The sequence below is a fragment of the Lissotriton vulgaris genome, chromosome 2_1 (genome assembly GCF_964263255.1).
Source record: "Lissotriton vulgaris chromosome 2_1, aLisVul1.2, whole genome shotgun sequence".
In the NCBI taxonomy this organism is placed as follows: Eukaryota; Metazoa; Chordata; class Amphibia; order Caudata; family Salamandridae; genus Lissotriton; species Lissotriton vulgaris.
The window spans coordinates 217,433,639-218,010,354 of NC_141687.1; the positions used below are offsets into that span (position 1 = coordinate 217,433,639).

The 576,716-nt window shown below is 45.6% G+C and overlaps 1 protein-coding gene across 1 annotated transcript; it reads right to left on the bottom strand.

The window, feature by feature from the left end:
* Window positions 1-93,061: 93,061 nt before the first annotated feature.
* SSC4D (scavenger receptor cysteine rich family member with 4 domains) lies at window positions 93,062-429,142 on the bottom strand. Its single transcript, XM_086958514.1, has 10 exons — window positions 429,006-429,142; window positions 353,178-353,213; window positions 344,637-344,942; window positions 310,927-310,998; window positions 309,909-310,223; window positions 224,867-224,947; window positions 123,331-123,405; window positions 103,858-104,169; window positions 101,956-102,036; window positions 93,062-94,299 (listed from the first exon to the last, which is right to left on the bottom strand). Exons 1-10 carry the CDS (start codon window positions 429,046-429,048, stop codon window positions 93,983-93,985), a joined length of 1,638 nt encoding a protein of 545 aa, XP_086814640.1. The 5' UTR covers window positions 429,049-429,142; the 3' UTR covers window positions 93,062-93,982.
* Between the last annotated feature and the right edge of the window lie 147,574 nt (window positions 429,143-576,716).

The window sequence follows — 576,716 nt, forward strand, 5'->3', positions numbered from 1 at the left end:
ATGCAGCAGCCTAGACGGCCTCTAAACCCATTCGAAGTGCATCCTAGGAGCCAGGTAAATAAAACCCTCTAAAGAAATGCTTTCTATTTGCTTAGCCGTAGGAGATTTAAGAGTCAACCATGAAGTTGGCAGAGCACTGGAACACTTTGGCGAGGATAAGATTGGAAAGCTGTGTGCAAGCCAAGCCAAATCCCATGATTTAATGCTGAAGCGAGCTTCGCAACCGCAAGGAGAGTGAAGAACATCCAAACTCAAAACTCCTGTCTCCATAGAGACAGACAAAAACAGGAAGGGCTTGGGCCATCTTATCAGTCTATAGGATTATGAGAGACGTTACTTAATAGAAAAAGAAGACAGACTTGAAATGCCTGTCATGGAGACACATTTCCCTCAATTCATAGATTATGGAAAGGGACAAAGAAGTGGCCACAGGGACGGGGGGAGGGATTATATTTTCGGCATTGCACTGAAAATAAATGTAAATCGATTACACGTTATTAGAGCCAGTGAAAATAATGCAGCTTAATTAAACTTAACATTTGTGTTACCTTGTATTCTTGTTCTGGTTACATACCTTTATTTATGGCTTCTAGTTATAAAAACAGCATTGCAAAAACAGAATATGGCATTTACTACTATGGTTGAAAGTGTGGAGAGGCTTTATGACCTGCTAGAGGTTGCAACTCTCTTAAGTTGAAGCACTCCTTACACTCAACAATGGTAATAAATAGTACATTACATTCATCAAATGTGCATGTTTACTATGGCCTTGATACTCAGAACCCGACACAGCAATTTACTCATGTTACTTTTTTTGATGTTTGAAGTCATTTTCCACTGTTTTGGAATACACAAGGTTTTCCAAAAATTCTGCTTAGAAGATGGAACTGTCGCAATTTTCCTAGGAGTACTCCTGTAATTCCATTTTTGTATGACCAAATGTACATGTTTACATTTTTCCTTGTGAAAATCTTGGAATAACTCATGGATATTCACATGAATGAGCATATGCATTCAGTACCATAGGGCTGATTTTGGAGTTTAATGGATAGGGTACTCTGGTGTAAACGTGATGGAGTACACACTGTGCCCTCTTTAGGGTTAGGAGAGGGAAGGGCATTACCCCAGCCACCTTATTTAGAGTGGACAGTGTGATGTACCTTTTTTTCTTCCATCACTACAAGGTAAAGGGACAGAAAAAACCAAATAATGACCTTCACAAAAATCCCCGAGTGTGATTTATTAGTTATTTGGTTTTCACTATCAAACTCCCAGTTAAGGCGTTTGTTTTTGAAAAAAACAAAAACATTGGTAAAGTTTGGTGAGTGGCTGTCAAACCTGACAGCGACGGTGCACCAAACTTTTTTGCACCTTGACAGGAGCTGCCATGATGGTAGTTCCTTTCAGGGTGTAGTGAGCCATCCGCCATTATATTACTTTGTTGCATAGTACATCCTCAGGCCGGGCCGTTTAGCCAATTAGCAGATCGTGCAACTGCAGCGCCAAGATGGCGGAAGTGGATCGGGAGACTGGAGAATTACTTTCACGCCTCTCCAGAGACAGATGGCGATGTAAAGCAGTCTGCATGGGGGGTGATGAACTGTTTCAGGGTTTACCCAAAACTGGAGATTATGATGACTATGACTCTGTGGTGAGAGCCTTGAATAGGCACTTCGATCCTCAGTTAAATCCTAAATATTTCAAATTGACACAAGCCCGTCAGCAGGAAGGTGAGACGGTTGACATGTTCTTTGCGAGGGTGAGCAAATTGGCCTATACCTGCGCAGGGATTGACAAGCAAGTTGAAATATGAGCGCAGTTCATAAAGGGGTGTTGCTCCGCCAACCTGAGAAAGCTGATCTTGAGACAGCCGGGAATATCGCTAGATGACATCAAAATACTGGGCCGGTTCATGAACTTGCGGACATGAGAGCTGGTGATGTGGAATGGGCGCTAGCTCGAAGCACTACATCCTCCCTGCAGTTGGGGCCTGCCAGAGTCCAGGAAGAAATTGTCGAGGCCATCAAAGTGTGGCCTGGCAAAGGGCATGAGAGCACAAGTGCACGTCCAGGAGGGAAAGTCTGCAGGAACTGTGAACTCTATAGTCACCCGCATAGAGGTTGCCCCGCAACGGGATAACCCTGCTTGAAATGTGGGAAGATGGGACATTACACAAAGGTGTGTCAAAGCGCAACCCGACCATCAGTTGGTGTGGGGAAATAGAAGAAATTTGGTCATGTCAAGCAGGTCTCCGATGATGAGTAGGTACTGGACCAGAAACATGTGGTGGGTCAGCACATGTGCCTGCTTGAAGAGGTTGACGAGGATGATGAAGAAGAGTTCACCATATCATTCAGAGGGCGAAGTAACCAAAAGAGGAGGCCTCCGCCCATGTGCCACTTAGACATCGGCGGGAGTACGATAATGGCTCTGATTGACACAGGACCATCAGTGAACGTTCTAGATGCAGAACACTATTTTCAACTGGAAACCCGTCCCAAGTTAATGACAACCAAAGAAAAGATTTTCACGTATGGAGGCACCACGCCTATACTACTGCAGGGAGTTATTGAGGTGGAAGTTAGACATGGGAAGATGGCCTCGCAGACAAGGATTCACGTCACCCAAGACAGTTCAGGCACGCTGTTGGGCTGCCATACAACGGAAGACGTGGGACTTGAGCTGTTTGCTCGACAATTTCATCAATCACATGCAGAGGGAATTATGGCAAAATTTCCAGAACTCTTTTAGGGGCTTGAGTGCCTGAAGGATGTCATAGTGAAACTCCATATTGACAAAACTGGGAGGCTGGTAGCTCTGCATCACTGACTTGTCCCCTTTCATCATCCACCCCTGTTGGAAGCAGAGCTGGAGAAGTTGGATAAATCAGGGGTGATGGAAAAAGTGTCAGGACCCACCCCATGGGTGCCCCCGTTGGTGATTGCCCCCAAACCAAAACAGGCGGGAGCGATTAGATTATGTGTCGGCATGAGTTTGCCAAATAAAACTATGCACAGATAAAGACACATCAGTCTGACAATTGATGAAATTGTTATAGACATACAGGGGGCAAAGTTGTTTTAGAAGGTTGAGCTCAACTCCGGTTACCACCAGCTGCTGTTAGATGAATACAGTCAATACATTACAACATTTTGGACACATGTAGGATAGAGAAGATTAAGAGACTCCGCCCCGGAGTGTCCTCAGCCTCGAAGTCTTCCAAGACGCTATTAGGGAAGCCCTGTCTGGACTAGTGGGGGTCATAAATGTCAGTGATAATGTCCTGATTTTCTCACAAGCACTGGAGGACCATCACGTGCGGTTGACAATGGCTATGCTGGGGCTGGTGGACCAAGGGCTCACACTACACAAAAGTAAGTGCTCATCAACACCAACGAGGTGCTTCAAGTAGACCCGGTGAAAGTTAGGGCCATCAGGACAGCTGCCATTCCTCAGAACCCCACTGAGATGCGTGGTTTCCTGAGGATGGCCAACTATTTCAGGTTTATGTCCTAGCTGGCAACTATCTCTGAACCTTTGAGGGCCCTCAAGAAAAAAGGTGCGCCCAGGGAATGGTCCAGCACAGCATCAAGAGCATTTTGAGATGTGAAGGACGCTTTGTTGCAAGAACCACTGTAGCATACGTCAGTCCGGGGAGCCCGACAGAACTTATCGTGGATGCCAATCAGGCAGGACTGGGGGCAGTGCTACTACAGTGGCATACCCGATGAGAGTGGTTACCCATTGCCTATGCCAGTCGTACAATTTTGGCAGTGGAAACAAGATATGCCCAGATTGAGAGAGAGAAGCCCTTGTGATGAGGTGGGCTTGTCAACATTTCCACATTTACTTGTGTGGTCACCAGTTTAAGATATTCACTGACCATAAACGTTGGTTCTGTTATTTGGAGGGACCACGTGAAATAGACCACCCAGGATAGAAAGGTGGGTGGTACAACTTTAATAGTACAACTTCGAGGTGGTGTAACGTCCAGAATCAACAATCTAGTGGACTATCTGTTGCACCACCTAGCATGAAGCAAGGAACTGACAAAGGTGTAGAAAACATTGTGAGAGTGATCACGGAACTAACATGCCCACGAGCCCTGTCCCTGGAGGAGATAGTGGAAGCCACCAAGGAAGATGAATGTAGCAAAAGAGTAAAGGAAGCTCTGAGAGAACATAGGTAGAACTTTTGGCAGTCTCACAGATGCAGAATGAGAGACCAGGATGTGCATGTGGCGGTGCAGGGTTGAGCTAAGTGAAAGTGGGGAAGGGGTCCTGTTGAGGAGTCAGCAGATTGTGATCCCAAGAAGCCTCTGGAGGAGCACTGTAGAACTGGGACACCAAGGACGCCAGGGTTTTGGAAAAACGAAAGCACATTTGAAAGCCTAGGCGTGGTTCCCAGGAATTGACAGGATGGTCGAGGATGTGGTGCGTGGATGTCACTCTTGTCTGATTACCGGATGTGAACCCCTGACAGCGTTGGTGTTCACAGAAAGCCCCAGCACCGAACCATGGTCGTCAGTGAGCATGGACTTTGGCAGTTTTCCGGATGGTCAACTAACAAGGGTAGTGGTAGACAGAAACACCAAGTTTCCAGCTGTCGAGCTTGTTCAATCTACTGCCTTAAAGTGTGTTAAACCCACCTTGGACAAGGCCTTTCCTATGCTAGGGTTACCGGATGAAGTCAAGACCAACAATGGTCTTCCTTTTCAGGGCCAGGAGCTTAGGAATTACCTCCATCACCTTAACGTCAGACTCCGGCAGATAACTCCCCAATGGCCTCAGGCCAATGGGGAGGTTGAAGGATTCATGAGAACTCTCAACAAGGCACTTTTATTGGGGTTGATCAAGGAGTGGAGCTCAAAGGATGCCTCCATCAATTTCTGAGGGCATTCAGGCAAACGTTGCACAGCACCACAGGTTGTTCGCCAAGTAAGTTCGAGGCACAATGGTGACCGTTAAGAGGGGAGCTATGGTAATCTCCTGAAACATTTCATGGTTCAAGAAAACATCACAAGATCAGAGTCAGGATGCAGGGGAAGGTAATCAGATAATACCAGCAGCTCGCAGTGTCATGGACGAGGACCTGGTGTTGACTAGACTGGGAGTGGACTGCAGAACTGGTGGGACCCCAAATAGGTCAAGAGAAAGGACCCTAATTCCAACAGCCAGCCCGCCTGACAGGGGCGGAACACTCCCCCCACAATCCCCCACCACACACACACACACACACTCAGCAAGGGTATCCTTATCGTCTAAGGGAGAACCCTAAACCCAGCCAAAGACTGAGGGACTTTGTGTATTGAGGAACCTGGAAGGTCATAGAGACTGTAGTCTTGAAGCACAGCATATGATATTTGTGTTATGGCAATGTATTATTTTCTTATTAAAGGTTGTGAGGGATGTAGTGAGCCATTCAGCCACTATATTACTTTGTTGCATAGTACATCCTTGGGCGGGGCTCGGTACCGGGGGGATAAATAAGGGTGCCTACGCTCATGGAGTAGTGCCCGTAACAGCCCAACTGTGTCCAGAGTCTTACCTGCCGTGCTGACATCCAGGAGGCCTGGGCGAGGGGATTACAGCTGGGGGGACTTTCCAACGTCCCCCGCTACACCAGGGTACAGAGATCACCCCTGGGCCGGCAATGATCCCTCAATTGGGCAGACAGTATCCTATCAGGGTGGCTGACATTATCAGCCAGATTCATCAATGTCCAATTCTGCGATTTTTAAATTGCGAGTAAATGCGAATCGCAATTTAGAAATCGCAGAACGGCATTCATGATGTTTTGCGATGTAAAAATGCGATTCACAAGCGATCGCAATTGCCGATTGCGAGAAGTACGAAATTGGTAAATAATTGCAGAATCGGCCGAACCCCCAGTTGAAATTGCGATTTCGCAATTACCGATATCGCAAATTGCGATCTCGCCAACTGCGAGATCGCAAAAACGGGAAGTCGCATCCTGAACACAGTGATGACATCGCAACCAGGAAGTAGGCAGGTCCCACCCTCATTCAGCAGTGAGAGTCTGAAGCACAGGCAGCAGTACCAGAGCTCCCCTCCAGCATTCCAACAGGACCACAGCAGGAGATACCACAGTGGCAGCCATGGCAGAGGATGCAGCAGGAGCTTCCACCAGTGGGAGGAAACGCAAAATTAAGTTCTCGGAGCAGGAGCTCGAACACCTAATTGAAGGAGTCTCCAGGGATCACAACTGCCTATTTGGCAGAGACTCCCGAAGGGTGCCAGAGGCGGACAAAAGACGCATATGGCTGCGCATCTGGGCCAAAGTTAATGCCGTGGGGGTGACCCAGCGCTCGGTGGACGAGCTGAAAAAGCGCTGGTATGACTTGAGAGGGCGGGCAAAAGAAAAGATTGCAGAGAGGCTGGGGGAGCAATTGGCGACAGGTGGAGGGGAGCCCACCGTCCCACCGAACACCCCAATGGAGGACCAGGTGGAGGAGACCATCGACCCACAGGCCTGCGTGGGTGTGACCTGGCTTGACTCTTCCCGACTCATCCAAGACACACCAGGTAAGTGCCATGCGACTGCAACCCCGGTCCCCTAACCTTGTCCACGACTCCAGTGCATCCCATTACAAACCCCAAGCATGCAGCCAATGTAGTGCTCCATAGCGCAATTGCATTGTGGGACATGTAGTCTGCCCACAATTACCAACCTGTACCATAGAGCCCCACATATCCAGTGACAGTCAATCCTGCATGCAGACAGGGAATGGTAGACTGCATGCATGTAGCAAGCTTAACTGTGTACGTAACATGCCACTAATCAATGCCCACTTTACATCACAGGTGGTGCTGATGTCCCCAGCACTGACAGTGAGGCCCTGGTGATTGAGGAGAACATGGAGGACACAGAGGGGGATACACACCATACTCCACAGCCCGGACCGTCAGGGCAAGCTGCAACAACACCGGTCATCCCACCACCAGCCCCTGTGGCCCGTGCCACCCCCGTGACAACAGGCACTGCAGTCGTACCACGCAGCACACAGCCAGCAGTGCGGCCTGCAACACCAGCAGCAGGTCGCCAACAAACCCGCCGCCCTGCGGCTGTGAGGAGCCAGACGAGCGGTCTGGTCAGGGAGCCGCGCAACAATACATTACGCACTGGCAGGGGCAGAAGTGTTAGAGCAGGTGGGCTCTCCATTGAGCGCAGGATGCTGAGTGTTCACCAGACCCAGGCCCGACACCTAGCCGCCATCCACCTCCAACTGGATAAGACGGTACGTAACGTTGCACAAATGACTGCAGCTGTGGAGGCCAACACACAGGCAATGGCCCGTATGCGGAATGTCAATCGCCGCTGACACCGTCAACTGTTGACCCGCCTGTCGGCGTACACGAGGTCAAGCCACATCATTGGTAACGCCACCTCACAGCTATCACGACGATCCCTGGCCATGCTGGTACAAATGGTGCAGTGCTGCCAGGACGTAGCTTCAGCATTGGAAAACATATCAGTGGCCATGCAGGGCATGCAGGCCAGTGGTCATGGCCAGGGGGGGGGGGGGGCAGACGACAACAGTGAGGCAACATCAAGCCACAGCAGCCAGTCCATACCACCGGTCGTGGCACCCCGCCACAGCAGCAGGCCCTCTGCTGCCGCACGGCAAAATCAGGAGGAGGACATAGAGAGGAGGTCTGGGGCAACTACCCGCAGACGCCACTGAACTGTGGTGCATGCCAAAGAGGCCACATGCTGCCACAACAAGCATGCCATTCTGACTCAACAGGACATATGACGCAATATGTCAATCTTTGAAAACTTTTCAGAATGCCATGTTTATTGTGAATTAACAGTAACTAAAATTCTGAAAAACGTAAACTGCCTCATGTCATTATTAATGTTGTCATGCATGAGTTGAGTAATGGGTGTGGTGAGTGGGTCCACTAGAAATAGTTCATGCAGATTTCGTAACGGCGGCTGTGTCCTTCTGCTGGATTCTCCCCGCGTGCGTGACGCACATGTGCAGGTGGCCGATTGTCCCCTTCTGACTCACTGCCTGAGATGTCTACAGGTATCCTGCGCTTGGTAGCAATGTTGTGTAGGATAGCACACACGGCCACGATGCGTCAGCAGACCTCTGGATCGTATTTGATGGCCCCACCAGTCTTGTACAGTATGCGGAATCTGCTCTTCAAAAGCCCAAATGTCCGTTCAATGCAATTTCTTGTGCGAATGTGTGCTGCATTGTAACGCCGTTGCTGTGGTGTTGCTGGGTTGAGGTATGGGGTGAGTAGGTACTCACGGAGAGCGTAGCCGCTGTCACCTGCATGATGGGAGCAGAGGGTGAGTGCCTGTGCAGCGCAGCGTCATTAGCATATTGTACTGTTGTGTGGCATGTGTACTTACCCAGTAGGTGTCCTTCACCAAAGTCTCCCCTGGCCAGTCGTGTGTGGAGGCCACTGTGCCGGAATATGAAGGAGTCATGTGTGCTCCCCGGGTACTGTGCTACTATGTCCGTGATGATTGTCTTTGCATTGCATACCATCTGTATATTGAGGGAGTGGTAGGACTTGTGATTCCAATACATGTATTCTGTTTGTGCAGGTGGGCAGATGTGGATGTGGGTACAGTCAATGCTTCCTATGATGTGTGGAAATTGGGCTACATTGTAAAATTGCAGCTTGGTTTCATTCAAGTCCTGTTGGCTGGTGGGAAATGAAATGTAGTGGTGTAGGCGGGTCAGCATGGCCTCCAGGAAACTCCTTAGGCAGCGGGACATGGTGGGCTGGGATATACCCCCTGCAACAGCGACTATTCCTTGGAAGCTTCCGGAGGCCAGTAGGTGCAGGCTGCACAATATCTGCACATGTGTGGGGACGGCGTGGGTCCTCCTTGTTGGGTGATGCAGGAGGGGGTCTAGGTCCCGGATCAGCTTGATTATCATTGCCCCACTTAGGCGGTACTTTGCGTAGATGTGCTCCCTGGTTTGGCCCAGTAGGGTGACCCGCAGACGGAATATCCGATCCTGGTTGCGTCGTCTGTTCCGTGCTGCTCGCTGTAGCCTTCGCCGCCTCACCACCATGTAGAGTCCTGGCATTGTGAGAGTCCTGAGGCTCCAGCTGCATGTCCTTAAGTGTGTTTGTTGAAGCCAGCAGCTGTGGGTACTTAGCAATAATTTTTTTCAGATTTTTTTTTTCTTTAATGGTTACCACCTGGTTTGGGTTCTCCTTAATTTGCGCATCGCTATTAGCGATTTAGGGGTTTTCCGCAATTTGCGATTTTTCATGAATTGCGATAGCAATTTTTTAGCGATTTCGCACTTTAATTCGCAGAATCTCGCTATTACCGATTCGCAGATTGTGTTCTGCCTGGTTTCTGCGAATTTCAATAGCGATTTTGCATTAATGTTTAGTGAATTCCCTATTTTGTTTGTTGAATACCTTTTCTACAAATTGCGATCGCAATTGCTTTTTCGCAGCTATTGCGATCGCAATTTGGCTTCATGAATCTAGCTGTATGTCCTCCACTACCCAAATGGATAGAGTACCATACCCAGATCTGCTCCCTAGTTTTTTCCTTCTTTTCTCTAGCGAGAAAATATTTTTTTTCCATAGAGTTATGTGATTACCCTCAAATGGCAATGCTTATGGGTGCACCAAAACGTTCTAGGGCCTCCCTGCCACTGAATGGTCACTCCCGGAGAAAAGGAAACAGTTATTGCAACATCAGGTATGAGGAATGGATTTATGGATATAAATTCAGGTTTTACAAATACAGACATATATTTGCACTCATAAGTCAAGCCGTTTACACATGTAAAATTGCTTTGTGAATACGGTTCTAAAAACCCTCATAACTACAGATACTGAAATGCGTAGGGCAATATGAACAGCGAGCATATTTCATATAATATGATCTATAAAATGAAAGACCCTACGTTTAAATGTTTTGTAAACATGGTGAATTGGGAAAAGGTTCTCTCAGTGCGCTGTGACTATGACCTGCTATTTTCCACTGTCTTTGTGCTTTCTGTCAAGGCGCCCTCGGTGATGCGGTGAAAGCTGTCAGCACAGAGCTCAGTGCTTTCAGGGAGTGCTGCAAAGATGCGGCCAGCAGGGATTTTTGGCAGCCGGACAAATATTGACCCATCCGCTCCTGGCTCGGATGCAGAGTGTATTTTTACCTTGTTTCTTAATGTCAAACAGGGGAGTGCAGTAATGCAGATACTTCTTGTCCGATGACGGACTGCAGGCCCAGCCCTGGGGCGAGAGTGCAGGAGACAGTCAGCACTGCAGTCAGTTTAGAGGAGAGCAAACGCGGCCAGATAAAACCGGTGCGGCATCAGTCCAGACACAGCCCAGCGACCGAAGTGGTGTTTGAAGAAGGCGGCCTGCTGAGTGTGCGCTAATACTGCTAGAGATCACAGAAAGTAATGAGCGTTTGAAAGGCTGTCAGAATAAACTGAGGCCGCGTCTAACCCCATTCCCTGGGCATGCAGCTGACAACCTGAGGGAATGATTTACTGGCCGAGTTACCCTCCGTTCTCCTTGATGAGGACGGTGCGGTTCCCCAGGGCCCGCGGGGATGACGCAATGCCGTTCTGAATGAGGTAAACCCGGGTGAGTCTGCAGAGTGTTAGTCATTGGCTGGACTGCATGAGGCGATTGGCTCCCTTCCTATGAGATGCTGAATGCCGTCAGAATGTTGTTTGGTGGTCAGCCCTCATTTGGCCTTCCTGCCTGTATGCATCAGACTTCCGGTCCTCCTCTGTCAGCCATAATGACCCCACGCATCCCTCGTGGGCTGGTGACTCATTCCCCTGTAGACACTAATACCTGTGAGTGGAAAGCCATATGGCTGTAATAGTTTGGCGCAATGCCTTAGCATAGGAGTCAATTCAACAAAATGCCATGGGTAGCGGAAGTGATATCACACACCATTTGACCTTTACTTTGAATCACACACACACACACATGCCTAAACATACACACCCATTTACACACACTCACCAAAAAGTATGCATACAACATATATTTTAAAGCAATTATTTCTAGCTGTCACATAGAGCAATATTCCAGCTAATTATACTCCATTTTATTACACTACTAGTGAATAATATTATTCACTATTTGTGTAATAACAATTTGACAGAAAACCATGAAAATGGAGTTCCAAACGACGTTCATTAGGGTGAACTGCTCCTGTGTTCCATTCAGGAAAGGGGGTGGTGATGGACAGAGTTTCTGAATTAAGCAGAATACTCCTACCCAGTCAAGAGATCAGGGCTTGATCCATCACCGTTTTTTAGCTCACTGCACCATCCCAGCTCAGAACCTGGCTACATGCAAATTAGTCTGTCCCTGTCCCAGTGCATCATGGGAACAGGGCAAACCAAACTACCAAGCCAATTCTTTCACTGGGAAGGAAACAAGCTTCCGGGGACCGGTTTCTGGCATTACAGCCGTCATCGGCCCGGCTTGGTTGAATCCTGATGGTGCAATGAGCAAGGGACTCACATCTGAGTATACCCTTCCACGCTTAGGGTGGACAAAATGATTCAGGAAAGGGGGTGGTGATGGACAGAGTTTCTGAATTAAGCAGAATACTCCTACCCAGTCAAGAGATCAGGGCTTGATCCATCACCGTTTTTTAGCTCACTGCACCATCCCAGCTCACAACCTGGCTACATGCAAATTAGTCTGTCCCTGTCCCAGTGCATCATGGGAATAGGGCAAACCAAACTACCAAGCCAATTCTTTCACTGGGAAGGAAACAAGCTTCCGGGGACCGGTTTCTGGCATTACAGCCGTCATCGGCCCGGCTTGCTTGAATCCTGATGGTCCAATGAGTAAGGGACTCACATCTGAGTATACCCTTCCACGCTTAGGGTGGACAAAATGATTCAGGAAAGGGGGTGGTGATGGACAGAGTTTCTGAATTAAGCAGAATACTCCTACCCAGTCAAGAGATCAGGGCTTGATCCATCACCGTTTTTTAGCTCACTGCACCATCCCAGCTCAGAACCTGGCTACATGCAAATTAGTCTGTCCCTGTCACAGTGCATCATGGGAACAGGGCAAACCAAACTACCAAGCCAATTCTTTCACTGGGAAGGAAACAAGCTTCCAGGGACCGCTTTCTGGCATTACAGCCGTCATCGGCCCGTCTTGCTTGAATCCTGATGGTGCAATGAGCAAGGGACTCACATCTGAGTATTCCCTTCCACGCTTAGGGTGGACAAAATGATTCAGGAAAGGGGATGGTGATGGACAGAGTTTCTGAATTAGGCAGAATACTCCTACCCAGTCAAGAGATCAGGGCTTGATCCATCACCATTTTTTAGCTCACTGCACCATCCCAGCTGAGAACCTGGCTACATGCAAATTAGTCTGTCCCTGTCCCAGTGCATCATGGGAACAGGGCAAACCAAACTACCAAGCCAATTCTTTCACGGAGAAGGAAACAAGCTTCCGGGGACCGGTTTCTGGCATTACAGCCGTCATCGGCCCGGCTTGCTTGAATCCTGATGGTGCAATGAGCAAAGGACTCACATCTGAGTATACCCTTCCACGCTTAGGGTGGACAAAATGATTTAGGAAAGGGGGTGGTGATGGACAGAGTTTCTGAATTAAGCGGAATACTCTTACCCAGTCAAGAGATCAGGGCTTGATCCATCACCGTTTTTTATCTCACTGCACCATCCCAGCTCAGAACCTGGCTACATGCAAATTAGTCTGTCCCTGTCCCAGTGCATCATGGGAAAAGGGCAAACCAAACTACCAAGCCAATTCTTTCACTGGGAAGGAAACAAGCTTCCGGGGACCGGTTTCTGGCATTACAGCCGTCATCGGCCCGGCTTGCTTGAATCCTGATGGTGCAATGAGCAAGGGACTCACATCTGAGCATACCCTTCCATGCTTAGGGTGGACAAAATGATTCAGGAAAGGGGGTGGTGATGGACAGAGTTTCTGAATTAGGCAGAATACTCCTACCCAGTCAAGAGATCAGGGCTTGATCCATTACCGTTTTTTAGCTCACTGCACCATCCCAGCTCAGAACCTGGCTACATGCAAATTAGTCTGTCCCTGTCCCAATGCATCATGGGAACAGGGCAAACCAAACTACCAAGCCAATTCTTTCACTGGGAAGGAAACAAGCTTCCGGGGACCGGTTTCTGGCATTACAGCCGTCATCGGCCCGGCTTGCTTGAATCCTGATGGTGCAATGAGCAAGGGACTCACATCTGAGTATACCCTTCCATGCTTAGGGTGGACAAAATGATTCAGGAAAGGGGGTGGTGATGGACAGAGTTTCTGAATTAAGCAGAATACTCCTACCCAGTCAAGAGATCAGGGCTTGATCCATCACCGTTTTTTAGCTCACTGCACCATCCCAGCTCAGAACCTGGCTACATGCAAATTAGTCTGTCCCTGGCACTGATTTTGCCACTTCTGAGGCCAGGGCTCGCAAAGGCAATGCCAGGGTAGCAAATGCCAAGCCAGGAGTCGCAGCAGCAACCCCTAAATTGCGTCCATGGGCCTTAGTTAGCTCATGCTAGATCCTTGCTTTTGCATTTCAGGTCTGGGGTTAGCTAAGGTCAATTATAAATATAATGTAGTTACTTATAACAGCTTTCAGACAGCCCTCTTTATCCATTGGTCTGCTATTGTGTCATTCACAGTTTTCTTCCTCCCAGTGCAGCATACAGTATGGGGGAATGGGTCAGCCCACATTAGCAATTGGCTAAATTCACTGTCAATGAAGGCATTCTTCCTTTCCACAAGGAGCACATTCACACACAAAGTAGTTCACTTAAATGCTAAGGATTACTCCAGCAATGTGTGCTTTTTTAGATCCAATTTTTTATAACTTTTTGGCCAAGATTTTTTTAAAGATGTGGCGAGGGCCCTGCAGCTCCCCCATCAATAAATCTAGCATTTACTGACACTGAAACGCTGCTTGCAGACGCGCTGCTGGACCACGCTAGCACGCTATTGCTTTTTACTTGCAAATTTCAATTTTTAAAATCGCCGCTTTACTGCTGTAAATGACCATTATTTGCACGGTATAATTTGAACTATTGTGGGCACATTAGCAAAGTCACCTTCCTGTGTAGATATCACCGCTTACCTCCCCGTTCCACCGCAGCTTGTGCTGTTTGTTGTGGAGGGAGTGTCTAACGCGGTACAGAGGGAGCCCTTTCACCCTCACTTCCGGGGGCCTTCTTGGAGAGCTGACGGTCTAGTGGTTGTACTAGGACCATCAGCAGCCTCCTATTTAGGGCGAGCATTTCCTGCCGCGCTAGAATCTAGCATTTACTGACACTGAAACGCTGCTTGCAGACGCGCTGCTGGACCACGCTAGCACGCTATTGCTTTTTATTTGCAATTTTCAATTTTTAAAATTGCCGCTTTACTGCTGTAAATGACCATTATTTGCACGGTATAATTTTAACTATTGTGGGCACATTAGCAAAGTCACCTTCCTGTGTAGATATCACCGCTTACCTCCCCGTTCCACCGCAGCTTGTGCTGTTTGTTGTGGAGGGAGTGTCTAACGCGGTACAGAGGGAGCCCTTTCACCCTCACTTCCGGGGGCCATCTTGGAGAGCTGACGGTCTAGTGGTTGTACTAGGACCATCAGCAGCCTCCTATTTAAAGCTCACATGGAGCAAACGCGCAGCGGTTACGCGCAGCGGGCGCGCCATAGGTGCGCCGGAGGTTCGCCAGAGGTGAGCCCATCTTTGCCCATCCGTGACCATCCGGGGCCTGGGGCCAGAACCCCTGGCCAGAATGTGGTTTACTCAAGGGGTGACTTACTGCAGCTTAACCTGGGTAAGTCCCATCTGGAGCCGGCTACCATACATCGGCTGGGTTGCGAGGGCCTGCTAATCTCACCTAGGAGCATTAGAGGGCGACAGCGTACTTCCAACACACAGACCCTGAGCTACGGTCTTTTGAATACCCGCTCTCTGCAGAGCCATAGGCTGGAGGTCTTCACACTTCTGGAAGACGGGGAGTTAGATGTCCTCGCGCTCACTGAAACATGGCTGGAGGATTGCTCAGCGCCAGATTTAGTGGCGGCCCTTCCAGATAACTATTTGGCTATTCATTTTAACAGGGAGGGAGCCAAGAGAGGAGGAGGAGTAGCCCTCTTATATCAGTCATGCCTCCGTGCCGATAGGTTCCTCTCTGAAACCCTTGGAGGATCAGAGGTTATGGGGGTTAAGCTCAGGAGGGGAGCGGTCTGTGTGGTGTTCTTGGTGGTATATCGGCCACCTTGGGCGTCGCCAGACTTCCCCACTCTCTTCGTAAGATTGGTCCAGGACCTGTGCACAAGATATGATAAAATGGTGATCGTTGGGGACTTCAACTATCATTGGGAAAAATCCCCCAAAGAAGGACAAGCATTACAGATCGAGGAGGCGGTCTCCTCCTTAGGTCTTACTCAACAGGTCAAGGGACCGACACATGAGAAAGGTCATGTGCTCGACTTAGTCTGGACCACCATGCCAGTCCAGGGCATTACGGAAATTCTCCCCTGTGCTTGGTCTGACCATTCTCTAATAAAGGGTAGACTCATACTGAGGGGCCCCCTGTCCAAACCTGGGGAGGGCTGGAAAATGGCCCGCAAATGGAGAAATCTTGATGGGGAAAAATTGGTCCACCTCTTAGAACACCACCCTTCAGCAAAAGAGCAGGATGTCAACGTTGATGCTCTATGTGGACACCTCCAGCATAAACTGGGGAGTGCCATTGATGTGGTGGCACCTCTTCGCAGGATGAAGAAGGTGGCGAGAGGAGCTGGGGCGCCTTGGTATAATGATTCCCTAAGGGAGATGAAACGTGGGGTGAGGAAGAAAGAACGGGCATGGCGTAAAAAATATGACGCCATCTCCAAACAAGAATACGTCTCATCCTTAGCCCATTATAAACTCGCCATACAATCTAGGAAGGCTGCTTTCTTCGAGGAAAGAATAGCTGCTGCAAGAAATCCGCAAAAAGAAATCTTTCGGGTCCTGGCGGAGCTCAGGGTGAACAAAGAGCAAAGTCCCGAGTTCACTCAGGAGGACTGTCAGAGGTTTCAGGATTTCTTCGTAAAGAAGATATCCGATATCTTGGACGAAATTGCGGAAACTGCCCCCCTCGAATGTCCTTGCCTACCGGACCTTATCGCCCCGTTAAACATCCCACCATTCGCTGAGTTCTCCCCTATCTCCAAACAGGAACTACTTAAAATCATAGGCCGAGTTAAATCGGGTTCCTTGGTGGACCCTTGCCCTCCTGACATATTCAAGGTGGCAATGCCAGGAATAGAGGAAGAGGTTCTGCATCTATTGAACACTTCTCTTCGCACAGGACAGATCCCTCTAGCTTTTAAAGAGGCTCGCCTGATCCCCTTACTGAAGAAACCTGGTGCAGACACAAAATGTCTGAAAAATTTCCGGCCCATCTCTCAGTTGCCTTTTTTGGCTAAAGTGGTTGAGCAGCATGTGTTAGCTCTACTATCGGGCCATCTAGAGAGTAACAACCTGCTGGAGACCAATCAGGCAGGGTTCTGTGCTAATCATAGCACGGAACTAGTTATGTTATCCATTCTAGATGAGCTAAGAACGCGGGCTGATGTAAAAACACCGAGCGCCCTGATACTACTGGATCTCTCCGCGGCGTTTGATACCGCGTGTCACAAACAGCTTCTGTCGCGGTTGAGATCCTTTGGCGTCATGGGTACAGCACATGCATGGCTTACATCATTTTTGCAGGGTAGGACACAACGAGTGCAGCTGGGTGACTTACTTTCCACCCCTGCTCCGATCACCTGTGGGGTCCCACAGGGCTCTGCCTTGTCACCCCTACTCTTCAACATCTACCTGCAGCCACTAATTGCTCTCCTGAACAGGATGGATTGCCTAGTGTATAACTATGCCGATGACACCCAGATAATCATCCGGCTGGATGATGGTCCGGGAGCATCCACTAGGCTACAGGACATACTGAAAACCACAGTCAATTGGATGTCCGAGAACTCTCTGAAAGTCAATCCAGATAAGACGGAAGTGTTGCCCATCTCCATCTCGGGTAACCCTTGGAGCGAGAAATTTTGGCCTAGGGAGCTGGGCGCACCACCAAAACCGGCAGTCGCAGTCAAAAGCTTAGGCCTATATGTGGATAACAAATTATCCATGGAAAAACAAGTTACCACCGTAGTGGGCACCTGTATAGGCTCCTAAGACAACTAAGGAAGATCTCTGCCCTACTCTCATTCCCTACTTTGAGACACGTGGTCTCAGACACAATTTTGGCAAGGCTGGACTACGGGAACTCCCTATATTTAGGTTTGCCACAGCGGCTGCTGGACAAACTACAGGGAGTTATGAATGATGCAGCTAGGCTGATATTTAAAAAACCTAGGACTGCTCATGCCTCTCCCCTGATGCAGGACCTGCACTGGCTCCCAATTCGTCAGAGAATTGTCTTCAAAGGACTGTGTATCGCTCACAAGACTCTGTATGGCAAAGCACCAAAATACCTGAAATCCCGACTATCCCCCTACACACCGGGTAGGACTTTGCGTTCGTCGGACGCCACTCTTCTGTCCCAATCCCGCTTCAAATTGACCACGGTGGGGGGCCGTGCGTTTTCCAACACGCTCCCAGCTTTATGGAACAAATTGGATCCAGAGCTCAGGAAGGAAAGTAACTTACTTTCCTTCAGAAAAAAACTAAAAACTGTATTGTTTAAACAAGCATGGAGCAGATCTTAGGTGCACAGTTGGTTTCAAGTGAATGTAACATCTTATCACGTAAATCTGGACAGACAGCGCTTAGAGACCCCTGTGGTTATAACGCGCCATATAAATTAAATAAATAAATAAATAACAAATGTGCAAAACCTTGCAAAATCCATGACAAAATAAAACAAGCATTGACAAAACCAAAAGGCTGGCAGCCCACGCCCGGCTGCTTTCCCAATATTTAGGTTTTGCAAAAACCATTACTAAAACAAAACAAGCATTGACAACACCAAAAGACTGGAGGACACTTAGAAATCCATGGACTGTTTTTTTTGCTTTCAAAATAAATGTGTATATGTACTCTTCTTTAAGGATTTGTTTGGGATGCTTCCAAATAGCTTATTTTTCTAGTGAGTACATAGAATTACTTTACAGTTCACATTTTTCATTGGAGGGTAACTATTATGAATTTAACATATCCTGCGAAGTTTCCTTCATCTTTGTCCAGATATTCCATAACACTCTCATCATTAGGTAGCATGGGGCAAGTTTAGGGCTTGCGCTGAGAGAGGCACTGTGGATGCAAGAATCAACTAGAAACGTGATTTTAGAACAATAAAGACTGCAAGATACTGCCAAAACCCCTTTCACAGGGCAACGGGGCAAGCAGAAGCTACTGGCCCTAACCGTGGGGGTTAAGGCCTTTTACTCCTGATTTCCTGGGTTCCAACCTTCTATAAATTCTAGGCAACTCTGCCAAGTACCCCTTCAGCATTTGAATTGCAGGGTAAGCATGATCCAAGTAGTCCAAGGCTCCCTCATGGGCGGGAGATACAGGAGGGTGAACACAGGTTCAAAACACACAGCAGCATCAATAAATTTCAGCGTTTGCGATTGCAATTTAGCTTGATACATCTGGCCCTTAGTCTTTTAAGTTTATGTTGGGGGTCTGTATCCTTTAGAAGTGCCAACTCCTCTGCCACCTCTTCCTCTTGAAAGTAGTCTGTCACAGGAGGACCAACTTCAAATCTGACAGCCCCACAACACAGGCCATGGGAGTGACTAGAGTTCACACCTGGATGTCAGCCACACTGATATGTATATCAAAAGGTTAGTCCAGAGCCTCTCTATGATTTTCTTTCAGTTCCTTCTTCTTCCTTCCATCTCCCAGGCCCCTCCCATATGAACTCTCTCTGAATCAAAGAGCATCCTTTAAAGTGTAGGGGGGAGCCTGTATCTCCCCTCCTACACTGTGTGTCCCACCCAGCCTTCAGGAATGCAGCAAAACATAACTCTGTCTGGGAAGGAAACTTCCACCTCCTCATGCTTCACCATGCAGGTCTGGGTCTCCCAAAGCAGAACGTATAGTCTGTCATGTATTTTGTCATTTACCGGCACACATGCACACAGTACATGCATTTAATATACACACACTGCACAACACTGTATCCTTTATGCACTGTACCACTTACAGACACACATACACCCAGCACTTACATTTACAATGTATGCACTGCACTGTGCTATACGCTTCATGTATTGTACCACTCAAAGGCACACATACTTCCAGCACATGCATTTACCATGTACGCACTGCACAGCATTATATCCTTCATGTATTGTACAACTCACAGGCACACATACATCCAGCACATATATTTACCATGCACACATTGCCTAGTGCCCTGTAGTGTACCATTCCCAGGAACACATATACTCAGCGCAAATACACCACTCATTCACTGCGCAGCACTTCCCAACAATGCAATATATGCCAAGGGATGAGTTAGGCACACAGCAGCGGAACTTAGAATTAATGAGCCTATAGACCTCACTCCAGTGACAAGGGTTAAAGAATACTTGTTCAGTCCTACTGATCATTACACGATATGCTGCCCCCACAGCACCCATGCTGCTTAACTCCTGGTACAGGCAGTAGCCTTCCACCACTATGAGGGTAGTGCTTTAGGCGCTACTTTCAGTCCAACAAGAATGCAATCTGTGAGACAGGCCTATGTCATGGCGCACACACGATTCATGCTTGCCTACGACAACAAAAATCAGCATTAGGGAGCCAGACAGCATACCGTTTCGGCACTCAGGGCACCGGTGTACATCTGCGGAGGACTTTTCTATCCCAACAGATATAAAATAAGGTTGCAGAAAAGGATCATTCATTACCCTACCACGACAACAGATCTAACAAAATCTGAAAATAGTCCCAATGGTTTCAATGAAAGAGAATGGGAGGAACCATTCACATAGCAGTCTTTCTAAACCAATGTTATCTAACAGAGAACAACTAAAAAGACCTTTAATTAGGATCTGGGTCAAAGTCATGTAATGAGGTAAGACTTAGACATTTAGCTCAGTGAATATCGTTTCTTTAAGATGTAGTCGTTTTATGGTAGGAAAATATTTCTGATGAAGTAGGTCCCAGAGAATTATTTAATGACGGTTCTAAAAGATCATATATGCTAACTAAGTGACAAAGTCAAAAATAAGAAGTTAAGAAAGCATAGGTGGGCGAAGGTGGCTCTTGATAGCTCATGCTGAGCACAGTTTTTTTCACTGTTGATACTTATGGAACTTACTGAGCTTTTCTCTCACCAAAAGATAGGGCTGCAGCCCTTGTTCAGCTGATCACACCTTCACAACAGCAAACAGAGCATGTGGCAAACTTGCAGTGAGGATCTTTGTTAGAAGGATGATCTTTGTTATAACAGACAAAAGCTCTGTACGGTTTAAGGTGCAGGTGAAGAGCGAGAGGTGTGTATTTTATAGGCTGAGGAAGGCAATAGACTCAAGTCTTGATGTGGTCCTCAGAAAAATTGGTACATGTTATTTGGAGATAACATTTAACCACTGCATGATGCAGTATGATGCTCATAGGATTCTCAGATTTATGATCCAGCATGCCAGACATGACTGCAGAGATAACATCCTCTCACTCATGTAGACATAGAGGAGCACTGCTTAGAGCACGCAGACTCTCTGCGCCCATAGTCCACTGAACACCCCTTGCTGTTCCTTCTCCTTGGACTTCACAACTACTAGACCATAGAGTATTATTAGAATGTAGTGCTTCAGTAGCAGATAGGCAGGCACCAATGGAAGTCAGAGTCTTGACAGTGAATGGGAGTAAACCAGGAACTAATTTGCTTTCCGAAGTTCTGGAAAGTTCTTCAGACTAGCAAAGGCTCTGTTGCAAGGGAGGGGCAATATTCTAAGTTTTTTTTATTTAGGTAGTGAATGGTAGCAGCCTGTTATTTTTAGCATGGAGTGCCCGCTCTCTATTATTGTAGATTTCAAGCATTATTGTTCATTCCATTAGCTGACCTACACCACTGCTTTCAAATATTTTTGTTCAAGACAGACCAAAAGTTAGGAAATATATTAGCAAAATGTATAAATCCTATGATGATCCTGGATCAAGGCAGCTTTGCAGTCCTGTCCAATGTGACCTGTCAGCAGCATTCAATACTGTGTCAAACTCCATCCTTTGGCATCGTTTTGAGGCACACATTTGCAAACAAGCCCTCAAGTGGTTTGGGTTTTCTTTCTTATAGAACTTAGGTTGTTACTCTCCCTCCTTTCCAACTTTCAGCTTTTACAAGGATCATCACTTAGTCCAACTCTTTTTAATATTTGCATTGCTTCGTTAGGCAGTCTAGTTAAATCCTTTGATTTTGACATAGTATCCTACACAGATGATTCTCAGATCATAGTATCTAACTCAGACAAGTATGTAGATACTGAAGATAAATTCTGCACTTGCACGCTGTCAGTCTCTTCCTGGATGCATGATGACTTTTAAAATCTAAATAGTGACAAGATAAAGGCTGGGTTTGCATGCTTTTAGCTTCTTTGAGGTTGTATGACGTTTTAAAACTAGATAGTGACAAGACCAATGTTTTGATGTTCTGCAAGCTATTATCGTCCTAGCACTGTTTGTGGTAGCCAGTTGATTTGGTTTCCGCTGCCACTCTGTCTATGGAGCCGGGAACCTAGGAGTCATATGTTTCTAACCCTTAATCTGGCTATGAAAAATCAAATCAATTATGTCACAGTGGTCTCTTTTTTCCACACTCAGATTGCTTTGAAAGGTCTATGCATTCCTTTGCCTTAAAATCTCAAAATCTTCACATAAGCTCTAATAACATCTCACTTCGAATGGAATACCATTTTATCTGACCCTCTACCTACAGGTCATTTAAAATGTGGCCGTATGAGTCATTCTCAAGCTCCCAGCTCGGTTCTTTTTGTCCTGCCATTTCAGAAAACAGCACCGGCTGGCAGTACAGAACAAGGTTATTTATCGCCGAGTTATCTGCACTTTATTTCAGAAAACAGCACCGGCTGGCAGTACAGAAAAAAGCCTATTTATCGCCGAGTTATCTGCACTTTATCACAGCCAAAGTGGGAATAATTTTATCGCCCCATTCACAAGCTGGTGTTAACAGCCCATATCACCAGTTTACCTGCGATAGCAGCCGCCAAAAACATCGTAACAGATGACCCCGGCAACTATCGCTACTGAGATGCAGAGTAAGCATTCCCGTGCAAAAAGCCATGACAACACCATTCCGCAACATTCTCATCAACCAGTCAGATTGGCAATAAGATCACAAAACATGAGATAAGGCACGTTAGTAACAGGAAAGTAACACCTGCTCTGACCTGGTGTAAAGTCGGATGGCTACCTGCACCAGAAAAGGGAGCCCAGGCCAGAGCTACACCTGAAGAACAACAGATGCCGTGGAGCTACTGATCATGCAGCTCGGAGCCCCAAGAGAGCCACAACACCCACTGCCATCATACCCATGACCCCCTCCCCCCCAGACTACCACAGAGGCAGCGCAGACCAAGACAGCGGACCTCCAGAAAATGCACCAGCCTCACAGACCCAACACAAGTGGATGTCATTTCCCACTACAGGCTCAAAAGGCCGACATCCTCTGCATCCTGAACATCATTGCCCAAAGGCTGACGGTACACACACAGCGGACAACCAACATCCCTCCGCAGACAAAGCTACTGGCTGTGTTGCATCTTTTGGCCTCAGGTACCTTCCAACCAACAACTGCCAGAGTTGGAGGAGTCTAACAGCCTGCCCCATCAAAGTTCACCACAACTGTCTTGGATGCCATCATCAGCTTGATACCCCAGCACGTTTACTTCCCCCACACTGTGCAGAAACAGCTGGAGACCAAGCAAGCTAGCTTCCCGCACGTGTTGGGGGCAATTGACTGCACACTGTGCACCCTACCGAGACTGTACACAATTACAGCTACAGAAAGCACATGCATTCCATCAATGTGCAGGCAATAGTGGACCGGTCTGGACTCTGCACCAATGTCTCTGCCAACTACCAAGGCAGTGTGCATGATTCCTACATCTTCTGACAGTCCAACATCAACCGGCGCTTCCCGAATGGCACCTACGGAAATGCTCTACACACTGTTAAGTATCAAATGAACACACCACACATCCCAACTCCACAATAATGCAACTCACTACTCTGGCAATGCACATGTTACAACCTCACATACAACATGCCAAACAACATGCCCACCCATCAGACACAACAGCACAACTTACTGTGGTAACCTGGGCTAGCTATGTACATGAGCCATCAACAGCATGGCACCTCAGGCACACAATAGCAGAATGTGGGGAGAGGTGGGAACCAGGCATGTGTGATAGAGGCAAGTGACCCATGAATAATAATGTACACAATGCTAAGTGTGGCGTGGATGTGCTGGACAGACTGCAGTATTCAGGCCACAGACATATTCATGTCGACATACACTGCTGCTGTTTGGAGTGTAGTGGACAGTGGACGCACGCAACCATGTCACCACAGCCAGTGGGGAAGATCACGGAAATGTAGCTTGTTACGTCCCCCCATGTAAGTGTGAGCAGAGTGGACTGGCCCGGCATATACCAGGCTAGCGTGGAGGTGTGAATAAAAAGGATGTAGCTCTGGGCGTGGTTTTCTACCGGAATGCCCAATGTGTCTACCAGGATGGTGCCTCTCACCCCGCCATGAAGCCGACGCCATCAGCGATGTTGCCTGCGATCCTGTGCGCCTGCTGCACCCCGGGCCGCTGGTCTCCAAACCCGTCTTGCTGGACCCTGCGCACCCAGGTTTCACTGCTCACCTGCAGACACCGGCGTGAGTTAAAGAGGGCCCACCACGTGCAGGTACAAGCTCCAAGCCCAAGATCCATGACCTTGGAAGCCTCCTCCAACTATCACAGCCTCCGTGACACAGGCCCGCAGTACTCCTTTCTCGTTTACATACTCCACCGCTGCCTCCGGGCTATGCTATGGTCAAGTAGGTCACACATTTGGCACTGAGTCTTGATATCCTGAGGGCCGAGTTCATATGTTCATGGGACAATTGATATCACTGTACTCCCTTCGATGTGGTGCCACCAAGTCTGTGTATAGTATTTCAACCACACGTATCTGTGGTCCCTCGCTGACTACTGCCTCCAGCCCACACTGCGGTCAACAAGGTCACACATTTGGAACTGAGTCTACCAAAGGCAAGCACGTCTGCGCCCGTCCATGCCCTGGGATTGGCCAGCGCCAGCCACGCTGCCCATTACACGTCTGAGGCGCAGGCTGGTTGGAGGTTCTTTAGTCGTAAGGAACTTTTGGCGCTTGATAACGCTACGTATAATGAGGGGATAAGTGGGCAATCCTTCATAGCCTCTCTAGGACATGTCCTACATGCCAATTCTATTTCCAAACCAAGCAGACAGCCCCTGCTCCGTGAATTGAGCGGGTGAACAGAATCTGGGCTGCACTTATTAACTCCCGTTCAATGCTCAAACATGCCCTTGAAACTCATGAGCCACTCTCTGATGAACACCTAGATGTGTTATTTGTAACTGACACTTGGCTTCGCCCATGTGGTTAAGCAGGCCATCCCCTCGGACTACAAAATTACTAGAGTGGATCGCAAAACTGGGAGAGGGGGTGGGATTGCAGTGGTGTTCAGGGACACTTGGGTTTTTTCTAGTGAGGTATCTGTGGGGTTAGTGGATGGGGAGGCTCTTGACTTTACCATTGTCATGTTGCCGCATTACACGCTGGGTGGCACTCTGATTTACCCCCCCTGGCCCTCCCGTAGCATTTTTGAAAGCCCTGGATGATGTCCTTATCCCCCGGGCTCTTCGCTTCTCTAATTTCCTCCTTCTGGGCGGCTTCAACATCCATCCTGATTGCCCGGAGGCTTCTGACTCCAGGGAATTAATGGATTTGTTTGAACTGGCACAATTTACCCAGTGGATCAAGTCTCCCTCTCACAAAGGAGGACACACAATTGACTTGGTGTATTCCAACTTTGCCTTGTCCGTTACTGAACCCCTTCAGGTCACTTGGTCAGATCAATATTTGGTCAGGTTTTCCTGGACTATAGTGAACTCCCCCTCCTTTATATCCTCTGCCCAAAGCAAGCCGGTACGGAAGATTGATATCCCGGCCCTTTCTAAGGCCCTTCTACTTTCATGCCCGTCTGCAGCCCAGGATCTCGAAGGAGCGGTATATAGTTTTACCACCTAGACCAGTCATGGGGTTGACTCTACTTCTGAACGCCTTTCCAACAGGCAAACGAGACTGATTCGACCTCAACCTTGGTACTCTGGCACTCTTAGAGAGCTTAAATTGGGGTGTAAAAAACTGGAACGACGTTGGCGTCGGGAGTATTGTCCCTTGGCCAAAATTGCTCTTCGCAAAGCACAGAGAGAGTATTATGCAGCCATTGGGGAGGCGAAAAGTAGCTTTTATGCGGAGCGGATTGCCAAGGCTAATAACAATAGTTATGAGATTTTCTCCTTTGGTACCCTGCGCTGAACAATCAGACCTTCCAGCTTCATCGCAATGGTGTGAAGAGCTGTCTTCTTTCTTTATTGAAAAAATACGGAAAATCCAAGATAGCCTGGAGACGGGCTCCCGGGTGCTGAGGGATCCTTCTCCTTTGCCCCTTCCAGCTCCTACCACATCTGCTTCTCCATTTATGAAGTTTCTGCCCATAGCTGGGGCTGATACATTGGCCATCCTCAAATCACCTAAGTCGGGTTCCCCGACAGACCCATGTCCAGCTAGAGTCTGAAGGGGGTTGCTGAGGTGGTTCTTCCAGAGGTATATATGATTATCAATCTATCCCTACAGACTGCTACTGTACCTCTGAATTGGAAACAGGCAAAGCTTCTGCCACTTTTTACAAAAACCTTCTTTAGACCCGCTTAAACTCGCTAGCTATCGCCCCATCTCTCTTCTCCTGGCACTGACTAAGGTTTGTGAAAAGGTGGTTTTTCGTCAGCTTGAGGCATATGTTGAAGCTTCCGGTGCTCTCAACCCGGCGCAATCTGGTTTTAGGGCATCATATAGCACTGAGACCGCACTGGTGGAAATGGCTGAGGCGATTAGGGAATGCCTGGACGCGGGCGGTAGGCCGGCCTTGATTTTCCTTGGCCTCTCTGCCGCCTTCGATACGGTGCCACATCAATTACTTCTCACTCGACTCTCAGACATTGGTGTCGTTGGCCCCGCATGGGATTGAATGAAATATTTTCTGGAAGAATGTACTCAGCAAGTCTGGATGCCACCTTTCTCATCGGCAGCCAGGAAAATGTCTACTGGAGTCCCGCTGGGTTCGACCTTGAGCCCTTTGCTTTTTAATATCTATCTGACTCCTTTGATTTTTCTGGCAGTGGAGCTGGGAGCAAAAATAATAGCTTACGCCGATGACACCCAGCTCCTATTTACCGGGAAGGACTCTGACTTGTCGACAGAAACTGCTGAGAAATGTCTCTCGTCTGTGTTTCAGTGGCTTGCACATGCCCAACTGAAGTGCAACGAGGACAAGTCGGAGGTCCCCCTGTATGGTCAGTTGTCACCTGCCTTTAGAGAAACCTTGTGGCCACCAGACTTCCTTTGAACCAATTTAGAGGGTGTTCCAGAAAAGAACTTAGGGGTCTGGTTGGGAGAAGACCATTGGTTTTAGGTGCAAATCAAGAAACTCACTGGGGTTTGCTTTGGCAAGCTCAAAACATTAAGAAGGTTCTTCCCCATACTTCCAAGGCCAGCCAAGGAAATGGTCGCCCGGGCTCTCATTCTCTCCAGTATTGATTATGCCAATGCCTTGTACATCAAAAAGAATACTGGACATGTGTCGAAGTAGCCTTGTGCACTGCGTAATCACTCAAAAGAGTGTAAATCAAAACAGTTTTCCAATGATGTTCATTTGATCAAATAATAGGAACTAAGTGCTGTACATATTGTACAATTGAGGACCATAAAAAATGAAACCAATAGTTGTAGTTCTTATTGAAGAATTGTATTGATGCAATCAAAGGAACTTGTAATATCCAAGGACAATGTTGCAATTTCACAAAATCCAGGACATACTGTCACAATCTTCAGATGTGGTAAATAAGCAAATCCCAATGCATTTCGGGCTTGTGAAAAAGCCCTTCATCAGGGGATCTAGAGAAATAATAATAAGGCAGTTTTAACCTCCAAAATTTTTAAAGCTAAAGACTCATATCTACTCAAACAAGGGTGTGAGGAGACGCATGCCAAGTTGTTGACAAAGACAACCACATGTGCAAAAAACGGCGTGATGAAAATACAAGTGCAGGAATGTGACACAAGAAGTTGATAGTGTGTGTGTAGTACAAGAAACCATCACAAAAAGAGTAATAGAAACAAAATTCTCAGTGCGGTGTTGAAACCAAAGCAACAACTGAACCATAATTGATAAAAACGTGATGAAAACAGTGTGTAGAAGCGATCAGACACGGTGTGTGTACATATCCCCATACAGAACAGTGAGCGTGTGCAGGCGCGTGTGACACAAATGAGCAAGTTTATATGCGCAAGAGTGAAACCACATTCAACATGCTGTGATGTGATGTACATCGGCATCCCTGGTTATCTGTTAAAAAAATTGCAGACCATACAGAATGTCGCGGCTAGACTTCTGTTTAACATCTCAGGAAGATCAAGCGTAAGACAGCATTTATGAGATCTGCATTGGCTTCCTGTGGCCCATAGAGTGCAATTTAAGGCTCTCACTTTGACTCATAGAACCCTGCACGGTCTTGGACCAACATATATCAGGAAGCATTTTGCTTTCTATGTCCCCAGTGGATCTTTGCGCTCAGCCATCCAACGACGGATGGCGATCCCCCGATTCAGCAGGATGGGCCGGGGGGGGGGGTCATTCCCTTTCTGTTAAAGCAGCTACATCATGGAACTCCCATCCCTTAGAATTACGGTATATACAGGACTTCAGACTTTTAAAAAAACAACTTAAAACCTTTCTTTTCAATCAGTTAACTTAACTCTTTGCTCCACTAGGCCACGGTAACTGTGAGCACCAGGACACTCTTGAGTATTTGGGCGCGATATAAATTCACTATAACATAACATAACATAACATTTCTCAATGGCAGAGTTCATATCATTGCACACTAGGAGGCGTGTAAGAGGAAGACGTTTTTCAGTTCAGAGGATAAAAGGATCATCGTTACGGAGGTATTTGAACACTACCAACAATTGCTCTGGTGTCTCTAACTCTGTGCATCGCGAGCCAACGACATATGGCTGTGGGCCCCTGCTGACCGCTGCCTCCGGCCTATACTGCAGTCGAGTAAGCCATACATTTGGAACTGAGCCTTGATTTATTTATGGCAGAGTTTATATCATTGTACAGGCCTCTTCGCAGACTGCATCCCCTTTCAGCTCCGGTGCCACTAAGTCTGTTCCCCGACATTCATGGGCACTCTCTGGTTGAACTTAGGTGGCATCTGAGTTTATGGACTGGGGGTTGTCTTCATCATCATGTAGGTGATACTGACTTGGTGGCAAAAACTAGGCTGTAGCATTCCACTCCTCCATTTGGTGCTACCTGCCAGCTTCTGTCCTCTGCATCATGCCCTGGAGGACACCTTCCACTGTCCCCCGCAACCCTCCGATACATTCACCTTCGACATCGACGAGGACCTGCTCAGCTTGCGTTGCCCTACGTCAGTGCACCACAGGTCACAGTCCCGTGGTGGTGTGCCTGTGCCGGCCGGTTTGCATCCGGGGCCACTAACTCTGTGCAGCTCAAGTCATGGACCCTGTCTGATAGAATTTTGGATGGCCTCTGGGTCGATGGACTGGGGGCCATCAACGCCATGTGTCTATGGCCCTGTGCTGTCCCCTGCCTCCGGCCTCAACTGCGATCCACCTGGGCGCGCACATCAAATCGAGTCCTGGCCTGCCCGGATGCCGCATCACTGCCGGATCCACATGCCACTACCGCCAGGACCACCTCCAAACAACAAGTGCCTGAGTCGGAAGAGTCTTACTGCCAGACTATCAGAGTTGCTCACACCTGTTGTGGGTGCCGCCATCAGCTTGATACCCAGATCAGCTCTTCAGGTGCCACTAACTCAGTGCACTGCAACTCACTGACCCTTCTGATTGCATATTGGGTGACCTCTGGACTTTCTCTGGCTACCACCATGATGCTTTTGCAGTTGTTTCTGTTATGCTAGTGTTTTCTGTTGCCGCTTTAATTGTGATCACTGTTCAAGTTGTTGCCAGCACCTACCACTCCATGAGGGCTGGCTTACACTCACCCTACACACATCCAGCACAGGCGTCACTGTACATGTGACCCTGGCAATAAAGGTACTGGGCACACGTGCCAGAAGCCAGTTCCACAAACTATCTGAGTGTGTCTGTGTGGTCATAATGTATTCATGAGGGCCCCGGGCCCTACAACATTACATTGTGCTGTGTACAGCAGACGCAAACATATCACCACAGGTAGCGGGTAAGACTTTGGACATGTAGCTTTGTCCTCCCCCACTCAGTATGTAAGAGGAGTGGACTGGGGCGAGTATGCAAGTACAGCATGGGGTGTGAATGATTATCCAGGGCTCTGGGCGTGATTCAGTACAGGAAATGTGCTGATGCATGTGTCTCTGTTGCAGTGTGGTTCTCTTTTTGGGGTTTGTAAGTGTTCCCTGATGGGACTTAGACACCCACTATGTGATCTAGTGCGGCTTCCATGAGGTCGGTCCTCACCCGCACCTGTCCGGCCACTTCCTTCTGTCCGTCTTACACCTGGCCTTGGAATGCAATGTGTGCTTCGGTGGGGTGTTGGGAGCCAGCCGTGATGATGTTTGCTTCCAGCTGTGTGGTCTGTGCAGGGGGTGGGTTCTCCTCGATGCAGCTGGGCTGCCCTGCTCCTGGAGATGGTTTGTCTAAGATGTCCATGAACTGTTGTAGGGTGTCAGTGTCGAAGGTGTTGAGGTCCTGTTCAGCACCACTGGTGAATTTTCTGGTCTGCTCTGCTGGAGGTGTTGTTTGTCCCTCTACAATGTGAAGAGTAGATGCATGTTGACATTCTGTTGACATGTATGTTGTCGCATTGTTCACGTTTACATACAGACTGCATGACAATGTACATTGTGACTGTTTTGGAGGAGCGGACTATTTGGTGCAGGACAGTGGACATTTGTACTACCAATCAAATAATCAAAATGAGGATGGATCACTTGTCCTGCTTTAACCTGGGTATGCAGGTAGCGTACTGATATGTCCCAATTAAAAAACCCTCATGCACGTGTCAGATCTAGGGTGGTAGCGGTATATCTTGATTCTCCGCTTCTTAGGCACGTGTGTGCATAATCATCAGGTTAGTGGTTATGCATCCTCCAGCCGGAGGGTCACCCCTGGTTACCGCAGTAGTGATCAGTGATGGGTTGGGTATGTCAAGGTGATTAAAATAGGCTTGTACAACCAGATAAGTGTATTTTAATAAGTCTGGGTTCGAGTCTTCTTTAAAAAAAATTAGAGGCGTGTGTACTGAGATGAGTTAAGTATCTCACACACTAATGATCATTATTTACAAAAAGAGGTCGACATATTTCAGCCCTTGTTCACCTGGTAGGGTCGGATGGGCTTTCTTCAGGACCAAGTGAAGTGAGTGTAGAGACCAAGTTGAATGTGCATGTGAATTCCTTCGAACAGGACTGTGTGTTCGTGTGCAGGAATGTGAGAATTAATATATTAATCCTTCTCTTAGATAGGTCTCGTAGGTACCTGTAATACATAAATAACAAACATACATAGGGGCGGGGTAGTGGGGTGATAATTGTAGGACAAACAAATACATTCAGCTTCTTGTGCTGAGATAAACAGTTCTGTATAGCAACTGAAAATTGGGAATACTTTTTTGAACACACACCACCATCATGAAAGGTCAACTCACTCATTCCATGTGTTAATCCTTCTATCAGCTGTGCGAGTTATGTATCTTCTTTCATTGGCAACATTTTTTTACTCATTCAGAGGTGCATTTTAGTTCCTTGTTCTGTAATGATGCGCCTAAGATTCATTTTCAGGGTCATTTAAACTCTATTCATAATGCCGTGGTCAAGTATCTAACAAGATGTGTCTTAATTTTCTGTTGGGTAGGTTTTTCGCTTTCTTGCTCACTCATGCGGTTATGTGCCCCCCAAATAGTTTCTGGTAGTATGGATTAGGTGTGACGGGATGATTGTGAGCCTTTCATCACGCTCCATATTGTGATAGTATGCCCCTTTAAATTGTTGCGCGTTTAGACGGTACAGGGTGTAGTAATGGCTTCAACTTTAATTCAAAATGGCTCGGGAAATGTCCCTGGTTGCCCGTTCAACTGTTATGACACTAGAGTATAATTACCAGATGGCCGCGACACATACCCAATGATAAATAACACAAACCTTCGTTTTTTGCTGTGGGAGCCTTAATTCATGTTCACAAATTTAGGAATCCTCATATACATCTTTATTATGTCCAATAATAGGGCGGATATTTTTAGCTTGCTCAGTTCCATTACATAGGTGAAAAGTAGAGGTAAAAAAGGGAGGTAAAAATAGATTTGCAAAATCATATGAATTATATGCACTAGTTTTGGGCCTCCCTCAAAGGGCATGAGCCTACTTGCCCTACTGTCGTTGGGTCAAGAGACTGTCATAGGGTCATAGGCTAAACCTTGATCCGCCAGTATGGTCCCTAAATGGCTAGTTACAAATGTGTATGAGTGGTCCCTTCAAATTTCATGCACAGGTGCAGTGACTTAGTCCAAACAAGCATTTCAGTAATCCGATGTTAACTATTCAGGTTGAGCCAGGGAATGTTGTCGTTTAACCCCTCACTGTCCGTTTTTAGTCTATGGACCCACCTTTGCGCTTTTTCAAACAGTATTTTTTCAGCATTGTGGCCTTTTTCAGTTAGAGTTTCTAGGACTAACCATTGTAGGTCTCCTATTGTGTGGCCCGCCTCAATGTAGTGGGTGGCCATTTTCGTTGTTCCCTTCTTACATTTGACGTTGCTACGATGTTCTCAAATGCGTAGTTTGACCTTTCTACAAGTCATGCCAATATAGCGTTTGTCACATAGACACGTGATCATGTATATGACATGACTGGTGTTACAGTTGGTTTGATTGCGAATCGTCCATGTCAGGTTAGGTAACAGTTCAATTTCTTTCGTAGGTTTTGTCAGTGCGCAGACTGAGCAGGAACCACAAGGGAAGAGTCCAATCACCGGCCGATGATCCAAAAGACGGGAGACTTCAGATCTCTTTTTTGCAGGTGGTGGTCTGGTGTGGACCAGTATATCTTTAAGATTCCGTGTCCTCTTATTAGCGAATCTGGGTTTTGGCCATTTTATGTTTGCTGAGGTTACAATCTTTCAATTCTTATTGATTATCTTCTTTAGATCATTCTGGGCAGGACTATATGTTGTGACACAAGTCATTAGGTCTAGTTCCGGTTGTTTTTGGGCTGGTTCCAAAAAGGTTCTCTCTATTTTGGTTCCTTGCTCTTTTTTTGCACTTATTGATGACTCTCTGTGGATAGTCACGGTCTTTGAGTTTTTCACATAGATCCTCCGCTTGTTTCTTGTATTCTCTGGTTGCGCTGCAGTTTCTGCGTAACCTCAGAAATTGGCTGTATGGCAGATTTTCTCTTAGCGGGTGAGGGTGAAAGCTGTTGAATGAAAGTAGACTGTTTTTAGCTGTCGGTTTGAAAAAGGTTTTGGTCTGCAAAGTACTGTTTTCCGCGTAAATGGTAATGTCCAGGACATCAAGTTTGGATTTATCAGCCGTATATGTGAACTTGAGCCATTTGTCTCTACTGTTGATCCACATGTGAAATGCTTTTAGACTGTCCATATCCTTTATTTCAAACGGGTGAAATTCAAGACGGCACAGGATACTATTAGTATTTGGCGTGCTCGTCTTGTTAAATGTAAAACTTCTTTATTTCATTTCAGAACCCCTTTGTGGGCCAATCCTGGCTTCCCGGAAATTTTCCACGACCGAGCTGGTTTACATCTATCAGATCATGGCATAAAAATACTAGGGGATTTGTATGACCATAGGGGCTTTATTACATTTGAAAAGTTAAAAAGTTAAAGGATTGCCATAACCTTACGGAGGGGGCTCGGTTCAAGTATTATCAGATTTGGAACTATTTTGTACGGAAGCTAGGTCTCCCTTCCGTTTTGGATTCCGATCTATGGAATTGTATTTATAGGGAAACAGATAAGGCACTAATTAGTATTGGATATAGAATTCTCATAGGATTTAGAACTGACAACTGCCCGAAGCTGGCAGAGAAATGGGGTAGGAAACTTGAAATTGATGTGGCACCAAATATGATATCTTCATCTTTAAATAGCTTAAGCCGCTCTGTCCATTCTTCTAACCTTAGACTGCAACAATTTAAAACCATGTGTCCGCTCTATTACACACCATATAGAATCTTGAAATGGGCCACTAGTAATAATAGTAGTGATCGCACTAAGTGCCCAAAATGCCATCAAAGAGCAGCTGATATTAATCATATGTTTTTTAGGTGTCCACAGCTAACTGAATTTTGGAACGGAGTAACTAAAGTCCTCTCTATGAAGCTTGCACGCCCAATTACACTAACTTCTCTAGATGTGCTTGTTGGTATGTCTGCTGAAAGTGGGCCCCTGGTTGATTTGATGAATAATAACCTGTGCTAGACTTACAATAGCACGGGTCTGGATCCAAGAAAACCCACCTACAGTTATGGAGTGGTGGAGTTTAGTAAAGGAAACATATAACATGGAATATGCTCTGGCTTTAACAAGGGGAATCCAAACTAAGCTGAAAGTGGAAAGAATTTGGGGACTAATAATGCAAAAAGACTAATACCTCTTGTATTTAATGTCTCTTGTTGCTTTATGATTTAATCTATTTCCTTGCTTATTTCGTTTTTCGGAATAATTTACTTTTGTATGTACCTATGAGTTCTATCTTTTTACTTTTGCTTATCCCTCATGATGCTATTAAAAACATTTTTTTAAAAAAAGACATATCCCCTTCCCAGATGAGGATAGTGTTGTCTATATATCGTGGCCAGTAGAGTATTTGCCGCTGGAAGGGGTTGATGGGGTTGCTCATCAAAATTGCTTACGTAGAGCCCCGCTACGCTTGGAGCAATGACCCATCATTGAAGTGCCGTGACACTGTCCATATAGGGTGTCATTATATTGGAAAAAAAATCAGTAAGGGCTAATCTACAGCATTCCAAAACAAAATGTCTTGGTGTTTACATCAAGGATGTGAGGTTGTACACGTACATTTCCATCTCACAGTTTCCTGCTATGTCAGGTGTGATTGGCCAGTTTCAACGCACAAGCGGACCCAGTTGTGTCTTCTGTTCTGCAGTGTCAGTGTTGCACTTTATCACACATTGTCGTCAATGTGAATGTGCTGTTATTGCTATGTGTGTGTGCTGCATTGTGGGGAATTCACCCCTGCAGCAGTGATTTTGCAGTCCCTTATCCCTTTGAGGCGGTGTGCCTTTGACTTTGTGCTTTTACGGCGCTGTGATGTTGGCCACTTGGGTCATTTGTGCTCTTAGGCGGTTTTGGTACTCTAGTGCATTGTTTGACTGCAGATGTCGTGTTGTCAGATTGTGTGCTGCTCCTTTACGGATGTGGTCCACACTCAGCCCTCTCAGTGTCGTGGCGTGCACAATGTCATGGGTGCGGTCTGCAGAGCAGAGCTGGCGGGAGCGGGTGTAGAGGCTGAGTCGGCTGTTGAGGTACGCTGGTCCGGTGTCGGGGAGTGCCTTGTGTGCGTGGGTCAGGAGCTTGAAGGTTATCGTCTTGTTGATGAGGAGTCAGTGCATGTCTCTCAGGTGGGGTGTGATGTGGCTGCGGTGGGGGATGTCAAGGATCAGGCGTGCGGAGGAGCTCTGGATGCGTTGGAGCCGTTTCAGGAATTTGGCCGGGGCTCCTGCGTAGAGTGTGTTGCCATAGTCCAGTCTACTGCTGACGAGGGCCTGGGTGACCGTCCTTCTAGTTGTAGTGGGGATCCACTTGAAGATCATGCAAAGCATGAGGAGGGTGTTGAAGCAGGAGGAGGAGACAACGCTGACCTACTTCGTCATGGAGAGTGTGGAGTCGAGGATGACTCCTAGGTTTCGTGCGTAGTCGTTGGGTGTAGGGGGTGCTTCTAGTGCCGTCGGCCACCAGGAGTCTTACCAGGCTGAGGGGGTGGAACCGAGGATGAGGACCTCCGTCTTGTCCGAGTTCAGCTTCAATCGGCTGTTCCTCATCCAGTCAGACCGGCCTTCATTCCTACTTGGAGGTTGGTTTTGGCGGTGTTGGGGTCCTTGGTGAGCGGGAGGATTAGCTGGGTGTCGTTGGCATAGGAGATGATGTTTAGGTCGTGCCGTCGGGCAACGTGGGCGAGCGGTGCCATGTATACGTTGAACAACGTTGGGCTGAGGGATGATCCTTGGGGTACGCCACAGATGATCTCGGTGGCTTTGGAGCAGAAGGGGGGGAGGCGGACGCTTTGGGTTCTCCTGGAGAGGAAGGAGGTGGTCCAGTCCAGGGCCTTCTCTTGGATTCCGGCGCTGTGGAGGCGTGCTATTAGTGTGCAGTGGCAGACTGTGTCGAAAGCAGCTGACAGGTCCAGGAGGATGAGGGCCGCTGTTTTCTCTGTTGTCGAGCAGGATCCTGATGTCGTTGGTGGCAGCGATGAGGGCAGTTTCGGTGCTGTGGTTGCTATGGAACCCGGACTGGGACGGGTCCAGGATGTTGTTCTCTTTCGAGGAAGCTGGTCAGTTGTGTGTTGACGGCCTTTTCGATGACCTTCGCTGGGAACGGGAGCAGGTAGATTGGTCAGAAGTTCTTTAGGTCCTTGGGGTCCTCCATAGGTTTCTTGAGTAAGGCGTTGATCTCTGCGTGCTTCCAGCTCTCCGGGAAGTTGTCTCGAAGGAGATGTTGATGGTTTCCGGAGGTGGGGTGCGATGGTGCTGCTGGCTTTGTTGAAGATATGGTGTGGGCAGGGGTCTTCCGGGGATCCGGAGTGGACGGTGTTCATGATCTTGATGGTGTCGTCATCGTTGATGTTGGTCCAGGCGAGCAGGCGGTTGGTGCAGGTGGTGGTCATGGGAGCGGGGTGTCGGCAGTTGTCGTGGTGATGACGGCGTCGAAGCTGTCGTGGATGTCTGCGATCTTGCGATAGAAGAAGGTGGCCAGCGAGTCGCACAGGTCTTGTGACTGTGAGATGTCATTGATGTTGGAACTCATAGTGCATTTTCCCGCATGACAGGTGGGAATTGCAGGCCTGTCACTGGTTATCGCTGATTTTTGTATCAAGATTGGCCTCCTCGCTACTATTTTCATGTTCAATGTTTACGTTTTTTTGACATTGCATTAATTTTTACGCAGTCATTTGACGTGTTGTCCTGAGACTATCGCATGGTACCACCGTGTTGGGAATACAAAGTTAACATATCGTTATTTTCCCACGATAGATTGCAATGTGAAGAGTTGCGTTAGGCTGATTTTGCAGTAATTATCACAGGTTCTTAAGAATATGCCTCTTAGATTTGCCATAAAGCAGTTAATAAAACTGCCGCAACCAACAACTGAACTTCTACCTTCTCTCATATGCTCTGCAATCTAAATCCATGGTCAGGGCATGTACACCTTGCATTACCCATCACAGGACCAGTGGCAGCTCCATTTCTTACATGCCCGCCAAACACTGGACTCCACTCACACTTTCTCTTCAACAAATTTCTGACTATTCTGCTTTCAAGAAACTACTTAAGACTTGGAAATTTCAGCCTGAATACGTCTCCCACATTCTGCTTCATGGATGTCTAGCACGAGAATGCCTTATTTGAGGTTATTATTATTATTATTATGTTTGAGCTTGTAAAGCGCACTGTTACCCGAAGGTTTCCTGGCGCTGTGTAACGCTGGGGAACCCGTCCTGGCTTTCCCTGTGGGATGGTCCCTGCTGGGAGTCCCCAAGGTGGAGCCAAGCATCCCCGGCGTTGGAGGGGCCGATGTGGAGATTAGGCAAGCTGATGCCCAGAGTTGCCGAGTGGGACCCCTGATTAGAGTAGGCACCGAAGCAAGAATTATCGAGTCCGCTGACCAAAGTCCACGACCCTGCCGCGTCGGGAATTGAACCCTGGTCCCGGCCGACTTCTGCTCCCGGGTCTGCCGCCTCTAACCAGTGAGCCACACCACTCCACAGCAGTTAGCCCTCTATCTGGAACAAAATATCTGATAAAAATAACTTTTAGAAGGAAGATTTCACCAAAGTAAGTTCAGTTTTATGGTTTTCACAAGACACTCATGATTTTCAGCAATGTGGTATCCAGCTTCTGTCACTAGGGATTTATAAAATCCAGAGGTTTCTCAGACATAGTGCTTCTCTATCCCTGAACCTACCTCGACCATACACAAAACAGGCCAATGAGTACAAAGATCCAGTGGCGTAACAAAACTTGAGGGGGCCCCCTGCAAAGTAATTGGAGGGATGCACCCATGCCGCGGACCCAGTGAGGAGCTTTCAGGCCCGCCCGTGCACAATGCCGGATGACGCCCCCTGGAGCGGGGGATGCAGGGGCTATTGTTACGCCACTGCAAGGATCACAACGCTGCATAAGGCCCTTTATCTTTTTACCGTTGGAATGCCCAATACATCTGCAACATATCTATCTACACACTGATCAATTTAATTCTCATGGCCCCACTATACTGCAAAGCCATCATTCAGACACTGATCTGACGAAATGATAGTGCAACCCCAGCAGCTCTTCACTTCAAATGTACCACTTTTTCCCAGACAACATGTAAAAAAATAAAAAAGCCAGAAATGTGAACTCCTTTTTGATAAATCACTCTCAACCAGCTTCTTCACCGCCAAATCAGCTCCCCTTCCTCATCTCTGTAATACCACTCGATTTATGTTATGCACCATTCGACATCCATATAGTTGCCATTTACCACCCACAAGAAACCATCAGTAAATTCTTCCATGATTTCAATGGCATTTTAGAATTACTGTCCCACTACACCACTCATCATTCACGAGGACCTTTACCTTAATCTAAACAATCATTAACAGAATATCTCACTTTCCAAATTTCTCTGTATTTTGGGCTAAGCACTTACTCTTTTCCTATAAAAGTCAAGTGACTTGAGCTGATCTTGATTTCTTACTCACTTCCTCACTCACCACGCACCACAAGCTCTTCTCCCTCAGACTGTTCCATAATATTCATGCTGGCTTATATCCCTCCAGGATTGGCTTCTTCACTAACGACACCTATTTCCAAACATCTTTCCCACTCAAATGCCCTCCCAGCACTCTTTAATCACAATTAGCAACAAACTCACACCCATACTAAAATCCATAATTTGGACCAATTTAACAACTTCCTGTAAATTTGACTCACATGTTCTCCGCCATACATTTTCTCCTGTTAGACTTCTTTAAAAAAAATTTAGATCAATCCCGATATCTAAGCTTTAAAAATTAAAAAATCAAATGAGTACACCCAAGTAGCGGCATAAATAAAAGTGAGGGGTCCCTGAGTATCCCATATTTCACTGATATTCATTGTCCTTGCCGGAGTCTGATTGGGGCACAGGCTGCAAGGGCCTGCTTTTTTGCCTCTGGCACACTGCTTTGTAAATGGAAGAAAAATCCAACTATGGTCAACCTCAGCACATTAAACAAGCATTTACAATGCAATGGTTTTGCCTTTGTTAAAGTTAGAGCTATTGGCATTGCTCTTGACATTATTTTTATTTATGGTTTTTTTAACATAAATAAATGGCATTGTCATTTACAATGCCGATAGCTTAATCTGTCGCAAATGCCACACACAAACACCCACAGAGAGCCCCCCACACACACACAGCGCCCCCCCACACACACCCACACAGAGCCCTCCACACATACACCCACACAGAGACGAAGTATGCTACATTTAATGCGAGTCACAGGGCTTTCTACAACATCGTTGATGAGCCGTGAGACAGTAGTGACATTATAGCACTCTGGCTTTAGATCTCATCCACAGAGGATACCAGACCCTTCTGGTGTGCATTAGTTATCATTTTAACTGCTCCACTCTGCTATAATGTGAACAACAAAAACCTATATTTTGTAAGCTGTAGCGCTGACGTAAAGTGTTATTTTGACTGATTTGTACAGATTCTAAATTCTTAATCCAGTACCATCTCTAGACTGAATCTAACTTTTCGACCATGCTACACCGGGGAAACCAAGACCCAAAAAGTGTACCTACTGCATTTTTTAACATGTCAATCATACCAAAGGCCTTAGGACACCAATGGTGAACAAGTTTCTTGCTTAAGAACCGCTGAGTCACCACTGACTGCCTAAGGGCACAGCGAGAAGACCTGGTTGTTCCATCGCATTGAAATCAGCACTTAATCTTTCCTGTTGCCTCGACCATACGTGTGGCTGTCGTGCAGATATGTGGATACCCCCAGGTTCTTACCACATGTAGCTTAAATTGCTTTGCTGCCGAATAGGCTCGAGCCGGTCATTCATTTCCACCCTTGGGAATGTGGCAATGTTTCTTTTAAGTCTTTTGGCGTTTTATTCACGGGTTTCCTTTAACACTGAGTATCTTTTCCCGCTCTTTGTAAGTATCCAGGCGCTGAAGTCAATTCTTATGACCAGTAAAACCTCTACAGCCACGTGCTCTTAAGGCCGCTCTAGTTTAGTGAGACTAGCTGTCCTCTGATCGTCAAAAGCTGTTGGATAGAGGCAAGCGGATGTGGCGTTATGGCCAGAGCTGCCGACTTTTGAATAGGGGAATCCGGTTCTGTTTAGGTGTCAGCTCGACATCCTGTGATTTTGGTTACGTCACTTACACTCCATGTGCCCCAATATGAATGTGTCCATGTGTAATGTAGCTGGTGCTCGTGTAAAGTGCTACAGGTCCTTCAGGCCTGTTTCGCGCTATTTAAAGCTGAAAAAAGACAGTAGGTAATGGAAGTTGTTTTTGTATGAGTGAATTTACAGTTGTACATGCTCGTCTCAGTCAAAATTAAATTAGTGAGAATTGGCACACTTATATTTTTTCAACTTTGCAAATTTGCATCACTGTTTTGTTTTAAATAACTTAAAAATCAAGTTCACCCTGCATGGAAAGTAGCAGTTGGCAGCGAACAGAATAACATTTTTCCTTACATATCAGCTGGTTTACCAGGGAGCCACGAGAAGGCATGTTCCAAGAGACATTCTGAGACATAGTTTATTTCTGCGGTAATTCGGTCCTTTCTGTCCTGTGAAGATGTTGGTTTAGGGACTTCTTCCCCTGTGTTGCACTTTGACATGCAGGTTCAGGCTCCTCGTGATGGTGTAATATATTCGTATTAATGTTCGCGCTACGGGGGGGGGGACACCGACAATGTGTCCCGGCGCCCCTCCCTCTCCTTCTGCCCCACACTCACCGGGTGTGCAAGCAAGGATGGGCCAACGTGGGAGCCTCGCAGGCTCTGAATAAACAAATGCCCCCTTGAGCCTCTCCCAGGCACTAAATGACAAAGCACTGGCCCCTTGGAGCCTCGCTGGGCTCTACAACAAAGGATGCCCCCAGAGCCTCTCTGGACTCTCTAAGAGCAAAGTTGCAGCCTCACTGGGCTGTCAGGGTCCCTCACGGGGGACCCGGGAACACTGGGGCGCCTTCTTGAGCCTCGTGGGCTCTTAGCCAAAAGATGCCCCCTGAGCCCTCAGGCTCCAAATGCGGAATGCAGGCTGATGCCCCTCGTGGGGTTGGGCACCAATGCGGGGGCCTCATTGGAGCGGCCCACTGCCAGTCGGGGCCGCTCGGTGATGGGTGTGAGGAGCCCCGCACCTCCCGGAGAACAACAACCCGGCTCTTGCACTCACCGGGTCTCTGCAGGCAAGGGCTCCTCTGCTTCTGCTCCTGTCTGCGGGCGGCTTCACGAGAGCACCTGCTCCTCGGGGCTCTCTCTGCACACTCCTCCCCCTCTCTCTCCTGAGCTCTCCCTCGCCTTGGGAGCCGGGGGGGGGGAAGGAAAGACGCCGGCTTCTCCTCACACCGGAGCGCGGGATGGCCTCCCGTCCGCTTCCGGCTGTCTCTAGGTCCTGCCCCCGGCCTGCCTGACTTCCGGGTTGCGGCTGCAGCCAATCGCAGCGCGGCCCTGGGGTCGGGAGGCGGGACAGCGTCTCCTGATTTCTCCCCGGCCTACGGCAGTGAAAGCACGGGGCAATGCCGGGAGGGCACCGGCTTGTGTCAAATAAACAATAATCGAGGTGGGCACTCGATCGGAGCATTTACAAGGGGCCGGAGACACAGACCGCGGGAGGGGGGGCGGGAACGGGCACACCGAGAGGAGGGGCGGGAACGGACAGCGGGAGAGGGGGGCGGGAAAGGGCACGCCGACAGCGGGAGAGGGGCAGCGGGAACGGACACACGGGGAGAGGGGGTCGGGAACGGACACACGGGGAGAGGGGGTTGGGAAAGGGTAATCAAAAGGCAGAGCACTCACCTGGACTTCTTGGAGCAACGAGAAGTCGACGGGCCCCGGCGCCATCTTCGGCGCAATGACAAAAACATGACTTGAGGAAACCAAAAAAATAACCCCGCCCACCGCCGCATGACTACACAGAGGGAACGCCCATGGAAAAAATCTCGGGAACGCCCCCGAATCTGGTCTGTGAATGACGGACAGATCTCTGTTCCAATGGCTAGCCTCCATTTATGGAGCTAGCCAATGGAACAGAGGGGCATATTCAAGTCCCCCTTACTGAAAACTAGAGATTTCTCCTGGGGGCGGAGCTAAAGCTCCGTGCCCCAGGCAAAACCTAAAAATGCACTGCCTACCCTTACAAATGTTAAATGCTCCCATCCCCAACGACTTGTGCACAAAACCAATACTATTCTTCCCCCTTTTCAAACACTGTGTATGTTCCGTCATTCTCCTGATAACTTTGCCTCATTCTTCCCCACTAAGATCTCAAACATTAGAAATAACCTCAATGGAGCAGTAGTTCTAAACCTGTTGTCCGGGGAGCCATATGGGTCTGCAAAGCCTGCTTAGAAAATGTAATACTATGACTAGGTTCATAAAGTCTATATGCCTAAACAAGTAAAATGTTAAAACGTTCTGTAAAAGTGAAGGAATTTGAAATCGGAGACTAAAACTGAAGTTAGTATCCTCAGATTGATTTGTGGAAGTAGTGCAAGTGAGTCAAAGAGAATGCAGTATTGAAAATGAGTGGCCAAATATGAATTTAGGAAAGCTCCAATCTTGCCATTGAAATTAAAATTTCGCGTTTTCAATTTGTGATTTATTTTTATTTGATTGAATGCTTGTTTCTGTATTTTACATTTGCAGTTCAAATCATGAAAAATACCTAGACTGGGGTCCCCAGCTTCCAGTAATGACTCAGTAGGGATCCCCGGTTTCCAATAATCATTCAGTGGGAATCCCCGGGTTCCAGTAATGATTAAGTGGGTGTCCACAGAAGTCAAAAGGTTAGGAACCAATGCGCTAGAGCACTCTATAGCTCAAATCCTTCCTCCTCCATTTCACCCACATCCTCCTTCCACTCCATGACGCTCTCTACATTCTCTCACACATCCCTACTTTTCTCTGCCTTAGCTTTATGCACGATTTGTGTCCCAAAACCATTAAACTCATTCCACCCTCTTCACATGTACTACAACATTGAGATCGGTTTTTAATCGCTGTCTGAGAATAGGCGCCTACCCCTCATGTTTGAAGATGGCATTGCTGACTCATTGCCACCTGCTAGTACCCATTCTCAATGCTCCCATTAGTCTACAAATCTTCGACCAGATGGTCTTTCATCATCTCAGCTTCTTCATTACTATTCACTCACTTCTCCTCCCCATTTCAAGCTGGATTTCATGAGCTACACAGCACAGAAACAACCCACTCTCATGTGTCTAAGCGCCCATCACGGCTGATCACCATTCTTCCATTTGTTATACTATTCGATCTATCAGCAGCATCTGATTCTGTTGTTTGCCCAACTCTACTGTCTATCCTAACCAGCCTTGTGACCACAGATTCTGTGCACAGCTGGTTTTCATCCCATCTTTTCCTTCTCAATCTCTTGGTGCTCAACCCTCTCCACTTCAGAACGACAAGCAGCCCTGGCAAAAACCCTAAAACCAGCCGCACTCCATTCATCTCCTCACTCTGTCTCTCTCTTTCTAGCCAGCTATCTTTTCTCTTTGTCCCTCTCTGATCTCTCTATTTCTCTCAGTCCCTCCCTCTCTTTCTCACTCTATCTTTCTCGAAACCCCCCATGTGACTGCTGCAGTTAAGCTCTGGGAAATTGACAGAGGCACCAATAGTAGCAATGGGCTTTCAGAACAAGCCTCCAATGGCTCCCGCCCACAGGGGAAACAAATAAAAAGCCAGTCCGGCCCTGTTTATCATGTCATTGTGCCACATCTATCACTCTTCTAGACCATCACCATTTTAAGGCATCCACACAAAACGAATAATTTCATATGTTCCCTGACACTGTTGCTGAGTACAGCAATTCTTATCCAAATGCTTACTTACTGCTGTGTACATAATAAATAAATATAAAAATACATTGTAGGCATCAGTCATGACCGGACTGGTAACAGCAACCAGCCCGGGCAATATGCTCAACCATGGGGGGAGGGGGTGGTAGGTGAAGCGGGTGGGCGGTGGTAGTGAGAAGCACCGCTCCCGTTTTTATTACAGGGGACCGATATTATAGCACTGCTGTAAAATAGGGCCCCTGTAACAAAACCTGCACCCACCATTTATGTGGGAAAATGCCCGGTGCCCACTAAGGCCAGTCCAGTCCTGGCATAAGTGCTTCCCGGGTGATGGCAGGGCACATTATAAAGGCAGGCCAGAGGCATGGAGAGGACTTCTAAAAAGGGGCAAAGTCTACAAAAGCCTAAAAAATAAGCACCTTTAGTGTATGTGCCAATCCGGGAGGCAATATTCTGCTTTGCCAAGAACAGTGGTTCTTAATCTTTTCACTTCTGTGGACACCCACTTAATCAGTACTGGAACTTGGGGACGGCACTGAATCATTATTGGATTCTGGGTTCCCCGCCTGAGTCTTTACAGGAAATCATGGAGCTGGGCACAAGCATTTTCCATGATTTGAACCTTAAAAAATACAAAAATACAGAGAAACAAGCATTCTATAAACAAATGATGAAATATTTGATTAATTCACAAATATAAAAAAATCTAAATTGTAATGGGAATATTGGAGCTTTGCTGAATTCAATTGAGTAATAGATACAACAGAGCCACCCAATAATCCCCTTGGGACTGGGTATATTCAATAACAAAATCACAGTGTCCCTAGAGGAAACATTTGAAGATTATTTCTAATTTGTATTAATGTCACATTCATAATCAATTAGTCAATATAACCACAGGGAATATATGCACATATACCAGAATGTATCAAAACGGTATATTTTATTCCACTTGGAATATCATCAACTAATCGCTGGCAACAAACAAACTACTGAAGTCCATACATTAATTAACAGTAGTATACGGAACACCTTTCGCATTGGTTATGGGTAATCAAAACACCATATTGATGGAAATTAAACACAGCATATAATCACATTTACAATCTGTGTAATCAACAAATATGCGAAGCGGTGTTGGGCAACACCGCTTCGCATATTTGTTGATTACACAGATTGTAAATGTGATTATATGCTGTGTTTAATTTCCATGTTCTGAATACTACTGTTAATTAATGTATGTAAAAGAGGACACCCTAGTCAGCTCAACACCTTCACAATAAAAAGATTTAAATTTTTATATTTTTGCCCCAATGACATTGTTTGAGATTTCGCTATATTGACTACTAGATCCACTCATTTCATGTAGGCCCCATATGAGTCCAGTGGCCTCTGAAGTCCTATGCCTGTAAGGGCCAATAAGACAGCATCATCCTCGTATAGGAGCACAGCAACCCCCATGGCCCCTATTCGCAGGATGTCCTGACTAGCCGTTTCAAGAGACTTAGCTAGATTATTAATATACAAGGTGAATAGTAATGGCACTAAAATGCAACACTGTCGAACACCTGTACTAGTTTTAAAGTGCTGTGTGCATTTACCTTCTTGATTTACCCTTACACTTGTAGAAAGTTCCCTCTGCAAATCTCCCATGAGGTAAACCAGACTTGGATCAATGCCCATGTCTAACAGGATCAACCACAACTTCGACCTATTGACCAAGTCAAAGGCTGAAGTGAGGTCCATAATACCCAAATGCAGTGTCGCCAAATTGGCTTTTGTATATTTACCTACTAGTAGATGTAAAATAAGGCACTGATCCAAGGTGCTCCTTCCACTTCTAAAGCCGTATGGAAAATTAGTTAAAACCTCTTTCTCATTCAGCCAATCCAATAGCTTGGTTAAAATAACTCTCCCTAAAACTTTTACTGCAGAGTCAATTCATGATTTTGGCCTATAACACCGTGGGTCCCCTCTCTGTCCTTCTTTAAAAACTGTGATGATCTTAGAGAGTGACCAGGATGACGGGAAACCCTGGTGACTAGTTACATTAAAAACATTTGTCAGAAATTTGGCCCAGAAGGCAGGATATTGTTTATATAAATCGGCTGTTACATCAGGGCCAGGAGCCTTATTACTGGTCATTTGCATTATAGCTTGTTGTACTTCACCTTCATTAAAAATAAATCTTTAAGAATCCCTACAGCACTCACGGCTACCAGAAAGAACCAGTGTCAGAGTGGCCTCATATATAGTTTCGAAATGAGAAAGCCACTGGGTTTCAGTGATGTTACTGTCTAAAGGGGTATTCTCTATACCTAAAAAAAAAAAAAAGTTTGTTAATAATGGCCCAGAATCTGGAACTATTTTTTAAAACCTCTATCGATAAAAGCTCCTCCAAAGCCTCATTCCTTTTATTTGATCTATGTCTCTTAGGGCCATTTTCAAGGCTGCAAGTAATTTTCAGTGTGCCACAGAGCAATTGCTATCAAACCACCTTTCACCAATATTTTCCTACTAGCAGCCCGCCCCGACGTTGTCCGGGGGCAATGAGGCTTCAGGGCCAACCGCCCGCCTAGGCCCCCGCCCGCCCCGGCCCCCGCCCGCCCCGACATTGTCCGTGTCCCGGAGACACCTCCCGCCCCGGCCCCCTCCTGCCCCGACATTTTACGTGTCCTTTTGCCTTACCTGAGCTGCCGCTCCTCCCCGCGCTCCTGACTTCACCGCCGCTCCTCCCCACCTGTCCGCCGCTCCTCTCAGCTCCTCCCCGCCTGTCCGCCGCTCATGTCCGCCGCTCCTCCTCGTCATAACGCACGTCGCGGCCAGCGCTACGTCACAGCCAGTGCTACATCACGGCCGGCGCTACTTCCAGGGGACTACTTTTTTTTTTTAAGTTCAATTTTTAAATTTACATTTAATTTTTATTTTATATAGCCTAAGTCCATCTGCACACCCTCACATTTTCAACGATGTATCGGGTGTGTGGATTGGCGCTGTGGTTCCCGAGTTAACCTGGCTCAAAGGTTTGTGTTCTCTCTTTATAATAGTAGTATAGATATTGATAGATATAGATATAGATAGATGGCTGGTAGTGGCAGAGGTTACAAATAGAAAAATGTGACCTGTTTAATACATGTATTTATTTTTTGAAGGCTCTTGAAGTGTGTTTCCTCGTTTTAATAATGTGTCGGTTTATTTTTTTTCAATTTTCTGTCCAATCCCTTGCACTGTTAAATTGATTAATTTGAGGCTTTTGAAGGTTTTTTCCTTGTTGTATGTTTGGTATGCCGTCAAGAAATTGTCCGTTTCGTTTTGTTAATTGTCTCTGCAAGCCCTTGCACTGTTGCACTGTTGAATTGATTTTGTTCTGGCTCTGTAAGGTGGTTTCCTTGGTCTTCGTTTTAATAAACTGTCTGTGTTTTTTTGTGAATTGTGTGCAAGCCCTTTGTGTTGTCTAAACTTTCCTAATCCTTTTTTTTAATTCTGTGTGTAAGTCTTGGCCCTGCTCGTGTGAATATGCCTAGTTGTGTTTTTATTTTAATTGCTAAGTATTTTTTTCAGCGTGGTGGTTCGTCAGGTTATTTTTCACCCGATCGCGTTTCACTTTCCAAATCGTTTCCTCTCTTCTGTGTGAAAGTCCTGGCCCTGCTCGTGTGAATTTTCCCAGTTATTTGTTTATATTTATTTCGTAAGTATTATTTTCTTCGTTGAGGATAATCGGCAGATTTCGCCCCAGTTCGCGTTTGTACGTGAATAAAATGCGCCTTAGTTTGTTCCTGTTTACCCCCTTGTGACGTCGTTGTCTAATGGTTGAAGACTTGTGATGTGTTTTTGCAGAAGTCGTGTGTTTATTTCTTTATTAGCATTGCCATTGGCGTTCTGTCCGTTTAACCCTGCCCCTGTGTGACGTCTTTTGCGTGTCAATGGAAGACAGTCATCGTAGATGCAAGTCACGCCCGCTGTTGAATGTTGTCTGGGTAACTCCTTTCAATTTGTGTATATTTCTTATTGTTATAGCGCGCACGTCGTGAGATTTCGCGCACCTCGTGAGTTTTAAGGCCATTTCCGCTGTATGTTTTTTTAAATGTGCGTCCTAAATTAAGTTTCCGCTCTATGTCTGCATATTAAGAGCATTTCCGCTATAACTGGGCATATGTATCTGTGTTGTTCTTTACCTTGGACGCTGTTTGTTATTAGCATTTGGCATTGCTTTGTAAACGGCCACATTTGTTCTTTGAGACGGCCACGGCCACGTTCTTACACTCGACCACGCCCCCAAGGGACTACTTTTCCACTTTTAGCGTTTTTGCTTTTTTAAATGTATATTGTTTTTCATCTTTAGCCTATGTCCTTCTGCTACATCTCCCCTTTCAAATGGTGTATTGTGTGTAGTGATTGGTGCATTACTTTTGTAGTTTACCTGGCTCAAAGGTTTGTGTTCTCTCTTTATAATAGTAGTATAGATAACTAGTTACCATGGTGAGATCAAATGCTGCCTGCGCACAGATTCCTTCAAAGGCTATGAGTACTTCCGCCCCATGACTAAAGTTATCAAGGCAGGTTTCCAGCTTATCATAAACCTTTGCACAAACGGCTTTATGCATCATTGTTGCCGTTTGCGATTTCTTAATTGCGAAAATTAAGGAATCGCAATTAAGAAATCGCAAACGGCTATGCACCAAGAAATCGCAATTTTTTCTGCGATTTCCTAAATTTCCTTAATTGCGATTCACAATTTCGAATCCCATTTAAGGAATCCCTTCCCATTGATAGGAATGAATGGGAAGTCATTTTCAATTTGCGATTTGCAATTTGCGAATCACAAATTGAAAATGCAATTTCAAGGGTGCAGGAAGGGTCCAGAGGACCCCCCTGCACCCCTGAAATATAACTTTAAGTGCATTTTTCACACACACATGCCCCAAGGGCATGTGTGTGTGTAAAATGAAACTTTCAAAAATGCACTTTTGTGCATTTCTGAAAGTTTTCGCAAATTACCATGAAGGTCAACTTCATGGTAATTTACCTCTCCCTATTTGCAAATTCGCAAATTTTAAATGTTCATGCATTGCATTTAAGAAATCTCAAATTGCGTTTCTTAAATGCAATCGCAATTTTAGATCTCGCAACGTGATTGAGATTTCTAAAATTGCGAAAAACATGATGCATCCCAATTTTGTCAATTGCATTCGCAAACGGTTGAAAATTGCGATTCGGACCGTTTGCGAATGGAATTGACAATGATGCATGTGCCCGCATGTTCTTTAAAAAAAGGTCCGGAATTACCTTTGCCCATTTCTTTTTTGTTCAAATCTGTTTTTATTGTGAACACAGCGATAAGCCTACAACCCCGTGCTGGGGCCGGCCGCGCAGTAAAAAAAAACAAAAAAAAATTGGATAAGCATAAGTAACCCGGGGAGGACGAGGTATTAACAGTAACACAGCGCCCAGCCTACAACCCCAGGAGGGGCCGGCCGCGTGGCTTAGGGGCAACGATGGCCGAAGGCAATCACACGCTGATGTCGTAACGTTGTGTGGGGGAGGCGCGTGTGGGAGTAAAGGCAGTAGTGTCACGTTTTCCAAAGGCCCAACGGGGCCCAAACTACCCCATAGAGGGGCGGAAGCCAAGGCGGCAAGTAGGAAAGGAGAAAAAGTCGGAGGAAGAGAGAGCAGTAGCGAGAAGAAGAGTGGAGCCTGGGGAGGAGGACCGCAGTCGCCGGCCGGGGGCTAGGGGGCGCTAACTGGTGAGCTGAGTGTTAGAGCGCAACAGCGTCCGCGGTGGGGGAAACAGCTAAGGGTCTAATCTGCATGGGTCAGCGGGGACGAGGGCATCCTCGAATAACTGCAGAGCGCGCAGCCGGGGAGGCATGTGGCGGGCATAGCTGATGGAGCACAGGTGGCGCACAAGGGCTTCCCACACTGCCTTGAAACGTACCCCCCTCGATTGCACTCGCGCCGTAAGCAGCTCCATAGTCAGGACCTGCCAGAGGCGCACAAACCAGGAGGCTATCGGTGGTGCCTCAGCCCGCTTCCAATACAGAGCAATGAGTTGTTTAGCAGCGCCCAGCATGTGAAGAGTGAGGATCCAGTCGCTGCGCGTGAGGGCCCTAAGTGTAGGGGGTCGAATGCCCAGGAGGAGCGTGCAAACCTCTTCAGGTAGGGGGAAACCCAACACCTTCTTAATGTGACTGAGGACCTCCTTCCAAAAGACAGCTAGGGTAGGGCAGGCCCACCAGATGTGTACGAAGTCGCCAGTCGCAGTGCCACACCTCCAGCATAGCGGCGAGGAAGTAGGGAACATTTTGCTGAGTCTTAGGGGGGTATAGTACCATTGCGTTAGCATCTTGTATGCGTTTTCCCTCTGCGGGATACTACGATAGGTTTTAGGGATGTCAGTCCATAGTCGGGCCCACTGAGAAGGAGTGATATCGGCGCCGGTCGCCGACTGCCATTGCCTCTGGTAGGGGTGCGCAGGCGGGGCGGTGGGGTGTTGCAGGATGTTGTAGATCTGGGAGATAAGCCGTTTCAGCCCCCCGAGGGAGCGCGCCAGTTTCTCGAATGGTGTGTATGCCCTGGTGACAGCCTGGTACATATCATCTCCCATAGTCCAATGGCGCAGTTGGGCATACTGTAGGCTGGCGGTCGAGGGGAGGTCAAATTCAACCCTGCAGTCTGACCAAGATTTAGGCGCCCCTCCAAGGAAGAGGTCCCCTATAACTCTGCAGTCCCCTAGTGTCCACCTCTCAAAAGCTCGGGTCCGGGCCGCAGGGGGGAAGTGTGGGTTACCTGCAATGGGGGTGTGCGGAGAGGGGAACGTGGTGAGGCCCTTTGACACTGCCACTCTGTCCCATATGTCAAGGACTGTTCTTGTTGGGACCGCCATGTACGCACTTCTGGAGCGCGCCACACGCGGTAACCAAGGCAGGTCCCATATGGTGCGTCCCGTGACCACCCGGTCCATGTGGAACCAGTGTTTGTCGCTTTCGCGTGCCCCCCACTCTATTACGAATCGAAGGTGCGCCGCCCAGTAGTAGTGGAGGAGATTCGGGCAGGCGAGGCCGCCCCTGTCTCTTGGTTCCATCAGAACTTTCTGCGAGAAACGGGGCCGCTTGCCCCCCCAGATGAAGGACGTGAGGTCGCGTTGGAGACTTCTAATGCAGTGGAGCGGGATCCGGGTGGGTAGGCACTGAAAAACATAGAGTATACGGGGGAGGATCGACATCTTGACCGCGTTGAGCCGCCCTAGCCAGGAGATCATCAAGGGCTTCCATTTCCGCAGGTCCGCCAGGACTTCCTTGCGGCAAGCCGCCCAGTTCCGTGTGGACCACGAATCCAGATGGGGCGTTAGGTCCAGACCCAGGTATTTGATGTCGCCCTCCGCCCAGCGGTAGGGCGTAACCCCTTTAAGGAAGGCGACTTGTTCTTCGGGGACGGTGAGGTTAAGCACCCAAGATTTGGTATGGTTAATTTTTAGGCCTGGCGCTTGTTCAAACAGTGTGAGAGCTCCGTGCACCGCCGGAAGGGAGTCCCTAGGGCGCGTAAGTGTAAGAATCAGGTCGTCCGCGAACAGCGCTACTTTGTTGGTGCGTCCCCCGTGAGGGATTCCATGGATGTCGGGAGTACGCCTAATCAGCTCCGCCAGCGGCTCCACCGCTAGGGCGAATAGGAGCGGCGAGAGCGGGCAACCCTGCCTTGTGCCCCTGTGAATCGAAAGCGGCGCTGTCAGTTGGCCGTTGACCCGGATTCTGGCTTGCGGTCCGAGATAGGGGGCCATGCACCTAGAGATCATGTGAGGGCCAAGACCTAGTTTTTGGAGGACCGCCCGCAAGAAGGTCCAGTCGACCCGGTCGAAGGCCTTTTCTGCGTCTAGCGAGAGGAGGCAAGCCGGGATATCCCAATGCCTTACCTTCCCCACTAGGTATGCCAGTCTGCGAACGTTGTCGGCCCCCTGACGGTCCCGAATAAAGCCCACCTGGTCTGGGTCGACTAGCCCCGGCATGTACGGGTCCAGCCGTTTGGCCAGGATCTTGGTGTAGATCTTGAGATCAGTATTCAGGAGAGCTATGGGGCGATAAGAGGCACACAAGTCGGGGTCTTTCCCAGGTTTGGGGATCAGGGCGATCTCCGCCAGGCCCATATCGGGAGACGGTCCAGTGGCGTCAGAGAAAGAGCCATATAGCCGCAGTAAGTGCGGGCGGAGCTGGGTCAAGAATAGGCGATAGAAGGTCAACGGTAGGCCGTCTGGTCCCGGGGTTTTCCCAGTGGGAAGGTCCTTGACAGCTTCTGTTATTTCCTCCTCCCGCAGGGGCCCCTCTAGCGTGGCTGCACATGCCGGGGACAGTGGAGACCCCTCAAAATCCGCGAGAACGGCCTCCCGTGCTTCCGCGGAAGTGGGCTCCTCCGCATAGAGGGAGGAGTAGTAGGCGACGAAGGCGTCCTGCTTGGCTTTCTCAGAGGTGGCGCAAGTGCCATCCTGTTTCTTGACGTTGGCGATGTTGGCCCTGGCCGCACGCGCTCGCAGTCTGCCAGCCAGAAGGCGTCCAACTTTGTCCCCGCCCTCATAGTAGCGTTGTTTGAGCGCCAGCAGGGAATGTTCTGCTTTGTTGGTGCGCAGAGTGCGGAGTTGCCCCCTGAGATTGGCGAGTGTTCTCTTAGACGCCAGCGAAGGGGAGTCCCGGTCCTGAGCCTCCGCTAGTTTGATTTCACTAGCCAGGTCAGTTTCCACTTTGAACGCCTCCCTCCTCCGTGCCACCGCCAGGGAGGTAATATGGCCCCGAATGGTGGCCTTGAAGGCATCCCAGACCGTATGGAAGGGCATGTCGGGGGTATCGTTGAGCGCGAAGTACGAGTCTATGGCGTCACGAATGCTGGCAACGTCCTCCGGGTCCCGAAGGACAGCCGGCGGGAGCACCCACCTGCGTTCACGAGGCGCACGGGTCAGGGGGTCCTGCAGCAAGAGTTCTACATGGGCGTGGTCCGATAGGGAAATGTCAGATATGGCGGCAGTTAAGGAGTCTCGGGCCAGTTCAAGGGAGGTGAAGAGGTAGTCGATACGGGAGTATGTCCTGTGGGAGTGTGAGTAGAAGGAGAAGTCTCTGGTCCCCGGGTTGTGGTAGCGCCACACGTCCACGAGTCCCAAGTCTGTAAGCTGCGTTTTAAGGGTAGAGGACATTGCCCCCATGCCATTGGAGGAGGCTCCCGCCCGATCCAACTCAGGGTCCCACACTAAGTTGAAGTCCCCGCCCAGGATCACGTTAGGGTCACCCGATGGGAACTGGTCTCGCAGGAGCGCCTGGAGGTATTTGTCCTGCGACTGGTTGGGCGCATATACACATCCCAGGGTGAGTTGCGTTCGCCCCATCTGTACCGTGGCTCGGAGGAAACGCCCGTCAGCACTCTTGAAGGGTTTCGTGGGTCCCCGTCTGAAGCCCGCCCTGCAGAGGATTGCCACCCCGCCGTCTTGGTGTCAGAGGAAGCCCAGAACTGCGTGGGGTATCTAGGGTGCGCCATACGCCTGGTGTCTCCCTTCAGAAGGTGCGTCTCCTGGAGGAGGATAATGTCAGGGGAGTGATGCAAGAGATAGCGCCAAATCTGGTGTCGCTTGTTGGGGGAGTTGAGTCCTTTGACGTTAAGGGATAGGACCTTCAAGGGCGCAGGGATGTTCGCAGTCATCGCACTATGGGGCAACGGCGCCGCGCAGGAACCAAGGAGACAAACCCCCCCGCATGCAGAGCAGCAGCTGCCTCGCCTCGCCTCCAGCATGTCAGCCCCCGCAGGTCCCACCGTACCACCCTTCCGCAAGCACGGGGAGAGAGTAGGAAGAGAAGGTAGCGTGAGAGAAAAGTAGGAAGGAAAGAGGGAGAAGGAAGATAAAGGGTAAAGAGAAGAATCACAACCAAAACAGGCCAACAGGGCCATTGTACATTGTCCCAGGTACCGGACATCCTCTACCCGAGGGTTCGGATGTACACAGGAATGTCACTTCCTACGGGACAAAGTGAGGGAGCGAGGGCCGGAGTGGGGAAATAAAGTCCGGTCGTCTCGTGGCCCGTCCACCCCGCTGTCACAAGGAAGTCCGGGGGTGCGTCGAGCCAGGTGAACCTCAGGTCCGAAGCAATCGCCAAGAGGGCGCTGGAACACGTCGTCGTGGAGTAGGGCCCGATAGGGGTAGGACCCACTGTCTTTCCTTCTCGTCCCCCACGGGGGGGGAGAGCCATGGGGGCAGCCCTTCAGATGGGAGGGGGGTCGCAGTTCCAAGGATGGCGGGGGCGTGCCGCAGAGGCGTGGTAGGTCAGGGCCAAGCGGCAAGGTGGTGAGGACATGCTCAGGGCAGCCGGGGTCTCTTTAAGCAAGTTCAGTTGGTGTCTGGAGTCGAGGGGCGATCCCCTCCTGCAGTGCCGGAGACAAGGAGCTGGGAGGCCTGTTCCTCGCGGTCGCCCTCAAGAGAGCGGATGTGAGCGATAATGTCCTGCTTGGTCTGCGAGGTGGAGAGGCTGTCCACTGGGGGGGTCCGGCGGCGCCTGCGCACAGTGGACCAGTCTGGGCGCGGAGGGTCCCTCTCCGGGTGGTGAGAGCGGGAGGGGCTGTGGTCAGGGGATCCCGGCATATCGAGCAATTGTGCCGCTTCTCGGTAGGAGCGAAGTGACCGTCTCTTACCTTCCCATCGAAAGATGAGGGCAAAGGGGTGACCCCATTGATAGGAGATATTGAGGGCCCGGAGTCTCTCCGTGATCGGGCGGAAGACCTTCCTCCTGTGGAGCGTGGTGGGAGCCAAGTCTTGGAAGATCTGGATCTTGTGGCCTTCGTACCGCAGATCTGGGTGGTCTCTAGCCGCCTTCAGTATGGCCTCCTTCTCCGTGAAGTATTGGAGCCTGGTGACAATGTCGGGCAGGAGGCCCGTCTTGCTCCCCGCCCCAAAGACACGATGTGCGCGATCAAGGCGCGGTGGAGGGGCATCCTCCTCGCCCCGCACCTCCTGCAGGAGTAGGGCTACGTAGGCCATGGTATTAGTCCCCTCTTCTCCGAGTGGTACACCCCGTATGCGGAGGTTGTTGCGTCGCCCCCTGTTTTCCAGGTCCTCCTGCTTGATCTGGAGCTGGATATGCTGTTCTTCCAAGGTCGCCACCCTCTGCCAGATCTGCTCCAGGTCTTCGGTGCGGGAGTCCACTGTCTTCTCCAGGCCGTTGACCTGATCGCCGAGGTCGGTGACTTCTTTGCGCAACTCCTTGACACATGTGTGGACCTCCATCCTGAGGGATCCGATTTCGGACTTTAAGTCCGCCATGAAGGATGACATGAAGGCCTGGGTCACCGGGGGGGAGTCGGCGGGCTGCTGAGGTTTCGCCCCTGTTGCTGGTGGGCCTCCAGAAGACGGCGGCGAGCCCGCTTTTCCCCACATGGAGGCCACCGACGCACCTCTGGTCGCCGCCGGCGGGGGGTCCGGCTTGTTCCCTTTGCCACGCGTCATGGTCCACTCTGGGCGTCGGATAATGGTGGGGGGGGGAAAGGCAAGTCTTCGCGTGCAACCCCCGGTCCGCGGTAGAGGAGAGCCCAAGGGAGGTCCACAGGCGTCCCGGTGGGCCAGCAACCCAGGGACTGCGATCAGGGGCTCCAGGCCCCAAGGCAGGGGATGGCAGGGTGTAGTAAGGGCTCCGCAATCCCGGAGTCGGGCTGGCCTGGTGTTAGCCCGTAAAGAACGCCAGAGCAGCAGAGGGCTGACGCATAGGAGGGCCGCGTGGGCGAGGGAGAAGTTCCCGCGGGTAGGTAAGGCTGCGAGGAGGCAGAGGGGATGGAGGAGGATTCTTGTCGTCAGACTCCCCGCTGCGGCCAAAGTTCGAGTCCCACAGGCTGGGGGCCTCCAATGGATGTGGCAAAACTCAGCCTCCAGGTGGCCCCACCGCCCTCAGTCGAGGCTCGCCAGATCTGCAGGGTGATCGGTAGCAGGGGGTCCTGTGTGCATGCGGGCCGGCCACCCGCCTCTAGATGCAGCCCCTCCAGCCGCCCCCAGAAAGTCAAGATGGAGGTCGGGGGTGAGGTAGGGTCCTCCCAGCACCAGACCCAACCTAGGACAGCCAGGAGGGGGGGGCGACGCGGAAGCTGCTGCTCACCGTGGTGATCCCGCGACGGGTGATCGATCAGGAGCTGGGGATCATGTGCAGAGGGCCTCCGGCGTGTAGTCCGGGTCCGGTCTCGCTTTCCCGCCCAAGCCGGGGCCTCCTGCAGTCACGGAGCTCGGGCTGGCCCGACCCCTCCGGGAACCGCCAGGGGGAAGGGGCGACGCAGAGGCTGTGGCTCACCGCTCAAGTCCCTCGGCGGATGCGTGGTCTGGGGCCGGGGCTCGGATGGGGAGAGCCTCCGGCGCGCACTCGGGGCCCGGCCTCTCCTTCCCGCCAAAGCCGGGGCCTCGCGTAGTCTCCGCGCTCCGGCGGACTCAGCTCCTCCCGCCAGATGAAAGTCCAGCGTCAGCCGTCCTGTTGGTGTGCCCAGGCACAATCGGCACCTCAGGGGAAGGCTCGCCTCGCGGGGGGCCCGGGAAGGCACCAGCACCTCGCCAGCCTCTAAGATCAGCCCTGCTCCGGGGGAGTCGGGCCAGTGGACTCCCCGGCAAAACCCGAGGCAAGATGGCGGCCGGAGGCCGATCACGGAGTTCCCAGGGCTCCGGGCGGCTGCAGCGAGGGTCTCGGCAAGGAGGACTCGTCCTCGGGAGGTGTCGCTGAGTGTGCTGGAAGTAATCGGGGGGCCCCCAGGTAGAAGAGACCCCCAGATGTCGCTGAAACAGGCTTTAGAGACAGCGGGGCGATGGAGCTCACTCGAGACGCGTCCGTTTACATCGCTGTCTCGGCCACGCCCCCCTTTGCCCATTTTAACCTACGTCCCTGGTCAGTTACTTTCACACAGTTGTCACTACCTAGGTTTTCCAAATTCCCCTTTAGGCCTCAGCCTCTATTCAAAACATGAATAACAGAGTTATGATCACTGTAGGAAGACCACCTAGCATTATAAAAAACTACATGAGGTAACAAAATAGGGGAGATAAATATAAAATCTATAATGGTGTCCTTCCCTCGTCCTTTAAAAGTGGGAACACTATCATTAACATCAGAATAACTTGGTTCAGAAAGGTCTCTCACGGCCAAAAGCTCCTTAAAACATACCCCACAGTGTGTTTGCTCAAAGTGAGGAGTCGAAGAGTTTACTGGGCCTAAAGGATCTTCTAGTTGACAACTCGTCTTACAAACATGCACAATAAAATCGCCCATTAGTACAATTGAATAATAAGTGGTTTGCTTCAAACAATACTCCTCTAAAAAACATTTCAGTTTGCATAAATGTTCATTTAAAAAACTGCTCCCACCAGAATTATGAAAATGAACAAACAGGGTTTTATTTGAATTAGGAGCAACAGACTCAATTATCAAAAGATTAGGGGACCCCACCTCCACCATCCCGTTTACACCTGTCATTTCAAGTGAGAATAACATTAATAAACCCCCTTTGGGTCTGCCGGCTGCAGAGGGATGTGCTGGAACACTGTATGTTTAAAAATATTCAACCCCCAAAAAAAATCCAACTCCCAGGTCTCCTGTAGACTCACTATATCATAATTTTCAAAAGGTGGCTTTCAAAAGTCAAGCCACCTAGGGTATTCCTTTTTACTTTTTTAACCTGCGATGTTCCAACTGATGATCTTACAGTCGGACACTTCATTTTTGTCTAACACCTGCTCTGGGAGATATTCCTCAGTCTGTCCCTGATGGCAACTTGGCTGCTCCAGTCAGCCCTTCTCATCTAAAAGTGATAATGGGAGAAATCTATTTTGACATGCAAACCCATTCTCATCATCTGTTCTCTCTAAGGGTATGGATGGTAGTAGGGTAGCACCTGCTAAATTCCCATTTGGGATGACAGAGCAATTCTCCTTCATAGTATTTGAGTGAAGGATAGAACTGCCCTGATTAGCCTCGACAGGGTCAAGCCCTCGTAAGTGTCCACTGGGCAAATGTAGCCCCCTTATTGGTCGGTAGAAAAAAACAAGGGGCAGAACCCTAATACTCCCCTGACCCACACTAATGCCTCCTTTAAATAGCTGCCCCGCTACATCTGCCCTATCGAAGTTGATCACTGTACAGTCACCTGTACCCTGTTTTAGTCTATGACCAACCCTCCCACTCGTCGGACCATTATAATGTGTGATGTAACCTTGGTTCCATCTTTGCATTGCTGGTCACACCAATATCTGGTTTTTCGGAGCAACTCCTTGGTTGATTCCGGGCAGTTCTTTCTAAGTGGCGGAGCCCCTGTGAGGATAGCCACTAAAGGAGGAGCTTCTGGGGCAAGTTGAGTCTATCACTATTGGGATCAGTGTTAACCGTTTGATCACAGTTATCCCTAATCTCAGTCAAAGTCTCATGGTTAGGCAAGGGGCTTTGAACTACAAGTACTGGCCCCTACGTGTCTCCCCAAATCTACACCTATCTTTGTTGCAGCAGTAGGCCCAATCTTGTTCCTTATTGATGTTTGACTAAAATAACTAGAAGGACCCCTCTCTCTATTACAACTACTAGGCTGCATTTGAGCATGATTAGTACTGCTATTTTTGCTGGTTTTATTGGCATTATTTGGCCCCCCCAGATGAAATTCCAAATGCTCAAGTGTCAACATAATCTCTCTACATGATTATTCAATGAATCAGTTATTTCTTTCACAATGTTCATTAAAACTTTAAACATCCTCCATTGTAATCCTAACAGCTGGTTAGTCCCATTGTACCAAGTCTTCAACATGCACTGAGGTCGTTTTCGCAGTTACAGTAACATGTCCAGGCCTTTTTCTCCCCTTCTTTTTTCCTTGAAGGCTCGAGTGGGCCTTTTGCGGGGATAAATGCTCTCTGGGTATCTCCATATTACGTTCTCCCCATACATCCTTTCGCAATATGTCATTGTGTGGGTAACTCCCCCCCCCCCCCCCCACACCAGCCCCCTCTTCTCTCTACTTAATTATCAGCCCATTTGGCTCAATGGGCACTGGAATGATGGGGGTATTATCAATTAAAGTTATACTCTCAACAAGGTCTGAACTCAATCCCAATTCAACCTCCGCGTTTTGAATTTCATTGTTCAAGGCTCCCTCTGCCGAGGTCAAATAAGAGATAATGGATGCGGAGTTCCTGGGGACCTTCACTCTGCCACGCCCCTGATCCCGTGAGCATGGTTATTTACGCTTACCCATTGCAGTTGATGATGGTGCTGATGTTAGAGGGGTGGCCCAGCCCGGCCTCTTCCGTGCTCTGATTGGTGCAGACGGGCCCGCCCTTGGCCGGGCTATGCCCGGATGCGGCCCAGCACGTCGCGCATGTCCTATGCTGCAGGAGCACCTGTGTGTTTTTGTAGGCGCCTCCCGGCGCTTGCGGAGCTGACGGCGTTGGCGGCAGACTCGCGGTGTTGCAGGGGGCGCTGGGGGAAGTAGTCCACCTCCTCCTAGTCACCCGATGGCCAGCAAGGCTTCCTCCACCCCCAGCAAGGAGGAAAACAGCAGTGTTGAGGGTGGTTTTGGCAGACCCAGTCTAAAGATAGAGTGCATTCGAGCTAAAACCCTGTTGTACTACTGCAGATCGTCTCTAGGGATGCAGTAGACTCTGGATACCACTTAACACACTGATGTCATACTGCAGACCCAGCCTAAGGATACAGTGAATACTGTCTGCCACAAACCACTGTAATACTGCAGGCCCAGCCTAGGGATACAGTGCATAGTGTCTGCCATACACTGTTGTAATACTGCAGGGTCAGCCTGGGGATACAGTGCACACTGTCTGCTACACACTGCAGACCCAGTCTAGAGATACAGTGTATTCGAGCTAAAACCCTATTGTATTACTGCAGACTTTCGCCAGGGATACAATGCAGACTGGGTGCTGCTAAACACACTGGTGTAATACTGCAAAACCACCCCATGGATATAGTGAACACTAGTTAATAGATACTGTTGCAATAGTACAGACCCCGCCCAAGGATACAGAGCACACTATCTGTTCTACACTGCAGACCCTGGTTACAGATACAGTGTATTTGAGCTAAAACCCTGTTTTACCACTGCAGACCTTCTCTAGGGATGCAGTGATCTCTGGCTACCACTTAACACACTGATGTCATACTGCAGACCCAGCCTAAGAATACACTGAGTACGGTCTGCTACAAACTGCTGTTATACTGCAGACCCAGGCTAAAGATACAGTGAGTACTGTCTGCTACAAACTGCTGTAATACTGCAGGGCCAGACTAAGGATACAGTGCATAGTGTCTTCTATACACTGTTGTAATACTGCAGGGTCAGCCTGGAGATACAGTGCACATTGTCTGCTTCAAACTGCTGTAATACAGCCCGCCCCGCCTAGGGATAAAGTGCAGGCTGTCTGCTATAAACTGCTGTACTATTGCCCGCCCTGCCTAGGGATACAGGTACACTGTATGCCACACACTGTTGTAATACTGTAGGCCCACTTAAGATTACAGTGCACACTATCTGCTACAAACTGCTGTAATAGGAGTGCCTCAGGGCTCTGCTCTGAGTCCTGTACTTTTCAACCTGTACGTTCAACCCCTGCTACGTTGGCTAGGGACAAAGGCCTCACTGTAGTCTCCTACGCTGACGACATGCAGTTGGTGGTGGCCCTCTCCTACGACTCCATGCAGGACGCTTCCAAGTTCAGAAGTGGTCTGGCGGCATTCGCTGAGTGGATGACCTCCAACTGCCTCCAGCTTAACGCCAATACAACCGAAGTGTTGCTGGTGCGGATAGATAGGAGCCCACGGAGTGAGCATTGGTGGCCTACCTCTCTTGGCAGTGTGCCCGTCCCCAAGACAGTAGTTAAAAACTTGGGGGTTTGGATGGACTACACTCTCAGCTTCCAAGATCACACCAAGAAGGTAGCCGGCACTTGTTTCAGCCTTCTTTGTGGACTTTGTGTCTAGAGATACAGTGCATTCGAGCTAAAATCCTGTTGTACTACTGCAGACCTTCTCTAGGGATGCAGTGATCTCTGGCTACCACTTAACCCACTGATGTCATACTGCAGACCCAGCCTAAGAATACACTGAGTACTGTCTGCTACAAACCGCTGCAATACTGTAAAGCCAGACTAGGGATACAGTGCATAGTGTCTGCATCACATTGCTGTAATACTGCAGGGCCAGACTAGGGATACAGTGCATAGTGTCTGCATCACACTGTTGTAATACTGCAGGGAAAGACTAGGGATACAGTGCGTAGTGTCTGCATCACACTGTTGTAATACTGCAGGGCCAGACTAGGGATACAGTGCATAGTGTCTGCATCACACTGCTGTAATACTGCAGGGCCAGACTAGGGATACAGTGCATAGTGTCTGCATCACACTGCTGTAATACTGCAGGGCCAGACTAGGGATACAGTGCATAGTGTCTGCATCACACTGTTGTAATACTGCAGGGCCAGACTAGGGATACAGTGCATAGTGTCTGCATCACACTGTTGTAATACTGCAGGGCCAGACTAGGGATACAGTGCATAGTGTCTGCATCACACTGTTGTAATACTGCAGGGCCAGACTAGGGATACAGTGCATAGTGTCTGCATCACACTGTTGTAATACTGCAGGGCCAGACTAGGGATACAGTGCATAGTGTCTGCATCACACTGTTGTAATACTGCAGGGCCAGACTAGGGATACAGTGCGTAGTGTCTGCATCACACTGTTGTAATACTGCAGGGCCAGACTAGGGATACAGTGCGTAGTGTCTGCATCACACTGTTGTAATACTGCAGGGTCAGCCCAGTGGCGTAACGAAACTTGAGGGGGCCCCCCTGCAAAGAAAATGGAGGGGGCCCCCCTGACCCACCGCCCACCACTTTGCCCCACCGCCCACAAATCTGGTATATTTTGAATTGAAACCTCCAACATTTAATGAAATGCCTCTATATTTGCGTTCTCAAAATTCTAAATAAAGCCCTGATGGCAGTTCGGGCTGGACTGTTCCCATGAGGCACAGGGTCAGACTGATTTGCATATGGCCATGTCTGAACAGGGGTGGCAGAGTGGGCTAAAGAACGGTGATGGATTAAACCCAGATCTGTTGACTGGGGGTGAGTGTTTCATTGGTTCAGATGCTCCGTCCATCACCCCCACCCCCTTTTGTACCGACAGTGAAATTGTAGCACAGCCGATGGGAATCAAGGTTAGTAATATGGGCAGCCGCCAGGGATGGATTGGCAAAGCGCATGGGCCCTGCCTTAGTGTCACCTGTGGGCTGGTTCCATGGAGGACAACCAACCACAATATCCTACTGGCCACCCAGCCCCCACTATGGCCACCTGAATAGGCCTCTATGCAGGGCCGGCTTAAGCGCTGGTGGCGCCCTGTGCGACAATGTCTGTTTCCCCCCCCCAATGACCACCTCTGCTACGGATTCCCTCACTAGCACCCTTTAACAGTGTCATTTAGTTTTAAAGCACAAATTCAGAATTTAAAACGTAACATCATTGTTAGGAGTTCTCTTTCATAATCAGAATTATTTTCTTCCCAAATGAACTCTTTTTGCAAGATTAGGATGATGAAAGACTGGGCAAAAAACCTATAGCTCTAACATATACCTTGCAGTTTGCATGTAGCTCTAGGATGACAGTTAATAGCTCAATGTTCTATATTAGGATTTTGCCTTAGAAACGACAAGAAACAAAAGGAGCTCTCTTACAGAAGCAGTTACCCACTGACCTATTTGCATTATATGCACTTCGTTATATGCATGGTACACTTTCTTAGCAGCAGGCATCTTAACCCTCTGCACTACCTAAGGATGAGTCAAAACTTCCACTAGACAAACCTTCCAGGAAGATAATAAATCACCTGAGTTATATTGACGTTTTAATTGATGTCTGAAAATTGCTGGAGGCCAGGAACACGGCAACAGGTGCTTTTATAATGATAGTATACTTTTTTTTTAATGACACCCCAAGTCAACGTCCGGTGCTGTCGCACCAATCGCACCGTCCTAGAGCCAGCAATGTAACTATGGAATGTTTAGGCAGGTCGCTGCACAAAAGGCTGTGCTTAGAGATGGGGAGCTGAGACGAGTGAGAGGCCAGTTTTGTGGCTGTAGTTTTGGGCCATCTTCATCTTAGCCCGGACAAGCAGTGCTATTCCACATTCATTCCTGCCAGTCCATCACACTGTGCCTTAATAGATGTGGTCGGGCGGGGCAGGTGTTCCTCTGGTCATTAGACCATTCACAACTCGGCCACTGCGGGACATGGGGCTCGGTAGGTGGAACAGCTAAACACAAAAGCAGTGTCTTTGCAGTACTCCTCTGCCAAGCACTCCTTGCCCTGAGGCAATGGCAGGCTGGGGAGAAGAGAGTGTGAGAAGGCTGAGAAGCCACGCAGGGAGGCCAGGCCAGGTGTTGTGACCCTAGGGTCGTTTGGCAGCCTAAAGGTTGTGTTTTTCCTATGCTCCCTCCAAGGCAGACGCTTCACATTCATCCCGTGGTAGGCAGGGAGTGCAGGTACTATTCAGAGGCCTTCCTGAAAGGCCAGGTTTGGCTTTACCTTTTACATCCATCTATGTCAATAGTATGATATTAATTATCTTGAAGCCCTGGAAAGCTACATTGGCTAGAAAATACAAAGTAAGCCAAAACCCAACATTTTGTTGAATGTGGAAGCATAACACTGCTGCTTTAAATAGTATTTGTTTTTTTCAAACCATAGCTCATGCTGGCTTGTTTTTCAAAAAACACGGTTGATGGACAGAATGCAGAACAATGTCTTACATTCACCCTAGTACAGAGATCTGGGCCTAAATCCATCGTTTTTTTGCACTCCACACCACCCTAGGTCAGACAATGGCTATTTGCAAATCAGCCTTGACCCTGTGCCTCATGGGAACAGTCCAGCCCGAACTACCAAGCCATGTCTTTCCTAGACCGGAATCAAGCATCTAAGGACCGGTTTCTGGCTATCAGCCTCCTTCAGCCTGGATAGCTTGACTCCAGTGGTGTGGAGAGCCTGGGACTCACGTCTGAGCCTACCCAGCCCACTCGAGGTGAAAATTGCAAAAAACACAGTTGATGGACAGAATGCAGAACAATGCCTTACATTCACCCCAGTACAAAGATCTGGGTCTAAATCCATCGTTTTTTTTGCACTCCACACCACCCTAGGTCAGACAATGGCTATATGCAAATCAGCCTTGACCCTGTGCCTCATGGGAACAGTCCAGCCCGAACTACCAAGCCATGTCTTTCCTAGACCGGAATCAAGCATCCAAGGACCGGTTTCTGGCTATTAGCCTTCTTCAGCCTGGATAGCTTGACTCCAGTGGTGTGGAGAGCCTGGGACTCATGTCTGAGCATACCCAGCCCACTCGAGGTGAAAATTGCAAAAAACACAGTTGATGGACAGAATGCAGAACAATGCCTTACATTCACCCCAGTACAAAGATCTGGGTCTAAATACATCGTTTTTTTTGCACTCCACACCACCCTAGGTCAGACAATGGCTATATGCAAATCAGCCTTGACCCTGTGCCTCATGGGAACAGTCCAGTCCGAACTACCAAGCCATGTCTTTCCTAGACCGGAATCAAGCATCCAAAGACCGGTTTCTGGCTATCAGCCTTCTTTAGCCTGGATCACCACCCCCTTTTGTACGGCTTGTTTTTCAGCCCTAAGTAACATGCTCACTGAAAGCTGGTCTGGCTCAATATTCATTACCTTGGGCAGAGAAGAGGTTAAAGTCAGCAGCACATTTCAGAGTACACATTTTGTACAAAAGCATATTGGTTCACAAGGCAACACGTGTGAACCCGCGGGCACATGGCCTCTTGTTTATTATGAGGCCGGCTAAGCATCATACCCCAGACATACTGTATACCCTTAATGTAAACCACAATAAAGTTTCATCTCAACACCTCTTCTTCATATGGTCAATCTCAGCTCAGCGCCATCTTCACTTGAGATTGCCTCCACCTCCTTCACCTCCATTCCAAGAGTGCGTCCTGGGTCCTGCGCACATAGAGTACTGAATAAGAGGAGTGAGGGGGTCAGCAGAGGGGCCTCTCAAGCAACGGACTGTCGGCTCTCTGCACAGGAGAGTCATTTGGCCACTGCCAGGCTCCTAGTGGTGCCCTTAGGACGTCAGAGGGGGGGGAGCGCAGTGCAACAGGAGGAAGCCAATAACACTCAAACTGACAACAACAAAAACGCACTTCCCTGCATTAATGTAATAAAAAAGACAACATGTGTTGCTAATGCGTTGCAGGAGGTGCTGCCTTTCTAATGTACCTGCCTGTATTGTTGTTGTGGCAGTTTGTCTTTGGAAGTAGGTGGGGGATGCACACAGGGCAAGCGCCACGCACCAGTTTTGCTTCAAGCAAACACGTCTTCACTACGTCGCCTGCACAAGCTCAATGGCTACAAACTGTGGCGCGCCCTGGGCACAACAGGCCACAATGCCAGCAAGGGATGTGTGCCTTGAGTACTGGGGTGCAACTGCTCCGTTACACTCTTGTGCTTTGGCACCAGTGCACCTACAGCACTATTGAGAACTACGACTCAGGTAACTAACGTTTAAATCTTAGCTGCCAAGGTTTCAGATTGCTTATGTGTGACATTTTCATAACTTTAGTGTAATTAGGAGTGACATTCACCTACTATGAGTGACACTTTGTCGCGAGCAAAATCCAACAAGGAAGACGAGAGAAACATATATGTCAGCAATTACACCCAATGAAGCAATGAGAAACTCTAAGAAGAGCTTAAAACTGCTACATAGTACCATAAATAGAAGGGCACAAACCTAGTGCCCTTACATGGGGGTGCTGCACGGACGGTGTTTATCACTGCAGCCAGGCTCCAGATTCAGGGGTTTTGAAGGAAGGAAGAGGTGTAAGAAGGCTACATGAGTTTGCTGCCTGGAGATTGTGGGCCGCTGCAGTCAGTCACCAGATTTAGGTGTCTGAGGAAAGGAGGTTGGAGAAGGTTCCATACATTGGGGTGCTGCCTGGAGACAGAGGGGTGTGAGAAAGCTTCATACACTGCTGCCAAGTTTTCAGACTTGCAACATTTCCATGGTTTCAGTGCATGAGTGACACTCAACTGCAAAATATGTGTCACTTAGAGTAACATTTTCCTGCAAGCAAAACCAAGCAAAAGTGGTTGATAAAAGATAAATATTAGAAATGACACTTGCTTGATCAATGAGAAGCCCTAAAATATCTTTGAACTGCAGCAAAACCCCTGAAATTGAAGGTTAAAATACTGATACAAAGCTTGGTATTCTAAGAAAATATAAAAGTAAAGCAATCATCATAAAACATCTTACACACCCCCCCCCCCCCCCCCTCCATGTCATTGCACTTCATTGCGTCCTAATAATACAGTTAGGTACCTGCTGCAGAGATCAAACAAACACAGGGTGGATATTCTGATGTTCCAGCCAGTACAAGAAAAGCACAATCACAGCTGGTACTTATTTTTACCATTTATCTGTACACTTCATGCTAAATATATAAACAGAAAGCATGTTTAAATGTGTTATAGGGACTAATACTTAAAGTAAAGAAATTGCAAATGAATTCATAGGATTTTGTTTCCAATTAGTATAAGTCATGTCCAGAATCCAGGCCCTTGCAGACTTGAAAATACAACTAATGCCCGGTAATTTTCTCTCAGAAAGATGTCAACATTAAACTGAAATGCATGACTCACCCGGGTGCTGCCATTTCAGTCTGTCTCAGAGCACACAGCGAGCCACACAGAGGCAGCTCTAAGCAGTATCTCGCTCTGGCTGGTGGTAGTTTTCAGTGATTAGGGGACCACTGGAATGTTATTTTCCGGTGGGCCAAGCAGCACTGAAGCAGGCTAGAGAGCAAATCAGGGGGCGCCAGTCACGTACGCCAACAACCCTGTAAAGGCTCAAATGCATTGACAATTTCATGTCATGTGAACCCGAGCCTCGCACACACCCTCAATCTGCTGCGCAATACAAAAGCGAAAGTTGAATTTGCTTCCACTTATTTATCAGCTATAATGAAACCAGCACAAACTGCTGGGTGGCACCAGTGGTGGAGTTTATAACCAACACAAGGCACAGCCTGATGTGGTGTCTATTCTCCCGAAGGGGCCCCTGGAGCTTAGAGGCCCCCCCGCACTGCGTGGGCTGCGGGGGCCTGGGTCAGCCTAGGGATATAGTGCACACTGTCTGCTACAAACTGTAGCAAAACTGCAGGGCCAGCAAGGGGACAGTGAGTAGTGGTTGTTGCACACTGCTGTGATGCTGTATAACTACTATAAGTATGCAGTGCATACAAATGCTGCTACACCTGGATGTGATAATACAGACTCACCCGCGGGACACAGTGCATAGTGTCTGATACACAATGCTGTAATACTGCAGACCCGCTTTAGGGATACAGTGAACATTTACACAATTCACAATATGCATGATATTGTAATACTGCAAACCCAGCCAATGGTTACTGTGCATACTGTCTGATACACACTGTTGTAATACTGGAGGAATAACCTAGGGATAAAGTGCACACTGTCTGCAACAAACTGCTGTGATACTGCAGGCCCAGCCTAGGGATACAGGGTATGCCGTCAGACACACACTGGCGGGACATTGCAGACCCAGCATAGGGATACAGGGCATACTGTCTGATACACACTGTTGTAATACTGGAGGAGAAGCCTAGGGATAAAGTGCACACTGTCTGCTACAAACTGCTGTGATACTGCAGGCCCAGCCTAGGGATACAGTGCATTGTGTCTGCTGCACTCTAATGTGATACCCAAGACCTGGTTTAGGTATACACTGGTCATTTACACAATTTACAATATGCATGATATTGTGATACTGCAGACCCAGCCTAGTGATACATGGCATACCACGTGCCACACACTGGTGGTATACTACAGACCCAGCCTAGGGATGCAGGGCATACTGTCTGACACACACTGCCGGGATACTGAAGACCCAGCCTAGGGATACAGGGCATACTGTCTGACACACACTGCTGGGATACTGAAGACCCAACCTAGGGATACAGGGCATACCGTGTGACACACACTACTGGGATACCTAAAACCCAACCTAGGGATGCAGGGCATACTGTCTGACACACACTGCTGGGATACTGCAGACCTAGGCTAGGCATGCAGGGCATACCGTGTGACACACACTGGTGAGACACTGCAGGCCCAGCGTATGGATACAGGGCATACCGTGGGACACACACTGCTGGGATACTGAAGACCCAACCTAGGGATACAGGGCATACCGTGTGACACACACTGCTGGGATACTGAAGACCCAACCTAGGGATACAGGGCATACTGTCTGACACACACTGCTGGGATACCTAAGACCCAACCTAGGGATGCAGGGCATACCGTGTGACACACACTGCTGGGATACTGCAGACCCAGCCTAGGGATACAGGGCATACTGTCTGACACACACTGCTGGGATACCTAAGACCCAACCTAGGGATGCAGGGCATACCGTGTGACACACACTGCTGGGATACTGCAGACCTAGGCTAGGCATGCAGGGCATACCGTGTGACACACACTGGTGGGACATTGCAGGCCCAGCCTAGGGATACAGGGCATACCGTGTGCCACACACTGCTGATATACTACAGTCCCAGCCTAGGGATGCAGGGCATACCGTGTGACACACACTGTTGGGATACTACAGACCTAGGCTAGGCATGCAGGGCATACCATGTGACACACACTGGTGGGACACTGCAGGCCCAGCCTAGGGATACAGGGCATACCGTATGCCACACACTGCTGATATACTACAGACCCAGCCTAGGGATGCAGGGCATACCGTGTGACACACACTGCTGGGATACTGAAGACCCAACCTAGGGATACAGGGCATACCGTGTGACACACACTGCTGGGATACTGAAGACCCAACCTAGGGATACAGGGCATACTGTCTGACACACACTGCTGGGATACTTAAGACCCAACCTAGGGATGCAGGGCATACCGTGTGACACACACTGCTGGGATTCTACAGACCTAGGCTAGGCATGCAGGGCATACCGTGTGACACACACTGGTGGGACACTGCAGGCCCAGCCTAGGGATACAGGGCATACTGTGTGACACACACTGCTGGGATACTGCAGGGCCTGCCTAGGGATACAGGGCATACCGTGTGACACACACTGCTGGGATACTGCAGACCCAGCCTAGGGATGCAGGGCATACCGTGTGACACACACTGGCAGGACATTGCAGGCCCAGCGTATGGATACAGGGCATACCGTGGGACACACACTGCTGGGATACTGCAGGCCCAGCCTAGGGATACAGGGCATAACGTGTGACACACACTGCTGGGATACTACAGACCTAGCCTAGGGATGCAGGGCATACCGTGTGACACACACTGCTGGGATACTGCAGGCCCAGCCTAGGGATACAGGGCATGCCGTCAGACACACACTGGAGGGACACTGCAGACCCAGCCTAGGGATACAGGGCATACCGTGTGACACACACTGCTGGGATACTGCAGACCCAGCCTAGGGATACAGGGCATACCGTGTGACACACACTGCTGGGATACTGCAGGCCCAGCCTAGGGATACAGGGCATGCCGTCAGACACACACTGGAGGGACACTGCAGACCCAGCCTAGGGATACAGGGCATACCGTGTGACACACACTGCTGGGATACTGCAGACCCAGCCTAGGGATGCAGGGCATACCGTGTGACACACACTGGCGGGACATTGCAGGCCCAGCGTATGGATACAGGGCATACCGTGTGACACACACTGCTGGGATACTGCAGGCCCAGCCTAGGGATACAGGGCATACTGTCTGACACACACTGCTGGGATACCTAAGACCCAACCTAGGGATGCAGGGCATACCGTGTGACACACACTGCTGGGATACTGCAGACCCAGCCTAGGGATACAGGGCATACTGTCTGACACACACTGCTGGGATACCTAAGACCCAACCTAGGGATGCAGGGCATACCGTGTGACACACACTGCTGGGATACTTTTATTTCCTTTGAGATTGATATTCCCCGCCCCTGCCGATCTTTTATCACGCCTAAATCTTCAGGAAGAAACTGGAGTCGCATCACTTTGGATGCGCTCCAGAAACATCTCAACAACTCCCAACCCTGCTTGTCAACCGACCCTGACCAAGCTATTAACGAACTAGACACATGGATAAGTCAGGCCTTAGACGCACTGGCCCCCATAAAACCCGTCAAATCTTACAGGACGGCACCTTCTGCCCCCTGGTACTCCAATGAACTTCGGCAGAAAAAGACCTTCTGTAAATCTCTTGAACGCCGCTGGAGACAGAACTACTCTCCGGACAGTAAAGTCCTCTATAAAACTGCCCTCAAAGACTATCGGAGAATGATAGAGGAGCACAAACGGGACTTCCTGGCCTCTAGAATAAAACTCGCCAGCAATGGAGCCAGGGAGATCTTCAACATTGTTAGATCCTTCACAGACCCCGCTGCTTTGACCAGATCCCAGCCCGCCTCACAGGCATTATGCAACAAGCTTTCTCAATTTTTTGAGGACAAAATTGAAAACATCCAAACATCCTTTCCCCCTTCTAATACAGAAGGAGACGACGAGCGATCTACTCCTCTCATACCATCGCCACTCTCTCTGACTGAATTCGCGGTAATATCGGAAGCAGATTCTATGATCGAGCTCCTTAAATGTAAATCAGGCTCCCCTAACGACCCTTGGCCAGCCAAGGAATACAAAAAACTGGCACCTCTACTTAACCCCTATTTAAACCACATTTGGAATGACTCACTCCGTACAGGATGCTTCCCCACCAAATGGAAGCATGCCTCCCTAGTCCCCATTCTGAAGAAACCCAATTTAGATCCTGATCTTCCCTGTAATTACAGGCCCATTTCCCTCCTGCCTGCCCCAGCCAAGGTCTTGGAAAAGCTGGTTCATTCCCAATTGGCTAGTTTCATCGAATCAAATGGGCTCCTCCATGCTTCCCAGCATGGCTTCAGGTCGGGCCATAGCACGGAGTCGGCCCTCATTGAAATGGCCGACTCTGTGAGATGGACACTCGACCGAGGATCGAGGGCGGTGTTAGTGCTGCTGGATCTTTCAGCAGCATTTGACACCGTCTCTCATAAGATCTTGCTGAGAAGGCTGGAGGACTTAGGGCTAGGCGGCTCTGTTATGAAGTGGCTGGCATCGTACCTGTCTAATCGCACCCAGCAAGTCTTTACCCCTCCCTTCACTTCCTCTGCCAGGCCACTTAAATGGGGAGTCCCACAGGGTTCTTCCCTTAGCCCGCTTTTGTTTAATGTTTATTTCACGCCTTTGGCTAAGCTGATCTCCCAGACTGGGATCAAATCTACATCTTATGCTGATGACATCCAGCTACTTTTCACGTTCGATACCCCTTCTGCATCTGCTTTCGACCCGCTGAAATCCTGCCTACGAGACATTTCCAACTGGATGGATGCTAATTCCCTCCGTCTCAACGCAGGAAAAACGGAGATTCTGTTTTTCAACTCTCCTTCTCCCTTGGATGCCAGCCTGTGGTGGCCCGAAGACTTGTGCCAGGCCCCCACGCCTAAAAACTTGGTGAAAAACCTAGGAGTACGCTGGGATACCCAACTCAGCTTCGATACCCAGGTACAAACAGTCGCAGCCTCATGCTTTGCCAAAATCAGAACAATCAAACGGCTTATTAACTATCTGCCGGAGGAATGCCGCAAGACTGTGATCCAGGCATTAATCATATCCCATCTTGATTATGCCAATGCCCTTTATCTTGGTATCACAGCTGGCCTTTGTTACAAATTGCAGACGGTTCAAAACGCCGCTGCCCGGCTGGTGGAGAGAATTCCTGCCAGACACCATATCTCCCCTCACCTCCGTAAACTGCATTGGCTGCCCATTGCGAAAAGATGCGTATTTAAAGCAATGACGCTGGCATTTCGTGCATCTAAAGGCAATGGGTCGGCCCATCTGAAAAATACTCTTCGCCCTTATACCAAATCCAGGGCACTACGCTCCAACTCCTTATTTTTCCTTGAAACTCCCCGATTTAAGCGTTCCCGTGCTGGTGGAAACACCTTTGAGGTCTGTGCTACCAAGCACTGGAATAAGCTTCCGTTAGCTCTTCGCACATGCCAGACAGAACCAGTATTTCGTAAATCCCTTAAAACCCTTCTTTTTTCCTCCTAGTTTGGTACCTCCGACCTGTCCCTCTAGTTTTCAGAGTCTTCCAGCGCCGGGATGCCCCGTTGGGGCCGCTGCGCGCTTTACAAAACACACTAATAATAATAATAATAATAATAATAATAATAATAATAATACTGCAGACCTAGGCTAGGCATGCAGGTATACCGTCTGACACACACTGCCGGGATACTGCAGACCCAGCCTAGGGATACAGGGCATACTGTCTGACACATATTGCCGGGATACTGTAGGCTCAGCCTAGGGATACAGGGCATACCGTGTGACACATACTGCTGGGATACTGCAGACCCAGCCTAGGGATACAGGGCATACCGTGTGACACACACTGGAGGGACACTGCAGACCCAGCCTAGGGATATAGGGCATACTGTCTGACACACATTGGCGCGATACTGTAGGCTCAGCCTAGGGATACAGTGTTCTAAAGTTTAAGGCCGCATGGTACTAGGACATACATAGATGCTGCAGAGAGAGGGTGCAAGGGCTTACTGGCTGCTCCTGCGCCCTATAAATGAACAAGTGGAAACTGACCACGAAGCACTTCTGCATTATATTAATAAAGCCATGCCTGGGAATACAGGGTACACTGGCCAGTGCACACTGCTGTACTCATACAGACACATCCCAGAAATAACGTGCACACTGATCACTACTAGGGGTGTGTGCAATTGCGAGGTTTGTTTTTTTGTTATGTGTTGAGCCCCTCATGACGCCAAGCTTATTAAACCGTTACCCACCTATAATAAATGCGCACTGCTGTAGCAGGAATGAGCCAGCCTGGAGACAGGGAGCTCCAGCAAGTGGGCTGCTCTGATACCGCAGAATCAGCCGGAGGGTACAGGGTGCGGTGCCAGATAATTTACTACTATAAATTGCTGCTATATCCGTCCTAAAGATGTCAGCCATTGGCACTGCCCAGACTGGATCACTGCAGTGCAGACCTGGCGGCTCTTCTGAAAACTCCCCTGGCACCACTGGAGGCAACATTGCACAACACGGGGGCCGTTTATTTCCAACAGCTGCCGCATTATTTTTATACTGCGGCCATCAATGTGAAGGGGAAGCTGTAATGCCGGTGCATCCCCATGCAGCAGGTGCCATGGTTTAGTTAAAAAGATAAAGGCGATCGAATGTATCCCTGCTACAGGACAGTGACCAAGACATGGGATGCAGTGTACATCCCTGCTGCATTACTGAATGAGCACCTCAAGGGCGTAGTGCACTCATCCGGGCCTACGTCACACTGCTCGATTGGTGCGCACTCATTTTAGGAAAAGTGCACGTGGACTAATCCACACTGTTGGAATAATGTAGACCCTGTCTAGAAGAACAGGGCCCCGGTGTCAACAATTCACAAATTCTTACTCAAGTCAAGATGTATGTGCTTCTGGAAATCAAATAAATCCCAGGGATCTGCAGGGAAACCTGAACCCAGCAGACATTTCCATGCAGGTTCCAGGGAAGGAAATATCATTTCACATTTCCATCTGGATATAATTCCCACTGTGCGGAGTTTTCCATAGTGGGAAACATGGGCGTCCGCAGGGGGGGAGAAAAGGGGGAGCACTTGCCTCTCCCCCCTACCCCCCCCCCCCCCCCTGGATTGCTAGTGCTTCCGGTGTGGGTCCAGTCAGGGCCGGCCATTGTCCATCATGCTTTTGAAATGGTGCCATTATTCCAGGTGACAGCCCCCTCCATTGGGTGGAAAGGGTGCAGGGGGTGGCTGAGAAGGGTACAAGGCAGAGGGCGATAAGGGTGCAAGGTAGAGGGGAGAAGGGTGCAAGGCAGAGGGGAGAAGGGTGGAAGTCGGAGGGGGAGAAGGGTGCAACGGGTAGGGGGAGAAGGGTGCAAGGCGGAGGGGGAGAAGGGTGCAAGGCAGAGGGGGTGAAGGGTGCAAGGCGGAGGGGAAGAAAGAGGCAAGGCAGAGAGGAGAATAGTGCAAGGCAAAGGGGAGAAGGGTGCAAGGCAGAGGGGAGAAGGGTGCAATGTAGAAAAGGGTGCAAGGCGGAGGTGGAGAAGGGTACAAGGGGGAGGGCGAGAAGGGTGCAAGGGGGAGGGTGAGAAGGGTGCAAGGCAGAGGGCGAGAAGGGTGCAAGGCAGAGGGGAGACAGGTGCAAGGGGAGGGGGAGAAGGGTGCAAGGCTGAGGGGAGGAGGGTGCAAGGCGGAGGGCGAGAAGGGTGCAAGGCGGAGGGCGAGAAGGGTGCAAGGCAGAGGGCGAGAAGGGTGCAAGGCAGAGGGGAGAAGGGTGCAAGGTAGAGAAGGGTGCAAGTCGGAGTGGGAGAAGAGTGCAATGGGGAGGGGGAGAAGGGTGCAAGGCAGAGAGGAGAAGGGTGCAAGGCAGAAGAGAGAAGGGTGCAAGGCAGAAGAGAGAAGGGTGCAAGGCAGAGGGGAGAAGGGTACAAGGGGGAGGGGATAAGGGTGCAAGGGGGAGGGCGAGAAGGGTGCAGGCAGAGGGGAGAAGGGTGCAAGGGGGAGGGCAAGAAGGGTGCAAGGCAGAGGGGAGAAGGGTGCAAGGCAGAGGGGGGAATGGTGCAAGGCAGAGGGGAGAATGGTGCTAGGTAGAAGGGAGAATTGTGCAAGGTAGAAAAGGGTGTAAGGCAGAGGGGAGAATGGTGCAAGGTAGAAAAGGGTGCAAGGCAGAGGTGGAGAAGGGTACAAGGTGGAGGGGGAGAAGGGTGCAAGGGGGAGGGCGAGAAGGGTGCAAGGCAGAGGGGAGAAGGTTGCAAGGGAGAGGGCAACAAGGGTGCAAGGGAGAGGGCAAAAAGGGTGCAAGGCAGAGGGCGAGAAGGGTGCAAGGCAGAGGGCGAGAAGGGTGCAAGGCAGAGGGCGAGAAGGGTGCAAGGCAGAGGGGAGAAGGGTGCAAGGTAGAGAAGAATGCAAGTCGGAGAGGAGAAGAGTGCAACTGGGAGGGGGAGAAGGGAGAAAGGCAGAGAGGAGAAGGGTTCCAGGCAGAGAGGAGAAGGATGCAAGGCAGAGAAGAGAAGTATGCAAGGCAGAGGGGAGAAGGATGCAAGGCAGAGGGGAAAATAGTGCAAGGCAGAGGTGAAAATGGTGCAAGGCAAAGGGGAGAATGGTGCAAGGTAGAAAAGGGTGCAAGGCGGAGGTGGAGTAGGATACAGAGGGGAAGGGGAGAAGGGTGCAAGGAGGAGAGGGAGAAGGGTGCAAGGGGGAGGGCGAGAAGGGTGCAAGGCAGAGGGGAGAAGGGGGTAAAGGGGAGGGGGAGAACGGTGCAAGGCAAAGAAGGGTGCAAGGCAAAGGGGGATATGGGTTCAAGGTGGAGAAGGGTGCAAGGTGGAGGGGGAGAAGGGTGCAAGGCGGAGGGGGAGAAGGGTGCAAGACAGAGGGGGAGAAGGGCGCAAGGTGGAGGGGGAGAAGGGTGCAAGATGGAAGGGGAGAAGGGTGCAAGGCGGAGGGGAGAAGGGGGTAAAGGGGAGGGGGAGAACGGTGCAAGGCAAAGAAGGGTGCAAGGCAAAGGGGGATATGGGTTCAAGGTGGAGAAGGGTGCAAGGTGGAGGGGGAGAAGGGTGCAAGGCGGAGGGGGAGAAGGGTGCAAGGTAGAAGGGGAGAAGGGTGCAAGGTGGAGGGGGAGAAGGGTGCAAGATGGAAGGGGAGAACTGGGTGCAAGGCGGAGGGGGAGAAGGGTGCAAGACGGAGGGGAGAAGGGTGCAAGGTGGGGGGAGATGGGTGCAAGGCAGAGAGGAGAAGGGTGCAAGGCAGAGGAGAGAAGGGTGCAAGGCAGAGGGGAGAAGGGTGCAAGGCGGAGGGGGAGAAGGGTGCAAGATGGAGGGGGAGAAGGGTGCAAGGCAGAGGGGAAGAAGGGTGCAAGGTGGAGGGGGAGAAGGGTGCAAGGCAGAGAGGAGAAGGGTGCAAGGCAGAGGGGAGAAGGATAGAAGACTGAGGGGAGAAGGGTGCAAGGCAGAGGAGAGAAGGGTTCAAGATGGAGGGGAGAAGGGTGCAAGGCAGAGGGGGAGAAGGGTGCAATGTGGAGGGGGAGAAGGGTGCAAGGCAGAGAGGAGAAGGGTGCATGGCAGAGGGGAGAAGGAAAGAAGACTGAGGGGAGAAGGGTGCAAGGCAGAGGAGAGAAGGGTGCAAGGAAGAGGGGAGAATGGTGCAAGGCAAAGGGGAGAATGGTGCAAGGTAGAAAAGGGTGCAAGGCGGAGGTGAAGTAGGGTACAAGGGGGAGGGGTAGAAGGGTGCAAGGAGATGGGGGAGAAGGGTGCAAAGGGGAGGTCAATAAGGCTGCAAGGCAGAGGGGAGGAGAGGGCACGGGGGGAGGGGGAGAAGGGTCCAAGGCAGTGAAGGGTGCAAGGCAAAGGGGGATATGGGTTCAAGGTGGAGAAGGGGGCAAGGCGGAGGGGGAGAAGAGTGCAAGGTGAAGGGGGAGAAGGGTGCAAGGTGGAGGGGGAGAAGGGTGCAAGGCAGAGGGGGAGAAGGGTGCAAAGCGGAGGGGGAGAAGGGTGCAAAGCAGAGGGGGAGAAGGGTGCAAGGCCGAGGGGAGAAGGGTGCAAGGCAGAGAGGAGAAGGGTGCAAGGCAGAGGGGAGAAGGGTGCAAGGCAGAAGGTAGGAGGGTGCAAGGCAGAGGGGAGAAGGGTGCAACTAAGGCAGATGGGAGAATGGTGCAAGGCAGAGGGGAGAATGGTGCAAGGCAGAAAAGGGTACAAGGCGGAGATGGAGTAGGGTAGAAGGGGGAGGGGGAGAAGTGTGCAAGGGAGAGGGTGAGAAGGGTGCAATGCTGAGGGGAGAAGGGTGCAAAGGGGATGGTGATGAAGTTAAAAAAGTGCCCCCCCATGGAAACATTTCTGCGGATGCCCATGGTGGGAAAGTCAGCACAAGGAAAACCCGTGCAAACGCACACTTTTTTTATTTGCAGGAAAATATTTTTGTTCACGGAGAAACTCCTCCCCCAACACTCCTTGCTGGGTTGATTCATTTCCTCACTCCTTGAGTAGAATTTACGGGTACAGAGAACTCTGCTCTGGTGGCAGAACTCCTCACCCGTAAATGGATTTACACCTAAATCCCTGGAAGGTGTTAAATACGTAAATAGAATGTAAACGTATGTTTACGATTGAATTTACCTTTGTGAGTGGGGCTTACAGTGTACACTAATGCACTTTGTGACAATAATGCAAACCCTACCTAGCACCGTACACTTACCAGTTCGCTTGAGACTCTGTACACTTACTGATGTACACTATATTAATAATGCAGATTCACTCAAAGCAAACAGTTTGTACTGAACTACTACAGTAACAATGGAAACCCAGCCACATCACACTGCCAATAGACACTGTTGTAAAATGCAGACCATACCTTGGGTACAGTGTACCCAGACTTACACACACTCATGACAATGCAGAGCCAACCCATGGACACAGAGCAGAGCAATATACATATAGTCCACACCACTAATACAAAGTGTTGTAATCCCAGCCTAGGAAATCCGTATTGAGTAACTAGTACGCATTGCCATGGTAATGTAGCATATATTAACACATGCTAATGCCTCAGGGTCAAGACTTCATCGGGTCTGAACATTGAATGTTTTGGGGCGGTTTTATATAGCGCAAACTCGAACCGAAGGTATCGGAGCACCTTACATGAGCACCAGTTACGTTGTACAAGGACACATTAATTTTTGGTGGGCACGGAAAGATGAAGTGATTTGCCCAGAATCACAGGATGTTGAGCCGAAGCCCAGCCTCGAACGCAGTTTCCCAGCTCCAAAGGCAGCAGCTCTGCCCGTTAGGCCTCGTCCTCTCCCCTTCTGAAAGTTTAGTTAGTGAGAGGGCGATCCTTTCGTTGAGGAAATCAGAGGAGGATCTTGAAAATAGAAATAGGCGCAATAATCTATATATCTACGCTTATATGGTCTTCCTGAGAATTTGGAGGGTGATGATCCCGTTCTCTTCTTCAATAATTTTCTCATACAGCTTCTTGAGCTTCCTGCGTCTACAAATCTGAATATTCAAAGAGCCCACAGGCTGGGCCCCCGTCTGTCTTCGTCATCTGGTCCTTCCAAACCACAGTGTGTGATTTTTCTATTTGTGAAATTTACAGACTTACTACTTGTTTTATATGCAGCTAAACTCAGAAAACAGCCCGTCTGGTCAGGCTCCTAGGTATTTCTTCTCTCTAAAGATGTTCCTGGATCTTCGGCCAGCCTTGCGTACACTTGGAGCTTGATATTGACAAAGTCAAAGTCAAAAAGATTTTATTTGTGTAGGTACTCAACCGAGGACCACAAATATAACATAAGATAAAAGGTGAACTTTACATAAGATAAGTACATCACAAATTAATATAAAACTAACATGGATTTAAAAAATTTGTACAGATTATAACATACAAATTCGTTCGGGGGATTTATGACCGCTGTTAATATTTCTTTTTCCTTTGTTAGCCTACAGGATCTGTATATCGGTGAAATATAATGAGCGCGAGCTGCTACCACTTTAGAGTTGGGGCAAATGAACAGTAAGTGCTCCACAGTCTGCTCACCCCCTTGACATAACAAACATAAGTGGGAGAGATCTCCAGGTAACCATTTTGCTTTATAAGTTTGTACAGGTAAAATCCCAGCTCGATACATGAAAATTACCCTCCTTGCACTATGAGAAAGACAAAAAGAGATATATGGCTGTATATGTTTATACTCTATAAGTGTAGTGAATGGCTTGTATATTTTTAGCCTATAGCTGTGAGCATAGTCCAAATCATAACTCAACCTAGGTGTAAAACATTTGAGAAAGAGTTTTAGTTGTGACACGGACCAAGTCTGCAAGATTTCTGTAGAAATTTCAGCCATTTGGAACGCCGCAGACATGTTCACTGAGAAAGTTTGTTTAACTACATCTGTGCCAAAAGTCTCTTTTTGTAACAGAAATCTAAGAGTTCCCTCTGTAGCATGAAGGAGATGGTAGGCCCATCTAATTATGTTTGCCACGGCAGTGGCAAAAGCGCTAGTAATTCCGAATTCCAGCCGTAGGACCTGTACTGGAGTAGCAGTTGGGACCTTCATTATCTTTTTCAAGATTTTTCCCTCCTGACGGTCCATGAAGCCCCATTGTTGAATGGGAATATATTCTGTGGCATAAGACAGGACCGCTGGTATTTTAACTTTATATATTTTTATTAATGAGGAAAAATGCCTGCTCCCCGTGGCGTTGTATAGTCTTGATAGTGCTCCTGCATGTAAATCAGATTTTTTCGTTAACTTTTCGATATGCTTTGTATTTGTTAGATTCTTAGAAAGAATCCTGCCGAGGTAAATATATTCTTTTTCTTCATCGACCTTTTCATCACCTAGCCTCCAATTATATTTGACACTTTTCTTCCTCCCAGAAAAGGCTACAACTTTGGTTTTTCTTACGTTCGGGATTAAAAAGTTGTCATTTGAATATTTGAACAAAATATCCAAAGATTTTTGCAGACCAAATGGTGTAAGATCGAATAGGACTATATCGTCCGCATAAAGCAACAAATGAACTTTTTGTTGGTTGATTTTTGGGGGCAGGCTTGAGCCCTTTTGTAGTTGATTTGGCAGATCGTTGAGATATAGCGAAAACAACATGGGAGCAAGTAGACAACCCTGTTTAAGGCCGTTTTCGGTGTATATTATTTTCGTTAATCCTTTTTCGCCCCCCATTTGGACTCGACACCATGTAGTTGTATGGAGACTTATTATTGCCTGTAGCAAGTGATCGTTGATTCCCAAACTCCTCAATTTTTTCCACAGTGTGGGGCGATCCACTCGATCGAATGCGGTCGAGTAATCTATGAAAGCCATGTAGACCGTCTGTTTTCTTCGTGTGACGTATTTGTCCAGAAAAAACTGGATAATTGCTATGTTGTCCGTAACAGAATGTTTGGGTCTGAAGCCTGCCTGGAACATGGGTATCAGACCCATCGAGAAGGCCCAGTTTTTTAATTGCAGTAGTACCTCTGCTGCGAAGATTTTCCCGGTAGCGTCCATCAGGGCTATTTGGCGGTAGTTTCCTGCTACCGTTTTGCAACCTTTTTTGTGAATAGGGATAATTGTGCTCCCTTGCCATGACTTGGGAACTTGTCCAGTGGAGAAAATATAGTTGAAAAGTGGGGTTAGTAGAAGGCTCCATTCCCTAGAATTTGTCTGCAGGGCCTTTATAGGAATTTGGTCGGGACCAAAGGCTCCTGAGCTTCTTGCCCTCCGAATGTGTGTTTCAACCATTATAGTTGTTGTTTTCGGGATTATTTTTTCCATAACTTTTTCCTTTGCTTTATCTGGACTGTTTGCTTGTAGTTTGTCCACATTTTTTTTGTAAAGTTCTGCCAAGTAAATTTCCCACTCTTTCGGAGGAACAGGTACTGCTTGTAATTTCTTTTTTGTCCCTGATATTTTGGCTATTATGGACCAATAAGTTCTTTGGTTTGGTTCTTTGGCAGCAATTTGTAATTCAACCCAATTACGATCTTGAAAGGTTTTTCTCTCACTTGTTTTTTCTCTTCTGAGTTGGTTTTTTAATTTGTTTATTTCTTTCTTTTTAGTAGGAGAGGGATGTAAGTATTGCGCACGTATCAATTTGTTTAGGGTTTTCTTTATTAGTGAGTTCCCTGTTTTGTTATTATTTTTTCTTTTTGGGTTAGTATTAGTTCTTTGAAGATTCATTTCAATTAATACCTCCTTAAGTTCGATGAGCATGGTCACGAAGTTTTCTATAGGATCTTCGGAGTATAGATTCCTTAAGAACTGTTGGTGATCGACCAGTTTTGTCATTTTACTCAAAGAGGTAGGATTCCAAAAGATACGTCTCTGATCGCTGTTTACCAGAGTTTCCTTTCTATCGAGGGTCATCAGACCTTCTTCTGCGGACGGAACCGACCAACTGGTTCTAAGTTGCATGACGGCATGATCGCTCTCTGTAGTAAAATTGGAGCATAGATGGGACATAGTTTCAAGCTGGTCTTTGCCACAGATGATATAATCTATTATAGATGGTCTCCCGTTTCCCTGTCTTGTATACGATGCCGGGATATCGCCTTCCACATTCCCATTGAGGATTGTTCCATTTATGGAGAGTAGTACTGTTAACAGTGTTTTCCCTCTTTTATTAGATCGAATATCGTTGGGGAATTGAGGGATTAAAGGTTCCAGGCTTTCTTCTTCCAGAATTTTTCCCCATTTTTTTATTTCTGTATTGGAAATTTTCCCATTGAAATCTCCCGTGATTATATAGGGTGAAAACGTATGGGCTTCAATTATTTGTATAATTTGCAAGGTCTCGTCATATAAAGTGTCGTGCTTTTTTCCTGGAGGGGCGTATACATTGAAAAGCAACATTATTTTAATTGTGGTCAAGTTGTAGGCTTTCAGAGACAGTTTCATACATTGCACGTTCTCACTATTGGTTTCCACTATCTCTTGTGCCCACAGATGATCCTCTCTCATTAAAATAGCCAATCCCCCTTTGGCATGGCCCCGGTTTGAGGCTTTTGCACATATGCTATACACATAGTAACCTTTTTGTGAAAAGGGCTCTGTTGCCCAGGTTTCTTGTAGGGTCAGTATGTCGGGCTGGTTACTAAGGACTTCCTTCATTTTTTTCATTGTTCTACCAGCGATATTCCACGTTGTAACCTTTAGACCTTGGTTAAACAGGGTACTTTAGTTGGTTAGAACCTTTGTTATTGTTTAAAATCCCTGGGAGCCAGGTCCATGAGTTCTCCATTTTATTTTCAGCAAAATTTTCCTTTGGTTCCATATGCCACACTTCCCTTTCCCCTTTTTTTACTCGAATTTTCAGTATCTCTTCTCCCTGTTCTATATCTCTATTTTGTATACCCTCTGGATATCTTAAAGTCCCCGAGGATCTTTGTCCCTCGTTCGAATGCAGTGTAGAAAAGAGTTGCGTATTGTTATTGAAAGTTGGGTATTTTTTGTTTCCTTTAAGCTCAGCTTTCACTATGACATCATAACCAAATCGGTATATTATCTCTTTTTCCTTCAAGATAATACTTGGTATTACTGGAGACCAAAACGAGACTATTGCGATTTTACTTTGACCTCGCTTTGGGAATGATACTAGGTCGATGTCACTGCTTGTCATAGATTGAAGAGTCTTTATATTCTGTAAAAGGTGAAGGATCCTGCTTCTATTAAGAGGGATATTGTCAGTGGGAAATAGTTCTTCAAATTGAAGTACCTTAGATTGTGTGTCATTCCTGCAGTCATTTTCCTTTTCAGAAAAAGTTTTATCAGCATTTTCATATGTTGTCGTAATAGCTGTGTTTAATGGGAGATATACATCCGCCTTTGGGTTCAAGGATTTCTTTCTATCAATACTTGCTCCTTTGGGGGATTCTTCTTTTTTACTCCTACATGGCGTACTTTTCTCGTCGTTTTTCTCCTGTAGTTCTTTTTGTGGTATTATAATTTTTTGAAATTTCAATTTACGTGCTTGCTTTTTATGAATCCTTCTCATAGGTTTTTTCTTCTTTTTATTTTTTCCCTGTAGCGTAACATCCTTAGTTGAGTTTGGTGTCATTTCTCCTGAAGATATTTCAGATTTAATTTCTACATTTGATTCCTCGACTTCTTTTACAGAGTCTTTGTCGAATCTTTCCGTTCCCATTTTTTTGTTGAAAATCGGGAATTGTTTTAGCTTTTTAGGGGGGTTTTCTCTAAACAGACGTTTCAAGGAGTATAAAGTGGATTCATTAAAATATTCCTTTTTTTTTCTATTGTCAGTTGATTTAAAATCATCATCTGATGTCTGTGTAGAAGAGTGACAATTGCTTTGCTTGTTATCATTTTCTTGTCGTCGGTTGGTATCCTCTAGTTTTCCTTCTATGTTTTTGGAGGACTCCTTTTTCCTTTTCTCTTCTACTAAAAACTTCAGAATACCAATTTGGACATCCAAAGTTTGGTCAGAGTTTTCAAGGATGTTACCTAAAAAGGAGAGAACTGATTCGAGAATTTCTTGTAGTGTAAAGAAAGCCTTGGATAAGGGAATAGAAGATTTTTCAAAATTATTATTTTCTATTAAAAAGGGATCCTTAAAGGAATCTTGTTCATGTATAGAAAGTTTTTTTGTGTCTGTATTTGTTGACTTTAGCTCTGGACTGTTTTCTCCTGCTTTTTGGTTGGATATACATAAGTCTTTTAGTGTTTGAGGGCTCCCGTTGCCCTTTATCAAGAGTATATCGGAGTTCAAACTTTTTTGTTCTGCTGTAAAATTAAGAATACTCAGGTCTTCTGTTTTGTGTACACCCTCGTGGTTTTTTATAGGCGTTGATGATTTCACCGCACTAGAATTGGAGTTTTCAGGTTGTTGTTCTCTTGTTGTATAAGTAGACTTGTTATTAAACACAATATCGCTGACATTATGAGACAGATGGGGGGATGCCGATAAACAAGATCGATCGTCCAGACTCCCTGATATTTTATTTTCAATGGCAGACATTGTTTTTTCCGGTTTCTTTTTTGCTGGTAAAGACGAGAAGTATTCACTGATTGCTGGGGTCAGGCTGTTGCGGCCAGCTTTTATTCCTTTATCAGTGGATTTTCTAACAGCTTCCTCGGTTCCCATTCGTTTCATAAAGATTGTTCGCGAGCGTAGTTTCTTTAGACCCATTTGTGAGGAGACCGTGCCACTTATATCGCAAGAGAGGGAGAGAGGGAAGATTGTTACCTTTCTTCGATGTAATGACTCTGCGATGATCACTATTTATTTTTTAGGGCGTAGATGTTAATGGGTTGGCCCGTCCCGTCCTCGGTCGTCCCCGGACGGCCACAGACGGCCCGCCCTTTGCCAGGGCTTCGCCCGGCGTCCCGCACGCGTCCCGCTAAGCGTGGAGGGTGTGTCTTAAATAGGAGGAGCAGGGGGCGGGAAGAGACTCCAGGTGCGCTCAGGTCTCCACGCGCTGTACCCTGGGTCTCGCAGTCCCAGCCCCTGTCAGGCAGCCTCCGACGTGAAGAAGTGAAGGAGCCTGTCTCCTAGGCTTCCCGGAGCAACAGGCAGCAGGCAGTGAGTGGGCGGGAGAAGTCTCTGCAGGTAGAAGCGCACAGAAGCAGCTACAAGCGGCACCCGCGAAGCGGGGGCCGCGAGCTGTAATAGCGCTATGAGCCAATCAGGTTAGAGTAGGCAATCAGCTGAGGCGGAGCAGGGGCGGGAAGAGACTCCAGGTGCGCTCAGGTCTCCACGCGCTGTACCCTGGGTCTCGCAGTCCCAGCCCCTGTCAGGCAGCCTCCGACGTGAAGAAGTGAAGGAGCCTGTCTCCTAGGCTTCCCGGAGCAACAGGCAGCAGGCAGTGAGTGGGCGAGAGAAGTCTCTGCAGGTAGAAGCGCACAGAAGCAGCTACGAGCGGCTCCCGCGAAGCGGGGGCCGCGAGCTGTAATAGCGCTATGAGCCAATCAGGTTAGAGTAGGCAATCAGCTGAGGCGGAGCAGGGGCGGGAAGAGACTCCAGGTGCGCTCAGGTCTCCACGCGCTGTACCCTGGGTCTCGCAGTCCCAGCCCCTGTCAGGCAGCCTCCGACGTGAAGAAGTGAAGGAGCCTGTCTCCTAGGCTTCCCGGAGCAACAGGCAGCAGGCAGTGAGTGGGCGAGAGAAGTCTCTGCAGGTAGAAGCGCACAGAAGCAGCTACGAGCTTGATATTGACTATTTCATCCGCGTTTATTCAAGGTTACTTACCAGAACAAAACTTCCAATTTTGAGGAACCGGCAGAATTGAGGAAATTTATTCACTCACACTCTGCGTCATCGATGGAAATCTCTGGCCCTCTATCTTGTACGTCCTCTATACCTTGACTTTCTTCTTTTCCATTACAGGATTTAACTCGCTTGGTTTTACTTAATGCTTTTCACTTCGCAGGTTAATGTTAATGACTTTATTGTACCATTTATCTCTTATATCTTCTTTTTGTTTTCTCTCCTTCTACATTTCTGGAGGTATTTAACATATTCTTTAACATATTTCTTTCTCTGCTTCCTATCTATCGCAAAACATCCCCCGCTGTGATGCTGCCTCCCCGGTTGGTTGTGCCGCCTTTCTGCCTTGTGTCGCCACTCCTCGTAATTCTCTTTTGTCTCCCCATAGAAGGTACATATTACAGTCCACAATCCTTAATTTTCTCATTTTATATTCCTATTTTGTAATGTGTGGTTGTCATGTACTGTCTTCTCTTATTATTTCTTCTTTGATTCTCCTCTTTTTTCAGTCCTTTTCCCCTTTTTGCCTCCTTCTTTTCATCTCCTGTCCTTTCTCTAATGCTGCATTCTCCTATGGCTTGTATGTTTGATTGTATTATTCAATGCATCTTTTAAACTACTGGATGTTTTGTTCTTTATGTATTTTTGATGGTTTTACATTCAGAGTTATTTTTTGGAATGTGAGGGGTTTTATTAACCCAATTAAGAGACAGGGAATATTATCACATATTGTCTCTCATAATCCTGATTTGGTTCTTTTACAAGAGACCCACCTTACAGAAGCTGAGACATTAAAATTAAAAAGAGGTTGGGTGGGTTCTGTTTTATTCTCCCCTAATTCTAATACGAAAAACAGTGTTATAATCTTATGTCATAAGAAATTGAACTGTAAAATTATATCACAATAAATTGATACAGAAGGCAGATGGTTGTTAGCTAAGTTGTTAATTATTAACATTTATTTGACTGTTTTTAATGTTTATGGGCCTACTCATCCCTGATTGTTCCTTTTGGCCTCTGATCACACAGAAATGTATTCAATCTAGGGATGATTACTTTATACTAGGAGATGATTGCAATTAAGTTTTTGATCCCTTTCTTGACCGCCAATCTCAGGTACGCTTCATTCCTCACAAATCGCATAAACATTTTCTTGACACTATCTCTCAATCACATCTCGTTGACTCTTGGAGACTCTCTCACCCCGATACTCTGACTTTTCTTTGTTCTCTCCTCCTCACAATTCCCTTTCCCATTTTTCTCTCTCAATTTTTATCTCAAAACCTGGTATCTTCCTCTATTGAACCTATCGTTATTTCTGATCATGCCCCAATATTAACTGACCTTGACTTACTACCTCCACATCCCAGGTCCTCCAGTTGGCGTTTCAATAATTCTCTTCTTCTTGACCCACTCTTCTCTTCCTCTTTTATCACTTTTGCTAATGAATTTTTCGAACTAAATAGTGACCCCGTTTGCTCCCCTTATATATTATGGGATTCCTTTAAGGCTACCGCAAGAGGTTTCATCATGGACTTTGTTTTTTAGAAAAAAAGAAACGTTTTCTTCAACAACATAAAGCTACCCTGGCACATAATAAGGCCTTAGAACATAAATTCTATACCTCATCGGCAGATTCAGTCCTACCAGCTCTGATACATGCTAAATTAGCATTTAATAAAACTACGACTGACAATGCGTCTTCCATACTTCTCCGTAGTAGCGCACGTTATTACGGAGGTCGCAATCAAGTTGGGAAACTTTTAGCAAATTATCTTAAAACCCGTAAAGATCATCAGCTGATTGACTATTTATTCTTCAGATGGGTCTCTTCTTCACAAAGATCAGGACATTCTTACCTAATTTAAGCTATTTTATAAAGATATTTACACACCAGACTCTCCTCCCTCCAGTTCCCTCATCCACTCCTATCTTGATAACCTTCCAACCCCACCTAATTCTCATCTCAATCTTTCTGATGTTGAAGTATCCCTTAAGGAACTATCCTCTGCAATAAACGCTTAAAGACAGGGAAAACTCCTGGACCGGATGGTTTTTCAGTTGAATTTTATTTGCATATTTCTAACGTATTACTTCCTAAACTCCTAAATCTTTTCCATTCTTTCTTTCTCTCCAGTAAAACAGAGGGTACTTTTCAAGAGGACACAATTTGCCTCTTACATAAAGAGGGACGAGATCCTATGTTTTGTAAAAACTATCGGCCAATTTCCCTGGTCAATGTTGATTATAAATGATTTGCCAAAACACTTGCTTTACGTTTAGACCCTCTTATGCCTCATTTGATTGGCAAGGAGCAATGCGGTTTTGTCAGGGGCAGATTGACCTCGGATAATTCTCGCCTCTTTCTTAACATTTTAAACAAATTTCCTTCCCTTTCCACATCCTTGGCGGCCATTACTGTCGATGCTGAAAAAGCATTTAATAGAATGGATTGGTCCTTTTTATTTGCATCTCTATAATGGTATGGTTTTGGTCCTAAATTCACCTCACTTATTTCTTTATTATATTCTGCCCCCAGAGCCTCAGTACTAGTCAACGGTTGTATTTCATCCTATTTTCCTCTTCAACGCAGAGTCTGTCAAGGCTGACCTATTAACCCCCTTCTTTTTGTCTTAGCTCTTGAACCCTTCCTATCCTCAATCCATAATAATAACTACATGTCTGTTTTTTCTTATGGTGACCAACACTTAAAACTTTCCGCCTACGCAATGACATCCTGCTTTTTCTTTCTGCTCCAAAAAATCTCCATTCCCCTTTATTACATGAATTCACTTCCTTTTCCCTTGTCTCTGGATACAAAATCAATTCAGATAAAACAGAAATTCTCCGTCTCGCTAAATTTGGTCTTCCACATTCCTTTTTCTTCCACTGGTTTTGCATGGAGCAGTTCTAAAATCAAATATTTAGGTATGTGGTTCTCCAACTCCACTGCCTCTTCTATTAAATTAAATATGACTGCGGTCCTGTATCGGATCGACAAACTATTTTCCTCTTGGAATACTCTCTTTCTTTCATGGACTCAATTGAGATGATGATTACCCCTATTTTGATTTACATTCTTTTCATGCTTCCTGTCCATATTCCTGCCTGTTATTTTAAACAAATTGATTCTAGTCTTTCTAAATTTCTCTGGAAGAACTAAAGAGCCAGGATTTCTTTATCTTTTCTTCGCAAGACAAGAACTAATGGGGGTGTAAATGCTCCTGATATTTGCCTGTATCATAAATCATTTTGCCTTTGTCAGGCCTCGAAATATCTCGTCTCCGAACCTTCCCCTTTCCCTTCCCTTTGGTTTTCCATTGAACTTGCCTTATTATTACCCTTATCTTTAAAGGAAGTTATAGCCTTTTCTGCCAAAACTCCTCTTACATCCCTCCCCTTGTTTAAACACACTTGTTCCCTATTGAAGCCTTTGACCCATCCAAAGTCTATTCCTAGAGAATCCTTTTAGAATCTCCTATTTGGCATAATTCCCTTATTACTATCAATAGTAGAACCATCTTTTGGAGATCCTGGAGAATGAGGGACATCATTTGGGTTAAAAATCTTTTTGATGGCCTATTTCCATGCTCCTTTCCGCAATTTCATTATACATTTCATTGTCCCCGCGCCTTTCTACAGATATTCACTATTCTAATGGCAGTCATTCATGACACTTTCTATTCTCTTCCATCTTCCCCATTTCCATCCTTTCAAAATTCTCTTCTTAAGATCCTTCTCTTGCTACCCAAAGCTTCTCTTATCTATAAACATTTCTCAGCTCCTAATCCAGAACTTGTTAAATCCAAATTGGAACTTTCATGGGAATCTGACCTGGGATATGACTAGTCTATCATCTACTTGGACAAACTTTGGTCACGTTCTCTCAAAATCTCTTGTTCTGCTTCTCTCACTCAATCTATGTTCTTCCTCTATCATAGACTTTATCTTACCCCTACCTCTATAGCTACATTTTCTCATTCTGCTGATACTAACTGTTGAACATGTGGCTCTTCTAATGCTGTCTTTCTACACCTTCTCTTCCTTTGCCCTTCGGTTTCTAATGTTTTGGGGAAAGTTTGGTCCTATATTTCTCGCCTGTTTAATATTTCCATTCCCTTTCTTTTCTCTGGGAGTCTATCAGATTCTTTAGATATTCTTTACCATAAGCATGGTCTTTTTGACCTTATGTTTGCTTTAGCTTTCCAACACATCACTCTCAACTGGAAAACACTTAGAAAACTTTCTATGCAACACTGGTGGAATAGTCTGTCATTTTCATCGATTTGATATTGCTTTTGCCTCCTCCTGCAGACCAATGGTTAATAGAGATCTCTTCTTTGTTACCTCCCACTACTTATTTAGACAATCTAGTGTTAGTAAATCATTCTCGTTTAAATGCTGAACATTTTTAAACCTCCTTGAATTCTATCTTCTCTGTTTCTTGCTTTTTACCTTTTATTGGCTTACTGTATATATTAATTTGATTGAGATTATCTCTCACATTCCTCTGTAATATGCATATTCTCATTTTATCAATTTGTAAAACTTTACTCCCCCCCCTCTTCCTTCCCTCCCCCACTCCCCCCTCCCCTTATTTCCTTAAACATTTTAAACAGCTTTCTCTTCTGATTTTTATACTAGACATTCTCTCATTATGTTTCTATTTTAATATGCTTTACTCTGTATTTCTGGTCTTCTGTATTTCTTTATTATTCAAATAAAGCTTCTTAATCACAAAAAAAGTGAGTGGTGGTGGAAGCATACACACAAACAACCAATATCATTAGGTGTGGGATAAATACTCCACTAAGACATGATTGACAATCTTTACAGCAAATGGTGGAAAGAAGCTAGGTGAACAATGCCAATGGTTGAAAGGGAAGGCTGACACCCACTCTGTATATGCTGTTATCAATGCGTCTGTTGACAGAAGTGCCATCAAAACTAAGATCTAGTAAAACTATGTGTATTGTCCTAAAGAATGTGCATTCATAACTAAAGTATTGAAACAAGCTGATTTGTGTGTGAAATGTCCTCTGCTCTTGGCATTACAGTGATTTACTATTGAAAAGAAACTTGTTCATACTATCAAATCCTTAGATATTTTAATCCTCCTTTCTTGTTATTTCTTGTCAGTCATCTACTGGTTGTCAGGATCTTATGCACGTATATGTCACATTTATGTGACGCCATCGCTACTTCCACCCTGAACATGCAAGAAGGGAGAAAAGAGGAAATAGAGACCAAACACTGGTGGCTGCTCGTGCTGTCGGACTGGATGGTGGCTCTGGTGCCAGGACCCTCGTACATGATTTGCTGTTGTGGCCCGAATATTTAGCATTAGCCCCCAAACAAAAATAAGTTAACCCAGGACCTAGCAACAAACTGGCCATTTAGCGCAACCCTTGTGATGCTTACACATTGTAGTGTTTCAACAGCAGTGCCCAGCCACCCAGATTACCAGATTCAGAGACAGAATTTGGAAACAGGGTGCAATGTCATCCACAGGAGTCCATCTGCACAGAGTATTGGCTTAGTAATCACCAAGGAGAAAGTTCAGAAGAAAAGGATGGGAAGTTATTTTTTTCCATTAAAATTAGATTTATCTATAATGATTTTTTTTTAAATATGTTAAAATATTTTTATTTGATTTTATATTTAATAAAAAAAATGTTTAGGATATGTAATGGGAAATATAATCGCTACAAAGTACAATACGTTTCCTACTGTTAGTAAGGTAGGTGTGGGTAGTAAATCCAGCCCTCCAAATTGTAACTCTTTGCTTATTGTTGCTTAGATTGGAGTGGGAATAGTAAATTGAACCCCTACAAAGTCGAAAGCTTTCTCTGCGTTTACATTGGAGTGGAAATAGTAAATCTCACCTCTCCAAATTCCAAAACTTCCCTTGTTTTTGATTAGTTTAAGTGGAAATACTACATTTCAACCCCCCAAAGTCCAACACTTTCCCTACTTTTGCTCTCACTGAAGCGGGAATATTAAATCTAACCCTTCCAAAGTCTAACACTCCTCCTGCTTTTGCTCATGTTAGAATATGAAGAGTGAATCTAACTCCTCCAAAGACCAACACATCCCCACTGTTGCTTAGATTGGAGTGAAGATAGCAAACCTAACCTCTACAAAGTCCAATACTTTTCCTGATTTTGCTAACGTTGGAGTTAGAGTGGTAAATCCCTCACGTTATCTTGTGATATTTATTTTTCATCGGTATATCTTTCTTTTATTATCTTTTATTTTTTTATGTAATGTATACATTATTTATAAAAGATGTAATTTGTTATTTTTATTGGCTTTTTATTAATTTAATTGTTTAAATTAAGCTTGATATAAGTGTCCCAGATGCTTGCGGCAAAAACGAAGAAACTGACACTTTCTTTGCTCTTCAGTTGCAGGTATTTCTATTTTTCGATTTTCAGAGTGAACTGCAAGTTGATTTTAATTTAAAAATATTTAAACATTGTTAAATTATAATTTATATATTACTTAAAGTAAACCTATATAAATATAATTTAATAATTAAAGCTATTTATTTTAAAATATATTATTATTTTGTAGGTTAAATAGAAGCAAACGGTGGTACACCCTTAAAAAAACACTTTGACTGTGTTGAAACACGAAGCTCTCATCTCCAAGGCTCCTTTCATAGGGAAAATATGGGATGAGGAAATAACAGGAACTTATGAAGCCACACTGAACTGGCCATACTGAAATGATTAAGGAACTATGTTAGAGTGAGAAGTCTGCCAAAAGTAAAGTCCTAGTGGGGAGAAAGAAAGGGCATTGCATCAAATAGACCAGCTATTATTGACCTATCATCTAGAGTTGACAATCAGCAGCTACACCATCCAGCAAATGCCCGCACAACCAAGAGGAGTAAGGAGTACCAAGGATGTCAGAACATCTCATCTGAATCTGATGTGTGGGAGTTGACAGAGGAGGAAAAGAGGGAGGCACTGACATCTCCAAGAGAAATGGCCATTTTGGCACAACCGTAGGTTAGTTAGGTGCATCAGCTGTATTACACCAAGGTCAGATCATGGCGGGTAGGGAGTGACACTTAACTTATTATCTGTGATGCCTCACTGAAGAGGGTGACTTCTTGAACGCTGGGAGTGTGGTGTAATTCATGTATTTTGGTTCACAGTGGTTAGCATGAGACTGCTCCTCTCTGACACAGACATTACATAAAGCTGTTGGACCATTGAGGTTCTGGATGTGCCCTAGTGGACCCAAGTTGGGGGCAGGTGACAGGAATTCAAGAATAGACAATCTCTGTTAGCCAGAGCTGATATCAAGAGTATTCATGCATATTTTTGAGACTCCACATTACAAGCATGCAATGGGACGACCTTGAAAACTATGGCGGATGGGCCACTGGTGGCTGGAAAGCAAAGGAAGTTTGGAATAACAGAGAAACACAGAACAACACTTCCAAGGCAAGTTTGGGGGAGTTAGAATATAGATTGGGTCAAAATGGAATGGTAAGATTTAAACACCAGTCATAGTATTATATCTTGTCTGGCCACAGCGGGTGGTAAAGTCTCTTCTCGATTGACCAGTTTGGACCATTTGCCTCCTTGCTCCTTGTTTGTTTTGTTCCCTTTTGGTTCCTTTGGGTGGTTAAGGGAGCTTAGTTTTCCTTACTTTCTCAACCATTAAGGGGCCCATTTCCTTACTTTCTCAAACATTAATGGGCCCATTATGATTGCTTCACCTTGGTTTGTTTGACCAGGAAAGTTGATATGGTTTGAAGAATGTTCTTTTCTAGCCTTCTACCATGGTGTCTTCAAAAATATTGTGTTTTCCTTGTCAGCTTAAGTCTTAATATTAGAGCACAGAGCTTGTTTGTGTCTCTGAATAGAATTAATGGGGAGACAGCAGGTCATGATAGTGGTGTGTAAGCAGAGCTCTCTGAATTTTTAGTATTGACTAGCATGAGTGTTGCAGCTCACAATTAATAAAATATTCCTAAAGATTCGAGTTTAGCATAGATAGATGGATGGATGGATAGACTGATAGACAGATAGATAGATAGATAGATAGATAGATAGATAGATAGATAGATAGATAGATAGATAGATAGATAGATAGATAGATAGATAGAAAGACATTTTTAAGACTGAAATGCTTAATAGAAAATACAAACTATTGACTTTCTTTCACTAAACAATCTTTGTAGGTATCCATAAAACAATCTAGTCTAGACACAGAAGAAGACTCCAGGGTATAAAGAGTCAGGGAACCATAATTTTATGTTTTCTTTTAAGATGTTTCACAAAATACTCAACATTTACAATTTGCTGAGAGTTTGGAACCAAACAATGAACTGTTTAAGATACACACCATTCAGTTTCTCATTACAAGAACACAATTTTTCAAATTCTAAAACAGGTCAGAGATGTAAGAGACATGATGGGCTTTAAGAGGTGGGTGTGAGTGAGTGCATGAGGGCTCTCCAGTTTGAGGCAATTTCTCCATTTTTATATAGTGGCTTCCTCCACGTACATATGCTTGTTTTGTTTGCCTTTCCTGAATACATTTTTTATAAAACAATGGGCAACTGTGAGGTCCAACGGCTTTATATGAGTCTGTGGCTGCAATCTTTACTGCATAGTTATAGGTTACAGCCAAATAATTTAAAGATTTCAACAAAAACATTGTAGCGCAATTGGATGAAAATAATACTGCCAGATAGTTTACCGCATACTTTGTCTTTTCTTGTTGAACAATTTAGATACTCTTGTGCATAACTTGGTCCACATTATCCTATTAGCCCTAAAAGTACCCCAATGTAAAAGCTCTACAGAGTGATTATGCAGGTTGTCATAAGAAAGATTTCACCCATATTTGAGGGGAACCATGAAATATATTCCTTGTATCACCACAAAACTATTTAATAATTCAGTCTTAAAAGGCTGACATGAGGGCAGTGATACACTTAGTCCAAAAGACATGGGTAGGCGACAGCACGTTATCCCATGCTGAAGCACCAATTTTTACAATTTAAACGTACTAGTTAGCAGATAAATAGAACTTTGCACTTTAGCTGATTTCCCAACATGAAAAAGTAGAACATTAAGCAAATAAACTATTTTTGTTAATAGTGGACAACACATACCCATCTAACTTTTGTGGCCAGTGAATAGTATATGTTTCTTACGAAATGTCGCTGTGCATCTCGGAATTGACAATTAAGCTCCCAATTAACTCCAATATAATAAGGGACAGTTCATCTCATGCTAAACGTACGCCCAGTTATAAACATAGTTCACAATAAATGTATAAAGTGCACATAAAAGTGAAAAAATATATTTACAAATGTATAGATTTACAGATGTTCAGGGCCTGGGGCGAGCCAATCATAATAGTTCACATAAGGCCCCAGCATCTTCTGAGTGGTCGCAGTTGTGGACGTTCCAGCGGATGTGGGAGCACTGAAGGAGAGAGGACTCATTCCCCTGGCACTTCAAATTGTCGAGAAAAATGTAGCCGCTGCCTTGTCCATAGTGCGCCTCTGCCCGCGCAGCCACAGCTGCTCCGCAGCCTAGCAGCCGACACACCACCTGGACATCCATCAAATCCCAGGCATCATCACACACTGTGCCCCACTGCAGCATGAAGAAGAGCTCCACGCGGCCTTCACACCGATGGCTGCCATTGGTCAAACGAAGTGAGCCTGGTAATAAAGGAAGAACATTACGATCAAGGTTTCTATTCTCAATTGCTGAGCATTTGTATTATATAGGCAAGTCCCTTGATGGTAATCAGCTACAGCACCTAATAAGATACAGTATTAAACAGCTTTGCTAAGAGCAAAACCCAAAGATGTGTGGAGGGAGAAGATGAAAGACCCTGGTGGAACAATGTCACCTACTGCCCAATCATATCATTGCATTGGGTGGGTCTGAGTAGCCCTCAAAAAAGTGTATTTGCCATATCGGTGGCTGTAGAATGTGTCTTTCTCTCGAAACAAAAATAATGTGAGTGAATAAGTTAAGACATTAACCTAAAATTGTTGTCATGAAACCATTGAGAATCATGCAGCGTGACTGGATTGCTGTGCAAAGCATAATCCTAATATCAGCCCTGCTCCATGGGTTTACACTAATCCTAACATGAATCTTTACCCTAATCCCTACCTCAAACCCTAAACCTAACCTTATTATTAACCCTTATCCTAGCTCTAATATCAACCGTTGTGCCTTGTTAGGTCTCGCTTTAGCTAGTAATTAGTAGACCTACTGTTTCCAATAGGTAGAATATGCTTAAAGTTGGCGTTGGGGAAGCCCTTGCTCCTGAGTGGAAGGATGCCTTTGTTGTCTACCTCAGGTGTCTGCCCTTGATTTGATAGCTTGCCTCCCTTTTCTCGTATTTGTCCCATTTTGTAACCACTTGGTTCTGATAGGATAAGTGGTATCAATCCAGTGCTTAGCTGAGGGGACTCTGGCTCGACAGCACAGGTGCCTGCAAGACATACAGTCACCAGTTCTTTAATATACACACAGTGATCTTTGGCACCTCCCAAGAGAAGTGCTTCTCACTTACTGCATGCAATTTGGTGAATCATTCTGCCTCCAATGGAGAGCTTACCTTGCAATGCTAAGGCCGCTGTTATTTTACATAAAGAATACTCACTGAATTTATAATGGAAGATTAAGCTACTTCAGCTAAGATGCTTTTATTTGACTTCACTTGCTTTTAGCACTCAGGTTTGTAGGTTTGGGGTGGAATTAACCCTTCTGCTTGCTATAGTAGTATTGATAAATGCAAGGTGAACTTTGTGTTTTGTTCGTAGTGTGCATCATTTTCGCCTCTTGCTTCCTGCACCAATCGGAGTGCTCGGCTTAGAAGCGCTGATACCGTTTGGTTAAAATAAAATGTCACTTTAGTTTTCAGTTATAGCTGCGATGTAAAGGAGTGCACACACAGGAGAGCGTGGCACGATATCCAACGCGAAAATTAAAATATAGTATACGCACGTAAATGTTCCTACATTTCTCTTCACGCACAGTTATGCAGTAAGCACTACTAGGCCTGTTACAACACACAAGAAGTACTTCACACTCTCCATTAATCCTGGTGCCTGCATTTGGATTTTTTCTAACTTTAGCCGTCATTACCAGCAGGATAGCTAGGAAGGACCAGGTATACAAGGCTTATCTGCAAGAGCCAGAAAACATCTCGAGCGGAGCGTCTTGTAATAGGTGCAAGCCCTGGACTAAAACAATGGATGCAGCCCTGCCAAGTTTACCAGGTCCATCTGTGACTCGTTGCTCCAACCCACCTTTTTTTTGCACTTTGGGACTTCTAACCTGCCTATCCCATGATACAATCAGGACTGCAACACCAGGTTTACTATTAAATTCTGCGACTTGTAGACTTGGGTATTCGACTATTAAACAAGGACTTCAACACCGAGTATGCAAAGAATAAAATAATCTAGGTATCAGCACCTACTCATACATGGACCTGGAAATCTTGGCAGCTACGTGGCAATCTTTAACCTGTCTCCCACAAACTGGTCAGTGTAATCATGTCAGCAGTGAGTTTGTGCAGAGTAACTTTATTACTTAAAAGGGCCATCTATTGTAGGGAAAAAAAAGAGTTCTCTTAACCCAAGCCTCTAAAAGTCAATAATAGGCATTTCATAATGTTGCTTTGTTTGATGATGTCACGCAGGGTTATGAGATGTATTGTGATATCATTAATTGGATGGCCCCTTCAAGGGTCGAGAGAGAGACATTTTGGGCCTGATTCACAAAGGTGAACGTACACCTTTTTGTAAGTTTATAATTTTTTGCATTTCACAAAGGAATTTTATGAGTGTTTTTTTTACGACTACAGAGTCTTTGAACTTGAGGCGGAGACTAGGAACATAAAAAGACAGTCAGTCGTAAAGATACTATCGGTAAAATTGCTTTGGGAATTGAAAAAAATCATTAAATTACACAAAAGTGTAAGTTCACCATTGGCAATCAGGCCCTTTGTTTGCATGTGCCTGTGTACATTTTAATAAAATACAGTTCTATACAGATTTAGGGCCACTCATAATTGACAGGTAGTAAGCTTCGTCTGCTGCTACAGTTCTCTGAGCACTCTAGTTTCCCAGCTCCATGCTTGGGGTTCATTCAGGCCACATATTCTTTATATTCTGTGACTTGTAGTATTGCTTTCAAAGCGGGATTAACAGCCCTACATATTCCAGAATGCAAAGGAAAAACATGAACTTGATGATCTACTCACACCTTGGAAACCTAAGAGCAATGCAGTGCTGTCTATGACTTTATACCATCTTTAATATGTGCTGTTGAAATGAGAACGCTGTGCAAAGTTAGCAGAATGTGAATTCTCTTGAAGCACGCACAGGTGTGCAGCATATTTTAACAGGCATTGTCAAAGCCAGAAGTTATTGCCTATGTGAGAGCTTGCGGTTTGGCAACGTCTTTAAGCCAGTCCGGATGCTGTGCAGCATCACTGGAATTTGGGGAAAGAAAAATGCTATGAAGAGGCCTCCAACTACATTCACTCTCAGGCAGTGCTGCAAGTAAAAGAACAAAGTAGTGTGTGCAGTGGTAGGACACTGGACAAGGAAGCAGCTTTTTGGCTGGGCTTCAGGGGAGGAAGAAACACCTGAAGAGGAAATGAAGTCGGCATGCACTGACCAAGAGAAGCAAGTGAAGTAGACAGAAGATGAAGCCAACCAATGCAAGCAAGAAGTGGGCTCTAAGACGCCTGTAAGTAAATAAAATGTCTTGAAAGCAACAGCGTATGCGCTACCTCGGACTAGACCTACCAACAGAACAGTATTTCCACTGCTTTGGTTTTCATTGAGACCATTTCCATTTTTAAGTGAAGAGGCACTAACACAAGAATCAGAACCCTCAAGCTTCCCAGTTCCATGCATAAGTAGCTGATACAAATCCAGTCCAGGAATATCATTTGAATTCAGGTATTTGAAGTCGTAGTTCTACTGGTCAAACAGAACTACAACTCCCATCATGCATCAAAAAAGTTCTGGAGGGGGCTTGGCCAAGATGGCAGGGTGAGCTCACGTGTTCTGTTGGTGCCCCGTCCCTGCCCGTTTCAAAGCACCTTTAACTGCGAGGCCGGGTGTGCGGAGGCCTGCCTCTCAGAAGTGCCCAATTGGCGGCATTCGAGAACTGCAGGAGAGCAGCATTCACGTGCTACGTGGTCCCTCCACTCCCCAGGCCTGAGCCGCTGGAGGGACTTTGCGGCGCAGTGGAGCACGGGGGTGTCAGTGGCCGTTTGGAAGCTGTACGGAGGCCTGCACCGAGACCCAGGGCCTCTGGTGGTGAGAGATCCACATGCACACAGCGATGCCCGCAAAGGCTCGCGTCCCCCAGCTTGCTGCCGCAAGTTCTGCTCCCCCACTCACTCATCGCTTAATATGCATCAACTTCAAAGGGGGGGGGTGTAGGCCTTTGGATTAAGAGCCACGCCATGGCTGATTCGACCTTTCCCCTATTGCAGAGGCCAGCAGCAAAATGGGACCGTTTCCCAAGGCTTATTGTGGGAGAGAGGCCTTGTGGTCAAGAGACGGCGTGGGGCCTCCCCCCCTGTGTACAGCTCACTCAACGGCCTCCTGGAGTGGCCCTCAGAAAGCTACAACGTCCCCTGGCCCGGTGGTCCCTGGTGGGACTAGCAACAAGAGTGGGCTGCTACTCGGGGCACACAATGGCCCTGAGACCTCCTGGGATGAGACCGACGAGGTACTTGTCCCCTGCGCACAACGTACTGCGCGGCCTATTGGGGCACCCCAGAGGGCACACAATGACAATTGCACTAGCGCTCTGTGTGTTCGAGGAGGACTTGGGCCCTCATACTGGTGGACTGAGGCACAGGTGGTTCCAGGTAGCCCTGCGCTCCCTAGCCAACCTAATGCTGGCCGACTATTGAAGACAACACAGCGACACCGTCATCCATACTTGAGGGGTACCCTCGGCTTTCTGGGGTCAGCCAAGGGCCACATCTGATCTATGTCTGATGCCCTGCGGCCCACACGGAGGGGATACTGAGTGCCTTCTTGTCTTTATCTCTCCACAGCCTTTCCTCTCTGCTGGCTGGGGACATCCTGGGTTGAGGGCCCTCAGGGAGTTGTTCATGGTGTCAGGCATGCTACCGGAGGCCCTTGGTAGTTGATCAACAACATAAAGGTGCCGCATCCGCAACTTTACCTTTCTGACCCGCACTGACCGGCCCCTGGGGCAGCAACTGAACGGGTGCGGGCTGTGACGCTGGGTGTTTAACCCAATATTGAATACCTCCTGGCCAGGGGGCTAGGAGACCAGGGTTATGGCCTAGGCAAAAGGGAAAAAAGACAGATCCGTCAAAGACAAGCTGCTTATAGGCGCGGCTGACACCCAATAAGAGAAGCTATCAATGGAGGATCCTAGGTCTAATGGAGACGGAGAGGGCAAAGAGAGCACGGTGACCCATAAATTCTTAGAGGCGTTGTTCGCATACCTGAAGGAGGATCTGCAGACAGTTAAAAAGGGCCTCGCAATGGAGCTCAGACCAGGGATGCAGAAATTAAAGCCCTTCAACAGGAGATCATTTGATTGCAGGATCAACAACTGGACCTCCAGGCCCACTCAGAAGATCTGGAAAACAGATTGAGAAGGAATAATCTACACGTCCGGGGAGTTCACTCAGGCGCAGAGGGTATGGACCTCAAGGGCTATGTTCAGGCTCTATTCAGCAACATCCTCAGGGTCAGTGAGCCGAGCAACACCAAACTAGATTGTTGCATAGAGCTGCTCCCCCGAGCACCTCCTCGACCACCTCCTGACATGCTGGTATGTGTTCACAACTTTAAAGAAAAGGAAGCGATCCTCAGGGCTGCAAAATCTGATCAACAATTTCAATTCAGAGGCCACACCATTCAACTATTTCAGGACCAAGCTATCTCCACCTTGTAGAAGAGGAAGGAGTTTTGTCCAGTCACCAGCCACCTTCGCTCTCTGGGTATCGCCTATTCATGGGACACCCGTTTCGTCTTATCTTCCAATTCTCCAGTAAAACTCATCAACTACACTCCCTGACAGAGGCCAGTAAGGTTCTTAATCTTGATCTCTCCGATCAGGACCCCCCTTGTCCACTTTCTGTTGAGAAGGTCCAGGGCAGGAACACTTGTGGTAACAGGAGGGGACGGTGCCCAGATCTTCACCGTCCGTATCCAGCCACCATGGTGAAGGAGCGGTCGGAGGTACTGTGTTCCCTTTCCGGTGAAAGCAAACTTGATGCTGATCCCCCAAGTAAGGTACTTTACATTTGTACGTGGGTGGTTTGATCGGGGTGGGGACGGTGATGCCCAATTCTATAGTTTCCTTCTGTCCTCACGAATATGGACTTCCAAGTCATGAAGAATTTGTTGGACTTCTTGTTCATTTTCATTTTCTATTTTATGTTTGGTTTTAGGGGTTTAGATTGGGGGTTTTCCTTCCGACTGTTGTAGCTCAGGCTGACCAATCCCCGGTTCACTCTGACCCCCCCGATCGCTCGTTACTCACGCACCTCGAGGCCAGCCTCATGCATTTTCCGCCCACATCTGTGTCGCCTCCTCTTTCCCTGAGATAATGGAGATAAAAATACTTAGTCTTAATGTGAAAGGCCTTAACAACCCCACAAAGAGATCAGCGATCCTTTAATTTTTAGGACACTCGCAAGGGGACAAATGATTGCTTCAAGAAACATACTTACTTGCCCAGGACACCATCAGAATGCAAACCAAGAGATTCCTTCAGCAAGTGTAGTCATCCAGAAGAAGGAAGAGGGGTGTGGCTATCCTTTTCTCCAAACGGTTTAATTGTGCAATCTTGGGCACTTGCGTAGAGATCAAGGGCCGGCTCCACGTCATACGGGTGCAAATAAGCGCATTTCATCTCACAATAGACTCACTCTACACTCCAAACGAATGACAGGAGGACTTTATAACTGAGGCATTGGCTAAGGTCTTTTAGTCTCCTGACCAGGCAATTTTGCTGAGTGGAGATCTCAACATTGTATTGGGCACGACACTGGATCGCTCTGGGCGGAGGACCGGACAAGCTGTGGCCTTTTCTTCGGAGGGGCTAGCATGATTAGATAGTTGTGGGATGCACGATGTGTGGCGTTTGCAGCATCCCGATGAATGGGACTATACCTTTTATTCAGCAGCACATGAAACGTATGCTCGCCTGGACCACTTCCTGGCCTCCGCCTGGAATCAGATAACACCCTCTACCATAGAGCCCCATTCACTGTTGGGCCACGCTGCTATCACACTCATCTTAACAGTACACACGCCCCCTACACAGCCTCCGCTATGGCAGCTACGAGAAAAGCTGCTGCACTCCCCTGACATGGTGTCTTCAATTAGACAGATGATCACAGATTACCTGGCCCATAATGACACGGGATAGGTTTCCCTTTCCACGGTTTGGGAAGCTCTCAAGTAAGTAGCCCGGAGGACTAAGAGAGAGGAGTTGAAGAAGTCTGTAGTAGAATTAGAGTCCATCCACAAGCACACTGGGGCCCCCAGAATATGGCGTAGATTAGAACTGGACAGACTGCTACTTAAGCACCTTCACTTAGATAGAGCCGAGTAAGTGAAGCTTCACCTTAAACACAAATTTTATATAGGCACCATTAAAGGGGGGGCGGATGTTGACACATTGCCTGCCTAGCAAGCAATAAGCGCACACAGTCATATCCATACATGCGTGCAAGTGTGCATTGCAAATGCTTGCTGAGATATGATGTGAGCCACTCCAGCATGCACTTGGACCGTCATTATGGGAAGTCCTGAATTTAAGTTATATCTTCCCAGTGCCTTAACAAGGGGGTCATGGGCCCCATTAGAATTCCCCTAACGTGATGCTATAATACAGCAAGAATCATGGATTAATGAGTCCCCGAGACCTCTGCACCTCGGTTTCACTTGATGGGGTACTCTGCACAAGCAAAATATGTACCATTCTTTGGTGCTAGTGCGGTAGTGCTTTCTTAGATGTACCCAATACCCACCAACGGTGGTGAGAGTGTTTTTGTGGTAGAGTGGGTGTACAAAATACCTACTAACTTTTGGCAGACAGAATGACTATCTCATTTTGGCGGTAGTGCATATACGGCACCAGACATATAGAATATCTGCCGACCTTGGGTGGTAGCGTATATCAGACCGAGTGGACACATAGAACGCCTTACATCATCATTTAATGCCATTGTTTTTGTGGTACTGTTGGCACACAGAATACCTTGTCTGACATGCAGAATATTTGCTATCCTCTTGTGGTGGTGCAGATGTGGGACTGTGGAACTACATAATACTTACCATCTGTTGGTGGTGTCGTAGATGTGGCCATAGTTAAAGTGGTACTGTCTGTGGTTTGACTTCCCACATCTTCTTCTGCTCCTATCATCAGATAAAAACGACAAAAGCATTAGGTTTCATTAATGTTTTTGAATAAGACAGGTGGACTGGATGTTGTTAGGTGCTGTAAGATCGATCAGTTTACAGTCATAGGTGAAGATAGAAATCTAAACAAATTCAATATGATTTGAGGGACTTGCAGGTGCCTCTTCAACATATTCCTTCACAATTCCCTCTCCACACTGTCATAATCACCTGATCTGAAATCAACAGGTGCAGTTTTCTTAATCCTACCACAGATGTGACTCCTGGCTTGCCCCTTGCAAACCCTGGCACTGTCTTTACGATCCCCGGCCTCAGATGCAGCAAAGTCAGTGCAAATAAAACTGATACAACTTGTCCTTATGTCGGTGCCCCATTCTTGTTTTCGGCCCATGTTGTATTATACTAGTAGTAAATAATTGCTTATTTGTCAGTATAAGTATAATAAAAAGGGAGCACCAGGAGCTGGAACGAGATCTCCAGTTGCAGATGAGGTAAGTAAAAAAAAAAATGTTTTAAATGTATGTTGTGTGCATGCTTGTGGATGAGAGTGTGTTGGTTTGCAAGCGAGTGTGTGTTTGTGAGCACGTGCCTGTATCTGTATGAGTGAAAGGTAGTGAGAATGAGTGACAGGTAGTGAGTGAGAGTCAGTGAAAGGTAGTGAGTGAGAATGATAGCATGTCTGTGAGTATGGGAGAGTCAGTGAGTGAGTAAGTAAGAGCGAGTACAAGATGGTGAATAAGTGGGAACGATTACAAGTAAGTGAGAACGAATGAAGGAGTTTGAGTGAGGGCATGTGAGTATGGGTAAGAATGTAATGTCTGCCGTTGGCCCGGACATGCTGTTGGTAATTCATGGCTTAAACAGGCATGCATGAAAACGACTGCTGCTGGCATACTGGAGGCAATTGTTAGCATGACAGGCGGCTGTGACAAAATATTGCCACTGGCGCGCAGGAGTTAATTCTTGGCATAATGGTCTCCCTTCATAAAATACTGGCACTGGCATGCCAGAGGCAATTCTTGGCATATTGGCACCCATGGAAAATGCTGGCACTGGCATATTTGAGTAATGTTTGTCACTAACTATATTGTCATAATCTACCTCTCCAGTGTCTCTGTTACTATCACTACCTCAAACAAGGTGCACTCCCAATCCCTCAAAGAGAGAAGTGACAATGGAGGGTTCTTGCACCCCAAGAAGACCTCACACTCAAAGAGATCATCCTCGGTGATTCAAATAAACAAGATCAAAGCAATTGGGGAGAATTTTACATTCTGGAAGAAGGTTGCGCATTCCTTGTACTTCTATGCTGTGGATGACTTATTTTTCTTTTAAATATTAAAATACAATTTTCTACAGAAAGTATAGTTCTTCAATCTCTTAAAACGTGATTGTGCGGTAAGTGGTTGTTTTCTATTAGGCATGTGTTTTGTCTTTTGTTTAATATACATTCAATACTGTTATGTAATAATTTTAGGCATTTTGTAAAAACATGTTTCAAAACTTTATAAACTTAGCCAATGGAATGAAAAATCATTTTATGAAATAATCAAAATAACGAAAACTAAGTTGTAAAAATGCAACAGCTGAAAATCTAGTGGCAGTACAAAAGCCTACATTAGAAAAACACAGCTGATGGCATAATAATGACTGATTATACAGGACACCAACTATGAAATGAAAAGATACATTTTTTTGAGCACATACTGGTGTCACATAAGATTTTTAACCGTGGGATTTGTTTATGCTAGGGATTGAATGAAGTGCAATAAATCGACACACAGACAAAAAAACACATGGGTCTTCTATACTACTCACCTAGGCAGATAACCCCTGCATCCTCGTGGTGACCGCAGTTATGCTGCCCCCAGCCTAGGTTGAAGCAGTGTGATAGGTCTGTCTCTGTTCCATCACAATCCACATTGTCCAGAAAAATTGGCCCAATGCCGTAGCCAAAGAAACTCAAGCTGGTGGCCATGATTGCAGCTCCGCAACCCACCTGCCGGCACACGACCAGGGCATCACTGTGGTCCCAGTCGTCATCACACACTGTACCCCAGGTGCTTTGGTACATAACCTCCACTCGGCCCTGACAGCTGTTATTTCCATTCACCAACTTGATGTGGCTACCTGTTGAGCAAACCAAAAATAATAAGCTTCAGCTACATATCGCGCTGTACATAGTTATTACTACAATTTGTGAAAAAATGTTATGCTACCAATGTAACAAATACATAATTTTTCAACAAACGAAATAAGTGAAAAATCCTCTGAGCTATTTTACTTATTTTACCAGAAGGAAATTGGCAGGCTCAGTTCACACAAAATAATCTAGTTTCCCAGTATTATTCTCTCACAGTTTTTTAAACACCTTTAAGTCCTTGGAGGGTTTACACAAGATTTGCTGAAGCGATGTCCACCTTTTGCTCACCCACTACTCTTCTAGACATCAGAAATTTCACCCTGAAGTCCAATCATGCAATTTTCTTGGGTGATTTAAATTTTCGGCCCATTAGTCGATAACAAGACAGCTAACTACCTAAAGAACGTGGAGGTTTGCATTTTACCCCTTCTTAACCATTACCCAACAAATTGCAAAGGACACATTTGGATGCTATTTTTATCTCCTAAGAGGTCCACTGTGTCTCACATCCATATTTGTCAATGGCCTCATCAGATCATTTTGGGATACCATTTCATATACATCTCTCCGAAGAAAGCTACTGTGTTATCCAGTCCACTATCAGCCATGAAAGACACTGGAAATCTCTTCCCCCCAGAGAGTTTCAAAATGGCATTTCCAACCTCCCTAAGTACACCAATTTGTTCTACTAGTGAGGTAGATATCAACAGGCTGGCGACCTCTTTCAATTCCAGACTTTCCCTAATGTTTGACAAACTTCTTCCATGGAATACTAAGAAACGGTCCTCCTATACCACCTGGCAAAATAATCCATGATTCGCTCCCAAAGCTTTTGTGCTGAATTACGAGGCAAACAGAACACCGTTTGTGAAGCACCCATTACCTGGATGCAAGAAAGCTCCATACGCAGTCGTTAGCCAACTATAGATTTGGTCACCTTTAGCCAGTAGAGTATAATCATTAGACTGATGAAAAAACCTTTTGAGATGTTTTTCAGCAAATCTCCGGACCTGCATTACAAACAGAGTGAATTGTCCCACTCCGGATGCAGATGGGGACAGTGCTAACTCTACAATTTCTCCATTTGCCTTGGTGGTACTGTGAGCACTGCCACCAATGTAACTGTAGTACTAAACTGTGTTGGCTCTGATTTTCATGCTTGGCAATAGCAAAGTGACCATTCTCATTTAGCTTGCTCAGCACCTGAGCGTTTACTTTTTTGGATCATTTTGTAGGTCAAATGCTCTTTTTTTAACAGGTCCCAACTTCACCTGCAGTGCTTTCGTAGAGTTGGTTTCAACCATGTTATTGCCATTGGTACCTGTGTATGAAAAACCTATAAATTAGTTCTATGTTAATGAAAGCACATAGGGCCAGATGTAGGTAGCCCTTTACCGATCGGAAACGGCCGAAAATACCAATTTTCGGCCGTTTCCGATCGGTAAAGGGCTAGGGAGATGTAGGTGCACATATTCGGTAATTTTACCGAATCGTTAATATTACCGAATCGGTAAATTTACCGATTCGGTAATATTTAACGAATCGGTATAATTATTACCGATTCGGTAATATTTACCGATTCGGTAAAATTACCGAATATGCTATGTGGGTAGCCAATTTTACATTGGCAAATGGCTTACAGAATCGGTATTTTACCATGGAATACAAATCCATGGTAAAATACCGATTCCTGTGTACATGCACATCTGTGCATGTACACATGTGCCATGTGACAGACAGACGTGCCCTTAGGGCATGTCTGTGTGCCACATTGCACACATGCCCGTTTTGGGGGTGCTAGAGGGTGTCAAAGTGACACCCCCTGCACCCTTGACAAAATCGGTATTTACCGAATCGTTGAATACCGATTCGGTATTTGAATTGAATCCTATGGGCTTCAAAGGCCCATAGGATTCAATAGCAAATACCGATTCGGTATTTACCGAATCGGTAAATACCGAATTTTAAGGATTCGGAAAAGAATCCAGATGTTGGGACCTACATCCCATTTACCGATTTTGAAATACCGAATCGGTAAAATTCGGTATTTCAAAATCGGTAAATGGGATTTACCTACATCGGGCCCTTAAGCTCAGTGTGTGTAGAGGGGCACATAAAGTTGCCTAATCTTGTGAATTATAAAACATTGATTTCTGTTTTTAATAAACTTGTTCAAGCTTCAAGTAGAGATCTGATTTGACTTTGACAGGTTCTTGGTGCATCTGCCGGGAGACACCTAGGCTCAGCTAAAGACGGGGATTTGGGTTAAGCTGGACTCCTCACTATAACTCATAAAGATAAGTCGAGAGTCTCCTAGGGGGACTAGGGTGGAGAACACCCCACCACTCGACCTGCCAATCAGGTCAGTCAGTGTTAGCGAGTTAAAAGTAGTTTAAGAATTGTGAAGCCTGATTGTTAGAACTGGCTATTTCTGGTAGACTAAGGCTGACCCCAAAGCCAGGCAGAAACCACCATTCTAGTCAGGGCAAGGGAGTCACACGCCAAGATAACCCCTGCTCACCCCCTGGTAGCTTGGCACGAGCAGTAAGGCTAAACTCGGAGGCAATGTGTAAAGCATTTGCGCCAGAACACAACAGCAACAACATACTAGGCACACCACAAAAGGAACTCAACACAAGGTTATTATAAAATAACTTTTGTATTGTAAAAACACATCAGATAGTATCACACAAAATACATGGGGCCAACTGGCACGGGCAATATTCACAAGGGATTATTTACAGGAGACCAGGAGACAGGGCCACGTGGGCCACTGTCAGAATCAACACTTTTACAAATAGCACTTCAAGAACTTAGAATAAGGATAGCACAAAATAACAGTTATAAATCACATCCAGTAACTACAGGGAATAGGTAAGTACCACCTACGCAACTCTAAACACTTTAGGAGAATGTCACACAGGGAACCAGGACCTCACTAGGACCACCTGTATTAGAAAGAACAACCACCTAAGAATAAAATACATTTAGGGGTATAGGTAAGAACACATTACACATGATGCAAAATCAACATTCAGAGGTGTAGGGAAGGAAACTGATAGAAAGAGCAGCGTTCGCCCAGATGTCACAATTCATTGAAGAAAATGACATACTTTCAGATTTCCAAACAGGATTCCGTCCGGGAAGAGGCACTGAATCTTCCCTCCTTGCCATCTGGGATGACCTATAGAATACAGTTGACCGCAACGGGGTTGCTGCGCTACTCCTCTTGGACCTCTCTGCTGCCTTTGACACGGTTGACCATGACACTCTGAAACAAAGACTTTATGAAGCCGGCATAGAGGGAACTGCTCTAGACTGGATCACGTCCTACCTTCGAAACAGAACTAATGTCATCCACACCCCACCTTTCAGGTCCAAACCGTATGCCACAAAAGCAGGGGTCCCTCAAGGTTCTATCATCTCGCCCATGCTTTTCAACATCTACATGAAGTCTTTACCAATACTGATCAATAAATTTCACCTCACGTGCTACAACTATGCAGATGACACACAAATACTCCTTCAACTGGAATGCCCCAAAGACATTGGAAAATCACCAATTTTTAGCTGTCTCAGAGCCGTGGATCAGTGGATGACTTGGAGCCATCTCAAATTGAATGCTTCAAAAACTGAAATACTCACGTGTGGCGATTGGAAAAATTACAACCCGCTTGCCGTATGGCCTGATGAACTGGGATCACTGCCTAAAGTATCGAAGGAAGTAAGAAACCTCGGAATGACCATGGACTCCAAGCTGTCGATGAATGTCCAAGTAAATAAACTAGCAAGATCAAGCTTTGCTACTATAAAAACGCTGAGACGAATTTTCCCTCATTTGGGATTTCCACACAAGGTCCAAGCTACCATCTCAATTGTTCTATCCAAACTCGATTACGCCAATAGCCTCTACCACGGATCACCTTTAGCGACCATGAAAAGACTACAACGGATTCAGAACTCGGCTGCCAGACTACTCTTGCATATCAAACCACAAGACCACATCTCCCCTGCCTTGAAAGCCCTGCATTGGTTACCGGTTGCCAGAAGATCCACGTTCAAGCTGCTTTGTATTACCCACAAAGCAATACATGAAATAGGACCACTCTTCATCAAGAATAAAATCACCAAACACATTCAACAAAGGAACCTGCGCTCTAAAGGAGCATCTCGCCTCAAAATCCCACCATACAAGAAAAAAACAATGGGTGGCACATCCTTCTCTGTTCAAGCAGCCAAATTATGGAACTCTTTACCCCCCAACATAAGATTCACCGACAACCACCTTGTCTTCAGAAAACTACTCAAGATCTGGCTCTTCCCCACATAAGCACCATACGGAAATCGAAATTTACAGCATATCCCTCTGTATATAAGCATTTGTTTTCACTATAGATATGTACTTATCTTTGTGTATTACTTTATAAAACATGTAAAACAATTATGTTGTTAAGAGAAGGAAAAAAAAAAATCATCATCAATAAATAAAAATCATTTTTGGTCTACATGTACATACTTCCATTGTACATCTATGTACCTTCCATGTACTTGGATCTGTGTGTCTGTTACTTTTCTCCTGAAAAAGCATATCCAATGCACTACCCTATCTTTCATCCTGTGCCTCTATCAATATATTTAATCTAAATATACTTACTTTTTTATGTATCTATATACTTTTAATGTACTTATGGACCTATATACTTATCTCTTTCTTCTAATTTAGCATTTCCAATGCACTAGCCTATTTCTCAGCCTATACCTCAGTCATATCTTCTACCCCAACCTTCTGACTCCTCTCAAACTTCTTTCTACTACTCCTTCTAATGCAATACCCTATCTCTCATCCTATAGATCTATCAACATATCCTCTACATCCACTCTCTCATTTATCCCAAACCCCACACCACTACTATGATCGCCAAAATAACCTTTTCTAGACTCTCTCCTGCTCTACACCTCCTTGCATCATCTGACACCTCTTTTTACAAACTCTCCCCTCTGACCCTTTCCCTCCAAAACTCCTTTTTACTCATCCAAAAGCTTCTTCCTACTGCTAAGACTTTAAAAAAAAAATCCTTCACTCTTTTATCCCTCCACTATTCTTTTTCAATAAAAATTAACAGACTAACATGTTTCACTTCTCAAATTCCATATTCCATATTCAACTATACTAATATACTGCCCAAATAACTGAATAACATATCTACTACTCAAATTACTTCATATTTATACTATACTAATTTTCAACTCTAACCCTTTATGGGTTCCGGAGTGGCGTGCTACTCGCCAGAAAAGCGCTTCAACGCCCATTAGGGGTAACAAGTGCTATATGAATGCAAATCTTTCTTCCCCTTTTATACATCCGCTATCCTTCTCACTCCAAGTAACAGACTAATATCCACCACTGAAATTACCTCATATTTCACCATATTAATTCACCACTAATCCTCTATAGGCTCCCTGAATAGCATGCGTCAACAAGCGAGTGATAAATAAATACAAACCTTTGTCCTAGTCTATCCTTCTGCTATCATTCCAAATCCAAATAACTGATTAACCTATCCACCACTTAAAATGTACTTGCATGTTTCACTATACTAATTCAACACTAATTTCTCTGTGGGTCCCGGAGTAGCGTGCTACCCGCCGAAAAAGCGCTTCGACGCCTCGTCAGGGGTAGTAAGCTCTATATAAATGCAATTACAATACAATACAATGATGCACCAGAAACACATTCAGAGGTACCTGAAAGGAAAAACACATGATGCATAAACCAACACATTCAGAGCTGTAAAATCAAGGAAGACACATGATGCCTAAAACATTCAGAGGTGCCAGAACTTAACTCAATAGCGCAAAAACACATAATGCATAAGAACACATTCAGAGGTGTACTAAAACCACACAATTGCGCAAAACTTACATAAGCCACCACTTGTGGCAGTCCCTAGGCCAACTGGCCTTGTTGGGGCTAGACCGCCCTGTGTCTCAATGTCAGGGCCTAAACGGTGCAGCCTCCCACTAATTGCTGGGCAGCTGGTGTAAAAATGGTGGGGACAACGTTGGAGCCTTCCAGGCTCTGCACAAAGCACTAGTGTCCCCCTAGAGCCTCTCTTGGCTCTAAAACTAAGTAATGCCTGAGCCCCTCGTGGGCTCCTTAGCAAATGTGGCGCCTGAGCCCCTCGTGGGCTCCTCAGCAAAAATGGGGCGCTGTGAGCCTCTCGGGCTCAAAGAACAAACTGGCAGGGGAGTGATGGTGTCCCTCACGGGGGACCCGCGAACACTTGGGGCACCTTGAGCCTCCCAGGCTCTTAAAGCAAATATGGCCCGATGTTCGAGCCCCCCATCTGGGGGCTCGAGATCCAGGAAATGCCCCCAGAGCCCTTTAGACTCAAAACACAAAATGCCACCTTTCGTCGGAGCGGCCCGCTATCAAGTGGGGCGGCTCAAGGAATCTGCCGGGACCTTCACAAATCCTTTAAAGGACTAGGCTGCTCTGGGACGAAGTGGACAGCCACAGGAGGGGGCGGGCACCAGCAATGTGCCTCGACGCCTCCTCTCCCATAACCAATACCGGGCCCCACTCACCGGAGCAGCTGGGCGCGGTCTCCCTCGGTCTGGGCTTCTTTTCGGCGGGCAGCAGTGCGGCACCAGCGGGGCTCTCCCTTCATCTCGGTAGGCCCGCCGAACTTACTCCTCCATCCGCGGCGGCTTCCCCAGCATTTCCGGTCTCCCTCTCCACACGGGAGACCGGCAACGAACCACCAGCAGGCTTCCCCCGGGCAGGGGGAAGCGGAAGTGGCCGCCTCGAGGCCCCGCCCATGTCGCGCCACTGCGTGCCTGGCTTCCTGCGCTGAGGGCCGCCAATGGCAGCGCGGCCCTTGGCAGGGAGGCGGGCGCAGCTCCTCTTTCTCGATCTCCGGGCTAGCAGCGGTGAAATCAACACGGGGCAATGCCGGGTGGCACCTGCTCCAAATAATTAAATAAAAACGGGGTGGCACCCGTAAATTAACCAAATAAATGGGAATAAAAGCGCTCCCAGGCGCTTAGAGCAGGGATAAAGCGCTCCCAGCGCTTAACAGCAAATCAAAGCGCTCCCAGCGCTAAAGGCAGGAGCAGAGCGTCACCAGGCGCTAGGGGTGAAAGCAAAGCGCTCCCAGCGCCAGGGACAAGGCAGAGCGCTCCCAAGCGCCACAGGGAACCAAAGAAAAAAGTCCAGCAAAGCCCTTCAGGAAAGGGAAGCAAAGGAGACCCAGTAAAAGGTCTCCAGAGTCCAGGACATCAGCAGTCCATCAGGTATCCAGGGGCTGGGCAGGGCCCAGGTATTCCCCTGGGCCCAAGCAGCAGCACGCCCCTGGCAAGATTCAAGTCCAAAAACAAGAACAAATTGGAAGGGGACACAGCCCCTTCTTATACAGAGAAAAGTCTTTGAAGTCTTTGTCCAGGCAGTGTGAGAACCAGCTAGTCAAAAAGAAATTCCCTTTGGGTAAATTCACAAAGGTACATAAATACTCACAGAACATACATTAAACTATTGACATAGGAAGCAATGTAAACTTTACAATATATGTGAAAACACTATGACAAAGAAATAAAGTATAAAACAATTTATTATGCACACATTACATCAGTTAAAAACTAAAAGTAGGGAAACATATATAGGACGGTACATTTAATAATAAAAACACCAATTCAATTAAAAAGGAGTGCACAGGGAAAAGGATTAAACCCAAACACAAATATTGATTTTGAATTTCTCCTTGACTTATAGTCCCTGATTAGCTCCTAAGGCGTCGACGCGTTTCGGCGGTACAATCAATCAGATCCGCCTACATCAGGACATTATACATATACTGTTTCCCAGACAATTTCTCGAAATAGATGATAGATAAAGCAGTATGTCAAAAAAAGGGGTATTCCGCCTCCTTCTTTGAGGTTTTTCGTCCAGCGAATATTCCTCTGTTTGAATTCAAAGTATTCATAAAATTATCAACAAATCAGTGTATATGCTTTGCATGGGGGTAACGAGCACGCATCCAGCTAGATTTCTGGAAGACAGCAAATAAAATAGCTGCCACATGAACACGCGGTAGTTCTGGATACGATTCCAAATACCGTTTAATACACCACCTTATGTCAGCAATTAATGGCAGCACACAGAGAGGTTAACATTCCGGTCTCTGTCTACTCGTGTGTTATCCGGGGAGATACCCTCTCTGATCGCCCTTCCGAGTTTGATAGATGTACGTCCCGCGTGTGGTCCTGCTCGTCACCTCGGAATTTCTTTTTGACTTGCGTCATTCGTGGAACCCTATCCCTTTGGTTTTTGGGGTCCCTCTCTCTTTTATTAGAGATTGAGAACCAGCTAGAACTGGTTATAGGGAACTCTCTTCAGTGTCAGGGACAGAGGTGACAGTCGCCCAGCGGGAGGTGGAACCAGCATTGTGGTCAGGCAGGCACAGCCCTAGTCACTCCCAGGTGCCATCTCCTCCCACTTCCCTGGCAGCAGATGCAGCCTTTCATCCACGGGCTGACTCAGACAACCTCCTGGGGCTCCCCAGCCCCTGACACCCTCAAACTAGACAGTCAATCCACAAGCAGGCCCAGGCACTCTTGGGCCAGGCTCACCAGCCAATCACACTCCAGACACAAATTACACAAATATGCCAACTTCTAAAAGTGGCACTTCTACACTAGACACAGTCATGCCGCATATATCATTTCGCAGCATTCAATCTCACGAGTTCGTACATATCAAACTCGACCCTTTACTCCCCACACATCAGGAACTACCAATGCATACATATTCCCCATTCATTCCTATGGGAGGGCAGGTCACTCACCACACATACACAGAGAGCACAAGCACTTTACACTGTACCACAGTGAAAAAGTGTGCAGAGGCCTAAAATCACCAATACCAGGTCACAGAAACAGGCTAGGAAAAAGCAAAAAGTCTCGGGGTGAACCTGCCAAAAGGGCCGGGTCCAACACAACCCCCTTCCAGCCAAAATGCAGGGTAGACCAATCACTCCACTGATGGGCTTCCCTGCTTTGGGCGACAAAACACTGACAGGGACCCGCACGGCAGGGACAACTTCCGGTTTTTCGCCACTCTGAACCCACCTGGTTACCTCCAAACCAGAACTCTCTTCTCCTACCAGATCAGGACCTCACTCCCTCACTGGTCTACCACCTGGAAACTATTTCCCTTCTGAGGTACAAAGCACACAGCACAGTTCCTCTTCAAGCAGGTGGGGGGACACAGCACACAGCAAAGTCCCCTTTCCTCTACCTTAGTGGAAACAACAAACTGCAGGTGAGCCCCAGATCACACAGCAAGGGCAGCCCCCTCAGTCTCTTCAGCTGATCTACTTTGGTAGAGATTCCACTTGACCTGGAAGCTTCCTAATCTCCCAACCTGGGATCTAAACCCTCAGGTTGCACCGGGGTCAGAAGTACACCGTCCCTCTGCACGCCCTTCCAGAGTTCTGCACCCTCCCACCTTGGAGCGGTACCCCTAGAAGCCAGAACCGGTCAGGACACTGAGTACAGATGCCCTTCCCTCCAGGTCAGGCTGAACCTGAACCTGGCCTCCCCCCTCCTCGGGGAACAACCTCCAGAGGCCCCAAAAAATGGTCAAGCACTCTAGACGGTCAAATGCTCAGCGAGCCAGGACTTCTGCACCCTCCACTTAGGAGCGGTACTGCCCAACACTAGGACCGCCGGAGTTCTGGTTACAGACACTCCCCGTCCTCTAGACACAGGAAGATCCTCCTCAAATGACCTGTAAGTACAGCCTAGGCCCCTGACCTGGCGCTCCCTTAGGGAACCCTCCAGGCCCTGAGATAGGGTTTCGGGCCAACGTGGGACACACCGTCCCACACTCACTCCGCCTCCACTGAGACAGGGCGTGAGCCCCTACACCCCTACCATACTACTGGGACCCAGCTGGGTTACACATGAACCTCTTCCCCTTCACAAGATCATCAGATGCACAAGCCACTCCTTTTAGAATCACTCCCTAATGCCTCTGCAAGACATCTAGCACACCGCCAGACATCCACCTTCTTGTCCAGTGCCTCTGCACGACCTCCTGCACACCACCAGAGGTACACCTCACGTGCAAGCTCCTTAAAAAAAAAACTTACACCAACTACTCCAGTTCAAGGCACTACTCATCCACACACTCCCCATCCAGACTGGTGAGACAGTTCCTCACTGCCCCCGACTCTCAACCTGTACCCCTCTTACTGAGCACCAGGCACCATACTCTGGGAACTGGGAATAGGAATTCACACGCACTGGACACATTTTAGCTGCCACCACTGGATCTACCATACTGGGGAATCCAGACACACACACTACATTCAGGGGATAACCACCCTCCCGAGCTAGCTATTTCTCCTCCACACTCCCTCTCTTCCATCTACCCACACAGGGACAGGAACAGGAACAGGGATTGGGCACTGGACCCAGCAAGGGATTCCTAATCTATGGGAACCTCCCTCTCTACTGGCGTCCCGCCCTGTCAATTTCTCTCATCTGCCACTAAACATAAAGCGCAGAAACACATTTGAAAATGACCCTCTTGAGGAAAAACAACATCAAAAACAATCCCAAACATGTGACTATCTGAAAAAAATTGCAGAGTTTTGTAATGTAGCCAGCTGTCACTGTGGCACTGCACAAACACAAGTCCTAATCCACACCGCTGACCAACAATGTTAGAACCGGCTATTTCTGGTAGGCTAAGGCGGACGCCAAAGCCAGGCAGAAACCACCATTCTAGTCAGGGCAAGGGAGTCACACGCCAAGATAACCCCTGCTCACTCCCTGGTAGCTTGGCACGAGCAGTAAGGCTAAACTCGGAGGCAATGTGTAAAGCATTTGCGCCAGCACACAACAGCAACAACATACTAGGCACACCACAAAAGGAACTTCACACAAGGTTATTATAAAATAACTTTTGTATTGTAAAAACACATCAGATAGTATCACACAAAATACATGGGGCCAACTGGCACGGGCAATATTCACAAGGGATTATTTACAGGAGACAGGGCCACGTGGGCCACTGTCAGAATCAACACTTTTAGAAATAGCACTTCTAGAACTTAGAATAAGTATAGCACCAAATAACAGTTATAAATCACATCCAGTAACTACTGGGAACAGGTAGGTACCACCTACGCAACCCTAAACACTTTAGGAGAATGTCACACAGGGAACCAGGACCTCACTAGGACCACCTGTATTAGAAAGAACAACCACCTAAGAATAAAATACATTTAGGGGTATAGGTAAGAACACATTACACATGATGCAAAATCAACATTCAAAGGTGTAGGGAAGGAAAAACACATGATGCATAAAACATACATTCAGCGGTGTAAGAACATGGCACATGATGCACCAGAAACACATTCAGAGGTACCTGAAAGGAAAAACACATGATGCATAAACCAACACATTCAGAGGTGTACAATCAAGGAAGACACATGATGCCTAAAACATTCAGAGGTGCCAGAACCTAACTCAATAGCGCAAAAACACATAATGCATAAGAACACATTCAGAGGTGTACTAAAACCACACAATTGCGCAAAACCTACATAAGCCACCACTTGTGGCAGTCCCTAGGCCAACTGGCCTTGTTGGGGCTAGACCGCCCTGTGTCTCAATGTCAGGGCCTAAACGGTGCAGCTGCCCACTAATTGCTGGGCAGCTGGTGTAAAAATGGTGGGGACAACGTTGGAGCTTTCCAGGCTCTGCACAAAGCACTAGTGTCCCCCTAGAGCCTCTCTTGGCTCTAAAACTAAGTAATGCCTGAGCCCCTTGTGGGCTCCTTAGCAAATGTGGCGCCTGAGCCCCTCGTGGGCTCCTCAGCAAAAATGGGGCGCTGTGAGCCTCTCGGGCTCAAAGAACAAACTGGCAGGGGAGCGATGGGGTCCCTCACGGGGGACCCGCGAACACTTGGGGCACCTTGAGCCTCCCAGGCTCTTAAAGCAAATATGGTGCCGATGTTCGAGCCCCCCCTCTGGGGGCTCGAGATCCAGGAAATGCCCCCAGAGCCCTTTAGACTCAAAACACAAAATGCCACCTTTCGTCGGAGCGGCCCGCTATCAAGTGGGGCGGCTCAAGGAATCTGCCGGGACCTTCACGAGTCCTTTAAAGGACTAGGCTACTCTGGGACGAAGTACACAGCCACAGGAGGGGGCGGGCACTGGCAATGTGTCCCGACGCCCTCTCTCCAATAACCAATACCGGGCCCCACTCACCGGAGCAGCTGGGCGCGGTCTCCCTCGGTCTGGGCTTCCTTTCGGCGGGCAGCAGTGCGGCACCAGCGGGGCTCTCCCTTCACCTCGGGAGCCCCGCCGAACTTACTCCTCCATCTGCGGCGGCTTCCCCAGCATTTTCGGTCTCCCTCTCCACACGGGAGACCGGCAACGAACCACCAGCATGCTTCCCCCGGGCAGGGGGAAGCGGAAGTGGCCGCCTCAAAGCCCCGCCCACGTCACGCCACTGCGTGCCTGGCTTCCTGCGCTGAGGGCCGCCAATGGCAGCGCGGACCTTGGCAGGGAAGCGGGCACAGCTCCTCTTTCTCGATCTCCGGGCCAGCGGCGGTGAAATCAACACGGGGCAATGCCGGGTGGGCACCGGCTCCAAATAATTAAATAAAAACGGGGTGGCACCCGTAAATTAACCAAATAAACGGGAATAAAAGCTCTCCCAGGCGCTTAGAGCAGGGATAAAGCGCTCCCAGCGCTTAACAGCAAAACAAAGCGCTCCCAGCTCTAAAGGCAGGAGCAGAGCATCACCAGGCGCTAGGGGTGAAAGCAAAGCGCTCCCAGCGCCAGGGACAAGGCAGAGCGCTCCCAAGCGCCACAGGGAACCAAAGAAAAATGTCCAGCAAAGACCTTCAGGAAAGGGAAGTAAAGGGGACCCAGTAAAAGGTCTCAGGTATCCAGGGGCTGGGCAGGGCCCAGGGATTACCCTGGGCCCAAGCAGCAGCACACCCCTGGCAAGATTCAAGTCCAAAAACAAGAACAAATTGGAAGGGGACACAGCCCCTTCTTATACAGAGAAAAGTCTTTGAAGTCTTTTTGCAGGCTGTGTGAGAACCAGCTAGAACTCGTTATAGGGAACTCTCTTCAGTGTCAGGGACAGAGGTGACAGTCGCCCAGCGGGAGGTGGAGCCAGCATTGTGGTCAGGCAGGCACAGCCCTAGTCACTCCCAGGTGCCATCTCCTCCCACTTCCCTGGCAGCAGATGCAGCCTTTCATCCACGGGCTGACTCAGACAACCTCCTGGGGCTCCCCAGCCCCTGCCACCCTCAAACCAGACAGTCAATCCACAAGCAGGCCCAGGCACTCTTGGGCCAGGCGCACCAGCCAATCACACGCCAGACACAAATTACACAAATATGCCAACTTCTAAAAGTGGCACTTCTACACTAGACACAGTCATGCCGCATATATCATTTCGCAGAATTCAATCTCACAAGTTCGTACATATCAAACTCGACCCTGCACTCCCCACACATCAGGAAATACCTTGGCATACATATTCCCCATTCATTCCTATGGGAAGGCAGGTCACTCACCACACATACACAGAGAGCTCAAGCACTTTACACTGTACCACAGTGAAAAAGTGCGCAGAGGCCTAAAATCACCAACACCAGGTCACAGAAACAGGCTAGGAAAAAGCAAAAAGTCTCGGGGTGAACCTGCCAAAAGGGCCGGGTCCAACACTGATCAAGTTAATTTATCATAGATTTTTAAAGATGACTAGAGATTGTCGTCCAGGGCAGGTAACAATAGGGCAAACCGGTTTGGATAACTACAGTGGAGTCACCTCCCATGAATGCCGTCCAAGGTGTACAACAGGCAGCTCTAGAACAGTGCAGAAAATAAAAGAGAGGCAGGAATGACAAGGCCCTTGCAGATACTTATGTGAATTAAAGAGGGACTCTAATCCAGGCACACTGGAATCTCTGTGAGCCTCAACAGGCTGTGGCCAGAGGGCCAGGGTCAAAGTTACTTAAACTCTCTCTATAAAAACAGACAGAAAAGAGTTCTTAGCCCCATCCATACTCCTTTTGCCCTTTAAACCTCCACATGCGGGATCAGCTACAGCATAAGGCCGTCATACCCTTTCATGTTTTCCTTGTTGTGAATGAGAAAGCAGCAAGAGGGATATAGGCAAAGAAGTCAAAATACGAGCTACTATGAGCAAAAGGGACGCCCGTTCAAGCCATGTACCACCAGTATTGCAAAAGCACATGGAGGTATATTAAAAGGTTGGTTGGATTCAGTGATGGAGATGGGATAAAGTATTTTCCTGAGGAATGTACTTTCAAACTAAAGAACTTGAATAACCTAAGAAAAAGACAGAAAGACTTGAAGTATAAGACAGCAATGGCCAGCATTCCTAAATTAGTATGAGAAAGTTAACAATTGTAAACATGAGTCTCAGCTGCATGGGTTGAAAGAAGCCCCTGAGAGTCTCAAATTCCACGCTATCCAGTTGAGAGACAGAGTTCAGGCCAACACCCTTACTGCCCCACATCCTCCATTTTATTTCCTTAAATCACTTCCAAAAAGATAGATTAGATAGACCACAAGAAGTAGTATTTCCTATATATCTTAAGTTTCACCACACTAGCGACAGACACTGGAGGTGCATCTGGAAATTGGGTAGTGCTAGCTATAAGTCAGTAGGAGGGGGGCTGGCAAATAATTCACATGCAGACCCAGTAGATGCAATAAGTGCTGTGAAACAAGTGGCTGGTAGCGGTGCATTACACACATGACGAAAGACTGACTCCACCACAACACACACTTCCCCTTTAGACTCGCTGTCACTCAGCAACTTATTGGACTGGTGCTAGACTTCATCCAGTTAGGGAGTAGAGGCTGACTTTACACCTGCACAGTGTAAGGGGGCACTGCACATCAAGAAACAAGAGAAGTTTAAAGAAACCTTTGGAATGGCTGGCATACCGCCTCATCTGATGCCATTGATAGTATCCCCAGGATGCCCGTTCCCTTTGAGAGAGTATCCATGCCCAGGATTGGGAGGAAGGGTTCCCATGTATGTCCCTTGGTCCCTTGTGGACACTGTCAACATTAAGAGACACTTTCCCAACATCTGTGACAATTCCATGAAGTTCCATGAGGAGCTTCAGGCTGTGTTTGAGTGCTATAAACGTAATTGGGCAGATGTGAATCAACTATTGCGAGTTGCGGTACCTAGTTAGATAGAGCAATTAACCAAAAAGGGTAGAACTTAAGTCTCATCAAAATTGAGCTGCAGTGAGTTGGTGTTCATCCATTCAGCAAGTAACATCATGCTGGATGAAAAATGCATCTTTGTTGAATTGGAAGCCAAAGCAGAGTTTTGTTGTGTGTCGAGACGCTAGAATGTTTAGATATGTACAAGAGAAGCTGTGGCGCAGCATTTTGAATGATCTGTAAACCGTGTACTAGGATGAATGATTGTTTACACTGATCTAGCAAGAGGGGTGGGACGGGTATATATTCTTATAGTATAGACAGACAGTATTCTCTGTAAAGCCATGTTTTCATTTCTTTTCTGAACTAAAAGGAGAATCAGAGCTGTTCTGAAGTTTACGAGAATGTTGTTCCTTGCATAGATGTAAAAAGTATGCCTTGCATTTTTTCTTTTTTCACTTCTTTTTTCCAGTTTAGCAATTTCATGACCCTCTGATGTGGCACCCTCCACAACAGGTGGTTACGTCTCAACCAGGGAGGCACGGATGCCATTTCTAGTGGCCAAGTACTTAACTCAGCTGGTCTTAAAGATGACGCAGGCTTGGAGTGGGAGCAAGTAGAGTTCTTTGTATGTTGTTGTTGAACTACAGAAGGAATTTGATGAGACAGAATTCAGCATATTCTACGTTTCTTGGGGGGGGGCTATGAGGTGTTAAGGAAGCTGAGTGTTGCCTCTATCCAATGCAAGAAGACTAGTGCTTGGTGTGATATCTTGAACTCAGATTCCGAGAGGAAAGGTTTAGCAGTTTCGAAGGAGAGCTGTTACGGAGACTGACTTTTCTGGTGAACTTTTCTTTGAAAAAGTATAATGGTTGAGTCTTAATGGTTTTGTGTTGCCAACTGTAGAGTAAAACCATTCAGTTTGGACAGCAAAGCATGAATATATAATTGTTTGATCCTGTGAGAGAGCAGGTTCCATTTAAGGTAGGCATTTGGCATCCAATTATGGTTTTGAATGGCTTGATGACATGAGACATGAAGCTTTTCAAGTAGAGCTGGGTGTCGGTGTATAGGTGGATCCTGAAGTTGGTGGTGAGTAATGTTTCTAGGTGTTTCATGGAGAGGTTGAAGATGATAGGGGTGCTGATGAAGCCCTAGGATACTGTGCAGAAGCAAAAGAATTTCTGGAATCATCTGGACAAAAAGGTTAGCTTCCCGGGTGAAGAGTAATTGTTGGTGTTGCAATTGTCAATTGATTGTGGATGGGTGTGACAGGTACATATTTTCATGCCTGAGGGTAGAGCGAATTTTCTCTGAGAGGCGCCGGAATTACAAAAAATCAGAGGGCGTGAGTTCTCACATTTCTTGTGGTATTCATAAATTTAAGCTGGTGTGAGCAGGAACACCTGCCTTCTCTTGTTGAGAGCCCTTGTGGAAGTTCTAGAAGGAGTGTTTTGTTTTTCTCTTTTTATTTGAACTTGGTTTGTTGTGGTGGGATGAAATGGATGGACCGGAGTTGTTTAGGTGGATGGAGAAGAGGAGGTTAAGATGATCATTGAAAAGTTTGAATGGGTTGCTGTCATTTTCTTATTGCTTGAGTCACCTGGGAGATAGAAATTTCTGAGGCAGTGGTTTCCAACCATTTTAGAAGCAGGATCCACTTTTCATAACAACAAACATTTGCAACCGTCCTACTTTTAAATGGCATGAGGCTTACCGATTTTTGTAATGTAACTAAAGCATGTGCTAGCACAATGCCATTTACAGTTAGCACATTTTCAATTGAAATGGCCACTAAATTTGCACATAGTTTTCCTGCTAAAACTATCTAGCACACAAATGATAATGTGTGGAAATCGGGTTTCTGTGAATATTTATCATTTGTGCATCACCAAGTAAGTATTTTGATTTGTTTTGATCCTATAAGAATCTCTGTTTCCAGCACACTTTAGAATTTCAAAAAAGTGCTTCGTTTGAGCTTTCCTAACCACTGAATGCATGCAGCTCATTTACAGGTATTTACATTTTGTTGTGTATTGCAAAAAATAACATCCTACATCATCACATGGTTCACTTTAAAAATTCATCTCACATTGCATTCCGAGAAAGAAAAGTAAACACCAATCCCTATGTTAAAAGAATAAATCAGTTTGACATTTGACTTCTGTCTTTAAATCACTGGCAAATGTGACAAGTTAAACACAGAATTTAAAGGCATCTTTATTTATTGCTCTGACTTTCACGACCCAGCAAAAATCAGCTCCTGAATCGCAGTTTGGGAAACACTGCTTTGAGGAATTTGAGATGGGTGCGCTGAATTGAGACAGACATCATAAGGTCTGAGTGTTCTTCTACAACTACTTGATGGTCTCAGGAGATCTGTCTGGGATGCTGACTGAAAGGACATGAATTTTACTGGTTCATTAAGTGTGCAGGGACAGGTGGACTTGTGGATGATGGCAATTCTGGATCCTATCTCATTCATGTGGGCAGCACACTGGATGCTGTACCATGACAGGATTAGGGCATCTAAGATATTATGGGCCAGATGTGGGAGCCTTAATACCGGTCGGAAACGGCTGATTTCGGCCGTTTCCGACCGGTATTTGGCTTTTGAGATGTAGGGGGCATCTGATTTACAGAATCGGTAAATTTACCAATTTGGTAAATATACAGAATCGGTAAAATACCGAATCGGTAAATTTACCGATTCTGTAAATCAATATGTAGGTGGCACTTCACAGAGTGCCACAGGCCATTTAGGAGTTGGTATTTACCACCCAATCCTATTGGGTGGTAAAATACCGAATTCAGGTGTGCATACACATCTGTGCCATGTGACACACAGACATGCCCTTAGGGCTTGTATGTGTGCCACATGTCACACAAGCCTGTACTTGGGGTGCTAGAGGGTGTCAAAGTGACACCCCTGCACCCTTGCAGGATTTGGTATTTACCGATTCGGTAAATACCAAATCGGTATTTCCCATTGATTCCTATGGGCTTCAAGGCCCATAGGAATCAATGGGCAATACCGATTCGGTATTTACCGAATCGGTAAATACTGAATCTTACTGATTCGGTAATTGTGTTTTAAAAATTACCTACATCTGCCTCCTTCTAATTCACCGATTCATAAATACTGAATCGGTAAAATTCGGTATTTATGAATCGGTAAATTAGATTTACCTACATCTAGCCTTATGTGCATTAGCCATTTTTCCAAAATGAAGTGCAGTCAAGCTATGTTGCGTGATGTATGCGATGTGAGAGGCAGGGAGCACTTTAGAGATGTGCATTGATCAGCACAAGGAGGAGGCTGTGTTGTTTTTGTGAGGCATGTGAGCTTGTGAGATGGATTTAGATGAGGTTCTGGGTGTTGCCCAGGGGACTTTGGTCTGTGTGTTCTGGGTCTTACCACATTCACTTGGTGTGAGCTGTCGGGGGCATGTTGCATTGATGGCTGTGCGGTCTAGGTCTAATAGTGAGGATGGTGTGTGGCTTGATAGGTGCATAGGGTGGGCCTGATGCCTTTCCGGTTTACAGTCCGAACAGTCCTAAACAGACACTGCCATTGTCTGTTTCCGCCATTAGCCGAAAATGCCAAGGTGGTGAGACGGCCTGTGAGGGCCGAATATAGGCATGAGGGCCTTATTAGTATTTGGCTGAGAGCATACACTTTATGCAGGTCACATCAGGTCAGCAGCTTTGTTTGACGAGGCAGCATTATGTGCTGTTTCAATATTCACAAACATCCACTGAAGACACTCTGGTAAAATATACTGACATCAAACACTGAGATAGGTAAATGCACCGACCAAAAGAAAGTTTTGTGGCTTGGCTATGGTGCATTGTGAACCTGGATTAACCTGCTCTGTTTTCTATCAATTGAAGAGAAATGTAGCTTACTTATCTTTCCACGTAGAAGTGAGACTGTTGTGATGCTGTCAGACTCCAGTGAAGGCTGTTCCCTGGCACCTGTAACTGCAGAGAAAAGGACCATTAGACAGATGCTATGCGTCTGCTCTATCACCCTGTCCACCTCTCCCACACACAAGTGTTGTGTAGTTCCTACTAATCCGTAGGATCTGTGCATTTGTTTGGACAACATAAACTAGGGGCTTGGTGCCAAGACTGATTATGGACAGCCCCGCAGGATATGATGGCCTACAGATCAGCTAGCTCACAGTGCCACCGTAAGCCCCCATAACCTTGCAGGGTGCCCAATGCTTTCTGGCAACCACTGAACATGAAAATCCTGACCCCTCAGGTATTGTGGAAACAGTACAGACCCTTTCGCTCTGGCACTTGTGCTCTCTTTTTCTCAGAGAAATATACAAAGAATACTCAGTGGAACGTTTTCAATACGTTTTATTGAACCAATGTTATTTTTGTATAAAATACGTGTGCTGCAATGATTAATGGACAGAAGAAGATAAACGTGATTACAAGCACCAAAAGCGTAAATAGTAGATATAGTTCTACCATAGTACAAAAACAGTGTATATACGCAGGCATATAAAACAAGGAAGTAATCAAGTGTCCTCCTACAATGTGAACTCTACTCTCAATGTGCGTAGAGTGTGTGTGTAGGTGTAAAGCCAAGAATCCCACCAAGGGACGATCCAACAACATTACCTGATGGCAGTGGCAGCTGGTGGATTTTGAAAGTGGTGGGCGGGAATTGTTGTATCCTTATGCAAAAAGCAGGCGAGCTAAGCGAGCGAGCCAAAACTGCAAATCCCCCCGCAAGAAAATTTTGAAAAAAATTGATGCAAATGGTGGGTTTTACACCGCATATTTACTGCAAATTGTTGAAAAAAGGGGGATCCAAATATAGCATTTTGAAGCACAAGTGTGAAGAAAGCATTAGAATCAAATCAAAAATGTGCCCAATCCTCAAATTCGTCTGCTTGCAAAATGACCACCAAGCCAAGCACATAAAACCAACCGAAACGGGCCCTCTAAGTGTTTCCCACCTGTAACACATCTTTGAACCACCTATGTTGTCATTGTATATAATAATGAAAATGCTGCAGTTTGTTCTTATTTATCTTACGCATCTTACGACCCTTGACAAAGCCTATAGTACTGGCTGGTTGTAGGTGTAATGTCACTCGTATTATATATCTGGAGGCAATGACAGAAGAAGCACAATACCAGTGGGTATTTCTCGCACAGAAAACTATAACTAGTGAAGCTCAGCTTTACAGCTTCTTAAGCTTCACACTAGTTATAGTTTTCTGCGAGAAATTGCGAGGTTGTATAGGAAGAAATGTTTGGCAATTCTCAAATCTATAAAATAAATCACTAGACACCATGTAGCACAAGACAGAGCATAGTAACTAGCAAAGCATATGAACCAATGGCGACTGGTGACATTCGAAAGTGGTGAGGCGTAAACATTCGGGATGATTGACCTGTGGGGAGCGAGCATAGCGAGCGAGCCCGACAATCCCAAAGGGGGCTTTGAGAATTTTATTAAAAAAGAGTGGACAAATAGTGCATTTTCAAGCAAATTTGAGAAAGCAAGAATGTGAATACTGCAATTGTGAAAGTGTAGTTATGACATCAATAAAGAGATTTCATATAAGGATGTAGGTAGCTGCTTATTCAGTATAAGTAAAGAACTTCATAACTGACTGAAATAGCAATGCTGAGTTCAAAACCATTGGCTTAAGCAAAGGCAACATTTACTATTAGATCATTGATTATTGCAAGTGCACAGTTACCTTACCTAGACTATTCTAGAATGTTACGCTGACAGTGAGTAATGACTGTACTAAATATCCACGTCAGTACAAAACAATTCAAGCCTCAAGAGTGCGAATGAGCAAATAACAAAATGAACACGCAAGCTGTGTTTTGGTCAAAACAAAACAGCCCCCACTGACCATATTACCACGAAAAAAGAAAACAATTGGTGCTATCTCATGAAATCGGTTACTAAGACCTGTGAAGTGGTTTATGACCAGACAAATGGCTTGAATGATATTGCTTGCATTCCAAAGTGCGCCTGCTTGTAGGCTGCAAGCCATTTGTCAGGCCATAAAGATGCTGACATCAAAAAAACAAGGTTTAAGAGGACGCGCTGTGAGCCGTAACTAATAAACTATCCAGTATTGTGATCACCTATCTCTCCTATGGTGGGCTTTTACACAACGGGACCTTAGACGCCACTCACCCCCACTATTAACCCTGTCCACCATCTCTATTTCCTGGTCTTTTCACCTCAGCTCACAGTTCTCCAATACAACAATTGCTCTGAGTCCGATATTACACCTCTAAGACACGATTCCAATAGCTAGCGTCAGGATCTACTCGCTACCCAGGACTAGCATCACTACAAATGGCAAGCACGCATAGTTAATACCTAGTCCAGTAACTCGAGCAGGCCCAAGGACAAATATCGGTACTCAGTACCCAAGAATGGTACATCAGACGAGTTGCTTGGATTCAACCATATGCAGTTCAAAAGGCGCCAAAAAATGGAAATGTTCAGCCTCACAGCACTTTATAACACTGCACAATAAATAACACCAACAAACATGACAACCGGATGTCTGCACTTACTTCTCTTCCAGCAGCTGCTTTTTGCATTCTGATCGTCATACTAGGGTGACCAACTGGCATTGGTGCAAATTCAGGACGGTGAGTGTAAAAATTCAGGACAAAGGGTCAAAATTCAGGACACAAATTCAGGACAGGAGGTCAAAATTCAGGACAAAACTTCAGGACAATTGCATAAGTTTTACAGACACATCAGAGGTCGCGCAATGGTATATAAGTAAGCCCAGCCATATCTAGACATATTCAGCCATTTGCAAACCTATCCATCATGTATCCTTCCATCTTACATTTCTCTCATCCATCCCTTCATCCATCCTTTCACTCATCCATCCATTATCCATCCATCCACCCTTTCACCCTATCCATCTGTACACTCATCCATCCACTCTTCTATCCATCCATCCATTCACTCATCCATCCAGCGATTTACCCTTTCACCCATCCAGCCATCCTTTCACCTACTCATCCATCCACCCAGTCACTGATCCTTCCACCCATCCACCCTTTCAGTCATCCATCAACCTCCCTTTCTCTCTCCATCGACTCTTTCACTTACCAATCCTTCCTTCCATCCATCCATCCATCCATCCACCCACCCTCCATCCATCCACCCACCCACCCTCCTTCCATCCATCCATCCTCCCATCCATCCATCTATCTACTCATCCGCTCATGAATCCATCCATTGACCCTATCACTAATCCATCCTTTCTCTCATCCATTTATCCTTTCACTCCTTCACTGGTCTATTAATCATTTTGTCCATCTACCTTCCCTTTCACTCACTCATCCATCCTTACATCCACCCTTTCACTCATCCGTCCATCCATTCGCCCTTGCACTTATCAATTCATCAATCAATCCATCATTTCACTCATCCATCCACCCACTCACTCATCATCCACCTTTTCGCTCATCCATCCTTTCACTCATCCATCCACCCTTTTACCCCCCCAGCTACCCTTTCACCCATACATCCAGCTATTTCCGTTTTCTCTCTTCCATCCTTCCACTCACTCATCAATCCATCCATCCCCTCCCATTACCCATCTATTCAATCTTTCATTCATCCATTCCCCCTTTCACTAATTCATCCAGCCATTCCTTCACTTACTCACTCGCCCACCTTTTCATATTAATTTTGAGCTGAGCCTTTTTGAGAAGAGGCCCATCAAGAACTTCACCCTCGCTGCAGGAGCCATTCCAGGACTGGGACAGAAGCCACTCAGGGCAAAGACAGGATCCACTACAGGAGGGGACAGGAGCCATCACAGGCGGGGGGGGGCGACAGGAGTCACTACATGGGGGGACAAGAGCCATCACTGGAAGGGGAACAGGATCCACCGGGGTGGACACAGGGGTGGGTATGCAGTATTCTAGTATCATCTTGGTCTCTTCCAGGGTGGGGGAGGGCTCCTCACCCCCTCCTGGACAAGACAATGAGAAGACAGGCTCTGTTTCCAAAATGTTAGTTTTGCCCCCCTCCCCCCACACTGATGTACAGTACTGAAAGGAGATACTCCAAGAGAACTGATTTAACTGATTGTCCTCCATACTTTGTTAATCAGTGTGGGTGCGATTGTGCCATTTCTCTATTTTATTACAATATAGACTGCATGTTTGAAGAATCGAGGTTTGTTTACAATTTAGTGACAGTAATTAGGCTCTGTGAAGTGAACCACGTGCTGCCTCAGTGTAATCAGGGCCGGTTCTAGGATGTTTGGAACCCTGGGCAGAAAGGGAATGTCTCACACAAGTGCTTCCTTGTTCAATGAACGCAGTGCATGAGCTTGGTCAGCTTGGCTTTAAAGTTCAATCACATGCAGCTTCATAGCCTGGTAAGAGGAGGCAGTAGCTACATGGAGTGTAGATATTAACACACTTTGAATGACCCTTCTAAATCATGGAACACTTTGACTGGATATGCAGCATGCTGAGTCTACTGAACAAGTGGCTTTTCCAACCCATGCTATTGACTACTTCTGTTTTATCTACATCTGCACAATAAAAATGATTGCAGTAAAATGCTTAATTAGTTAAACTGTAGAGTTTATTGAAATTGAATGAAGCATGCCCTGACACATGGCGATTGGGAAGAATGAGCAGGCAAGAGAAGAGTACAAGCCTGGGCAGAGAGGGGTCCAGTAAATGAACAAACAAGCAGCAAAAAGGCTAGCGCACCATGATGTACTGAGAAGATGGGAACAATTAATTTCAGAGCTTTTGCCTCCATGCAAGTGCCATAACCTTCTTTTTAATGAAAGCAGTTATATACTATCTCTAGTGGCCCTGTTGCTTGGCTACTCTTCCTCATGACTTGCTTCTTCCTGGGGACATACGCCACGGGGCAAGGTTAAAATGATTGGCTATCTCGATCTGTGTTCCATTTAATGCCCCCCTCCTATCCCCTCCCCCTCCACCAAACTTCAAATCTTCTGTCCTTGTGGCTCCTGGGAGGCGGGTTCAAAAGAGGAGACCAGGGTGCAGTTTCTGGAAATCCCTCTTACAATGGGGCTCAGTAGGGGGTGCTCATTCCTGCCAGCATGGCTGCTTAGATAATTGTTGCTGTAATTCGTTGATCATCAGAAATCTTGAATATATGAGGAAAACATGCTAGAAATTTGCTGCACAATAAATAACATGGCAACATAACGTAAATTGTAAACTGGTTGTTTGACTTTCAGGTCTGCAGAGTTAAAATCTTCCAGGTCAGATCTCAAACAGGCGAGCATGCTGACCGGTCAGGCTTGGGGCTCCGAGGAAGGGCACAAACATGGACTTAAGACATTCTTGAAAAGCACTGCGCTTGGAAAGCAAATTTCGTCCAAAGTGCTTCACATTGTTCCACACCCACATCACCTTATGTTTAAAATGCTCCTGGAGGATGTGTAAAGGAAGCACAGGCTTTAATATTAAATCACAATGTTACAGAAGAGCAAGTCAGTGACCATTGGGAGGGAGATATTTGGTAATAGTACAAGTATGGTCACCTGGTAAAAATAACATTGGCAAAACCAGTATGTCTGGCTTACAAGAGTGCCTCTTCATTGATTGTGGAATTTAGTTACTGTGTCACTCATCATACATATATGGACCTGTGCATTAATTCATCCACTTTTTGACTCATTCTATAATTGAGTCATCCATCTACATTACTCGAGCCGCACTCGCACACCATCAACGAAGGGCCACATTAATTTACAAGCCAGACCTTCTTACTTTGCCAACACATATTGACAGATAATGTTTGTAACGGCACAAATCTAGCTATAAAAGCAGCTGAGTGCTGTACAAAATAGTATTTACTAAGTACATCATTATTTCATGAGGAATCTCTTGTCGCAGTCATATTAAAGCAAACTCGACTGCAGCCATCTGGACCACACTAGCACAACTTTGTAAACAGTGATGGTTTTAATTTCTTGCACAGTTTATTCACCAAAATTTAACCATTGCAGTGTTGATTGCACTGTCACTTAATCATTAAAAGCCAGAAGTAACATTGCCTTAGCAGAATCTCTACAGAGCATGTTTTGTAAAATGTACTGCTTAAAAACTTGGGGCCACTTCCATTGCATTCCTGACGCACCATGCGGACAGCTTTAAATTGCACGCTCGGTCTAACCAGCAGTGTAATCTACTCAAGTGGGGTAAGAATGATATATTCCAAGAAATGGTTGTATACAAGACGCATTCAGTGCTGTTTGCATCTGAATAGAGCCCCTGCTCCTGAAGCTGCCGCCCCTCCCTCTGTCACCTTCAGCACCTCTTAACAGCTCATCGAGGGCTGGAGGTGTGAGGGTTGCCATCCCGCTGTGCCTCTCCAATGCTGATGGGTGTCTGAGCTTTGGAACAGCATAGAGACTGTGACACCGGACCTCAGCAGCATCGCAGTGAAGAAGGGAGGTGGGGGCCAGCTGTGCCTGCTGTGCGACCAGTTAAAATTACGGACAAATGCCGTCCGTTAAACAATCCTTCACGGACAACGGACAGACGGCCGAAATTACGGACTGTCCGTGAAATTTACGGACGGTTGGTCACCCTACCGGTCATACTCTTCCCAGATAATTGCTCTGGGCCTCCACAGCAGACTCCGCCCATCACCCTTCTCCTCGGATGCGAAACGGAGATTTCACAAATTTTGAGAGGCTGAGTTTTCCGAATAAGAGCTGGAGGAGCCTGGCCGAGCCTCGGGAGCTGAAACTTCGTTGTCTGGCGCTGTGGCACGCACGGGACTCATGAATAGCGCCTCATGCGTCTGGTGGAAATTATTCTTTCATAAAAGAAAATTGACCTTTCATTGACAAATAAGGGTTGTGCAGGCAGCTCCAAATTATTACCCCAAACTGTTCCACCATGTTTCATGCATCCCAGAAACATGGTTTCACAACAGTGAATTTGTGTTTAAATTCTACTTAAAGCCTACGTACTGCACATTTCTGAAATTCACCTTTCTCACCTTCAGCAGTCCTGTTTCTGTTAAAACTCATTTTGCTTTTGGGAATTGGCCTCACCAGGTGTGGTTTCTTGCACAGAGGTTGTAAAACCTCTCAGCGTGGACTCTCGCGCCTAGCTAAGTAACAGCAGTTTTAATTTTGAAATTGAATGTTTTTGTTCAGGCTGACAGCCCTCAGCGTGGCCGCGAAGAGCTCTCTAGGTGCCTGAAGGTCGACTCTCATGTTCTTGTAGTGGAGGGGACACGGTCCGATGAAAAGATCGCTTCGCTTGTGAAAATGCAGATATGCCTACAAATGGCCAGACTCGCATTGCCTCCTTTACAGCCAAATAATCCAACAAAACTAACGTCAGGCAGTCAGACATAGATGCCAAGGTTCCAGATTGCTATGTGTGACAATTTCATAATTTCAATGAAATTATGAGTGACATTCAGCGACCATGAGTGACACTTTCTCATGAGCAAAATCAAGCAATGTACATGAGGGAAACTTGTAAATATCAGAAATGACATCTTTTGCTGCTGAACTGGAGTTGGCTGCCGCTTTTCTGAGGAAATAAACTCGTTATACAGCCGAAGCTGCAAGAATAACGCTCCTGTTTCCTTCGTAGCGCTATTTGGCAGTGCTTGTGTTTAACTGCTCGTGTTTCCCGCTTCGCGGGAAACACTCGTCACTGTGGGCTTGTTGGCTGACAGGGAGGCCAGGAAACATCATCGCCCACAAGCCATCTGGGTTTGGAGCACCTCCCCGCCACGCCCCCCTCACCTGGCTCAAATTGTGCTGCAGTACCGCTGGAGAGCAGAGATCTTTTGCTGCTGAACTGGAGTTGGCTGCCGCTTTTCTGAGGAAATAAACTCTTGTTATACAGCCGAAGCTGCAAGAATAACGCTCCTGTTTCCTTCGTAGCGCTATTTGGCAGTGCTTGTGTTTAACTGCTCGTGTTTCCCGCTTCGCGGGAAACACTCGTCACTGTTGGCTGACAGGGAGGCCAGGAAACATCATCGCCCACAAGCCATCTGGGCTTGGAGCACCTCCCCGCCACGCCCCCCTCACCTGGCTCAAATTGCGCTGCAGTACCGCGCATCGCGGGACGCGCGCAGGCGGCGCCGGGCAAAGCCCGGGCAAAGGGCGGACCCTCTGAGCCCTCAGAGACCAAAGTAGGCCGGGCTGGGCCCATTCCCTTTCATTTTTTAATATTCTAATGATAATTCCTGTGGCACTTTTCATTGTTAACACATGTAATGTGTGACCCTAGATAGTATTTATTTTCTGCTGCCTATACACGTGTGTCACGAAGCCGAGCTCCCTGACCTAGATGAGCTTCCTGATTCGGACGGACGGGGTGTACTTGCTAACGTTTCTTCCTTTCCACCCCGTCCGCAGGATCCTTTGGACATTTCCTGGGTTTCCCTGGCTCTGCCTCAGGGACGTACATCTCTGTATCCAGCTTCTATGACGCTGGGGGCATGTTCTACAACGGTCGGCCAATCAGGTGAGAGGACGTCATCTGACACTACCCAATCAGAAGAGCTGGGGGCGTTTAAGGAAGCCCCGTCTTGGACTGTCGGCGCGGAATCTTCGGAACGCCAGCCGAAGCACGAGGAGGACGCCACGGAAGAAGACGGAGGAACTATCGTGGAACTGCTGCTGGGACCCCTGGAGCTGAGAGACGACAAGCCAGGAGGCCAACGATACCACGAGCCGCCCCGCCACACTTCCAAGGGAGAAGTGTGGCTCCACAAGGTACGAGGGCCTTTTCAAGGGTTGTTTAAATCACGGGGTGGGACGGGGTAGCCTGAGGGTGGTCACTATCGTCGTACCTTGCCGGCCATCTACACTCCAAGACTGCTACAGTTGGTGGTAGCACCCTGGTGATCCCTCACTACCCTACCCTCCTCTCACCTGTTGTATATACCGACCCCAGCCCCTAACGTGGCTGCTTTTCTTTTCCTTTTCCCGAGTGCATCTCCGGACCTGTGGCCACCTCCAGCTGACTCAAGACTGGAACCGAAGACTTCGGAAGTTCCCCCAACGGAGAGACTCCACGTTTATTGTTTGTACCCTCCAGGACACTGTGATCTAAATCCTTTTTGAATCTACCTCGGTGTTTTCAAACCGAATAAAGTGGTTAAAGATAGACACACACTCGTGGCGACTCTCATTGTCCCGACCCCGTTCCCCACAACGTGGTTTTGAATTTTGTGGTGCATTACATTGCTCTAGCCTTGTGTTTTATATTTTAAGTGTTTTGTATTTATATTCTCTGCTTATTTTCCCTCTTTTCATTGTGTAGTGAGAATATAAATATGACTGCCAAAAAGTTGCGATTGGGGAGAATACTGATGGGAAGAGCGTGTAGTAAGACTAAATCTAATCCTTTAAGAAATAAGAACGCACAGCTACCCCTTGTTAAGGGACAATGTCAAATATTTGACTTATGGGAAAAACCCTTAAACATACTGGTGCCAAATGGGGTTGCTTCTCCTATTAAAACTGAAAGTGGAGACGTCTGTGTGGCAAATACACCAGGTGAAATTGTTCCCCTGTCAGTGGGTGGTGATCATCCCGACTCTAACTCTATTGATATACATCCTCTTACAGAGAATATTCCTAACCCAACCTCTCCCCTAGGTGTTACTTCTTTATTAGTAGTGAGTCCGCTTCAACCTATCCCTATGGCTGCGACGGGGCACATTTTGATTTCTAATTCTGTAGGGGGTGTTTTGGCGGCTCCTGACGAAAACCCTTCATTTCCCGATATTGACATGGAGCTCTGTAAGAGGTACCTTCCTGACATCCCTTCTGAATCTGTGGGTTCCTCTAAAACGCCACTAGCTGCAGGTCCCTCTGGGTTGTTGTTATATAGTAGCACGCCCTCTATGAGGTCTTCTGACATGTATTCTCTGTCCAATCTCTCTAAGAGTCCCGAGTTGGAGCTATCCGGCATTGATCTAATTAAATCTGATCGGCAGGATAGACCAATTTCTGAGTCAATGCTTGCCCTTGAACACTTGTCCTCCATTCTGTCATTACTCTGTAAATTTGTCGGTAGTTCGGATTGCATACTGGAGTCAGTTACACAGATTTTGACGGCCCTTGTGAATAAAAATGTGGAGAAGGTTTGTAGTTTGGCTCCGCAAGTAGGCCCTATTACGCTCTCCTCTCCTAAGGTCCCTCTAGTTGTAGCGAAATCGCCTAAATCCCAACCTTACGTTGGAAATATATTATCAGTGGCTGCTGATGTTAATGTTTTATCCGGGGCAAATGCAGACTTGTCCCCCATTCCATTACCATCAGCCTACAACAATGCCATTGATAATGATTTAAAAATTGAAGAGCTTGAGGCAATTGAGGGTTTGAATGGTATTAATACAAATAAAGAACTTTTTCCAATCTTCCTACCCGAGGAAAATGTTAAAATGGAGGAAAACAAAAAAGGAAAGTCTAAAATTATCAGAGGGAAAAAGAGGAAACCTGTCCGTAGACACAAGCAAAAAAGACAGAGAAGAGTTGTCTTTGGCTGTTTGGAGAACTCTCCCTCAAAAGATTTTGAAAATACTTCTCCCGTAAAGTTGCCTGCTGACTTGGTTGGTCCTACAGTTCTGGGACAAAATAGTTCAGTAAAGGAAGTTTTTTCTTTGGAGGGTGTGAACCCTGTCTCTGAGGGAGGGGTATCTGCACCTGGAAGTTGTGTTGGAGTACCTGGTAGGGCTTTGATTCCAGCACCTGTGGAAGATAGGATGATAGCTATACCCCCTATACTAACCCCTCTTAATCCAGAGGCCCTACCCTTCTTGGTTGATGACGGAGAGTTAAAAAACTCGAATGTAATCCCTAATAAAGAAGGGGTCGATACTCTCATATTGGATTTTTTCCCCCTATTTGATTCTGGTCTAATATTAAATAGATCTATGTTACTCAAATGTTTTGGGGAGCTCGAGGGATTAAAATTATTACATTCTAATGATATTGATTTGGTTACGATCTTGAAAGGTGAGGATGGGATGTATATTAGAACAGAATTCTATTCCAAACTAATTGTAAACCTTATCCTCCATCAGGCTGAGAACTTCCAATGTAGGGGGATTGATGTTATGCCATTTGTATTAAATAGGAAAGAGGATTATTTAGTCAAAAATTCCTTCCCGTTCTCATCTGGATCAAGTGGGTTTGCCCAGGGCTTTGAGGATTTAAAGATAAGTTTAACTAAAAGTATCCGCCAAGTGACACATAGAATTCCTATCTCTGTGGTCACTAATAGGACTACGGGTGAGGAAAACTGCCAATGGAATTGGTTGCCCGGTGTCCTGGCCAGTCAATCCACTTGTCACCCCAAATTATTTTCACATCTTTAGCAGTGGACTGAAAATAATCTCATGGAACGCTGCTGGTTTAAAAAATGACCCGGAGAAACTACAGTATCTTTCCTCATTGAAGGCCCCTGTAATTTGTTTACAAGAAACGTGGTGTGTAGATAAAATGCCTGTAGTAAAGGGTATACACCTGTTACAACGCAACTTTTACAACTACCTACTATTACAACGCAACTTTTACAACGCATACCATTACAACTCATTGCGCTGGGGGGCGCTCTAGGATAGGGAATAAGTTTAATTTACTATCCAACACCTTCCCTAGTGTCCACGGGGACTGGAGTTGGAATAGTAAATTATACTTACCACTATCCAGCACCTCTAAGCGCTATGCGTTGTAATGGTATGCGTTGTAATGGTCGCGTTGTAATGGTAGGTAGTTGTAATGGTATGCGTTGTAACGTGGTACATCCGTAGTAAAGGATTACTTCTGCTTAGAGGGGGAGCCTCACCATCAAAGAGAGGTCATGCTAAAGGGGGTATTGCTTGCTTACTCTCAAATCAAATAAGGTGGAACTTTTCACACCACCTGGATTCAAGTAAGCTATTTCAAGCAGTAACATTGTTTAGTGCGGACAATGTTGAGAACTTGAAACCTTTAGTAATTATTAACTCCTATATCCCCCCGGAAGCTTGTTTCGATATCGTTCTAAAACAGGTTTTTGTCTATATAAAGAAAATTATGGACAAAATCCCCGTTCCCCATGTAATACTAGTGGGAGATTTCAACTGTCATGTCTCAAACTTAAGTTTGGAACTTTTCCGAAACAAGTTGAAAGAGGAATCTCTCATATTCCCCGGGCCGTTTTTCCGGATAAGATCAAAACAAATAAGAGAGGGAAACTGTTTTTAACTGAACTCTTTGAGATGGAGGGGATTATAGTAAACGGAAGATTTTCTTCCGATTTTCCAGCTAATTGTACGCATAGATCCATTCATGGTGGGTCTATTTTAGATTACGTGATTATAGATATGAATAGTTTTTATATTCTAAATGACCTATCAATTTTGCAGACTACACTGAGTGATCATAATGTGTTATCTGTATCAGTGTTAATAAATCGCCCATCACTGATCCCTGGACTCTTAACGGTGATTTTGTTAATTTTGCCAACAAGACTGGACTATGCTTTTGGAACTCCACGCCTATTATGGGCCTAGAACCTATAATAGAGAATAAACTAAATGCCTTACAAAATGAGGATAGCTCGTCTCTACCCCTCTTTGAAGATTTTTTGAAGGCGGTAACGTCTGTTGCTAGAAAACCCTCTCGACAAAAAAGGAGGAAAATAATTCCTAGTTCTATTTTGTGTCTCAATAGGGAAATAAATAAACTAGTTAGGGAGCAATATCTATGCAGATCCCTTGATAGAAACAATAAAATAACCCTTCTGAGAAGAAGGAGGCATAGGGTTAAAATGAAAATAAAAAAGGACAAAGAGGACACAATATGGGTTAGCTTGCGTGAGGCCGCAGTGTGCGGGCAAGCATGGTTGTTCTGGTCCTTAATTAGTGAGGGCTGCGGAACAAGGTCTTCTCCTTCTCCAATTCCCATTGCTGAAGCCATTTGGATTAATTTTATTTCTAACCTTTATGCGAGTAATGGCTGTATAAATGCCTCTTGGGACTGTAAAGAAGATAGCTCCCTCGTAGATCCTCCCTCTGAGAGGGTTATCGAACGGGGTATAATAGAATTACGCTCCTCTGGTGCAATGGGCCCAGATGAGCTCCCTGTTTTGGTTCTAAAGCAGGATCCCAGCTCTTGGAGCAAGATCTTATTTCCGATATTTAGGTATTGCTTCATGAGCAAAACAGTCCTGCCGTCTTGGAAGGGTAGCATTTTGGTGCCGCTGTACAAGAAGGGCGATAGGAATGTTCCTCAAAACTATCGCCTAATCGCCCTTCTTGACGCAATTGGAAAGGTCTTTTCTAAATGCCTGCTGTACTCAATAAATGAGTGGGTAGCTAACCGTAACATATTGCCCCTTGAACAGACAGGTTTCCGTAAGAGTCATGGTACTCTTGATAATCTCACGGCGTTACAGATAATCACAGACAAATACGTGAGGGTCCGCGGCGGTAAAGTGTACGCAGCGTTCATTGATTTCTCCACGGCGTTCGATAAGTTAGATCGACCGCTGTTATGGAGGAAGCTGTCTGCGCTGGGTATGCCCTTTATTTTGTTGGAGCTGGTGCGCACACTTCACACAGATACTTGTTGAAAGGTCCTTTTGGGGGGAGAAAGAGGGCTTTCTAGGGTCATTTACTCTGTTAATGGTCTTAAGCAGGGTTTTTTGTTAGCCCCTATTCTTTTTTCTTTATATATCTCGAATCTCCCTATGACACTGGCTGCCTGCGAAGGAATAGCTCCTACGCTGGGAGGTGTCGCGATTTCTAGTTTACTTTACGCGATGATATTTTATTGCTGGATCTAACGCCTAAAGGCTTAAACAACCGCCTGCGCGCCCTCCATCTATTTGCTGAAACTCACTTTCTCAAAATAAATATTTCTAAAAGCAAAATAATGTGTATTGCTGGCAATAAAAAACCTAAATTTGTGAAATTTGGATGGACAGTTGGGGGACTCAAGTTAGAAGTTGTAAATAGTTATGTATTCTTGGGGAAAGTAATAACTAATAAATCCAGTGAGAAACCCCATATTGATAATAACATGCGGAAGGCAGTAGCCCAAGGCAAAAGTTTACAAGCCCTTTATTCAGCCACGGGGAGGCGCCATTTCTCCTTCCTATTAGAGGTATTTCGTGCTAAGATCCCGTCCACTTTACTTTATGGACTCGAAATAGTGGATTTGGGGCAATGGGGTTTTTTGCAGTTGGCAGAGGGGAAGATTTTCCGGAATCTAACCACTACTAATAATTCATGTACAGCTGCCGCCTTCAGATAGGAGTTTGGAGCTCGTAGTAGTTGGGTCCAGGGCCTGGCGGGGTTGGTGCGTTGGGTTGCCTGTTTGGCTATGGGGGAAGTGGGGACATTAAGATGCCTAATGAAAGACGAACTACTGGGGTCCTTTAACGAATTCTCCCTTCTTGTAAAAAATTTCAGAAGGGCAGTGACGCTTCTGAAATTAGATGAGACCTCCCTTTTTTCACTTTCCCAGGGCCAATTAAAATTAGTTTTGAAACGGGCCTCATGGGCACTTAGTTTCCGATTAGATAGGGAGTATATTGAATCTAGGAAGGGAGTCACTCCATTTATCCTATCTTGTGTCATCAAATATAGGCAACCCTACATATCTTGGAACCTATCCCACGGTGTCCGGCGATTCTGGTTTCTGCTAAGACAGGATCTCTTGCCTTTAAATACACTTCTGGCCAAGTGGTATGGTACTTCCGCAGCTTGTAACTTTTGCAACTTCCCTAAACAAGATTTGACACATGTTATATTTATATGTCCCTCCCTGTTCCCTTTCCGTCGCAAATGGTTACGCCACATTTGCTTGAAATTGAGTATTTTTACTGCTAATGCTTTTGTACATGCTCTATATAACCCTCCTAAGGAGATGTTCTGTTTTAATGTTTTTAACTTTTTAAAATGTTTTTTAGATATTTATTGAGGGGCTTTTTTCTTGCATTGTATGTATTATCGATTCTTGTAACCCGTATTGGCCTTTTGTACAGAAATTGAGACTTTGTAATGTGCTTCTTTCTTTTTTTCTTGTAAAAATGTTCTTGGTATTGTTGCATTTATTGCTTTTTTGTGGATCTCCTCGGAGTTCCGAATCAAATAAAATAAACTTTACTTTAAAATGACACCCATTTGAGCAAAAATGAAACTCTAAGAAGATCTTAAAACTGCTGTAATCACCAGAAATGGAAGGGTATCGTGGGATCCCGGAGATCCAGCTACCGCTTACTGGGGAGGCCAGTCACAGTGTAACTGTGTACAGTACATGAGGCTTGGGGTTTGCAAGTCACAGTGTACAAAGGAGGCCCAGAGATTAGCGATGGCTTGGGGTTTACATAGGAGAGCAGTGTGCACAGAGAAGGAATGTAGGTCACATTTAAAAGGGTTATACAGAATTTCTATAGACTCAATATTGGAGAAGAGCACTCTTTGTATCCGATCCAGAAACATACATACTCCTTGCTGAGGCCCATCTGAGGGAGGGGAATATAAAATAACATATCCTGTAATGAGGTTTTATTGAGCACACATAGGCTTCTGGAAGGTGTCAAAGTTCTGCACAGGGACAGGCATCAACGTGACAGGCAGCCATTACCATTCTCACTCCTTGCTAGTCTCTAGCAAATTTCAAAGTTACTTGGGTATTTTATGTGGATGCACTGACATGCTTTCTTCATATAAAATCACCATGTAAAATAAGCACCATTTATGTTTTCTGTCAGACAGGTGCCTCGGAAAGGCCAGTAGGGCTGGTGACACCAGTCACATGTCAAGGAAGTTTTAGTCCTGGAAGTCTTAATATTTTGGTGAATATGTACTGGTTTCATAGACTTCTAGTGGTATGTATGATTCAACCCTGTTATTTTGGTACTACTGCTGGCCAGAATCATTTACTGTGTTTGGTTTACTGACCAATTTGCTAAAATAATGGACAAATGTTTCTCAAAAAGAAAGTTTGGGTCATTTCTTGAGATGAATCCGTATCTCTGTGAGCTGAATAATTAGAGAACAGCTCCCCTTTTCGCCTTCTCTAGAGACATCTTGTGGCTCAGAGTGCATGAACACACCTTGTGTTCAATGAAGCTGCAGCCCCTCGAGCTGAGAACCTTCAACACAAACCTATGTGCATGTCGTTTCTGCAGGAAGACATGGAATGTAACCGACAATGCCATTGGAGGTGGAGTAGGACACAATACCAGAGGTCTGTGGCGAGGAAGCTCAGGGACGGTACGTGGACTCTCCAGCAAAAAAAGAGAAATAAAGATCCCATTTCCTTAATGCAAGAAGCGCCTGGAGGCGATCAATATGCTCTGTAAATAACATATAGCATAAGATATGTAAATAACATACAGCATACGATATCAGATATACATGTTTAAGTATCTTTTGTTTTAGAGCCACATCTTCAAACCCTTTTGAATTTAAGGAATCGATTTTTAGCTGTAAGGTGTAATGGAAACGATACCTAATGGTACCTACACCATTCATGGAAAAGATATTTGCATCAGAACATGAATATTGCATACAAGAAGGGGCTTGAGCGGCGCCATCTTCAGCCATTGCTTAATTGGTCTCATTCAGAAGATTGATCAGCCCACAGGACAGGATATACAGAACAGGGCAATGGGCCAGTCCCTTTTAGCCACTCGCATTAGTGCCAGTGTCAGTCACACTTTGTGCCAGCCCACAGAATAGCCATTGGGTGCTTGCAGTGTCAGGCATAGTGAATGCCACCATGTAGACTGTGTTAATAGAAGCTCTACAGTCCATCTCTGGCCTGAACACTTGCTCTCTATTGAGCTGATTCTTTAGGTCAGCGCTTGAAACGTGGCTAGAAAGACCTACTGAAGAGTGCCTGCAGTCACAGGCAGACAGGGGGCGCAGCACAAACTCAGAAAACTGGTTGCTGGGTGCTGGGCCCAGCAAACAGCTGGCTGCTCTATAGGCCTGGGCTGCACTGATGGTTATGTTCCACAATACCATGGAGGCACCATTTAGCATGGGTGGCAGTGGAACTGCAGACTCTGGCCGCGTCAAAGAATACCCAATGTGGTCTTCTTTGCTTGTTTTGCAGTTGCCATGATTCTAAGTGTAGTCAAGCCAATGAACTACCCTTCCCAAGTTGGTGGACTGTCCAGAGAACTCTATTAGAGGTTCCAATCCAAGATGAAGCATGACATTTCGATTTGAAAAAAAAAATATATATATATAAAGGAGACAATCGCAAGAGGAAGAGGAGCATAGCACAACTTTTTCCATATGGTTGGCTGTTTTCATCGACAATTGTTCTCTATTTTAATTCTTGACACTGGATTCTATTTGCTTTCCTTTTGTGAATTCTTTGGCCTGGTTCCTTCTTCTTTCAAATTTAAGTGGAAGATGTAATATCTTGTGTCCCTTCCCTGTCTTGTCCGCTACCCGCTCCCGTCCTACCTGATGTGTCCTGTGCGCGTGGCTCCCGGCGCGCGATGTAGAACGTTGAGAGAGGCTTGCGCTGAAGCCATTATCTCAACGTATTCCGTATCTGTTACTGAATAAACCTGGCTGTTCATACTATCTCTCCTGTCGTCGCATCATTACACTTAATCTGGCGATGAGGATGGGATCAGGACCCACCATATGAAACAAGGCTGATCACCAGAGACTTCGGACGACGTCTCCAAGCTCTTCCACTGAGAGTATGTTGGGAGAACTTCCTCTTTGCGATGCCCATTACCCCTCAGCCTCTCACCATTTGCTGTCACTCATCCCTGTCACCCCCGCAACGAAACGTGAGTGAAAGTGAAGTGACTTTTTCACAGCAAAATTAACTATACCATAAACGCAGGGCCGGCGCTAGGCATGGGCAGCGTGGGCGGCTGTACAGGGCCTCGCACTCAGCCCACCAGCATGGGGCCACGCACTGGTGATGTGTCCTGTTGTTTCCCTGGCGATCTATCACAAAGAAAAGTGTCGTCTGCAATTAAGGTCCATTGGAGGGGGCCCCCTCCCTGGGCCTCTCATGGATGGTGTCAGGAGGCATAGGGGAGGGAGACAGAGACGCTCCCTCAATTGCAAGGAGACCATTCACAGACACTGAGGGGGGCCCATTGTGCAGCATTTTGGCACCCCCACAGTTTTAACTTTTAGACCACAATCAATTCTCACACCTATGAAGGTATGAGAAATGTGTGTGGAGTAAAAGTTAAAACTGTAGGGGCGCCCACGGTGTCTGTGAATGGCCACTTACGTAAATTAGAGGGGGCCTCCCATGTTCCCTTTTAGCCCAGGGCCTCGCAAATCCTAGAACCGGCCCTGCATAAACGGACACTGGAGGGAGCCAGACGCCTTCTAAACCTTTAATTCATGAAATTTAAGGCATACTCCTTTCAATTGATGCACAGACAAAATATCGACTCCAAAATATCGACTGGACATAATATCGACTTTTAAATATAGACTGGACAAAATATCGACTGGACATAATATCGACTACAAAAATATCGTTTTTAAGGTAAGTGAAGTAATATCGACTGTATAAAATATAGATAGCAAAAATATCGAATTTTTAATAATATATAATATTTTATAGTGTATTTTTATGTAATAATATGTGTGAAAAGTGTGTATTAATGTTATAAATAATTTTATTAAAAGATTGTTGTTTTTATAATAATTGCGTAATGTAATTCTGTAGTGGGTTGTGGGTTTATAGGGGAATAGGGTGGGAAGTAATTTAATTATAATTAATTAAATATGTAAATTAATTAATTGATATTAATTTAAAATTAATTGTAAATTAATTTATATGTCTTAATTAATTTTATAGTAATTGCAAATTAATAATAATTGATTAATTGGTAAATATGTAAATTTTACTAATTTAATGCAGTAGCGGGTTGTGGGATTATAGGGGAATAGGGTGGGAAGTAATTTAATTAATAATAATTAAATATGATAATATATTTATTGATATTAATTAGTAAATAATTGATAATTAATTTATATGTGTTAATTAATTAAATAGTAATTGTTAATAATTTTATATTAATTGATTAATTTGTTAATATGTGATTTTTACAAATTTAATTATTACAACTACGCTTTCCAACGCTTTCCCTACTGTTGCACCCACTGGAGTGGGAATAGTAATTTTAACCCCTACGCTATCCAACACTTTCCCTACTGTTGCACCCACTGGAGTGGGAATAGTAATTTTAACCCCTACGCTATCCAACGCTTTCCCTACTGTTGCACCCACTGGAGTTGGAATAGTAATTTTAACCCCTACGCTATCCAACGCTTTCCCTACTGTTGCACCCACTGGAGTGGGAATAGTAATTTTAACCCCTACGCTATCCAACGCTTTCCCTACTGTTGCACCCACTGGAGTTGGAATAGTAATTTTAACCCCTACGCTATCCAACGCTTTCCCTACTGTTGCACCCACTGGAGTTGGAATAGTAATTTTAACCCCTACGCTATCCAAGGCTTTCCCTACTGTTGCACCCACTGCAGTGGTAATAGTAATTTTAACCCCTACGCTACCCAACGCTTTTACTACTGTTGCACCCACTGGAGTTGGAATAGTAATTTTAACCCCTACGCTATCCAACGCTTTCCCTACTGTTGCACCCACTGGAGTTGGAATAGTAATTTTAACCCCTACGCTATCCAACGCTTTCCCTACTGTTGCACCCACTGGAGTTGGAATAGTAATTTTAACCCCTACGCTATCCAACGCTTTCCCTACTGTTGCACCCACTGGAGTTGGAATAGTAATTTTAACCCCCACGCTATCCAACGCTTTCCCTACGCTTGCACTCTTTGGAGTGGGAATAGTATTTTTTAAACTTCTGGTATTGTACGGTAATATAATAGTATCTTATTTAATTATAGTATGTTACTATATATATATGTTTTAACAAATATGATTGTAAAAAGATTTTTTTATTAATTTTATTTATTATTTAATTATTATAAGTTAATTTAAGTATTTTTAAGTATATTTTAGTAATTAAAATTTAATATTAATTTAATTTAACACTGTTTTTAATAAAGTCGATATTTTTTACAACTATATTATTGTAAACGATATTTTGTACTCGATATTTTTGTACTTACCTGTTTGTAGATACAAACTCGATATTTTGACTGTCGATATTTTGTCCACGATATTTTTGCAAGTCGATATTTTGTACCTCGATATTATTTCAGTGATCCCTTTCAATTACATGCGCTGTGCCAGAATGACTGGAATAATGAATGCAGTGGCAATGCCCAGCACCTTCTTAGAAGTCCCTGGGCCACCCACAGAAAATTGGACACAGTGGGTAAAATGTTTTGAGAAACATTTGGAGGCAATTGATGGGACTGAATATAATCCTGCGAGAAAAAACAAGTAGTGATGTACAATTGTTTGGGTGCAGAAGGAAGAAGGTTATTCAACCACATAACGCCAATTGAAAAAGAGGAAGGGGATGAGAGTGGCATGTATTTAAGGAGGCCAAATTGAGAATGAAATACTATTTTGACACCACTATGAGTGTGATAATGGAGAGATATAACTTCCACTACAGGTATCAAACACCAGGTGAGGCGATTGAGTCTTACGTCGCAACATTGAGAATGTTAGCTACAACGTGTGCATTCAAAGATGAGATGATACGGGATCGGCGGTGATGCGTAACACGTGTATGAAGACGCAAGATAAGTTGTTATGCCACAAGAATCCAAACCTCGAGAAGGTGGTTTCTACCATTAAAAGCATGGAAAGATTGGCCAAAGGTGTTAAATTGCTGCGTAAGCCTGATAACCAACAAGTGAACGTCAATCTTGTGCGGAAGGAGGAGTCCACATCCAACAAACCACGCAAGAATTTCAATTGGCCTTGAAACCCCAGTACCCATGTGGGAAGGCTGAATTGTTCTCATTGCGGATCCAACGCACATGTGGCAACTAGCAAAGAATGTCCTGCGAGGGGCAGGATGTGGAAAAATGGGACATTTCCTTAATGTTTGCAGAACTTCACGTTCTAAACAAATCTACACTGTAAACGAGTCAAAGTCCGATGTAGACTCAGATGAGAGTGAGCTACTGGAGAACCTGGTGCTGCTGGTAGCAATTATCAACAGTGAAGATACACAAAGATACCCAAAACCAACCCATGTTGCTGTGAATGGTGAAGATGTCGAGATGCTAGTGGATACCGGGTCAAGAATAACAATTCTGTCTAAGGACACGTACAACAGACTCAAATACAAGTCACCGTTGGAATCCAGCGGAATCATTCCCAGGGCATATGGCAGATACAATATAAAATTAGAAGGGGTCTTCTAGGTGGATTCGTCATTTAAAGAAAAGAACACCTCTACAAAAGTCTTTGTAGTAGACTACAATTTGAACATTCTGGGTTGGCTGGAACAACAAAAACTCAAAATGATGATTAATCCCTGTCAACCACCGTATGTGTTCAGCATTCATGAGGACGGCCTGGAGACCATTCTCAAGGAGTTTGAGGGGGAGTTCAAAGAACAATTAAGATGCCTGAAAAATCAGATTATCCTGAAGAATAAAGCATATCCAGTGCAACAAAAAGTCAGGAACGTACCCTTATCTGCCCCCGCCGAAGTCAAGACAATCCTGGAGAATTGGTGCAAGGATGGTATCATAGAGCCAATCAATGCATCTGAGTGGTTGTCGCCAATGGTTATCACGAGGAAAAGGAACAAAAAGATCTGTTTGTGCATTGACCTTCGCAAGCGGAACCGGCACGTGATAGCTGATTGCCAACCTCTGCCTTTGATTAACGAAATGGTGATGAAGGTAGGTCAGGCGAAGATCTTCACCATTCTAGACTTCAGCGCCTCCTACCATCAGATACAACTGCAAGATGAGTCAAAAAATACACGGCGTTCATCACATCGGAAGGAGCATATCAATTCCGCAGGTTACCCTTCAGGTTATGTTCGGCGACAGCTGTATTTCACCGCATAATGAGCCAGTTATTCAAAGGTATGGAAGGAGTCAGATCGTTCCAGGACGATGTTCTGATTTACAGCAAGACTAAAGAGGAATACCTGGTCATCCTGAGGAAAGTTTTCCAGGAAATTAAGGGCAGTGGACTTACTCTGCAAAAAGACAAGTGCAAATTCCTAAAAGAAACGGTTGAATACTTGGGACATTTCATCAATGGAAATGGAGTGCGACCCAAACCCTCCTTGTTTTCTGCAATTTCCTGTTCACCAAATCCAAAAAATAAGGGTGAACTGGCATCTTTCTTGGGCATGTGTGAATACCATTCCAAATTCATACAACATTATGCAGCCAAGGTCGAACCTCTGCGGAAGATAGTAAAGAAGGATGCGGAATTCATCTGGAATGAAGAGTGTGAACGAAGCATAAAAGCCATTAAGATGGAACTTGAACAAGCACTGGCGCTTCATTCATTCGATGAGAAATTGAGAAGCACTGTAACAACAGATGCCAGCTAAATCGGGTTGGGGGCTATGCTTAGGCAAATGACTGAGAACGGGGAGAAAATCATCGCATTTGCATCCAGGAAGCTAAGGGGCCCAGAAACAAAGTACTCAATAATTGAACATGAATTATTAGCTTGTGTTTGGGCTGTTACAAAGTTTAAAAGTTTCCTGTGGGGCAAGGAATGCACTATTCGTACTGACCACAAACCGTTGGTCAGTATACTTGATGGTAAAGTTCCAGCCAGCCTTCGTCAAGAAATGCGAAGTTGGCATGGAAATTGCAGGAGCATCAAGTGAAGATGGAATACATTCCAGGCCGAGCAAAATATATCAGCAGATTATTTGTCACGTGCCCTGTGTGAGGATGACTTTGAATGCGAAATGGATGATGATGATGTACTTGTTGCACGCTTGTTTGAAGGTCATGAATCTAACGGTACCATTTTCAAATCAGAATGGTTAGAAGCTATAAAAAATGACAGTGTTAGAAACAATTAAAAAATATGTGATCAAAGGTTGGCCAAGTGAGAAAGCACTTGACGAAGCATTCAAACCTTACTGGAAAATTAAGGATGATATTGGTGTTGTCGAAGATGTCATACTCAGAGGAGGTACTTTAACTCCTGTGCCGCGGCTGCGATTTCGCGGCAGTGCAGCACTTCCGCAAAACGGGTGGGGCCGTGTCGGCCGTTGGACGTTCGCAGCACAAGCGAGGTAGTGCCCGCGACGGCCGACGGCAGCAGGGAAGGGGTTAATAGCACCAATGTCCATGAGAAGCAGGTTGGTGGCTTTATCCCATGAAGGACATGTAGGAATGACAGGCACCAAACAGAGGTTGAGGGATGAATACTTGTGGCCCTCCATGGATTGTGATGTTGATATGTTTGTTACTCACTGCTCAATGTGCAATGAAGCTGAAAAAACTTTAACGACACACCATTGTCCCATGACCTCAGTTGAATTACCAGAAGGTCCGTGGATCAAAGTCGGTATTGACTTCATAGGTCCCATGAATGCATTGAGTCTGGAATTACGTTATGCCATAGTGTTGATTGATTATTTCAGCAAGTGGGTGGAAGTCAAGTTTGTGTCTCAACCCAAAACACAGGAGGTAATTAACTTCCTTAAGGAGTTATTTTGCAGAGAAGGTTTTCCCCCATCAACTGGTCCCCGACAACAGAGTGCAGTTTGTATCCTTAGAGTTAGTCTCATTCTTCAAAAAAAATGGCATAGAACATGTAAAATCCTCGTTTTGTCATCCACAGTGCAATGGCCATGTGGAACGGGCCAATCATCTGATTAAATAAACCATCCAAATGGCCTTGAAGTCTCACATTCCTGTTGAGGCAGCACTAAGCACCAGGTTGTGGTCATACAGAACTACCCCCCACAGTACCACTGGTAGAATCCCACTTGAACTCATCAGGGGTAGGGCAGCGATCACACGTTTGCAACCATATTGGTCATTGACTTGCAAAAAATGGGAAATTGAAAACCATAAAGAGAATCAGAGTAAGGTGAGAAGTCTGGTTGATAAGCGCCAGAAGCGCATGCGCACAAATTATGACACAAGGTATGCTGTACGAAAGATGTCTGTGAAAGAAGATGACGTGGTGAGAGTGAAGTATCCCAGGAAGGAGGCCAACATGAGCAAGTATGGTGAACCTTGGCGTGTGGTCAAAACAAAGGGTACTGCAGTTCTTCTTGACAATGGTCAGTGGTGGAATGGGTCGAAAGTTGCTAGAAGCAGGATCTCTGATATTAGCAAGATAAAAAAATATATTTTTTTCAATGATCTCAATTGCATTCCTTTGTAAAAACAGTGCAGGAGATAGACAGCAGTTCAAAATATTCACTGCTTATGTATGGTCGACATTTTTTAGCCAATGGGATTACTCTCCCCGATCATACCTCCATTCCAGCTACGTCAAGGCGTGAGGTAACGACGGACAGAGCGGGCCTAATTGACTGGAGCTGGTGCCAGGTGAGGTGAAGTCTAGTCCTCGTATTTTACGGATGTCCTATACATCTTGTAAATACAGAGGATCAGAATAATTTTTTTTTTTTTAAATATATTTTTATTGCAGGAATCAGTAAATCAGTACAGTAGCGACCAGCATTGTATTATAAGCAACATATACAGAATAAAGCCCTCTGGCCCCCCTCCGTAAAGTCTGTACACAGCCAACCGGCCCACAACCCTGGGGTCGGGCGGCAAAATGCAACAGGGGTCCGTAGGATGCTGGAGCTGGTCCGGATAATACACTGTCCGTCATCTGCTTTTCCAAACAAACCCAAAACCCCCAAAATAAACCCCCCCCCAAAATATCTACTAACTGAGAAAACCCCCCTCCCCCCCCCACCACCAGCGCCAGGGAGCTATCAACATAGGATCTGCTATTTGACCCACGGGGAAGGTAATAAGACTGTCAGTGCTGACGTTCATCGGGACTCGGGGCGAGTCGCTTCTTCACTTTCGGAGTCGCTGGGGGCACAATAATCCCTGAGGGCCTGCACTAGCATTTCCCACTCCAACGCGGCCTCCTGCGCCTTCTCATTACCCTGTCTCCAAGCCAGTTGATATCTCAGCGCGCTCTCTCCCGCCGCCCACTTCAAAAGCTCACTGTGCCATCTGCTGCACACCGGACCAGTTCGTGCCTTCCAGTTTCTGGTCACCTCTCGCTTAGCAAGGAGGAGCCCCCAGAGGATCAGAATAATGACTACAAGGGTATAGTAATATCCCATCAGTATGTATATTTAATATTGATTTTCATGAACAAGTATTGCAGAAGCAAAGATTTCTAGTGGTGAGGTCCTGAAGAAAGCCGGGGAGAGTAATGCCATTGCTGTCGTTCTCCTGCACTGTTTTTACGTAGGAATGCAATTGAGATCATTGCTAATCCTCTCTTCTATTCTCTTGCTAATCCTATTTTAACTTAACATTTCTCCATCTTTTGCACTGCACCTTCCCATTTGGAATTATACCGAAGGGCCTAGATACAAGTTTTATACCTTCCTCTATGTTCTCTTTATTCCTCTGATAAGAACTCGACAAGTGGGTACAACTCACTCAGTATTCCTCTATGTTTGGCGAGGAAAGAGGTAGTGTTGGCTGGAACCCCAAATGATGACACTGGTCATTTTGGTGAAATGATGGGATACCAACAATCCTGAATGGGTTCTTCCTTTTCACTAAGTTCACCAATTCCTATTCTGGATCTTGATCTTCTTTGGTTACACTCAGTTTGATAGCACTATTTGCACATTTTGATTCTACAATTTCATCGAGAGTAGCAGCTTTTTCTATAGACTACAGATTATTTCTATTGTTTTGTGACACATCCCTGTGTGCCATGCCCACAAACCACTGCCCTGGCATACATCAGTCACCCTCTAGCTGGGTGACCTATGCCAGTGGTGAGGGTACAGGTGTATGAGCCCTGTACCCCTACAGTACCCAGGTCCATTCCTGGGCACTCTAAGTGCAGTGCTGCCAGTAAGAGTATATGGTGCTGAGAGTTTGTCATTACGAACTCTGCAGCACCATAATGGCTACTCTGAAGACTGGGAAGTTAGTCTCACACTTCCCAGCACATTAAACCCACACTGATGTCAGTGTGGGATTTAATGTAAAAGGCACCAGAGGGGGCCTCTTAGAGAAGCCCCCTGAAACTCAACCAACCTCTAGTGACCTGACTGAGTGGCTGCCGAGGCTGACCCCATCAGACATGTTTCTGGGCCCCTGCCGCTCTCGGGGGCCTGAAACAATGCACATCCTGAGACGAGGTGCCAAGCCTCCTCCCCCAGGATGGGCAGGGTTCATGAAGGAGTAGTTTCAAAGGCATGTCGCCTCTATGAGCCTCTCCAGACCATTTGCTGCTTTCAGCAACTGGTCCCCACTGGTTTTACCCCCCACTCTGGGCAGGAGAACCAGCGGGAAAAACAAGCGACCGCTAAGGTGGAGGAGGCGAGGTGAAGCACAACCTCGAATCCATGCCATCTTGAGGATGGGGGACCCAGCCAACCAGGGACAGGCTCCTGCCCCCCTCCCACTGGAGAGTGGCAGAATAGGGGGTGTTCCCACCCCAGGGTAGAGACCCATTGGTCACTGCCCTTTACCTACCTGGTCCAGGGAAGGCATCGCTTGGCAGTTCGGGCTGGACTGTTCCCATGAGTCACAGGGTCAGACTGATTTGCATATGGCCATGTCTGAACTGGGGTGGCAGAGTGGGCTAAAGAACGGTGCTGGATTAAACCCAGATCTGTTGACTGGGTGTGAGTGTTTGATTGGTTCAGATGCTCCGTCCATCACCACCCCCTTTTGTACCGCTTTGTTCACCATAAGTTGGCAGGGTATGCTCAGACGTGAGTACCTTCCTTACTTTGCCACTGGATTCAAGTAAGCCTGGCTGAAGACGGCTGTAATGCCAGAAACAGGTCCTAGAAAGCTTGTTTCCAGTCCAGGGAAGGCATGGCTTGGCAGTTCGGGCTGGACTGTTCTCATGAGGCACAGGGTCAGACTGATTTGCATATAGCCATGTCTGAACTGGGGTGGCAGAGTGGGCTAAAGAACGGTGATGGATTAAACCCAGATCTGTTGACTGGGTGTGAGTGTTTGATTGGTTCAGATGCTCCGTCCATCACCACCCTCTTTTGTACGGCTTTGTTCGCCATAATTTGGCAGGGTATGCTCAGACGTGAGTCCCTTGCTCACTTTGCCACTGGATTCAAGCAAGCCTGGCTGAAGACGGCTGTAATGCCAGAAACAGGTCCTAGGAAGCTTATTTACGGTCCAGGGAAGGCATGGCTTGGCAGTTCGGGCTGGACTGTTCCCATGAGGCACAGGGTCAGACTGATTTGCATATGGCCATGTCTGAACTGGGGTGGCAGAGTGGGCTAAAGAACGGTGATGGATTAAACCCAGATCTGTTGACCGGGTGAGTGTTTGATTGGTTCAGATGCTCCGTCCATCACCACCCCCTTTTGTACCGCTTTACCTACCTGTAACACCCCTAAATTCAGTAGTAACCTTCCTTCCTCAGATCCCGCAACCACAAGAAAAGAAGAGAAGAAGAAGGACAAGAAGCTGTGCAGAGCTAACAAGAGAGCGACACCCACTAACTTGGCCCCAGCCCTACAGGCCTGTCTACCCTCGAACCTGCTCCTGCCAAACCCCAGCATGTCCAGCAGTCAGCAACCTCACAAAACCCGGAGGACCTGCCTGTCTTCACTTTCAAGATTGTTTCTTCTGTGAACATTGGATGTGTTTAAACTGCAGCTTCTGGTGCCAGCCAGAAACCGCGAATCCAGCCCACTCTGCACCCGCTGAACCCGGCCCGAGCTTGAGTGGAAAAACACCACAAGTAGGTCCCCCCCCGGCGATCCTGACCCGAGATCCGGTGACCCCTGACCTGCCTCAAGCCTCCAGAGGACACCTGCAGCCTCAATCCAGAGGACCCCCCTACCGGGACCAAAGCAGGTAAGAAAATCTGACGTCCAAAGGAACCCCTGCACCCGACGCCCCACAGACTTGTGTGCCCAACCCAGCGGTGCCTAACCAACCCTCAACATCCCAACTTACCCCTCAAAGTGGTGGTCACTCCTGGAAGATCCTCGTCCCCGAGCCTGTAGTGTTTCTTAGTCCCGGAGAATCTCAATTGAAATCAACAGGGCACCCGACCTCAAAACAGCACCCTACATCCGGCCGCCCTAGTGCGGCTGAGGGTGCACCTTAGGTGCTACTTTCGTCCTCAACTTGCCCTGAGCTGAACCCTAGGAGCTTGGCTCCCACAACCACGTGGCCTGCTTGGCAGCAGCCACCAACCTGAGCCCCCCTATCCTCCATAGGATAACATTGGGACTCAACATACTGCATCTGGCCGCCCTAGTGCCACTGGGGGTGCAACAACAGTGCATCACTGACCCTGGAGGACCCCTGAGTCTAACCCCAGAACCTTAACTTCCACGGTTGTTTACTTACCTGCAAACCGATAACCTGGTCCGATAACCAGAAAAACGACTGTGTGGATGTGAGATGGTGACCTTCGGGGGACGACACTGCCTGGGACTACCGCGGCCAGAATTCCCCACGTGTTTAAGATGGAGCTATGAGGGACAAAATAGACAACATCCAGACCGAAGAAAAGAAACACCCACCTTTTCTGATTCTCCGCAGCGAGGTCCGGAGTCGGAACTGGGAGGAGGAGCTGAAGGAGGAGCCGAAGACGGAAGAGAAGCGAAGCGTGGAGCTGGACGCCGAGATCGAGAACCGGGACATGGAGCAGAGCGCCGGGAGTAAGGTCAGCGACCCAAGCAACGAGGAGGCAGAGGAGACCGACCCCTGGACAGAGGAGTGGTGGTATCCACCGGAGGAGGCTGGTGAGCGGGCTGCAACTCTGGAGAGTTGCGGCAGAGCTGGTGAGTGACGCCGGTCCTGGGGAAAGCGGGTTGGGACTGTTGAGGGAGGTGGGGGAAGAGGGAAACACGGGCAAATTTGTTGATATAAAGTGCTCACCGAACCAGCCACCACTATTGTGTTATTAGCCACACAGTCATCTCCCTATACCCTGACACCCCGATAAATCCTTTGAAACTTCCCTGTTACTCTTTTCTTTTTAGACTTAAATATCATCCCAAGCACGGTTTAATCAACTCTTTAGGCACTACCTGGTGTAGATGACGGGTTCAAACGTATGACCCAGTAAACTGACAGGCTCCATTTTCTCTCCTCTTGGCGAGCCTCCGGGTGAAGCTAGCGCCACGGATCCATCAAACCCACATCATCATTATCTCCCACCTGAAGAAGGAAGACCGACGCTGGCATCTTCAACTCTCCACCCTGAGAGCGAGAAGACCCATCCAGAGGAAGAGACTGGTGACCCTGTAGTCAAACCGAAAACTGTGACCACTGATAATAAAGGAACCACTGTTTGACAATATATTCAGCCTCCTCGTCTGTATATCTGCCCTGCACTCCCACAGTGGAGTTTTGAAAACTTGAAATATTCCTTAAAAATCGTAACAATAACCTAAATGCATTTTCTCAACTGTTTTCAGGAATCTAGGCACCCAGCGCTGTGTTAGAAAAAGTATTGTAAAAATTACTTACTTGCAATTATTGAAAAAGCCTAATAATTCGAATTTACTATACCTGCTAAGTGTTACAATCTGCTTCCTTAAACTGTAACCAAAACCAGTACAAGTTATACTGCAATTTTGAACTGTGTTCACACAAGTAATTATTACTGCAAAGTATTTTTATGCTTACCTGTACCAGGCTTGCTTGGTTCTAGAAATAACCAACAGTATATTTTTTTATACAAAACCAATTGGCCTAGAGTTCAGTTCTTGAGTGTGTGAATTCATTTGCGGACTGAGTGTGTACATCAAATGCTTAACACTGTCCTCTGATACTGCCTTACTGCTCGACCAAGCTACCACTTTAGAGAGTAAGGTTCTATCTAACTTTAACCTCTGCCAAACCTATGGGGACTCTTGGACTCTGTTGGACCCGGCCCTTTTGGGCAGGTTCACCCCGAGACTTTTTGCTTTTTCCTAGCCTGTTTTTGTGATCTGGTGTTGGTGATTTTAGGCCTCTGGCCACTTTTTCACTGTGGTACAGTGTAAAGTGCGTGAGCTCTCTGTGTATGTGTGGTGAGTGACCTGCCCTCCCAAGGGAATGCATGGGGAATATGTGTGACCATGGTAGTTCCTGATGTGTGGGGAGTGCAGGGTCGAGTTTGGTATGTGCGAACCCGTGAGATTGAATGCTGCGCAATGATATATGCGGCATGATTGTGTCTAGTGTGGAAGTGTCACTTTTAGAAGTTGGCATATTTGTGTAATTTGTGTCTGGCGTGTGATTGGCTGAAGCTGGCTGGTGAGCCTGGCTCCAAGAGTCTGGGTGGGCATGCGTGTGGATTGACTGTCTGGTTTGAGGGTGACAGGGGCTGGGGAGCCCCCAGGAGGTTGTCTGAGTCAGCCCGTGGTTGAATGACTGCATCTGCAACTAGAGTGGTGGGAGGAGATAGCACCTGGGAGTGAATAGGGCTGTGCCTGCCTGCCACAATAGTGGCTCCACCTCCTGCTGGGTGACTGTCACCTCTGCCCCTCACACTGAAAGGAAGGAAGAAGCCAGGAAGCCCAAGTGCTCCAACAACACCCAGAATTGGTTTAGACCGGGCTCAGGGCCCACTTGCACAAAGACTTCAAAGACTTTTAGGGGTATAAGAGAAGGACCCCTGACAACAGAAAATCAGATTCTACAATCAAGAGGAACCTCTGCTGGAAGAAGAACCGCTGAAGAACTGAAGGAAGATTGCCTTACTGTGTGCTCTAAGAGCTGACCTGTTCTGCTGTTCATCTGAAGCTAAGGACAAGAAGGGACTTTGCTGTGTGCTGTGACCCTGCCTGCTTGACCTACAAAGACTTTGCTATGTGCTGTGTCTCTGAATCTCCAAGGGCCTGAGAAGAGCTGGCCTCCTGTTTTGCAACCCAGGGACAGAAAGGTTCCTAAAGACTAAACGACTCTGCTGTGCCCCCCACCCTGAAGCTGCTGTGTGCCATCAGATCGTGGGCTGTTTGACAGAGTTTCTGCCATTTGCCCCGTGTAGCGCGCTGGCTGCTCTCTGACCCGAGTGAGAGTGCCGCGCTGGTAATTGCCTGCAACCGGCTGCCGTGTTTGGGGATCGACATGCTCATCGGCACGTGTGTGGTGGTGGCCGTGAGATCGTGGGCGTCCCCAGGGCCACATAATCCCCTGCGAGGATTTGCGGCTTCAAGATCGGCCTGTTAACCCTGGGCACGTTTTAATAATCTGCCTGCATCTAACCGCCACGGACCGGGGGCCTGAAACTGATCAGAAGCTGCCGTTCGCATCCCCAGAGCCGCGGAGAAAGCACCGGAGGGGCCGCGTACTGATTGGCTGCCACAGAGGGTTTGCCGGTAAGAGTCGCGTTCTGATTGGCCGCTGCTGTGGGCCTGTCCCGGAGAGTCGCGCTCTGGTTGGTCGAGGCGCCCGCAGAAGCTCCAACGTCACCGGGGGCTCGCCGCAAGGGCCGCGCTGGGATTGGCCCATCGCTCGTGACCTGCTCGAGGAGGCCCCTGCATCGTAGAAGCTGTCCCGTGGGTCCCCGAAGCACCGAGTGACCTTCTGCCTGCAAGGAGATACTGCGCCCGGCCCGAATCCTGGTGAGTCCGTGCATCAGAGAAGCCTTGACGGTGAAGTCTCAAAGAGGGGGGCCGATTGCCTGGATCATCGCGGAGCGCTGTGTGGGGCATTTCTAAAGTACGGCAGGAAGCACTAAGAGCGCGCAAATTCCGCGCCTGCGCTGGACATTCTGTTGAGTGGGCGGGGCCATGACAGAACCGCTCCGTCATCAGCACAGCGCACCCGAGGCTCGTGACGAAGCGGTTCCGTCACAAGCATGGGAGCGCCGCGCGGCTCCCCTACCCCCCTGGCGCTGCGGCGGAATTGCCGCCGCAGCGAAGGGGTTAAAGAACACTACATCACAATGCATTAGCTGTCCACAAACCAGCTACTACTTCTATCACTTGATATCTTTAGTCTTGTCTTTGACCCTGTGCACTGCTTGACTGCCTTTCAGATAGGCTCCACATACATACAGAACAATACTGCAATTGAACACAATAGCATTAGTTATCACGTTCCAATTAACTGGGACCTTCTTAAGGAGAAACATGTGGCAGAAAATAATGCAAGTCATCTTGGAATATAAAATAAAAATAAAAAGAAGAATTTCGGAGCGTACAATTTAGTATCATATATGACCTATTTTAGAAACCTAAGCAATATACCTGTTTCCTTTGGGTCTTAATCATTCTTAAGAACATGAATCCATCCTCCATTGTAAACATTCTGATTAGTTCAGACTTATTACCACATGGCCAGTGCCCATTATCGGAAATATCCAAGTAAATTCTTGGCTTCTCGATGTCATAGTAAATGTGATGTGATTTGTTCTGCTTTTTATCTGCTGCTCCAAGTATTGTAGCAAACGACAATCTCCTGGATAGATAGTCTCTGATCTTTCTTTTTGCTCTAAAACAATAATAAAACTTTCAACAGGAACAAAGGTGTGCCAGCTAGGAAAGGTCACCCGAATCATCCTTCCACAAGAAAGAAGGAGAAGGTAGGACAAGTGTGACTCGTTATTAACATTCATGTGATGTCATAACCCGCCCAACTCATAAATAATGAGCTTTGGTCTTAGAAGGACCCAATGAAATGTTACTTTTTTGCATCTCTTTTTTTCTGTTAAATCCATCTGTCTAGAAGACTATGGGGCATATTTACGAGTTCTGGCGCATCTCTGCATATTAGCAGAGATGCGCCAGAACAAATGCGTCACGCAAAACTACCCTTGCGTCACGGCAGATGCGCCGCATTTACAATGAGCAGTACAAAAGGGGGTGGTGATGGACAGAGCATCTGAATCAATCAAACACTCACACCTGGGGCGCAAGGGTAGGCAGATGCAGATGTCATATCGTGACGTAAGGGCGGCGGATCGCTGGAGTCGCGTCGCAAGTGCGACGTAACTCCAGCAATGCTCAGGGCCTCCCAATACTTAACATGCTGCGTCAGTCCTTATGCCTGCTTCAAGCAGGCGTAAGGAATTGACGTAGCATCGTAGCGGAAGTGCCTGCGTGAAATCTTGTAGATTTCACGCAGGCACTTTTGCGAGGCGCACAGGCACCGGAACGCCCACCCTGCGTGGGAACGCCCCCATTGTGGCGCTGGGCTTTATAACGTGACGCATCTCCCTAGATGTGTCACATTGTAAATGCCTTGCAGGGATGCGCCACGTTTACGCCGCTGTTGCATCACGCAAGGCGGCCTAAACGTGGCGCAAGGGGCTTGTAAATCTGCCCCTATATGTAGAACTCTTTATCTACTCTTCCTCAGGGTGATTTGGATGTCTTCCTTACTATATCCTGTAAATCTTAATATTCAACGAGGAACTACTAATTTCCCCAAGAGGTTTTTTCTGCCCTTTACAGTGGCAGCTTGGGAAATTTGAAAGTGGTAGGGCAGAAATGAATTGCTCTGAGTGAGAAAGTAAGCGTATTTCTTCAAATGGGCGTTCAAGGGGTTTAGAATTCAAGCATGATCTACAACTGGCTGGGCATTGATGATAATAGTGACAAAAAAATCTCTGTCAACAGGTAACAGCCTGATTTTCAGGCAGAGGATAAGTGATCATCTGCAAACAGATATGGTGAAGGGAGAGTTTCACACAGCCTCTAATCACCCAGTAATGCTCCTTTACCACTCAACTCATCCAAAATACCCCCAGAGACCTCCATCGCCTATTTAACCTTCCGATACTGTATGTACTCAATATATCCCTTCAATCATGTATTCCATTCACTCATTCAAAAAGTCCCAAATCCACTGCAAGTTAGCCACCAAAGACCCTTACCTAATCCCAAATCACATTTATATTTTTCCTAAAATGACAGTTGTTGTATTCTGAATGTATTCATGTACATGTCATCATTGTGCCCGTGGCAGTGGTATCCTAGCAACTTAGGTTCCACTACGAGAGGCCAGTCTTTTGGAATCTCGGAGACGGAGGCAGGAGTGCGCTGGGAGCTGTCGGGGGTTTCTTGCAACTCAACTTAAATAAACTATTCTTCAATTAAATCGATGTCTTATCTTCAAAAATGGCGACGAAGGTGGAATGACCATTTTAGAAAGAAGATTGTACTTCACAAGGAAATTTGAATTTACCCTATGGACGAGAAGAAGATTGAGTGTACTGTAAGTACCGAAGACCCTCGGCAGCGAGAAGGAAGAAGCCCATTGGTAATGTAAAATGTTCATTCAAGAAGTTATTTCTCACATAATTTTGAGGAAACTTTCTACACTTTTCTGCAGTGGAGTGTAACTTGTGTGTGGGATTTTTCTTTGCTCCTGAGGCTGAATTTCATGGACATACGGTGTCTGTGGGTGGAGAACTTTCACATAGCGACTATTAAGCATTGCAGCCATCCTTGCTTTAAACATCAACATTGTAAGTGAACCGTACACCTTACTTGCAACTGTCACTTTCGAGGTGCTGTACGTTGGTGAAGCAATTTGAATCATTACACTGGACTGGAATGCATCCTCTGGAGAGTCCATTGTTCCGTGACTTCACAACCCTGTAGGTCTCCTCGGAACTTCCGTTCTTCGACGCTGCGTCACCCCACGCAGCTGTGATCTTAGGGTCACGCCGTGCGTGCTGTCATTTTCTTTTGCAGGATATTGTTTCGGAAATTAACTCCCACCGTTCACGCCATTACAGAGGAAGCGTGTGAAGTGCTGTGAGAAGCAATGCGATCGTTGTACTAGGATGCACAGCATTCATGCTATTACAGAGGAAGCGTGTGAAGTGCTGTGAAAAGTAATGCGATTGTTGTGCTAATAGGCAGCACTTGATGAGGTAACCGATTTTGTACGGTTAAGAGACCATTAACTGTGTTTTGTCTCCCGAGGACTAACACTAAGGAGAGGTGTTGTGAGACAGTTTTGAGATGACCTTGAATTAACTGAAGTTTGGAGCAACGGTTAAACACAGCGTGTTTGGATGCTCAGTATTGTTACAAACTCCTTTTATATTTGGAATGTCACATTGGAACTTTTATCTTAATTGAACAAAACTCAAACTTCTGTCTCTACACCTTATTTCTCTTTGGTAGCAACAGTTTAGTACTAGTATTCTCTTTGTGGTTCCTTATTTTAGATTAATTATGCCTAACCAAGCTATTATTCCTCCTCCCACATTTTTACAGGATCCAGGTGCCATCTGTATGAACTAGGAAGATTGGAAGGAATCCTTTACTACTTAAATGGAAGCTATTGGTGGGGAGGATTATATATCCAATAGGAAATTAGCGATTCTTAAACACCATTTAGGTGTAGAGGGAAGAAATGTTTTAAAAACTCTTCCTAAACCTGCAGTTCCTCCAAGAAATCCTGACAACAGTTCTGATTCAGATAATGAGGATGTATATGCGATAGCCATGGCCATGTTAGAAGAAAACTATGGGAAGAAACTGAGTACAGTTTTTAAAAGGCATACTTTTTTTCACGCAAACAATTACAGGGTGAAAAAATAGAACAATAATAAAGAGGTTAGCTATCACTTGTAAATTCATGGGTTTGCGAGACGAAATCATTAGGGATCAATTAATTAATGCTACCAACAACAAAAAGGTCCAAGAGAAATTGTTAGATTTGATTGATCCTACTTTAGACAAAGCCATAGAAATTGCTAAATGTTGTGAAAATACGGCTCAATATGTCAAAGAGTTAACAAGCACAGGGTCTTCCAATGAAGCGAATACTCCTAGTGTATGTGAAGTAAACATTTCAAGTGATAAAAAAGGAGGCAAGACTGAAAGTAACAAAGTTGATTAAAAAAACCTTTTACGAGTGTTAACAAAATAGGTGTGGTAGCAACAGACATTCTTCTGATGCTATGCATTGCCCTGCAGCAAAAAGTAGATGTTATAAGTGTAAAAGAATTGGACACTTTTCAAGAGTTTGCAAGGCGTCTGTTGTATCTCAATCTAAACCAGTTTTGAATTCAATAAGTAACAAACCTGCTACTAATTCCAATGAGAGCGATATGGAAATATATGTAATTGATGAAGTTAACAGTGTAGATGCAGATGTTAGTGTTCACTACAACCCCAATTTATTTAAAATAAGAACTAGGATGTTTAAAGAAATTTAGATATCGTATATTCTTAAAAAAGGGAACAGTTCCTAAGGTACACAAAGTATGAAAGATACCATTGGCATTGAGAAGTCCCCTTAAAGACGAATTAAATAGGTTGTGTAAGGAAGGGATTATTGAACCTATTGAGGCGTCAGAGTGGTTAAGTCTGATTGTTATTGCACGCAAACCCAATGGCTGTATTTGCATGTGTGTGGACTTAAGAGACTAGAATGAATGTATTTGGATTGATCGTTATCCTTTGCCTCATATCAATGAGATGTTATCTAGTGTTAACAATGGTAAGTTTTTTTCAACGTTGGACCTATCAAGTGCGTACCATCAGATCAGTTGAGGTTTCTAGCAAAAAGTCCAATTTGGGTTGAAATGTTCCTAATGGGGAAAATGGTGTGCTTGGAACGTGATCCAGAGTTTTACCAACAAAATTACAAGACTGTGTTTGTAATTAGTTTTTTTAAAATTTGTTAACGGAAGTGGATATGTTGTATTCTGAATGTATTCATGTACATGTCATCATTGTGCCCGTGGCAGCGGTATCCTAGCAACTCAGGTTCCACTACGAGAGGCCAGTCTGTTGGAGTCTCGGAGACGCGACAGAGGCAGGAGTGCGCTGGGAGCTTTCAGGGGTTCCAGCTACTCAACTTAAATAAACTATTCTTCAATTAAATTGATGTCCTATCTTCAAAAACAGTCATATTTAGAGACACAGATGATTTCCTTATATTTAACTTAAATTAAACTACAGCTATTGTTTGCCTGGGTCTGATTTCGGGGCTTTAGAGGACACGGGATTTCCTACCAGTGTTTTGCGGGAGGTTGGGCGGTGTTTAACGTCTCCCCTGTCTAGCTCTGTCTATAACTCCTGGTTACTTCCTGGTTTCTACAGGGGATGTTCGTGGCTGACGGGGGGGGGGGAGGGGGGGAAGGGAGACCGGGAGCCCGTATGAAACTCTCCTCCTCCGTTTCCTTTTCTACTTTTAGAAATCAGTTATTTGGGGCGACAGGCACACTGCTAGTTGGGGTTAGGCGATTGCCATGCAGGGGTGCAGGGTGGGGGGGTGGGTCTATCGTTTCGTTTGTTTTAGCTTTGTTCTTATGGCATTCTTTTTTCCACTCTCTCTTTCAGTATCTCTTCAATAATATTGGGAATGATCCTGTTTTAGTCTATATTCTAGTAGCTGGTGAACGTGCCTCTTTTATTATCCTGATTCTATGGGTGGGTGGGTTCTGTGGGTTTGCGCCTGAGTTGGGTTGCAGATTGAAATGACGTAACTCCTGTCTTGTAATTATTAGCGCAGGCATCTCAGCTACTCCTTTATTGCTTCGTGTTTATCCTGTTTTGTACCGATCCGCTTCATTATTATGTTTGAATGTACGACACCAGATATGTCTATTCCTTTTCCTTGTTTTAAAACAATAAAAAGAGGTTTAAAAAAAAATTAAACTACAGCTGAAACATTCCTGATGGTGACGCTATTTAGTCAAATTTCTTCTGAGCAGAGCATATATGCACGAGAAACAACTACTTACCAAATGTAGAACATGAACGATGTTACATGCTGCCCCTTCTTCCTCAAATATAATTATTAAAAGCAGCCCTGCATGTTTTTACTTGTTAAAAGGCTAGTGATCTTTCCATCATCTTTAAATAAAGGGGCATGGTCAGAGGCCTTTATAGAAGTTTCAAAATCATTGACGTCGATCAGTTGTGCCAAAGTAAACCTCTGGTGGGCACTCTGTGTCCAAGTACTCATTAAAGATGGAATTCTGTAAAACGGAGCATTCTCTGCGATGTTTGACCGGAGAGGCCTGACATCATCACGCAGAATTTCAACGTTCATTTCCCCGGTGGGAAAGAATTTCATAGTCTGCAGACTACGTCATTGTCAGGACACATTTAGTATGAAAAGCTAGGGCTGCAAAAAGGTAAGTCCCACGTGAAAGACTCCCGTAAAGGTGCATTGCTTGTGTGCCTGTCCATGCTCACAACCAGTGTGAAGCAGCCCTGGCATTTAAAAGAATTGAATGAGAAGAGAAATATTAAATGAAAATATTTTTAAAGGCCTTGAATGAGGGTGGGTGGGTGGAGCCCCAGTGCCCTGCAGCAGAAACTGCCACTGGTCCTTTGTGGCTTAAACTACTTAACTTGGACTTTCTTTAGTAAACAAGTGGCACCTTTTATATGTAATTTAAATATGGGGTGGCATTGTGGCTATTGGGAGGAGTTGACGATTCTTCCGATAACCAAGAAGGGGACGTGAAAGCCCGCCAGTGTGTCTAGTCCTTGACAGCTATACAAACATAACACCCAAACAGCTGAGAATACACACACTATACAACCCACCCAGAAGAAAAAAGGACTTGCTGGAAGGTTCTCTTGATTACAACATGAACTAAATCTCTTGCCACTCAACTTGTTCCTGACCCATTTCAAATTGCACACACCTTTTAAGTGAAATGATTATATGACTTCCCACCTCTTTTCAACTCTGTTCCTCGCCCTCAGTGTTACCCCTACATGCCAAACCAGAAATTGTAGCTAGCAGCTTGAAAGATCTCAAACACCTTAAACGAAGCACTAGTTTTTTCTAATCTGCGCAGTCAAACTAGCATCTTAGCTCGAGTCTGACACTGTCAAGTCAGTAGAGTGCAATAATAATGAGTTATGGCCTAATATGGACAATTTAGCTCCATCATCAAGAAAATAAAACAGACCAAGCAAACCTAAGACTGGTTTATGGGTGAGATGCAGAAGATGCGAAAAGACATAAGAGCACACAAAGATGATGGAGAAAATTCTCCTCTGCCTACCTCCTCAAATTCAAAATGGAAATATTATATAGAAAAGCTATATCATGCAAAATCCTCTTTCAAAAGATCAAAACATACATGTTACATGGACATCAAATCGCTCCAGATAATTTTACAGATCGTTCAGCAGCAAACCACACAAGACACCGACCTCCAATCACACAATCCAATCCTATCGCAATTACTGAATCTTCCATTTTCATCAGACACAAGAAACCCACTCATCAAGACAAATCTTGTGGCATTCATCCTCAGTACCGTGGATATGCTAAAAACAAGCACTTTAGACTAAAGAAACCCTGGTACACTCCATATCTATCTCTCCAAACCAGGGCTCTCTCCCATGTTCTCTCTAAATAGGCCATGTTCAACCCCTTCTTAATCAGTCAAAGCAGATCTGTAAGTGCTTTGGCTCTCATGATAACCCCTTTTAAAATCCTACAAAACATATTGTGTATTAAAGGAACAGTACTAGACTGGGTTATATCCTGTCTCTCAGAATGCAACTCATCAAAATAGGAACCTCTTTCCCTACCCCAATCAAAGTCCCTTGTGGAGTACCTCAGGTCTCCATTCTCACCACCCTAATCCTCAATCTCAATGTGGAACCACTAGGTGATGTGCTAACATGACATGGTAACTGCAATATGCTGATGATACACAACACTTTAAAGACTGTTGTCACAGCTAAGTCTCTTGGCCTCAGACAACAAATTACCCCACTCTGATTTACACATCAATGAGGACCAAGAATTCCAGATTCAGACTAAAGCATCTCTAGTTTCAATCCTTTCCTTTCACAAAAAGCAGGGCTCCCAGTGCCTATAGATCTCATGTACAGACTACAGAACTACACTGCTGACTGGGCACTTCGGTTCGATTCGGTTCAGAAGGCTTTATTCGGTTTGCATAGTACAACCATAAAAGCGACAATAAACAAAAAAAGGTATACATGCAATTACATAAAATCGTAAAATACAAAATTATTATTATTTACTAGTGGCATATTTATCTAAGCATTCATTTCCAAGCAATAGATAGCACTTGAAGGGAAACATTATTAATAAATATTTTTAAAAAAGGAAGTATGGATAGCAACTATTTCATTAAACATTGTACTAAAACAGTATCGTAGCTAAAAATATTTACCAAACATTTTCTAAAGTGACGTGTGCATAAAGAGAGCTCAAATTTATAACAGAACAACACATAATATGTATATTCATTTTCTCATGTAAAATGACAAAGGCAAGTAAAAAGCCGATATTCACTGTAATGTTGGAGTTAAAAACTCAACTTAATACCCCAACTATATACACATAGATGTAAACTAGCGTATACTTTCCTAGAATACCAGTTGTAAGTTGTTACAAAACTATTGATTTCCTGGCTGTTCTGCATTTTAATATAAATAAGGCGACCCGGAAACAAATGTCTGTATTCTCAAGAGCAGACAATAAATTCATTGCATCCACTGTTTTATGTACATTATATTAAAAAAAATATCCTTCGGATAAAATTTCATAAAGGAGGAGTAAAATTTACAAAATATAAAAAAATGACAAGAATTTTGGTTGGAAGTATTGTCACAGGGACATTTCATGGAAGACCTTTCTCCTATTTCTGGGAAGAATACTAAATGATGGGCGGTCCCCAACCTCAGGCGTGTCAAAACAAAACGGTGTGAAGATCTTGACACCTCCGTTAAGTATGCCTGGAACCCATTTTTGAGTCCGAATTGTGTATATAAAATATAAAAGTTTTTTGATGCCTAATTAATTTTAGTCGCTCTTCCCTTTTATATAATAAGAACAAGTCTTTAATTTCTTTCTTTGTAAAGGGGATTGCGTATTCGGACTCCTTTAGAATGTTAAAATCAAACAAAATACTACACCAATAAATAATATAGTTCAATCAAGGGATGTGATAACAGAAATCTAATTTAAGGCAGTCTCTGATTATTCTCTGTGTAAACTCAGTCTCCCTCTTATCCCAAATCGAACGCCATAATAGCAATGGGCGTAGAGCTGCTAAGTCCGCTATATAATTGAGGCCAGTTTCTTGGTGTATTAAATAGGTTGAGGCTGACGCTGGGGTACTCAAGAGCCGTTTTAAGAAGCAGTTTTCACTTTTTTGAAGTTCGAACGTGAAGGAATGACCCCATATTCCAGCTCCATACAGAGCTGAGGAAACACATCTGGCATTATAGATGGTCAACATATCTTTAATCCTCCAGTCCCCTAGTTTATTTGCAAAACGAAAAATTCAATTTGTGTTCCTTATCATTTTTAATTTAATATTTTCTTGCTCGCCTGCCCATTTACCATTTTGGTCAAAAGTAATGCCTAAATAACAGAAAGTTTTAACGGCTTGTATTTTTGAACCATCAAGAAAAAAAGGCTTTGATGTCTTCTTTGTCCTCCCGCAGGCCATGGTATAAGACTTTGACTTATTAATTAAAAGTTTCCTTTCTTTTATAAAATGTGCAAATTCATCAATAAGACGCTGAAGGCCTAAAGGGGTGCGGGAAATTAAAACAGCATCATCTGCATAAAGAAGAACAGACACCACTGTACCATCAATTATTGGGGCGCATGCTGAGGTGTTATTTAAAACTGTAGCTATTTGGTTGATAAAAAGGGAGTATAAAAGGGGGGCTAAAACGCAGCCTCTTTTTACCTGGAAAAAAAGGAGTTTGTTCTCCTGTAGGCCCATATCATACACTACATGACAGCCTCTCGTAAACTCTCGCCAGGAAAAATACAATCTCCTCCGGGGCCCCAGATTCGAGCAACACTTTCCACAGGAGGGAATGGTCTACTAAATCGAACGCGCTACTAAGATCAGCAAAACACATAAATAAGTTGCCCTCTTTAGCTACAGTGTATTTGTTAATAAGAAGATCTAAGTTAACGCATTGTTCGAGTGTTCCCATACCCTTGCGGAATCCATATTGCACCGGTGTTAAAGCCCTGTTTTCTTCGGCCCAGGTTTCCAGTCTTTTCAAAAGAACCCTGCTCATCACTTTTATGGAGGAATCCAGCAAGGAAATCGGCCGGTAGTTACAGGCCTCCGAGCGTGAACCCTTTTTAAAAAGTGGGACAATGAGTGATTGTGCCCATACCCCAATCAAAGTCCCTTGTGGAGTACCTCAGGTCTCCATTCTCACCACCCTAATCCTCAATCTCAATGTGGAACCACTAGGTGCGGGTCGTCGACAAGTGGTCTGGGCCCCTCCGTACTCCGCCGAGATGCCGCCTATGGATGTTGGAGTCCCACAAGGGTCGGTGCTCAGCCCGACCCTTTTTAACATCTTCATGACTCCACTGGCAGAGTCCATGGGTGCCCAGATCATATCATACGCTGACAACACCCAGCTTCTCTTCACCTGTAAGAAGGGCATGGAGTTCAATGGGGAGAACATCCGTGGTTGCCTTGGGGCTGTCTTCGACTGGTTTCAGCGAAGCAGCCTCAAGTGCAACCCTGATAAATCTGAGGTGCTCTTCTTTGGATGTCAGGCAGACCCGCCTCGGCAGAAATGGTGGCCGGTGTGCATGTCACCCCCTTCCTCCTCCTCTGTGGTTGCTAAAAACCTTGGGATCAAAATCGACAATACCCTTTCGTTGAAAACACAGATCACAGGTCTAACTAGTACCTGTTTTGGTCTGTTAAAAATGCTGCTTAAATTCCTTCCAATGCTCCCTTTAGTCCACAGGAAGCTGACAGTACAGGCTTTAATTTGTTCCAGGCTCGATTATTCCAATATTCTCTACCTAGGTTTGCCGGATTACCTCCTGCATAAACTTCAGGTTGTTCAGAACTCCGCGGCTAGGGCTATCTTTGGCCTACCTCGTCAAGCTAGGTCATCAGAGTTGCTTTCTTCCCTCCACTGGCTTCCTGTTAAGAAGCAGATTACATTCAAGGCTCTCACATTGGCCCATAAGGCACTCCACTCGGTAGGGGCCTCCTACATTCAGAAACGGCTCTCTCTCTACAAACCTACTCGATCTCTCCGATCTGAATGTCTTGGCCTGGCAACGGTCCCACCCATTAGGAAAATCAGGATAGGTGGACGCTCTTTTAAACATCTCGCCCCTAAACTATGGAACTCCCTTCCCGTGGATCTTCGCCGCACTACCAATCTGCTTGCCTTTAGAAAGGCCCTGAAAACTTGGCTCTACAGTCAGTAATCTGTTATGTTTCTGTTCTCTCATCTTCTTTTTCAGCTATGGGTCAGAAAGCGCCGGGACACTCCTTGGAGTAGCCGTGCGCTATATAAGTCACCCATTAACATTAACATTAACATTAGGTGATGTGCTAACATGACATGGTAACTGCAATATGCTGATGATACACAACACTTTGAAGACTGTCATCACAGCTAAGTCTCTTGGCCTCAGACAACAAATTACCCCACTCTGATTTACACCTGATTTACACATCAATGAGGACCAAGAATTTCAGATTCAGTCTAAAGCATCTCTAGTTTCAATCCTTTCCTTTCACAAAAAGCAGGGCTCCCAGTGCCAATAGATCTCATGTACAGACTACAGAACTACACTGCTGACTGGGCACTTATATGTTGCATAGCTCCACTCGTCCATTAGTGCAGTCTCACACAGCAGCAGCTGCTATCATTGTTTAGTGCTGAGGCGAGGGGAGGAAAACAATCAAAACAACACACATAATTAAAATTATTAAAATTATGCTTACCTGCCGCTCCGACGGCCACCGCCCCGCTTCCCTCCTGCGATCCTGGTCACAGGCTGCACAATGCGAAGACTCCCAGATGCCAATCCCAGCGCTTCTCTCATGCTGGGAATAGTATTTCCAGCATGAGAGAATAGCATGAATTTGTCTGAGCGGCTTAGTTTGCTGCTCAGACAGTGTCTGGGCACCTGTAGTGTTTTTCCAATCCGGCTGTGCAACACCGCTGGGTTGCAGAAACCTAAGTGTGCATGTCTGTGTGGCCGATATAAAACAGCCATCCAAACAGACATTCGCACTACACTTCTCTCCCTGCCAAGCCAGTCACACAGGATTGCCTCGCCCGCCCCACTGAAGACTTGCGTTAGCTACCAGACAGGGAGAAATAAAATGATAATAAAATGATTTTATTGTAATTTTATTTTTCCTCTTTTAGCAGGGGGGCGGCGCTCCTCCACCATAAAGGAGGAGCCGCCACTGAAATACCCAAGCGCATCACACCTGTCATTCCTGCTATAGGTTGACTTCCCCTAGGCCCACACTCAGCTTTTAAGACTGCTTGTACCATTTACAAGGTGATTCATTTGTTCAAACCTGAATACTTGTCTCAAGATCTGCAGCTCTCTGCTAGAGCTTTAACAGCCATACTCCTCATAAGCTGAACGCACCCAGATTTAAAAGGTTTTCCAACTTGAAACAATCATACTCTGGAAATGCGCCAAGGGATTGGAATGCTATAAAGACAACAACTATTTCAGATTTTAAAAGGCATCTCAAATATGACTTCCTTATTCTGTTATTACCTATTGTTTTTGGTCATCTCAAATCGTTGATGAGACACAGGTAAGAGCAGACTTAACACTTGGCCGGTACAACAGATTCCAGCCACCGTCATACCCAACTGTTGAAAAACACCTACATTCCAACTCTTTATTGACCACAAGACCCTGAGGCGCGAGGCATCCTCAAGCTCTTGTGGTACAGGGGAGCGAGCCCTACATAACACATCCCCTTTCATTAAACAAGAGAACAGAGAACCAAAGCAGGAGAAACAAGCACAGCAAATAAAGAGAGAAACTCCAGAGGAGCGAATGAAAGAAAAATGTAAGCCGGATAGAGGCAGGCAGAAAAAAAAAAGATTAGAGATTAAGAGCCGTAGTCCCTTAAATACACAGGCGGTCTACAAACTCTGCCAACCAGAGAGGTTGCACCACTCTCAAAGTTCCCAACAGTGGTGCCCTTTTCATCATAACACGTGAGAAAAACAGGTTCTCCAGACGCAGCATGAGCCTGCCTTCTTTGTTCTCTGCGACCAAACTCTGTGTCATCCATGAACAGATAGCCATCACACACCCTCTCCTCTTTTCTCGCACAAACCCCTCCTCTTTGATATAAGGCAACTCTGCGTGGTTTTAGCACTTGCCATTATCCAGAATTATATAATAGTCAAAGGCACTCAAAACTTTGGATGCTCCTTTAAATTTGGACAACCCCCTAACAGTGCGACCGGACCTGATTTTGATCAAGTCACCTTCCACCACTCTTCCCTTAGAAATCACATCATTCATCAACTTGGGGCTCTGAGAGCCATCTCTCGATACCCACTCTTTCAACCAAGAAGGTACTAGCATACTTTCCGGAGGCCTGCGTCGCATGATCTCAAAGGGAGACTTGGATGTGGCTTCCTGAGTAAGCATGGGCGGAAAATCCGTTCCAATCGTGGATTTTGCGGATTTTCGGTAAATTCGCGAATTTCCCGCAAAATCCGCAAATTCGCACGCAGCGGATTTTTGTTTCTTGGTGATACAATTTTGCGGCGTGCGGCGCTCACTTACCGTCATTCAGCGTTTGCCGAGTTGTTTTTCTCGATATTTTGCGAGTGCTGCGCCAGTTTGGATCTTGCTGCGGGATATCGCGGGAGTTTGGCGACGCATCGCGAGAGTTCGCAATTGCGAACATGTAGGCAGCAACACTCTCGCACTCGCGAAATTACAAAATTCGCAATTCTGCACAAGAAATCCACTAGCAAGCAGCATAGACCTTCTAAAAATGATGATTTTTATCAGGATAACTCCTCAGGTTGACATTTGCCTGCACTTTTTTGGATTTGAGGCCTTTTGACTTTGTTTGGATCACTTTTGGATTAGAAATCAACTTTCACAAGTAAGTTTGTTTGGGGCATTACAGTTGCTGTTCTGCAGAAAAACGAGTTTTGCAAAACTGAAAGCACTCAGCAGGTGCAAAAGTTCACTCATCATTAGTAACCATTCCCTGTAGTACTTCCTGAGGGGCCCCTCCAGAGTTCAGTTGCCTATGTTTGTTTGGGGCATTACAGTTGCTGTTCTGCAGAAAAACGAGTTTTGCAAAACTGAAAGCACTCAGCAGGTGCAAAAGTTCAAACTCATCATTAGTAACCATTCCCTGTAGTGCTTCCTGACTGGGGCCCCTCCAGAGTTCAGTTGCTAGTTGCAACAATTCTATGACCCTGCTCTGACCCTCACAGCAGGCTCATAGAATAGCTACAAGTAGGCCACAAAGGTCCTGGAAAAAAAATTTGCACTGCAACAGAAAGCAAATTACAGATAAGGAAGCAGGTGCCAGACTGGAATTTTAAAACAGTGACACATTAATAAATCAACCCCAAATTAATTCATGTCAGTTGAAGCAGGGCAGGTGTGCTTGCTTTTCCCCCCCATAATCTACAGTGATGATGAACCAGAGGGTGGCATTGATGTACCAGAGGGTGGCATGGGTGAACCAGAGGGTGGCAGTGGTTAAACAGAGGGTGCTGGGAACCCGTGATGATGAACCAGACGTAGAAACAACATAGTCGCGACCGTTGCGAGCCGACAAGTAAGTTCGCAATTGCGAACTGGTACAAAACCCTCGCGAACTGGCAGAAACCCTTGCGAACACAAAAAAAAATATCCGCAAATTCGCGAGAATTCGCAGATTTTGCGGATTGCGAGTCCGCAAATACGCAAATTCGCGAATGCCAGATTCGCTAAATTCGCCCATGCTTATTCCTGAGTGATAGTGCAATGGGCCCGAACTAGATCATGTACAGCTTTAACATCTATACCAGCAGACACCACCATCTGTATCACTCCTTCCACCATTCTGTTGGCCCTCTCTACAATGCTGTTACCTTGGGGGTTGTATAAAGTAGTGCGATGATGAGTGATACCATGTTTCTTAAAAAAAGGCTTCCATGTCTTGGTAAACTAACTGGGTACCATTGTCTGTGATAAGGAAGGAAGGTACCCTCTTCCAAGAAGATTTTGTTAAGACTCACAATGGTGAATATATGAATGATTTCTCCAAAACAAAACACAGAGAGCCACATGGAAAACCCATCCACCACAATCAAAGCAAACCTGCAGCCTTCGTCCAACTCTGACATGGGACCAATGAAATCAAGGCAGAAACTGTGCCAAGCTTTGCTAGGATTGGAGAAGTGACTCATGACCGCTTGTTTTCCCACCTGAGTCTTTTCTCACCCTCCTTGCAGATCTTGTAACTAACGACACACTCCAAAATCTGACAATCCATTCCTGGTCACCAAAAATGAGTCTTGAATTGACGCGGAGTCAAATCCTGGCAGAGGTGACCCTCATGAGCCATTCTAATTATTTTACTCCTTAAGCCAATAGGAGGAATAAACCTGTCCCCTCTCATGAGGACCTTCCTACCACAAGTGGATAAATCGTCCAAAATCTGTAGGAAGGGGCGAACAAATGCAGATACACAACTCTCTCTTCTTCCATCGGGGGTCACTAGAAACATCACTTCAATAAATCCCTGCACCACAAATTTCTTTCCTGATGGAATCAAAGCATTCCTGTTGTTCGGAGCTCCACACAATAATTGTGCCCTTCCTCAAGAGGGCCTTAAGTTTCTCAGTCTTGTCAGCAAAACACTTAACAAACTTTGCGTTATATTCAATAAGACCTATGAAAGATCCCAGCGGATCTTTATCAATGCGTCTTTGGGCTTGTTTAAAGGCTTTGAAGAGGCTTAGCTTAGGTTTGACATCCTCAGATAACAATGTATAGCGCAAATATTCTACGCTCTGAGTAAGAAAAGAACACTTTTCCTCGCTCAGGGTAATTCCTACATCAGCAATTCTTTGTAGTGTCTGTTTCAACACAGCATTATGTTCCTGAACTGTTGCACCAAAAACTAAGCTGTTATCTTAGAAATAGAAGACGTTAATCACGCCTTTTAAAATTTGTGACATCATGCATTGAAACACACTAGCCGCAGCAGTGGGACCAAAAGGCATGTGGGTAAATTGAAAAGTTTCCTCTAGAATGATGAACGCAGTGAGGGGCATTAAATCCGGGTGGAGCTTGATTTGGTGGTTTGCACTCTTAATGTCTAACTTGGAAAAGAATGTACCCCCTTTCAGCAACATAAGAAGTTCATTAATGTTTGGCAGTGGGTGGTTGTCATCAATGAGATGTTCTGATTGAGAGACCCCAAGTCCAAGCAGAATCTAAGATGGCCATCTGCTTTGCGTGTGATAACCACTGGTGAAACCAAATCAGAGGCCTCCACTGGTTCAATAATCCTCTCATTTAGCATATCGCCCAGTAATACCTTCTCTAACAATAACAGGGACTCTCCTGAGATTGTGTTGCACAGGAATCACACTTTTTTGAAAACAATCTTATAAACATAACTTTTGAGGAGACCCATTTTTTCATTAAAAACTTGCTTAAGTGAGTTCAAAATGTTCTCAACAGATTCATCCTCTACCACCACGACTTGCATGGTGGCTTTTAGATCAATTTTGATGTGGAAGAACCCAATATAAAAAACAGGCCTATTTTCAGAGACATAAACCTTACCACAAACAGACTTCCCTCCAAACTCAATCAAAGATTCCATAAACCCTATAATGTCAATTGTTTCCCCTCGGTAACCTGTGGGTGTAATGTCCCTGGGTTCCAGGACTGTACCCTCCCATAAGCGTGTTAAAATGGTTTTGGGAACAATGGTGTACTTGGAATCTGTGTCAATCATAAGAGACACTTCTCTGCCATTCACTTTAAATAATGCTTTGGGTCTGTTAAGTCTGTTTAAATCATTTTCACCATCCCAAGGCTCCCCTTCATTGACACATAAAATTCTATCAGGTGTTTCAAATTTTTGGGCAGTCTCCTTAACAACACAGGCAACTTCGCCTCTCCGAGCTAATCTACACATCTTTGCAAAGTGTCCAAATTGACCACACCTCAAACATTCCTTGTTCTGAGAAAAGCAAAACTTGGAATCAGAATTATGATTGAGTCTGCAACAATGATTGCAACACTTGCTAGGGCAGGAGAAGGCAAAGTCCTACCTCTTTGAACAAAGTGTTTGGCACGAGAGGGACTGGGTTGGGAGAATCTGTTTACAGCACTCCCCTCCGAAACATCCACTTTTTGTTCTATCCTCTCTGGGTCCTTCAAGCACGATGTAGATTGTTTCAGAACCTTGGCTATCCCTATAGCATCATTCAAAGTAGGATTTTTAGCAGCCCATATTCTCTCCTGAATTTTCTTGTTGGCACACTGAACAATAAGTTGGTCTCTTATAAGTTCATCCTTCATTACCCCAAAATTGCACTTGGTGGATAATTCACGAAGTCTTGACACAAATTCATTAATACTCTCTTCCCCTTTCTGATGTGGAGTATAAAACTTGTACCTAGACATAACTAAGTCTGCCTCATTGCCATATCATAACTCTAATATGTGTTTGGCCTCATTATAAACATCCTGAATGATTTCACCATTAACACCAACAGCTTGCTCTTCCTGAGAACAATAAAGATTGACATGGATACAATTTGGATGAAATGGATCATAGACTGTTGATATTAGGATTTGCAGAGCATCCTACACTTATGTGTTGAACAGTCTCTAGTAATGCTCTCTTTCAAATAATTCATTCCAGTTACTTGCAGAGAACATATTTGACGCCCGCACATCTCTATAGAATGGATCACACATGCTCAGATACATGTTCACGGGGTGGCGCCAGAGATGCAGATTTTCTGAACCTGACATGATCAAGCGATGCAATTTATTCCTTCTATCAGCTAGTTATCAGAGAATTGGTGCATGCCACATGGCTAGACATTTAATTGACTGACCTGTGCTGCCTACAGGGACTATTTAGACATCCACAGAGCCGGAAGAAAACGTACACATTTGGCCAGTTGGCAATGGTGTTGGCTCGCCGTAGAGTTGCTATTACATTGTTATGTCAGCGTGCCCCGACGTCAGAACTATAGCACAAAGGTGTGGCGGTGTGGGCCTTAGCTGAGGAAACACAAATATGCTTAAGTAGAAGGGATGACAAACTTGAAGATGTGATAAACACATGGCGAGCCTTGACAGATTAAATCATAGCCCCCACCTCTGACGACACCACGAACACAGACTCAGACCCCAGACTGACGAGGATGTCCATAGTGGCACGGGGGAGGTTAAGGCAGGGAACTTCCAGTGAAAAAACAGGGTACTGTCTCGGCTTGGGATTAGAAATGATATATGGGTGTTTGAGGGGGGGGGGGAGGTCGGATTTCACTCATGTTCCAATGAAATAATGAATGTCATGTTCACCCTACTACTGTATCTTCATATATTTGTATGCTATGATCATGTGTTCTTAGACTGCCAGTTGTATTCTTGGTAAAATGAAAATAAAGTTACCTTAATAAGCAATATCTTTAGGTTCCAAAATTGCTCTAATATGTATGGGACAATTGCTGTATATTGTGTACTAGGTTTTTTGCGAAACAATTTACCTAGGCAAGGTATCATCTTCCGATGCTTCCATCACCACAATTCACGTCTCTCTGGAATCCATTAGAAGTACCTTTCAAGAAACCATCACAGGTTTCCAGAACCGAAGGTCTTAGAATTTTCAGGACAGCACCATCTGTCAGCTGTACTTAATTTCTGGTGCTGGCCTGTGATGGCTTTTAGAACACTCTTGAGGATAAAGGGGACACATTGTCAGAGTTCTGGCATCTTGTGGTCTGGCCACCATCTTACATGACAACCAACAAACAACCAAACATTTCTGATACCATTCTAGACTCACATTCTTGTGTAGGTGAATGAGGAATATATTAGAGTTTGTCATGTAAATTACTGCCTGCTAGAAATAAGTTTCTTAGCAATGGATATCTGTGTTGCAGTGGTGTCTTGTCTCTTTACCATAGATTTCTGGCTAATAGGGAATGTAGTGGCAGATACTGCCAATGCTGTTTACTCTCACCAGAGTATCTGTTCAGATGAAGCTGTCCTCCTGTGCCAGCCCCTCTAACCCTAGTGTGCAACCCACTCCTTTTTATATTGCAAAGAAGGCACCTGTAGCTTGAGTCTTGGTGTTTCATCATGTGAACTGGTTTCCCATATGTGGACTCTCATGGCAAATGAGACTAAATAAAGGTGCATTGAAGAATCTAAAATTATTCAGACAGTGGCTGACAAAGGAAACCACAGACCCCCATCTGATGATGCACTGTGCTCAGCAGTAGCAGGATCCAATCCTGGCTGGATGAAGTCGGTCACTGGTATGTGATAGTTGCTCACCAGCCTCCAAAGCGGTCTCTGACCACACTGACTTCAGCCACAAAGAGCCCCTTCATAGAATGTTAGCAGGCCAGTGTGAACTGTGGCCTGTGAAGTGAACAATAGGCACACTGTGATGGGTCGTTTCTCAAAGGATCTGGTCAGCATACATGGTATTCCATGGCAGCTGCTTGTTCTCAAAGCTCATCTCCTGCTGTCAGCTCACAACAGTCCTCCCAGTGCAGATGCAACAACATCCTCCGAACTGGAATTTTTACCTAATGGCTACTATGTGCGTCCCAGATGAAACTGTATGGTGTTGTATTATGCTGGTCTTTAGTTTATGCACCTTTCCTGCTTCTCTGCATTGCTGCTCAGCCAGTGTGGATGTACTGTGGAATGTCGGTATGTGTGGTGAAGTAAAAGAATGCTGTAATGCCTGTGTGTGGAGTGTCAGTTGAGAGGATGGGCTGAGCAGCAAGGAGGCGGCTCCTGGTGGGTCTCTACTTTACTCTGTACTGAAGACCTATTCTATATCTGGTTCTGTACTGCTTATTGCTCGATACTTACCTACAACTAAGAACTGTATCAATAAAGCATTCATCTTTATACTACACCTCGACTACATGGACCTATTACATTTGGCGACGATCTGGAAGAAACTGCCTGTGCTACCTTACTCATCAAACTTAAACTACTTCCAAGTAAAGCACTTGCTTTGAAGTTGTAACCAGCATATTAAAGAAACCTGGCACTCCTGAGCCCCAACAGTGACCCTGCTATAGGTCGCCCACAACTGAAGCGGGCCAGTTCCTGCCTGCTGTTCCTGCCTGCTGCCCTGCTGTCTGCCATTTCCTGCGACACCGGTCACTCACAACTGAAATGTGCCAGTTCCTGCCTGCGTGTCCTGCTATTTCCCTGCTCTGCGAGCTGCCTGTCTTGATGTCTGCTTCGAATGTATGACGATACTTAGCATGCCATTACTTCGCATGCTTTTAGTGCGATGTTTTTACATCGTAAATGCCTTTACTTGGCATAATTTTAGTTCGCATTCAATTACTAAGCAAATGCATTAATAAGATATTAATTTACTTTTACTTTGCCTACCCTTTCTACGCATACCACTACTTTGTGATCATACACCTACCCCCTGTCTGTCTCCTACACTTAACCACTACCCTGCACAACCCCCAACACTACCCTGAACCCTAATACACTACACTACACTACAACACTACCCTAAACCCTAAAACACCACCCCCAGCACCCTAAAAACTATACCCCCAGCACGACCCTACCCCTACACCAAGTCCTTCCCCTACACTGTATCACTACCCTACACGACAACCTGACACTACACTTAACCCTAAAACACTACCCTACACTAACCCTACAACACTACCCTAACTCTAAAACACTACCCTAAACCCTAACCTTACACTACCTAAACACTACCCTCTACACTACTCTACACCCAAATACACTACCCTAACCCCACCACACTACCCTAAACCCTAACCTTACACTAGCTAAACACTACCCTCTACACTGCCCTACACCCAAATACACTACCCTACACTACACTAACCCCACAACACTACCATAAACCCTAACCTTACACTACCTAATCACTTCCCTCTACACTACCCTACACCCAAATACACTACCGTACACTACACTAACCCACAACACTACCCTAAACCCTAATACACTACCCTAAACACTAACCTTACACTACCTAAACACTACCTTCTACACTACCCTACACCCAAATACACTACTCTATACTACACCTACACAACCGTCCCGACTCCCAAACACTACCCTGCACGACACCACCCTAAAACTGTTCAACCCTACACAAGTACACAACCCTGCACTCCCCTACAGAGCCCCTACATGACCCTACACATCCCCACTTACCTCTTTTCACGATTGGTTCCAATCTGCTCCCCCTTCCTGCTTCCTCCAGCTTCCTACATCCTCCGTAGCAGCAGCAGACCCAGGGAGGAAATGGCCGCCGCAACGACCTCCAAAAACAGCGTCCCCCCACTACGCATGCGTTGTAAGTATGCATGCGATGTAACAGCACGCGTACTAAAGGTGTTGCGTTGTTACATCGCATGCGTACTAACGCTTGCGTAGTAACGGTATATGAAGAAATGTCCGCACAGTAACGGATGTTTCCCGTCTGCTTCTTCTGCTGACATTAGAGATCTGTTTTCTGTTCTTTTTCCTGCCTGAAACATTGCCACAACTGCCAAAGGGCCCTGTGTTTCTAGGGTGACCTCCGTACACACCCGTCTTTCAGCCAACTGTACTTTGGATTCTGGGATTTTCTGGGTTGAAATAAGGCGTAGAAATCAAAAGCGCAGGTCCTAACATACAGGAATCATTTAGCTAATAAGAGAGAGAGGTGTGAAGTGTATTGCCTGGGGCTTGCTGGCATCTACGGATTAACATGCCTGTATTTTCGGGGGGTCCCCAGGCCCGCTCATTGCAGAAGACGTCAGCACCTGATCATTGTTACACTTAATGTGCCAGTGATGGGTGAGTATTCCTCTAGACGTCTGCATGCTTCAACGTGCCTGGAGCTATCTGGCACATCATCACATTATGTGCCGCCATCTTGCGTTTGGAGGCATCATTTCTTCACAAGAGTAACCCTGTTCCTTCTTTGCGTCCTTTGCCAGCCACGTTAACATCACTTCTGCAACGTTTGTTTTCAAGAGTAAGGGACTGTTTTTGTTTTCTCAATCCATTGCAGCTCGAGGCTGAGGATTGTGCTTCGTTCTAAGTTCTTGCCCTGTTTGCTGGGAGACGCTGCCTGCACAAACTTCATCGGGACTAAGCAGACTGGGAGCTTACCTCTACTCCACTATGGGACTGCGAGGACCAGGTAGCCAAGCGCCTGAGACACCGGCCGCACCTGGTTCCTCTTCCCGCCACGCCACGCCCTCCAGCACTACATAACGCCTCGCGGCCCCCGCTCCGCGGGAGCCGCTCGAGGCTGAGGATTGTGCTTCGTTCTAAGTTCTTGCCCTGTTTGCTGGGAGACGCTGCCTGCACGAACTTCACTGGGACTAAGCAGACTGGGAGCTTACCTCTACTCCACTACGGGACTGCGAGGACCAGGTAGCCAAGTGCCTGAGACACCGGCCGCACCTGGGTCCTCTTCCCGTCACGCCACACCCACCAGCATTCCCTACTTAGCCACAACCATAAACGCGAACGCGGGACGCGTGCGGGCGGGCGCCGAGCGAAGCCCGGGCAAAGGGTGGGCCCTCTGAGGCCAGAGGAGGCCAGGCCGGGCCTAGTCTCTTAAATTTGAAACTCCCTGGAACACCAGACTATTTTGAAATAAGGTACTCCGATTCTTGGTTTTATTATTTATCGCCTTGTTTCCCTTATTGTCCTTGGCTGCATGTACTAGTATTGAGCCTGTATTCACTTTGCAATTTTGTATCATAATACCGTCGGCCATGTCCACAAGAGGTGTTAGGGGCAATAAGGGAAGGAAATCCCTACCGGGGGGGTCCCTGAGGGGCACAATAGATCAGTATATTACAAAGGCGGCCACAGTGCTGGAACAAGAAATTGCCAACGCTGAGCGCCGTCTTTCTACAGAAATCTTGAATAGGCGCTCTTCGTTGGGATTAATACAACAAGCAACTACCCCAAATCCGATTAATGGTAAGGATAAACTTACAAATAGCGACACTAGTATTCCCTCTACACTTCTTGAAACTACTACTAAATCTGAACCCAATAGGCACGATACTGGTAAAGACAGCAGTACAGATCTTGTCCTAGAATTAATCCCTGAAGAATCCCTAATGCTTCACCCTTTAATGTCTAACAATCCCCAAGCCCCATCAACATCAAAAAGGCCCACATTGAAGAGAAAAAGGGGGGCAAACAGTCAAAAGGGGAGGCAGGCTAAAATACCTAACAATTCTCAAATTCACCCGACTATCTATACTACAGGATCAGAGATTATAGCTTCGGGCCAGCCGTCAATCAGACACCAATATCCAAACCAAGATCTAATGGGGAATATTGAGATGTTAGTAAAATCTTTACTGTTACCCCTCGTTGAAAGAGTCAAAAGGCTAGCAACACACTTGGGGTCAATAGAGGAAGCCATTAGTACAAATACAACCTTAATAAAGGATCTAGTAGAAGATACTAGGAAACTAACAGTAGTTGCAAAGCCTGGCCCGAGCGACTCAAATAAAGGAAATAAAACATTAAAAAGGATACCTCCATCAACGGAGAACCCAATTGCCCCTATGAAGACAACGAATGCCCCAAAAATATCCAAGACTCCTTTGGTGGAAAATAACGTAGAACATCAAAATAATCCACTGGATATACATAGAAAGGAGAGAGGGAGAGGCAAAATCTTAGGAATTTAAATGCCTCCACCAAACATATAGACCTCCCGAAAGAAACAGCACCTTATGTTGCAATATTGACAGGGGTCCCCGAATTGAAATCAGAGAAAATGGAGGGGTACTCAGACCTCAAAAATAAGGTCATATACTGGTTAGGGAAGAATAGACCCTTACCCCTAATATTAATAGGGACATTTTAAATGTGAGAAGGCTTGGCTGGGTAGGGCAGAGACCCAAAGATACGCAAGGTGATGTGATAATCATTAATTTTAGAGATCACAGGGTTATTTCATTTATCAATGACTGGTACCATGAGGGTGGAGGAGAAGGGATTAGGATACATGACTTAAGCTATTTCTACCCTAGGTCACTACTCCCCCACCAACGAAGACCTATTAACCCAAACTATAACATCCTGGGGGTTCAGTCTTTGACATCCAGACCTCTAATAGGTTAGCTGCCCTTACCACCTTAGATGGAGTTGACTGACTTAACGACACTCATTCTGTGGTCATATCTCCATCAAATATAAAGGTTCACTTAAACACCCACAAGGGACCTTTATTAACTCATTTAAATCCAATAAGCTCTAAGGTTATTGGAGATAGGGGAGATATGTTAGACGAGGGAGAGACCGAACAGATATATACTGTAAGTACTGCTGAGAGGGAGGTGGAATTTCCTATTGGATACGAGTACGGCTGTAGGAGGGAGGAATAAATTAGCAATGGACGAAATTTCCCAAGTATAGCAGAAAAGGGATCCTTGCCCTATGTAACAGCCAAGGGAATAGCTCCAGCCCTTAATACCATCAATCTCCTTTCATGGAACATAGCAGGTCTGCAAAAAAAACTAGCCATTCCAGAACGGAACTATTTTATAGATATATTCAATATCTGCATGTTCCAAGAAACATGGAGCATGATCCCACTCCATAAAAATGGGTATGCTACTTATTTCATCCCAGCAATCACGGTAGGGAGAGGACGACCATCAGGTGGCCTGCATATATGGATTAGTGTGGCACTGAATTGGGCTGTCACCGTCCATAATTTACCTTCAAATGATATATTATATATATCCCTTAAGGGCCCGAATGGAGGAAATACACTGGAATTGTTCTGTGTATATGCTAGAGGCTCCCAGGGTTGTCAATCCTCACCCACAACAGCATTACTAGATGTGACACTAGCGGGCATTTCCCCAAAGTCTAAAGTGATAGTAGGGTGTGACTTCAATTGCACTTATGAGCCCTTAGCTGATGAGGAGCTCCTTGGGCTGAGTATAGATGATTGGAGGCAGTCCATTCCCCTTTTAAATTTAAAACCTATTAAAAAATGGACGGCCAGAGCAATACAAATGAATGCTCTAACATTAGAACATAATCTACGGGCTCTTAATGGGAGGACTGTTTCAGACCCTAATGGGGCAATGACATACAACAGAATAGGTTGCCCATCACGCATAGATTATATATTACTGGACATCCAATCATGGGGCAGCCTAGTGGATATGGAGGTTAGGCAATCACAGGATAGTGATCACAACCCACTCTGCATGAAAATCAACTGGGGGATCGAGACTGAAATAAGGAATGGTCCTGTGATTATCACTAAAGAAGTAATCCCCACAAATTGTAACCGGAAGTTAAAATGGAGTAGGGTAAGATGTGAAGAGGAAAAGTTAACTAGTATTAAAGAGCTGGTACAAAGAGAGATTAGAGATCTAACATCGGGCAGGCTGGCATAGCCTAATTTTTCAGATTTCAAATTAGCTGATTCCTACAAGAATTTAATAGATACAATTGTTTTTTTTTTTTATTATAGGGGAGAGCAGGGGACCTACTAAAATAAATCGAAATCCCTTGAATGGTACTCCTTGGTATACGATGGAATGCAGGGAAAAGAGAAAGATAATAACAACTTCCATCAAAAGAAAGAACCCGATAGCAGTAAGATTAGCCAGGAAGGAGTATAGTAGGAGTATCAAAGTTGCTAGAAGAGATTGGGAGGAGGAGCACTGGTAGCAACATAAGTTTGCTGCCAATGCAAAAGACTGAACTCTGTTCTGAAACCTGATCAATAAACTAGATAGAAGGGGGGTGTAGCCAATACTAAATCATAACAGAACAACAGTGGCACTCCCATTTTTTAAAATTGTATTGTGGGAAAGTAGATCCGGGACAAACAACAGGGACATATAATGAACCTAGCATGGAGACCCAAACGCAGATAGCTTTTGCTCCCAGGGAAGTACAGGACGCTATTGCAAATATAATACCCGGCATGGCGGCAGGCCCGGATGGGCTGCCGGGCGATTTACTTCTGCACGACCCAAAGTTATGGTCCAACCTCATTGCTCGCATAATGAATTTAATCATGTACGGACACCCTGTTCCCGAATCATGGAAGGGCGGGGAGGTTGTAACCATATATAAAAAAGGTGATAGGGAGGACCCTGCCAATTACAGACCTATAAGTCTACAATTCAGAAGGTAGTTGGCAGGGTTATTGTTAATAGAATAGGGACATGGCTTAATGAAGACAATATTTTGACCCATTTCCAGGCGGGCTTCAGGCAAAATGTGGGCACTATGGACCAGGTTTTCAGGTTCTGCGCAGTATGCTGGAAATCTGTGTCCGTCGCAAAGGGTAGCCTATATTTGGCCTTTATTGATTTAAAAACAGCGTTTGATGTAATCCCCCGTGACAAGCTGTGGAAGGTTCTGTTGGATATGGGGTTCCTGTGTAACCTTTTGCAGTTTGTTGTTAGGCTCCATGAAGACAATTATGCCAGAATCCGGTGGGGGAGCCAAGGCCAGCTAACAGAGAGGGTGCCAGTCAACAGAGGGGTTCGCCAGGGCTGTGTGATGGCTCTGACATTGTTCTCCCTCTTTATTAATGGGGTGGTAGACCATTTGAGGGAGGACCCTGCGGATGCCCCAGTCCTGGCCGGGGAGAAAACACCTACCCTCCTCTTTGCAGACGACACCCTCCTGATGTCTAAAACGCCATCAGGTTTACAGAAACTGCTTGATCGCTTTAGTATGTTTTGCGACGAGTGAGGGCTAACTGTCAACACCACCAAAACGAAGCTGATGGTGCTATCCTCCAAATAAAAGGCTAGGAAAGTCCATCTCACTTTAAATGGGGCTGCGCTAGAGGTGGTGGAAGAATGTGACTACTTGGGAGTCAGGCTGAGTAACACCATGAAATGGGACTCCCACATAGCAAAAATGCTCCTAAATCTCAAAAGGGTTTCCGGAGTCATCCTGAGGAATCAGCGCTGTCTATTAGTAGGCCAATAGCCCCGGCCCTCGCAGTCTATGAGGGAAAGGCATTAGCTTCGGCGGTTTATGGTTCTGAATTGTGGGGGGAGGAGAATACAATGGACCTGACAAGAGCTGAGAATAAGTTTGTGAGAGACCTAGTATCGCTCCCCCACTCGACACCTCTGAAACCCCTCTTTATCGACACGGGCAAACGATCAATTGCGGATATAGTACGCCTTCGTCCTTTGCTGTTCCGGGTGCGCCTGAGATGGACACCAGAATTGGCAAAATATGCCCTGGTGTTGGACGAACTAATTAACCTGAATGCCTCAAAAAAGATAAAGTGGCTCAATAAATTGAGGCAGTTGGTGGTGAGTATAGAAATGAATTTTGGGTTTCCCAGTCCCCACCACATAAACAAATTGTCAAAAAAATATATTGGGAGTGGGTGGAGGCTGAGGATCTAAAAAGCACTAAGTGGGGGCCGCTGACTAACCAATTCCTGGAACATAAGCCAAATAGGAAGATAGAGCCCTTTCTGGATTACATCCAAATTCCAAGAGATAGATCCCTCTTCTTGAAGATGAGATATGGCATACTCCCCCTTAAAAAGTTTATAGAGGGGTGGAAAGGAGCGAGGGTTCACGATGTTACTTGTCCAGGCTGCCCATTTACGAAAGAATCTTTACCTCACTTTTTGTTTGCTTGTAAGGCTTACAAGCTTCCTAGAGCAAGATGGTTAAAACCTGTGTGTAGGGAGATGGGTGTTAGAGATTTCAGAATTGCATTGCGTATCGTTTTAACTGATACATCATCCTTGTATGTTGTTTGTGGAGTTGCAAAGTATCTTGCCAGCGCTTGGTTCATACGGACCAGGCTGCTAGGTAATAGCAAAATTAAATCCCTACTATATCAAGATATATGAATATTTTTGAGAATGCACCTTAGTCCTGTGTAATTATCCTTTTTAATTGTATAAAGATGTTAGCCCTTTTTAAGATGAAATGGATGTAATACTTAGCACATGGTTTTGTGTTTACTAATATTTGTACTTTTATGATATGAATATATCGAATAAAGTATTACAACAACAACAATCCATTGCAAAGGTGTCAAGATCACTGCTTCGTGGTGAGTGTGCTTCGAGAATGACTTGCTGCAGTTTTACTTGGAGTCCGGCTCATTTGTCCTCAGTGGAAGTTAGTCTTTACATTCCCGATGATAGGCATTATGTGGTCTATTACTGCCTGTCTGGACTTCTGGATTACATCAGACTTTGGAGGTACATTCTATAGTTATACAACAAACAAAGTAAACAAAGGTTGATCGCTCTAGAAGACGGCAATACTTAAGGAGTACTTTATAACCGGGTCATACATCAAGGCTTTATACAGTCATCTGTGCGGCGAAGTTAAGAACAAGTGATATTTAAAACATTTCTACAAAGTGGTTTCTTATTCAATGTCGTGAGAGTCACCTATGTTCTTTATACCATGCTTAGAGCACCATCTACTGGGCATGTTATTCAATATCAAAGTCCTTTATTTCTAACATGCATTTTTTCTCATAGGGAATTCATTTGTTGACAGGTTTGACTTTGGAATGTGTTTCATGTAATCCACATTGCTAACCTGTTTCTTACTTTCTTCTTCATGATGCACATCTTGTTTTTTCTAATGTCTATTTTAAAATTTAACAGTTTGCATTTGCACCTTCACACAAATACTTGTAGGTGGGAATTTTCACTGTTTATTTCAAGAGTTATTGGAGCGAGATTCTCTTTATTGACTCCACCTGTGCATATTTACTGTAGGTGGATTAGTTTAGGGTTTATGTTGTAATAGCCTTCTGGCTTTCCACTGGTACGTGAATTTGTCACCTATATTGTTCTACAAAGTTTATGTTGTAATAGCCTATTGGCTATGTTACCTTCCAACGGTACGTGGATTTGTCAGCTATTTTGTTTTTACATGATTCCTTAAAGGGTTTTGTTTGCAAGTTTTAGTAAGGGGAATGTCATTGATTAAAGAATACAGTATGATAGCCTACTGGCTATGTGATATTCACTTGTGCATGGAAATATAACCTGCAGCGTTTCTACTTGTTAATTTACTTTACGGTGCTGGATTTACAAATCCAATGTGCGTAGGACCTACTACTATGTTTTTCTTCCAGAGTGTGTTTTTCACTTTTTCACATGGTACTTGTGTGTGATTTCACACTTATTTACTGTTATTTTGAATTTATTTTCAAAGTTCAACAGGGTGTAGTTTTCACCCCTCTTTTACTTCTCTCTAGTTTTCTTCTACAGGGATCATGTGTTAGATCATAACCAATCTTTTCCTTGTGAGTGTGAGTAAGAGAGACCTTCTTAGAACACTCGTTTGGGAGTGCTTTTTCTTTTCCTTGTTGCGCTAATTCTTTTAATTGGTTGACGTTCACTGCTTATCATCTTCATGCTAGTCTGGCCAACAGGTGTGTCTTGCTGGTAACCCTGATGTCAAGTTCTTGTTTTTGTTCTTTGTTTGTTTTAGTTTTGCTGCACATTTGGTGGGAAATACTCTTTTTCTCACATTCTCTTCCTTATTTTTGTTAATTCCTTGATCTATTCTGTTTCTTCTTCAGACCTTTGTTGCAAGATTTATCTTTTATTGTAATTATTGTTTAGCCTCTTGCATTTACTATTCTTCATTTGCTCTGTAAAAAGGGGAAGAGGCGTGTTAAGTCATTTTTGTTAATTAATGCAATATCTTTTCTCTTATGGATTATTGTATGTCTTTTCTCTAATGCTTGGTCAGCAATTTTAATCCTATGTTTATTTATGCAGGAGTAAAACTCAGCCAGTGTGGATGTACTGTGGAATGTTAGTATGTGTGGTGAGGTAATAGAATGCTGGAATGCCTGTGTGTGGAGTGTCAGTTGAGAGGACAAGCTGAGCAGCAAGGAGGCTGCTCCTGGTGGGGCTCTACTTAACTCTGTACTGAAGATCTAGTCTATATCTGGTTCTGTACTGCTTGATTCTTACCTACAACTAAGAACTGTATCAATAAAGCATTCATCTTTATACTACACCTCGACTACATGGACCTATTTCAGGTGTCTATTCCTATCCATGGTAACAGCCAAAATATCACTTAAAAGCGGAAATATAGCCCTATAATACCTATGACTATGTCAATATTATACATATATTACTGTGAACTGCGTGCCCCATATGACCTTAAAACAGAACTTACTTTCAGGGCCATATGGTCCATTATATAGTAAATGTCAGTGCCAAGATGCCTCCCACCCCATCTCAAGATACTGCATCACTTCATGATTCATGCAGCTCAGCATACAATATGCCAGAAACAGAACAGCTCATAATACAAAACAAGTTATTTATCTATTTATTAATTGATTAATTTATTTATGTCGGTTGTTGATAGTACTTTAAGACACTGGACAAAATGTAGCAGAGTTTTGCAGAGAAACAAGACAAAGTAACAGAGAGGCAAGCAAAGAACATACATGTTGTTATGTAGAGCTCACACCCCTGTACCACGAGAGCTCAAGAACGCCTCAAGGTCTCATGGTCAACAAAGAGTTGGAATGTAGGTGGTTTTGAACAGGTGGGGTAAATTTTGGGGCTAACGGTGCCTGGAGTGTGTTGTGTCGGCCAAGTGTTGAGTCAACTCTTACCTGTGTCTCAACAATAAATCCACAAACCCCAATCCACACCGTTGTCCAGTGTCCTTCTCTTCACAACAACCCAGGGGCTTTACAGTTTTGAGCGAACCAGTGAACTCAGTGTGTTTAGATTCTGTGTCCTCTGGTAGTTTCACAGCTATAGGCTGCAGCTGGGTGGAGAGCGCACACTTCCATGCCCATTTGTTTGGGATCTGTTCATAGTTGGGGTTGATTGCCCCTACCTGGCTGCGGAGTTCCTATCAGGTCCATTCAGCACTCTTCAGTTCAAAAGTTCTGTCGCGGTGATCCCGCCCATCCTGGAAGTTGGCCTGCCTCATCACTGGCTCCTGTGAGTCTCTGCCCACTCTGTGGTTAGTGTAAGTGACGGAAATCTCCAGAAGGTGGAGTCTTGAAAGGGTTTCCTGCCTGGCCTTCCACCTTGTATGGGAGTCGGCACGCCCAACGGCTGGGCCCTCCGGCTGTGTGTTACCGCCATGGAGGTGGAGTTTCACTGCTGCCTGACGCTACGCTCTCTTCACGAGGCCAGGTCCTACATTTTAGTTTTTTGCTTTAGTCTCTCCATCACTCAAGGTTGTGCCGTTTTCCTTCAGTATTTACACAGCACTGAAGTTCTTCCTTCCTGCCTCTTGCTAGATGTTGTAGCGGTGAACCAACTCGGCATTTCCAGGTATGATGTGCACACCTGGTAAGGATTTTCCTTTGTGCATGCACTGACTCTTACGGTGATGTGCACACCTTGATTGGTTTTAAGTAATTACTGTTGTAGAATTCTGTTCCTAGTACTTTCTGGTCGGAGAGGCACATACCTAGTAATTTACTTCATGTGGTCACACAGCTACAGCGATGATGTGCACACCTTCATCTTTTTAGTGTTCTCTTGTAGCTTCAGCATTGTTTTATCCACAATTGTTACCTTATTCATTGTTGTATTTTAGTCCTGCTTTTCTGCAATTTGGGGTGTACTGTCATTTTGACATGGAACCTGCAGGAGATAATGCTGCACATGTAACTATGATATCACCACGTTTCAGTTATTCCGCCACCCTTTTCCTTGATGCAGCCTGGCACACCACCCATGCCTTCCGATGGTTGGGTTCTCATGTTTGATAACTATTTGGAAGCACTGGATGGAGGGGAGTTCAAGCCTTCACTGAAAAATGCTTTGTTGTTGAGTACTGTTGGTAAAGAAGGTCATAGAGTGCTGCACTCTAATGCCTTTGTTTAAATGACCCCTCGCAAGATCGCCAAATTCAGTAGTCGATAGAGCACATATCAAGGTGCCCTGCTATCATGAACTGAACATATGTGAAGAATTGTATGCATTCCTGGACTGATGGTACAAACTTGAGAATTGGGAACATACAAGCTATCTTAATTTCATACGGCCAGAGACGGGGCCATACTTTTTGTTACACCCAAGATACCTACACCACTAGGAATATAAGATCATTACCGCAGGAAGTCCTGAGGCAGTGGACGAAATGCGTTTGCTGTTTTTATGCCACTCCTGAGAACAATAAAGATTGACATGGATACAATGTGGATGAAATCGATCATTGACTGTTGATATTAGCATTTGCAGTGCATCCCACACTTATGCGTTGAACTGTTCGGATCTTTTTTGATCAGTCCTTGGAAACAGCAGGAGCAGTGGGTGTGCACGACATTACTTTCAAATATTTCGTTTTGGACTCTATTTTTGGAAATTGGGATGGAAGAGCGATTTGTCTATGGGCTCACTGTTATTTTGTTTGGTATAATTACTAGAGACTGTATGCGTTAGTTCGCATGCTTCCAGCCAGTCGGCCTCCTCTATCGGGGTATCAACGTCTAGGTTCCAGGCTACTAGGGCTCGTTGAGGAGCATCTAAGGTGTCTGAGCGCATTGCTCTATATAGAAGTGTAAATAAGTGTCTGCGCGTGCCACACGTCGGAAGAATCTCATGAGTTTGGGAGAAGGGTGGGGCTGCGTGGTAACATGGCCAGGCGTGCTTAGCCGTCTCTGCCAAGCCCACATGTTGCAGAAATTGTCCCTGGCTGAGCCCAAACTTGTCCCAGGTGTTCTCAAAGGAGATAAATTATTTTTTGGGGTAAAGTGCTCCATATTATTCGCAACCTCCCTCCTTCCAAGACTGAAAGGACATTTTAAGCAACATCCTTACAATGGGCTTAAGGATCCATATTGGAAGCTCTCTGTGGAATGGCACACGGCACCAGAACAGACACCATGAATCGTTGCCTCACTGAGGCCGTCTGTCTAACTACACATGGAGTATCTCTTGATGGGTTCTTTCCCTCCATAACCAAGGGAGACATCTTGCTTCCACCCTTCCCTCCAGTAGTCGGGTTTTCCAGCTTGCGCTTGTGTCAAGCCATCGAGCTTCATGTTGCAGCTTGGCACAGGACCTTTAATCCAGCCAATGCATAAGGCCTGGTCGGTGTACTTAATGCCACTCTACAGCATCTACCCACCCACAAGAGTGATGTAAAGAGTGAATTTAACTGGAAAAACATGTACAAACATCCTGGCAGGAGAACCGTCTTCGAGATGAGTATCCGGCCCATCAAGGACAGAGGTAGCGCATTCCAAAAAGTCACTGATTTCTTAAGACAATCCACAACTCTGCCAATTTTAAGTCACAGTTGTTGCATCCCGCTATGGGATATCTGTATGCCCAGGTACCTAAACGAGGTTAGTTCCCACGTGGACCCAGGAGAGGAAGATGGTCGGCCAGAGTCCCAAACAGAGAGGCGAGCGGGAATATAAGATATTTGAATTGATTAATTCGAATGCCCGAGATGTCGCCAAATTCCTCTAGGAGGCGCAGGAGCTCAGGCTGTGCTGTTCAGGGCGACGAGATATAAAATGATGCATTTCCCGCATACAACGATATGACATAATGGACAGTGCCTAGTTGAATGCTATGTGGCTGCAATTGCTGTCTGGACTTAATGGCCAGAGGCTCAATCACCAGGATAAACAGTAGCGGAGACAGGGGGCAACCCTTTTTGGGGCCTCGGCCCAATGTCCAGGAATCTGATCGGATCTAACCTGGCCGAACCCTGGTGACTGGGTTTGTATAAAGCAGTTTAATCCATTCCTGATATTGTGGGCCAAAGCCTACCACCCTGAGAACCCCCAATAAATATCCTCAGTCTACTGTGTTGAATGCTTTCGCTAGATCAATAGAAACCAAAGCGATCTTGGTTTCGCTACCCTAGGCTTTGTGTAGTATGTGAGTGAGCCATCTGAGGATGATGCCTGTGTGCTTGCCTGGAATGAAGCCTCACTGATCCTCGCGGATCAGGGTAGACATGTGAGGGGCCAGACGATTTGCTAATGATTTGCATAAAACTTTGACATCCGATTTAATTATTGTGAATGGCCAATATGCTGCTGGATTTGATCATCTTCCTCGGGCTTTAGGAGCATACAGATCTTCCCCTCCTGCATAGTCAGTGGAAGAGTCCCTGCTTCCCTTGCCTCATTAACTACGTCAAGCAAGCGTAGCGTCATCTCCGCCTTGTAGGCCTGGTAGAATTCGGCCAGTAACCTGCCCCCTGGGGTCTTCAAATGGGGCAGCATACCCAGCACCGTTCTCAGTTCCTCGACTGATAGGGAATCCTCAAGATCTTCTTTAGCCCGTCTGATAATTGAGGGAAGGCCAGGCTCCCCAGAAACAGGATACACCAGGCCGGGCCAATGGTAAGGTCCGTCATATACATAGCCTATAGGTGGGACCTGAATGTTTCCACTATGCCCTGCGCTGTAGCCACTAGCCTGCCCTCCCGGGTGAGCAAATGTGGTATTATCTGTGGAGGCTGCTCCCTGTTAGTATCCATGCTAATATGCAGTGCGTTTTACCCCCCTCCCTTTGTAACCGATGCATGTACTGTATGGTGTATTTATCGAGTCAGATCCAGAGATCCTCTATGCGCCCGATCACGCCCGGTTCTGCTAGCTGTATGTTTGGGCACATCAAATCCCAAGATTGCACTGTGGCCAACAGTGTTTCCTCTTTATGCAGTTCTAGTTGGATTTGGCGGCAAACTCAGTAAAATAGTAATATTTGCGCTCCCCTCAGTATTGATTTTAGGGCCTCCCACTCCGTAGCCCTACTTGTCGTGGAGCCCCAGTTTATAGTCAGATACAAGGTCATGACCTGAGTTAGCGTGTCCCACCCCACTGGGTCAGTGAGTACCGCTGCCAGCATCCTCCAATGTTTGTATCCCCGTTGCTGATCGCTCGAGCTCCATTCACAGCAGACAGGGGAATGGTCAGAGAGGAAGTACCCCAGGTGTGTCACCACCATACCTTCCACCATTGCGTGGCCGGAGCATAATACTCTATCTAGCCTACTAAAGGTGTTATGTGTCGTGGAGTGACATGTGTGCACTCTTTGCGTTGGGTAACTCCGCCACCATATGTCAGTAAGCCCCAAATTGTGCATTGCGTACTGTAGTGTGGCTGTCATAAGCGGCTTGGTGTTTGCTCTAGGGTGCGACCTGTCTGAGTCTGTCCAGTACACAACTAAAGTCCCCCATCTATAGAATGGGATTTTCCATCTCGTGCACCACTAAGTCCTGGAGGTTCTGAAAGAATGTCGGGTCATTATTATTAGGGGTGTGTTAGACCTGGCATCTTTAGTGTGGTTTCCCCTGTCTTTTTGCCTCTGCTTCCTGTATTTTTGACGCTGTGCTGTATTTCATTTTTGCTGGTTTAGATGCTTTGGGCACTTTGCCACTGCTGATCCGTGTCAAAGTGCAAGTGCTCCCTGTGTAAATTATTATTGTGAATCGTTATCCATGATTGGCATATTTGTGTTACCAAGAAGTCCCTAGTAAAGTGCACTGAGTGTGCCAGGGCTGGTGATTCAAATGCTACTAGTGGGCCTGCAGCACTGATTGTGCACCTTCATGAGTAGCACTAAAATGGTGTCTCAGGCCTGCCACCGCAGTGCCTTTGTGCAGTCTGTGAACTGCCATGTCCTTCTGGTCAGTGTCCCCACTGACGAGGCCTAACCCTTCCCTTTCTGTGCACATTGGTCACCCCTATGGAAGGCCCAAGGTACCCCCTTGGGAAGGGTGCAGTGTATGTGAAAGGTAGAGCATGTACTAGTACAGGTGACATGCTTTGGTAGTGATTTACAGCCATTTTCGTTTTTCACTATTGTAAGGCTACCTTGCCTATAGGCTATCATGGGGAATGCTGGCTACAGTGGCTACCAGCATATTTTCCTATAGGAGCAAGGTAGGACATAAAAGTCTGGTATCCTTGAACTCAGAATTGAATAACACATCTTTTAGGAAAGGTGGTTTTTAAATCCTGTGTTTGAGAACAGCACTTTTAGAAAGTTGCTGTTCTCTTGTCTGACCTTTCTGTGTGCCTTCGCCTGTTTGTGAATTGACTGTCTGGTTTGAGAGTGACAGGGGCTGGGGAGCCCCCAGGAAGCTGGCTGAGTCAGCCCTAGGCTGAATGACTGCATCTGCATCTTGAGTGGTGGGAGGGGATAGCACCTGGGCCTGAATAGGGTTGTACCTGCCTTCCACCGTGCTGGCTCCACCTCCTGCTGGATGACTGACGACCCTGCCCCTCTCTCTGAAAGGTAAGGAGAAGCCAGGAAAACAAAGTGCTCAAGGAACACCCAGAACTGGTTCAGACTGGGCTCAGAGCACTCCTTCACAAAGGGAACAAAGACTTTTAGGGGTATAAGTACAGGACCCTTGACTACAGAAGATTAGATCATCCTGGAAACAAGAAGGAACCTCTGCCAAGGAGAAAGCTGAAAGACTGAAGAAGAAGGACTGCCCTGCTGTGTGATGCTGGACTGACCTGCACTTGCCTTGCTGCCTAGGAGAGATGAAGGACTTTGTTGTTGCTTTGTCCCCTGTCTTGAAGGAATCTCCAAGGGCCTGTTGTGAGCTGGCTCCCTGTTTTGAAGTCCCAGGAACAAAAAGACTTCACCCCCAGTTTCCCTGAGCTCTGCTGAGAGAGCTCTGTCCTTCCTAGATTGCTTGGGCCAGTTGTGGTGCCTCTGGAAGCGGTACCTGAGTTGGGTAGCTGGAAACCAAGATTTGAGAGACTTTGCCACAGAAATGTATCGCATCGTTTAATTGCGGAGCGCATCACCATCAGTGCGAGGAAATTCCCACCGCCGCGATGGTCGAGATCGTCGCAGCGCCTGTTGCAGCTGCCAGAGACGTCAAACAAAGGTACTGTGGCTAAAACGTGAAGCAAATCTGGATCATTTTATCGCTAACCTTAAGAACACTTTGCAACCATATTCTTGAACTGTGTATGTTGGATTTTTGTTGTTTTGGTCTTGTGTAGGTTAGATTAAATACCTTTATGTTTCTAAACGGTTGTAGAGTCAGTTTGTGGTGTTTTCACTGTGTTACTGTGAGTGTTGGTACAAATACTTTACACATTGCCTTTGATAAGCCTGACTGCTCGTGCCAAGCTACCAAGGGGGTGAGCAGGGGTTATCTAAAGAGGGTTTCCTCCTTACCCTGACTAGAAGTAAGGGTCCCTATTTGGACAGTGGTACCTACCCCTGCCAACTAGAGACCCCCAGTTCTAACATTGTTGGTCAGCGGTGGGATTTGAACTTGTATTTGTACTAGACCAACAGTGACTGGTGCACATCACTAGTGATTGCAGACCACTAAGCCACAGCATACTATTTTTTTTGGGCAGGTTCTATTTTTGAGTAACTCCTCAAAGCATCATGTCTGTGAATGGAAAGGCACCCAGTGTGGAGGCAGAATTAGAGTTTTGCATTGAGGATTTGTATTCCTACAAAGCTACACAGCTTCAGCAATTCTGCCACAAGTTTGAGTGCCCCATAAAAAGCAACTGCAGGAAGGAGGAGTTGCAGAGAATCTTGAAGGCCATTGGGAGGCACAAGTGGGAAATGATGCAAGTGGGGGGGAATGGTTTTCAACCCCGAGATCTGCCAATGAGCAGACCAGGCTCAAGGCCTAGCAGCAACCATTCCAGTAGGGGCTTCACTCAAGAAGAGTTACAAGAAAATCAGAGAGCAAGGGACCATGACTTGGAGGTCCTGAAGTTAAAAATGGAAATGGAAAAAGAAAGAGAAAGAGCGAAAAGAGAAAGGGCGGCGGAGGAGAGTAAAAATGCCTGTGCCCTGGACGAAAAGAAATTACTTTTGGCTCATGAGTTGAGCATGAGAGAACTGGATATCAAGGTCAAGCAGGTGGATTCCAGTTCAAATGGTGGCAGCGCACAGCCAGTGCAGGGGGGTAAAGTATATATTCCCAAGGACCTGGTACAGAATTATAATAGGAGTGAGGATATTTATGCCTGGTTTACTCCTTATGAAATTGCATTAAGAATGAATGATGTGCCTGAACAGCATTGGGGGGCGGGCCTGTGGAAACATTTTGAGGCTTCTGGGAGGAGTGCTCTAGAGCCCTTAGAGTTACCAGGTGCCATGACCTATCCCAACTATGTCTCAGGTATGAACTTACTCTACAGCAGTACAGACTGCAGTTTAGAAACTCCAAGAGAGAGTCTGAGACATGGATGGAATGTGTGAATTTGGAGCTCACGCACACTGGAAGGTTGGATGAAGGGCAGCAAAGTAACTGATTTTAAGGGGTTATTGCATTTAATCAGTTGAGAGCACCTGAGTAGTCTTTGTGTTCCAGAGCTGCGCCAGCATCTTTTAGACAGCAAGCTGACAGACCCCATTAAGCTTGCTAAGGAGGCGGACCGCTGGACCAGTACCAGGGTCCACAGACGAATTGTGGATACCACAGCCAAAGGTGGGCAGGGTCCCCAGCAGAAGAGTTGGGGGGACAAGGGTAACCAAAAGGAGTTCTCACAAGGACCCCAAAATAGTTCCCAGGGAAAGGAGTCCCAACCCCCAGACCTAGACAGTCATGGCCCCCTAGGGGCAGAAGGGATACCAAGGTCCCCCTACATGCTACCACTGCAGCGAGGTGGGCCACTTTCATCAATGTGTCCCAAGAAAAACCCAGCACCCACTAGGGCTCCAGCCCCAGGGCTAGCAAGTGTAGCTTTGGGAGGGGATTTGATTTCCAGTGGGGAAGGGGAGCTAGCAGTTATGACCCTTGTCTCTTTAGGAGACCGAGAGATGGTCCAGGAAACCTTCCTGCTAACACTAAGAAATACGGGCAGAAGGTGATCATCAATGGGAGGGAGATAGAGGCTCTGAGAGACACAGGAGCCAGCATGACCTCCCTGAGGTGTCAGTGGGTGTCTGAAGAGCAGTGTATCCCCAATATACTCCGGCCAGTGGTTGCAGCTGCCAGCTCAGTGTGCCTCTGCAAAGTAGCACGTATTCCGTTTGAGTGGAGGGGGGTCTCTGGTCTCTTGGAAGTTGTTGTAAGTGACGTCTTGCCTGTAGACTGTCTGCTAGGGAATGACCTGGAGAGTTCTCTGTGGAAAGATGTGGAGCACCAAGCTCATCTGGAGATGTTTTGCCTGCGTGGATCTGTGTGACCACGCGTGTGATGGCAGCCAGTAGGTGTGATTCCCCAGAACTGGAGCCTGAAAAAGTGGCCCAGAGACCTGCCAGGAACCGCAGAGGGCGCAGGAAACCTGCCCCCATGGTTCTCACGGCCCAGGAGGAAGCAGAACCTGAGGGGGATGCCCTAGAGCCTACCGGGGAACAAGTGGCCGAACTGGGGGAACTGCCTGAGCCGACCCATTGGCAGCAAGAAGGAGTCCCCTCCAGGGAGGAGTTCTCCAAGGTTCAGAAGGAGTGCCCTTCTCTCATTGGTATGCGGCAACAGACTGCAGACCAGGCAGCAGGTCTAGGGTCCAAGGATCATTTCATTTACTGGGAAGATGACTTGCTTTATAGTGAGCCTAATTTCGCTGAGCCCGATGCAGCCCATGTGCTGCAGGTACCCGAGCGCTTCAGGAACTTCCTAATGGGTCTGGCTCATGATGTGCCTCTCGCAGGACATCTGGGGCAAGACAAGACCCTACACTGGCTTGTCACCCACTTCCACTGGCCCCAGATGAGGAAGCATGTTGGGACATTTTGTAGATCTCGCTGAACATGTCGGGGCAGCGGCAAGAGCGGAGGGAAGTGCAAGGCACCCCTCCAACCCTTTCCTGGGGTGAGTACCCTTTCGAGTAGGTGGGCATCGACATCGTGGGGCCCCTGAACCCCAAGACAACCTAGGCAACAGGTTCATCCTGGTCTTGGTGGACCATGCCACCCGGTACCCGGAAGCAGTCCCTCTCAGGACAATCACAGCACCCGTGGTGGGCCGTGCATTGATGGGGATCTTTTCCCGTGTGGGGTTACCCAGAGAGATGGTCTCCGACCGGGATACCAACTTCATCTCTAGGTACATGAAGTCTCTGTGGGAGGAGTGTGGGCTAATTTATAAGTTCACCACTCCTTATTACCCTCAAGAAAATGGGTTGGTTGAAAGGTTCAACCGCACCCTGAAAGGTATGAATATGGGCCTAGCGGAGCCCATGAGACGGACATGGGACGTCTTTCTACCATGCCTGTTGTTAGCCTACAGGGAGGTGCCTCAGAAGTCCTTAGGGTTCAGTCCCTTTGAACTCTTGTATGGCCAGCTTGTTAGAGGACCTCTCACTCTGGTGAAGGAGGGTGTGGGAGAAGTCCAGTGGGAAAGCCCCCCAGGATGTGTTCAGCTATGTGCTGGCCATCCGCAACCAGACACAACGCCTCAGGAAGCTCGCTCAGGAGAACCTAGAAGCTAGCCAGGAAGAGATGAAAAGATGGTATGACCAGAATACCACTCTGGTCGAATTTCAACCCATGAGGGGTAACAAGATTAAGTTAAACCTTAATGGTACTTGTGATACGAAGAACATTATATACATGATGAAATGCCCATGTGGCAAGGCCTATGTTGGACAAACTGAGCGTAAATTCAAGACCAGGTTAACCGAACACAAAAGTAATATAAGGACAAAAATGCTAAAGTCAGCCGTTGCTACACATTTCATCGAGCACAACCACCAGATCAACCAAATCAAAGCATGTATTTTGGAAGTTGTAGAAAGGAATGAAGAAACAGACAACAGAAAAGCCTTGCTAAAACGTGAAAATCACTGGATATTCTATTTACAGACTCTACGCCCATTTGGCATTAATGAACGGACAGAATTTAGTTGCTATTTGTGATTCGCTAATCGTGTAATTATAGTGCTGCATGTTTATAAGATTCTATACTATTTTACATTGTGATACATTGTTATACCCCGATATTTCATAGCCTGGGCCTTTAATTAATGCGCGCGCATTAGTATAAATGAAGCCCCACCCACATACGTCACACGCCAACTTTTCCGCGAAGAGAGCAGTCGCCTCCTGTGCAGCTTGCAATCCAGTCATTAGAACATTCCCGGTAAGACCTATAACCGCGCGTAAAATACTCACTTTAAAAAGTGCTTTAAAACGCTTATAACTAACTACACGTACCCAGTTCTTTTGAGATCATTTACGAACCCTCAGGGACAGGTGATAACAGTGGGTATGTGAATATGATGTTGGTAGTATGTTTGGGATGAGAAATCTAGTAGAGTATAGTAACACACTAACAATCTTAGCGCGTAAAATTCAGGGGTACCAATCTATCAGGCATTATAAAACATGTTCCTGTAAATTATGTTTAGACACTGAATTTAATGCATTATGTTCTAAAAATGTGATTACCGGAGTTGTATCTTTTTGTATATTGTATATGTAATTACCCGTATTGTATAGTGATAGATACTATCTTTGTCTCACAGACTTCCCCGATGAAGACCAAGCAGGCCGAAATGCATTGGAATAGATGGGAATAGATGGAATGTATTCTTTTGAAATATAAGTTGGATACAAATACAATTGTTGAGTAAATATACCGACTGATTGAAAAAACTTATGAAACTGGCAAATAACAACCTTTAACAAGTATGAATAAAATACTAAAGAGTGTTGAACCAAAAAACAGCTTTTGTTGAAAACTTTATTGTTCATAACTTCGCTGACAAGTTCAGCACACAACAGTCTGTGCCCTATGTGACACTGGCATTGTAGAGTGCCAGCGCAATCCTCAGTTAATTTCATACTCCCGAGCGGGGGGTATACATAGGAGCACGACCCACGCCTTAATCCAAAGATAAACCGAAGTGCAGTGCACGGCTATTATCCAAAATAGTCGAATTTCAACTTGGACAGAAAGTGTGGATAATGGCGCCAGTGGAATCTTGTGCGCTCCAAGACAAGTGGTCTGGGCCATATGAGGTGGTGGAGCGCAAAAGCGAGGTGACCTACCTGGTTAACTTTAAGGCTCCCAGGCAGCCCCTGAGAGTCTTGCATGTGAACCCCCTCAAACCACACTGAGAGATCTCAAGTGACAATGCTCGTGGTTACAGATGCTGAAATGGAGGAGGAAAGTGACCTGACCTCCTGGTAGCCAAGGAGCAGACGGGTCATTGGATGGTAAGGTTCTCTCGCCCACCCTGACCCCAGAGCAGCATAGAGACTATCGCCAAGTGTGGGTCAGTTCGCCTCCCTGTTCTCCCTGACCCTAGGTATCACCAATTGGTGCGTCCATGATGTGGACACTGGAGAAATTTTACAGAGTAGCTGACAAGGTCAGGCCCAGCATCAAGGAAGAGGTTTCCAAGATGTTGGCGCTAGGGGTGATTGAGCCCTCCAGCAGCCCTTGGGCAGTGGTCTCAGTACCAAAAGCTGCTGTACCCGGTGCCACTCCAGAACTGCGGTTTTGTGTGGACTACCGGGGACTCAATGCGGTCACGAAGACTGACGCACACCCAATCCATAGAGCTGAAGCTGATGAGCTCGTGGATTGGTTGGGAGCTGCCCAGTACCTCAGTACGTTTGATTTAACTTCTGGGTACTGGCAGATTGCCTTAACTGATGGGGACAAAGAGAGGTCTGCGTTCTCAACGCCAGAGGGGCACTTCCAGTTTCAAGTCATGCCATTTGGGTTGAAGAATGCCCCTACCACATTCCAGAGACTAGTTACCCAGGTACTGACCGGGATGGAGGAATTCAGCGCTGTATACCTGGATGACATTGCTGTGTTCAGCTCCACGTGGGAGGAATACTTGCAACACTTATGTGAAGTATTAAAGGCTCTGCAAAGGGCAGGCCTCACTATCAAGGCCAGCAAGTGCCAAATAGGGCAGGGATCTGTGGTGTATTTGGAACACCAGGTGTGGAGCAGCAGGGTGGCACCCCTACAGGCGAAGATTGATACCATTCTGGCTTGGGAACCCCCCAAGACCCAGACAGAGGTGAGAGCCTTTTTAGGTCTCACTGGGTATTACAGATGGTTTGTTTGACTGAAGAAGAAGGACTGCCCTGCTGTGTGATGCTGGACTGACCTGCAGTTGCTTTGCTGCCTAGGAGAGGGGAAGGACCTTGTTGTTACTTTGTCCCCTGACATTAAGAAATCTCCAAGGGCCTGTTGTGAGCTGGCTCCCTGTTTTGAAGTCCCAGGAACAAAAGGACTTCACCCCAGCTTTCCTGAGCTCTGCTAAGAGAGCTCTGGCCTTCCTAGAGTACTTGGGCCAGTTGTGGTGCCTCTGGAAGCGGTACCTGTGTTGGGAAGCTGGAAACCAAGATTTGAGAGACTTTTCTACAGAAAATGTATTGCATCGCTCTATTGCAGAGCGCATCACCGTCAGTGCGAGGAAATTCCCACCGACGCAAAGGTCGAGATCGTCACAGCGCCTGTTGCAGCTGCCAGAGACGTCGCACCCTTCGCTAGCAGGAAAAATATCATCGCTGCGAGTATCATCGCAGAGCCTGTCATCACTGGGTGAGATCGTCGCACCGCCGCTTTGCGAGCTGTTTCACGTTGCTGCGAACTTCGTAGCAGAGCCATTGCTTTGAGGGGCCGCAAGAGGAGAAGATCGTCGCTAAGCCCCGTGGATCGTCGCAGCGTGCCTTTGCGAGAGAAAACTTTCTATGGAACCTACGCTCTGGAATCCATACAAGTCATCGCCTTCCTCCCCATACAGACCGGATTTGTCGCAACACGTCCGCTGCAGCAGCGGGGCTGTCGCTAACACCTCAACAGGGTCTCAGGAGTAACGCATCGCTTGTTTTCTACAGCTTCTGTGCTTGGAACTTTTTATCGCAAACAAAGGTACTGTGGCTAAAACGTGACGCAACTGTGGATCATTTTATCGCTAACCTTAAGAACACTTTGCAACCATATTTTTTAACTGTGTATGTTGGATTTTTGTCATTTTGGTCTTGTGTAGTTTAGATTAAATACCTTCAATTTTTCTAAACTGTTGTGGAGTCAGTTTGTGGTGTTTTCACTGTGTTACTGTGAGTGTTGGTACAAATACTTTACACATTGCCTTTGATAAGCCTGACTGCTCGTGCCAAGCTACCAAGGGAGTTTGCAGGGGTTATCTAAAGATTGTTTCCTCCTCACCCTGACTAGAAGCAAGGGTCCCTATTTGGACAGTGGTACCTACCCCTGCCAACTAGAGACCCCCAGTTCTAACAGGGTGTATGTGTTAAGGAGTGTAATTGCCCTACCCTCAAGGGAGCCCTGCAAAAGTACATATCTCCCTCTCACATCTCCTTCTTAATATGTCAGTGAAAACGGGATGCCTGGTGCCACCCATATCAGTGTACTCTGAGCATAAGTGGAATATGAGGAATGATATATTGGCCTCACCATTTCTTTGGTAGCTGTGCTGCCCCTGTGTTTTCCAGGTGTGATTCCTGTAAGAATGCAACACTAATTCAGTCTCTCCTAAGGAACAAAAGCACCTAATACTGTTTCTTGTATGAGCCCAGCCCCTGACGTTCCAAGTCAGGAATCTATAGTTACTATCCATCACACTGGCAATGTTATCGTATTATCACTCCCCCCATGTGATTTTGCTTGCATTCTGACTGCCTTTAAACAAAGCTCGCAATGAAGCAACCATAACTATTGCAATAAACTCCCGCCCTCCCATGGACAAACATAGATTAACTAATGTTCTATCTGCGCCCACCCACTGCATGTGACAGGACTCGCACATTACCCCTGGTCGTCCAACTGGGACGCGAAAAAAATGAAAACTGTTGGCTCCTGGCCCAGCCTTTGGTAGCAGCCAACTATTCAGTGTAAGGATGGCGTGCCCCATTTAATAGGTTCTCTCTGTGCCCTATACCAGTACCCAGCCCCCCCAACAAGCAAGGATACAGCCAGGTGTTAGTCTTATGATTCTTCAATTGGTGGGTGCGTCCCCTGCCACAGAATCAGGTACAAAGTCCAACTGTGTACCCACCATCCCATCTGCTGAGGAGAGATCCCTCAGGGAAGTGTCAGCTGCAAACCGAAGCTCAGTTCCTGTAGAGTTCTGTAGTGCTCCTTGGGATACGGCGAACTGGGCCTGGCCGCCATTTTGTGAAACCGAGAGAAATAGTGACATAGCACTGGTGGTGGACTGGCTAGTCCCGGGACTGTTCTTACACCACATACAAGAATAGCTGAAATTAAATCGTGGGGGCGGCCGGGGGCTCTGAGGACTGGACATTGGGGGTACAGAGCCCGAAACACGGGGAGGAGAAGTGAAGAAAGGCCCTGATAGCACACCTTGGAAGTACGCCGAATGGTGAGCATTCGAGACAGCACACGACGGCCAACGTGAAGGGAGTTGAGGACGGAGGATACAGTGTCTAGCGGTGAGATGGCCCACAAAATCGTGCATTAACTTCTGACCACCCCTTAAGAGCTGATGCAATTGCTGCGGTCTTGAGGCAATCGGCAGCTCCCATCCCCCCCACGCCCCCAACAACACATATACTCTGGGTATCACTGGTGGCGGTGGGACAGTGGCAGGCCAAAGAGCTACGACGACAACGTAACTCCCAATATATTTACCCCCCCTACATCGGAGGGTGCGGCTGGCACAGCAGGGACAAAATAGGAGCCGTGGTGCGGGGCTGATTGCGCTGAAGATACCACTGAGGAGACGACCTGACTATCACACCGGGCATATATATTCCTGAGGGAATATGGCGCCTTGACCAGTGACATAATGGGGAAACCGGACACGCGGCAACCCCGCATTAACTTTGGAAAAAAAGGAACTAAATCTACTGAGACAGAAGGTGGTGGCCAGACCCAGGAAGTGGAGGGTGCGGGGAGCCAACTTCCGGCGGAAGATGTTCGAGTGATGTTGCAGGAGCTTAAAACTGGCCTGAAGAGCATTGATACCAAAATGGACACTCTCGCTGAGCGTATGGATCAACTTACCCAACGCATGAACAAACAAGAAGGACGGGTGAGTGTCCTTGAAACGCGTGTGACTGAGACAGAGGAGGGGCAAACTGAGGTGGAAAAGAAACTCCGAGGTATGGATAAAGTTATGGAGCTCATACAGCAAAAGAATGAGGATTTGGAAGCCCGCTCGAGGAGGAACAATGTACGCATCACGGGAGTGGCAGAATCCACAGATATCCCTAATATGGAGCTGTTCGTCGAAGGCATGATGAAAGACCTATTTGGAGCTGGGTTGTCCTCGATGTTCCTTATAGAGAGAGCGCACAGAACTCTGGGTCCGCGGCCCAAGCTGGGAGCGCCGGCACGACCTATATTGGCGAGAGTGTTCAATTATAGAGATCGAGATACAACACTCCGTCTGGCACGTGAAAAAGGTGCTATACAATATAAGGGGAACGACATTGCCCTATACCCGGATTTCACATTGCAGGTTCAAGCGGCAAGAAGAGACTTCCTTCCCGCCAAAAAGATCTTCCAGCAGATTGGCACCAAATATGCCTTGATATACCCAGCTAAGCTGAGGGTGCAGGGCCCTGGAAGGCCCACTTTCTTCACTGATGCCAAGGCTGCATTACAATTTGCGAAACAGATGGCCAAGGACCATAAACTACAAAAGACGCAGGCTGAAGGTCAACCGCAGGACAGACTAAGCGATAATGACTGATCTTTGGCTGGCTTACTCGGACAGCAGAGGGTACAGAAAGTGACCACTGTCGATGAAGCTCTTCCAAACAGGTACACTGGGGTAATGTGAACGTTCTCATGCAAGATGAGGAGCAAGATTAGTTTGATATATTGGGGGCAAACTTGACTATTTACGGGTAGATATGGGTAATGAGAGAGGCATGGTGGTGCACGTGTACCAGCTGCGACTCGGCACCCTGCCAAAAGTGCAGGGATGTATGCTGGCAACCCAACGCACCCCCTGGGATGATTTCCCTGGTCTGGATGTTTGATTCGATTTTGGGACAGCTTTGGGAGGAGGGAGGAGGGGAGACACAACCTGATTGGGGGGTTGGTGTGGGAAGGGGTTGGATGGGGAGGTTGATTTGTTTTTTTGCATTGCCGTTCAAAGCTCTGACGAATTGGGGGAGTAAAACCGTAGATCACTGTATGCACTGATGGAGGCTAGAGCTAACTGGCGTCGGTCTGGAATTACAGGGCACAATCTTTAATGGCACTACAATACTGAGCGTAGATCTGATGCTGAAATGTTACTTAATTGTATATGATGTCTAGCCAGGGATCTGTTGACACACTGACATGCATTACGTGGAATGTTCAAGGCTTGAATGACCGCAGGAAAACTAGACTAATACACTCATATCTAACACGACACAAGATAGATATCTGTTTTCTGCAGGAGACGCACCTGACTGGCGCAGCAGCAGGGATCTTAAAAAATAGACGATGGGAGGTGGTGGTGCTCTAGAGGAGTGGCAAAACTTATGCGCAAGGGACTCCACTGGCGCACACATACCACAGTTATTGATAGAGAAGGCAGATTTATAATACTACAGGGAGCGCTGTGCAATACACCTCTGACCTTAGTAAACACGTATGGCCCAAACACCGACAGTCCGGATTTTTTCCACCATTTATGGCATAAGCTGCAACAGATGGGACGCGCCACTGTACAATGGGGGGGGGGGTGACTTTAATGTGATACTCTCCGAAAAGCTAGACAGACAGGGAACCTCGAGGACACACCACCCACAGGCAGCAGAAGCGCTTAAGGCAATAATTGATGACCTGGGCTTCACTGACTCCTGGAGAGCCACTCACCCCACGACTCGGGAGGGAACATGCATTACACACCACAAAAACGCATGGTCGAGGCTTGACTTTTGGCTACTATCAAAAGAGTTACACGAGTGGTTGATGGATGCCACACATCTTGCTCGTACTCTCTCCGATCAAGCGCCCGCCCAGATAAGACTGCCCCTGCCGGCGGCGTATACTCAACCCTTCTCTTGGAGGTTTCCATCGGGTGCACTAAGGGATCAGATATTTCGGGAAGAGCTCCGAAACAAAATAGAGGAGTACTTTCTTATGAATGAGGGGTCGGTTGAATCGCCGGGGGTCTTATGGGAGGCCTACAAGGCGGTAACGAGAGGGGATTGTATAGCACTCAAAACGGGAGTGCTAAGAGACTTTCGTAACACGCTCAGTCGACTGGAGCACGAAATAGGGGAGCTGGAGAGATTGCAGCTGTGAACTGCGACACCAGAATATGCGGCTAGTATACGAACCAAGCTTACAGAATACCAGGCAGAAGCCGAGAGAGAGACAGCATATCTATACAAATATGCACAGGCGCAACGCTATGGAGAGAGCGAAAGACCAGGGAAGACATTAGCGGGGTTGATCCACGCACCTCGAGGCACAGCGTATATTTCTGAACTTCATACAGAGACAGGAGAGGTGCTCGGCTCTCCACCTGATATATTGCAGAAGTTCACGCACTATTACTCTGACCTCTACCCTTCAAAAACATCCCCTTCGCAGACAGACATAACGGACTATCTAGATGACATAGGGCTGGCTTGGTTCAATTACGGTGCTCGTAGATATATGGAACTGCCTATCACGGTGGAGGATGTGAAGCAAGTAATTGGCAGCATGCCGGGAGACAAGGCCCTGGGAGCTGATGGAGTGACGGCGGCATTCTATAAGGAATATGCGGACATACTGGCCCCAAGACTATTGCAGGTGTTTCTGGAGGCTATGGAGACGGGGGTACTACCGCCCACTTTGCGCAAAGCTACGATCATTACTATTTTAAAACCTGATAAGGACCCTACAATGGCAGACTCATACCGCCCTCTGTCTTTGATCAATTTAGACGCGAAAATCTATGCAAAGTTAATGGCAAACAGGCTACAGCCCATGATACCTCAAATTGTTCTGCCAGACCAATCGGGTTTCGTGCAGGGCCGTTCCACTGCCCACAACTTACGCACCATATTCAGCATGCTACACTACCTGGCGCCCCAGGGTCAGGCCACTGCGGCCTTCTTGGATGCAACAAAAGCGTTCGATTCTTTAGAATGGAAGTTCTTGTTTGCCCTCCTAGCAAGACTTGGCCTCAGCCCAGTTTTTCTGAGACAAATTCAGCTCCTATACACAGATCCGACGGCAAGAGTTCGGGTAAATGGACTAATCTCCCAGCCAACATTAGCATAACAAGGGGCACTAGGCAGGGATGCCCACTCTCGCCCTTGTTATTTGCAATTGCCACTGAGCCGTTAGCAGCGAAACTCCGCCAACACCATACGAATAAAAGCATAGGGTTTCACATGAGGGGCATACTCGTTTCGATGTATGCTGATGACATGACGGTATACCTGACCAATCCCAGTGAAAACTTTGATGTATTGATGAGAGAATTTATAAGGTATGGGGGTTTAACAGGAATCCAAATTAACTGGCAGAAATCCACAATGCTACCGCTTACTGATGACACTGTGCCCTTCACGTCAGAATTCCCGATACACTGGGCGGGTGGAGAGGTGCGCTACCTGGGCATCTATATTAGCAGAACGATGCAAGACCTGTGGACAGCAAATTATGGCAAGGCAATAGACTGGCTAGAGGAAAAGGTTGCGAGGTGAAAACCAATCCCACTATCCCTGACACGGCGCATAGCCATTGTGAAAATCGTGGTCCTCCCGAAATTACTTTATTTGTTCGTAAACATTCCTATGCCGCTAAATATACACTTTTTTAAACGCTTACGTACAAACATTGTTGAATTGGTATGGGCGGGCAAACAACCCCGAGTCTCGTGTAAGAAGTTGACATTGCCTTTTTCACAGGGTGGACTAGGAACCCCGGATATTGAGTTATACGCCTATAGCGCGCAGGCCCAATTTCTACACTTTTGGCAACATCCTACGCTGTTTCAGCCACATGTTGCAATTGAAATCGACAGGGTGGCGCCACTTCCATTGAAGGCGGCAGTGTTCCAATCCTATAAACGACAGAGGCAAGAGATAGACACTGTTGAGACCGTGCGCTGGGCATGGAAATGTATTGCGCAGCGTGCACATCTGGACGTTTTATATGCCCCGTCTATGCCCCTAGGCGGAAACCCAATACTACAGCCTCTGTTAGATAAAGCTATCACACTCAGAGCGCAGGCACACAATTTAAACAAGGGAGGGGACTTGTACCCGGCCGGCGAGTTCCTGTCACTGCAGGACATGTGTGACTCGCAGGTTCCTACTGCTTAAGACATGCTACTCTATTATCAGTTAAGAGCGGCATGTAAGTCCACATATACAGAATTCCCGCGAGAACCTCCTAGCTTACCTGCTTTAGAAAACGTATTGTCAAACCCATCGCCCCGTAAACTTATAACTTGTATCTATAGTATCACACAGCGTGAGTCCCCGATTGCTATCACTAACTCAAGAGAGGCATGGGAGGTGGAAGCTGATCTGCAGATAACAGAGGAACAATGGGCAATACATGTCATACATTTCAATTATCTACATAGACTGTACCGTACTCCTGCACAAATGCACCGGATAGGTTGCAAGGGGACACTAGATGCTGGAGATGCGGCTTTCTAGACGCCACGTTTATACATATGGCATGGAGCTGTGAGACTGTGGCGCGCTACTGGTTGGATATCTTCACACACCTACGTCAAATTACGGGGGGGACAATGACAGCGTCATTGATGCTTGCGTTGCTGGGATATGTGCAGGGGATTGAGAAGGAATATCGTAGATTACTAGCAATGCTGTTGCTGGTGGCGAAAAGACAGGTGGCGATCCATTGGAGGAAACAGAGACCGCCCAGGATTGCGGACTGGATCAGAGCAGTCACGTATTGCAGGGATCAGCTGACGGTCTATTGGGAAATGATGCCTAGCAGATCTAGGCCATCTGATATTTGGGCACCATTCACTGAATGGCTACGCTTGGGAGGCCAAAACTATGGAAGAGACTAGATTGAACTTGATTGTCAGACAGTTTTATTGAAAGTGTGAATTGTGGCGGTGTGATTGAAGGGCGAAAAATTCTACGTGTTTGGGAAAGTGCGATGTGATCTGGACGAGCAGTGCTACGGGTCCTTACCAACGTGACTGTAGGGACAAAACAAATTTGGCTCATGAGAAGAGAGGTGTGGTCAAGAGACTTGAACGGTGGGGAAGGGGGGAGTTTGAGTGTTACCTGGGGGTTTGTTATGGATGCAAACATTATGCTTTCATTTGCTATATGCATAGTTGTGGAACACATTTCGCTGCCTGTTCCCGAAGTTGTTGGCAATACAGCTGTGTAATATGCTCTCTTAAATGATGGCCGCCGGCCTCCGGGTTGTAGGCGAATGGCAGTGTATCTTGCAAACTGTGCAATAAAATGTATAACAAAAAATAAATAAATAAACAAATCACTGGTGAGTCGACAACTGAAGTCTCAGAAGGACCACTTTGCTTCTCTGCCAGAAGTACTGAACTCTGTTGCCCTGCTGCCTTATGTCCTGCTGCCTGAGTGAAAGACAGGACCTGTATCTTGAACCTAGGACCACCAGAGTGATTCTAATGGCTGGCTGGCCTCCTGATCAGAAGCCTCAGGTACAGAAATGGCTTCAATCACCTTGCACCCAGCACCTGGACTTTATAATCTGTGAGTACTACACTGATTGGTGCTATTCCAGTCCTTGACACTTGGAAGTAAGCATGAATGTGCCCTGCCAACCCAGCTGTGGTCCCAGCAAAACAAACGCAGTATGACACATTGCTTCACAAGAACATCCAGGTTGGCATTAAGTTGTGACTTTGTCCCTGTCATGGTTCCATCTGTAAGTAGTTGCTCCAGGAGGGTCTGTCTTCTGAATAGGTGAGGGGGTTTGCATGGCCCGCGTTCTTGCGGGCATTTTGTATTAGAGGAAGCGCTGGACTGGTTAGCAGTCCAGCTTCCCTACACAGGAAGTTACATTCAGGCCAGCAGACATTGCACTACTGGGTGAGACCGCATAAAGCCTGCGGTGCTCAACCAGACAGTGCTTCTAATACAAGTCATCGCCCGGACTACTCGCTGAATTCCGTGTTCAGGAAGCAATTCCCTCATCCCACAGTGAGCAGGTAATCCTTGTTCTAAATTCAGCACAGAAGCGCGTGAGTCATCCTTTCTTGCGGCACGTGCAGGAGCGCGTAGCCGCCTTTAATGGTTTTCATACTAGCACAGGAGCGCTGGTGTGTCTGTGCCCTTGTGACAAAGTCACAACGCTCAGTGGCGTCACTAGGGTTGGTGTCACCCAGTGCGGGTAACTCATGGTGTCACCCCCTCATGACTTACATCATGAATCCATGATGCCCCCCAGATACCCTTACACAGCTTTACAAAGGGACTAAAATGCACATGGCACCCGCGTGTCATGTGCTGCTACACACATGTCCTAGACAGTACAGGACACACACACTACGCATGGCACCAGTCTACCCATGCCCAGTTAGACATAGGTTTACAGGCAGCACAAGAACCCTACATGCCCGTTCAGGGCTACACTGTTTCCGGCATAGCATGTTCGTCTGCACGGCCAGGCTTCTGGAGAGCATTAGCAGCCCGCGTTGTTACTTGTAGCATTTGGATTTTTAAAATGTCAGGTCCGGGAGCCACGTCATGACGCGAGTGACGTTTCGAACGTCATTGACGTCCGGATGCTAATTGGGACAATAATTTTGGCCGGCGGCCGGGTAAGGTTCAACAGACAGAAATATTATTTTGCATTTTGGTGTCACGGACTCCGTGAAACCAAAATGCTAAATAATATTACTGTCTGTCAAACCTTACCCGGCCGCCGGCCAAGATTATTGTTGGCACGGACCATGGTGTCACCCCTTTGGATGGTGTCACCCGGTGCGGTCCGCACCCCCCGCAACCCCCTAGTAACGCCACTGACAACGCTGGTGTGTCAGTGCCCTTGCGACAGGCGCAGGAGCACCCTGTCTTAACACTGATTTTCACACTTGTGCAGGAGCGCTGGTGTTTCCTTGTGGCACACGCAGGAGCGCGTAGCCACCTAAACAACATCCCACACTCGCGCAGGACCGCTGGTGTTTACTTGCACTTGCGGTGCTCAGGAGCACGTAGCCGCCTACACTCAATCCCACACTCGCACAGGAGAGCTGGTGTGTCTTTTTGCACATGCAGGAGAGCGCAGCCACTCTAATACTTGTTTACGCACACGCGCAGTACGCTGGGGTGTCTGGTACTTGTGGTAAGCCCGGGGGCGCTCTGCCACAGCACTTGATTGTACACTCGCGCAGAAGCGCTTGAGTGTGTCCCACTTGCGGCAAGCGCAGTAGCACATAGCCGAGTGATTCTCTGTGTTACATAGCGCAGGAGCGCTCAAAGTTAAGTTTCTTATCGTTTTGGCACACGTAGTAAAACGTGGCCACAAGTTTCATATTATTTAGGACGTGCTGGAGCACCCACAAACTTAATTTTCATTTTCCTATTCCAGTGTGTGTGAAGACTTCTCATCCCTGCTAATCAATATACCTTGTGCAGGTGATTATATCCTCCTTTGCAGTACCTCTAGTGTTGGTGTGGAAGCCGTATGTATATGACACAGGGGACCAGATTTAATTACCCTTATGGTTTATCCCTTGTCTCGACGGTGATTCCCAGAAGGGTTTTCTCAGTATCGGTGGGCATACCCAACCAAGTCTTCACAGTAGAAACACTACTCCACACTTCTGGGATTTCTTCCCCCGGTCCCATTTTTACCCTGGTCAGTATAAATTCCTTTACTAGGGAAAGGTGGGAGACGGTGGAGGTTGCTCACGTCCTCCCTGCGACATTGCTCCGCAAGCACAAGGTAAGACTTGTGGGGTTCTGACAGTACTGGGCTGGCACGACCAGATAACCACGGTTGGCGCTTGGTGCTTGGTGCTTTTAGGTGTTATATTTACCTAAATGTTTCAAATTGCATACCTCCAGGTCTACTAATTGGATTTTTGTCGATTTGGTCTCAAATAATCTATTAAACTTTTATTGTGAATTAGTGTGGGATTTTTCTTGCGTTGTGTTTTCCCTTTATTACTGTTTGTTAAGTGCTGCATAATACTTTACACATTGCCTCTAAGTTAAGCATCCCTGCCAAGCTGCCCAAAGGGTTAAAGACAGGTTTTGTGGTTGCTGCCTGGGAAGGGTTTGCCCCCCTCAAGCAGTAACCCAATATCCAACAATGTCTAATTCAGATAATCTATGTATTTGTTGTACAATATTGAAACCGCCCCTGTTTGATGAAAATACTCACACGATTTTCATTCAATTTCATTAACATAATATAAGGATTTAGTTCAATAAATAAAATCTATTTGACACAAATCTACAAACAAATTGTCATTTTTTACACTATCATTTCAACATTCTTTGTGCTAAATGGAGCCTGGATACCCTTTTGGGTTATTAGCTGTGTTATATAAATCCTGATTGATTGATTAATCCAATTCCAATTCCAAAAATCTTTATTTCGGCCATATAGACCATAAAAGATGCAATAAAAATATACAATACATACATTTAAAATACAATAATAAATACATATAAAAGAATCTCTTCTCGTCCAGCGAGGAATAGAGGATGCAAGACAGAACCATGGTTCAGAGGGCTATTTTCTTTCTAATAATCCATGCTGCCATTAGAAATTTAGATACGGCAAACACAATGTGGCCCAGAGTACTGGTTTTCATAACCCTGTATGCCTGTAAGTACTTCCTGAACCCCAGGTTTCTGCAGAGCGGTGCTATCCAGTATTTCCTGGGTCTGTGATAGGCAGGGCATACAAACATTATATGAAGGTCATCTTCCTCATGGGTGTTGCAGCATGGGCACAGATTATCACCCCCTTTGGTCCATTTGCAGGTGAAGGTTTTAGTGGGGAGTGTGCCAAACCTCCATTGCACAAACAGTTTCCTCACCAGTACAGGAAAAATAAAATCCATGAAGGGTTCAAAAGCATAAGAATTTTTGGAATCCATAAAACGCGCAGTCAGGGAGCCGCTTTTGTGAGCATTTACCATAAGTGACAGGCTCTTGTCCTTGTACAATTGGGTCAGGGCTTTGCGGGAAATCCTTTGGCAACCTCGAGCGGGATCATCCCAAAGCTCTGACAAGTTCATGCTGAGCAGTTCGTTCTTGACGAAAGCGAGCCAGGGGATTTTGCTATTGCGATTCAGGCTCATAACATGAATAAGGGCCTGTCTGTAATGGTGTAGTTCGTCAGTGGACCATAGCCGGTGCCAGAACTTCACAGGCTTTGACACAAGCTCTTCAGCAATGGAGGGAAGACCCATGTCTAGTCTCAGGGGCAGGAGTGGCGTGCCTTGCGGGAGACCAAGTAGGCATCTTAAAAAACTGTTTTCTACTCCTGCCAAGTCTTTCCCTGCTTTGTAGCCCCATAACTCACTACCGTACATGGCTGCTGCCTTAGCTTGAGACCTATATGTTTCCAGGGCCGGGCTTGAAGGCTTAAAAGTAGAGGTATTTGCCACCTTCAAAATTGCACCCGATAGCTGGGACAGTTTAACTCTCGATCTGGCTATCTGGCATTCCCATGAGAGGTTTTCTTGGAGTGTTACCCCCAAATATATGAAGGTAGAAACCCTCTCAAGGCTAGCGGTTCCCAAGGTGGGGTTGGGTCTGGCTTTGTTGGGAGGGTTGAAAATCATGAACTTGGTCTTTTCTGTGTTCACCTCCAAGCCATGTTGGCGACAAAAAAGACCAAATCCGTTCACGATCCTCTGGATCCCAATAGGGGATTTGGAAAGCAGGAGGGTATCATCAGCAAACATTATTGCCGGGACCCTCCTGCCTGCCAGAAGTGGGGCATCATTGTCCTTAACGTTATTTAGGTGCACTATAACGCTGTTGATGAAAAGACAAAACAGGGTCGGAGCCAGGACACAGCCCTGCCTGACTCCTCGGTGGACTGGAAACCTGGACGAAAGCTTGCCATCCCTCCCACACCTCACCTGTGCATAGTTGTTCTCATGCAGCCTACTTATGATGCTGAGTAGTTGAGGGGGTACTCCCAACTTTTCCAAGACCTCCCACAATTTCCTACGCGGGACTAGGTCAAAGGCTGACCTCAGATCCACGAAGACCATGTACAGCCTTCCCCCCTCTAACGTCACTGTCTTCCAATAGAGGAGGAGGAGGCGGAAAATCTGGTCCATGGTCGACGTGTTCTTCCTAAAGCCAACCTGGAGGGGGTTCATGATGTCGTTGTCCTCCATCCAATCCAGCAGATGGTTGAGAATGAGGCGCACAAAGAGCTTTTGGGGTACATCTATCAGGCTAATCGGCCTATAGTTGGCCGGGAGCAGAGGAGACCCCTTCTTATGAATCGGTACAATCTCTGCCCCCAGCCAAGAGCCGGGGACCGCCATACCTTCTAAGATGGCATTAAAAAGAATGAGGAGGTACGGACCACAGATGTCTGGATGATGCCTAAAAAGATCCCCTGGTAGCTTATCCAGCCCCGGCGCCTTCCCCAGCGTTAGGCGCTCCAGAGCGGACACCACCTCCCCTAGAGAAAATTCCAGGGTCGTGTCCGGGGCACTTGTGGCCACTGCCAGCACTCCGTCTGTGGTTGCTGCCTGGAAAGGGTTGCCCCCCTCAAGCAGTAACCCAATATCCAACAATGTCTAATTCAGATAATCTATGTATTTGTTGTACAATATTGAAACCGCCCCTGTTTGATGAAAATACTCACACGATTTTCATTCAATTTCATTAACATAATATAAGGATTTAGTTCAATAAATAAAATCTATTTGACACAAATCTACAAACAAATTGTCATTTTTTACACTATCATTTCAACATTCTTTGTGCTAAATGGAGCCTGGATACCCTTTTGGGTTATTAGCTGTGTTATATAAATCCTGATTGATTGATTAATCCATAAATGACAGCCATATACTAAATCCAAGTAGTTTAGCACATTGGAACCTATCCTATACTACCAATCCTCCATGCTTTAATACCTATTCATTAATTTGTGCACAAGCCGCAGTAGTACATTTTCTACATGTATCTCCCTTCACCTCTCAGACTTATTATAACAGACGCATCTGCTTAATATATATACTATCCAAATGCACATTTTAGCACGGACTCTCATATTGTCAAAATCAAGCTCAGGCGTGTGTGTGTGCGCATGTGTGTGTGTGATTGTTTCAAATTGTGTAGTGGTTGGCTACATGGTTTTTGTTGGATGGCAGTATGGGCTTCCCTCTGAATGTGTGTGGTGTCAAGAGAGCACTTTGACCTGGTTTGCGCATGACAACTCACACCAGGGATATACTTTACATTTGTAATAGGATATCGACCCATGCCTTTCTCACACACTGTCTGAGCTTTACAAATTAGCGGTGATACATGGCAGCAATGGGATCATATTACGTGACTTTAATGTGCATGTGGATAATGCCGAAAACAGTGTTGCACATGAGTTTGTGAACAGTCTAGAGATTTGTAACTTGTCCCAACTGGTGAAGGGGATTGGAGGTCACACCTTGGACATGGTGATAGTAGCAGAGAATATTGGCTCTTTAAACAATATCAAGCCACTCTAATGGGCTGACCATGTTAATGGTTCAGTTTTCTTTTAGGATGCAACTGGTCAAGTTTAATAGGCCTGGTCTATGATTTCCAAATGAAACAAATGGTGGGAGAGAGAATCAGAGGTTCATTCAGCTTCCAAGCAATACTTATCATCAATCAAAAAGAGGGGGACAATGAACCACAAAGGTCTCAATACCGGGGTCTGAGGAATATTGTATCAGAGACCCTCAACCACATGTTCATAGTCTGCAGTGAATATAATCTCTGTTTAGCGTGGGTTGATGGATAGTGTCATCATAGAGTCTGTCACTTGAGTGTCCCTTTCTCAAAGTGATATTAAAACCTCCACCAGAAGTGAGACTGTCTGGATGTTGACAGTGGTAAGTGGATTAAAATTTCCTTCTATCCTGTCGGTGATTCTTGATTAAGGGAAAGGAATAGAATAGGGATAGAACTAAAACCAAAGTTGGAGTCGAATGGTCGAGTCAGCAGTACTGCAGCTCAAGCGTGACCCCCGGTCCCACGAGACAGTGTAATCTTCATGAATTGAAACTTGTGCAGTCTCGCAGTACCATGGCTTCCACAGGAGGAGCATGAGACCCATTTCACAACATTGTTTGGGGGCTTTTTGGTCTCCGGTGGGGCCCCTGTGGGTCTCCCCAGAAGTGCTAGGGGCCAGGATACTTCTAACCTGCTCCCTTATATAATATTTCAATTTTAACTTCTGTAAATGGGGAACAGAGTACCTGAGTCCTGTGAAGGCAGTTGCAACATTTTTCTTAATGTTGTGGCCAGTCAATCAGATCACTCAGTCCAGCAGAACCGAAATGACCAACAGGTAAAAGGCCCTCTCTGCCAATCAGATTGCTCTTTTTTTTTAAAAATTGCGGTATTACAGGAATACAGCAAGAGTTCATCTGGATCAACCGCCTAGATATCACTATAATTTAAACACAAATTTCGCGAAAATGGATTAACAGATTTACACCAAATAACAAAAAAGCCTGCTATCTGAGTAAAGTTCTACATTTCTACCCAATTTGGTGTAATTCAGTTCAGCAGGTTTTTCTGTATCACTTCCTGAAATTTGAAATGGGAAAACACCGTTTTGGAACTGCCCCTTTTTCTCAGGTTTCGATTGACGGATTACTCCGGAACTTTCCAGGAAGAAGCTGAGGTGAATGAACTTTAAACAAAAGGTTTTGTGAAGATTTGTCAAATGGCGCAAAAGTTATGAGCAAAATTAAAACAACTGCTCTTCCTAGGGAGCCTCTGACCTAACCATATCTACACAGTGGTGACTGCCACAGATTAATATACATAGACATATATATAAAAACACTCAACACACTTTTAATTGACCTCTGCAGATAGCACCACAGGTTTTATCTGTGGTCCAGTGTGTGCACCCCCACTAAAATTCAATTGTAATGATGCCAGTGGCTTGTAAAAAGAGGAAGGAAAAGAGTTTCAGAAATTGAGAAAGCTCAGTCTCTGGAAGTAACTGTCTCTGGAGGTAACCAAGCGAAACCTTGAAACAGTTTTAAGTTTTGAGCTTTTGTAAAGAGTAAGAGAATGAAGTAGGGCAAATGTTGTGGTTGGGAAAATGGTATCGGGAATGATAAACAGCTTTGTAAACTGTTAAAGCCCTGAATTTGAATTCAACACAAATGGACGGTCAATGGGGCGACGTCGCGGTTTCCCTGAACTTCCTGCGGCTCCAGGTCTTTGGCTCAGGCACCCTTACTGTGTCAGGCAGAGGTACCCTTACTGTCCCCGTCTGCCGCAGCGGTACCCTTACTGTACCCGTCTGCCTCCAGATCGCCCTGTAAGGACCAACCGGGGGTGTGCCATACCGCTCCGCCCTGAAAGGGGCGGGAGTATAAAGATAAGGATCTGTAAGGTGCTGCACTGTTCGGGCTTCGATCCACCGTGCTGGCTGGCTCTTTAGGCGGGCGGGGCAGCGAGGGGATGACTGCCCTGGATCGCCCCCAAGATAAACCTCTAACGTCATATTCTTGTTGTATAAGAATAAACCTGCAGCAGTTCTTTACCTATAAACCATGTGTCCGGTGTGATCATTATGGGCAGAATGTACATAATGTTGGGGGGGGGGCGGATGACGGTGTGGGCACTATGGGTAGGAGCGGTGGACGGGACAGGAGCGGTGGACGGGGCATGAGCGGTAGACGGGGCATGAGCATTGATGGGGCAGGAGCGGTGACGGGGCAGGAGCGGGGACGGGGCAGGAGCGGGGACGGGGCAGGAGCGGGGACGGGGCAGGAGCGGGGACGGGGCAGGAGCGGGGACGGGGCAGGAGCGGGGACGGGGCAGGAGCGGTGACTGGGCAGGAGCGGTGACGGGGCAGGAGCGGTAACGGGGCAGGAGCGGTAACGGGGCAGGAGCGGTAGTGGGGCAAGAGCAGTGACAGGCAGGAGAAGTGACGGGGCAGGAGAAGTGACGAGGCAGGAGAAGTGACTAGGCGGGAGCAATGATCGGGCAGGAGTGCTGACCGGACAGGAGCAGTGAACGGCAGGAGCAGTGGATGGGGTAGGAGCAGTGAACGGGCAGGAGTGCTGACGGGGCAGGAGTGCTGATGGGGCAGGAGTGCTGACGTGGCAGGAGAGGTGATGGAGCAGGAGAAGTGACAGGGCAGAGTGGTGATTAGGCATGAGTAGGAGCAGTAACTTGCGGGAGCAGTGGACGGGGTAGGAGCAGTGAACGGGCAGGAGTGCTGACGGGGCAGGAGAAGTGACGGGGCAGGAGAGGTGACGTGGCAGGAGAGGTGATGGAGCAGGAGAAGTGACAGGGCAGAGTGGTGATTAGGCATGAGCACGAGCAGTAACCGGCGGGAGCAATGAAAGGACAGGAGCAGTGAACGGGGCAGGAGCGGTGATCTGGCAGGAATGCTGACCGGACAGTAGCAGTGAACGGCAGGAGCAGTAAACGGGCAGGAGCGGTGACGGGGCAGGAGCGGTGACCGGGAAGGAAAAGTGACGGGGCAGGAGCAGTGACTGGGAAGGAGCAGTGACGGGACAGGAGAAGTGACGGGGCTTGAGAAGTGACGGAGCAGGAAAAGTGAATGGGCAGGTAGAAGTGACAGGGATGGAGAGGCAACAGGGATGGAGAGGTGATGGGTCAGGAGAGGTGACGGGGCAGGAGAGGTGACAAGGAAGTAGAGGTGACAAGGCAGGAGAGGTGAAAAGGCAGGAGAAGTAACAGGCAGGAGAAGTAACAGGCAGGAGAAGTGACGGGGCAGGAAAAGTGACAGGGCAGGAGAGGTGACGGGTCAGGAGCAGCGACAGGGCAGGAGTGGTGATTAGGCATGAGCAGGAGCGGTAACCGGGCGGGAGCAATGAAAGTACAGGAGCGGTGAACGGGGCAGAAGCGGTGACTGGGGCAGGAGCAGTGAACGGGGCAGGAGCAGTGAACGGGGCAGGAGCAGTAAACGGGGCAGGAGCAGTAAACGGGGCAGGAGCAGTAAACGGGGCAGGAGCAGTAAACGGGGCAGGAGTAGTAAACGGGGCAGGAGCTGTAAACGGGGCAGGAGTGGTGATCGGACAGGAGCGGTGACGGGGCAGAAGCAGTGAACGGGGCAGGAGAAGTGACGGGGCAGAAGAAGTGACGGGGCAGAAGAAGTGACTGGTTAGGAGCGGTGAATGGGTAGGAGCGGTGAATGGGTAGGAGCGGTGAATGGGTAGGAGCGGTGAACGGGTCAGGAGAGGTGAACGGGTCAGGAGAGGTGAACGGGGCAGGAGAGGTGAGCGGGGCAGGAGAGGTGAGCGGGGCAGGAGAGATGACGGGGCAGAAGAAGTGACTGGGTAGGAGCGGTGAATGGGTAGGAGCGGTGAATGGGTAGGAGCGGTGAATGGGGCAGGAGAGGTGAATGGGGCAGGAGAGGTGAACGGGGCAGGAGAGGTGATGGGGCAGGAGAAGTGACAGGGCTGGCGTGGTGATTAGGCATGAGCAGGAGCAGTAACTGGTCGGGAGCAATGAAAGGACAGGAGCGGTGAACGGGGCAGAAGCGGTGAATGAGGCAGGAGCAGTGAACGGGGCAGGAGCAGTGAACGGGGCAGGAGCAGTGAACGGGGCAGGAGCAGCGAACGGGGCAGGAGCGGTGATCGGGCAGGAGCGGTGAACGGGCAGGAGCGGTGACAGGGCAGGAGAAGTGACGGGGCAGAAGAAGTGATGAGGCAGAAGAAGTGACTGGCAGAAGAAGTGACTGGGTAGGAGCAGTGAATAGGTAGGAGCGGTGAATGGGTAGGAGCGGTGAATGGGTAGGAGCGGTGAACGGGGCAGGAGCAGTGAATGGGTAGGAGTGGTGAACGGGGCAGGAGAGGTGAACGGGGCAGGAGAGGTGAACGGGGCAGGAGCAGTGAACGGGGCAGGAGCAGTGAACGGGGCAGGAGCAGTGGACGGGGCAGGAGCAGTGGACGGGGCAGGAGCAGTGGACGGGGCAGGAGCAGTGGACGAGGTAGGAGCAGTGACGGGTAGGGGAAGTGACGGGGGAGGAGAAGTGACGAGGCAGGAGAAGTGACGAGGCAAGAGAAGTGACTGGGCGGGAGCAGTGATTGGGCAGGAGCAGTGATTAGGCATGTGCAGGAGTGGTGAACGGGCAGGAACAGTGAACGGGCAGGAGCGGTGAATGGGCAGGAGCAGTGAACGGGCAGGAGTGGTGACGGGGCAGGGGAAATGACAGGGAAGGAGCGGTGACTGGGTAGGAAGAGTGACTTGTACTTATGTTCCTTGGATATTTATTTATATATTATTACATGACATCCACTGATGTGTCTGTAAAGTATACCTGTTGCCCCGAATTTTTGACCTGAATTTTGACCTCCTGTCCTCAATTTTGGTCCTGAATTTTGACCCCTTGTCTTGAATTTTTACACTCACCATCGTGAATTTGCGCCTATGCCATTGTTCCTGCTTATATTTTGCACGCTTTGCATAAACCTGTATTCCCTAAGAGTATTTGCTTTTTCCTGAATTAAACCTCAAATAAACATGTTTGAATATCCATTGTTTGAATTAAATAACGTTATAAGTTGTAACTGGTCAGTGAAATGCTAAACGTACAAAAAATTGGTATGTTTTGCGATTTCTAGCCACACCCCTGACTCCACCCAATGATCCAATCTTCGGTTATTCCCGCCCCCTGATTCTCCACCCACTGTTCCCCTACTTTTTATTCCCCACTTCGACCACTGACTTTGCATTGCATTATATTGTACTGAAACATTTATATAGCGCTTTCCACCCCTAAATAAGGCCCTAAGGAGCTTGCCTACATGAGCAGCATACTACACCGTGCATGCTATGTGGTTGGAAGGGTGTAGTCTTTGTTTAGATTCTATGTGGGATATGTTTCTATGTCGTGCCTGAGGACCACAAAAGAGCAATTACATCAGGGTTTTAAGTGGGCCGGGTCCCGCCGGTGCTGAGCACTGTAAAAGCACCCTGCGGGTGAAAAAAGAAAATCTTAACTCTACTGCAGAGCCACCCTTCACTGCCTTTGAGGTAACTTCGAAGTGACTCGTTAAAGTTATTTCAGTTTCATCATTTCAGAACTGAAGGATTGTCATATTATATTCAACAAAGTCATAGTTGATGCAACTAACCACCATTGGCAAAGCTAAATGTTTTGGTTTGCTGTAGGTGTAATGTTACTTGTTGTATTGTACATCTGGATGCAATGACAGAAGCAGCAAAATAGCAGTCAGGCGGCACACTATGCTAAGTACAGAATTTTCGCTTATGTGTTTTAAGCCACGCCCTTATTACATTGACCACTCTCCTTTGAGAGACACCCCTGTTTTTTCATCCCACTGAAAGCCCTGATTAACGTGGTATGGGACGCAGCGCTAAGCTGTGTAATGGATGAAGAAGTGTGAGATATTGGTGTACAGGTTATGGTTTCTTGTAGACTGACAGGTTTGAGCTGCTCTGCCAGTCCCTTTATGATATTTCTTAGGATCATAGGCCACTAAACTGGTTATTGCACTAGCTTTAGTCCACTTAACTGGTTATTGCACTAGGTTTAGTCCACTTAACTGGTCTTTGCACTAAGCTTAGTCCACTTAGCTGGTTACTGCATTGGGTTTCCATTCTGCAACATTTTGTTTAAAGTTAACAGTCCTAAACAGACATAGGTCAGAGGGAGAAAGATTAAATAGTAAATGTATGAATTGTATGTTTTTTAACTAATTTTTACCATCATACGGTGGTGGTTATGCCAGTTACCTGTATGATTTTTATCTGTGTTCATTAAAATCATGATTATTTGTATTTTAATTCTCCATGGATGATTTTTCGCTGTCACTTTATATTACTTGTTTGCTCATTTGTTGACTGCCTAGGGTTTTTGTTCACACAGAGGGAGAAAGAGTACAGACATCTGCTGGGATAGACTGTGTTGCTAGTCTCCCATATATGATTGTCATTGTCAGATGTCAAGAAGCAGTATGAAGCTTCTTGGGGACTGCAATGGTGCATTAAACTGTAGCCTTCCGTTTGCCAGCGGCATACAGCAGATCTCTTTTATTTATTCCATGCCTGTTCAGTTGGGTGGAGTGGGTGGTTTACTGCTGTGGGGGAGTACAGCACTCGGCGACGGACAAAACCTGTATCAGGGTTGTCTTGTGTCAAGTAGTATAAGGGGATTATTGTGCAGCCGGTATGAACTACAATCGGTTGCCTAACTGTTGAGTGTATGGTGTTACTAGTAGTGTGGAACAATGGTAATTATAAAAACAGATTTTTCACAGCTGGGCGTGTGTCTTCATTGAACGTTAGTGGCATGCCTGGACTGTCAAGCCTTACCTCTTTAATTATCATTGCAGTTGGAAGCCATTAAATTCCAAAATAATGTATTGTCTCATGTCTTTCTAAATGCTTCAACTCATTTCTTTGACCTCACACCTCTTTTTTTACCTTTCTCTCTATTTACCCTTCTCTACATCTCTATGTACTTTCTGCCTCTCTCTCAACTGTATGTACCGCACCTGGGTCTACTTTATCTATTTATCAATAAACCTCTCTCTACCACACTCAGTGCCTAGATTTATATCTCTACATCTCCAGCTCAACTCCGTCCATAGACCCTGCTGCTCAGTTTCCATCTCAGTTCTCTAAACCTAATCTCTCTCTATACCTCATCTTTATCCATGCCCATCTTGCTATACCTCATGTTTCATCCGTCTTTAGTTCATCTCTCTATACCTCACCTCACCCTCTCTTTCTCCCTGTCTCTGTCTGTCTCTCTCTGTCTCCCTCTGTCTCCCTACCTCATTGTTCTCTTTACTTCACCCCTCTCACTACGGTAAACAGTCAAAATATCTAGTAAAGATTATCGAATGGACATAATATCGAGTTTAAAATATAGAATGGACAAAATATCGAATGGACAGAATATAGACATCAAAAATATCGTTTTTGAGGTAAGTAATGTAATATCGAGTGTTAAAAATATAGAAAGTTAAAATATCGAAATATATAAAATAGGTTATTAAAATTATCGAATTTTTAATAATATCGAATTTTTAATAGTGTTTTTTATGTTATTATATGTGTGAAAAGTGTGTATTTATGTTATAATTTATTTTAATTAATGATTTTTATTTTTTATTTTTGCGTAATTTAATTCTGTAGCGGGTTGTGGGTTTATAGGGGAATAGGGTGGGAAGTAATTTAATTATGGTTAATTAAATATGTAAATGTATTTATTTGTATACATTTTTAATTAATTGTTAATTACATTATATTAGGTAATTAATTAAATTTTAATTGGCAATTAATTTTAATTAATTGATTAATTGCTAATTATGTTAATTTTACTAAATTATTTTCTGTAGCGGGTTGTGGGTTTATAGGGGAATAGGGTGGGAAGTAATTTATTTATAATTAATTAAATAGGTAAAATTATTTATTGGTATTTATTTAGAATTAATTGTTAATTAATTTTTTATGGGTAATTAATTAAATTTTAATTGCAAAATAATTTTATTTAATTGATTAATTGCTAATTATGTTATTTTACTAATTTATTTTCTGTAGCGGGTTGTGGGTTTATAGGGGAATAGGGTGGGAAATAATTTATTTATAATTAATTAAATATTTCAATTTATTTAATTGTATTTAATTGGAATTAATTGTTAATTAATTTTTAATTGTTAATTAATTAATTGTTAATTTGCAATTAATTTGTATTAATAGGTAACTAATTGTAATAAATAAATTTAATTTGCAATTTTAATTGATTAATTATTATATTATATTAAATTGGTAATTACTTTTAATAAATTTTTTATAGATATTAATTTATATATGAAGTATTTACTTTCCCTACTGTTGCACTCTCTGGAGAGGAAATAGTAGTTTTTACCCCTACGCTATCCAACGCTTTCCCTACTGTTGCACTCTTTGGAGTGGGAATAGTAATTTTAACCCCTACGCTATCCAATGCTTTCCCTACTGGTCCAAACATTGGAGTGGGAATAGTAATTTTAACCCCTATGCTATTCAACACTTTCCCTACTGTTGCACTCACTGGAGTGGGAATAGTAATTTTTACCCCTACCCTATCCAACGCTTTCCCTACTGTTGCACCCACTGGAGTGGGAATAATAATTTTTACCTCTACACTATCCAACGCTTTCCCTACTGTTGCACTCACTGGAGTGGAAATAGTAATTTTTCCCCCTACGCTATCCAACGCTTTCCCTACTGTTGCACCCACTCGACTGAGAATAGTAATTTTTACCCCTACGCTATCCAACACTTTCCCTACTGTTGCACTCTTTGGAGTGGGAATAGTAATTTTTACCCCTATGCTATCCAACGCTTTCTCTACTGTTGCACTCTTTGGAGTTGGAATAGTAATTTTTACCCCTACGCTATCCAACGCTTTCCCTACTGTTGCACCCACTGGAGTGGGAATAGTAATTTTTACCCCTACGCTATCCAACGCTTTCCCTACTGTTGCACTTACTGGAGTGGGAATAGTAATTTTTACCCCTACGCTATCCAACGCTTTCCCTACTGTTGCATTCTTTGGAGTGGGAATAGTAATTTTTACCCCTATACTATCCAACGCTTTCCCTACTGTTGCACTCACTGGAGTGGGAATAGTAATTTTTACCCCTACGCAATCCAACGCTTTCTCTACTGTTGCACTCACTGGAGTGGGAATAGTAATTTTTACCCGTACGCTATCCAATGCTTTCCCTACTGTTGCACTCACTGCAGTGGGAATAGTAATTTTTACCCCTACGCTATCCAACGCTTTCCCTACTGTTGCACTCTTTGGAGTGGGAATAGTAATTTTTACCCCTACACTATCCAACACTTTCCCTACTGTTGCACTCTTTGGAGTGGGAATAGTAATTTTGACCCCTACGCAATCCAACGCTTTCTCTACTGTTGCACTCACTGGAGTGGGAATAGTAATTTTTACCCGTACGCTATCCAATGCTTTCCCTACTGTTGCACTCACTGCAGTGGGAATAGTAATTTTTACCCCTACGCTATCCAACGCTTTCCCTACTGTTGCACTCTTTGGAGTGGGAATAGTAATTTTTACCCCTACACTATCCAACACTTTCCCTACTGTTGCACTCTTTGGAGTGTGAATAGTAATTTTTACCGCTACACTATCCAACGTTTTCCCTACTGTTGCACTCATTGGAGTTGGAATAGTAATTTTAACACTCTTGCTATGCTACTGTAATAATATTGTATATTTTTTAATAATAATATGTTAATATATATATATATGTTTTAACAAATAAAAATGTATTTTTTTATAACCTAAATTAATTATTTAATAATTTTAAGGTTATTAAAGTATTTTGTATATTTTAGTTATTTATTTTTTGTATTTTTTTAATTTTACATTAATTTTAATAAATTCGATATTTTCATAAAGTACATATTTTTAAACGATATTTTTGATTCAATATTTTTGTACTTATCTGTTTGTAGATAGGACTTTGATATTTTTGTAGTCGATATTTTGGAGTCGATATTTTAAATGCCTATATTTTTGTAGTCGATATTATGTCAGTGATCCCTCATCTCTCTACCCCATCTCTCAATTTACCTCACCATTGGTTCACTACCTCACCTCAGTTCCCCAACTACCATCTCTCTTCTTATGTGTCTCCAATCTCACCTGTCTCAGTACATTACATATTTCTTGTTGCCTCTATTTCTCTACCACTTCCCTTCACTTTCTTCTCTCTCTCTGCACCTCCTTATATAATTCAACACAGTATCTCTACCTCATCTCTTTGTAACTGTCTCTATATATCACTTTACCTCTACTCCCTGTCTCTACCTCAATAATCTCTTTCTACCACACCCTCTCTACTTCTATATCAATATCATTTCTCTTTCTCTACCTCACCTCTTTCTCTCTACTTCATCTTTAGTCTCTCTATACTTCTTCTCTATTTCGGTCTTTCATCTCCACCTCACTACTCTCTTCACCTATGCTGTCTTTCTACCTCTTCTCATGTTGTCCGTCTCTACATCACCACTCTCTCTATTGCATCACTCAATACTTCTCCCACTGCTTGATCTCTCTATCTGTTTATATTTACCCTTCTCGATCTATAACTCAGTCCTCTACCTTATCTATATTTCCCTCAATGTGCCCCATACCTCTGTCTACAATGCCTTATTCTTATCTCTAGCTCAATCTTCCTTTCTATCACTTTCTGAAAACTTACCTCTTTCCCTACCATTTTCTCTTTCTACCAACCACATGTATATTCAGGCAATGTCATCGTTCTCTCTTTACCTTAAGTCTCTAGCTGCCTCACCCATTCTCTATCTGATCTCTGGCTCTATCGCTCTTCTCCCTTTATTTCACCTCTATTGCTACATTGTTATTCTTTTTCCCTCCCTCTCCCATTTCTTCAGCAGAGTCTCAGGTCACTCTCCAGCCAGAGGAGTGTAAACAAAGGAAGAGGAGCGGAGGGTGAAGGAAGGGGAATAGATCAAAAAAATTGCAAATGTCGCTGGATGGATGGTGAAGCTTCTTAGAGCAGTGCTTTGTTTTTCCACTTTTTCAGCAAGATTTCCAGTTGTGAAGAAGAGGGCCTAATTTGCAAATACAAAAAAACAATAATTTCAAGTGCTATCTGCATATGTCTCAATTTAATAATACGCATTAGTCAGCCTAGTCACTCTCAACATAAATATGAACTACAATGGACGAAACAGGCTGGTTAGAAAGTGAATAAAACATACACAATGTTCTGGAAAGACAAAAAATAGCTACAAAAAAGTTTTTTTGTTGACAGTGGCGTAGCAAGGTCAGGAAGTACCCGGTGCGGAAAATTACTTGTCACCTCCGGGCTTGACAAAATGGCAAAAACATGTGTTTAAAACACATATGTTTGCCATTTTGTCAAGCCGGGGGTCACAAGTGTCATCACTGAGGGGCCACACCCACTGCACCCCCTATCCTACCCCCCTGTTTGTTAATGCTCGCTTCTTTTCACTTTTTTGCATGTGTATAAAAGTCAGTATTGTTTAGCATAGCCAGAGATTGAAATAGCAGAAACAGTGAAATACATTAAAAATAGTAATTGGCCCCAATATATAGCCTCAACAATTCGAAAACTGGCACAGACAGAGGGACATCTTGAATTTGAATGCGCATTTATACGGCGTACAGCGACCCCAAGGGGTTTCCCGGCGATAATAATCTATTGGTTTCAGCGGCACATATATATTCTGTGAAACGGTGTGATTCTGTTATAAAGGTGAGGTACTAAGCAGTCCTTCCGATCATCCATTCCCACCCGCCATTCAGGATAAACAGTTTAGAAATCCAACTACCCCAGAGTGAACGGCATCCTTACCGGTGGCGGTGTCTGTGAGGGTCTCCACCGTTCTTGGGCCCACTGAAGTGGTACTTGGTGGCACCGTTGAAGGTTGCAGACCTGCAGCAACACAATGTTTGCAATGAATCCACTGTGACTACCGAGTAAGAAACGCACGAAAATACAAAAGAGGAGTGTCCTTTGTACAATGTCCTGAAGTGTATTATATATGAAAATAAAAACAAAGAAGTGAATGCACCAGTAACAGAAAAACATATCCTTCAAAAAGTAACTGACTGCAAAGTGGAAGTATTAGAGAGCATTTACATTTACAATATTCTAATGCATTTTGTTTCATAATTCTTTGCTCGTGGTAGGTGTAGAAAAACAAAGTCAAACTAACTGTCAACTAAATGAATCGATAAGGTGTTGAGCCAACAAAAATGTCTTTGAGGCTGTGAGCGATTGGCACAATGTGCAGGTAGGTGCCACTGTAGGTGAGAATATAGATAAGAAGTTTGCTTTATGAAGTTTAGGGAGACAGATGGAAAAGACACGTTACAAATGGCAAACAAGATATCGTGGTAACATGGATAGAAGCATCGGTTTCTTACTGGTTTCTAATTTATATTGAGAAGTTGTATTCAAGTAGGATTTCAAATTATCTTTAAAATGGATTAAGCAAAAAGACAGACTAGGAACCAGAGGGCTTTGTAAACATGAGGCGAGGAATTTGAATTGACTAATTGAGGTTAGTCATATTTAGCTAAACACCATGGAGAATCACAACTGTGTTTTTGACAGGTTAGGAACATGGCTGAGACCTGAACTGATTGTTGCAGGCTGTTGCAGGATGTACCACAACTCGTCGAAGGCCCCCTGAACTGACCTTTATTCAGCTTTAACCATCATAGAAGTGCACTCAATTCTTGACAAATCAGTCTCAATCCTTGAGCCACCACTGTTGTCTTTTGTTAAACCTGGGTGAAATTTTAATTATGCTGTAATACACGTAATTTAGTATTACACATTACAAGAAATTCATGCAATTACCCGATTATGCCTGTTATAAATTGGGTCTCTGGTTGGCAGAGGTATGCACCCCGTTCAAGTAGGTACGAAAAGCCTAGTCAGGGTCACAACACAACCCACATCATTCTGTGCTCCCACTCTGATAGCTTTATCACAGAGCAGGCAGGCTTAACTTATAAGGCAATGTGTAAAGCATTTGTTCAATAACTCAGTAACACAGTGAAAACACCCCCAAAAGACTCCACAACAGTTTAGAATAATAAAGTATGACTTTCTAAATAAAACAAGACTAAAATGACAAAAATCAAATGGTTAGAAGTTGAGATATTGAATCTTAAAGAAATAAATGCAGTAAAATGCTTAGAAGCAAGTAGCACAAAAAAGGTTACTTTAGGTTGTGCTGGACCAGGCTAAAGTTATACTTCTAGCTGACCTCGCTGGGGCGCCGGCCAGCTACAGGACCCAACAGGCCCCAGTGAACAAAGTACCTATGCTGTACTTTGCTTGATTCTTTGTGGGGGCGCACCAAAAAGAAGTCCAGAAAGATTATTGCTTGTGTATGTAGAAAAGTTCTTTATTTATTATTATCCATTCTTTTAAAATACAAATCACCAGGCACTTTACAAACAGATCAGCCAACGCGTTTCACTCCTTTCCAGGGAGTTTCTTCAGGGCGAATAGAAAATTCACCGGAACCGTACGGTTGGGTCCTTCAGATTTTTGTTTTAAGTTGATATTTCTTATTCCTGTCAGTCGAATGGATCTTTAGATAATCTGATATGAGGGGCAGTATAGCCTCCCCTATTTGTGTCTGATGTTTCCGGTGTTTAGGAATTTTGACAAAGGAAGTCGAGTCACTTCCTCCTCCTGAACGTATATTGAGGTTCTGTCGTCGTGAACCTGAAAAAGTAACTGTGGTCGTTTCACCGTAGCGGCATGGATGTTCCTAAACACCTAAACGTCAGACACAAATAGGGGAGGCTATACTGCCCCTCATGACTGACAGGAATAAGAAATATCAACTTAAAACAAAAATCAGAAGGACCCAACCGTACGGTTCCGGTGAATTTTCTATTCGCCCTGAAGAAACTCCCTGGAAGGGAGTGAAACACGTTGGCTGATCTGTTTGTAAAGTGCCTGGTGATTTGTATTTTAAAAGAATGGATAATAATAAATAAAGAACTTTTCTACATACACAAGCAATAATCTTTCTGGACTTCTATTTGGTGCGCCCCCACAAAGAATCAAGCAAAGTACCTTTTTGATCTGGAAAGCACAGCGACGACAAACAGCAGCTGACGTCGGGGTTGGCAGCACAAAACTTTAGAGACTAATTTTGGAACTGGATTTTAGGTGCGGCACCGTAGGGTCCGCTGCTACATTCTTTGTGATTATCATAAATTACCTATGCTGGTCTATCTTCTCCACGCAGTGAGGGTGATGTGTCAGTTCCAAGTTCCAAAGACGGGGGCCAGAGCCGAGAGACGTCGATAAGACGATTTTACTCTCACAACTGGGTTGATGCACCGGTTCTGCTACACGCAGACAAGAGATGTGTCAAAATCTGTGTTACAAGTATATGGTACACTTCCAGTGAGCCAGGCGCAGGGGTAGAGATTTCGATATCCCTGAGTCTCAAGCAACAGGAGGGAAGTCAACAAGCCTTTGGAGATCACTTGGAAGAAGGCAGAATCCAGCTCTGCTTCAGCAGAGTCAGATAGCAGCAGGCAGTAGGCAAACAAACGGAAAAGCAGGCCTTCCAGACCAGCACTCTAGTTGAGTTCTTTGAACAGCACAGCAGTTATTTTGACAGCGGTTCAGGTGAAGATTCAGAAATGACTGATTTGCAGGGGTCAGAGACCCAGTACTCACACCCAAATATGCCTTTGAAGTGGGGGAGACTTAAAATAATGGCTTTGAAGTGCACCAGTTCCCTTTCAACCCACTCCTGTTTGCCAGGCTAACTGTGGGTGGTAATCAGTTATTTGTGTGTTTCAGGCCATAATCCTCTGAAGTGTAAGTGTGAGCCACTTCCTCCCTTCCTGCCTAGGAAGGGTATTATAATGGAGATGTATGTAGATGGGTACTCCACACCTAGCCTTCCTGTATTTGTGGCTGGCTGAAGAGAATGCACAAACAGAACAGTAAGAGAAGAGAAATGCCCACTTACTAAAAGTTGTGCAAATTGGGGGGTTTGGCCCTTACCTACAACCACCTTGGGCCTTAGACAATTGTATACACAAAGCTAAATCAGGTGGTTGTGAGATGTAAACACATCTTTATTTATGCATGAATTCACCAAACCCTTGTCTTGCAGAGAACCCCAAAGAAAGCGTGGGTTCAAAACACATTGACCGGGATCAATAGGAGATCCTAGTTCAACTAGTATCAATATGAATGTATAAATGCATTTGTCTAAACTTCTAAAGAGACTATTGGAAGCCCATATTATATACCTCTGGACTCTTTATACGTTCCAGTACCAGGAGCACTCTCTGTGAATGCAATGCTCTGGTCTTGTAAACTCTTGGATTGGTAAAGATGCAATTTTAGCCTAGTTTATGTTTAAATTTTGCATTATCACAATGTATATTAGATTTATTAGAGTCAGCGCGCATGCGCTGCTCTTGCGAGAAATTAAGTAGGTCCTGTAGAAGTGCTCCAGGCCGGCGATCAGCTTGCGAGAACGCGCACAAGCGCACGCGACGTGCACAGCACTTTTTGCCGTCGCGCGCGTGCGAGCAACTCGCATGTTTTTTGCCAATGCTTGTTCTTGTAGCAACCAAGGATGGTGTCGGTCGATCTTCGCTCAACCAAGCACGCGCTTTTTGTCAACGCTTGGTCAGCGCTTCACAAAGAATGCATATTTTACAACATAGCGTGTTACTGTTAAAAATGCAAAGCCCCGACTGTCCTTCCCTTTTTGCAGCTGTCACGAACATTGTGCCCCTTGCCCCCACTGGACTAAGTTGATGAACATGACCCTCCCACTCCCCCGCGCCAAGGAACCCCCAACTGCCTGACACCGGGTCATTCGCGTGGGTGGTGGACACGCCTGCGCCTTAACCGGTGCCAGTTCAGTCAGCGCTACATGCCGCGTCTGTTATTTCCCAGGGCTTTGTGCTTTCTTAAATTGGTCTGGTACCAACACACAACACCAGCTCGTATGGAGGGACAGACCCACAAAACATTATCCATAACAACTAATCATCCCCGCACGCACTTATCAAAGAGCAACACATTCGGGAAAACTTGAGACGATTTCCATGATACCCGCTGTCTCATGTTATATTACCCCTATCTTTTGCTCTCTACCCTGTCTCTTGCTCTCTACCCGCTCTCTGTCGTCTAGTTTTGTTTTGCTGTATTTATCAGTGGTATACTTACATTGAGCCCAGTTTTACTGGGTGTTATTGTTTTTTTCTATTCCATCATCGCTGGGCAAAGCGGAATGAGTGCATTGAGGGTGACACGCTCCCAGTCTATGTGCTGGGTCTGGCATGGGGAACTTGGGGTCTTGTTATTACCTTGTTGTTGGACTTGGCCCTTCTGGCAGGTTCACCCCTAAACTTTTTGCTTTTTATGGTGACCCAGTGTTAGTGATTTCTGACTTCTGCGCACTTTACCACTGTGTCCCAGTGTAAAGTGCGTGTGTGTAGTGAGATTTGCCTGCCCTCCCATAGGAATGCCTGGGGAATGCATGTGTCCATGCTAGTTCCTGATGCGTGGGGAGAGCACGGGTGAGTTTGGTATGTGCGGACTCGTGTGATCAAATGCTGCGCGATAATGTGTGCGGCATAATTGTGTCTAGTGTGGAAGTGCAACTTCTAGAAGGTGGCCTGTCTGTGTAAATTATGTGAATTGGCTGTCTGGCTTGTGATTGGCTGGAGCTGGCTAGTGAGCCTGGCTCCAGGAGTCAGGATGGGTCTGCCCCGGTGGTGAGTGGAGAGATCTGCATGATTGATGTGAGGGAGGAGTGCACATGGGACCTGAATAGGGCTGGGCCTTCCCTACACAATGCTGGCTCTGCCCCCTGTGGTGAGACTGATGACCCTAGCCTGTCCTCTGAATGGGAAGAGGGGCTGAGCACAACAAGGTGCTCCAGGGCGGTTCTTAACTTGACAATGCTGGCTCTGCCTCCTGTAGAGTGTCTGATGTCCGTGCCCTGCAGCCTAGACAAAGGATTTGTGTGTATAAGAAGGGGCTGTGACCCCTTGGAAAATGTTCTTGCTGATCCTAACTAGGAGGGGGCCTGCTGCTGCTGCTGGGTGCTAGGAGGACCGCCACTGGGGACTGCCTCCCTGCCTGGAGGGCCCTGTGAGCTGGCCCCTGGGCCCAGCCTTTGCTCACCCTTCCTTCCCTTCTTTTTGGACTTTGTCCCTGGACCTGGAGGGACATGGGTGGCCTGCCAGTCCCTGGGGAGTGCTGGCCTTCCCCTCAAAATAGCGTGTTGCGCCGCTGGTGCGGCGATCCTTCCTAGAGGGATTCCCCGGCGCGGGGATCCCCCTTTTTGGTTGATTTTCAAGGCAGGTGTCCACCCTGCATTTTGCCGGGCCGGTTGGCCGAGTTGCAGGAGGGTGCCCACCCCGCTTATTTGCCGACTTTGTTGTGCCCATCACGGGTGCCCACCCCGTTTTCATTCTTCATTCAAGTGGGAGCCTACCCCGCATTTCCCCGATCAGGTGCCCAGAACGCCGCCGCCAGCTGGAGGAAACCCGGAAGCCAGGCAGCCCTCGCCAAGACAGGGGCAGAGCCTCGGTAGGAGAGCGAGAAGTTCCGCCCGAGAACCAGGAAGCGGACGGGAGCCCACCCCGCGCTCCTGCGGCCACACAGAGGGAAGGCGCCGTGTCGGAGAGAGAGCCCCGAGGAGCGGGAGCTCTTCTGTGACCCAGGGAGACGCTGCTGGATCCCCCAGCAAGGCTCTCACAATTGAGAGAGCCCCGCCCACCGCCTGCAAGAAAACCCCGTCCCCAGTAGCGGGACCGGGTGAGTAGGAGACAGAGTCCAAAGGAGGCCTACAGAGCTGGTGAGTGCGGCTCCAGGGCCCATTGTGGTTAGAGGGGGTGTCGGGGCACATTGCCGGTGCCCGCCCCCCTCCTGCCGGTGCTATCTTTGTTTCCGGGCACATTGGCTGATTCCGAGTCCCCTGAGCGGGACTCCAACGTCGGGGGCATTATTTTGTGGCAGAGCCCACGAGAGGGCTCCAGGGGCCATTGTTTTCCGAGTTCCCAGAGGGGGGAACTCGGACGACAGGAGCATTTGTTGCGGGCCCCCGAGGGTCCAGGGGGCATTTTTGGTATTCCGAGTCCCCCAGAGCGGGACTCCTACGACGAAGGGGCATTTTGAATTCCAAACCCACGAGGATCCAGGGCACATCGTTGTTTAGAGTCCGAGATGCTCCCACACCCGCATTGTTGGGGGCATTTTGGAGGGTAGAGCGGCATTGGTTGGCAGCGGGCCGCTCCCGCCAGCGTGGTGGCATTTGTTCTTAGACCCACAAGGCTCCTGAGGCCCCAGTATTCCTTCAGAGCCAAGAGGAGATCCCCAGCTGCCCAGCACTTAGTGGGCAGCTGCTACATTTAGGCCCCTGGCGCATCTCCTTTGGCTGCCTGCGCAGCCTGCCCTGACATCTTGGACACAGGGCGTTTCAGCCCCGGAGAGGCCAGTTGGCCTGGGGACAGTTCTGGTGTTGTACCCTTGCGTGGGGTACATGTTTTTGGCCTTATGTGATCTTTGCGCAATTTGTGATTACCTGCCTAATGTGATTTCTGCATCATGTGTAATGTCTTTGGCCTATACCCCTAAATGTATTTTTATGCTTAGGTGGTTGTTTTTCCTAGTATAGTTATGCTAGTGAGTTCATGGTTCCCTGCGTGATATTTTCCTAAGGTGGTTAGGGTTGCGTAGGTGGTGCTAACCTTTTACCAGTGATTACTGGTTGTGTGCTACATGTGCTATTTGGTGCTACAGTTATGATATTTTCTATGTTCTAAGTGTTATTCCTGTAAAGTGCTAATTCTACCAAGTGCTAGTTCTAAAAGTGCTTATTCCTGACAGTGGTCCACATGGCCCTGTCCCATGTACATAATCCCCTGTACATTCTGCCCGTGCCTCTGGCACATTGTAAAGTGTGTGTTTATTATCTAATTTGTTTGGTATAATACAGAGGCTAGTTTTATATATAACCTTGTGTGGAGTTTCCTTTGTGGTGGGCCTTGGGGGTTGTTGCTGGGTGCCCGCAAACGCTTATCTTACAAAGCCTCCGAGATTAGCCTTACTGCTCGTGTCGCGTTACCAAGGGGGTTAGCAGGGGTTATCTTGGTGTGTAACTCCCTTGCCCTGACGTAGAGTGGTGGTTTCTGCCTGGTTCTGGCGCAAGCCTTAGCCAACCAGAGATTCCATTTCTAACACTTGTAGTATCTGACCAGAAGGTGAGCTGTTTCCTACTGTGACCCCATAAAACACGCACAGACCGATCTTTTTTAAGGACAATACAAACTACTCGCTACCTTAATTCTAAAGCGGACGTTTTCTCGTGCTGTCGCAATCAGTCTGTCCTCGGAAAACCGCAGCTCTGCAGATATATTCCCTTCCGGCACCACAAGGGGAAGTGCTCTGATTGTTCTCAAGTGTCCGAAACCAGATTTTAAAGCTCTGGTTTCGGTGGTTTCGCCAACGTGTTTATACTAAATACGTTGCTCATTTAAAGCGCTCCAATCCCTTAGGGTCGAGTTCGCACTATATAAATATGCAAAAAAAAAGGGTGTGATCGATGTAACCAAGAGTTTAGTGTGTGTTTGACTCCTTTCGCCCTCTCGCATGCGTGCTATCTAGTGCTGATTCTTTCCCGCACACACGCACACACACACACACACATACACACACATGCACACACAAACACACACACACACACACACACTCACTGCAAGATTTTTCTGTGTTTTAAACACTCGCTGCTGACATCTGCAGTTATGTAATAAAGGACATCAGTTCACATCCTGGCAGGATCAACTCACACTTCCAGCTTCTAAGGTGGATGAATTGAGTACTGTTACATTGGATAATAGTAGTTCCTTTTCATTGAGTTTTCAGTGTGCCTGCTGGCCAAAATAGACTGCCACGTTAACGCATGCATGCAACACATATAGCCAGTGGTTCAACGGCTACGGCTAAGGGGGATAAATATATCACTTTGTGTGCAGACTAATTACTGAGATTCATGCGCATCAGCAAAAACGGAGGCTTGCGGTCGGCCAATTCTCATCACATTCTCTGCCTCTCTCGTCATCCTGTCACTGTAAATTGCCTGGAATGCGGCTCGCACAAAGCCTCCCTTTACCTGGGGAATGCTTCTGTGGAGCACGCTGCCCACAGCAGAAAATCAATAACTCACTCTATCTGTCTATCTATCGCACTCACTCTATCTATCTATCTATCTATCTATCTATCTATCTATCTATCTATCTATCGCCCTATCTATCTATCTATCGCCCTTTATCTATCGACCTCTATCTATCTATCGCCCTCACTCTATCTATCTATCGCCCTCACTCTATCTATCTGTCTATCTATCTATCGCCCTCACTCTATCTGTCTGTCTATCGCACTCACTCTATCTATCACCATCACTATCTGTCTATCTATCTATCGACCTCACTCTATCTATCTATCACCCTCCCTCTATCTATCACCCCCTCCCTCTATCTATCTATCAATCGCCCTCACTCTAACTATCGCCCTCACTCTATCTATCTGCCGCCCTCACTCTATCTATCGATCGCATCACCACAGCATCACTCAGCACCACCAAAACATCATTCAGGGGCACCACAACATCACTGTACGCTACCACAGCATCACTGAAAGCCACAGCATCACTCGTCGCAACCACATCACTCAGCGCCACCACAGCATCAATCTGTGTAACCATTCAACAACAACTGGTTCAAATATGTTCTTCCAATGTTTCAAGCTTTATTACAAATGTCACAAAAAGATGTTAATATTTCACTTCTGTTCTTGGATTTTAGTCACAATAAAATACACTGAAACACGTAAATACAACACATATTGCATTACAAATGCTATAGGTGTCACCTTTGCGAAAGTTACAACTATTGGCATTGTAAATGACAAAGCTATTAATTTAGCTATTTTCAAAACCAACACATAAATAACAAATTTGTCATTTACAATACCAATAGCTCAAACTTTAATAATGAGAGACCTATTGCATTGCAAATGCTTGTTGCTACTACGTGCTAATTTTCTATCTTTTACTGAACCCTGGGCTCTGCTAACCAGACCCAGGGCCTGTTCTCTGATTAAAAGTAGAAGGTCATTAGGTACAATTACAATTGGTACAGACAACCTAGCTGTAAGTCCCTAGTATATGGTAGGGCATGTAGGTTTATAGGCCCTGCAGATTTAATGCACGTAAGTGTGCACTGCTGTGATGCCTGCGGTCATTTTAACAGTCAGCCCTGCTTTGCACGCTGCTTTTAAATTGAAATTATGTGCACATTCGATTTAGGATTTAAAGGTTAGACCACCTTATTTATGACACATAAGTCACCCCTTAGGTGCCTCCAGGGTACTGTGCCTTGTAAAAATGAGCAGGGACATTTTAAAAGATGTTTTAAATGCCCTGGTGTGGGAAAACCCTCCTATTTCGTTTTTTCCCCATTGTAGCCTTTTAGCTCCATAGAATAACATGGGAATACTTTAATAAAGTATAACTATTGACAGGAGTGAGCTAAAATAATATTTCAAGGACTTAAAAGATTGGTAATGATAAAGTCAAAAACTCCACACTGTTGAATTTATCCTAACTAGTACAGAGAAGAACTTATAGAACTTTCTTTTCTGTGAGCAAAAATCCAACCTTCTAGCAGACTGTACTAATCGGCCAGCCCTTGACAAGCTTAGCCAAATTTTTATGATAAAGTGATAAGTGGCCTGGATAGGGACAAAAGATGTCTGGTGGGAGGGTGATCTGCAGCTGCAGAGAACAGGCAGGGAGGGACTGAGTAGACAAACTGGTGTTCACAGAGAGCAGGAGAGTAAGGATGCAAGCCAGGCCTACCCCTCTTCCTGTGTCCCTCAGCCAGTTGGGTGCCACAGGAATGGAAATTGCAGGAGGTCTAGAAAGGGAGTGTTAAAGGAAATGAGCCAAGGAGAAAGTTTTTCAATCTTGAAGTTTAAAGTACAGTGCTTTGTGGGACAAGAATATGCCACGCTTTAGAGGAAGCAGTTATGCTTATGGGTGGCATACTGTACCCCATTGGTCAGGGGTGCACCCTTACTTGCCTCCCCAGCACACTGGATAAATATGGAAGAGCAGCATAGTAACTCAGATCCCATGCCTGAAGCTACAAGAAAAAGGACTACCCTGCTGGAATCCTGGTATGCAGCAAAAGGACCACACTCTGAATGACTGCACCTGCTGCACATTAATGAACTACTGCCCTAAGGACTTTGCCTCGCTTTAAAAAGAGAAGGAGTGGATTCCCTGAAAGCAACAAGTTGAAAGAGCTCCACCAGCAACATCACCAGCAAGAAGAACCCAGCTAACCACCTTCAGCTGGACTGTAAAGGATTCAGCAAGGTGTGTTGTGGGAACTGTAGTCCCAACTTCCGAGGAGCAACTCATAGACTCTGGAACCTTGGATTTGTTTGTAGATACTTTGAACCCCCAAAACGGCCACACGTCAAGAGTCAAGCTGGCTACGTTGAACCGCGACGTGGCCTGGATTTCAGGTTCGTCCCGCTGAAAGCTCCAGCGCTCAAGACCTCCAGGAATTGACATGGGGCTCCCGCTGAATCAAGCCAACGAAGCCGCTGCAAATCTGGCCTGCTGGAGAGGCCCGCTCAATGAGAAAATCCTCTAGAAAAGTTTCTAAGTGCTAAGGTAAAATACTGACCGAGGTTACCAATTAGTGTACCTGACCAGGGCTCCATCTTGGTCAGCCTTAAACTTTGACTTTGTCCCGGTCAAGCATGCCAGATGTCCCAATTTGTCACTATTGGTTTTTAAGCACTAGAAAGTATTTATTCTGTAGAAATTCATAACGCCTGCCCCCTACATTGGATTTGTGTTGTCATTTCAAAGATAAACATATTTCCTATTGTTATAAATTTGTGTTAGATTTTTATTGTGGGTTGTGTCTTACTTATGGGAGTTTTTTAGATGCTTTACACACCTGTCTTCTAATTTAAGCCTGCCGGCTCGTCACCAGCTACCAAGGGTTGAGCAATGGAATCATTTATTGAGACCTTGTCTAGAACTTATATTGTGTTGCGGGTCTCATTGCTAGTGATAGGTGCATAATTATCCCTAATATTAATCCACCTTCCAACAATTACCATTCCCAAGATATGAAACATGATGCAGCTACTACTTTCTAATCAGGATTTACAGATTAAGGATATTTTAAGGAATTCCCAATGTTAGTCTATGAGAGGAGTAGACCTCACAGTAGTGAAAAAACAAATTGAGATGTTTCTCACTTCCAAGACATGTAAAACATTAAAGATTCTACCTTTTAGTTACACAGCACCCTGCTCTTAGGGATTCATAGGGCCTACCTTAGGGGTGACTTAGGTGTAAAAAAAGGGGAGTCTAATGCTTAGCACAGAATTTTAAATAACAAGTCGAAGTGGCAGTGAATTGCACACACAGGTCCCGCAGTGACAGGCATGAGACATGCTTAGAGGGCTACTTAGGTAGGTGGCACAAGCAGTGCTGCAAGCTCATTAGTAGCATTTAATTTACAGGCCCTGGGCACATGTAGTGCACTTTATTAGGGACTTATAAGTAAACTAAATGTGCCAATTGGGGATTAGACAATATTACCATTTTTAGAGGAAAGAGCACAGGCACTTTAGCAGTGGTTAGCAGTGCTAAAGGACACAGAGTCCCAAAGCCAGCAAAAACAAATACAGAAAATGGAGGGAGGCAGACAAAATGTTGGGGGAAGACCACCCTAAGGCTGACAGGTCTAACAATGCCAATTACACACCACTTATGGCAAGCAGAAAACAGAATAGGAGTGATTTTTGTTCTGTGTGATTTTGTTTAAATGAGTCCTTGTGCCCAAAATAGACATGAGTAGAAAATGAAATAAATGATACAAATATTCAATCCCAGGCAGGTCAAAGCAGAGCCAAGTAGGCTTTACAAGCTCATTCAGCAGTGCTGATGCTCGGGGTACGTAGACCTTATAGCTTCAGGCAGCAGGTGGGTGGTAAGATATGAATGGAGTAAATTAATACATTTTCTTTTTTATTAAGTATAGCAACAGTAAAGGGACACCAGGTGGCAACTGCTGTTGAGCACAACATTTCCCTCACTTTAGATGGCAAACAATCTAAGAACCTTTTCTACTCATTACTCAGCCTTGCCAAGTACAACGCATAAGGGGTTTGACTAACACATTTTAGTGTGGTTGTCCGCATCACCACACTAAAATGCATTAGCAACATATTTATAGTGCCGCCTAACACCACCTGCACTCCGAGGCACTAGCGAGACTGATAAGAGGAGCTGCATTAGCAGTGCGAGATGCACACTGATGGAAGAGGGCAAAATTAAAGGGGCAATCCTATTCCAATACGGCTATGGCGGTTCACTAAACTGAACAATAGTTTTTGCACATTTTCATTCATCCCCAGGAAATGGGGATTCTATCTGTCAGTGCTTGCCGAAGATTGTTTGAATTGCTACTGGCAATAACCGCTCCCTCCCGCAAGCCACTCCGGCAACAAAATGGATAAAGGAGGCCATTGAGTCATCACCTGAAGGGAAGGAAGGAGTGACGGCCGCAAAAACTGCAGTAGTGTTTGACCACCTCCAGCCTCTGCAGCTCAAGCCCCTTGCACTGCAGGGGATGCGGGGGCTAGTGTTTCACCCCTGCTTCCTGTTTGTACAGCCCAGAAGACAGGTAGGGAAATTATTGGCAGAGCTGTGAATTTAGTGAGGCACTGATGGCAAATGAACTTTCCTTGAGAAGGAACAACCGGCAGCAGTTTTCCAAGGTAAGAGGGGTAGCCCTGGTAAAGGTGACTCGTCGGGGCGAGTTGTTGATGCCACATTAGTGTGCCTTTCATGCTTTGACGTTGGACCCACCCACCCCCAAAATAGGGGAGTACTTTAAAACATACAAGTGAGTAGACAGGCCTACACTTCAGGCATTGGGTCTACTCAGGAGTCAGTGAATGGTAAGGGCGACATATAATCCTTCTGCTGAAGTAATCGGATCTTCTACTAAACATGTTTTCAGCTTTGGTCCAATCACTGCTGTTATGGGAAATTACATTGCCAAGAATAAATGCCAGAGGCGCTGCTGCTATCCTGTGGTCTTTTTGTTTTTTTAGTTTTTTTAATTGTAGGCGTTTATGGTGCCACAGTAAAAGGTTCTGTGTTCATTCACGGCATGCTCTTTTATAAAAATGTTATTAGAACTTGTTGATCTTATTTACTATGTTTTATATCTAATATTTATTTTCATACTGCAAAGTGTGAGTGTTGGACTTGGACCTTTTTGCAGGGTCATCCCTGAACTTTTTGCCACCCTCCTGTATTTTGTCTGACCTGTTTTTATTGGTTTTATGACTCTGGGCACTTTACCACTGCTGATCAGTGCTAAAGTGCATATGCTCTCCCTATAGTAAATTGATGTATGGATAAGTGATTCCATAATTGGATGATTTGGTTTACTTGTCAGACCCTAGTACAGTGCACTGAGTGTGCCCAGGGCTTGTAAACCAAATGCTGCTAGTGGACTTGCAGCACTGGTTGTGCCACTCACAGAAGCCGCCTATAAAAGTGTGTCTCAGGTCTGCCATTGCAGAGCCTGCATGCAGTCTGGTACTGCCATGTTGACTGGGCAACTGCGCCCACTTACCAGTCCCTAAAGATTCCCTTTCCTTCATATCAGACACCCCTGTAGTAGGCCCAAGGGCAGGGAGCATTGTAAGCATAAGGAAGACAAACCCTGATGTGTCTGGCATGTCTTAATAGTGAATTACAGCCATTTTCGTTTTTCACTATTGCAAGGCTATGGCCAATTACATTATTACATTTTATAATCCTAACTGACTCAGGGAACATGGTAGAAATTCGAGTTTAGTATGCCTAAACTCAGAATGATAAAATACATCTTATAGTGGAGTTTAACATTCTGTGTTTGAAAATACCACTTTTAGAAAGTAGGTATTCTCTTGTCTAACTAGCCAAGCATGCCTCTGCTAGGTTGTGTATTCCTTGTCTGGAGTTTGAGTGACAGGGTTGGGGGATTCCAGGAGACAGAATGAGTCAGCCCAGTGGTGAATGCATATACATGGGAGGGAGGAATTGCACCTGGGACCTGAATAGGACTGTGCCAGCCCCCCACAGTGCTGGCTCCACCCCGTGTGGTGCATCTGATGTATCTGCCCTGCACTGTGAAAGGAGAGAAGGAATCATGTCAACAGAGTGCTCCAGGGCTGTGCTTTTCCTCCACAATTGTGGCTCCACCTCCTGTGAGGAGTCTGATGGTTCTGCCCTGCACTGTGAAAGGAAAGAAGGAGTCGCGTAAACAGAGTGCTCCAGAACTGGTTTGGACTAGGCAAAGGCCCTCTGTCCTCAGAGGACAACACATTTTGGGATATAAATATTGGGACTCTGATCCCAAGAAATTCGATCACTTCTGGACTACAAGTAGAAACGTTTGCTGAGGAGAGTTACCTGAAGAAACTGAGGAGAGACTATCCCTAAGCTGAAGTGCTGCTTGGGGGATTGGCCTGCAGTGGTTGCCTGACTGCCAAAGAAAGGAGAAAGAACTTTCTGTGTTTTATTTTCAACTTGTGAAGGATCTCCAAGGGTTTGGAACAGAGCTTGTCTCCTGCTGAAGTTTCAGGGATAACAGACCTCAAATCCCAGCTCCCCAGAGTTCTTTGGAAGTGCATGCTACTGTTTTGGGGCCTTCTGAGGGACTGCGTGTCGCAAGGAGCTGGAAGCGGGACTGAAGAGGAAGAAGCGTGTCGCAGCCGTCGCAACTCCGAAAGAGGGTGTCGCCGCTGTAGCTGACGCATTGCACCGCATCGAGTGAAGCGTCTCACACCGAAGAGGAAGCATGTCGCCGTCGCTGCTGCTGCTGTCGCATCGTGGCTGTCACCGATGTAGCTGTCGTATTGCACCGCATCGAGAGAAGTGTTTTGTAACGAGGAAGAAGCGTGTCGCCGTCGCTGCTGCTGCCGTCGCATTGTGGATGTCGCCGCTGTAGCTGTCGTATTGCACCGCATCAAGAAAAGCGCCTCGCATCCACGGAGAAGCGCGCCGCCGTTGGAGCTGCTGCATCTTGGATGTCGCTGCTGTAGTTGTCGCATTGCGCGGAAGCCTCTTGCAAAGTCGGAGAAGAGTGTCGCAGCCGAGGATGTCGCAGTCGCATCGCTGAACCAGGGTGTCGCTGCTGCAGCTGATGCATCGAATGAGACTTCCTCGCATCATCGGAGAATCGTGCTGCATCTGGAAGATCTTCACGTCTTTATTTCTTTGCACCGGAACTTTGCCGCATTTCCATTGCTGCAACACTGTTTGTTGTGGAAGTGTCCCGCATCGAAAGGTACATTGACTTAAAGTGTTGCAGCTTAAGACCTGAACAGAACTAAGCTAAAACTACCAGATAAGTATACTATTGTGGATTTTTGTTGTTTGTGGTCTTGTGTTAAGTCTATATAAAGAATACTTATTTTTAATATACAACTATGTGGTGTTCATCTGTAGTGTTGTCACTGGGTTACTGTATGTGGTCACAAATGCTTTACACACTGCCTCCGAGATAATCCTGTCTGCTCGTGCCAAGCTACCAAGGGGGTGAGCAGGGGTTATTTTAGGAGTGTACCCCTTACCCTGACTAGAGGCAAGGGTCCCTATTTGTCACAAGTACCTACCTGTGCCAACTAGAGACCCCCAAATCTAACAGTGAGGATTTTGTAAAGTGAACAATGAACAATGTTGCTCGTGTCAAAGAAATGGCTGCAGGATGTCGTTTTTCTCCACGTCACAACACAATTTAAATACATATAAATGAACTGAACAAATATTTCAAAATAAACAGAAAAAACAAATTACTTTTTTTCTAATTCCGAAGTGTGAATCACTGACACCTAATTTCCGCACAATATCATTTGAACACTAAATACGTTCATCAGCAAAACTGTATGCCTGTGCGACTTGAGTGATAATTTCATTGGAAAATGTGCTGTCTGTAAATGGCAGTGGCTAACACACCATGAATTAGTAATAGATTTGTGATACTGCTCCCCTAAATGAAACACCAGCTACATTCCACACACCCTTCCCATTCTCCTGCACCCCCACTCTGAGAATTGTTGCAGCCCCACAGTGTTAGTAATTCCCGCACTGGAACATTTTGTCACGCAATTTGGAGATTTCCTGCTCACTCAGCGGCAGGTCCTCGTGTGCCACAAGTGTGAAAAGCTATTTGTCAGCACCATCATGAAGACATTGAAACTCAGCAGTTAGCAGTTAGCTGCTAGCAGATGATAAGGGGTCAACCAAAGATTGACAGCTGTCATTGTTAAATCTCGGACAGTGTGCATTGTTTAACCCGGGCTGATGGTGGGGGTCCCTGCTCTCTGCAGACGCAGGTAACTTTAAATTCAATGGCAGTGTGCAACTACTCAGCAGCACTACCCCAGCGAGCAAAATATAATTGGCACTCACTTCTAGCGTTTTATATGACACAAAGCGGGGAGGGCGATTTATGATATTTATCTTTACAGGGATTTTTCTGCTTGGTTGTAACCACAATTAAGTTTCACTCCTAGTGTCACACATAAAGCATGGAATGTCACACATAAACACACTTTAACCATGGTAGTGTCACACATAAAGCATTGAATGTCACATATAAACACACTTTAACCATGGTAGTGTCACACATGAAGCATGGAATGTCACACATAAAAACACTTTAACTGTGGTAGTGTCACACATAAAGCATGGAATGTCACACATAAACACACTTTAACTGTGGTATTGTCACACAAAGCATGGAATGTCACACATAAACACACTTTAACCACGGTAGTGTTACACAAGCATGGAATGTCACACATAACCACACTTTAACTGTGGTAGTGTCACACATAAAGCATGAAATGTCACACAAACACACTTTAACTGTGGTATTGCCACACATAAAGCATGGAATGTCACACATAAACACACTTTAACTACGGTAGTGTTACACAAAGCATGGAATGTCACACAAACACACTTTAACCACGGTAGTGTCATACATAAAGCATGGAATGTCACACATAAACACACTTTAACTGTGGTATTGTCACACATAAAGCATGGAATGTCACACATAAACACAGTTTAACCATGGTAGTGTCACACATAAAGCATGGAATGTCACACATAAACACACTTTAACTGTGGTAGTGTCACACATACATACACAATCTGAAACTTGGCAGCTATGATTACTCATTCTCAATAGAATCATACTACACTACAAGCCACCTTTATTACAATGCATTTTTTTATGTAAGGCTGAACATAGTAAGAACAATATAAATAACATATGTTTATTGTAAATCTGTCAGGCAATCAGGTAAAAAAATATCGCACTCACTCTATCTATCACCATCACTATCTGTCTATCTATCTATCGACCTCACTCTATCTATCTATCACCCTCCCTCTATCTATCACCCCCTCCCTCTATCTATCTATCAATCGCCCTCACTCTAACTATCGCCCTCACTCTATCTATCTGCCGCCCTCACTCTATCTATCGATCGCATCACCACAGCATCACTCAGCACCACCAAAACATCATTCAGGGGCACCACAACATCACTGTACGCTACCACAGCATCACTGAAAGCCACAGCATCACTCGTCGCAAATTTGTCATTTACAATACCAATAGCTCAAACTTTAATAATGAGAGACCTATTGCATTGCAAATGCTTGTTGCTACTACGTGCTAATTTTCTATCTTTTACTGAACCCTGGGCTCTGCTAACCAGACCCAGGGCCTGTTCTCTGATTAAAAGTAGAAGGTCATTAGGTACAATTACAATTGGTACAGACAACCTAGCTGTAAGTCCCTAGTATATGGTAGGGCATGTAGGTTTATAGGCCCTGCAGATTTAATGCACGTAAGTGTGCACTGCTGTGATGCCTGCGGTCATTTTAACAGTCAGCCCTGCTTTGCACGCTGCTTTTAAATTGAAATTATGTGCACATTCGATTTAGGATTTAAAGGTTAGACCACCTTATTTATGACACATAAGTCACCCCTTAGGTGCCTCCAGGGTACTGTGCCTTGTAAAAATGAGCAGGGACATTTTAAAAGATGTTTTAAATGCCCTGGTGTGGGAAAACCCTCCTATTTCGTTTTTTCCCCATTGTAGCCTTTTAGCTCCATAGAATAACATGGGAATACTTTAATAAAGTATAACTATTGACAGGAGTGAGCTAAAATAATATTTCAAGGACTTAAAAGATTGGTAATGATAAAGTCAAAAAGTCCACACTGTTGAATTTATCCTAACTAGTACAGAGAAGAACTTATAGAACTTTCTTTTCTGTGAGCAAAAATCCAACCTTCTAGCAGACTGTACTAATCGGCCAGCCCTTGACAAGCTTAGCCAAATTTTTATGATAAAGTGATAAGTGGCCTGGATAGGGACAAAAGATGTCTGGTGGGAGGGTGATCTGCAGCTGCAGAGAACAGGCAGGGAGGGACTGAGTAGACAAACTGGTGTTCACAGAGAGCAGGAGAGTAAGGATGCAAGCCAGGCCTACCCCTCTTCCTGTGTCCCTCAGCCAGTTGGGTGCCACAGGAATGGAAATTGCAGGAGGTCTAGAAAGGGAGTGTTAAAGGAAATGAGCCAAGGAGAAAGTTTTTCAATCTTGAAGTTTAAAGTACAGTGCTTTGTGGGACAAGAATATGCCACGCTTTAGAGGAAGCAGTTATGCTTATGGGTGGCATACTGTACCCCATTGGTCAGGGGTGCACCCTTACTTGCCTCCCCAGCACACTGGATACATATGGAATAGCAGCATAGCAACTCAGATCCCATGCCTGAAGCTACAAGAAAAAGGACTACCCTGCTGGAATCCTGGTCTGCAGCAAAAGGACCGCACTCTGAATGACTGCACCTGCTGCACATTAATGAACTACTGCCCTAAGGACTTTGCCTCGCTTTAAAAAGAGAAGGAGTGGATTCCCTGAAAGCAACAAGTTGAAAGAGCTCCACCAGCAACATCACCAGCAAGAAGAACCCAGCTAACCACCTTCAGCTGGACTGTAAAGGATTCAGCAAGGTGTGTTGTGGGAACTGTAGTCCCAACTTCCGAGGAGCAACTCATAGACTCTGGAACCTTGGATTTGTTTGTAGATACTTTGAACCCCCAAAACGGCCACATGTCAAGAGTCAAGCTGGCTACGTTGAACCGCGACGTGGCCTGGATTTCAGGTTCGTCCCGCTGAAAGCTCCAGCGCTCAAGACCTCCAGGAATTGACATGGGGCTCCCGCTGAATCAAGCCAACGAAGCCGCTGCAAATCTGGCCTGCTGGAGAGGCCCGCTCAATGAGAAAATCCTCCAGAAAAGTTTCTAAGTGCTAAGGTAAAATACTGACCGAGGTTACCAATTAGTGTACCTGACCAGGGCTCCATCTTGGTCAGCCTTAAACTTTGACTTTGTCCCGGTCAAGCATGCCAGATGTCCCAATTTGTCACTATTGGTTTTTAAGCACTAGAAAGTATTTATTCTGTAGAAATTCATAACGCCTGCCCCCTACATTGGATTTGTGTTGTCATTTCAAAGATAAACATATTTCCTATTGTTATAAATTTGTGTTAGATTTTTATTGTGGGTTGTGTCTTACTTATGGGAGTTTTTTAGATGCTTTACACACCTGTCTTCTAATTTAAGCCTGCCGGCTCGTCACCAGCTACCAAGGGTTGAGCAATGGAATCATTTATTGAGACCTTGTCTAGAACTTATATTGTGTTGCGGGTCTCATTGCTAGTGATAGGTGCATAATTATCCCTAATAATAATCCACCTTCCAACAATTACCATTCCCAAGATATGAAACATGATGCAGCTACTACTTTCTAATCAGGATTTACAGATTAAGGATATTTTAAGGAATTCCCAATGTTAGTCTATGAGAGGAGTAGACCTCACAGTAGTGAAAAAACAAATTGAGATGTTTCTCACTTCCAAGACATGTAAAACATTAAAGATTCTACCTTTTCGTTACACAGCACCCTGCTCTTAGGGATTCATAGGGCCTACCTTAGGGGTGACTTAGGTGTAAAAAAAGGGGAGTCTAATGCTTAGCACAGAATTTTAAATAACAAGTCGAAGTGGCAGTGAATTGCACACACAGGTCCCGCAGTGACAGGCATGAGACATGCTTAGAGGGCTACTTAGGTAGGTGGCACAAGCAGTGCTGCAAGCTCATTAGTAGCATTTAATTTACAGGCCCTGGGCACATGTAGTGCACTTTATTAGGGACTTATAAGTAAACTAAATATGCCAATTGGGGATTAGACAATATTACCATTTTTAGAGGAAAGAGCACAGGCACTTTAGCAGTGGTTAGCAGTGCTAAAGGACACAGAGTCCCAAAGCCAGCAAAAACAAATACAGAAAATGGAGGGAGGCAGACAAAATGTTGGGGGAAGACCACCCTAAGGCTGACAGGTCTAACAATGCCAATTACACACCACTTATGGCAAGCAGAAAACAGAATAGGAGTGATTTTTGTTCTGTGTGATTTTGTTTAAATGAGTCCTTGTGCCCAAAATAGACATGAGTAGAAAATGAAATAAATGATACAAATATTCAATCCCAGGTAGGTCAAAGCAGAGCCAAGTAGGCTTTACAAGCTCATTCAGCAGTGCTGATGCTCGGGGTACGTAGACCTTATAGCTTCAGGCAGCAGGTGGGTGGTAAGATATGAATGGAGTAAATTAATACATTTTCTTTTTTATTAAGTATAGCAACAGTAAAGGGACACCAGGTGGCAACTGCTGTTGAGCACAACATTTCCCTCACTTTAGATGGCAAACAATCTAAGAACCTTTTCTACTCATTACTCAGCCTTGCCAAGTACAACGCATAAGGGGTTTGACTAACACATTTTAGTGTGGTTGTCCGCATCACCACACTAAAATCCATTAGCAACATATTTATAGTGCCGCCTAACACCACCTGCACTCCGAGGCACTAGCGAGACTGATAAGAGGAGCTGCATTAGCAGTGCGAGATGCACACTGATGGAAGAGGGCAAAATTAAAGGGGCAATCCTATTCCAATACGGCTATGGCGGTTCACTAAACTGAACAATAGTTTTTGCACATTTTCATTCATCCCCAGGAAATGGGGATTCTATCTGTCAGTGCTTGCTGAAGATTGTTTGAATTGCTACTGGCAATAACCGCTCCCTCCCGCAAGCCACTCCGGCAACAAAATGGATAAAGGAGGCCATTGAGTCATCACCTGAAGGGAAGGAAGGAGTGACGGCCGCAAAAACTGCAGTAGTGTTTGACCACCTCCAGCCTCTGCAGCTCAAGCCCCTTGCACTGCAGGGGATGCGGGGGCTAGTGTTTCGCCCCTGCTTCCTGTTTGTACAGCCCAGAAGACAGGTAGGGAAATTATTGGCAGAGCTGTGAATTTAGTGAGGCACTGATGGCAAATGAACTTTCCTTGAGAAGGAACAACCGGCAGCAGTTTTCCAAGGTAAGAGGGGTAGCCCTGGTAAAGGTGACTCGTCGGGGCGAGTTGTTGATGCCACATTAGTGTGCCTTTCATGCTTTGACGTTGGACCCACCCACCCCCAAAATAGGGGAGTACTTTAAAACATACAAGTGAGTAGACAGGCCTACACTTCAGGCATTCGGTCTACTCAGGAGTCAGTGAATGGTAAGGGCGACATATAATCCTTCTGCTGAAGTAATCGGATCTTCTACTAAACATGTTTTCAGCTTTGGTCCAATCACTGCTGTTATGGGAAATTACATTGCCAAGAATAAATGCCAGAGGCGCTGCTGCTATCCTGTGGTCTTTTTGTTTTTTTAGTTTTTTTAATTGTAGGCGTTTATGGTGCCACAGTAAAAGGTTCTGTGTTCATTCACGGCATGCTCTTTTATAAAAATGTTATTAGAACTTGTTGATCTTATTTACTATGTTTTATATCTAATATTTATTTTCATACTGCAAAGTGTGAGTGTTGGACTTGGACCTTTTTGCAGGGTCATCCCTGAACTTTTTGCCAACCTCCTGTATTTTGTCTGACCTATTTTTATTGGTTTTATGACTCTGGGCACTTTACCACTGCTGATCAGTGCTAAAGTGCATATGCTCTCCCTATAGTAAATTGATGTATGGATAAGTGATTCCATAATTGGATGATTTGGTTTACTTGTCAGACCCTAGTACAGTGCACTGAGTGTGCCCAGGGCTTGTAAACCAAATGCTGCTAGTGGACTTGCAGCACTGGTTGTGCCACTCACAGAAGCCGCCTATAAAAGTGTGTCTCAGGTCTGCCATTGCAGAGCCTGCATGCAGTCTGGTACTGCCATGTTGACTGGGCAACTGCGCCCACTTACCAGTCCCTAAAGATTCCCTTTCCTTCATATCAGACACCCCTGTAGTAGGCCCAAGGGCAGGGTGCATTGTAAGCATAAGGAAGACAAACCCTGATGTGTCTGGCATGTCCTAATAGTGAATTACAGCCATTTTCGTTTTTCACTATTGCAAGGCTATGGCCAATTACATTATTACATTTTATAATCCTAACTGACTCAGGGAACATGGTAGAAATTCGAGTTTAGTATGCCTAAACTCAGAATGATAAAATACATCTTATAGTGGAGTTTAACATTCTGTGTTTGAAAATACCACTTTTAGAAAGTAGGTATTCTCTTGTCTAACTAGCCAAGCATGCCTCTGCTAGGTTGTGTATTCCTTGTCTGGAGTTTGAGTGACAGGGTTGGGGGATTCCAGGAGACAGAATGAGTCAGCCCAGTGGTGAATAGAGAGATCTGCATATACATGGGAGGGAGGAATTGCACCTGGGACCTGAATAGGACTGTGCCAGCCCCCCACAGTGCTGGCTCCACCCCGTGTGGTGCATCTGATGTATCTGCCCTGCACTGTGAAAGGAGAGAAGGAATCATGTCAACAGAGTGCTCCAGGGCTGTGCTTTTCCTCCACAATTGTGGCTCCACCTCCTGTGAGGAGTCTGATGGTTCTGCCCTGCACTGTGAAAGGAAAGAAGGAGTCGCGTAAACAGAGTGCTCCAGAACTGGTTTGGACTAGGCAAAGGCCCTCTGTCCTCAGAGGACAACACATTTTGGGATATAAATATTGGGACTCTGATCCCAAGAAATTAGATCACTTCTGGACTACAAGTAGAAACGTTTGCTGAGGAGAGTTACCTGAAGAAACTGAGGAGAGACTATCCCTAAGCTGAAGTGCTGCTTGGGGGATTGGCCTGCAGTGGTTGCCTGACTGCCAAAGAAAGGAGAAAGAACTTTCTGTGTTTTATTTTCAACTTGTGAAGGATCTCCAAGGGTTTGGAACAGAGCTTGTCTCCTGCTGAAGTTTCAGGGATAACAGACCTCAAATCCCAGCTCCCCAGAGTTCTTTGGAAGTGCATGCTACTGTTTTGGGGCCTTCTGAGGGACTGCGTGTCGCAAGGAGCTGGAAGCGGGACTGAAGAGGAAGAAGCGTGTCGCAGCCGTCGCAACTCCGAAAGAGGGTGTCGCCGCTGTAGCTGACGCATTGCACCGCATCGAGTGAAGCGTCTCACACCGAAGAGGAAGCATGTCGCCGTCGCTGCTGCTGCTGTCGCATCGTGGCTGTCACCGATGTAGCTGTCGTATTGCACCGCATCGAGAGAAGTGTTTTGTAACGAGGAAGAAGCGTGTCGCCGTCGCTGCTGCTGCCTTCGCATTGTGATGTCGCCGCTGTAGCTGTCGTATTGCACCGCATCAAGAAAAGCTCCTCGCATCCACGGAGAAGCGCGCCGCCGTTGGAGCTGCTGCATCTTGGATGTCGCTGCTGTAGTTGTCGCATTGCGCGGAAGCCTCTTGCAAAGTCGGAGAAGAGTGTCGCAGCCGAGGATGTCGCAGTCGCATCGCTGAACCAGGGTGTCGCTGCTGCAGCTGATGCATCGAATGAGACTTCCTCGCATCATCGGAGAATCGTGCTGCATCTGGAAGATCTTCACGTCTTTATTTCTTTGCACCGGAACTTTGCCGCATTTCCATTGCTGCAACACTGTTTGTTGTGGAAGTGTCCCGCATCGAAAGGTACATTGACTTAAAGTGTTGCAGCTTAAGACCTGAACAGAACTAAGCTAAAACTACCAGATAAGTATACTATTGTGGATTTTTGTTGTTTGTGGTCTTGTGTTAAGTCTATATAAAGAATACTTATTTTTAATATACAACTATGTGGTGTTCATCTGTAGTGTTGTCACTGGGTTACTGTATGTGGTCACAAATGCTTTACACACTGCCTCCGAGATAATCCTGTCTGCTCGTGCCAAGCTACCAAGGGGGTGAGCAGGGGTTATTTTAGGAGTGTACCCCTTACCCTGACTAGAGGCAAGGGTCCCTATTTGTCACAAGTACCTACCTGTGCCAACTAGAGACCCCCAAATCTAACAGTGAGGATTTTGTAAAGTGAACAATGAACAATGTTGCTCGTGTCAAAGAAATGGCTGCAGGATGTCGTTTTTCTCCACGTCACAACACAATTTAAATACATATAAATGAACTGAACAAATATTTCAAAATAAACAGAAAAAACAAATTACTTTTTTTCTAATTCCGAAGTGTGAATCACTGACACCTAATTTCCGCACAATATCATTTGAACACTAAATACGTTCATCAGCAAAACTGTATGCCTGTGCGACTTGAGTGATAATTTCATTGGAAAATGTGCTGTCTGTAAATGGCAGTGGCTAACACACCATGAATTAGTAATAGATTTGTGATACTGCTCCCCTAAATGAAACACCAGCTACATTCCACACACCCTTCCCATTCTCCTGCACCCCCACTCTGAGAATTGTTGCAGCCCCACAGTGTTAGTAATTCCCGCACTGGAACATTTTGTCACGCAATTTGGAGATTTCCTGCTCACTCAGCGGCAGGTCCTCGTGTGCCACAAGTGTGAAAAGCTATTTGTCAGCACCATCATGAAGACATTGAAACTCAGCAGTTAGCTGCTAGCAGATGATAAGGGGTCAACCAAAGATTGACAGCTGTCATTGTTAAATCTCGGACAGTGTGCATTGTTTAACCGGGCTGATGGTGGGGGTCCCTGCTCTCTGCAGTCGCAGGTAACTTTAAATTCAATGGCAGTGTGCACCTACTCAGCAGCACTACCTCAGCGAGCAAAATATAATTGGCACTCACTTCTAGCGTTTTATATGACACAAAGCGGGGAGGGCGATTTATGATATTTATCTTTACAGGGATTTTTCTGCTTGGTTGTAACCACAATTAAGTTTCACTCCTAGTGTCACACATAAAGCATGGAATGTCACACATAAACACACTTTAACCATGGTAGTGTCACACATAAAGCATTGAATGTCACATATAAACACACTTTAACCATGGTAGTGTCACACATGAAGCATGGAATGTCACACATAAAAACACTTTAACTGTGGTAGTGTCACACATAAAGCATGGAATGTCACACATAAACACACTTTAACTGTGGTATTGTCACACAAAGCATGGAATGTCACACATAAACACACTTTAACCACGGTAGTGTTACACAAGCATGGAATGTCACACATAACCACACTTTAACTGTGGTAGTGTCACACATAAAGCATGAAATGTCACACAAACACACTTTAACTGTGGTATTGTCACACATAAAGCATGGAATGTCACACATAAACACAGTTTAACCATGGTAGTGTCACACATAAAGCATGGAATGTCACACATAAACACACTTTAACTGTGGTAGTGTCACACATACATACACAATCTGAAACTTGGCAGCTATGATTACTCATTCTCAATAGAATCATACTACACTACAAGCCACCTTTATTACAATGCATATTTTTTATGTAAGGCTGAACATAGTAAGAACAATATAAATAACATATGTTTATTGTAAATCTGTCAGGCAATCAGGTAAAAAAATATAACATAACAAAATGCACAATATGAATCAAACGCAATCAGATGCCTACGATGGCTGAGCATAAGGTAATGAATTAATCAGCTGCCAGCGATAGCTGTGCATAATGTAACTAATTCTCCTCCTAATCTAGCATCCACCCGGCATTCACTTAATCCTTCCACGCACTCTCTTCTCTGTTTATTTATGACTAGCCCATCTTACCCTTCAACACGTTTGTCTAGCAACACACTTGCACAGGAACCACCTTGAACTTATTCCTGGCATTTCTGTCAGACACTTCTCAACATATTTTCCCAAATGAATGAACTGCATAGAAGCACCCTTGCCTATCCAACCAGGTCTCTTCAGCCTGACCCCTAGTCCTGGTTCAAATGCACGGCTCTCTGCCCTCCCTCTACCCGTCATCTTGAAGATCTCTTTCCCATCCGTCACGTTTTAACATCAAATTCTAGTTTTTGAGCAAAACTCTTGCACCCTCATCAACATACATGGAGTTTTACCGACCACGATGCTAGGCGTAGTCGTGTAACCACACCACCTTCTTAGTAGCTGTTTTCTACTAAGTAACTTTGCTAAACGGCAATCGAATACCCTCCTTTAACAACCTATTCCACCTTTCAACTAATCCCTCGCCTTCTGAATGATATAGCAAGAACTCGGTGTGATGCCCTCTAAGACTCAATAAGAGCCCGGGTATTTCACTGTAGACCAGTTGCGCTGCATTGTCCATCCCTGTTTCTGAGGGTATGCCGTCATGTGCAGATGATTCTTCAAATAACTGGATTGGAACCCTGCTCTCAACAAGCCCTAGAGACTTTACCACTGGCCAACACAATAAGCAGTCAACAACCACCAAGGCATATTTAGGGGAATAGCCAAGAATGCCAAATGGGCCAGATATATCCAATGCAAGCTTTTCCCAAGGTCTGTCGGCCCTTGGCACCTTTAACATGGGTGGATTGTTGGTCTTTTGTGATTTATCACTCCAAGCACATACAGTACACACTCTTACCCTCCATTCCACCTCTTTGTCCAGACCAGACCACCAGAAATCAACCCTAACTCACCCAGTGGCGTAACAAAACATGAGGGGGCCCCCCTGCAAACTACATGGAGGGGGCCCCCCTCCCATTCTCCGTGCCAGTCTAGAGCTCTCAGGCCAGCGACCCGCCATACTGCAGGGGATGCGGGGCGATTGTTATGCCACCAATACAGCCGTTATAAGTAACACTTACCTTGCATCCTTCTCCTCTCTGCCTTGCACCCTTCTCCCCCTCCACCTTGCACCCTTCTCCCCCGCCGCCTTGCACCCTTCTCTACCCTGCATCCTTCTCCCCTCTGCCTTTCACCCTTTTCCCCTCTGCCTTGCACCCATCTCCCCTTTGCCTTGTACCCTTCTCCCCTTTGCCTTGCACCCTTCACCTCTCTGCCTTGCACCCTTCTCACCTCTGCCTTGCACCCTTCTCACCTCTGCCTTGCACCCTTCTCACCTCTGCCTTGCACCCTTCTCCCCCTCTGCCTTGCACCCTTCTCCTCTCTTCCTTGCACCCTTCTCCCCTCTGCCTTGCACCCTTCTCCCCTCTGCCTTGCACCCTTCTCCCCTCCGCCCTGCACCCTTCTCCACTCTGCCTTACACCCTTCTCCCCTATACCTTGCACCCTTCTCCCCCTCCGCCTTGCACCCTTCTCTACCTTCCACCCTTCTCCTCTCTTCCTTGCACCCTTCTCCTCTTTGCCTTGCACCCTTCTCCTCTTTGCCTTACACCCTTCTCTTCTCTGCCTTGCACACTTCTCCCCTCTGCCTTGCACCCTTCTCCCCTCTGCCTTTCACCCTTCTCCCCTCTGCCTTTCACCCTTATCCCATCTGCCATGCACCCTTTTCCCCCTCTGCCTTGCACCCTTCTCTACCTTGCACCCTTCTCCTCTCTCCCTTGCACCCTTCTCCCCTCTGCCTTGCACCCTTCTCCCCTCTGCCTTGCACCCTTCTCTACCTTGCACCCTTCTCCTCTCTCCCTTGCACCCTTCTCCCCTCTGCCTTGCACACTTCTCCCCTCTGCCTTGCACCCTTCTCCCCTCTGCATTTCACCCTTCTCCCCTCTGCCTTTCACCTTTATCCCATCTGCCATGCACACTTTTCCCCCTCTGCCTTGCACCCTTCTCTACCTTGCACCCTTCTCCTCTCTCCCTTGCACCCTTCTCCCCTCTGCCTTGCACCCTTCTCCCCTCTGCCTTGCACCCTTCTCCCCTTCACCTTGCACCCTTCTCCCCTCCACCTTGCACCCTTCTCCCCTCCGCCTTGCACCCTTCTCCCCTCCGCCTTGCACCCTTCTCCTATCTGCCTTGCACCCTTCTCCCCTCCGCCTTGCACCCTTCTCCTCTCTACCTTGCACCCTTCTCTACCTTGCACCCTTCTCCTCTCTTCCTTGCACCCTTCTCCTCTTTGCCTTGCACCCTTCTCCTCTTTGCCTTGCACCCTTCTCTTCTCTGCCTTGCACCCTTCTCCTCTTTGCCTTGCACCCTTCTCCTCTTTGCCTTGCACCCTTCTCTGCCTTGCACCCTTCTCCTCTTTGCCTTGCACCCTTCTCCTATCTGCCTTGCACCCTTCTCCCCTCCGCCTTGCACCCTTCTCCCCTCCGCCTTGCACCCTTCTCCTCTCTACCTAGCACCCTTCTCCCCCTCCGCCTTGCACCCTTCTCTACCTTGCACCCTTCTCCTCTCTTCCTTGCACCCTTCTCTTCTTTGCCTTGCACCCTTCTCCTCTTTGCCTTGCACCCTTCTCTTCTCTGCCTTGCACCCTTCTCCTCTTTGCCTTGCACCCTTCTCCTCTCTGCCTTGCACCCTTCTCCCCTCTGCCTTGCACCCTTCTCCCCTCTGCCTTGCACCCTTCTCTACCATGCATCCTTCTCCCCCTCTGCCATGCGCCCTTCTCCCCCTCTGCCTTGCACCCTTCTCAGCCCCCCATTTCCCTCTCCCTGCGGACGCCCATGGTGTGTACTAACAAGCGTGCTTACCTGAGGGCACCATTTTGCTGCCTCGTCCCTTCTCATGTGAGCTTTGCCCTGGAGAATACTCTCTCTGGGGGCCCCCACTCCCACCCTTGTCAGGGTCCCGAGCACTGCTCTGTGCTGTCTCTTGCTCTTGCTCTCTGAGGCCCCCACCCCATCCTTGTCCCTGTCTCTTCTGTTCTCTTGTGGGTGGGCCCCCCACCCCATCCTTGTCCCTGTCTCTTCTCGGATGGGGGCCTGTCCCTGTCTCTTCTCTTCTCTTGTGGGGTGGGGCCCCCACCCCATCCTTGTCCCTGTCTCTTCTCTTCTCTTGTGGGTGGGCCCCCCACCCGGGTGGGCCCCCCACCCCATCCTTGTCCCTGTCTCTTCTCGGATGGGGGCCTGTCTCTTCTCTTCTCTTCTCTTCTCTTGTGGGGTGGGGCCCCCACCCCATCCTTGTCCCTGTCTCTTCTCTTCTCTTGTGGGGTGGGCCCCCCACCCCATCCTTGTCCCTGTCTCTTCTCGGATGGGGGCCTGTCCCTGTCTCTTCTCTTGTGGGGTGGGCCTCCCACCCCATCCTTGTCCCTGTCTCTTCTCTTCTCTTGTGGGGTGGGGCCCCCTTGTCCCTGTCTCTTCTCTTCTCCTGTGGGGTGGGCCCCCCACCCCATCCTTGTCCCTGTCTCTTCTGGGGTGGGGCCCCCTTGTCCCTGTCTCTTCTCTTCTCCTGTGGGGTGGGCCCCCCACCCCATCCTTGTCCCTGTCTCTTCTCTTTTCTTGTGGGGTGCGCTTTGTTTAGAGTGGGGGCCGGGCTCTGTGCTGCTCTCTTCTCCTGTGGGGTGGGCCCCGCACCCCATCCTTGTCCCTGTCCCTTCTCAGATGGGGGCCTGTCCCTGTCTCTTCTCTTCTCTTGTGGGGTGGGCCCCCCACCCCATCCTTGTCCCTGTCTCTTCTCTTTTCTTGTGGGGTGCGCTTTGTTTAGAGTGGGGGGCCGGGCTCTGTGCTGCCTCAGAGGAGCAGTGGAGACTGCTGTCTCTGGTGCCCCCATCCTCTTTCCGGGACTGCCTCTGGCTCTGACTGAAGTGAAACAATGTATATTGATACTTTGTTTCTCTTCAGTCAGAGGGAGAGGGCGAGGGGCTCCGAGCAGGCTGCACCTGCTTCAGATGCAGAGGGAGAGAGGCTTGCTTCAGCGCAGACCTCTCTCACAGCTCTCAGAAGAGCTGAGGGGGCCGAGGCCCTCTGGGGGCCCCTTCATTAACTGTAGAGAGTGAGGCCCCCCCGCAGTGCGGGGCCTGCGGGGGGGCGTTTGTTACGCCCCTGAACTCACCTCTTCACTGCACAATAATACCTGACTACAGAAGCCTTTCAGAAGCACTAACACTTTTCCTTGATGTGAAACATTATCATCCCAATATAACTCTGACACTCCGTGATGACGAGCCTTTTCCTCTTCAGCCATGTCTCATCTACGAGGTTAGCCCGACGACACATACGTCACCACTTCACACAATAAGTCATCCTCCTGAGGTTCTCAGATCCACTTGCTCCCTGACAGGCACTCTCCTGTTGCTACCACACAACTGCCCTCCTCATCCGGGCCCTCAGCATCCTCCACTTGGACTGGCATCCTGGATAAACAGTCTGCCATGGTATTCTTCACCCCAACAGGTACCGAGCCACCAAGCAATACTCCTGCAAACGGAACAAAGATGTTGACATACAGGTCGAGCCCTTACACTCTCTTTAAAGGTGAATAGGTCAACTAAGGGTTTGTGATCCGCTTAAGTCTTCCCAGCAGGTCTCCGGAAACTTTGGGAAACATTTCCTGCCGTCTGTCCAATAGACAGCTGCTCCTTTCCTGTACACGTTGACCCTTCTCACTTGCTCTCAATAAATGGTCAGGGTGGTTATGATCTAATGTGATTCCCAAGGCCCATTGTTTTGGCCACCCCGGTAAACTCCTCCATCCTTCGCTACATACGCTCTTGCCTCCGCAAATCTTCCCTCAATCTTGTTGTGAAAAATGACAAATGTATATGTACATAAGCGGCGTTCATTTGTGTTCGCCATATCTGTCACTGTAAGCAAAACGAATACCGCAAAGCATTGACCGCCTCATCCCGCCGGCGTAGGCCCATGCACGCACATACACGACAGCCATTTTCAGACACCACAGCCTCCCTGCCCGTTTGTTAAATCCCAGGCCATAAAACCCTCTCCCTCTGCGCGACCCTGCTCTAAAAGCGACACCCCGTCTGACCCACACCCCCTTGCCTTCCTCCCAGGAACACCCTTCCCCTCTTCTGATGATCCCCCCCCCCTGGCCACGCCTGGCCTCTCGACCCGGTCCCAAGTCATAAGACCAAGCCTCGTGGATGTACCCCCCCCCCCTATATGGCCCTGCATAGCAAAATGTGATACATCAGCCGAAGTACCCGATCCTATCTCCTACCCAACCTTTGATTTGACCATCCCCTCTTGCCCTCGTGTCCTGTTGGAATGTCCGGTTGCAAGATTACAATCACTTGTTACATATGGGAAGGGGAATGACATCCGAGCGAAGGGTATGGGAATAAGCCTGAAGCTGGGATTCCAAACATGCCTTTCCGTACTTCAAAGTGTCTTTATTGCAATAAGGAATGTTTGTACATCATAAATCTGTGTATAAAAGACGAAGCCTCAGAGAAACTTGTCAGAGCACCTCTTGAAGACACTGTGAGCGTGTCCGAAACGACAGGCTCTCCTCATGAGAAATAAAATTCTGTTCCTGCGCTCCTGCTTCCAGCGCCCGTCTCTTTATTTGGTAACAGTTCAAGATGGGAACTAAGAGGCGTCTTGTGCCAGCAGCCTGGGCAGAGATTGAAATCTGGGCTACTTTTCCTCAAATGGCGTCCCAACGCGGGGCCCATCAGCGACATAAGGTCCGGTAAGAGAGGTCCAGACGATGGGGTGAACATCTAAACGATTGGAGTATACCTGCCTTGAGAGGACCCTCGTCCGGCTGCCGATTGAATGAACTTCACCGATTCCGAACGGACCTCTCTCAAGCGACCTACTGTCCTGACTAGAGTCCCACAGGAATGCTGCGGTAAAAACAAGGAGTAAGAGAACGATCGGGCGCTGGAAGGGGGAAGGCGAAGAACTGTCCACACGGTCCGGTCCGGGTAAGGTTAAGTAGGACGTCTTTACGTCTGATTGGCAGGATGGCTTTATCCATCTGATTGATTGATTGATTGTTTGTATCGAAATCGGTATTTAAATACTGATATTGTTCATTGATTGGTTCATTTAGCTTTGGTTGCTACTTGAAGTATTGGTTCTCTTTGAGACATTCTCTGTTTGCAAACAGCGACGAATAGGAACGTTCCTCTCTCTTTGCAAATAGTGAAGGATAGGTAATGCGGACTTTTGTCCCCCGTTGTAATCCGTCATGCCTATCTATCTCCCCACTGATTGTTTGTTATTGATTTCTATCGATTATCGCTCTTTCGAGATATTCCCTGTCTACAAACAGAGAAGAATAGGAATATTCTGTCTCCCTTTGCAGATAGCGAAGGATAGGTAATGCGGACTTTTGTCCCCCGTTGTAATCCGTCATGCCTATCTTTCTCCCCACTGATTAATTGGTTGCCTGGACATTTATTGTTCAAGGAATAGTTTGTTTGAGGTATTCTCTGTTTGCAAATAACGTGGAATAAGAAATATTCTGTCTAGTCTTTGCAAGTAGTGAAGGGTAGGTAATGCGGACCTTTGTCCCCCGTTGTAATCTGTCATACCTATCTGCTCCCCACTAATTGGTAAACTAGTTCCACCCGGACCATTTATTAGAGGTAAATCATCTGGCTCAACCGGAGGGCACCCCTAATAAAAAGGACATATGTAAAATACGAAGTAATCACCGTATCCTATTAACAGAAACTTTAGCATGAAACACACTAGAAAAGGAAGGAAAAAGAAATCGAGCAAAATCAGTAGGCCACTGATGAGTTTTTGACTTCGCTGGAAATAAGAAACGTTAGAAATAGCCCGCAATAAGAAACGTGAAAGTGGTAATAGAAGCCAAGCTTGACATCACGGCAGCCACGAGGTAGCTAGGCTCCGCAGCCCCTCACTGCTCCAAACATGTCTGTCCGTCCCACCGCCCGCCACGCCCAATAAACGGTAACATGAGATAGATACAAGTCAGCAGATACCTACCCCCATTCCGGAAGCTCCCGAAGTGCAACAGGTCCACGGTTACGCCCATCCGGAAGATGAGGCCTCGACACGGGCAGGGCGGGGCCCGCTAACCGCCATCAGCCGGAGAGGTCGTGGGATGGTCGGCCCGGAATGTACTGGTCCTCCCATTCTCTTCTGGCGCCCTGCAGGCCACGGGGCGGGATGTCTTGCTTATGCCTCCGACCCCCCCCCTCTCTTATCGCCTGGTCCGGCCATCACGAATGTCTACGCCGGAAAACGGCGTGGGGTGCGCTGGGAGGGAGAGGCGGCGCGAACGAGCCTCTCCCACCTCCCCAGGTGGAGGCCCCCAGCTGCACCCCCAACGCTCCACTCACCCGACAAGGGCTCATCCACTCTTGCGGTGCAGCGACGCTCCACTCACCCGACAAGGGCTCGTCCACTCTTGCGGTGCAGCGACGCTCCACTCACCCGACAAGGGCTCATCCACTCTTGCGGTGCAGCGGCGCTCCACTCACCCAGCGGGGCCTCGTCCACTGCTGTGGTACAGCGACGCTTTGCCCGAACCAGCGGAGCTCATGAAATGGGCGGTCGACCCTGCAGGAGCGGGCCCGGCGCGAAAGGATGGCCCGGTCGCTTGTCAGCTAGAAAATGAGTCCCACGACCAGAAGTGTTCTCCTCAACTTTGAAGATTCTATGAGAGCCGCGGGGGGCCCGACCCCCGCGGGCACCCCCGCCCCCCGATGGGGAATGACTGCCATGATCGCCCATGGAACGACCACGACGTAGCCACGAGACGTCGACGCACTCGTGCCGGCGCCAGCCTCAGTTTGAATGACCAAAATCCTGAAGACTGCCAATTCGATCAGTTCCGGTGGGACACCAGTATGACCCAGTAGGAAAGATTGTTGCCTCCCTCCCCCCTTTGACTGATAGTTCATATCACCGGTCCCTTCTGTTGCCCTTTACGAAAACTATTTGGACTGCCGAAAGAGTTTCTGGTCCAACCACGAGTTGGTGGAGACATTTTTTGATTATACGTTTGGACAATGAATTGATGTGGGATGAGTACTGATTAAATGTTCGGACAATGAATTGATATTAAGTTCTAATGCATCGTTGATTACTGTATTATTGAAAGTTCGAATTTTTGACACTTATGGTATCTGCCCACAATGAATTTTCAATATGATTTTATTGCACTTGTCGCACTTTTATTATGAAATCAATGACCACCGACTCCGTTACGTTTTCCGCTAATAAAATATCCCCTCATGTACAGTTCCAGTCTGCTCCGTGGCCGGCCCGCGGGGTTGTAGGCCCGTATTTGTGCACCAACATTTTTAATTAAAGGTCTTTGAAAAGCAAACATAATTGTAGCGCTTAGATTGGTAAGTTTCGAATGAATGGCCACTGTTTCCGATGTAAGTAAAATACAGGTGGAATAAAACAGCTCGATTAGTTAAAAGTTAAAAAGTATAGTACACAGAAATATTGCAAATATGAATGGTCCAGGTTTGTTGTATGTGTTTTTATTTTTATGCAACGTAAAGCAATCGATAAAGATCCCGGTATTTAGTCTCTACTTGTATGCCACATGTATCAGGGAAGTTGTTTTAGGCGCCCCTAAGCCACTCCGAAGGAATGCCACCTAGCCCCTCTAGTTACCGTGCCTGGTGCACAAAACGACCCTGTATCACTGTAGACCATCCCTCCTCCTCGGAGGAGAACACGAGCTCACCCCTCACCTTGCACCGACTGCCCTTTGTCTTGACCCTTCCCTGCACACGTTCCGTAATGCCACATTTGGGCGATCTATGCAATACGCAGTCCATCAATAATTATATCTCCCGCACTGCCGGTCCCTCTGGGCTTAAACGCCGAGATGGTAGGGACTGCATCCCACGGAGAATAGGTCGAGTATGTGGTAAGTAAAAACATTTTCGAGTTTATGCGCGCCGATGTGTTTTAAAACGCTGCCCCCACCCCCTTCTTCTTCCCTTCTCTCTGCAGGTCACACCAGAACGTCGACTGAAGTACGGAAAAGACCTAAGCAACACGTCATGGTCCCGCGCGGAAGTCAGGCTGGCACTGCGAAAAATCGTATATTGTCTATGGGGGCTGTCCCTGAGAACGTGACGAATTTGAGTGATATGACTGCGCGCGTGCATGCCCTGATGTGTATAGCTCGCCCGAATATACGTTGCACACGTTTGGATTGATAAAAGAATTGTTTTATGTATAAACTTAAATGATGATCGAACGACCGAGGGAATGGGAAAAGGGGATTTGAACATGGTGCCTATACACGACGAGCAAACAAATATATAGCACTCCCTTACTTAGATATGACTATTTCTCTCTCTGAACCCAGCGATTGGGAGGGCGGCCTGAAGCAGAAACTTGACGGGTTATTACAGGATGACAAAATGTGACTTCACTTGACACCCCAAATAAGGCAACCAAGAATGACGTACACCAATGAGTAAATTCATACGTTAACTAAACAGGGAAAGGAATACTCCGGGGTGAGGTTTACCCAAGTACCCTCCGCCTGGAAGACTAGGACGATTGCCAATGTTTAAGATTTACCACCTCCTTCTTGCACCCTCATAGACATGAAACTCGAAGCTGTCCCATTGCCCCCCCCGACTGACACCCTCCGTTGCCCCAGCCTGGAAACCCATTCGCTAAAAAAATGATTCGAAAATCCCACCGTGAGTATTAGCCCGACCAGGTTAATTCCCGACCAATTGTCAAAGGTGTAAGTATTTGCAACCAAAAACGCCACCAGCCAAGGCAGCCGACGATAAGAAAGAAGAAAAAGGTAAAAAGCTCAGCCCCAGATGAATTAAGTAGGATACTAAGAATGCGCAGCATGCAGGTAGAACTCTTTTCGGCCAGAAACTGTTCTATATTTCGTCTTGGATTTTGTATGTAATACATGTACTGTCTCCCCCGCCTGAATCTGTGTGTGCGTAATGCATGGATCTACGTCGACCCTCAGCCTGTGTTTCTATATAACTTGTCCCTGCTATTCTGTGTTATGTGCCCACTAAATAACCTATTATTGTACACGTCTCTCCCTCTCTCTCTCTCTCTCTCTCTCTCTCTCTCTCTCTCCATGTCATACGTGTACCGAATAGTTCGTTTAGAATGCGGACGACTCTCTCTCTCTCTCTCTCTCTGAGGGTCCCCCTGTTCCCTCTTCCTTTATGTGGTAACGTTGTGCCCCACCGGCACAAGCCTAATTGGTTTTTGAACACAAAGATGTTCGGCAAAATTGACAGAAATTAAAACGATTGTAATTTGCCATATTACTACCTCTCCTTTCTGCGAAATGACGGAACTTGAATTGACTAAGAAGGAAAGGACAGGTAAGACGACTGATGTCCCCCTAATCTGGCCTTTTTATAGGGGGACTATATGTCAGTGGCCTTCCGTTTTCAGTTCGTTAGAAACACAACCCCTAATGCCCAGATTGCCCCACCTCTCTGCACCCAAGTACGGATGTCCAAAGCGTCCTCGCTTCTCCCGATTGACCCCAGCTCCATCTCAGCTGTCCCCGAAGTATAACTGATGACCCTAATTGACCATTACTCCCCGAGAAAAGAATGTTTAGCCCCTGTCCCTCTCTCATGATGATAGCACTCCCCCCTGCTTGCAAGAGTTAGCCGACCCTGAAGGAAAATGTAAGACTGTCAGGACTCGGGTTAGAAAGACGAGTCCCTACTGAAGGGTCCCATTTCGAGTTTGATAGAACACACAGACGATAGGAGTCTGACTTCTCTCCATATACGTCATGAATGAACACCAAAACTGTGACCGATGAACATATCCCCAACTACTTAGGATTTGGGATGGAATTGAAATGTATAAATGCCTTCTCCTGCCAGTTCTCTAAAGCTTGTTTTGTACCCATTCAAAGATACATAATCACCGGAGGAGAGGGGCCGGACGTGACGCTCAGCCTGGCCGCAGATCATGAAGCACCTGTGACCTTGACCAAAGGTGGAGCCGCAGCGCAACGAGACGCGGGACGAGGCACCACTCTCAAGCACGGAAATTGAAAGGATGAAGGGCCGCCTTGAAGCCCTCTGTTTGCTGACCCACTTGTGCCAGAAGTCCCCCGCCCCTTCGAGCCCGATCAATGGGCCTGCCTGCTTGTTATCCTTTGCTCCCTTGGTTTGTTTCAAAGATTTGATCCCACTCCGCCCTCTCTTCCCTCGATTATCCAACAACACCCCTTTTTCCACATGGATTTTGACTCAGAAAAGAAGAACAGCATTTAGGTAGAATAGGGTTTGCCACTGAAGGAGAAAGAAATGCAGGTGCCCAGCATGAGGCACCCCTAAAAGTTAGGAAACAGGACTGTGGTCTAACAGCAGAGGACAGATCGCACCCTGCAACGCGTAAGGTTGGAACTGAGCTGGACCTATAGCTCCACCGCCGGTGCTCAACAGCGCCAACGTAAGAAGACGGACTACTAGAGCCTACCAGTGATGGCTCACTGCTAAAAAGACACTGTGACGAAGACCCCCCCCCCTCTTCTTGACTAAATTGCTTGTATTGAACTGAATTCCTCCCTCAACCACTTTGTATTGCTTTCAAAATGTTTATCGGTCACCTTTATCTGTACATTGATACCACCTAAGAGAGAGAGTCAGAACTTCTATAATATGTCGGAACATTTCCTTGATTGACCCCGACTGAGTAGTATACCGATCTCTAGACTTGTTTGTATAACGCGACAAATGTAAATTCATATGTACTGCATTCCGCCTATCGCATCGACTGCACATGGTTATACGCAATCCGCTAGTATTGACAAACGCTATTTCATTGACCACACATGGCTACATGTACACCCCGCCAGTTAGGATGAACACGGAAATGAACTAACTTATGTTAAAAAGCGGCGACTGTGAAAAATGACAAATGTATATGTACATAAGCGGCGTTCATTTGTGTTCGCCATATCTCTCACTGTAAGCAGAACGAATACCGCAAAGCATTGACCGCCTCATCCCGCCGGCGTAGGCCCATGCACGCACATACACGACAGCCATTTTTAGACACCACAGCCTCCCTGCCCGTTTGTTAAATCCCAGGCCATAAAACCCTTTCCCTCTGCGCGACCCTGCTCTAAAAGCGACACCCCGCCTGACCCACACCCCCTTGCCTTCCTCCCAGGAACACCCTTCCCCTCTTCTGATGATCCCCCCCCCCCCTGGCCACGCCTGGCCTCTCGACCCGGTCCCAAGTCATAAGACCAAGCCTCGTGGATGCACCCCCCCCCCCTATATGGCCCTGCATAGCAAAATGTGATGCATCAGCCGAAGTACCCGATCCTATCGCCTACCCAAACTTTGATCTGACCATCCCCTCTTGCCCTCGTGTCCTGTTGGAATGTCCGGTTGCAAGATTACAATCACTTGTTACATATGGGAGGGGGAATGACATCCGAGCGAAGGGTATGGGAATAAGCCTGAAGCTGGGATTCCAAACATGCCTTTCCGTACTTCAAAGTGTCTTTATTGCAATAAGGAATGTTTGTACATCATAAATCTGTGTATAAAAGACGAAGCCTCAGAGAAACTTGTCAGAGCACCTCTTGAAGACACTGTGAGCGTGTCCGAAACGACAGGCTCTCCTCATGAGAAATAAAATTCTGTTCCTGCGCTCCTGCTTCCAGCGCCCGTCTCTTTATTTGGTAACAGTTCAAGATGGGAACTAAGAGGCGTCTTGTGCCAGCAGCCTGGGCATCGATTGAAATCTGGGCTACTTTTCCTCATTGTGTGGTATGTGGCCGCCCACAATCCCAATGTTTATTCCTGTCTGCCAATTAACAGAATGTCTGATTTCTGCAATTCCTTATATATGTTTCATATCATCAGCTACTAGTGTGAACCTCGCACCCGAATCCGCCATAATTCTCACGCTGACCCTTGCCCACAAATCCCAAAACAGGGGCATCCCTTTCAGTCAACCCCACACACACTTGTAACAGGAATATAGCTCCCACCTCACTTCCTCGCTGAGTCCTTCTGCTGTGGATTGTTTCTCTAGCACAGGGTCTCATTCTCGTCCCCTTACACATCCTAGTGTTCTGCCCCTTCTAGTAACAATTCCTGCGGATCTTGCTCCACAGTTCTTATGTGTGACCCTGTGTCCTCGAAGTCCACATCTGGAATACGTAGCATCCTTGATGTTGATTGTACTCTTTTTACACGCTACATGTACTCTCCTAGTTGAGAACATGTACTCTCCTAGTTGAGATCATTGCCCCCTTTTTAACTGAGATAACTCCAATGCCTCAATCCTCCAACCTACAATTCTTTCACATCTTGTGACATTTCTGCCACTTGCTTTGCAATTTTCACAGCTTAGTCTAACATTAAGTTTCTCGTCAACAACAATGTCCTGCTGTGCTCTGTACCAGGCTGTCCTGTATCAGTCCACCATGGAGGGTTCACACTCTTGTCCCTGCCTCCACATCATTGTTGTTATTCCCATAGTCGATGGCAAATATCTTCTCCGCTGCCTAATATTTAGTTAATTTCTCTTCTTCATCCAGCAGGAGTGGTGGTAAACGTCACCCTCCTGTCCTCCGAGCCTAAATAAAGTTTAAGCATGGCAAATATCCTCTCGTGGCCTCCTCATAGGCCTCGAATTCCTCAAGAGATTCTCCAGGTGATTTAAAAGGCACCGTGGGGCTGACATTCCTTTCAGTGTAATCTAAAACTAGATTGCAAAACCTCAACGCACTCACCAGTGCTTGCATTTCTTGAGCTCTGGTTTTTCCCTGCTCTATTGGTAACATGGTGGTGCACAAGGCGATGTCACAGCTTTAACACAGATGGGGTTTCAATATATGCAGCAATTCCATGTTTTACCAATAGATGGCACTGCCGGATAGCAGCTATTCGATTGTGATGATTTGTATTAATTGAACAAAGTATTATTACTACTACTTACAACGCAAAGTTGGGTACGAGTGCTCTTACTTCTGTGTACACCGGAACAGCTGACACTTCTCACCTCGCCTTGGTTCCTAATCATATCTCTACCTAGGATGCTGCCTGTAATTAATATTACCGGTAAGTACCGGGCATTACCTCCTCGTCCGTCTTCTTCAAGTATGAGTACGTGCGTATGCCAAGAAAATAATTTCACCACTAACAAGCAAAACAAGGGACACTAATCAATAACCCCAAGAAGATGACACTGCAGGAGGAACCATAGAACTCAAAACAGAAGCACCCAATAAGTACAAAAACGCTATCCTTCTTGCCAAGACGAACTACTTTTCGGGCAAAATACTCTTTTTTTTTTTTCTTAAATCTTTTTATTAGCATAGTATGTAGAGCAGTGACATGCACCCATGTTCATATACGAGCTCAGTAGTAATCCTGGTGGTACATGCATGCGTTTGCCCAGAGCATATATAGACATAGTTAAAACGATTTTCCATTTTGTCGTTGAACCAGAACAAATAAACAAACGAACCCCGTTCGTACCCGGTCCCACCCTCCACCCCTAAGAAATCCTACCCGACACTCTCTCAACAGGCATATAACTGAATTATCGACAATTGGGTCACCCCTGATGCAATACAACGTAGTTTAGAGTGAACACACAGGTAGGATGGGGTATTGTGTTCGATGGATCGGGGCTTACCGTACCCCACCGCAGTGCACCGTGGGCCGTGTCCGTGCATGGAAGAGTGAACCAGGGCATAATTGCACCCCGGGTGGGTAGTCATGTGTATACCCTCCATCCTCGTCATCTCCAACCTCAAATACCCCCAATGTGTCAAACCATTCCAGCGAGATCGGCGTTTTTCGGAGGCCCCTGCTTTCCTCCCGCTGTAGTGCTTCACCTTCTGCCTTACCCCATCGCACTACCTCCGCTTTCCATAGGTCAGGGCTGGGCGGTTTGGATGATTTCCATCTCATCGTGATGGCACGCTTCGCCAGCAACAGGGCCAGATCTGAGAAGCGCGTCGCCACGGTTCTGGTGCGTGTTGATGGCCCCAGCCCTAGGAGTGTATGTTCCAGTGTAGGTGATCGGGATAGAGTACCAGCCTTCTCGAGCGAGTCATGGACAGTGGTCCAGAAATACCCCAGTTTAGGGCATTGCCACAGCATATGTACCAGCGATGCGTCGTCAGCATCGCATCGGGGGCAGTTGCTTCTCGATTCAGGGAACATTACATGAAGGCGGTGCGGGGTCAGGTAGGCTCTATGTAGCAACATCAGTTGAATGAGCTTGTATTTGGGGTTCCTAGCTACTTTTTTGGGGAACTGAAGTATGCGTTCCCACTCTTTGTCTCTCAGTGGCCGTCCGATATCTGCTTCCCATGCCGCCCGAAGTGGCGACAGTGTAAGTGCCCTCCCCGTCTTGATGCTAGCAGTGAGCCACCTGGTCAGATGGCCGCCTGTGCCCATGAGGTAGAGCATTGTGACGAGAGGGTTCGTAGCAGGCTCCCGCCCCTCAGGCGACCATTTGCGTGTGACATAATGGCGGAGTCCGGCGTGCATAAGGAATGAGCCGCTGGGGACGCCCTGTGCGGTTCTGAAGTCTTCGAAAGATAATAGGTGCCCCTCCGCAAACAGGTCACCCTTCGGGCAAAATACTCTTGGCCGAAAATTAGCCTAGGGAAATTTTCTCCACTGTTTATGAGTTGGCCTCGTCAGATAGAGCTTCCCTCAAACCTTCCCCCTCTCAATCTCTCTGTGATTCCCTTAATAATTTTTTATTGAGAAAATTGCAGCCATCAAGGCTAACATATCACCGCCCTCCCCCTCCTTCACCGCCCCTGAGCCTCCGCCCAACAGATCCCATTTGGATCATGTACCTCCTCTGACCAGGGAAGCTCTTTTACCCCTGTTGGCTGGGGTCAAATCCGGCTCTCCCTCTGATGTCTGCCCGGCTTTAATATTGAGAGAGATCTTTCTTGCCTGCCCTATGCCCCCTTTGGTTCTCCTCAATGATTCCCTCAAGCAAGGCATTGTTCCTGATCACCACAAATCGGCAACAATAATTCCTATTTTGAAAAAACCTGTTGCTGACCCTTCCTCCCTCGCCAACTACCGCCCCATTTCCCTTCTCCCTTACTTGGGTAACATCCTGGAGTGCCATATTACCTTTGTCCTCAGCTCTTTTGTCGAGGACAGTGGCTGTTTAGCCCGCTGCCAGGCTGGCTTTCGTCCGCTCCACTCCACCGAGAAAGTCATGGTCTCAGTCATGGACAAACTCAGGGAGGGGATGGATGCCAACCGGCCCCAGGCTCTGGTCCTCCTTGATTTGTCTGCCGCCTTCGACACGGTTGACCATTCCATTCTTCTCACCCGTGTCGAGGCGGCGGGCATCAGAGGGCCCCCCCTGGCTTGGCTCACTTCTTTTCTGAGAGATCGCACTCAGGCTGTCCATCTGGCAGATTTTTCTGCCTCCCCATGTAGGGCGCAGTGCGGTGTCCCTCAGGGCTCCTCCCTCTCCCCCTTCTCTTTAATTTATACATTTTCCCCCTCATTTTTGCTTTACAGCAGCTGGAGGTCACGGTTTTCAACTATGCTGATGACCTCCAGCTCATCTTTAACCTCTCCCATTCCCCTGAGTCCATTCACAGTTTTCAATCAATTATGATTTTCATCAGGGACTGGATGAACCTTAACCATCTTAAACTTAATCCAGACAAAACCGAGTTAGTTCTCACTGGTGGTACATCCAGTCCCTGGACCCCCACGTTTTGGCCCCCTTCTCTTGGTTCGGCCCTTCACCCTTCTGTTCAGTCAAAACACTTGGGATCATGCTGAACCAAAATCTCACCTTACACTCCCAGATTAGTATGGTGGTATCATCCTGTTTTTTTATCCTTCGCACCATTAGAAAGATTTCCAGATTTTTTTCCTTTTCTGCTTTAAAACTCATATTGATGGCAATGGTGTTATCATGCTTAGATTTTGGTAACATCTTGTAGAATGGCGTTCCCGCCTATGCCCTCCGATGCCTTCAATTGGTCCAGAACCAAGCTGCCCGCCTCATTCATGGTCTCTCCAAGTCGCACCATGTCACTCCCATATTAAAGGCATTGCACTGGCTCCCCATCAGAGAGCGGGCCCTTTTTAAGCTGGGATGTACAGCGTTTCAGGCACGAGCCGGAACTGCTCCAGCTTTCATAAACTCGGAAATCAAAAACTATAGGCCTGCTAGAGAACTCCGCTCTTCCACCCAGTCTCTTCTCTTTGTACCGCGGTTCAGGAAGAGCAGAATGGGGGGTATGAAATTTGCTGTTCTTGGCCCCACTTTCTGGAACTCCCTCCCCCCCCACTATCAGATCTTTACCCTCGTATTTTGAGTTCCACAAGGCGCTCAAAACTTTTCTTTTCCTGCAAGCTTTCCCGCCCTAATCCCCACACCTCTGCCTCTCAGGTTTTGCATCCTTCAGCGCCAAGAAACAGCCTGGTGTATGTGCGCTTAACAAATATTTTTAAATTCAAATTCAAATTCCAAGCGGCAGCAGCGCAAATGCTCCAAATGAAGCCCCGACAAAATGCCATCCAGGAGGCAGCAACACCCCTGGAGACCACCCAGGGAAAGACACCGAGACAGGTAGGGCAGCCAAGGCAGAGGAAGGGAAAATGCCCATGCAACCAACTGGGCTAGGGGGGGGGGGGGGGGGGGGGGGAGTGGTAGTGGAGTAAAACGTTATTGTTCATGTTTATTTAAAACCTTTACAATGTTAACGAAAGAAAAAGTTTCAATTTATAAAAGATATGTCTGATTTAAACGTGTTAAAAACTAAAATTCTGTACATAAAGCAAGTAAACAAGACTACTGGATAAAATATCGACATCACAAATGGAAGGGACTTATCATTCCAAACGATCGAGTTGTTAGAAAATCCTCAAAGTGAGGAGGAGAACAGCAATGTTATAGTAACAATTCGGAATGACCCTATTGTGAAATCTGTACTAATCAATATGTGTGAAAGTCAACAGTGTCACTGTAGAGGTTGGTCTTCTGGGGTACCGTTAAGCTCATCCTTTGGACCGTTTAAGGTACTACTCGTTTTATTTGGTTCCTTCAAGGTTTTGAAGCGGGCCTCTGCTGTTTCGAAAAATGTTACCATTCGACAGCTCAATTGGATGTTATCCCCTTTAAAGCAGGCCAGAACTGCTTGTCTACAGGTCCGTATCTTGTGGAAGTTAAAAAGCGGACGCAGGAAGACTTGTCGTTCTTGAGTGAGCTCGGTACAGGTGGTAATCAAGTGAACTATGTTTACCTTGCCGTCCCCGCAAAGTCAACATCTTGTTGGTGACTGTAGCCATGGAGGCAAGTGGGCCGTGGGCAAGTGGGCCGCTGAAGGCAGTAGCCCAGGCAAAATTTCTGAAATTTCTCTTTTATTTTTTTGGAAAAACCTATCTGCAGGTAGGTTTGGGGCAAAGGCACGGTGTACGATTGAACTGTAAGCCAACAGTGAGCCCGCTCTATTAGAGCAGCTGTGTCCTGCAGCACTGATTCCTTCCGGACTGTCTTATTGACCACCTTTTTAAAGACTGCTGTGGAGACTGGGAGTGCCCAGAGTTGCTGTACGCCAAGGTCCTCAATGGCTCCCTCCAGGTACCTCCTTGCTGGACATGTTGCTTTGTTTTGAAGTTCCTTCCACAGGAGAGCGTTTAAGGTATTCGGTTCCCCCCTGCTTAGTTTATGCCAGGTTTTTATGTAGGCTCCCTTGCGTGCCAGCTCTTCTTTTTGTAACCCGAACTCTAGTCTCATTTGAGCCGGCGATGAATACCTTGGAAGGCCAAAGATCATACGAAGTGCTTTTGCCACCATTCTGTCTAATAAGATAGCGACCCTCCCTCTCATAGCTTCCCTGCCATAAGTTATGGCTGGGATTAACTTTGCCTGTATCACCTTTATAAGAGGAAGTAAACTTGGACCAGAGACTGTCTTTTTTAAGGTTCGGAGTGTCGCTGCCGCAGATAATCCTCTCCTTCTTATGGCTTCACATTGCGATGTGAAGTTGCCCTTATGGTCTATGATGACCCCCAAATATCGATATTCGCTGACTTTTTCTAGCTTGCTGGATGACAAGAGCCAGTTTCGTGTAGCTTTCTTTTTGGAAAGATTAATACACATAACTTTTGATTTTTCGCGGTTGATAGTAAGTCTATTAGCAGCTGAATATCTTGAAGTAATATCCAACAGCCGCTGAAGGCCAACCGGGGTACGACTGATGAGTAACAGATCATCTGCATAGAGTAGGTTAGAAATCTGTGAGCCCCCTAGCTTTGGAGCGTGTGAGTTACAGTCATTCAACTATTTGGATAGGTCTCCCATAAAGAGATTAAAGAGTGTTGGGGCAAGTACACAGCCCTGTTTTACTCCTGTATAAGTTGGAATCTTCCTTGTAAGATGGTCACTGGTGCCTAGCCTAACTTGCACCGATGTGTCGCTGTGAAGAAGAATTAACTGTTTTAAAAGCAGCGAGGGGATGTTCAGCTTGTGTAACAGAACACAGAAGGTTCCTGTCGACATGATCGAAAGCCGAACTGAAATCAATATAGTACAGATAGAGTGGTTGGTTCGCTTCTTGGGCTGCATCAACTAGTAAAGATAGTGCTAAGATGTTAGAGGAGGTTCCCATACCTTTGCAGAAGCCTGTTTGGTTGTATGGGATTGATGAGACATCAGCTGCCCAGGATAACAGTTCCTCCAGAAGGAGACCCGCAAAATATTTTGCCTCATTATCGAGCAGAGCCACTAACCGATAATTTTTTGGATCGCTTTGGGTCTCCCTTTTTGAGGATAGGTGAAATGATGGCTCCCCTCCACGATGATGGAATTAAAGGAGTCTGCAAAATCTAAACAAACATTGGTTTAAGGACTGCTGCCCAAAACGCAGGATCTTGCTTGAACAGTAGGGGTGGAATTCCGTTTTGACCCGGGGCCCCCTCGCGCCTATCCTTTGAAATTCTGTTGCAAATCAGTGCACACTTGATTACAATGGTCTGATCTGACTGCTGGAGCTCGTGGCAGTCACGGCTGAATTTTAAACAGTCCTTGGTGCATTTTATAGGTTTGGCGGTACCTTGGATGTTGCCATCTGTGCCCCTAAAGTGCGTACTAAGGAAGGTTATCCACCACTAACAAGCAAAACAAGGGACACTAATCAAAAACCCCAAGCAGATGACACTGCAGGAGGAACCATAGAACTCAAAACAGCAGCACCCAAGCGACAGCAGCGCAAATGCTCCAAATGAAGCCCCGACAAAATGCCATCCAGGAGGCAGCAACACCCCTGGAGACCACCCAGGGAAAGACACCTAGACAGGTAGGGCAGTCAAGGCAGAGGAAGGGGGAAGGCCCTTTGCAACCAACTGGACTAGGATGGGAGAAGGCATGGAACCCCCTCATCACCAGCCGAAGGAAGACCAACAAGGCCCCGACACGCGAAACACAGCACCATGCTGCAAAGACATACAAAAAAGCATAAAGTACATCTAGGGAATGCAACCATGGAGCAGACACAGGAGACAGCCAAATGAAAGCAAAACAACACCAGAGGCCACAGGAAAAGAGGATACCACCCTGCAAACACAAAACATTTCAGACACACCCCCAGTCACAGATCTGGGTTGAATCCATCATCATTCTTTAGCTTAATTTGCCACCCAGTTCAGACCCAGCCACATGCAAGTCAGTCTTGACACTGTTGTTCATGGGAACAATCGAGCCCAATCTGCCAAGTCAGGTTTTCTCTGAACCGGAAGTAAGCATTCTGGGACCAGTTTTGGGTAACACCCCTCATCAGCCAGGCTAGCTTGAATATAGTGGCAAAGTGAGCAAGGAACACATGTCTGCACAGACAAAAGGAAGGCACGACAACACCACAGGCCAAAGGCAAACAGGACACCACCGTCAGGGAGAAAAGCCGGACCAGGATGAAACACCACAATGTCCAGAAAAACTGAAGCAAGGGAAGGGAGGAGTACCTGCTTGTTCTCTAATAAAGGAGTTTACCTGCAAACCCTTGGATTGATCTTCATTACATTTTGGCGATGATGGATGGTGAGAATAATTAAGCAGAGTTTATGGAGGACCCATGCAGATCCAGAAACCCTTGAAGAATGGATTTTAAGTATTTTTACTCACAACCTTCACTGATTTAGTCTTCATGGATTTTCTCCAAGAAGTATCCTGCTAATATATCTGTAGATATATTTTATTTGAGGAGATTTTATCCTTTAACAGCTGAAGTCAAGGACTTACTTATTCCTTAATCGTAAGTATAGTGACCTGACTGAGCTGAATGAGAGTTGACAGTGTCTACGTTTCAACTTAAAAAACTATTTAAGAAGCGCTATTTCGTTGAGATTGGCTGACTGATTGAGAGTTGATGGTATCTACGTTTCCACTTGAAAAACTATTTAAGAAGCGCTACTTCGTTGAGATTGGTTGAAGGAATTGTCTTACCTTCAACTCCTTCTACCAATGGTAATTCTCAGCCACATTATTTGAGCGGCAAGGTTTCCATCAACGGCACTACTCTGCCACATTATTCGAGTGGCAGTGCAGTTCCAGATCGGTGTGTGAGAAAGCATTCACGTGCAGAGTCATTCTGGCTCATCGCACGCACTGGTTCTTTGTTCTTTGATCTTCCTTGGAGGCAGATGAGTGACGTATCATCTCGCGAGACACACACGTCATTGTGTAGCGTCAAGTACGTGATCTTGCGTCAAGTACGTGATCTTGCGTGCCTCCATCTTGTCTGGAGAGACAACTGTAACTAAGCACCAGGAATCTGCCATTGCGGAACAGAAATGTTAATCTCTTTACAAGGATTCAAGGATTATCATTTTACTGGCACTATTATTTATGGAGTTATAAGTCAAGGTACTTTCCTTCATTAATTTACTTTAAAAAAAACATGTAATTTTTTTTAACTTCGGTCATGTGCACACTGCACATCAGGATTTATCCTACTATTACACGGTGATGTGCACACCTTTTAGTATTTACTGAACACCAGGATTACTCCTACTTTTTCTCGGTGATGGGCACACCCTTTACTAATTGAAGTGTTCATTCACCTTTACATAATTTACCTTGTGCACACATTTTAACTAGTTTTTGTTTATTTAAATCTCTCAATGTTTTTTGTCCTTTCTTATAATGGCAACGCAGAGTGGATTAAATCCTCCAGTCCATTTTTGCCACGTCCTGGTGAGCCCTTGAATAAATGGTCTGATTGGGAGGACTACTTTTTAAACTATATTGACGCTCTTGAGGAAGAAAAAGATGAAGCATTTACTCAATCTAGGAAAAAAATGATGCTTCTTCATAGTCTTGGTCCTGAAGGGAATAGGGTATTTAACCAAATGGAGAAGAAAGTTAGATCAGCTGACAATGCAAATGTGTTTCTTGATGCTCTTGAGGATCTTGATTCACACTATCATCCACCTGTGTGTGTGGGTATTAGTAGGTATGATTTTTTCAAAAGGAAGCAGGGTAAGTGAGAGTCCATTGAAGATTACGTAGCTTCTTTAAAAAGGTTAGCGATTAATTGTGAGTTTAGTACCCTTCATGACAGTTTTATAAGAGATTAATTAGTAATGCATTCAAATAAGTCTTCTATCCAAGAGAGATTGTGGACTTGATGAGACGCTCCTTTAAATTAAATTTTTGCAATTGTGAGAAAAGCTGAGATGTCTAAAAGATGTGCGAAAGTTGTACTCAAAGGTAATGAGGAAGGTTTAACTGTTACTAAAGTCTCTTCTAGCCATTCTAAAAATAATTATAAGCGACCATCATCTGATGTTAGTAAAAAATGTAACATTGTTAGCAAAGCTAAAGTGGATAAAACTGCAAATTGTTACAGATGTGGTTATAACGGGCATTATGCAAATGACATAAAATGTCCAGCGTTGAAATCAAAATGCACATATTGTGGTAAAATTGGTTATTTTACCTAGGCATGTAGAGTAAGATTAAGCAAAGACAAAAAGATAGTTGTGTGCATTGAAGATAACAGTACAGAGGTAAACAATAATTCTGATTCATCTAGTGATGAAGGGATATTGTGCATTATTGATAGTTTTGAGTCTGATGACATTGTATCAAACATCAATACTAAGTCAAAAAAGAAACCCACTTGTGATATTAGTATTGGGGGTATACTTGTACATTTAGTTCCAGATTCAGGTTCCCCGTACACTATTATTCAGCGTGACATATGGATCGAGGTTTTTGCGGATACTCTTAATAAAAATTGATTACCCCCTGACATACAACAAGTAACATTTACTGGCGGAAAAATCCCTATGGTAGGATTTGTGGAGGAAATCTTTGAATTTAAGGGCAGAAAGCTTTGGGAAAACTTTATATTGCAGAAGTTGGACCCTCTGTCTTAGGATGGATAGACCAGGGCGCACTTGAAATTGTTCTTAATCCAAAAAATGATGACCAAGTAATGCTCTTAGAGGAGGGGGACAAGGGGTTTATGGATCGAATTGTGGAACAGTTTCCTACAATTTTTTCAGGTGAAGTGGGTGAGTTAGCCGGTTTTTCTCATACAATTGTTCTTAAGGAGAATGCTTGTCCAGTTAGCCATAAAGCAAGGAACATGCCTATAAGTGTGAGAGAAGCAGTTATGATTTAATTGGATGCCTTGGAAAAGAAAGGTGTGATTGAACCTATAGAGAGCGCTGAGTGGTTGGCTCCATTGGTCGTCGCACGGATATCTGATGGCCATTTGGGCTTATGTGTAGACTTGAGGGACTTAAAGAAGAATATTTTGATAGATACATTTCTACCTAGAATAGATGAACTATTAGCCCAAACGAAAGACATCAAATGTTTCTCAACTATAGACTTAACATCTGCATACCATCAGATACCTTTACACGATTCCAGCAAAAACTTAACTGCCTTCATCACACCTTTTGGATGTTATCAATTCATCTGAATGCCTTTCGCATTAGCTTCTGCGGCAGTAGTTTTTCAGCGTCTGATGCATAAACTATTCAAGAACTTAAATGAAGTCAACTATTTTAAGGATGACATTTTGATTATGGGTCGGAACAAAGAAGAGCATTATGATAGACTCATTAAAGTACTGAGCATTCTTGCTGAGAAGGATCTCACGGCTGAACTGTAAATTTGGCGTGAGTTCTGTAACATATTTAGGTCATGGAGTGGGCGGAGATGGTATTTCTCCTAACAAGAAGCTAATCAGTGCCATTGAAAATGCCCCCACTCCTAAATCTAAGGATGATGTAAGGTCCTTGCGGAGTTTTACTCTAAATTTGTACAAAACTTCGCTAACAAAACTTACAACCTCAGAAAACTCCTGAAGATTAGACAGGATTTTCATTGGAATGATGATCTTCAGAGTGATTTTGATCAAATAAGGCATGAACTTGAGTCTGCTCTTCCCTTACAGGACCTTGACAGTATGACCCACAGTATCATCACTACAGATACCAGTAGGAGGGGTCTGGGCGCAGTTCTGTCCCAGGTCAGTGATGATGGCTCTGAACTAACAATTGGTTTTGCACTCGCTCTCTAACTTCTTCTGAAGAGAAGTTCTCTGTAACAGAGAAAGAGATGTTAGCCACAGTCTGGGCCATGGAAACATTCAGGCAGTTTATTTGGGGTACCAGGTTTACCCTGCGTACGGATCACAAGCCCCTGCTTAAAATACTAACACCTGATGGCATACTCAAAGCGACTCCCAGGTTAGCTAGGTTGAGCCTTAAATTGTTGGAATTTACATATGATGTTGAGTACCTACCTGGGAAGAGGAACCAGATTGCAGATTATCTTAGCAGGTCTCCCATACCCATTCAAGACAATCTATATGATATGTGTGAAGATTATAATGTTGCCATTGTTCAAGAGGTTGGTGGAAACATTGCAAATGCCATTTCAAGAGAAGAATGGGATAAAGAATGTGGGAAGGACAAAACTTTAAATGAGGTTGCTAGACATGTTGTTAATGGTTGGCCTAACAAAACGTGTTTACATGAAGATTTAAGGCCCTTCTGGGAAGTCAAAGAAGAGTTAAGTATTGATGATTGTAACCATTTATGTAGGGGTGAAAGAGTGGTGGTACCTACAAATCTGGGTTCTAGAATTTGAACTATAAATCATGAAGGTCATTTAGGAATAATTAAACTCAAATCTAGAATAAAAATGTCCTCTGGTGGCCAGGCTTAGACAGGGACATTGAAAGATTTGTTCATCAATGTTCCATGTGTGCTAATGCTGACAAGGCTCAAAAGGTGTTCAAACCTTCTCTTGGTTATAGATAAATTCCAGAGCACCCTTGGGAGAATTTGAGTATAGACTCGCTTGGTCCCATTGAAGATGATCATGGTTACATTAAATACATCTTAGTTGTCATTGACAACTATTCTAAATGGCCAGAGATTGAGATTACAGAAAGATTTGACTCAAAAGTAGTAGTAAACTGTTTAGAAAGGTTATTCTTACGTGAGGGCATTCCTAGACACATTCTTAGTGACAATGGACCACAATTCTTATCAGATAATTTTCTACAATTCTTAAAAAGAAATGGCATCAGTGAAAGGAAACCCCGTTTACCATACTGCAGGGAACAGAATTGTTGAGAGATTTAACAGTGTTATTATGGGAAGCATACAAGCAGTCCTCAGTGCTGGGAAGAATTGGGAGAAAGAATTGTATAGTACTATTTGGAGGTATAGAATTACTCCCACCTGCACTAGTTATAGCCCATTTAGAATCCTAAGGGGTAGAGAACCTTTCACAAAATGTTGCTTGATGTGTGGGAAATGGTCTCCGTCTTTAGTTTGTCCTAAATTACGTAAGATTCATGAGTCATATATTGACAGTTTTGACAAGAAACATTTCACCAAAGAAGCCGATCTAAAGATTGGTGATTGGGTACAAATAAAATTTGGCACTAAAGTTAGGAAAGGGGAGGGCAAATTCTCTGCTCCTTTGCAAGTCGTGGAGACATACTCTAAGTCCGCAAAATTAAGTGATAATAAGGTTTGGCATCACAACAGAATTGCCAAATGCACAGGGAATTTCTCAATTACAAGCAATAAAGTAGGGAAGACATCATCTATGGATTGGATGTGGGATGAAGTTATGAATTTGGAGAAATTGCCTCATTCAAGTAATATTGACACACATACCAGTACATCTTCACCTTTGGAACAAACCACTTGTAGCAGGTTTAGAACAACACGTGCTGGTAGATCAGTGAAAGTACCAACAAAGTTCAGGAGTTATGTAATGTAAATTAAATTTGTTCTTATTGTTTTTTCTTTCTTTGTGCACAGAATGTATAATTTTGTTAAAGAGAGGTTGGGTTGTGTTAGTCTTACTAGCCTTCCTTTTACTTTAGTTCTTGTATATAATTGTGCTTAGCATTTTTAGGTTTTCCAATTGTCATTATTTTATTTACTACTATTCTTCTGTTTATTGTAAAGAGAGAAGATGTGGTATCCTAGCTGCAATACATGCATCCAGTACCATAGCAACTGGGTGATGCTCTGTAGTAGGATTCCAGAATAGTGAGACAGCTTCAGTTGAAGGAGAGCTGTCCAAGTTGTGAGTAGTACCTGCTTGTTCTCTAATAAAGGAGTTTACCTACAAACCCTTGGATTGATCTTCATTACACATCCTGCATTTTTTGACTGTGTGATGTATTGAGTTTTTGCTGGCTTAGATGCTTTAGGCACGTGATTATTATGATTGGTTATCCATAATTGGAATATTTTGTTTATTGGTTACTCTGTAGTAGAGTGCACTGAGTGTGCCAGGGCCTATAAAGCAAATACTACTAGTGGGCTTGCAGCACTGATTGTGCCACCTACACGATTAGCCCTGCAAATCTGTCTCAGACCTACCACTATAGTGTCTGCGCACGCAATTCTTAACTGCCATGTTGATGTGGAGATTTTGACTCTTTGAACACAGAATTAACTAACACATTTTTTAGTGAAGATGGTTTTAAAATTGTGTGTTTGAAAATGCCACTTATAGAAAGTGTAATCTAGCAACAAGGGGGGTTAGGCCCAAAGGGACAGATACCAGGTAGGATCATATTGTATATGAGGAAAATTGAAAACCTGGATATCTTAAATCTGGATCATTGACATAATATAGAATGACAAAATATAGACTTACCAAAATATAGTCACCAAAATATAGAATGCCAAAATATCGAATTCCTATCTACAAACAGGTAAGTACAAAAATATCGAATCCAAAATATAGTCTGTAAAAAATATAGTCAGTCAAAATATCGATTTTTTTTAAATGTCTTAAAAGTAATTTAAAATTAATGAAATAATAAATATAATTAACTAAAACATACTTAAAAATACTCAAATAACCTTAAAATTAAGATATAATTAATTTACGTTATTATAAAAATTGTACAATATTTTACCGTAGGATAGCAGGAGGGTAACATTTAATATTACCACTCCAGTGAGTGCAACAGTAGGGAAAGCGTTGGATAGCGTAGGGGTAAAAAATACTATTCCCACTCCAGTGAGTGCAACAGTAGGGAAAGCGTTGGATAGCGTAAGGGTAAAAATTACTATTCCCACTCCAGAGAGTGCAACAGTAGGGAAAGCGTTGGATAGCGGGAGGGTAAAAAATACTATTCCCACTCCAGTGAGTGCAACAGTAGGGAAAGCGTTGGATAGCGTAGGGGTAAAAAATACTATTCCCACTCCAGAGAGTGCAACAGTAGGGAAGGCGTTGGATAGCATAGGGGTAAAAATTACTATTCCCACTCCAGAGAGTGCAACAGTAGGGAAAGCGTTGGATAGCATAAGGGTAAAAATTACTATTCCCACTCCAGAGAGTGCAACAGTAGGGAAAGCGTTGGATAGCGGGAGGGTAAAAATTACTATTCCAACTCCAGAGCGTGCAACAGTAGGGAAAGCATTGGATAGTGTAGGGGTAAAAATTACTATTCCCACTCCAGAGAGTGCAACAGTAGGGAAAGCGTTGGATAGCGTAGGGGTAAAAAATACTATTCCCACTCCAGAGAGTGCAACAGTAGGGAAAGCGTTGGATAGCGGGAGTGTGAAATTTACTATTCCCACTCCAGATAGCGCAACAGTAGGGAAAGCTTTGGATAGCGTAGGGGTAAAAATTACTATTCCCACTCCAGAGAGTGCAACAGTAGGGAAAGCATTGGATAGCGTAGGGGTAAAAAATACTATTCCCACTCCAGAGAGTGCAACAGTAGGGAAAGCGTTAGATAGCGGGAGGGAGAAAATTACTATTCCCACTCCAGTGAGTTTAACAGTAGGGAAAGTAATGATTTAATATATTATTAAAATACATTAAATATCAATACCAATAAAACATTAATTGAAATTAATAACCAATTTAATATCATGTAATAATTAATTAGAAATACAACTACATATTAGTTATTAAAAATGAATAACCTATTCATAATTATTCAACAACGAATTAATTTTAAATAACAAAAACGAATTAATAATAAAAATTAATACCAATTAAAAATTAACAGTAAATTAATTATCAATACACAAAAAGCATTTTTAATATGTAATTAATGACAATTACATTACTTCCCACCCTATTCCCCTATAAACCCACATCCCACTACAGAAAATACATTAATACAATCATAATTATCAAATATTTAATTAATACAAAATAATTACCAATTAATAAAAAATAATTGCCAATTAATAGAAATTAATTACCAATTAAAAATTAATTAACAATAAATTTAAAATCAATACGAATAAATGAAAAAAATATGCACTTTATTACAATTAAATTACTTCCCACCCTATTCCCCTATAAACCCACAACCCGCTACAGAAAATAAATTTAGAAAATTAACATATTTAACAATTAATCAATTAATACAAATTAATTGGCAATTAATAAAAATTAATTACCAATTACAAAATAACAATAAATTCAAAATGAATACCAATAAATAAATAAAAATATTTAATTAATTACAATTAAATTACTTCCCACCCTCTTCCCCTATAAACCCACAACCCGCTACAGAATTAAATTACGCAAAAATTAAATAACATAAAATTCATTACTTAAAATACATTAAACATACATTACAAAAATTAATATACACTTTTCACACATATACTAACATACAAAACACTTTAAAAAAATTGATATTAATAAAAAATCGATATATTTGATGCCTATATTGTATATTTCGATATTTTGACTTCTATATTTTGAAAATCGATATTACTTACCTTAAATTCGATATTTTTAACCACTATATTGTGTCCATTCGATATTTTGTCCATTCTATATTTTTACTTCGATATTATGTCCATTCTATATTTTGGAATAGATATTATGACTGTTTACCCTTAAATCTTTTATGCTATCTATTTTCAGCAAGGATCAAAAAGATAATGAGTCGATTTAACTTGGTTATTTATTAAACCTTTTTTTTCCTTAAAAAACGTTTTCTTAAGTTTATGTACATTCCTAAATGTATGAATAGGAACACCATCTATTCATTCCAGAGAACCATACAAAATAAATAAATACATTTAAAGACAATAAATTAACAATAATCAATACATATTTACAACATACAACACAAAAACATCAGTAAATTCATCCACCAATCTTGCTTCAACAATTGACAGACCCTTTGGTTGTTGCCCATGAGAAAGGATTCGTAAAGGAGGGCATATTGATAAGGAAGGACAGTTGATACACAAAAACGCAGAAATATCCCAGATTTCGGGAAGGCGTTGAGTTACGTTTAAGAAACTAAATAACTTATGCCAAAGAAAACGCCGAAAACACCCACAAGCTTTCTTTTGTATGGTTCTCTAGAATGAATAGATGGTGCTCCTATTCATACATTTAGGAATGTACATAAACTGGAGAAAAAGTTTACTGAGGAAAAAAAGGTTTAATAAATGACCAAGTCAAATTGAATCATTATCTTTTTGATCCTTACTGAAAATAGGTGGCATAAACGATTTAAGATATCCAGGTTTTCATTTTTTTGCTCATATACTTGCAGAAAGTGGACATTTTCTTCTTTAACCATTCTGTGTGCCTCCGCTTGTTTGTGTATTCACTGTTTGGTTTCGGAGTTACAGGACCTGGAGATGTGCATTCACTCTAGACAGTCCCAAAGGGAGGTTGAGGTGTGTCCTGCCTTTCCAGGGTGACTCTTAGTTATGCTGAATACACCTGGGCAGCATTTAGAGAAGCGGGAGGAGTTTCACTAACACCTGAAAGGGTTTGTCTCCTGTGCACAATGCTGCCTCCACCTCTTGTTGTGAAACTGGGCCAGAGAGGGCATAATTGGTTTGAACTAGGCTCAGAGACGCTTGACACAGAAATAACAAAGAGAAACTGCGGTATAAGTATTGGACCTTAAACCCCAGGATATTTGATCACTTCTGGACTCATGAGCAACCTCACCAAGTAGGAGAGCTGGAGAGCTGTAAGAGAAGTACTGTCCCTATGCTGTGTTGCTTTGCTGGGTTGGCCAGCAGTGGCTGCTTCTGCCAAAGAGAGAACAAAGACAGAAGCTTTGCTGTGAACCGCTTGAAGAAGAATCTCCAAGGGCTTGTGTGTGCTTGCCTCCTGTTCTGAAGTCTCAGGGCCATAAAGACTTCACCTGCACCTACTGACCAGCACCTGGACTCCTCTGTGGACTCCTGTATTCAAAAGGGTGTCCATTCCAGTTCCTGGGCCCTGAGAATTGTGTAGTTGGTGCTGCAAAGCAAGAAGAACTACTCTGACACCATCAGTGCCGCCGCCAGTGATCTAGTGACCTGCACCAAGGCCACGGCTCGTAAAGTGCACTACACACTGCCACACCTGCACCGCTGCTCTGACACCTGCCGACGCCTGCAGTTATCTGCCTTCCCGACGCCAGCGCTCACAACGTCGCCATCACTGCCAGCACCAGCATCATATTATCGCGGAGCTGATAATCAACTAGGGTGACTTCACAAACTCTTCAACGTCGCATCGCCTCACCGGAACCAACGTCAACAAACTTCACCTGTCTTAGTTTCCAATGTACTGTTGTTTGGTGGTCTGTGTGACTCCAGCCTGGCCAGCACACCTCGCATATGGCACCGTACTTTGGATTTGTGCCTATCATAATGTTGTAATAGCCCCGGTTGGAGCTATTTTATTTCTAAAGTTCTATTTTTTAAGTAACTATTTTGATACATGTAAGTTGGATGTTTGTCGTTTCGGTCTTGTTTGGTATATATAAAGATACATTATTTTTCTAAACTGGTGTGGTGCCCATTTGTGGTGTTTTCACTGTGTTAGCGTGTGTTTGGGTACAAATACTTTACACATTGCTGCTTGGGATAAGCCTGTCTGCTCATGCCAAGCTACCAAGGGGGTGAGCAGGGGTTATCTAAAGTGTGTATCTCCCTTACTCTGACTAGAAGGAAGAGTCCCTACTTGGACAAAAGTACATACCACTGCCAATTAGAAACACCCATTTCTAACAGGGGGGCAACAGACAAAACACCACCCCCATGAAAAGTCTGAATTGCCAACCACCTACTATAGAGACAGCCAAACCCAGCTAGAAACCATCCGGAAGGAAGACCACCACAGCCACAGGAACATCAGTGGAAGAGGATAACCCCCATACCAACGCCAGATGGAAAAGAGCGTCAATGATGGCAACAAGCAGTAAGGGTAGACAACAGCCACGATAGCTGGAGAAGCAGCAACAGGTAATGAACATCTAAGTTTCAAGATGGACTGCCTCTCAGGAGCAAACCCCAAGCCTCAACCAGTGAAGCGAGCCCAGTGGAAGAAGCGGCAGCGACAGTGGCAACGGATGGAATTGCATACCCCAATGGAGCCTGACTGACAGACGGAGAAGACAAGGGAACCAAAGGCACCTGACCCAACCGGGGCAAGAAACAGAACCACTGTGTGGCCCGAACTGCCACATAACCGCCCAAGGGTAAAGAAGTAAGGGTGGAAAATAAAAAAGGAAGCCCCTGGGCCAGGGAACAGCCAGAGGAGTCACAGTCCAATCCTGGAGGCACGGCCAAGGAGGCATGTGCAGTCTGTGTGTGTGTGGGAGGTGGGGGGTTGCTACTCTTAATCCAATGAGCATGGGTTAGTGCGCTGTACAGCTTCAGACGCTGGGGGAAAAATTGGAAGGAAATCTGCCACTGGGGGGAAAAGGGGAAGGAAAGCTACCACTGGCAAATCGATTCTTTTTCCTTCCAGCACCTCTTGTTTTTAGTATGACTGGGGCATGTTCTGTTTGATGCTGCAGTTCCAGTAATACTTTATCTTATGTTCCAGTTGTTGTCAGATTTGGGTGCTTCAGGGATAACAATATTGTGGCACCAGTTTGCTGTGTATTCTTTATGTCTGGAATGAGAGGGATTGTCTGCTGTGACCTTGTTAGCAAAGTGTCATTTGATTTCTTGGAAGGTTACTGGTGAGTTACCTCTGTGTTGGCATCATTGTTAGCAGGTTGTATTACCTCTGGCCCTTTCTCCAAAGATTCCTTTCTGGTAATATGAAACAGTTCAAGCTTTTTAGAACCAGCCATGTATATTGATTTTTCTTCAAAGTTACATATGGGAATCTCACAAATGTATTGGGTGGGTAAGCACAATCCACTGGGTTGTGGTTTGCTGTGTGACGTAAATGGGTTGGCATGAAGCTTAATCATTCCAATTCAGATAAATACACAGGGCCTGTTTAAGAGTTTGGCTACTTCATCACAAACATTGTGGATAGCCTGTTTGCCTTAATACGTATGGGATGTAGTACTCACTGCTGTACGTAATAAGGATATTGCAAGTCACTGAGTTACTTTATAAGTTTATGGAACTCCAAGGTGACTTGCAGTATTCTTATCATGCACAACAGGGAGTACTTTATTCCTTAGAATACTTGGTCACACCAGCCCCTCTCCCACAAACATCTAGGTGTGTAGCTCTTTCATATGAAAAAGAAAGCCTGCTAATACACATGAAGAAAAAAAAAAATCTCGAGTGTAAAATTAAATACATAAAAAAAACTTAGATATTTGTTGCAAAAAAGATATGAGAATCAGTTTTGTTAATAGAAAGCATAGTAGCTTGCAATGTGTAGAAACATACAGAAGGATTCTAATTGTTCTATAATTACTTAAAGAAAGCAACAAATAAACATGTTGCCTTAAACATTTCATTTCTGCTTGTCACTATACAGCCAGAAAAACAGAGCAGAAAGAAAAGCAAGCTTTGTTTTTTTCCTTAAACAACTGCTTTAATTATGCTCTGTGACCTGACCTGCATTTCCCCTTGGCTGTAGGGTCAGGCAGCAAAGATTGTGAGCTCAGAACTTAACTGTTAGAGCGTATTACTGTTGAGTTATGACAGTGCGTCACAAGTCCCCTATTATAAAGAAATTAGAGACAGGTTTTTATACAGGGATTGCAGAATCTCATGCATTATAAGTGAATCTATCCTATGGTACTTGTAATAAGGCGGGTGGGATATCTGTGACGTCTGAGACCAAGTACCCATCTGCCGGACTCTTAATCAGGCCCATGATATCTCTAGATGAGTGGGCACAGCCACAAGACCTGAGTTTTTTGGGACTTATGAGAGCTTGTACTTTGCTCCTCACACAAGAGGATTGCATTAGATATTCTGAATCTCACAGACCTCAGCCCTAGGATATAGATTATTGTTTAACATGAAACAGCTTGCAAGAGCCTTTGGCATCATTTGCTTGGATTTACTTTATTCAGCACCACACTTTGTAGAAAAACACCCATTTGTTGGTGTGTAGGTCCCATGAATGGAAATCTACCAGATCTTTAAGAGCATATTCTGAGGCTTGGCTTATTAATAACTGGGTGCCTTAACACTATTTCCTGGAGTTGTGGGCATCACCCATATTCTTCACCTTTGTTCAGCATTAAAATTGGTGGTGAGCACACGCCTGGCGCTTGGGTTGTTGATTGCTGCATGACGTAACACATCTTTGGCTCACGTGCTAAATATTACTGCACTATGGAATCAGCACATGGTAACAATGGTGCTACATATCAAAGGAGCATTTACATCACCCTCACGTTTTACACTAACGTTAAGGAGCACTACATTTTGAGGCAGTGGTGGCTGGTAAGGAACAGTGGTGGGGAAGATTGTAGAGGGGGTGCAGATTTTATTCATTTTTTTTAAAGCAAATTTACCTGGAGGTCGTTGTCGCAGTGTGGTTCTGAAATTCTGGACCCTGCTGTGATATGGTACCGAGGTCCAACACTCGTGTCACAAAATGTCATCGTACCATGACAAATTTGGTATCAGCAGACCGGTAATGATTAAGACATTATCCCTATGCATTTGCGTCATGATTGAGTGATGCTAACACCCTTAAATCCTGGTTTCCGTTCTGAACCCTCGGACTCCATTTTGTGAACGGCATCCATCTTATGGCTTGCCCTCATATAGTCAGTTGATTGAGCCCGAGTTTGATCTGAAAGGACACGTCCACCTTAGCTGACTTCCCCATGACCTGGCCAAACTGACTCCATTGCCTCCAGCCAAACCTGTTTGGGCAGCTCCTCGCCCAGTGGCCGAATCAGATAGCATCAATACATAACATGCCATAAACCATTCACTACATACAGGCCATGTTTTCTACACACATACACCTGTCCATGTTCCTTGTTTATGGCCAGTTTTACGACGAGGAGGTGCCCTGTTTTATTGGGGTTTCATCGATATCTGATGGGAGTTCTGGGCCTGGCTGGGTAATCCATCACGAACCGGACATCTAAAATATGGGTTGGTCATCATGACTTCGCTTTTTGTTCTATTTTGAAAATATGTATATGACCGTATTGTAAACTAAAGAATTCTTGCCTGCAGCTATCATTTTTGTATAAAAGGAGAAGGCTGGTTCTGTAAAAACGAACAGTCTCCTGAGAACTTACGACCCGTGCTGTTGTACTTCTAGGACACATGTTACTTGGTTGCAGCCAATAAAACTCGATCTCTGACTTCACCTAGAAGACTCTGTGTTTCTGTGGTCCGGAACAAGGAGAACTCAGAGGTCTTCGGGTGTTATCCCCTGGCCCCACCGGGTTCCTAAAAACCCGGCACCTCAGTTGGCACCCAACTCGGGGCGATATCAAGCGGTGACGGTCCAAGCCAGATGTTCGTGAGGAGCTTCGTGTGAAAATTCCGGAGGACGGCAGCCACTTCAGGGACCCCTGTATGTCGACGTGGTTCCGAAGGTCTTTGCTGCAAGGTTCCCCGCGTCCCGACGGCTACGAAGGACTGCTGCCCTGACTATCACCCTGTTTTGGACACAGTGATCCGTGGTAGAGCGAAACGATAGACGAGTCTTCTAGAGACGTCATCGATCTTCAATAACTTCAATTAAGTATAAGTGGAGCGTCTCCCAGTCCTTAGTTTGGTTCTTAGTTTTTGGTATCCTCGAGATACGGTTTTGTATTGGAGCTTGCAAGCGCCAAAACCGAGGGATTCGTGTATTCACGAGAATATCATAAATAGATAATCCCTTGAAGTTTGAAGCTAGACTAGTGAGCAAAGATGCCTGGTCTTAGCAGACTTGGAAACTTGTTTTGTCTTGGTTGTCGTAAGGACTCCCGATTAGAGCATTCGTGTCCGGTTCCTCCGATTGGAACTCCAACATATGAGTTATATATAAAGCACGGAGTAGGCCCTATCACGTATAATGAAGTATGGATAAAGTACACCCGCAAAGATGGTGTTTTAAAATGGCCCCAATATGGTAGCTTTGACTCAGAAATTTTAGATAACCTCGAGGTAAAATTGTTCAAGAAAAAAGCCCGGCCGGCGATGTTTGACTCTTTTCGCTTATGGCGCAAAGAAGCCAAACAGAAAGAAATGAAACTAGCAAAGAAGAATAAAAGAGGTATGTCAATGGTGCAAGCCGCCGTTGCATACAGGGATAATGAGGAAGAGCAGGAAAGTGAACAAATGCTCAGAAGCAAGAAATTAGCGATAGATAAATGCTACCCGATGTTGCCCCATGAAGGACAAGATTCAAAGGGAAAATCCAAGAAAGATCCATTAATGTCCCATGTACTGAATTCACCACCCCCATACACATCGAGTATTACTGGACCCCCGAAGCGTTTTGTTATACCGCGCCCTGGCGCACGAAATGCAGCTCTTGCACAAGCACCAGCTCCTCTTCAACTGGTTCCTACTTCTCCGGCGCAGCCTTCTCAAGGGCCGCCGCCTTTGCTACATACTCCATCTACTTCTTCTACGACTTTGCCTACTGCTCCAACTATTTATCCCGATACTACTTCTGCTACTGCTTCGACTTCTTCTGCTATTGCCTCGACTTCCTCTTTACATCAGCCTGTCTTTTCCGGCACATCTGCCTCTCCACAAGCTTCTCCTTCTGTTCGACAGAGAGTGGCGAGTACCGTCACTGGTCTGTTTTCACCTTTCTTTGGGTCGCCTAAAACGACCCCCAAAAAAGGACGTAGACAGTTGCGTAGTCAACTGCCTGATTACGAGGAACGAGAAGTGCTGAATAAGTTAGCGCGAAAATGGGTTACTGATACTGTAAAATATGATGTTCAGTCTGTTATGGAAGTTTTCCGTCAATGGGATGCACCCACTCAGAGATACGTATTCGAAGAGATGTGTGTATATCTTTGCGAAGATTTGGAGACGAATGATTCCAAACGCAAGATGCAGGAATTATTCTGTATGCGTTTTAAATTCTATGAAGGCATGATTGTAGGTGCCGATGTTGAAAAAGCGATAGATTTGTTGTTATCTTATAGGAGTAAGGGAAATGTCTCTAGATCACTGTATGAGGATGATTTGTCAGGTAGGAAAAAGGCGCGACAGTACCCTATGAGAGAAGTTCCTCCAGTTTGGAGGGAAGGTGATGCGAATGCGCATCCACCCGTTCCGCCGCATTTTCAGCGTGTATGGGTACATGTCCCCTGGAAAAGATCTGAAGTTTTAGCACTCAAGCAGACACTGCCTGATCCCCGTAAAAATCCAGCAGGGTATTATAAGGAGTTATCACAGACTGCAAGCTCATGTATAATGAATTTAGCGGATGTAGACATGTTGTTTGGGAATGTTGTTCTGCATCCTTTATGGAGTAAAATTCGTCACACAGATCATGATCAAGAACTAGGTGACACATGGGCTAATATTACTGCTGCAGATGCTAGACAAGTTGGTGGTTCTAAACCTGAGCCTTTAGTAGCCGAACTTCCTGGTAGAATTATCACGTACATGAAGACCTTAATGCCTGAATTGCGTGTTAATTGGGATAAGTTGTCTGCGTGCAAGCAAAAGAAAGATGAGAATGTGTCTGACTTTTTCACGAGATTTGAAGAGACTTTCGTCGATCATAGTGGTCAGGATATGGCTACCGAGGGTGGCCAAAGACTGTTTGTAGACAAATTTGTACATAATCTGCTTCCTGAACTGTGCAATAAATTGAAAGATTCAGAGAGTGCTTGGGCTGTTTCCACGTCAGCGCAGATTTTAGCCACAGCCCAGTACTACGAAAACAGGCGCAAAGACCAGCTAGATAAGGCAGACAAAAAGACTAAAGATTTAAAAACTAAAGCTCTTCTCCAGCAAGCCTATCCGCCTCGCACACCTAGTCAGCCCAATTATCAACAACCACAGCAGTATTCGAGAAACGCGCAAGGAAACGAGTTTTCCCATCAGCGTTTTCCGTATGGCCCGAATCAATGTGCCTATTGCAAAGAAGAGGGTCATTTCAAAAATAATTGTCCAGCTCTGGCGCGACGTTTAAATGGTGTTTCCGGTGCAAGAGGTAGAGGTGTTCAACAGGCTCCTAGGGGTAGGGGCCGTGGAAATTTCCCCCAGAATACCACTTCTTTTCCGCCTCAGAATTCCATGAATAGCTTTGATCAACAGAATAATGCGTCTTCCAGATCAGCTCAGTACTATGCTGATGACTATTACGCCGAAAACGAGAATGAGGGTAATAATTGCTAGGACAGCCATGGACAAAGAGAGGGAGTTGTTTCAGTTCCAGTAGATCAGAATGGACCTTATGTCGAGGTGATTACATCAGGAGTGTCAGAGCCATTTCTGCTGGATACTGGTGCTACAAAAAGTTCGATTATGCACTCAAAACTTCCTGGCGCACCTTTGTCTGGCGAAATGAATGTTTCAGTAGGTTTTTCTGGCGCCCCTGTTAGAAACCCGATCTCTAGTCCCATGCCCCTTTCCGTTGGCCCATGCGAATTAGAAGCACCCCTCATTCTTACAACAGGTTGCGGCGAAAACTTGTTAGGTCTGGATTTGTTAAAGAGATTATATGCGACGTTGTACTGTTCCCCTTCGGGAGTACATCTTACCCTAGGTAGGAAAGTTATTTCTCCAATGTATTTGTCAAAGGAGAATATTCCAACTGAATTGTCATCTCTTCCGGATATACTTTGGGCTACTGGTTCTAATGATGTAGGTCGTTTGGAAATAGCACCATATGTCATAACATTGAAAGCCAATGTTAGGTTGCCACGTATTCCCCAATATAAAATCTCTAGTGAATGTGAAAAGGCTTTGTTAGCGATCATTTACGATCTAATGGACAAAGACGTCATTGAAGAGACGACAGGCAACATTTGTAACAGTCCTGTTTTACCTGTCTTAAAGCGTACCGATCCTTCACAGCCACCTGCGTACAGGTTTGTGATTGATCTCAGAGAAGTGAATAAGATCGTTGTACCACAGTTTCCGGCTGTCCCCGACATTACTGCCTTACTGACAATGGTTCCAGCTTCAGCCACTTGGTTTTCGGTGATTGATTTGAAGAACGCTTTCTTCAGCATCCCGATCGCTGAGGAGAGCAGAGATATTTTTGGCTTCAATTTAGGAGGACGAAGCTTCCGCTTCAAACGCGCTCCTCAGGGCTATTGTGAAAGTCCATCGATATTCAGTCAGGCTCTGAAAACACAACTTGACACGATTATACTACGTGATGGCGCGACTCTGGTTCAGTATGTAGACGATCTGCTGATCGCTGCAGATACTGAAGAGATTTGCAAGCAAGCCACATTGTCGTTGTTGCGTCATTTATGTGACATGAAGCATAAAGTCTCTGTTTCAAAACTGCAATTTTGTCGACAAGAAGTGACCTACTTAGGTCACATCTTATCGAAGGAGGGAAGGAGATTGACCCCAGAAAGGATACAGGCAATTGCAGAATTGAGTGTCCCAAGGACACAAAGAGAAGTGCGTGCTTTCTTGGGCATTACATCGGACTGTAGACAATGGATACCGAACTTCTCACTATTGGCCAAACCTTTGCTGACACTAATCCGTAAAGACACACCCATTCCTATGCCTTGGTCTGAAGATTGTCAGACAAGTTTCCACGAGTTGCGTGATGCATTATGTTCGGCTCCTGTGTTGGGCAACCCCGACTACAGTAAGCCCTTTACATTATATGTCCATGAGAAGGAAGGTTGCGCATTATCAGTCCTGACGCAACACTTTGGGGACAAACAGCGCCCATGTGCGTATTTCTCAGCGACTCTAGATCCTGTAGCTAGTACATTACCAAGTTGCTTGAGGGCCACTGCTGCAGCAGCTGTCTGTATTCGACAGTCTGCTGGGTTAGTAATGAATAACACTCTGACTGTTATGGTCCCACATGCGGTAGACATTTTACTAAACAGAACGAAGACGCAGCACTTAACTAGTGCTCGACTGTCAAGCTATGAACTGACACTATTAGCGAGTCACGTTCACATAAAAAGGTGCGATACACTCAACCCCGCCACGCTATTGCCCATTCCAACAGAGACAGATAAGGTCGAAATGCATGATTGCTGTTTTAGGACAGAAGAAGAGACAAAAGGGAGAGTAGACTTGCAGGACACCCCCCTTCCTGAATGTAATGACACTTTATCGGTTGATGGTTCATGCTTCAAGTTGCCAAATGGTGATACAACTGCAGCATATGCTGTGACAACATTGCACACGATTGTAGAGACAGCTCGCATCCCCCATAATTCTGCACAAGCAGCAGAGTTAGTTGCACTTACAAGAGCATGTGTGTTGGCAAAAGGAAAGCGAGTGAATGTGTATACTGATAGCCAATACGCCTTCGGCGTAGCTCACAGTTTTGGAAGATTGTGGCGTGAACGTGGGTTCCTGACATCACACGGTGCAAGAATCCAACATGGTCAGCTGGTGAACGACCTTCTCGAGTCACTGACCTTGCCCCTACAGGTTGCGATTGTGAAATGCAGTGCACACAGAAAGATTCAAGATGATGTTGGTCGCGGGAATGCATTTGCGGACGAAGTTGCGAAAGAGCCTGCAAGGAACACAATGAGTCGAATGTATGTTGTAGGTCCTGCAAGATGGATTACCGATGTAGGTATGTGTGAGGACACTATTGAAAGTGTGAAGTCTATACAAACTGATGCCACTGAAAAAGAGGTGAATGAATGGAGAGAAAGCAAGGGTAGGTTGGACGCGAATGGTTGTTGGGTCGAATTGTCAGAACATCAGCGATGGCTGTTACCCGATGCATATGTGCTTGCAGTGGTGACAATGGCCCATGGAATGGCTCACATTAGTGCAAAGGGAATCTGCAAACTATTGGCCCCAGTATGGTAGAATAGTGGTATCCCAAAATGTGCAGAGAATTTGGTCAGGAACTGTATGGTGTGTTTGAAGTACAATCCATGTAGGGGAACCCCAACTCCAGCTGGTCATTTTGCACCTCCAACGTATCCGTTCGAGGTCTGTGGTAAATATATTTTACCGTATACGAGTTTGCCATATAATTTCAGACAGGTAAAAGAATAGCTCAATCAAATGAGAGGCAGAGTCCGTGGTGTCTGAGTCATAAGGGCTTTAATCAAAATGGCTCGAGCCATGGAAATCAATTCCATCAATACAAGGGTTCGGGGGTATGCAATGATGGCAGAAAGATGTCAACGATTTATTAACAGTACATGACATATATAGTAAAATGACACAATGGCAGTGAATACAGTAGGCGTGACAAGTGAAACGTATATGATAAGAACACATGTGCATAGCAAAAAGGCGTGAACAAGGGTGTGCACAGAGGCGTGTACTGGAAACGTCACAGAAAAGTGTCATAAGTGGGTGGATGCATAGAGATTTCTGCAGAGTCAGCTGAAACCTGTGGCCTGAATGCGCGCGCAGCTAATATGACGTGTGATTGACGTGCATCTGGAGGAAGCGAAGGGTCTGACTTTTAGCACTAGTAGAAGAGACAAAAGTCTGGCATGTCAGATCGACCTGTTCCTATAACATGTCTGATATCTTGTATTTGGAGGAAGTTTAATCTGGAGTAAAAGGTCTCTCGGGCAGAGGCTATTCTATACTGAATGCATATGTGTCTAAGTGCAATGCGCGGAGCCAGGGGCCCACCATGGTAACGGGAGCAATGAATTTCATAAGGGAGACAGGAAGGCTTGGCCCTTTGCTCTGCAGCCGGGGATATGTTTACCTATTTCACTAGACAGGAATGTGTTTTCGAGGAGGCTGAGCTGGCTACGCTGATAACTTGAAGGCAAAATACTGTATCTGGCAGGCAGGCCAGGCCGAGCCAGGCACCGCTCGCTTGGCAGGAAGTAAGGCAGAGGTCAGGGATGCATCTCCATGCTGCAGCTTTCAGAGGCAGAGACAGAAGTGGCTCGAAGGCAGAAATCAGGGCCTAGCTCGGCAGAGCCAAGAAAAACGTGAAAGTGCACCATGTAAAGACGGTGGCACGGCATACTTAGGAACTGAATTATCGATCCATTCATGGTGGATCTGATAGAGGACATGTTAACATTGGACGCAAATCAGATTCGGTTGTGAAGGGAAGTTACATGCACTTTAAACTCGTACATGGAGTCGATGGGGTACACGTTAGGGGACACACTTGACCATAAAAATTTCAATTACCTCAGGTCTTGCAGCTCGATTTCATCCACATGGAGAGGTGCAACAATCTGAAATATGTGCTTGTTGTTGTCTGCGCCTTCTCCAGGTGGGTGGAAGCGTATCCCCTTAAGGACAACGCTGCCTTGTCAACTGCCAAAGCCCTTGTTAAGGAATTCTTCCCTAGACTTGGAATGCCTCGAGTGGTCTGGAGTGATAATGGAAGTGAATTCGTGGGACGAGTGATGAAGAGAGTGTGCGAATGTCTAGGCATACACCAGAAGTTCCACGCTGCAAATCACCCCCAATCGGCAGGATTAGTTGAGTGCTACAACGGCACGCTAAAATTAAAGTTGGCCAAAATTCAAGCCAGTACAGGTCTCAAATGGCCTGACGCCTTACCTTTAGCACTCCTATCAACTAGAATGACTGTCCATTCCAGATTAGGACTCAGCCCCCATGAGATTGTGTTTGGCCGCCCAGCCAACATCTGGGGTGTGCCAAGGCCCAAGAGAATAAGAGAAGTAGAGTACCCCGCACTGCTTGATTATTTGCACGAATTGACAACTAAACTGCATGTTTTACATCAACAGGTCCACAGCTCCTCTCCACCGGCGTCTGACGATCCAGGCCACGCCATCGAACCTGGCTCCTGGGTCCTAGTACAGAACTTCAGGCGAACCAAGAACGAGGAGCCTCGTTGGACCGGACCTTTCCAGGTCCTGCTATCTACCCGTTCTGCTGTACGTGTCCACGGGAAAAAACATTGGGTGCACGGCGCCCACTGTAAACGGGTCCCACTGCCCCTTCCATATGACCGGTGGGTCCAGAAAGGAATTGCTGACTCCGAGACCGAGTCCATACCACGCTTCGTCCCTTTCAGCGATGCACATTTAAAAGGAACTGGTACCGAAAAGGAAAGTGATCGTATTTTGCAAGGATTTGTGCCCCCGTCAATGCAGTTGGACACTACAGAACCTGAAACATTGTTTGAAGACCACACCGTACCTGGGAAACAACGATATAATCTGAGGTCAAGAGGAAAAGAACTAATAAAAACAGATTGATACGATTCCCCCCCTTTTTCCCATGAACTATTTTTGATTTTACAGCTCTCTCGCCCAGGGAACTAGCTCATTTTTGATTTTCGAACCGCCATCCGCTGCTAGGTTGAGGTCTGGGGAGTGCAGCTGGGGACGTTTAGGTCAACGGTTCTGGTCGGTCTGAGGGAATTACCCCGGACTGAACGGAGCGCACTCCTTGGCAGAATCAATCTCCCACCGCGGGCAGCAACTAGAGGATGGAGTTTCCGAGGGTAGAGAGACCTGCTAGACCCACGAACTTTAAGAGGAAAATATGCACTATGATAATCAGAAAAAGATTCTTGATGACATGTATTTTTATGTTGTGTAGCATAATGATGTTCTTGATTGGCTATACTTTGTTCACGTTTCAAGTTACCTTTGTACATAACACTCAGCCCACCCCTCCTCCTACTATTTCCCCGCACTCCTTTCACCCCCTACCAGAACACAAGTCTGCCAGAAGACTAGAATTTGTGAATAACTCATTCATCCAACTCCTACACCAGCACCAATCTATAATGAACACATCGAATTGTTGGATATGTGGACTCATGCCGCACGCAACCGATAAGGGCATCCCTTATTTTGTCCTGCCCTTCAGTTACTATGGTTCTCTGTGGGCTTTCCAGACAATGTTCCTGTTTGCCATAGAACCATATTCCCCGCGTCCCACAGGGAGCAATTCCAGCAACAAGGCACTAGTGGCAGGAATAAGAAATATGAGCAGGGATATCGACACCTCTCGGACGGTTCCCAAGGATGAGTTTACCCCGTACAGTAGATGGAACATCACCAAGTATGGGATTCCCTTGAGTAGGAGCCAGACAACAAAGAAATCCTCCCCGGTTTGGATAGTACCCCACCGAGGTCACCTATGTCTGCAAGGTATTGGCAGGGATCCCAAAGCACAGTTGGGGAAGAGCGTATGCACGGAAACGTACGTGTTTGCATCCCGAACTTCCCCTCCATTCTTAGCGGCTAAGGGTACATACTTCATCTGCCATGACAGAGCATACGCATGGTTGCCCCCTGACTTCTCTGGCACTTGTTTTATCTCGTTTCTGCTGCCACCCACCTACACGGCCAAGGCAGATTACCACCGGACAAGGACAGTTAGGGGTGTTGTGAGTCAAGACGACACTGCGGGTCAAGAGTTTGGAGACTTCGCAAAGGGTTTTCTGCCATTTTGGGGGCCTATGGTGAACAGCAGGAACATTCGCCAGTTATCGAGGGTCGTCGAATCCGCTGTGACCGAAACGGCCGGTGCCCTTAGTAACTTGACAGCTGAACTTCAATTGGACCGACTTATGACCCTTCAGAACAGGGTTGCCCTAGACATCATACTTGCAGACCGTGGTGGTGTATGCAGAGTGATCCAATCCAGTTGCTGCATTTTCATCCCTGATAACGCTCCGACAGTGTACCAGGCCATCTCTAAACTACACAAAATCTCTGATTCCCTTCACGTGGAAAAAGGGGATTGGTCCCTGCTAGGGTGGTTCTGGGAACTGATCTCTGCCTGGGGATGGAAGACTCTGATCTTCATTGGGATGATCTTAGCCGTTCTGTTTATGTTCTGCCTGTTTGTACAGTGCGCTCCTGCAATATGTGTCCTCTGTGCTACTTCATGTGTAAGGAAGCCTGTGTCGAGGGACGAATTGAGCAACAGAATGATGCTACAGCAGCATCTCCATGAATTCATTAATACAGATTTGGACTCATATTAGCATGAGTTATTGCCTAATATGAGGGCAAAAGGAGGGTCTGTGGCTCTGAAATTCTGGACCCTGCTGTGATATGGTACCGAGGTCCAACACTCGTGTCACAAAATGTCATCGTACCATGACGAATTTGGTATCAGCAGACCGGTAATGATTAAGACATTATCCCTATGCATTTGCGTCATGATTGAGTGATGCTAACACCCTTAAATCCTGGTTTCCGTTCTGAACCCTCGGACTCCATTTTGTGAACGGCATCCATCTTATGGCTTGCCCTCATATAGTCAATTGATTGAGCCCGAGTTTGATCTGAAAGGACACGTCCACCTTAGCTGACTTCCCCATGACCTGGCCAAACTGACTCCACTGCCTCCAGCCAAACCTGTTTGGGCAGCTCCTCGCCCAGTGGCCGAATCAGATAGCATCAATACATAACATGCCATAAACCATTCACTACATACAGGCCATGTTTTCTACACACATACACCTGTCCATGTTCCTTGTTTATGGCCAGTTTTACGACGAGGAGGTGCCCTGTTTTATTGGGGTTTCATCGATATCTGATGGGAGTTCTGGGCCTGGCTGGGTAATCCATCACGAACCGGACATCTAAAATATGGGTTGGTCATCATGACTTCGCTTTTTGTTCTATTTTGAAAATATGTATATGACCGTATTGTAAACTAAAGAATTCTTGCCTGCAGCTATCATTTTTGTATAAAAGGAGAAGGCTGGTTCTGTAAAAACGAACAGTCTCCTGAGAACTTACGACCCCTGCTGTTGTACTTCTAGGACACATGTTACTTGGTTGCAGCCAATAAAACTCGATCTCTGACTACACCTAGAAGACTCTGTGTTTCTGTGGTCCGGAACAGGGAGAACTCAGAGGTCTTCGGGTGTTATCCCCTGGCACCACCGGGTTCCTAAAAACCCGGCACCTCAGCAGCCACCGCTTCTCCTCCAGCAGGAAACACCCAGCCTCCCAGAATCCCCTGGCCAATCACAATGCTGCCTTAAGCAGCGTTGTGACTGGTCTGAGCACTGTGGTTCGGCACTCAGACAGGGCCTTGGAGGATGGGCATGTGCTCCACTAAGGCTGTATAAATCAGTATGTTGAGAACATGCACAGTGCGCATGACGGTTTGGCCGGCCGGAGACGGCTGGCCAAAGCGTCATGCACACTTTAGGTACAGCCACAACTCCTCCTCTGGCCTAGACATCAGGGGTGGCCGGCCCCACCCCGCCCTATCAACGGGGCTGCACTGCAGTGTAACTGTAATAGTAAAAATAAAATATTAATAATGGACATTCCGTTATTATCATTTTATTTTTACTTTGCACTGCCTTAAAGCAGTGAGGCGACGCTCCTCCACTAAGAGTAGCCGCCCCTGTTTGGAGGAGACACAACAGGAGTGTGTGATGTTTAGAGGTGGGATGGTAAGTATACTTAGTATCAAGTTATTAGTAGGTGCTGAGCAGGAATGGATGGTTAGTGTTCGTCCGGGAATAGCTCCAATAAGGAGCAAGAGCCCTCACACACCTCCAGGGGTGTCATGCTTCTTCATCGCTCAGCTCCTCGTTGGGCTGGTGCTGCAATGCCCATTGGGCCCCACAGGGGGGGGGGGGCAATCTATGCCGGTGGTCTTTTTGGCTTTGCCGTCGTGAAGCTAGATGGTTTATGTGAGGACCTATGTGAAGTGAGTAGAGGTAGGGCTGTGTGAATGTGATTAAAAATGGCTCCTGGATTCTCCAAAGGAGTTTTTTTCAGGGAGTACTTGGGCCATGAATAAGAACAGACTCAAAAAGTGGCAAACTGAGTAGTCCCACCTCTACTCACTTCACATAGGTCCTCACATAAACCGTCTAGCTTCACGACGGCAAAACCAAGAAGACCTCCGGCAAACAGCCCCTCTGGGGGGCCCGTTGGGCATTGTAGCGCCGGCCAAACAATGAGCTGCCCGATGATGAAGAATGACACCCCTCTGGGTGTGTGAGAGCCCTTGCTCCTTATTGGAGCTATTCCCAGACAAGCACTAACCACCCAGTCCTACTCATCACCTACTAATAACTTCATGCTGACGTGGTCTGATACCACTTCCTCGTTTCAACTACCTGGGAACAGCATACTCTTTGTCTTTGCTTCCAGTCGGGCCCGTATGCTGAACCTACCAAGCCCCCTGTCCCTCCTTGTGAGAATAAGTATATTTAGTGTCACATAACATAGCTTACTTGAAGCTGTTAATAATATAGTGCTGCATTTCAAGGAAGCAACCTGCATTAGACTCACACTTGACACCAATGCTAAAGTAAACTTGGAGGTGGGGTCAGGCCTGTTTGTTTGAGGCATTAGAGCCAGTCAATTGATGAGAGCTCTACATTTTGTAAACAGATGTACTAGCGATTAACTACTCCATGGTGGACAAGGATGGCAGGTGCAGCATGGCATGGGGCTGTGAGGTGGTTTACTGCATACAGAGCGGTTGCTACATATTTTGGAATGCACAACGAGGTCCGACCAGCAATCGCAAGTAGCTCATGGACAGTTACTCATGAACCATGCTTTCTGGGCTCCGTATTCAAATATGAACATGCGCCATCAGCTTCCAGTTATTGCACGTGCCTTAATGTCCTGATGTCAGAGAGGCTATGCTCAAACACAGGATAAAGCAAACAAAAAGAGATGATGGACGGAGCACTGAAACGTTTCAGACACTCACCCCCAGTCACAGATCTGGGTTGAATCCATCATTGTTCTTTAACTCACTTCGCCACCCTAGTTCATACACAACTATATGCAAATCAGTCTTGACCATGTGCCTCATGGGAACAGTCCAGTCCGAACTGCCAACCCATGTCTTCCCTGGACCGGAAACAAGCATCCTGGGACCAGATTCGGGGTAACACTCCTCTTCAGCCAGGTTAGCTTGAATCCAGTGGCAAAGTGAGCAAGAGACCCACGTCTGGGCATACCCTGCCAACTTAGTGCAACAAAGCAAACACAAGGAGATGATGGATGGAGCCCTGAAACTTTTCAGACACTCACCCCCAGTCACAAATCTGGGTTAAATCCATCATTGTTCTTTGGCTCACTTCACCACCCCAGTTCAGATACAGCTATATGCAAATCAGTCTTAACCCTGTGCCTCATGGGAACAGTCCAGCCCGAACTACCAGCAGGTCCAGGGCACATCTGGGAAACTGCCCTTGTCACTTCAGAGCCCGACTGTGTGAGCCTCTTTTGACAACTTCGATAGAGAAGAGGTGGACCCATGCTTTCCATGTCTCCTATTTGCCTTTTGCAATTCCTTAACTCTGTGTAACCACTAAACCACTTGGCCTAGCCAATATGTTCTAAAGTTACAATAGGGTATCACTGCAACCCGCTTCAGGATTGTCTTGGCCCCTCTGTCTGTAAATGAACTTGGGCAATGGGCATCGCAGCCACTTGCCAATCTGTGAACATGTTATGGCTCAGTTGGCCTAGCATATGTAAATGAATAGTGTTTTCTTGGTTACACATAGGGCAACGAAATTGATGAAAACAATGTAAAAAAAGAAATGAAACAAATGTATGTCATTTATCGTTACAGATACCCAACCATGCAGGGGCTATAAAATATTGTTTGTGAATACATGAATATTCTGCAAGACAGGTCCTGAGGAAGGCGGTTCTACACTGCCGAAACGCGTCGACCTTGCGTATTAATTTGCACTTTCATCTGCGATCCCTCAGACGCAGAATCAAGAATGAATGCAGTATGTATGATAAGAAAGGGGTGTATGTGTTTGTAAGAATGTTTACTGTTTTGTATATCGTTTTCTCTGCATGGAATAGTCTTTTACTGATGGTGTTATAATATGATGTGTTTTATACTATGTGTTTTTTGAAAATCATATAAATTGATGCAATACATTGATAAATGAGAAAACTTTTGTACTAAGAAATAGAACTAAAAAGAAAAAAATAATAAAATTATAAAGTTCCCCAAAAAAAAATTTTCTCTTGATGTTTGCCCTTATGTGTTAAAATACAAAAACTAAAATGTTGGATACGTTCCATTGAAATTATAAAGGTCAAGGGGGAATATATATTATTTGTCAATGCTTTGCCTTTCCTCTCTTTCCCCGACCATTACAGTAACAATAGAGGGGGTCCCATTCTCATGTTGATCAGTTGGCCTAGCAGCCATTTCGACTGGTCCAAATAAAACTTCTTAGGAGCCTCAAATGGCTACCTGTTGATGGTCGCCTGCAACATTCTCATCTCTAGCAGCTGTTGGGAGCCAGTGTCTCATTCACAAAAGCCTTCTCAGTGACCACCATAGTTCCACATAGAGCTTCCAAACCTTTACAGCCTAACCTTCCTCGTGACCCACTGGCTCTGCTGTTTCAATATCTGAGCTGAAAGACCTTTGCCCCCATCTAGATGCAACCTCTAGCGTATCAGTCATCCTTCAGCCTTAGTCAGTAACATTCTCGCCTCACTCTTCACCTATTTTATGCCGTTGACCGCATTCATTCATCAAACAAACTCATTTTGCAGTACCATTCTCTTTTCCCATTATTACCCTCCCAAACTATATCCAGGTGCCAGTTATGAGAAGGAACAGAAGTCCTAAGTGCTACACCAGCAAGGAGCTCTCGACTGCCTTGACCCTCAGGATCTGAATGGAGCAATGTAATGTAAATTGATACTTGTATAGCGCACTACTCACCCGCAAGGGTCTCAAGGCGCTTGTACGAATACCGCTGTGGAACCCATCCTGGCTTTCCCCTGTGAGGCGTCCACTCCTGGGCACCCCCAAGGTGGAGGCCAGGCATCCTTAGCGTTGCGGGGGCCATTGTGGAGATTAAGCAAGCTATTGCCCAGAGTTGCAAAGTGGGACTCCATGATTGGAATAGGCACCGAGGCGAGAATTATCAGGTTCTTGGAATTTTGAGCCCAAGACCCGCCGAGGCGGGGAATTGAACCCTGGTCCCGGGCTAGACCTCTGCATCAGGGTCTGCTGCTCTAATCATTGAGGCGCAATCGACGGTTGATAGTGTAGACAGGCCGGGCACTTAATTCCACTGCACAACTCTCATTAAAGTACACCTTTATCAGCTGTGTAACACTACAAATAATAGCTTCAGTCCTGTCCAGTTTCTGCTAAGAAGCTCACACAGTCGTAAGAAAGCGTTGTCACAATCTCATTATCGCCCAGCAGTCAAACTACTCCAAAATGCATAATTAAAAATGAGCAAGAGACTTAATTTAGGAGACTCAAAATACATTAAAAAATTGCACCAGAAAATAAAACAAATGTAATGTTCCATGGTGACTGTTTTGTATTTCAGGCGATCACTAAATGTTCAAATGTAGTCATTGTTGATCCAGTTGTAATCTCTGTTGATCCTCTGCCAGAGATTCGATGCAAGAATACGGACTCTTACTTTACCAAGACAATTGACACTCTTTGTCAGGATATACAGCTCTCAGCTACCCTGCCGGTTCACCTTTACAAGACAATATTTTTGGAACTTGTCAGAAACCATCATTCTATCATTGCTTGCTGCCATCTCTCTAATTTAGAAGAACTAAAGATAAAACTCTCCTAATGACATCACCTGTGGGGTTCCCTGAACATCTTCTGTTCGATCCAGCCACTGGCAACTCTGGTTCCTACCCCAGACTCCATTGTTATTAATATAAGGGTGATAATCGGACCAAATACTGAAGCAGGCTATGGTAGTAGTTGTAGGATGCAGAACTAGTGGTGGATTATAGGAAAACGCCGCTCTAGGGTTTTTATCACATATAAACTGGGTTACAGTATGAAATCTGGTTCGGTGCAATGAGGTAGGGAATAACCACCAGATCTCCAAGTTTGTGGAGAAAGGCCACTCAGCTATAAATACAGATCCTCTGCAGCAGATTCAGAATTGTACAGTATATCTAGACATGGGTTAGAAGCATACATCTCCTGTACTTATGTGTCATGATCGCGGGTTCGCGAACTACATTTCCCGGCATGCTCCGGGATAGAACTACCGTTCCAGAGATCCTCCGTGACGCGCTGCATTCTCGCGAGGAACTTCATAAAGAGAATGGCGGCCGGGGATCGGTGTCGGGAATTCCTGTCCTGTTGCAAGTTCCTGCTGTAGATAACTTGGTCCTGGTGCGGTAAGGGTGCTTGCCCCACAATTCCTCGCAGCAGATCGCTGTGTGCTGTCTGTAGTTCCTGTTTGGCTTAGGAAGTTCGGTGGTAACGTTTTGCTCGTGTTACCAGAACAATTGCATTGGGTGTGACTTGGATTCGTCTCGGTTGGCATTTTCGGCCAACGGTGGTGGTTCTTTTAGGTGCTATCAAACATTGGATAGCATCTCTTGCTGTATTGGTTCCTTTGCTTTGTTTTGGATGAAACCCTTAGACCCAGCTAAGAAGCATTAGTTGGTGTTGTGAACTTCAGGAGTTCCAGTGGAGCTTTGTGGGTGCCATATAACTGTGTGGAAAGGCTATATGCTTAACCTTGTTTTAGGTGTTAACTGTGTATCTGAATCTTCTATTAACAGGGGTACTAGAGGTGTGGCTACACTCTTCCCCTGTGAGGTTTAGTGGAGTCAATACTTAGGTATATTACACTGTCATGTATAGTGAGTGTGTATATGAACGCTAGATCTTCTTTGCCAAGTATTTCACATGTGTCTTGTATTTTGTACATTAATTTAGTTACACCGTATCGACCCATACGTTGCCTCTACACATCCACAAGGCTTTATTCTTCTTTTACAGGTATAGCCCTTTATAGTATTTTTCGGAGCATTGTGATGTTTAAAATATAGGAATCTGGTCTTATGCGTATGTTTTGTTTATGTCTTTCAGAGCTCCCTCCCTGCTGTCCCCTTCCTTTCCTTCCCTGGTCTTGTTTATTATCCCCCCACTTAATCTTGTCAACGCTCTGTGCCATTACGGCTATTCAGGTATTGGCTCGATTTAGAGGTGGGCTTACCAATCAACAAACCGATCCTGAGGACTTAACCGTAACAGAATTCCCGACCCACGAATAATTGTCCTCCCGGTCGGGTTGTGCTGGTATGGCCACTTTAGAGGATGTGATAGAGGCTCTGGGGGCCTTGCAGTTAGGAGTAGCAGCATCTCGGCTAGAGACTGCGGACTTAAGGGCACGTGTGGATGTTGTCCAACGCAATACTTTTGATGCGGGGGCACGCCTCAGCCTCAGCCTGTGGTGGTAGAGATGCCGGTGTCCGTGCCGTTAGCTTCACCTGAGCGTTTTTCTGGGGATTCAGATAAAGTTCAGGTATTCCTCACCCAGATAGCGTTACATTATTCCTGCAAACCTAGATCTTTCCCCACTAATCAAGCTAAGGTGGCCTTTCTGATATCTTACCTGGCGGGCAATGCTGCACAGTGGGCGGTCCCGTTAGTCAATCGCAATGATCCTTTGTTACATGATTGGGAAGCATTTAAAACTGAATTCCTAAGGGTGTTTGACAGAAGGGCCGATTCCTATACAGCTGACAGGGAATTGTTGGAATTACGGCAAGGAAAAAAGGATCTGGTTACCTACTTAAATGCTTTCAGGCGTCTAGTAACAGAGACCACATGGCCCGAAAACAAACAGGCCTCTTTGTTTCATCAAGGTTTAAACGATGAACTCAAAGACGTAATCGCGCAAATAGATCCGCAGCCCACCACATGTGAAGGATTGATTAACCACATCACTGCTGTGGTTATTTTTCCCCTGTGCTGGAAATTGTTATTTTGCTTTATTCATGACGAGCTCAGCTCGTCATCAGCACAGCTCAACTGTGCCTCATGACGAGCTGAGCTCGTCATGAGCATGGAAGGGGTTAATTTAGCCCTGCGTTTAGACCATCGTCTGGGTGAGAGGAAAGGGGACCATCGGAGGAAACCAGGGGTTGAGACACATGCCACCAAGGAAGGGAATCCGGCTTCCTCGTCCGAGCCTATGGAGATAGGGGCAGTGAGATCAGCGTTGACACCAGCCGAAAGGGAATCAAGGCGTAAACAAGGTCTTTGTTTGTATTGTGAGAAAAAAGGGCCACTATGTGAGGGAATGCCCTGTGAAACCTAAAACAAACAGATTCCGGGGTAACCGAGTGGCCGCTGTGGATGCAGAAAAGGTGTCGGAAAACTAATTGACTCTTGGAAACAGGAAGGGGTGTCTTGGAGTCCAAAGTATGTCCCTTCATTGAGTGGCAGAGCAAAACAGGTGACGAATCATCTGTTTGTGTCCATAGTATAAATGTTGGCAGGGGAAGCAGTAGGAACATCAGCTATGGTGGATTCAGGGGCAACGGGCATGTTCATTGACATACAAGAGGCCCAACGCATGGGAATAGCTCTGGTGCAAAAAGAAAGACCCGAAGAAGTTTAATCAGTGGATGGGAGGAAGCGTAGCATGGGTCCCATTAGCTATGAAACAGAGGAAATTGAGGTGATATTAGAGGACACACACTCTGAGTTCCTTACTTTTGGGGTTACCAGGGCTCCTCAATACGGTATCATTTTTGGTTTGCCTTGGTTAGAGAAACATAACCCTAGAATAAATTGGGACACCAGAACTGTGCATATGTAAATGTAAATGTATTTGAGCTTATATAGCGCACAGCTACCCACAAAGGGTTTCCCGGCGCTTGCTTAGGGAACCCGTCCTGGTATTCCCCTGTGAGATAACCCCGGCAGGGTATCCACAAGGTGAAAGCCAGGCATCCCGCCGCGAGGGGCCGTTGTGGAGATTAAGCAAGCTATTGCCCAGAGTCGCAGAGTGTGAACCCATGAGTTGAGAAGGCACCGGAACGAGAATTATCGAGTCCGTGGAATTTTTTGAGCCCAAGACCCACCGAGGCGGGGAATTGAACCCTGGTCCAGGGCCGATCTCAGCTTCCGGGTCTGCCGCCTCTAACCCCTGAGCCACACTTCTCCATATGGGTTCCGATTATTGTCTGCATCATTGTTTTCAGGGAGCTATGAAACCTGCTCAAGCCTTATCAGGTGGGTCTTGTATCGCTACAGCAGCAGAAAAAAGCGTGCAACTCCCTGCTGAGTATCAGTCTTTTTGCAGGGTGTTCAATGAAGAACAAGCAGAGGGGCTACCTCCGCATAGACAGTACGACTGCCAAATTGATCTGGTCCCGGGTGCGACTATCCCGTGTGGGCGGATCTATGCTTTAACGGAACCCGAAAATCAGCACCTACGAGAGTATCTGGACAAATTGTTAGATTTAGGCTTATACGTCCATCCAAATCCCCAGCCGCCTCGCCTCTATTTTTCATTCCAAAAGCTAATGGAGAGTTGCACGCTTGTGTTGACTTTCGAGCATTGAACGCCATTACCATTAAGAACAGGTATCCTTTACCCTTGATTAGTGTTTTACTGGAGCAGGTGAAAAAGGCCACTATTTTCACAAAACTTGATTTGAAGGGGGCGTACCATCTAGTTCGCATGCGTAGTGGGGATGAATGGAAGACGGCATTCAAGACCAGATACGGACTCTTTGAATACAGAGTGATGCCCTTCGGTCTCTGCAATGCCCCTGCGGCCTTTCAATATTTCTTAAATGACGTGTTCCGTGACATTTTGGACCGATATGTGATTGTCTATATAGACGATATATTGGTCTATTCAGAATCAGAGGATTTGCACTGCCAACATGTAGCTAATGTGCTTACTATTCTACAGGCTAGCCATCTGTACTGTAAAATTAGTAAGTGCGATTTCCATGTTCATGTTGTGGAGTTTTTGGGGGTAATGCTGAGTCCGGAGGGTCAAGAGATGGCGGAAAGGAAGGTGGCTGCAGTAAGGAATTGGCCTGTTCCAAACAATGTTTGTGATGTACAGTGTTTCATAGGCTTCGCCAATTTCTATAGGCGTTTCATCAATCAATTCTCTTGGATGGTAGCGCCTATCACTCAGCTGCTTAAGAAAGGGAAAGGATTTGTGTGGTCTGAGGAAGCGCAATCCGCTTTCACGGCCCTCAAGGAAGCGTTTGTATCGGCTCCTGTGTTGTCCCATCCAGACCCGGACAAGCCCTATATCGTGGAGGCGGATGCCTCGGAGGTGGCGATTGGGGCGATCTTATCTCAACGCCATACGGACACGGGTCAGTTACACCCGGTGGCGTATATGTCTCGTAAGCTGAATCCAGCAGAACTGAACTATCACATTGCTGAAAAGGAGTTGCTGGCTATACGTGACTCTTTTCAGGAATGGCGGCACTTCCTCATGGGTGCTCGGCATGTGGTCACTGTTTATTCTGACCACAGGAATCTACAGTTCATGTCTGCTGCGCGTCATCTGTCACCTAGACAGCTCAGGTGGATGATGTTTTTCTCTGGATTCAATTTCATCATTACGTTCCGCCCTGGAGCTGACAACAGAAAGGCAGACGCTCTCACCCGCCAATCGACATGTACACCTTGTGTGGAGAAGGCTGAGGCTAGCATTGTGGCTCCGGATAGAATGGTGTGTGTGTTGCAGCCCGATACCTTCTTGAGGGATGTCAGGAAAGGGGTGGACTCCTTCATCTGGAAGACCTGGCTGGGTTGTCATCAGGAATGGAGGTTGCATGGGGGCCTGCCAATGTTTCGTAACAGGTTACTGGTGCCTACCTGGGCTTTGAGAAAGCAGGTCTACGTATGGTGCCATGAGTCGCCTAGTGCAGGACATCTTGGTGTGGCCAAGACTCTGGAGCGTGTACTGAGACAGTTCTGGTGGCCCTCTGTGAGGCCTGATGTTGGGCGATGGGTGGCCGCCTGTTCTCAATGTGCGAGAATGAAATCAGACCACGGCCGTCCGCAGGGGTTGTTGCAGCCTCTCCCTACTCCGACGATCCCCTGGGATCGGATATCGGTGGACTTCATCGTAGGTCTTCCCGCTGACAGGGGTTGTACGGCCATTATGGTGGTGGTCGATTATCTGTCCAAAATGGGGCATTTTGTGGCCTGTAAACAAGTACCTTTGGCGGGTCAGCTGGCAATACTACTTATGGTCAACGTGGTGAGGTTACATGGTCTGCCAAGTGTCATTGTGTCCGACAGAGGGTCACAGTTTACTGCTCAGTTTTGGAAGAAATGGTGTTCTTCGTTGCATATAGATTCCGCCCTTTCCACCAGTTTCCACCCTCAAACCGATGGCCAGACCGAACGGTTAAACCAGACCCTTAAGCAGTATTTGAGATGCTATGTGGATAATGACAAGGAGAACTGGGTTGACTACTTGTGGCTGGCAGAGGTGGCTTACAACAACGCCACGCATGGTTCCACCAAAAACACTCCGTTCTATTGTGTGCATGGCAGACACCCTCGTTTTCTTCCCTTTGTGCAGCCAAAACCGGACTCCCTACTTCCAGGGGTGGCTCATAGGGTGGCCCATATTAAGGAGACACTGGTTAAAGCGCAGGAACAGTTGCAGGCTGTGAAACTCAAGTACAAGGCTGCTGCTGATAAACACCGGAGGCAAGGTTCACTGTACTGTGCAGGGGATGAGGTGTGGCTGTCCACTAGGAATATGCGTTTCAGAAAACACAGTGTGTTCAACCCTAGATACATTGGGCCATATAGGGTGCTGAAACGCGTTAACCCGGTGTCAGTGAAACTAAAACTCCCTTCCCATCTCCGCATCCATCCGGTGTTTCATGTCTCTTTATTGAAACCTTCATTATCCAAGGGCCATCATCATCCCCCCCCCCGTGCTGGTGCAGGGTGAGATAGAGTATGTAGTTCGTCGGATTCTGGACTCCAGATATAGGAGGAGTAAATTGTGGTATTTTTTGTCATGGAAGGGGTACGGGCCGGAGGAGAACTCGTGGGAGCCCGCTCTAGGTGTTCATGCCCCCAAGTTCGTGTCTGCTTTTCATCGGAGATGTCCTGCGAAGCCTGGCCCATGACCCCGCTGTTGAGAGAGGGATGTACTGTCATGATCGCGGGTTCGCGAGGTTCGCGAACTACATTTCCCAGCATGCTCCGGGATAGAACTACCGTTCCCGAGATCCTCCGCGACGCGCTGAATTCTCGCGAGGAACTTCATAAAGAGAATGGAGGCCGTGAATCGGTGTCGGGAATTCCTGTCCTGTTGCAAGTTCCTGCTGTAGATAACTTGGTCCTGGTGCGGTAAGGGTTCTTGCACCGCAATTCCTTGCAGCAGATCGCTGTGTGCTGTCTGTTGTTCCTGTTTGGCTTAAGAAGTTCGATGGTAACATTTTGCTCGTGTTACCACAACAATTGCATTGGGTGTGACTTGGATTTGTCTCGGTTGACATTTTCGGCCAACGGTGGTGGTTCTTTTAGGTGCTATCAAACATTGGATAGCATCTCTTGCTGTATTGGTTCCTATGCTTTGTTTTGGATGAAACCCTTAGACCCAGCTAAGAAGCATTAGTTGGTGTTGTGAACTTCAGGAGTTCCAGTGGAGCTTTGTGGGTGCCATATAACTGTGTGGAAAGGCTATATGCTTAACCTTGTTTTAGGTGTTAACTGTGTATCTGAATCTTCTATTAACAGGGGTACTGGAGGTGTGGCTACACTCTTCCCCTGTGAGGTTTAGTGGAGTCAATACTTAGGTATGTTACACTGTCATGTATAGTGAGTGTGTATATGAACGCTAGATCTTCTTTGCCAAGTATTTCACATGTGTCTTGTATTTTGTACATTAATTTAGTTACACCGTATCAACCCCTACGTTGCCTCTACACATCCACAAGGCTTTATTCTTCTTTTACAGGTATACCCCTTTATAGTATTTTTCGGAGCATTGTGATGTTTAAAGTATAGGAATCTGGTCTTATGCGTATGTTTTGTTTATGTCTTTCAGATCTCCCTCCATGCTGTCCCCTTCCTTTCATTCCCTGGTCTTGTTTATTATCCCCTCACTTAATCTTGTCAACGCTCTGTGCCATTACGGCTATTCAGGCATTGGCTCGATTTAGAGGTGGGCTTACCAATCAACAAACCGATCCTGAGGACTTAACCGTAACATTATGCTTGAGTAGTTCACCCATACTTCAACTACCCGGGTTATTCTTTACTGACCAAGGGTTATCTGAACTGGAAATCTAGATATACCTGCTTTTCCTTTCTTTACTGATATGCTTTCAGTGATTTTTGTCTATCAAGAGAAAATAACTGGAGAATAAGCCTACTTATTTCTGGCTACCAAACTGTGGAACACTTTTGCTTTGCCAGTAAGAGGCACGCAGAACCATTTAGCCTTTTGCATTTCTTGAATGGCTATTACTTCAATGAATATAGTAGCATACAACTACAACCACAACACTCTAAGGCCAGCTAATGCTGTATGTGGTTCTGAACAATTACTTTTGAAATAAAATAACATAAGAGGGAAACCCACAATTTCAGACAATTACAGCATTCCGAGGCAATCTGAGATGGAGGTAGACCTTCTATGGGGACTTCTGACACTATTCTGGTGGAATGTAGAAGACAATTGTCAATATGGTATTCTGCTCCTGACTTAAATCAGCAGCCTTACCCAAACTCCTCACAAAGAAATGTAACTCCTCTTCAGATCCTTGACTGGCCTCCTCATTCCCACATCAAGCGATAGATGTTTAACTCTAACCAGCTAGAACAAGAGGGATCAGATTTTGCAAATTCCGAACAGAAGTCAACCCACCTCTGTACACAGTAGACCAATGTCTCTATTGGGAAAGCTGAAGGGATCTGGCAAGAAACTCAGGATATCGCTAGACAAGTCAGGATCTTTGAAAACAATAACATGCTTGAGCAGTAAATAATTATGCAGACCCCCATTCCTACCATTCCATTGCCCCTGCATTCGATTTTTTGTCAGTGAGCAAAGATTTTTCATACAAACGTTTACAGTAACAATGTCACATACCTTTGCACACAATTCCAGCATCCTCGTGGTGCCCACAATTATGGATACCCCATCCGAGGCTGAAGCAGGCTGAGAGATAGGGCTCGCCGCCATCACAGTTCACATTATCCAGCAGGATCAAGCCTGTGCCATATCCAAAGTAGGCATTGCTTTTGTACTCCACAGCCTGTCCGCAGCCCACCTGCCGGCATGCTACACTAGCATCACTCATCCCCCAGTCGTCGTCACATATGGTGCCCCAGTTGCCCTTGTAGAATATTTCCACTCGGCCCTGGCAGGAGTCGGCACCATTTACTATGCGAATAGTTCCATCACCTGTAGAGCAACAAAAAAAGTAACAATGCATTTGTTCCTGTACTGGATTTTGCACGAAAGACCATTATTAGGGCAATGTTTATTCTATACTCAGGTAGCTTAGATACTGTGTACGCTGCAGAGAACTATATGGAGCTTAAAAGTCACATATAGGTCTGGTTTCAGCTTGTCTCTCACCTTGGATGTGTTACCTATTTCACCTTACATAGTACAGTCCTAGTTACATGGTGATCAAAAAAGACTCTTGTGATCCATGTTTCTTATAGGAAGGAACGTAATGCCCATTGGCATTTTTGTTCGGAACAGATAGTAGTTTAGAATAGTTTTTGGTTTGAGATCATTTCCTTTGAAATCATGATTCATGTCGCCCTAATGAGCTTTCTATTTTCATAATCTTTATGTAGTTCAGAATTTCTAAGGAAAAGGAATTATCGGGAATTTGTCCACAGTCATTTACAAAGTAGTTTTGTCCCCAATCAAATCTAATATACCTGTAGGTGCAGCTCTGGAAACTGAAGAGGACCAAAACAGAATCAGGATACAACAGGGCCGCAGTAAAATAGCCAAGTCAAGGGATTCAACAGAAGGAGGCAGGAAGATGTGTGGCAAGTCATGACATCGAATGCCACCAAAGTCACTGGGATCGGGGGTTACTTTAGCTGGCTCCCGGTGAGAGACGACGTCTGTGAACGGATACACTTACTCTCTCCGCTCTGAATGGCGGCTGTGGCAGCTTTCGTTATATGGCCCTTCCCAGTTGGAGTCGTTGTCACCTCTGAAAAGAGACAGAACATTGACATTACACAGTATAAGCAATTTTTTTTACTAATTAATGACCAGTCATAGCTATGCACCACATTGTTGTAGACCCCCTACCACCAGCTTACTGATTGCCCTTTTGGGTTGTGGACGATGCCTTTGGCATATGTATGTACGTAGTCTTTTACTTCCAAGCAAAGTTGCACAGTATATAGGCAGTATTATCAATACCGAGGTGGGCTAAGTCATAGATTCCATCCCAGTTAGAAAAGTTTGGGGGTGAAGTAGTTTTAGCATTTAGCTTAAGATAAAAAAAATTTCAGGTAGAGATTCCTGTTAATCCTCTTCCATCAGGTATCAAAGACATGGAGCAGCAAATTTTATGGTCTGGTATTGAAAAGTGCAGGAAGTCAGTGGAGTGAAATAAAAAGATTTGAGGAAAACATCTGCTCAAAAAGAATCGCCTTTCAGAGATACAGCCACCTAGGAAGACTTTCTTTGGCCCGGACCTGCTCTCCTTTGTGGGATGAAGATAGTAGAGTGGGTTTTGATGTCCTGCAATCAGGAAGTAGAGACTTTTCCAAAGACAGTGAGTAATGAGGGAAGATTTATTGATTATCATTCTTTTGCCATCTGCATAGCTACATGCATTTAAGGGAATCCACTCTTTAGACCATAGGGTTGGGGGTCGCAGCTTTACTAACTATAAATGCTAATCCTTGCATCAATTACCTTTCTTCGTAGTTGAGACAGTAGATGCAATCCTATCAAACACATGTATGGTTTAATTGACTTTTGAGCACTATTAAAGATATTTTGGGGCCTTCCAGAGTGTACTTGGAATGTATCAAGTGATTGAGGCAATTATTTTGTAGTCCAGCAGCTTTCTAATAAAGTAAGCATGGATTGGGAACAACTAAGGTTTTCATAAGTATAAAATAAGGCTGATAAGCCTGAGTGACTTTGGGCCTGCTTTAGATTTTAGTGGAGGGGGTACTCTGTCGGAAAAGCAACAGAGTAGCCTCCCCGCCTGCCTGATTTACAGATGGGTGAACCTTAACGTATGTTGACAACTCCAACTCAGCCGCCTACATACTACTTCGATGGTTCTTGCATTTAGAGGAACTGATGTGATGGCTGTTCCTGTAAATGCATTCAAAATGTGCCATGTTGCTCATGACAGCGCTGCACTGCACACTTTAATTTTTCTTTTTTCATTTTCAAAACAAAATCGCAAAGCGCCATTTTAAAAAAAATAAGAAAGCAATGATTTCCTTGCCATGGGAATTCTATTCAAATGAATAGGGTCATTAAAAAGTTTTTACTTTTACACACCAACACGTTTTGGATGACAGTTTGTAAAAGTGAAAACTGGCAATGTGTCCGCCCACTCTAAATCAGGCTGATGGACACATGACCAAACCTCCAAAGGTACGGCTAGCTATGATGGCTATTTGTTCTCCAAACTCAGTGTCATTTCTTATACTTCATCTTTTGCGACATTGATTACACACGGTTTGTAAAAAAAAAACCTCTAAGTTATTCCCCCCTCAGTGAATGTTGGATCTGTTCGGAAGTGCATTTAGACATCCTTGATCTTGATAGTCTTGGTGGGCGATTTGAATATTGTCCTAACTACCTGGTTTTACCGTACCTTTTAACTATACTCAGGGTATATTCTTGGTACTTTTTGCTATTTTTTCTTTATATGTCATCTTATGTTTTTCACTTGGGCGCTTTTATTCTTTTCTGTGCAGATCTCGGTATCGTTGTGCAGGTTTCATCCTGTTTTATCGTTGGTGTTAGAGGCACTCCAGATAATTTGTAGTGAGTTGTTTGTATTGAGACTCAATGCATCTTCTATTTTCAGGCATTATTTTTCAATGTTGATTTCCTGATGAAGGCGCTATGTTCACTAAAACGCGTGTTGACATATTCAAGAACAATCATCGTATGATTTTATAAGCCACCATACTGTATTGTCTTATTTTGTATAAATGTTATTGTCCACATATTTTCCATGTATTGTTTGTACACATTTTGATGCCATATTGTTTAGTGTGAGTATCCAGACCTCTCCCTGTTAAATAACCTCAAGGTAGATACAGTTGCTCTAGCTGTATGTGATATCTTAGTTCTGAATTTGTGTTGTACTATTCTGTTATTTTCTATATTCTTATTGTCTTTTTATATAGAACTTCGTGAAATCATGAGCTTTGCAGCCATTTTACCAATAGGTTTGTATTAATAAAGTGAAAATAAACATTCATAATCAATAGTGGTACATTGAGTCTATTGCGATTACCTGAGATCTATGGTCTGATATTTCCTTATGACCAATTGGTTGCCTAGGAATTCTTTTTATGAACGATCCTATTTTCCCTGTCCTAGGAACGAATATTAGTATGATTATTAGTAACAGGGGTCTTTATATTTATACTTAGTACAATATTAGTGACATAAAGTGTTGAGGCATTACGTATTGATTTAAGCAGTTACAGTTCAATGTATGCAGTTCCTTACTTTTGATAATGCCTCAGCTTCTGTAGGTTTGTAATTCTAAGGAAGCATATCCTACTTCAAGTGTCCTCTTCAATGAGTAAAGAGGTTTTGCACCATCAGTTTGTTTAGTATGTACATGTCTTACTTTTAAAGGATGCATGGGTTTACTTCTGCTGTCGGCAGAGATGGCACCTTCTAGTAGCCCGGGTAGAGGTGCCGCACATGCAACCTGCCCTCTAGTTCAAGGTGCCTTCCAGTCACAGTGGGAAGACACCAAAGGCCCGGACTGTGAATAGGATGTAGTATCTCTAAGGCCTCTCTGCCACTCTCAGATTTCCAATCTCTGGGCACACACCAGAGTCTGAACTCAAAGATGCTGGCACAAAATCTGGAACAACTGGTACCATCCAGGCAAGCAAACTCCACTAGCGGCTATGCTTCATCTCCCACGTAGCAACTAGGTGAAATCTAAATATGCCATACAGGGCTATCTAAGATATCTATTTTTAACAGTTTGCTGATGGTGGAGTTTGACGGAAAGAGGAGTTTGCCATTTATTAACATTTACACTTAGCGACTGTATTGAGATGTGATCAACTTGTACATGCCTCTAACAGGGGAGTAGGACGGTCGGACAGCAGGGCCTGGTGTACGCCCAGCATGCCTTAACTGTGACCCTGAGATCTCCCCGTGTAGTGCTCACAGCGCCCCTTATGGTGATTGAGCCGGAGTGGTAACCGTGGGGAATAACACCAGAGTCAATCCAACTTGACCAGAATTCTCACTTGAGTCTGTAATTATGGGCTCAGGGACACCAGACCTGTAATGTAATGTAATGTGGATTTGTAGAGCGCTGCTTGTCACCTGTGAGGGTATGCAGGCGTTGAGTAGGTGAGACTGGACTGGATATGGGCCGTCTCGATGGTCCAGCGAGAAGACTAGTTGAATTGCCAGGTCTTCAGCTTCTTGCAGAACTCAAGCAGTGGAGCCGGGCTTCTGTGCGCCCCTGTACAGGCTGCGGCGAGCAGCTGCTGTGCCTGTCCTCTGCCCACCCGACTCCTGCACAATTGGTTGAGCTGCAAATGCTCCCCCAGCTCTCGCCTCACCTGTACTGAACTTCCCCTAACACCCTGCCCACAGCTACACACACCAAGGGCCAGAGCGAAGTCCCCACATTCATTTGCCCCCCTGCTTCAGGCAGGCGATACATGGATGCAGATTTTGCACTGTTATTTTCCAGAGAAAGGGAAAAAACACACAGACTGGGACCCGATTTTCTCAGGTCCAAGTATTATTTCCCATTCTTGGGAAATACTTCGCAGTGTTGGCATATTGGGGCAGGGACACAGGCAAGAATCAAACATTCAAACCTTACAGTATCCCCACATTTATTTCCAGGGAACACATAAAGGGTGCCAAAGAGGCACAGAGGCCCAGGGCAAGCCCAGCCATGACCTGTAAATGTAAGGATGTAAGGTGGCAGCGCCAACCCTCAGGAAACAGCTTAACAGAGGCGCAAACCACGAAGAGTGTAGAAATAACTTCTGCCAAAGTCCAGTAGGCAACATGAGGACCAAAGAAGACACAGTCACAGAACTTGAAAAGATTGTGTCGAGCAGGCCCCAAAAGTGCCTATCAGACTCCAAGAGCGAGTGACACTGTGCACACTGCATATGTACAAGTTCTAAGAAGAGACAGCGATTAGCACACAAGAAACCCTAAGAAACAGGAGCAGGGGGAAGAAGCAAGCAGCCCTCTAGCAGATACAGAAGACAGTACCTAGAGCTTGCATAATAGATGGAGCAAAGTTATCAAGCGACATTGTTTCCATGAGGGATCATACTTTGGAGAGCAGAAGCAATGACTGGAGGTGTATGTACCCCAGACTGGGCATAAACAGGAGGTTTTAAGTCCCATTCGGCATTTTTATAGGAAGAACACCAATTTCCTGCAAGTGCATCTTTGAAGCTGGCATCGCCTCCCTGGCTTTAACGTTGCTCCCATGGAGTAGCCACCTCTGGAGTTCACAGCCCACCCAGTTTCGGTGGCCTAAACTGTGAACTATCCATACAATGGAAAAACTGACCGCTGTCAAATTATGAAGATAGAAAGAAGTTTACATGGAAACCTAAGATTTAGACAGAAAGCAAGGATGACTCACTCCGGCAGGAGTCTATGACACACTTCAGTAAAACAATGACCACCTTAGGATCTGATTGCGTAAAGCGTTTCCTCTGCGTCCTGCCCCTGCTCTTCCTCCCTCTTTTACACACTCTGTTTGATATCCCTGCTCGGGAATGGAAGGCTCAGCATGACTGTCAGGGGCTTGTAATGGCGAGCTCAGCATGGCTGTCAAGGGGCTGCGAATATCGTTCAGGCCCATCAGACACCTCGTCTTGGGCACCGAGCTGCTGACGCATAAGAAGCGCAGTAGCTGTGAAATGCGTCACAGACCTAATGTGGATACCATGGTAGAAAACACAACAGCCTGTTGCACAGGATGATGCATCATTCTGCAGCTTTGTTCCTTGTGTTATGCAGGGTGAAACCCTTCAGCCATGGCTGTCATGTATCGTGGTCTACATGTTAGCATAATTAACCCAGAATCGTCTCAGGGGAAGCTGGTGATACCTGGTGCTCGTCTGCGTCTGATTCATGAGGACCTGCTAAGGGTCCAAGTACACAAAAGAGTGAAGTGTGAAATTGCGTCCGTTTTTCTCAGTCTCTACCAGTTATTCACAATATCATCCATGCTACAATCCCTGTATAAATGCAGGTCTCTAATTTCTTTTTACTACAATTCTGCAATCTCTGTATCAAAAGCCTGTCTATAGTTTCTTTATAATCGATGTAATAACTCAACTGTAATAACTTATTTCAGTCGAGTTCTGGAGTCTGTGCCTGCGGCCAGAGCCAGCAGCTCAGGTGAAAGGCAAGGCAGGTCACCGAGCATAATTAAAGCAGCTGTTTAAATAGCAACATGAAAGGTTACTTTTCTTTCTCCTGCTCTGTTTTTCTAGTTCTACAATGGCAATCTGAATGGGGAGACTTATGGCAGCATGTTTATTTTTTTTCACTCCTGAGGTAGTTATAGAAAAGTAGAATCTTTATGTATGTTTCTACTATGCGTTTTTTAATTTATTTAATGACGTATTTAACTGATTCTATCTTTTTGGAACAATTGTTTTACTGTTTTTCATGTGTTTAATTTAAACACTAGAGATTCTATTTTTATTCTTCATGTTTGGAAACAGGTTCTCTCATGTGAAAGAGCTATGCACCAAGTTCTTAAGTGGTTTGTGGGAAAAAGGATGGTGTGACCATGTATAATAAGGAATAACGTACCACCTGCCATAAAATATAAGGCTATTGCAAGTCACCTTGGAGTTTCACAACCTTATAAAGGAACTCAACCTTTGACCTCGTTCATTTATATGGTTATAAAACTCCTAGGTGACTGGCAATATCCTTTTATTGTACGGCAGAGGGTCATTTATCCCATATATACATACAGTGACTTGTGACGCATCCAGTCGCCGATTATAAAGAAAAGACGTCAGAACTCAAATCTAATAAGTTTGCAACTGAGTTCTGACGTCACAATGTTTGCTGCCAGAGTCAGCTACTGAGGTGAAAGGCAGTTAATGTATTGAGCAGCTGTTTAAAGCAACCAAAATAAAACTTTGCTTCTCTTTCTTCTGCGCTATTTTTCTTGTTTACAGTGACAAATTGAAATAGCATGTTTATTTTTTGCACTCCTTAGATAATTATGCAAAGTTAGAATCTTTCTACATGTTCTAAACATTCTGAGCTACTGCAGCTTTTTTTTTAACTGACTTGTATTGAACTGTTTCTAATATCTTTTTGAAACAAATATCTTCGATGTGTTTAATTTTGCAATAGAGGTTCTATTTTTATTCTTCATGTTTTCAAACATGCTCTCTCTTTTACATGAAAGAGCTGTGCATCAAGGTTTTAAGTGGTTTTTGGGAAAGCTGATGGCGTGACCTTGTATCAATATGGGACACAATACCATCTTCTGTACAAGATAAAGATATTGCAAGTCACTTCGGAGTTCCATAACAACATAAAGGAACTCGGCCTTCAGCCTAATTCATCTATATGGATATGGAACTCCTCAATGACTTGCTATATCCTTATAATGTATGGCCTCGGGTACCATATCCCTTATATAACTGGAAGTGAAAGCACGCAACCTATGTCACAAGAAGTAATGAAAAATTACGCGCAAGTAAAATATGAGGCGCAACCCCATGGGAAGTGACAACATATACATTGAGATCGGTGAAAGGATTACATTGCAGGTAATAATTGCTAAATTAATAAGATAACACTGCTAATCAAGTTAATAGATACTCCCCATTTAGTGTTTAATGCAGGTAAAAATAAGTGCACATGACCAAGGTTTTTCTTGGTGCTGCCAGGTGCTGGGTTTGCCAAATATCAAGGCTGTCTTTGCTTCCTCCTGAAGCCTCCTTTTTCCGCCACCCTACACCTTTATGTCTCTTTAATGCACTCTTCCAGATTCTTTTTAGGTCGAGCCTAGACAGCAAATGCGCTGTCGCAAAACCTACAGTAAACAAAATATTGAGGGTAATTTCTCCTGCCATTGCACTTGTTAGCTGGCTTATCGTTGGCTTGTTATCCGTCACGTCACTTCCGTTTTCCTGCCGTTTTGCAGGAAGCAGCACCGACCAACTATTGTTTTGTTGCGCTGGGCTATTATCTTGTCATTTAGGGACTACTTCCATGTTTTTAATGAATCTTCAGTCGTCACTGCTTGTTTCCTTTGACTTGGTCTAACCTTTTAACTTAGATTCTTAAAATTCAAGGTTTGTTCTTTGCTTCCTGCCTCAATTACCTCTTTACTACTGAAGCCACACAGTAGGCTGCTCAGAAAAGAAACATTTGCAATGCAATACGTTTCACATTACTCAAAATGTGAGCTATATGCACTGCACACGCAAAAAAATAATTCTCGTTTCAAATTATGCCAGCAGTAGCATAATAAGAAAATAAATTACTTTCACAAAGGAAAAGGCGCAGTACCGCAGGCTGTGACTAGGTGTCCCTGGAACACCTAGAAAAGAAATTTGTTTCACGAAGGAAAGGACGCAGTACCACAGGCTGTTACTAGGTGTCCCTAGAATTTCTTTCTGGGTGTTTCAGGGCCTGTGGTACTGTGCCCTTTCCTTCGTGAAAGGAATTTCTTTGCTTATTATGCTACTGCCGGCATCATTTGAAACTGAAAAATCTATTGCCATTGATCCCTTTACAGCCTCAGCACCTCTGCAAGCACAGTGCTTCTCAGTACATATTGTATTTATTGAAATTAATATTCATTTGTAGTTTTGGCATAGCGCTGCATGTCGCCCTTCGGGTTCCTTTAGGCCGCTAGGCTAGGAACAAAATATGGGAAGTTAGAGTTATAGGTTTTGTAGGGTCAATGTAAACAATGACTTAACTGAGAGCTTTCAAAAACTTTTACATTTCTCATTTTCATTGCACGCTCGAAACACATGCAAAATAATAACACACAGATACTCCTAAAAACAAAAAAACAAAAAATAAGCAAGAGGGCTAACACAGCTGTGTGCGCGAGAAGCCTGTGAAAGAAGGGGTGCATTTGTGGCAAACGAGGCTTTCTAACCGCAGTTATCAATATGAAAACTATGCCCTGTCATTGGTCGGTCTGACTCCTAGTTGCATGGGCCAGAGAACGCCGCATATACATTTGCAATATTATGCAGTTCGTCTTCTGCGCCCAATGGTGCAAACTTGTAAAGGCAGGTTTATGTTGGTGCAGCACTTCCATATTGAAGATGCGACAGGGAAATAAAGCTTCTTAGAAAAGATGAAACTGCAGTTCATGAAACGACTTATGACACATGTAATTCAAAAGAAATCCCATTCATACCGCAGGCTGTTACTTGGTGTCCCTGGAACATCTAGAAAAGAAACTTATTTCACGAAGGAGAGGACGCAGTACCACAGGCTGTGTAGCGTCGTGCTGCTAATAATGACGCTGGACACTGTTGATATTTACGAGCTCTTTATTTCACGTCTTCACTGTTCCCCGTCCCTACTTATCTAACCCTTTCCTGGTACCGCTCCTCCTCTTCCTCTGTCCCCCTAGCTCCACCCACCAACAACTAGACTGCACACAGTATTACATCTCCCCCTTTGTTAACAAATGATGAAATAAAAGTCTGACTTGATCATAGTTCTTCGATCAGCCGCACAGGTCGTCGAATGTCTCTTCTGGGTCGCAGGACCACACCTCTCTCTTCCGCTTCAGCTTCTGCCGGAATCTCAAGTCTCTGTACGGCAGCTGCACTGCCAGGTCTCTCTGAGCCTGGTTGTTCATTCATTTTGCTGAGGGCATTCTTAACAGCCGGAGTGCACCGTTGAAAATGCGAGACATTCCTAGTAATCCTCCTGTTCTCCGACTCAGCTGTTACCATTGTACCCTTTTGTTGAGTAATCATTAAAGGTTCAGCTCTAAACTTGCAATCTGTCTTTTTCTGTTGTTCCTGTTTGACCAACACACAGTCCCCTTCGTGAAGAGACAGAGATCTGGCTCTCCTCCTGGTGTCAGCATAGGACTTCATTTTGTTCTTGTGCTTGTAGTCGGCTACCACTAGCTCCTTATGTACACGTGTTGGCGACACCGGTCGCAGGGCTCCTTCCCACGTAGGTATCCATGTTCGGATCGTTCGTCCTAACATGAGTGTGGCAGGACATTTCCCCGTAGTGGCATGAGGTGTCGTTCGATAGGCTCTCAGGACTTCATTGAGAGCCACTTGAAAGTCCTTCTTATCAATGGTGGCCTGTTGGAATGTTTTCTTTAGTGTTGCCATGAATCTCTCTACCATTCCATTGGCCTGAGGCCATAGGGGAGTGATCTAGCGATGCTTGAAATTGAGATGCCTAGCAAATTCTCCAAACTCATGTCCATTAAAAGGGGGGCCGTTATCTGTCTTGAGTTCTTTAGGGACACCCCAGGCAGCAAACACTTCATCCAACACAGCAAAGGTGCTCGTGGCACTGGTGGATGATACAAACTGTGCTACGGGAAATCTCGAGTATTCATTCATTATTACTAGGACATATTTGCCCGACTGAAGGGGTCCATAAAAATCCATGGCGAGCTCATGCCAGACACTAGTAGGTAGCTTTGACATCTGTAGAGGAGCTGGAGGTTCTCCATGATTGACCAGTTGGCACTGGGGGCAATCCTTTAAGGTGAGTTCGTCCACCTGATCAAGTAGCGGGAACCATACTCGCTCTCTGAGCGCTCTTTTTGTAGCGATCACTCCACGGTGACCCTCATGGGCTAGATTGATGACGCCCTGGCGGAGTTGCATAGGGATGACAATTCGTTGATCCCTCAGTAGGAGCCCCTCTGAGGTGGCAGACAGTTCTTCACTCACATGCCGGAAGGCCTGCATCTCTTGACGGACATGTGGGTCGCACCCTTCCTCCTCATTGTCGTGACGCCATTGATTGGTCCGCAATTGACGCATCACTCTTTGAAGGATATTGTCTTGAGCTGTGGCCTCACATATCGCCTCCAAGGGAACCGCTGGTGGTCTGGCTTGGTCCACTACGAAGTGGATGTACTCTTCTGCCACGGATGGATGTGAAGCCTGTGATGCTTGAGGGTGTCTCGACATGTAATCAGCTGGATTCGCTGATTTTCCTGGTTTGTGCACTATTGTATAAGTGTACTCTTGTAGACGCAAACCCCAGCGCTCAATTAGAGGTGGCATTTTGGCTCTGGGGTTTCCGAAAATGGTGAATAGCGATTGATGGTCTGTCACTAGCGTAAAATGCTTGCCGTATATAAAAATGTGAAAGTGCTCACAGGCCCACACGACAGCAAGGCTTTCCTTTTCGGGTTGGGAGTAGGCCTTCTCAGTGTCCGACAAACTCTGGCTGGCATATGCCACGATGTGTCTCTGGTCTGTTTCGTTGTCAAATTGGACCAGAATTGCACCCAGTCCCACCGGGCTGGCTTTAACGGTGATTTCGGTGTGTCTCTTGGGGCTAAAATATGCCAGGTTGTTCGCTGACTCAACAGCTCGTTTGATTTCCTGGAACGCCTGCTCACATTGGTGAGTCCAAATGAATGGTTGCCCTTGTTTGGTAAGGACACGTAGCGGGTGACTGATGGTGGCGTAATCCTTTATGTATCTGGCACAATAGCTCGCCATGCCTAAGAACGATCGAATGTCGCTCACATCTTGTGGACTTTTGGTATCGTTCAGTGCTATCACCTTCTCAGGATCAGGCTTCATCCCTGCTCCAGAAAACACATGTCCAAAGAATTTAAGAGTCGATTGATGGAACTCACACTTGTCTTTGTTGAGTTTGAGTTTGGCCTCCAGGAGAGCATGGCACACCCGGTCTAGTGCTTTGTCGTGCTCTTGAACATTTGAACCGTAAACTAGAATGTCATCACTATAGTTTAGTGTATTTGGTATGTGATGTATGGTCTGGCGAATGGCTTCCTGAAAGATCTCCGCCACAGATGAAATTCCAAAACTGAGTCGTATGTAGCAGAACAACCCTAGATGAGTGGCAAATGTTGTTATATAGCGCAACTTTTCATGTGGTTCCAGCTGGTGGTATCCTTTATTCAAATCTAGTTTGGAAAAGACTCTTGCGCCATTTAAGGATGAAATAATGTCACTTAAATGAGGCCCTGGGTGGCGCTCCCTTTCGATGGCAGTGTTGGGAAGCCTCATATCTACACACAGGTGCACCTTTTCGGGTGTATCCTTCTTTGGCACGATGACTACTGGTGAAACCCACGGTGTAGGCCCTTCTGTCCGCTCGATAATGTCCGTTCTCAATAACTCTTGGATTTCATCCTCCACGGCTTGTTGAAGGTGGAAGGGCACCCGCCTGTGATGTTGTGCGACAGGACATATTCGTTCATTAATGTGCAACCGGATCTGGCATTTGTTCATTTTTCCCAGTCCAGTGAATAGTTTAGGGAATTTGTGTAGGATGTCCGGATCATCGCTTACCCTATACAGAATTTCGACCAGCCTAAGACGCTCCGCAGTGGGCAGACTGAGGAGACAGTCAGCTTCCGGGTCTTCAATGATATGTACATAGGCCGGCACTGAGGTGGTTTTGTGCTTAAGTGTAGTTGCAAATTTTCCCAGGCATGGGAGAGGTTTCTTCGACATCCACGTGAACACTCTGACATGGGCCGGGCTCAACGTGGGTTGCGGTTTCATTTTGTTGTATTCAGTTACAGGGATATAGTTCAGTGATGCCCCATTGTCCAGTACAAACTTGGTTTCATGAGTTCCCACACTGATGTCTAATCATGGGTATTTTTTTAGTTGATCTGGAACAGCTACCATGCTGGCATACTCATCAGTGTACACCGATTCCAAAGACGCTGACCTAGATTCTCTGGATGGAGACCTTCTCACCCATTGGGACCTGCAAGACTCTCTGCTGGAGTGTGAGGAAACCGAGGACGACTCCGGCCGATCCTGTACCGCCTTTGCGTGATGTCGCCTTGTGTCTGGTCGAGACGATCTCGTTGGCTCTTTCATCCTTTCTTTGCGATATTCTCCACACATAGCCTCGAAGTGATTTTCCCTTCTGCATTTACGGCACTGCTGACCAAGTGCTGGACAGACATCTGTGTGTGGAAAGTCGTACCCGCATCGATAACATTTTCGTGGGCGATCTCGTTTCTTGTCTCCACGGCCAGACTCATGGCGTCTGCGCCCTGTGTACTGTTGGCGGGAAGAAGGCCTGGATGACCTCCGTCGATCTCGAGAGTGTCTGCGAGTGCTCTTGGCTTGTACACGATAGGTTTGTTCCCGTCTCTCACCATGTCCCGTCTCCATTCTTCTAGCATGTTCCTCTGCTTGGTCATGTACCCAGGTCATCTCTACAATCTCGTCAAGGTTATGACTCTTCCTTAGTAGCCGCCTTCTGAGCGTTTCAGATTGGCAACCTTCAATTATTCGCAACCTTATGGCATCCTCCGTGGAAAAAGTGTCAAACTCACAGTACCGAGACAGTCGTCGTAGTCTCATTATAAACGTAGTCATCAGTTCCTCTTTTTCTTGATGGCCTTGGTGAAACATGTATCTTTCATAGTCCACATTTCTTTTATGTAAAAACCTTTTATTTAACGCATCTCGCACCTTGACATATGATCCTGTTTCGGCTGTCGGCAATTCCTTGATTAACTTACTGGCTTCTTTCCCTACCAGATTTCGTAATGAAATTAACTTCTCATCGTCATCCGTGACTTTCGATCCTTTCATATAGTCCTCAAAGTCCTCGAACCACTCCTGCCATCTGGGGCCCATGGCCCCTCCAGCTATCAGGGCCAGTGGTTCTGGGGCACGCAAATATGAGACGTCCACCGTACTTGGCGTGGTCGCCGCTGTGGCCGCGACATTTTGCTGCGGTGACGTCGACATTTTGGTGTATTACTTTATCTCTCTCTTTTTGCTCGTGTTTCCTTGTCTTTCTTGTCTCACTGTCTTTGCATTGGCTTGTGCTTGTTTGCTAGTTTGTCTCTTCCAGCGGCTTGTACTTGTTTCCTGATCTTCTTTGCACTTGCTTGTGCTTGATGACAAAACAGGAAACTGTCTGACTTAAAAATGGCCGCTTCTTGGCCTCGAAAGGGGATTGGTGGGGACAGCCTGACCTCAAAATGGCCGCCGTACTCGAAATCTCGTTCCTCCCGAGATTTTGCCTCCCTCCAATGCACTGCAGTTACCGGCCGGCTTCAGGACACTCACCGGGCACATGAGGTCTACACTGGATGCTGGGGCCTCCGCTCTTCGCCCCCTCCACTCGCGCAGGATCTCCTCTCACCAGGTAGGACCGGGGTGAGCTCCCGACGTCACTACCGCGCCTGCAATTCCTCACGCATCTGGGGTGGGCACCCGATGCTAGCGCTCAGCAGCGCTTTTCAGCTGGGCAGCTTCAGCGCTCGACCGCGCTTTTCTTGCTCGGGGCTTCACGGGACCAGCTGGTCGCAGGGCAGCTCGTATTCACCGCTGGCCGCTTCTTTCTTGGCGGCGGTTCCTGCCAGGCACACGTGTCGCGACAGCGACTTCCTCAGTGTGCTGCACGGGACGGGGCACTCGTCTCCATGGGTCCAGGGGTGGCAGACTGCACCATCCCACCCTCGTCGCCAGCTGTAGCGTCGTGCTGCTAATAACGACGCTGGACACTGCTGATATTTACAAGCTCTTTATTTCACGTCTTCACTGTTCCCCGTCCCTACTCTATCTAACCCTTTCCTGCTACTGCTCCTCCTCTTCCTCTGTCCCCCTAGCTCCATCCACCAACAACTAGACTGCACACAGTATTACAGGCTGTTACTAGGTGTCCCTAGAATTTCTTTTTTAGGTGTTCCAGGGACACCTATTAAGAGCCTGTTGTTCCGGCCCTTTCCTTCGTGAAAGGAATTCCTTTGCTTATTATGCTGCTGTCGGCATAACTTGAAATGGAAAAATCTATTGCCATTGACTCCTTTACAGCCGCAGCACCTCTCGCAAATGCATGTTCTTGCTAAAATGTTCTGGAACAAATAGGATGAAACTGATGTTAATGACCAGAATACAATTTAGAACATGTAATTATATTGTTCTCCATTAAAAAGTACGAATTATATTACAATAGGTTAAATGATAAATTGACTAAGATGCTCTGTAGGAAGGTTCTGTGCACATGTTCTGCCAGAGGGATGCACAGAGATAGGGTACTACTTTAAGGTAATAAATAAGCCATGCATGGGAGCAAACGATGCCTGTTTTCAGACAGCTGTCTTTGCTAATATGAGAGGCTGGGCCCAGGGACAAGAACAGCATCCAGCTGTATGTGTGTAGTTGAGTAGTAAGGGCCCCAGAAGAAAAAAACAACAACGCTTGCATACAAAACATAAGTTAAAATGGCCCTTAATGATTTTTTCGCCCTCACTGAGCCTTTCAGAGATTGGCATCGCAGACGTAGGCAGCCCTATCGCGCGCCTCTGTTGCTGATCTGTGACTGGAACTAAATCCTGGCCCTGCGAGGCGAAATTATAATTGACTTGTTTGCACCCAGTCCCATTTTCGGTGTCTAAAAACCATCCTTTGCAGGTCATTCTTCAAATAAAAATTGCAACAGCTGATCCCTATTTCATGCTTGGCAAAGCTTCACCAATCCCTAGGGAGAAGATAATACGGATCCCAGAAACAGTAGTGGCGCATGCTTTCACATTTTACCAGGGGCTCAGAATGCCATTTAATTCTGGAAATGGATACTTTGGCCACTCCAGTGAGACCTGGATCCCACCGGCAACGGATGCATTTGACCCAATGGGTGAGCTCAGAACCTAGCAGCAGCCCTCACTCCTTTCCTATGGCCAGTCATTCCCAAACCCCTCTTTGTGTGCCCCTCAAGAGCCCGTGAAAGTACATTTCTCGAATACGGCTGACTCCCACAACGCTGCTGGGTTGTACATGAAATCCATTTAACACCCTCTGCCAACCGTTTAAACAAGCATTTGCAGTGCAATAGGTCTCGCATTTTACACGAGTTTGAGCTATTGGCATTGTCAACGCCTTTTATTTATGTTTTGGTTTTTAACCTCATAGATGCTATTAAACATTCCTCCCCAGTGCTGCGCTGTCCATTGGAACTAGTGCTGAATGGACGTCCAATGGTCGTGCGCAGCACTGGGGAGGTAGTGCTGCCATCGGCCAATGCACCGAGGCAGCACTTAAGGGGTTAAAACATAAATAAAAGGAATTGTCATTTACAATGCCAATAGCTCAAACTTGCGTAAATGCTAGACCTATTGCATTGCAAATGCTTGTTCATCTCTGCTACTGTTCCTTTGTTACTGCTTTCACATATTTCTCATCCTCCATTTTGCTCCCTTTTCTGTTCTTCTCTCTTTAGCCTTATTAAAAAAAATACGTTCTGGTCCACAAAAATGACTGCCGGTGCTATAATCACTAGCTGTGGTACAAACTAAGCACTGCTAGGAGTATATAACTAATTGTTATTGAATAGCCAAACCTGCAGATTATTGTAGGTAATATATGCAAATGCCCAGATTTATGTTAAAATATATTCTTCTTGCATTCACTATGTCCCTAGTCAGACACAATCATCAGTAGATCTGCCCTTTATTGCTCCATAATCCTCCATTAATCAGTCACATCAGACCCAGCCAATTATGTAGCCCCAGGACTGCACCAGCAGTTTATTACAAAGTGGTCAGGGGGTGGAAACCAGGGCTTTAAGTGGGCAGGGTCCCACCGGTGCTGAGCACCCGCAGTTCTAAAAAGTAGGTGTTGAGACAGGTCTCTATTGGCCTCTCCATTTTTGCCACCACCCTCCAGTTGAAAAAGAAATCTTAACTCTGCCGCAGTACTGGCCTTCACTGCCTTTCGGGAAATTCTCAATCTCATCATTTCAGAACTGAAGGATTGTCCTATTATATTCAACAAAGTCATAGTTGTTGCTTATGCAACTAAACCATTGACAAAGCTAATACTTTAGGCTTGCTTTAGTTGTAATGTTACTTGTTGCATTGTACATCTGGATGCAAGGACAGAAGCAGTGAAATACCAGTCGGGCGGCACACTATGCTAAGCATAGATTTTTTGCTGACGTGTTGTAAGCCACGCCCTTAATTGGACACCGCCCTCTGAGAGACCCCCCAGTATTTTCATCCCACTTAGAGCCCTGGCAGAAACTGTTCTCAGAAGGAATTGTCCACTCTCTGTTACACCTACTAATGGATTACTCAAGGACACATGGGTGCAAGTAAACCTTTCAGACGCGTCTTGTTGAACACCCAGAATACCAACTGCACATTGAGTAAAACAGGACCATAGCTTGGCCCCCACTCCCGCCAAAAACAAATCTCACTATATTTTGATCATTTACCACAGAGATTAGATTATCTAGAGAGATGCTCTCCAACATGTGATCAAAAATGAAACGACTTATGCAAACGATCTGGTACTTTTATCTTTCACTGCAAAGAGCGTCAATAACTGCTACTAAAGGAATTTACAACTCAAACAGGTCTGAAGAAGAAAGGTCAATGTCACTGAAGCGAAGATCATGGATGTTCAGCCCAAGACTTCAAGGGGTCCAAGTTCCCACATGACTCATACCTTGGTCTAGAAATCGATAATAAACTAAACTGGAGCGCACATATTGGGCTTGGACAGCAGAAGCACGGGAGTTGCAAATGCACTAAAACGTTTCACAATAAGGTACCGGGGAGGGGAAATTGGACCAATTATCACTGTTGTCACTACTAAATGAGTTCCCCTTGTACTCTACAGTTCATTGGGAGTCCCAACGAGGACCATCATGGGCTTGGAAAAACTTTAATTAATTAAAAGTATTATTAAGTAAATCCCTGACCCTCCGCCACCTCCCTGCAGAGTGAGGCTTGGATTAGTATTTCACCTCCTTGACTGCCGCTAATTTCATTTATTTTGTTCATTATTTTGTGATTGCAGGACAGCAGAGGTGAACACTTAAACAAGTCCTATCTGCACAGAGGTAATGGCATCAACACACTAAGTCAGAGAAAAGCCAGTCTGGTAATCACTAAAGGCTACCAACGACCTTCATTAGATTTACTTTCTTCCGTGAATAAACTAAACTAAACTACAATGCAAAGTCCTAATTGAGAAAAAAACGAAAGTTGCCCACTTCATAAAAGATATACTTCAATCTTCAACTACTAGAAATTCAACGTCTGTATAAAACTACCTACACAATGAAAAGACAATAGAATTTAGATTCCAATCGTTAGGTGAACATTAAAAAGTCCTGCTTAGAGTGCAGACGACTGTGTATCTTTATTCTCCAAACTGAGAGAGCAGAGAACAAGATGGAAAGCCAAAGGAACAGAGACTCATCTGTGTGAAAAACGTATTGAGACAAATAGAAGATATAATCTGTGTGTGCCCTGACCTGCTTGGTTAAGGTAAAAAATATCTGTCCCTTCTGTTCCGCCTGCGCCTGCTGTGCAGGAGGCTTGCTGGCACATACACAACAGCTGCTTCCATTTCATCAGCCCCAGAGGCAGTCAACAGATTCTCAAATGCAAGACCGAGCCGGTGAGTTTCGTGTTTCTTCATGCCAGTGTCTTGCTGCTCCACCTCTTTCTCATCTTTAAGTCCTGTGCCCGTGGACTGATACCGGAAACGTATTTTCATATTCTGCAAACCGTGACGGTCCGTATGGACTCAGAGCATAGGTGCCTTCGAGGATAGAACTCTGTTTAAAAGAATTATCTTCCATTTAGCCTATGCTATGTCTACTGTTAATGAATTGGGAGGTGAAACTGCTGGACACAGTAGAGGTGATCTGTGTATTTTCAGTTTGCTTTGTCTATGGGATTGCTGTGTTTTTCTGCATTAATTTGCTCAATTGAAAAGTGTACAGTGGACAAACCGATCACCTCTCAAGACTCCTAACTGCGTTTTTAATAACAGGATTACATTTTCCTCATGAATTGTGGCGCATAAATACCATAATAACAAGTTATCTTTGCAGTGCAAGACAGGTAGTCGAAGCAGCAGAGTAGGGTTTTGATGTTGAGGTGTGAAGTTGTGAGTATTTCTGTCAGACAACAACAGTGACAGAATTGCTGATCTTCTGTTCAGGGTTGATTGATAGAACCCTTTTTGAACTCATTAAAAGAAGGCTTAGTGAGATTACTGTAGTGTAGTTCCTAGTTTCCCACTAGGCCCTGCGCATTGGAATAACATAAACAGTAGTATCGACGTAGAAGTGCGGATCTTCCAGGCCTCTACTAACTATGCTAAACTTAATTGGGTTTGTTACCAACTAGCTCAGAGGTCACTGGAAACTTTCTTCTCTGCATAGGAAGTGATCAGCTTCCCTGGCACAGACAAGAAGGGATTCAGCTTTCCAACAACCGTGCAACATGACAACTTTGCTCCTCAGATTAAGAGTCAATCTCTAGGGTCGTGTGAACAATAGACAGGTATTTCACTCAGTCAGATTAGTGCAGTTTACTTTCACAATATGTAGAGACTAGAGAGACGGGCGTTTGTCAATAAAGGGTTAACATTTATTGAACAGTCTTTCTTCTCGTACAAGAGAAATGTATTGCCACAATTGCAAGACTTGTTATGATAAAAAGTACGTACAGTAAGATAAGTATTGCAAAATAATACTGTAAAAGCATTGATATGGTTTCTTAGCCATACAATGGTTTAAAAGTAATAAAACATATATACAGTCATATATACATTAGGCTAAAATACTCAACTGGTGCTTCTAACTAAGCCTACCCCAGTGTGCCTGACCTTAGCCTAACACGTGGAAGGGGAGTAAGTAAGTAGCTTTAAGTTAAGTTGGTTTTGCCAAGGTTTGCTTCAAGAATTCTCTTCTAAGGGTTTAGTCAACACCATACCTCTGAATAGAATGATGGAGGTCTGGTATCTCCTTCAGGAGGCACTCGGTATCCCAGTCACCCGCGAGGGCAGACTAGAAACGCTGGAGCTGGATTTCTCAGCAGAAGAAAGGCAGCGTCTCTCTTCAGCGCGTCGAGGAGGAGGAGGGGGGACAGCGTCCGCGGGCAGCTTGGCATCTGCTGGGCTCTTCGCAGAGGGACGGCTGTTCAGCTCCTAAGCTCACCACACCATCGTTCGCGCTTTAGCAGCGATAATGGTATCAGTAGCTTCACCAACAGCAGCGGGGCAGCAGCATCAGCGTACTGCATACAGCATACAGCAGCAATGGGACACTAGCTGCAGCAACAGGCTATTGCTTAAGGCAACGTTGGTAATATTTATACCTGACAGGTGCCTGGTTTGACGCAAGTTTGCTGGACATAAGACGTCAATTAAAGATGTCACTAGGAAGTGATAGTTATCAGTTGCTCATTAGAGTTCCATTACTAATCAAAACACAGCAAGCGGGGATTTCCAGGTTTGCTGAGTTTTTATCTTGTTGAAGAACTCGGAGTGTTAATCTAGGAATATCAGATAGTGACTTCTGCTCTGTCATTGCACTAATTGGTTGCAAAGGAAGTGGCAGAGAACTATTCTGGAATGTGGCTCTGTTCGTGTGAGGCCAGAGATGACTTTCTGAATATCGCACTTGAACGGTTATGCCAAGATAGGGAATACATGGATTTATAGCCGAATAGGGGCATAAGGTCACAGTATCGATCAGGAACCTAGATAAACACACAACATTACCTGCATTTATATTTTTGGTGCAAGCACTGATTGAGCCTCTTTGGATATGTGAGTGCATCACGTATGACTCCTGGCATCAGTGGTGTGTCCATCTGTTTTCAGTGTGCTGAGCGCGCTGTAAGAATAGACACCATCCATGCCCTGTACCCCGTGGCACCTGCTCTAGAGCCGTGTTATAGCCAAGGGTACAGAAGGTGTTTCAAGAGTTAGTCAGACAATGGAGTTAGTCTTTTCTTTATGAGACGGTTGGAGAAGGATGACTTACATCGAATAGAGTGATCTTTGCCCCCCCCCCTTGAGTTAGGGGCTTCAGGGGAACCTTTTAGTAGGGCTGTTGGTGGCTTTTTGAAAGTTGGTTAAAAGGGGGGTGTTTTCCTGGGGTGGAAACTCATGTTTTTTTTTTACTTCACTGAAGACGGTGCTGTGCAAATTACATTTTGCCGTCAAGATCCTTTCTGTGGATTTCTTGGGAGCTCATGCTCTGAGATTTTGTGATCTTTGTTGCTTCTGCTCTTTATGCTTACTGCCAACCCTGGAAAGCAGAGTTCACTGATGACAGAGAATATGTTCTACCTTTCTGAATGTTTGGCATGTATTACTGCTTGGTTCTTTGTTTAAGGGCATGGACGGCACACTCAGGCCTTAGCCCAAGTGATGAGATTGTTTCAGTTCCGTGCACATTCTACTGAAACATCAAGAGTTCAGCTGAAAAGCGCTACAACACCTCATCGGGGTTAGCAAGTGCTATATAAATGCAAATCCTTCCCTACTCTATCCCTCCACTATCCTTTTTCAATCCAAATAACAAACTCACAAGTCCACCGCTCAACTTCATTTAATATCTCCCTATACTAATTCACTACTAATCCTTTTTGGGTTCCGCAGTAGCGTGCTATTCACCGAAAAGTGCATTGATGTCTCGTCAGGGGGAGTAATTACAATTACAATATTAATGTCTAAGGGGACCATTTAGAGATGGCAATTAACAGGGCATCCACCAAACATCAGTGAATGTCCAAGTAGCCCTCCTACTTTTCCCTGCCCTATTTAGGAATGGAGAAAGCTGTGCGTTTACAAAGGTGTATCCTAAGCATGCCCTGCCACCGGAAGCACCTTCCTAGTTGGTGACCCAGCACAAGATCTCCAGGTCTGTGGCATCTGAAGGCCGGCCCAAAATAGAGCCCTAAATAAGGCCTGTCTTTGATGCTGTATTTTCTTTCTAGAGATAGGGCAGGAAAAACCATCAGTGTCCCTATTGTGCTGGGAGAAAACAACGACACGTCATGGATATTGCAGTTTTTACGTGAGGGTGGTGGTTGCTGCGTCACTGGTGATCAAACCACACACAGAAGTGTGGGGGTACTTGTGAGACGCCAGGACCATTACATCAACAGCACAGCAGCTTGGCGGAAGTCTGTTAGACAGAAGCCTAAGACAGAGGTCTGAAACCATCAACAGAAGTAGTGGGACATGATTGAGAGGGGCGCATCGCCATTAACGCCATAGATAGGCTAAACTACAGAATGATGTTGTATTGTTTCAGACTGTCTCAGTGCAGAGCCTAACCTATGATTGAGGATGCTTAGTTTGAGAATGGAAACAAGCAGATAAGACAGAATTCTGAACATGTGCCCAGACTTTTGGCCTTGGTTGATGTGTCTCATCACTAGGCAAAAATGAGTTGATATCAGAGATCTTTTTTGTTAACATCAAAAGTCAGCGCCACTTAGCAATGGCTGGTTACTTACCAGTAATATTCATTACTCTGAGTCTTAGACCGCCCCGTCACAGTCCTTATGTATGTGAGAGACAGCTCCCCACCCGCACACTTTCTCATGATCAAACACTCCTCAGCTCCCAATCCCTACCCTCCAGGCCAAGCCCACATCCTGTGGAACATAACCCCTGACCTTACCTCCAGAAATCCTGTAAATCAAAGCACAAGAAGCTGAACACAGGGAGGGAGGGATGGAAACTAGGAGTGTGACTGGGAGGTCGACGTCTGGGAGTAATGAATATTACTGGTAAGTAACCGCCCATTACCTCCTCGTCAGACCTCCCCATCACAGTCTTTACATATGTGAGCAGATACCCAAGCAACAAAATCATGTTCAACACCACAGCGGCAGAACAGACTTTATTATAAGCAACAAGCAGTGCAGGTACACCATCTGCACAGAAAGCAACACCTCATCCTACATCATCACAAACCACCAAGCAGTAATGGGACATAAAGGTGTGAGGTGAACTCCAAGTGGCGGCCCGCAAATCTGAGCCCTGGAAGCCCCTTGCAAACAAGGTCAGGAAGCAGCCATCCCGAGAGTAGAGGGGTCCTGCACAGTCTCGGACACTGACACCCCGGGACTCATAAGCTGCCAAAATAGCCCACTCCAATCATCTACTGAGAGTAGCAACGGAAGGCTTCAGACCCTGACCCGCCAAACCAAAAGTTATAAAAAGGGAATCTACACTACGATACAGGCTGGTATGATCCAGATACACTCCAAGGGCCCCCTTGACATCTAAACGGTGCAGCAGAACCTCCTCCCCAGACTGAGGATCAGAACACAAAACAGGCAACACCAACTCCTCTGAACAATGGAAAGACAAGGGAATCTTACGAACAAACGCATACAGATAGCACCTCAAAAATGGCTCAGAACACAGCAACGAGCCCAACTCCCCCACAAGTCTTGCCGAGGTAAAAGCCACCAGGAAAACCACCTTGATAGTCAGAAACCTCATGGAAACCTCCAGCGGCCCAAACAGGGTAGACTGTAACACCAGCACGACCAACGCCAGATTCCAACCAGGAGCCAATGACTTAACCCCAGGCTTCTTGAGAAAACAACTCCTCAAGAGCCTGGCCACAAAAGCACCACCTCATCACAGTCATGACCCCGAAAAACCCACAGAGCAGTGAACTGAGCCCTCAAAGAGGAAAAAGCAAAAACCCAAATCAAAGCCATCCTTCAGAATATCTAAAACCTTCACAGGATCCACTGTCAAGGCAGATCAGCCCTTCCCAGAACACCGGTCCTGAAACGAAACCGCAATGCCTGGAATAAGATTTCAGAGTAGATGGCTTCTGAAACTGCTGAATAAAGAGAGCCACCTCACGAGAACACCCCAGTGCCAAAAGGTTCATCCTTGCAACAGCCAGCCAGCCAACCGCAACCAGACCAGACTCTTCAGAGACAGCCCCAGAAACCTCCACAGGGGTCCAGGGGAAGCTTCCAACATGCAACACCGCCAACTGTAACAACAGAGGGAACCAAAGCCGCCTGCTCCAGACCGGCACAACCAGGATCACAGAGGCCCTGTCCAGCTTGATTTTCATGAGAAGCATCTGAATCAATGCAATCGGAGGAAAGGCATAGAGCAACCTGGTCCCCCACAGAAACAACAGTGCATCCAAACCGTGTCTGATGGGCTCAGAGAGCAAAAACTTTCCCTCAACTAATTTTCTGGGGTCGCAGACAGATCCACCTCGGGCACCCCAAACATCTGAATGAGGACACCAAACACCCCCTTGTCCAAACACATATTGGACAGGGAAGGAAACAACCTGCTCAACCGATCAACCTCCAAGTTCAACACACCAGGAAGATGAACTTCAGTGACAACAAATTCCTCTCTGCCCACTGGAAAATCTGCTGAGCAAATAAATTCAGAGAAAATACTGTTGCACTCCCCTGGTGGTTCACAAAGCACACCACCACAGTATTGTCTGTCCTCAACAGAACATCCTGATGCACAACTAAAGGGAAAAATTGAACCAGGCCTACAGGACAGCCGTTGACTCCCTGCAGTTGGGAGACATCTGAGCCTCCTGGATCGACCAGATCCCCTGAACTGAATCGTGAGCCAGCACAGCCCTCCATCCCAGTTCGCTGGCATCCGTTGTCAAAACCATCTGGTCCTGGAGTACAAATGGAAAACCCTTCATGAGATTCCCCTAATCCAGCCAGCAGGCCAACTACTGGGAGATGCCCAAACCCCTCAGAATCAACTGGTCGTGATCCACATCAGAGGCGAAGGATGTGATTCACCAAGGGGTACAAGTGCAGCCTGGCCCAAGGAACACTCATGACAGTAGCGTCCATCAACCCCTGAACCCTCAACCAATGCAATGCTGTGGAAGCGGGAGAGGGTAAAACCGCCATCAGTTATTTCACAAGATCTTTCTGCAAGGTTGTGTTGAAACCCCCTCTAATGGACAATAGTTCTAAGTGGAATCAGATGGGACTTCCCCAGGTTCAGCAACCACCTGAACCGCTGTAGAAGTCTGCAGACATCCTGAGTCTGAGATTGAGCCTTAGGAAAAGAAGAGGAAGAAATCAACCAGTCATCCAAGTACAGCAACATCTGTAGCATGCAACAACCCCATCAAAAGAGTCAACACCTTGGTAAACACCCTAGGTGAAGCAGTAAGACCAAAGGGCCATACCTGAAACTGGAAATGTTCACCTCCCACACAGAACCTCAGAAACCTCTGTGAGTCCTGGCTGGTGTACAGGCACATGAAAATAAGCATCCCTCAGATCCAGAGAGGTTAGAAAATCCCCCACCGACAGGAAGGGAAGAATCAACTGCAGAGTCACCATCCTGAAGGAACGGTGAGGAATGAACAAATTCACAGCCTTTAAATGCAACACTGCTTGTAATCGCCATTTGGCTTTCAGATCAGAAAAAGGATAGTGTAAGCCGCTTTTCACTGTTGCGCTAGAGGAACCTTCACAATTGCGCCCTTATCCAACAGGTCTTAAACCCATTTCAACAGGGCCCAATGTTACAAAGTCGACCCTGCAACAAGGGTAGAACGGAAGACTTCCAAGGGAGGCATCACAAACTCTATTCGATACCCCAGTATGATAATATGTAAGACCCACTGACCCCTGACAAATTCCTCCCAGACATGCAAAAAATTCTTGAGGCGACGCTCCCACTGAGCCCACCGCCACCAAGAAATACAGGATAGTCCTGATTTTGCCTGACTGGCTGTATATGAACCTCCCCGCTGGCCCGGGACTTATGGAAGGAAGGGACTCCCAGGCCACGTCCCCTACCACAAAAGGGTTGACCGGCCATCTTCAGCTAAAAAGCCTGTCCAAAAGCCAGTTTATATCCAGAAAACTTGCCATTCAGGGGTGGACGGAGAGGAGCAAACAATTACTTGTCCTCTGCTGTCTTCTTTATCATAACCTGCAAGGGATCACCAAACAGTTTGGAGCCCGTGAAGGGAATCTACATGAGAGCACTCTTCTGTGCTGCCTCTGCCTTCCAAGGCTTAAGCCTATCTGCCACAGAGTCCCCAGCAGCATCAGCCAAGGCATTAAGGGAATCGAAAGACAGGTCATACAAGAAACACAACTGCTACTTTAACATAGTGAGTGACTCAGAGGGATCCTCATCTCGAAGCAGCTGCTCCAAGATATTTTGACAGTCCTTCAGCAGCAACTGGACAAAATAACTGGTATATGCCGCAGACCTGACAGCCAGATTGGAAGCTACAAATTACCTCTTCAGAGCCCCTTCAACCCTCTTATCACCAGGATCAGAAGGTACCACATCCTCTGACACCACAAGGCTCTGAGAGGAAAGGCCAGCCAATAGAGGATCAACCTTCACAACAGAACAGAACTCCTTCGAAAACCCCTGCTAAGGGTCCCGTTTAGCCAGTAACCTGGGAAAGGCATGGTTATCCACATCCCTCTATTCCCCTTCCAGTACACTGCAGACAGACTTAGGGATCGGCAGACATTCAGGCGCCCTCCTTTGATAATTGGCAAAAACGTTGTTGGATTCCACAGCCACTGAGGGCACAGGAAACCCCAAATTGTCCAACACATGTTGTAAAACTCTGGGAAGGTCTGCCCCGTGAATACATCGCCCTTTCACCTCCTCCTCAGAAACACAATCACGAGGGCATCCAACTTCTGTCTTTTAGGCCCCACTGCTTCCCTGGCTTGAAAGTAATAGCAACAAGGGGTTTGCCCTAGGCGGCTGGGCGGGGCAGAATTAAACTAAGAGCAAGAAGTGCCCTAGCCATCACCTTTCAAAAGCTGTTACTTTAATTTAACAGACTATGAGCCAACAATTCAATTGATATTGTCTTGAGGCATTTATTTGCTGCTCATTTCTATGTACTTTACTCCACATTTGAATCATGGGTCAGAGAAGTTAGATACGTTTCAGTCTAGAACAAATTACACTTATTTATGCCATACATTCATAGGAAATCAAAAGATAGATCTTAATATCAATGCCCACATACAATTCTGATAGAGGCTGGTACATCTTATACATTATAAACTCACTCAACCATAATGCAATGTGAGTAGGTCACCTCCCTTTATAAAAAAAAAATGTTTAGTGACCAGGAAGTGATTTTAGTGATTGAAACTTGGAATGAGGCACCACTAGAAGACTCGCTTAGCTGAATACAAATGAGTCCACGTATATTTTTTTAAACTTAGGGACATTTAAAAACTCACACATAGAACAAGACACAAGCAGATATCTTGTTTTTTGTTGTGCACAGAGAGACACGATGCGCTTCTTTTTTTTGTGAACTTTAAAGTAATCTGAGTCACTGCAGACAAAACAAGCCGCTGAACGGCTTCAAACAAAATAACCGACATCGACTGCATGGCAAAAGTAAGTGTTGCCCATAACTTATAAAGCAACAATGTGCCATATTTCCATATATGCAATTCAATGACGTGGCACTCATTTCCATTCATAGATCGCCCACGAAAGCTCAACTAAGCTTCCATTTACGCCAATAAGCATAACTACTGCATTAGTAGAAGTTACGCCCGATTGGCGCAGGTAAGTGCCCCTTCTTCTTTCTTCCTTCCAGCCATAAAATAATGAAAACCACTGAAACCCAACATGTGACTGATGGTAGATCCCTTCTTATTTTAGGTCATGATACTTACATTTTAACTTGCATCTTTTTGCCTGCAACACGCACATTGCTTACTCAAATCGATCAGGTACCTATAAAACATTATTTTTGTAGTTTGAGTAAATTGGAAGTGTAGAGCCCCTTCACAGTTTCAACTTATGCCCACTTTGTTTTTTAGATAAACCAGTCCACACCCTGAAGAGAATCCCATAAGCCACCCTGGGAATCGAAACGTGTTGGCATAACACAACATGGTGACTGCTGTATTTGATAAAAATTTCTGCCCAGTATAAATGCTTAGTGAATTGTTTCGCTACTGGGTTTGATTATTTTGTTCCCCGTTATAGCAGCTACTTAATTCAGTTAAACAATGTGGATGTTAAAGGATATCCTAGTAGGTGCTTTGTTTGTGAATTAAGACTGGTGACATAATGTTTGTATAATTTGTTGTTTTGTATCACTTGTTCATGTATTGTTTTATACATCACACTATTTCACCACAAAGTTTGTATGTTTTTCTTTGGTCTGTGGCATAAATAAGTTTAATTTGTTCTAGACAGAAACGTATCTAACTTCTCTGACCTATGATTCAAATGTGGAGTAAAGTACATAGAAATGAGCAGCAAATAAATGCCTCAAGCCAATATCAATTGAATTGTTGGTTCATTGTCTTTAAATTAATGTAGCAGCATTTGAAAGGTGACAGCTAGGACAGATCCCTGTGCTTGAAAAGCAGCTGAAACAGCAGCCTCAATCATCCTCTGGACATCAGCAAAGGAAGGGAAATTATCTCCATTCCTGACCTCTTTCCCCCATTATTGATGAGTCAAAGGCCAGCAGAAGCACACCTCCATATCTATCACGACTAATCCGCATGCCAGAAATCTGCTTATTTATTTCATCAAACTCCAGTTGCCAAGACGCTAGTCCAACCAATGAACATGATTTAGCCACCCAACCAGCACCACCGGCCAATCTCAGCTGACAGGGCCCACGTGGCACAATCAGCGCACCGGATAATCCCAGCACACCCTGTGAATACGTAAGGCCCAAGCCGGCACACCTGCGAATCTCGCTTCCCCCGTGAGTTATCATAAATGCCCGAGTCCTACTCCTCTCCTCAATCAGAGGCCAGCAGAAGTACACCTTGCAGAAACGGAGAAGAAGCAGGCCCCATAAAAGGAACCAAGACCCACCGCACCCCAGGCACGCCGGATGCCTCAGAACCATTCAAACCACGCCCTAACACAGAGCGAGAGGAAAACAGTGACTTTATTCAACGAAGCTCTGACGTTAACAGAGCGGAGCCAGTGGCCGTCCCGCTAAAGCATGTACTCAAGCCACGCCTCAACACCCATACATTAAAGGTTGCTAAAGCAGACCTTAACAGCACCATACTTACCAGCAGCATCTCCAAGAGTCCTACAGCTTGCATCAAGCCGCAGAACAAAACAACAGGATTTCCAGAGGTAAGGTCAGGGGTTATGTTCCAGAGGATGTGAGCATGTCCTGGAGGGTAGGGATGGTAGTAGGGGAGTTTTTTAGCTTGAGAATGTCTGCGGGGGGAGCTGTTGCTTACATACGTAAGGACCTTGACTAGGAGGTCTAAGACTCGGAGTAATGAATGTTACTGGTAAATAAGCGCCCATTGCTAAGTGGCGTTGAATTTTACTGTTAACAAAAAAGATCTCTGATATCAACTCAATGTCGCCTAATGATGAGATACTTCAACCAAGTCGAAAAATCTGTCGAGGTCTGACGAAAAGGTAATATGAACCCACCTGTGGCAGGGGAGAGTAACAACGACACATCCTAAAGCACTGCATCTGTGACCATGCCTGTCTCTGTCACCATGCTGCCACACCTTTTATAAAGCGCCGCTTTTATCCTTTAGGCACCTAAGAGCACGCAGTGTTCTTCCTCAGGGCAAAATGGTGAGTTAATTGGTTATGACGTGCTTCCAAGCTCTGCTGTCAATGATATAGACTCCTTTATCCTGTCTCCATCATTCCTTCTAAGCATCAGTCCCCGGCTTTACTGTGCTTCCTTCTGTGAAAACAGCCATGCTTGCTGTATCAGCATTGGTACAGTGTATCGATGCAGAAAGAAGCAATGATAACATAGAGATGTACAGAGTTCTCCACTGCCCCTCATCACACTCATATGTGCACATGATCTATGAAGTCACAGACACTTTACCACTGATGTAGTGTCAATATCAGCAGAGATTGCTTCTGCTTGGCAGGGTAGTTCTCACCGGCAGCTCCATACCCAGAGCTATTGATTACACCCCCTCTTCTTGCTTAGAGTATATTAATTATGTACATTTAGATCCGGCAAGGCTGTGCCTTTGTATCACCTTGGATTTGGACAAAATTCATGTGCAATTATTTATTATTTCTTTTTACTTTTCTTGTTAAGGTATTTAAATGCTGTGGCAAGAATGCTAGTAATACAGATTGCAAGATTGGAGATACTGTTGCACATGTGCCTGATGACGACAGATGCTAGTACATTTACATGTTCTTGCACTGCATGGTGCTTCTTCAAGCATCTTTAAGATCATTGAACTGCATACCCTTGTTTTGAACGTGTCCTCTGATTACCCAAACAATGTCATCCACACTCATATTTGTTTTTCTACGCCTTCTCCTGAGTCCAATTCATGGCAATTCTTATAGCTTCTGGAAGTGCTTTCAACGCCATTCTGGTTAGGTGGGGGAATAAGGGAAGAGGGGTTTCAATGTTCTTATTATATGCTGTAGCGACTGATGTGTCAATAGACTGGCTGGGTGGGGGGCATGAGGGGGGACAGACAGACGGATGATAAGACAAATAACCCACTTAAATACCGCATCGCGCTCCTCTCCACTGTAGGCACAGGCTCCCAGAGTCCCCGGCGGCCAATCCCAATGCTGCTTTCATGCTGCTGAAAGCAGTGTCACAATTGACCTGAGCACTGATGATTTGCGCACCAAGTTAGACTGAGAGCTTGAGCATGCTCTCTCAAACCTGGCAATGCCGCTCGGGTTGGAGAGAGCCTCCGTGCGCATGACGGTTTCGCATCCTGAAACAACCGGCGAAACCATCATGCGCACTGAATGGCAGTGCAACCTCTCCTCCACCAGCCTGTCTTCCCCTGGCCCCGCCCCCAAACCTCGGCTCCAAGAGCAAAAAATAAAAGGATAATAAACAAGGGTTTATTATCGTTTTATTTTTTGGGCTGCTAGCAGGTGGGGCGAAGCTCCTCCGTCATAGAGGAGGAGCCGCCACTGATTATACACGTCTGATTTCATGCTCATAGTTTGCAGCTGTTTTATTTGGTTCAAGGTTAGGGTACTATTTGCACCTGTGTTAAGTAGCTCTCTGTTGTGAGAGAATGGTAAATTATGTTTCAGGGTGATGCTTAAGGGACTGTGCTCTTAAATGCCCAGTGAATTGCACACATTTTGGGGAATTTGGCACAACACAACACAAAGTTCTTTAACACGGCACCGTTGGTGATTTCCACACTGATCTGCTGTTGTGTCCGGTAATTGTTTGATGGAAACATGTAAGTGTTTGTGCTTCCCTCCTACAGGAACTATTTCTTAGTACGTCCATGTGTAAGTGTTCTTCTCCACTTCAGAGCCCTTTTACATAGAAATGTGGGCAAAATGCAAACTTGCAGCCACAGGCGTAGCTTCAAGATGGATGTTTGAGGTGTTACATCCCCTAATAAATGTATTTTCTGATGAATAGTTGGACACAGGTGCTTTCAGTCAGGTATGGTGAGGTGTCTGTCGGATTTCGCCTGTGATTTTTGCATACCTACACTGACAAAAACACACACATTCTCTCATCTCTGTTTTGAAATCCCTCAAAAATGTTGGTTATTTTTTAAAATATTGTGTTTCTCTTATTAGTCAAGTCAAGTCAAAATATACTTTTATTTGATTCATTAAAAAAATTATAAAAGGATGGACAACCATCATAAAACGCAGTGCTTTAGAATATACATTTTTAAAAACCTAAAAAGACTTAAGGTTGATGTCAGAATAAGGAGATGCTTATTATTTTAAAAATAATGACGAATATAACAATGCATTTGGGAGAAATCTGCTAATTAGTTGGCTGCTTGGCAGGGTCGCATTTTGCCAGTTCTTTTGCTGCGATTTTCCATAGTATTATGGCTCTACAGGACAGAGGAATTGACGACCCTCCAAGACATTTAATGACCGCTGCTCTACATGTTCTTGTTTGTTCTTTCCTTAGAGCCTCCCGGAGAATGGATTTTCGGGCTTCCAAAAAAAAAGAGCAAGTACATAGAAAATGTAGTAGTGACTCTTCCCCTTGACCACAGAGACAACACTCCTTGGATGGCCATATTTGTTTCCATTTTGGGGTCAAATCCTTTGAGGGGAAAGACCCCATGCGTATCAAAGTCAGATAATGTTTTTTCTGATGGGAGAATTGTTCCAAAAGATATTGTTGCGACTTCAGCCTCTGGTAATCCTTTATCACAGCCCAGGCATGATGTTTTTTTGCAAAGGACGTTTTATCAGTTAATAAAGAGGTCCGTTTGATAGCGTTATTGACTACGATTTTAAATCCGGAGTACGTTGTGAGGGTGAGCCAAGCAGCCTCTAACTGTAATGCCGATAGGGATTCCTTCAGGGCTGCTGTAGTTGAGTTAGCTAGGCTCTTTTGGTTTTCAATCTCGACCCAACAATAGTGGGCTAGGGTGTTATTTTCTGCCTCCCTCATCCTCCAGTAGTATTTTACTAGGGCGCCTTGTCTGGCCATAATCTGATTTTTTAGACCATATTCTAGGCGGATTTGTGCCTGTGAGGTGTGTGGCGGAATTGAGAACAGTCTCTTAAATAGTATAGATTGTGCTGTTTTTAGGACTGTGGCGTCTTTTGTATTCAGAATTTCTGAGCCGTATGAAATGGAAGGTAAAAATTTTGCAGCAATCACTTTAAGCAGGTGGGCAGTGGAGCATCCTATAAGTTTTTTCCTTGGAGTTTTTAAAAGCAAACAACAGTTGTTTGGCTTTCAAGCGACCTTGGTCCAAGTGTGATTTGAAGTTAAGCTTACAATCTAGCTGAAAGCCCAGGTATTTATAGCATGTAACCCTTGGCAATTGATGCTCACTCAAATTCCAGGAAAAAGTTTGACTTTTTCGTGTTTTAATAGATTTCGAGAAACACATAACTTTTGTTTTTTTATGGTTAATCGTGAGTTGGTTCGAGGTGGCATAGTCTCCTAGTTCTGTGATCAGTTTCTGTAGGCCTATGGGAGTTTGTGCTAGCAGGACGATGTCATCGGCATATTGGACACAGGGGATCGTTTTTTTCCCAATTTTGGAGGGTCTGCTTGGATTAACCTGAGGCGCCTATCGAGATCGGAGGTGTAAATGTTAAATTCTCTTATTAAGTACTATTGTCAATCCGCATTCCCCTCCCTTTACACTTCTCATTAAGTCCATCTCATGAGCCCTGCTTGTTCTAAAAACTATTTTAACATTATATGCCAAAGTGATTGATTGGAAATCTGAAGCTCATCCCCCCCCCCCCCTCCAATCTTACTGATCAAGCTACGCCCTGCTGGCATGAAAATGCTTGGATGCATTTTCCAGTGTAGAATTATGACACAGATAAGAGTAGTATGAAATGTTTTTTGCTTCGGGACACTTGTGTGAATTATGCCAGAAAATAAGCAGGCACCATGAATGGCAACCGATGGGTCATATTTGGTATGGGCTAGTTCTAGCAACATGAGAATGACCTACCTATGTGTGGAGAATAAATGTAACGGGTGGACTTCGCAGTCTTCTCAAAAGGCTTGGAAAACTTTGCACACCCTTAGTAAAGACATGCCAAATACCAAGTGTCCACTAAGAGGTACTGTCTGTACATAGCTGGTCAAAAGGAGGCTCGTGGGCCCAAGTCCTAACCAGAAAATGAAGCAGCAATAGAAAAGCAAAGTGCTGCAATGAAAGGAACAGCACCCCTTCAGGGGGGAAAAACACAGTAGCACACACATCTGTCGGCTCTTCTGTGATGTCTTTAATCCCATGGGGACCAAATCGTTGGCTGTGAGCTGTCTGCATAAACCTGCATAATGACTCTCCCTTGTTAAGTGAGGATTATGTTAGATTGACGATGGATTCTTGTAGGTTATGAATATAGGTTTCAGCGGCGGCCTTAGGCATGTGCAAGCTGTGCACCAGGGGCCACCACACCAATATATATCCTTAATATAATAATCCTGTGAGGATGGATACATATTTGTGTGGCTCTCCTTGGCAGGGATTTGGCGGCCTCCAGCTCTGTTCCACTTCCAAACACCCTGACCCCCCCTCTTCACTGGCCTCCGCGCTCTGCCCCGCCCGGACCCCCTCTTCCGGGGCTGCCTACTGACGCTCCCTGCCCAGGGTCGCCTTGAGCCTAGAGGCTAGTAGGTTTATTTAACTTGGTTACATGTAAAGCCCCACCGGGAGCAGCATCCTGCTGCTCAGCCCTTCTTACTCCAACTGTCCACTCATCCAAGCACAAGCACTCCGTATTCCAACCATACAATGACTTCACTCACTGGCTGAGCAGTAGGGAACATCAAGACTGTGGTGAGAATGCATAAGATAGCAAGAAGCCACAACAGATTGCATCCATATTTGATCCATGATGGTAAGGGCTTCAAGACTGCTCATCATTGGCTAGTGCTGCTGGAGCATTTGGCAGGTTGCAGAACTAGCTGCAGCCTTTGTGCATAAGCTGTATATCTGCAGACTGGCTTGTAAAGGTTGCATCTGCATAGAAGGACACCTGAGTGTTCTCTTCTATGAAAGAGTTCCACTGAGCTGCAGCTAAATACACATTTCATTACGGTCAATGGCTGGGGTAGAGGGGAAGGGTGTGTGTCATGCACACCATCCTAATTACCTTTCCCATCCCCCATTCACACCCATTAATGAATGGAACCAAACCATTTTACCGTTGCAGATGACGGCTACATCCTCATAGTGGTAACAGTTGTGTACGCCCCATCCATGACTCCGGCACTCACGCAGTGCTGACTCTCTTCCTCTGCAGTCCACGTTGTCCAGTAGAATAAGTCCTCTGCCCTGTCCAAATGGTATGCCAGTGGGCACAGCTACAGCATGACCACAGCCCAGCTGCCGGCACACCACATTGGCGTCCACAATGTCCCAGTCATCATCGCACACTGTTCCCCATGTGCCTTTGTAGAGGACTTCCAGGCGCCCCTGGCACCGAGTCCGTCCATTCACTAGTCGCACATCTGTAAATAGGGTTAGGAAGGATACAAGAAAACGGAAAAGAAGGTCATGTAATGCACATGAAATTTAGCATTGCTATACGCGTATCAAAGCTCGATCCTGTATTTTAAGGATGCATGTCTGTTATGTTTGCTGCAATCTATTAAATGATGCACATTTTGTCTAATTCCCAAATAGCAATTGTCAGCAAAGCCGAATGGAAAACAAATGCACTGTGCTAATCCTGGTATGTTTTATGTGCAAATCTTTTTTTTAAAAAATGTATTTAAAGTTTTCAGTTCAGAAAGAAAGAGAACATTGGGACGAGTTATTCCTTAGTAGTGCTGCTGATTCATATTTAAGAACAAGCTCTGGCAAAGCCAATTAATCAGGCCTTGTGAGGGAGGTAGGAAGGTTACATATTTTTTTCATTGTAAACATATGACACAAAAAAAAAAGAACAAACACAAGAAATAATTGTACTTTGGAAACGTGGTTGCCATATGTTTACAATACAATCTTCACATTAAAAACATATTAATAATTGCATATAATTTTAACAGAAGAGTGTGGATGCTTCCTAGCCGGCAGATGTACTTAGTACAAGTATAGAAACTCTTAATGCACATCACAGTAAAATATGATTTGTATTAGCACAAAGAAAATGTACTATTCACAGTGGTGTAATAAAACTTGAGGCACCCACCCCCTACAAAGTACACGGAGTGGGCCCCCCCGCCCGGCATTTCACTTACCACGTTTGCTGAGGGGGCCCCATGGAACTTTGGTGCCCACCGCACCGCCAGTGCTGCGGGGGCTTATGTTACACCACTGACTATTTACTTTGAATTAGTATACCCTGAATTAGTAGTTTAAATGCACAATGATGCCAAATAACTAAAAAGGACAAAGAATGGAAAAAAATAAAATTGGTAAAAATATTGGCTCACCAGCCCTGGCACTGAAGAGCTCTTCCTTTTAGGGAGAGGTGCACAAGTAATGAAGCAAAATGCTGTCACTCACAGGACAAGACTGCTAATTGTGGAAGTGGGTTGACCCATAATATCAAAACTGCGCAGAGTGCGAACGCTCGTACCTGTCTCAGTAGAAGCCATTGGGCCCCTCCTGTGACGTCAATTACCTGTTATGCCATGGCGAGTGCAGATACAGCTGCCTCAGTCGGCAAACTAATTTGAAAGAGGACGTGATGTCGACCCAACCACCCTAGTAATAGAAAACGGCGCTGCAGGCCATATTAACTGAACTATTCGACTCTGTATATTACAATATGGTGTTACATTTTGTAATATACAGAGTTGAATTGTTCACCAGGCTCACAGCCTGTCAGGTGGACAACAGAAGCTGAAAATGTGAGACATTGCATGATAATGCAGTAATGCGGACCACCACATTAACATACATTAGTCTAACGCCTAAAGCGTGGTACTTATCAGGGCTGCCCATTGACCATACTGCATGTTGTAGTGGGTGGAAAATGTGAATATAACACAACCATTTTAGAGAGGGGGTCCAAGGGAAAGTTTAAAGACCACATACAATCACACTCCCCAATCAAACAGTAAATACACAAATAAGTGATTGTGGGTCTAAGAAAAACTGTTGAATTGAGCCTGACTAACAAAGGAATATAGTAAAATAAGAAAAAAGAAAAAACAATGAAGTACCACATGATATCTCCACAGTTGTGAAGGTACCCATCAGTTTTCGATCGGTTCCGCCCTGTTCATCATTTGGGACTCCTCACACCGAGGAGAGCCATCCTGCAACCACTTGGTGTTGAGAATAGTGGTTGCCCTAGTGTGTCATTTGGTGTAAGGCTGTTAACCGTGAAAACTGAGTAAACGCAGTGCATATAAATAATAATAATAATGGTGTGATAATAGTGAAGGGATATAAAATTGGAGAAATGGGAGAGAAAAAACTTTATTACGTATCTCCTATGTTTCCATTTTCCATTTATGCTATGCAACTCGGTAGGTAGGATGATATAAAGAGAGAGGTAGAAAGAGAGAGAAGGTAGAGGTGGTGAGTTGAATCACAGAAGGAGGTACAGGCAGAGAGATGAGAATGAGTAGGTAATGAGAAAAAAGAGGCAGATGCAGAAAAAAAGAGATAGCAGATAGGAGCAAGGTAATGAGAAACATAAGGTAAAAAGAGAGAGGGGACTAGGAGGTTTGACGTGAGGTACCGAAAGGATGCTAAGGTAAGCTCACAGATTAAGAAGAGAGAAAGAGATAGAGGTGGGGTGAGAAATGAGATAGTGAAAGATTTAAGATATTGAGAACAAGGTGGTAGAAAGAGATAAGAGGTGGAAAGGGTTGAGGTAGACAGTGCAGAGAGAGGTGAGGTATTGACGAATGGGGAGAGATGAGGTAAAGAGAGAGGCGAGGTAGGAGAGATGAAATTTATGGAGGAGAGATACCGGGAGGAGAGCTGGAAAGAGAAAATTTTGGTGTATAGAGAGAGTTGGGGTAGAAGGGATGGTGATGTACAGATGTAGATGCAGGCACCTACAGTGGTAGAGAGAGGTGAGGGTGTGAGACAGTGGAAGAGGGAGGTTTATTCAGAAAGAGAGGGAAAGTAAACACAGGAGAGGTAGAGAGTTGAACCCGAGAGAGGGGTAAGAATATAAAGATAGGTCAATATATAGGTAAAGAAAAAAGGGGTATTTGGAAGAAGTGAAATGAAGCAAGGAGTGAAAAAGAGAACAAAAGCTTTTTTTTAAATACTTTAATTGCCACCAAATGCATGAGAGCTTCAGGGTTAAGGTTTAGCATGTTAGGCATACAACTAAGCTTCTATGAAGGTGCATGGCCAGATGAAAGAAAACAGTGATTATGAATACCATTATTAAGGACTTCAGACTGCCACAATCATTTGACCAGGGATGTCTTGAAAGGTGGGGGATCTAGGCAATTGCCAACTTTACCAATGCCTTAAATTGTCTGTGTCGAGGAGTGAAAACTGTGAAGTTATGTCAAATTTTGTTTGCGATTGGCCAAGGAAAGGGTGACTACTCCGACTAACAACAGTGCTAATAATAGTACCCTGCACATAACAGTACAAGTGAAAGGTCTTCTTAAGCGGGTTCCAGTTAGAAAGAAAAGGCCACAAAGAGCTAGGACACCACCTTGGCAATCTTGTATCTCTTGAATTAAGTTGAGGATTTAGGCAGAAGGCAATAAGCATGGCATCAAACTTTACCAGCCAATATAGAAGAGAAACGAGCCAAGCAAACACTTCCAGAAGAAAATCCAAAAGGAAACTTGGCTGAAAGGAGCAAAATCAGCTACAAAAGTAGTAGCAAGAGTAGGATGTATGCAACAATAAAATAATAACTTGTTAATGTCTACTTTATATATTAATTCTAATAGTAGCTAACACCACAGAATACAACTCAACTTCAGCTTCAACTGATCACCAAACCCAGAAATGTCTGGACATACCACCATTTTGAAATTACATTTCATAAGGCTTGCCCAATGCAGGGGGTCAACTAATCGCAAGACGAATAAACCATAGTTGGACAACTGTTCTTCAATGTATGCCTCAGCTATCCCCATTCCCTGCTGATGCTCTACTCAAGACGCACAGCATCCCTTGAGATGACTGCAACCACAGAAATATTGGTGTGGTTCTGGCTGTGACAGTTCTAGCCTCAAGACAAGCATGGAGTCCAGAGATGTGATGCCTGACTCTACAATAAGCACAACATCTTCATCTTGATAGTCGCCACCAAACTCCTGAGGCGGATGTAACAGGATACCACGCTTCTGAAGCTCCTGGTGTAGTACGGTGCTGCTGGAAAAAACAACTAGCCTGCAAGGAAGCATAACCAGAACAAGCATCTTCCTAAGAGCATTCACTGGATGGATAATCTTTTAAGTGAATTGTGATTAGTTGGAGTACAGACAGGAGCCAATGATAACGTTCTGGAACATATGATTTCAACTGAGAAGAATAAATACCGAAGCTAGAATATTGTGGCATACAAATATCAATCACAAAATACATAATCCAAAATATCAAAAGGTAGATAAGTATTGATTTTCTATACCTAACTCCACAAATATTTACTGTGACAATACATATATCTACTAGGTGCGTAGATGTGGAGTTAGGAATAGTAAATCTATACTTTCACCTTGTGGATACCCTGCCGGGGTCATCTCACAGGGGAATACCAGGACGGGTTCCCTAAGCAAGCGCTTAGATGCCTGCGATGTGGGTAATTTGCGCTATATAAATACATTTACATTTACATTTACTTCCTCTATATGCAATTAGCTTTCGATATTTTGTCCATGATATTCTTGTATCTCGATATTCTTAGCCTCGATATTCAGTTGTGCAACTGAATGAAAGACAAAGAAGTTATCAATGTTAAGTACCCCCAAAGGATTTGTTTATACAAATATTTGATACTTTGAAAAGATTCAATATGCCAAGTTATGACATCAATAAAATACTTCAAAGTTATTTAGAAGAATCAATTTGCGAAAAAGTATTATTTTTCAAGAAAAACTAATTCAATGGCAGGTGTTAATATTCAATATTTTATATTTCAAAAAGTATTTTTTAATATAAAAATGTATACAAAGGGGTTCACATAGGATCAGTCTAAGAAAAACACACATTAACCACGGTTATAAATTCACTTTCCTTATTTTACGAAACCACAACACAAGTCGGTGTGCTTAAACGTCCAAATCCTATACACAGTTTGAAACTTGACTCAAAAGAATTCAGTTGCAAATAACACATATGTCAATACATTCAAAGGAAATTGGACACTACGTTGAAGTTTTGGTCTCTGTAGCAACAAGTCAGTCTACAATTTGGCAGTCAGAATTAAATTGTGTCTCAATTTAATTTTGACTGCCAGCCATCGTAGGATATTTATCTAAATGATGGAAATCACTTGTGGACTTGTCGTATGCTAAGAGAAATGTGTGCCCATTAAATTACAAATACAAGTTTGTCCATGTGGTGTTAACTCAATATTTACCTCAGACTTCACGATTTGTCGTTATTCCATATAGGTCTTTCATATGAGAGCCCTTTCATTACAATTCTACTAGTTATTTTTAGAAAAATCAAGAGGGGTCTTTTAACATCCTCTTGAAATATCAGCAGTTCTGAAGATGGTCTTGCTGACTTGTTGATACAGAGACCAAAATGTTGACGTAGTGTCCAATTTCTTTTACATTTATTGACATATGTGTCATTCACTACTATAAATGTTTGGCCCTGGGAGATGGGGTCCTTGTGGCCTCTTAGCACTCGGGGGGCACGCGCCTCCCTCTCCTATAACTTGTGTTTGGCCCTGAGGGTTTGTTGTCCCCAGGGCCCACTTGGGCTCGGGTTGGGAGGCTACACACCCCCGTCCCTTATATAAATATGTTTGGCCCAGGGGGATGGGATCTATGGGAGCATCATAAGGCTCGTGTAGGGGGGCCACATCCCCCCTACCCTAGTAATTAAACTTTGGATCCTTGGATGGGGTCCCTGAGTCCCAGGTGGGCTCGAGGAGGGGTGCCAAGCACCCTCTCCCCTTAAAGGAGTGTTTCTGGCCCAGGGTATAGAGTCACCGGGGCTTTTTAAGGCTCAGGTAGGATGGGCCATGCGCCCCCTCCCCTGTAATTTTTGTATGGACCAGGGGTGGGTTCCTGGGCCCATTTGGGCTCAGGGAGGGGGGCCATGTGCCCCCTCCTCTAATATAAATATGTTTGGCCCCGTTACGTTGGCACTGAAATTTTCACCTAGCTATAACATCACTTTAATTTTTTATTTTTTCACTGAAAGTATATGTATTACCCAGTGGAGGTCGCCAGTGGTAGTTTGGTCAGCATTTCCATATGAAATGCTTTTTTTGTTTTTATAAAAACTATGGCGCAGTTTGACAAATAGTCATGTAATTTACCAAAATGATTATCTTTTATTAGTCGTTTCTTCATGGAAAGTTTTGGAATGATCCGGCAAGCGGAGGCTGAGAAAAAGGCAGGGTGCCAAAACACAAAATACTCATTTACCATAGACTTTTTTAAGAATCACTACTGCAAAACCTGCTGAACCGAATAACACCAAATTTGACGGGATGCTAGTGCTCGATATAGAAATCGCATTTTTTGTAATTTGGTGTAAATTTGCTCAGTAGTTTTTGAAATATTAAGTTTGGTCCAGGGGCTTTTTTTGCCTTGGGCCTACCCACTCCCACAGGAGGGAGCGCTCCAACTGACTGCCTGCAACAAGAGGCAAAATGTTGCAGACAGCATATACAGGACTCAGGGATTTAGTCCTGTTAGGCACAGCTATTTAGCCCACATATTCCATCATTCATGTAACTCAAGAAATCGGTTGGTGAACATGCGCTCTATAAGTTCTGATTAACATAACATAACATAATTCATGACATGTTACATACCATCATTGATAAAAGTACTGCAACATTTAAAATTACATCATTGATGACAAGACTGTGCATGGTGAGGGCGTGAGTTATAGTTACTTTAGGGCAAGAGTGATAGTCACTAGAGAGAACTATAGCTGATAAATGTCAGTTTAAAACGTTACATTGTCATTGAAATGTTCACCTTAATATAACTTATCCTGGGGGAAAATGTATTATATTGAACAATGTGTGTAATTCAGATTTCCAATATATCTGTGGTTGATCGTTAATGTGAACTAGGCTTCCCGTGAAGTGTACATAGCACTTCTACACCTAAGAGAGTTGTATCTGTGATGGCACAAATGATCCTACAAATTAATTTGATCTGTTTTGTACTTAATTTCAGGTCTCTAGTTCCATACTAGTTATGAGATAATGGTGTATCTAGTAAATGATAATATGAACGTTTTATTTACTTATCACAGAAATTGACCAAATTGCATCCCCATACAAAATAAATACCCATTGAACGAATACCTCAAAAACCAACTATTACTAGGTGTAAATGTATGCGCTCAGCTGACAATGCCACACAGTAACATCATTCAGAGGGGGTAACAACTGCACTAAACCAGCTACACTTGATTAACCCCCTGAGCCTTGCACTGCTAAAGGTATCACAAAGCCATGGATTTAGAGAGTGCGCCATCATCTTCATTATAAGAAGATGTATGAGTTTAATACAATAAAGGAGTACAACATTCCATCCTTTTCAATTAATAAGTTATATTTTTCATAATGCAGGAGAAAATAATCACAAGAGCACAATACTCAGTCAAAAGGAGCTGCATGCATGTTTGTCAGATATTGTTTTTCAAAATTCAGTATCACCAATACTGACCTACTTCTGACCTACCTCTGTAAGGAGAAAGATAGCCTCTTAATTAGGTAACATTCAACACTTATGGAGGTTTAGATTCGCTCTGTATGAGACTGTACATCCACAACCATATTCAAATAAATTGATAGATAAATGTACATTCACAATAAAAAATACTCTATTTGCGCCTGCCAGAAATTAACAGGGGGATTCCGGCTGGGCCTAAGTTAATTTACTGCAATTAATTTCTCAGGCGCAAGAAACCCACAATCATAAAATCCACTCAGTGAGTAGGAAGTGGCTAATACCAAAGTCTGTTTTTTTTTTCTTTGAAGTTTGAGAATGCTCACAGGCATAGATATTTGTTGGCATTTTCAAACTTCGATATGACCACTTCCCACCCTGGAAATGGACAGAATTTTAATTCACCCAAGAGCTTCAAGGATGGGCTGGGGAAAGGACCACCCCAAGATTTGCTGGGGGTGGAGGGTTAGAGCTTTCACTAGTGGGAAACTATTTGCCTGTGGAGATAAATATTGTGCATTTGCACAGGAGACTCTCTTCAGCTTGGCAAGAATTCTATGCTATGTGGAATTGCGCTAAAAAATAGGACTCTGTGGGGCATGTTACAACAAATTCCAAACAGTAGGGCTAAAGTTCCACATCCCGCACATCTTTCCAAGCCTACTACTCTGAATGTTGGACAGTAGCACAAAGTAGTAAACCTGCAATCATATCTTGGCATACTTTTACTACTACTACTGGGTGTACTACTTTCTTTGTGGATAGGGCCCACTCAGTATTCTGTGATTTTGTAAACAACTTCTTTAATTTCAGCCACAGTGGTCAAGACCCAAGCCATGTGAATAGGTAACAACAACTTACACTTTCAGTGTCGCAATGGTATCTTACATTAAGTACCCGTGAGAGTTTTAACTATACAGAATTATAGAGTGACAATCTTACCTGGAACTGGTAATGAGTTTGGGTCAAAGGCGTTGGCTGTAATTGTAAAAGTAAATATTTAGTTTTGCATATTTTCAAAGATTGCTGTGACATGAAAAAGATATTTTTGGTTGTGAATTAACCATACATGCTGATCCCTTATCAAACATTATGCAATAAAAGCAAAGTCCCTACCAAAACTGAAGAAAAAACTCATAATCTTCCATTAATTTCTTTTTACACATTTTTTATAACTAACATGAATTGAATGCAGGTAATAAATGTCCAATATACATCGTGAGGTTGTGACACTGCAAATTCTAGCTAGAGTGTCCGCCAGTCCACCACAGTGTTACAAAGCATGGGTGACCTACATCAGGTCATCTATGTACCATCCATTACATAGCTCTCATGTCATTCAGTACATTTTTTTAAATCATTTCATGATAACATATTTAATGTGCGCTACTGAGATAACAATACACTTACACAAAGACACATACTTGAAATTATGATATAAATGTTATATTTTTCTTTTCTAAGATATATTTTTTAATCAAAAGTTGACACTGAACACATGAATAATTTTGTTTTGTTACATATTTCAGTCCTTGCTTAATAATTTATTGTTGAACTACCGTCACAAAAATACTCAAGCACGCCCAAAACCTAACCTATGCAATGTTTAACTATATGAAAGTGTAGGATACATTAGCCACTCTATGTTCAGGGCTGGTAGTGCAGGAAACAACTGAACAGTGGAAAGTTGAGAGAGCGGCCAAGGAGAGTTACCCTGGAATGAACGCCGCTCCAATGGCGTTAAGAAAGAAATCTCCTAAAGCAGTGTTTCCCAAACCACGATTCGAACCCACTGGAGGGTCATGATCTGATTTTGGTGGGTCATAAAAGTCCTGGTCTATGTGTAAGTAATGTTTAAAATAATTAGGCCTGTTTTTGCACCAGTGCGAAGGTGCTGAACAATGTCCCTAAGTCCAATTTTATTCCAAAGTATTCTCAAACAAGACTCCGGACGAACCTTTTAGTATTTGTTGCTACTGTGTTTTTTTACTTCCCAAAGCCACTTCAACAGAGAATGTACTCTCTATATGTGATCCTAGACAACCATCCCACTTCTGTATCTTTCACACCTAAATTAAGAAATTAGGTGGGGGCCAGAGCTTGCAACTTTGGATCTAGGGAACCAGGTTCAATTCCTGGCATTGGCTCAATATCCTTTGATTCTGGGCAAATCACTTAATCTCCTGTGCTTATAATAAAATGAATCTGACTTGTGTAATGTAATCTTATGCTCATGTAAAGTTCTCCAAAGCATATGGAGTTCAAAATGCCCCACTGGCATGCCGCACTGGGCTTTGTTTTAACACAAAAATGGATATGAGACCTTTCCCCTTGAAGGGGTTTCTCAAATTTTCTAAAATCTCTGCTATCAGCACCACGATGTTTCTGGAGCCATATGATTTTAGCATACAGGTGCCACAGGCTAGCACCTTACTCTGAAGAGTGTTCCAGCTCAATACTCCAGAGCAGATCACCATCTGCCAGTTGTATTGGTAGATCAATATCTTGATCACACTCAGATATCAAAGGGTGTGGTCAATATTGTGATGTTTACAAACAAATGCTGTTGCTACTTTAAAAAAGTGGCCCGCCTCATATCCATTAAAGCTAGGTGGATTGCTAAAGTTTACAGTTCTAAAAATTGGTTTGTATTTCTAAAACGTTTCTAAAGCACTGTCCTAAAAAGTTAGTTTCACACAGAATAAATAGAGAAATCAGAAGTAGGGCAGCATCACCAGGAGGAAACAGGAGCCAGACTCCTATGGTCATTCACTATCATTTAAGAAAGAAGATTCAGCTCCAGATGAATGAAAACCTGAACATATCTATAAGTCACCGGCACTGAATTTTCAGACGTATTTCTCAAGCTACCGGCTGCCTTGATTAATATGGACTAATATATACCACCGGAAGAAGCTCTAGATAGCAGTCAATATTCTCGCAAGATGAATGCTGAACACTACTGGCGTAATGTGGTAATATTTCAAGTCTTTATTATCAAGTCTTTTAATGGAAAAAGCTTCTTTGTTAATAAAAATAAGAGTTGAATGGCCTCAACAGGCAACAAACTGTGGAGGGGACTCGCTATCCCACAGGGTTTTGATCAGCCCAGGGGAGGAGGGGCTCTCACCTGCTTTTCCCGGCACCGCCATCCTGTGGATAAAGTAACTTACTGCCTCCCACAGTGCGGGTTTAAGCAGGCAATGAACTGAGGAGGGGACTCGCATTCCCAAAGTGTTTTGTTCAGTCCTGGTGAGCAGAGGCTTTCACCTGCTTTTCCTGGTCCCCCCCATCACATGCATAAAGCACATAGGTGCCTCCCGCAGTGCAGGATCCGCCTGGGTGCATGACCGGGTGAAGACCAGGCCAAGAGCGGGCCCGTCCGCGTCTGGATGAGACTGGGTTGGGCCTCAGCTCTGGGCGTTTGACTTTTTAGCTCTACTCTTGTCAATAGTCGGTTTCACCCATCAAGGTTGGTGTTTACAATTCCCTACACTTAGTTGTCCCTTCTGTGTGGAGTAGACATTGTAACATGAGTTATATCTGCCTGCACCCGGTTAACTACCTTGACCAATGGGGAAGAAGAGTCTTGCTGGAAACAAGAGAGGGGATAAGGGGTTACGTTCTACCCCCTCTATTCCCCCCTATCTTACTTCAGCAATGAGTTTCATTTCTACTTAATTGAATCTGGTGGAAGATTGCATTAAGGCAGTGCAGAAGTTGATCACAAACCCATCTTCACTGCCCAAGGTACAACCTGGGGTGTTTGTCACAGAACTTGATCCCCCAACGTTATAACCCAAAAGGATGTATTACTATCTAACCCAAAAGTGCTTAGACGGAATAGGGGAAAATCTAAAACCCCTTGTGTAGCGCATAATGACACGAGTGTCATTACCACCAGCCCTTCTAGCCCAGCTACATCAAATTTTAATAAACCACCACTCTCTAAAAGGAAGTCGAGTGAAGGGAATGCAACTAGGCCCCCTCAGATAGATCGGGAATCTCTGGATCCTTCCCACACAGGAATCTCCTGGCCCTATACAGCCAGCAGCAAATTCCCTTATCACTGTGGATAATATCTGTGCAGTGTTTCAAACAAGTTGTCAACCTTTTGTTGGGCCAGATAAAAACACTGACTGATAAAATTCACTTTCTGACCAAGGCACTCAGTGGAGTCTTACCAGGTGATAAAGGGGGGCATCGCGTAGCCTTTTTACAGACCCATGGTATGGTCAACAATGCCCCCCAGGCTAACCGATTTCTTCCGTTGAGCGGTCTAATGCTCTACCCAGCACATGTGCAGGAGCCTAGTTGTCCCCCCTCCCAGAAACCTTCATATTCATACCCATACTAATTCCCGGCAAGCCTTTTACTCCGCTTCAAAGAGCCAATCTGTCCATCTACATTTGCACTCTGAAATCACACCTTATGTGCTTGGATGGAATTTCGCCTTAAGACGAAGACATTCAAGAGAACAGTCAAAGCCTTACAAATAAAGCTACGTTCTGGTGCAAGAAAAATGTGGAATGCCTTGTTGACTTAGTGGACAACAAGATCCTTTCAGCCTGCAGGGTGAGATGGGTGAGCCCTTCGCCCAAAACTTCAAAGGGGGACTGCGTGGTCAGAATCAGCGTCATTGGCCCTAGTTATTATCACTAATCATTTCGATTTGATTTGAGAAACGAGGACTGGTTATCTTTTGTTCAAGATTCTGATATAATATGCTGTCAAGAGACTTGGGCTACTGTTGAGGGTTTTAAATCCTATTGTTCCCCTGCTACCCCATCAGCTGCTAGAAGGGGAAAGAGGGCTTGGTTGTTCTTGTTTCTATTGCCATCAGGAATCTGAGGTTCAAGGTTTTGGTTTCCCGACCTTGTTATCAGATTGTGCAGTTGTCACAGACAAACTCAGTCAATGTAATATTAATACATTTTTATTTTTTACGGCGCAACCAGTAGGTAATATAGAAGAGTTGGAAAAAATTCAAGTGGAATTAATGTATATCAAAATAAACCATGTATTGCTTATGTGGGATGGTGATTTTAATGTTGTTAAATGCATCCACTGTGGTAACCATATCTGTGGATGGACAACGTGAAAATGGCAGCCACTTTTTCAGCGACAGCTCCTCCGCTAAGGCGGAGGAGCGTTGCAACACAGGATAAATAAAATTATAATACCAGCATGACATTATCATTTTATTTTTCTGTACTGGCTCTGTAGGTGTGGAGCGGTGGGGTGGTCTGCTCACAGAGCAAGGGGAGGAGTGGTGGGCACTTTCTTAGTGTGCATGACAGTTTTGCCGGCCATCTTGGGCCACCCAAACAGTCATGCATACTTAGCATGTTCTCTATCTGGCTGTATTGCACTGCCTGGGTGGAGAACATGCACAGGCTCCCAGTCCTTGCCCGAGTGCCGACCACAGCACTCAGACCAATCACGATGCTGCTGTCATGCTTGTGACAACAGTGTTGTGATTGGCTAGGGGAATCTGGGAGCCTATGTGCTTCAAGTTTCCTGCGTCAGACGGAGATCTTTATTTTTATTCTTTTTTATTTAACCCAGCCCACCACTACTGCCCCGTAGGAGCCGCTACTGTACTTTATACATTCAGCATATGAGGAAGCTCTGAACCAGATTGTACTTGCTCAAAAATTGCATTTTTCATCAGATACATCAAGTTTAATCCCTACTAACCTCCCCACATTCGTTGAAAGAGCAAAGGTAGAGCAATAGATTTCATCTTACTGTTCGGGAGACCTTGCTAATAAATTGGTGAGTTATGAAGTGCGTCCTCTACCTTTCAGTAATCATAATCCGATCATTATATGTTTCCATCTCTTTACAATCTAGACCTAAGAGTGAGATCAGGCCCCCTTAACATTACTCTGTTATCAAGGGTGTTCGCATAAAATGGGATTACATTGGTCCTAATACATTTTTCAAAGCTGTAGGAGGACTTCATTCATTGCCCCTCTCCGAACACTGATACCAATAACATTTGAGACAGCTTTATAGCAATGGTTTAACTCGAGGTGCTTGGCCTGGGTCTCTCTGACCCGGAGCATGAGCAACCCAGAATCGGTCTTGCCCTAGCTATAAGCTCAGCAGCAGGGTATAGCTTGGTTCTAGTGAAAGTGTGCCCGGGCTGGACTGCTCCCACTGGGCGCAGGCCCAACCATCTGAATACCCTATTAATACCTCCCTCCATCATGAACATGTAGCTTACCTGTCTCTCTAATAGTGGTTGAGGGGATGACTATTTCTATTCAAAAAGGTTCACTACTCTTTTGCAACATTACTCAGTGCTCAACCCTGATTCCCATAAATCCTGAACTTGCCATTCTTACTCTGCCCTGCTCCCATAGTCCATAACCACATGACCTACATCAGTCTTGATAATCGTCTTGTTCACCCTCTAAAGTGAAAGCCCTCAACCCGCTGAACCTCTTGCGCTTATCCCCAAAGTTCTGCTGAGCGTGATTGCGCTTTTCAGCCACTCATTTGAGGCACTTCCCTCTTCATGCTTCAAATCAGCGAGAGTTCTACTAGTAAAAACCTTGCTGTAGACACCCTCTTACCTTCTTACTGCTGTCCAGTGTTCCGACTCCTTTCTTCACAAAAATGATCTAACACGTGGCAGAACACAGCGCAGCAAGGCAAGTTCCTGCAGTGCACGGAGAGGAGATCGCTGAACTGCAATTAAGCATGGGCGGAAAATCCGTTTCGCTCACGGATTTTGCGGATTTTCGGTAAATTCGCAATCCGCGAGATTCGCGAATCTCCCGCAAAATCCGCAAATCCGCGAGCAGCGGATTTTATGGCTTGCTCGCACTGTTCGCGTGAGTTCGCGGCTTCCCAGTACAACTTCGCGCCCCGCGAATAAGCGCAAAATTGCAGAAATACGATCTTAGCAAAACTGAAACTACTTACCAGGTTCAAAAGTTCAGGCTCATCATTAGTAGGCATTTCCTGTAGTGCTTCCTGAGGGGCCCCTCCAGAGTTCAGTTGCCAGTTGCAACTATTATGTGACCCTGCTCTGAACCTCAGAATAGTTACACATATGCCACAAAGGTCCTGAATTACAGCTAAGGGAGACAAGCAGGAGCCAGGCTGGAAGTTCAAATCCATTAATCAGCCCCTAATTCATTATTGTCAGTTGGGGCAGGGCAGGTGTTGTAACTAATTTTGCAACAATGAAAGCACTTAGCAAGTGCAAAAGATCACTAATCAGGAAGCACTAAGGAAGCAGGTGCCAGCTAAAAAAATATTCTGTGACACATTAATCAGCCCCAAATTAATTCAGGTAACTTGAGGCAGGGAAGGTGTGCTTGCTTTGCCACAATAATGTACACTGACTGGACAACCAGAGGGTGCTGTGATGAAACAGAGGGTGGCATGGGTGGGCCAGAGGGTGGCATGAGTAGTCAGAGAGTGGCAGTGGTGACAGAGAGTGGCAGTGATGAAGAAGAGTGTCCCAAACAGGCTGGACACGTAGAAACAACAAGTTCGCGAAACTTGCGACCCGACAGGTAAGTTCGCGTTTGCGAAATTGTACAAAACCCTCGCGAACTGGCAGAAACCCGCGCGAACACACACAAAAAAAAAATCCGCAAATTCGCGAGAATTCGCGGATTTTGCGAATTGCGAGTTCGCAAATCCGCAAAATTCGCGAACGCGAGATTCGCAAAATTCGCCCATGCTTAACTGCAATACATTTCCAAAATATGGCGCTATTCACCTCGCTCTATGTGTTGGCACACTTGTAGCTGCCTAGCTCTAACACAGACACATCTTCACCATAGCACAAGGGTGCCAGCATTACAGGCTGGATTGTTTTGTGCAAGAAGGTATACCTCCCTGCATAAAAACTATTCTTGGAGGTGCATTCCTCTTTCTATGTGGCCTGCAGAATGCAGCTCACACAGAAAGAAAAAGTAGCAAGGAGAAAAGAGATTTCTCCTCGTTACACGTCTGTCTGGTAGGCGCACCATTTTGGGGCAAACCCATGTTCAAAGTCTTTGTGAATCTGGCTTTGTAGCAAAATACATGGATGGAAACACAGAAAACCTCATGCTCCACCCTTGCAATGTCTACCCATTGTAAAGTATTGCAAGGAAGACCTATGTGCTGTGTTGCATCATTTCCTATTTATGAAAACACACAAGTAGGCTTTGCGGTGCTTACTAAATGGCAAAATAGATTTTTCCTCGGAGCTACACCACAAAAGGTAACTCAAACCCTGGCACAATTCTTAGTAAATCTGAGCCTTTATGCTTCACTGGATCACCGTTTCTATCTCATCCAACAACCTGTCAGCCCCTTCCCCATAGGGATTCTAACCTCTTCCCTCTATGCCACAGAAACTGTTGTATCACATATAGCAGTGATTCTATGTACTTATATTTGTGTGCTGCATAAGCAACGTGAAAAATGTATTTTCAAACTCCATTATACATTTACATTGACATATTACTGATGCTTTTTAAACATATTTTCTATGATGTGCAGAAGTGCATTTTCAAGATGTTTCTTAACTAGTCCTTAATTTAGGTATAATTACTATCTTGTTTAAGATGGAAGTCACCCTTGTCACTCATGTTTTTCTCCTCTGCCCACTTTTCTCCTCACAATTTCTGTAGAATATAATTAGGCTGAGATGTACTTGTTTATTTCCACTGTCACTGTTGATTCTGCTCTCAATGAACTTTCCCCAATTCAGGCGCCTACTGCAACTTTCACCTCAAGGTCCTTCCGCCGGTTCACTGTGCGCTAGTCATTCATTTATCACACTGTTGTTCAAGTATCTAGTTTGTTCTAGAATCTCCAGACGACATTAAAATAGAGGGGTCAGAATATTTATTCATGCAGTGGGATAGTGGGGAAGCATCCTTTACCCGGGGTGTGTTACTCCGCAGTGCCATTACCCCGCATCTTTTACACCGTAAAACCTTTTACAACGTAGGACTTTACACCGCAAACTATTACAACGCGTTCCCCAAAGTAACGTCAGGGTGGAGTTAGAATAGTAAAATACGTTGTAATTGGGAATGTGTTGTAACGGATTGTGTTGTAAAGCCCTGCATTGTAAAAGATTTTGCGGTGTAAAAACTGCGGGGTAATGGCATCTGAGTGAAAGTGTGTGGGATAAAGTGTCGTTTTCGGGATAGTGCTTAGGTGCTAAGGTAATAAGATGTCTATTTTTCATGTGCTCTGATTTACTTAAAAAATTATAGCTTTGCTCACACCACAGTGATTTTAAAGCTCATGGTAATACATACGTGAAAATCATATATAAAAAACACAATTTTGAGGGGGGAGCCAGAAGACGTTCCTGTTCTACTAGGGAAGCTGTCCATTGGTCTCCAAATTTTGCTGCCCACTTGGTATTTAGAATAATTTTTGATTAGTAATGAATCTCTTTAACTTTCTATTGATCTAGACATCAGTTACTGAGTGGGCCCACTTGCTTAACAAATTGTATTTTGGAATATTGGTGCATTGGGAGGTGCTTTAATGTGGGGACCCATTGCCTTATGGAATTGAGGGTTAACACTGTCTCGGATCCAGTGATTGTGGACATTTTGATAGATGTACTTTTTTTAGGGTACCCCACGCCCACACTGGCAGAAGCACCTCAACACTCAGGGACAACCCACAGTGCTCCCCCTCAGAGAGTCCATAGCCTCCCCATTCGAAAACATTCTCCCTAACCCCTGTCTAACACTCAAGCAGGTGCTAAACATCTGAATAGTCCTACAGATTAATCCCCCATTCCAGGGAAAAACTCATTAAAGCGTGGGGAGCTAACATCCAGAGTGGTTAGTCTCAGACTGATAGCTCCCAGTGAGGTTAACAGGAAACGTGGAGTAGTCTAAGACCGCATCAAAATATTTTAGACGTGATCGCGATGGGGGAGTGGTTCATAAAGAGAGTGGTTCATGAAGCGGGCAGGAAACTAAGGTTTGATGGAGAAGAGGATGGTGCCTACAAAGGAGATGGTGTGTTTGTGATGTTGCAGGGGGAAGGGTGCGTGGGAGGTGTGAGCACTGCCTGTGGGGAGAGTGGGATTTGAGACTGGGGATGACGGCACCTATCAGGCTGCAACTCTATGAGTCATCAGAATGAGTTCCTCCCACCATGAAGGGCCATTAAAGCTGCCATTCTTTTATTATCACTTCACAAGTTGTTGATTATTCAAACTATAGAACAAATTGTGATCAATTGTAAGTCGAGAGTTTATGCATCTCTAGACACTCAAACCAGACTCAGTTTTGACTGCAGTCTTTCATTTTGCTACTAGGTTGTGATGCCTGGAGGGGGGCGTGGCTTGGCACGCAATGGCGACGGACGTGGAAGGGTAGAGCTTCGATCTGAGCTCCCCTTCCCGGGGCCGTTTCTCCGCAACTGATATCCTGCTTGGACCACAGCGGTAGGCGGACCCGGGGACAACCCTCGCCAACACCTCAGCCGAGTATGCGGCTCTTCAAACACCGGGAACCGCACCGACAGAAGCATCGTCCCTGCGGCCGCACTGGGCAGACCCCGCTCCGGCGCGCCCAACTACGCGAGACCAAGGCTTTGGCAGTTACAACAGGCCCGACGGCGCGGCCTACTTGGCGCCATCTGATCAATGGTAGCTGGGTGGCCCCTTCATGCCTACTGTTCTGCCACCGCTACACTGCCTCTACACAGACTCGCGGGCATTTGCGAGACGGCTGGCGAGGAGAAACGCCTGCTCGCGACAAACGTTTTGTGGACAGACCCTACACTTTGCAGACTACGCATCATACTGCCGGTGAAATGCAAAGGGCTGTCTTGGACCCCAACCCCCGTGGGGCTGAGGAAGCGCGATCCAGCTTCTTTTGACCGCCCGTGGAAGCGGCGCCGGAGAGAGAGAGACTCTGGCAATCTCCTGGATTACACGCTCAAGTGGCCGATCCTGGAGGCGGTGGGGAGTTGGAGGGAGACACGAGCAACAACTCGACCTTGCCGGCCGCCATTTGCATAGACGAACTCTGAGGGTAAGGAGGCTGGGCACGCGGGCAGCGGGCACCGAAGAGACGTTTACGGATAGCCAATCCCTACCACGGCGGCGCTAGACCTGGGGGTCTCCCCCACACCCCCCCACCTGCTAGAAGTGGACACACGCCGCGAGCACAGACGAGACCACCTGACTGCCTCACTCGGTAGTTGGGTGAGGTGCGCCCGTGTCCACGACCACGCACCTGTGGAGAGACGTGAAGAACTATCTGAAGACACCTCCACTGCGTGTCGAGGCGCTGCCCTGAGATGCTACACCGCCGGGTGAGCGCTCCCCCCACTCGAACTGCCGATCCCCACCTACTTGCTGGGTCACTGCCACTAGCTGAGCTGCCTACTGGACAAAACTGAGCAACTGCCTCACTGCCACTCCTGGCACACTTGAGTACATCATCGTCCACGGGCCCAAGGCCTGAGGTGTTGGTGGAGGGCCTTTGATAACACCGCCATCGTGATCTACCCATGGGCACAGCTCGGTGTCCCTCCCAAGGATCGACGGACTAGCGCCCCAGCCACGCAAACACTCCTGTTGCAGCTATACCCTCTCTACCCACACGCATCAAACATAGAAGACGTTTCCACGCCGCATCTTGCTCATGTCTGGGGAAGTGAGGACACGTACGGGCACAGGTGGCACATCGCTTAAGGGGAAGCAGACCAAATCACCACCCAAGATGGCTTCTGACGCTGTGACGTCGAAATTGGACAATGTACTTGCCGTAATGGAACACCTCGAAGCGTCTCTTCAACAGACTCGTACCTCTCTGGAGGCTAAGATAGATAATGTGGCGATTGACCTGACTCATCTAAAGGCTGATCATAAAAAATTACAGGATTGTACCGCGACACTGGAGGGCTCGGTGACTGCACTTGAACCCCGAGTTAGTCAAACGGAAAACCATGTCCGCGACCTCCTGAACAGGGAGGAATTCCTGGAAGAACAGGCGGAGGACGCGGAAGGACGGGCACGAAGTAACAACATCAGGCTAGTTGGCATACCAGAGAAATGGGAGGGGACTGACCCCACCGGACATGTGGAAGACTGGCTAAAAGGCCTCCTGCCGGAGGGTGTTTTATCGCCTTATTTCGTGGTGGAAAGGGCGCATCGCATCCCTACAAGGCCTCTGCCCCCGGGCTCCAACCCCAGATCGCTGATCCTCCGTGTCCTCAACTACAGAGACCGGGACACTATTCTGCGCGAATCCAGGAAACTTGGGAACATCCGGATTGATAACGCCACAGTGATGTTCTTTCCTGACTTCACCATCCAGGTACAAAGACAGAGACACTCCTTTATGGCGGCGAAGCGCAGATTGAGACAGTTGGGCCTTAAATACTCCCTCCTCTTCCCGGCTAGACTACGTGTAGTGGCACAGGACAAAACACACTTCTTCACTGATCCCGAAGAGGTTGAGGCCTGGCTGGATGGTGGAGTGGAGTGGAGGAGACACCCAGGAGGACTAAAGGCACCGCCATGATGACACGCACCAGAGGGCAGAGACGACGCCGTCGCCACAAATCGCCCACACCGCAACACTCACAAGAGGCGACTACATGTTCCCCCCGGTGGACCAGATTCTACAGGAGCAACGTGACGCACTGCGCAAAGTATCGGAGATCAGCAGCTCCCCAGCACCCTCCTCCGCACCTCATGCCAGCCCACGAGCTTTCCCCAGCGACAACAAAGCCATCTATGGTTTGCCGGACTCTCAACAATCCGCCGATCTCCCCGACATCACACCACAAACTGCGGACCTACTGGCCTGAGGGGAAATCACCGAAACTTCTAGACTCGAAGCCTTGCGGCGGCTGGCCTCAGTGGCACGGCCCTGACACACCATTGTCTACAAGAGGTTCGTTGGAGAGGAATGAGGGTGAGATCCCTTTGCTCTGCGAACACTGGCACCGACGAGACGCAGTGAGTAACCCCTTGCAACCACCACACGCACTTGTCAGGTGACACTAAGATACTCTTCCCGTTGCCAGGGCTACACCTCTTGTGGAGCTGTGTGCACACTGCTAGCCAATGACTCGTGCCTTCCACACTGCCTCTCCTGCACCATGTGACTGTAAGCGGACATACCTTCCTCTTCAACTGGGTGGGATGGATCCCCGGGGACACCCATGAGCCGTGGCAAGCTTTCCACGGCCTTGGGTGGGCAGCAAACCCCCCCCGTTCCTTTCCTCTTTTCCCTATTGTGAACAATATCACCTTGTCACTATTGATGCCAACCACTTACCACCCCCTAGCTTTGTATAGCTTCTTTAACTCATTAGAGTTTTTGGACGGCGACATGTTACAAAGCTGACCTTTTGGTATTTGTTACTGTTTTGCATTGTTTGGACTGTATGCTTTTTATCCCGCCCCCACCCTCGGGGAATTGCCTGGGTTATTCCTCCATGTAACAGTGCCTGTGTCTGATCTTAGCGGAGGAGAGATGCCAAGAGACCAATGGGGGTTCACACCTGAGGGGTGGAGAGTGGGTGGAGGGGGTGATTCTCACACAAGTGATGAATATGGCTGAAATCAAGATATGTACGTGGAATGTCAGGGGCATGCACACACCGTCGAGGCGCGATCAGATCTATTCCTACTTGAAACGCCACAAATTTCATGTGGCACTGTTACAAGAAACATACTTAAATAAGGCAGAGGTACACGCACAGCGCCGCAGATGGTGCGGACAGCTTTACGCCACTGAGTATTCCTCCTTTGCTCGCGGGGCGCTCCTGTGGATCCGACCAGGTACCCCATGGGCGATCATGGACACACAGATAGACACAGAGGGTAGATACGTAATGGCTTGAGGCAGACTCGATGGGCACCATGTAGTGCTGGCCTTGTTGTATTCCCCAAATACCGATCAGGGCAATTTCTTTGCTCGCCTCTCAACGGTACTAGCAGCCTGGCATGGGATCCCGTGGGTTCTAGGGGGCGACTACAACTGTGTCTTAGATGTAAGCCTGGACAGTTCTTCCGCACCCCCAGCCAATGCCCAAGCACACACCACTACGAAAACCCTCATCAACTGTGCCACGCAGTGGGACCTCCACAATGCATGGAGGACACGAAACCCAACAACAGGGACATATTCCTACTGGTCAGGTGCGCATGCCCTACATGTACGCTTAGACCGATACATGGTCACCCCTGATCTTCTCCCGTTAGTCACGGACACGCAATATATGGGCTGCACACATTCAGAATTGATTGACCATCACGGGCCCAGGTAACTTGCATTACTGACAGTAACCCCAATGATATTAAATCATTGCCCCCAATAGTAACTATGGAAATCAAACCAACGAGTGGGGGAACAAATGAAAGTACCCACGATTGCCAATACAGTAGGATTAATGATGGACTAGGTGGGGGGTCTAATATAGACACATATACATCGGAGAGTCGTATACCTGCTGTATCCAATTTAACTGAGGTAGAAAGCATTGGGACGAGGGATACATGGTCTCTCATCTTTTGGAACATTGCGGGTCTTAGATCCAAACTGGACAACCCACTGTGGTCTGATCTAGCTAATGGTCACGATGTGATATGTTTACAAGAAACATGGGATCAGGATGTTTGCCACATAAACGGTTTTAAGACCTTTTTTACACCTGCTATTGGCTCACTACACGGAAGAGCAAAAGGTGGGCTCTGTACATATGTCTCGAACCGTTTTAAATGTACAAATATTGAGATTTTAATTAATAACTGCCACTACCATATTGTTGGTCTTTACTTAAATAGTGCTCTTTGTATCCTGATTGTTAACCTGTATAATAATGTCCCCTCTGAAGACTTGGTTGTTGTATTTAGAACCCTAAGCTCTGAACTTTAAGGAATAATACAAAGCGAGCATAGGGAAGTTGTAGTTATCTGGGGGGGAGATTTTAATTGCACTATCTGCACTAAACCTGGCAAAGGGAGCTGTGGCTTATCAGTAGACAAAGACTCTAATTTGACACATTTCGAACACACTGTTAAGAGAGATGCTCTGAACGAGATCCTGTCCATGTATGATTTAGAATTTGTAAACAAATTCTGCCACCCGGAAGTTCCGTTTTCCTCTACCTTTAATGGCAGAGGACTGACATCTATAATCAACTTTGTTTTGATTTCCGCTTGTTATAAGGAATGGGTAGTTAACTTTAATATATTAGAGATCATGTTAAGTGATCACTTTCCCATCAGGATTGAAATTGCAGACCCACATGGACCGGTAGATAGCATCCCAAAGCGGTTATTAGAAAATATTGAAATCTCAAGACAGAACGGTTACGCTTTAAAATGGTCCAAGGTAATACAGGAGGAGTTTATCAGCAATTTAATCAAGGAAAATAATGAATGTTTTGATATCTGCCTGGATTTAGGGTCCAATGACAATGATGTGTTACAATATTTTAAACTTATCATAACGAGGATCAAAGAAAGTCTGTGGATTAATTTAAGAACTAATAGAAATAGGAAGAAGGGTTGGTTTGACCAAGAGTGCACTAATGCTCACACTAAACTTAAAAGGGCATTGAACATGCAAGATAGAGATCTTAAGGAGATTAGGGAACTCCGGAAAGCCTATAAGTCAGCTCTCAAAAAGAGGAGGGCTAAGATGAAGAGTGAAGCATGGGAAGCACTTTTAGATGCCTCTGTTACTAAGGATATGACAGCATTCTGGAGGGCAGTAAATGTGCCTTTTTTTAAACATGATTCGAAGGCTCGAATAGAGATTGCTATCTCTGAGGATGATTGGGTGAGAAACTTCGAGTTACTCTATGGTCAGGCGGCATCCCAAACAGAACAGCCCATGCTAGAGATTACCTCCTCATCTAGTAATAAAGAAGGCTGGAATCTCCTTTTTACATTAGATGAAGTTATAAAGGGCATTAATTCTAGCAAAGGGGGCAAAGCCCCGGGTCCCGATTGTGTCCCGGTAGACATTTTTAAATATAACATACATTTATGGGCACCCTTCTTGAATGCAGCATGTTCGGTTGGGCTCCCAAGTACATGGTATGAATCCATCCGTGTACCTATTTTTAAAAAGGGGGATAGGGCCAACTGTACCTGCTATCGACCAATCTCCCTGATTGATTCCACAGTCAAAATCATCGGGAGGATTATTTTAGACAGGCTGCAGACATGGGCCAATGAGCATAAGATTATCAGTGACCTACAATATGGTTTTAGAGAGGGTGTTGGCACTGTGGACCAGGGACTTAACTTATTTTTACTCATAGAAAAATATACCAGGGTTAAGGGAGGGAGGCTGTTTTTAACTTTTGTGGATTTGACCTCCGCCTTCGACTGTGTCAATCACAGCAAACTTTGGTTAATATTAACTTCGATGGGTGTTGAGGACAACATCATATGTTTTCTTAGAGAACTATATAATGGAGCCAAGGCCTCTATTAGATATGGCATAAATGGTGAGCGCAGTAGAGTGTTCAATATCGCAAGAGGGGTGAGGCAAGGCTGCGTCCTTGCCCCGTTTCTATTCTTGATTTATATTAATGGTCTAGAGAATACATTACTACGGGACGGTAAAGACATGCCAAAAGCATCACAACGCCATATTCCGGCACTTATTTATGCCGATGATGCTGTTTTAATGACAAGGACCCCAGTGGCGATGCAGGCAATGACCACGTCATTCACTACCTTTATGACTGATCTAGATTTAAAGGTGAATTGTACCAAAACTTTCTCAATGAATTGTGGAATTAATGCTAAACAGAGGAAAAAAACTATGTTTATTGATCAAAAGCCATTGGATCATGTTTCTAGTTTCCCTTACCTAGGAATCTTGTTTGACTCTTCAGGCCAATGGAAGTGTGCAACTAAAAGTAGAAATATGTTATTTGCTAAATCCATGATGGCCTTGAAAATGTTTAGCAAAAAAATGGGAAAGAGACCTGTCAAAGAGCTTTTACGTATATATAAAACTAGCTGCGTTGCTGTGGCAACTTATGGTGCAGGAATTTGGGGCAATTCCAGGGTCACCAGCCTCCAACTGACCGAGAATAGCTTTCTGCGATATATCCTCACTGTCCCAGATGGCACGTCGACCCATAATTGCCACACAGAACTTGGTATGACATATCTAGAAGATCTTATCCGGGTGCAACCGGTTCTTCTGTGGCATAGGGTTTGGACTAATAAAGAGTGCCATCTGAATCGTCTCATTTTGGAGGACGTTTAAAAACTAGAGGTTCACAAAGTAAAATGGCTGAGTTACGTTAAAACCTTCTGTTACAGCTTGAATTGCCCCGAATTTTATGATGAACCTGTGACATTGTTAAGTATCCCCAGGAAAGAGCTTAAGAGGTTATGTTTAACTTTCCTGGTGAATCAAAGAGACAAAACTGAAATGTTAAAAAAAAAACTGTGTCTGCTCACCAATTGATTTTAATCGTTCAGGATATACAACCTTACCTAACCTTGCGGATGAGTGCACATGAACGGTCTCTAATGATAAGATTTAGATTCGGGATCCTATTTAGATTACTAAGTTTCCCGGCCATCAATGATTGGTCTAACTCCCTATGTTAGACAATGTGTGACAATATCTCTAACCAATCAGACATCCACATTTTATTCTTTTGCAAATTTTATACAGTACCAAGGAGAAGGTGGATCATTTCCATTTTAAAATATTTGGATATGAGACAATGCAGACTTGCCTTTCTAGCCATTCGGAAACTGGAAGATATTTTCACTGTGGCATCTGTCTCTGTATTTCTTAGAAACGTCTTTCACTCAAGACAAACAAAAACTGTTTAATTACACTGTTTTTAATATATTAGTCCCTGTACTTTTAACCTATTTATTGCCTTGACTGACATATGTAAATAGATTATGAATTGTGTACTGTTTTTTAATGTACTTTTATGGTTATCAGAGATTTATAATCGAATAAAGTCTTTCTGAGTCTGAGTCATTCAGATCATAACCCACACACTGGCAATTGCATGGGAACATCCACACCCGCCTATTCCCACTTGGTGCCTCCAACCAGACCTCCTACTAGAAGCAAATTTCCGCGACTCCCTACTCACACAAACTGTCAATACTTTGAGCTCAATGTCGATATGGCATCCTCCCCCCAGATCGAATGGGACGCATTCAAGGTGGTAACCCGAGGACATTGTTTGGGCACACAGGGGCGCATGCAACCACATTTAGAGTATGGCCTGACACGACTAGAGACTGAACTGCTGGGCCATGAACGGGACGCAGTGGAGGGTGCAGATTGTGGTAAATATTTTATCGTATACAAGTTTGCCAGATAATTTCGAACAAGTAAAGAAATAGCTCAATCAAATGAGAGGCAGAGTCCGTGGTGTCTGAGTCATAAGGGCTTTAATCATAAATGATGACTCGAGCCATGGAAATCTATTCCATCAATACAAGGGTTCGGGTATGCAATGATGGCAGGAAAGATGTCAACGATTTATTCACAGTACATGACATATATAGGAAAATGACACAGTAGCATTGAATACAGTAGGCGTGACAAGTGAAATGTATATGATAAGAACACATGTGCGTAGCAAAAAGGCGTGAACAAGGGTGTGCACAGAGGCGTGTTCTAGAAACGTCACAGAAAAGTGTCACAAGTGGGTGGATGCTTAGAGAATTCTTGCAGAGTCAGCTGAAACCTGTGGCCTGAATGCGCGCGCAGCTAATATGACGTGTGATTGACGTACATCTGGAGGAAGCTAAGGGTCTGACTTTTAGCACTAGTAGAGGAGACAGAAGTCTGGCATGTCAGATCGACCTGTCCCTATAACATATCTGATATCTAGTATTTGGAGGATGTTTAATCTAGAGTAAAAGGTCTCTTGGGCAGAGGCTACTCTATACTGAATGTTAGTGCGTGTATAGGTGTCTGCGTGTCTACGTGCGGAGCCATGGGCCTACTCTGGTAACGGGAACTGTAAATTACTTGCACGGAGACAGGAAGACTTGCTCTTTGCTCTGCAGCCGGGGATATGTTTACCTAAATCACTAGACAGGAATGTGTTTTCGAGGAGCTGAGCTGGCTATGCTGATAACTTGAAGGTAAAATACTGTTTTTGGCAGGCAGACCAGGCCGAGCCGGGCACCGCTCGCTTGGCAGGAAGTAAGGCAGAGGTCAGGGATGCATCTCCATGCTGCAGCTTTCAGAGGCAGAGACAGACGTGGCTTGAAGACAGAAATCAGGGCCTAGCTCGGCAGAGCCAGGAAAAACGTGAAAGTGCACCATGTAAAGACGGTGGCACGGCATACTTAGGAACTGAATTATCAATCCATTCATGGTGGATCTGATAGAGGACATGTTAACGTTGGACGCAAATGTATTTGCGTCTTCAAATTCGGTCGTGGAGGGAAATTACATGTACTTGAAACTCGTACATGGAGCCGTTGGGGTACACGTTAGGGGACACAATTGACCATAAAAATTTCAATTACCTCATTCCCTCCTTGTCCCCTACGGACCCTTCATGATATGTCGATGTTCATGAGACCATCAATCTGTTCATATAACATCATCTGCTCTTCTTTCTTTCTTCGAGAATGGGAACGTGAACTTGAATGGGGAACACAAGCTGTGGCACACAAGCCGCAAATCGCTGGCCCACATTGCAGACATAGGCAACAACTGAATACTATGGCCAATATGATTCCTAGGAATGACAGTAGCTTCCATCCCCAAGCTGTGATTACACTCCAAAGCCAACCGGACCAAGTCCAGGAGCCTGGATTCTGGTGTATCAGATGGGCAATTTCGTGAAGTCGGTTAATGGCCTTATAGACTGATGGCGCGTTATTTGGAATAAACATGCAGCAACTGGATCCGATGACTCTACAAGCCCCGCCCCTATCGGCCAGGATGACGTCAAGGACAAGGCGGTTCTGAAGAACGACAAGTCTCATAGCAGACTGCTCCTCTGTTAAGTTGCCCAAGGCAGAAGTAGTCTCATTCACTACGGCTTCAAGTATTCTGGTTAATTTGCGTATCAGTTTACTATTGGAGACAGTGCCTAGATAGGGAAAGAATCCTTTATTGAAATCTGTATATTGTTCCCATGTAGTTTCAGTCTGATCAACTATTGGGAGGTCTCTCTTGTGTCTAACAATATTAAGACGGGAATTCCTGTGATAGTCAGATGGGGCCAGGAATACTGGTGGCAATAAGAATGCAATGAAACAGGTATCATCCCAGTCTGGAGGTAAACGGACATAAGCTGTCTGACCACAAATGAAATAGGAATGTCGGGAAGCTTTGAATGTAGACTTGCCTTTATCACTGAATTCGACCACAGTAGTACAGTCACTGTGACCTAGATGTACTTAACCATTCTTTCTGACACACAATACACCTTTCGCTGGATTGAACTGACAACAGATCATGCAGGTACGCACTTTCTGTTTGGCTGCTGCTCGTAAATGCTTGTTGAACCAGAGATTCTGTAAACTGTCTAACATAGCTTTTTCTCCTAAATGTGCTGGACTATGTGCTGTGTTAATGATAACCTGAACCATAGAGTCGGGGAGAAACCATGTGGTCTTTCCCTTCGTCATCCATCCTTGGTCTGTCTGGACCCCTCCTTGTTCAGCCCATTTCTTTATTTCATCTGGAGTGGCATGTGTCTGTATGTCGATGACATCTTGTGTGGGGTCCCTGACTGTCATACAATGTGTCAGTGAGGTTACATCAGTCTTTGTCATGTCAGTCGTTTGAGTATGAGTCAGTGCTGTATGTTTCGCTGTTCGATCTGCAAAGTCGTTGCCCTGAGAAATCTTGTCTGTGACTTTCGTATGTGCCTTGCACTTCATAATAGCTATAGCTGTAGGCAAATGTATGGTTTCTAACAGGGCTTGAATGAGGGGACCATGCTGAATCTTGGCCCCGTGAGAGGTCAAGAAACCTCTTTCTTGCCAGAGAACACCAAAGTCGTGAACGACTCCGAATGCATAACGTGAATCTGTGTATATGTTTACTTTCATGTTCTTGGCTCGTATACAAGCTTGAGTCAGAGCAATGAGCTCTGCTGCTTGGGCTGACAGGGTGTCAATGCGATGTGTTTCTATGACTTCAGTTTCAGTGGTCACTGCATATGCGGCCACTAACTCTCCTGTACTTGTTCTTAAACATGAACCATCCACATAAAGTGTCAGGTCTGGATTGGGTAATGCAACATCTGTCAAGTCTTGTCTGGGTTTCGTAACTGTGTCAACTACATCTACGCAGTCATGCGGAGCAGGGTCTGTTGTGCTCAATGGTAAAAGTGTAGCAGGATTCAGTGTATTACAACGTCTGATTTCTATGTGTGGTTGGAATAATGTCAATTCATAACCTGTCAGTCGTGCTACAGTCAAGTGTTGAGTCTGTGTTCTGTTTAGGAGAACCTCTACAGAATGTGGAACTTGTACTGTCAATTGATGTCCTAATACAATGGAGTCACTTTGTCTGATTGCTAGAGCTGTTGCTGCAACTGACTTTAAGCACGCAGGCAAGGCCTGGGCTACTGGATCCAATGTACTCGAAAAATAAGCACATGGTTTGTGTTTGTCTGCTTGTAGCTGAGTGAGAACCGACAACGCTGTGCCATCGCGTTCTGTGACAAAAAGTGTAAAAGGTTTGCTGTAACATGGTGTCGCTAAAACTGGTGCTTGACATAGAGCTTTCTTTAATTCATCAAAAGCTTGTGTATGTTCCTGAGTCCAAGGGAGGACAGTCGAAGACGCTGCCTCCTGTGTTGTCAACTGTATGAGTGGTTTAGCTAGAAATGCATATTGTGGAATCCATTGTCTGCAATAGGAAGTGAGTCCAATAAAGGCTCGTACTTCTTTCTGTGTCTTGGATTGCGGAAGATGTGCAATTAACTGAATTCGTTCAGGTGTCAGCTGCCTACCCCACTTGGACAGCAAGTGCCCAAGGTACACCACTTGCTGGGCACAGAATTGTAGCTTCGAAGGAGACACCTTGTGTCCCTTGTCCGCCAAGAAAAGCAAAACTGTCAGTGATGCTTGTTCACATTCTGGTTCACTACGGGCGGTGATCAATAGATCATCGACGTATTGGAGTAGGGCAGTGTTGGCAGGCATGTGAATACTGTCAAGTTGTCGTTTTAATGCTTGGCTGTAGATGCTGGGGCTTTCTGTGAATCCTTGATGTGCGCGTGCAAATTTGAAGCTTCGGCCATTTAAACAGAATCCGAAAAGGTATTGGCTTTCCGGATCAATGGGGACACTAAAGAAGGCGTTCTTGAGGTCGATTACAGTAAAGAACGTCGCTTCAGAATCAATAGCTGTCAACAGGGATGAAATGTCTGGGACCACAGGATACTGTGGTACAATGCATTTATTCAATTCTCGCAAATCGATGACTAATCGATAAACAGGAGGTGCATTTGGATCTGTACGTTTAAGAATTGAAATGATAGGGGAATTACAAACATTTGAGTCGGTTTCTACAACCACTGAAGGACTGGGTTCTCTAAGACCCAGCGGTGCCAGGGCACAACACCTGAAACCTTCGTGGGTAACCTGCTCCGGCGTACGAATCACAGAGACACGGGACACTTCCTTCGACGTCAAAGATTCAAGGTTTATTTGCTGCAGGGAACACAGAGATCACGGCAAGTACACCACGTGCAACTTGGGGAGACTGCTTCACATTGGTTCTGTGGATCGCTCCTTTTATACAGTTTTTACCCATAGAGTTACATTGAACACAACGGTTTACAACCCGGTTCCCATCATTAACCCCCAGAGGGGTCGCTTTGGTCACTTTGAAACACATGAGGTCCGGAACATAAGTGCGGAAACATTTGGCGGTTCCCAACTGTAAAAACCCATCTTCCCAACATTAGCAAATTCCAATCAGCAGTAAAACAGATCGAAATAGGAACAAAGACAGGTGCAGAGGAAGACGGAGACAGTGGGGAGATCGGAAAGGGTGTAAAAGGGGAGGTATCGGGAAACACGAGATACAGGCATCAAAGGGACGTGCCTAATGAGATGCACGGCTGAGACAATAAGCCCGTGCGGCAAGATGAGCCTCGAGCGGCGCCATCTGCCTTACAGTAGCAACCCCCTCGTCATAAAGACATTCACAAAGAACATGTGTCTTCCGCAAATATCTTGGGAGTCCCAGGGTCGCGAAGCGGACAACGTCCGTTCGCTGGCTACTTGAGGGCAAGAGACAAAATGGATGCCGTATCTAAGATGGAACCCGTGGGTACAGATGAAAAACCCATATAACAAACGAACGGTTTAAGTTAGCACAGCGAAACTGCGCATACTTACTAAACTCGTCATTTACGGTTCATAGATACCAGACTCGACCATATGCGTGCGAGTTAAAAACACCACTTATAATTGTCACAGAACCTCAGACGCTCCTTTTGCCCTCATGTAGGCAAGCACTAGTCAGAATCATATTCGATATTCATCAGACCATCGAGATGTTGCTGTAGCATAGCTCTGTCCAACCGAGTCCCCTTGGTAACAGGTGGTTGTCTCATACACGTTGCAGCACAGAGGCCACATAAGGCAGGACCACACTGCACACAAAGGCAACACGTGAACAGGAACACTACAACGACTCCGATGATCATCAGAATCTTCCAACCCCAAGTCGACATCAGGCCCCAAAACCACCCAAGTAGCGTCCAATCCCCTACATCCACGTGTATGGATTCGGAGATCTTATGCAACCTCGAGATGGCTTGATAGACAGTAGGAGCATTATCTGGAATGAAAATGCAGCAGCTCGAATGGATCACCTTACATACCCCACCTCGATCTGCTAAGATGACATCTAAAACCATACGGTTTGTAACGTCATAAGTCTCTCCGCCTGAAGTTCTGTAGTGATATTACCAAGGGCACTGGCAGTAATATTAGCTGTCGATTCTACCACCCGAGTCAACTGTCTCAGGTTCCTACTATTAACCATAGGTCCCCAAAACGGGAGGAAACCCTTGAAAAAGTCTCCTGCCTCTTGACCGGCAGTATCCTCTTCGCTAATTACACCTCGTATAACTCTAGTCTTATGATAATCGGCTTCTACAGTAAACGACGGAGGCAACAGATTTGCAATGAAACATGAGCCCATGAAGTCAGCGGGCAACCATGTGTATGCACGATCATAGCAGATGAAGTATGTACCCTTGGCAGCCAGAAACACAGGGGACGAGAACATCGGCAGAATGTAATTTTCAGTGCAAGCACTTGCTCCAAGTCGGGCTTGCGATCTTCGGCCACGACCCATGAGACAAAAATTACCAGTGTGGGGTACGACCCATATCGGAGGCGAGCTTTTAAGCTGCTTTTCACTAGTGAACGCACTATATTCACCTCTACTTAGGACTCTATAGGCTTGTACCTCTTCTTCGGGAATAAGCGAGGGATCATAGATATCACTATCTAAATCCTCTATTGCTATCGACAAAGGTTTTGGATACGAGGTAGGACCAGAGTAGCGGGAACGTGGTTCTCGAATGGGGTGGAAACCCAGTGCGCTTCGAAACATTGTTTGAAATGCTCGAGCTGACCCTTGGGAACTATACGGTAACACCAGATATGGAATTCCCTTATCCGTAGTATGTGGCATCAACCCACACACCCAACAATTAGTAGTGTTAACCACTAACTGATGCTGATGGAGGAGCTGAATAAAGGAATTGTTGCGGAATTCTACACGTCTAGCCTGCTCGTGTTCCGGTAACATATGAAAGGAATGAGGAGAAACAGTAGAGGTAAGATTAGGGTAAGAAGTAGGAGTAGGTGTAGCAGGTAAGAAGTAAAACATCGTGTAATACACCCCACCCGCCAATAATGCAGAAGCAGTCAAGAACAATACAAACAGTTGGAATATGAAACATTTGGTACGACTGAGTTGCTGCAGCTTGAATCTGTGGACTTGAGCTCCCTCCAAATCATTCAGCTTCGAGAATGCCATTCCCTACGACCGTCCGCAACGTTTCTTGACGCACTTCGTTCTGTGCAGCAATAGTCAATCCCTAGGAGTTCCCAGGAACCGACGGCCTTTAACCTAGCGTCAAGACCTACTGTCCAGAAGGAAGTACGCGCGCGGCCCTACGGCCTTCAATGCACAATATGTATGTATGCAAAAACAAAGTCTCTCAGCTGTAAAAGAAAAAATACAAGGAATGAAGCTCAATATATATATACAAAATAATTACAGTAATATAAATGTTCAACACTGATCACGGAAAACGGGATAATGCAGTTGTCAATACAGAAAAGCAAAATCTTTTATTTGTCCTTAGCGCGAGATCGCAAAAAGTATCGGGTTTTCCCAGGACGTGTCTGCTTGTCAAACAAAGGATCCGTTGAAGAGACAGCGTCCTGCTGATCAGTTGAGTGTTCTGGTCTTGAGTCTTTTGATGCTAATTGTTCAACAGTGTCTTTCTGCTGCGCTGAGGGTTCTTCAACAAGCTGTGCGTCGCTAAAAGGCACAAACGCCGGCAATGTTTCTGTTTCAGATGACGCAATGCCTCTCCTTACCCACGGGTCTGCCGGCAAAGGGATGGGGACTCTTTTGGTGTGCGTGGCATGCACCCAATTCTTACGTCCCTCAAGACGAACGGCAGTCCTCGTGGCCAGGAGCACTTGGTAGGGTCCGGTGAACCTCGGGTCCAGGTTATTTTTGCGTGAAAAGTTCCTTGTCACCACCCAGTCTCCGGGCTGGAGCTGGTGGCCTGGACCCTCCGTCTGCGTCGGCAATGCGTCGTAAACCTGTTGGTGAATTAACCTCAGTTTAGCAGTCAAGTCATGTAGATAATCGATCAACATTGGGTACTCAAGATCAGAAAACATTCCTGGCCTAGGAACCCCCCACACATTCGCAGGACGACCGAACACTATTTCATAGGGACTAAGCCCTACTCGGGAGTGTACAGTCGCCCTAGTTGAAAGTAATGCTAAGGGTAAAGCGTCAGGCCACGAAAGACCAGTCGTAGCCTGAATCTTCGCTAACTTTAGTTTAAGGGTGCCATTGTACCCTTCAACCAATCCAGCTGACTGAGGATGATTGGCGCTGTGGAATTTCTGATTAATTCCAAGGCCCTTACACACACTCTTCATCACACTTCCAACAAACTCACTTCTGTTATCTGACCACACGACTCTAGGCATTCCATACCGAGGAAAGTATTCCTTCAGTAGGATTTTCGCAGTAGACAAAGCAGTATTATCTTTGAGGGGATAGGCCTCAATCCATCGGGAGAATGCGCAAACCACAACTAAAACGTATTTCAGGTTATTGCATCGCTCCATATGGATGAAGTCCAACTGAATCACCTCAAAGGGATATGAAGGGGGAGCAAAACTGCCAGGAGGAGTTGGGGTTCCTTTGCCAGGATTGTACATTATACACACCATACAATTCTTCACCAGACGTTCAGCACATTTCGTAATACCATCATTCTTCCACACAGGAGATAGCAACTTGCAAATACCTTTCGCGCTGATATGTGCTAACCCATGCGCCATTGTCACAACGGCCAGCACATACGCATCAGGCAACAACCATCTTTTCTGATCCGACAAATCAATCCAACAACCATTCGCATCCAACTTTCCCGTGCTTTCTTTCCACTTCATCTTTTCAGTCTCGGTAGCCTCATTCTGAATTGCTTTCACACTTTCGATAGTGTCTTCACACATACTCGATTCTGTAGGCCACCTAACCGAACTCGTCACATACATCCGAGTGCTAAGGTTCCGGGCAGTCTCCTTAGCAATCTCATCCGCAAACGCATTACCACGACCAACATCATCTGTCACCTTGCGATGCGCACTACATTTAACAATCGCAACTTGCGTAGGCAAAGTCAATGCGTCCAAAAGATCATTCACAAGCTGGCCATGCTGTATCTTCGTACCGTGCGACGTCAAGAAACCTCTCTCTCTCCACAATCGTCCAAAGCTGTGAGCAACTCCAAACGCGTATTGGCTATCAGTAAACACATTCACACGTTTCCCTTTCGCTAACACACACGCTCTAGTAAGAGCAATCAGCTCCGCAGCTTGGGCAGAATTCTGATTCAACCTTGCAGTCTCAACAACAGTATTCAATGTTACAACAGCATAAGCAGTAGTCACATCGCCATTCGGCAACTTAAAACATGACCCATCCACATACAAAGTACCATCCGGATCTTCCAATGGGGTGTTTTTAAGGTCCACTCGACCTTTTGTTTCCTCTTCAGTCCTCAAGTAGCAGTCATGTTCTGCTACTTCATCTGACTCTGTACTAATTGGTAACAGAGTTGCCGGGTTCAGAACGTTACAACGTTTTATCTGAATGTGGCTTGCCAAGAGCGTCAATTCGTACCCAGACAACCTCGCACTCGTCAGATGCTGAGTTTTCGTTCGATTCGAAAGAGTATCGACTGCATGCGGAACCATCACCGTAAGCATATTATCCATGACCAATCCTGCTGATTGTCGGATGGAGACCGCAGCTGCCGCTGTTGCTCGTAAACAACTCGGCAATGCTCTAGCTACTGGGTCCAAGGTCGAGGAAAAATATGCACATGGACGTTGCTTACCACCAAAAGGTTGCGTTAAGACACTCAAAGCACAACCTTCCCGCTCGTGCACATATAACGTAAACGGCTTACTGTAGTCAGGAGTACCCAACACAGGAGCCGAACACAATGAATCACGCAGTTCAGAAAAACTTTTCTGACATTCTTCCGTCCATGGTAAAGGAGTTGAAACATCCTTGCACGTAAGAGCCACCAATGGCTTCGCTAGCAATGAAAAATTAGGAATCCATTGCCTGCAGTACGACGTAATACCTAGAAAGGCACGCACATCTCTTTGGGTTTTTGGCACAGCCATTCGCGCAATCGCTGCAATTCTCTCTGGGGTCAATCTCCTTCCCTCCTTTGACAATAAGTGACCTAGATAGGTTACTTCTTGACAACAATATTGGAGTTTAGAAGGTGACACCTTGTGATTTAACTCACAGAGATGTTGCAGCAACGACACCGTAGCAATTTTGCAAATGTCCTGAGTATCAGCAGCCACCAATAAGTCGTCGACGTATTGGATCAAGGCCGCACCGACCGGCAACCTAAACGCATCCAGTTGACCCTTCAAGGCTTGGCTGTAAATAGATGGACTTTCACAGTAGCCCTGAGGAGCACGTTTGAACCGGAAGCTACCTCCACCGAGAGAGAAACCGAAAAGGTCCCTGCTCTCCTCGGCAATCGGGATGCTGAAAAACGCATTTTTCAAGTCAATCACCGAAAACCATGATGCAGAAGCTGGAATCAGAGTCAGTAGCGCCGTGATGTCAGGCACAACGGGAAATTGAGGAACCACAATTTTATTTACCTCCCGTAAATCGATAACAAAGCGATAAACAGGCGGTTTTGAAGGATCAGTACGTTTAAGAATGGGCAGCACAGGGCTGTTGCACACGTTTCCCCGAGTCTCTTCAATAACATCTTTCTCGATCAAATCATAGATGATCGCCAACAGTGCTCGTTCACCATCAAGGGAGATACGATATTGGGGAATACGTGGCAGTCGCACATTAGATTTCAGCTGTACAACATAAGGGGAGATATCAAGTAGGCCCACGTCATTTGGACCTGTTGCCCACAAAGACGCAGGAAGAGAACTCAATTCCGGTGGGAGCTTATCGAGGGACAAATACATAGGAGAGACAACCCTCTCTCCTAACGTAAGCTTTACACCCGCAGGAGAACAATACAAAGTTGCGTACAAACGTTTAAGCAAATCCAGGCCCTAAAGATTTTCACCACAACCCGTAGTCAAAATCAACGGAGCTTCTAGCTCACGTGGCCCAATTTTAAGGGGCAAAGGGCGCGAAACTGGATTGCTAACGGGGGCGCCAGAGAATCCAACGGAAACATTTGTTAAGCCAGACAAAGGTGCGCCAGGGAGTTTCGAATGCATGATAGAACTTTTCGCTGCACCAGTGTCCAACAGAAAAGGCTCAACGACGCCCGATGTAGCAACTGCGACGTAAGGCCCTCTCTGATCAACCGGAACTGATACCACTCCCTCTCCTTGTCTATGGCTGTCCTAGTAATTACTGTCGTCAGTTCCCTGATCGACGTAATAATCGTCTACATTGTACTGCGCAGATCTTCCTTGCGATGATCCACGTTGATCGAAACAATTATCAGAATTAGATGAGTTGTCTGAGCGATCATTCTGCGCACCACGACCTCTACCACGTGATGTTTGCTGCGAACCACCACGACCTCCTCTAGATGAGTTACCACTATTACGTTCATTCAAAACGGGGCAATTGAATTTAATGTGTCCCTCCTGTCTACAATAAGCACATTGATTGTACCCTAACGAGGATCTTTGGGAGGAGGAGTCATTACGAGTTTGGGATCTGTTCGATTGTGGCTGTGACCTATTCTGTTGCGAATTATTCTGATTTGACCGCGGAGGATACGCTTGTTGCAACAACACTTTAGTTTTGAGGTCTTTCGTCTTTTTATCAGCACGGTCGTTCTCTTCTTTCTCTCTATTCTCATAGTATTGTGCCGTAGCCAATATCTGAGCCGAAGTAGAAACGGCCCATGCACTTTCCGAATTCTTTAATTTATTGCTCAAATCGGGCAATAAATTCGAAACAAATTTATCCACAAACAATCTCTGACCACCCTCGGTACCCATATCCTGTCCACTATGGTCAATGAATGCTTCCTCAAACCTCGTAAAGAAGTCGGAAACACTCTCATCCTTCTTTTGCTTACAAGCTGACAATTTGTCCCAATTCACCTTCATAGCTGGCATAAGAGTTTTCATTAGCGTAATAATTCTTTGAGGAAGGTCAATAATCAACTGGTCGGGTTTAGTAGCAGCCGCTTGTCCGGCATCTGCCGCTACAATGGCAGCCCAAGCACCACCTAATTCAACCGGATGATTTTCCTGTCGAATCTTAGCCCATACCGGTTGCGGCACGACATTGCCGAACAACATATCGATATCGGCAAGATTCATTACCGTAGCATCTACGAGCTGCGATAATTCTTTGTAATACCCTGCAGGATTTTTGCGAGGGTCAGGCAAAGATTGCTTCACCTGTAACACTTCCGAGCGTTTCCATGGGAGATGTATCCATACTTTCTGGAAGTGTGCCAATACCGGAGGTTGAGCATTAGGATTTGCTGGTATCCAAACCGGTGGAACTTCACGCATAGGATATTGTCCAGACTCGTCTGGTTGTTTTTCAATATCCTCAACAAACAATGCATGAGGTATCGGAGCGGGACGAAGAGATAGCAACCGCTCAACAGCACGTCGAACATTAGTATCCACTATCAGTCCATTTGCGAACTGAAGCTGAAGATCAGACAGGGCGGTCAGCACCTCGTCAGGCGCATCGGCCGCTATTTGATCATAGAGGAACTTGCACATTTCATTAAACACATATCTCTGGGTTGGTATATTGAATTGACAAAATGTTTCGAGGACAACACGGGGTGGACACCTAAGAGGATTTACCATCCAACCCATCGCCATATTATATAACGCAACGCGTTCTCTGTTTCCAGGAAGCTGACTACGTCTCTGAGGACCATCAGAACCAGCGGACCCATGAACAGGTCCGAGCGAATGAAAGAAGCTAGCCGCAAGAGGAGAATTGCGACTACGAGTAGAGGGAGAAGCATACGATACAGGATTAACAAGAGAAGGGGTAGAAACAGTAGCAACAGCAGGGGTTAACAAAACAGGAGCAGTAGCAGGGGCAGTAGCGGGAACAGGAGTATGTGGAAGCGGAGGAGCAGTAGGAATAGAAACAGACAAAGGAGCAGGAACAGTCGGAAGAACGGGTGCAGGTTGAGGAACAGGCGGAGGAGGGATAGGCGGAAGAATAGGTACGGCAGGGACCACAGGAGCTGCGGTACCCTGTACGTACGGAGGTGGCGACTTCATAAGATAAGACATTAAGGGATCCTCAACTGGCTCTTCCTTCTTTTCCGACTCCGTAGGCAAAGCGGGGTAACATTTATCTACAGTCATACGCTGTAATCGGTCAAACACTTCCTTATCCTTAACCCCCTTATCATGCTGAAATTGCTCTGCTTTCTTCACTATGGTAGCAACATTATCTCGCTGATTACGTTTAGTCTGTCTGATTTCTTTCTGTCGGGCTTCTTTGCGCCACAACCGAAAGGCATCAAACATGGCCGGCCTTGACTTTCTTTCAAACAATTTAATCTCTAGATTATCTAAGATCGGAGCCTCGAAGCTACCATGAGGTGGCCAACGAAGGTCGCCGTCCTTTTTCGTATATTTAATCCAGTAATCGTTAAAGGTAATTGGGCCTAGCCCATGCTTACTATAGAGCTCATACGTGGGAGTTCCAACCGGAGGTATCGGACACGAGTCCTCCAGTCGGGAATCCGTACCACAAGGTCTGAAACAACTAAAGAAAGTACTGCGACCAGGCATCTTGCACACTAGCCGAGTTTCACAAACTTCAAGGGTTACGGGATTTACCAAGTCCCAGCAAAGAACAAAACCCTCGGTTTTTGGCGGCTGCAGTCGTCAAACAACACAACAAAGTACGCTAGCAAAGTGTCACCGACAAAAACACTCACACAGCGCTAACAACAAAAACACTCGCTAAAGTGTCAACAACCAAGAACTATGGGAGCGACCCACAATTACTTAACACAAAAATCGATTGTTTCACCAGGAAGGCCCGTCAATCGTCTCCCTATACCAAGGTCTACGCCAGGCGCCAAAACAGGTCTACAGTCAGGGCAGCAGTCCGTCGCAGCCGTCCGGAGGCGGGAATCTTCGCGGGAAAAGTCTTCGGGCCACTTATTTCGACAACAGGATCGATGAAGCGGAGTGCACCTTCCCTCGGAGATTTCACACGAAGTTCCTCACGATCGTCGGGCTTGGACCGGTACCACTGATGCAGCCCCACGTTGGGCGCCAACTGAAGGACTGGGTTCTCTAAGACCCAGCGGTGCCAGGGCACAACACCTGAAACCTTCGTGGGTAACCTGCTCCGGCGTACGAATCACAGAGACACGGGACACTTCCTTCGACGTCAAAGATTCAAGGTTTATTTGCTGCAGGGAACACAGAGATCACGGCAAGTACACGACGTGCAACTTGGGGAGACTGCTTCACATTGGTTCTGTGGATCGCTCCTTTTATACAGTTTTTACCCATAGAGTTACATTGAACACAACGGTTTACAACCCGGTTCCCATCATTATCCCCCAGAGGGGTCGCTTTGGTCACTTTGAAACACATGAGGTCCGGAACATAAGTGCGGAAACATTTGGCGGTTCCCAACTGTAAAAACCCATCTTCCCAACATTAGCAAATTCCAATCAGCAGTAAAACAGATCGAAATAGGAACAAAGACAGGTGCAGAGGAAGACGGAGACAGTGGGGAGATCGGAAAGGGTGTAAAAGGGGAGGTATCGGGAAACACGAGATACAGGCATCAAAGGGACGTGCCTAATGAGATGCACGGCTGAGACAATAAGCCCGTGCGGCAAGATGAGCCTCGAGCGGCGCCATCTGCCTTACAGTAGCAACCCCCTCGTCATAAAGACATTCACAAAGAACATGTGTCTTCCGCAAATATCTTGGGAGTCCCAGGGTCGCGAAGCGGACAACGTCCGTTCGCTGGCTACTTGAGGGCAAGAGACAAAATGGATGCCGTATCTAAGATGGAACCCGAGGGTACAGATGAAAAACCCATATAACAAACGAACGGTTTAAGTTAGCACAGCGAAACTGCGCATACTTACTAAACTCGTCATTTACGGTTCATAGATACCAGACTCGACCATATGCGTGCGAGTTAAAAACACCACTTATAATTGTCACAGAACCTCACCACTCCTTGTGCAATGAGCTCGTCAATGATTTTCAGTAAAGCCACTACAGCATCTGGTGGTAACTTGTATTGTCGGATGCGTGGTAGTACTACTCCTGGCTTGAGTGTGACACGATATGGAGTAATGTGCATGCAACCTACATCAGTGGGGCCTTGTGCCCATAAATGTGCAGGAACATTCTGTAACCTTGGGTCAAAATCTCTCAATACATAATGTCCTTTAAAATCACGAAGAAACAACCTGACACCTTCCGGAGAACAACAAATTACAGCTCCTAGAGCTTTCAGGGTCTTTATACCAAGCAAGTTTTCTGGACATGATTTCGTGAGCAATAAGTCTGTAGTACGAGATAATGGACCAACTGCTAGGGGAACTGGTTTTGATACTTCATTGACTATAGGCTTTCCTGAGAATCCAAGGGAAACATTCTGTGAGCCTGAGAGGGGTGCACCTGGAACCTCGTCATGACTGATGGTCGTTCTGCTTGCCCCTGTGTCAATCAAAAATTTTCTATCCTTCCCTAATACCTGACTGTGTACATAAGGACCTTCTTGATCTACAGGAACCTCAATAAGGGGCAAGCCAACCTCCCTCTCTAGGCTGTTTCATGTGTATTGCTGGTAATCGGGATAGTCAGATTGTGCATACTGGTACATCTGCTGTGTAACATGTTGTGTTGCGGCAATGGGTTGTGGCTGTGGTACTGCTACGGTCTGTTGTGGAACCTGCACAGGCTGAACATTCTGTGGAACGTGTTGTTGGACCTGGTCCTGTCTTGGAGGACGCGGCCTCTCTTTAGTTTTACCTGTGGCTATGTTGTGTTTCAAAACTGCACAATCATTTACATAGTGACCTGGCTGTTTACAATAGTTGCATATCCCTTTAACAGGAGCTGCTGAATTTGAATTATTGGATTGTGCCGTACCCCTTTTATGACCATCAGCTGGAACTGACTGAGCAACTAGTACTTTCATTTTCGTGTCTTTCATACGTCTCTGTTTGTGATCATGTTCTTCCCTAATTCTGTTCTGGTGGTACTGTAACATTTGTAACATTTGGGAAGGCGTATTAGCTTGCCATGTGCTCTCGACTTTCAGTACACGGTTCTTAACCTGGGGCAGGGAATTCTCGACTAATTTTGACACAAAAAGGTGTGGGTATGACTCGCTACTTGTTTTCAGGCCACTATTAATAATAAAACATTTCTCGAATCGGGAATAAAAATCACTAGTGTCTTCGTCGTGTTTCTGTTTGCAGGCTGAAATTGCATCCCAATCCTCCTTTTTAGTTGCCAATAACCTTGGCAAAACCTGTACTAACAATCCTGGTAATGCTTTAGTTTTCTCCCCAAGACCTAAACCTGGGGTTCGACCAGTTTCTTCGGTTTCTAATTCAGCCCAATTAATCTTTTTGTCTCCCACCTCCCATTCTTTTTCCTTGAGTTTCTCGTAAATACCGGCAGGCAATAAAACTTTCAGTATTTTCATAATGTCGGGATAGGTGTAATCTCCCATGAGTAACATGTCTTTTATTTCACGGTGAAAACCTGCAGGGTCTTTATCATGACTGGTCACTATTTTCTTCATTTCTAATAATTCAATTTTAGTTATGGGCGTGTATACAAACACGCGTTCAAAGGTATCATCGGGGTTCCGGATTGGGTGTACTTCTCTTAAAGGATTCTGTTTGTCTAGGTGATATGGTTGCCTGACTGGGGGTGGAACGGAGACGAGATGTGGAGTCAAGAAAGTTCTATATTTATGGCGTTGTTCTAAGATTATTTCAATTAAATCGGTACCTAGGCCTCTCCATCTTCTCAGGAGTAAGTCTTACAATAAACTATATAATGAACCTGGGTCAGATGCTTGGTTTTCATACTGTATAATAAGGTGTTGGGTCATGTATATACCAGCTAGTCGCTGTTCTTCTGGAGTGAGACTTAAAAATGTTTGCACTACTGAATCGTCTTTATATATGCTGTCATCCCCGGCCCACTGTACTGCGGACCGGGCTAGTTCCTGATCACGTAAGGTATTGAGTTTGTGATAACCTACTCTTTCTTTCAGTGCTTTATCAGTAATTTGGAATATATGCTCAAGGGAACATCGTTCTGGTATCGGACAAAGGTAACGTTTCTTGTTTTCTAAACGAATGGGTCTGTCAAAAGGATTACCTAATGGGTATTGTTTAGGAGGTTTCGTTCTACCTACATACGCTATTGTATCTTGAGTCGCTGCTGGATTCTCTGGTTCTTCCTCCTCTGAGGTTTCTTTATCGTCTGACTCAGAATGCCTTTCAGATTCTCGTCGGGCATGTATTGCTACTATTTCTTTCCGGATCTTTCTAATCATAGCATGTATACTTTTCTCTCTATCATGTTTACCCTCCGCAATATTCTGACTCCATTTTGACAATCCCTCCATCTCTTCTTGTGGAAAGCTGGGCTGATCTTGTTCCCTTATCAAACAATTAATCAAAAATCGCATTATTAAACCTTGTGTCTCAACTTTCTGATGTGCCATGGCTTCACCAATACACTCCGGTCTTTCTCCTGTCCTAATAAAACGATATATATTGTCTAGATGGTCTGGCATTTCTGGTAATAACACCAAGTAATCTGTAACACGTCTTAAACGTAGGGATGCTAACAACATGGGTCCTGTTTTTCCAGGCACTGTATCATATCTGCAATCTGTAAGCCGTTCTTTAAGCTTTTCGGCTGGGGCTGCTTTAGGTGTACGCTGCATTGCTAATTCTCTCATTGTCATTCGTTGTAATTGTGGCGGGGTGCGATAACCTCCTGTAGCACCTCCCGTGGCGGAGGCTTGAGCATAACCGGGCTGTAGGGTCGGTATCTGTGACGGGGTTGGGCCATGGGCAGCGCCAGACCCAAAGGGATTAAGCGGATGAATACCAGGGAGAACAATAGGGGAAGTGACAACAGGTGCGGGAAGCGGTGCGGGAGGGGTCTGCTGTTGCGGACCTGGGGGCAGATGATCAACGGATGGTACAGGTGCAGGTGGTGCGGGTACATGGATGGGATTGGTGTATGCGGGAGCTACGTCGTCTAAATAGGAAGAAAGGAAAATGTCTGCTGCGGTCTTATGACGTAATTTAGTCAGAACCAATGGAGGGGGCAGATCTTTCGGTGTTTCCGGGGTCGCCTTAGGCAGGCCCTCGGCCAGGACTGGATACAGTCCTGTCATAATTGCGTTGCTCTGTCTTTCGTGTTGTTCTGTTCTGACTCGCTGTCCTTCTTCTAGTAGTTCTTTTTCTTTAGCTTTTTCGGAATGCTCTCTACCTTTCTCTACTTTTCTGAGCGCTTTCTCTGTCCGTCTATGTGATTCTTTACGCCATAGTTCAATGGCATCTTTCTGTGATTGTCTGGCTTTCTTTTTCCATAACGCTTCTTCTACTCTCATGATGCACTCGGCATCCCATGTCCCTGTAACGGGCCATCTCTGATTCTCTAAGTCTTTCGTATAATCCACCCACAAGTCTAGGTATAATATGGCATCTAAGCCGTGCTTGTGGTACATAAAATGTCCTGGAGTGTCCCTGGGTGGGATGGGAACTGCTTCTTCGAGTATCCCTTTCCTAGTTCCTATCTGTCGTAATTTCGAAAATAAAGGCATAGCTACCTCGGCCTAGACACTACACACGATAAACACAGTAAGAAAAAGCAAACAATCACTCATACCACGACATTAAAACACATTGAAACATTTCGAAAAGAACAACAATAACTGGATAACTGAATACTAGATGCACTGCTAAACAGTACAGATACACTGCTAAAACAGTGCAGACCGGATCTGTGTACCCAAACCCGTCTTGACCGGACACAAATTAATGCACCCGTCTTGATGCGTCCCCAGCAACGGTACTCACCGGGAAGCACGGAATGGAAGGCCTCGGAAACTCGACTGGACTGGACCGCTACGACGTCACTGCTGCTGCTGCGCACTACGCATGCGCCTCGACACTACTGGTGGGCCTCTCGATACCTCGGACACTGCTCTCTCGGCTGGGCTCTGGTCGGGATCCTCCGCACTCCTCACCGTCTCGTCTGGATGTCGACCGCAGTCTCCGTCACCTCCGTAGGCCCGAGGGAGATACAGGAAAACCTGCAGATGCGCATGGGGTCCGTCACAGCTGTAGTCGGGAGCAAAGCCTGCGACGCATCACCGGCGCGTGGGGTGGGGGAGGGTCCCTATTCGGGCGCCAAATTATGTGGTAAATATTTTACCGTATACAAGTTTGCCAGATAATTTCGAACAAGTAAAGAAATAGCTCAATCAAATGAGAGGCAGAGTCCGTGGTGTCTGAGTCATAAGGGCTTTAATCATAAATGATGACTCGAGCCATGGAAATCTATTCCATCAATACAAGGGTTCGGGTATGCAATGATGGCAGGAAAGATGTCAACGATTTATTCACAGTACATGACATATATAGGAAAATGACACAGTAGCATTGAATACAGTAGGCGTGACAAGTGAAATGTATATGATAAGAACACATGTGCGTAGCAAAAAGGCGTGAACAAGGGTGTGCACAGAGGCGTGTTCTAGAAACGTCACAGAAAAGTGTCACAAGTGGGTGGATGCTTAGAGAATTCTTGCAGAGTCAGCTGAAACCTGTGGCCTGAATGCGCGCGCAGCTAATATGACGTGTGATTGACGTACATCTGGAGGAAGCTAAGGGTCTGACTTTTAGCACTAGTAGAGGAGACAGAAGTCTGGCATGTCAGATCGACCTGTCCCTATAACATATCTGATATCTAGTATTTGGAGGATGTTTAATCTAGAGTAAAAGGTCTCTTGGGCAGAGGCTACTCTATACTGAATGTTAGTGCGTGTATAGGTGTCTGCGTGTCTACGTGCGGAGCCATGGGCCTACTCTGGTAACAGGAACTGTAAATTACTTGCACGGAGACAGGAAGACTTGCTCTTTGCTCTGCAGCCGGGGATATGTTTACCTAAATCACTAGACAGGAATGTGTTTTCGAGGAGCTGAGCTGGCTATGCTGATAACTTGAAGGTAAAATACTGTTTTTGGCAGGCAGACCAGGCCGAGCCGGGCACCGCTCGCTTGGCAGGAAGTAAGGCAGAGGTCAGGGATGCATCTCCATGCTGCAGCTTTCAGAGGCAGAGACAGACGTGGCTTGAAGACAGAAATCAGGGCCTAGCTCGGCAGAGCCAGGAAAAACGTGAAAGTGCACCATATAAAGACGGTGGCACAGCATACTTAGGAACTGAATTATCAATCCATTCATGGTGGATCTGATAGAGGACATGTTAACGTTGGACGCAAATGTATTTGCGTCTTCAAATTCGGTCGTGGAGGGAAATTACATGTACTTGAAACTCGTACATGGAGCCGTTGGGGTACACGTTAGGGGACACAATTGACCATAAAAATTTCAATTACCTCATTATGATCGCCTGACGGAGACCAAAGCGGAACATGATCGCCTCCTGGAACGCTTACGCAACATTAATTTCGTGGCACACTCTGCTCACACACATCGCCAGGGTGACAGGCCTGGCAAACTGTTGACCTGGCAGATTGCACGAGAAGATCGCACGACCCCCATATCAGCAATACAGGCGGAGGGGGGTAGATTACTCTACACACAGCGCCAAATACATGAGGCGTTCATAGATCATTATTCGGGATTATATTGCTCCCGGCTGAGTATCCCATTGCCTGACATAGCCGAGTATCTCTCGCCCCTACATTTGCCCGCCTTAACGACTGCGCAGCAGGATGACCTCGGAGAACCACTGGACCCCGAGGAACTCTGCGACACCATTTTCAACCTCTCGAATGGCAAATCTCCGGGCCCAGATGACTTACCAGCCGAATTCTACAAGGCCGGCTCGGATATCCTCATTCCGTAACTGTTAAAAATGTACACTGCAGCCACGGAAGACTTCTCCCTTCCCCCGACGCTTAATGAAGCTACCCTCATATCCTTACTCAAGCCTGGCAGAGATGGCGAACGACTGGGCTCCTATCGTCCCCTGGCCCTCCTCAATACAGACCATAAAATCCTCGCTTCCATGCTAGCCCAAAGACTGACCACCCTGGTGCCAACCCTAGTACACCATGACCAGAATGGGTTTGTACCAACGCGCCACACCTCCTATATCATCCGCCACCTATTCCACATACAAGAGTACGCTACACATCAATGGCCACACGCCGGATGTCTGGTGCTGGACCTAGAGAAAGCATTTCATTCGGTGGAATGGCCATACTTGTAGGCAGTCATGGACAAATTTGAACTGGGGGACGACTACGAGACCATGGTTGGCCTATTGTACCGTAGACCCACAGTTCGCGTCCGTACTGGTGCACTGCTTTCTAATCCCATTCGTGTACAGAGGGGCACCAGACAGGGCTGCCCCCTATCGCCCTTGCTGTTCGCCTTGGCCGTGGAACCCCTGGCCGCAATACTCAGGTCCCAAGGCGCAGAGTGGGTTTTACCGATGGCGGATGACCTTCATACGGTATCACTATATGCGGACGATCTCCTCCTCTATATTAAAGATCTGACTAATGTCCCAGTGTCCCTTGCTGACATTTTCCGCACCTTTGAGATGTCGGGTTTAAAAGTCAATTGGGCCAAATCAGGGGCCTATTCCTTTGCCCCAGATGCACCCGAGAGTGAGATATACATAGGAGGTGAAAGACTACAGTGGTATCCCACGACATTCAGATACCTAGGTATCCACATCTACCGAAACCCAGCGGATATATTGGAGGGGAACCTGATGCGGGCGATTGCATCCATCCGGTCGCAAATTGGGTTTTGGAAAACTGTACCACTAAACGTTCCCAGCCGGGTTGCCTTGACAAAAATGATAGTCCTACCTAGGCTATTGTACTACTTCGCCAATATCCCATCCTACGTCCCCAACCGGGTGTTCCGGGACCTCGAAGTACTGTTTCGCGACCTGATCTGGAATAAAGGCCGACCACGCATTGCGCTGACGAAGCTATACATGCCTACTGACGCAGGAGGACTAGCAGTTCCCAACATGGAACTATATTACCTAGCGGCGCAGATGCAGTGGGTGTCGGGATGGCTGGGTGGTAAGAACTTGGGAGACACCGCCACGGACACTGTTGTCTGGACTCCGCTGCAGATACACGTGCTGTTTCATCCACTGACTCGGACTCCTCATCCCTCGCAGCTGTATCTCGCAGTAGCGCGCAGATGTTTCCTGCGCTGCCTGTGTCTCACCCGAACAACGGTACCGAATGCCCCGATACTCCCGTTACTGGGCACCCCGACAACAACCGGGGCACTGACGACGGTAATACTAGAGAGCTGGACCACTGCAGGGGTGTTAACACTGGGAGACCTATACTCCGATGGCGCTCTCCTCCCTTTCGCGAACCTTGCAGAGGATACATCTCTCCCAGCTGGACAGTTCCTATTGCCACGTCCCTCGCACACTGACTGCCGCCTGGGGTGACATGTCCGAAGAGCTGCCAATGCACCACTTTATGCAATACCTTCACGTTATGAACAATGGCTCCCACATAATTCACTGGCTAGCGCAGGCTCTCCTCCTTCACACTCAACCCACCACCATGCAGCTGAGAGATAAATGGGCGACAGACCGAGGGAGGGATTGGACGGACAAGGAGTGGGCAATGATACTGGTTTGACCGGTCAATATCCCGCGTAATCCTTGCTTCAAAATTATACAGCTCTCCATACTACACCGCGCATACTTCACCCCAGACAAAATAAACAGATACTTCTCGGTAACGGACACTGCCTGCAAATGCTGCTCCTTGGTGGGGGCAGACCTCCTCCATATGCTCTGGCTATGCCCTGACCTCCAGCAATATTGGGACGGGGTGACTGCGATGCTCACGCATTGCACTAGCGAACACATGCCAAGGACTTGGGAGGCCTGCATACTGGGCTTATAAAACGCACAAAACTAAACAAGGTACAGGCCCGGTACTGGGATCTCGGACTGATCACGGCTAAGCGGCTGCTTACCAAGCGGTGGAAAGCCGACACACCTCCACATATACGACATTGGCGCTTATCCCTCACAAACTGGGTGCGAGAGGAGAGCACAGTCTTACGACGAGAAGAGACGGCGGGGCTTCGGAAATTCCCAATTGCACAACAATGGGATGACATCCTCCAATCCTTCCAACAGAAATGCTTGGAGCAGGGGATCACGTAAAGGGGGCCGTGCCCTGCCCCCGTGCCTCCCTCTACAGGAGACACTACGGGGCGCGCCTGTACCCACCAGCCCCCCCCACTCATATAGTCTGTTTCCCCTCCCCACGCCCACACACCATTATCGTATGGCACATACCGCACTGACCATGGCCTATACTGAACCCATGTTCCGAAAAGCGCACAATACATATCTGATTGTTTAGCAGTGACACCTTCGGCGCCCCTCCCCCGCCCACACCCCCACACATCCAACTCTTATTATGTACTCTGACCGAGGACCCCCTCACGAACCATGCTCTAAGGCCACATCCGGTACGCCCTCATGGTGGGGACCCCCCCCCCCCCCTTATCATATTGGTACACACACAAACCGCAAAATGCAACCTCCTACCCGCCCATTAGACCAATTCTGACACAACGACACCACGCATCTTTCCTTAACCACAGGGATACATCTACCCACGCTCCCCCTCCCTTTAATACATACTCCCCAAGTTATCGTTCTGATGTTTTATTGACGCACTGGTCCCATTTTCTTTTTGACCAGGCTCCTTGAAGTTCGTTCCTGAACATATTACATCATGGGGCTTCTGAGCATAACAGTCATGGTCGAGGTAATCCCAACTGGACACCACCGTCAACATCAATTTCTCCTGCTAGGAACAACACGCTACATAGACACACGCTTATCGACCCACTCACGGTGTCGCACAGCCACATCTTCTAACGCTAATGCCCCGCGCCCACTTAACAGGCGGACCTCGCCGGCACATTTACTCATAGCACTCATTGATGGGAAAGGGCCACTATCCATCTGGCGACATTGATGAGTACCACCATAGCTCTGTAACCAAGGAATTACGAAACAAAAAAAACAAGAAAAACCTACAGACCTATATATTTATAACATTGACTAGTTTGCTGAATGAGAAGTGCTGCAATGGAACAACTTGCGCCGCCGAACCTCAGGGCTGTCGGCCTTAAGGCTGTGTTCATCTGATAAAGTTTATATGCTTATTGACTAACGCGGGTGGCCCTGAGGGGTTGTAAGCTAAACGCTGTGTAACATGCACCTTGAACAATAAAGGTCTTAAAAAAAAAAAAAAAATAGGTTGTGATGCCTGGAATACTGAGGCGAACCAAGGTTTGGTCACAATGCACATAGACAGCCCTAGAAGTGCAGAGTGATATTCACATAGTTTGATAGCTCAGAAAGTCTAGAATCATCCAGTGTCACTTAGAAGATGAGATGTACATATGATCCAGTCCCTGGACCAGGGCAAACTAAGATAATGGATCTTTAAATCCAATACTCTGGTTTTGGGGATCTGCATCTAGGACCAATTAATGGTCAGTGACTAAGAAATCGACTGTGAATAATTTGCTTTAACGGTTTCTGACTTAGGAAGGCTCATCTTCTGGGCCTTCTGATTTGGCCCTTCTCAGGACCATTCCCAACCAGTTACCAGCCGTAAAGTATGCAGCCAGAGGACCTCATTCACTGATCCTATAATATGGAATCTCCACAGTAGCTGCACCCCACACTTGCAGGTACCAGACAGGTGGGTGCCAGGAGAGCTGTAGAGCTCTTCACACCAGCATGAGCAGGCACAGAACAAACAGGCATCTTTTAGTTTTACCATTTGTTCTCAGGGAGTCGATTCAGCGAGGGTGCTGAAATGAGACAACGCCTGTCTATCGATGCACCTTATTAAGGTTCCAGGTCATTATTATTCCTGATGGGGAAACGGAGTTCTGCTCCTATATTGTTCTGGATTAAGCACTTTGTTTAAAATATAAAGACCTTCTTTAAACAGATAACAAAAGCAGGTGATTTTCAGGATGATACAAACAGGAGAAACGATGCTGCAGGTCCATTGTTGGAGTACCGTGGGAGAGGTTTCTGTACCTGAATGGAACGATGATCCACCTCACTGCCAGTCAAGTGGCCGCCGACCCATGAGCCTCTCCGTCTCCCACACTGAAGTTCAAGCACCTGTGAATCATAACAGACTCCAAACTCTGCTTGAGGTAATGTAATGTAATTGCCCATTTATACCGCGCTACAATCGCTCCAGGGAGCATCTCAGCGCCAATGTGAGGTCAACCGGATGTCAAAGTTGTCTTACTACTTGGAGTGACCCGGACCGGTATCACACTAGTGCTCTGGCAGTTATGTCTGGAAGGTTGTAAATCCAAGTTTTTAATTGTTTACAGAATTCTGATTCCTTGTCCAGTGCCCTTAAGTGTGGGGGGAGGGCATTCCATGCTTTTGCACCTAGTACCGCCAGGGATTTGCCCCCACGGGTTTTAAGTCTAAACCCTGGGACGGTCAGTAGGTTGGCATTTGAGGATCGTAGTGCTCGAGTTGGACAGTATCTTATGTATTTTTTCCTTAGGTATAGAGGACCTAGGTCGTGGACAGCTCGGAAGGTAATTATCATCACTTTGTACAGGACCCTTTTTGTTATAGGCAGCCAGTGTAATACATTTAGGGCTTTGGTTGCTGAGGATTTTCTTGGCCATTTTAAAACCAGCCTTGCTGCCGCATGCTGTACCATCTGGAGTTTATGGGTAACCACCTTATTGGTACCAGCATACAGGCTGTTGCAATAATCAATGCGTGATGTAACTAATGCAACCGTAACTGTTTTCCTCACTTCAAAGGGCAGCAGGTCAAAGAACTTCCTGAGCCCCTTAATCACCCCAAATCCACTGGTTACATTCATCAACATACATGCTTCTCTCTTTTCCCTGTAGACTGCTTACCCTTCTCTAAAATGGCCACCAGGGGCAGCATTATACATGTGGCGCAGTTTCCTTTAAAAAGGTGCGCTCAGTGCTGACAAGGAGACTGCGCGTTATTAGATTGAATGCTCCGCCCCCAGGGCAGACGCAGAATCGTACTGCCCTGGGCCATGCCCCCATGCAAATGAGGGAATAACTTCTGATGATAGCGCTGCCTGAAGCTATATGCGCGCCAGCATTATCTGTAATACATAAAGGACCGCACAAGCGTCTGCAGGCTCTTTTGTAATACCAAAGAGCCCCAGGGGCGCGCAAAGCGAGTGCACATACCCTTTGAGGGGCACTTTCCATAATAAGCCCCTGGTAAAGCCCGCATGAGCCCTTGAAATAGTCTGCTGCTCTCATCACAGGCTTCCGAGCCTTCTGTATCAAGCAGCTAGAGAGTGCCTGCGCGTGGAAAGACCAGGGGCCTTATTTATGAAGGCCTTGCGCCGCCGGTGCATCATTTTTAAAATGGGAAAAAGTGACGCACCGGTGGCGCAAGGCCTTCCTAAATAAGGCCCCAGGTCTTTAAGAGAGGAGAGAAAAGTGTGTGCAGGAAGAGGGGTGGCTGAAGGCGGCATGGCCTATGTAATTAAGGGTGTGGTTTAAGCGTAAGCGCGTAGACGAAATGTAAGCAATTTCCATAGTGTGCCACCAGAGCAGAAAAGGTTTCTGCTATTGGATCCATATGTATAACACACATGACATACACTTCAAGCAGCTAGGACTATTGGCTTTGTCAATGTGTGTTGGCTGCTTAAGATAATTGAGTAAGAACAATGATTTTTGTGTATATTATTTACATTGAAAATGTTTTAATTGTGAAATTAAGACTGTGAATTAAACATGTCCTCGGGCGGTGGAATGGGTAGGGTCTTCGGTACGTGCGCATCTCTAAAGCTTTTCAACATAGATGAACGGAATCCGAAGCTTCCAAACCGCAGTAAGCTGAATTGCCTGCCGAAAGGTAAAACGAGCCCACTGCTCAGCATTCCGTTCCTCAGATGTGACACTGCAACATTGAGAATTAGAAAAAATATCCCTTCGTCCATCAACCTTACTCTCATACCTGGAACAATAGCGACACCTAGTGGAACCTGTTGTAAAGACTGAGTAAATATTTGCCTGACTGACTCCTTTCAAGAGGACGAACAGCCGCATTAACAAATCAATCTTGTATCATATGCAAAACTGACATTGCAATGACTTGCTTTCAGTGACGCTTGTTATAACGAGCTGTTCAACACTGGCAGCCAAAGCTATCCGTATCCGACCCCCCCCTTTCAGCGCCTTGAGACCCTCACGGGTGAGTAGTGCACTCAATAAGTCACGGATTGATTGATTGATAGATGGCGCCGGTCTTGGTTACTCACTCTAAAAAAAACGGATTTTTTTTTATCGCATGGGTTAGTCGGCCTGGCTTGACAGCACCGTTTTCAGCCAGTGCTTAGGGAGTCACCAAAAGATAAAATGCTGTAAGCCACAGGTCTGAAAGTGGGGCAGGCTCTACCGACATCATAGGAAGGGGCTTTTCATTGCAGGTCCTCTGTCAAATGCAATAGGAAGGGGTTCAACACAGTAAACTCTGACACATACAATAGGAAGGGGTTTTATGTTGTGAATTTTCATGCATGTACATGAATTTATTAAAAACTGTTATGCACTTTCTGAAGTCCCCTTACCTTTATTTAATCATTTTTGATGTATTAATGTGTTCCTTTGGCTTTACTTTTTAACCATGCTTTTTCTCGTGTAATAAAATCAAGAATGTCTTGCTTCAGTTTGAAGTTGAATGCAGATAAGACTGAGGTGCTGGTTCTAGGGAATCATCCCAAGACTAGGGAATCATTCGGAGACCTGGACCTCTGGTTGGTGGTCCCTGGCTCTTGGCCCACCGAAAGCCCCTGCTACTATAACCCAAAATGTTAGGTTAGTGTTACTATCAATGCTGATCTTACTTTCTCTCTACCTGTCAAATTGATCGCTGGTGCATAATACCCTTTGAATAGCATAGGGAGCATTATTTCTCACCTTTGAGTTCAAGGACGAAGATCAGTTATCCAGGCAGCTATTTCACACTATTTGGATTATAGAAATGCAATCTTGATTGACTTATCTGTATTATCCGTCTCCTTCAGATTGTGCTAAATGCAGCTGCAATGTCTGTTACTTAATTTGCCTAAGCACGCTTCTGTTACATCCCATGTAGACACCCACCCAAGGTTGCCAGTGGATAAACGGATCTTGTGTTACACTGTGCATGGTGCACAAGGCACTTGCTGGCACTTGTCCTGAGTATTCTCTTGGCTTCAGCCCCACGTGCTATCTCACAGCTGTGTTACTCTTTCTACCAGCTCTTGGTGTGCCCATTTTTTATCACACCAGAGCAGGCAGAATCTCCTTTGCGGTTCTTGCTCCTTTTCCCAGTACGCCAGAGATAAAAGACTGCCCATGTGAGTGCAGGGTGAATGGTGTGCCTATGTGAGTGCAGGGTGAATGGTGTGCCTATGTGAGTGCAGGGTGAATGGTGTGCCTATGTGAGTGCAGGGTGCACCACATAAAAGTCAGGTCTTCTCACATTGCCAGTGCTAGATCAATATTTCATTGAGTTTTGCAATTTGTGGGTGAACTTTGAAGGCTTACATGGGTGCAACACAATGAAGAATTCCATGCTTTTATGAGGCAGGGTGAGAATTTCATTTGGGGCCAATTGGATCATAATGTATGCTTATAGCGGATGATGCCTACAAGGCAGTGGTGAGTGGATTGCTTGTGCCATCTTGGCTCTTACTTGGGCATTCATTTAAAGTGAACATTTGCATTCAGGCACCAGTCAGAGGTGCATGGTGGGCATTAGATGGGGGCATGCATAGCAGGTTCGTCTGCAGGTAAATGGCATGATTGCAGAGCAAAGCATCCAATGGGGCCTTGAATGAGCAGGTTTGGTTTGGGGCAGTGCTACAAAACAATAGGGGTAGAGTCTTCACTGGGGATTGGTGGGAAAGGTTTGTACACAAGAAATTATTGGCACACTGACTGACCACTAATTACCCAGACAAGAGAGCTGCAGCACAGTTGTGCAATCATTTTGAGTGTGTTATTTGGTTGGGGAGAAGGGGTCTCAGGGAGCTGGGATGTACAGAATATTTGAGGTGAGTGGTTGCACGGCCAGAAATGTGATGGTGGAATATATTAATATGCAAAGGGCATAGGAAGTGTTGGTCTGTAGTTGAAAGCATGAGGTGCTCAGAGAGGTGGCCTGAAGCATGGGTGAGACAAGAGAGTGGAATATCCTGTTTAAATGTTCTTTAATTGGCGTTAGTGTTAGCATGTAGAAGGAGATGGTAAACTAGAAGAGTACCTTTCGAATAAGCAATGACTCACTGGTAGTTTTGGTGAACAGGCAAACTGGGGGGTGAGAAGCTGAGAAAGATTTGGTCTTGTTGCTGGGTGCAGCATTGTTGAAATAAATGAAGAGGGATTTGGACGAAATAAAGTAATGATGGCTGGCATGTGTGTGGTGTGCACCAAACTGGTTTGAGCCAGGCCTGGCGTGGAAAGTTAAAGCTAGCTGCGATTGATAAATCCTGAAGGAAGGCGAATAGTGGGATGCAAGCATTCTCAGGATTAGAGGGTTTAGTAGTTTAGATGAGAGTGGACAGTGTTGTTAATGGGTAACAGATTATATTGGATTTGAGAGAAAGGTGGTGGAATTGCCAGAGTAAAGATTGGGAATTTAAGTGATAAGGCAGAACAGGGACAATGTTGGTTTTGAAGATTGACGGGGCTGGGACCCGAAAACTCTTGGTTAGGGTTTTCCTGGAAGGCAGAATAGGGGACAGGTTAAGGGTGAAAGAAGTTTTTGCTGGCCAGGCGAAGCCTGCTCCAGGCAAAGAGAAACATTTCAGGGTGCGGGAGGTTAGTTAATGTGTTGGTATTATTGAGGCCCAATTTTCTTAGCTTGTGAGGCTTTATGCCAGGGCAAATATTTCGTTAAAGCAACCTTATGAACATTTAATATGGCATATGTCATGCATTGTGTAATCTCCACAAATGTTTTTTTCTTAGACTACTCAGGATGAGGGAAAGATGTAGGGCTTGTTTCTGGGTGCTTCATGTTGGCAGTCTGCATTTTCATTGCTCTTCATGTCCTTGATTCCACGATCAATGGGACATAAGCATGCTCTACATGTGAGTTACAGGGTAACCTCTGCTATATGCAAGGTTTTGCAGATTGTGGTCAGGCAAGTCCTTTGTTAACTTTCATGCAGCTAACCTGCATTGAGTGAGATTGACTTGGCAAAGGTAAGGACTTCTGTTTTCAGGATGGGCCCTTAGATCAATCTTGTATGACTGTGTGGGTCCGATACTTTAGGGTTCTAGCCTCCACTCATTTCTTGTTGCTTGTTAGCTTCAAAGAGTTGTGTTGATTCGATGATATAAGCTGTTCACGTTGCAAATGCTGTTTAGGGGGAGACCTGTGACAAATCTATGCTGGGCACTTGACTGCAGGCAGTTTTCTGGGATATCAGGAGCAACCTGGGGGTTCCCTGGTTTTCAGGTGTATGGTATCCATGTGTTTCAGGAGTTCCCACCTGTGCATTGCTTTCTTGTGAAGATGGAAAGAGGTATTGAATCCTGGTCTTATGTGTTTTCCTCCTGGCTGCAATGATGTACTAAACATATTGTGCGCCTCTGAGAATGGCGATTCATGGAAGAAGAAAGTTTATTTTTTTTCATTTATTAACCATTAGATGGGTTTTTGGCCAAGGGTCCTATGGCCTGCTTCGGCAGCAGCCCTGTTTACATTTAGAAGTTGCACATGAGTTATGCGGTCCGAGTCTGGTTTGGTGTCTGCACACTTTTTCTATTTTTGTGGGACTTGTTTGGCTTTTTTTGTTGCTGCTCCATTTTTCCTTCAATTCGTTAGGTTAATTTTGCAGTTCAAAACGGTCCTATACCAGCCTCAGTGGTTACCCCCCTGTGCTGTGGTTCTAAGTGCTGTGTAGTGTTTCGTGAGGGACTGCCTTTAGGTTTTTTGAGGTTTGGCTGGTTTCCGCGGGCTCTGTTCCCTTGTTGGCCTTGTTGTGGGTTCCGCAACACTTCTTATTAAACGTTATTTCATTGTATACTCAGTGGTTGCATCGCATGCTGTCACCTTTGTTTACTCCCCTCACATGAAGCTCTGTCAAGGTTTCGAAATTAAACCTGGGCATAGTACGGGTAGTAGCGCTACGCATAGCTACGTGAAGAGCAACTCGCACTAGGCGAGCTATGCGTAGCTATGGGAACTGCTTAATGCACTGTGCAAATCGATGTTCACACTGATTGCACAGTGCGAACAAGCATTCTGCACTGTGCAATCAGCGCAAACAGCATCTTGCACAGTGCAAGCGGTCGTTTTCTGCCGCTCAAGTAGATTTCTACTCGAGCGGCAGCTTTCTCAGCACGGACTGGTAGTTTCTCATCGCGGGCGGTCACGAGCATATAAGAAACCTGACCTCCTCGCGTTGTGAATCTCGCCGTGAGGTTTATTTTCCACGCTCGCGATCGGCAACTTGATGTAGTTATTGTTATAGTTAGGACCTTTGTTTCTATTCAAAAAGCGTTTTTTCTTTTGCCAATATCTTTGGCGCTGTTTGGCAAATCTTAGTGAAATTTTCAAAACTTGTGGCCTACTCACTTTAGCTATTGTCTAGAACATTTCGGGGTGATCCGTCAAATGGGGCCAAGAAATAGGGGGGGGGCCAAAACGCTTTTTCTCTATGTTAATTTCCCTAGGAAACTGTTGACGCAGCTACAGCCCAAACTGGTGAATTGAATTACACCAAATTTGGCAAAAAGGTAGCTCTTGGTCCAGAGTGCACTTTTTTAATTAAATGGTGTTAACCCGTTCAGTACCAGGAGGCCCGTTTGCAGAGTGTTGAAGAAAGCGGCGTGGCCTGAGGCCATCTCTCAGCAATTCCACTGTGTGGGGCTTACTGGAGGTAACAGGTAGGCTAGTTGGCCCCTAAGGACCCTAGCAGTGAAGGGGACTTCATCCCCCAACCAACAGCGTGCCAGGAGGCATGTTTACAGACTGGTGAAGAAAGGGGGCATGGCCTGCTATCAGAACTCAGCAATCCTGCTGTGTGGGACTTACTGAAGGATACAGGAGGGGTAGTTGACCCACAAGGATGTCCTTGAGAGCTGGGTGTAGGCCCAGCCCCCTTTCTCCACCACTCGGCAAATACGACTACTACTTGAAAAAACTTAGAAATTCATGGAAAAAAATTAAAAGGTTACAGGAACATTATAGTTAGGCTGACATTTCACTCGTACAAAACAAGAGAAATTTAGCCATTATAGTTACCTGAGCTAACTATAACTCGTGCCCCTGCAATGCACTGCTTATGACCTCACATATTACATCACTTATGACATGGTCAGTGACATCACTGATGACACCCTTTCCCAGGATAATGGACAGCTTACTAAAAGAAACCCCTAGCAACATTTTGGAGACACGTTCCTCATGGGAATACAATCAGATCTCCCCCTAGCAAAGAAGCACTTACTTCTGCAAAGTAAAATTAATCAAGTGTATTTTCCTTGCAGTTCCACTTTCCAAAAATATCTGGTGATGACGCTCGAGGAACAATCACATTGGCAAAGTTACGGACACACAAGATCCCTGGAGACATTTTCTCTGCGTACTTTATGCAGTTGTATTGTAGTAAATGCACTATACATTTACCAAACGAGATAGCACTGACTAATTAGCCAGTAGAAATTACTCCAGGTGCATAGAGGTGTTGCACAAAATGCTGGACTCTTCTTGGACATGCAAGGCAGGATTCAGTCTGACACGAAGTTCATTTAACAGAAATTAAACCTCAATGGGAAGCACATACAGGTATGAACAAAGCAGGTGCCCGAGTTAAAGCTTCACTTCTGTAAAGTGCTAAGCATCCTAACTTCATGGGCATGGCCAAGGCAAAGCAAGTATGTTTTCTCTGCATTTCCGCTGTGAAAAGTTATCAGTAATCTTAGATGGAGGTGTTTGCATCCTTGCTTTTTTCAAGGACAAAATCTTATATAGTGTCTGTAGTGAGGGGGTTCTGCTACTGAGACCAGAGATATGTACATTAGTGAAAGTGAAAGTGAACATTTTTTATTGTTTCAGTTAATTAAAACCACAACAATACATTTTAAAAGAGTCGACTAATATGTTTAAAAATGTCTTGATATATAAGTGCGATCTCTGTTGGTATATTCTAGAGCATAGATATGTACATTAGTGGTATGCAACGTCTTTCCGCCCTTTTCCCAGGATGATTAAAAGCTTACTTAAAAAAAAAACAGTGTGTTTTCCGCCTATTTTGGAGACGCGTTTCTTATGCCTGGCAATCTACCTGGAGCCTCTGGCTAATCTCGTGAAGTTCTGGGGGGGTGGGTTCCTATGCGTATGACAGCCAGCTCTTCCTAGCTTTCCATGAAACCATGCCCACAACTCTGAGTTACTTCAAGCAGTGCCTGAAAGGTGTGGTGGCTTCTATGGAGGGAAGTTGTCTTACACTGAACTCAGAAAAAAATGAAATCCTGTTTTTTGGCACTACGCCCTACCCCGATCCCAGTCTTTGGTGGCCAGTTGGGTGCTGCCCCGGCACCAACTAAGATGGCCTAAAACTTGACTCACATCTCACCTTTCAGCCTCAAATTAGGTCCCTCTCCGCATCTTATTTTGCCACCCGGAGATCCCTCAGAAGGATGCTCCTCCTTATTCCAGTGGAGTCCCAAAAAACTGTTATAGCAAAACTGGACAATGCCAATAGTTTTTACTCAGGTCTACCGACTTTCCTTATCCACCGGCTTCAAGTTATCCAGAATTCTGCTGCACACCTCATCTTGAAGAATCCCACACGTTAATCATTTTCTCCTCTCTTGCGACATCTTCACTGGCTTCCAATTAGTAAGAGAATCCAGGTGAACACACTTACTCTAGTTTGTAGACCCTACACTCACAGGGGCCCTTTATATCACAAGAGGAGACGTATGTCTTACTCCCAGTCCAGAGCTCTGAAGTCTAGTAACCTCAAGTTACTGTATGTTCCCTGCACACTTAAAGCCAGGTGAGGCGGTCATGCCTCCACCTATCTGGCATCCACACTTTGGAACACATTGCCACTCAGTCTGCGCTGCAGCCCTTCTGAATCACTTTTCAGACTCCATTTCAAAACCTTTTTGTTTGAAACTTCTCTTATGGCTTTGTAATCTTTAATTTCCCTCTTTACTTTCATGTGTTTTCTGTTAGCCCCAGAGTAGCTTGTTGTAGGTATATGTTTGCAATATAAATGCCAGGAAATTGACATTTAAATAACATTGTGTCCCCCCCAAACAAAGAAGGACTTCTTTCTGCAAAGTAGAAATCATCCAAATATGTTTTCTCTGCAGTTCCATTTTCTAAAGATATCTGGTGAAGCTGCTCAAGGAGCAATCACATTGACAAGGTTACAGATACACAAGATCACAGGAGAAAGTTTCTCGGCATCCTTTAAGCTGTTGTAGTATAGGAGATGCACTATACACTTACCCAGCGAGGCAGCACTTACAAATTAGCCATTAGAAAGTACTCCAGTTGAGTGGAGGTGTTGCACAAAAACCTTGGAAATTCACTGACAGAACCAAAGGTTATAGGGTTGTTATGGTTAGAAAATAGAATTAAAAAAACCATTAGAAATTCAGAGGAAAAACAAAAGGTTACAGGGACGTTACCACTCACTGTAAAGCCCAAAGGTTACAGGGACGTTATAGTTAACCTCACATTTTAAGGTTTTTTAAATTGTATTTCCTAACTAGAACATCTCTGTAACCTTTGGTTTTGTCAGTGAATATATATATATTGGTGGCAGCAAAGTACTTCTCTGGCCCTTAAAGACTCATCACACACCTGGTGACTCCTTTGCCTACGGCATCCTGCGCCAGGAAGCGCATCTGCACCACATCCTCTGGAAAGGGGCATGGCCGACTTCACCAACGCTAAAGCAAGCTCTGCAGTCCACCACGAGGGCCTCCTCAGTGGCACCAGAGGGATCCTCTGGCCCCACCAGACTCACCACACACATGGGGACTCCTTCCCCCATGGCATTTTGCGCCAGGAAGCACACCTTCACTGCATCCTCTGGAGAGGGCGTGGCCAGCTTCACTGAAGCTAGAGTATGCTTTGCCAAGCCCAGGCCAAGGGAAGGCCCATCCGTGCTGGTCAGAGCCCAGAGGAGGCTGGGCCACCTCACTTGGTTCTTGGTCAGGCTCTGACTGAAGTCCAGTTGTCCAGTCCTCTTTATATTTTAAGGTAATCTTGTTATTTCCCTTTGAGACCAAATTCTGCTTCCGGTGTGCACTTACCTTCGGAGCACTCTCGCTGCGCGGGGCTGCTCTGGCTCGGTGTGCTGGAGGAGAACACTTGGCTTTCCCATGCCACGGAAGACCAGTTCTTCTCTTCTGACCTCCTTTATCATCAAGGCTTTGTGACTTCAGCTTCCCAGGGGATGATTTGCTGCATCTTCAACTGCTGCGGCTGAAGAGAAACTACCACTCCCACAACCCCTTGCTGTTTCACCTGCCTACAGGTGACTCTTAAGCAATGTAGCACTCCCCCTGCGTGGGATGTGCGTGGGCCATGCCTGGACAAAGCCCGGGCCAAGGGCAGGCCCATCTTTGCCAGTCGAAGCTGGGAGGAGGCTGGGCTGGGCCACCCCTCTTTCATCTGCATCTTGGCTTATCAAAGGTACAGATTTGCTCCATACCAGAGTGTTTTAACACTGGGGGGAGATTTAGTAAGATTTTGCACCGTGTTTGCATCACAAAAGTGACGCAAAACAGCGCAAAATCTTTTTTTCCTAATTAACTTTCCAGCACTAAACTTGCGCTGGAAATAACATAAAAAGACTGTAGCGCAGCGCATTGCGCTGCTTCACATTACTTTAAACAGTGGGGGCGTGCCAAGGGTGGTGCATAGGCGTTCCCATGCAACCACCAAAGCTTTCTCACACTAAACCCAACTTACTAAAAACAGTAGATTGGGTTTAGCGTGAGAAAACGGCGCCTTTTTAAACCAGGCGCAAGGAAGGAGAAATGCTTTCATTTCTCCTTCCTTTTCCGACTTTGCATGCGTGCTGCACTGTGCAGCACGCATACAAAGTGGGCAACGCTTTCCCTTATGTCTAGAATAGTATTTTGTACAGGAAGGGAACCCTTCCTGTACAACACCTATGCTAGTCTCACACACACGCCATGGCGCTAAGGTGTATGCGTGGCGCACAGCTGCTTTAATCAGCGCTGGCGCAAGGGAAAGTGGAGGAGAGAGCCATATCTTTGAAGATGTGGCGCTCTGCTGCTCCCTCCCTGTCCCGCAGCACAGCACAGCCTCACAGGAGACTGCGTTGCGTGGAGATTTGTTAAATCTCCTTCTGGGTCTTTTCTTTTCTTGTATTGTATTGTCAATTTGAGATAGCCCAATCTAAGTCTCCTGTGTGTGAGATTTCCTGTCTCCTCCTTTAGCTCTTAACGAGGAAACCTGTAAAGGTTTTAAACCCAGGATCTATTATTGTGTTTATTTTTGTATGAGATGGGAAAAAGGAAAGCAGTAGGGGAGGGTTGGGTTGGGGCTCAAGAAAGTAAAGAAAAGAAAGCACACTGCAGATAGTAACCGTGTACTAGATAGAATTGACGCCTTATTGGGCGATAGGGAAGTCATTTTAACATCAGCACCGACTGATATAGGCACCTCAGTGATCAGACCTCCCTCCCCTAAGGGTGTAAGTAGTCAGATGGGGAAAAAACACCCAAACATACAAAATAAACAGGCGCAGTCGGCTTCTCAAAATGAGGAGGCATTCCCTCTTCCACCTCCCGTTCCGATCAACCTGGTTCCCGATATACCGTTACAAGTTTCAATTGAGGATTCGCTAATATGTATCAATCGGTTTGCTGTCTTATCTGAACCTCTAAGAGATCAAGATGTTGCCAATAAAAGCGGGGATATGTCCAGGTCAACCATAGATCCCCCATCTCTCCCACATGACCATGCCTACTATACCACCCTAATTGCTGAACTAAGAAACAAAGTAGGGGCCTTAAAATCATTGGTTTGCTCGCTGATCAAGTCATTAAAACATGCAAATGTAGTCACCATAGAAACTGGAGGTCCAGAAACCAGCACAGCACCACCGATTAACTATCATACATTTTTTCCTTTTTCTATCAAGGTGGTGGCCCCCTTCCTCTCTGGTCTCCCTCCTTTCCCAACTTATTATCCATTCCTGACTGAGACTGTTCTCCGTCTTGGCCCATGGAAACCTATCATGTTAAAACAAATGTATCTTCACAGGTGCAGCCCTCAGCAGGTCTAATAGGTTCAATAGATCGTCCTGTTTTTCCACAATACACATTGTCTTTTGTTCAAGGGCCACCTGTCAGAAGGTCTGCTCAATCCTGCTTCCATCTTCATGATTAATGTACCTAAACTATCACAAACGTCCCTCTATGAAAGGGAAGAATCCCTAAAAAACAAGGCAATACATTGGATCCGTCATGTAAGGGGTTGTCGATCTATCATTTGCGACGACATCATTAGTGTAAGAAGGATGACTGTTTCTCATTGTCTATGCGATTATCTCAAACTGTCTTTAAGGTCTACATTTCTGAGGGACAATTTTGTACCTCTGGATATTAGGACTTGCCCGCCATCACAGTCAAAAATTCAATTAAAGTATTCAGAACCACCTTTTGCTAATGGTTCCTGGCCAGGGCCATCTTACCCCTCTGTCCGACCTAGTGACAGAGGTAGCCTTGTTAACTCTTTACAGGCTAACTCTCCACTCAGGATAGTCGACTGACAACCAAACGTTAGTAATCCAGGAAGAAACGATGTTGACCTCTTGGCAACCCCAGATTCAGACCGAGATCCAGTCAGACAGGGAGCTCCCTCTGCAGTACACAGAAATGCCGTTATTGGCACATGTTCAAATAATTCCCTTTTAGTATCTGAAATCTTGTCTTTAACATCACACTCTTTGTCTTTAGGACCCGATTGTCCTCTTATGAGTCCTTCAGATGTGGATGGCCAGAATGTAGGTTGTCCACCTATTAACACACTTCTTCTCAAGAAAGCTAAACAGGCCCCAGCTAATCAATGCATTCTTCTAAAACTTTCTGGGGCTAATAATGGGCTTCTTCTTCTATCCTGGAATGTTGCTGGCTTGAAATCTAAAGCCATTCTTCCGGACTCAAACTTTTTTTATCGAGCAGCATGATGTCTATTTGTTCCAAGAAACCTGGAGTGTTGAACCTGTTTTAAAATTCAGTTATCTGAAATATTTCATTCTTGCTATTCGTGGACCAGCTGGTCAGCATTCTGGCGGTCTTACCATCTGGGTTAGAATGTCTTCAGACTGCTAAATCCAATCGCTCGATATTGACTTACCAGATACTTTGGCTATCCGCCTTGTGTGGGGAACCAAGAGGCCATTGAACATTGATATATTTAATATATATTCCAGAGGTGTTAGGGGTGGCCCAAGCACTCATACTTTCACAGCCCGAGAGGAACTACTCTCAACCCACACCCTTGACCCAGGTTTGATTCTAAGGGGTAATTTTAATACCACGTTCAAGCCCTTAGATAATGGCAACTTTAGCAACGCAACCAAAGAAGATGAGGTACCACAGTTTGATATTTCCCCATTATTGAGGTGGACGGAGGCTGCTTTACAACTGAAAGCATTAACGCTAAACTTCGGCTTAGGAGCTGCCAATGGTAGAACCTACTCTGATAGACAGGGTAGTGGCACATATAACAATACTCTCTGGGCCAGATGTACGACTGTTTTTTGTGGTCCCAATTGGGAAATCGGCCTGTTTGCAACTGCAAAATAGGTCTGTGCAATATACAAGCCCTATTTTGCGAGTCGGTAACCCTTTACAAACTCGCAAAATAGGGTTTGCAACTTGCTAATAGAAAGGAGTGTGCCCAAGGCGTTCCTTCCTAATAGCGAGCTTCACTTCTAGGTACAGTTGCAAAACACTCTGAGTTTACCACCTATTTCACACGCATGTGACTGGCATTGGAAATATTTTTTAAGAGTAGGCAGTGGTCTGATGGACCACTGCCTACTTTTAAAAAAATAAAACAGGAAATGTTTCATTTTTCTTTTTAAATGCATCCAGTTTTCCAACTTTATTTATTTATTTATTTAAATAGCAGTCATAGACATTGTGGTCTGCTGACCCCACCATCCCCGTGAATGCAGGCCATTCCAATGGGGTCGCGAATTGCGACCCCAATGGGAATCGCAAAGTGTCTGAGACACTGTTATACATTCTATTTTGCGAGTCTCAAATTACGAATTGCAATACAACGCAATTTGAGACTCGCAAAATGGAAGGGTCAAACATCTGGCCCTACGTTTGAGTTGAACCGACTATATCCTCCTAAACCTTCATCTCTGGTCATCCCTCATCGATATGTCTGTTATAAACAGGAGTCTCTCTCTGAATTCTCTTTGCCCTAAACGAAGAACAGGTTGCACGTCATTAGCTTCAACTAGGAATGTGATACCAATGACTGATATGCAACAGCTTAAATGGTCACAGGTTGTTGAGTCCCCGTTGGTCTTAGATCAAATTCATATGGATTTAAAAGTCCTCTTTGGCGAAATTAAGCAGGTTGGCCCCTTTGTAATCCGACATAACCAGAACTGTGTTTTTTAACCCCTTCACTGCGGCGGCTATTCCGCCGCAGCGCTAAGGGGGAGGCGGGGGCGCGCGGCGGTCCCGTGCTCGTGGCGGAACCGCTCCGCCACGGCCCGCGGGTGAGCTGTGCTTGTGACGAAATGGTTCCGTCACGGCCCCGCCCGCTCTTCAGAACGTCAGCGCAGGCATGGATTTCTCACAGCGCAGGCGCGGCGAGCGGGCCGTGACGGAACCGTTCCGTCACCAGCACAGCCTACCCGAGGCTCGTGACGGAACGGTTCCGTCACGAGCATGGGAGGGGTTAAGCAAATGCTGTCTTATTTTTTGGCTCCTCGTACAGACATGGAAGGAAACCCCCAAGAAAATATAACTGGTTTAACAGAGAATGTAGACGTCTTCGCAGCGATCTCAGATGGGAATTAACTGTTAAGGATGTGGAAGAAATTAGTGTGGCCAGGAAGAGATACAAAAGGGGTCAGCTCATCACTAAGAAGTCATGTGATAAAGCTAGATGGCAGGACCTTAAACAGGCCTGCTCTCACAGGTTCTGGACCCTTGTTAAAGAGGGAGGGATATACCTGTGTGAACCCATGCACATCAATATAGCTCCGCAATCATGTACTGAGCATTTCTCTAGTCTTTATTCTGGCATGTAATACCAATAGAAATGAGTTTTCTAACAGGGATCAAGGCAATCTAAGATACGATCGATATAAATGACCCATTGTTCATCATGAGTGACGTTATGTCAGCCCTTAGTGCTAAAACCAGACGGATAGCCCCTTGTTTGGAAGGCAAACCGCCTGACAATTTTTTGTATGTAACAGATATAAGAGCACAATACATTCTATTGTTGGCAAACGCAATCGCTCATGGCGCTTCGATCCTAGATTCATAGAAGGGAGCAGAGATCAGTCCAATATATAAAAAGGGGGATAGATCCATGCCTTCGAATTATCGGTCGATTAGTTTTATCGACTGTATACAGAAGATTTTTGCTCGGTTGATCTTAAGCAAAATCAAGACGCGGATCGAGGAAAAGCCATTATTTCCCCTTTTCAATTGGGTTTCAGGAAGAAGGTGTCTATTATTGATCAAATCTACTGCTTTCCTTTAATTTAATGGAAAGTTTTGACAGTCGGCAGAGGAACATTATATTTTGCCTTTATCGACCTTAAGTCCGCCGATGATCTGGTCCCACGTGGCCAGCTCTGGCGAGTCTTGAACAGCCTGGGCCTACCTGACAAACTCTTGTTACTCCTGATTCGTCTCCATGAGGAGAATTTCGCACAGGTCCGCTGGGGTTTTCAAGGACAGATGACAGACTGATTCCCTACTAAAACGGTGATTGCCTGGGGTGCGTGCTGGCACCCACTTTGTTTCCTACGTGTGCTCCATACATACAGATGCTCAATCTCTAACGAGCATCAAGACACTGATTCTTCTTTTTGCGGATGACACCCTATTGATTTCCAAAACTCCGAGTGGTCTACAACTTGCTTTAGACCGCTTCTTGGAATTTTGCTCCCTTTGAGGTATGGGAATCAATTGAGCAATTACTAAGATAACGTTTTTAATAAGCATAGATCTTTCAAAGGGAAACTTGATTTAGGAGGCGAGCCACTTGATAATAATTATTTTTTTAGCTATTTGGGAGTGACCATCTCCCCGAATCCTTAATGGAAACCTCAGCTAGATTTGCTAACTCGTAAGCACAGGCAAATAACTGGAGCCTTAATTAGAGAGTACAAAAGCTCCTTAGAAAAAAAACATTGTCCCGACTTTGCAAATTTATGATGCCAAAGCTTTTGATGCCTGTTTTTATGCACTGAGATGTGGGGCCTGTCTGACCTCTCCCTATTGACTAGATCAGAAAATTGCTCTATGAGGAAATTGGTCAATTTACCGCAAAATACTCTCATTAAACCTCTGATGGTACACTATGGTGACGCATTAAGGAATGGGATGACTGCAGACAGGTTTTATAAAATACCGTGGCTGAGACAGGTCAGCAAGTTGCTTTAAGCGACTATTGGCTCAATCCACTTTAAGTCCACCCCTGACACCAAGGCTGTTGATACCCCATTTTTGGCAGTGGGTAGACGAAAAGGCAGTTAAATGAAGCATTGGTCACTTCCTAAATGGATGCTTCTATTATTTTAAATACACACATTTATCTGGAACCATATTGGGATTTAATAACTGTACCCCTAGATAGGAAAATATATTTCCAATTTATGTTAGGTACACTGCCCCCATAAACTTTTTTTATTTTTATTATTTATTATTCAGTTCATAGCATATATACCAATTATAAATCATATATAGATCAACGATCAAAGTGGTGTAGAGACATTGCAAAATTCCATTAAAAAAATAAAAAAATGGATATCATCTAAAACATAATTTCAAAATGACATCTCCATATGTTGTAGCATGGGCTGCCAAATGTTTACCCCTAATTGTTTTTTCTTCAGCGATTTAATACGATACAAATTAAATTCAAGATTAAACACATTATAAAACTTTGCTCGCCACATTTCATATGATGGCGCCTCTGGTTGCAGCCACATCGAAGCTATACATAGTCGAGCAACAGCCATGGCCATAAAAATAAAATATCGTAGTTTCCCTGTCCTCACACACCCCTAATAGCATGATCTCTCTAGACATTAACCCTCATCGTTTGGGACAGAAATTGAGCAATACATAAAAAAAGTTGTCTCAACGCAATACAATCAAAAAATATATGTGCAACATCTGCTACATTCGACTGACACCTAAACATTTTCCATCATGGACAACACCCCACTTCCTCAATTTAGCAGATTTATGGTATAGATTAAACAAGGTTTTATAATGTAGGGTGCGCAAGTTTGCCGTCAATATAACTTTGCTAGCCATATCAATCGATTCTTGCACAAATAGACCAGAATTGCCAAGTCTATCCCTCCAATTCTTATCTTGAATCTCAATGTCGTCACGCAGCATTGCCAATAATGTATTATACAGAATCCCGATTTTAGCCCTTTTAGTCAAAGCTTCTAGAAGTTCATTAGTTAGAATAGGCAAATGTCTACAGTGTTTATAAATAAAGTCCCGTATCTGTAAAGATTTTAAAAAATCATTCTTAGATATTGTAAATTGTTTGACTAGTTCGGCAAAAGAAACAATTGCCCCAGTACTACAGATATCCCCTCAGCGACGAATCCCCTTATCCCTCCATGTCGTCATCTTTGTATCCCAAATATCAACGGGAATATTTCTGTGGAGTCGAAAGGCGTATAAAATCCGGTTTATTGATATGATTTTACGCATCCACTTCCAAGCTTTATATGCTGCAAATACAGTTTTAAATTGCGATCTTTTAAAATACCTTGGTTCAAAAAACTTACGCAAGACCGCTCGGGCCTAGACTCCTAATAGCATCTGATAGATGTTTGGGGATTCAAACAACATTGTTTCTCCCCCAATAACCAAATATTTCATATTTTGCAAAAAGCAAACCAAGTAGTAAAAAGCAAAATTCGGCACTCCCCACCCAGCTCGTGCCAATGGTAACATCATATATTTTGAAGCATGCCGGGCCTTCTTCCAGCCCCAAATAAACCTATCTGCAACCGATTGCAGCTGCATTATTTGTACTCATGTCAGCTCCAACGGTACAGTCCGAAAATAGTAGAGCACCCTGGGGAGTATACACTTCTTTAAAACATTCCGTCGACCTACCATTGATAGATGTAGGCATTCCACCTTTTCCAACTTTCTTTTAACTGATCCTAGTATATCAGCCCAATTGACATTGACTATCTCTTGGAGTGACATCCTAATTTTAATCCCCAAGACTCCTGTACTGGGGTGAATGTATGACATTGTTCTGCATTCTGTCAATCAACTGTTGTTTTAGCATTTGCTCTGGATATGACGGCATTCACCGATCATGGCTTAAATCGATATGCAGGCTGTTGGGGACTCGCTGTAGCCAAACTGCCCTCAGGATACTTAGTTAAAGCCCAAACCAGGCATCATCATGTTCTGTTGCCAAGTTTTTGGGTCAAATGTGGATTATTCGCTCGAAGGAAATAATGAGAGCTCCATGATTACATTTCCCTCCACCGCTTTCTTTGTCCTCCTCCCATATCCACTCTCTGATCTCGCTGTCTCAAATTGAAGTCCTTGTTTCCCATTCGTATTCTTTGGACTTCCTTTAAAAAAGACTGATTTCCTGTATGTTCAGTCACAACCTCGTTTGCACTCTCATTCCCAATACTAGACACCACACTGGAGGATGCTGTACTCAAATTACTTGTTGAGTCTGTCTTATTATCTACTCGAGCTTTATCTTGTTTTATCAGAGCATCAAACGTTTAGTGAAGGTATAAACCCTACTACTGGCATAATCTTGTTCATTAAGTTTTAACTTACGTGCCTTCCTTTGCTTAATGTCGTCCTCCTATTTCTCCGATCATAGTTAAGGCCCGAACCAGGCATCAGTATGTTCTGTTACCAAGTTTTTGGGTAAAATGTGGATTATTCGCTCAAAGACAATAATGAGAGCTGCATGATTACATTGACATCCTATGTACTGCTTAGCAGTTATCACATCATCTGTCCATGTTTACTTAATGCGAATCAGGCTTACTACTCCACATATGCCCCTTGAACTGTAAAAGAACTTGTTTTATTCTGTTGTATTTCTTCCAAACTGTGTATGTAAATAGAGGATTAGGCTGTTAAATCGACCTTCTAGCAAATTTTTATTTATTTATTGATGATATTTTGTAATGCACAGTTTTATTCTATTTTATACTGTTTCATTATGCGCTATATAAGGTTGCATTTGTATGATTACTCATGTATTTAATATATGTTTTTATGACTTGTACTGTTGAAAAAAGCATTGATTTTTTTGAATTGATATTAATTAAAAAAATACCAATGCAATTCCAAAACATTAAATAAATTACCAAACAAAAACAATGTTTGCAAAAATATTATACAAATTTAAAAACAAATACAATTATAAACAAATACTATAAAATTGAAATTATAAACTAATATATATATATATGTGTATATATTTAACCAACATTAGGAAATATATTGGAGTCTGGGAACAATAGATATACTGTTCTCACTCTAGTTTATGCAACAGTAGGGAAATTGTAGGACTTCAAAAGGGTTAAATATATTATTACCACTCCAAACAGTGCAACAGTAGGAAAAACGTTGGACTTCAGAGGAGTTAAATTTACAATTCCCACTTAAGTTTGTGCAACAGAAGGATAAATGTTGGACTTCGGAGGAGTTGAATTTTCTATTCCCACTCTAATCTATGCATTAGTAGGGAAAGCGTTGGACTACGGAGGGTTTAATTTTACTATTGCCACTCCAGACTGAGCATCAACATGAAAAGCATTGGACTTCGGAGGAATTACATTTACTATTCCCACGCCAGTCAGTGTAGCATAAAGGTAAACTACTTCAATTCAAACACCTTACATACTTAAATACCCTATTAATTAAGAAACAAGGTAAAACTCTACATGTAAACATCATTACTTGATATAAAATATATATACATAAAAATATATATCCAATTTGCAAAATTCATAAACAATGTAATAATTGATTTTTTATTAAAATATAATGCTTATTTAACTATTACATCATCAAATGTCCACCCTATACCCCTACAAACCTAGTAACCACACCGACAATACAATGAAAATAAATATGACAAAAGGTACATAATTGATGAACAATGACATAATTAACAATTAATGGGTCATTAATTATTAATTATCTTTCTACCACACAACTCTATAAACCCAGCAGCCCACACCTAAAATATAACGAAAATATATATTTACATACTTAAAATATACATTATAATTGTTTTTTAATATTTAACTAAATCCCCACCGTCTACTCCTAAAACCCTAGCAACCCCAACTAAAAAATACCTAAAATAAATCAATAGTACATAAATATTAATTAGTTAACACTGTAATAATAAAATAATAATTGATGGTAATTAATTATTACTTAATTACCTTCCCATCCTATACCCCTACAAGCCCAGTAGCCAGCTCCTAAATTATAACTAACATCTATAACTATTACACCATTTACATGATTAACAATCAATTCAATAATTAATAATAACATTTAAATTAATTGCTAATTATTACCAAATTAACTTCCCACTCTATAGCCCCACAAATCTAGCAACCCGCATCTAAACTACAAGTATAATAAATCAATATTGCATAACATACATAATACCAACCACATACTTACCTAAAAAATTTACTTCTCAACCTATCTCCCTACAAACCCTACAACCCACTACAACACTATGAATAAAAATCGAAATCACTTAAAATTACAAACTATATTAAAAAAAATAGCAATTATAAAAACAATACCAACACATAAAAGTGATATATAAACTTATAAACTTAAACAGATTAAATTAATTACAAAACAAAATTTTTTACAACTACATTAGGGAAAACGATATTTACAACAATAATAGTCCAAATAACGATATCACCTATTTGAAAAAACGATATTCTTGACAGCTATATTTCTGCTTACTGATATTAACAACTCAATATTTTGTCCAAATACTGTTTGAACAATAACATTGTTGTGGGCAAGTTTCCACTTCCGAAAATCATTAAAATGGTGACTTGCCTTAAGGATGCCAATGGTTTTTCACCATCTGTTTGTCATCTGCATATCACCAAATTCCCCTTTCACCAGAATCTATGGTTTGAACATCCTTTTTTAAGCCTTTTAGCGGTTTTCCGTTTTGGGTATGCAATTTCGGTTGGCTTCAGCGGTAGCTTTATTTCCTTTATTTCAGCAACTCATGTTCAACCTACTTGGCAAGGTAAGTAGTATGGTTTTTTTTCTCAAGATGACATCTTGATTTTGGGTAAAGATAGAATAGAACATGATTCAAGGTTGGAAAATTAGTTAAATGATTTAGAACAGAAAGCGCTTACCATGGAATTCCCAAAGTGCAAGTTTGCTGAGTTAGAGTGTTTAATGTTTAGGTCAAATCATTGATGAGAATGGTATTAGACCCAAAACCCACCAGGGTGAGTTCAATTAAGTGTACAGTTACATCTAAAAGTAAAGATCATGTACTTTCCTTTATAAGTATGGAAAAAATGTATGCAAAGTATGTTCTCAATATGTCTGTGAAGACTTACCACATTAGGCAGCTATTAAACAATAAGAATGTTTTTGAGTGGTTGGCAGAATGGGAGAATGAGTTTTGTGACATTAAAAAAGCAACCAGTAACAAAGGATTGGGTGCGGTTTTAACTCGGATTGTAAGGGTAAAAAACAAATCATTACCTATGAATCTAGATCGTTGCCTCTAACGGGTAGAAAGTATCCCATTATTAAGCAGGAAGCATTAGCTTGTGCCTGTGGACTTGATCATTTCAGATCGTTAATTTAGGGGCAAAGCTTTTACCATCTGTTATGAGCATAAACCACTTAACAAAAGTACATTCACTGATACAGTGAATGCATCTGCAAGGGTGACACAAATTTCCTTGAGGATGCAAAATGTAATTCATTTTCAAAATGGTGTATACTTTTTTTCAAATTGGTGTATAGACAAGGGAAACAGATTTCATATCCAGGATGCCTCTTCATAAAGAACAGTGTGAAGACGAAGTATGGAATGACTTACAGGTGGCAATGATTCATGATTTAGGTTCTTCCAATATAAAGAAAGAGGACTGAGAAAAAAATATGGAAGTGGCAATGTGTTACAATCTGTTATGTGGCTTATCCAGCATGGTTGGCCGAATAAGGATTCATTGTCACAATTTATTAGACATCTTTGGGAATTGAAATTGGAGTTAAATATAGAGAATGATGCAGTGTTTAGAGATGGTAGACTGCTCTTTGTGGGTTACGCAATATGGTAATAGAACTATGCCATGAAGGTCATTTTGGAATTGTTAGAACAACCTCCATTGTGAAGCAACTGTTTTGGTGGCCTGATGTTGATTCTGCTGTTGAGAGATTAGTAAGGAATTGTAAAAGTTGTCTAATGATGAACAAGTCCCTACACACCTTCGGGCACATGCATCATTGTCATTTGCATTCGCAAAAGGTGCGAATCGCAAATTTCGTCCGTTTGCGAATGCAATTGACAAAATTGGGATGCATCATGTTTTTCCCAATTTTAGAAATCGCAATCATGTTGCGATTTCTTAAAATTGCGATTGCATTTAAGAAATCGCAATTTGCGATTTCTTAAATGCAATGCAAGAACATTTTAAATTTGCGAATTCGCAAATAGGGAGAGGTAAATTACCATGAAGTTGACAAAAGTGCATTTTTTAAAGTTTCTTTTTACACACACACATGCCCTTGGGGCATGTGTGTGTGTGAAAAATGCACTTAAAGTTATATTTCAGTGGTGCGGGGGGGGGGGTCCTGCACCCTTGAAATTGCATTCTCAATTTGCGATTCGCAAATTGCTAATCGTAAATTGAGAATGACTTCCCATTCATTCCTATGGGCCTCTAGGCCCATAGGAATCAATGGGAAGGGATTCCTTAATTGCGATTGGCAAATTGTGAATCGCAATTAAGGAATTTTAAGAAATCGCAAAATAAATAACCGTTTGCGATTTCTTAATTGCGATTCCTTAATTTTCGCAATTAAGAAATCGCAAACGGCAACAATGATGCATGTGGCCGTCAGTCCTATGTCTGAAGGTGTGATTCATTGGGAGTCTGTTGCAATTCATTAAATGGGTCATTTTGATGTTCCTCAGAAATATGGTTTGGTATTAATTAATTTTTTTTCACGCTGGCCAGTTCTGAAGATGGTGGATAAAGCGGACACCAATTCAGTTTTAGAATTTCTTATTTACATTTTCGCATCTGAAGGTAATGTAGCACTGCTTGTAAGCGATCATTTTGATCAGGTAAGATTTAATTTTGTGATCAAAGGGCCTAATCAGTCTGCAAACAGTACTAATAAAGATGGATCAAGTAACTTGGAAAAATGGTTTGGCCTTATCTTGTTACTAGGAACAATGTTACAGCAATGTCACCTTTTGTTGTCATGAGAGGAATGAATCCTAGATCGAAATACATTCTTTGTTGGTTGTTGTATGCTGGTGTTGAACAATGGTGTGTTGAGGATGTTTGTCACAGAATGTTGGTAGAACACAACAAAAGCAAGGTAAATTATGATGCTAAGCATAATGTAAAATCTGTCAATATCAAAGTAGGTCATTGGGTGTGCATTAAAAGTCCAGAGAAAGTCTATAAGAGTAAATCACAATTGTATCCTCCTAAGGAAGTGGTGGAATTGTTACCTAAGGCAGCGTGGGTTGGCAATGGCAAAGTATGGAATTTGAATACAGTAATTAAAGGATCTGGAGAAGGTTGGAGAACTTTAAGTGAGAACAGAAGTGTGGGTGATTGTAGTGCTACAGTATGAGTGTACGGGTAAGGATGGATATTCTCAAGTAAATGGTGATAGTAATCAGGTAGAAGATGTGTATGGTTCTGTTGATGACAATTGTATCTGTGAGGACAGTAATGAGGTTCCAGGTCCTGTTTACCTTCTAGAGTTGCCGTCTACTTCAGGAAGGGCTTCCTTTGGATCTAACTCTAGTGGCGACATGAATGTTACATCTAAACCAACCTTTGGTCAGTCTTCAGATTTAGCTTTGGAATCTTCCAAAGGGTCTAATTCTGGTGCAAACACTAAAGCTATAGGTGTGGATTCTATGAAGAGGAACAACAGACCACCTGCATGTTTATGTGATTTCATTCATAGAAACATGTAGACTGTGTAATCTTGCATGATGGGTTTTTTAATGCATATGTGTATATACAAAAGTGGATGGGTTGTGGATCAATTCATATAGAGTGTTTTGTATAACATGTTTGTAAAGGAATCCGAGGAAAATATAATGGAATTCAATCTTGCGGGGAAACGGAGAGAGATGGGTGAGCTAACTAGGCGAGCTGCTGTAACTGAGGCTCTTCAGGTTAAAATAAATACTTAACTTGCAAAGTGTCTGTTCCTTTAAACAGAACAAGGACCGAGGGCCTTTTGGATGAAGGTGGCCTCTGTGAATGGAGGCATTGTTCTCCACCTTAACACCCACTGCAGTTGAGCTGTAAGGTGGTAGTTCTCCATATCCGGGAGGCCTACTCCACCCTCCATTGTGGGCTTCTTCAGCTTTTGAAGAGTAGCACGCTTCCTTTCATTTCACCATATTATGCTGCAGAGCAGAATGTGTCTTTGAAGAGCTTTTTGGCAATAACAAGGGGGATTTGTTATGAATTAATAGAAAAGTATGGAAGGTAGCACCATTCTTTTCGTCATTCACCAATCCTGTCCACGAATGATAATGGGAGGCTCTCCACAACTGTGTTGACCCACGAGTGCCACAATTGCTCTTTCATAGTTGCCTACAAAAAAAAATTCTATCCCTTTATAAATATGGATACCTAGGTATTGAAAGGTGGATTGGTGGGGTTCATTGCATGCATATACCATGAAAGGGTGTCATAGTGTCCAATAACAGAAATAAGCTGGGCTTTCTCTTGATCATACAGAGCCAGATTTAAGAAATCAACTTCCGAATTTTAAACATATTGAAATATAGACCATTTGTCTGCACATTACACCACTGGCTCAATGCAAATGGGTAGGGCCAGATAGCGCTAGTCGCTGGTGACCAATACGCCTGAGTCCCTAGCGCCATGCACCTACTGGTTCTACACTGTTTCCAATTTCTCAAGCAATTTTTTTGCAATTTTTATCTTGGGATCTATCAATTCAGGAGAGTGGTCAGATCCTGTTAATGCACATTTCTCTCACCCCCATCTCACTGAGAGAAAGGGGGTGATTTTTAAAGAGTGGAGCTGCTAGCGGCTCTCCAATAGGCAGAACTGTGTGGTAAACCAATCCCGCAAAAATGGTATCACAAAGAGTAGCATTGTGAGGGTGCCATGGTTCTTAATACATGTTTGGGTAATGGGGCCCCAATAGGGAAACATTGTTTACAACGCACCCGTTACAACGTGTGTCATTACAACATATTTTTTACAGCGCGAAATACATTACAACTCATGTCATTACATCGAATAATCCATTACAACACATTCCCCAAAGTAAAGCCCCAGCGGAGTTGGAACAGCAATTGCGTTGTAATGGATTATGTGTTGTAATGATATGTGTTGTAACGACATGCACTGTAATGGTTTGCTTTGTAAGCTTTCGAGACGGAAGATGCTGGAAGATTAAAAAGAATATAGAAAGGATTGCATCACGATGGAACCCCACCTTCGCCTTTCAAATATTGATTGACTGTTTGCTGCTTAATCCTGCCACTCACCGGTTGGTCTGCTGCTGCCCTGCTGCCCTGTATATTTGTGCTGCCGCAGGTGGGGGGCCGATGGAGCTCTTTCTTGCCACCGACGTCCTTGTTGCCATACCGCTGCGCCGCCGAGGGGGGACTACATACCCCAGAAGCCTCTAGTGGTGCTGGATTAGTGCGTCACTTGTTAGCGGCAGGAGGCCCTTAAATCCATTGGAGCCTCCACGCAGCGCAGGACGCTCTGTTTGCTGCTTAATCCTGTCACTCACCGGTTGGTCTGCTGCTGCCTTGCTGCCCTGTATATTTGTGCTGCCGCAGGTGGGGGGCCGCTGAAGCTCTTTCTTGCCGCCGACATCCTTGCTGCCATTACCGCCGCGCCACTGAGGGGGGACCACATACCCCAGAAGCCTCTAGTGACGCTGGATTAGTGCGTCACTGATTAGCACCAGGAGGCGCTTAAATCCATCGGAGCCTCCACGCAGCGCGGGACGGATGAGGCTGGGCTGGGCCACGGCTCTTGGTTGTCCGCGCTGGACATTTACTTGAAGGTACTGTGTTTGTTGCCTGATAGGGGGAATTTGTTGAAGACTGACTTTTCTACTCAGGATAAACTCTGGTCTCCCCATTGGACCAACTGCTATTTGTTGGTTGTAATATTGATATAACTTCTCTTTGTATAGATAAGTTATTATGGGGAAAAGAAAAACTGTCACTGCCCCACCCAAAAAGTAGCAAGGGAAAACTGAGGAAAAGGCTTCTTTATCACTTATGAATTATCTTACTGGCGCAACGGGTGCCATTGAAAAGCAAATATTAAATGTGGAGGATGCTATGATTTCTGATCGATCAAATAGTATTGAAGGTTCTACAGCACCAACTAGTTCTAGCATAAATACTGAAATGAATATTATTCCTAAAGTGGTCGATACAGATGGTATAGTCAGTGGTAAAGCTAGAAATAATTGTGTGGTTAACATTTCTGACCACATTGAGTGTTCTTGAAAGTGATCCACAGCCGCCCACAAAAAGATCTAGAAATCCTGTTAACTCGAATAATCACTATAAATAAAGGGGAGTCAGCAAATACTATTCAAGCTAAAGTGACTAATAAGGATAGGATATTGACCAGGAATAAGATATGTGCAAGGGAGAAAGCAATTGTCAACACCGATGCACGACTGCAGTCCGAAGTTGTAAGAGTTAAAAATAAACTGGAGGCATTAGATTCTTTCCTCAGGGACGTTCTAGGAAAATTAAGTTACAGATTGGGCTCAATAGAAGATAAGCTGAAAAAATTTAATAAGAATAGGTAACAGCGACCGCAAGTTAAGGCTAAACAAAATCCACTTGCGGATGTAATTTCTAAGCCTACTGCAAATACTGCAGACTTGAACCCAAACAAACAAGGTAGCTCCAGAAGCAGGGTTGTGGACAGGATAGGAGGAGCAGGTGTTATGGCACAGAACGGGTGTGAACTAAATCAGCATGAGGGGCATGGTGTGACTAGTACATGGTGTGTTTTTCATTTCGGGCACCGCAGAAGGACAACATGTCCAAGGAGGATCTAGACCGGCAATTCCGGTCTCTTTCTCTGCCAGGTGACCCAAGGATGCTTTTTACAGCAAATAGCCTGATAAAGCAAGAGGGAATAACCCTCTAACATATAACGCACCTTAGGGAGTGCGACACATAGCAAAATAACACAATCACTATAAATTAGTAATTTTATTTATCTGCACCTTTTTCACATACTCACTTGGTCCTGAGGAAAGCCAGTTTAAAATTAAAAAAGGCCTGGCTGAAACATGTAGACCACACAGGACGCAGGAGGTCATAATTCGCACTCCAACACGTCCATTTGCCTTTTTAGTAGCTAACAGGGGCCCAGTAATTAAAGTTTATCTATTTACCCTCAGGTACTGGGACCCACTGTATAGCTTTTTAACCTTCACTTTCTCACTCACTACACTGCACACTCAGCGAACATACCAGCTCCGCAGTAAACTGGCATCGAAGCACACCCGGGACACACTCGGTGTCACTGTGGTGGGCCCGATGATGAAGCATGCCACCAACTCGGGTTGTGGGTAAGGGCTTCTTGAACAAACCAATGGGTTTGCCGCCATGCGTACTTCATTGAGTCCCCCCCCCTCCCCCAAATATAGCTAGTCCTCTTTGATTTTGACATATAATCCTGGGGATTCGGACTAGCTTACCTAGTTCTCACTCTCTCCTTTGATTTGGTGGCTAGATTCTACAAAGACCTTCTCTTATTTGGGTATATTGTTTGATACCACAGGATCATGGGTGCAAGCCGTTAAATCAAGGAGGCTACTTTATATTAAAACTTTATCTGCACTTTTTAGTAGGAGACTTGGTAGACCTGCCATGGAACTCCTAGAAATTTATACGGCTAAATCTGTTAGCGTAGCTACATATGGAGCGGGCATATGGGGATATGCGGAAGTAGGCTCAAACCAGGCAGCAGAAAATATGCTTTTAAAATTTTTATTGATGGTCCCCAAAAGTACCTCCTCTTTTGTTTGCCATACTGAATTAGGACTGACATATATAGAAGATATAATAAAAATTCAACCAGTCCTTTTATGGCACAGGCTATGGATTACTGAGGAGACACATTTTAATAGGGGAATATTAGTTGATAGCAAGGTCTTGGAAGGGGTAAGAAGGATTGGGTGGTTATCGTACGTAAAAAAAGTTCTTGTATGATGTAGTACTGCCCGAATTCTATGATAATCCATCTACTAAGGCTGAAATGAGCAGAAAGTATCCTAAGACCACTTGTCTAAATTATCTAGTAGATCGTAGACAGTTGTTAAATATTAGAATGCGATGTGAATATTACCGGCGCCATCTTGTCCCATTTAGGCCTTTACAAGCGCGTAAGCGGCAGCCATTTTAGACACTTCGGCCACTTCGTAACATTGCCGATCGCCTGCATGTCTCCCTGACCTCACAATTATCCCCCATGCACTGGCAGCCCCCAAGCACACATGCTAGAGTCATAAAGCATCCTCAACGCAACCCTGCCCCCGGAGCCACTTCCTGTGCCGAGCCCACATACCCTTTCATCCCTTCCGCACGCACAGGCCCTTCGAAAATCTCCTCCCCTGCACCTGGCTGTTCGATCCGATCCCAGGCCATAATCAACCCCTGCGGATACAGTATATTGCCCCTATACAGTAGGATTCCGCCTCACATCAAAGGAGCCGGAATTAATCAACGCCACAACCCCCTTGAGATCTGACCGATTGCACGCATTTCAGCTCCTGCCAGAATACCCAGCTGCGCGATAGCAATCACCTATTGAAACTGGGGTGGGGTACAGTATGGTTGATATGTGTGAGAACAGGCCTGAAGCGGGAATTCCAGAGAAGGTTTACAATGCATCAAAGTAATGTCAGGAATGTGTTACACTGCAATAAAGAAATAAAACTATATATAGTTCATAAAAGCGGCACAGCCAACACGTTTTGTTCCCTTTGTGCCATGGGAACTTTGTCAGGGCTCAAGTCAGTAGCACCTTATTAGAGGTCCGATTTAGATAAATCTGAGTCCTCACAATGGAGTGACACTGGGTACATAAAGTCATCAACGTACCCGTTCTAGTACTAGGTTCCAAGTTCGACTTCAATTGAGGTGAGTAGATATAGCGCTTCAATAAAAATAAGTCATATCTTGGAAAAGTAGTCCTGAACGAGGCCAGGTAGGTCATGTGACAAAGCTTGTTCCAATAATCATAGTGGTAGGTCTGTCATATAGCAGAAAGCTAAATTATGGCGCCGTATCGAAAGGCGAAGGAGCAGGTAAATAGCCAGTATCTTCCGCTCGAAGTGCAGTAAGTACAATCTATAAGGGTTCCGTCTATGGTGCCGATAGCTTAGGTCCCCAGGACCTGAATCAAGACGCAGTCGTCCCGTGTATCTGGAAACCAGCAGAGACCTGCTTCCAGCTTCAAGCACATATCTAGCCACCTCAATTGAAGTCGAACTTGGAACCTAGTACTAGAACAGGTACGTTGATGACTTTATGTACCCAGTGTCACTACATTTATCTAAATCGGACCTCTAATAAGGTGCTACTGACTTGAGCCCTGACAAAGTTCCCATGGCACAAAGGGAACGAAACGTGTTGGCTGTGCCGCTTTTATGAAATGAAATGAATAAAGAGAAGATTTTCAAAAAATCCTTTTGCTCTTCGGACTTTATTGAAGTGCACCTTCCTTTTTCCTATGAACATTCTGTTTCTTGAACATCCTTTGGCAGTGGATGTTGGGAGAAGCTGCACCAATCTATATCATTTGAAACAAACAGAATTAATGTGCTTGACCATGGTCTGCAGCAGTTCTTCTTTTTTGAATCTTACAATGAGAACACTCTGTCTTCAGCCATATTTACGCCTCCCAATGAAAGATTACGATCGATTTCTGCTAACACGATTTGACCTGGGTTCCCTTCACAGATTATTAACTTTCCCGGTAGCTAACCATTGGACAAAATATATATGTAAATGTCCTTGTGATGACATTTTGGAGCAATCAAGTATACATGTTTTGTTTTTTTGCAAATTTTATATACCTCAAAGGAAAAAATAGATTGTACCTCTCTTAAAAGAATTAGGATTGAGGCTCTGTCGTCCTGCATTTGTGGCACTACAGCAATTGGAGACAGTCTTTGTGGTATTCTCAATTGTGGTCTGTTTTTAGAATACGAAAATCAATTATAATGTGATTCTGGTGTAAGACGTGCCCTTTTCTACTTTTGTATTTTTCTGTTTTTAAATAGAGATATTCTATTTTTAAATGTATGATTATTTTTATGTGCTTTTATGGTTATATTCTCTTGTAACCGAATAAAGTATTATTGAATTGAATAATGGATTTTGCGTTGTAAACAATTTGTTGTAATGGCACGCGTTGTAACGTGCGCGTTGTAACGTGTCCTTTTCACCAAACTATCCTTTTTGGTAGTAAAAACATCAATAACAGCTCTAGACACCAACAGCATTGCACCTCCTGCACAATTGATCGCTGTGCCCATGAATGCAAAGGTTGTGTAAATCTCACCAAAGCCTGTCCCACACATTTCTTCTGTCTGGGTCTGTCATGTGTCCATGGCAGTCCTAGGCATGAAAAATTCACAAATCTACTCCCTGACACCTACGGTGTGTGGAAAAATCCCCAGCACATGTGAGACATTGGTTTTTTTAAAGTATTTTTTTACAAAAATAGGCCCCAGTTTGGTTGTCTGGTTGTTTTTGAAAAAAAGTAAAAGTGCAGCTGTGGCAGAAACATGGACGACACTACACTTCTGTCTTTTTCAGGGAAATGGTTTCTGGAATGAATCAAAGGCTGCTTCAGAAAATGTGGTGGAGAACATTAGATATGGCAGGGCCCTGCAGCATTGTAGGCAACAGCCCCCCAGAGAAATGGGTGGTGCTCTCATTATACAGGCCTCCCTCACAGTTTCTAGTGGGCACTCGTGGTATAGAGGCTTTATCGAAAATGCATTATTGTATTAACACAGTTTGATTAGCATGAACATTTGAGATATTCTGCAGAGAAGCCGTGTTTATTTTAACAAAGGCCTCGATTTCAAAATGGTTGTTGGTGCCTGTTGCATTTTATTTGTTTGCACAACCATCTTTCCATCCTTTTAACTCTGTGCATCCTGCATATACAATATATTAAGTAAACAATGTTTTGAACACAAGGCCATAGGTATCTCCTATTGGGCCACAAAGCAATTCTCATGAGACCCTAACCACGATTTGAAGCACACAACCCCCCACATGCATCATTGTTTCATTTTGCACTTCCTAATTTGCGATTTTTAGGGAATCGCAAATTAGTAAATGCAAAATGGGATGCATGTACATTTGTGCAAAATATTTGAGAATCGGTAAAAATCGCAATTTTTACCAATTCTCAAATATTATGCGAATTCCAAAGTGCGAATTCGCACTTCCCATTGTTTCCTATGGGCCAAAAGGCCCATAGGGATCAATGGGAAGGCTTTAACAAATTGCGATTTTCATTTTGAAAATCGCAATTTGTTAATGCATTTCATGGGTGCAGGGGGGGTCCAAAGGACCCCCCCCCTGCACCCCTGAAATGTTTTTTTCGCATCATGTTACACACACACATGTCCTAAGGACATGTGTGTCCGTAACATGACTGCTTAAAAAAAGCATTTTTAAGCATTTTTACACCTTTTTCCAAATTTATAGAGTGGTTCAACCACTCGGTAAATTTAACCCCCTAATTGCGAATTCGCAATTTGAAAAATATTCATGCATTGCTTTTAAGAAATCGCATATTTGCGATTTCTTAAAAGCAAATGCAATTTTAGAAATCGCAAAAATGATGCAAATTCTAAAATTGAATGATGCATTCCAATAAGCTATTTTGGAATCGCAAACGGCCGATTTTAAGGAATCGCACCCTTTGCGATTCCAAAATACTTTGATGCATGTGGGGGTTTGAATTTACAATAAAGTGACACAGGAACACCGGGGAGGGGAACTCCATCATCTGAGTCTGTGGGATAGTGCTGACAAATAGGATTTTAAACTGCGTTGTTCTTTCTATAACCCGCTTTGGTGGTATTCCTAGGACTTTGCATATTAACACCAAATGTATGAACGTTATTGTATTTCACCCTATAAAATGAGCCTTACCCTGAGAGTGTTGGGCCCACTCTCCCCTGATCTTTAGAAGGGGACATTCTGTCTATCTTATTTCTAATTTACTGATCTGAATTATACTCTGTTCTGCTATTGCTTCATTGCATTTTTATTCTGAGCTACATGCTTTTATATTGCAAATGTCTAATTGTTTCTGTGCCATTTATTTTCTTTTTGTAATGCTTTAAACTTTTAGTAAACCTTCATGGCTTTTCTTATAATACTTGTTAGTCTTTATTGTGAAGCCTAATGGGCTTTACATTTATTGTTATTGGATATTTGATTTACAAATTGACCAAGTCCAGTTGAGGAGAAACAAAATCCTTAGGGGATTAACAAAGCTCCCAGGTCATCAGTAGCTCTTAAACGTGAGAACAAGGTAAAAGGGCTAAATCATTCATGTCTAAGTGCAGGAATGCAAAACAAACCATCAGATTTCCTTTAGACTTTCTAATCTGTTACCATTGTCAATGTACCAAATACCATTGTTACATTCACAAAAAGCAGAGTTTCAGAATCAGAATCCATGCAACTTGCCAACTCATGTGCCCTCGAAGCCACACAAATGTTGCATGCCCCTTCTTGGCACTTCCTCAGGGTTTCACATGGGCCATAATCGCCCATGAAAATGATAATAGATTAGAAAGCCTAAAGGAAATCTGATTGGCCTGGGAAGTAATTTGTGTGAGGTGTGATTCAGAGTATGAAACAACTGATGGTAGACTACATAAGGTCAAAGAGAGAAAGGAGGTAAGTTGCAATTGCCAACAATAGAAATGATAAAGCAGTAAAAAAGCAAACATACAAATACCTTCATTTAGTAAATGTGCCATTCATTAAACAAATAACCAATCTATCAAAACATTTAAAAAATCCATTATTGTGGTCATTGATCCCTAATTCCCTCTTGCTAGAGCCAAACAAGGACCAAAGTCTACTCTTAACAGTTTGGCAGCAGCTATCTTGACTTTCAGGAAAGGACGGAGTTAGGAAGCAGAAAGAAGCTCACCGGTGACAAAGAGAAGGATGGCGAAGGCTAGAGTGATGAGCATAGCCTACGTAACTGGGGTTCCTCGGAGCTGGTGGCCTCTGCCTCGCTCCTACGTCTCTCTCACTGTAACCAATGTCTTAGAGCTTCCGGCTGGGGACACAGCACCACCTGAAGGGGTTAAAAGAAGAAAAATGTAAGATTATGCCACGGTCTGGTGAACCTCACAGTCAGCAGCATATCAAGAAATGGAGGACAAGCCTTCCTAGTTCATGTTTACGATTCAGTCAGTCAGTCAAAATACACTTTATTCGATTTTTGTTAAAATCATAAAAGGCAAGAGAAATACATACATTAAAAACATTTCAAAAATACCCACAATTCATTTTGTTTTTACACAGTGTCCGTAAAAGAGTCACTTAATTAATCACCATGATATATAAAATAAAGTTACAGTTAATATATTGGTTTTTAGTTTAAAACAGTACAGTTCTAGGGATTCTTTTGTTTCTTCCTCTGTATGCGGCTGTTAGAAAACTTGCTACACAAAAAGTGACGTGTGCATCCGGTAATCTTTGAAGATAAAGCAAGGCTGGTCTCACTTGTATGAAGCCAAGAATTTTCAGGAGGGGAATTAGATATTTTCTCCTCTCCGTGTTATGAAATGCACAAAAGAACAGAAAATGGAGAGTGTCCTGATTAGAAAACTGGTCACACTCACACGGTGGTGCATGCTCCGGTTTACCCCACGTAGGGAAGGTGCCTAGTGAATAGTGGATCAGGTTCATTCTAAATCTGGTTAGCAAAAATCTGTGCAAGGGTTTAGAAACATATTGCAGGTATGGTTCCATCGAGGGGGAAGAGGACAAAACCAAGTGTGCTCTTACTGATGGTTTGTTAACTTCAGACTCCTCTCTCTCTAAGCGTGTCCTCCCCTGGAATTCCTTCTTAATCCATGCAATGTCTGCTTTCCTAATTATTGACGGTGTTGTGTATAGGTCAGGTCTCCCGAGGGCAGTGAATGATGACTTTATGTATCTCAACCAGGGTATGTTCATTGCCCCCTCCCTTGCAGTCACATCTTTAAGAATTGTATGGTTTAAAGATAACTCAGTATTTAACCAGGTATTGGCCCAAAAAAGTAAAGGGGCCAATTTCAATCCATCTATAATATAGGGTAGGCCAACTTCTTCATGTATGGAGTAAGTAGGTGTGGAGTTTGGAACCGACAAGATTCTTCTAATAATCTTATTCTCTACCCTCTGCATACTGTCCAGGTTGGTATAACCCCACAATGCTGCACCATATGAGGCTATAGAAATGCATTTACTTTTGTAAACTTTTAACACAGCTTCCATTGGTTTAGCCCGTAGTTTTTTAGTGAAATCCATCAGGGCTGCTGTGGACCGGGCTAAAGAAATATGCTTGGCCTTAATTTGCGGGACCCAGGAGCCCTTCTCATCAAACAGGACCCCTAAGTATGGAAAAACAGGGACCCTGGAGAGAACCTCGCCTTTACAGAAAAAGGTTTTTGTGTGTGGTTTATTTTTCTGCGGACCCACGATCATTGTGTGCGATTTGGTCACATTGATTTTTAAATCTAATTTAGCCATAAAGGAACCAAAAAGCTCCAAAAGGGTCTGTAGACCAATGCCCGTGCGGGCGATGAGAACAGCATCATCCGCATATAGGAGAGCCGGAATCTGCTTCCCACCTACCCGCGGGACATCAGCATTGCCTGCTAACAAGGACTTTCCTAGATCATTAATATAAATGGTGAATAAAAGTGGGGCCAAAATGCAGCCTTGTCGGACACCCTTATTTGACCTAAAGCTATCAGAACATCGCCCTTCCCTGGTTACCCGGACCTTCGCAGTAAGTCCTTGGTGCAAACTTGCTATGAGGGCCACCAAGGAATCCTCGATACCAAGCTCACGGAGTATAGCCCAGAGCTTGGCCCTATTAACCAAGTCGAAGGCCGAGGAGAGGTCCATAAAGGCTAAATATAGTGAGCCCTCCCCGGCCACCGTGTACTTAGATATCAGGAGATGTAAATTTGAGCATTGCTCTAAGGTTCCCCGTTTTTCCCTAAAGCCATATTGAATCTCTGCGAGGCCCCCACAGAGCTCCAGGTTTGATCTCAATTTAGTCAATAGTACTCTGCCCAGGATCTTAAAGGCAGAGTCTATTAAAGAAATTGGGCGGTAGCATCCCGGATTCTCCCTATCTCCTTTTTTAAAAATGGGTACTATGACAGATGTATTCCAAGTTTCTGGAAAACATCCATCATTTGTTGCCCTAAAAACATTTGTGAGGACTTTAGACCAGGTGGTTGGGGCGTATATAAAAAAGTCTACCGGGACTCCATCTGGTCCCGGAGCCTTATTCTTCGTGGAGTCCGTTATAGCTTTATATACCTCCTCCTCGCAGAATTCTACTGCCGCTAGCCCACTGGTCAGTCCTATATCGTTTCCATTCACAGAGTCATTACCGCCGTATATGTTTTTAAAATGATCAACCCATTTCTCATCACTGATAATGCAGTCCGAGATTGTGTTAATCTCCCCAGAGAAGAATTGGTTATTTATAATGTCCCAGAATCTCTTACTATTACGTAGTATATCCACGTCAAGCAAGTCATTCCAGGCATTTTTTTTAATTGTGTTTTTCCTATATTTGATAGCCAATTTATACTCCCGTCTTAATTTAGAGATTAAGGTTTTATCCCTCGGCTTTGCTTTAAGAGCATTTTTCAAGTCTTTATGGGCTTTAGAGCAATTTCTGTCAAACCATTTATGAGGCTTGGGTGGCAAATTGGATTTGGGAACTGTGAGTTCTTTAACTATTTGTGAGCAAATAGAGTTAAAAGCTAGAACAGTCTCTTTGCTAGTGGCATTTTGGTCTAGACAAATACACATGGGTTCCTCTATCTTTGGGCACAGGGAAGCCATGAAGGTTTCCTGGACCACCTTACCCCACTTAAGCCGTCTGCCCTGGTCACTGGGCACCGTCGATGTGCAAGCCCTAGGAGAACCCAGGTGTTTGCTCCATAAGTCACTCCAGTGAACCTGTGCAGAGACTGGATTGTGGTCACTATGTGGGGAGGCAGTTACCTCATATATCCCCATCTTAGAGGTTAAACCCTGAGAAACAAAAATGAAATCTATCACAGACCCACTTTCAGACCCTTTATAAGTGGGCAAAGGTTCGTCACTACCAGTGCTGAGGGGTTCAAACATATTAAGGCTAGCAAGAAAAAGTTCAAGCGCCTCCCCCGCTTTGGTGTGAGCAAAGTGCAGATTGCCACTTTCAGTCTGACCCTCCAGGTTGCCTAAATTACATTTTAAAACACATTTTTTAATGTTAAAATCACCTAAAATAATGAGATCGAAATTAGTGCAAGATTTTTGACTGTAATCGTTAAGAACATTTTCCAAGTGATCCACATGGGCTGTGTCTGTTTGTCTAACCCAGGAATTATAGAAATTTGAGACCACTAAGACCCGCCCTGGTGAAATAGTCCACTCTACCATTAAAATGTTTGGGGAACCAGACTCTAGTTGTTTAAACGTCCCTGCCAGTTTAAGTGAGAAGAGGAGAACTAGTCCACCCTTAGCTCTTCCTGCACTACTTGGGGTTGCAGGTAAAGTAAAACTTGTGAACCCATCCAACCAGAAAGTTGGTGAGGTGTCCCATGTTTCTTGGAGGGCGATTACGTGGTTACTGGCTATGAAGTCTATCCATGTAGGATCTGGTCTTTTGGCTCTAGTGCCCGCCACGTTCCAGCTAAGGAACCGACATGGAGTGAGTTCCACCTCCCCTAAGGAAGCTAAAGGCGGTGTCTGAGTATGTGTTGGTTGTTTATTAACTGCAAGCATAGGATCCTCCGCCCTATCTATTTGGATTTGCAGGGCCGAATGTCTTTGCCCCTCTAGTGTTTCTGCATGGGCGCCCTTTTCTGTGATCACCTTAGAGGCCTTATCTGTTTGTCAATCCACCCCCTCTAGGTCGTTTAGACAGTTAAACCGATTATAAATTGGGAGAAAAGGTGCCGGTCTACCCAAAAGTGGCCAGGGATGAGAAGCCTGGTGACGCCCACTACTTCTGACTCTCTCCCATCTATCATGATTTGGGGGTGGGTGATGTGGGCCTGGGGTAATAGGGAAGAAGAAAGACACACGGAGGGTATGGATGGTAGATTCCCTTGATATATTTTCCCCTTGGCATATATGCGACACCGTACCCCTGTCCCTGAAACTCACCAGAACACAGTCCCCTGTAATGGATTTCCGGGTTCTCCCCACCCATGGAACCCTTCTTACCATTATAATCTCATTGTTAAGGTGTCTCGGGAGGGGTCTATTTTTATTTAGCCACTTAATAACCCTAGTTTTTAGGGCACAAAAATCCTCTACTTCTCCTTCATCAAGTGGCGGGACTCCTGCCATAACTACTGTAAGATCATTAGTCTCGGGGGGTAGGTTAGGGCGACGGGGTCTTGCAGGGGGCATTTTTTGGTGGGCCGGAATGTTATTGTCTATCGTATGTGCCTGAGGTACTGGTACAAGGGGGGGGTTAAGCGTGTTAGTATGAAGTGAATTGGTAGCTACAGGATTTGGTTTTAGGGATTTTTGGGGGACTACCCCATTTATAGCCTGAGATGGAACTGGCGCTGGGTTATCTACCCTGGGTTTTGACCCTTGCGAGGCAACAGGGGTGGTGATGGGTGCTAAATCGCTTTCCTGTCGACCACCGCGAGTTTTCAGACTTCCCAATGTGGCCTCCAGTATGGTTAGTCTGATCTCGATCTTTTTTACGCTTTCACTGATCGGGAGTAACAGTGACCTTAAGAGAAATTCCAAGTTTCCCAGCGGCACAACAGAGAGGGGGACATTAACACTACTAGTTCCTGCATCTGTGCTCAAGGCGGGAACTATAACTTCCTGCACATTAGATTTATGATGTGACACTGCCAATGGTTTTACTGTGGGTACAGATTGTTTTTGTGATTTGCCAAAGTCTAGGTGTAGAGTCTTGGGTTTACTACCACCCTGCACTCCCTTTGCCCTTCTCCTGCGTTTTTTTGGGGGTGGTCCCGGGATTACTTGTGTGGTGACTACTTTCGATTTGGGATGCCTATCTTTATGTGCTGTGGGCGGTTGTGAAGTTAAATCCATAATCCCCCTAACGGGACTGGAACTAATAGGTAGAGCTGTGCTCGTAATTTCCACTGGGGAGTTGTTCGTACCCTCCCTTAACAGGAGTGGAATATCCTCAATTCGAGTTAACTCCTCCCTTAATGTAATAGATTGTTCTCCCATGGGGGTGTTTTTCAAGTTGTCCACTGAACGTCTCCGTTCCGCCCTTAACCTTGACAAATTTCCCTCTTTGTCCACCTCCCCCACAGCCCGTGCAAAATAGTTTTCAAGAGTCCCGCTTTTCACTCCTCCCGGCTTCTGGGGGGTACTCTCCCTTGTCGGTGAGGGCATGATTAAGCTCCGGGAGGGTCAGTCAGATATGCCTCCCAGGGCGGGTGCAACAAAATAAAAAGTCCAGTGAATACCTGCACAAATGGGAAACCAAGAGAGTGGGCCCAGCCCGGCCTACTCCGGCCGATGACGGCCTTGGACGGTCCCGCCCTTGTCCCGGGCTTCTCCCGGGACGCTCCCGCGCGCTCCCGCGCAGCGGTGTTTATGATCCTTCTTGAGTCTTCCCTGGCAATTGAATGGCTGTTAGGGGGCGGGGCGATGAGGGAGAGCGGCCCAGGTGTTGCGGGCGCGAGGTAGGCTGGGACTCTTGGGAAACTGAGTCCAGCCCCTCCTGCTCGCAGCCCTCGCAGCCAGCAGCCCCGGATGGAAAGTGAGAGCGCTGCCCCAGCAATGCTCGTCTGTGCCTCTGGCCGATGCGGGACCCGCGCAGCGGGTTCCGCGAGTCGTGGGTCTGTAGCTCCGGCAAGGAAGTCCGCAGGTCCGTTAGGCAGCCAGGTATGATGCAGAGTGGTGTCCCGATTCTTCTAAATAGATTAGACATCATTCGAAATATTTATTTAAGGTTTTCACAACAATTCATCAATATTAAAACATTTCCAATTCATTTTGACAAAGATAATTTCTTATGTGCCTATATGTTTCCGGTCTGTGTTAGTATGTTTGCATTTACTTGATTTATTTGGCACAGACTTGTGGCTCATGGGCCTGGTTATTGTCAGGCTAGCCTTTTCCGCTTCATGGCAGACATATTGTGATGAGACAGGAGAGTCATGGGCACTTGGAACGGAATGATAACTGTTTTACAGTATTTATCTGTTAGCTCTTATGCCTTCCCCGCTGGCCATATGCCACACTTATTTCCACTCATGTCTCACACATTTACGATGTCGTCAGTGATGCAATTTAACATTTCATGGGTGATGTAATATGTGAGTCCATAAACAGTTTATAGCAGGAGCGCCAGATATAGTTAGCTCAGTAAACTAGAACTAGTGAATTAATTTCAGAGGTATTTTTGTTTATTAAACATTAGTTTTTACCTTATTTCAACACCTAACTATGAAGTCACTGTTTTCTCAGTGAATTTCTAAGTTTTAACTTACACTAGGATGTTATTAGTATACCTAAATACAATGTCACTTTAACTACTTATTTATCAGTGAATACACAAATATATATTACCTAGTGACGGTCGGGCTGAAATCATCTCAGGGAGGGGGCCGCATTCTCCCCCCACCCACAAATCACACCAAACCTCGGGGATGGAGTCTCCAGGTCCGCCATCATGGCATGGCCTCCTCCCCTTGAAGATCATGGGGGCCCCAGGGCTGAAATCAGCCAGGGTAGGGGTACCATGCACTCCCCACTCCCCTTCGTTTAAAGGAGTGGCCCTGGGGGATAGGGTTCCCAAGGCCTTATGAGGCTCGGGATTGGGGGCCACGCGGCCCCTCTTCCCTTTATAAAAAAGACAGGCCCTGGGGGTTAGCGTCCCCAGAACCGAAAAATGCTTAGATGTTAACTAATATTTATGGCAGCAGCATGGGAGGAATTTTCTGTGCAAGCCCTTAGATTTCAATATTTAAAAGCTTGTGTTTCACCATTATGGATTAAGAATGCAGCGAGGCAAAGACGCTATTTTAGCTTGATATGTATAACACTACATCCTGAACTGAATTATGGGAATTGTAGTATTCGTGATCACACAAGCATGTGACATTTCCTTTATAAGCACCTGGGCTTGAGCAGAGTCATTACTTTCCTGTGAACAAGGCTTCTTTGCCAAAAAGTATCAGGGAGAGCAATTGATTGCTGCAGCCTTTGCTATTTTATAAATAAATGCTGCTGGCTTCCGGATCCGGGCTGTGGAGGAATTCATTTCCCTAATTTTTTACAATGTTTATTTCTGAATTATAATAACACAAATGTATCAAACTATACATATGAATTTAAAAATTAATGTACCCCCTATACATCCATAGAGAAGAAAGAGTGGTTGCATTGGAGGAAAAAGAAAAGCACACTCAATGTAAAACCTCCCAATAGCAGCCTGCTCTGAGAAGAGACGATTCAGAAAAGGGGGTGGTGATGAACAGAGTGTCTGAATTAAGCAGACCACTCTTACCCAGTCCAAAGATCAGGGCTTGATCCATCACCGTTATTTATCTCACTGCCCCATCCCAGCTCAGAACCTGGCTATATGCAAATTAGTCTGTCCCTGGCCCAGTGCATCATGGGAACAGGGCAGACCAAACTACCAAGCCAATTCTTCACCAGAAAGGAGACAAGCTACCAGGGACCGGTTTCTGGCATTTCAGCCTCTTCGGCCCGGCTTGCTTGAATCCTGATGGAGCAGTGAGAAAGGGACTCATGTCTGAGTATACCCTGCCACACTTATAGTGGCCAAAAACGATTCAGAAAAAGGGGGTGGTGATGAACAGAGTGTCTGAATTAAGCAGACCACTCTTACCCAGTCCAAAGATCAGGGCTTGATCCATCACCGTTATTTATCTCACTGCCCCATCCCAGCTCAGAACCTGGCTATATGCAAATTAGTCTGTCCCTGGCCCAGTGCATCATGGGAACAGGGCAGACCAAACTACCAAGCCAATTCTTCACCAGAAAGGAGACAAGCTACCAGGGACCGGTTTCTGGCATTTCAGCCTCTTCGGCCCGGCTTGCTTGAATCCTGATGGAGCAGTGAGAAAGGGACTCATGTCTGAGTATACCCTGCCACACTTATAGTGGCCAAAAACGATTCAGAAAAGGGGGTGGTGATGAACAGAGTGTCTGAATTAAGCAGACCACTCTTACCCAGTCCAAAGATCAGGGCTTGATCCATCACCGTTATTTATCTCACTGCCCCATCCCAGCTTTTTGTAAATATGCTCTGAGAAGAGCTCACACGACTATCCAATACACAGCAAGGCCACAATTTGCTTAGCAATGACTCTTAATGCACTGCACACTTGGCGTCTGAGCTAGGCCAATGTATGATCATTATGTGATGCTAGAACAGGGGTACAGGGTAAGACACTTGACTGCACTCAATCTAATAAATCTTGGTCTGGTTGTATCTGTGGGTGCCAAGAACCTGAGGCCATATACCCCTAGGCCTCCAGAGTCAATGCCAAGGGCACTGTATACAATTCGACAAAAATGGTTCAGCACACCATATAATTGTACAATGACAGTATCAATGAGGTCAAAAATATCAATAAGGAGGAGGAGCCAAGATGGCGACTGGTACAGACGTGTTGGCTCCCGGCTCCACCAGCTCCCTTTCCTCCGCGCTAATATCCTGATTTCTACCCTGGTAGTTCGTGGCGGCGGAATGTCCGCTAAGCTGTGCTGACCTGAATCGTCTTTCCCGGGACTCTCAACTCGCCCGGCAGCCGAAGATAGATGGGAGGCGACTCTGAGCACTGACCCCGTGACTGCGCCGCCGTCCGTCCCCGAGTCTGGGAGGCTTAGGGACGGCCGGGATGCCCGCGCGACACCAGGGCTGAGAAGGTGGCAATTTCCTCCCGAGACGGACTCCTGGTAGCGCTGCCTGCCGTGGAACGCTGAGACCAGCGGCCTGTGATTTATCGCCCCGTTGAGACGCTCGGCAGTTACGGCGTCTTTGTCTGAGGCGGGTGGCGAGCGAGGAGGAACACACGGCCATGTTTTAAGGATATCGGGTGCCTGCTCCTTTGGCCCGGTGCTACGGCCTGAAGCGCTGAGGTCCTCAGTGTTGAGAGCCTGACCTGCATTGATTTAACGGGCTTTTGGCGCCCTGTATTGCTGGCTGGTCACGCCGAACCCGCCTCGGAGGCTACTCTGTGACCCATTCAACATGGCGGTGTCTGCTGCTTCGGTGAACGGGGGTGAGTGCCCTTCCCTGTCTGTTGATTGTGTCGCCCGGTGGGCGCTGGGGGACAGCTCGCAAATTCCTTCCCGGGAGCATGATGACGGGGGAATACTACTACCGTTTTCTTATGGAACTATCCTGGCCGCCCTGTCTGACTTTCGAGCGGAAATGTGTGCGGATTTTCAAGCTCTGGGTGACCGCCTCGATATCATGGTATCTGTGCTACGGCAGGAGCGCAGTGTAGGAGGCTGGCCAACTTTGAGTCTGTCTCCATCGGAACCTATGGGGGATGCAGTGTTTCCTTTTACTCGTGCAGAAGACGTGATTGCCTCTGCCTCTACTGACGCCCGCCACCAGCCGTCCAGTGGACTTGCCTGCTATACTTTGTTTCCCCTACCTCAGGGGCTTGCCATATCGTTGCCAGCAACAATGTTTCTGCCTCGAGACCGGGATATGCAGCAGCCGGCCCCTTCGATGGATTTCCTCTTGTGGCCTTCGCCCAATGCGTTGGAGGGCCTATACCTCTCCGATGGCCTATGGGAACTGTTTAGGACGGACAAAGGACTACATGGTGATATTCGATGGCCATTTTGTGTACCTGTTCCACTCTCCTTCTTTAGGCCGCCATATTGTCTCTTTGTCTTGGTGGGGGCGGGCCTTCTTCATGAACCTCATTTGGGGAAGTATCCGAGGTCGGGCCAGGGCTAGGTTCCTCTCTTTAATGTTATCGGTTGCTTGGCTGGTTAGAACGGGATCAGGACTGTCATACATCTGATTTAGTCATGCACGGCGAATTGTCTTTCCCCAACTGTCTTTGCAGTGCTATTTATTTTTGAATTGTTGCGAATTGCGTGGGGGTAGTGCTTTTGGCTGGGGGGCTGGGAACGCTTGGATTTGCTCCTCCTCCCGCTTCACTTGTATTTTGTGAGAGTTGTAGATTAGGGTGGCCTTTTCTCACTCTCTATATCTAAGAGTTACCTTTTTTATTTTTTCTTATCTTTTCCTTTTCTTCTCTTTCTTCTCTTGTACTGCATTTCGGGTTCTTTAATGGGCGACAGGCACATTGTCGGGGGGGGTAGGCCGTAGCCTCCGCATTGATGTAGGGTGGGGGGATAGATTTAGTTTTCCTTATTTAGTTTCTATGGGCCTTTTTTCTCAACTTTCTGCGCTTTCTTGTCCTATTTTCTGTTCTGGGTCTGCGACATGGGTTGGTAGGGAGTGGGTGGCGCTGGGGGTGGTACGAGAATGATTCCTGTTGTTCCGTCTGTTTTTTACACTGCATTGCCACTCTGACGGGGTGCTCGACGCTACTGCTGCTATTATTTATGCTGCCTACTCATATTGAGGGACTACTGTACGGACTCAGTTCTCCTTGCACCTATTCTTCATTGCTTTATATTTGATCGGAAAAACTTTAAAATGTAACCTTCAATGTTCCTCCTCCTTGGCGACATGATCTCTTCCAGTGTAACTGTTATTAATTGTTGCTATACCACCTGATGCCGCTGGGGGTCCGAATTGCTAGCACCTGTGCTCAAAAGTGTCGTGGCCGGCCTGATGGTTGTAGGCCCGTATTTGTTTCCCTGATACATGCACAATAAAGGTTTTCAAAAATTAAAAAAAAATATCAATAAGCCATGGTGTATTCTTTTCTTGCTTTATTTCAAATCTTCACATACAAGTAGCCAACGCGTTTCGTCCGAAGGACTTCTTCAGGGCTACAACAAACAAATATACAAAAATATACATATTATAAAGTGCTATATTACAATTAAAAACCTAATTTATTTATACAACCTCTTTGGGAAAGGCAAGTCTAAAATGCGGTTACATGATATATACAAAGGAGTGGCTTACTGACAAAAGTTCAATTTAAATCTCATTGAAGCAAGAGATACACAACATGATCTTATTTTATAACAAGATGAAGAGACAAGATCTGGATGTGACTGCATAGGATCACAGAGTTGGGAAAACCATTGTAATGAGCAAAAGTGCCAAAAAATTGTTTTTCATTAAACAAACATACATATTTAAGATCTATCAACAGGTCTCCAGAGTGATGGGCTAAGTTGCTTCACAATTGAAAAAGGTTTTTGGCAAGCCAATGTTAAACTCATGCTGGAACAGTAAGAGGATTCTTTTAACATTTGTAGTTATACATAAGGAGGACAAGGATTCAACAAAGAAAGGTTATATCTTACCGAAAATGATAAGATACTGTTTTGTGTTCTGGACTTTACCAGTCAAAAGCAAACTCCAGCTACTGTAATGGCACCAGTCTCCAGGAACTTGGATGGCAAATATCCTATTTATAAGCAAGGGATGGGTGTAAAACTCTCCTGCTCGGTGTATAATTTATACATTTATTCATGATTCAAAGGGCTGACATAAAACATACCTTTTGTTCTGTGATGGACTGGTCAAGTTTTTGTGATAAATATATTCCAGCAAAAAGAAAGGATGTTGAAATACACATCCATGAAAGGTGATGTCAGTGTTCACCCTGGTGAAAATAAATAATAATAAAAGCTGAGTTAAAAACCCAGAAGGAAAATATCATCATGCCTGTTATATAAACAAAGATGAGATATTTTATTAACTTCCCAGGATGAACCTGGTTATGTAGGGCACATGCATTTACTATTTAGCCTGTGCGTTCGTTAAGGTAAACATGCACACACAAGAAATAAGGGTAAGACTAATGGTAAATCAGAATCTTTACTAGTTTAAAACTGGCTGGGGTTGTTGGGCTCTCATTGCCACTCGACATTTGGGCTTAACTTTATTCCCTCTCGCTCTAGTACACTACTCTTTAGTAATGTTGTTGTTTTATGTAATCCAGGGACAGGCATTAACATTTTTGACATGGGTATATGTCCAGTATAATGGACTAGTATCTCAAAACAGCAGAAGCAGGTGCCCTATATACTGAGGACTTGCTATGAAATCCAAATACCCTTGACTGCGCATTTGATATGCACACTTGCTTTTTCTTCCCAGAGGTTCTGATTTACCATTAGTCTTACCCTTATTTCTTGTGTGTGCATATTTACCTTAACGAATGCACAGGCTAAATAGTAAATGCATGTGCCCTACATAACCAGGTTCATCCTGGGAAGTTAATAAAATATCTCCTCTTTGTTTATATAACAGGCATGATGATATTTTCCTTCTGGGTTTTTAACTCAGCTTTTATTATTATTTATTTTCACCAGGGTGAACACTGACATCACCTTTCATGGATGTGTATTTCGACATCCTTTCTTTTTGCTGGAATATATTTATCACAAAAACTTGACCAGTCCATCACAGAACAAAAGGTATGTTTTATGTCAGCCCTTTGAATCATGAATAAATGTATAAATTATACACCGAGCAGGAGAGTTTTACACCCATCCCTTGCTTATAAATAGGATATTTGCCATCCAAGTTCCTGGAGACTGGTGCCATTACAGTAGCTGGAGTTTGCTTTTGACTGGTAAAGTCCAGAACACAAAACAGTATCTTATCATTTTCGGTAAGATATAACCTTTCTTTGTTGAATCCTTGTCCTCCTTATGTATAACTACAAATGTTAAAAGAATCCTCTTACTGTTCCAGCATGAGTTTAACATTGGCTTGCCAAAAACCTTTTTCAATTGTGAAGCAACTTAGCCCATCACTCTGGAGACCTGTTGATAGATCTTAAATATGTATGTTTGTTTAATAAAAAACAATTTTTTGGCACTTTTGCTCATTACAATGGTTTTCCCAACTCTGTGATCCTATGCAGTCACATCCAGATCTTGTCTCTTCATCTTGTTATAAAATAAGATCATGTTGTGTATCTCTTGCTTCAATGAGATTTAAATTGAACTTTTGTCAGTAAGCCACTCCTTTGTATATATCATGTAACCGCATTTTAGACTTGCCTTTCCCAAAGAGGTTGTATAAATAAATTAGGTTTTTAATTGTAATATAGCACTTTATAATATGTATATTTTTGTATATTTGTTTGTTGTAGCCCTGAAGAAGTCTTTCGGACGAAACGCGTTGGCTACTTGTATGTGAAGATTTGAAATAAAGCAAGAAAAGAATACACCATGGCTTATTGATATTTTTGACCTCATTGATACTGTCATTGTACAATTATATGGTGTGCTGAACCATTGTTGTCGTATGATCATTATGTGTCCACATGTATGTCAACTTCAAGGGAGCTTCATGTGATAAAAATAGCGATGCTGACAATACGATGTCAGCAATTGTCTGCTATGCAGCTAGAGTTCTGATGACATCTCAAATGACATAACTGATGTCATCATCCAATGAATGTGACAGTTTGATATAGGCTTTTTATATTGGAAGATATCAGCGAGCTGCACCTAGACCCAATTATCTACCACCTCTGTAGTGGTAATGGGCGTAACTTTTTAGCAGCATGCTGGACATAAAGCATATCTGCAAAAGCACCCACATTAAGTAGAGATTGTGCTCTTATTTCATGGTATTGAGGTATGTAACAACCATAATGTGTCTGTATACATTAATGAAATCAGCAACTTCAGAAGAATATTTAGTCATTGTTTACTGTAATGAGATGTATCTGTTAAAATTCTATGGCAGATTGGGTATTTAAGTCAACATCTTCATATTTATACTTTAACCAGTAATAAGGCATATTTGTAAAATTAGCTTACTCATATTCTTGAAATAAGCAGAATGGTGTAAACAATTACAACAATGCTTACACTCATTCCGCGACTTGAACCATTTGTTAGAGAGTCAGTCACAGATTATGCATTCTTCAACAATGTAAATTGTCTCAGAATTTTCACAGCATTTCTAGAAATAAATATCTGTACTTTATAAACCTTCAGTTTAAATAAAAAATTGTTTAAAGCACTAAAAGTCAAAGCAAGCTTTAATGTCAGCATTTGCATAGAAACCCACAAATGAATAATGTAATGTAAATAAAAGGTTTCTTATTTTTATATATTTTTGCATCAGGACTTTAATTTAAGATACAAACTACAACTCATACTAGCTGCACTCGATTTCTATCTTCTTTAAATGAAGTACTCCTTGCACTTGGTAGTAGTTAAACTACACATCTTATAAATGTTACCATACTGAATCACAATTGTATCTTGGACTACTCAATATATATTTCATAGATGCACACATATACATACATTAAAAGTATGCTGTAAATGTTTTGGGGCCCTTTACTAATTATTTTATATTCTAAAACAAACAAATGGTGCATAGAGTAATTTAAGGAGCAGTATCTTCAGTGAAGTCATCAGACATTCCATCAATTATGACATATGATGTGTCAGTGATGTCATCAATGATATCATTTAACTTGTAATTTAGGAGGTTACAAGTAGTGCATGGCAGAGGCACAATTTATGTTAGCTCACTGAACTATAACGGTCAGATTTAATTTTTTGTGGTTTTGTTTTTTAGGATGTACCACATTCACCTACCATGTATCGATTCTGGGCAGACCCTGTACCAAGCCTACTTTAGCTGTGTGCAGTGGAAGTTGGTCGCATGGCCTGCCTGGACTTGCACTAAGCATATTGCACCAAACATTATGCAGATTCATGAAATTGAGAAAAACAGTAGTAGGCTAAACATGCTAAGTCTCTGCCAAATGTTGTGCTGATACATCACAAGAGATGCCAGTGCTGCTATTTAATTAGACAACAACCTTTTCTTTATCAAAACATCTGAATAAAACAATATGTTTTGTGTTTTTATTTACTTTCAGTTATTTTATTTTATTCCAAAATTATTTGTCGTATTGTTAGTTTCTACAATTTTCTCAAACTATACATTTTAAGACCTTATGTACTCAACAAAAACATTTTTTTTTCTTTACACGAAAAACTTTTTACATTTCATTTAGACAATCAATCATACCCTTTCATACCAATACAGACAACAACAATATGCAAGACAACTGCTGAAAACAAATTATTTACAGCATAGCTATTAACACAATTTGAATTTTTAAGAAAATAAATCTATTTCCCCAATTCTTTAGTTTATTCTTTATCTTTTATGGCTTTTTACAGTCTATGCGTTTCGAACTCGCATTGTTTAAGGAGTTCTTGGAGTACCGGGTATTTTAGGACCCGGCGGTGCCAGGGAACACACCTGAAAACTCAGAGTCCTTCCTGTTTCAGACTACAGAAACACAGAGTCTTCTAGGTGAAGTCAAAGATCGTATTTATTGGCTGCAGCCAGTAACAGATATCCTAGAAGTACAACAGCATGTATGTTCTCAGGAGACTGCTCTTCTTCACAAAATCAGACTTCTCCTTATATACAAAATAATATGCTTTGGGCAAACATTCCTTATTTTACAGTAGATCATTCACATATTTTCACTACAAAGAAAAAGCAGAGTCATGATGACAAGTCCACATTTCAGTTCGTCCAGCCCGTAACCCGGCAAGGCCCAGTACTTTCATCAGATATCGACGGACCCCAATAAAATCGGGCACCTCCTCGTAAAGCAAGTCATAAAGAAAGAAACAGGGACAGGTGTGTGTAAGATTAGGCATGGTTCGTGTGCGATGAAAGGTTTATGATATGTTGTGCCTCGATGCTAATCTCGCTCGGCCACTGGGAAAGGAACTGGCCGGACAGGTTTGGCTTCGGGCAGTGGAGTCAGCTTGCCCAGGTCACAGAGGAGGCAGCGAAGGTGTACGTGTCCTTCGGACTCGGTTTTGGCTTTAGTCATTTGGCTATGTGAGGGCAATCAAAAAATGGCTGCCGTTCACAAAATGGAACCCGAGGGTTCAAGACGAAAACTCCGATTTCAGGGTGTTTTCGTCACTCGAACATGACGGAAATGTCTGTACATAGAATTCAATTCATTACCGGTCTGCTGATACCAAAATCGTCATGATACGACGATGTTTATGACACGGTCCAGAATTTTCAGTACCACAGCCCCTCCTTTTGCCCTTACATAGGCAATAACCTATGCTCATGCTAATCTGAGTCCAGGTCTATATTCATAAAGTCATTGAGATGTTGCTGTAGCATCATCCTATTACTTGGTTCATTTCTTGATACAGGTTTCCTTACACATGATGCAGCACAAAGGCCACATATTGCAGGAGCGCACTGTACACACAGGCAGAACAGGAAAAGAATGTCTAAGATCATCCCAATGACTATCAGAATCTTCCATCCCCAGGGAGATATCAGTTCCCAGAACCACCCCATCAGTGACCAGTCTCCTTTATCCATGTGAATAGATTCGGAGATCTTATGCAGTTTGGAGATGGCCTGGTATACTGTCGGAGCGTTATCTGGGATGAAAATGCAGCAACTCGATTGGATCACTTTACATACCCCACCTCGGTCTGCGAGTATGACATCTAAAGCGACCCTGTTCTGAAGAGTCATAAGGCGGTCCGACTGGAGCTCAGCAGTCAAGTTACTAAGGGCACCGGCAGTTTCAACAATAGTGGATTCAACCACTCTTGTCAATTGGCGAATGTTCCTGCTGTTCACTATAGGCCCCCAGAATGGCAGAAAAACTTTTACGAAGTCTCCAAATTCTTGTCCCGCAGTGTCGTCTTTACTCACGACACCTCTAACTGTCCTTGTCTTGTGGTAATGTGCCGCGGCCGTGTAGGTGGGAGGCAACAGGAACGAAATAAAACATGTGCCCGAGAAGTCAGGGGGCAGCCATGTATACGCTCTATCATGGCAGATGAAGTAGGTACCCTTAGCTGCTAGGAATGAAGGGGAAGTCTGAGACGAAAAGACATACGTTTCAGTACAGACACTCTTCCCTAACTGAGCTCTAGAGTTCTTGCCATTTCCCTGCAGACATAAGTGGCCCTGATGAGGTACAATCCAAATTGGGGAGGATCTCTTTGCTCACTTGTTTTCGCTCAAGGTAACTCCATACTCTGTTACGTTCCATCTACTGTAAGCCTGCAACTCATCTCGGGGAATCGTTCTATATGAGTCAATATATCTGCTCATATTTGTGATTTCCACCACTAATGCCTTGTTGCTCGAGTTACTTCTCGTGGAACGTGGGGGATATGGTTCCATGGCAAATAGGAACATCGTCTGAAACGCCCACAAAGAGCCATAGTAGCTAAATGGCAAGACAAAATATGGGATACCTTTATCTGTCGTATGTGGCATAAGACCACACACCCAGCAATTAGTTGTGTTCATTACTAATTGGTGTTGGTGCAAAAGCTGAACAAAGGAATTATTGACATACTCCAATCTTCTAGCAGACTCGTGTCCAGACAGGGGGTGAAAGACGTGTGAGAAAACAGGAGGAGAAGGTGTGAGCTGTGTAGTGGGTGCAAATGTCACTTGAAAAGTGAATAAAACATATCCTAATAAAAACGTCATTACACTAAGCAACATAAAAATGCATATTATCAAAAATCGTGTCCTTGTCATCAACGTACACATTCTCGTTTTAAAGTTCATTGATTTGGCAGGTCTCTTCATCTCGGAAAACTCCATCCTCTCTAATTTGTTGCCCACGGTGGTAGGGTGTTTTTGCTGAAGAGTGTTTCTGTCGATCCAGGGCAACTCCCTTAGACCAACCAGAACTGTCGACCTAACGTCTCCAGCTGCACCTCAAAGACTTGGGCAACCGCGACCCTAGCAGCAGAACCGGATGGCGGTTCGAAAAAACAAAAATGAGCAAGTTTCCGGATGAGAGAGCTGCACAATAAAAAGCAAAAAGAAATATTTTATTTGTCCATAGTCATAGTTCTTGGCCTTAAATTGTAACGGTTTCTTCCAGGTGCTGTCTGGTCCTGGAATAAGAGTTCAGGCTCTGTAGTGTTCAATCGAATTGACGGAGGCACAGCTGCTTGCAAAACATCATCGCTTTCCTGTTCAGAAATTGTTCCTTTTACACGTGCATCGCTAAAAGGTAGGAAACGAGGCACAGTCTCAGTCTCAGAGTCAGCGATCCCCTCCTGGACTCATCGGTCGTGCGGCAGAGGTAAAGGGACTCTCTTGCAATGGATCCCGTGGATCCAGTGTTTTTTCCCTTCCACTCGAACAGCCGATCTTGTTGAGAGAAGCACTAGATGGGGACCGGTCCAGCAGGGCTCATCATTCTTTGTCCGCTGAAAGTTCTTTATTAACACGTAGGATCCAGGATCGATAGGATGTCCTGGAGCTTCAATGGCTTGAGGTAGAGTGTCATGAACCTGTTGGTGTAAAACACACCATTTAGCCGTCAATTCGTACAGGTAATCAAGCAGTACAGGGTGTTCTAACTCGCTGAACTTAGTTGCCCTTGGCACTCCCCAGATGTAGGCCGGACGGCCGAAAACAATTTCATAGGGACTAAGTCCCACCCTTGAGTGAACAGTCATTCTCGTTGATAGGAGTGCCAAGGGCAGAGCGTCTGGCCATTTAAGACCAGTGCTCGCTTGGATTTTGGCCAGTTTAGGCTTCAGGGTGCCATTATAGCACTCTACTAGTCCAGCTGATTGGGGGTGATTTGCAGCGTGAAATTTTTGATGAATGCCTAGCCCTTCACATACTTTCTTCATCACTCGACCCATAAATTCACTCCCATTATCACTCCAGACCATCCTCTGCATTCCAAATCTGGGGAAGAATTCTTTGACAAGGGCTTTAGCTGTCGATAAGGCAGTATTGTCTTTCAGGGGATATGCTTCCATCCATCTTGAAAAGGCACAAACAACAACGAGTACGTATTTCAGATTATTGCACCTCTCCATGTGGATGAAATCTAGCTGCAAAACCTCGAACGGATACGTAGGAGGCGCAAAATGACCAGCTGGAGTTGGGGTGCCCCTACCAGGATTGTATTTCAGACACACCATACAGTTCTTGACTACATTCTCTGCATACTTAGGAATTCTAGTGTTCTGCCATACTGGAGCCAACAACTTGCAAATCCCCTTCGCATTAATGTGTGCCATTCCATGCGCCATTGTAACCACTGCGGGCACATACGCGTCAGGTAACAACCAACGCTGATGCTCTGACAACTCATCCGGACAACCCTTTGCATCCAATTTCCCCGTACTCTCTCTCCACACACTCAACTCTTTCTCTGTAGCTTCAGCTTGGATGGACTTCACACTCTCAATCGTATCTTCACACATGCCGACGTCACCAACCCATCTTGCAGGGCCTGCAACATACATTCGACTCACCACATTCCTTGCAGTTTCTTTCGCGACTTCATCCGCAAACGCATTTCCGCGACCAACATCATCCATAACTTTTTTGTGTGCACTGCATTTCACAATCGCAACTTGTAACGGCAAGGTCAGTGACTCAAGAAGTTCATTCACCAACTCACCATGCTGGATCTTAGCACCATGCGAAGTCAGGAACCCACGCTCACACCACAAACGCCCAAAACTATGGGCCACACCAAAGGCATACATGCTGTCAGTATATATGGTCACTTTCATTCCTTTTGATAAAACACACGCTCTTGTGAGTGCAATTAACTCTGCTGCTTGCGCTGAGTTATGTGGGATGCGTGCAGTTTCGACAATCGTATGCAAAGTTGTAACAGCATATGCTGCAGTCGTGTCACCATTCGGAAGTTTGAAACACGAACCATCTACCCTAACATTCAGTAAGAGCAGTGTCCCTAAGATCTATTCTCCCTTTCGTTTCTTCTTCTGTCCTAAAGGAACAGTCGTGCTGCTTTTCAGCGGTCTCTGTTTCAAATGGAATCGGCAACAACGTAGCTGGGTTTCATGCGTTGCATCTTTTAATGTGGACATGACTCGCTAACAAGGTTAACTCATAACCTGACAATCGAGCACTGCTGTGTCTTGGTTCTATTTAGCAAAGTGTCCACCGCATGTGGAACCATTACGATCAACATGTTATTCATCACTAACCCAGCAGACTGTCGGATAGAAACAGCTGCTGCGGCTGTGGCTCTTAAACAACTTGGCAGCGCCTTAGCTACCGGATCCAAAGTCGACGAGAAATACGCGCATGGACGTTGCTTGTCCCCAAAAGACTGTGTTCTTCTCTCTGTGTCCTAGGCACACTCAACTTTACAATTGCCTGTATTCTTTCTGGGGTCAGTTTCCTTCCTTTCTTCGATAAGAGGTGACCTAGGTAGGTCACTTCTTGTCGACAATATTGCAACTTCGAGAGAGACACTTTGCGATACAAATCAGACAAATGACGCAACAACGACAAGGTGGCTTCTTTACAACTCTCCTCAGTATCTGCGGCAACTAACAAATCATCGACGTACTGAATAAGGGTAGCGCCGTCAGGTAGAACAATCGTATCAAGCTGTGTTTTCAGAGTCTGGCTATATATTGATGGACTTTCGCAGTAGCCTTGAGGAGCGCGTTTGAAGCGGAAGCTTCGGCCTCCCAAACTGAAGCCAAAAATATCTTTGCTCTCTTTGGCAATTGGGATGCTGAAGAAAGCGTTCTTCAAGTCAATCACTGAGAAACCAAGCCGCTGAAGCTGGAATCATTGTCAATAGGGTAGTGATGTCAGGGACAACTGGAAACTGTGGCACAAGATCTTATTCACCTCTCTAAGGTCAATCACGAACCTATAAACAGGTGGCTGGGAAGGATCAGTACGCTTCAAAACAGGCAGAACAGGACTATTACAAACGTTGCCTCTTGTCTCTTCAATCACATCTTTATCAATCAGGTCATAGATGATCGCTAACAATGCCTTTTCACCCTCGCTAGAGATTTTTGTATTGGGGTACGCGTGGCACTCTAACATTGGCTTTCAATGTCACAACATATGGCGATATTTCCAAAAGACCCACATCTTTAGGACCCAAAGAGAATCCGGAAGAGAAGACAATTCTGTCGGAAGTTTATCCTTCGATAAATACATTGGAGAAATCACTCTCTTACCTAGTGTAAGTCGTACTCCCGAAGGAGAACAGTACAAAGTCGCATATAGTCTTTTCAATAGATCCAATCCCAACAAATTTTCACCACAACCTGTTGTAAGAATAAGGGGTGCTTCCAATTCACAAGGTCCAACAGAAAGAGATATAGGAGGACTAGAGATCGGGTTCCTAACCGGGGAGCCAGAAAAACCTACTGAAACATTTATTTCGCCAGACAAAGGTGCGCCAGGGAGTTTTGAGTGCATAATAGAACTCTTTGTAGCACCAGTATGCAACAGAAAAGGCTCCGACACACCTGATGTAATCACCTCAACATAAGGTCCACTCTGATCTACTGGAACTGAAACAACTCCCTCCCTTTGTCCACGACTGTCCTAGCAATCATTACCTTCCATATGTTCATCCTCTGCATAGTAGTCATCAGCATAGTACTGAGTCGTCCTACGAGACGCGTTATTCTGCTGGTCAAAACTATTCATTGAATTCTGTGGCGGAAACGAACGTGCGTTTTGTGAGAACGCACCGCATCCTCTACCTCTAGGCGTTTGTTGGACACCGCGACCTCGCGCACCAGAGGCACCATTCGTACGCTGCAACAAAACCGGACATCTATTCTTAAAATGGCCCTCCTCTTTACAATACGCACACTGATTGGGTCCGTACGGTAAACGCTGTTGAGAAGACTAATTTCTTTGCGAGTTTCTCAAAGATTGCTGAGGCTGCTGATAATCGCGCTGAAAATTACTACGGGGTGGATAAGCTTGTTGCAGCAGAACTTTAGTTTTTAACTCCTTAGTCTTTTTATCCTCTCTCTCCAGCTCATCCTTGCGCCTATTTTCATAGTACTGGGCCGTGGCTAAAATCTGTGCTGACGTTGAAACAGCCCAAGCACTCTCGGAATCCTTCAACTTAGCACACAACTCCAGAAGTAAATTATGCACAAATTTGTCGACGAACAATCTATGGCCACCTTCAGTAGCCATATCCTGGCCGCTATGATCTACGAAAGTCTCTTCAAACCGCGTGAAAAAGTCGGACACCGCTTCGTCTTTCTTCTGTTTACATGCAGACAACTTGTCCCAATTGACACGCAACTCAGGCATTAGAGTCTTCATGTAAGTAATGATTCTACCAGGGAGTTCTGCAATCAAAGGCTCGGGTTTAGCACCACCAACTTGTCTGTTATCTACAGCAGCAATATTGATCCATGTATTACCTAACTCCTGATCGTGATCGGCGTGGCAAATCTTCCCCCATAAAGGCTGTGGAACCACGTTCCCGAACAACATATTTATATCGGCTAAGTTCATAATACATGAGCTTACAGTCTGTGATAATTCCTTATAATACCCTGCAGGATTTTTACGGGAGTCGGGTAACGTCTGTTTGAGAGCCAAAACCTCTGTCCGTTTCCATGGAACGTGTACCCAAACACGCTGAAAGTGAGCCGGTACACCTGGTGGGTTATTACCCGGACCAGCGGCCACTTCTTCCTTCCATACCGTGGGAACCTCTCTCATGGGATACTGTCGCGCCTTTTTCCTAGCATCATGCCCAAGTAGTGACCGAGAAGTGCCATCCTTACTCCGATACGACAACAATGTCGCAACCGCCCTCTCAACATCGGGACCTACGATCATCCCTTCTGAAAACTTGAACCGCACACGGCACAATTTAGGCAGATCGTATTCCAGATCGTTCGCCTTCAAATCCTCACAGAGAAAAGCACACATTTGCTCAAAAACATATCTCTGCTTCGATGCTTCCCATTGACGGAAGGCTTCCACGATAGACTGCACATCATATCCTATGGGATCGACAACCCATTTATGCACTAAACAATTCAGTAACTCTCTCTCTTGGTAGTCAGGCAGTTGACTCCGCAACTGTCTTCGTTCGGCGTTAGGGGTCGTACCAGGCGACCCGAAGAAAGGCGAGAAAAGACCAGTAACAGTGTTGGCCATTCTCTGTCGAACAGAAGGAGAAACTGACGGAAGGACAGGAGGAATTTGCCCTACTATTAGAAGAACGTAAGCCGGACGTAGTGTTTTTGACGGAAACGTGGCTCGCCACAGATTCCGGCTCTGCCCTAGTAACCGCCCTCCCTCCAGGCTTTCAAATCATCCGGCAGGACCGACCTGAGGGGAGAGGAGGAGGCATAGCAATTATTCATAGTGAACAGTTTCAATGTCGAGTTATCTCAGAAACAATCCCTGACTGTGAGAGCCTAGCCTTCAGTCTCGAACTCTCTCCGAACCATTGCTTCTCAGGAACACTAATCTACCGCCCCCCAGACCGCCCCTAAGAAGTTCCACATCCTTCTTCCATCGACTTTGGCAGATCGCGTTAGTACTTCTTCGAATTTCACAGTGTTAGGTGATTTTAATTTTCATTTTGATTTGGTATCGGATCATACAGTCACCACTCTCACAGAGGACTTAGCCGCTCTGCAACTTATTCAACACGTCAAAACCCCAACTCACGTTAAGGGCCACTTGTTGGATCCTGTGTTCAGCAATTGTACAGACCTGGTAGCCGGCCCTCCAGCCCCCCTCCCTTGGACGGACCACTTCCTTGTTCCCTTCACATGGACCGCACTTAAGCCCCCTCCAACTGGATTTACGACAAGATCCGCCAGAGCCTGGTCTCGTCTTCCAGTTGATGAATGGACCACTAAACTCGCCAGCAACCAACCCCTCCAGAATGAGGACCCCTGTCTAGCCAATCAGGCTTATGAAGACTGGATCACACAAACTCTCGACGTTACCCTCCCTAAAAGTAAAATCACGCTGAAACGCCCCCAAAAAACCGCCCCCTGGTATTCAGAGGCTCTTAGGGAACGGAAACACCAATGCAGAAAAACCGAAAGACGATGGCGTCTAGATTACTCTCCAGGAAATAAAATTCTCTACCGAGAGGCAATCATTGATTATAAAGCAGAAATTAAAGCTGCCCAAGCTGCATATTTTTCGAATAGAATCCCCCTAGCCAAATCAAAACCCAAAGAAATCTTTCAGATCGTGAAAAAACTTATCAAACCCCCCCTAGTCTGCACAAAACTAAATCTACAGCCCACTGTAACAACGTAGCAGAGTTTTTCCATCAAAAAGTAAACAAAATGTACTCATCCTTTCCCCCCATAACCACCACCCCCTCAGTACAAACCAATACATCCATCGCAACCCCCCTTCCTCATCCTCTACCTACTTTGGATCACTTCCCCCTTCTTGACTCTGTATCCCTTGAATCCACAGCTTGGAAAGTAAAATCTGGTTCCCCTGATGACCCAGCTCCGCCAGATGTCTTAATGTCAGCACCCCAGATCACACTGCCTATCATTATGGACGTCCTGAACGCATCCATCACCTCCGGCACTGTACCCCCTGGGTGGAAACGGGCCATGGTCCGAGCGTTGCTAAAAAAAACACTCTGGACCCCTCCGATTTTGGCAACTATCGGCCCATCTCCCTACTCGCCTGGGTGAGTAAAATCCTGGAACGATATATCAACCTCCATTTGGTAAACTTCCTAGAAAACCACCAACTGCTAGACCCCACCCAGACGGGTTTTAGACCCAAACACGGAACCGAGTCCGTCCTCCTCATGGTTACTGAGGAATCCAGAAAAATCCTGGATCAAGGAGGTTCAGTAGCAGTGATCCTCCTTGATCTTAGCGCGGCATTCGACACGGTCAGCCACGACATCTTGCTGAACCGTCTGTCTAGTGTCGGAATCAAAGATAAGGCATGGCTTTGGTTCTAATCCTTTTTGAAGGACCGCTCCTTTCGAGTTTTCGATTGGGAGTCAGTGTCCACTAGTAGACCGCTAAAGTGCGGGGTCCCACAGGGCTCCTCTTTAAGCCCAGCTCTTTTCAACATCTATATGAAGCCATTGGCTGAGGTCGTCCGCCCATTTGGGGTTAAGATTATTTCTTATGCGGACGACACCCAGCTGGTGGTCTCATTGGCGCAAGAGGCCGGCACGCCAATGTCAGGCGGACTCAAAGAGTGCCTAGTGGAGGTGAAGAGATGGATGTCTTCTTCATCTCTCAAATTAAATGGAGATAAAACGGAGCTTATGCTCCTGGGCACCTCCGACCCGAGTCTCTTCAACTCGCTGTGGCCCCCCTGTCTAGGCATCCCTCCCACACCAAAGGACAATATCAAGAGCCTCGGGGTGTGGCTGGACAGATCCCTCTCATTCAACACCCAGGCCACAAAACTCTCGGCTACCTGTTTTGGCCTTCTTAGACTGTTAAAAAAAATTCTCCCCATTCTACCTCTGGAAGCTAAGCAGGTAGTCATTCAAGGTCTTATACAGTCCCGCCTTGATTTTAACAGCGTTCTTTATCTCGGTGCTCCAGATTACACCCTACGCAGACTTCAGACAGTGCAGAACTGTGCAGCCCGCACGCTGCTCCAGCTTCCTCGTAGGCAATCGGTGAGAGCGGGATTAATCAGCCTGCACTGGTTGCCAGTACGTCCGCGAACCCTCTTCAAGGCTATGTGCATTGCCCATCAGGCCTTCTGGGACACAGGTCCTATGATCACCCGCGATCTAGTCACCCACTATCATCCCAGCAGAAACCTCCGCTCAAGCCAGGCCTTTATGGCCGCGGCCCCAAGAATAAAAAAAGACCAGGTCGGGCGGCAGGACGTTCACCTACAATGCATCCAAGACCTGGAACACCCTCCCCCTTCATCTCAGAGCCAACGCCAATCTCTCCTCTTTCCACAAGCAGTTAAAAACATTCCTATTACACTCCCCTAAGTAATTTCTTTCTCCTGTTTCAACCATCCCACCAGGCCACCTCTGTTTGGTTCCTCAGCGCTTGGACGCCCCCAGGCAACAATTCGCGCTTTATAAATTTACCAAATACAAATATAAAAAAGACAGGGAAGGGTAAGGCAGAGGCGGAGGCAGAAACATGAGGAAATATAAATTTTATGGTCAAGTTGTGTTCCCTAGCGTGTACCCCACCGTCTCCACGTACCAGCTTAAAGTGCATGTAACTTCCCTCCTGTGCCAGCTATGAAGACGCAAATACATTTGCGTCCAACGTTAACATGTCCTCTTTCAGACCCACCCTGAATGGGTTAAATAGTCCGTTCCTAAGTATGCTATGCCAACGTCTTTTTGTAGTGTACTTTACACGTTTTTCAGCTCTGACAAAGTAGGCCCTGAATTTCTGCCATTGAGCCTTTTTCCTGGCTTCTGACTCTGAAAGCCTCAGCCCAGGCTGCCTCTGTACCCGTGAACTCTGACTTACTTCCAGCGCGGCCCACCGCGCTTAGCTCAGCCTGCTGCCTGCCAAGACTGACTACAACCTTCAAATTATCTGTTCCGCTCCTCGAAAATACATTCCTGCCTACTAGTTTAAGTAAACATCCCCCAGCTGCAGAGCCAAAGGGCCGGCCTGTCTCCGTGCAAGTAATTCATAGCCTCTGTTACCATGCTCCCATGGAAGGCCCATGCCCCCACGCTTCTCATGCAGACACTCAGGCGCTTATACACGCACTCACAGTCAGTATGGAATAGCTTCTGCCCCAGAGACCTTTTCCGTTCAGATAATATGGTTCCCAAACATCAGATATCAGATATGATAGAAGTACGAGTTGATCTGACATGCCAGACTTCTGTCTCTTTCCGTCAGTGTAAATGTCAAGCCCCCTGCACCCTCCAGTTCCACGTCAATCACACGTCATGCAGCTGCGCGCGCATCCAAGCTTCCGATTTCTGCTGACATTGCAACATTTCTGTTTAGTGCCACCCCCTTGTTGTGACACCTACCTGTGACGTTTCTAGCGCACACCTCTAGTTCACGCCTAGTCCACGCCTTCTGATTACGTACTAGTAACACGTGGATGCTGTTATCTTGTCTTCTCTCAGCTGTTACGCCTCCTATATTGGTTTCTATGGTGTAAATTAAGTATATAAGCTATGTATTGTCAATAAAATATTGCTCTATCCCTTCCTGGACCCTGTGTGGTGCCAGGAACCTGATATCCAGTTCCGGAACGATTCCTTTTTAAGGAATAAAACCCCTAAGAACTCTAACACCACGGACTCTGTTTCTTTCTTTCCGATTGAGTTATTATTGATTAAGTACTTACCTGCATAGAAATTAAGACGGTAAATTATATATTTACGACATTTTGGCGCCCGAATAGGGACCCCTCCCCCACCTCACGCGCCGGTTGGTGCGTTGCAAGCTCTGTCCCCTGCCATCAGTTAGAAGGAAACTACGCGTATCAGCAGGATTTCCTGTATCTCCCTCTGGCCCACGGAGGTGACGAAGACTGCGATCAGTACCCAGACGAGGCGGTGAGGAGTGCGGAGGATCCCGACCAGAGCCTAGCCGAAAGAAGCAAGGTCCGAGGTGTCAAGAGGCCCACCAGTTTTCCGAAGTTTTCCGAAGTTTTCCGAAGTATCCACGTGTCGAGTCGAGTCCAGTCCAGTCGAGTTTTCCGAGGCCTTCTGTTTCCGTGCTTCCCGGTGAGTACCATTGCTGGGACGTATCTAGACGGGTTTGGGTACACAAGTCCGGTCTGCACTGTTTTTAGACAGTGTATCTGTACTGTTTAGCAGTACATCCGTTATTTCAAGTTTCTGCACTGTTTTTAGACAGTGTATCTGTACTGTTTAGCAGTACATCCGTTATTTCAAGTTTCTGCACTGTTTTAGCAGTGTATCTGTGCTGTTTAGCAGTACATCCGGTATAGGGGGTAGTCATATATGTCTCAAATGTCTTTTCGTGTGATTAATGTCGTGGTATGAGTGTGACTGTTTTTAATGTGTATTATTGTGTTCTTGTATAACTAGCTGTATCCAGTATTAAGTAGCAAGGATAGAGCCTGGTTAGGCCTTGGGGACAAAACTAAAGCATTACCAGGTTTGATAGTACAGGTTCTGCCAAGATTGCTGACAACAAGAAAGGAAGACTGGGATGCAATCTCAGCATGTAAACAGAAACCCGACGAAGATACTAGTGACTTCTATTCAAGATTCGAGAAATGTTTTATTATTAATAGTGGTCTTAAACCAAGTAGCGAGTCGTACCCGCATCTTTTTGTATCCAAGTTAGTTGAGAATTCCCTGTTAGCAGTCAAAAATCGTGTATACAAGGTTGAGAGTACATGGCAAGCAAATACGCCATCACAGATGTTACAAATGTTACAATACCATCAGAACAGAATTAGAGAAGAACAGGATCAGGAACAGAAACGTATGAAAGACACGAAAATGAAAATGTTAGTAGCCCAGTCGGTCCCAACCGACGGCCACAGAAAGGGTACGACCCAGACAGGTCACGCCGCAGCTCCCGTTAAAGGGACATGCAATTATTGCAAGCAGCCAGGTCACTACGTACATGAATGTCCAGTTCTGAAACATAACATATCAACAGGTAAAACTAAAGAGAGACCGCATCCACCAAGACAAGATCAGGTCCAGCAACAGACCTCACAGAACGTACAGCCCATGCAGAACACGCAGCCTATGCATGCTTCACCTCATACAGCACAGACAGTAGCGGTATCACAGCCACAGCCCATTGCCGCGACCCAGCAAGTTTCTCAACAGATGTACCAGTATGCCCAAGCTGCTTACCCCGATTACCAACGATACGCATGAAACAGCCTAGAGAGGGAGATGGGTTTGCCTCTTATTGAAATTCCTGTAGATCAAGAAGGTCCTTATGTACACAGTCAAGTATTGGGAAAAGACAGAAAGTTTTTAATTGACACAGGGGCAAGCCGCACCACCATAAGCCATGACGAAGTCCCAGGGGCACCCCTCTCAGGCTCACAGAATGTTTCCCTTGGTTTTTCAGGACAGCCCATTGTAAATGAAGTATCAGAACCAGTCCCCCTGGCTGTGGGTCCATTATCACGAGTTACAGACTTGTTACTTACGAAATCATGTCCAGAAAATCTGTTAGGAATAAAAACGTTGAAGGCTCTAGGAGCCATAATTTGCTGTTCCCCGGAGGGAGTTAGACTCTTTCTGCGGGATTTCAAGGGTCATTATGTTTTACGGGAGTTTGACGTCAGATTGAAAAATGTACCAGATTACTTGTGGGCAAAAGGCCCAACTGATGTAGGTTGTATGCATATCACACCATACCGTGTTACACTCAAGACAGGAGTTGTTCTACCACGAACCAGACAATACAAGTTACCACCCGATGCTGTAGTGGCTTTACTGGAAATCATTGAAGAGCTCATTGCCCAAGGAGTGGTCGTAGAGACCGACTCCAATATCTGTAATTCACCCATCATTCCAATTCTTAAACGTACTGATCCCAATGCGCCGCCAGTATATCGGCTGGTGATTGATCTGCGAGAGCTGAATAAATGCATTGTACCACAGTACCCTGTGGTCCCTGATATCTCTTCCCTATTGACTGCTATTGATTCAGAAGCAACGTTCTTCACTGTAATTGACCTTAAGAACGCTTTCTTCAGTGTACCTATTGATCCAGAGAGCCAATATCTCTTCGGATTCAGTTTAAATGGACGAAGTTTCAAATTTTCCCGCGCACCTCAAGGATTCACAGAAAGCCCCAGCATCTATAGTCAAGCACTGAAAAGACAACTAGATTGTATTCAAATGCCAGTTAACACCGCTTTACTGCAATACGTCGATGATCTGCTGATCACCGCACGAAGTGAGCCCGAATGTGAACAAGCATCACTGACAGTTTTACATTTCCTGGCAGACAAGGGACACAAGGTGTCTCCTTCGAAGCTACAATTCTGTGTTCAGCAAGTTGTGTACTTGGGTCACTTGCTGTCCAAAGTGGGGAGACAGCTCACTCCCAATCGCATTCAGTTAATTGTAAATATGCCACAACCCCAGACACAAAAGGAAGTGCGGGCCTTTATAGGCCTCACCTCGTACTGCAGACAATGGATTCCTCAATATGCATTTCTAGCTAAACCACTCATCCAGACACAGGAGGCAGCGACTTCGACTGTCCTTCCTTGGACTCAGGAACACACACAAGCCTTTGAGGAATTAAAGAAAGCATTATGCCGAGCACCAGTTTTAGCGACACCATGTTACAGCAAACCATTTACACTTTTTGTTACAGAACGTGATGGCACAGCATTGTCTGTCCTCACTCAAGACCAAGCAGGTTCACATAAGCCTTGCGCTTATTTTTCAAGTACATTGGATTCAGTAGCCCAGGCACTCCCTGCGTGCTTAAAGTCAGTAGCAGCAACAGCATTAGCAATCAGACAGAGCGATTCAATTGTTTTAGGCCATCAGTTAACAGTACAAGTTCCACATTCTGTAGAGGTTCTTTTAAACAGAACCCAGACTCAGCACTTGACCATAGCACGACTGACAGGTTACGAATTAACGCTATTCCAGCCACACATAGAAATCAGACGCTGCAGCATTCTGAACCCCGCAACGCTGTTACCTTCAAATATGACAGATCCAGCCCCGCATGATTGTATAGAAATCATTAATGCAGTAACAAAGCCCCGACGAGACTTAACAGATGTTCCACTGACAAATCCGGACCTGACACTTTATGTGGATGGTTCATGTATGAGAACAAGTACAGGAGAATTAGTGGCCGCATATGCAGTGACCACTGAAACCGAAGTAAAAGAAACACATCGTATTGACACACTGTCCGCTCAAGCGGCAGAGCTTATTGCTCTGACCTGAGCCTGTATACTAGCCAAGAACAGAAATGTCAACATATACACTGATTCCCGTTATGCGTTCGGAGTTGTACACGACTTCGGAATGTTATGGCAAGAACGAGGTTTTCGGACCTCTCATGGTGCCAAGATCCAACACGGTCCCCTCATTCAAGCACTGTTAGAAGCAATACATCTGCCTTCAGGCATATCCGTCATGAAGTGTAAAGCACATACTAAAGTTACAGATTCTGTTTCCCAGGGTAACGACCTGGCAGACCAGACAGCAAAACATACAGCACTGACGCACACTCAGACAACTGACATGACAAAGACAATAGGACCGACAAATTGTATGACAGTCAGGGATCCCACACTAGATGTTATCGATATTCAGACACATGCTACCCCTGATGAAATAAAGAAATGGATTGAACTAGGAGGGATCCAGACAGATCAAGGTTGGATGACGAAGGGAAAATCTACATGGTTTCTCCCTGATTCTATGGTTCAAGTCATGATCAATACAGCACATAGTCCAGCACATCTAGGAGAGAAAGCGATGTTAGACAGTTTACAAAATCTTTGGAGCAATAAACACTTACGAGCAGCAGCAAAACAGAAAGTGCGTACTTGCATGATCTGTTGTCAGTTCAATCCAGGTAAAAGCGTCCCTGTAGAGCAAGGTGGATTTCATCCTCCCGATCACCCTTTTGAAGTCCTCCAGATGGATTATATCCAGATGGACCGTTGTCGAGGATTCAAATATGTCCTCGTAATTGTTTGTGCACTGTCCCGTTGGACCGAAGCATATCCAGTCCCAGATTACACTGCTCCGACCACTGCCAGGCAGCTGGTTCGTGAATTCTTCCCACGGTACGGCATGCCTCGTGTCGTGTACTCAGATAACGGTCAGCCATTCTCATCCGAATTAATGAAGCAAGTTTCCTTGCTGCTAGGATATCAATGGAAATTCCATTGTGTCCGACATCCCGAAGCCGCAGGCCTTGTAGAGAGGCATAATCAGACATTAAAGACCCGCCTTGGAAAAATATGTCAAGAGAAAGGGGTCGACTGGATAGTCGCCCTGCCAGTGGCACTGTTCTATATGAGAATGGTTGCCCACTCGAGATCAGGACTATCCCCGTACGAAGTGGTCTTTGGTAGACCACCGAATATGTGGGGGACGCCCATTCCTAAGAAAATTACTGATGTTGATTGCAATATGTTGACAGATTACCTTGCCTCCTTGATGTCTGCACTCCAATCATGTCGTTCACAGGTTGCCGCAGCCTTCCCTGACAACACTGATGTAAAGCCGCATGATGTCCGTCCAGGCGACCTGGTGTTAATAAGGAACTTTGACAGGAAAAGTCCGCTGGAGCCCCGCTGGAAAGCGCCGAAGACCGTTCTACTTACTACGAGGACAGCGGTGAAAGTGGAGGGCAGAAAGGGGTGGATCCACACGAGCCATATCAAACTATGCAATGAACTGAAACCAGACCCAGGCTCGTCCACCCCTTCCAAAGACTGTATCGAGCCCAGTGACTTTAAAGTTTCCGAACGAGAGAAAACTCCACAAGAGGAGTACAGATCAAAGCTCCGATCTAGCAAGTCAGACAGTTTAATTGTTTAAGTCCTCCCCTAGGTGAATCGGTTAAATAGTTTCTGACATGTATCCCCTAGATCGAGATAGAGAGAGAGAGAGACAATTCAAGAAACGTACATACTGCAAATCACTGCGTAGTCACTGTATAGTGACATTGTTAATCATGTTTTTTCTAAGTCTCCTGATTATTGTTGCAAGTATACTCCTTCCTATCTATTGCCCTATTTTCAAGCGTGAACAATCTGCTTACAATGTTTCTGCTGAACATACTTTTAGCGAGTTACCTCCACATGAACTCTCTTACAGACTTGCGCTGCGCAACAACACTTTCATTAGCATGCTACATCATTCCCATCAGACTAATAATGCTACAAATTGCTGGATATGTGGCCGACTCCCTCCCTACCAGAATTACAAGGGAGCTCTGCCCCTCTTTCCGTATCCGTTCACTCACAACGGCTCCTGTGGTGCATGGTTTAAAATAATTAATTCCTTAGATCCTGATATTGCTGTTTTCGACGGGAGCTGGGTTTGGGGAAACTTGAACTTAGTCCTGCTCGACGTCTGTTACCCTGATAAGGAGGGACTCCCCATTAGAATAGGAACTGATCTAGAAAATGAAGTATATGGATTAAGTAATTACACAATTAACCTTATGATTCTTACAGTTGAATCCGAAGCTGCACCAGTTCTGCCCGCTATGTCAGTATTACCAGTCACTGGTGAATTATGTGTCAGGAAGAAAGGTTCAGTACACTTAGGTCATAGTAAATGTACTACTGTGGTCGAATTCAGTGATCATGGTAAATCGTCCTTTAAAGCTATCCGTCATTCCTATTTTGTTTGTGGTCATACCGCATACATACGTTTACCTCCAGATTGGGATGGTACCTGTTATATTGCATTCCTTCTGCCACCTGTTTTTCTAGCTCCTCCTGATTATCACAGAAATACAAATCTAGTAAAGAATAGACTCAGAAGAGATATCCCGCTTGTCGACTACACAGAAACGGCATGGGAACAGTACACCGATTTTAATAAAGGATTCTTTTTCTTTTTAGGCCCTGTCCAAAATAGTAAACTAATACGCAGATTAACTAGAACACTTGAAGCAGTAGTGAATGAAACTGCCTCCGCCCTAGGTAACCTAACCGAAGAGCAGTCCGCCATGCGGGTTGTTGTCCTTCAGAATCGTCTTGTTATTGACGTCATCTTGGCAGATAGAGGTGGAGCCTGTAAGGTCATCGGGTCAAGTTGCTGTGTTTTCATTCCAGAAAACGCGCCATCTGTATACAAAGCTATTACACGTCTTCATAAAATTGCTAATCTGATACATCAGAATCCAGGCACCTGGACTTGGTCCGGTTGGTTCTGGACAACGTTAACTGCTTGGGGATGGAAGATCCTATCCTTCCTAGGCATTGGCCTAGTCCTAGTATTCAGTTGCTGCCTGTGCTTGCAGTGTGGGCCAGCGATTTGTGGACTGTGCGCCACTTCATGCATTGAACATTCCAGTTTTCTTTCAAGACGTGCAAGAAAGAAAGAAGAGCAAATGATGTTACAAGAACAAACTGATGGATTCATGAGGATCGATATATCATGAAGGGTCCGTAGGGAACAAGGAGGGAATGAGGAAATATAAATTTTATGGTCAAGTTGTGTTCCCTAGCGTGTACCCCACCGTCTCCATGTACCAGCTTAAAGTGCATGTAACTTCCCTCCTGTGCCAGCTATGAAGACGCAAATACATTTGCGTCCAACGTTAACATGTCCTCTTTCAGACCCACCCTGAATGGGTTAAATAGTCCGTTCCTAAGTATGCTATGCCAACGTCTTTTTGTAGTGTACTTTACACGTTTTTCAGCTCTGGCAAAGTAGGCCCTGAATTTCTGCCATCGAGCCTTTTTCCTGGCTTCTGACTCTGAAAGCCTCAGCCCAGGCTGCCTCTGTACCCGTGAACTCTGACTTACTTCCAGCGCGGCCCACCGCGCTTAGCTCAGCCTGCTGCCTGCCAAGACTGACTTCAACCTTCAAATTATCTGTTCCGCTCCTCGAAAATACATTCCTGCCTACTAGTTTAAGTAAACATCCCCCAGCTGCAGAGCCAAAGGGCCGGCCTGTCTCCGTGCAAGTAATTCATAGCCTCTGTTACCATGCTCCCATGGAAGGCCCATGCCCCCACGCTTCTCATGCAGACACTCAGGCGCTTATACATGCACTCACAGTCAGTATAGAATAGCTTCTGCCCCAGAGACCTTTTCCATTCAGATAATATGGTTCCCAAACATCAGATATCAGATATGATAGAAGTACGAGTTGATCTGACATGCCAGACTTCTGTCTCTTTCCGTCAGTGTAAATGTCAAGCCCCCTGCACCCTCCAGTTCCACGTCAATCACACGTCATGCAGCTGCGCGCGCATCCAAGCTTCTGATTTCTGCTGACATTGCAACATTTCTGTTTAGTGCCACCCCCTTGTGACACCTACCTGTGACGTTTCTAGCGCACACCTCTAGTTCACACCTAGTCCACGCCTTCTGATTACGTACTAGTAACACGTGGATGCTGTTATCTTGTCTTCTCTCAGCTGTTACGCCTCCTATATTGGTTTCTATGGTGTAAATTAAGTATATAAGCTATGTATTGTCAATAAAATATTGCTCTATCCCTTCCTGGACCCTGTGTGGTGCCAGGAACCTGATATCCAGTTCCGGAACGATTCCTTTTTAAGGAATAAAACCCCTAAGAACTCTAACACCACGGACTCTGTTTCTTTCTTTCCGATTGAGTTATTATTGATTAAGTACTTACCTGCATAAAACATTTTAAAACACCATCCTTTCTGGTTTATCGGATCCATACTTCATTATATGTGATGGGGCCTACGCCGTGTTTCACATAGAGCACATATGTTGGAGTTCCGATCGGAGGAACCGGACACGAGTCCTCCAACCGGGAATCCTTATTACAACCAAGACAAAACAAATTTCCAAGTCTGCTAAGACCAGGCATCTCCGCTCTCTAGTCTAGCTTCAAACTTCGAAGGATTATCGAATACGATAGTCTCGTGAATACACGAGGCCTTCGGTTTTGGCACTTGCAAGTTCCAAACAAAACGATCCCGAAGGATACAGAAAAACTAAGAACCAAACTAAGGACTGGGAGACGCTCCACTTATACTTAACTGAGGTATCGATGATGTCACCAGAAGACTCGTCTATCATTTCGCTCTACCAATCATCAAGGGTCCAAAACAGGGCGATAGTCATGGCAGCAGTCCTTCGTAGCCGTCGGGACGCGGGGAACCTCGCAGCAAAGACTTTCGGACCACGTCGACATGCAGGGGTCGATGAAGTGGCGGCCTTCCTCCAGAATTTTCACACGAAGCTTCTCACGAACCTCTGGCTTGGACCGGTACCGCTGATACCGCCCCACGTTGGGCGCCAACTGGAGTACCGGGTATTTTAGGACCCGACGGTGCCAGGGAACACACCTGAAAACTCCAAGTCCTTCCTGTTTCAGACTACAGAAACACAGAGTCTTCTAGGTGAAGTCAAAGATCGTATTTATTGGCTGCAGCCAGTAACAGGTATCCTAGAAGTACAACAGCATGTATGTTCTCAGGAGACTGCTCTTCTTCACAAAATCAGACTTCTCCTTATATACAAAATAATATGCTTTGGGCAAACATTCCTTATTTTACAGTAGATCATTCACATATTTTCACTACAAAGAAAAAGCAGAGTCATGATGACAAGTCCACATTTCAGTTCGTCCAGCCCGTAATTGATTACCCGGCAAGGCCCAGTACTTTCATCAGATATCGACGGACCCTCCTCCTCGTAAAGCAAGTCATAAAGCAAGAAACAGGGACAGGTGTGTGTAAGATTAGGCATGGTTTGTGTGCGATGAAAGGTTTATGATATGTTGACAATGATGCAAGAGGTGGCGATTTGGAAGCAAAACTCTCGAGAAGGAAAGCTATGCTAATCGTGAAATTCGACTCTGCCATACATGGTTTGAACGAGCTGACAGAGATGTTTAAACTATTGTAAACAAGCATACATGATATGTCCCAGAGAATGTCATCAGGCAGTTCCATGGATGCCATGCCCCCACAACCAGCGTGGTCAAATGAGTCACTTTCCGACCATCACCATAGCCACATTCCATACAGAAAACCATGTTAATCGTACTAAATCAGGCACAATACAAAAATGAATAAAGTAACATTGAAGAAGTTCGACCAATCGTCCACCTATTGATGACTCGTATTATTGAATGCCAGGCCAAAAAATTCATACAAATGTTTGTTTGTTTTTAACACGTGGGCAAATTGAAAGGGACTCGCAACCCACACTGTGGAGTTGGAAATAGTGAAAAAACTATAACTCCCAAGCTCTTCTGCATAATTTGTATGATTTAGTGGTATTTCAGAATTCAATAATACCAACCACGCAAATCTTCTGTGAAATAAGCACAACATCCCAGACGCCAAATGATATGGACAAGAAAAGCCATCTTAATAAAAAACAGTCTCAAAGGAAACAACACAATCCGAACCCAGGAAGGGCTCTCGAAGTATACCACCAATCATGAACTACATGTCCCGTGATCCTTGCCGGACCTGGAAGTTCACGCGATTTACATTTCACGGAGAGTTTTGACGTGAGACTTAAGAATTCAGCAACATCCATTACGCCAAGCACAACATCTCAGTTAAAAATATTCAATCATAAGAACAAGAAAAACGAGTGGTAGTTTACATCCTCTTTTCCATAAACGAAATGGCATGAACAACACGATGAATTATATATTTATCGATCTCATGTGATAAATAATAACTTTGCTTGACCCAATAACAAACAGCCTCACAGAGAGAAACATAATCCGAACCCAGGAAGTATTCTTAAAGGACACACTAAATCAGGAACTACATGTCCCGTGATCCTTTGCGGATCCGGAAGCTCACGCGACTTACTGCACGGAGAGTTTCGAACGAAACAAGGAGAGCCTGTTGAAGCCTGACGCCCTGATTTCTTCGAGGTAACTTTTGATGCTAGTCCACGGCGTACCTGTAAGAAACATGCCCGCTCGAGTGGTTCTGGAATGTAATGCTGCCTCCCCATGTGTCTTTCAGACGGGAGTACACTCCGAATGTACACGGCACCTGGAGCTTAAAAAGGAGATAAGAAAAGGCCCACTTTTTGAAACAAATCTCTCTGAACCTTCTTGCATAGCATGACCAAAGTTGTAACGTACGACTCTTTGGTTCTTCTTTCTCAATTTTAGAGCCAGGTAGTCCAGCAAACCAACGCTGAACATAGAATACATTTAAGTAAGTGGCGAGTTTATGATGGTGACTGTTCATGAATGTTTCATGGCGAATGTTGGTTGTGACTTTTTCCTTTCCCCTGCAACAGAACCAATTTCACGTCCGTGAAAATCCTCGACATTCAAGAGGTAAGATAAGGAGGCTTGTAATAATGGTGGGGACAGTAGGCGCACTAAAAATTAAAAACATGTTCTAAAGAAAGGTTTTCCCCCCTTTTTTTGCAGACTATGGTCCTGATGAGAACTCCTTAAACAACGCGAGTTCGAAACGCATAGACTGTAAAAAGCAATAAAAGATAGAATAAACTAAAGAAATTGGGAAAATAGATTTCTTTTCTTAAAAATTCAAATTGTGTTAATGGCTATGCTGTAAATAATTTGTTTTCAGCAGTTATCTTGCATTTTTTTGTTGTCTGTATTGGTATGAGAGGGTATGATTGATTGTCTGAATAAAATGTAAAAAGTTTTTGGTGTAAAGAAAAAAAAAAAATAATAATTTTTTTGTTGTGTACATAAGGTCTTAAAATGTATAGTTTGAGAAAATTGTAGAAACTAACAATACGACAAATAATTTTGGAATAAAATAAAATAACTGAAAGTAAATAAAAACACAAAACATATTGTTTTATTCAGATGTTTTGATAAAGAAAAGGTTGTTGTCTAATTAAATAGCAGCACTGGCATCTCTTGTGGTTTATTAGTAGCTCGTGGCTAAGCTGTGCTGTTGGGAGCCCAGACCCAGTAGTGTTTCTTTTGTGCTGATACATCAAACATTGCCAATTGTAATAGTAAATCAAAAGTGTTGAGGTAAAAAAAAAGAAAATTCTACCCTCCTCCCCCATTTGATCTGCGCTAAACCTGATTTACTTGTACTGGTTGTAACTTGCTAACTCCTGTCACATTTAATGCAGATTCATCAAACAATACTCAAGGAATAAGTCAATCAAACTTTTAATGATGTATCACAGCGGGTGAACGGCATCACTGGCTGAGATTGAGCGCCCGGCCACAGCTAAGGCCCGTGTGCGCGCGGGTAAGAAGGCAGCGCCCCAGATGTGAAGTGGGCTGTGGGAAGGAGCGCTGAGCGCCGCTAGCAAGGTAAAACTGCGGCAGAGGGGATACCACTGGCTACGATTTAAACCACACATCTAAGCGGTTAGGAGACTGGGCCTGCTGGCGGCACAGTGCGCACCCATATACACACGAGAAGTGGGGAGGCAAAATTCAAGGCTGCACACGCGGGACTGAAGGCACAACAGCAGACATCGGTGCAGATACAGGTGGAACACCGTGAATAACCAGGTGTGCAAGCGCGAGTGGTGCCCAGGTGGGTCCCTCAGTCTTGGAGGCAGACTATAATACTCTGAAATAAACTGCACAAGGGAGTGTAGCCCCGAGGGAAGACTGAGGGGGGTGTCGCACGTAGGGAGCCAATAGAGCAGTAAAACTGAATCCCACACTGCCTTACTCCTAATCAACTTGACTAAGGACACAGCTCAAGACAAGTGCCATTCCATATAGCGTGTGAGAGACAGAGCAAAGGCACATTTGGTGGCCTAATACAGGACACATTTCTCCTAATCTGCCGAGCACAGCCACCTGAATACACTGTGCACCCTAGAAATTGGACATTGGTGGAAATAGATTTGCACAAATGACAGCACATACAAAACCAAAGGCACGCTGCCACACCGCAACCGCCACAAAGGGCCATTGAGCAATAATCAGCAGGAAGAGGTCCAGTTAAACCTAGCCATACCGGACCACCCAAACACTGGGTCGCAGAGCTATACACCTCATAAATCCAGTAGCATGCATCACCACATTATGCAACTGGCAGAGAGATCTGACCAGACCTGTGATTGGCAGAATGGGGAAAACGGACAGAACACAATCCAAGCTAGACTTTGAGTGCACAAAAAAATGAAACAAACTCAGAAGAACAAAGCGCCACTGAAACTGACACAACCACAGCAGATACTGAACTAAGTGGAGATCTCAGAAATATTCTAACAACAATACAGTCTACCCTGTCGAACATAGATGGAAAAATAGATGCGTTGACATACAGGGTAGATCGCTTGTCAGAACGCCTGGACAAACATACGGAAAGAATAGACATGGCGAAGCGAAGGATATCGGGAGCCGAAGACACACAGCAACAGACAGGGCCGGACTGGGAACCAAAACTGGCCCTGACTAAGTGCTCGGGTGGCCCCCCTTCCCGGGCTGGTGGGGGTGCGGCCGAGCTCTTTGCCAGGGCCGGTTTTCGGACAATTTTATTACACAGCTGATTTTGCAGCTATGCTGCAAAAACGGCCCTGTAACAAAAACGGCCCCCTAAGGGCCCAAAACCGGCCCGCACCCGTGCAGCGCTCCGGGGGATTGCCCGGTACCCGCTACGGCCAGCCCGGCCCTGGCAACAGATGGAAGCCAAGCAAGGGAAAATGGAAAAAACTTTCTCAGTTCTCCAAGCGAACGCTGAGGACTCAGAAGCGCGCTCTCGCCGTAATAATCTGAGGTTAATGGGAATAGCGGAGTCAACTAATACAGGAAACATAGAACGATACTTAGAAACGTTGGTAATAAACCTCTTGGGCAGAGCAACATCTTGGACGTTTTTCTAATAAAGCGCGCACACAGGTCTTTGGCCCCTCCTCCACCACCGGGGGCCAGACCACGGCCGATCATCGCGAAAGCACTGAATTACCGAGACCTGGACGCAGTGCTTCGAAAAGTTCGAGGGACTGGAAATATCCATTTACCCTGACTTCAGACATCAGGTTCAAGAAGCGCGAAAGAAATTCCTGGTGGAAAAAAAGAAGTTACAAGAACAAAGTATTCCTTACGCAATGCTCTATCCAGCTCGGCTGCGTATCACGGATGGAGGCAAGACCACAATCTTCAATGACCACAAGGCGGTAATCCAATACCTGCAAAAAAAGAGGCCCCATCCCCAGCGACGAAGATCACCTTGAGGAGGCCCAGATGACCAAGACCAAGCTTCAAGAACCGACGAATAAAACAAAAATCCTGATCTGTGTAGATTGAAAATACCAGTGAAAATGAGACAATATACAAACAAGAGAACTGGCAAATGCAGGTAAATGAATCTCATCTTAAATGGCTATATACATGGATAAATTAGAACCACAGTGCAAAAACACTGCTTAGGGAGTATATAAGTCCATACTAGAATATGACTAAGATACTGACTGATTTGCCATAAGCTAGAATATAATCTGCTGGTTAGACACAAGTGTACATTCCTCCTACTCCACATATGCAAGGGGAGTACTAATCCTGATTAAGCACAGAGTTCCATTTACACTACTTGGCTCTACCACTGACGATCAAGGGCGATACATAATACTCCAAGGTAACTTTGGAGGAACTATCTTGACTCTAGTCAACGCATATGGCCCAAACACAGATGATCCAACTTTTTTTGCACAAATCTGGGCCAAATTACGCACAATTACACCACCAGCTATTCTTTGGGGAGGGGATTTTAATACATGCATAGACCCTGCAGTTGATAGATCAACATGTAATGCCACATATGGAAAACATGCCGCTAAGGTGCTTAAAGGAGGAATGGAGGAATGGAAGATGGTAGATATCTGGTGCATGCGACATCAAGGACATAAAGAGGGAACCTGCATTTCCATGACTCATAACACCTGGTCTAAAATAGATTATTGGATCGCCACCTGTGATATTAGTACATGTACCACCTTTATAGAACATATGCCTAAAACACTATTAGATCATGCCCTGGACTGCTTAAAACTTGCCCTTCCCTCCACACACTCCTAGACAGTCTAGCTGGTGGCCTAAACAGACGTGATGCTGGATCAGGTGTTTCGGATGGAATTAAGGCAGGCTATTGCGGGCTACTTTGAATGTAATGTGGGATCAGTAGATAGCGCTAAAATATTATGGGAAGCCTTCAAAGTCACAATTCGTGGGTTCTGCTTAGGTAAACACGCAGTAAATTGAAAGATATAAAGCAACAGCTTTCCAAGGTAGAAAAGGAAATGAGACAATTAGAAACAGAAAACAAGCAAACACTAAATCCCACTATACTAGCAGAAATAAGGAACAAACTGAATACTTACCATGAATTCGCAGAGAGCGAGGTGAAGTACATGTCACATACATTCACTGCACAAAACTATGGTGAGGGTGGACGACCAGGTCACACACTATCCAGCAGAATATGCCATACACACACAACCTCCCATATAACACAAATTTTAGACACGCAAGGTGTGCCACAATATGATACCCAATCCATTATAAGATGCTTCTCGGAATATTATACAAAATTATATTCCACACGGTTGGACACTACTAAACTGGAGATAGATAAATACCTAGATGATGTTGCCCTAGCTCGGCTATCTGACAAACACAGAGAATACTTCTGTCACCCTAAAATAGAGGATGAGCTGAAAGAGGCGATAAGTGCCCTACCAAATAACAAAGCCCCAGGAATGGATGGGTTACTGGAGGAGTTTTATAAAGAATATACATATCTATTAATACCACATCTCACTGCGATGTACTCCGAAGCCTATGTAGAGGGTATACTACTACCCTCATTACGAGAAGCATTGTTAATCACACTTCTTAAGCCCAACAAAGATCCCACTACTTGCGAGGCTTATCGCCCGTTATCGTTAATTAATATAGACGCCAAAATATTGGCTAAAATCATTGCATTGCGATGTCAACCCCTAATGCAAAAACTAGTCTTACCAGGTCAATCTGGTTTCATTCCAAAAAGGTCAACAACACAGAATCTGCAAACCATATTTGGAATGTTCCACCACCTGAATCCAGAATTACCAGCAGCTGCAGCCCTACTAGATGCAGAAAAAGCTTTCGATTCTGTAGAATGGCCCTTTATGTTTACAGTGTTGCGGAGGACGGGGTTCCCTGTTCCGTTCCTACGCTGGATAACACTACTATACACCAAACCGTGCGCAAGACTAAGGGTGAATGGCAACACATCTGCTCCTATTCGTATATATAGAAGGACGAGGAATGGATGCCTACTCTCACCATTTCTCTTCACTTTAGCTCTAGAACCACTATCTGTAATGATGTGAATGTGTAATGACATTATGATGTCAGGTGTTCTGCACGGGAATGTTGGGGGCTTTGAAAGAATATACGTGGTAATCAGTTAGAGGATTAAAATGAGTTTGGATGCTGATTTACGAGCTCCAATAAACAAGTTATATTAAACCACTTACTGAGTCGAGAAGATCCTTTCACAATGGCGAAGAAGGGAAAGAGACACGCATGAGGAGCGGGAACCCCATGAAGACCTCGTTGGTTGTGGCGACGGGTCCGTCATGAGGAAAGTGGAAGTTTGAAGGACTCCTGGCTCCAAGCTCCAGAGAAGTGGTGTAATCGTGGCTGTTGACTAGATCGGAGGTCAGTGAATACAATCGGTTGTGAGTTTTGGAATTCGCGCGAGTGCCCCATGAAAGTGGCAGCTGTGTGCGCATACAGGCGCGAGAAAGACTAACGAGGTGAAACAGCGCGAGCACGTCACAGAGGTGCGTGAGCAGGCCTGAGGGAGGAAATAAAAAATAAACACGAGCCCAATGCGAGGGCATCGCTGAAAGTGTGTGCGCAGACGTGAGGGAAGAATTAGAAGAAGCGCGACCCCTAGTGTCTCCCTAAAAGAGATCAGCTGTGTGCGCGTGTAATTGAATAATTGAAGCTGCGCGAGCTCAGGATCGCAGGAGATCAGCTGTACGTGTATGCAAATTAGAAGAAGACAATTAGATGAATAAAATAGCGCGAGTGCTATATTAAAGAAAAACAGCTGTACATATATACGTGTGTAAAAAACAAAAGAAAAACAATTAAACCAGCCTGAAATTCTGCATTATCACATGAACTATATCAAACAATGTGACAAACAGATATAAAAAGATTATCGTATTTACAAAGTTAAGAAATACAATAAGAATTCATTTAAAAAACATGCAGGAATAAGAAAAGGGTTAAAAATAAGCTAAAAGTTTGTTCTATAACTAGAAACTTATATATATATATATATATATATATATATATATATATATATATATATATATATATATATATATATATATATATATATATATATAAATATATATATATATATACATACATATAATATAATATACATATTGAGAATATGACTGAAGAAGGAACAAGCAATGAAGTTGTTGTAAATATGAATCCAAATACAAATAATGTGGAAGATGATAATGAAAGCATCTCAAGTACAATTTTAGAAGACTGTTACCTTTCAGTTTATCTGAGCAAGAAAATAGTGCGCAAAGATGGGAAAAATGGACAAGAAGATGTAAAATAAAATTTAAAGCAACATGTAAAAAACACTCTGATGAACAAGCAAAAAGCCTACTACTCAACCTTGTAGGTGATGATGTTGAAGATCTGATAATAACATTCCCAGAACATGATAGAAATACGTATGAAGGGATTATGAAATGTTTTAAATGCGAAATTTGACCCTCAAAGAAATTTAGACTTTGAAAGATATAATTTCAGTATTGCTTGTCAACAAGAAAATGAAACAATTGATAACTATGATACTAGACTTAAAAAGTTAATTAAATTTTGTGAATTTGATAAATTCAACAAGGAAAAAGCTATTCGACTTAGACCTCTCAGCAGCCTTCAACACCGTATGCCACCGCACCCTGATACAGCAACTCAGGTATCCAAGGAGCGGCCCTGGAGTGGATCATCTCGTTCCTTGATGGAAGAACCCAGAGAGTCCGCCTCCCCCCGTTCCGATCCGCGGTCACCAAAGTCATCTGCGGCGTTCCGCAAGGATCCTCACTCAGCCCCACCCTCTTCAACGTCTACATGAGCCCTCTCGCAGCCATCGCACGCCAACACAACCTAAACATCATCTCCTACGCCGATGACACCCAGCTGATCCTCTTCCTCACCAACGACCCTGCCACCGCCAAAGCCAGCCTCCAGGAAGGAATGAAAGACGTCGCAGAATGGATGAAGCTCAGCCGTCTGAAACTAAACTCAGACAAGACAGAAGTCCTCATCCTGGGACCATCCCCTTCTGCCTGGGACGACTCCTGGTGGCCCCCTGCCCTGGGCACCGCACCCAAGCCAACGGACCACGCACGCAACCTGGGCTTCATCCTGGACTCCTCCCTCACGATGACCAAGCAAGTCAACGCCGTCTCGTCATCCTGCTTCAACACCCTGCGCATGCTACGAAAGATTTTCCGGTGGATCCCTACCGAAACAAGGAAGACGGTCACCCAGGTCCTCGTCACCAGCTGCCTGGACTACGGGAACACCCTCTACGCTGGAACCACAACCAAACTCCAGAAAAGACTCCAGGGCATACAGAACGCCTCTGCACGACTCATCCTGGACATCCCTCGTCACAGCCACATCTCTGCCCATCTGAAAGACCTGCACTGGCTCCCCTTAAACAAGAGGATCACGTTCAGACTCCTCACCCACGCACACAAGGCTCTCCACGACATGGGCCCGAAATACCTCAACAGCCGCCTCACATTCTACACACCCACCCGCCAGCTCCGATCCGCCAGCCTCGCCCTCGCCTCCGTCCCACGAATTCGCAAATCCACCGCCGGAGGAAGATCCTTCTCCTACCTGGCGGCCAAGACATGGAACTCCCTCCCCACCCACCTACAGCTGACCCAGGACCATCTCTCCTTCAGGAAACAACTCAAGACCTGGCTGTTCGAGCAGTAGCGACTCCACCCCCCTCCCAGCGCCTTAAGACCCTAGCGGGTGAGTAGCGCGCTTTACAAATTTGTTTGATTTGTTTGAATACAAGGATGTAACTCAATAAAATTCAGAAAAAAACTCTTAGAAAAGACATATGATTTACAAGAAATAATTTGCATGGCAAAAACGGAAACAAAAGCACAGAAACATGCTACAAATATGGAGAAGGAATAATTAAAGCAATTGAACAAATCAGAGAAATGTAAAAAAATGAAACGCAGTTTAGAGGGAAAAAATTATGCTACAGGTCCGGATTCCAGTTTTCACATCAAAGAACATGCTCAGCAATGGGACAGCAATGCAAAGAATGTAAAGGATACAATCATTTTGAAACATCTGATTAAAACAAATTGGAAACACAAAATATGCAAGACATATGGAAGAAATTGAAGAAGAGTCTGATGTAGAGTTTAGACAGTCAGACATTTTGTCAACAAATTAATATGATTAAAAGAGAAAACCTTAAAAAAACACATCTGTAGATTTATTGGTTGGATCACAGAAAGTACCTTTTGTTTTAGACCGTAGAGCAACATGCAATATAATGTGCATAACTGAATATATGAAAATGAAAGACCAACCTGTGTTGACTTTGTCAAATGTTAGTGTTAGTGTTTTTCAGTGGGGTGCTAAACGTCCAGTTCTATACTTTGGAAAATTTAAAGAGACTTTACAATATGGAGATATAATAAGTAAAGAAGATGTACATGTGTTAAAAGGTGAGGTTCCGGGTCCTTGTTTATTAAGCAATGTAACTGCACAACTCATGGGTTTATTGGCAATGAATTGCAATATTTCAACAGATCACCCAATTCTAAAGAAATATCCTAAGCTATTTGAAGGATTAGGTAAATGTAAAGAAAAAAATTACTCTGCATGTAAATGAGGCAAAAAACCAGTGGCACAGACACATAGACGGGTGCCAATTCACATGCAAGGAAAAGTTGAAAAAGAAATTAAACTATGGCTTTAATAAGATATAATCGATGGGGTAACAGGTCCAACACCATGGGTGAGTCTCATTGTCATTGTCCCAAAAAAAGACACTGATGAGATCAGGATATGTGTGGACATAAGGATTCCCAATACTGCTATTGAAAGAGAATGTTACCCAAGCCCTCATTTGAATGACATGATAAGTACTATAAATGGGGCAACAGTATTTTCAAAACTTGATTTATGTAAAGGATATCATCAGTTAGAGACTGACAGTCAATAAAGCTATATCACAACGTTTTCAAAGCATTTAGGATTGTTTAGATACAAACGGTTAAACTTGGAATCTGTTCTGTGGGGGAGATTTTCCAAGAGATTATAAAGAATGTTATAAGGCTAGTTCAAAACTGTATGAATTACAGTGATGATATTTTGGTTTTTGAAAAGATACAAGAAGAGCATGATCAAGCGTTGGACAGAGTTTGTCAACAACTTCAAGAAGCTGGATTAACACTAAATAAAAAAAATTTGAAATGAATAAGAATGAACTAACATTTTTTGGACAAAAGATATAGCAGACAGAACTGGGATATTTTCTTGGAATGGCAAGTTATTGTGCAGGATATATAAAGAATTTTGCAACTGTAAGTTCCCCACTAAGAGACCTGACAAAGAAAGGACAAATATTTCAGTGGAGTAACGATTGTGAACAAGCTTTTGAAGAAATAAAGATGGAATTAACAAATGCAGCAAATTTAAGATACTTTGACCCACATTTATGTACAGAATTAATAGTAGTTGCTAGCTCTGTAGGTTTAGGTGCAATATTAGTGCAGCATAAACCTGGAAGAGACACCCCAAGATACGTAGTTTCACATGCTAGCAAAAGTTTATCTGAAGTGGAACAGAGATATTCTCAGCCCGAAAAAGAAAGTTTAGCTGTTGTTTGGGCATGTGAACATTTTCATGATTTTATTTATGGAAAATCATTTGTGATCATCAGGCTCTGGTTTCCATTTTTGGAAATCCTAAAATAAAAATGGAACACAGCATCAGGCACACAAAATGGGAATCCATCTGGCATAACTCTAGGATTAAATACAGAAACAGGACGCTAGACATGTACCCCTGGTACAACAGGGGGATATCCACCCCCCAGCAACTTGAGAAACAGGGCTCCCCACTCACCTTTGACACCCTCAAACACTTACATGATCTCCCGGGTATGGAATTCTACGCATTCCTTAAAATTAAATCAGCAATATCCAAGGCGAACCTTAGCTCAAACACCCCATCCATCCTCGCATACATGGCAAACCTAAACAAGACGGGGCATCAGACAGCCCACCTTTATAAATTACTCAGCCCACTCACATCGAGACTGAATAATAAAGCCCTTGAATTTTGGGAAACCATGCAGGGCAGAACATTCAGCGACAAGGAAAAAGCATCCCTGTGGATCTCAGCAACCAAAAATAAAGTAACACCCCAACTGGCACAAACAAAATACTGGTGCTACACAAAGCTTTCTGGACTCCGGCACGCTTAGCCTTAGCCGGGATCCGGGAGAATGACATTTGCTGGAACTGCCACAAGGAGAAGGGGGACCTCGAACATCTAATCCTCAAATGCTCCAAAGTCAGGGCCTTCTGGTCCAAAATAAGAGAATTCATAAGTACCATAGTAGGCTATCCCATTCAAGATAACCTCATAGGGCTGATCACTACATTCATGACCCCAGATCCCCAATCAATGGAAGACAGAGACCTAATTGACCTCCTGCTCACCGCTGCAGTGAAAATAATCCTCACAAACTGGAAGGACACCGGGAAGGCCACCTTCAAAGGGTGGCTCAACTGGGTTACCTTCCTGAGAGGGGCAGACAACATAACGGCAAACTACTTACCGAACCACTCAGCAAGAGCAGACATGTGGAGCACACTTGACAAGCACCTGATCTCCTTCAAACCTCCTTAGGCGCTCTAATCCAAATCAACACAGGAATCGGGGAGCCTTAAGAGCAAAAGATAAATCAGCCTGCCCAATGCCCCCATCCCTTATTTCTATCTATCTTTCTTCCCTTCCTACCTGGGGGTAGTACTGTAAATCGTCATCGCCAGACCGCCAATCGGCCGCGAAGGGGCATACAACATAGCCCAGCACCATGCAGTTAAGACACTCCCAACGTAAAAACAACGGCATTTGTTTGCACATCTGTACTACCCTCGCTGTATATACACTGTACTCGGTAAATTTAATAATCTGTCAATAAAATTGTTGAAATAAAAAAAAAAATTGAAAATGGAATGAGACTCGTGGATTATGATTTTAAAATCATTCATAAACCAGGAAAAGAATATAATCCAGCAGATTATTTATCCAGACATCCATCCAAAATATTGGTTGAGTAACAGTTAGAGGTGGAGGAATATATACATTTTATAGTAATATCAGCAGTTCCAGGAATTATTAACCCCTTCCATGCGGATAACGGCCCCCAGCCGTCATGCACCACGGTGCTCATGTGCTGATGACGGCTGGGGGCCGTCATAAACCCACCCACTCGCGATTCTGCCGCACAGGCGCAGAATCGCAGCAGCATGGAAGGGGTTAAAGAAAATTAACTAATTGAAGAAACACTGAAAGATAATACACTACAAGAAGTAAAATAAATTTTGCATGAAAACAAGTGGAGATTGATAACTAATTGTAGTCGATTTTGATTAAATGTCAAGAAAAATGATATACTGGCATTCAAGAACATAAATTCAGAATTGTCTGTGACTTCCTCAGGAATATTACTTAGAGGAAATAAAATAGTAATTCCCTAAATTCTTCAGCGTTGTGTAATCAATCTGGCTCATGAAAGCCATCGAGGGGTTTCTGCTACAAAAACATTTTCTAATGGAAAAATTGTGGTTTCCAAGACTGGATAAACAAGTGGAAGAAACTATTCAATCTTGTCATGTCTGCCAATGCACTGTAAAAGAGAAAGGAGTTGAAGAATTACACATGTCTGAGTTACCAGATGCTGTATGGTCAAATGTAGCAGCAGATTTTTATGGACCATTAGATTCTGGACATTATTTGCTAGCAATAATAGATGAATATTCTCGTTTTCCTATTGTAAAGTTAAATATCTTCTACATCTTCTTCAACAGTACTTCCGGTGTTGGATGAAATATTCTCAACATGGGGAATCCCTAATATATTGAAGACAAATAATGGACCACCATTTAATGGAGATGAGTTTGAATAGTACATAAAAAAGTAACTCTGATGTGACCTAGAGCAAATGGAATGATAGAAAGACTGATGGCAACAATCAAAAAAGCTGTACAAAGAGCAAAATTGTCGCAAATTTCAATAAATCAAGCATTGTATCAAGTTTTAAGAGATTATAGAAACACTCCACGTGTCAACTGGAAAATGTCCTCCGGATCTAATGTCTGGACAGTCAAGACAAACTCCTTTACCACAACTGCCTTTAGTTTCTCCAAAGGCACATAAAGAAGTGATGGAAAAAGATAAAGAAGCAAAAGAAAAAATGAAATATTACGCAGAAAAAATATCAAAGTCAAGATTATCAAATTGGTGATCTTGGATTAGTTCGGCAACAAAAAGTGAGGAAATCACAAACTAGGTTTTATCCTGTACCACTAGAAGTAACAAAAATTCAAGGCACTGCAATGACTGCAGGAAATGATAACAGAATAATAACAAGAAACGGTTCATTTTTCAGAAAAGTAACACCAAATTTTGAACCAAACGTTACACATTCAAATGACCAACAGGATGAATGGATACACAGAAAATCTGAAAGAATTTCAAGAAAACCTACAAAACTAATTGAACAGTGTTGATTTGTCTGCATCATTTAGTTATTTATTTATTCTTTTTTTCCATTTATTTTAGGGGGGAGGGGGGAGAACGTTATGATGTCAATGTGTAATGTCATTATGATGTCATGTGTTCTAAAAGGGAATGCTGGGGGCTTTGAAAGAATATACAGGGTATTCAGTTAGAGGATTGAAACGAGTTTGGATGCTGATTTACAAGCTCCAATAAACAAGTTTTATTAAACCACTTACTGAGTCCAGAAGATCCTTTCACACTAGCCTGTAAAATCCGACAAAAGCATGCGAACACAGCTTTGCAGTTTCTACTTAGACCAGTGAGTATTTACTTTACGCTGATGACATAGTCTTATACAGACGGCATCCAGCGGAAAACTTAAACAAATTAGTCAGAGAATATATCTGCTTCGAACTACAACTCCCACTAGATTATCCGCTTCAATGGCAGACAGAACCCGTGAACTACCTGGGGATATGGATTCACCCGGACCCGGAGCTAGTAATACGTGAAAACGATGGCAAAGCCATGATGAAACTAGAAGACCAAATAGAAGGTAGATCAGGCTACCTCTGTCGTTGGCTGACAGGATAGCCATACAGAAAATGGTGGTACTACCACGATTTCTTTATATATTTACAAATATACCAGTGAGGCTTACACAACAGTTCATTGCAAAGCTACGCACCTCTATGACCAAGCTAACATTGGCAAGTAAGCAGACAAGAGTAGGGTGGAAGAAACTGACTCGACCATACACACAAGGGAGCTTTGGAGCACTGGATGTGCAACTTTATTATTACGGCGCGCAGGCACAGCATGCACACTATTGGCTACATCCACATGCACATACACCCCGTATAGCAGTAAAGTACGAAAGCGTGCACCCTACCCCCCTGGCTGCTTAAATATTGGAGCCAAGACGAAACACCCTGAGTGGGTAAATAAGCCCCGTCTGCTGCACATCCATGGCGTGGCACATGCTGGCAAAAAGAGCACATAAACTCCCAACATATGCACCAGCATTGCCCATGCATCACCACCCGCACATAACTGTGACGCAAGAAAAAAACATGCTAAAATTACTAGGAGAAATGGGCTTACAGGTCATGGGCTCCCTCTACGCGGGAGCCCCGACCAAGCTCATCAAACGACTACAACGCATCCAAAACGCCTCGGCACGACTGATCCTCGACGTACCATGCCACGGCCACATCACCCCCCACCTGAGAAACCTGCACTGGCTCCCCGTCAACAAGAGGATATCCTTCAAGCTCCTCACTCATGCACACAAAGCACTCCACAAGACCGGCCCAGCCTACCTCAACAGACGGCTCTTCTTCTACATCCCCAACGGCCAGCTACGCTCCGCCGACCTTTCACTCGCCACCGTCCCGCGCATCCGAAGAACAACCACCGGTGGGAGATCCTTCTCCCACCTCGCCGCCAAGACATGGAACACCCTCCCACTGAGCCTACAACAGACCCAAGACTTGCTGACCTTCAGGAGGATACTCAAGACCTGGCTGTTCGATCAGTAGCGCCCCCCCACCAGCGCCTTGAGAACCTTGTGGGTATGTAGTGCGCTTTACAAATGATTGATTGATTGATTTATGGGGAATATATTCCCAAATGGGCACTTCATACCACAAACCCACGCCATGCTAGCCGCACATCATACACCCTTAAAGATATTCGCTTACATCCGACTACGAATGGCCGTGAAGGAACTTTATCCCACATTCCCTAACGAACCACTGACACATAATGCGCAGCAAACCCTCCTGACGTCACCCACATGCAAATGACAAGTAACAAACCTTTATAACGCGGTCCAGCGTGAACAATTTAGAGAACACGAACCAGCTCTACAGAGTTGGCAGGATGCACTAAGTAGCTCCATCGCAAAGGAGGATTGGGAATATAGTTGTACATTAACGCAAATTATACATTTCAAATTCTTACAGCAAGTATATTACACACCGGCAAAAATATACAAATATGGCCTCAGGGAGGATGACAGATGCCCTAAATGCATCGCCCACCTGGCAGATTTCTTACATATGGCATGGGCATGTTTACAGCTCCAACCATACTGGCAAATAGTGACCGGTACCCTTATAACCATGTTGGCTGAACAGATACCTAATCTGCCCAAAGTCTGCCTGTTGAGGATATACAAAATCAAACAGACTAGAAGACGCAAATTTCTGGCTGTGGAGCTATTGCTAGCTAAGAGACGAACAGCACTGCGGTGGGGGAGTAGACGGACACCACAGAGTACACACTGGTATTCAGACATGACATACTGTAAGGAACGGTTAGAAACGTATGCAGAAGAAATACCGGAGGCCTCCCAGCCCAAATACTTCTGGGACCCGCTTATGGAACAGTTAAGAACCTTGCAAACAGATGAATGAATATACATGACTGTATATAAGCTGAAAAATAATATGATTTTTTGGGGAATGGCACCAGAGGCACTGTGTATTGTAAATTGTGGGAGTCAGTTATTACTGTTTTTCAGGGAATTTGCCAGGGCCGAAACTGACAGGTCAAGCTGTGTCAAGTAAATGCTATGAAAAGGAGTATCCCATATACCAAACTATGGACTCTTACATGAACAGATGTAACGCTATTGTACAAGTACTGTGGAACCTGTATACTATACCTAAATGTTAATACATAAAATAAAATAAATAAAAAGCTGTTACTTTCTTGGAATATAGGTCATCCCAGCTATAAATATATGTGCTACCAAAATGCTTCTTTATCATATAATAAATGTGAATCGCTTTAGTAAAAAAGAAATAGCTAAAACGTGAGCTCTGATGTGTTTAAACAGTAGTTATTTACAAATAACAGCTCAGTGCTCTGCCTTTTATGTTGCCACCTCTGAGAGTAGGGATTGGGGTGTCAGAATTCAACGGTAACTCGAGAAGTGATGTCATTTTCTTATTACAGGTGTGTCACAATAAGGAATTAGAAACACATGTTTATAAGTTCCAGGTACAACATACTTACGACTGCCTATGTGCCTAAAGGCCAGGCCTACAGGAATCAGCTATTTCACTTTGACATTTTTTCACTACATTCTTTGGTACCTACTTCAATATTGCCAGAACATAAACTGATTTGAGGACTATGAAATCCTGGACTATATTTGCACCAAACTTGTGATAAGAACAAAATAATTAGTGTGAGAAACTTGGCACCAGGTTATTCAGGTATAGTGGTGACATTAGCACACATGCTTGACTGGTGCAGAAATTTGAAGTGAATGAGCTTTCCTAAAATTGGTGTTTCTAGAACCTGACATTGTGGACAGATAGGGACAACTGGCAGCTAGAGAAAGGGCAACTATTGAAAACAAGCTGTCAAGAGGCTCCAATATATCTTGTTCTGAGTTGTTTCCAAACACTCTGAATCATGGTTCACAAATGAGTCAGTTAGAAAGGAAATTAGAAATAATATAGGGCCTCAGGTAGTACAATGCTCTATTCTGTCATAACACAAAGGACGTCTCGTAGGAATAGTTTTCTCTTTAATCTTCTGGACCATCTCCGCCCTCATCATTTTGCTACATCTAGGGAATGGCTAAAGGATGTACCGTGATGCATGAAAGCAAAACCTCAGCAGCCCAGGGAAGCGAGCAGGATACTTTCCAACAATCAAGGACCCCTCGGTCCCTGCGGGCTCCCCCCATCCTGCAGGACCTGGCATTGATTTCACAGACAGGGAGCTGTCTTTCCTGTCTGTGAAACCAGTTCTGCTCCGCTTTCAACAAGCAAGAGCACTTTTTGTGGTACAGGTGGTGGTGGTACTGGTGGTGGTGGTGGTGGTAGTGGTAATGGTGGTACTGGTGGTAGTACTGGTGGTGGTACTGGTGGACGTTGTGGTACTGGTGAAGGTGGTACTGGTGGTGGTGTTGGTACTGGTGGTGGTGGTGGTCCTGGTGTAACTACTGGTGATACTGGTACCGGTGGTACAGGTGGAGGTGGTACCACCAATACCACCAGTACCACCATCAGTACCACCACCACCACTACCATCACCACCAGTACCACCAGTAGTACCACCAGTACCACCACCAGTACCACCACCAGTACCACCACCACCAGTACCACCACCACCAGTACCACCACCACTACCAGTACCACCACCAACACTACCACCACCACCAGTACCACCAACACTAGTACCACCACCACCAGTACCACCAGTAGTACCGCCAGTACAACAACCAGTACCACCACCAATACCACCACCACTAGTACCACCAACAATACCACCACCAGCACCGCCACCACCACCAGTACTACCACCTCTAGTATCATCACTACCAGTACCACCACCACTAGTACCACCAGAACCACCAGTATCACCACCACCAGTACCAGTAACACCAGTAGTACCACCGGTACCACCACCACTACCACCAGTACCACCACCACTACCACCAGTACCACCACCACTAGTACCACCACCACCTCTAGTACCACCACCACCACATTAACCACATCTACCACCACCAGTACCATCACCATCAGTACGACCACCAGTGCCACATCCTCCAATACCACCACCACCAGTTGTACCACCACCACCAGTACCACCACCACCACCAGTACCACCACCACCACCAGTACTACCACCACCAGTACCACCACCAGTAAAACCAGTACCACCACCACCACCAGTACCAACCCCAGTACCATCTCCACCAGTACCACCACCACCAGTACTACCACTACCAGTACCACAACCACCAGTACCAGTACCACCACCACTAGTACCACCACCACCAGTACCAGTACCACCAGTAGTACCACCAGTACCACCACTAATATCACCAGTACCAGTACCACCACCAGTACCACCACTACTAGTCCACCACCACCATCAGTACCACCACCACAACAAGTACCACCAGTACCACCACCAGTACCCCCACCACCAGTACCACCACCGGTACCACCACCTGTACCAATAACACCAGTACCACCACCACCACAACCACCACCAGTATCACCACCTGCACCAGTAACACCAGCACCACCACCATCACCAGTACCACCACCACCTCTAGTATCATCACCACCAGTACCACCACAACTAGTACCACTAGTACCAGTAACACCAGTAGTACCACCAGCACCACCAGTAGTACCACCAGAACCACCACCAGTAACACCACCAATACCACCAGTACCACCACCACCAGTACCACCACCACCTCTAGTACCACCACCACCTGCACCACAACTAGCACCAGTACCATCACCATCAGTACCACCACCCCAGTACCACATCCTCCAGTACCACCACCACCAGTACCACCACCACCAATACCACCACCACCACGAGCACCACCAGCACCACCACCAATAGCCCCACCACCAGTAGTACCACTAGTACCACCACCACCAGTACCACCACTAGTACCACCACCAGTACCACCACAAGTACCACCACCACCAGTACCATCCCCATCACCAGTACCACTACCACCACCAGTACCACCACCACCAGTACCACCACCACCAGTACCACCACCACTGCCAGTACCACCACCAACACTACCACCACCACCAGTACCACCACCACTAGTACTACCACCACCAGTAACACCAGTATTACCACCAGTACCACCACTAGTACCACCACCAATACCACCACCAACAGTACCACCACCAGAACCACCACCACCAGTACCAACACCACCTCTTGTATCATCCCCGCCAGTACCACCACCACTAGTACCACCAGAACCACCAGTACCACCACCACCAGTACCAGTACCACCAGTAGTACCACCACCACCAGCAGTACCACCACCAATACCACCAGTACCACCCCCACCAGTACCACCACCACCTCTAGTACTACCACCTGCACAACTACCACCACCAGTACAATCACCATCACCAGTACCACATCCTCCAGTACCACCACCACCAGTACTACCACCAGTAACACCACGAGTAACACCAGTACCACCACCACCACCACCACCAGTACCACCTCCACCAGTACCACCAGTACTACCACCAGCAGTACCACTACCAGTACCACCACCACTAGTACCACCAGAACCACCAGTATCACCACCACCAGTACCAGTAACACCAGTAGTACCACCGGTACCACCACCACTACCACCAGTACCACCACCACTACCACCAGTACCACCACCACTAGTACCACCACCACCTCTAGTACCACCACCACCACATTAACCACATCTACCACCACCAGTACCATCACCATCAGTACGACCACCAGTGCCACATCCTCCAGTACCACCACCACCAGTTGTACCACCACCACCAGTACCACCACCACCAGTACCACCACCACCAGTACTACCACCACCAGTACCACCACCAGTAAAACCAGTACCACCACCACCACCAGTACCAACACCAGTACCATCTCCACCAGTACCACCACCACCAGTACTACCACTACCAGTACCACAACCACCAGTACCAGTACCACCACCACTAGTACCACCACCACCAGTACCAGTACCACCAGTAGTACCACCAGTACCACCACTAATATCACCAGTACCAGTACCACCACCAGTACCACCACTACTAGTCCACCACCACCATCAGTACCACCACCCCTAGTACCACCACAACAAGTACCACCAGTACCACCACCAGTACCCCCACCACCAGTACCACCACCTGTACCAATAACACCAGTACCACCACCACCACTACCACCACCAGTATCACCACCTGCACCAGTAACACCAGCACCACCACCATCACCAGTACCACCACCACCTCTAGTATCATCACCACCAGTACCACCACAACTAGTACCACTAGTACCAGTAACACCAGTAGTACCACCAGCACCACCAGTAGTACCACCAGAACCACCACCAGTAACACCACCATCAGTACCACCACCACCTCTAGTACCACCACCACCTGCACCACAACTAGCACCAGTACCATCACCATCAGTACCACCACCCCAGTACCACATCCTCCAGTACCACCACCACCAGTACCACCACCACCAATACCACCACCACCAGCACCACCACCAGTAGTACCACTAGTACCACCACCACCAGTACCACCACTAGTACCACCACCAGTACCACCACAAGTACCACCACCACCAGTACCATCACCATCACCAGTACCACTACCACCACCAGTACCACCACCACCAGTACCACCACCACCAGTACCACCAGTACCACCACCACTGCCAGTACCACCACCAACACTACCACCACCACCAGTACCACCACCACTAGTACTACCACCACCAGTAACACCAGTATTACCACCAGTACCACCACTAGTACCACCACCAATACCACCACCACCAGTACCACCACCACCAGTACCAACACCACCTCTTGTATCATCCCCGCCAGTACCACCACCACTAGTACCACCAGAACCACCAGTACCACCACCACCAGTACCAGTACCACCAGTAGTACCACCAGTACCACCACCACCAGCAGTACCACCACCAATACCACCAGTACCACCCCCACCAGTACCACCACCACCTCTAGTACTACCACCTGCACAACTACCACCACCAGTACAATCACCATCACCAGTACCACATCCTCCAGTACCACCACCACCAGTACTACCACCAGTAACACCACGAGTAACACCAGTACCACCACCACCACCACTACCAGTACCACCTCCACCAGTACCACCAGTACTACCACCAGCAGTACCACCATCAGTACCACCACAACCAGTACCACTATGAGTACCACCAGTACCACCTGTACCATCACAACTACTCCTACCACCACCACCAGTTCCACCAGTACCACTACCACTAGTACCACCACCATCAGTACCACCACCACTAGTACCACCACGAGAACCACCAGTGCCACCACCACTACTACCACCACAACGAGTACCACCAGTGCCACCAGCACTACCACCAGTACCACCACCAGTACCACCACCACCAGTACCACCACCAGTACCATCACCTGTACCAGTAACACCAGTACCACCACCACCACCACCACCACCAGTACCACCACCACTACCACCAGTACCACCACCACCACCAGTACCACCACCAGTACCACCACCACCAGTACCATCACCAGTACCACCACCACCAGTACCATCACCGGTACCAGTATCACCACCACCAGTACTAGTACCACCACCAGTACCACCACCACCAGTACCAGCACCACCAGTACCACCACCACCAATACCACCAGTACCACCACCAGTACCACCAATACCACTAGTACCAATACCACCAGTAACACCACCAATACCATCAGTACCACTTCCACCACCAGTACCAGCACCAATACCACATGCACTAGTACCATCACCAATACCACCACCACTACGACCAGTACCCCTACCAGTACCACCACCACAAATACCACCACCAATACCACCACAGATACCACCACAATCACCTCAGCACCTCTCACTCACTAGTTATAGCAGGGGCACTGTACTAAGCCGGCGCTGCAGCCGAGACCATCCCTCCCTCCCTCCCTCCATGCGTGCAATAAAGCACAGCCCGCCGTGCACCAGGTGGTGAAGCCAGGGCCCTTCTACAGCTACAGAGTTTTTATTATACCAAAGATTTCAATGACATTACGCTATGTCACACTGCACACTCAAATCACGGAGAGGGCAGGAAATAGCCCCCTATCCCGCTCTTCCTCCTGAGCCACGACAGTGCAATCACAGTGCAAACGGTGTTGGAGCGCTTTGTTAGTGTTTATACCTCGGATCATATGTAACTCTCACATCAAACTTTGTGTCATCTTCTTCACTGCACTATTTATCACTACTCTGAAGGCGTCGCAGGCCGGTCTCTTCCTCTGATATTTACAATCTAACAAGTGGTCGAGAAGGCCCTTAATTGCAATGCAATAGGTCTCACATTTCATTTGCAAGAGATTAAGGTATTAGTATCGTAAATGATAATGCCTTTTATTTATGTTTTAAAAATCAAAACACAAATAAAAGGCATCGTCATTTGCAATGTCAATTACTCAAACTTGCGTGAATGTGAGACATATTGCATTGCAAATGCTTGTTTTCTATAAATTTCAAGGTTTGTTTTTACAGTGTACCACATTCACCTACCATGCACCTATTCTGAGCTGTGCACATCCCTCAGTCCGGCACCTGCACCCGGCCCCCTTCAGCTGTGTGCAGCCAAGGTTGGTTGCACGGATTACTAGGCCTTGCACTGAGCAGAATTTGCTAAATTGCATGCAGATTCATCAAGTTGAGAAACATGCAATGTTTCTGCCATATTTTGTGCAGTCACATCAAACAGTGCCAAACGTATTAGTAAATCAAACATGTTTTGGTACTTTTCTTTTTATTCCTCCCTCTGCCCCATCGGTTCTGTGCTAAACCGGACATACCGGGGTGTAATTTGCTAACTTCTCTCAGATTTGATGCAGATTCAGCTAAATCATTCTAAAGGTACAAGCAAATTAAACTTTTATTGCCGCCCTTTTACTTCCCCTTCTCCTGATGGATTGGCACAACACTACACATTACAATACAAAATGAATCTTTCCAAGCCTCTGCCAAACTATGTGCAGTGATATTACACAGTGCCAATGTTATTAGTAACGAAACACTTTTTGGACCTTCTTTTAACTGTTCCACAAACTTAAAAATAACAAGAGAAGGCTGAACACGTCCTACCTTTGTCGCATTTCGTGCAGATTCATCAAACAGTGCCTAAGTTATTAGTAATTAACATTAATCATTATATAACCTGTAATGCCTGCACCGGGTGTAACTTGCTAGCTGCTTGCCACACACGGATGCGGAGTCCTCAAACAGAGCCAAAATGTTAAGCAAATCCATTTTTTGTTGACCCGATTAACCGATGAATTGATATCAGATTTGTCATAAAAATAGAAAATTATTCCTTTTGAGCTTCTGCATAGTTTTGGGTAGATTTACCACTTTGCAATTTTGCAATTTAAGACTTTTTGGTTCCCTTTTTAATTGGGCTTCCTATGATAGATAAGCACGAACTTGGAACCACCAAGAGTAATCTCTGCCTACTAAGCGGCCTGAATTATAGTTTGGCAGCTAGGTACTCCGTCCCAAATGTGATGGATATGCTCTCCACCTTATTACAGTTGCCAATTTATCCTAGAGTTTGGTGGATGGGTCATCACAAGTGTAACGGATATCCTGTCCGCTTTATTACAGGAGCAGCATATCCTAATGTACCTGCAATAAGGTGGTTAGGCTATTCATCCCATTTGTGAAGGAGTACCCATCCGAGAAACTTTAAATCAGGCCCTAAGGGGCACATTAGGATAACGGGCTCCAAAATCCTCTACCCGCTACTGATTTCCCCCCGCCACATTACCATGGCAGAAGGGACCCTGGCGGACGGGAAGACCGTCTGCCGGTTTTCCGCCGGTAGGCAATCCGCCCAATTGCCTACCGGGCGGAAAAGCAGTTTATATGGTGGCGTGTCTGTTAGACACAGCCAGCCATATTACTATGAGGGCGGTAGCATGCCTTGGAAAGGCATGCGGGAATTGCTTGTGGGGGGCCTGTTGTGGGCCCTCAGAGACTCTGGGGGGTGTGGGGTGTACATGGGGGGTACCTATGGAACCCCGCCTGCAGTTCCATGCACAACATGGCAGGCACCGCATGGTGCCAGCCATGTTGTGCATGGAAGTGTACGACATGCCTTCCTGGCATTGCAGCGGGCGGTGCTGAGTCACCGCCGGTCACAATGTTAGGAATGCAAGATGCGCCCGCCACTGTGGCGGGCGCATCCTAATGGCACCCACGGGACCCCGGCCCTTATGGTGGGCAGACCCTATTTCGATGGGATGGCATCCTAATGTGCCCCTAAGTGTCTGCCAAATGTTATACATATTTACCAAACAGTGCCAAAATGATAAACAAATGACTTTTCACCTGCCAAGATATACAAAGGTAACCATTTCAAGCCCACTCAGCACCTTTTTATCAAATGGTAATATCTTAAAACCTACATCCAGCCAAAGCATACTTTCTTAGTAAACCTCTACAATCATTCTTATGTTTGGTGCAAATCCATTCAATAGTGTTAGATTTAGGTGGAAGCAAAATTTCCTAAGGGATCAAATGGCAAAAACATTGCTTCCCCCCACCTCACGTAACTTTTCACCCTGCACAGAAATGGTAGTTATCGTTAGCACCACGTTTCCATAGGGAAAGCATTCTTTGGTTTGCTAATAACTTTAGTACAATATGAAAAATCTTCACGAAACGTTCCACGAAAAGTCTCATCCACCTCACTCCTTCCTGGAAAGTTTCAGGGTGATCCATCAAAAGGAGTCCAAGGTAAAGGGGCGTCCCAAAACATGTTTTCACCTTTAATTTTCCATAGGAAAATTTGACACAGTTACAGCCAAAAAGACTGAACAGAATTACACCACATTTGGCTGAAAGCTAGATCTTGGCATAGAAAGTGTGTTTGTTGTGATTTGGTGTAAATCAGTTCAGTGGATTTGGAGAAATGAAGGCTTGCAAACTGTGTATATTTCACACAGCAGAGCTGATAGAGCCCAAGATGAGATCTGATTGCCTTCAACCACATCAAGACGGATGTGGAGGTAACCCTTTTAGAACTCCAGTCCTGAAAAAAAGGTTTACAAACTACATAAGGGTGCAGGGTAGGCATACCCTGTCCCCCTAGAACTAGTGGTGTAGTCCAAGATGGACCCCACCCCCACTCCACAGGCCCAAACATTTTTTTTTATTTCACTGTTAATTTGGGGTGGATCAGCAAATCCCAGTAAACATTTTTTTGAATGCATTACATTTTATGGGGGGGTAGCATGGATCTCCCCTTCTTGAGCCTTTGTGAGGCCCCGGAGATCCCATTCTCTGGGTTTGCATGTAATCAAGAGGGGTGAGGGGTGTTCAGTTGTGTACAGAAGCCTCTTGATGCGTGATCTAGCCGACCCACTTGCCCTGTGCCCAGGTCTCATCTCTACAAAAACAGGTGCGCTTTGCCTATATCAATCATGGTATATCAAGCCACAGGTGAAGTGGATTCACTGTGAATCCCGGCCTCCCCAGGACTCTCTGGAGGTAGCAGGAACTTCGCATTCCACACAAGGGAAGGCGGAGGGAAAATGGGGAAGGGAAAGAGAAAGACACAGAAACTCTTCAGGTCGATTGGCGTAAAGCCTGGATCGAACTGAAGTTGGTTTCGACTGGTAACCCCAAATAGATGGTAAATACAGGGTGCTCTGAATAAAGGAGAAGTACCACAATATTAGAATAAGGGGTATTCACAGAAGGAAAGTTGGTGAACAGAAAAGTAATCCGCTTACCCTGCTCCTGAATGGTGGTTACCATGTTAAGACCAAATTGCGACCAGGATACCAGTGTTTACTCCCTGGACACCAAACAGCAAGACTTTAGCACCAAACAGGATAGCATACAAAAGACCAACAAGCAGGAGACAAATAAAGTAGGCAACAAGCCATAGAAGCAGTGGCGGCCGTCACAGGCGGGGTGGGGTAAGTCGACAGACGACAGAATAGGTATAATTAAATAAATAAATAATACTTATTCTGTCGTCTGACGATTTCCCCTCTGCCCCGCCCCATTGTGCTTACCTGTGCCGGCCGCTGCTGCATAGGAGAGGGGAACGGACAAGAAGGAACAAAACAAAGTTGCAGAAGTGCAATAAGGATGAAATGAAAGCGAGAAGCAATGCAATCAAGAAGTTTTGCCAGGCACAGAGCAATGTTCAGAGTTATGAAAAGTGCTCCTTGACCCTGCAAACCAGGAAGTAAATCTCACACCATGAACTCCTTTCCACCTGTAGGTTTGGATCCAAGCTCTCCTCAGATGCCACTGACCTGTCCTCCAGAGTTTCCACTCAAGGATTTGGCAATAACAAGTCACTCTGGAGCTACATTTGGGATATTACTACCTCACCCAAGCTTTCCCCCTCATAACTGAGAGGAAACACTGATACCATCCCACCCAACCCAGGAGCAGACGGCATAAGCCATTCTCAGCAGGCTGTAAGACCCACTCCACAAAAGCCAGCTGTACACGGCATTAGTCTAAGGTTCTGGATGTATAGCCTAGTCATAGCCAAGAGACCCAGCACTAGGCCCCAGCCCAACACTCAACCCCATTGCTCACAGCTTTAGTGAGCTTTGTGAGCTATGGGCAAAAGACTTGTCCTTCAGCCAGGCCCTGCAGAAGCTCCTGTCCTACCCAAACCATGTGTGCACAGCCCTTAGCACTCTGTAGGGAGATCTGAAGACAAGGTATGTGGTCAGGCCCTGCAAGACTCACACCTACACCAGTTGTGTCTTGAACCCAGCCCATGTATCCACTATGATCACCATGCATGTCTATTTGCTCTGCACAGCTGCACTGCCAACTTATAATATTTCCAGGATTCGCAACTCGTGAAAAACTTGAAGTGCAAAAAATCTACTTAAACTGTCTGTAAACCCACAGACCTGGATCTAGATTGACATATAAAAAATGCAAAATATCCGCTTGTGGGGTCTGCAGCCACACCTACAAATACCACAACAAACAGCAGCTTTTTGGATAGGTGTAGGATCCACCCAATATGCTCCCACATTTTTAGGACGCATTTTTAGGACGCAGGCTTCAGTGCCACACATCCTCAAATGTGGCCAGTTCATAAGATCTCTTTAGTCAGGGACTCAAACGTGATCATCAATCACACATTAACCTAAATAAAGAAAGTCCCTTATTTCATCATATACCTTAGTTATCAAGTCCAAGATGGCAGACTAACTATCAAGTTATTTATTCATTTTTTAACCGTTTTTTAAAACTTTTGTAATGACCAATTAAAATAATTTTTCACCAAATCAAAAGAGGATTAAAAGTTGGACCTCACCCACTTTGATAAAAAGTGATCATGAAAGTTTTGCTGTAGGAGCAACATAAGTTTCCCTAACCTAGGGTTCAGTACTTATGGAATTCCCTGCTTTTGCCTAACCTTTGCCTCTTGACAGTTCTTACAAAACTGTGCAGAATCAAGTCAATATGAATGAAAAAAGAGGGGTTGGCCGAATTGCCCGTAAGATGGCCGCCGGCTTCAGAATCTCCGTGCAGCCTTGGAGCGTCGCATAGAGCGCGGCCTCCCAGGAGGAGTATTTTTCTGTAAAAAAAAGAAGGCAGCGGATTCGGAACGTGCAGAGAGTGGGTAGATTCATTTTTAGACCATTTCTCAGTCATTTAGGCATATTTTAACTTTCTGCACCGCTTTCCTCACATAGACTGCTGAGTTGCCATTTTATATGCAGCTGGATTCATCAGTGTGCTTTAGAATAATATGCCTGTCGTTTGCAGCCTAAAATTGCGATTCTCTTATTTTCATGACTAGAGATTCTGGATTTCATTAAAGACATGGAGGCTGGCATTATGCATAATCTTTTAATGCAGTCTCCAAGCAGCCGCATACATCACAATACCAAAGGTTCCAGAATAGAACATAAACAATACATAAATGGCATGAGCTGTTAACAATCTGCCTCTTTTAAATGTAGAGATGAAAATAAGAAAGTAAGTCCATAAAATATATAAAGAAGGAAGAATCCAAACGAGGGATACACCAAGACAACAAGTAGTTAAGAAGAGGGATTACCTGAAAAAAAGAGAGAGAGGTTAAAATAAATGTTACTTGAAAAGAAGTACAAGGTAAAACACTTCAAATTTTAAAATCTATTAATATTATAAGCAAGTAAGCAATGTTAAAGTAATCATACTTCAAAATTCAACACGGTTAAAAAATATAAGCAAGTAAACATTGTCAAAGGGATAGGAAGGGTGGGATAATGTCAGCCTCCGTGTCTTTAATGAAATCCAGATTCTCTAATCATGAAAATAGGAGCATTGCAATATCATTACAAGAACGGAGGCTACATTATGCATGTTGGTACCTTTGTAAGACTACATTAGACGTACGTTTACAGTAGTGCTGTGCAATGGTGCTAGCATTCGACCAGTCAGACGTTTTGAGGAAGTCGTCCAACTCACCTCCAGACCACAGAGATTTACTGGCCATAGCGCCTCTAAGAGAGTGAGCTTGAAACTTTGATAAGTCAATGCCTACTAAGTTCATGACAGTTTTAACCCATCTAGCAATGGATGTAGAGGAAATAGCTTTATGGGGTTTAACAAAGGATATGATAATTGTTTCACACCAGTGGGGCGAAAAACAGTCATTATCCGATCATACTCTCTCATGCAATCAACTACACAAAGTTTTGGTCAAGGAACAAAACGAGGATAGAAGATTGAATCAGACATGGCTTTGGTACGTCTATAAATTTCGAATTTAACACCAAAGATTTTATATGATCTATTTGAAACCTCTAAAGCGTTAACATCAGAGACTCTACGACAGGAGATAAAGCATAGTAAAGTTGCAAGCTTGATAGAAAGATTTTTCCTATTTAATAGGGTGTTATCTGGCCACCTAATGAAAAGGTCAAGAATTAGGTTAACATCCCTGAGACTCTCATATTTGGGTTTAGGAGGCCTTCTTAAGCGAATGCTTTTCATTACTCTGCAGACAATGACATTTAACCTACCGTTTTCCCGTTGACAAGGGTATGGCCAGCAGAGATGGCTGATCTATAGCAATTGATAGTTCTATAGCTGAGGCCCTTATCAAATTGTTCTACAAGAAAGTTTACTATGTCAACAAAAGGTGCCTGTAAGGAATCCAAGTTTCTGTCCAGGCACCAACGAACACAGCATCTCCAAAGCAAGAAGGTTCAAATTCCCTGTCTGAATTAGGAGGTGAGTTTCTCCATCTGCACCTGTGAGAAGATGTTCTAGGGAAGGAATCAGGAAGGGGGTGACATGCTAGTTCCAGAGTGGTGGGTAACCATGCTTGAGATGGCTAGAAAGGAGTTATTAGGACAAGGGATCACTGGTCTGGTCTCACTTTCTGTAAAATTATTTCGATCATGGCAAAGGGGGGAAAGGCATAAGCTTTTACTGCTGACCAGGGTTGGAGAAATGCGTTCACTGCCAGAGCTCGGGATCGGGCATCCAGCTGAAATATTTTTCCAGTTGAAACGTTAGTCTGCTCGCAAATAAATATCTAGACCCGAGATCCTGTTCAGGGTCCTGAAAACAAACACTGAGTTTCCAATCGCTGTGATCTAACAGGAATCTGCAGTTCCAATCTGCAGAGATGTTAGTCTTCCCTGGGAGATATTCTGCTTTGAGGATGCTTTTGTGCTCCAGACAGAACATCTAGTTTCTTGGCTAAGTTTGAGAGGTCCACAGATTTTGTACCTCCCAGGCAATTGATGTAGGCAACCGTGGAATGTTGTCCATCTATTGGATGACTGATCTGCCCTGGAGGGAATGTTTAAAACTCATCAAGGCATAAAAGCCAGCTGTTAACTCTAAGAAATTTATTTGGTGAGAGGACTCCTCTTGCGACCAGATGCCACCCGTGTTCTGATCGAGAAGGCAAGCACTCCATCCGTGGAAGGACGCATCTGACTCTAAGGCAAACTCTGGTTTTGAGCCAAAGATTGCTTTGCCATTCCAAGCGTCTAGGTTGTCTAGCCACCATGTTAGTTCCAATTAGGCCTCCTGATCCAGGGTAATCCAATCTTTGTGCCGAAATAACAATGAAGGGAGGTAGAGTAAAAAGATAGGATTCCTACTCCACAGGCTCTGATAATTAAACAAGAAGAATCCTACTTCCAGTGTGCACCACAAGGATGGGGGACACTCAGTGTTGTGTAAAATACCCCTCACACACCAACAGGCCCCTTGGTGTCATGCTCCATCATCGGGGTCTTTGCACCCCGCTAGAGGGATGCGGCACGCTGCGACCTGCGACTACGCGGGAACGTTGACAAGGTTGACTATGTGTGGTGTGTGTTAAGTGCAAGTGAGGGGATGAAGCATGACACCAAGGGGCCTGTTGGTGTGTGAGGGGTATTTTACACAACACTGAGTGTCCCCCATCCTTGTGGTGCACACTGGAAGTAGGATTCTTCTTGTTTAATAATCCAATCTTTGTACCAGAGACCAGACCTTGGGGCTCTCGCTTTTATCCTTTGCAGGGCATGATAGTTTTGGAGTCCAGGAAAGATCGCTTGAATGGAGGAGGAGAGGAGGTCGAATAATCTGGCTAGTTCCCTCAGGGGAAGGTCCTGCTGTTTCAAGACATGTCTTATCTCTTTCCTGATTTTTGAAATTATTTTGGAAGGGAGAAGAAGAAGACATTTTGTGGTATCTACGGTGAAACTGAGAAAATCCGGAGATCTTGAGGGAGTCAGGAAAGATTTTTCTTTGTTTATAATGAACCCTAGACTTTCTGATAGATCCGTTACAGTGTTCAGGTCTTGGACTATATGTGAAAGGTCTTGAGACATAATAATAATGTCATCTAGGTAAATGATCATGCAGATACCTCTTTGTCTTAGAAATGAGGCAATCGTTCTCTTGACCATCGTGAAGCACCAACGGGCGGAAGATACTCCGAAAGGGATTGCATGAAATTGATATTAGTGGTTTTTTCACAAACACTAGAGAAAAGGTTGATGGATTTGGGCAATAGGAATGGTGAAATAAGTATCTTTTAAGTCCAATTTGACTGGCCAGTCTCCTTCCAGGAGAAGATCCCTCAGGAGGTGGATGCCCTCCATCTTGAAATGTCTGTAGACCAGATGTTTGTTGAGATCCCTTAGGTTTATCACTGGTCTCCAACCTTTCTAAGTATGGGCAAATTTTGCGAATAGCAGTTTGCAAACTTGCGCGAAATCGCAAAAGAAATTCGTGAATTTGCAGATTTCCCCGCGAAATCACAGATTTGTTTGCGATTTTGCACCATACTTAACTGGAGTACTTTCTACTGGCTAATTAGTAAGTGCTACCTCGTTGGGTAAATGTATAGTGCTTTTCCTGCACTACAGCTGCGTAGGGCCAGAAGAGTTGCCTCCAGTGACCATGTGTGTGTAACTTTGCCATCGCATCGAAGGGCGCCGGGGTCCCTCGAGTGAGCTGTCCATCATAGTGTGTAAAGGGTGGGAAGACGGTGCACACCGCTAGTGTGTGTGAGGGGGCAAACGGGGGGGCTTCTATGCGAGTTCACATGCCTCCTGTGTGTATAAAAGGACAGGCACCGATCTGAGCAGCAGATGAGGAGAAAAAAGCTTGTGGTCAAAGGAACTGCACAGGGATAGAGCTCGTGAAAGTCAAAGATGCAAAGGCCTCCATCAAGCATCATAGCTAATTTTCGACTGTAGATATGGGGAGAACACACACCTGCCCAGCCTCTACAACGCGCATATTTTTTTGGGGCTGATTAACTTTGCCATCGCGCTGAAGAGTGCCAGGGTCCCTCGAGTGAGCTGTCCATCATAGTGGCTAAAGGGCGGGAAGACGGTGCACACCGCTAGTGTATGTGGGGGGCAAACGGGCCAGGCTTCTATGCGAGTTCACATGCCTCATGTGTGTATAAAAGGACAGGCACCGATCAGAGTAGCAGATGAGGAGAAAGAAGCTTGTGGTCACAGGAACTGCCCAGCCTGGACAAAACGCACATTTTTGGGGGGCTGATTAACTTTGCCATTGCGCCGAAGGGTGCCGGGGTCCCTCGAGTGAGTTGTCCATCAGAGTGGCTAAAGGGCGGGAAGACGGTACACACCACTAGTGTGTGGTGGGGCAAACGGGGGTGGGGCTTCTGTGCGAGTTCACATGCCTCTTGTGTGTATAAAAGGACAGGCACCGATCAGAGCAGCAGATGAGGAGAAAGCAGCTTGTGGTCACATGAACTGCACGGGGATAGAGCTCGTGAAAGTCAAGAATGCAAAGGCCTCCATCAAGCATCATAGCTAATTTCCGACTGTAGATATGGGGAAAACACAACTTCAACTCGGGCACCTGCTTTATCTATATCTGTAAGTACTTCCTGCAGGAGCCTCGTTGTCTACTTGTAACTATTCTCTGACCCTGCTTCGAGGGTCACAGCAGGGTCAGAGAATAGTTGCAAGTAGGCAAGGAGGGGCCGCTCAGGAAGCACTTACAGAGTTACAGCAGGTGCCCAAGTTGAAGTTAATATCTTTGTAACCATTTTGTAAATTTTTACCTGGGCACCTGCTGTAACCCTGTAAGTACTTCCTGAGCAAAATTCGTCCTGCTCGCGGATTCGCAGATTTTGCCGCGATTCGTGAAATCGCGGACAATCCGCAAATTCCGCAGGCGGAACGAATTTTCCACCCATACTTAAACCTTTCTCCTTTTTTTCTACCAGAAAGAGTGTGCTTTCATAAGTAAGAGTTTCCAAGGGAAACTCTATTATGGCACCTTTCTGAAGCATGGTGGAGATCTCTTTCTTTACTATTTTTTGTTGATCTAGCGAGAGAGGTATGTCTTCTCGGTAAACAAGTCTGAGTAGGAATATGTGTGAAATCTATCATAAAACCCTTCACAGTGTTTAGAACCTGAGGGTCCTGGGTGATTTGTCTCCAATTGTGATAGAAGTGTTTTAACCTCCCCCCGACCTTTATGGGGGAAGAAGGGGAATGAGTACTCACTTGGTGGGTTGATGTTGTTATACCTCTCTGAGGGTATAATGGAGCATTGTACTGTTGGTATCCTCGTCCAAAGCCACGGGATCTTGGACAGGGCCTTTGATTAAACCGCCCAGAAGAGAGGCCCCTTCTTCCGGCCCGTCCAAAAAGGTTGGAGTTAAAGACCTTTCTCATAGATTGCTGAGCATTATTTAAGGCTGTAAATTTTGATACATACTTCCCGAGAGATTTAATAAGGTCCTCTCCAAAGAGTAGATCTTTAGGGTTGCTTGAAGGCTCTTTATCCGCCATATCACTAAGTTTGGGATTGATTTTAGTGAGTACAACTCCATGCCTCTCTGCATTAAGGCTTGCGTTGGCGTTACCTAAAAGTATTAAGGCTCTCTGGCTCCAGGCCTCTGATAGATTCAGTACTGAGAGGTGTACCATTGATGTGGCTCTCCTCGGCCTAGTCTATTATTCTTGTAAGAGATCCCAGGACGTCGAGAAGACGGTCCTGGCATCCTTTTAGGTATCTCTCCATCCCTTTTCTTGGGTCCCGACCGAGCTTGAAGAGAAACTTGATAAGCTCAGGGTCTAGATTGGGAGTCTGGCAAGTCTTGGCCTCGATAGATGGTCTCGAGCATTTTGCTCTGAGAATGTTCCTGGTATCCCTCTCAAAGAGGTTGCGTAACCATTTCTTAATAAATTTGTCGGCGTGGTCTTGGGGCCACCACTCGGAGGATCTAGGATGTTTGAGATTAGGCGGGAGAACATTTCTTCTCCTAGGGGATCAAGGATATTATCCTTAGAGGATGTAGGAAGTTCAACCTCAGTAATTTCAAAATCTTCCTCCTCTTCATCCAAGTCTTGGATATACTCATGAGGAACATCTGATGACTCATCGAAATATGTATTGGCTCCCATGTTATATTGAGCACCGTGATGTTTTGTGCCTCTAGGGACACCCAGATGTTTTGTGCCGCAGTGGGCACCCAGATAAGTCGTGCCGCGAAGGAAACCCAGGGAGTTCGAGGTGCGGGGACCTCCATTAAGTGTTGAGGTGCTAAGACCTCCCAGATTTGAAGAGGTGCTAGGCCTCGTGGAGTGCTCTTAGGGGTAGCGAGGTCAATATTCTTGCATTTCTTAATTCTTTTACCCCTTATCTCAGCAGAGTCACCAATGAGGATTTCAGTAATTTCGTCCTCCTGGATAGAGAGTGACCTTTTGGAGGAGATGATCTTGTTTAAGGTCTCCATCATGCATGACCTCATTTCTTTTTCTATATTTTTTTTAAGGCATCTTTATCAATATTGGGGGTGGGGGCGGTAGCCCTGTCTGAATCAGAGTCAGACATGTTTATAATAAAATGTATCGTTAGGAGGAAAGCCACACTAAGAAGATAGAGGGCTTAAATAATTAAATATATATAGGGTCGAGAAATCTCACAAGTTGTCTCCTCCTCTTTTTTTTTTGTTGCAGGAATATAATGGCGCCTGAAAAGTAGCAGCTGATCGCGATGGGTTAAACGCGCAACTGACGCTCGCGTGGGATTGCGATCAGCAGCTGCTTGTAGTCATGGTGATGAATATTATTAAAGACCCAATCAGCCGAGGCCCGGGCTTCATTTTAAAGAAATGTCCTTGGCAACCGGCGGAAGCGACGACTCCGTTGCCAAGGTACTTTCCTTCAATGACACACGCGGAGCTGGGACGCGCTGTTTCTCAGACACGGTTACTTTCCTTGAATCCCAGAGGCGGAGCAGGGACGCGCTATTTCTCAGTCGCGGTCTTCGAGGGTGAGAAAACCTCGACTACCAGTAATGTAAGGCCTTTAATGGGGCGCTTAAGCCGTACGCGAAGGAACCGGGTGATAAGACAGAAGGAAATAAGGCAAGGAAATACGGCACTATGGAGGTTAAAAAGGCATGTTAAGTGCTACGTGTGACGATCAGGAATCTGTAAAAGAAGGACATTAATGAAGCGGGAAAATATGTGTGCAGAGAACAAACTGGAAAGGAAGGGATATCTCCGTAAATTGGAGATCGGTAAGGAAGTAGGGTAAAGCTGAGGGGGGGTTAGCCCACGCTAAAAGGAAACCAGTAATATTCAAATCTTGAAATAGTATAAAGAAAAGAAGGAGTTACTTATCTGCTCGGAGTCGCATTTAAAAAAGGTAGATTGTTGTCAGCTCATGCCATTTATGTATTCTTTATGTTCTATTATGGTATTGTGATGTATGCGGCTGCTTGGAGACTGCATTAAAAGATTATGCGTATTGTAGCCTCTGTTCTTGTAATGAAATTCATATTGGAGAGGCAACAAATAACACAATAAGCTAAATATCTCGTAATAACACACTGAACACTTTTTATGTAGCAGGAATGATAATGTTTTTTTAATTAATTGAGTATTTAACTAAATACGCCAGTGAGGAGAGGAGCACTACAAAAGAGAGTCTATTTTTTTTTTGTTACACTTCTTTGGCAGATGCTGTTTGTGAAGACTTTCATATTTGCTAAATACTTCTAAGGAGGGAATTACAACAATTTTCCTTATCTGATGGCCTAGAATACATTTTGGCATGGACATGGCTACTTCTTCAGCAGAAAAGTCTACTGCTCTGCCAGAGACAAAGGCTACGCCCCCTAAGGATTCTGATAATAATAATACAAATAATTGGTGAAAGAAAAAGCCTGCCTTACCAACAAAATCTCCATTTCCTCTAACACTTGAAGACTTAATGGAAGAAATAAAGTTTTTCAACCCATTTGTGTTGGAAACTAACACCACACTTGAAAAGACGGACGAGAAATGGTCTAATCTTGAATTAAAGAATTTCTGATGTGAGCAATGGATTTGCAATGTGCAGGATACAGTTATTAAGGTGGAAGCCATGTCTTAGGACATTTCTCAAGGTTCAGATATGGTTCCATTTCTTACATCGCATATTCCAAAAATTGCTGGCCTTAAAGAAGGACTACTCTCAATATACAAGGAGCTCAACAAGTAGGTCCTATACACTCCAATGCTTCCACATCAGCATATCCAAAAGGCATAAAAATCCTTTTTTTACAGTAAAAACTTGATGAAGGTTTGATGGCAGCTAAAAAGAGAAAACAGGTGCTTTGGTCAGGTTAGAACGTCTTCTTTTCACAGAACGTGGCTCGTGCTACTGGTCTAAGATGGAAAGAATTTTTTTTCACTTTATCCTGTCCTGAGATCCATGAATGCTTGGTATGGTCGGCCTCACCACACTATGTTCAAAGTCACATACAAAGATCAAACTTTTTCCTCTGACTCACTAGAGGCTTTGAAGAAATTGATATTTCAACAAAAGGAGAAGAAATGGATCTTGGGAAAACTTTATATATTAAGGATAATGTTTTTAGATATGTTTGCTTTTGATTAGTCTTCTGTCTGAGGTCTCTCTTATTTCATCATTTTTAGACCCATCTCTTCCTTCAAAGGGTTCATTCGTCTAACCACGACATTCCTCTTGGGTGTCTACTTTTTCTCATGTTCCTTCCCCTGACTTTGTGTGTTCATTATGTCCCCCATATATTGGTAAGTGCTCCTAAAATTTTATAACCTTGTTCATAATATATTTTTCTCTCTACCTTTTATGATATTATTGTTTTTCGTTAGATAGATTATAGTTATTTAGAGGTCTCCTTGCTAGCTCCTGGTAGACTCTCTGTCCGTTTATCTGCCTTCCATTTTGTTTTTCACCACCCCTCCTTTACATTAATGTTGACATTTATGTCTTCCTGCTCAATATAGTTAAATCTTTTTGGCTTCTTATCATCTTCTTCTTTTTTAGCAAATATTTCTCCTCTCCCTTTCCTCCTTTTCTCATTTTCAAACTTTCCCTCCTTTTCTTCCTTCTCTTATTCTTTCATAATTTTTTTTAATTTTAATAATATATGCTAAAGTTGTCTAATTTCGTTGTTTTATTGATAAATATATATATATATTTATTTATTTATACATACATACATACATACATACATACATACATACATACATACATACATATATATATATACAAAAGCAATGTCCTGTGAGTTCAGCTCGAGAGTTTTTCCAGGCCCGGGCCACATCCCTTTTAGCCACCACCAGGCCTAACACTAACAAGTGTCTTTTATAAATGTTGCCTTCTTCCTGCTCCAAAACAAGTAAGAGGCCCAGCTGTGACGTACTGGGGAGTGTCCAACCCAGCACCTCATCCAGACAATCCCAGACCCTCTTCCAGTACCCTTCCAATGCCCCGCAAAACCACACCGTATGCATAAACGTGCCCACTTCACGGCCACACCTCAGGCAGTCAGGGGAGGAAATCAGACCAGCCTTATGCAATCGCTCTCTGGTGTAGTAGGCCCTGTGTAGGTATTTAAATTGAATGAAGCGTAATCGTACTGCAATAGCTGTCTCCCTTGGGGCTGCCAGGGCCTCTCTCCAGCTCTCCTCATCTAATTCTCCTACATCCCTTTCCCAAGTGGACCGCAATTTGTCTAGGGAGGAGGAGCAGTGGGTAACTAGGGATTGATAGATGCGGGATATTTTTTTATCTTCCAGTTCCCCCATGAACAGTTTTGCTTCCAGGGGGCTCCAGTCCCTCCAAGGCAGGGGAGATAGCGTGCCTAAATTGTAAATATTGAAAGAATTGGTAGTACGGCATATCATATTCGTCCCGCAAAGCCTGGAATGATTTAAGGGTCGTTCCCCTCATTACATGTCCCAGGGTCGAGATCCTATTGCATCCCAGCCGCGGAATCCCCGCAGCACCGCCAGTGCCGGCAAACGTCCATTGTGCCACAGGGGAGTCTCCTGCGTCAGTGTGTTCCATCACCCCATGCGTCCCAGCGCCCTCCGCCACACCTGAAACACTACTTGTGTAACCATCGGGAGTTTCCTTCTTTTTGCTGCCGAGTAGAGGAGCTCATGCAGGGTATCTGGATCCATCAGATACCGCTCCAAGGCATAGGCCGGGTCACTGCGGTCGCCATACCACCATTCGTTTAACACCAGCAGGTGGGACGCTTGGTAGTAAGACAGGACATCTGACGATGCTAGTCCGCCACAATATGTGGACAGAAAGCAGGTGCGAAGCGCCACCCGGACGGCGCCTCCACCCCAGAGAAAGCGACCCAGAGCCGAATTGACCTGGCGGAACCACTGCGGCGAGATAGGGTACGGATGATTTTGTAGATGATACAGTAGACGCGGGAGGGCTACCATCTTAAATATGGCGGAGCGGCCATATATATGGATGGGCATGCGGGACCACGTCTTCATATCCGATCTAACTTTGTCCCACACTGGAACGATATTGCGTTCCCACGAGACTCCCGGTATATCCGACAGGAATACCCTGAGATATTTAAGGCCCCCCGCTGCCACCCGAAGGGTCGACGCCCAGTCGCCAAGCGCCGCACCATCCCCTAGGGTCCATAAGGTAGATTTCTGGACGTTAAGATAAAGCCCCGAAACCTCGCCAAATATCCTCATAATCTCAAGGACTCTTGGGCCCGACCTATTAAGGTCAGTGAGAAAGAACAGCACATCGTCTGCATACAGAGCTATCCTATCCGACGGCCCAAAGTCCCACTCAAACCCCCTCATCTGCGCATCTATGCGGACCCACGCCGCTAATGGCTCCATGGCGAGAGCAAATAGATATGGCGAAAGTGGGCAGCCCTGTTGGGTACCCCGCCCAATGGGCATGGTCTCTGAGACAGCAACCGCCACCCTGACCGACGCCGTTAGATCAGTGTACAGCAGCCGAACGTAGGAAAGAAAGTGGGGTCCAAAATTTAGCCATGACAGAAGTGCCTGTAGGTAGACCCAACTCAGGGAATCGAACCCAGCCTGGTCCGGGTGTACCAGGTTGGTGATCAGCGGGAGGAGGCGGTTGGCTAGGCCCTTGACGAGTATCTTTGCTTCAGTATTCAGTAATGAGATAGGATTCATGACGGTCCGGGGGTCTCCCCGGCTTGCAGAAGACCACTATCTCTGCATGCCTCCAGTCTCCCGGCAGGTGGCCCGCCTCCCTCGCAGCCTCCAATGCTCTCTTATAGGGTGCCCCCAGCTGAGTATGATATTTCCGAAAGAACTCGCATGGGAACCCGTTAGGCCCGGGGGCCTTCCCTGCATTTAACTCTCCCAAGGCTGTTCCCAATTCCTCTGCAGTCAGAGGGAGCTCAAGGCTATCACGCTCATCATCAGAGACCCCACGCGGCGGGAGATCCGCCAAAAACTTGTCAACCTCCGCCGCCGGAAGGGATTCCCTGGGGGAGTATTGATTCGCAAAATAGCATGCAAAGCTATCAGCAATCGCCTTAGGGTCTGATAGGGAGGTACCGGCCCCATTCCGCAATGCTGGCAGTACCGGCGCCTGAAGTGTGCCTTGGCACAGTCTGTATAGCATTGTGGCTGACCTGTCCCCCACTGGTAGATTCTGCTCTGTGTCGCAAGCCATGCCTGACGTGATTCCTCTAGTTGCAGGGAAGCAGCGTCTCGCTGCGCCTGCAGTAGCCGCCGAACATCTTACTCCTCTCTGGTTTCTGCACAAGAGCTCTCCAGAGCACGCACACGGTCCGCAGCCCTCTCAAGCTCGACTCCGCGCAACTTACGTGCCCCAGCACACCAGGCTACGTCTACTCCCTGGAGTGTGGGTTTCAGTGCTTCCCAAAGGGTCATGTCATCCACTCCCGATCCCTCATTATCTGACCAGTAGTGGGCTATCGCTTCCCGCATATGGGATTGATAGTCATCTTGCTGAAGGTGCCAGGTGGAGAGGCGCCATCGAAACGGCTGCCGTCTCCTGTCCAGACGGATAACTATGACCACGGGAGAGTGATCGGAGAGCCCGCGCGGTAATATGGTCGTCGTTTCTACCCTTCCTATCGTCGGGCAGGGAACAAACAGGTAGTCCAAGCGGGAGAAGGAGCCATGCACTGCTGAGACATAAGTGTATTCCCTATTGCGCGGGTGCTGATAGTGCCAGGCATCCGTCCAACCCAAACTCCGCACCATATCACACAACTTTGTTGACGCAGTTGGCGGCAGCCCACCACTCGGTCTAAAACGGTCTAACGTACCATCCATCACATCATTCCAGTCCCCTCCCACTACCGCCAGGGTATCCGGGATCTCAGACCAAACAGCGAATATTTCCTCCACCAGGGACCACTGTAGCGGGGGGGCATACACACTGCCAAAAATGACCGGCTCACCATCAATCGTACCCTGAACAAACACATATCTACCCTGGGCATCGATCCACTGTGTAGAGTGCACGTACGACACTCTCCTATGAATCAAAACCGCAACACCCAGTGACCCTCTGACGAACCCGGCGTGGTACACCTGTTGATAGCCAAATCGCTGCAAACTAAGGGTCTTGGTACCCAGGATATGGGTTTCTTGTAACAAAAGGACATCTGCCTTCTCCTTCTTCCCCTGCCTCAGCACAGCACCCCTCTTAATTTTATCAAACATGCCCCTAACATTCCAGTTCACTATTCGCAGCGCCACCCTGGGGAGCTCCGGAGCTGGGCCTCTATCCGCCATCATTAGTGCACGTGTATAACCGCCTGGGCCTATAGGAGTGAGGCTGCCTGTATCTAAGCAATCGAACCAGCTGGACCATCGTGTAACAATGAACTACCCCCGAACACCCCGAACACCCGCTGTCCCCTAAAGCCCCTTCCCAAACCTGGGCCAAACACATCTTCTTGAACCCCCTCCACCCCCCCCCCCCAAATTTCCATGATTTAAAATATCAGTATTCGTATTACAGTCTGTAATTGCAACAGTGTAAATAAAGTGCAAGTGCTCACGATTACAATCCTAATGATAAACATAGTTCGTCTATGGACGATGAGTCATTTAACAAGATAAACAGACATGTAAAACAACGTGTCCTCTATGACAACCGCAAATTCTACGCATCCGTGTGAATTCCCCGTAGGGGATACTTTTTATTAAGTGTCCCGGATGGGCACTAGTGGCGTGCAAAATAGAATTGCCCGCCGTGCTTTTCCTGTGTAGTTTAGTAGCAAGGGCATTATTCTGAACATAGGTATCAACATCCAAAAATTGTATGTTGGTGGTACTTATTTGGGAGGTGAATTTAAGGTTCAGAACATTATCGTTAATGGCTGTCACAAAGTCCTTAGCAGATCTTTCTGTCCCTTTCCACACCATACAGATGTCATCCATGAACCTCCAATAATGAGTGATGTTATTGGCATAACTGGGAATGTGCCTGAGGACATGCTCCTCCCACCACCCGACGTGTAAACACGCATAGGTAGGGGAAATGCATGCCCCCATGGCCACTCCCCTTTGCTGCTGATAAACTTCGTTGTTAAACAGAAAATAATTGTTCGTTAAACATAACATTATCATTTTTTATCAGCATGTCATTGTGATTTTTAAAACTCACATTGCGTTGGTTCAAAAAATGCCTAATTGCATTAAGGCCATCTGTATGTTCTATGCTAGTGTACAGGGTACATATGTCAAGGGCCACAAGAATATACTCAGATTCCCACTTCACCTCTTTTAGTTTCATGAGGAAATGTCCTGTGTCCTTAATGTACGAAGGAAGTTCTACAACAAAACTCTGGAGGAAATAGACAACATATTTGGAAATGGCCTCTAAAAGGCTGCCTTGGGCTGAGATGATGGGTCGCCCCGGTACAGGAGATATAAGTTTGTGTATTTTTGGAATGAGATAAAAAGTGGGAGTTAACGGATTGTCCTTTTTCAAAAACGCCAATTCTTGTTTGGTTAGCAAGCCCTCTCTTTTCCATTGATTTAATTCCTTATGTACTGACTCCTTCAGGTTACCGATCTCACTGAAATTTCCTTTCCTGTAGCAAGATGTATCTGCCAAGTGCCGATGCGCTTCTTCGATGTATTGATTTCTGGGCCAGATGACAATATTGCCTCCTTTATCGGCTTTATTGATTATCAGATTAGAATTGCTTCTCAATTTTTTCATCAGTATTGAGTATTGTCTCTCCATATATTTGGCTTTTTTGATTTTCCTAGATGTTTTGATCTGCAATCCTTTCAGATCCTCAGTAACCATATCGTTAAAAGTGTCAATGGCATCCTTAGGCATCAGGGGGATAAAAGTAGATGTAGCCTTGAAAGGTGTTTTACAGGGTGCGTTGATGTTAACCCCCATTCTGTCGCACCTGACTTGAGTCGAGCTAGCCCCAAGGTCCTCCTCTAAAGCCAATTCATGGGCAGTTTGCAGAGCTCCAATGTCAGCGACTTGGAATATGAATGACGGTTGGGATTCACTAATAATGTTTTTAGCTCGGTCCTGTGCATTAGTTAATTTGAAATGCTTTTTCAATTCTAACTTCCGAATAAATTTAAAAACATCAATTCTAGTCTGCACATAGTTATAGGAATTTTTAGGGCAAAAAGAGAGACCTAACGATAACAACTGAGTTTCAGCTTTAGAAAGGACAACATCCGAAAGGTTTACCACTGTAGTGTCAGTTTCATCATTGGTAGAAGTTGTACTTACTTCAGATGTTTTGTCAATGTCTGATGTCATTCCATCAGAAATAATGGCTTGCGCTTCTACCATTTCTTGCCTTTGCCTCTCTTTGCGAAGCCTCTCCCTCCGGTGTTTCCTCCTTTCGTTGCATTTGTAGTTTTTGTGTATATAATTTTTGGGACGACGAATGATCTTGGATTGTGTCCTGGAATGTTAAATGTATGTGCAATCCAATAAAGAGACAGCAGGGTCTTGCACATATACCTAGACTAAAATGTAAAATTACCCTGATACAAGAAATCCACTTTTTAGATAAGGATATTAATTAATTAAAGAAGCTTTGGGTGGGTCAACTATTATGTTCTCCTGCCTGTAACATTAAGAACGGGATTGCAATTTTATGTTATAAATCGCTCCTCTGGCGGTTTCATAAAAATGGAAGAGATGGCAAGTGTTGATGGCTTCTTCTTCACCTCCCTATAAACCATATACCAATTTAAATTCTCAACATTTATGGTTTAACAGGAGTTGATATCAAATTTTGGGGGAAATGTGAGTGCCACTTTACAATCCTGCATCAATACAATTCTTACAGTCGGTGGAGATTGTAATCAGGTTATAGATCCATTCATTGACAGGAAATCACTATCTAAATACGTTTCTAATACAATGCAAAAACATTTAAACATTCTATTTATTCTAGAGGGAGGGTAGATGCTTGGAGGATATGTAACCCAAACACTTTAGAATTTACCTTTTACTCTCCTGCTTAAAAGTCCCATAGGATAGATTACATCTTTCTCGCACCTCATTTAACGTCATATTAATTCATGCAGAAATTGGTTCTATTCTCATCCCTGATCACGCACCAGTCATAATAGTTTCGGAGATTTTACCTGACACAGCAAAGTCTGGTAGAATGCGTTTTAATAATAGCTTGCTAAAGTTTTTGGGGAACAGTTTGAACACTTCCTTAATGATTATTTTATATCTTATTTGACTCCGGATCTTCCTTTGTATGTTATTTAGGATGCATTTAAGGCATCAGCTAAATAGACCCTGTTGCACTTAGAAGGAAAAAAGCCCAAAAGGAAGCAGCCACTTTACTTACCTCCATTAAACACCTCGAATATTTATTTCATACATCGAAAGATAAGGATATTTTAAAACGACTTCTTCCGGCTAAGTTTGACTTCATTAAAAGATCTACAGAAGAGGCTATGTGAGTTTTGCTAAGGGTTCATTCTACATTTCATGGAGGTCATAATAAAATTGGCAAATTGCTTGTTGTTAACTATTTGAAATTTAAATCACAAAAATCCAAAATAGTTCAAATTACAGAAAATTAAGATATTTCACATTTCAAAGATAGATTCCAGACTTGTAAAATGCTATGCAGATGTTTAGCAAACTTTGTTTACACATGACCAGTCCCCTTCAGATGAGGCACTCAATCATTTCTTTGATTCTCTTGTATTGTAGCAGTTTTTATTGAGCGCGATTGCTGCCCGCAGGCGTCCAAGCGCTGGGTAGAGGGAAAGTGACTGAGGGAGCTTAAGGTATATAGGATTGAGAAAACAGCAGTGTTTTTAAGTTTTTCCGGAATGCAAGTAGGTCAGGGTTGGAGCGGAGTTTGATGGGAAGGGCATTCCATAGCCTAGCGGTGTTCAAGGAAAACATCCTGCCTCCAGATCTAGCTCGCTTCACCCTAGGCACAACGGCCAGGAAAGCCTCTGAAGACCGAAGGTTCCTTTTAGGGTGGTAGGGGGTGACCAGGCCGGTGTTTATGGCAGGTCCCGTCTTCCAAAAGGTGCGATGTGCCAGGCATAGCGCCTTGAAGGACACTCTCTGCTTCACTGGCAGCCAGTGGAGACTCTTCAGAGCAGGTCTGGCCGACTGGGTCCGAGGAATTTTCAGTAAAGTGCGTGCTGCACAATTCTGAACAATTTGCAGTTTCCTGAGGGTCATCTCCGGGGCCCCTAGGTATAAGGCATTATTTGAGTCCAGGCGAGATTGAATCAGACCTTGGACTGCCACCTTTTTTGCCTCTAGGGGAAGTAACGGGAGCACCTTCCTCAGAATTCTGAGTAGGCCAAAGCAGGTGGCAGACAGTTTTTTGGCCTGGGTGGAGAAGGAAAGTTTATCATCTAGCCATACTCCTAGGCTTTTGACACTTTCTTTATGAGTGGGCGGGGGACCCAGAGCACTGGGCCATAGGGACGTGAAAGACATAGGAGAGGTTGGGCCCAGGAGCATGAGCTCCGTCTTATCTCCGTTCAGCTTAAGGGAGGAGTTGGTCATCCAACCCTTCACGTCCACTAGGCAGTTTAACAGGTCTGCTGGGGAGTGAGTATTGTTCTCCGTTGCCAGCGAGACCACAAGCTGGGTGTCGTCGGCATATGACACGATTTTAATGCTCTTCCACCACGCCAAAAGGATACAAATACAAAGCCCCCCTAATCTGCTGGCTTCTCTGTTGAATTCTAATCCAGGTTCTCTCATATTTTGATCCTACATTTCCTCGCCTTATACCAATATTTTCTCTCTAAAAATGGAGGTTGTGGCTCCTTTCAGAAGCCATGATATGTCTAATACCCCCAAAAAGATAAATATCTTACTTCCAGTGGCAACTATAGACCTATATCGCTCATTAATTTAGATTGTAAACTTTTTGCATAAATCTTCGCACTTCAAATCGCCCAATTTATTTCAGAGCTCATTGGGATGGAACAAACAGGATTTGTCGAAGGTAGACTCATTGTGGATAACTCTAGACCATTTTTGGACGTTATGCATCTTGCATCGCACACCACTATTCTCATTGCTGCCATTACACTTAACGCTAAAAAGGGTTTTATAGGGTGGATTGGTGCTTCATGATGCATGCTCTTGAAAGGCATGGATTCAGTCCAGTCATATTAAAATATATTCAACTTCTGTACTCTTCACCGAAAACTTAAATATTTATTAATGGTCTCCAACCTTCTTACCTTTCTCATTCATGGGTAACCAGACAAGGCTGTCCACTATTACATTTACTTATTATTTTGTCGCTGGAAACCTTTTTATATTCTTTGCACCTTTCCTCTTTTTTTAATGCTTTTACATCGAAGTGACGTCAAATTTACTGCATATGCTGATGACGTAGTCCTTTTTGTATCAAATCCATAAACCTCACTGCCTACTTTTATAAAACATTTAACTATTTATTTACAACTATCTGGATATAAATTAAACTTCACACTATCTGTAGTTCTTCCATTAAACAAATATGTTTTAAAATACATGTTTACAGATACTGGGTTCAAATAGAGATGTCAATATATTAAGTGCTTGGAGATCACATACTCTAATTCCATACTAATACCATACAAATAAACATGACTAATGTTCATAATAGAGTTATAGAAATGACTGAGAAGTGGTCCCCGTTATACCAATCTTGATGGGGTAGATTAGCTACAATTAAAATGATGATGATACCAGTCATTAATTTTTAGTTATCTATGTTTCTAATTAAGCTCACTGAAATTTTTCTAAAATATTAATGAATATCTTAGATCCTCTTTGTGGAATGGATGCAAAGCTCACATTTCACTAGATTCATGATCAAACCCAAAGAGTTGTGGGGTGTTAATTTTGCAAAGTTACGAAATTATCATACATCTATGTTGTAAAACAAATGTTACCTCATTTAGTCGCATGCACAACTGTACCCTCTAATATCTGGCACAAACTAGAATACTCCCTAATATCGCCTTTTTCCTTTCGCTCTCTGACATACTTCTCAAAACCTCCAAGGTCTTTTTCTTCTCTAAATACTAATCATTTTGTACAGTTGGCATTTCACATACTTTATAAGTCTACCTCTACAAAGGTTTTTTGAATCGTCCATTTCGTATAACAAATATATTAAATTGTCTAACTGTACAATTCTTTGGAAGGATTGAGTGATTAATTGCATATTTCAGGTTAAGCAATAATACAAAGAGCTGCTTCCTCTCCTTTTTTCAGTAACTACACAGGCAATATGGCCTCTCCTCAGCTTTTATACTAAAATACAAGTCTATAAAGACTGTTGCGTATAAAACTGTTTCCACACTTACACATTCATCATCTCCCATTGGTCCTCAGATTTCCGACCGTTTTAACCTTTGCCTAGCTTTCAAAGCATCTTATATATATATAAACCTTCATGTCATTCGCTTCCCACTGGATCTAAATCTAAAGTTGAATCATTATGGAATCTGATATGCAATGCTCGTTTCACTTCAAAACATGAAATGTAATATGGTCCAAATACACCACATTTCTTGCAATGCCAGCACTACACAAACAACAAATTATTTTTATAACAGGCTATTTTTAACTTCAACCGTTCTACATAAATATAATCCGACAATACCAAATTTATGTTGGTTTGTAAAACTACCCCAGGTACCTATATACATATGTTTTTTCAATGACCATCAATAAAAGAAATTCTGGATTGCAGTATGTAAACTAATATTAACAATTTGTTCAATTGCCTTTCCATTTGATATTCAATTTCTATTCTGAGGAAGTTCTTCTCAGCATTGGACTGACAAGACAGAGAGCCTCTGTGAAGTAGTGTGGCTCACTGGTTAGAGGCGGCAGACCCAAGAGCAGAGGACGGCCCGGGACCAGGGTTCGATTCCCGGCGCGGCAGGTTTCTGGACCAGGGTCAGCGGACTCGATAATTCTCTCGCCTCGGTGCCCACTCTGATCAGCGATCACACTCGGCAACTCTGGGCATTAGCTTGCCTCATCTTCACTAACGGCCCCACCAGACCGCCGGGGATGCCTGGCCTCACCCTGGAGATACCCATTAAGGGACCACCTCTCAGGGAAGCCAGGAAGGGTTTCGCAGCGGTCGAAGCGCCTTGGGACCCTACGGGTAAGTAGTGCGCTATATAAATGCCAATACATTTACATTTACATTTACACATTCATGTCTATGCACTATCTATTTAAAAAGGATCTATTTTGGTCACCCCTTACAAGTTATTTAAACAACAAATGTGATCGGATTTAAGACAGTTCCTTTACATTCCAGCCACTGTGAACTTTTTCATTGTTGTCTCATAATAGCAATCTTGATATTTGGGTAATATGTATTTGCAATCATATTACTAGTTAGCCGCATGTAAGATTCAATGATTTTAACATTTCCTTTCCATTTTCCTTCTTTTCTTTCTTTTCACTTCTTCTTTTTTCCTATCGCTATCAAATTTAAAATATACAATGCTACAGTTTTAGATACGGATTACTACATTTTATTAGCCATCTAGACTTTTGCAATGCATTGGAGTTTTGTATTCTATTGGTTTAATGTTATGTTTTGTTCTGATACATTGTGTTTTCAAAAAAGATTGTATCATTGCAATTTATAATCAATATGTACTTCCTATCACAATATTCTAATAAAGAATACTTAAACAAAAGATTAAAATATGAAGAAAAAGAAAACTTTAGAAAGGTTGTCAGATGCAATAAAGTTATAGAGATTTTTAAAAAGTGTCATTCCCAAGGCAAAAATATGTAACTATTACTAGAGAGTCATTTCCTGTAATATTGATTTCCCTCCTGACTGTGAACTGTCTTTCATCCAAAAAGAGTCTCAGCTGCACAACTACTAGAACTTCTAAACCATTGTATAGAAATTGCTTCGAAGAGTGCCGCCATCCAAAGTGTAATATGCCAGTATAAAAGCACCATACTTAGGGCCTCATTACGAAGTCTGGCGCAATAATTTCCGCCTGACACCGCATCGGTCATGGGACCAAGCTACACCCAGTCGGCGGTCCCGACCGCTTCATTAGGATGTGACCGAACACTGCTCGGTCGCATTCCAACATTTTACAATGGGAGCATGCATTCCGGCTGTAACCTAGCCGTAATGCATGCTCCTATAGTAAAATGGGAGATGTGGTTCAATCCTCAAGGTGCAGAGATCAATAGGTGCCCACTCGGCCTCCAATAGGAGGCCGTGCATCCAAGGGCGCCCTGCTGGGGGGCCCCCAAAGACGCTTTCTGGCTTGGTTTCCATGTCGGACAGACCGGCATGGAAACCATGTCTGAAACCGTCATCGTAATCTCAAGGGCAGGCCTTGCTGCATTCCGACTGGCAGGCAGACTCTTCGAGCCCGTCGGAAGCCAGCCGTAACGACTGGTCAGATTCCTTTACGGCCGCCTCCATCAAAATGAGGCAGCCCATTATGATGCGGCTAGGAAGGCTCTGACTGACGGTCGGAGCCTTCCGAGCCACATCGTAATCGGCCACTTATTGTCTTCATTGGGGAAGGAACTGAATGTGGTGCTTTTATAGCCATGTGTTTGGTTAGTGATGCACGAACATCACCTTGGCCAGAACCAGGATCACTAATGAAGGAAAAAGGGATTCCTATTTCCTTTGGGAGGTGCAGACTAGGGTTGAGTGTGCACATGAAGTTAAAACTACCAACCTTAATGCAAATGCTGCTTTACTGAACTATACCTGTGCATCTAAAACCTTTCATGGATATAAGCAAGTGGGAGGCCAGAGTAATGTCAATGCACTCTTGTCCATATTGAAAATAGTTGACAAAGATTCTCTGGTATCCCTTAGAAGGGTGCTCAGCAGAGGGAGGGCAGGAGAACAGCCACTCTATCAGTGGCAGCTGCCACAAATCCAAAGTGGTAGGCGGGGGAGGAGGGAGTGTTGGGGAGTAAAATATTTGTTTTAAATGTACCTGTCCTGCCGCCGATGCTGTCGGCTGCCTTGGTGCTCCTCTCCTCCCAGTAGTCACTGGGGCACAAAGCACAGGTTCCCCACCCAATCCAGAAGTGGCTCTCATGCTATACCAAGCACGATAGCAGCGCCAGGATTGGCCTGAGCGGGCTCGTCTGACCCTCGCTCATGCACAGGTAGCCTGTGCCATTTCTCCACTAGGCTGTGGAACACAGCTGCGTTGAAGAAATGTAAGTACGCATGTCGGTTTTGCTGTCATAAGATGGGCTGCCAAACTGACATGCGTACTTGCAGTTCACAACTCTCCTCCCTGCAATGGCCCGTCCCGTCCCGTCCCGCCAGCACTATATTCAATGGCTGAGTTAGTCAGTGGAAAATAAAATGATAATATTGTTTTACTAGCATTTTATTTTTCGCTGACTGACCAGTGGGGCGACACTCCTCGGCCAATAAGGAGGAGCCTCCCTCACACTCTATGCCTCCCAAGTTAGGAAAAGGATTCCCACAAGCTTCATTTGAGATCCTGAGCATACCTAGATAAAGTATCAAAGAATCTTGGTTCGCCAAGACAAATCTTTTAATCTTAAAGAAACCCATAGATCATGGGTACTCACAAGCATTTGCCCAGGGGCCACAAAGTATAGTCTGTGGTGTGACCGAGGGCTGCACTGATGCCAGCAGTTTGGCGGTAGGGGTTCTGGGTGGGTCAGGGATCATGTAAGGTGGTCTAAAATAATGTTAAATAAACAGTAAAGTATGTATTTGCAGGATAATAAATGCTTGCCCCTTGATTTAACATTTAAGTTTTTTCTGAATATTAGTGCTCAGCAACTAAACAGCAGCTTGTGCTGCTGTTCGCCAGGTGTTCCGCATGTGAAGGTCAAGAGGACCACAATCGGCAACTATCTCAACACCCCCAGCACCACCCAGTCATAAACACAGTCTCTTGGGGTGTGAGGCACCAGATACTCCCCCCGCCTCAAAATCTGGTGCTCATGTCTTATCTGGGAAGATGGACCATGGGGCAACGAGGAAGGTTCCGTGTTCCCCCTTTTCTTCAGCAATTACACATCACAACAGTGCTTTTAAAGGATCCGGCAAAACACTCTAGGAGTGACCGAAGCGCGTGGGTTAAATATATGGGTATTTTTTCACTGGGAACTGACACAAAAGTCCCACCCTGGAATTACATATTTTCTATGAGAGGTGAGCTACACACCTAAATATTTATTTTCTGTTGCACCTTCCAATAGGGGGATTTGTCCTTATTTGTCTGGAATTTCATTGAACTATTTAAACACAGGATCGTTTGAAAACCTGAACTTTTCATAAACAGGTATGATGCTGCAGCTGTTTCCACTTATATCAAACGTAAAGCGAGATAAACCATCCAGTGCTCTTGAAAATACACATTAATGTTCTCAAATAAACATTTTGCCACTTTCAGCTCCAACCACTAAACTAGTCTACATCAATGTACACACACTTCAAATGTAGAAAACTTCAACAAGGCATGCTGCACTTTTCGGATGTCTTTTCAGGTACAAACATAAATTTTCTGTTGCTGAAATTCGCTTTTGTATACATTGTTTCGTACTTACCTCGCTTTCATTCTCTCCCCCATATTATATGTCCCCAGCATTTTCGTGCTGAGAAGAGATGTTCACATACCTCTCTCTGTCTGCGGACGTCTCCACCGTTGAGATTTGAGATTCTATCACATGTTGACAAACAACGAATTCCAAAGTATATACCAGCCAATGGATTCTTCAAAACTTCACACAGAGGTTGGTTACAAAATACCCAAATCACTCTCGTGAAAAAGAAATTACAGTTTACGCTCCATACAAGAAATCCCCGTCTCGAAAAAGAAAAAAAATGAAAACAGAACAAAAAGGAATTGAAAAACATCCCCTCTGTCAGGTGAGGCGCTGAGACGTGTCATCACTATCACCTTTCGAGAATGCTTGGAGCTGGCTGGAGCCGACGCCGGCAGCTGCACCGGTGAATGGGCATTGCTCGGAGCCCACTGTAAGCTACCCGGAGTGGATTAAAGATAACACACACGAGAAACTTCCTCTCAGAGGCCAGGAGCACCGGGGTGCAGGGGGAGGGGTCGGGTAGAGCTTGGAGTGAGGGGTCGAGTTTCAGGAAAGGCACTAGTTCAGCGTTAGATCGCTGGCTGATGGAGGGCAGAGAATATTCGAGCATCTCGAAAGGAAAGCAACATCCGAGAAGTGTAGAGCTTATGAAATGGAAGAAGGCCTGCAACATTTCTCAATGTGTTATTGGAGCTTTTGTGCATCGCTATTATCATCTGGTGCCTGGTAACTTCTGACTGCTTCGAATTCCTCGTGAGGCATGCTGGTACTTGTAGTCCTCTTTGCGCTGTCACTATGTGCTAGGCTGCTTTGCATTTTTAGAACCCTATCCAAACAAGGAAGGCTAGACGCTTTCACTACTGCCTTTGGATATAATGCCGAGGTAAGCACCGTTCTGTCAGTCCAAACCACTCTCTCAAGTTCCCATCTCTCTTTTCCATCTCTCTCTCTTATACATCATGTATATCTCTTTCAAATGTGAAGGGATAATTGAGGTTACAAATGACTCAAAGTAAAAAACACAATTAAAAACATCCAGGATTTTAAAATGTGTACTTTTCACTGAGTAAATAAAGTATGATTTGTATGTGTTCAACTTCCTAACTGAAGACACTTTTCCAGTCTGGCTGATAAGCCTGTTTTGATGTGGTGCACTCTGAAACCGAGAGATGAACCCTGAAGCTAAGTTTCTGAAAACTAGACAGAATTCCAAATTAAACATGGGGTAACTTGTGTCGATTGCTCATGGTTATCCCCCAAAAACTAATCATTGAAATGAAAAATAATGAAAATAGTAAATAATAGCAATTGGTGACACTGTGTTCATCTTGTCCTGATGGTTTATTTACAAAGGTGTATTGAACAAGAGGGAGAGTCAGGGATGTTTACATAAACTATGCGAGGTGGGAACTCCTGGTCCTTGAAATTAACAATAACAACAAAGAAGGAGTACCCCCTATATGAGAGGAAGATAGCAGTTAGCCATATCCTACAGAAGATCTAGGTTAGCCCTAAAAGGCCCCAACCCGTTTACCGGACAAAGCTTGTCCTTTAAGAAGACCCCTCACTCACCAACCTGGTTGGTGACATGCTTCATCATAGGCCGAGTGCCCATAGGGTGTGCTACGACACCTGACTACAGTGGAGAGGGATATTGTATGTTTATATGTGCTTAAAACTACAGTGAAAGGGTATATTAAAAGGGGCCTGTACTACTCACTTCAAGACTTTATTCTTGAGCGTCTGAACCCCAATAAAAACAAATGTGGCACCTGTGCCTATTTAAGAAGGCTTTGGTGCTTTAAGAAGTGTAATGTATTAAAAATAGCGAAGTGTGCTATGTGAAAAAATTATAAAATAAAATAGGTCTACATGTTTCAATCATTTAAAAAGATTCTATGGTTTTCGTCAGGACCGTGAGTATTACACGGGGTGGTACGCACACGCTAAGGTGCGCCCAGCCCACGTGCAATTTAAAGATCACGAAAATTGTGGTCTATTATAAAAGGGGTGTGTTTTGTCCTTGTTTCAGGAAAACCTGTAAGAAAGAAAAGGAAAAACGGGTGTTGGGAGAGCGTACAAGGGAAAAACATATACAAGGGTGTACATATAACATAAAAGTGTGCCAAATGTGAACACCCTCGTAGGGTGGTTACCTATATTATTATTCATATAGGTTATGCTGATTGTGAATAGATTTCAGTAGCAATTATTGAGTAGCGCTTCAGCGGGTATCTTCGTGAGAAGTGAGTTCTGTGAGGTACTAGGCTAGGTTAAGTTCTTGGTCGGAGTGATAAGTGATCGTTTTTACGTATTTACGGGCAGTATCTGAGTGAGTTTATCAAAAGTGACGGGAAACGGTTGGGATGTGATTATTACCCGTAAGCTTTACATCACACCAACATAACTATATTGTGCGTACTAGTTTTATAACAGTGTATTGGCAGAAACAGAGACTATTCATGCGATGCTCACACTTGAAGCGATGGTTGTCGCTTCACGGGCTTCGGATCTACCAAGACGGCTAGTGTCCGTCAACTGCAGAGTTGAAAGTAAAAGATACGCACAAGAGGATAAAACACATTGGTCGTATTTGTCCTCTAACTCGTAAAGACGATGCAGGTATACCGTAAAAAATGGGGGGGCACCATTACAATTGCGGCAAACATGTACTTACTTTTAGGTATGCTGTCATCAGGCGGTTAACCTACTTGGTAACTGCACTCAAAGCCCCGCTGAATGATCGTTGCCTCGACAATGCCGGTAAAGTAACCTGCTCGCCACTTCCTGGTTTGGGCGTGGCGTGATGTGTCACAACCTCAGTAGCCAACCGGAAAGTGGTATTAGGGCGTGCCTATCTTCCGTTCTGATCACAAGGCTACAGTGGTGTGACGTGTAGCTAGTTGGTTACCATAGTATCCACGCTTTCATTTCTCATGCTAAAAGGTACATGCCCTCTCATCGCTGGAATGCTGATCCGGTCGATGCCGATCACGTGATTTATGATTCAGTGGCGTGTGGGGTCTAGTAATCATGTGGAACATGCAATTAGCGCTTAACATTGGACTCGCGTACACATGCTCGTTTGGTGAATGAATGGTTAAAAATGACAGGGCAGGAACATGTCAAGACTTTCCCCAGTAGGGACAAAACAAAAATTTAAGCAGCTTGTAAGCCACAGAGGAAAAAGAGAGAAACCCATATTTCTTAAATGTACAGTGACATTCGAAGTCATTTGATCTCACATCACCGTGTGCCAGGGAATGTTATCGTTTAAACCAGTTTTATTTGTAGATAGCCTGTACACCCATCTCTGTTCTTTTTCGAATAGGCGTTGATTCAGATTGGTTCCCGGTTTGATTTGTTCTATAATAGTCCATCGAATGTCATCCGGTGAGTGCCCTCTTGACAGATAATGTTCAGTCAGTTTGGTGTTGGCTTTCTTGCAGCGGATGTTGCTCCTATGCTCACCGATGCGTATCTTGACCTTTCTGCTTGTCATTCCTATGTAGTGTAGGTCACAGGGACAGGTTATTCTGTACACTACGTTTTCACTATTACAGTTGGTTTGCCCCCTGATTATCCAAGTTTTGTTGGGTTCTAGTTGTAAAGTTTTGGTGTTGTGAGTGAAAGGGCACACGCTGCAGTTCCCACATTTGTAGTGGCCTGTCACTTTTGGCAAACCCCATGTATTGATCACTGTAGCTTGCTCTCGTATTTCTTGTTTAGGTCGGGTATTGACTACTGCATCCTTGATACTCCGAGCTCGTTTATATGAAAACAGAAGTTTTTCCCATCTTAGGTTTCCTGTGTTCAGTATACTCCAATGTTTCCCTATTATTTTGGTGACTGTGTTGGAGATTGTGTTATATGTCGTAACACAGGTCAGAGGTGGCTCCTCCGTTTCTCTGATTTGATCCTCCAGGAGGACAGTTCTCGGCTGATTGCGGGCGCGTTTTTGGCTTTTATTCAGTATTTTCTTAGGATAACCACGATCTCTTAGTTTGATGGTGAGGTCTTGTGCCTGTTTTTTATACTCAGCCAGTTCGCTGCAATTCCTGCGAAGGCGCAGGTATTGACCGTAGGGCAGGTTCTCACGCAATGGTCTAGGGTGAAAGCTTTCGAACCGTAGCAGGTTATTTTTAGCAGTGGGTTTGTGGTGAGTGTCAGTTGTTGGCTTGCCGTTTTCTTTTGTGATTGTTAGGTCTAAAAAGACCAGGGTTTTGGGATCTTTTACATACGTGAACTTCAGATGGTTGTCACATGTGTTAATCCAGTTGAAAAAAGACACTATAGCTTCTTCAGTGCCGTTCCAGATCGTGAGCACAATATCAATATACCGCCTCCATAGCAGGATGTTAGAGCTATAGGGGTTTGTGTCGCTGAGGATGTACTTCTCTTCAAAATCGTGGACATATAGGCCCGCCACACTCGGTGCAAAAGTACTGCCCATCGATGTTCCCCTGATCTGTAGGTATATCTGGTCCTCATATTCAAAATAGTTCCTCTTGAGCGCCAGCCTTGCACATTCCAAAATGAACTGCCTGGGGGTTCTTGACGTCCAATTTTCTTTTTCCAGAGCTTTTTTAAGGACCTCCAGTGTGGCATCCTGAGGAATGCTTGTATACAAGCTCTCAATATCGAAACTGACTAGGATGGTATCTTCATCTATCGTCAGTGTGTCCAGCAGTTGTAGGACGCTTTTGGTGTCCTGTAGGTATGTTCTGGTTTTTTGCACTAAAGCTTTGAAGAATACGTCACAAAACCGTGATAGTGGTTCCAATAGGGAACCGATACCAGAGACAATTGGCCTACCTGGAGGGGGTATCTTGTTTTTATGCATTTTTGGGATTGTGTAAAAGTAAGGTACCTTTCCCTTACTTTTACACAGAAAATCCGCCTCCTGTTTGGATATATAGCCTTCAGACTCTCCGTACTCCACCAGTGAAGTGATCTCCCTTCTTAGGTCTTCTGTAGGGTCAACCGGTAATCTTCGGTAGTTGTTGTGGTCTGCCAATAGTCTTAGACATTCTGTTTGGTATGATGATTTGTCTAACACGACTATCCCTCCGCCTTTATCCGCGGGTTTGATAACAATTGAGTTATCGTTTTGTAGTTTATTCATGGCAATCCTTTCCTGGTGTGTGAGGTTCATAAATGCTTTCTTTGGAGTGGCGTTTTCCACGTCATTAAAGGCCGCTTGTTCGAATGTAGATACTTCTACTGGGATCATGTGTGGTGGAGGCATGAAGTTGGATTTGTTCCGTAGGCCAGTCTCATTTGTCTCTTGACTTATTTCAGTGTCGGCTCTTTTCTCAAAAAAGGCTTTTAGTCTTAGTTTCCTGAAAAAGGAAGCTAGTTCGCACTGCAATTTGAACTTATCTAAGTTCGCCGTTGGTACAAAACCTAGACCTTTATTCAAGACCGACATCTCATGGGTGCTGAGGGGTCTAGATGATAAGTTGGTGACTAGGTTTTCCGATTGCTCGGTCCCGCTTGTTGGGGTTTGTTCCGGGTTTGGTTCGTGCTCTCGTCCTCTTGTGCCAAGTGTACTTGGTTGCCCTGGTTGCTGTTTTTCCTTTTTCCCCTTCCTCTCCCGCCCCGGTGTAAAAAAGGCGGTCTGTAGGGGTTTGGTGGATAAAACGGTTGCTGGAAAGGCGGTTGCCACCCATACATTGGGAAGTTTTAAGGGTGGTTATATGGGTCTGGGAAGGCCTGCATGGGCATAGGATTGAAAGAGGGCCAATTGCCCCTTCCTCTGCCGCGTCCCCTGCCTCTCTGTTTGTTATTTCCACCATTTGAATTACCACTTGAATTGGAGGTATTGCTTGATGCGTTGCTTGAGGCATCAGAGTTATCATCACTTTTGGATGGTGGTTTGAATTCAGGATCCGAATACGGATATGCTTTCACCATTGAGAACCTCTTCAGATCTTTTTGGAATTTCGACACTTTTTGTTGTGTCAGGTTGTCCTTATAGTCCGACATCTCTTTGTTCAACTCGTCTAGTTTCTTTTTGAACCTGGTGATGGTCGTTTTCATTTGGCCTTCGGCCATTTGTATGTCCACCCGGATTTTTTCGGAAAGTCTTAGGGCAGTCTTTAGGATTAGGACTATCCAGTTGTGCGTGCAATGCCACGCTATGGCTGCCCAGTCTTTTCTGAAGGCTTCGTTTTCCAGAAAAATTCGGGGGGCATTGGTGACAAGGAGCCCCCTGGGGGCCATGTTGTTGCCTAAGTACTGTTTCAGAATTGTCCCATGTAGAATCGTCCTGATTCTGTTCCTTTTTAGCTCTGTCAAGTTCTCCCAATCTTTTGTTGCAGAGATGCTTTGAGCGATATTTGCATCCGCAAATACAGAGAGATCACTCATGACATCCTCAATTTCTTGCGCTGTGTATGATAGGCCCTGATTCTCGGCCATAGTTGACGATAGTGAGGTTCTGGTGTACCTCGTGTATGTAACTCTCGCAGCTGCACGCTGCCTAGTATGTATTGAACAAGAGGGAGAGTCAGGGATGTTTACATAAACTATGTGAGGTGGGAACTCCTGGTCCCCGAAATTAACAATAACAACAAAGAAGGAGTACCCCCTATATGAGAGGAAGATAGCAATTAGCCATATCCTACAGAAGATCTAGGTTAGCCCTAAAAGGCCCCAACCCGTTTACCGGACAAAGCTTGTCCTTTGAGAAGACCCCTCACTCACCAACCTGGTTGGTGACATGCTTCATCATTGGGGTCCCACCCCATAGGCCTATAAATTGAGGATGTCATGAGTGATCTCTCTGTATTTGCGGATGCAAATATCGCTCAAAGCATCTCTGCAACAAAAGATTGGGAGAACTTGACAGAGCTAAAAAGGAACAGAATCTGGACGATTCTACATGGGACAATTCTGAAACAGTACTTAGGCAACAACATGGCCCCCAGGGGGCTCCTTGTCACCAATGCCCCCCGAATTTTTCTGGAAGACGAAGCCTTCAGAAAAGACTGGGCAGCCATAGCGTGGCATTGCACGCACGACTGGATAGTCCTAATCCTAAAGACTGCCCTAAGACTTTCCGAAAAAATCCAGGTGGACATACAAATGGCCGAAGGCCAAATGAAAACGACCATCACCGGGTTCAAAAAGAAACTAGACGAGTTGAACAAAGAGATGTCGGACTATAAGGACAACCTGACACAACAAAAAGTGTCGAAATTCCAAAAAGATCTGAAGAGGTTCTCAATGGTGAAAGCAAATCCGTATTCGGATCCTGAATTCAAACCACCATCCAAAAGTGATGATAACTCTGATGCCTCAAGCAACGCATCAAGCAATACCTCCAATTCAAGTGGTAATTCAAATGGTGGAAATAACAAACAGAGAGGCAGGGGACGCGGCAGAGGAAGGGGCAATTGGCCCTCTTTCAATCCTATGCCCATGCAGGCCTTCCCAGACCCATATAACCACCCTCAAAACTTCCCAATGTATGGGTGGCAACCGCCTTTCCAGCAACCGTTTTATCCACCAAACCCCTACAGACCGCCTTTTTTACACCGGGCGGGAGAGGAAGGGGAAAAAGGAAAAACAGCAACCAGGGCAACCAAGTACACTGGGCACAAGAGGACGAGAGCACGAACCAAACCCGGAACAAACCCCAACAAGCGGGACCGAGCAATCGGAAAACCTAGTCACCAACTTATCATCTAGACCCCTCAGCACCCATGAGATGTCGGTCTTGAATAAAGGTCTAGGTTTTGTACCAACGGCGAACTTAGATAAGTTCAAATTGCAGTGCGAACTAGCTTCCTTTTTCAGGAAACTAAGACTAAAAGCCTTTTTTGAGAAAAGAGCCGACACTGAAATAAGTCAAGAGACAAATGAGACTGGCCTACGGAACAAATCCAACTTCATGCCTCCACCACACATGATCCCAGTAGAAGAATCTACATTCGAACAAGCGGTCTTTAATGACGTGGAAAACGCCACTCCAAAGAAAGCATTTATGAACCTCGCACACCAGGAAAGGATTGCCATGAATAAACTACAAAACGATAACTCAATTGTTATCAAACCCGCGGATAAAGGCGGAGGGATAGTCGTGTTAGACAAATCATCATACCAAGGAGAAGTGTGGCTCACTGGTTAGAGCAGGCAGACCCTGAAGCAGAGGTCAGACCCGGGACCAGGGTTCAATTCCCGACGCGGCAGGGTCTTGAGCTCAAATGTCCATGGACTCGATAATTCTCGCTTCGGTGCCTGACCTAATCATGGGTTCACACTCTGCAACTCTGGGCATTAAGCTTGCTTAATCTCCACAACGGCCCCCCGCAGCGGGATGCCTGGCTTTCACCTTGGGGATGCCCTGTAAGGGCTATCTCACAGGGAAAAGCCAGGACGGGTTCCCAAGGCAAGCGCGGAGATACCCCTTCGGGGGTCGATTCAGGCGCTATATAAGAAACATAATAATAATAATAATAATAATAAACAGAATGTCTAAGACTATTGGCAGACCACAACAACTACCGAAGATTACCAGTTGACCCTACAGAAGACCTAAGAAGGGAGATCACTTCACTGGTGGAGTACGGAGAGTCTGAAGGCTATATATCCAAACAGGAGGCGGATTTTCTGTGTAAAAGTGAGGGAAAGGTACCTTACTTTTACACAATCCCAAAAATGCATAAAAACAAGATACCCCCTCCAGGCAGGCCAATTGTCTCTGGTATCGGTTCCCTATTGGAACCACTATCACGGTTTTGTGACGTAGTCTTCAAAGCTTTAGTGCAAAAAACCAGAACATACCTACAGGACACCAAAAGCGTCCTACAACTGCTGGACACACTGACGATAGATGAAGATACCGTCCTAGTCAGTTTCGATATTGAGAGCTTGTATACAAGCATTCCTCAGCATGCCACACTGGAGGTCCTTAAAAAAGCTCTGGAAAAAGAAAATTGGACGTCAAGAACCCCCAGGGAGTTCATTTTGGAATGTGCAAGGCTGGCGCTCAAGAGGAACTATTTTGAATATGAGGACCAGATATACCTACAGATCGGGGGAACATCGATGAGCAGTACGTTTGCACCGAGTGTGGCGGGCCTATATGTCCACGATTTTGAAGAGAAGTACATCCTCAGCGACACGAACCCCTATTGCTCTAACATCCTGCTATGGAGGCGTTATATTGATGATGTGCTCACGATCTGGAACGGCACTGAAGAAGCTTTAGTGTCTTTTTTCAACTGGATTAACACATGTGACAACCATCTGAAGTTCACGTATGTAAAAGATCCCAAAACCCTGGTCTTTTTAGACCTAACAATCACAAAAGAAAACGGCAAGCTAACAACTGTCACTCACCACAAACCCACTGCTAAAAATAACCTGCTACGGTTCGAAAGCTTTCACCCTAGACCATTGCGTGAGAACCTGCCCTACGGTCAATACCTGCGCCTTCGCAGGAATTGAAGCGAACTGGCTGAGTATGAAAAACAGGCACAAGACCTCACCATCAAACTAAGAGATCGTGGTTATCCTGAGAAAATACTGAATAAAAGCCAAAAACGCACCCGCAATCAGCCGAGAACTGTCCTCCTGGAGGATCAAATCAGAGAAATGGAGGAGCCACCTCTGACCTGTGTTACGACATATAACACAATCTCCAACACAGTCACCAAAATAATAGGGAAACATTGGAGTATACTGAACACAGGAAACCTAAGATGGGAAAAACCTCTGTTTTCATATAAACGAGTGCGGAGTATCAAGGATGCAGTAGTCAATACCCGACCTAAACATGAAATACGAGAGCAAGCTACAGTGATCAATACATGGGGTTTGCCAAAAGTGACAGGCCACTACAAATGTGGGAACTGCAGCGGGTGCCCTTTCACTCACAACACCAAAACTTTACAACTAGAACCCAACAAAACTTGGATAATCAGGGGGCAAACCAACTGTAATAGTGAAAACGTAGTGTACAGAATAACCCGTCCCTGTGACCTACACTACATAGGAATGACAAGCAGAAAGGTCAAGATACGCATCGGTGAGCATAGGAGCAACATCCGCTGCAAGAAAGCCAACACCAAACTGACTGAACATTATCTGTCAAGAGGGCACTCACCGGATGACATTCGATGGACTATTATAGAACAAATCAAACCGGGAACCAATCTGAATCAACGCCTATTCGAAAAAGAACAGAGATGGGTGTACAGGCTATCTACGCATAAAACTGGTTTAAACGATAACATTCCCTGGCACACGGTGATGTGAGATCAAATGACTTCGAATGTCACTGTACATTTAAGAAATATGGGTTTCTCTCTTTTTCCTCTGTGGCTTACAAGCTGCTTCAATTTTTGTTTTGTCCCTACTGGGGAAAGTCTTGACATGTTCCTGCCCTGTCATTTTTAACCATTCATCCACCAAACGATCATGTGTACGCGATTCCAATGTTAAGCGCTAATTGCATGTTCCACATGATTACTAGACCCCACACGCCACTGAATCATAAATCACGTGATCGGCATCGACCGGATCAGCATTCCAGCGATGAGAGGGCATGTACCTTTTAGCATGAGAAATGAAAGCGTGGATACTATGGTAACCAACCAGCTACACGTCACACCACTGTAGCCTCGTGATCAGAACGGAAGATAGGCACGCCCTAATACCACGTTCCCGTTGGCTACTGAGGTTGTGACACATCACACCACGCCCAAACCAGGAAGTGGCGAGCAGGTTACTTTACCGGCATTGTCGAGGCAACGATCATTCAGCGGGGCTTTGAGTGCAGTTACCAAGTAGGTTAACCGCCTGATGATCGCATACCTAAAAGTAAGTACATGTTTGCCGCAATTGTAATGGTGCCCCCCCATTTTTTACGGTATACCTGCATCGTCTTTACGAGTTAGAGGACAAATACGACCAATGTGTTTTATCCTCTTGTGCGTATCTTTTACTTTCAACTCTGCAGGTGACGGACACTAGCCGTCTTGGTAGATCCGAAGCCCGTGAAGCGACAACCATCGCTTCAAGTGTGAGCATCGCATGAATAGTCTCTGTTTCTGCCAATACACTGTTATAAAACTAGTATGCACAATAAAGTTATGTTGGCGTAATGTAAAGCTGACGGGTAATAATCACATCCCAACCGTTTCCCGTCACTTTTGATAAACTCACTCAGATACTGCCCGTAAATACGTAAAAACGGTCACTTATCACTCCGACCAAGAACTTAACCTAGCCTAGTACCTCACAGAACTCACTTCTCACGAAGGTACCCACTGAAGCGCTACTCAATAATTGCTACTGAAATCTATTCACAATCAGCATAACCTATATGAATAATAATATAGGTAACCACCCTACGAGGGTGTTCACATTTGGCACACTTTTATGTTATATGTACACCCTTGTATATGTTTTTCCCTTGTACGCTATCCCAACACCCGTTTTTCCTTTTCTTTCTTACAGATTTTTTCCTGAAACAAGGACAAAACACACCCCTTTTATAATAGACCACAATTTTTGTGATCTTTAAATTGCACGTGGACTGGGCGCACCTTAGCGTGTGCGTACCACCCCGCGTAATACTCACGGTCCTGACGAAAACCATAGAATCTTTTTAAATGGTTGAAACATGTAGACCTATTTTATTTTATAATTTTTTCACATAGCACACTTCGCTATTTTTAATACATTACACTTCTTAAAGCACCAAAGCCTTCTTAACCCCTTAAGTGCTGCCTCGGTGCATTGGCCGACGGCAGCACTACCTCCCCAGTGCTGCGCACGACCATTGGACGTCCATTCAGCACTAGTTCCAATGGACAGCGCAGCACTGGGGAGGAATGTTTAATAGCATCTATGAGGTTAAATAGGCACAGGTGCCACATTTGTTTTTATTGGGGTTCAGACGCTCAAGAATAAAGTCTTGAAGTGAGTAGTACAGGCCCCTTTTAATATACCCTTTCACTGTAGTTTTAAGCACATATAAACATACAATATCCCACTCCACTGTAGTCAGGTGTCGTAGCACACCCTATGGGCACTCGGCCTATGGGGTGGGACCCCAATGATGAAGCATGTCACCAACCAGGTTGGTGAGTGAGGGGTCTTCTCAAAGGATAAGCTTTGTCCGGTAAACGGGTTGGGGCCTTTTAGGGCTAACCTAGATCTTCTGTAGGATATGGCTAATTGCTATCTTCCTCTCATATAGGGGTGTGACGGGGTGCTGGGTGAACCCCGTAATGACCTGGACTGGTGGTCCGCCGCTCCCCTCTCACCTTGCACATTATCCCCACAGCTGCCCGAGACCGAGTGGAGAGTGAAGAAAGACGAACTCTGGACACCTCCTGAAATGGGAACCGGCTCCTTTAATTGGAACGAGCCGGGTATGTCAGCCACGCCCCTTCTCTACGGAGCAACGTCAAAAAGCGGAAGCACTGTTTCCTCGGCGGACGGCGTTTCCCTCGAGGAGGACTGTTTGCGGATCGGAAGAATCAACGCGAGAGAGACTGAGAAGGAGGACGAGCTTCAGACGAGCCCTGCTGTGTTCGAGTAGCCAGGAGGCCAACGGTCCGGCGATTCGCCCTGCCACGGTCCCGAGGGAGGAACGTGGCTTGACAAGGTACGGGGCCGAGTAGCAGGGTGGGTTGGACGTAGTAGCGTCTCTACTGAATAGTTACCGCCTCGGAGTGTACCTTGTATCCCTTGTGACCCTACCCTCACGAGCACTGAATGCACTGCGCCACGTTAGAGGAGTCACTTGCACTTGGTTTCCTTCACCCCCCTTCCCTAACAAACTGACCATATTGGACGTCCCAGTAACCCTGGTCTTCTTGCCTGTCTTTTTGCTTTTGGGTGTCGACGGACCTGTCGTACAACGCCGTGCTGCAACGAGGAGAAGAACTGCTCCGAATCCCTCCTTCCATTGGCCTTTCGGAGCTACCGACGGATGTGTCCCAAACCCTACCTTTCTTTTGATGAACGCTTTGCAAGACTGATTTCCCTACTGGATTGATAATTCTGTTATGCAGAAAAAGACGTACATTCCAATAAAACCGTCTTTAAAGTCCTTACTCAAAGCCCCTACGTTTGTCTTTACTCCTAACTCCGATATAGCTGAAGGTCTGGAACCACAACAGGAACCCCCCCTGGTACAACTGGTGTCAGAAGTGGGATCAGAAACATCATCCATCTGCCAAACCGAGATGGAAGCCCTCATAGACCATATCATTAAAGGCCAAGAGAAACTCGAGTGGGCAGTACAGCAGCAGATACAATGTGCTCAAGCAGACAGGGAATTAATCAAGTCCACAGTATCGGCCCAACTCGAAGGCCTTAAAACAATGCCGCCTCCCACTCAAATCGTATCCGGAGAAGTGCGTCAGATTACCCCTCACCATAGCGGGGTGGCTCTACAAAAATATATACCAGGAGAGGATCCCGATGCTTTTTTACTCAATTTCGAGAGGGTGGCCCGGGCTATGGGATGGCCTGAAGAGAAGTGGCCGTTTTTCCTTGCTCCTCTCCTCACTGGGGAGGCTCAATCAGCTTATCAGGCCGCAAACCCCTTGGGGAGTACCTCCTACTCGACCATTAAAGAAGTCATTCTTGACCATTTGGGACTAGACCAGGAGGCCTACCGAGTAAAATTCCGTAAAGAGAGAGGAGCACCTGGAGAGAATCCAAAGACCCTTTTTTTTAGACTGAGAATGGCCGCCAACAAGTGGCTAAGACCGGAGACCTGTACAAAGGAAGAAATCCTAAACAAGATATACCTGGAACAGTTCATGGAGGCTCTGCCTTATGCCACACAAAGATGGTTACGTCAACATGCTGATCTGGATGTAAATAGAGCAATTGAAATGGCGTCACATTTTTCCAGGGCACAACCTCGGACTATAGTTTGGGAGACTGACAAAACAGAAAAGTCTCAAAAACTGATGGTGCAGTCAAAATCTGATAAGAAACCACAAGTAAAGACCGAAGCTTTTCGGTCCCGTCCTGCTGGCATGATCTCCCCCTTGAACAGAGGACCCCAGTGTTTTGAATGTGGAGAGTGGGGCCACATCGCCAGAATGTGCCCGCGGAAAAAACCTACCGAAGAACCCATGGAAGTGGGCTACCTACCAAGGACCGTGATGTATTCAGCGGAGCTTGGAAGTGCCTTTTATGTGAGTATGAAGGTGAACGGTCTCCTAGTGAAAGCTCTGTTAGACTCAGGATGCCGTCAGTCGGTCGTCCAGGACCGTTTTGTTAATCCTGAACAAATCTCTACCCCAGCCACAGTGTATATACGTTGCGTCCATGGCGACGTGAAACCCTACCCAGTAGCTGAATTAACTTTGTACTTGCCCCAAAGAGATCCCAGTAAGGTCCGGGTGGGGGTGGTGGACTCTCTACCCGAGGACATGATACTTGGTACCGATAATCCTGAATTCCTTTCCCTTTTCAAGGAAACCTTAAAAACGAATCGGTCTCCAAAAGACGTTAGTCTCTCTCCCGACCCCTGGGTCGCGGACAAAAGTTTCCGCTTTGCACAGGCTGAAGACCGAACCTTATTTAATGCATGGGAGTCTGCTCACGCGAATGAAGGGAACCCCAACCAGACATTCCCCAGGTTCGTGATAAAAAAAGAACTGCTGTATCGACAAGCCCAGCATGAGGGAGAACTACAGTTGCTAGTACCAACGTCCTTTAGAGAACAGGTGTTGTTCTTTGCACATGCCCATCTAACCGCCGGTCACACAGGCAAGGAAAAAACTACAGATGTAATCCTCCGACATTTCTTTTGGCCCGGCATTTATAAGGACGTACAGAATTACTGTGCAAAGTGTGAGATTTGTCAAAGGAGGAACACGCACCGACCAACGGCCGCCCCCCTCCAGAGGATGCCTATCATAGGGACGCCGTTCGAAAGAGTGGGGATGGACCTTATCGGTCCTCTGCCGAAAACTCCCCGAGGCCATCTCTATGCTTTGGTTGTGGTCGATTACGCCACCAGGTTTGTGGAAGCCTTTCCTCTACGTACCACTACAACGTCAGCCATTGCAGAGAAGTTTGTAGAACTGTTTTCCCGGGTCGGTTTTCCAAAAGAGGTCCTCACAGACCAGGGGACCCCATTTACGTCCAAGTTAATGAAGGAGGTGTGCCAGCTCTTGAAAATTAAACATCTAAAAACCTTGGTATACCACCCCCAGACAGATGGCCTCGTAGAAAGATACAACCAGACACTCAAAGCAACCCTGAAAAAAATGCTGTCTGCTGAAGGTCCAGCATGGGACAGGCTATTACCATTAGCCCTTTTTGTGATCAGGTCCCAAAAACAGAGCAGCCTAGGCTGTTCGTCGTTTGAATTGCTGTATGGACGGGTTCCCCGATCACTGTTGGAAATGACTAAAGAACTATGGGAAACAGAAGAAGTAATGGAGAAGAAAGGAATGTTGGAGTATACCACACAACTAAGAAACAAGCTGGGGAAGCTGAGGGAATTGGCTAATTCTTCTCTCGACCGGCAACAAGAGCGAATCAAAGTGAACTATGACAAGGGGAAGAAGCTACGCAAGATAGCAGTAGGACAATGGGCTCTGGTACTTCTTCCATCCATAGGTAACAGTTCCAAAAATGAATGGCAGGGACCTTATCAAGTGGTTGAAACAATTGGACAAACCACCTACAGGTTACAGATATCTCCGAAGAAAACCCAAACATACCATATCAACCTACTCAAGGAGTGGTTGGGAGCTCCCCCTCAAGACAGTCAGGTGGTTGCACCCGCAAACCAGGTACCCTCCTCGTTACCACAGTTGATTGTGAATAACGATCTGTCTCCAAGACAGAAAGCAGAGTTACAGGAAGTGTTGAACCCCTTTGCAGACATATTTTCGGATACTCCCGGAAGAACTAATCTAGTGGAACATAAAATTGAAACATTACCAGGGAAGATAGTGAAGCAACGGCCCTATAGAATTCCAGCAGCACGACGAGAAGCCGTTCGGAAGGAAGTTTCGGAGATGCTCCACTTGGGGGTGATACGACCATCCCAGAGCCCCTGGTCTTCCCCGATCGTCATGATCCCCAAACCGGATGGAACGAAGAGATTCTGCATGGATTTCCGGGCCCTAAACTCGGTGTCCCACTTCGACACGTACCCGATACCCCGGGTGGATGAGCTGGTGGAAAAGATAGGCGACGCCCGTTACATCACTACTATCGACCTCACGAAGGGGTATTGGCAGGTGCCTCTTCGTGAGGATGATCGGAAAAAGACCGCCTTTGTGACAGACGAAGGGTCTTTTGAATTTACGGTTCTCCCCTTTGGCCTACATGGTGCACCAGCGACGTTTCAACGTCTCATGAACCAAGTACTGCGGCCATACACCAACTTCAGCTCTGCGTACTTAGATGACATTGTCATATACAGCACTAGTTGGCATGAACACTTGAAACACTTACAGACTATACTGTCAGCCTTAAGGGAAGCAGGATTGCATATTAATGCAAAGAAGTCTAGAGCAGCCTTCACCAAAGTGAACTACCTGGGATACGTTCTGGGAGATGGGGCCATTGCTCCTCAAACTGAGAAAATCAGGGCAATAGAGAGGGTGCCTTTCCCAGCAACAAAAAGAGACATGAGGGCGTTCCTAGGACTGGTGGGTTACTATCGTAGGTTTATTCCTAACTTTGCAGAGACCGCGGCTCCCCTAACGGATCTCCTGCGGAAAGAAGTTACAAACAAGAAGTTCATGCAGCCATCCCAGGAAGCTCTGAATGCATTTCACTCCCTAAAAACCGCATTGACTACTTCACCCGTCCTACTGTCCCCTGACTATGCAAAACCCTTCATTCTAGCAACGGACGCCTCAAATGTGGGCATAGGGGCAGTGTTGTCCCAGCTGGGTGAGGATGGGGTTGAACACCCGATACTATATGTGAGCCGGAAATTGTTCCCTCGTGAATGCAACTATTCCACTATTGAGAAGGAAGCACTGGCCATCAAGTGGGCAGTCGACAAGTTAAAGTACTATTTAGAGGGGACCCATTTTTTCCTACATACTGACCATGCCCCTTTGAGATGGATCCACCAGAACAGTAGCCAGAACTCTAGAGTGTTGAGGTGGTTCCTGTCTCTACAGCCCTACTCCTTCTCTGTTCAGCATCGTAAGGGCAAAGACAATGGGAACGCTGACTTTTTGTCCAGGGTCTTTCCTCTCCCCGATCGGGAGATGCCAGGGGGGGAGATATGTGACGGGGTGCTGGGTGAACCCCGTAATGACCTGGACTGGTGGTCCGCCGCTCCCCTCTCACCTTGCACATTATCCCCACAGCTGCCCGAGACCGAGTGGAGAGTGAAGAAAGACGAACTCTGGACACCTCCTGAAATGGGAACCGGCTCCTTTAATTGGAACGAGCCGGGTATGTCAGCCACGCCCCTTCTCTACGGAGCAACGTCAAAAAGCGGAAGCACTGTTTCCTCGGCGGACGGCGTTTCCCTCGAGGAGGACTGTTTGCGGATCGGAAGAATCAACGCGAGAGAGACTGAGAAGGAGGACGAGCTTCAGACGAGCCCTGCTGTGTTCGAGAAGCCAGGAGGCCAACGGTCCGGCGATTCGCCCTGCCACGGTCCCGAGGGAGGAACGTGGCTTGACAAGGTACGGGGCCGAGTAGCAGGGTGGGTTGGACGTAGTAGCGTCTCTACTGAATAGTTACCGCCTCGGAGTGTACCTTGTATCCCTTGTGACCCTACCCTCACGAGCACTGAATGCACTGCGCCACGTTAGAGGAGTCACTTGCACTTGGTTTCCTTCACCCCCCTTCCCTAACAAACTGACCATATTGGACGTCCCAGTAACCCTGGTCTTCTTGCCTGTCTTTTTGCTTTTGGGTGTCGACGGACCTGTCGTACAACGCCGTGCTGCAACGAGGAGAAGAACTGCTCCGAATCCCTCCTTCCATTGGCCTTTCGGAGCTACCGACGGATGTGTCCCAAACCCTACCTTTCTTTTGATGAACGCTTTGCAAGACTGATTTCCCTACTGGATTGATAATTCTGTTATGCAGAAAAAGACGTACATTCCAATAAAACCGTCTTTAAAGTCCTTACTCAAAGCCCCTACGTTTGTCTTTACTCCTAACTCCGATATAGCTGAAGGTCTGGAACCACAACAGGAACCCCCCCTGGTACAAGGGGGTACTCCTTCTTTGTTGTTATTATTTACAGAGGTAACATACTTTTTGATCTGTCAGACCCGTCTGGGTGTAGGGATATATATACTCTGTGTTGGTTGTCTAAAACATGCTATGCCCAGAGCCAACTGAGTTGCAGTTTCTAATGATTTTTCATTTTGTACTGCCCAAGCAGCAATTCATATAGTAAAATCTAATTAATGAAAAATGGATATGAAGTAAAACTATGTATTTTTTAAATGTGAGTCTCTTGATCAAAAAGTGATATGTATCCAACTTTAGTGGTTTAATTGTTTCATATTCACAACACTTGTTATATTCTTTTCTCAGTCTCTGTTCCTTTATATTCTTTGGGTGTTATCTTCCGTTAGAATTGTCAGCATCAATGGTTTTAATGGTTCAAAATGTTAGTTCTTTTCCCTTCTCTTTTGGTTCAGGTTACCTCCCGGTCCGGAGCCCTCGCGAAGAATAAAAGCACAGGTATGTCCTTTATTCTTAAGGGTGTGTATGTGTCTTCTCCCCTTTTCAACTATTGACTTTCTTTATCACTTTCTTTTTTAATACTTTCCTCATTTGCACTTTTTAGGTCAAGCCTGGGCAGTGCATGCACTGGTCTGCGAGGCATGCTGTATTCAGTTAGGGATTGGAAGCTCCACCCACTCTCCACCCATTTTTTACAATTGGCTTGTGTCATTGTCCTTTGTAAATGCTAGCTTCTGATTCCTTATTCGCCTTGTGAGTCCCTCCTTACTACCTCTTTGTCTTCATTTGAAACCTCCCATGTGGATTGTCCCTTTTACATCTGGTGCTGCACAGTATGTTTTATTTCGTCTGTAAGCACTATTTTCTTTAATGAGTTTTACCCTACTGCAGGCGTGATGTGCTTTATTTACATTCAGCCCGCCATGCACGCTTTCACTTTCCAAGCAGCCGGGACAATGGCGGCTACTTCATTGCAATGCCATTGGTCTCACATTTAGGAGAGTTTGAGCTATTGGCATTGTAAATACCAACAGCTCAAACTCTTGCAAATGCGAGACCTATTGCATTGCAAATGTTTTTTGGTTGTCAAAGCCCCCATGCCGCACTTTCAAGTTCATGAAGGCCTCGTCCCTTTCTTTAGAAGAGCCGTGTCTAAGGAAAGGTGAGCGGCTGCTATTGAAACTGCTGCATGGGGGCTTTTACCAAAAAAAAGTATTTGTTTGACAAACAGATGCTTTTTTTTTTTGTAAAAGCCCCCACGCCATGGTAGGTTTTTCTCTAAATTAATGAGAAAAGCCTCAGGACCTTCACCTAGAATACATTTCTGCAAAGAAACAGTGGGTCCCACAGGTACCATGTACCAGACCTTTACTTTGAGCAATTCCCTAGGTTAGTTGAAGTTGACTCTCCAACACCTTATTTAGCTGTTCTTTTTGAGTTTTCTGGGTGTCTTGGAAAACATCTACATGTATCTCTCCAGAGCCCATTGTTAATTTCCTTGTCCTTCTGTCAATTGTTGGATGATGTTCTCCATCTGAACAAGATACTGAGTTTAGGAATAGAGGTTTTATGTACGCCTTCGAATACACCCATACTATCATGTGATTCAGAGACCATTTTGCAGAATGTGTTCTTTCGTGCACACTAGCTTATACGTTTAAGACAAAAATGGAGCGAAATCCAATTGGTATTAACAAATGTTCTACTATTCTTTGCTCCCACACTTCTCCTGATAAAAAGGATACCGAACTTATGAGGGTGGGCATATAGCTCCCAACACAGAAAGGTCCCAAAACACAAGCTAGAGTCATCATTTTTTGGCATGAAAAAAGAGCCTTTTGGGTGATGTGGGTAGGTTTGGAATTTTGGCCTGGGCTCGAAAATCAGTCAGGGAAACCCAGGGATTTTCAGGGTGGTTTGATTTGCCTGGATTCCAGTACGTATGCTTACGCTTTGCCCTGTAAACCTCAAATTTTGGCTCAAATCATGGAAAGTTCAAGGGTGTAGACGAGGTGGCCAAGATGGCTGTTGGGCAGTAGAGAAGCTCCTGATGCCCGAAGAAAAAAAGCTGTTATACGGCCTGGCAACAAAGACCTTTCTGACTACCGGGGCACTGGGGCTCCTTGCGGGGCCCTGTGAACTTTGGGTGTTCTCGGAGAAGCAACACACTATATATATTTCTATTCAACGTATCCTTTCTGGGTGCTCACAATGTGGGAGAAAAAACACCCAACCTCTCCCTGCGTAATCATACGATTAGGCATACATTAGAAAGCCACATCAGCTGGAGCACACCAATTATAATAGCTTCAAATAGCTTCAACAATCAATTGAACAAACAAAATAATTATTCAAAATTTCCCAAGATTCGTCTTCTTTTTATTTCTTTTCCAATCCCAGACCAACGCGTTTCGCCGAGGTTAATGAACACCTATCGGCTTCCTCAGGGCTGGAAATAATACAAAATGTTTCTATCTTAGCATTTCATAATTATTTTCAATGAAAGTTTCTACAAATTTGAGAGAATAGAGCCCCACACGGCCCATGGAAAAACCTGTGCATCTTTACATTTTAATCATATAGTGACAACATGCACCTGTCATCCGATCATTTCATTTCAAACTTAAAATTTACATGACTACTTAATTCCGTGAAAATCCATGTTTTCAATATAGAGACATAGCAGTGACTCAAATTGAACACTAATCAAAACATGCAAACACAAAGTTGTGAACAGCTTCATTGTGAGATTGCTTAGAAACTCTACTTATAGCCCAGTGCTTAAGTATTCCTTTACCTTGTCTTCATATATTTCTAGCCTAAGGAGAGAAACATTCCCTTACTTTTAAGTATCAGCAAAGAATTCTGATCACGATTACGTGATTTACTCAAATCTCAGTTCCTATAAAACTGAAGTTAACCGTCCCTTATATTCTTGGGGAGGTTGCTCTTTAAACTATTTGCTGCTAAATTCAGGTTGGAGTGAAAAGCTTCTTTTCTGTACCGTTATTTCTGAAAAAATATATAATATATGGCTCTGTTTAAAACATATTATTTACCATCTATTATATTAGCCTGTCTTTTTAAAAGACCATACCACAAAATATTATTCAACTCCTAACCGTTCTTACCTGCACTGGTAGTTTTGCTCGATATTTTCCCAATCCTGTTGCCTGTTCTTAATAGAAGTTCTATTCTTATCATAGTGATTGCCTAAAAGTAAACATTAGCATTTATTTATTTTCCCGTTCCTTACTCCTACTTATTAAAACACAGGAGCTTTACCTCCAAGCCCATTCCTATCGTACCTTATTTTACGGCATTGCTCCATTTCCCGTTGTAATTTCCAAATGCTGTCCTCGAACCTCGCACCTCTCCCTGTCAAAATTAAATGCGTTCTTTTATTTTTTCAATCTAAAACCCGCCCGGAGTTAAGTCTGTCTTATTTGAAAGCCACAACCGCTTCTAAATACGAAACTCACCTCTTTCACAACGCTGGCGTCCCGTGTACAGTATAGTATAGTATAGTATAAACCATTTTATAGCGCGCTCCGTTACTTGAGAGTATCCTGGCGCGATATGGGAGAGACAGAAAGCAGAACAGCAGAAAAGCCTCTTAGATTACACTCTTAAATAAATGTGTTTTTAAATTTTTCTTGAATAGCGCCACAGTCTGCGTGGACCGCAAGTGGAGGGGGAGAGCGTTCCAGGCCCGAGCCGCGATCACAGAGATCGATTGTCCGCTGAGCCTGGCTCATTTAAAACGGGGAAGAGACAATTTGAACAAGGTGGATGATCTGAGAGTACGAGCGGGGACATAGCAAATTAATCTCTTTCTCAGATAAAGGGGGCCTTGATCATGTATTGCTCTGAACGCGAGCACCAGAGATTTGAACAGAATGCGCTGTGCAACCGGAAGCCAGTGGAGGGTGCGCATCTCAGCGCGCACGCTCTTCCATCTTGGGATATTAAATAGCAGACGGACAGCCGCATTCTGGATAATTTGCAGGCGTTTCACCAGGTAGGCCGGGATGCCACTGAACAGCGCATTCGCGTAGTCCAGCCTTGCCAGTATGAGAGCCCGAGCAACCATCTCCTTGGCTTCCCTAGGGAGCAGAGGAAAGAATTTGCGGAGCATTCTCAGCGTGGCAAAGCAAGTACCTGTCAACTTTTTAATATGATCCTCAAATCTGAGGTCCTCTGCAAACCAGATGCCAAGATTTTTTGCAGGTCTCCCCATTTCTTTCGGGCTGGGAATATTAGGGGGCCACAGTGTGTTCTTAAACGAGGAGGGAAAGGTACCATAAAAAAGCACCTCGGATTTGTCCTCATTGCATTTCAGCTGGGCCTGGGTTAACCAGCGAAATACAGAGGACAAACACAGATGTACTGCCGACGTATCCAGATTGTCGTCCGGCCAGGTAAACAGCAGTTTGGTATCATCTGGAAACCCTATAATCTTAGCCCCATACTGTTCCGCTAGATAAACCAGGGGGGTGATGTAAACATTGAACAGTAAGGGACTAAGAGTGGATCCTTGAGGGACCCCCGTGAGAAGTGGTTTGGGCTCAGATGCGTGAGGGGGCATCCAAACCTGCTGGAACCTTTCAGAGAGGAAAGAAGACAACCAGGCCAGCACAACTCCCCCAATACCAATAGCAGACAGCCTGGCGAGGAGAAGCTCATGGGGGACGGTATCGAACGCGGCAGAGAGGTCCAATAAAATAAGGACCGCTCTGCCGCCTCCGTCTAAACAGTCCCGAATCGCCTCAGTCATCTCCCCCAGCGCAGTCTCAGTGCTATATGCCTCCCTGAAACCCGATTGGGCAGGGTGGAGGGCATTGGAGGTTTCAACAAAGTTCTCCAATTGTTGAAGAACCACCTTTTCACAGATTTTCGTGAGGGCTGGCAAAAGGGATATGGGACGGTAGTTACCGAGGACCGTAGCATCCAGTCCGGGTTTTTTCAAAAGCGGCAGAAGTTTAGCTCGTTTCCAGCCTAAAGGCACCTCACCTGAGGCCAGGGAGAGATTTACTATCTGCGTAATCTCAGTGCAGACTATTTCCGCCACCTCCGAAAGCACTCGAGCTGGGCACGGATCGGCGGGAGAGCCAGATTTCAGGGACGGAAGGAGGGGCAGAACATCACACTCAGCAACTTCCACAAAGTTCGCAAACTGTAGTCCAGAACAAGGACAGAGTGTGGGAAACATGTCGGTCACTAAGCAGTTGGCGGGCAAAGCTGCAAGTAGGTCCTGCTGGATCCTCGCTATTTTACTGAAAAAAAAGGTGGACAGATCCTCACACCATTGTGCAGAAGACGGAAGAGTAACTGCGTCAGCAACAGGCGCAACAAAGCTCTTGACAATAGCAAAAATCTCTTTGCTATTGTTATCTGCTTTCGCAATACGCCCTGTGTAGGAGAGTAGGGTCTGCAATCCTATGATCACCCAGATTTTTTTTGCTTTTGTTTCACTGGTTTACGACTTTCTCTGGCTGTGGGCCTGCCAATCAGACCCACAGCCTGGCTGTTCTCTCACTAAATTACAACATGTACCCTAGGTGCATTTCCCAATTGGTACTGGGCCACCTTATCAGACCCTGTAACTCAGGGCATAGGTGTACCCAGGGCCTACCAGGGGCTGAAGCATGTATTATGCCACCCCTGGCTGGCCTCCTAAATTTGACACAACTGGCTGCATGACAGCTGGGGCAAAGTCGTGTAATCACCCTTTGCTGTAAATATAGTATACCTATATCTAACCCTAAAATGGACACACAGATTCCTATCAGTCACTCCTATGGCAGGCCTTAACAATCCTGAAGGCAGAGTGCTTGGAATCGTGTGAGATGGTGCTCTGGCATGAGCTGAGCCTGTCTGCAGCTTGCGGAATCAAGTCCTAATAGCTGTTCCATGATATCGCATACCATATACTCTTAAGTGCATTATAATCCTCGCAGTTAAATGCTATCTTTGGTATTGCTTTATCAAAACATGTCGAGTAAGGTGTCATACGAATTGGAATACTAACCCCTCGCCAATTCTGGCGACGGGGTTAGCATTCCACCCTTCTAGAGGGACACGACATGTATGTAACTGTGAACCCCGGTTAAAGTTAAACGAAGCCTCAGCTCCACAAAATGGATGCTGCCACCACAGACACGAGTCTGACCCCCTGCAGCTGGGAGTCCTTCCAGCGAGGGGAGCCTGGACAAAGGGTTTCCTGTCAGGGGCGGTGCTAGCACCGTCCCAGACATGGTTTTGTGTATCCTGGGTAGGCAGGGCTTTACAGGAAGGTGACTGCTGAGTGGCACCCCGGTGCTCACTACGCATAGGACGGTCAGAACCAGTTCCAGGGGCACACCAGCCCCTGGCCTGGGGAAAGTCCGGCATGGCAGAGGGGTGTAACCACCCCCCTCCTAAGTCCCACCCATAGGCAGGACCTAGTCACCGGGTCAGCCCCCTTTTTTTAGTATAAAGATAGGAGCGGGCCCCCTGTTAAAATTAGATCATCTTTGGAATCAAGACACGACTTTCTGCGAAAGACATCAAGATTTCCTTCTTCAAGATTCTCCCTTGTGGCTAAGGAGTAGTCACCCTGCATCAAGCGGGCACCATCCTAAGAACACTGCGGTCTGCTGCAAGTCCTTCTTCACGAATCCCACGACCCAGCTCGACGAGACCCAGCTTCCCTGGCACCTCTGACCTCTACTCACCTCTACAGCAAAGCTGAGAACCGTGAGTGCGACGAGACCTCGAGGGACCGACGATCGCCAAGACTGCACGACTTCTTTGCAACAAGCCCACCGTGTGCTCCACTGGTGAGTGCTTTCGGGTCCGAGAAGCCCCAACCCTGAGCAGCTCCAGCACCGAAGATCAGCCCTCCAGCATCTCCACGATCTGCGTGGGGCCCTTCTGCTTTTGCGTGCTCACCGCGCTGTGTGGCTACTAGCCGGCTGGCTTGTGGCCTTCTTCACGACGCCCGACGACATCACTGCTGCTGGTCTGGTTGCTCCAGACTGGCCCTTGCTTCCTTCTTCAAGAGAGGCACCCCGGACCCTCCTGGTCCACTCCAGATGCCATTTTGAGTCCACCGCGTGGGCTTGAATTTGCCAAGGCTTTGTTGCCCAATCCTGGGTCCAGCGACGCCGACAGCTTCATCCATCGTGGGACAGCTCGCTCCTCCATTCTGGTCGCCGACAACGCCTCCTGGTCCGTGAGATCTGCGAACACAGCGTCACCCACTCACCTAGTCGAGGTGACTACCATCCGGTGCCCTCCTGGTGCCACCTGACTACTGGCTAGTAGTCTCGAACTTGGTCCCCTCTGCTTTCAGGTGTCATCTTCCTTCGATCCAGGCTTGGATCCATCGAACTTTCTTCACTGGTCGCCTGCCAGCAACTTCTTTCTTCCAGGCTCCTGGTCCGTCTACGAGGATTCCCGACGTCTTTTGAGACCTATGCAGCTGCAGCCCCTGGGCTAGGTAACTTCGGCATTTCGGTGCCCCAGCATAGCCTCACTATCCAAGGGTCAGGATCCACTTTCGTTTTCCTCCTACCAGGTCGGGTTCGCCCGATAACACTAACTTTGTCATTACTAGCTACCATAGACTTTGTCCCGCATCACGCGTGAGAGTGCACACTCTGCACCCGAGTCCCCTAGGCCTCCTAGAAGTAATCTGAAGATTCTATAGTCAAGTCCTAGCGATTCCTAAGCCTATTAGTACTGTACTTACCTGCTAGTAATTTCGCATTCCACTTTCAGAGTATATGGTTTTCCGTGCTCCTCGGGCATTTGTATATACTGTGCTAACTTAAGTATTTTTGTAAGAGTTTTGTGTTGTGCTTAGTACCCTGTCCTCATAAAGAGTACAGGGCTGTTGTGATTCTTAATAAATATCTTGTTTATTTTCATAACACTTGTGTGGTGTCCTTTCACTTGGTATTCAAGGGGTATATGTGTGGTATAACAGCGGGCTTAACACGCCCTCTCGAGTCTTTAGCCTTAGACTGATCGTATCCACGCTACTAGGATAGCTGGTCTATAAGGTTGACTTACAACCAATCATCAATAAGGGTTGCTGGACTGATACATAGTGTTCACTAGAATAGTGACCACTGCATATCAGGCCACCTTCTCACATTGGTGAGCAGCGGTTGGGATTTGAGCTTGCTGTTGTTTTACCACACGTATCCTAAGAATATCTTGTTGAAAGATCACATAAGTACTGTTAGGTACATATAACTTAGCTTAGAATACTCTGAGTTCTACTGAACCAGCTGTTGCAGCTCCTCAAGGCTAGCACACCTTGGCTGCAACTCTTAGCAAGGGATTAGTAGGCAAACACATAGTGTAGGTAGGTGCATCACTTACACCACACTAGAAACAGTATGTCAGACAAAGGAGGAAACTCTGAGTCTCCCCTTGTGTCAGTGGACCCTCCACAGGTCCTCCCTTCCAGATATACTGTGCTTAGCTTCCATGAGTTACGACAAGTGTGTACCTCTAGGAAGATAAAGCAGGGGTCTAACCCCACAACTTCCTTTCTGATTGGTCTCTTAGAGACTTATGATGCCAGAAAAGCTGAGAAACGTCTTAGCTCTTCTCATCCAGATGGAAGCATGCCTCCCCTTGAGGGAACCAGAGGAGACCCTGACCTAATCCACCTCTTAGCTGAGACTGAAGAGGGGGAGGAGGAAGAGGAGCCCTCTGGGGATGAGGCAGATGAGGGACAGGTAGAAGTCAGCAGACTAACCAGGTCCAACTTAAGCAGGCATGAGATTGGTACTGGGGGAGCCCTGGGGCCACTCTCAGGTCAGCTTAACATTGGGAATGGACGAGCTAGATCTCTATCAAGAGGCTCTGGCAGATCTATTCAAACCAATGGCTCTCAAAGCTCTTCTCACAGAGGGATGACTTCCCCTCAGAGAAGAGTGTATGAAGCTAAAGAAAGGGCAGTCAATCTGAGGATTGCAAGGGAAGAACTTGCCCTGGCCAAAGAGAGGCTTGCCTTTGCTAGAGAGCAACAGTTGAGTGGGGTAGTCCCCACTGGTGGCAGCATTATACCTAGCAATAGGGAAAGGAGTTTTGATACAAAGCACCTGGGTAAGATAGTGCCCCCCTTTAAACAAGGGGATGACATCCACAAATGGATTACTGCTTTGGAGAGGGCCTGCACTGTGCAGGGTGTTCCCCAGAGTCAGTGGGCAGCTATCTTGTGGCTCTCCTTTGAAGGTAAAGGTAGAGACAAGCTCCTCACTACTAGAGTGGAGGATGCTAACAATTACCAAATCTTGAAAAGTACACTGATTGATGGGTTTGGCCTAACCACTGAGCAGTACAGGTTGCTGTTCAGGGATACCCAGAAAACTCAGTCTCAAGATTGGTCTGATTTCGTAGATTGTGCCACTAAGGCTTTGGAGGGCTGGTTGCTGGGCAGTAAGGTTACTGATTACACAGGATTGTATAATTTGATCATGAGAGAACAAATTTTAAACAATTGTCAGAACCAGTTGTTGCATCAGCATCTTGTTGACTCAGATCTGACCTCTCCCCAAGAATTGGGAAAGAAGGCAGACAGATGGGTCAGAACAAGAGTTAAACAGAACCAGGGCCAGAATCAAGGTGGTCAGAAGAAAGCAGACCAGAAGGGTAAAGATTCAAAAGGGGAACAAAATGACCAGAAGTCTTCGACAGGTCCCCAACAACCTCAAAGAGGGTGGGGGTCAGGCTCCCCAGAAAAAGAAAAACCAAGAAGGCCAATCTAAAAGGTGGTGCCAATACTGCAAAAGTAAAACTCACTGGTTTAGTGAGTGCACCAAGAAAGGAGGAGGGCAGACTCCTGCCACTGCAGCCCCTAAAGCACCTGTGCCCCCTAGTACAGTCAGCAGTGGTAGTGCACCTCCCAAGGGTTTAGTTGGATTAACCCTTTGTTCTGAGGGGGGTGACAACTTAGTTGGCACACTCACTCAGGCTGTCCTTGTTTGTACAGGGGATGTGGATATGTCCCCTGATATAAGTCCCAATACTTTGGGCAAATACAGACAGACACCTTTCATAAATGGAAAAATGGCTCAGGCCTATAGGGACACTTGTGCCAGTGTCACAATGGTGACACCTAACTTTGTGGACCCTGGACAGATCATGCCAGGTACAGATTTCCTGGTGACCAATGCAAGTAATGTCACTACCAGTCACAGTATGGCAATTGTAGCTTTCTCCTGGGGAGGGGTAACTGGCCAAAAGAAGGTTGTAGTTAGTTCAGACCTCCCAGTGGATTGTTTGTTGGGCAATGATTTGGAGTCATCACAATGGTCAGAAGTGGAGCAGAGGACTCACATGGAAATGTTAGGCTTGCCAGCACATGTGTTTGCTGTAACCAGGTCACAGGTCAGGAAATGCCCCACTGAACAGGTGCTGGATCCTGGAACAATGGACCAGACACCTTCCAAGAAGAAGAGCAGTAGGGTTAAGGCTGTGCCTTCCCCCTCGCCCCAGGTTGTGGATCAAGTCTCAGAGGAGGCTGACCTACAGGAATTGAGGGAAACTGAGCCTAGAGAGTTTGAACTTGATCAAGTTGAATTCTTGGGTTCAGGGGGACCCTCAAGGGAAGACCTGGGGAAGGACCAGTTAGACTGCCCTTCCCTTGAACCCCTCAGACAGCAGGCTGCTGCTGAGGCTGCTGGGAACGCCACAGGTACCCACAAGGTATACTGGGAAGATGGACTCCTGTACACTAAGGCAAGAGACCCCAAGCCTGGCATGGCCAGGAGGCTGGTTGTACCCTTGTCTCAGAGAGGTTTCCTCCTTACCTTGGCCCATGAGATTCCCTTAGCAGGTCACTTAGGCCAGACAAAGACTTGGGACAGGCTTGTCTCACACTTTCACTGGCCTCACATGAATGAGGATACCAAGGAGTTTTGTCGCTCCTGTGTCACTTGCCAAGCCAGTGGTAAGTCAGGTGGCACAACAAAGGCCCCCCTTATACCAATGCCTGTGGTGGGGGTGCCCTTTGAAAGAGTGGGGATTGACATTGTTGGTCCAATGGAACCCCAGACAGCATCAGGGCACAAGTTTATACTGGTGGTAGTGGATCATGCCACCAGGTATCCTGAAGCTATTCCACTTAGGACCACTACAGCACCTGTAGTGGCAAGGGCCCTAGTTGGAGTGTTCTCCAGAGTGGGCTTCCCTAAGGAGGTTGTCTCTGACAGAGGTGCAAACTTCATGTCAAGCTACTTAACTGCTATGTGGAAGGAGTGTGGTGTCAACTACAAATTCACTACACCCTATCATCCACAATGCAATGGGCTTGTTGAAAGGTTCAACAGGACCCTAAAAGGGATGATTCATGGACTACCTGAAAAGCTCAGGCGTAGATGGGATGTCCTGATTCCCTGCCTTCTGTTTGCTTACAGAGAGGTCCCACAAAAGGGGGTTGGCTACAGCCCTTTTGAACTTTTGTATGGGCATCCTGTGAGAGGCCCCCTGTGTTTGGTAAAGGAAGGATGGGAGAGACCTCTCAAAAAGCCTGCAACCAACATAGTGGACTATGTACTTGGTCTCCGCTCCAGGATGGCTGAGTATATGGAGAAGGCATCTGAAAACCTTAAGGCCAGTCAAGAACTTCAAAAAGCTTGGCTTGACCAAAAGGCTGTCCTGACTGTTTACCAGCCTGGACAGAAGGTGTGGGTGTTGGAGCCAGTGGCCCCAGCAGCACTCAAAGACAAATGGTCTGGGCCCCACACAATTCTTGAGCAAAAGGGAGAGGTCACCTACCTGGTGGACCTTGGAACTCCCAGGAGCCCCCACAGGGTGCTCCATGTCAACAGGCTCAAAGCATATGTCGACAGGAAGGACATGAGCTTGCTCATGGCCATAGATGAGGGACAGGAGGAAGAGAGTGACCCTCTCCCAGACCTGCTCACTCAGAACCCTGATGATGGGTCAGTAGATGGTGTTGTCTTTTGTGGCAGCCTCTCTGAACATCAACAGAAAGACTGTAAACAGGTTCTTCAGTCTTTCAGACATATGTTTTCTCTGACACCCAGTCAGACCAATTGGTGTACCCATGAGGTTGACACTGGTGACAGCCTGCCAGTTAAGAGTAAAATCTACAGGCAGCCTGATCATGTTAGAGACTGCATAAAAACTGAAGTGCAGAAAATGTTGGAGTTGGGAGTCATTGAACCCTCAGATAGCCCTTGGGCTAGTCCAGTAGTTCTAGTGCCAAAACCTCACACCCAGGGTGGTAAGAAAGAGATGAGGTTCTGCGTAGACTACAGGGGTCTCAATGCGGTAGGGAGGACGGTGGCAGAGTCTCCCCGATCCGCTCCTGACATCGTGCTCCGTGAGTGCTGAGAGCGCTCTGCGCTTCATTTCTGCCTGATACCTGTGTGCTGTGCCTTCCTAATTTTAAATTGGATTTGTCCTTTATCTGATTGTTTTAAAAACGTGTTTGCTAATATTCTTCTGAGCACCGGGGACACATTGGGGCTTCCTGCTTTTAGAGGGGCTGTGCTCGATTCTTTCCCTGCCCCGCCCCGGTCCGACTCGGCAACCAGTGCCGTTGAGCGGAGGGCGGGACAGGAAGAGCCAGTCACCCCACCCCAGCCTCTCGCGCGGTTAGCGCTCTAGTTCAGCAGCAGGCAGGGCATTTAAGGCAGCGAGGAGCAGCGGGCACTTGCGGTAGGGAGGACGGTGGCAGAGTCTCCCCGATCCGCTCCTGACATCGTGCTCCGTGAGTGCTGAGAGCGCTCTGCGCTTCATTTCTGCCTGATACCTGTGTGCTGTGCCTTCCTAATTTTAAATTGGATTTGTCCTTTATCTGATTGTTTTAAAAACGTGTTTGCTAATTTTCTTCTGAGCACCGGGGACACATTGGGGCTTCCTGCTTTTAGAGGGGCTGTGCTCGATTCTTTCCCTGCCCCGCCCCGGTCCGACTCGGCAACCAGTGCCGTTGAGCGGAGGGCGGGACAGGAAGAGCCAGTCACCCCACCCCAGCCTCTCGCGCGGTTAGCGCTCTAGTTCAGCAGCAGGCAGGGCATTTAAGGCAGCGAGGAGCAGCGGGCACTTGCGGTAGGGAGGACGGTGGCAGAGTCTCCCCAATCCGCTCCTGACATCGTGCTCCGTGAGTGCTGAGAGCGCTCTGCGCTTCATTTCTGCCTGATACCTGTGTGCTGTGCCTTCCTAATTTTAAATTGGATTTGTCCTTTATCTGATTGTTTTAAAAACGTGTTGCTAATATTCTTCTGAGCACCGGGGACACATTGGGGCTTCCTGCTTTTAGAGGGGCTGTGCTCGATTCTTTCCCTGCCCCGCCCCGGTCCGACTCGGCAACCAGTGCCGTTGAGCGGAGGGCGGGACAGGAAGAGCCAGTCACCCCACCCCAGCCTCTCGCGCGGTTAGCGCTCTAGTTCAGCAGCAGGCAGGGCATTTAAGGCAGCGAGGAGCAGCGGGCACTTGCGGTAGGGAGGACGGTGGCAGAGTCTCCCCGATCCGCTCCTGACATCGTGCTCCGTGAGTGCTGAGAGCGCTCTGCGCTTCATTTCTGCCTGATACCTGTGTGCTGTGCCTTCCTAATTTTAAATTGGATTTGTCCTTTATCTCATTGTTTTAAAAACGTGTTTGCTAATATTCTTCTGAGCACCGGGGACACATTGGGGCTTCCTGCTTTTAGAGGGGCTGTGCTCGATTCTTTCCCTGCCCCGCCCCGGTCCGACTCGGCAACCAGTGCCGTTGAGCGGAGGGCGGGACAGGAAGAGCCAGTCACCCCACCCCAGCCTCTCGCGCGGTTAGCGCTCTAGTTCAGCAGCAGGCAGGGCATTTAAGGCAGCGAGGAGCAGCGGGCACTTGCGGTAGGGAGGACGGTGGCAGCGTCTCCCCGATCCGCTCCTGACATCGTGCTCCGTGAGTGCTGAGAGCGCTCTGCGCTTCATTTCTGCCTGATACCTGTGTGCTGTGCCTTCCTAATTTTAAATTGGATTTGTCCTTTATCTGATTGTTTTAAAAACGTGTTTGCTAATATTCTTCTGAGCACCGGGGTCACATTGGGGCTTCCTGCTTTTAGAGGGGCTGTGCTCGATTCTTTCCCTGCCCCGCCCCGGTCCGACTCGGCAACCAGTGCCGTTGAGCGGAGGGCGGGACAGGAAGAGCCAGTCACCCCACCCCAGCCTCTCGCGCGGTTAGCGCTCTAGTTCAGCAGCAGGCAGGGCATTTAAGGCAGCGAGGAGCAGCGGGCACTTGCGGTAGGGAGGACGGTGGCAGAGTCTCCCCGATCCGCTCCTGACATCGTGCTCCGTGAGTGCTGAGAGCGCTCTGCGCTTCATTTCTGCCTGATACCTGTGTGCTGTGCCTTCCTAATTTTAAATTGGATTTGTCCTTTATCTCATTGTTTTAAAAACGTGTTTGCTAATATTCTTCTGAGCACCGGGGACACATTGGGGCTTCCTGCTTTTAGAGGGGCTGTGCTCGATTCTTTCCCTACCCCGCCCCGGTCCGACTCGGCAACCAGTGCCGTTGAGCGGAGGGCGGGACAGGAAGAGCCAGTCACCCCACCCCAGCCTCTCGCGCGGTTAGCGCTCTAGTTCAGCAGCAGGCAGGGCATTTAAGGCAGCGAGGAGCAGCGGGCACTTGCGGTAGGGAGGACGGTGGCAGAGTCTCCCCGATCCGCTCCTGACATCGTGCTCCGTGAGTGCTGAGAGCGCTCTGCGCTTCATTTCTGCCTGATACCTGTGTGCTGTGCCTTCCTAATTTTAAATTGGATTTGTCCTTTATCTGATTGTTTTAAAAACGTGTTTGCTAATATTCTTCTGAGCACCGGGGACACATTGGGGCTTCCTGCTTTTAGAGGGGCTGTGCTCGATTCTTTCCCTGCCCCGCCCCGGTCCGACTCGGCAACCAGTGCCGTTGAGCGGAGGGCGGGACAGGAAGAGCCAGTCACCCCACCCCAGCCTCTCGCGCGGTTAGCGCTCTAGTTCAGCAGCAGGCAGGGCATTTAAGCCCCCTCGTCGCCCAAGCGCGCAGCGGTTGCGCGCAGGAGCGCGCCTTAGACGCGCCGGAGACGAGCCAGAGAGGAGCCCGTCTGTGCCCGTCCGTGCCCGAACGGGGCCAGGGGCCATGGCCCCTACATCAGCTGCGCTTAACAATAACCTAGCAGTGAGATTAAGGTACTCCCCTCACGAGCTATGTAATATGTGGACTACTCCCCACACAGGCTGTGATAAGGCTTCGTGGCCTCTCCCTGAAGGTCCGTTCTCGTGCAAAAGTTGTCAATTCCAGTCATACCCTAGTAAACTTTTACCTGACAAGATGCTATCTAAGAACCTCAGAAGCAGGTCCCTTACAGGGAACAGTATCCTCTGCAATGTAAGATCTCTGCCGAAACACTACTCGGACGTTTGGGACTTGATTCACTCTGCCCTCCCTGATTACTGTTTCTGTACTGAGACCTGGCTCAAACCCCATTTGGTCCCAGCTATTACTTTGGGGATCCCTCTGGGATACAAGATAATTAGACTGGACCGCCCTGTCAAGACCGGCGGGGGGGTAGCCATTATTTATAAGGACACCTCCACCGTCACTATCCTGGACCAATGCAGTACCAGTGATATTGAAATCCTGGTCTTCAAAATCAGCTCACAATTGGAGACCAGTTGGAAGGGGGCATTGGTGTATCGTCCCCCGGGCCCCTGCACAGATGCCTCCAAAATCCTTATGGAGACGCTGGCTCCTCATATCAGCATGGGGACTAACTTCCTACTCCTTGGAGACTTTAATATCCACAGTGAACTGGTAGACAATGTAGAAGCACAAACCTTGCTGGCAGATCTAGCAACTTTGGGCTTCAAACAGTGCAATGAGGGCCCCACACATCGTGCTGGTCACACTCTCGACTTAATTTTGTCTAACTCACATATGTTGACCTGTCATCCTCCCACTCAGGTGGAGTGGACTGACCATTTTGTGATAGGTTTTACCCTCCCAACTCTTATTGAGGATCGCCCTCAACCCGCTCCTCTCACTTTACGGCGCAGGCAGTGGCACAAGGTGTCCGTGGAGGCCTTTAAAAACATCTTTGTCTCCCCGGACATCTCCACCTCGGATACCCCGGACATGGCCTTTTCCAAATACAATGCTGCTCTGAACACGGCAGTTAATCTCATTGCCCCTTTACGAGTTTGTAACCAGCGGTCTAACCACAGGCAGGAATTATGGTACTCTGACCTATTGCGTGCTGAAAAGAAAGTATGTAGGAAGTTGGAGAAGACCTGGAGAAGCTCCCATACTGTAGTAGACAAATCTCGCTACCACTCTGCCATGAGATCCTATCACAGAAACATCAGAGCTGCTCGTAAAAACCATATTATTACTCAACTATCGGAGGCAGGCAATGACCCTAAAATACTTTATCAGGTTCTCCAAACCTTCACCAAGCCTGTTGCTTGTGAAAGTCCAGAGACGGTGTCCCAACAACTGTGTGATGACACTGCTGGGTTCTTCTTGAATAAAATCGACTCTATCTACCAAAAAATTGCTCAATCTACTAATTTGGTCGATACTAGTGATTCCTTTTCAAGCGCTCAGCTAGAGACTGTTGAATCTGGCCCTACTAAACTGTCCTGCATTCCTGAGATCAGTCTGGACGAGGTCAATTCTCTGATTGGCACTATTAAATCGGGTTGCCCGGCGGACCTTGTTCCTGCCCGAGTGATGCATCTCATAGGGAACGTTCTTAGTCCCACTATTCAGACCCTGATTAACCGCTCGCTATCTGAAGGCTTAGTTCCTCTGGAGTGGAAAAATGCCCTGGTTAAGCCCATAAGGAAAAACACCTCCGTCCCTTGGTCTGATATGTCCAACTTGAGGCCCATCTCCCTCTTGCCGTTTGTCAGCAAACTGATGGAGAAACACGTCAACCTTCACCTCTCCAGCTTTATTGAGCAGACCGGCTGCTTGGACCATTCCCAATCAGGGTTCAGGCCAAAGTATAGTACCGAGACTGCTCTTCTTTCGGTTACGGATACTATACGTATGTCCTTGGACAGGGGTCTGTCTGTGGTGTTGGTGCTGTTGGACTTGTCCGCAGCATTCGACACCATATCACACACCACTCTTCTAAGAGGACTAGAGGAGATCGGCCTAGAAAAATCTGCCTTGGCGTGGTTCACCAGCTTCCTTACAGAACGTACCCAGCAGGTGAACATGGGCACTTTCAGTTCCAATCCTTCTAAAATCACTAGAGGAGTCCCGCAGGGCTCCTGCCTTAGCCCAACGCTATTTAATGTTTATGTTGCCTCTTTGGCTAACATTATGAGGTCGTACGGGTTTGTACCTATTTCATACGCCGATGACACTCAGTTGTTGTTTACCTTTAAAACCTTTACCCCTGAGGTAAGACAGGCTTTCTCGAGTGGCATGACGGCGGTCGCCAGCTGGATGGCCAAAAACTTTCTCCAGTGTAATGTGGGAAAGTCTGAAGTCATGTTGTTCGGGGAAGCTAAGATCTTGTGGACTCCTGACTGGTGGCCCACTAGTTTGGGAGAGGCCCCCTCCCCTAAACAGGTGGTGAAAAATCTGGGGGTCCGCCTTGACCACGACCTCACACTTGTACATCATGTCAACATTACGGTGGGGTCCTGCTTCCATGTCATCAGCCTCCTTCGGAAGGTGTTCCCTCTTCTCCCCGACAGCTCGAGAAAGACCTTGGTTCAGGCCCTCATGTTGAGTCGCCTGGACTACTGTAACGGTCTTCTCCTAGCGGCCAATGAAGGAGTGTTAAACAAACTCCAAGTGGTACAGAATACCGCTGCACGCCTGGTGGCAAATGCTCCTCCCAGAACTCCCTCCCGGCCCCTTCTTAAACTGCTCCACTGGCTGCCCATCCGGAAACGGGTGGAATTTAAGACCTGCTGTGTGGTGCACAAAAGTCTGCATAATCTAGGGCCATCCTATCTAGCCGAAAAATTTGTCTATCATCGCCCCTCACGTAACCTGCATTCCAGTAACCAGCTCCTACTGCAGATTCCCCGTTTCAGCAAGACCAGACAGGGAGGACGTGCCCTCTCTGTTATGGGTCCCCGTCTGTGGAACAGCCTTCCCTTTTCCCTTAGGCAGTGTACCAGCCACTCATTATTCAGGAAGAGTCTTAAGACCACTCTGTTCCAGTATTAGAGCTTCCTCTCCCTGCACCCTCAGACAGCACTGCGCGGAGATACACCTTCGGGTGTGATTCCGGTGCGTTACAAACCCATAAATAAATAAATAAATAAATGCAGTCACTAAGACTGATGCCCACCCAATACCAAGGGCAGATGAGCTTATAGATAGATTGGCTTCTGCCAACTACTTAAGCACATTTGACCTGACAGCTGGGTATTGGCAAATCAGGTTAGCTGAGGATGCCAAGCCCAAGACAGCATTTTCAACCCCTGGTGGGCATTATCAATTTGTGGTAATGCCCTTTGGTCTGAAAAATGCACCTGCCACCTTCCAAAGGTTGGTGAATCATGTTCTCACTGGGCTGGATGACTTCTGTGCAGCATATCTAGATGATATTGCTGTCTTTAGCTCCACCTGGGAGGATCACCTGGTCCACCTGAGGAAAGTGTTAGAGGCTCTGCAAGCAGCAGGCCTCACTATCAAGGCCACCAAGTGCCAGATAGGGCAGACACAGGTTGTATACCTGGGCCACCTTGTAGGTGGAGGCCAGGTTCAGCCACTGGAGAGCAAAATACAGTCAATCAGGGACTGGGCTCCTCCAACCACCCAGACTCAGGTTCGAGCTTTCTTGGGCCTGACTGGTTACTACAGAAAATTTGTCAGGAACTATGGATCAATTGTGACTCCATTAAATGAACTGACAAGTAAGAAAATGCCAAAAAAGGTTCAGTGGACAGCAGGCTGTCAAAAAGCATTTGATGACCTAAAGCAGGCCATGTGCACAGCACCTATCCTTAAGAGTCCAGACTACTCCAAACCATTCATTGTCCAAACAGATGCTTCTGAGTTGGGTGTGGGAGCTGTTCTATCTCAACTGAATTTTGATGGTCAAGACCAGCCCATTGCTTTTATAAGCAGAAGGCTGACCCCCAGAGAGAAGAATTGGTCAGCTATTGAGATGGAGGCCTTTGCTGTGGTTTGGGCCCTGAAGAAGCTGAGGCCATACTTGTTTGGCACTCACTTCAAGATTCAGACCGACCATAAGCCCCTCTTGTGGCTAAATCAGATGAAGGGTGAAAACCCCAAACTGCTTAGGTGGTCCATTTCCCTACAGGGGATGGACTTTACAGTGGAACATAGACCTGGTACTGATCATGGCAATGCCAATGGGCTCTCCAGATATTTCCACTTAGAACAAGAAGACTCACCTGGTCAAGGTTAGCTTATTGTCCCAAAGTTTGGGGGGGGGGGTCATGTAGGAGAGTAGGGTCTGCAATCCTATGATCACCCAGATTTTTTTTGCTTTTGTTTCACTGGTTTACGACTTTCTCTGGCTGTGGGCCTGCCAATCAGACCCACAGCCTGGCTGTTCTCTCTCTAAATTACAACATGTACCCTAGGTGCATTTACCAATTGGTACTGGGCCACCTTATCAGACCCTGTAACTCAGGGCATAGGTGTACCCAGGGCCTACCAGGGGCTGAAGCATGTATTATGCCACCCCTGGCTGGCCTCCTAAATTTGACACAACTGGCTGCATGACAGCTGGGGCAAAGTCGTGTAATCACCCTTTGCTGTAGATATAGTATACCTATATCTAACCCTAAAATGGACACACAGATTCCTATCAGTCACTCATATGGCAGGCCTTAACAATCCTGAAGGCAGAGTGCTTGGAATCGTGTGAGATGGTGCTCTGGCATGAGCTGAGCCTGTCTGCAGCTTGCGGAATCAAGTCCTAATAGCTGTTCCATGATATCGCATACCATATACTCTTAAGTGCATTATAATCCTCGCGGTTAAATGCTATCTTTGGTATTGCTTTATCAAAACATGTCGAGTAAGGTGTCATACGAATTGGAATACTAACCCCTCGCCAATTCTGGCGACGGGGTTAGCATTCCACCCTTCTAGAGGGACACGACATGTATGTAACTGTAAACCCCGGTTAAAGTTAAACGAATCCTCAGCTCCACAAAATGGATGCTGCCACCACAGACACGAGTCTGACCCCCTGCAGCTGGGAGTCCTTCCAGCGAGGGGAGCCTGGACAAAGGGTTTCCTGTCAGGGGCGGTGCTAGCACCGTCACAGACATGGTTTTGTGTATCCTGGGTAGGCAGGGCTTTACAGGAAGGTGACTGCTGAGTGGCACCCCGGTGCTCACTACGCATAGGCCGGTCAGAACCAGTTCCAGGGGCACACCAGCCCCTGGCCTGGGGAAAGTCTGGCATGGCAGAGGGGTGTAACCACCCCCCTCCTAAGTCCCACCCATAGGCAGGACCTAGTCACCGGGTCAGCCCCCTTTTTTTAGTATAAAGATAGGAGCGGGCCCCCTGTTAAAATTAGATCATCTTTGGAATCAAGACACGACTTTCTGCGAAAGACATCAAGATTTCCTTCTTCAAGATTCTCCCTTGTGGCTAAGGAGTAGTCACCCTGCATCAAGCGGGCACCATCCTAAGAACACTGCGGTCTGCTGCAAGTCCTTCTTCACGAATCCGACGACCCAGCTCGACGAGACCCGGCTTCCCTGGCACCTCTGACCTCTACTCACCTCTACAGCAAAGCTGAGAACCGTGAGTGCGACGAGACCTCGAGGGACCGACGATCGCCAAGACTGCACGACTTCTTTGCAACAAGCCCACCGTGTGCTCCACTGGTGAGTGCTTTCGGGTCCGAGAAGCCCCAACCCTGAGCAGCTCCAGCACCGAAGATCAGCCCTCCAGCATCTCCACGATCTGCGTGGGGCCCTTCTGCTTTTGCGTGCTCACCGCGCTGTGTGGCTACTAGCCGGCTGGCTGTGGCCTTCTTCACGACGCCCGACGACATCACTGCTGCTGGTCTGGTTGCTCCAGACTGGCCCTTGCTTCCTTCTTCAAGAGAGGCACCCCGGACCCTCCTGGTCCACTCCAGACGCCATTTTGAGTCCATCGCGTGGGCTTGAATTTGCCAAGGCTTTGTTGCCCAATCCTGGGTCCAGCGACGCCGACAGCTTCATCCATCGTGGGACAGCTCGCTCCTCCATCCTGGTCGCCGACAACGCCTCCTGGTCCGTGAGATCTGCGAACACAGCGTCACCCACTCACCTAGTCGAGGTGACTACCATCCGGTGCCCTCCTGGTGCCACCTGACTACTGGCTAGTAGTCTCGAACTTGGTCCCCTCTGCTTTCAGGTGTCATCTTCCTTCGATCCAGGCTTGGATCCATCGAACTTTCTTCACTGGTCGCCTGCCAGCAACTTCTTTCTTCCAGGCTCCTGGTCCGTCTACGAGGATTCCAAACGTCTTTTGAGACCTATGCAGCTGCAGCCCCTGGGCTAGGTAACTTCGGCATTTCGGTGCCCCAGCAGAGCCTCACTATCCAAGGGTCAGGATCCACTTTCGTTTTCCTCCTACCTGGTCGGGTTCGCCCGAGAACACTAACTTTGTCATTACTAGCTACCATAGACTTTGTCCCGCATCACGCGTGAGAGTGCACACTCTGCACCCGAGTCCCCTAGGCCTCCTAGAAGTAATCTGAAGATTCTATAGTCAAGTCCTAGCGATTCCTAAGCCTATTAGTACTGTACTTACCTGCTAGTAATTTCGCATTCCACTTTCAGAGTATATGGTTTTCCGTGCCCCTCGGGCATTTGTATATACTGTGCTAACTTAAGTATTTTCGTAAGAGTTTTGTGTTGTGCTTAGTACCCTGTCCTCATAAAGAGTACAGGGCTGTTGTGATTCTTAATAAATATCTTGTTTATTTTCATAACACTTGTGTGGTGTCCTTTCACTTGGTATTCAAGGGGTATATGTGTGGTATAACAGCTGGCTTAACACGCCCTCTCGAGTCTTTAGCCTTAGACTGCTCGTATCCACGCTACTAGGATAGCTGGTCTATAAGGTTGACTTACAACCAATCATCAATAAGGGTTGCTGGACTGATACATAGTGTTCACTAGAATAGTGACCACTGCATATCAGGCCACCTTCTCACACCCTGCGTAGTAGTTCCCTTTCGCTACCTTGATGGCTGCGTAATAGTCTTTTTGTGCTAGACTTAGAGCGGATTTAGCCTCAGAGCTATAACTGCACCTCCACGCTCGTTCTAGCTTTTTGCAGCCAAGTTTCATCTCCCTCAACTCAGGAGAGAACCAGGGTTGGGAGGGAGTGCGTCGTGATCTAGACATAGTAGTATGTTTCGTGGAAGCCAAAGCCGCCTGACGCACCCACTCATTGAACTCGTCGACCGCCTCATCCAGGAGCATCGTAGGTTTAGGGCGGTCCCTGGACAGGGCCTGCCTGAACACAGGCAAGTTGATTTTTTGGGTGTGACATATGGGGGGTGAGGGACCAGGTTCCGCCATTTCCCACGCGAATCTGACTAAAGCGTGGTCAGACCAGGTTGTTTTTTCAACAGTCACGGACTGAATGGGGAAGTTGGAACAAACCAAATCAAGCAGATGGCCTCCCGCATGAGTCGGAGCATTCACCCATTGTTTAAGCTGAGCCAGGTTAAGAATATCACCGAGCCTGCGGGCTTCCGGTGAGTCAGGAACATCTACATGAATATTAAGGTCGCCGACCAAAAGAAACTTTGGGAAGCTTAAGGCCCGTAGTACTATATATTCCTCTAGGGAATCGAGAAAAAGATTAGCCTGGCCCGGAGGCCTGTAAATCAAGGACCCACCTAAGGTGAAATGAGGAGAAGTTATTATAGAGAAGTGAAGAACCTCGCCTCCAGCACCCACAATCGGAGGCTCAGAAACGAAGCGCCATCCATCCCTGAAGATAACGGCTAGTCCGCCCCCTCTACCCAGGGGCCTATCAGCCCTAACAATCTTAAAACCCCTGGGGATAGCAAGTTCCACGCTCGGAGCGGAAGTGCTGGCCATCCACGTCTCCGTGACGAACAGCACATCCAACTGGCCATCCACCAGTAATTCAAAGACATCAGCAGCATGTCTCACCACCGATCTAGCATTAATCAGTCCCACCCTGATAGTTATGACACCGGCGTCACAAACTGCACGTGGGGGTAAGGAGGGTTGGGGGACAAAGCCACAGCTGGGGCATTTTTTCCAAGCACGGTGTGGTTCTGCACGTAAGCACGGCACTCCTACATTGGGAGAAGCAAATTTCATAAGGTCATTGCGTGAGTACCTGCGTTTATCTGAGCTGGCCATCCCTGAAGGTAGCCGGGCAGGGGGCAGGCCCTGGGCCCGTCTGAGGCACGGGCGCTCCTTCGGCGCGCAGACGGCGCGCAGACGGCGCACCCGCTGCGCGCGGCCGCTGCGCGCCCTATGAGGTCTCATTATTTATCGGCCAAGCCCCTCCCCGAGCTGGACCGCTACCTCCCGACCAGCCAGGGACCGGGCCTCACTAAAGATGGCGCCGCCCGACCTGGCCCTCCACTACAATCGGCACAGAGCAGCCGCAGTGGAACAGGGCACAGGGGAACAGGGAAAGCAGCACAGGAGTTTAAAACAGGTGAAATTAATTAAAAAACTAACATCACAATTCTTAATCAATTGAAATGTAGGAAACAGGAAATTTTATAAAATTGCGCTAAACACTACAGTGCAGAAAAGCGTGCCTCCTTGCGGGGCTCTCAGGCACTGTGCGGACCCCTCCTTACAGGCAACAACGCCGGCGTCCCGTGTACAGGCAACAACGCCAGTAACTTCCTACTTCCATTATATTCTTTGGCTCGAGTAACGTGAAGATAGAAAGCGGACTTACCACTGATGTCGTTGTATAATCGCCATCTTTAGAGTAAGTTTGTTTACTCATGATATTTCCGCATATAAATATTGCCACAAATTTAGTTCAACAATATATGATTAATATTCATAGATTCCATTCCATCTTTCCGAATAATTTCTAAACCATTTGCCACAAACCCTCTAATATGAAACCTCACTTCATATCCTGGTCTTTTCAATTTTCCTTGGCTAAAGCTAAAAAACAGACTTATTACTCGCACTCCCACACCATCTTTGAAGGGAATTCTCACACCATCTTTGAAGGGAGTTCACCATAACCTGTTTGAAGTGAATAATACATACCTCTAATTTTTTTACACACTTATTTCTCATGACTTACTATTTTCCGGGCACTATTATTCTCAGTCCCCCAATCACCATATTGGGGCTGATGTTAACCCCTTAAATATTTCATCATATTGATAGGGTTTGCGAGTGTTATTATTATTAACCTCTTAATCCCCTAGAAAAAATTCCAGTTCCCGGTCATAATTTAAACCGTCCTCTACAGCTCGCAAACACATTATCCATTTTGCCTCTAGCCGTCTTAATTTCAGTTCTCTGTTTCCCCCTCGGGGATCACTATACACATGATCTATACCATAAAATGTAAAACTCTTACTCTGATCCTGCTTATCACATGTATTCACATGTTCCGCTATTGGATACCGCATATCATTATTTTTCACGGCTCTCAGATGTTTGCCCATTCTATCCTTCAACATGCGAATGGTGCTGCCCACATAGATTTTGAGACATTTACATTCAATGATATAAATCACATATTTAGTACTGCATGTCAAATGCATCCTTATTTCATATCTCTTTCCATTCGGTACTTGAAATAGCTTAGTCTTGTCCTTTGCATGTTTGCACAGGTTTTTCCATGGGCCGTGTGGGGCTCTATTCTTTCAAATTTGTAGAAACTTTCATTGAAAATAATTATGAAATGCTAAGAAACATTTTGTATTATTTCCAGCCCTGAGGATGCCGATAGGTGTTCATTAACCTCGGCGAAACGCGTTGGTCTGGGATTGGAAAAGAAATAAAAAGAAGACGAATCTTGGGAAATTTTGAATAATTATTTTGTTTGTTCAATTGATTGTTGAAGCTATTTGAAGCTATTATAATTGGTGTGCTCCAGCTGATGTGGATTTCTAATGTATGCTTCCTTGCGGGGCTCTCAGGCACTGTGCGGACCCCTCCTTTGATCATCCTGGGGCCGCCAGACCAACGTGGGATCAGGGAGGTCTGATGTGTTGAGGGGCTTCTTCAAGGACTGCACGGAGGAGCGGAACTGCTGTACTTAGTGGGAGGGGCTCGCTCCTTGGATTTGCCTGAGAGCGAAGAAATCCCCCGGCCACTGTGGAGCTGGCCTGCGGTACGTGGCTGAGCACATCCGGTCTTCGTGGGCTGGGCCGAGGCCTGGCGGCGGCCGGGTGAGCACTGACCGTATTGTATCTGGATGGGGGAGCAGCATCGCGTAGCGTGGGACCAATTGGTTCTTGTTTCCTCCTAGTCAAGGCCACTGTAGCTTTTCCGCCGGCCAGAAACATGTGGTGAAGCGCGGCCCGGCCTGATGTGATCCTGCTCGTGAGCCCAGCAGATCAGAGGGCCCATCTCCTTCTCTCTCCCTCCATGTCCCCTAACTCTGGATGGACTGTACCTGGGGGTCGCGGTCCCACAGGGGTGCTGGGTGGGGTCAGGCATGGAGACTGCAGCTGTGTCCTGCTGAATTGGATCCCTGCAGCAAAATCTATCTTTTTGCTGGACCTGGCCAGGTTGTGCCCTGGAGAATGCAGCAGGCAGCCATGGCACTGAACTGAGGGGCTAACAGAGCGGACTGACCCTGACTGTACTGGATCGGGCGTAGTGGGGAGGAGGCTTTTGGACTCGGGCACACCCCCCTGGACTGTGAGGTGGTGGCATCCTACGGTGGGCCTCTGGTGTCTTATGTGGCCGGAGAAGTGGACTGACCATGTGTGGAGGCTGCGCTGGGCCCTGGGTGAAGAATACAGGAGTCAATGGTGAACTGTTGGCTGACTACGACCCCCCCCCCCAGAGCTGGGGAAGCGATTAAGCGCTCCTATGGAGCGGACTCTGTGCAGTGGTCTGAGCAGGAGTCCTTCTACCTTGTGAGGTACTGTGGTCTGTGCTGGACACATCTCTCCTTCTCATCTTCTACATTGGCTACTGGAGCTTGCTGCTTGGGGGTCTGGTTGGTCAGTGGCTTCTCTCCACCCACTTTTGGGCCACCCTGAGCCCTGCCTTGGTGGTATTTTTGCTTCCTCCCTGTCTGGTCTTTGGACTTTTGCCTCTGGCGATGGGGCGAGGGAAGGTTCCGCCGCAAACTCCAGCTCAGACGAAAAGGGATTAGTACACAGTCCCACCAACGGCCTCTCATGAAAAAAGAGAGGACTCTACAGAAAGAAGACCTGACTCAGCGCAGCAGGGGGTGGCAGATCTGGATGTTGTCCTCAAAGCCATACAGGACTCCAGGGATGCAATAGAATCCAAAGTGGATAATCTCCAAATGGATCTCTCCCTGCTGCGCCAAGCCCTGCGGAATGTGGTGGATAGGACCACGGAGGTTGAGACCTGTGTTTTATCTGCCAAGGTCGAAATTTCCATATTCAAGAGCCACATGTCTCAGCTGTCCGCTTCGGTGTCCACCTTGACAGAGAGGGCGGAGGACACCGAAAATAGGTCTCAGCGTAACAGTCTTCCACTCATTGGAGGACTGGTTCAAATCATGGGTACCTGAAAAAAAAATTTGCCCTTATTTGTTATCGAAAGGGCACACGCTCCCTGGTCCTAAGGCCTCCCCGCGGCCTCTGATCCTGAGGCTGCTCCACTTTATCGGGATGTGATGCTACATGAGGCCAGCACCCGTCCTGATCTGTGGTTCAACAATTAGAAGATTCTCCTATTCCTGGATTATACTAGGCAGTGCAGCAAACCCGGCACTCCTTCTGGAAGTAAAGCAGAAAATGTGTGCCCTGGACTTGCGCTATGTGCTCCTGTTCCTGCCTCAAGGTATTCTTCCAATCCGCACTCTCTTTTTCGACACACCAGATCAGGCATGGGAGTGGGTGACCCAGTGCCGGCTGCTGCAGTGTCCCTCCCTGAGCCACACCAGTCTGAGGGCTCAAAGGAACGGACTGGGTCGCTCTCTCGCCATCGCCGGAAGGGTGGCATTTCCGCTACCAGAAGGCCTAGGTGGGGCAGGGAGCCGATAAAAAGGGCTCTGCCCTGAAAGAACTTCCCTTCAATCCTGCTTCACCAGGGGAGGTTAAGTGCTGCTTAGACACACCAGTAGTGTTCTGTTCTGCGGAGGGGGACTTGGGCTCTTCTTCCGCACTTTCTGATCCTTCATGACGTTTACCTCTTTCCTCACTTGTATTGATGGTTGGGCTGGGTGGGCGAGTCGGGGGGATAGCTGGAGATGATGGTGGGAGTCAACATCTCTTTCGCTTCCATTGGTGTCCCGGCACATGGGACTTTATCTCTCTTTATGCTGTTTTTTCAGTTAGGTATCGAGGGGCAATGCCTTGTTATGTATTGAACTTTAGTTGCCAGGCGCAGGATCCTTATGTACAGGCGCTAATGGGCTGCAGTGGTCTTCTACCGCTCTGGTTGGGATTTTTGGGTTCTTTAGTTCGGGTGACAGATGCTTCATGGGGTGAAGTGTGGGGTGGGTAGGTTAGTCTGGCTGTTGAGCCCAGTTTATTCTTTTGTTCTTCTTAATTGTTCTGTCTTATTATTGCTTCTCCTTTTTAGGTTGATGGCGCCAGACAACATCAGTTTGCTTGAAGTGGAGTGACATGGCAGGCCTTCGGTTTACTATAAATTCCTCTCTATTCTGGGGGAGGGCTGTACCTGGTTCTCTCCGGATGAGTCATGGTCTCCCTAAGATAACGGTGCTCTCCTAGAATGTGAATGGTCTTCTGGACTGCATTAAACGTTCTGCAGTATTACCATATAGCAAGCGTCACAGGCCAGCGGTCATTTTCTTGCAGTAGACTCACCCTCTGGGTACAAGCTGTCCCTTTCTGGGTAGTTTTGGCTATGACAGGGTTTACCACTCAGGTTTTACGCATAGCTCCAGAGAAATCACCATATTGTTGCACAAATCTTTCCCTCTGGCAGTCACAGCGCATCACTCGAACACTCAGGGATGTTACGTTGGTATAGAGGCTCGTCTGGAACGAGGCCCTATATTATCATATCCTGCTAACTCCCAGCCCCCTTATGGCAACCTTCCTTGCAATCCCTGAGATCCTTCATTTTGACTTTCCCTCAGGGCATCACAGTGATTGGAGGCAGTAGCGTAATGAAACTTGAGGGAGCCCCCCTGCAAAGAGCAAGGAGGGGCCCCCAAGCTCTGGATTCAGTCAGGAGCTCTCAGGTCAGGTGCCTGCTGCGCAGGCACCAGTGGCGGCTGGTGGATCCAAAAGTGGTGATACAAAAATCTGAGTTCCAAGTTGAAGGAGCAAGTGAGCACAGCAAGCGCACCAAAGTGAAAGAGGAGTGTCCGGGGTTGGCCTACCCTATTGGGCCCTTTAACCGCTCACATTTCAGCTTTAAATAAATTCAGTCATTTGTCTCCAAAACATCAGCTTGTCGGTTTATGAAAGCTGACACGTTTTGCTATTAAATACTAGCTTTGCATTCTTGAAAAATAATTTAAATTCCCTAAATCAAGAAGTTATTTTTTTGTGGAAAAGTTCAATTATTGTCATGAACCACTGCAACACATGGATAGATTCTGCCTTGAATATCTATGTGTCATAGTTGCATGTCATATGCGCCAATCTTATGTCAAGAATTACCACCATTATGTGGAAGCTAGCATGAGGCCTGTGCACCACCACGCAATGTGACAGGAATTACCACTATTGTGCCAGGGCCTGCATTTTACCCGGTTTGGGTACCATTATACAGTGGGTGAGCACATTAGGCCGATATGTACCACCTTTATGGCAGGGCCAACATTATGTCCTGGTATTTTATTTAATAAGAACACAATCATGAAACATTGCTGGTTTTGAAATGGGGTAGCTCTGTAGAATCTCACTAGTGGCCGTGACCCGCTCCCCTCTTTCTACACAAAGGCATATCGCAGGCACTATAGAAAAGAGAGAACAAGATATGAGCGGCTCCCTTGTATGTCTCTAACAGTCCACCCACTTTCATCACAGCCCTTCACACAGTACACAAGGACACCCATATGTTCCCTGTACCCTTCTACAGGTCAAATGCATATCAATCATCCTGGAATGGTTACTTATTTAGGAAAGTATAGGAAGAAATTTTAGAGAATAAAATTAGCTTGACCTATATGTGTCATAATAAACTACAGCAAAAGAAACATACTTTGGCACAGCCAATAGTTCTGCAACTAACGTCAAACCTATTGGCTTTGCCAACGCTTATTAGATATGACATCTTACATGGATTCTACCCTTCCTACCTACAATGTCCTTCCCTGCTTATGTGTGTCCTACTCTCTCCCATATGACTCTGGTGATAGTTTGCTACACTCCAGTCCCATTTAATTCCCTGAATATATCACTATTATTTTTGGCATTTCGTTGTTATTCTGGGGGCTCATTCTATGCTTGTGTTTTTGTACTTGTATAGCGCACAGCTACCCACAGTGGGTTTCCCGGCGCTTGTACAAATACCGCAAAGGAACCCTTCCTGGCTTTCCCTGTGAAGTGTCCACTCCTGGGCACCCCCATGGTGCAGACCAGGCATCCCTCGCGTTGTGGGGGCCGTTGTGGAGACTAAGCAAGCTATTGCCCAGAGTTGCAGCGTGGGACCCATGATCAGAATAGGCACTGAGGCGAGAATATATCCAGTCAGGGGAATTAATGAGCCAGAGACTCGCCGGGGCAGGAATCAAACCCTGGTCCCCGGCCAGAGCTCTGCATCGAGGTCTGCCTGCTCTAACCATTGAGCCACACTTCTCCACACTTCATTAGGCTTTAAGTACCAATTGATAATATGCTCTTTATTGGATTCTTCAATAGAAAATATTACCAAAGTTACTAACAAGAAAGTGAATTCATAGGAAAACAAACATAAAATAAAAAGTGTTACTACCAAATATTACCAATTTGTTAAAAAGGAGGGAGCAAAACATAAAAAGTAGAATTTTGCTGAAGGCTCCAGGTAGTTTTGCACTTGGTCTCAAATGTCGCTCAAAAATGTGCAACAACCACAGACATGTTCTCCCTGCCTTTGCATTTGGGAAGACCACTGATACAAATGAAATGTGGCATAACAGCCAGAGATGCTGGCTTTGGAACTGGGGGATCATGCTCGAGTCTCAGCATTGGTTCAACATCCTGTGATTCTGGTCAAATCACTTAATATCCCAGTGCTTAAAAAATAAGTGTGGCCTTGTGTAATGTAACTGGTGACATGTAAAGCGCTCCAATACCTTGGGGGAGAGCATTATCTATATTGAACTAATAAAAAAAGTACTCTATGTCATTTTCTACACGTACATCTATTTTCAAACATTCTTGAGTCATTTTTTTTAATCTCGTCTTTGGAGACCTGGGAAACACCCCTTGCCATCCAGGGAGACGCTCCAACTCAAACAAATGCGAAGCCTATTGCATTTCCAATGCTTGCTTGCCTTCCAATGCATCCTTGCAGAGTCCTGTTCCTGGAGCTGCAAACCTTCTGACCCTGTCAGCTCTCCTCCGTGCTGCCTCCTCTCTTCTCAGAGGCAGTGCCATGTGGAGAATGCTGTCTCTTGGGCTCCCACCCCCATCCTTGTCCCGGGCCTGGCTGGCTCTGACTGAAGAGAAACAATGTAACTTGTTACTTTGTTTCTCTTCAGTCCTGGGTCAGCTGGAGGAGATCAGAGCAGACTGCAGCTGCTGCTTTAGAGCCTGTCTCTCTCACAGTTCTCTGCAGATGAGCTGAGGGGGCCCCTTTCATGTACTGGACACTGGGGGACCCCGCACCGTGGGGGCTGCGGGGGTGTTTGTTACACCCCTGATTGGAGGAGACTTTAAGGCACTTCCTGATGCAGTCTTTGATGCCTCCTCCGCCCCATATTCTGCCAGATGCTCGTGGTCGGCCTGCAATGTCCTATTGGGCGAACTCGCTGGGCCTTTGTGATGTCTGGCGTTCCTGGCACCCTGCATAAAACAGGCTATACTGATAAATCCGCAGCACATGCTGAGCAATCTCGCATTGAACTGGTCTGGTTACCAGCAGCAGATCTCCTCTTGATTACATTGGTTTGCATTCTCCCACGTGGTATTTCCATCATACCCTGTTATTGTTGTCAAAGAGAGTTCAACCCGCTGTCTTGCGCCCAGCCTGGGGGTTAGATGCTTGGCACCTGTAAAATTCGGAATATGAGGCCTTTGTTGAGGAGGAATTGCGGCCATTTTTAGGCTCAATGTGGGCTCGGTAGCTTTGCCAGCGAAGCTATGGGTGGCTAGCAAGTCTTCACTGAGAGGCCATATTAAAGGCTTTGTCCGTCAGGCCAAGGGGCTCCAGATGGCACGCCTCACCAACTTAGAGGCCCAAACGGTGGTGGAGGCCGCGCTCCAGCGTTGCGATACCAAGCACTCCTGTCATGTCTTAGCCATAGCCCGAACAGAACTGCGGCAAGTTTCTCTGGAGGAGGCCAGATGATGCTGGAGAGCCTCTACGCAGAGGGTGGAACCCTCAGGCGTTAAATCCAGTAAATTGTTGTACCGACTGGCAACCCCCTGAGTCTCCGACCGAGGGGTCCTTCTGATTCGGGAAATGGCAGGATGTGCCCAGGAGGAGCGCTCTGCAATTGCTCAAACCTTTGCAGATTTTTATCGGGTTATATTCGAGCTGCCCTCCACCACCAGCGGAACTCAGAAACCCCCTGCTACACAGTATACCACTGCCAACTATACCGAATGACGTGGCTCAAGAGCTGAATCAAGCTCTGACACTTGAGGAGGTGAATGCTGCTGTGTCGGGGTTGCAAGCTGGGAAGGTGGCTGCCCCAGATGGATATCTCACTAAATATTACAAACGCTTGCAGAAGATCCTGTGGCCCCATCTTCTGCATTTTTACACAGCTGCCCTGCAGTAATGGTACTTTCCACCATAACTGGATTGCACCACAATTGTGCTCGTGCCCAAGGAAGGGTTCCCTAGGGGCCAGCGTTCCACAAATCGGCCGATTTCGCTGATCAACACTGATATTAAGATCTATGCAAAAGTGTTAGCTGCACAGTCGTGAAGGGCCTGACCCCACCTAGTCCACCTGGATCAATGTGGATTCATGTGGGTCTTAGTACGTGCCATTGTATTAGGAGAGTCCATGTGGTGCTGTATAGGAGGCCCACCCTTGATGGCATGATGGCCCTTTTGCTAGTTGATTTCACTAAAGCGTTTGATGCAGTGTCGTAGGCCTTTATGGATGGAGTTCTTTGGCAGGCTGGCCTGGGAGAGAGATTGGGTAGAATGGTTCGGTTCCTATATCTTTCCCTGACAGCTCAGGTCAGAGTGAATGGGGTTCTGTTTCCTGCATTTTCCATCGAGTGGGGCATGGGACAGGGGTGCCCACGGTCACCATTGCTGTTTGCCTCGTGATAAAGCCCCTGGCGTGGCTCATACTCTGTGATGCCCAGGTCTGTGGTTGACGGTGGGCAACTGGTCTGGAAGACTGCATTGCTCTACACACAGATGATATGCTTCTTTTCTTAAAGGATCCACAGCGTTCCGGGCCTCACTGACTGTAGGAGAGTAGGGTCTGCTATCCTATGGTCACCCCAATTTTTGCTTTTTGCTTCACTGGTTTTCGACTTACTGAGGCTGTGGGCCTGCTAATCAGACCCCCAGCCTGCTGTTCTCTCTCTAAATTCATAATACATGTGCTATAGGTGCATACCAAAATTGGAAATAGACTCCTTGTCAGCCCCTGTACCATGCACTATAGGTGCTCAGGGCATAGGTGCCACCAAGGCCTACCAGGGGCTGAAGCATAGCTTTTGCCACCCCTGGCTGGTTCTTAAATTGACACAATTGGCTGATCACTCAGCTGGGGCAAGTGGGTGTAATCACCCCTTGCTTAGATATAGTATACCTATATCTAAACCTATATCTGGACACATATAAACATGTGAGTCACTCCCATGGAAGGCCTTATCAATCCTGGAGGCAGAGTGTGTGGTTTCATGTGAGATGGAGCTCTGGCATGAGCTGAGCCTGTCTGCAGCTGTCGGGAACAACTCCCTAAGCTGATCCGGGATAATGCCATACCATATACTATTAAGTGCCTTATAATCCTCGCAATTATATAGCAACTTTGGTTTGGCTTTATCAAAACATGTTGTGTAAGGTGTCCTACGAATTGGAATACTACCCCCTCGCCAGTTCTAGCGACGAGGGTAGCATTCCACTCCTCTAGAGGGAGAAGACATGTTACTTTACTGAAACGCGGTTGATTTTAAAAGAGCTTCAGATCCACAAAATGGATGCCTCTGCCACAGACACGGGTCTGGCCTCCTGCTGCTGACCGAAACTCAGCAGATGGTGGCCTGGACAAAGGGTTTCTTGTCGCAGGGCGGTGTTACACCACCCCAGACAGGAGATAGTGGATTGTAGCAGGGAGGTTTCAAAGAAACCAGACACTGCCTGGGGAGCACAAGGCTGCCCCTTGCATAATCCGGCCAAACCGGTTCTGGGGCACACCAGCCCCAGTCCCAGCACGGCCTGGATCAAAGGAAAGGGGTGTATCCACCCCCTTCCTGGGTCCCACCTATAGGAGGGGACCTAGCAGGTAATCCAGCCCATCAGATTCGAATAAGAGTGGGAGCAGTGCCAATGCAACTCAGATTATCCTGAAGAAACATAAGAAACAAAACTCTGGACCCTTCGACATCCTACTCAACGTAGAAGACTGAAGAATCTCCCTTGTGGTGAAGGAGTGACCACCCTGTGCAAACAGGCACCATCCAGCACCTCGACCCTTGCTTTGTTGCAGTTCCCGCCGGAACTCGAGCAACAGAGATCAACGAGATCAAGCTTGCCTGCCTTCCTCCAGCCCGATCCACAGTCCGTGCAAAGCTGAGACCCGTGGAGGCGACCGGAAGCGTGGGGCACGCCATCTTGAAAAGGCCACGAGACGCTGACCGTGCAGCCCACGAGTGACCCTCGAAGCTGTGCACCGGGGTTTGAGAAGCCCCAACCCTGAGCTGCTCTTGCACCAAAGCTACTCTCTCCACACTTGACGAGTGCTGCGTGGGGCCCTTCTGCTTGTGTTGGCTCGACGCGTTGGCCCGGTCACTTGCCAGCTGGCTTGTGGCCCCTGTGCCAACGAAAACCTTAAACCGACTTGCTTTTCTGGTTGCTCCAGATTTGCACCAGCTTCTGTGAAAAGGAGCCCCCGCTCTGACCCTCCTGGTGTGAGTGAGAAGCAATCTCCCGGTTCCGTGTGGATTGCTTTTGCCAAGTGTTATTTGCTCCAATCTTGAAGCCGACGGCGCTGATGGTGAGAGCCTGCGTGGGACAGATCGTGACCCGCTCCTGGACGTCGCAGATGCCCCAGAGCCCACGTGACAGCGGAGAGAAGCTCCTCAACAACCATCTGATTGCGCCCGACATTGCCTGGTTCCGTCCTGGTTCCACCCTGGTTACTGCTGAGTGACCCAGACTCTGTCCCCTCTGCTTTCAGATACTTCTCGACTTCGATCCACCCTTGGATCACACCGGACACTTCTGCTTCCCATCGCCTGCAGCATCTTCAGCTCCAAGCACCAAGAGCCTGCATGTCAAAACCCGACGCCACTTCGACCCTGTGCACCCGCTTCCTGTGGGGGAGGTAACATTGCAACGCCGATGTTCCAGCAAGTGAGTGCGCTACAGGAAATGTAGGCGCATCCCTGTATAGGGCACACTTATTCTGTTTCTGAGTGTCTATAACACTGTAGATTCCAAAGTTTCAATAAATTTCAAAATTTGCTGTTTGTGCTCGTTTATTAAGTAAATTTATCAATCCATGATTTTTTCTGTCTCAATGTTTCATTTCAGACATCAAATAATGAAAAAGCTCCAAGCTCCGATGCATTTCGGACTATCCAAGTCCTTTGTCCAGGAGCACTATAACAGAATGTGAAAATATAGCCCAAATCAATTCAACAAATAAGTCATATTGTTCGTATGAATGAAGGTGACTGAGTGGTATAACCTCATGCTGACCAAAGGTGAATTGTGCACGTTATAGTTAAAAAGCATGCTTAGGTGATCATGGTGAAAATGGTAAACGAGGCTCTAAAGCAAATGAAAGTCACGGAATAATAGTGATGGTGTGAGAACGGTATACAAACGAACCGTGCTAAAAATGAAATTAACAAGAAAAAACGGACCAAGTGACTGAAACGGACCTAAGTGAGAAGTGAATCGGTAAAGCCAGGTGGAAAAACAGGCGGGTGAAAACAGACGGGTAAACAAAAAAACAGGTGAAAACAAACCTCAAACCGCGAGGCTTCTAAGTTACTCTCCGCATAGCGGGAACAGCAGCTAAAGTAAACAAAAGTAAACCGCTAGCGGTTAGCGCGTGAGTGAAAAACACGGTGGGAATGACAGGGTAACTGATAAGGTGCAAAGGAAGCTTACTTCAAGCGGTGTCAGCGCGGATCTGCGGGAGGTGGGTGTTATGTTCAGGAACTCCGCGGAGTAAATGCGGAGTTGATAGATATGAGAGCAGGGTAGGGGAAATGAATAAGGGACTACGGAACAGCGCACAAAGAGCGCGGCCATATTGGAGTGGGAAAAAATTGGATAGTGAGGAATAAGTGATGTGACATGCAACAGGTGCAAATGACAATAAATACAATCAGCAGAAACAAAGTGTATAGCATCATGACAGAGCCAAAGGGGCATCATAAATAGCAGCTTAATTCAGTCCGGTCATTAAGACCCCATGGTTTTTGTGCCTGAAGTCTGTAAATCCAGGCAGTTTCTCTTTGTAAAAGAAACTTGTCGTTATCTCTTCCTTCCATCTTGGGGACAATCTCTAGAACCAAGTATTTCAGTTGAGCCACGTTGTGGTTAGCTTCATGAAAATGTGTGGCTAACGTGGACTTGGTGTTCTTTGTGCGAATGTTCGACTTGTGTTCATTCAATCTAATCTTAACTTTTCTGCTGGTTTTATCCACATAAATCTTGCCGCATGGGCATTTGAGTAGATAAACAAGATTAGAAGAGTCACAGGTTGCGTCCACATTCAATCTGATGTTGTGACCTTTCATTGGGTGGTTGATGTTGTTTCCCTTAATGATATTATTGCAATTATTGCAATGATGACAAGGACGGGTACCATTGTGTTTACCGGAGGTGGTGTTGAGATTGGCTTGAGATAGGATTTCTTTAAGGTTCCTTGGTCGGGTATAAGCAAAGATTGGTGGTTCTTTAAAGAGGTTTCCAAAGTCTGGTTCTGATGCCAGGATACGCCAATGCTTTAGGATAATGCCTTTGTAACTGTTGCTGACAGTAGAATATTTCGAAACTAGGACCATTCTTTGTTGGTCCTTTTTGTGAGTGCTTTGAAGAGCGTCTTGTCTTGAAATGGAAGTCGTCCTTTCGATGGCGTCTTTCAAAAGATCCTCAGGGTAACCTCTAGTCTGAAATCTGGATGCCATGATTTGAATCTGGTTCAGTCTGGTGTCTGGGTCAGACACGATTCTCGTGATACGCAACAATTGGCTATAAGGAAGATGTTTTTTAAGGGAGTGTCGGTGGAAACTGCTATACAAAAGAGCGTTGTTGCGGTCAGTGGGTTTCCGGAATAAATCCGTCTGAATACCATGTGGAGTGATCTTCACCAGAACGTCTAAGAACGCTATCTCTTGGTTGCTAGTGTTCCATGTGAACTCTATACGATCGTCCTTAGAATTAAGGGCAGTCAAGGCTAGTTCGAGATTTTCTTGGGAGTTTTTCCAAATGAAAAATAGGTCATCTATATATCGGACGTATAAGATGAGGTTGTCGGTCCAGCTTGGATTACTGTAGATGTGATTAAATTCAAAGTTTCCCATGTACAAATTGGCGTAGGTGGGAGCCGCACAATTCCCCATGGCCATCCCGGACATTTGCAGGTACCATTTCTGGTCGTGTACAAAATAACTATGGTATAGGGTATATACCATGAGTTCAAGAATGAAAGTTTTCAAGGAATCATTGATGTCGGATTTTAACAAGGCTTGTTCCACTGCAGTAATGCCACCATCGTGGGGGATGCAAGTATAGAGACTTCTAACATCTGCTGTACATAGGATGAGTTTGTCATCCTCTTTCAGTTGTAGGGACGATACTTTCTTGATGAAATCCGTGGTGTCCTTGATGTGACTTGGGAGACTGGAAACCATAGGTTGTAAGTAACGATCTATGAATTTCCCCGTGGGTTCATGGATAGAACCTCGGGTAGAGACAATAGGTCGAAACGGAGGGTCCATTAGATTCTTGTGGATCTTCGGGAGCATGGTAATGGTAGGGCTTCTTGGATGTTCTACGATGAGGTATTTTCTTGTTCTGTCATCAATGGTGTCGTTAGATGCTGCCTTTTCTATGATCTTCAACAATTCAGTTTGAAATTCCTTGGTGGGATTGCCCTCCAAAGGTAAATAGGTGCTGGAGTCAGAGATGTGTTCGTTAATACGCAAATCGTATAATTGTGTGTTCAAAATGACAAGGGCTCCCCCCTTGTCTGCTTTGATACATTTGATTGCCGGATTTCGGGCAATGTTTTTTAGAGTGTCAAGATCCTTATTAGTGATATTCCTTTGAGTTTTCCTCCGGTAGTTGATTTTGGCTATGTCCTGTTTCACCAAGGTCTCAAAAGTATCAATGCTTTTGTGGCTGATCGGTGGTATGAAGGTACTCGAAGGTCGTAAGCCCAAAAGTTGATCTGGTTTTGGGTTCAAGGGTGGTTCTAGAACTCTTTCGAAAAAATGTTTCAACCTTAATTTTCTTGTAAGTTTGAAAGTACTGACTTCAAGTTCCAGAAGGTTAGTGTTGCTGGTGGGTACAAATGACATTCCCTTTTGTAAGATCTCCGTTTCATGTTTGGTCAGGATGGTGTTGGAAATGTTGATCACTAGCGATTTCGCTTCGTTTTCGGCTTGGGCTTCGGAAGTGGTTGGTTTGTTCCGGTATCTTTGTCCTGCTCTTTTGCCCCGCCTGGGTCGTCGGTTCTGTCCGGGCTTACCTCTAAAAAAGGCTCTGTGGTAGTTAAGTCGTTTGTGCTGGTTGACGGTGTTGCGCTGGATGGAGTGATGTTAGTAGATGTTCCTGTGGGAGTTTTTTTAGGACGATTAGAGGTGTCGCTTCCGGAGGAAGAAGTATCAGTGTTTGGATTAAATGGTTTATTCCTGCGACGTTGAGCATAAACGTCTGCCCACGTATATACCTCGCCCAGTTTATAATCCAAAGTGTCTCTGCGGAATTTGCGAATCTTGCGGTCGTTGATGTCCTTTGTGTGTCGGTCCAGTTGTTTGTTAATGTCATCCAGTGTAGCAGTAAGTTCTTCTGGTGAGAGGGAATCTTTAAGTTCACTTTCAATGATAGAGATTTCTTGTGATAGTTCTACCAAAATTCCGGATAATTCCTCGACAATGAGTAGTATAAGATCCAAGCTGCATTTGTTGAGGATTGCGTTCCATCTCTCAACAAATGCTTTCGAATTCTTACATAGGGACGGTTTTAAAGCAATACGTAGGCCACGGGGAATGCGGAGAACTTTATGATACTTAATCAGGGTGTTGGCATGTAATCTCTGGTTGATGCGGCGTTTGGATAAGTAGATGAGTTGTTTGATGCATTGCTCTTTGGATCTGCTGGTTGTGGTTTGCGTCAAATCTTCGTTGATGAGGGCATAGATTCTTTCTGTTGCTTCTGTATCAAACGCTAGTGTTTCAGCGTGTGCTTCAGTGGATTTTGAGATCTCGTCGTATTGCATTTTCTGCGTGGGTGTGTGCAGCCTGCCCAGTGAACAGTATAGGCAATGAAAATGGAAAAGGAGGTAGGCACGGCGCACTACAAAGTTGATCAAAAAGTTCCAGAGGACAGTGGTTAATGATGGTGAATTTCAAGGTGCTCCCACAGGTGACGCAACTGTTCCAGTGCGTCTGAAATTGACAGCAAGTGAGTGCGCTACAGGAAATGTAGGCGCATCCCTGTATAGGGCACACTTATTCTGGTTCTGAGTGTCGATAACACTGTAGATTCCAAAGTTTCAATAAATTTCAAAATTTGCTGTTTGTGCTCGTTTATTAAGTAAATTTATCAATCCATGATTTTTTCTGTCTCAATGTTTCATTTCAGACATCAAATAATGAAAAAGCTCCAAGCTCCGATGCATTTCGGACTATCCAAGTCCTTTGTCCAGGAGCACTATAACAGAATGTGAAAATATAGCCCAAATCAATTCAACAAATAAGTCATATTGTTCGTATGAATGAAGGTGACTGAGTGGTATAACCTCATGCTGACCAAAGGTGAATTGTGCACGTTATAGTTAAAAAGCATGCTTAGGTGATCATGGTGAAAATGGTAAACGAGGCTCTAAAGCAAATGAAAGTCACGGAATAATAGTGATGGTGTGAGAACGGTATACAAACGAACCGTGCTAAAAGTGAAATTAACAAGAAAAAACGGACCAAGTGACTGAAACGGACCTAAGTGAGAAGTGAATCGGTAAAGCCAGGTGGAAAAACAGGCGGGTGAAAACAGACGGGTAAACAAAAAAACAGGTGAAAACAAACCTCAAACCGCGAGGCTTCTAAGTTACTCTCCGCATAGCGGGAACAGCAGCTAAAGTAAACAAAAGTAAACCGCTAGCGGTTAGCGCGTGAGTGAAAAACACGGTGGGAATGACAGGGTAACTGATAAGGTGCAAAGGAAGCTTACTTCAAGCGGTGTCAGCGCGGATCTGCGGGAGGTGGGTGTTATGTTCAGGAACTCCGCGGAGTAAATGCGGAGTTGATAGATATGAGAGCAGGGTAGGGGAAATGAATAAGGGACTACGGAACAGCGCACAAAGAGCGCGGCCATATTGGAGTGGGAAAAAATTGGATAGTGAGGAATAAGTGATGTGACATGCAACAGGTGCAAATGACAATAAATACAATCAGCAGAAACAAAGTGTATAGCATCATGACAGAGCCAAAGGGGCATCATAAATAGCAGCTTAATTCAGTCCGGTCATTAAGACCCCATGGTTTTTGTGCCTGAAGTCTGTAAATCCAGGCAGTTTCTCTTTGTAAAAGAAACTTGTCGTTATCTCTTCCTTCCATCTTGGGGACAATCTCTAGAACCAAGTATTTCAGTTGAGCCACGTTGTGGTTAGCTTCATGAAAATGTGTGGCTAACGTGGACTTGGTGTTCTTTGTGCGAATGTTCGACTTGTGTTCATTCAATCTAATCTTAACTTTTCTGCTGGTTTTACCCACATAAATCTTGCCGCATGGGCATTTGAGTAGATAAACAAGATTAGAAGAGTCACAGGTTGCGTCCACATTCAATCTGATGTTGTGACCTTTCATTGGGTGGTTGATGTTGTTTTTTCATTATTTGATGTCTGAAATGAAACATTGAGACAGAAAAAATCATGGATTGATAAATTTACTTAATAAACGAGCACAAACAGCAAATTTTGAAATTTATTGAAACTTTGGAATCTACAGTTTTATCGACACTCAGAACCAGAATAAGTGTGCCCTATACAGGGATGCGCCTACATTTCCTGTAGCGCACTCACTTGCTGTCAATTTCAGACGCACTGGAACAGTTGCGTCACCTGTGGGAGAACCTTGAAATTCACCATCATTAACCACTGTCCTCTGGAACTTTTTGATCAACTTTGTAGTGCGCCGTGCCTACCTCCTTTTCCATTTTCATTGCCTATACTGTTCACTGGGCAGGCTGCACACACCCACGCAGAAAATGCAATACGACGAGATCTCAAAATCCACTGAAGCACACGCTGAAACACTAGCGTTTGATACAGAAGCAACAGAAAGAATCTATGCCCTCATCAACGAAGATTTGACGCAAACCACAACCAGCAGATCCAAAGAGCAATGCATCAAACAACTCATCTACTTATCCAAACGCCGCATCAACCAGAGATTACACGCCAACACCCTGATTAAGTATCATAAAGTTCTCCGCATTCCCCGTGGCCTACGTATTGCTTTAAAACCGTCCCTATGTAAGAATTCGAAAGCATTTGTTGAGAGATGGAACGCAATCCTCAACAAATGCAGCTTGGATCTTATACTACTCATTGTCGAGGAATTATCCGGAATTTTGGTAGAACTATCACAAGAAATCTCTATCATTGAAAGTGAACTTAAAGATTCCCTCTCACCAGAAGAACTTACTGCTACACTGGATGACATTAACAAACAACTGGACCGACACACAAAGGACATCAACGACCGCAAGATTCGCAAATTCCGCAGAGACACTTTGGATTATAAACTGGGCGAGGTATATACGTGGGCAGACGTTTATGCTCCACGTCGCAGGAATAAACCATTTAATCCAAACACTGATACTTCTTCCTCCGGAAGCGACACCTCTAATCGTCCTAAAAAAACTCCCACAGGAACATCTACTAACATCACTCCATCCAGCGCAACACCGTCAACCAGCACAAACGACTTAACTACCACAGAGCCTTTTATAGAGGTAAGCCCGGACAGAACCGACGACCCAGGCGGGGCAAAAGAGCAGGACAAAGATACCGG

What these genes read in the sequence shown, in the direction of transcription:
- SSC4D (XM_086958514.1), bottom strand. Translation starts at nt 429,048, where the DNA reads ATGCTCATCACTCTAGCCTTCGCCATCCTTCTCTTTGTCACCG. An exon ending in TGCTGGAATTGTGTGCAAAG is followed by an intron (nt 224,948 to 309,908) that starts GTATGTGACATT and finishes GTGTTGCTGCAG; the next exon opens with GTCTGCAACCTTCAACGGTG. An exon ending in ACTTCTACGTGGAAAGATAA is followed by an intron (nt 104,170 to 123,330) that starts GTAAGCTACATT and finishes TTTGCTCAACAG; the next exon opens with GTAGCCACATCAAGTTGGTG.